Here is a 526490-nt window from a genome sequence, read left to right as displayed (position 1 = left end):
ATACCATGGCAGACTAAACGATGATTCACCTAGTGCAGTGTCCTGTATCTGATGGTGGCCCCCAGAAACGCTGCTAAAAGCAACTATGGAATAACCTAATCAAAGGGAAAGTTTCTTCCTAAGCCCCTTTAGTTAGAGGTTGTTGTGTACCCTGAAGCATGAGGGTTTAGATCCCTTCCAAAACTTTGAGGTTTTTTGTTTGTTCAGTTTGGTTAAATCCCTACTGCAGTAGAACCTCAGAGGTACGAACACCAGATTTACAAACTGACTAGTCAACCACACATCTCATTGGGCCCTCAAGTACACAATCAGACAGCAGCAGAGACAAAAAAAAAAAAGATACAATGCAGTACTGTGTTAACCATAAACTACTTAAAAAACAAAAAAGGAAAGCAGCATTTTTCTCCTGTATAGGAAAGTTTCAAAGCTGTATTAAGTCAACGTTCAGTTGTAAACTTTTGAAAGAACCACCATAACGTTTTCTTCAGAGTTACTAATAACCTTCATTCCCAAGGTGTTCGTAACTCTGAGTTTCTACTGTGCTATTATAATTCTGGACATAGTCCTGCAAATTATTAAAGGTATGATTTGACAAAGCATGCATCAATCTACTCTGTTTTGACCCCTTCCCTATCCTAAAAAGATCATGAAGAGTATATGATATGAATATCATAATATTACATGTCTGCTTTGATTAACTAACAATTGGTTCAATGCTCCTTACAACAATGAAAGAATGGTAGGCAAAGTAGGTGGACTTGAGGAATAAGATTCAGTTGTATTTTGGAAACTTTTTGTATTTCCTCTAACACAAATCTTAGTCTTTAGGCTGTGGTCACTAAATTACATATCTATTTTACTTAAACTTTTTCTCAGTGAGTTGAAATACATCTTTTATTGTCAACCTTTCTCTGAGATCTAGCCATCAGCGCATGCTAAAACAGAGCTCTTTATCTTCTCCCCAGCCCAAGCCCTCTCACTCTCCTTTCTTGATCATTGTGGATTATATTACCATCCTATCTGCCACTCATGCCCATAACCTGGGTATCATCTTCAACTTGGAGCTCTCTCTATGGCCTCACATCTTGCAAATTCTTTCTGCATAACATCTCTAAGTTACAATATCTCGTATCCCTCCTCATCACTAAAATGGTCATCCAGGCTCTCATCATCTTGCATCTTGATGCAAACAAACAAATAAATAAATAAAATCCTTTTCTCTGGCCCTGATAAATGCAATTCCCCCCCCCCCGCCCCACACACACACACACACACACCCATTCAGAATGCTGCTGCAAAGATCATTCTATTGTATCAAACATAAATGGGACATTAAGCCCCATATTCTTCATACTAATATTATTATGACATGAGTATGGCATAATTATGATGTATTTTGTGCAAGCTAAGGCATGTGACATATCATTGAAAAGGTTATGATTTACTGAATATGATTATCCTATTTGGATGCATTATCATTTTTGTATCTGAAGTTAGGGGGAACCCATTACAATCAGCTGTTAGTATTCACTTTAAAGGCCCTTCACAGGCCTATCCCCACCCTACCTATCATCTCTCATTCTCTACTGAAATGTCAATTTTCCCCTCTGTCATAAACATACAGCTACGGTTAGCATAAAATCCCTCCTTTACCTGTAAAGGGTTAATCCATTCCATTAACCTAGTTGGCACCTGACCAGAAGGACCAATGGGGAAAGAAGATACTTTCAAATCTGGGGGGGTGGGGCGGAAGGTTTTTGTTTGTGCTCTTTGTTGTTCTCTCCAAGACAAAGAGAGAGACCGAGCAAATAATCCAGCTCCTACTGAATAATACATCTAAAATTACAGAAATAGTAAGTAATAGCAAGGAAATGTGTTACAGTATCTTTTGTTTTAGCTTGTGAATTTTCCCTATGCTAAGAGGAAGGTTTATTCCTGTTTTTTGTAACTTTAAAGTTTTGCCTAGAGGGGAATCCTCTGTGTTTTAAATCGTATTACCCTGTAAAAGTACCTTCTATCCTGATTTTACAGAGGTGCTTCTTTTACTTTTTTTCTTTATAATAACGTTCTGTTTTTAAGAATCTGATTGGGGTTTTTAGTGTCCTAAAAACCCAAGGGTCTGGTCTGTGCTCACCTTGTTTACTCTCAAGCCTCCCCAGGAAAGGGGGTGAAGGGATTTGGGGGGATATTTTGTGGAAACAGGAACTCCAAGTGGTCCTTTTCCTACACACATAGCCTGTTTAATATAAGTGATGCAATCGGCAATGTTGAAGGACTTCCAACACTCCATCACATTAAGATTGGGGTCAGCATCCATAGCGCTACGTATCCATGAGAACGTAAGCCTCGTGTACATGGCCTTGAAACAGCGAATCACGCCTTGGTCGAGAGGTTGGAGGATGGAGGTGGTATTGGGGGGGGAGAAAGACGACTTCAATGTCGTTATGCGCAAACCGGAGTGCTGCAGGGTGGCCAGGAACATTGTCTACTATCAGCAACATTTTAAAGTCAAGTCCTTTCTCTTCGAGGTACCGCTTGACCTCCAGAATGAAACACTTGTGGAACCAATCCAGAAATAATGCTGCCATCACCCAAGCCTTTTTATTTGATTGCCAGAACACAGGCAGGAGATTTTTGTTCTTGCCTTTTAGGGCACGGGATTTGCAGCTCTGTAGAGCAAGCCTGACTTTATTAAATGCCCAGTCGCATTGCCACAAAACAACACGGTCACATGGTCTTTAGCTGCTTTGAAGCCACAGGCTTGTCTTTCTGATTTCGAAATGTAAGTGCGGTTGGGCATTTTTTTCCAGAAGAGCCCAGTCTTGTCAGCATTAAAAACTTGTTCCGGAAGATAGCCCTTTTGTTCTATGATTTTCTTTAATTGTTTGGGGTAGGCTTTTGGTGCCTCTTCATTGGCAGATGCAGCTTCACCAGAAGTCTGCACGTTTTTGAGGTTGAAGCACTTCCTAAAACTGTTAAGCCAACCTTGGCTAGCTTTGAATTCCTTCTCATCAGAAGGCTGTCCCTCATCAGCGGGAGGTTTGAACAGCACATAGCGGCTAAGAGCCTTTTCTCGCAATGTGTTGCCATCGATAGGCACACATTTACGGTTCATATCTTCCAGCCATAAGTTTAATGCCTTTTCAGTCTTCACTAAAGTCTTATCACGCACCTGGCTCGTCACCTTAGCAGTTATTAGAGCACTTGATGCCACGGCTTGACAAATTTCTCTCTCTCGAATCTTGGTGGAACGGATGCTAGATTAGTTGTGGCCATATTTACGCGCCACGTTGGAGACCGACATACCGTCTCTCAATAAGTCCAGCACAGCCAGTTTTTCCTCCAGTGTTGGAACAGATCGCTGTTTCTTCGGTTGAGCACCAGATGAAGTAGTTGGCTTGCGTTTAGGGGCCATGTTGTACGAAAAATACGCATCTTTAAACACTAGAATCACACTCAGCGTGGCGAGATGCTCACACTATGAGAGGCACGAGGGAACCGAGACCGACTGAGGGAACAGCAGATTCACGTCTCCCATCTCACGCACACTCCGGGGCATACGCTCATTGAGTGGAATGGTGGGCGGAATTGCCAGCACTATTTACAGATATCTTGTTGTTTTTCTTTTTTTTTTTTTGCTGAGCGCGTATAGTTGAATTCGCATAAGTTAAATGCGTGTATGATGCTACTCACCTGTACTCCTCATGAACAGAGTAAAGAAACTGATGGACAGAAGGAAGGGAAGAAAATTGCAGCTGCCTTCAAAGAAAAAGGGTTTTGTTTTTTTAAAACCAGAACTCACTGTTATATGTTACAATCCACCTTCAAAAGCAGGAAATTTCCAATTGGACCAATGGGATTTTAAGGCTCTAAAACAGTAGATGGCAGATTTCATTCCAGAAAGGGAAGTTCTTGTGGTTATTAACTTTGCATTTCATGGCTACTTAGTACATCAGGAGGTGCTTGACAGACTAGATTACATGCTGGCCTTCATTTTCCCTGCAGGTGCTCTAGGAAGTGCAAATTGCAGAGAAGGGGAAGAAAGAGAGTGGAATTTTGCACTGTTTGCCGTAAAGCCTTTCCCTGGGGATTCTACTAGAGAGAGCAACTTTAACTTGCAGCCAGAGGTCTGCCATGTCAGCAGAGGCTGTCTCAAGGAAGCAATGAATCAGCACATTCCCTAGCCAGCCTACTCATGGTCTTTACCCAGTAAGCACTGCCTTCTTCTGAGGGTTGTGCTTGCCAGCTGCAGGCCTTCCCCCACTACCACCACCACGCAGATGTTAGTATCATGCATAGGCGGCAGATAAAAGCATAGGCGCCAACTTCTAATGGTGCCAGTGGGTGCTCGACCCCCCTTTGCCCCCGGCCCTGCCCCGACTCCACCCCGCCCTACCCCCTCCTGCCCCCATTACAACCCCTTCCCCAAAGTCCCCGCCCCAACTCTGTCCCCTCCCTGCCCCTATTCCGACTCCTACAGCTGTTTGGCGGCAGCAAGCACTGGGAGGTAGGCGGAAGAGCGGGGACGTGGCGCGCTCAGGGGAGGAGGCGGTGAGGTGAGGCGGGGAGGGGTGGGGAGCTTGGCTGCTGGTGGGTGCAGAGCACCCACTAATTTTTCCCCATGGGTGCTCCAGCCCCGGAGCACCCACGGAGTCAGCGCCTATGGATAGAAGAGGCCAGGGAAGGCTAAGCTAAGCCTCCCCTGGCGCAGCCGCCCACCGGCGGACGCCTGGGCTGTGGTTGCCCCACCTACACTCCACCTCTTCCTGTCCCTGCTCTGCCCCTTCCCCAAGGCCCCACCACCCACTGCTGCCTGGTGCGTCCCTCCTCTCCTCCACTCACCCCCCACAGAGGTCCCCACCGTTCCTTGCATCCTCCTCTCCTCCAACCCCTCCCCTGCTCGGCCCCCACATCTGCTGCTCACCGCATCCCTGTGGGTGGTGGGGGCCTTGTAGAGGAAAGGGGGTGTGGAGGAGAGGAGGGACACGGAGAGCATGAGAGGCGGGGGCCTCGTAGGAGGGAAGAGAGGAGGAACGCAGCGGCAGGGAAGCCAAGTAGGTAGAGAGTGGAGCAGAGGCAGGGCCTGGGGCGGAGTGGGAGTGGAGTGTGGGCGGAAGCGGTAGGACAGGGAGCTAATCCTGTGATCAGGTCCAGGCTGCTGCTGGGTCATAGGTTGGAACTTAAGACCAGACTCCAAGGCGTGCATTGTCCCCGGTTGCCTCTCACCCTTCAACCATGGCCCTAGGGCCCCTGAAGCGGGGGGCTGCTCCCATGGCACTTTTTGTGGCCAGGAATGCCTCCAGGAATGCCTCCAGGTCCTCCTCAGAGCCCATCTTCATGAGTTTCACTGGGGCGGGGTGGGGGGTACCTGTAACCAAGGGACTGGGGTCGTCTGCCCCAGGCTGGCACTGATGCCCTGCCGTTGGAGGACGGTGGCCACTTGTTGGACCAGACATTGTTGCTGTTCATGTTGTTGAGTAGCCAATTCCCAGGGAAGCTGTTGTTATTGCTGTTGTAATTGTGCAGCCTGCTGTTGCTGATGGGTGGCCATCTGCTGAAACAACTGCTGTTGTTGTAACTGCTGCTGCGCGGCCTGTTGTTGCTGACTGTCAGCCAGCCACTTTAACAGCTTGTCTATCTCCATAGCTCCCCCACTCTTGTTCCCTCCTTGCTTTTGAGAGTCTCTCTCTCCTTTTCCCACCCCCCTTTTTCCTTTTCTTGGTCTTCACACAGACTTGGGTGAGGCAGGGTCACATGCCTAGTGGTTAGTGCCTAGTGGATACAGTTCTCGGGGCAGCAAGGCTGCCTAGTGGATACAGTTTTTGGGGTGGCAACTCTGCCTAGTGGCTACAGCGCAGTGTAGGGTAGGGGAACCTGGGCCCACCCACTCCACTGGGTTCCCACGCAGGACCCTGGGAGGCTGGTTCAACTGCTCACCTGTCACCATGTGGTGTCAGCCTCAAGTTGGTGGATAAGGAATTGGTTAAAGGGGAGACTACAATGGGTCCTACTGAAAGATGAACTGTCAGGCTGGAGGGAGGTTACCAGTGGAGTTCCTCAAGGATCGGTTTTGGGACCAATCTTATTTAATCTTTTTATTACTGACCTTGGCACAAAAAGTGGGAGTGTGCTAATAAAGTTTGCGGATGATACAAAGCTGGGAGGTATTGCCAATTTAGAGAAGGACAGGGATACCCTACAGGAGGATCTGGATGACCTTGTAAACTGGAGTAATAGTAATAGGATGAAATTTAATAGTGAGAAGTGTAAGGTCATGCATTTAGGGATTAATAACAAGAATATTAGTTATAAGCTAGGGACGCATCAATTAGAAGTAATGGAGGAGGAAAAGGACCTTGGAGTATTGGTTGATCATAGGATGACTATGAGCCGCCAACGTGATATGGCTGTGAAAAAAGCTAATGCAGTCTTGGGATGCATCAGGAGAGGTATTTCCAGTAGGGATAAGGAGGTTTTAGTACCGTTATACAAGGCACTGGTGAGACCTCACCTGGAATACTGTGAGCAGTTCTGGTCTCCCATGTTTAAGAAGGATGAATTCAAACTGGAACAGGTACAGAGAAGGGCTACTAGAATGATCCGAGGAATGGAAAACTTGTCTTATGAAAGGAGACTCAGGGAGCTTGGCTTGTTTAGCCTAACTAAAAGAAGGTTGAGGGGAGATATGATTGCTCTCTATAAATATATCAGAGGGATAAATACCAGAGAGGGAGAGGAATTATTTAAGCTCAGTACCAATGTGGACACAAGAACAAATGGATATAAACTGGCCACTAGGAAATTTAGACTAGAAATTAGACGAAGGTTTTTAACCATCAGAGGAGTGAAGTTTTGGAATAGCCTTCCAAGGGAAGCAGTGGGGGCAAAAGATCTATCTGGCTTTAAGATTAAACTCGATAAGTTTATGGAGGAGATGGTATGATGGGATAACATGGTTTTGGTAATTAAATATTCATAAATAGGCCCAATGGCCTGTGATGGGCTATTAGATGGGGTGAGATCCGAGTTACCCAGGAAAGAATTTTCTGTAGTACCTGGCTGATGAATCTTGCCCATATGCTCAGGGTTTAGCTGATCGCCATATCTGGGGTCGGGAAAGAATTTTCCTCCAGGGCAGATGGAAGAGGCCCTGGAGGTTTTTCGCCTTCCTCTGTAGCATGGGGCACGGGTCACTTGCTGGAGGATTCTCTGCTCCTTGAAGTCTTTAAACTACGATTTGAGGACTTCAATAGCACAGATATAGGTGTGAGGGTTTTTTTGTAGGAGTGGTGGGTGAAATTCTGTGGCCTGCGTTGTGTAGGAGGTCAGACTAGATGATCATAATGGTCCCTTCTGACCTAAATATCTATGAATCTAAGTTGGCTTCCCTGGGCCACTTCCTAGCTTGGTCTGCACCCCATGTGGTTGCCGTCTGTCCATGGGGAACATTGCCTTCTGGGTTTCTAGCCCTGGTTCCAGTTGCTGAATGCTGTGGCTCCTCCACTCTCCAGCTCAGTGCGGGCTCAACTCAGGCCTTCCCCTGGAGCTTCCAGGGCACATCCTCCTCCCTGGCTTGCTAGCCCCTGATTGAGCTGGCTGGCTGGCTTTTAAACCCCACCTCCAATGTGAGCATTCTTCGCATGGGCGGAGGGGCAGAGCCTCCTCAGCGCAAAGCTGCCCCTTAACTCCCTCAAGTCTAGTGAGGAGTTTATACACCTCATCACAGGCTTCTGAATCTGCTCCCTGCATTGCTCACTAGTCCAGCAAATTTGCAAAGCTGCCAGCTTTTTAGCTGTCTGCTGGTGCAGGTGGTCATTCCGGGTACTCTGGCTAAAGTCCACAGTTCTGCTGGCCGCGCACCCGAGATTCACAAAAATTTAGCTGTGTTCCCAGGACCATGAAGCAGTGCACTTTACAAAAGGCTTGTTCTGTTTGGTCTCCATTGCAAACACAGACTGCTCTCAGATGGTGGGTTTGCAACTCAGTGGTCAGAAGACAATGGAGTGGTTAACACTGACTCACTGAGCTGCTGCTGTATGCCAAGGGGATTGGCTTCCGTTTTCAGTTGAGTCGACTAGAGATTGTTGGGATAGAGGACAAAGGAAGTTGGCCCATGGGATTATGGGACACTGTTGGTGGACTCCCGGGACCCAAGTCAAGTATGGCTGTGTCTACACTGCAAAGCAATAGGCCTCAAACCCTCCTGGCTTGACATGGGCTCAGACCCTCCAGCCCTGCAGGGTCCAAGCCGAAGTCTGAGAGATTTGTTAGTAGATGGAAGGGGGCGGGTACAGCTCAAACCTTAGTCTGAGCCCAGGCTTACACTACAGTGTAGACATACTCATAGATTCCAAGGCCAGAAGGAACCATTGTGATCATCTAGTCTAACCTCCTGTATAACACAGGCCATTGAACTTCCCCAAAATAATTCCTAGAGCAGATATTTTAGAAAAATATCCAATCTTTATTTTAAAATTGCCAGTGAAAGAGAATCCACCACAATCCTTGGTAAGCTGCTTCAATTTCCAGTCTAAAGTTATCTAGCTTCAACTTCCAGCCGTTGGAGCATGTTATACCTTTCTCTGCTAATTTGAATAGCCCATTGGAAGCCTCATCTGACATCAGTGTGGACCTGCCCATGGTTGAGGAGAGCAGTGAAGACTGTCTTTCTCTCTGGAAACTGAGAACTTTCCCTTTGTTTCAGTGTCAGCTTTCAGCAGCCCTGGAGCAAGAATTCTGTAGTCACATTGTAAACCTGAGTCTGATATATGAGTCGTGGCCGTAGTCAAGCTTAAACATTACTTGCCTTGCCATTCAACAGGATAGCTTTAATACGTATTAGTGGGTTATGTAACATATTTTAAGAAAGTTAAGGCTGATACATTTTTTAATAAATGGGAGGCGGCAGGGGGACGAGAGAGTTTGCCCAGACCTAAAAAACCCCAAACTCTGAATCCAAACAGAGAACTTGTTTGCTGGAGTCTTTTTCAGGTTATTTTTTACAATGTATCAGTTTCCCTAGATTCACCCATAGTACCACTAAAAACACAAAACATTATGATAGTTGAAACATTGACTAAACCAAACATTGACTTCCAAAACATAAAGCTTCCCTACAGAAAAGGTCTGAGAGAGACTGCCATCAAACTCAGGCTTTGCTGGACCAAGCAGGAGAGAACCAAATTCCTGAGTTATGGACATTCCGCTTTCTCGGCCACCTAAAATACTAATCGGGGATCTGCCAGCTTAAGTTTAAGTAGGATCTCAAATGCCTTAGCAGTCACAGAGAGGCCAGGATTCAAACGTTAAAGGGGTTCATCATTCAAAACCAACACTGTTTAAATGATTAATTGAATTATGTTTGAGTAGAAATAAAATAAATTGGCCACCGTACTGTTCAAGACTCATTGGAAGAAGGATTATATATTCCCTGCATATTGCTAGGGGAATAGACTCCTATGGAGAATATTAACCTCCAGCATGGGATTTACCACAATTGGCTCAATAAATCTGAGAATGTTAAAAAGGTTTCTAAATATTTTGTGCAGTAATATGGAGTTTTCCCATTATTACTAGACTGAAAAGGGAAAAATGCTTAAAGAAAACTGATATTTCAAGATAAATCAATAAGAGTTCCACTCCCTGCATCTGAAAGGGTAAAGCAGATCAAAACCCCTGGAGCTACTATACATCTCTAGCACTTAAACCAAATTCTCTGCCTACGCTATGATAAATAAAAAAGAATGCATCAAGCAACTTATAATTCTGTCAGAGTGCTCTGTTATGTAGTTTGAAGCCATAGAGCATAAAGAAAAACAGATCACATTGCCAAGAAAATACTCATATCTGGTAAACATGCACCAATTTAGCAGGAGATACAAGAGCAGGTTTTTGTTGATTTTTCAGAAAATATTTTGCCCTCCAGAACATGTTTTACAACCCTGGGCTCACTTCATCAAATAAAACTTGCAGATCTCTCAGAGGAATGCATATAACAATAAAAATGTTGAGATCATTTTGTAGTGGGGAGGAAAGAAATGCTATATGCCAAGACATTATTCACCTTTTATCCCTGAAAGCATTTTTTTAGATGGAGGCATTCTGAGGGCTTATTTCAATAAGAAATAGCCCTTGCAGCTGCTGACCCAAATAAACCTTTTGGGCTCTGCAGTCGTGAAGGCTTACTTGTGATTTCTAGTGGGAATTTTAAAATGTCCCAGCTTTCCAGTAGTCCTGAAAGACCACATTAAGTATTGCCCACCTCCCAGTTCTCCAGAATGGAATCTTTGGGCCATATGCTGATCTCAGTTGTAAGTGCAAAGTAGCTCCCTTGGAATCAGGAGAATTCCATTGGATTTACATCAGGATAACAGAGATCAGAATCTGGATCCTTTACTCTACCTTATCCAGTTGCCATGTATGATGCTCCAGGAGATGGAGGTAAAAGATGAAATCCTGTCTGAAGATGTTGCTAAGGAGGGGATAGCTTGGAGCACAGTAGATTGCATTTTCCCATTACTGACACCAATTTGCTATGTGTAGTCTTTTGGAGATACAGAAAAATAGATAAAACACTGGGAGAAATAACCAGTGCAATGGGAGAAATTGCAAACGTTTATAAAGTCATCATTAGATAAATGTAGCCAGCTCAGTAAAGGGACAAAACGTGGACTATCCACAGCACCAAGTAGGTATGATGGAAAAATCTGTAAAACACCTTGTCTGTTTAGTCTACACGCCTCTTCCACCAAAAGCAGGGATAAGATAGGATGGTGATCAACATGTTAGGCTAGTGCTGTAAGAGAGACAGGGGCCAGATTCACATGTGGAGGGGATCCTCTGTGTGCAGATCAACCTCTCCCTGCAGTGAAAGGTGGAGGGGGTCAGCTGCCTCTACAGTATCATTGCCCTTTGCTAGGACCCTGTGGTCAGGAAAAGGCAGGGAATGGGCGGAATGGGAGCAGGATGTAGGCTGCATTGAATTGGGTAAGGGAAAGGTAACAACCTAGGCAGCACTACCTATCACTATGATATCTGACCCTGAGAAGTATTTACTCTTATTTCATTTTTAATTAACAGGTTAAACATTCATATGAAGATGGAACTGTTCTTTAGGAACACAGCCCTGAGTATGTGGTAAAAGCACAGTTACTGAATACAAGCTATTTTCTTTCCTTTTTGTGAATAGTAATGCACAAGGTAACTTACCAGAAGTATATTTATGATGATGAAAGGCTAGATTCTGTGACTCTCTCTGATACACATGCTGGACCATTGATTTCAGTGGCACTAGACAGGGAGGAAGATGCTACTCAAGATGAATCACAGACTATAATTTGTTTCAAATGGAGACGTTTCTTAATTTGTATTATTATACAGAGATCTATACTGCTCTCATTAGGACTTGGGTCCTACAGTGAGCTCATTTGGGTGCCATGCAGAGTCCCTGTAGTCAAGGGGACTCTGCGCCGAGCTTATTGCAGGACTGGGGGCTTCAGTAGTTTCTGTGCTTTTCTCTTCCCCTTAGCATGCAGCAAGTAGGCCTTGAATCACAAGACGAACAAACTCAAATTTGCTTGCTTTCTTACTCTGCTTAAATAGTTGCTCTTTATGATCCTCCTGGTAAAGTAGGCAAAGCTTGTATCGACATAAGAAAACAAGAGAACACTTTGACCTTAAACCGGAACTATTTTGCTTGATGAATTGAATTAACTGAATTTCCATATGGTTTTTAAAAAAAATTATTGATTTTACAAAAAAATACTCTGCCTAGAATGAGGCCTGTAAGAGGAAAATTTTGCTTAAATATTTTCTAAGTCTGTCATTGCTGCCGCTGCAGCCATTAATCTGCCCATCCTGCTATGACACCGCTGGATCTGTAATTCCAGAAAATGTGCCTATTGTCAATCACTGAAAGGAAGAGCTGCTCCCAGAGTGAGGACAAGACAGAGAAACTAATACCTTCAAGGGCAGCAGGCGCTCTCTTCCTTAATATTAAAAACATGATTTAAAAGTATGAGTATCACTTAAAGAGAAAAGGAAAGAACAGAAAGAAAAAATGTTATGTACACACAAACAAACTAGAATCAGAGCTTCTATAATGAGGGAAGGGAGGTGAACAGAAGGTTCCATGAAGTCCATTTAGGACCTTGCTATTCAGATCTCATTTAGCCGAGAAATGCTAAGGTCAGGGTGGTGACTGACTCTTATTATGTTGCCTTGTCTACACTACAGGAGTAAGTTACGCAACTCCAGGTAGGGGAATAATGTAGCTGGAGTTGACGTAGCTTAGGGCAACTTACCTTATGCAAGGTCCTAGTCAACAGTGATGCCCTAAAGGTGCCAGTCATCCCACAGCAAACAGGTACCTCTGTTTACCTTAGGTTTATACATATTTCCTACTCTGCACCTGTATAAAGTGAGGATGGGACCAGTCCTGAGTTTTCCAAATGCTCAGTAGAAAAGCCAAGTGCATCATGTAGCTTTGAGATCAAGGTCTTGGTTATACACACACACACAGAGTTGACTGTACAAATTATAATGTGCTGCATCAGCTGCAATATCAAGGTCATTCGTGACTAAGAGTTCCCAAACTTGACTTTTCTATTTTGAGCAAAATGGAGCATGCTGTTTCCATGGTTTCACCCAAAATATGTACTGGGCTTTTATTGTTTCAGAGCCTTGAAATCCAATCATTTCAATCGAAGACAAAGACATCAGACTACTATGAGTCATTAATTAGAATGTAAACACTCAAGCAGACTACATCTTCTCTGAATGGGTTTATGAATCTCTACATTGTGATCATGAACAAAGACAGCTGATGGGATTATCCAATGTAAACTTATTTCTGGATATATTGTTCAGTTGCACCTTTAATTTGTTGTACAGGGTAGACTGTTCATGCACCAGAAATATCAAGCTTTTTAGGGTAAAATAACTTTATTGAGAAGACATGGCAGCATTCAGTGATAATGACAGATCAACAAAGATCGGTAATATGGAGGGACAGACTTTCAAGGGCTAACATTGTTCTCAAATTGTGTTTTGATCTAAAATATGGTTGCATTCAACTTTAGACATAAGTTATTTAGTTGCTAGAACTACTAAAATTTTCTACGACAAAGTAGTTTCATTTTCTGTTCCTTAACTACTATTGATCAAAAATAGACTATAGGCAGGATGCTGATCACAATAGAAAAAAGGGAGAAGACTGACTCAGATAGATAGGTCAAAGGAGTAGTTCAATTAGTTTAAAACATCAAAGTCAAAACTAAGAACTATAGGTCCTAAAAGAATGGAAAAAAGTCATATAACAAAGCCTGCTGCGTTATTGAGAGGGAGCTGCCAATTTCAATAAAAATCTCCTTAGCAGTCCTAACCATACAGTACTACATCAAAGAAGACATGGCTGCTTGTCTTCCTCTATGTTTGTACAGTGCCAAGTACACTGGGGCCCTGTTCCTGACATTTGGGTATTATTGCAATAGAATGATAAATACATAAAAGAATAATACTATTGAGTGGTCTGGAGGAAAAGATTTTTGAAACAGTGTTTCGTTAGTCTGAGGAATGGACTCTTGGCATGTGTGGAATGCCTCCCCTGAACTAGTCTGTAAGGCTTCAAAGCCCTCCTCAAGGCCCACTTCTATTTCCTGTGAGACCCTGTCAACTAATAATGGCTAGGAGCAAGGTCAGTGCAGATAATTATATTTAAAAGTAAAAAAAAATGGATTTTATGTTGCTTGTCTTCCCTAGATTGTGAGTTCTTTAAGGCAGGGAACTGTAACTTTGTTACATATTTGGAAAGCTCCTAGAACATTGCAGGCAATAACAGAAGCCTAATAAGTAAATAATAAATAATAATAATAAGTGTCCTACAAGATCCAGCATGGTTAGTAGTCACACAGGGTGGAATTCTGACTTTGTTGAAGTCAGTGGGAGTTTTGCCATTGATTTAAATGTGGCCAGGATTTCACTAATAGTATCTATTGCTCTCTACACATATTGGACGGAACAGTGACTGTAGCAAGGAACATCCAGGCATATTTCCACCATGCTGGTGGTTTCAGATAATCTATCTATGTGCTTAGATTGGCCCATAACAGTGTATTGTTTTAGGACCCCACAAACATTAACAAATCTTTACTCAGACAGCAACCTGAGGCTGTGAAAGATTACCATATTGTCTAAGGTCACACAGAAAGGTGGTGGAGATGGGGACTGAACTCATGGCTCATAGTCTAATGTCATAGCCTAATGCTTTATTACAAACCATCCATGTTTCAGTGACGGGATAGGCCTGGTCCCTAATCCAGCAAATGCAAATGCTGCCTCCCACAGCATGTGCAAATCAGCAAGGATTGCAGCAAAGTAGTTGCTCTTGCAAGAAAGAATGGCAAATAGTTCTGCCCAGTACATTCAGCAGATCCCACGTATGGCCTGCCTTGTAACGAGGCCTCTGGAGCTGATTGTCTTTTACGGTGCTATTGCCCTCACTTTTCAAGCTTCTGCCTTAAAATCGGGATTTGGTACTTTATGTTAAGAGAATTCATGTGTGCACTTCCTTCTGTTTAGGCATTCTCAATGTGCCTGTCTCTGTGATATCTAAGCACCATTTATGTAGAAGATATAGTATTTTGGCCTGATCCAAAGCCCATTGAAGTCACTGGAAACACTCACATTGCAATGGGCTTTAGATCAGGCACTACATAGTTAGGAACTTAGTGGTCTTATTAATTGCATCCAAAATACCCGTGATCAACATATATACTAAATTAGGAAATGAGTCAGGTAATTCTTTAAATTTGTGTCTATAACTCCAGATTTTGTCAGTTCCTTCTGGGGTAGAATTTCTCCCTGTTAAGTCAAGCATGGCTGTTGGTACAACTAGAGTTAACTGATGCTGTCACCATTCAGTAGGAGGTCTGTTTGTGGTACTTTGCCATTTTCTAAGAATTATTCTTTTTTGCAACAGTAAAAGGCACAGAAAACAATTTAAGCAAAGCTGAGGCAAGACTGAATTTATCTGAGAGCGAGGGAGGAACCCGTAGTTCTAATGTGGAGTCTTTTTGAATATGTCAGGCCAAATATTTTAAAACCAACCTTCCCAGAATAATTTTAGGACCATGTTTTTGCTATCTGAATTCTGGCCAGTGAGAAAGAAGGCAGTTGTTGCCATCTAGATATCATTTGCTCTTTGTTTTATAACCATAGTGTGGATGGTTACTTAACGTAAATCTGATTATAATTTAATTGCAATTTATATATACTGGGCCAAATCCTAACATTCTTGCTCAAAGTCAAAGGGAGTTCAGACTGAATAAAAACTGAGTAAAGATTTCAAGACTTGGTCCCCTCTTTACCTTATCTGGATATTCTCCAGCTAATCCTATATCCTGCAGGTTTATCACATTGTTGATTAATTTCTAATATAGGTGGTTTTGAAATCATAGGGATTTTAATCATAAGAGAAACATCACTTGTACACAGTATCTCATGTTATTTTGAATTTGATATGGCCAGAAATCCTAAATTTGTGACAAAAAAAGGGGTTAGGGTAAGGCTTTGGCTTTTTCCTGGTTCTCCCCTATGCATGGCTAGCAGCACTGGAAGTTAGGCAGAAGGGCTGCACAGCACACAGAAGTCTCCAGGAGGAACTCTGTCTCCCAGGCCGTGCACCTGCTACATCACCTTGAAGAGGACATAGCACACTTCAGACCCATGGCCCTATGCTCATCCTGTTTTAGGCATTGAGCACTGAGGTTTGGGCTGGAGTGCATTGGGAAAAGGGAATATGTTTGTACTCTTTCCCATCTTGTTCACCCAGAGAGGCTGTCCAGAATCTGGCCCTAACTGGCAAAGGATGAGATGACCATATCCTTTATAACAAGGGAAGGTGTAAGTTACATAATACGGTATTGCAACCAATATGATAAAGATCCTGGCAGCCCCAGATCCAAACTTCTTGAATACCATAAAAATATGACTATTCAACTCAGTGTGGGGTTAGTTTACTGCCTAAGGGTATACAGTATATGGTTAATTCAGAAAATATTATCAGTCTTTATACTCTTCAGACCAACTGAGTTTGATAAACTTCATAGAAAATACAATGTATTATACACTAAGAGTAGAACTAAGCAAATAACTGGATACTTCCATGTTCTACTGCAAAATAAATAAAGCAATGGAAGGATTATGACCAGACCGGTTGCCAGGTAAAGACAGATTCCAAACAGTCCTTTATGGACTTTCAGAAGATAAACTGTTTCAGTGCTAGTCCAACTATACTCAAAGTAATGTAATGTGATATGGGGAGTAACCAAGACGTATGAGAAAAGCCCTGATTATGTTTGTCTTAACAAAGGAAAAAGCAAGGATTTATTGTAGGGAATTACCATCCAATATTGCTTCTAAATATTGCAGCAAAAATCTTGGCTTCTCATTGGAATCAACATATTTCCAAAATTTGTCATGGAAACTCAGCAGATTTTATGAAGCGGAGGTTAGTAGCAGAAAATGCCAGTACAATAATGAATCTAATGCATTAGACACAATTATCTGAATGTCCCACGGTCTGACCTATCTTAGATGCACTTAGATTTTGGACAATGTTCTTAGAAATCACTTTTTCCCCCTGCAATTGCAAATAGCTCTCTCAGCTCTTTCTTGCTATGCCCACACAGTATATCAGTCAGGAAACGAGGTTTTGCTGGATTTGCACACACAAAAAAAAACTTATACGTTTGGCTTTTTCAATATGAATTGTTGGCTATGGAAAAATTTGCTTTTTGCATCACTAATCCTATCCCACAACAAAAAGAAAATCTACACTGGCTAGAATTTATCTACATAATAGTCCAAGAGAGAATTAAAATTTGTATATATACACACACACACCCCTACCTTATGGAAAAAGAAAAGACCATCAAGTACTGTTCTGCCACTTCCGGATCAGATCCTACTTTGCCTTTCAGTAGACTGTTTCCTGTATCCCATGTCACCATTTCAGTAAGTGGTCTACAAGTACAGATTTACAATTAGTTGTACTAAAGCTCCCAGCAGCTACTGTTTTACTTTTAGCTTTTAATTTTTTAAGTAAGTGTTTAAATGTTTGAGGATAGATTTTGCAAGAGTGCATGTTATGAGCCTAAGTAAGAATCCAGGTGTGTAAATCAGTATGCACAGAAATTTAGAATTTTCAACACTGAAACAGACAGACCTAGTTCAACTGAAAATTATAATATATAATGGATCCAGTTAACAGTATGACTTGCAATTGCTAGAGCTGGATGCTACTGGGACTAGATCTGGATATTCCTTGTTATTCAGAGCTGACGGTTAAGACCCTGATTCAGCAAAGCACTAAGCACATGCTTAACTTAAAGCATATACTCAGTCCCGTCCCTATTCACCAAAATAATTAAGCACATACTATTAAAGTCTATGAGACTTAAGTATGTGCTTAAAAGTTAAGCTCATGCTTAAGTGGTTTGCTGAATCAGGGGCTAAACCTGGTTCTGTATAGATAAAGTCTCAGATTAATGCGAGTGTTTGTGTTCAAGGCCTCTGTGTCTACAATGTGTTTGCTATGCATCACCTCAGTGACAAATACAGAAAAAATAACTAAACATGCCCTGTGCAAATGTCGCTCAGATCCAGTTTTTAGACTGGAAGCTCTTTGGGAAAGGGATTGTGACTACCTCTATATTTGTATAGCCCATTTCGCAATAAGGCCCTGACCATGACTGGGATCTCTAAGTGCTACCATAATTAACAATAATTCGTAAAGTCGAAACCAATTGTCATAAGTCGAATCAGGGTGCCAATTCAGAAACGTCGTAAGTGCTGTCTGTCATAAGTTGAACATCGTAAAGTCTGGGACTGCCTGTAATACCAACATTGATATTCAGTCAGTCGCACTAACTTAGACCTGCAAATCTGGCGACTTACATTAGCTGCGCACTTCTGTGTTCTAATTATATTCAAAATACATTTGCCTGATAAATACATGGTTGTGCCTCCAGGTCTATATCATGAGCTTTGCAGTTCATGTGCAGCTCAGGAACAGCTCTGTGAAATAAACCCAAAGACCTGAGCTTAATTTAAACAACAAACAAAAAGCCAAAAACCATGTTCTGCCGCTGCCAGTTTGCAGGCTGGAGCTCTTTGACTCCACAGTTGTGGAGCCAGGGCCGGAGTAAGGCCTAAGATAACTAAGCTACAGCTTAGGGTCTCACAATATGAAGTGCCTTTAAAAAAGAAAAAACTGACTCCAGTTCCAATTTTATCAAAATCAGTTGATAAATAAAGAAGCTATGGGACAAAGAAGATTCTCTCTAAATATAGACATTTTTGTTCTAATATGGCAAAGCTATACACACAAATAGCCTTACCCTTCACTAATTGTTCATTATTGACAGGCGGGAGGCAAGGGCTGAGAAAAAGACAATTAATTGCACTTATAGAAATAGTATTTCTACGAGTAAGTCTGCTATCAGTCTCCTAAGACAGCGTTTTGTTGGCCAGCTGCTACTGGTAAAATTCTGACTGTGCCTTCATAACTTATTTAAATAAATAAATAAATAAATAAAATAAATAATCTCACTGCTGATAAAACCAGGAAAAAGTGAGGTCGGAGATGGCAGTGTCGTCAAGCAATCCTGCCAAGCTCATAGTCGTATGGGACTCATGCTAGGAGTGACGTCATGTATCGTGTCCCCCTTGGCTAGTAATAGCCGGACAGCCACCATCTTTTGTTTACGGTCCAGCACGCTCAGTCGCACAGTGCCTTCGCTCCTTTTTTTTCTTCTTTTGCTTAAGTGTCAGTGTGTTCTTTCTTCTTTTGAGCTGTACATACGTACAATTGTGTATTTTAGCAGGCACACCACTTTCTGCTTCATGCGCTATCCATGCTTCACATGATTGAATTTGCAGGTGATTGTCTTATGGACTTGGGTCGAGTGGATCTTGAGGAGGATACATTTGTGTTGGCTTCCCTCCCTCAGTTTTGGGAACCTTCACAGTAAATATCAGAGAGTGCTGACGAAAGGATAAATAGAGGGTTTTGAGAGAAGTGAAGGAAGATATACATATATATCAAAATATTCTGAGTACTTGATGAGCAAGTTATTTCAGACTATGTGCATATATGATTTATAGGCTATAAAACCTATAATATTCATTATATTTGCTTGAATATAAGCTAGTTTTTCTCACTTTCTCAATGCTTGTCTAGAGATTACCAGTCTTTTTTCTGGTAAATTCTTTCTTTCTCTTTCACGCCTATAGCTTGTTGTCACTCTGTGTGTTCAAGGTGTTTACTCAAGATTAATTAGTGGACCTGCGGGAGACAGAGGACAGAGAAGCAAACGCAAAGACAGATATCTGCCTGAAAAATGCTACAAGAAAAACTATTGGCCCTAAGCATTGTGTGCATCGAAACTGACAAACTCTGTAGCTTATAATTTGAAGACATCAAAGAATTTGCTCTCCAAAAGGTCACGATAGAAAATGTTCTAAATTTCAGTGTTAAAATTAATGTGATGTGCAAATAGACATACTGCAGGTCTGTGTAACTGTAACTGCTTTTGTGTTGCTGTAGATATAAACTTTTCATATCTACTAATTAAGAAATCATATATGAAAATTTATTAATTTGAAACTATTTTATAATGCAAACAGGCATATTGCAAGACATGTTTTAGTTAGATTATTATTCTGTTTTTATAATTTTGCCTTTGTATATATGCAAATATAAAGCTTTCATGTTGAAACCTTTCTGTGAAAATAATTTTAATTTTTTTTGTTATGGTATGGGGCCTCTTATACTTGACATAGCTTAGGGCCTCAGAATGTCATAATCCAGCCCTGTGTGGAGCATGTGCCATTCACAGAAGACTAAACTGTTTTGTCAGCCATAGAATATGCCTTTGCAAACACTCTTAAGAGCAATAAAGTGTTTATTTATTGGCCTTTTTTATGGATCTGAGGCTGCCCAGGACTTTATGATCTTCACGATACTTCATTCCAGGATTGCTCAGGACTTTACTATTGTGACTAGAGATAGAACTCAGCTCTTTCCTCTCCAAAGGCCTGATCCAAAGCCCACTGAAGTCAGTGCTGTCACTTGATAGCGCCTATCACCTGGGCTAAAAAAGAATCACTTTTAGATTTAGTGATATTTTCTTTTTTCATATCTTTTACTTTAAAGCCTTATGGGTAAAATCCTGATCTCAGCATACAAGTGGAGGAATTACAATGGAGGAATGTGCATTTGGGATCCTGGCAGGGGCTCAAATCATCACCTACCTCGGCCAAACTCTAGAGCCACTGTTAAAGTCTGGGCCTGCATTACCGCTCATGGCTCCTGCGGTCCCCTCCATGTGGGGAAATTCCAGGGCGATTCTCACAGTTCCAGACCCACCAGCCTCACCTGCATTCCTCTTCATCTCATCTCTGTCCAAAAGCTCCTTTATATGTTGGGACTTAGGAAGCCCCAGTGGAATAGAGCTCTGCAGTGTGTAGGGGGTCTGAACCTCTCCATGAATTCCTAGACCTCTGTCCCCCCCATACACAGCAATAGGTTAGGCTTTGTAGATGGCAGCATGGTCCATTGGCACTAGACTGGGAATCAGAACACCTGGCTTCTATTCCTGGCTCTGACCCTGACTTGGTGTGTGACCTTGGGCAAGTCATTTCACCTCTCCGTGCCCCAGTTTCCCCATCTGGAAAATGAGGATAATATACTTGCCTTACTTTTTAAAGTGTTTTAGAATCAACACATATAAAGCACTGTACTGAAAGCTAATCTACTTAAATACTCACACATTCCATCCCTCCCCCCGCAAGACCAATGTAACCCAAATACCTGCAAAGATTTCAGATCTTCCCCAAGTCCATTGTGCGTTTCCAAACTGCTTCATTGGGTTCAATAAAAGAGTTGCTTCATGCTCTTTAACTGCTGACCTGTCACCCGACCCACCCTCCCAAGACTCACATACATGCACTTGTTTTCAGTAAGGAAATCCCCTTACTTATGTCTGTTTTCCCCAAATATCAGGCCACCTGTCACATACCATGAACCTTCCAAGGACTACTACAAGCCCTATCAACATGAGAATGACTGCCATCCAGCCAAATGCATTAAATTATTGTACCAAGTCAATATGCCATTGTTAATATAATCCAGAAATCCTCTCCAAACGTCAAGGCCATCATTCAGCTTGGATAACCACTCAATGAAACTCTGACTTTTTTGGCCCAGCCATTGCCTGGCCATGTTGCCCGATAGCACAGGTCAGGTATTTAGCTGGAACCTCTCATTTCTGCTGAGTTGTCTTTTTTAAGTGGACACGCCAGATTCAAGAACAATTTCAGATACTGCAGTTGTGGCTCTGAAAAAGTTATGGCCAGATCCTTCGCTGGTGTAAAAATTGTTACTGTGCCCATGTACACCAGGTGAGGATCTGGCCCAAACTGTATCTAATTACATTCACATGACAATTAACAAGGGAAAAATAAAGAAAAAAATAAAAGGGAAATGCAAAAGCACTACAGAATACTTCGGTCACTCTGTTGTAGAAGGTTAGTAGCTGAACCAGGCAAGGAAAATAGACTGTGTGTGACAATGTGATTAAAAATAAACTCTAAAGTTCCAGTTCAGGCTGATGAGAGACCCACTCTGCTTTCTTTCACTATACTCTGATGTGCCCTCCTAAGGAAAGACCCTCTGATTCAAGAGAATACCAATCTGGGGCTCATACACTTACATGACAAAGCAGCTTGGGGAAGAATTAAAAAGAGATTTTTTTTGAAGAAGTTCCTCTCATAAATGAGCATATGCTTGTTCTTAATTATTGACACATACAGTAGCTGTACCATGGAGCTATCCAGCTAGCTTGCCTGAAGCCTCTCATGTACTGAATTATCATTTGAAATGCTCAGATAACCGGAGGGCCAGATCCTAAAGTGGTCCTCACACTGAAGTCAGTGGTAGGAGCAGGCTTGCCCTAGCCCTGCGCGCTTTCATGGGCTAATTGTCCCTCACTGCTGTAGCATAATGAAATTTTCCCAAATTGCACTCAAGCAGAAATCTAATTTTTTTCACAGCTGGACAGCTTGCTGTATAAACAAGAAAGTTTACGTTATTTTAACTCATTTTTTTTTAAATATATACATTTGAATTTGTATCTGATTTTTTAAAAGCCTGCACGTTTAAACAAAAAGGCAAAGCCCAAATACCCCCTTCCTTTCAGTGGATTTATCTTAAACCCTGGCAGGTTGGCTTGACACGTTTTTGCAGAACACCTAGGATATTTGGGATTAAAATTACTGTTGTAACGGTCTCATTAGCATCGCATCAGCAGATAGGAACCGATTATACTCTCTTTGCCCAGTTTCCACACCTCTAATCTCAGAGCTGACCTGAGCTTTATACCACTAGATTTACGTGGGCCAATGTAAACTGAAGTCCAGAGAAGAGGGAGAGAGTTGGAGATTCCCTGAAAATAAATTCAGCTGGCAAAGAGATTAACCCATTTAGAAATGCACTTTGCCTGTCACTGAGTGTGCAGCGTTTTATCTGTTTAACAAGCACAGGGCTAAATCAGATACTCACAGCGTTCAAAGCAAATATAAGGTAACATTCCAACATGGATCAGTCATAGGCACACCCGTTTACATGGATTTTTTTTTAGAAAAAACATTTTTTTGCTGTAATTTAAATCAAAGTGATGCCAGAGAAGAATATCCTTTCGCCTAAGTGGTAAGATACTGTAGGTGAATCTAAAAAAATCCCGTGCACTCTTAATGCAATGCAATCCCAGAATAGACTCCGTCAGAGCTGATGTCTTATATTTATCAAGGGCTGAGGCTTATGTAATTTCTCATTTACAGAGGGGGAAACAACTTTTGGGAGAACATAAACACCAGATGTGTTGGCCCTAGGGCCTTTGTCAAAAGATTCCCAGAAAATAACTCAGCTGACAAAGAGACTAACCCATTTATAAATGCACTTGCTTGTTGCTGAGTGTGCAGAGTTTTATCCATTGAATAATCCAGATTCTTATAAGGTTGAAAATAAAGAAACCCATTTAATCCTATCCAGGGCATTTTCTGCATCTTGGCATAGGGCTTCTGCTGAAACATCAAAGACTTTTACACATAGGACTAGATTTAAAAGTGGTGCACAGGGAGTTATACACACAGAGATTCCACTGGCAAAAACAGGATTTGTGCACAGAACTCCCTGTTCAGTATATGTTAAACACAGGTATGTATTCATGCGATCTATTTGCACATGGATATCCAAGTCTGTAGCGTGCATGAAGAACAGGCAGATGTAGCACCCATATGGAGCTGAACAAGTCAGTCAAAGCTCAGGTCCCATGCCCAAGTCTGGCTCAGCTCTTCCCTGAGTGAAGGTGAACCAAGGACAACTCCAATAAGGTTTTATGCATCATGGTGCCAACCACGGGACAAGCACATTGTGGTTACGGTGAGTTTTTAAATGGTATGTATTGTGTTATCATTATACTGTACAAACAATTTCACCAAATCAAAATGAAGTTAGAATTTATATGGGATAAGAAAAGATTAAAACTGGGTACTACCACATTATGTAGATTCATTAAATAGGGTGGTTAGCTGTTCTATATGGAAGATCATCCTGTAATTTAGGATTACGTTGTCAGGTAGACAACTTGATGACTGTGTTGTTGCATAATGTTTCTCTAAATAAAAAGTGCCAAGTTTATTTTTGTATTTGTTACTATCTTGTTTCTGATACATTTGTGCTAAGGACATGTATTAAAAACGCTCATACTGTGGGGATTGGGCAGGCCTAATAGTTAGGTCCTGGAGCTGGGGTCAGAGCTAGGTGCCAAGCCAGGGGTCAAAGCTGGAGTCGGCATCAGCAGTAGGGTGTAGGAGCAGGGACCTGGAGCAACATAGGAAAGCAGGAACTGGGAACAGATGGGGGTCTGCGATAAAGAGGACAGAGACCAGGAAAAGGCTGAGAGGCAGGAACCAAGAGGCAGGCAAGTAGGCAGGGTCCATAGTAGCACACAGCCCAGGATTCCCCTAGCTGCTCAGACAACTTCCTGTGCCTCTTTCTGGTTTAAGTAGAGCTTCCCAGCCAATCAGTGGAGCTAGACATCTTCCCCAATCAGGAGCTTCATGTACAGGGCCTTTTTCAAACAAGAGTTTCACTGGCCCCATTCTCCACAGATTCAGGTGATCTGCTGGGTGGTGGCATGGTCTGAGCAGTGCCTGGGGACACTTGGGTTTGAGGCCTGCAATCTCTCATACATGCTCCCTAAAGAAAAACAGCTGCATAAAAGGTCCCTCCCCCAAAGAGAGTTTGCAATTTTAGATATGACATGACAATAAGGAAGATATGTGGTGGGGAGAAACAGGCAATATCAAGTTACAGGATGGTGTTTCAGTAAATACTGAGCTCTGGCATGTGAACGTGCTAGTGCACTCTGTCACCCTAACTAGGAAATATAGTCCAGTTTTTTGTTGTTGGTTTGACTGGGGTGTTTTGTTTTGTTTTTGTTTTTTTGCCAGCATCTCTGGGGGTCAGTCCCAGGAGGACTAGATCAACATAAAACCACGGAGTAGCCTGGCTGTCTTCTTGAAGCCATTAAGAATGCTACAGTAGTGTTCTTGTGCTGGCAGGAGTAACATATGCCTTCCCATTCACTGACAATGAAAGACACTAGAAGCAAAAAAACTCAGATTCCAGCACTCAGCTCCACCTCTGCAGCTCAACAGGTCGTTGCAGAAGGAGCTGTTTTGAGAACAAGAAGTGGCCATCTGATCATCAAGCCAATGAGGTTCTGAGGTAGCATTAGTATGTATGCTTATTAATTATTATTATTATTATGTATTATATTGTTAAGTGTTTATGTCTTTTAAAAGAGGGAAACTGGAATAGTACCCAAGATACTTTATTTCCTGACCCAGATCATGTGATTAGGGCCAGAAAATAGTCAGTTTTGTGCCGGCACACCTGTGAATCAGACGCATATTACAACGATCAGAGTGCACCAAGTGTTGGCTCAAAAGCGGGTATGGCCAGAACACTTGAAGATGTGCAATTTCCGCATCTCTTATGGGAAGGCTCCTGTGAAGATCTAGTAGAAGTTTAACTTGCTCCTCCACAACCCTGATGGGAAATCCAAGTTGAATACAGTAGTGGTAGCAATGCTCGTGCTTTCCTGGGGTCAGTCTACCCTCCCAAACAGGGCAGATGAGTAGGCAGGTAGAGGGAGAGAGAAAGTGGGGGGTTAGAAAAATCATGTATTTTGAAACCAGGATGACCCTCACAATGTCTAGTTGTCGGTCAGTGTTCTAAGAAGTAGAATTAGTGAAACACCTCCATGAATGCTCAGGTATAATTCTTATTATCAAAAAGCAAGAAGGAGGTAATATGCAGCTATCATCCACTGTTCTTCCAGGTTTGATTTTTAGGAATCCCTGAAAAGAGTAAAAGAGAACAGACAAGGAAACTTGCCAGAAATGCAGACTTTCTCTGAGGGGTCTTCCTTTTATCAAAATAACTCATTTGGAACAAGAAAAAAAATCCCATAATCTAATAGGATCTATCCACATCCAAAGGCCTACCATGCCTCCCTTGTGTGCTGGAGAGAGAAGTGGACCTGCCAAGATGCTGCCAGATCAGTGGCATAGAAGGTGTTGGGCCTCCCCCACAGAAAGACAGCATTAGGTAAGGAAAGCCAGGGGCAGTGGAGAAGGAAACTTGTGCAGAGAAGGAAGGAAAGCCAGGAGGCCTTTTGGAAGGAGAAGTTCTGTGTGGGATGGGAGGGTTACTCAAATGGCTGGGTAATTAGTTGATCTTCAGGTAACAAATTTTGGATGCATATCCAAACTGTGCCCCAATTCTAAACAGTTGCAGGTTTACTCAACATTTTTTTCTGAAGTGGAACATGACCCATCAGGAGGCACCATATATGGAATCTATGGGTGAAGTCAAAGAACTGCATTGGGGAGCTTGATTTAAAGAAATCATATTTTCTTCTACCTTTTGGCACACTTTTCCAGTTTCACCTATACAAAGTGCAAAGATCTACTAGGAAGGAGGTAAGATGAGATTGCCTGCCCTCTCAGATGAAGACAATTCTGGAGCCAAACCCAAGATTAAGGATTTTAAGGAGCACAAATGAGGTTATTCTTTTCCCTCTGTGCAAAGATAAACAACATGCTTTAGTGAATAAGAGCAAGAAATATCAAATTAAAAGACAACCCTGGCCCTTGACAACTGTGTCTCCATTTCAGCACAAAGCTCAGAGCATTATGTTATATAGACTAGAAGCAAGACTAGAGGAAACTGCTCATTGTGTATTTTTTTTCTAACTTACTTCTATGCCCTATCCACATGCTGTGGTTTATTCCCTGTTCTTTGCAAAGAGATTAGCAAATTCAAAGAGAATAATACATTCTAATTTGCTGTGCCTGTTGACAATGACAATGCTGTGTCATTGTTTCATCTTGTTTTACCTTCCTAGTTATGGCTGTATATACAAAATGAGAAAACTCAAAGGTAACAAATGCTAATTTGAGCAAACTTGTGCCACAAAAGTAAAAAATTAAGAGCCCTATAGTATAGGTTTTATTTCATTAGTTTATTTTGAAAATTATGACAATGTTAACTAATGAAATAAAACCTCTACTATAAGCATTAGAATTAGTCACCCATTTTGCATGTGTCCATCCTGGCGTACAAGTGTTCAAAATGACACAATGTGCTTCAGGCAACTTTGGCATTAGAAAAGAATTAAGATTCCCCTTTCAACTCACTCTCTTAGCCATGCAGCTGATGGCTGCATAAAACGGCCCCCAAGCCCTCAAACAAATCTAAATGGTTACAAAAAATGTGAGAAACAGAATACAACACCCTTCCACCCATGCACACCCCACACAGAAAATGTGGGCCAATTAATTCTCATCATTGTAATGTGCGCTCTATATAATGTGTAACTAGATAAAAGCAAAAAATCCATCCTGAAATGCAGCATCATTCCAACTGACACTGATAATTGCCAACAAAAACTGCCCTGACAGCTGTGCACTATATCCAGAGTGTACAGCTAATGGCAGAACTGGAAGAGTGGCCAGTGAGTGGGGAGAAAAGTTAAAATCATCCATTCTTTCTGCCTAAAGTTGTACAGTCACAAGATTTTTTAAAAAAATCTCATTCCACTGATCCCCTTCTTGACTACTGTAAGAGTGCCCCAAAGAAGGCATTCAGCTTCTCTTGTTTGGGGTCCATATATAAGATCAGTAGTGATCTATGTCATGAAGGTGGTGTTCCCTGTAAAATGTACATAAATTGTATTAAGAAGAGGGGGAAGTGAGTGATCTGAGAACCATAGAGATGCGTTACCTCCAATAGCTACATCCGAACGGAATATTAGTCCATTCTTTAAAAGATATACTGCCTGGGTGAAATCCTAGCCCCATTGAGATCAATGGGAGTTTTGTGATTGACTATGCTGGGGCCAGGTTTTCACCCTACGTGTTCTATATGGTAAAATCCTTCTGCACACCTACTGATGAACGGAAACATAACATAGCTTGAATGGGAAGAAAAAGAGGCTAGGGAATTTGGAAATATTCCTACTCTGGCTTTTCATACTTCCACAGGTGCCACTGATTTCAAGCTTGAGCCCCAGTGGAAGTATTCCCCTAACATGCTGCATACTTCCAAGCAAGAGCTTAACAAGGGACATGTACTTTATGTAAGGTTGTTTGGGTTTTTTGTTTTTTTAACAGGAGATGAATTTCCCCCCTGTGACATTATTGACATGAACTGTGACCGTATAGATCATTGTTGCAACCAAGGTCCTGTAGTTGCACCAAATCTTGTACAAAGGAGGAAAAGTAAGGTGTCTATAGAAAGGTTGTAATTTGCTGATTATGATTATGCTGTCTGTATGTGTGTATCATTTTTGTATTTGAAGTTATGAATATTGGCTATGTACTTGTATCTCAATGTGTTTGATTCTAAGTAGCCTCAGTGAAGCATTTGGTCAGCTTCTTGAGAAAGGACTATTCTCAGTAAGTGTCCAATCAAGAAACACTTAACTGACAATGGGCATTGGGAGACACCAATCCACATCTGAGCTTTCCTGGGAACGTTCAAACTAACATGTAAACAATGGTGTTGGCCTGCAAAAAGCCAAATCATTCATGGACATGTGACTTGCCCAGGTGGCTACAAACTCCATCTTGTTGCTGTGACTTTGCACAACAGAACAGAGGGGTTTCCGACCACAAGAGAGACTATAAAAGGCCCTAGAAGTCTCTCCATTTGTCTTCAGCTGGCTCAAGAGATGGCCTCTCCACCCCAAAGAGATGCCTGAAAGAAACTGGGACAAAGGACTGTAACTACGAGGGTGTGAGTGATTGCTGGACCTAGGCCATAAACCACAACGCTGGTCAGAAAAGGATTGGCCCAGACTAGGAAGGAGTATAGTCTGTGAAAGAAGCTTATTGGAACATCTCTGAGGGGGAGATTTACCTGTGTTCAGTTTCCTACTGCATTAGGCTTAGACTTACGTGTTTTGTTTTATTTTGCTTGGTAACTTACTTTGTTCTATCTGTTATTACTTGGAACCACTTAAATCCTACTTTTTATATTTAATAAAATCACTTTTGCTTATTATTGAACCCAGGGTTGGTGACTAATACGTCGGGGAGCAGAGAGCTGTGCATATCTCTTTATCAGTGTTATAGAGGGTGGATAATTTATGAGTTTACCCTGTATAAGCTTTATGCAGAGTAACACGGATTCATTTGGGGTTTGGATCCCACTGGGAGCTGGGTATCTGGGTGCTAGAGACAGGAGCACTTACTAACCCCTTTTCAGTTAAGTTTGCAGCTTTGAGGGTGTAGGTCAGACCCTGGGTCTGTGTTGCAGCAGGCTGGCGTGTCTGGCTCAACAAGACAGGGTTCTGGAGGCCCAAACTGGCAGAGAAAACGGACTCAGAGGTAGTCTCAGCACATCAGGTCACAGTCCCCAAAAGGATCTCTGTGACCAAACCCATCAAACCCCCAAATAACCCACACACAATATTTTTAAAGCAAAAATCTGGGGAAACAATTGAATTGGTCTGCAGCTATTCTCCGTTGCAGAGGAAGTTGGCTTCCAAAGGCCTATTGAGCTGTGCTATTCTAGGAGCAGAGAATTGTTCCTAACTATTGCCACGCCTCCTAGTTCATACCTTATTGATCAAATTAAGTCATGCTCTCACACAAGAAGGGAGAATGGCAAACAATTTACCGCCAATATGTGGACAAACAGCCAAAAACTAATTACTGCTGATTAATACTGATATAAATAATGCAAATACATCTTACATTTATAGTACACTAAAAGTCTTGAACGGTTTCACTACATTGCACTGGACTTTCATTTCTCTCCTAGTAGAGCCTCATCCTACCTACCAGATTCACTTCAACGTGAATATTGTGGAGGTGCCTGTTGTGACTCCATAGTAAAAGCTGAGGGCCATTTCGCACTTACTTAAGGAAGGGATTCAACCTCTTTTGCTTTGTATCAAAAATACAGCAGATTCTCCCTAAATTTTCCACACTTACTCTTTGAGTACAGAATGAATTTCCTGAGAATTGTCAAGTAAATTCATTAGTTTATGAATTAAAAATAATTTAAAAACAGAGCCCTTTAAGAAACTTAGTGTGTGTCACTCTTTTTTTGTCTTCAATGATCTTAGCAAAAGAATGAAGCAGACACTTCAAACTTTACACAGAGTTAAAATTAATTGAAATCTTACACATAGGCCATAGATGAAGAAATTTGATTGTAATTAAGCTTAGTTATTTCCTATTGTTGTATCTAACTGCATCTCAGTCTACACAGTTGGATAGGCAATCCCAATTCTGGCTTGTCCTAACTTTTGAGTGCTTGACTTTGCGACCTTAGTGTTCTTTTAACACAGCTTTTATGTAATTTTCTACATTTTTTTGAAAAGCAAAGTGAAAAAGGAGAAATTCCATCATGTGAAATCATATCAACCTCTCACAAGGGTCATTGGCAGATTTTGGACATTTAGATCCATAGCACAGTCCTGGGCCACTTGAACTGGTGAAGTAACTGACTCCGGTAGTAGGCTGTCATCTTCTTTGTTAACCATCCCTTAGAGGTGAATATGACATACACTTGGCCAGCGGGTTTCATGGCTATTTACTGACAGCAGAGGGATATTGAGTCTCAGGAAACTTGGGTTCAATTCCAGGTTCTGAAGAGGAGTGTGCTCTTCTGGTTTTAAATTCTTCTGACCCCATCCTCTCTTCTGCTCCTCCCCCTCTGCATTGCTTCTTCCTTCTTCTCTGTGCTACCTGCACCTGAGATTGAGAGCACAGGAGAGTTTTTCAACTCTCAATTCTTGTATCTGGAGCCACAGGAGCCCCTGGCAAGCAGAAGGAGCAAACAAGGAGCATGCTCCATCACTCTGTAAATATGGACCATGCTCAATCCAGACAGCACACAGCAGCTGTGTGAAGAATCTTCAGAGATTAATAGAGCTAACTTCTAACAAACCTGTACTGAGCATGTGCAAATTGCAATTTTCAGAGGCTTATAATATCGCCAAATGTAGGTGGGTTTTTTACTGGGAAAGCAAAAGGTACATCCCTGACAGTATGGCAATGGCTCGGTCACATGTCAAGTCCCTGTTGCAAGCACGGAGGTTCTCATTGAAATGACTAGAGGAGTTTGTGCTCATGAACAAAACATCACACTTTTCCCTAACTTTGTTCGAAGAAATGACTGAATTGTTTTAATTTTAAAAAAAAATCAGCCCGGGAAAGACTCCCAGAATAGAAAATTTCGGTTCAAATGGCTAGAAGTTTGGCAAAATTATAAGCAATTGAAAATGGCCTTATAATCGAAGTGCAGGCAACCTTAACTATAAGTGTAGCCACCAGAGCTGCATATAATTTTATTATAAAACACACTCACACAGGTTTACAATTTTCTGAAACAAAAATTAAAGAGAGTCAAATAAATTCAATGTGATCAGCAATAAAACATTCTGGTGCAACACCACAGAAGATCATTAAAGAGTTTATGTGCTTGAGAACATAGGGATAAATTCAGGCCCGAGTTATACCAAGGATGAATTTAGACTATTGTGCTCAAAGCCTGGCTCATTTGATTTTAAGAGTGATATTGAGGTACTGGAAGATATCCAGAGGAGGATACCTACCAATGAAGAGCGTTTATTCAGGTTTACAAAATATTAAGGGCAAAATTGTCACTTGCCCTACAGGCCTGGGTAGGGCATAAGGGGGCATAGGCTCCTCCTACTTTCCTGAGCACTCCTCCTATCTAGGGTCACAGTGCAGGAGAGAAGACTCCATTGACTTGTCCCTATTCTTTGCAGATGGGTAAAGATGTGGGCTGGAAAGGCTGAGGAATGGGCGGAGACTGTCTGTGTCCCCAAATGCACCAGCCAGAACAACTGAGCCAGCACAGAAGAGAAGTAAACTGGGGCAAGTGAGGTAACAAGAAGGGAATTATGACTCAGTCACAAACTGCTCCTGGCTCGCAGCATTGCACATGACAATCTACTTCTAAATTTGATAGACATAAACAGTATGTATTCCAATTGAAAGAACAAATATATACAAACACACACACAGATACCCACACACTCCCTCCTAGGGCCAGATCCTTAGCTTCTGTAATCTGATGTAGCTCCAGTTAGTTCTCTGGCATAGTGCCAGTTTACACTAGCTGAAGTTCTGGTCCGTAGAATATAATTAAAATATTAACTAGATAAACAAAATGAAAGTTTGACTATACCGTGGTACCATTTAGACATATAATGAGCCTAAATAATTAATTCTTATTGCAATCCACATTCTACCCTATTCTCTTCTCTGTACCCTTTTTAGAATCCTGCTCACCCACACTGATATAACAGTACGCAATCATTTTGGAATTTAGGCTCAGAGCAATGCTGCATTGTAACATTTAGTTCTGACAACTAGGCAGCAGTAGAAATAGTAAACAAGAAGCCCATTCCAGTTTAGTCGTTAAGGATATTAGTTATATATTGCTTATGGACAGTGAGTATTGTCAATGTCAGATAGATGTTGCTAGCAAAAATAATAGAACCGATGCTATGAGCTTGTTATTTTTAAGAGCAGCAATTTAAATAAACAGTAATCTTTCAGTAGCTGAGGAATCTTAGCAATTGTGAGTCTTCTTCTTGCTGGACCACGAGTACACTGCGAGGGCATGCAAGACTGATTTAGACAAATTGCATCCCTAGTAGCCACGGCATAAGAAAGTGTTCAACCTCTGTGTGACAGTGAGATAGGGCATTAACAAGCAAATGACCAGGTTACACTTCCATCTGCATTGTACAGGCATAGTTTCAGTTGGAAATATAGCAATTAGGTTTAAAATTGGGCATTTTGTTTAACTTCACATATTGGTATGAGATCAAAAACTAAACTGTGATTGGACGAATTGTTTTTAACCAAAATATTTTAAATCCAAAAATGACAACATTCGCCTCTTTCAAAATTCATGATAAAATTCACTTTTTCTGCAATACCAATCAAGACCATTTTAACAGTCTTCATTCCTTTACAAAATATCTACAAATATTCTAGGCTCATAGAAGTGTAGGATTGGAAGGTACCTCAATAGGTCATCTAGTCCAGTCCCTTTCTAGTAATAACTAGCCCATTCCCGACAGGCTTTTGACTAACCTATTCTTAAAAACCTCCGATGACGGAGATTCCACAACCTCCCTGGGCAATGTATTCCAGTCCTTAACCACCATGACAGGAAGTTTTTCCTAATGTCCGACCTAAATCTCCCTTGCTGCAATTTAAGCCCATTGCTTCTTGTCCTATCCTCAGAGGTTAACGAGAACAATTTTTCACTGCCCTCCTTGTAACAACCTTTTAAGTACTTGAAAACTGTTATCATGTCCTGCCTAGGTCTGCTCTTCTCCATACTAAACAAACCCAATTTTTTTTCAGTCTTCCCTCATAGGTCATTTTTCTAGACCTTTAATCATTTTTCTTCCTCTCTTCTGGACTTTCTCCAATTTGTCCACATCTTTCCTGAAATGTGGTGCCCAGAACTGGACACAATACTCCAGTTGAGGCCTAATCAGTGCAGAGTAGAGCAGAAGAATTAAGTCTTGGGTCTTCCTTACAACACTCCGGCTATGACACCCCAGAATGATGTTTGCTTTTTTTGCAACAATGTTACACTGTTGACTCATATTTAGTTTATGATCCACTATGACCCCCAGATCCCTTTCAGCAGTACTACTTCCTAGGCAGTCATTTCCCATTTTGTATGTGTGCAATTGATTGTTCCTGCCTAAGTGGAGTACTTTGCCTTTGTCCTTTTTGAATTTCATCCTATTTACTTCATACCATTTCTCCAGTTTGTCCAGCTCCTTTTGAATTTTACTCCCATCCTCCAGAGCGCTTGTAACCTCCCAGCTTGGTATTATCTGAAAACTTTATAAGTGTACTCTCTATGCCATTATCTAAATCTTTGATGAAGATATTGAACAGAACCAGACCCAGGACCGATCCCTGCAGGACCCCACTCATTATGCCCTTCCAGTTTGACTGTGAACCAATGATAACTACTCTCTGGAAAGGATTTTCCAACCAGTTACACACTCACCTTGTAGTAGTTCCATCTAGGCTATATTTCCCTAGTTTGTTTATGAGGGGGTCATGTGGGACAGCATCAAAAGTCTTACTAAAGTCAAGATATACCACGTCTATCACTCCCTCCCTGTCCACAAGGCTTGTTACCCTGTCAGAGGAAGCTATTAGGTTAATTTGACATGATTTGTTCTTGACAAATGCATGTTGACTGTTACTTATCACCTTATTATCTTCAAGGTGTTTGCAAATTGATTGTTTGATTATTTGCTCCATTATCTTTCCAGGTACTAACGTTAAGATGACTGGTCTATAATTCCCCAGGTTGTCCTTATTCCCCTTTTTATAGACTGACACTATATTTTCCCTCTTCCAGTCCACTGGAATCTCTCCTGTCTTCCATGAATTTTCAAAGTGGCTCAGATATCTCCTCAGTCAGCTCCTTGAGTATTCTAGGAAGCATTTCATCAGGCCCTGCCGACCTGAAGACATCTAATTTGTCTAAGTAATTTTTAACTTACTCTTTCCCTATTTTAGCCTCAGATTCTACCCCATTTTCATATAATCAGTTGGTAAGAATCAGTGTAACACCATCGACCAGATGAGTATGTGAACTGATAAAGTGTATATACAAATATAAAGAAATAGGAAATTCATGATGCAGCCAGCTTGAACCATTCATTTTCCATGGAAAGCCATGCCCTGAAAGGGCTATTTTTGCCTTCTTTATTTACTGTTGTCCTTCCAACACATTTACCGTCAGTTATTCATTCAATATCTTTTCATTCGAACTTAGGTGCCATTCCTGCAAACACTCAGTGGGACAGCCACGGTAAATACTATGCTCAGTAGCAGGTGTTCACAGGATCAGACTGTTAAATTACGTGGGAATTTTTTTTTTAATTCCTTGTAAAAACGCCATACATACCTATCTAGGTTCCTATCATACTCATACACTGTGGGGTCCAAGAACCTCAAGTCTGGTCAGATAGTTGTTCTATGTATTTGTTTTAGGTTGTAATATGAGTGGCAAAAGCAGCAGTCGCTTATAACACTTCTGTTTAATCAATTGTGTAGGTGCTGTTATGTCAGACTACAACAGATATAATACGTTGAAATATGGCATGATAATAAACTTCTTACATCCCTAGAATCCTTAGAAACAACACAAGATGTAAACTTCATAGTCAGAAGGAGAGTGCCACCCATGCAGATGTAGGTTCAGGATCATCTGGGGACGCCTTATGCCATCTGCGTGAGAGCAATGTAGAGCTAATACTCCTAGGGCATGATCCATCGTCCACTGAAGTCAATGGAGAGGCTCCTGCAGTTCTCAGTGAGGTCTGAATCCAGCCCTCAGGCTGTGAGAGGAAGATGCTGTGAGAATCATGCTATGGGATGGCTAACTGCAGAGATGTGGTATTACAGCCACACTGATTATTTAATATTTTATTTTTGATTATTAATAGAGATATTTGTAGGTGGTCACCATGGTATCTGTGATGCAGCTGCGAGTGGATGTGGGGAAAGATAGGAGTATATTAAGGAAAAGGTACTGCAGACTGGAAAATGAGATCCACTCCTTTGTTCTCAGATAAACTGCTGTATTAGGGTGGTAAAGGACAGTTCTAAACCTTTGGTACTGACAATCAGTCAAAGAAATGCCCATGTTGAATGCAGGAGTCTCTGCTGCAATAAAATAATAACAACAGAGTTATTACAAAGAGCTGTGGGATAACCTACTTTTAAATTAGCATTAACAATGGCACAGTTTACTAGCATTTCCTCAGAACATCAGGAAAACGAGCCCAATTATTGTTTATTGTTCTGTATTCAACATTATTATGTGCTCTGATAAATACATTTAAAATTATACATATTAACAGAAATGTCAGTTGGGACTTTAAATCATCATTTCTCTGATTCCTTGTTGAAATTAGCAATCCCAATTTTATTAATTCCTGTGCTGACCAAATTGTTCCAAAAATGATGACAAGAAACTGAACTCTGTGTCTGGCAGCTGAACTCTGTATTTATCCCAAAAGAGCCTTAATCACTACAGCTGATGATGTTCACCATTTAATTCAGATTGTTCTGATTTTTAAAACCATTTATAAGACAGTGAAAAGGTTTGCATGCAGAGAGAAGGAATTAAGGGCATTCTAAGCATTATCTGTATGAGTGCAGGAGAGTGTGCGAATACATTTTTTCTTGAGGGGTAAAGTGCTTTTGAGTATTTTTGCGGATGGCAGATTGAAACTAGAAATCCTTTTATCCCTGGTTAAATATAACAGGCATGACTGTGAACCCAAAAGCTTCAGATAGTATATGGATGAACCACACTTTCTAGAGGAAGGTAATTTAGGTGCAAGAATTCATCAGTCTCAAGTGCTCGCTAAACTAGGAATGACAATCATGGGCACGTGTGGTTTTATTCTAGACTGCCTATTATCTACTAACCTTTGCTTCACCTCCCATTTCCACCACTATTCAGGGAATAGCAGAGCAAGCGCTGTGTTCTCAGCCGTTATAGTTGGAATGAATGAAGATGGTTGAAGAACAGGTATCATAAAATAAAGTAAAATACTTCCTTTCCTTTCAGCAGTGCTATAAAGAAAGTAATCCGCCATGGCACCTAACTTTATTGAAACCAAATTATGGCAATGCTATATAATCCATCTTTTTAAAATCTAGCATTGAAACATGACCTTTATTACTGTAATAGGGTGGCCACTTACTACTGAGCACCCCTCATGGCCAGCAGTCACTTCGCATCAGCAGTGCAAATAGGCTGGTATGCTCCAGTAAGCCATACCAGCAAGCTAGTTATTGCCGATACGATGTACTGGAAAGACACAGCAGCAGCCACACCGGAGGAGAGGGCTCGGGGTTCTGTGCCTTTCCCCACTGCGGTTCCTGGGAGAGCCCTGCCCGGAAGTCTCTAGTGCAGCAAGAGGATGACAGAACACCCCCATCCCCCCAAGGTAAAATGGGATGGATGTGGGAAAGGGATGGGGAGAGCGTGGGGGCCCTGGGCTGGGGGTGGTGCAGTGAGAAGTCACATGGGGAGGTCATGTGCCCTCCTTAGCTGGTGCCCCCCTCTACCAGTAAGACATGGATTTTATTTGCGCCATTTGCATGTTCCCTGCTGCCCCTGTTAGCTCCCTCTTGCAGGCCCCTTAAACATGCTACACAATCTATCTTGTGTTTAGCAGTACCCCAGAGATGAACTAACAGTAGAAAAGACTCAAACAGTCCTCAGAGTCCTTTAAAAAATGGTTCAAACAATCCTCAGAGAGTCCCCAAAATAAAGTCCATAACCATACCACAAAAATTCATACTTAGCCCTGCTTCTTCTGCCACGCACAGAGCTCTTCCTCTGACACCATCTGCTCCACCCAAGTCAGCAGTCCCAGCCCTTTTTTCTAGGTGGTGCTCAACCCTCTGGGCTCAGCTTACTTTTCCTTCAGTTTCTCACGTTTCCTTTTTCTTTTTTTTTTTTCTTTTTTACAGCGAAGCAGATTTGACTGAATAATCTATAGCCGCCACCAACTGCTAGATAATTCCTCGATACTTAGTGGTTTATATTCTCTCACTCTGTCCTGTGTCTTCCAGGTCTTCAATGTAACAATGCCTTTTTAATAATACTCCATTTCCCAATGTTCTTATTAAATAACATCATGTGATTTTTGTGTTACCTTAAGACATTTGAATTCTTCAGAAAGCTTTTCCCTTTCTTTATCAAAGCCCTTACACACCCATAAAAGGGGATCAATTGTTTCTTCCGTCTTACAGAGTGCACGTAGTCCCTCTTTGTGTCTATTTATTCGAAAAAGATTTTTGTTTAAGTCCCAATGGCCACGAAACAAAAGCACTTCGTTAGTCCTCTCCAGGCCCTGAGGTACGTTGTAATCCTCAGCTCTAGGATTCAAAAAAAATCTTCTTCCTCTTTTTTCATTAATCCAGATTTTTGGCCATTCCTCTTTTACATTTGTCTGTAGTAGGCTTTTGAATGCCTGTTTACTCAAGGGTATTTCTATGTCATCCTTCCATTTCTCACAGCGTTATGAGCAGCTTTGTCCACCATTTCGTTCCGTTACCACAATATGCACTGGGATCCACGCTACAGCTACATGTATCTCCATCTGTACTGCCTGTGCTATTAGAAATATCATTTCATTGATTAAATCACTTCCACGTACTGAGACACCCCTTTTTTATCGCTAAGAGGCCTCAGACTGAATTTTTAAAAAAGGCTGTTGCCGCTGGGTGTGCATCTCAAATCCAATGTAATGCTAGCATTGCTGCTACGAGTTTGGCCGCCATGACAGCTACATCATGAGATGTTCTTTATATGTTCTAATTCCCAGTTTTGGTAACAATAGATCATCCTGACTTCCTGGTTTTTTGTTTTGTTGTTGTTTGGGTTTGGGGGGGGGGGGCGTGTTTTGTTTTGTTTTGCTTTTATTGTTGTTTTTGGTTGGTTTTTTCTTTTTTTTTTGACCCATCTGTAAATATTTGACAAAACCAACTCCACTTTTCATCTACATACTGGTACACGTCATTTTTAATATCTATGGTCTCTTTCTTTACCCGTAAGTTTATAATATAAATCAAAATCCACATTTGGACATTGCACTTTCCTTCCATAACTAATTTTCCCATGACTAAAAGTTTTGGCTGAGTTCAGCTTTTCCTTGTCCTTCAACTCCTGCATCCACACTTTAACTTGACTGGCATGTGGCGTTCTAACATGGTGTGCTATAGTTTGCCTATCAAATTCCCAGCACTCCTCATATATTTGTTTGGTACTTTCATCATTGCAGTTCCCATTAACTTTGGCCCAGAATGTTAGGTCCAGTAGTTTCGATCACAGTGAAACTGGCATTTCACTAGAAGCTCTCTGTAGCATATAAATGTTGTAACAAATGCACCACATGCAATTCGTAGTTCTTGGGCTTGCATTAATTCTAATTTTTTAAGTTCTGATTTTGATGCTGACCCAAAAGCTTGGCAGCCGTAGTCAATAACTAATCTGATTAAGGCTCTGGATACCATCAGCAGTGCTTTCTTTTCTGCACCCCAATTAGTCCCAGCAAGACTTTAAAGCAGGTTAATCCTTCCTGTACTTTTATCTTTAACAGTTTATATGATCTTTCCAAAGTAATTTATATCAAATATTACCCCTAAGAATTTTAACTATATCTTTTTGTTCCCTGTACATATACAGTTTACATTCCTTGGTAACTTTCCTTTTTGTGAAGATCAATCCTTTGGTTTTAGCAATGGAGAACTTGAAATCATAGAATAACAGGGTTGGAAGGGACCTCAGGAGGTCATCTAGTCCAACCCCCTGCTCAAAGCAGGACCGATCCCCAATTTTTGACCCAGATTCCTAAATGGCCCCCTCAAGGATTGAACTCCCAACCCTGGGTTTAGCAGGCCAATAGCTCAAACCACTGAGCTATCCCTTCCCCCCAAATCCCATGCATTTCCCCAGTCAGAGGTGTCTCTATTTTGTTGATTCTCTTTTCTGCCACCTCAATATTCCTGCTCCTAACCCACAAAGAACCATCATCTGTAAATAGAGTGACACCTACTCCAGCACTTATTTGTTTTGGGGGATCATTTATTATAATATTAAATAAGGTTGGGCTGCTAATACTTCTCTGTGGTGTACCATTTTTCATATTATATATATTCGCAATAACTTTCCCAACTCTGACCTGCATGGTCCTTTTACTCAAAAATTCTCTAATCCACCCATACATTCTTCCCCTTATCCCTAGTGGACCTACTTTGTACAATAAGCCTTCCCGCCATAGCATTTTATATGACTTTTCAATATCTAGAAAGACAGCTATCATGAAACACTTGTGCCTCATACTATTTTGGAGTTCAGTTTCTAGTTTAACAATGTGATCAATGGTGCATCTTCCTGTCCAAAAACCATTCTGCACCTTACCTATAATGCCAGTGTTTTCCAAATAGCAACCAATCTGTCATTCACCATTCTCTCATCCAGACAGGAAGTAAAGGCAATTGGTCTATAGGCATCCACTTTTGTGAATAGGTTGCCTGGTTTTCAGATAAGAATTACTACTGCATGTTTCCATCCTCTCAGTGTCACTCCTTTTTCCCCTATGGTGTTATATAATTCTAAGCGAACCCTCAAACTACTTTCAGAGGGATATTTAAAATTATGTTACATATAATAGCTTTACCTGGGGATGTATTCTCACTGATATGAATAGTTTTCTCAAGTTCCCACATACAAAACCATTCATTCAGTATAGTATCTTCATATTTATCCCAACTACATGACTCTCTTCAATGAACCGTCTTTTAATCTGCTAGAAAACTTCACTTTGGTTGCTCACCACTCAGAAAGTTTCTGCTAAAACTTCTCCTTTTTTGTTATCAGAACATTTAACTATGTTGTCAGTCACAAGACCTGGGATGTGACTACTCAGTCTGAATTCCATTCACTTTTCTAATTTGTTTGTATCTTTCTGATTACTTGGTATTATCTTTATTTATCCACCCCCAGTGCTTTCTCCAACTCTCTTTCTTTGATTTATTTTATAATTCTTTGTGCTAGTGACAAACTTCACTTATACAGTACTGTGTTAGATCTTCACTATTCATTGAATTTTTTGCTTTTTTTAATAGGCTTTGCTCCTTAACTGCCATTTGGCACTCCTCATTCCACCATGAAAGTGAGTTTTTAGTTTTGCGGTAGGTCAGTATCCCAGGTATGGCTACAGTAACTGTTGTTATTAATCCCTTTATTACATTATCATTGAAGTTCTCTGTGTCATCACTCACTCTGATTATTCACCAGTTCAGTACATTTACTTGTAAATAGCTCCGTGAGCTTTCTCAGAATTCCAGTTGGATAACCCAGAATCTGGTCCTTGGAAAGTTATAAGTGTAGGGAAATGATCACTCCCCATTTCTTCTTCCTTATATATTTCCCAGTTACCTTTATTTGCAATATGTGCTGTTATAATTCCAAGGTCTAAGCAGGAAAAACTACCACTTGATGCATTAAATCTAGTTAGGGTGCCATCATTTAAAACTACTAGATTGTTTTCAATCAATGAACTTTTGTAAGCATGTGCCGTTTTTATCAGTCTTACTTCCCCACAATTTATTATGACTATTTAGGTCACCGCATATAATATATTGTCTTTTAGCATTTTTCACTATTTCTGGTAGCTCCCAATATTCTAATTTCCCATATGGGTTATAGATATTATAAATCCTTAAAGAAATATTTCTCTTCTGCTTTAGGATCTCAACAATACTATATTCTAGGCTAACTTCTTTATTCTCTACTGCTATATAATTTAATCTTTCCCTTATGGAAGTACAAATGCCTTATCCCCTTCCTAGTTTTCAGTCTTGCCTAAAGGCAATAAACCTTAGAATTTTAAAAGCAAGCTTTTCAACTAGCCATGTTTCTTGAACACCTAGGATGTCTGTGCATGATAGTTTTCATTTCCAGGATATTTTCTTTTAGCTCTTGACCATGTGCTATCAGACAGTGCTTATTCCAACAAAAGATTGAGATCCCCATACTAGTCATATTTCACCATTAACCTCATTCAAAATGGCATGAATATGGTCCAGTAACAAATTGCTAACATACAAGTATTTATCTGAAAAAGAAAAGGAGTACTTGTGGCACCTTAGAGACTAACAAATTTATTTGAGCATAAACTTTCGTGAGCTACGGCTCACTTCATCGGATGCCAGTATTTATCTGCTGCCCTTGCTATAATTTTCATTTTTCTTATTTTTTTCCCAGTTTGTGACGCACAGTTTATCACCTTTATCATACATGCAATAAACTTCATTTTTTCCACTACTAGTATATCATTGCCTATTCCTTCTGCAGTGTTTATCATATTCTCTATAGAATGAAGCTGTCTGCAGTTCCCCTTTCCTTATGCCGATTGTCTCTTCCTTCTCCTCCTAATGCTTTGAGAGTCTCCTTACAGCTTCCACATATGATATGTTATCAACAATTTTTGTCTTAGCTTGTCTTGCTACAATACATCCTCTATATGCCGGACTACAATTAACACCGCAATTACTACATTTGGTCTCTATCCCTTCTGTCAAGGTTCCTTCCCCACTCTGAACGCTAGCGTACAGATGTGGGGACCTGCATGAAAGACCCCTAAGCTTATTCTTACCAGCTTAGGTTAAAAACTTCCCCAAGGTACAAACTTTGCCTTGTCCTTGAACCCTATGCTGCCACCACCAAGCATGTTAAACAAAGAACAGGGAAAGAGCCCACTTGGAGATATCTTCCCCCCAAAATATCCCCCCAAGCCCTACACCCCCTTTCCTGGGGAAGGCGTGATAAAAATCCTCACCAATTTGCATAGGTGAACACAGACCCAAACCCTTGGGTCTTAAGAACAATGAAAAAGCAATCAGGTTCTTAAAAGAAGAATTTTAATTAAAGAAAAAGAAAAAGAATCACCTGTGTAAAATCAGGATGGTAAATACCTTACAGGGTAATCAGATTCAAAACATAGAGAATCCCTCTAGGCAAAACCTTAAGTTACAAAAAGACACAAAAACAGGAATATACATTCCATTCAGCACAACCTATTTTACTAGCCATTTAACAAAAGGAAATCTAACGCATTTCTAGCTAGATTACTTACTAACTTAACAGAAGTTCTGAAGAGCATTCCTGACCTGGTCCCGGCAAAAGCATCACACAGACAGACCCTTTGTTCCCCCAGCTTTGAAAGTATCTTGTCTCCTCATTGGTCATTTTGGTCAGGTGCCAGAGAGGTTATCTTAGCTTCTTAACCCTTTACAGGTGAAAGGGTTTTGCCTCTGGCCAGGAGGGATTTTATAGTTCTGTATACAGAAAGGTGGTTACCCTTCCCTTTATATTTATGACACCTTCTATACAATTTTCATAGGAATTCTCTGCCCCACATTTACAGCGTCTCATTTTCCCTTTACAAATAATTGTTACTTGCCCATACCATTGGCACTTATTACACCTTAGAGAAGAGGGGACATATGGCTTGGTTCTGAATTTCTGAAACCTTGGTGCTACTTTCTCAGGTAGAGTCCCACCTTAAATAAAATCAGAACAGCTGTTGATGGCTTGTTTTCACCTCCTCTTTTACTAATTAGTCACCTACTTTATCTCATCACTGGTTAGTTAGAATCATAGAATATCAGGGTTGGAAGGGACCTCAGGAGATCATCTAGTCCAACCCCCTGTTCAAGGCAGGACCAACCCCCAATTTTGCCCCAAATGGCTCCCTCAAGGATTGAACTCCCAACCCTGGGTTTAGCAGGCCAATGCTCAAACCACTGAGCTATCCCTCCCCCCAACAACATTCCTTATATTACCCCTTTCATTTCAGTCAAATACTTTGATAGCCAAAAACTTATTTTAACTTTCCCTTTTAGTTGTTAGCAGTTTATCTGCTTTGTCTTTGTTTTTACATTCAGCTAAAAGATCCCCATCTCACAGCCTCCCAGCTCTTACAATAACCTCCAGGCTTTTTTTAATCCAGTCAGAGCTACTTTCACTGGTTACAATCACCTAATCTTATTTCTTTGGCTAGGGATTTTACAATTATAACATTTTGGATTATTTCCTTCCTCAGCTTTGCTTTTCTGCTGATAACATCATTTGATTCTGCTTCTACTCTTTTCTTTCCTTTTTTCCTGCTTTGTAACCGTTCACCCTTTTTAATCCACTCTTCAATTTTCAGAGTGACTTCATTTGGGGTCAGAAAATCCTCCATCTCCCTCCAGCCAGTAAGAAGGCAATCTGTATACTGCCCCTGCTCCAGAGAGCTCCTCCTGCCTGGGTGGGAGAGACGGGAGCCCTGCCACACCCTATACTGCAGGGCTCCTCATTCCAAGCCCTTAAAGGAACAGTTGCCTGGATTTTTCCCCCCAAATTGAACTCCTAATTCCCCAGAACCAGTTCCTCTCTTCTGCTACCATGCCATTCCTGAGCCTTTGTTCAGTCCAACTCCCTGGAACGGGATCTTCTGGCCCTCTCTACTCTTAAAGGCTAATATACCTACATTTACAATTACCGTATCCATTTTTTGTCCTGTGCACTACAAAGAGAGAGGAATCTTTGAAAACAAAATGGAGTCAGATTCTGCTCTCAGTTACACCTGTTCAGATAAAAGGATCCAGTTATGGCCCTTTATCTTTAACAAGACCTAATCTTGTGAGGTGCTGAGATGTGCTGAGTGCCCTGTGGATACTCAGAACTACAGTTGGTTGAGAATTTTTTGACAATGGGATTTTTTGTTGGAAAAGGCTAATTTGACAGAACCAAAAAGTTTTCTGTGTTTTGATGAATTTCTCAACTCAAAAAAAGTTCAATAAAGTTTTTAAATTGTCAGTATAAAAGGTTTTGTTACAGTATTTTCCAAATGAAAAATTCCAGTTTGAAAGGATTTGGCTTCAAAAATTCAAGCTAATTATATTTTTAACTATTTTAAAAATAATTTTGAAAGTTTTTTTTTAATCAAAACAAAATACTTTGATTGATCCAAACTGAAAAATTTTTTGGATTTTCAGTTCCCCAGAAATTGTGATTGACTTTTTGACCCAATTTGGGATAAGAATTTTTTTTTAAATCTTTGAAATTTTCATGGGATATGAAAACTGTTTCCTTATCAAGCTCTAATCAGAACTTCACAAGATCAAGCCACTACTGAATTACATTCTAGTCATTAACATCATTTTATAATACAGAGGCTATGGAGTTTTGCGGTGCAGTTTCTGAGTATATTTTGGTGGAACACCTGTTATGCCAGGAGTTGCTAAAATGACACATATGCTGTTATTAATTTTGGATAGAAAACAGATATTTTTTAAGAAAGGTCTCCAGTCCAACTTTAACAATAGTACCCTGGAAACACTGGGAAGAGTGAGAGAACTGGATTCTTGCAGAAAGAACAAATGAGCTGTGATGAGAGTCTGAGATTTTATTCAAACGCATTGGGTTTTTTCATGCCACAACATGTAAAGAAATCTGTTTAGTTAAATACAGGGAGTGAGACCATTTTAAAATGTTGAGGCTCACCTCTATGCAGGAGATGTCTATGTGCACACATGCACCACCACCTTTCTTGTGACAGGGCTGACCTGGCTTAGACGCCTGACTCCAGGCACCTCCCTCTGGCCGGAGTTAGGCACTCAATTGCCTTTGAGGGGTGCAGGGTAGGCAACGGCTATACCCTCTTTTCATCATTTTCTATTGGCTAGTTTAGGCAACTTCCAGTTCAATGTGCTGGCTTTTGTTAGGAAGTCCAGCATGGAGAGTGTTGGCACATGCCTTCTTCTGCCGCCTCTGAGGGCTTCGATGCGACCTGCAGCTCTTTTTTCTCCATCCGCGGGGTCTTCCATGAGACCGCTCCGAGCTGCCGGTCTTCTACCAGGATCTCCTCCAGACCTGGAAGCTGGTCTCAGCGATCACGTCAGTGGTGGTCACCGAGGGGGTAGATCTCCTGCTACACAATCCCCAACTCAGTGTGCTGGTGGTGGAGGAACCACTAGGATTAGAGGCCTCCTGGACTGTGACCAGAGAGACTGGGTGGATCCCCTGGCACTCACTCAGCACCTGGGGCTCTCCACCCCTCATACTCCCTGGAAGTTACCCCAGGAGTGGGGGGGAGGCTTACTGCCCGCTTCTCGGGCTTTCCTTGAGCAGGTCCTGCAGGAGGGTGCTCCCAGCTCACCCCTCACCCCTGGCGCTCTGGATCTTTTCATCAGGCCCCCTGCCCTGCTAGCCTCATCAGCTCCCACCCTGCGTAATCTGAGCTGGCTGCGTGATCTGCAGCCGGTTCATTTTCGAACCGCACCAGGGGCATATCTGTGCTCATGCTCCATTTCCTCACCCTTGTGTCCCTCCCTCATACTAAGTGACTTGACCTTCTCCCACCTGTGGAGGGTGAGGAACCCTGGTGGGCCAGCCTGTATTCCACTTTCATCCCCTGGCCTGCTCGGAATATCAGTTGGCAGCTCCTTCATGAAGCCATGAGCACAGGCATGTACCTAGCACAGTTCACCCCATCCCTGGTGCTTGCCCTTTCTGCAGTGTGAGAGAGACCCTGGCACACATTTAACTGAAGGGCACCAGGCTGCAGCCTCTTTTCTAGCTCCTCCAGAGCCTTCTCCTAAGGTTCTGGCTGCACTTTTCCCCGCACCTCCTGAACTTTACACACCCCATCCGTGGCCCCACAAAGTCATGAGAGCTCCTTGTCAACCTGCTCCTGGCACTGGCCAAGGTGGCCATATATAAAACCAGGAGGAGGATGCTGGACGGGGAGATGCTTTGTGACTGTGGGGCCTACTTCCATTCCTCCCTTCAATCACATATCCAGGCAGAGTTTCCCTGGGCAGCATCTGCTGGCTCCCTAGACACCTATGAGGAGCAGTGGGTGCTTTCTGGGGTTCTCTGCTCGGTGTCCCCCTCTGGATCCCTTATTATGACCCTGTGACCCCCACGCCCATCCTGTTTATTCATTTGTTGTCCCCCGCATTCAGTTGAACCCTGAGTTCAGTGGCTCCTCTCCTTAGGCTGGGGTTGGGGCCTTCAGCTGCCTTCCCAGGATTCAATAGGCGCATGCAGAAGACGTCTATGTGCACACATGTACCACAGCCTTTCTTGAAAAAGGGCTGACCTGGCTTAGACAACTAACTCCACGCACCTCCCTCTGGCCTGAGTTAGGCACTTAACTGCTTTTGAAGGGTGCAGGTTAGGCCACCCCCCTCTTTTCAGCATTTTCTATTGGCTAGTTTAGGCAATGCCCAGTTCAGCGTGCCGGCTTTTGTAGATCCCAGTCTCAAGCATTGTACAGGAAGCCTGGGTGCCTAAATCAGAGTGCCTAAAGTTAGATACTGCAATGCTGAGCCCAGAGAAGTTAATAGTATGAATTGCAGATATGCTGAGCACTGTTCTGCTGAAGACAATAGGGATCGCAGGTGTTCAGCATCTCTGAAAAATCCCATGTAAGTAATTTGTCCATGTCACACAGAAAGTCTGTCTCTGAACCCCTGGCTCCCAGTCCTATACTTTAATCTGAAGACTATTTTTCCTTTTAATTAACGACAACACACCCCTCTCACCAGGACAGCTGCTTGGGTATCCAGAAAAAATATCAGACATCCAAAACAGCTAACACTTTTAGTGATTATTTCTAATTAAAAATAAAGAAGTATGCTACTGTATATTAAAGCAGAACACCTGTCTGAGAAACCCTAGACTGACAGTAAAACTGAAAGGCAGGAAGTTTATTTTTTTTTCCCAGTATTACATGAAGTAAATAAAACAATTGTCTCCATCTTGATTTGCCTGCCTAGATACACTAAGACAAATACAATCTCTCACAAGAATATTAAGGGCTAGACTGTGTCTTTACAATCTGCCCTGAGTGAGAGGCAGCATGCAGTTGGGCAACCTCACGACCAGACCAGAAAATGAATGGTGTCTCTAAAGTCTGGTCTACACCCACAGTTGCATAGATTTAACTATAGTGTAGATGCAGCTCGACTGACAGAAAAATGCTTCCATTGACTTAGTTACTATCACTTGGAGAGGTGGCGTTCCTACAGATGGAAAAACCTGTTCCATTGCTGTAATGAGTGTCTACAGGACGGGTTATGGCAACATAACTACTGCGCTATAGCTATACCACCAGAGTGCCCGTAGTATAGAAATGGCCTAAGCTACAACTGAACTCTGGCATCCAGAACAGCCTCATGTAGGACTTGTTTTCTAAATGTTTGACAGGTGGAATCAGATGCACCAACAAACCCAGCAAGGAGAAAATGAAGGCCTGAAAATGCATTGTAAGGAAGTCAGGCACTCAAACCACCACTCTGGGTCTTGAAGAAATAGTTGCCCTTTCTCTGCGGGTTTTGAGAGGACCCTTGGGTTCAAGGAGTCTACTGAGTCCAAAATAACTATGGCCTTCGCCAATGTCCCCAGTGCCATGTTGCTGAGGCTCCAGATGGAGAAAGCCATCCCAAATGATGAGCACACTGGACAGCAGGACTGAAGCAACTCCCAGAGTCTGAGAACATCTTCTCTCAACAACAGGGACATTATAGGTTGTCTTTCCTTTGACTTGTTGCTGGTTAACATTTTTGCCAATTGAGGTAGCCATTCTGTCTCTCGTAGTTATTGTAGCAGAGCTCAAAATAGTTTTTTTTTTTTCTTACTAGATATACTACATATATACATATAGGTTATCTAGGTACATTGTGCAATACAAGAACTACAAGAAGTACATACATCCTTACAAGTGTCCATTTCTATCTCGTGTGAAATTTAAAGAGGCAATTGCAGTGCTTTTCCACCACCAAAAATTATTGAATTTCTCCATTTCCCAAAGGCACACAGTTGCACACTAGCCAGCATTATGTGGCTCACAGCAGTTGTCAGTACTATACCAGTGCATTGTTCCCTCTTTCCCCTATCTGTTGTCTGTTTAGGCCCCGATCCTGCAAAGACACATGTGCTTAACTTCACACACATGAATAGTCTCACTGAAGTCAGAGGACAGGGATGAGCAGAACTCAGTAGGGCGATTCAGGTGCACAAAGTTAAGCATATAAATACATCATTGAAGGCTTTGGCCCTCTAGACCAGGAGTTCTCAAACTGGGGGTCATGACCCTCAGGGGGTCACAAAGTTATTACATGGGGGGTCGTGAGCTGTGAGCCTCCACCCCCAAATCCCGCTTCACCTCCAGCATTTATCATAGTGTTAAATATTTTTAAAAGGGTTTTTAATTCATAAAGGGAGTCACACTCAGAGGCTTGCTGTGTGAAAGGGGTCAACAGTACAAAAGTTTGAGAACCACTGCGGCAGACTGTAAAATCTTCAGGGCAGGGACAGCGTGTTCCTCTCCATTTGTACAGCAAGTGCCCACTCCAGGCCAACAGTAACATACAAAATACAATAGTTCAGTTCAATATTGCTGACAATGCTGAAGCCACAACTACCAAGGCGGAGAGAGTATTTCTAAGAAAAAATTTGGCAAAGATGTATGACACTTGGGAAAATACATATTTTCAGGCTGAAACATCACACACTTCATCTGAGCCTAAAACAGGGATTTTTACTTTAAATTTTTGGCAAGTTTGGAGGGGAAATGGATTGGCCTAGATGAGCATTTTTTTAATACTGTAATTTTGTTAATATCTTCTTGCTAAACAGGTTGGATTAATTTGTGCCTAACCAACATTATATACAAATGGACAAATTACTTTACATTGTTGAGACTAACCAATTTATTTGAGCATAAGCTTTCGTGAGCTACAGCTCACTTCATTGGATGCTGTAGCTCACGAAAGCTTATGCTCAAATAAATTGGTTAGTCTCTAAGGTGCCACAAGTACTCCTTTTCTTTTTGTGAATACAGATTAACATGGCTGTTACTCTGAAACTTTACATTGTTCCTGATGAGTAAAGTTTAAAGTAAGACTAGACTGATGTTTCCCTTCTAGGAATGTAAAAGTTTTCCCATGTACTGTTTACCCTAAGTGAGATTTACCAACCATGATTTTAATTTATAACCAACCTGATCACTAAATTCAGCAAACTAATTATTTTAAAGAGTAGTTTATATTGTTATACTGTGGCTCCTGCAGCACTGAGATTCAGAAACATGAATGTTTCTGCATCTTTTAAATTTCTGTTTTGGAGGAAAATAATCAAACAAACTCATCGGCTCTATTACAGAAAGCTCTAGTGTGCGTTTCCCTCCTCTTTTTACAGACTGGTAAGAAATAATGATAACCCTCTTTAGACAGATCTGTAAAATGATGGCATTGCATTAAAAATATTGTTCCTATCCCAGTCAGTCACAGTATCTGCAGTTTAGGCCAAATACTTGAACAGTCTGTCATAGAGCAACTAAAAAATGAAGAAATTTTAAAATATATTTGCAAATTAACTTGCTGACTTCATGCTGCTAACATTTGTAGAGTCCTTTTCGTTATTTGCAGATGTTTGGACAACCTCTATCTGTTTATGAAAGTATTCACAAATCTCAGAAGTTTCACCTAATTGCAGCACAAATGATGAGCTGTCTTAAAAGTTGTAACAGAAGTACCTTGTTCACCATACCTTATTCACTGTCATCATTCATTATTTTCCTGTTCTAAAAGTTGCACTGATCCAAACAGAGAGCAAAAACAATAACATATATGCTGTAGGGTTTGTTGACATGAGCAATTAGTTCATGGCAATCTGGGGTGTGAATCTATCCTGCACCCTGTGTGTGGGAGAGAGAGATGTGCATTGCCCCTTTAAGTACGCTGACCCCATTCCAAGTATATTGCCTTTAAAAAAATCAGGCAGTTGAGACAGCAGCTGAGGCCAGCAAGCTCTCTCTGTCCTGAGCCCTGTCCTGTCCCCACCCTGCTCTATATGGAGAAGGGGTAAACAGGGGGCAGGAGTAGGGGGGAGGGGGACACCCTGACATTAGCCCCCCTCCTCCCCTGCACAGCAAGCGGGAGGCTCCCTGGAGCAGCTCCAAGGCAGAGGGCAGGAGCAGCACATGGCAGAGTGGGGAGGGACAGCTGAACTGCCGGCAATTGGTAGCCTGCTGGGCGGCTGCTGCACAGGGAACTTAGGGGAGCTGATGTGGGGGCTGCCGGTCCACCCTGGTTCCAAGCCCCCACCAGCTGGCTGCAACGGGCTGCTCTTCCTGCAAGCAGTGGACAAAGCAGGCGGCTGCCAAACGACAAACGACGGTATAAGGGAGCATTGTGCAACTTTAAATGAGCATGTTCCCTAATTGATCAGCAACGTAACAACGAAACAACGTCAACCGGGAAGACTTTAAGTGAGGAGTTACTGTACTTATTTGAGCAATCTTTGCTTCGCTTTTTCTCCTGTTACCACTCAGCCTGCCTGTGATGAGTTTATGTATAAGAAGCATACACAATTACAGTCTGAGTCTGCTACCAGTCACTTCAGTAGCAAAATTATCCCGGAATTCAGTGGGAGCCAGATTGGACCCGTAGCTTCTAAGGAATTGTCTTCTCGTAAAAAAAAGCATATTGAGAAACCACATTTCACCTTTTGGGTGAAATATAGAGGACAGTCTCTAAGAGTATAATAGCACAACCCGCAATACTTACTCTGGAACTCCCAGTTTCTTGGAAATTTGTGAAACCAATCTCGTAGGTAATGTTATTTATTTAACATTTACATTTCACCTAGACTCTAGGTCCTAGAGAGACCACCCAGATTGAAGGCCCATTAGACTAGGTACTGTACAAAAATATATAGCAAATAACAGACCCTGCCCGAAAGAGCTTAGATCTTAAACAGTTCTCACAGGACCAGCTCAGACAATGCTGCCCAGGCCTGAAGCCATAAAGGACTCCTGGATTGACTGATGTTCTACTAGGATGGTCACTACAAGGTCTGGAATAAAAATTAACAGAGTTTTAGTTTTAGTAACTTGAAACCTCTGAGGAATCTGAATGTTGCACTTACTGCATGTTACTGTGGTTCTGCCTGGAGGACATCACAGGTTTCCCCCTCCTCCTGTTTAAGGGAAACCTCTGTCCACTATTCCCATAGCACCTCACCCTCCATGGCATACACACACATATGCCTAATCTTGTAATCAGATTGTGGTTGGACTTCAACTGGTCTTGGTGCAGGGGTCTCTCCATGCAGAGATCTCTCCATGCAGAGATCCTTGTAAAACTGGAGCCTTCAGGTTTGATTCCGCATGTAGAACTCCACCAGCATTAATGGGAGTTCCATGCACAGGGAGCTTTCAGGAGCAGGCAAAGGCCTGGTCTATACTACGAGTTTATGTCGGATTTAGCAGCGTTAAATCGAATTAACCCTGCACCTGTCCACACAATGAAGCCATTTTTTTCGAAATAAAGGGCTTTTAAAACCAATTTCTGTACCCCTCCCCAACGAGGGGATAGCACTGAAATCGACATCGCCATTTCAAATTAGGGTTAGTGTGGACGCAATTCGAAGGTATCCCACAGTGCACTATTGTGACCGCTCTGGACAGCACTCTGAACTCGGATGCACTGGCCAGGTGTACAGGAAAAGCCCCGGGAACTTTTGAATCTCATTTCCTGTTTGGCCAGGCAAGCTCATCAGCACAGGTGACCATGCAGTCCCAGAATAAAAAAAGAGCTCCAGCATGGACCTAACGGGAGGTACTGGATCTGATCGCTGTATGGGGACAGGAATCCATGCTATCAGAACTACGTTCCAAAAGACGAAATGCCAAAACATTTCAAAAAATCTCCGAGGCCATGAGGGACAGAGGCTACAGCAGGGATGCAACACAGTACCACGTGAAACTTGAGCTCAGACAAGCGTACCAGAAAACCAAAGAATCAAACGGATGCTCCAGGACAGAGCCCCAGACATGCCGCTTCTACACTGAGCTGCATGCAATTCTAGTGGGGGCTGCAACCACTACCCCATCCCTGTCCGTGGACTCTGATGATGGGGTACTCTCCGCCATGCCTGAGGATTTTGCGGATGGGGAAGATGAGGAGAAGGAGGACAAAGTTGAGGAGAGCACACAGCACACCATTCTGCCCAACAGCCAGGATCTTTTTATCACCCTGACTGAAATACCCTCCCAACCCAACGAAGCCAGAGATGGGACCTCTGGTGAGTGTACCTTTTAAAATATAATACATGTTATAAAAGCAAGCATTTTTTAATGATTAAGTAGCCCTGAGGACTTGGGATGCATTCGTGGCCAGTACAGCTACTGGAAAAGTCTGTTAACATGTCTGGGGATGGAGTAGAAATCCTCCAGGGACATCTCCATGAAGCTCTCCTGGAGGAAATCTAAAACCCTTTGCAGAAGGTTTCTGGGGAGAGCAGCCTTATTCCGTCCTCCATGGTAGGACACTTTACCACGCCATGCTAGTAACAAGTAATCTGGTATCACTGCATGACAAAGCCTGGCAGTGTATGGTCCCGGTGTTTGCTGGCATTCAAGCAACATCTGTTCTTTATCTCTCTGTGTTATCCTCAGGAGAGTGATATTGTTCATGGTAACCTGGTTGAAATAGGGGAATTTAATTAAGGGGACATTCAGAGGTGGTCATTCCTACTGTGCTGTTTGTCTGTGGCTGAAAAGAAATCCTTCCCGCAGTTAGCCACGCGGTGGAGGGGAGGGGGGCCATTGGCACTGAGCTGTTTGCGTTTGGCTAGCTGGGATCTTCCCTGATACCAGCCACACGGTGGGGTGAGAGGTAAAGCAATCATCCCAGAGAATTGGATGGGGGGCCGGTTAGTTTGGTTTCTGCTGCTGCATGTTAACAGGAAAACCACAGCACTAAATGGCCAACTCAACGTGCTTTGCTTGATATGGGAGAGGAGGGTGCTGCTGTTATGAAGGTTGCAGAAGCCAAAAGACTATGGCTTACCGTGGCCGCCTGCAAGCCGAATTCTGTTGCCCGGCACTGTGTGTGTGATCTCTAACACCAAAGCTGCAGGCACTCAATATAAAATGCAAAATGCGACCTTGTACCAAAATCACATGTGCTACGTAATGTGAATAGTATAGCCATTGTTCTGTAAAATATATCTTTTAAAATACTTCACTCCCTTTTTTAACTCCAGCAGCTGCAAATGTTTCAAGCCTCCCTCCTCCGTCCCAAAGGCTATCTCAGATAAGGCGGTGAAAAAAACGCACGCGCGATGAAATGTTCTCTGAGCTCATGCAGTCGTTCGGCACTGACAAAGCTCAGCAGAATGTGTGGAGGGACACAATAGCAGAGTACAGGACAGTGGCCGATGAACGTGAGGAGAGGCGGCGGCAGGAAGATCAGAGGAGGCAGGAAGCAACGCTGGGGCTACTGCGGGATCAAAAGGACATGCTCCGGCGTCTGGTGGAGGTTCATGAACGGCAGCAAGATCACAGACTGCCGCTGCAGCCCCTGTTTAACCCCTCTCCCTCCTCCCCAAGTTCCATAGCCTCCCCACCTAGACGCCGAAGAACGTGCGGGGGAGAGAGGCTCCGGGCACACAACCACTCCACCCCAGTGGACAGCCCAAGCAACAGAAGGCTGGCATTCAAGAAGTTTTAAAGTGGCCTTTTTCTTCCCTCCTACCCTCCTCCCACACCCCACCAGCGCTACCTTGTGAGTTATCTCCCTATTTTTATAATCAATTAATAAAGAATACATGTTTTGTAAACTAGAGTGACCTTATTTCCTTTGCAAGCAAGCTGTGATCGAAGGGGGGAGGGCGGGTGGCTTACAGGGAATTTAGAGGCAACCAAGGGGGTGGGTTTTCATCAAGGAGAAACAAACAGAAGGGTCACACAGTACCCTGGCCAGTCATGAAACTGGTTTTCAAAGCTTCTCTGCTGTGCTCTTCTAACTGCTCTGGTGTCTGGCTGCGCGTATTCAGCAGCCAGGCGATTTGCCTCAACCTCCCACCCCGCCATAAACGTCTCCCCCTTACTCTCACAGAAATTGTGGAGCACACAGCAAGCAGCAATAACAGTGGGAATATTGGTTTCGCTGAGGTTTGAGCGAGTCAGTAAACAGTGCCAGCGACTCTTTAAACGTCCAAATGCACATTCTACCACCATTCTGCACTTGCTCAGCCTATAGTTGAACAGCTCCTGACTACTGTCCAGGGTGCCTGTGTACGGCTTCATGAGCCAGGGCATTAAGGGGTAGGCTGGGTCCCCAAGGATAACTATAGGCATTTCAACATCCCCAACAGTTATTTTCTGGTCTGGGAAGTAAATTTCTTCCTGCAGCCGTTTAAACAGACCAGTTCCTGAAGACCCAACCGTCATGTACCTTTCCCGGCCATCCCATGTTGATGTTGGTGAAACGTCCCTTGTGATCCACCAGTGCTTGCAGCACCATTGAAAAGTACCCCTTGCGGTTTATGTACTGGCTGCCAAGGTGGTCAGGTCCCAAGAGAGGGATATGAGTTCCGTCTATCGCCCCACCACAGTTAGGGAATCCCATTGCAGCAAAACCATCTAGTATGACCTGCACATTTCCCAGAGTCACTACCTTTGATAGCAGCAGCTCAATGATTGTGTTGGCTACTTGTATCACAGCAACCCCCACAGTAGATATGCCCACTCCACGTTGATTACCGACTGACTGGTAGCTGTCTGGCGTTGCAAGCTTCCACAGGGCTATTGCCATTCGCTTGTGAACTGTGAGGGCTGCTCTCATCTTGGTATTCTTGCGCTTCAGGGCAGGGGAAAGCAAGTCACAAAGTTCCATGAAAGTGCCCTTACCCATGCGAAAGTTTTGGAGCCACTGGGAATCGTCCCAAACCTGAAACACTATGCGGTCCCACCACTCTGTGCTTGTTTCCCAGGCCCAGAATCGGCGTTCCACAGCATGAGCCTGCCCCAATAACACCATGATCTCCAAATTGCTGGGGACCCCAGTTTTAGAGAAATCTGTGTTCAAGTCCTCATCACCGCACTGCCGTCACCTCCTTGCCTGGTTTTTTAGGTGCTGGTTCTGCATAAACTGCACGATAATGCGCGAGGTGTTTACAATGGTCATAACTGCTGCGGTGAGCTGAATGGGCTCCATGCTTGCCATGCTATGGCGTCTGTTCGGGCAATCCAGGGAAAAGGGCGTGAAATTATTGTCTGCTGTTGCTTTCACGGAGTGAGGGAGGGTTGACTGACGACAATTACCCATAACCACCCACGACAAATTTTTGGCCCCATCAGGCATTGGGAGCTCAGCCCAGAATTCCAGTGGGCAGCGGGGACGGCGGGAACTGTGGGATACCTACCCACAGTGCACTGCTCGGAATGTCGACACTTGCCACGGTACTGTGGACGCACACCGCTGAATTAATGTGCTTAGTGTGGACGCAGGCACTCGACATTATACAATCTGTTCCCCAAAATCGACTTCTGTAAAATTGGAGTACTTTCGTAGTGTAGACATTTTTTTATGTTATGTTTTATGTTTACATAATTTATGTAGCCATTTGAGTACAAATAACCAATAGAAGCAATAAACACCCTATCTATAGAAAGTTATATAAGGGGGTGAGATGCAGAGTGTAGCTGTAGTCCGCTCTGACGATAAAAGCATTTTTTTGTTCAGTAGATAAAGCTGAACTAAATTTAACAATCAGCTGGATGTAGACTAGAGGCCTAGAGGAGTTGAAAGATGGTTAGAAGAATCATGCAATCATGAAAGTCGGAGCCCAAAAAATATTGCAATCATGTGGTGATGCCCTAATACCTGCCAACGGGTGGCCAGAAACTCGAGTGGTTTACAGTACACTTGGTTCTACTTCCTGACTACACTGAAAACTCTGTAGGCAGTGTTGTAACTGTGCTGGTCCCAGGATATTGGAGAGACAAGGTGGGGGAGATAATGTCTTTTATTGGACCAACTTCTGTTGGTGAGAGACACACTTTCAAGCCACATAGCGCTTGAAAGGGACCTGAAGAAGAGCTCTGTGTAGCGCAAACACTTGTCTCTCTCACCAACAGAAGTCAGTCCCATATTACCTCACCCAACTTGTCTCTTTAAAAACCTGTGAGAATTCTAGAGCTAGTCAGAAAATGTTGATGAAGATGAAATTTCAACAAAAAATGGAAATGAAATTTTGTTAAAATCTCCTTATTTTACTCCCTCACCCATATTTTCTGATCAGCCCTAGAAGTGACTTTGGAGTCAAACCCCAGTTTGGGTCTGTTTTTAAATTATTATTAATTTGTTTAATATTTTCATTTTATCCCCATATTTTGTTTTTCCAGAGACTCACCTCCACATTTTAAGTAGGAGACCAGGCTGCTGACCACCCCGCTTATGAAGTCATGGCCAGAACCAAATGTAATATCAGAATAACAGGCTGTTTAAAAAAAGTGTTCCAAACCTGCTCCTAGAACACTGCACTGGCTCTGAGGGGTTTTTGACTTTTCCTCCTCCAAGGACGAAGAGCAGGAAGAATGCTGCTTCAGGGCAAGGAGGCCTCTTTGGAGTTGAGGTCACAGGGATAGAGGTGAGATTTCAGCAACAGACTAGAGTGTGGTCGCAGGTGGGGAATCATTTCAAGCACTAAATCCTTCCACACCCACTCGCCAATCTCTTGCCAGACATGACCTCTGGCATAGGTGCCGACTCCGTGGGTGCTCTGGGGCTGGAGCAGCCATGGGGAAAAAAAGTAGGTGCTCAGTATCCACTGGCAGCCCCACCAATCAGCTCCTGCCCCTCCCTCCTAGAACCCCAGCGCCTCCCACCCACTGGCAGCCCCACCAATCAGCTCCTGCCCCTCCCTCCTAGAACCCCAGCGCCTCCCACCCACTGGCAGCCCCACCAATCAGCTCCTGCCCCGCCCTCCTAGAACCCCAGCACCTCCCACCCACTGGCAGCCCTGCCGATCAGCTCCTCCACCTCCCTCCCAGCGCCTCCTGCTCGTGGGGCAGCTGTTCAGTGGCATGCAGGAGGCGCTGGTGGAAGGGGGTGGAGCAACGGTGGGAAGAGGTGGGGCAGGGTGGAGCAGGGGCAGGAAGAGGGAGGGCAGGATGGGAACTTGGGGGAGTGGAGGTGGAGTTTGGGACTGAGCGGAGGGTTAAGTACCCCTGGGGAAATGAGGAAGCTGGTGCCTATGACCTCTGGCCCCACAAACCTCCCCATTCCCTGATCCATTACTGGCTCTGAACAAAATCCATTTGCAATGAAGCAGCCTCTTCACTGTGCTAATAATCCCTATTTTAGCCTATTGATAACCTTGAGTCAACCCATTCACTCCTGTGACACAGGCATGCCGTTAGCCACTGTCTTACAAGGTGTGAAAAGGAGGCCAGAGAAAACCACAAAGGTGAATTTTGAATAGGAAGAAATAAAAAAGATGGAAGAGTTCCACAGGGTCTTTCCAGCAATCAGCATTAGGAGCTCTAGCACAGCATTAGCAATGGACAAAACCAGTTTTAATTTCGCATTAGGTTTTTAGTTTGCAAGACTCACAGTTTGTATATTTATTAACATGGATTTTTATTACACAGACCCCAAAAGTTATCTCCCATGTGCAGCTGTGATGAATTCTGCATGTCCATTTGCAGGGCAGTTATTGGTGATATGCAAGCGGGACAAGATTACAGCACTCTGGGCCTTAAACTCAGCATAACACAGGGGCCACCTCTGGCTCTTCTTCTGCATCCCACCTCACTTGGAGTGGTGACAGCCCCACTTGCCCTTAGCAGAAAAGAAAGGGCAGCTGCAATGGGCCTTCTTCTGTCCCCACGAGTGGCAGCAGAACCCTCCCCCTAAGAAGCAGCAGCATGACAAGCAGGGGTCTTTTCTCCTTTTCCCCTCAGGAGAGACGGAGAAGCAGGAGAGGCAGCAGGTCCTGGTACTTCCCCTAGCAGCTGAGATGTATCTGCATGGTGAGTGAGCAGGGCCCCCTGCACTCTTCGCCCCCTTCCACACACACAGGCCTCTGCAGCAGGTCTTGGAGCGAACCCCCAATAATATAATTATAATCATGTCTACAGCAGTTCCCCTCACACAGCTACTGTCTCAGAATGTCAGCCATAAAGCCGTTTCAGTATTTAGCCAGACGAGGGCATTAGTACGCAACCTAAAATACATATGGTGTGACTGAAAGAATTAAATCTACAAAGAAAAAGAACAAATTAAAGGTAACTATTTTAAATACATATGTTGTCTATATGTGATATTTCCCCCCTTTTAATAACTCCTCCTTCAGTTAGTAGTTCACACACGGTCCTGCACAGATCCACGTGCTCGCCCTGTTAGAGCCCTGCCCACACAGATGATACCAAAGGTTCTATACCAGCTACACCATCCACCTGAAGTTCTAAATCCTGCCAGTTGTCACCACAGTTTTATAAGCTAATTTAAAGCCACACACCCACACACAAAGGAGGGGGAGGAAGGAGAAAGTCATTTTATGTTAGCCCGATGTTGGAGGGGGACAAGCAGCTGGCTCCAACGATGAGCACAGTCCCCCTCCTCCTCCATTTATATCATAAAAGTGTGTGTGTGTGCGTGCGTGCACACACATGACTGTGCCTGTGCACATGTGTATGCATATTGCTGTCTATATCCCTTCATAATGACAGGTTTCAGAGTAGCAGCCGTGTTAGTCTGTATCCGTAAAAAGAAAAGGAGGACTTGTGGCACCTTAGAGACTAACAAATGTATTTGAGCACTCACGAAAGCTTATGCTCTAATAAATTTGTTAGTCTCTAAGGTGCCACAAGTCCTTCTTTTCTTTTTATGTATCCCTTCAGTGTGTCCCCACACGAGGGCTTTCTGCCTCCCAAGCACTATGAAATTGTGTCCCCTGGCATTCTTGCCCTCCCTCACCCAGAGTTCTGTGCCTCTCTGTGTCCCCCCAGTGCTCTGCATCCCCCACCCCCCACTCTGGGTCCAGGCTCCCCAATAGGAGGTTTGTCATTCTCCTTCCAACACTATCTTCCCCCCCTCAGCCCCTCCACTGAGAAGAAGGCTGGCAGGAGATTCCTGCCTCCTGCCATGCGCTCCAGGCCTGCGGGAAGAGGGGCTCTTCCTTCCCGTATATGTGAGAGCACAGAGCAGCCAGCAGGAGGGAAGCTGGATTCTTCCCTTTAGCGCCCCCTAATGTCTGAGTCTGGTGCTGCCTGTAATTCTCTGCCATGGTTGGGCTGCCCCTGCAGGGCCACACAGGGGAGGGAAGGAGAATGCTGAACCTACTGCTAAGCTGGGGCCTGGAACTGGCTTCCTCTTCCCTCCCTTCCCTCCCCTCCTCCACAGGCTCAAAATTGGAGGGGAAAGAGATTGCTGTCCCTACTCCGCCTGAAAACTGGATGGGAAATGTCCCCCTCACACCTCCAGTCATTCAACCTATGATTTAGAACCTATCTGTGTGGAGGTTTTGCTCACTAGACGAGCAGAAGTTTTCTTCAAATCCTGTAGGTGGCAGCCATACACCACTTTTATTAGAAGTTTTCAGAGTAACAGCCGTGTTAGTCTGTATTCGCAAAAAGAAAAGGAATACTTATGGCACCTTAGAAACTAACCAATTTATTTGAGCATAAGCTTTCGTGAGCTGTTGATCAACAGAGTACATGCAAAATCTCGATATAACTGAGGGCATAGGTAACTAGAATAACTATTACTTTTCTCAAAGTGTTAGGTGGGCAGAATATAGCCGAAGTTGGAATCAGGGCTCCATTGTTAAATCCCAGCTCTTGCAAAAAGTTTCCTGGGAATCATGAGTCGTTCAAGTCTCAATTTTATACTTCATTTTTAAAAGCAGTATTTGCAGAATCCCAGTGGCACAAACTGGTTAAATTAATACATAATAAATAATAATCATAATAATTACAGCTTGCATCATCCAACGATCTCAAAGAGTTTTGCTAATATTAATTAATTAAGCACACCAAACCTGTTGGTTAATGTAGGTAAGGGATATTGATGGATCACTTCACACACCACTAAAATCCATCTCTGGAGTATGCAGTATGAAGCAATGCTACACAATAGTCTAAAACAGGAAGTGAAAAAGAACATAACCAATTAAAACTGAAAGGAGACTTTAAGTAGTTTGTATGTAATTACCAGATTTGGAAGTTGGCCAGGATAGTCCTATGAAAAAGAACCTTGCGGTTTTTAATGATCACAAGTGATTAGGTCCTTGGTTTTATATCTCATCAAACTGTGATTGTTTCATCAGTAGTGACTTAGATGGAAGAGTGCCACCTACTGAATCACTAATCTCACATCCTACATGATCCCAATAATCATTCAAGAGCTAATTAGGCCTGATGCTGTGAACTTGTGAGATCGAAAAATATCACAGCACAAGGTGGCAAAGTTGCAGATCAAGACTGAATATGAATACAAACAATAGGGCCCCATGTACTGCACAGTTCCATGGCAGTAGAATTTGCTCCAGATTTTAAGTTTCCATTTTAACGAGAAATAAAGCCTTGTCCACACTGTTTTCTCTGCACTCCCTTTTTGCACTGGTAGAGTTACACAAATGTAGCCACACTAGTTCAAACCCTTATTATAAATGCATTGCACCAGAACTTAACCAGAACTTAGACCAATGTGGGTTACCCATTAGTTACACTAGTTTACACCAGTGCAACATATCTATACCAGGGGTTGCACTGTTGAGAAAACAAAAACACAGCATAGACAAAGCCTAAGTTTAAGGTCCTTATGGTTGTGATGAAAACCTTCCACATGTGAACTGAAGGTATTCTGATGCATTGGTGATTTCCTGAATCTGTATACAGCCTGAAATAATAGCTCTAAGAGAAGTGTAAACTGTCCCATTCACCTAAATGTAATGGAACCTAAAGACAACAATTAAAGTATCAGCACTGTTAACTATTTGACTGATGATCATTTTAGCAGAACCATCTGGCTAATACACTCGTCCCAAAGCACCTCTCATAATCTCCCATGTGTCAAAAGCCACAGTTCTCCCTGGTGTCTTCCTACAATGACAGTATGCAATATATTGTCAGTACAAAAATCTGCAGTCCATTGGACAATGAAAATAAATAAATAACACAATACTGAGCTTGTCATTCATTTTCACATTTAATTAAACAAATACCTTCCTTTTTTTAATTTACCTGAAACTGCCACAGAATTTCCACACCCAAATGCCATAAAACCCAGTGGCCTTGCTGCAGAATTTGAATCCAGAATTTGAATCCTAATGTACATGAGGCCTTGCCAGTAGGTAAGACACTACAGTAAAGTGGACAGAAATAAAGAAGGGGAAAACAGGAGAGCTAAAATTGGTCTCTCTCATGTTGATTCTGACTGCTCTTTAAGGCATGGTCTACCTAAAACTTTGGTCGCCATAGCTACCTCTCTGAAGAGTATGAAAAACTCACATTTGAGATATGTAGTTAAATCAACCCCAGCATCAGTGTAGACATCACTAGGATGCCAGAATTCTTCCATCACCCTAACTCCCTCCTCTTGAGTGGATTTATTCCAGTGATGGAAAAACCGCTTCCGTTGCTGTAGCAAGTATCTGCACTCATGCTACGTCGGTGTACATCAACAGCTGTGCTGTTGTTGTATTTCTTGTGTAGACGTACCCTTCAGATTTTTCAGTAGTGTGCTTCCTGCAGGATAGCCCAAGGGAAAACATACAAGGATTACACTACCATTTCTGACTCCTCATAAATGGAAGTGATATAATCACTATAGATCATATCTAACTGAAAGCTAGTGAGTTACTGAGAACTGATGGATTAAGCCTAACGTTGTAAACTACCCAGGACAAAAATCCTCAAGCCAAGGACAAGTGTCTTAGGCTACGTCTACACTGCGCACCTTACAATGGCCACTGCAGCCGCACTGTTGTAAGATGTGCTGTGTAGCTGCTCTTTATGGCTGAGAGAGAGCTCTCCCCGCAGCAAAATAAAACCACCTCCAATGAGGGGCGGTGGCTTCGTCACCAGAAGCGCGGCTCCTGCTGACAAAATGCTGTCCACACCGGCGCTTTTCATGGTTCAAACTTTTGGCATTAAGGGGGGGGGGGTTCATACCCCCGAGCAACAAAAATTTTGACGACAAAAGTGCCAGTGTAGACATAGGCCTTAGAGAATTCACTAAAATCCAGAAACTCTGGTGAGGGTGTCCGTGTGTATATGCCATTGGTGCTCAGTATCACTGTTTGTTTAGGAAAATTAGGACATGATCCTGCAGTCCTTATTCAAGCAAATCTCTTTCTGAAGCCAATGGGAGCCAAATCCTTAGTTTTTTGTGTTTTTCTTTAAAACTTCCGTATAAACCAACAAAGACACCTACTATATTATTTTGTAGTAGAACAATGTCTATGAAGTGTAGTAAACTAACACTGAGTAAAAACCGTCTAAGAGGTTTGATCTAGTGGCTTGTGGGAGCCACGAAGGTGCTGGTTTTAATCCTACAGCCACTGACCAATGTCTGAATGCAGATCACTTGACCTTCTTGTTCTTCAGTCATGCTAGCTAGAAAGTATGTAAAATGCAGCACTCCAAAAAAACCAGATTGTGTGTGTGAGTGCATGCATTAATGTGTGTGTTTAGCCTTCATAGGATACTGCACTTTTCCTTCCCTTTTAGTTTCTGATTTCCTAAAGTGTTATCCAGAATCCTGTGCAAGTGATATTTTACATTTCCTAAACCTTTTATAGCTTTGAAGTTTGGGAAATTAGGTAGTATTAGCTTTCTCCTCTTGGATTTCTGAAGGCATTGCAGACTTGTCTTTTACCTAAATCATTTTATGGTCCATTAATTGAATAGATAATGTTTCTCAGTAAAGGCTGAAGGGTCATTTGACATTTTCAACGTGACTACTACATGAACACAACTGTTCAGCCAGAGGGCTGAGAAACATTTGACACAGGTTGACGAACAAGTGAACCAAATTTTGATAACCATTGTTCTTAATGAACTAAAACCTTTGAGCTAAAATTTAAGCAGAAAAAAAGTTGAAGACAAATTTAGTTCATTGTTCCATAGCTTTTTCTCCACTTGGAACAGGATTGTCTACAATAAGTGAATATTCCAAAAACAAGAGCACATATACTTCAATGTTCTTAATAATACAGGACAAAATCCTGAGAGGGGTTGACCAGCTGCAGCTCCCATAGATCTCCCACAGATATATTTCACCTGGGTGAGATCATCACTATGAAATAAAACCACAGCTTGTGAGATCATAGCTGTAAAAGGAAAAATACAGCTTTATGACTCCATAGGAATATATTTACAAATGAACTGAAGTAAACAGAATTATGTGAGTTAATTTACTTCAGGGATGTCACAATTCTGCCACCAGACAATGTTGTATAATTAAATTAAATTTTAAGAACATCCAAAATATAAACAGTCAGAGGAGCTTTCTGTGTAGGGTTTTGTTTAAATGAATGTCCATGAAAGATACTAGACTGACCTCTAGTTAATGAAGTCCTCTCTTTATCCACACAAGTACAGTAAGATACAGCAACAGTGCTTCCTTCCACACACTAGATCACTAATATACTTCCACTCTACTCCAAAAGAATTGCCTCTGCAAGCAAATTTTGTCTCCATGAATACTCAATTCCTTAAGCACTCTACTGGAACTGCCAATAGGATTATCATTTCCACTGGTGGTTTTGGTGGCCTGGACAGTTGTTTACTGGGAATTTTGATATCACCAACTCATTTCACAAAGGGCTACTGATAAACACTGCTGGCATGGGCAGGATTCAAAACCAGCTAAGGAGGTGATATGCTTTATAATCATTACCATGCCTTTGAGTCTTCTGATGCCCCTTGAATACAACTGAAATCACACGTTTTTGTTGTTGAAATCTCATCTAAAACACATTCCTTTTCTTTGCGGTACTGTGTACGCATACAAATCTTGGGCCCGATCCGGCAAAGACACAGGCACATACTTAACTTTATGCAATGTGAATAGACCCATTGAACTCAATGGGATTACTCACAATGCATAATGTTAAACCTATAATAAGCACTTCTTTGGAGCCCATATGATGTTTGTATAATTTAGTATGCACATAGAACCTTGTTTACAGTTGCCTATTGTGCAAAATTCATTTTTAGGTAGGCTATTTGGGGGGGGGGGAAGAGGGGAATTGATCGTTCATGAATAATTACTTGTACCTATCAAGATTTAGTAGGCACTGCTCACCTTGAATCTTCCACAGCTTCACTAAATAACAACTGCTGAAGAGTATATAAAAATTACATATGTTTCAGAGTAACAGCCGTGTTAGTCTGTATTCGCAAAAAGAAGAGGAGTACTTGTGGCACCTTAGAGACTAACCAATTTATTTGAGCGTAAGCTTTCGTGAGCTACAGCTCACTTCATCAGATGCATCCGATGAAGTGAGCTGTAGCTCACAAAAGCTTATGCTCAAAAAAATTACATAATTAGCTATAACCTAAAAACAATGCAAATTTTAGTGGATTAATTATTAAATTAATTGTACTCTATTTGTAGATAACAAGAAATCATATTTAATTTTTAGAATGATTCCTTATAGTTTTGATACAAGTAGAATATACAATTATACTGTGTTCATCTGTTACAATTGTTTATGCTTCTATGTACTGTTATTCCAACCACTACTTCCAAATTCACATCATAGACTTATTGAATAGATTATTAAGGGCATGAAGCATCTCGCTCAATAGCTGCATCATGTTAAAGAGACACCTGGGTATATCAGAGACAGGAACATAATGACACCTGTAATGTTATTTTCACATTTGTGAGCTGCAGGTACAAACACGGGTTTGAGATTTTCTATTAAATTAGAGTAGTAACCAGGGAATTATGCTCCGAAAGAAAATTTCCACAAACTTTTAATGATCTTTTAGGGAACATGGAGGAGTTCAGAAGAGCCTAATGAGCTTCTTAAACCACCTGTGAAACATCCCCAAGCAACTGCAGAAACTTGAACTGAAGAAAGGAGCAGAAGCAATGTGAGTGTGATTCCTGGCTCAGCCACAGACTTCATGTTTGTCTTTGGGCAAGTCATTTAATTTCTGTGTTCCCCTTTTCCTTATCTGTAAAATTGTGCTAATCATATTTCTTTTGTCTGTCCATTTAGATTGTAAGCTCTTTGGATCATGGACTAGCTTTAGTATATGCTTGTAGAGCACCTAGTACAATGGGGCCCTAACCTTGGTTAGGTTATCTAGATGATGCTGTAATACAAACAAGAAAGGGCAATAACACCAAACACTTCTGATATTTGCCCTGCTTCCTGCCCCAGCACACACCTCCATGGAAGGACACACAGAGACCCAGTGATTTTGTGCTTACACATGCCTGTATATCAGTCTCCACAGAGGGAGGGTTCATAAAATAAAATGATGGTTGTAACCTTCCATGAAAAAACGACTAAGTGTTTTTCAAATGTTGATGTAGAGCTGGATGTGCTTCCTGGGGGGAAATATGCTTTCAGGTTACATATTCACTCGCTGGTATTTGGGTATGATCTATATAAGCAAAGCAATCAGCAAGGGACACTTGCTCACCATCCAAGAATAGTTTTCATGTTGATAAGTAAGACAGGCCTTAATGAATACAACAATCTGTCATTGGGTTATACTTCTGAGCATTATGGAAAGGGTTTCAGCTACAAACAGCTTTGCCACCACCTCCAAATTTCATTAACAACCACTGTGGTTCCTTTCTACTCCAGCAGCGAAAGCCTGGCACCCAAAGGAGCAGCTGGCAAGTCATAGACACTGTTGGAAGAAGGGTCCCCTTGCACCCCCATGCCATCTTCACTTGAACATTGTGATACCCTCATTTCTCTCCAACGCAAGCTAATAAACTGGACAAACATGATACGGAAATAGATCATTTGTCCTGCCTGTGAAAGGTATGTCTCTGATAGACAATGTCATTCTGTAACTAAATGGGTGTTTGCTCGCATCATGCTGGAAGAGGTATGAACAACAAATAGAATCAGAGATTTCAGGGTTCTAATCCAGGTTCTGCAACAAGCCAGCTGTGACCATAGCAGCCCTATAGGTCTAAATATAGGGGGGGGAGCTGGGGGAGATGGAAGATGCACCTGATTAGAATAAAAAAGATCAAAGAAAGAAAGAGACTGATTCAAGTCAAATGAAAAAGAAAAGTGAAAACCTACAAACAGAAAAATTGTACTGAACAAATGAAAGATGTGGTTGAGTAATAATGAAAAAATGCAATATGCAAAAATATTAGCAAGAAATACCAGCTAAACAATAGGACCATAAAGTCTGCCATCAAAGTAATATTTACAGGGAAGAAAACAGTCGTGCAAATACAGCCTTTTAGAATATTGGGGAGCTGTTCCAGGAAGAAAGTCTGCTGGGAAGAGCTGGGATCCACCTGACCAAAAAAAGAAAGAGAGAGTCTTCGTGCACCAAGTCGCTAGTGAGGAGGGCTTTAAACTAGATTCAAAGGGGGCAGGTGACAAAAGCCCACAGGTAAGCATAAAAAAGGCAACTTTAACAGAGGGCTAGATGTTGGGGGGAGGGACATGGAAAATTATAATCAGGTCATAGAAGCAACAAGAGGGAAATCAGTGGGGGAATCTGCTTGATATCTTAAGATGTCTATACACAAATGAAAGGAATATGGAGAATAAACAGGAAGAACTGGAAGTATTAGTCCATAAACTAAATTATGACTTTATTGGCAGCACAGAGGGATAAATCGCATGACTGGAATATCGGTGTAGAAGGGTATAGTTTGTTCAGGAAGGACAGGCAGCATAGAGAGAGTGGAACTGTTGCATTACACATCTAGAATATTACACTCGTTCTGAAGTCCAGAAGGAGGTGAGAGGCAGAGCGGTTGAAAGTCTCTGGGTAAAGATAAAAGGGGGAAAGATAGGGGCGACATCACGGTAGGGGTCTGCTATAAGCCAGCAAATCAGGAAAAGGAAATGGGTGAGGCATTTCAAGAACAAATAACAGAAATATCCAAAATACAAGACATGGTAGTAACAGGAGCCATTAACTACCCAGACATCTGTTGGAAAAGTAATACGTCAAAACACAACATTTCCAATAAGTTCTTGGAATGTGACTGGTGACAACTTTTTGTTCCAGAAAGTGGAGGAACTAATTAGGGGGACCGCCATTTTAGACTTGATTCTGACCAACAGAGAAGAATTAGTAATGAATCTGAATGTGGAAGGCAATTTGGATGAAAGTTCCATAGTAGTCTGAGAGGTGGGGGAGAATAGTGGAAGGGGGACAGGGAGAGGCCCTATGTGAAACTAACATGACTGGCCCTTCCACCAGTTCCTTTAGATAGAACTCACAGGTATGGCATTTGAGGTAGAATAACTTTATTTTATTCCAGTAACCAGGCTCACACATGCTGACCCCAGAATCAGGGAGTAGCAAAGGCCACTTAATTCAACTGAATTCAACTTCTGCTTCCTACTTCTGGACTCCCTCTGAGCACAGCTCAGAAAACCTGGGGTTCCTTGTCTTCCCCTCTCCCCCCATCTATATAAACAGGAATGAAAACATTTACCTGCATATCAGGGATGTTAGAAGAACTCTTTCATAAATATAAAGATTTGAAGAAGTAGAATATATTACCAGATATGCAATATTTCATAAATATCAATAAATTGTGTTTTTGCTTTTTCAGCAAACCGTGAGATGGAGGAGAATGAATAAAAAGGTTCCTCCATTTCTTCATAAATAAGGTCTGTACCAACTTCATTTTATTGCCTGTTAGGTTAGGCAATTAGATTGGTGCAAAATTATAAAGCTCCAAACCCTGAGATCCTTACTCCATTAATGCTCCTCCCTTACTTGAGCCTCAGTGAGGGAATGACTGTAAACTGGGCAAGGTCCTCATGATTTGGCCATAAAATAATAAAGATTCAATGTTTTGTCTCATTGGGTTAATAATGCATATTTCTCATTGTTTGTATCTGTATTGACAGGAAGAGCTGCGACCTTTTCCGAGCTTGGCTAGAGTCATTCAAATCATTTAATCTATACACTGATGCACAAACATTTATATACATAGATTCAAAGTTTATGAATTCAGATTTTTTAAAGGATTTTTTTAATATACGTAATAAGTATATTTTGTGGGGCTGGACTATATCACACAAGCTTTAAAAATGTAATGAAACTGCTTTTACTGTTTGTGTGCCTATTTAGATTTCTATATTTACTTAACAAAAGGTTTGGTTGAGGCTTTTCAATCCATATTTACATAGATCCATCAAAGATGGCATAGAGAGATGCAGGATGTACTTGAAACTAGACAATAGCTCAGCAGGGTTAAGGCATTGGACTGAGGCTACAGTGTTTTGTTAGAAAGATCTGATAAGTGCTTAGGCTCTTTGCTAAAATAAAGACCCCAACAACAGTGGGAACTAAACAGGGTAATCACAGTTAATGCAGACTGTTTCGAACAATTAGAGTTGATTGGTGATTTCTTAAAGCCCTTAAACAAAAACAACATATAAAAAGAACTAACCTCTATTGGATTTGAGCTTCATTGCCAACTTCAGTCTAACTCATTAGATAACGATCTTTTTAATGTACATAAAATTTAAGGTATTTTTACTGTTTGGGCAGAGGCTTGCTCTTGCAGAAAAGAACAAAAGCAATAGTCTGATAGGTAGATTTATTAACACAGTGTGTGTATAAAATAAAAGCTCATACTTGCCAGGAAGTAAAAACTATTCTCTATTATATCCATAAGATGTTTATCAATGAATGGATCAGCATCACTGGAGGGAAAGGGAAGAGACTGAATGGCAAACTATCCATTAACAGCATGATTAACTGTAATATACTTTTAATACAAGACCAAGGTTTGCAATGAAATCTCAGTTTTAAATTGCTGTGGTTTACTACTGAATAGTAGATGTGTCCTAAAAAGCACACATATTTAAGTGACAAGAAATTGTAATGGGCCAGATCCCTGGCTGGTGGAAGCTGGTGTAGATCCACTGAAGTCAATGAAACTATGCTGATTTACATCAGCCAAGGATTTGGCCAATAGTTTTAAATGCTGTTGTTGAACTTCCTGATTAGTTTAATTTGTTGCTATACAGGCATTATGTACATCAGTGGTGGGTACCCTGAGGCCCGCGGGCCGTATGCAGCCCAAAAAAGTTTGCGGATGATACAAAGCTGGGAGGTATTGCCAATTCAGAGAAGGACCGGGATATCATACAGGAAGATTTGGATGACCTTGTAAACTGGAGTAATAGTAACAGGATGAAATTTAATAGTGAGAAGTGTAAGGTTATGCATTTAGGGATTAATAACAAGAATTTTAGTTATAAGCTGGGGACGCATCAATTAGAAGTAACGGAGGAGGAGAAGGATCTTAGAGTATTGGTTGATCATAGGATGACTATGAGCCGCCAATATGATATGGCCGTGAAAAAAGCTAATGCGGTCTTGGGATGCATGAGGCAAGGTATTTCCAGTAGAGATAAGGAGGTTTTAGTACCGTTATACAAGGCACTGGTGAGACCTCACCTGGAATACTGTGTGCAGTTCTGGTCTCCCATGTTTAAGAAGGATGAATTCAAACTGGAACAGGTACAGAGAAGTGCTACTTGGATGATCCGAGGAATGGAAAACCTGTCTTATGAAAGGAGACTCAAGGAGCTTGGCTTGTTTAGCCTAACTAAAAGAAGGTTGAGGGGAGATATGATTGCTCTTTATAAATATATCAGAGGGATAAATACCGGAGAGGGAGAGGAATTATTTAAGCTCAGTGGACACAAGAACAAATGGATATAAACTGGTCATTGGGAAGTTTAGACTTGAAATTAGAGGAAGGTTTCTAACCATCAGAGGAGTGAAGTTTTGGAATAGCCTTCCAAGGGAAGCAGTGGGGGCAAAAGACCTATCTGGCTTTAAGATTAGACTCGACAAGTTTATGGAGGAGATGGTATGATGGGATAACATGATTTTTGCAATTAATTGATCTTTAAATATTCATGGTAAATAGGCCCAATGGCCTGTGATGGAATGTTAGATGGGGTGGGATCTGAGTAACTCCAGAAAATTCTTTCCTGGGTATCTGGCTGGTGAATCTTGCCCATATGCTCAGGGTTTAGATGATCGCCATATTTGGGGTCGGGAAGGAATTTTCCTCCAGGGCAGATTGGAAGAGGCCCTGGAGGTTTTTCACCTTCCTCTGTAGCATGGGGCACGGGTCACTTGCTGGAGGATTCTCTGCTCCTTGAAGTCTTTAAACCACAATCTGAGGACTTCAATAGCTCAGACATAGGTGAGAGGTTTTTCGCAGGAGTGGGTGGATGAGATTCTGTGGCCTTCGTTGTGCTGGAGGTCGGACTAGATGATCATAATGGTCCTTTCTGACCTTAATATCTATGAATCTATGAATAGCAGTGCCTGGGAATCTCAGTCATGGCCAGGACCCCATGTGAACAGGCTGCTACTGGATAAAATCTGCCAGACCTGCTTAATTGTATAAAGTTTTGCTCACTAGGATAACTTCAGGACTGAGACAGACATCACATTTTCATGAGGATTTCTTCTGCTGAGTGAAGCAATAAAGCTGCAGTTTTATCTCATGTAGCAGAAGCTGATATCTTTATAAGTAATCATAACAGTTCTGTCTACACTAGGAAATTTTTATTTTTTTTAGAAAAATAATCCCAGTAGTGCAGCAAGTGGTTCAGTTGCACCATTGGGAGCTCCCAATTAGACAGGGCTCCAGCAACTTCTCGCATTTTTACCACGTCACAACAAAAAAAGAAAATTCACACAAAAACTAAATGAACTAGAATTTTCTTTAAAAAAAATGAAGGTTAAAATTGGGTCCTTCATCATCTGGCCATTGCTTTGGTATTGCAAAGATGATCTTGCCTGTCATGTCTACTTGGATACAACAAAGAGTGTTAAGAACAGAGTTTCAGCTTTTTATTTCAATTTTTGCCTTAATTTTTCTTTATTGCTCCCCTCCAAATCACTACGATGTGCAATTGCCTATATAGAGTAACCATGTTACTGTATTAGTATAACCCTTATCCCCACCTGGTCTAGTCTTCATTATTTATCATCCTCATTTGCTATGTCTTATCTAACATTTTAATAGTAGTTAGGATGATCATATTTCCCAAAGGGAAAATGGGACACCGCACAGGGCTGGCCCAAGCTGCTCACCTGAGCTCTGCCCCCTGCCACACACACACACACAGGGCTGGCCTGAATCCTGCCTCCCCCGAGCACAGGCTCTCATCTGAGCCCAGTCTGTTCCCCACGTGGGGCTGGCATAGCTCCTTGCCCAAGCCCTGCTGCCTCCCCTCCCCACGTGCAGGGCTAGCATCGCCGCTTGTCAGAGCCCTGCCTGCCCTCCTGAGCAACTGGTATCATTACCCGCCCGAATACTGCCTGCCCCCTTGTTGCTTGCCCGAACTCTGCCTCCCCACCCTGTGGCTGGCATCACTACCTGCGGGAGCCTTGTCTCCCCCAGCCTACAGGGCTGGTGTTCCCACTTGCCCACACACACAAGTTCCTCCCGCTATGGGTGTATGCCCAAATTTTTGGCAAAAGTGACAAACACCCACTTTTACCAAAAAAGTCAGGATGACTGGGACTGGTCCCTTTTTAAAAAGGGACTATCCCGACCAAAATGGGTGACATGGTCACCCTAATTATAGTGTGACTTACTGTGAAATGCCTCATGCACTTTAGAAGTTAATGGGACTTGAGCAGACATGCTCACATGTTTCCCGGATTAGGACAAAAGGCTCTGATCCATAGGGTCACTGAACACCCACAACTTCCACTTCAGAAATATGTGTTGAATGTCCCTTCACCTAGTACTGTTATCTCAAATCCCATAGTATTTTTCCTTGAAAGCCCCACAATGAGAAGCCCCACATGAATCTTTAGCTCCTGTTCACTGGTTTGCCCCAGGATGCACCATATCACAGGTGCCTTGGATCTCACCTTCTGCATGCACTTCGAAACTAGGAAGAAAGATAAATGGCATTTTTGTATGGTTTTTCCCGCTCAGCCTCAGGCTGGAGCATGCTCATTCCTGTCAGAATTTTCAGAGAATTTAGCTGTGAAACTCTAACAAGTCTTCACTGAGCATGTGCAAACAGATTTTTCCAAGGCCGGTAACTTGGGCATATTTGGGCAATATTTCATGGGAATTGCCAAAGGTACATCCCTGACACCAGGACAACCCCTGCTACCAAACATCAAATCCCTGATCCAAAGCATGGAAGTTCTAGAACTTCTCGTGAAATTATTGTAAAATTATTTTTTTCACAATGGGCAAAACAATGGGGTTTTTTCCCTGATCACATTCTAGGAAATTGCTGAACCATTTTTGCTGAAAATTTCCAGAAATATTCAGCCTGAGGCAGACGTGAGGCATGGAAAATTTCAGCCCAAACAGTTGAAGTTTGGCAAAGTTATAACGAAAGAAAACAGGGTCTTTTAATGGGAAGTATCAGGCAACCTTAGCTATAAATGACATTACCAGCTCTGCCTATAATAAAATCTAACAAAACCTTTGAAAATCCATGCAACATAATAAAACCTACTATTTATTAGATTAAATACTCACATATATTATAATTACTTTAATATGTGACACTATAAGGAAAAGGTACCCAGGTCTTATGAATATATATCCTCCCAAGACCAGAAAAGGATTTGAAGGTACAGCAAACTCTTACTAGGAATTTAAAGAAATGTTGTAATAGGAGGAAATGATATTATTTGGAGGCTTTATACCACTCACTTGTTTTTCTCTAAATTTTGCTTTTACTTCTAAGATTAGCAGAAACTACTGGTTACACGGAAAGTTACTTAATTTTAAAAAATGTAAATGGTAAATTAACACACTGTGCTTGCCAGAAGGTAGCTCAAAAGCAGGAGGATAACTCTCATAATGTCAGCAAAGTAGTGTTTCATCAAAGTATTGGATCTGTTATTTAGTTACTCCCCAAAGAGCCAGCTGCAAAAGTAAGTGGGTTAATGACTAAGGGTATGTCTACACTGGCAGAGTTACAGCGTTGGCAGTTACAGCACCACTCAGAGAGCGCTGAAGGGAAACCGCTGTTGTGTGTTCACACTGTCAGCTGCCTGCGCAATAGCAACACTTGTGGCACTTGCAGTGATATTCGGAGCGGTGCCCTCTGGGCAGGTACCCCACAGAGCATCTCTTCGTCTTCTGCCGCTAACAGTTGTGGGAAGGTGGAGGGGTTCGCAGGCCATCCTGGGTCCTGTCCCAATGCCCCGTGATGCATTGCTTTGCATCCCAGCAATCCCTGTGCTTCCATCCACATTTGGCGCCATCTTTCAATGGTTTGTGTACTGCACACCCTGCCTCTTCGGTCTGCTGGAATGGATCCCGCACTGTTGACCAATATGCTGCTTGCTCTGACTAACATGGCATGAGTGGCAGTGGAGTTATTCCTTAAACTACAAAGGCAAGAGGAGTGCAACATTGATCTCGCCACGCGTAGTAGCTACAACACGAGATTGCTTGTGGCATTCACAGAGGTGCTGACCACAGTGCAACACCACTTTTGGGCTCAGGAAACAAGCACTGAGTGGTAGGATCACACAATCATGCACATCTGGGATGACGAGCAGTGGCTGCAGAACTTTCAGATGAGGAAAACCACATTCATGGGACTGTGTGAGGAGCTCACCCCAGCAAGGACACAAGGGGCAAGGACACGAGAATGAGAGCTGCCCTGCCATTAAAGAAGTACTTGGCAATTGCACTGTGGAAGCTGGCTACTCCAGACTGCTACCGATCGGGCGCTAACCAGTTCAGAGTGGGAAAGTCGACCACTGGACTCATGTTGATGGAAGTGTGCAGGGCCATTAATCGGCAACTCTGGGCAACATGCATGACATTGTGGATGGCTTTGCACAAATGGGCTTCCCTAACTGTGGAGGGGCGAAAGATGGCACACATATTCCAATTCTGGCACCAGACCACTTAGCCGCCGAGTACATTAATCAAAAGTGGTATTTCTCAATGGTTCTCCGGGCACTTGTGGATCACCGTGGACGTTTCACGGACATTAACACAGGCTGGTCTGGAAAGGTGCATGACGCACGCATCTTTTGGAACACTGGCCTGTTCAGGAAGCTGCAAACGGGGAATTTCTTTCCAGACTAGAAGATCACCATAGGGGAAATCAAAATGCCCATTTTGATCCTGGGAGACCCTGCCTACTCCTTCATGCCATGGCTTATGAAGCCATACATGGGCACCTTGACAGCAGCAAGGAGCGGTTCAACAACAGGCTGAGCAAGTGCAGAATGGCTGTTAAGTGTGCTTTTGGCCATTTAAAGGCCCGCTGGTGCTGCCTATATGGGAGGCTGGACCTGGCCGATGACAATATTCCTATGCTTATAGCCGCATGTTGTACGGCTCCATAATATTTATGAAGGAAATGGTGCAAGTTTCACTCAGGGCTGGACCACTGAGGCTCAGTGCCTGGAGGCTGAATTTGAACAGCCAGAGACCAGGGCTAGTAGAGGAGCACAGAGCAGGGTCATAAGGATCAGGGATGCCTTAAGACAGCAATTTGAAGCTGAAAGCCACTAATATTTGGTGCTATGCTCAGGAGTGCAGTGCTTGTAATGCTAGGAGGTGATTGTGATTGGTGCAGATGTTGCGCTAAGTGGGTTTAACATAATTGTATGTTGCTTCGCAGTGCTCTTTTTGCTTTCAATTAATGGAATAAAGATTGCTTTCAAACCAACACAATTCTTTTATTAAAAGACAACAACTGGAGAAGAGAGTCAAATGAAAAATTACATCCGCAGGGAGGGGAAGGGGGGAAGGGAAGGTCCCAGGAGGAGGTGGGGTCCCGGGACGGTTAAAGATTTGTCCAGGTATCATATCCAACCTTCTGCTTTGGAGTACAGTGCAGCGGGTACTGTACTTCAGCCGGGCTAAACTGCAGAGGAACGGGTGTTGAGTGCAGTGGGTATTGGGAGTCTGCAGGGCTGGATTGTCACAGGGCAGGAGTGGAATGCAGCGAGTACAGACTGGAGCCAGGAGGTTGATAAGAGTATGTTGGCAGTGTCTAAGGGGTGCATGGGAAAGAGTTTTGCAACAACTTCTACAAGGGAGGGTGGGCGTGGAGCTGCTCGGTTTACAGTGCTAGTAGTATCTGGAGCGTGTCTGCTTGGCACTCCATAACGTTTAAGAACTGCTCTTGACTTCGTTCTGGCATGCCACATTCTCCTTTTGGTCCCTCCTCTCGCTGTCCTGCCACTCCTTCAATTCTTCTTTTTCGGCATCATGACATCACACAGAAAGTCCTATTTAGTTCTTCGTGGCCGCTTTCTAATTCTGCGCAGCCGTTCAGCCAGCAATAACAAAAAGGAAGGCTGGGCTCCCAAGGTTATATCTGTGAAGCAAAAATGCAACATTTTACAGAAGCAGCATTGTTTACAACACAGAGACCACTGATTTAAAACACAGCCACTATTCACATACCTGTCACTAACTGGCTGACCCCAGGAAAGCACACATGAGCCTCACGACCCCCAAATGATGAGTAACTGCAGGGGCAGGGGAAATCAGTGTTCCAGGACTGTACTGTACACTGGGCATGTGGCTCTTGGGGAGAGCCAGCACTGTAGGGGGGGGCCTTATAATCATTACTGTCCCCCACATTTTCCACAGGCTGTGTTCATTATGGAAGATATGTCGCTGCTGAGGGTGAGCAGGGAATCAAGAGAGGGTCTTCTCCAAGACTGCGGCTTCTGCCCTGGCCCTTATGCGGCTCACCTGTGTGCAGCAATGGTCCCCTCCTTCCCCGCAGTGACGGCAGAGTGGCATGGGAAAGTTACCCTTAATGGGGCAAGAAACAAAGCAGCTCTGCCAAAGAACCTGAGGCAGCGGATTGCCCAGTATCTCCATGAGAGTTTCTTGGAGATCTCTGAGGCAGATTCCCATGAAGTGAGAATCTATCAACACCCTCTTCCGTCACTCAGACTAGGCATGTGGTGGTACGTGCAGCACGAAGACAAGCCTGCTTTCTGCAACCTTCCTGCCCCCAACAACTCGCTTCAGCTATTCCCAAAATCAAATCTACTTACCAGGTGCCTCCTCTCCTGTTTGCGCTTCACCAAGCTCCGACAGCTGTAACTGGCTAGTCTCCTCTGGTGTAGAGAAGAGTTCCTGGCTGCGTGCATCTCTGACCTCCGAGTCATCCTCTGCCTCTGGGTCCCCCTCCCCCTCCACATCCTCATCCAAGATTTCCTCTTCCTGGCTCTGTCCACTCTCGACTGGCACACGAGCCCCCAAAGTATCCAGAGTGGCCTTTACAGTGGCGGTGGAGTCGCCACCAAGTATCGCGTCCAACTCTTCGTAGAACCGGCAGCTCACGGGCATAGCACCGGAGCAGCTGTTTGCCTTCCGCACCTTGTGGTAGGCGTTCCACAGCACCTTCACTTTGACCCTGCACTGCAGTGTGTCCCGGTCACGGCCCCTTTCTGTCATGCATCGTGAAATCTGTCTATAGGTATCATAATTCCTACAGCTGGAGCAGAGCTGGGACTGGACAGCCTCCTCTCCCCAAATGCTGATGAGGTCCAGCAGCTCGGCATTGCTCCAAGTGAGGGATTGCCTGGTGTGTGGAGCGGGCATGGACACCTGGAAAGATGCGTGGAGACCACTGCACATGTCACCAAGCAAACAGGAGGGGGACTTTTAAAATTCCCAAGGAATTTAAGGGGTGGGATTGACAGCTGGTCACCTGAGGGCAGGGCAGTACAGTTCAAACCAATGACAAGAACAGGCATTGTGGGACTCCTCCCAGAGGCCAATCGCAGGGCTGTAATCGAGCAGGGCGTCTACACTGGCATGGTGGCACTGTACCCCCGGCACAGAAAGCTGGACGCCTCTCATCAGGGTGGTTTTTTACAGCGCTGCAACTGCACAGTCTCTGCGCACTAAGTGGCTTGGCAGTGTATACGCCTTGGGAGTTACAACTCAGAGAGCTGCTTTACTGCGCAGAAACTTGCCAGTGTAGACAAGGCCTAATTGATCATTGCAAGTTTCTCTCTTCCCAGTCACTGGCCTAGCTATTGTACTATTAATACAAATGGGGAGAAGTACTACTAGCACTGATCTGTTTGGGGCAGGGACTGTGTCTGTGTAGCATGTAGCAAATGGATTCCCAATCTTGATTGGAGCTGTGGGGTACTTCTATCTTACAGATAACACCTGGACTATTCAGCTATTCTATTGTCTGCATATTATCTAGTGTTACAGCAAACATGGCCCACTAACTACCCCAGCCAAAAGACATGGAGAGCAGCAAAATGTCCTTGGAAAAAGAAAAGGAGTACTAGTGGCACCTTAGAGATTAACCAATTTATCTGAGCATAAGCAAGTGAGCTGTAGCTCACGAAAGCTTATGCTCAAATAAATTGGTTAGTCTCTAAGGTGCCAAAAGTACTCCTTTTCTTTTTGCGAATACAGACTAACACGGCTGCTACTCTGAAAAATGTTCTTGAAGAGTGCTAAACTTTTGATGGGGGTAAACAGTGGCTCTGTTCTCTACTTCTAGAGACACCCACACTGCAGCATCCCAGAGCACTCTGCAAGTATGTGGAGCGGAGAGACAGTTCTCTCCCCAGCACACTTCCCTCGTGTCTGGGTGAATTTCCTATTGAACCACTAATATCTCCCCGATCAACTTCTGTAAAACCCCATGGAGGGGGGATCTCTGCATAGTTGCCAGGGGAGTGAATAATGCTACTGTGGAGAGGAAGAATGCCTGGGGAAAGTGCAGCACCTCCCCCACTTCCTGTAAGTATCCTGAGATCCACAGGAGCCAAAACTTTTGCCTATTTTGCAGGGAAGGTAGAAGCAAAAACCATCCCTTCACCCCTGACATAATGAAACTCAGTAGAAATACACATTTTCCTTGCTCTGATGTGCAAAAACCTGCGTGAGATAGCAAGTAACTTTAGCTGACATGCTGTGGAGAAGTGGTAAGTAGAGCTGGTTGAAAATTTTCCATTTTGTCAAAAATCGAAACTAGCTGCAAGAATGTGTCAATTTTGACAAAATTTCATTTAGAAAAAAATCCAAAACAAAGCATTTTGATTGTGTTGGAATAAAATGATATTTTATTTGAAAAGTTTTTATAATATAAAATATAATATAATATAAAAAGATCAAAATTACAATTCACCCAAAAGCAATTTTTTTCAAAAATTTCATATCTTGGGAAAATTTTAAAATTCAGCATTTTGTTCCAATTCAAAACGAAAACAGATTTTGAAACGTCGGCATTTCCCATGAAATGGAAATTCAGATTCCCACACAGCCTTGGGCTAACAGAGCTGGACCCAGGGTTTCAAGCAAGAATCTAGACTCAGTGGTAACAACCATCTTTGAGATATGATTAAAAACTGAACAGCCACATAAAAAAGGAATTCCTGAGATTCCAGTTTTCCTTAAGAATGCAGGTAAGTTAGATTATTTAGATGTTAGCTTATCTTAATTGCTTGAGTCACTCTCATCTGATTTTGGCAAGATGAACAGGACACAGTCTGTGACAGCTTTGAAACTGAGCTCATCGGGTTGAAGAGTCATCTCCCGAGTAATGCCCAGCAACAGTGGTCAGCCAGGGCCCCCAGTGGTGCTCAGACCAACAGCTAACTCAGTCAGGTCCCTCCTCAGCAGCTGAGGCTGGCAGAGCTCTCACCATTAGCACAAGATGTGGGATTTTGTTCTTTATTTTATTCATTTATTTTTTTAAACAAGAAGACATCCAAGTAAGGAACCCATCTCTCTCTCTCTCTCTCTCTCTCTCTCTCTCTCATTTTCTGTCTCTCTCATCCACAGATCAGGGCTTATGTCAGCCCCACCGAAAGAGAGAGAGATTCAGGGTGAAAGGTTTTGATGCACAGACGGCAGGCAAAGGTTGTGTAACAGCTTTTTCTTTCCTTTCAAGAGAGGGAGCAAATCCCCCACAGACCAGGCGGCTGTACACGCAGCATCCAGAGCCTCCTGCAGCTTGGAAGGCTGCACATAGTTTAGACTAGATAGAGCTGTGGGGTGGACTTGCTTTGTTAAAATGGATAGAGAAGCAGGTTAGAGGGCATGACAATAAATAATAAATGAGTGACAGCTCAAGACCACAACTAGGCCAAGGTTAATAAGTATCAATTCCAGAGGGTAAAGGATTTCTTTTTAAAAGTAACCACCATATAATAAATGTGTCTTACAACAGACTTAACAGATATCCTGCTTGGTATTAAAGTCAATTATAAAACAAAATGATGTTGCATACTGGAAAAACAAAAAACAAAATTAGATCAATAAATTAGCCCTGGATATAATTATGCAGTAAGATTTGTTTACCATCACTCCTTCAGTTTATTAGTAATACATCCAGTGTACAGTATGTACAGATAGAAACATCTGGAATCATTTCTGCTCTCTCAATCTTTTACACCCCAGCAGCATCAGCCCTGCAGTCATATCTATGGCAGAAAGTTTTGAACTGTTTTTCTGCCAGAGCCTTTGAATGGACATAACCCCTATGCAGAGTCCAGCATCCCATGGCTGGTTGTGGCATATGTGCCTTCTGCACACCAAAGTAACCATAAACTGGACCCTGGTCCATGGGTGACTACACAGGCTGCAGTTCCCTCAGAGAGGCTAACGACAGATTTCCCACTAGTGAGGCCAAATAGGAACTTTGCTAAGCTTTCCTCAGTGGGAAGTCACTCATATATTCAATACATCACACCAACTAGATATACTAGATAAGTCTTCTCCATGCAACTTGAGGCAACCTGGCAAATAACAACTCCAAAGTGAAAATTGTGAATGACATAGGATCCTTTTTTCTCAGTATTGTTTTATCATCTTTGCTAGCCAAATGGATTAATGTGGAATCATTGTTTCTTCTTGAGTTTGTATAGAAGAACAGCCTTTCTTAAGGAATGTATCCCACAAGGCTCACCCACTGTGGCGGCAGTTGTATGGAGGGGGGCGGGGGGGAAGGGGAGATGAGGACATGAAACTAAGTAGGTATCAAGCCCAAGACATTAATGTGTGGTATGAACTTCCAAAGACAGCAATAGAAATTATATCTATGTACACAATCAACAGAGTTAGAGTAGCCCAGTCTTCTGAGGTGTTGCTTTTGTGTTCCATCAGTCCTGGTGAACTATTACCCTGAAAATTGCTTTGAATAGCAAACTCTCCATATGTTATGGCTATGTTTTGTATGGCTATTTCCCTCTGAAGAGGGCAACTTACAATGTCTCTGAATGACAACTCAGATAAATTCACACTGTACACTCAACAGCTCTAGAATTTCTCAGAGACAAATACACCGTTTCAAAAGTGGAAATAGCCTTTGTTTAAGGCCCTCGCATTGTTATTTATATTTCCTATGTAACACAAATGAAGAGCAATACTGTCAATGAGGATTGGTGAGAAGCAGAATTCACATGAATGAGTACAGGGCAATGGCAACGCAGTTTCCAGGAGATGGAGAAGATCATTCACTGGTATATAAGGGCCTGATCCTGAAACTCTTATGCATGTGAGCAGTAAGTGATTTACTTGAGTTTGTAGAGGTTACAGTATTGGGCATGTAGCGTGTTAAATCGAAGGAGCGCTCTGTTGAGGAAAACATCGTCATTTTGATGTTGTAGAAATCTGGAGTCCATTGTTTGGTTTTGGCTAGGTCTGCCCCAGAAAAGCCATAGTCAGGCTACAAACTATGCTTCCCCAGTTGTGCCACAGTCCTGGCTTCCCCTAAATGAGCAGATTCTTACATACTGAGCTGTGGAAGGGAAAGATTCTGAGCTAAGTGTTTGTGGTCAGTGGACATGGTCCATGTGGATTCACCCATCGGCAATTTGCACATTCCCATGGCACTCACTGGCATGAGTAATCGGTGCAGCTGGAGTCACATAGGGGCCAGACTGCAAAACAACGCTGATTTTGTATTCTGTGTTTCTGCCTAGTTAGTGTCCCAAAGGAAAGAGCCAGAATTTGGTCACCGATGCATAAAGACATAGTCTCTATGTTACAATCCTGTTGAATTACAGTAATACTCCCTAAGAACCACACATAAATGTGATCAGTAGCCTCACCAGGATGATATGTTTTCTGCTAACAAGGAGTTAAAAAACCATGAACACTGTGTTTATTAAAAATAATCACCTTGAGGAAACAGCATGTCCTACTTCACCCCAAAAACACAATCATAATTACCTTCCTGAAATTCACTCAAGCAACAATCAACCTTCATTACACTTACTTCTTCAAATGTTGAAACAATAAATGAGACAGTGACCCGGTTAATAAGCCTCCTTGGGTATTACCTGTGGATGTATCCTGATCAGAAAAGCGGTCATAAGGCTATTATGCTGATGGCACACCCAGAGTGTGATTGGATGGTATCAAATCATGTAACAACTTGTCACTTGCATGAGTAACTGAATCACTGCTTCTTATTAATAAGAAGAATTTGGTCAACACTGAATGTACTGAAGATTTAATAGACGCTGAATGAGCAAAACCATTTTAACAATTGAACTGTGTAAAGTTTAATATTTTATTAGGGTAAAGTAAATATAATTCATTCCATATTTAGATGTAAGAATACCTCTGCAACCATAACACCCTTGGTAAACCCTGCTAATAATGATTTCACACAGTACTCACATAAGTAGGGTCCTACCATATTCACAGCCATGAAAAAGGCATCACGTGAAATCTGGTCTTTTGTGTGCTCTTACCCTATAATATACAGATTTCTCAGAGGAGACAGCGTTTCTCAAATTGGTGGTCATGACCCAAAAGGGAGCTGCAGGTGGGTCACAAGATTCTTTTACAGGGGTTGCGGTATTGCCACCCTTACTTCTGTGCTGCCTTCAGAGCTGGGCAGCTGGAAAGTGGCGGCTGTTGGCTGGGCGCTCAGCTCTGAAGTCAGCGCCCAGCCAGCAGAAGTAAGAGTGGCAATACCATGCCACCCGTACTTCTGTGCTGCTACCTTCAGGGCTGGAAGGCCGGAGACTGGCGGCTGCTAACTGAGGGCCCAGCTCCGCAGGCAGCAGCGCAGAAGTAAGGGTGGCCATACCATGCCATGCCATCCTTCCTTCTGCGCTGCTGCTGGCGGTGGCTCTGCCTTCAGAGCTGGGCTCCCGGCCAGCAGCCGCTGCTCTCTAGTTGCCCAGCTCTGCAGGAATTGCCGCCACCAGTCGCAGTGCAGAAGGAAGGGTAGCAGCGCCACAACCCTCCCCCCACAATAACCTTGCAACCCCCCCGCAACTCCTTTTTGGGACAGGACCCCTATAATTACAACACCGTGAAATTTCAGATTTCAATAGCTGAAATCATGAAATTTATGATTTTTAAAACCTTATGACTGTGAAATTGACCAAAATGGACCAAGAATTTGGTTAGGCCCTACACATAAGTTGCTGTCTTTGTACTGAAAAATAGTATGAGCAAACAGATACCACTACAATATTAAGCATTACTGTGCAATCTAGTTATTTCTGAAGCATCAGCTGTATAAGAATCATCACCTGAGGTCAATTGACAAAGACCCCTCTTTTATCATCCTACTGATATACATGTACCCCGTTGTGATAGTGATCTTTCATTTAGCTTATTAAACGTAAAGGCCAAGGTATGTTGAAGTGAGCTATTGCCTCTATTTGTTAGAACACTGGGCCTGTGTTAAGAAGCTTGGCTTCTCACTTTTGATCCTTGTGGACATCCTGTTCTCCTGAATCATTCTAATACACCATGGCTGGTTGAGAAAGAGGACTGCAGAATTATTGGTGATCTCTGTGATAAATTCATCCTTAACGATGAGAGGTGTCAGTTTTTACCCAATGCTCATGCATCACCTGGGTAAAGACACTGCCATTTCAAACACTGATGATTACATTCATGATTTCTATGTTTTGGTTTATGTTGCCTTTGATTAATCCATAAAACAAACAACCATTGTTCAACTTTATTATAAAGACTTGTACATACCTGACTAATGAAAGCACTGGGAAAAAACACCAATGATAGTCATCTTCATAATGTTTAATACTGCCTTATTGCTATATTAATTCTCTTCAGATCTGAGAGGTGTGACTTTGCAATATATTATCTGCTCTACTCTATATATTGGTAAGAATAAATGCATGCAGCAGCACCCATTCATATATATTTAGAATTAATACCAGGGTCCAATTTCTGAAGTCCTTAATTCAATTTTTAATCAGTCCTTATTCCATAAAGATTTCCATGGAAGTCACTGAGAATTTTGCCTCAGTGAGGACCAAGTCAATCAGGGTGAAATTACTTTAGTAAAGGCATCCACTGTGTAGTGAATTGCATTAAAATTCTGTAGGGCAATGTTTTCTCCTCTTAGTTATGTATCTGGAAAGGGATGGTCCAGGGACTAGTAATGAATTACTAAGCTTTTCACCTTTAAATTGTCAGTTTGAATCTGACCCATACTGGCACCAGCTGACAGTTGTTTTCTGACCTATAGGAAATGAGCCAACAGTAGCAGCCCAATCCCTATGAAATGATAGCCACATCACAAAGACATCAGAACCTTGGATTTTCATAGACTGGTACCAAAGGGCTAAACAAGCCTGGAGAATGAACTACAGAAGTGATCTCTTCCAGTCAGAGTTGAGAAGGGTGTAGCAGAGAAGTTCATATTGTTACTACTTTTGCTGGAGATAAAACGTTTTATATTCCAGTGCCATTAACTCGGCATGTTCCCTCCTTGACATCCCTCACTTTATTCACTTCTCAACAGCTGGCCTAGAGGCTCCAGCCTCATTGTGGGGATAGGAGTGTGGATAGGAGTGTGCATAGTGTCCATCCCTGCCTGGACCCTAAACACCCCTGAAGCAAAACCATTTGTAGAGGCCTAAGTGGAACTATCTAGTGTTTGTACCCATGCAACAGAGATGCTGCCTATTGCAAATCTCTTGAAAGGTAAACTGCAAAGCATTTTAAAAAATGGGCTTGTGACCATTTTTTGTTGTGTCATGTTGTGCAAAGAAGGCCTGAAAGAGTTTTATTTCCCCATTTTGTTTTTAGTAGCATTCTTGTTTGTTTCTCTAACCTTAGAAATAGAAGATCATAATGTCTGGTCTTTCCTAGTGGGCCTCAGATGTTTACTGCAAGTTCTAACATCTTAATTTAAAAGGGGAATTGATGAATGTTTGACAAATGCATCCTTTCTCCAAGAGGTGTTAGCAAAATATAAATAAATAAAAATGTAACAGTCTAATTAAAAACCCTTTACTTTTCAGTCTCAGCTTTCAGTCTCTTGACTCTTGTAGAGTCACCAGTTTTCCAGTCACCAGTTTCACTAGCTCTCTACTCACCATAGTCTTCTAGGGCAGATAAGACTATAAAAAATAATCAGAGAAAAAATGTCTTCAGAAAATAACCTTTTTCAGGCCTTCTTTATACATCATGGAGAGACAAGAAAGGGCACAAGTCCATTTTCCCTCTTTTAATATCACCTTTAAGGGTGAACAGAAATGATTCTATTCAATTTTATCAAAAGTCTGCATCTGGTCTGATTTTTTTTAATTGGGCAGCATACGAGAGGCAATATTTTTCAAGTGTTATCCTGCAGCAGCCTTCCTTTAACAAACCCCATTTGGTCTAGGCTCACAAGCCCAGGCATGAAACAGTGAACGCTATTAGCTGGGACTTTTGCTCGCAACTTGTAGTCATGATTAACGAGTGATATACGGTAGGGTGAAACCAAGCAGAATGTAAAGGATCTTTGTCCAGCTTGGATATCAAAATATATGGATCTTATTTATTAAAGCAATAGGTTTCTCTTCTTCAGTGATCAATCCTGTGTATCCCGCAAATGTGTTAAGCTGCTCTTCAGAGCACACTACTTAACTTGATACAAACATTGTCCATCTATTATTTGTCTCTTTCCATTTTTTTTTAAAATATTGCCTCATGGATATTCTTAACTAGACGCCTTTCCTTAATTCACAGAGAATTCACCATGGGATATTTCTATCAACAAAAAATGTTTAGGGGCATGGAACAGCTTCCATACAAGGAGAGATTAAAATGACTAAGGGGGGATATGATAGAGGTCTATAAAATCATGAAAGGTGTGGAGAAAGAGAATAAGGAAGTGTTATTCATCCCGTCATATAACATAACAACTAGGGGTCATCCAATGAAATGAATAGGCAGCAGGTTTAAAGCAAATAAAAGGAAGCATTTCTTCACATAACGCACATTCAATCTGTGGAACTCATTGCGATGAGATGTTGTGAAGGCCAAAAGTATAACTAGGTTAAAAAAAATTAGGTATGTTCACAGAGGATAGGTCCATAAGTCTATTAGCCAAGATGATCAGGGATGCAATCCCATGCTCTGGGTATCACTAAACCTCCGACTTCCGGAAGCTGTGACTGGATGACAGCAGAAGGATCGCTTGATATAAATTGCCCTGTTCTTTTCATTCCCTCTGATGCACCTGGCACTGGCCTCTGTCGGAGACAGGATACTGGGCTAGATGGACCATTGGTTTGACACAGTGTGGCCATTCGTTTGTTCTTATGAAAGACTGCCTGTACAAAAAATGGAATTAATCTCTTATTTTGCAGTAATTCCAGTCCCATTTCCTGCCTCTTGAAAGTTTACAAGAAATGGAAAAACAATTAGTATAAATACTCTGAATCTTGCAAGGCAGGTAAGACTATCCCTAGGTATGTTTATACTTTGTATACAATAGGAAAACATTCATTAGTCCAACCAAAATATACATTAAAAATACTCCACTTTATTTGAACCACAGTTTATCCAAATTAATTTCATCTTCTTCTTTTCATTTGTATAATTAAGGTTTTACTGTAAGGTTTTTGCTACCTTCTGCAGCCATGCATAACATTAAAAATCTTTTTTGTAAACAATTTAGCAGATGATAGGGCAAAAATATCAACAACTCATGAAAATTGAAATCCCTTGCCTGTGTGGAAATGTGTCTTCTGTATCATTTAAAAAAAAATAAAAATCAGGGCCTGTTTTTTAAATACACCTCTAAATTATCTGTTTTCTGCAGAAACTGCCCTTTTGTAGTTTGTTTGAAGATAGAACAGGTTCATCTCTAACCAAAACTTCAAATTAATACTGGCCTTGGCAGTAGAATGATGCAGAATGTGAAATAAATCATAAAAGCAAATAATGTTTTATATTCAATCTTTTGTTGATATTGATACATATAGTATCATATAATTGACGTTGACTGTAAGTAAGTCACTATACTGTGGTTTTTCAATAAAATGTAGCTAAATTTCTTAAGCTTGCTGTTAAAGTTTGCATAGTAACATTGCTTATCTTTAAATATTAAACCCATCAGTGATTATATATTTGAAAGAAACATATTAAACTCTACTTTATGCCATTGTCACAATTTCAGGGTAAGTGCACCTGTGTTTCTCCTCCATGGTCCAGGAGAACCCATTCAGGACTCCACCTGTCTCTGGATAGGTACACTTGTCCCACTCCCTTCTGACTGCAGGGGAGAGGGGACGGGTTAAGGCTGTACTGCCTCCTGCCTTACCTTGTGATATCCCCAGCAAGCCAGTCTGCCTAAAGGCCAGCACCTCCGCTGTGCTTTCTCTCCCACGACTATGAGCAGGGTATTGCCATCAGTTATAAGTTTCCACACAGCTCTTTCTCAGCAAGTACATTTATTCTTAAGGCACAGGCATTACAAAGAAAACATATAAAAACAATAAACAGATTTAAACACACACTAAATATACCAGGAGTCTCCCAAAAGTCTTACGAGGCCTTAGTAGGCCAAAGTCTTTCTGCTCCTTCCACAAGGGTTGGGGCCCCCTTTGGACAGAAGGTCCTGTCTGTTTGCTGGATCAGAAAGAAGGCTTTACACCCAGAACTTTAACACAGATTTCACACCCAGGGATCACTTGATGGGGTTTCATGACATAGAACGTAACTCTAGTTTTAGCAATCCCAGTATCTCTCCATCCAATGCATGTTTCCCCATTGATGACCACCTTCCACTCCCACTGGTGATCCAGTGCATCTGCAACCAGGTGTGGGCAGTATGACATGGGTGGTGGTTTAGGGTGTGAATGGCTCAGCATGAACATTGTATGCCATCGGCAGACTGGCTGTGTGACTCCCTCTCTCTGGAGAGTCAGCCACCCTATTAATTCTGTGAGATTGGGGTTTGCCTTTCCAGCACTGCACTGGAACTCAGTCAGCAGAGTGGGAAATCCCAGGCAAAATGACCCTGTTGGCCACAGATGAGACACCACTTTTTCTCACCTGTCTCTGCGCTTCTCGGGAGTGGGTTCCCTCCCCTCAGGTATGGAGCTCCACTTGGGCCTGATCCCTGTCCTCTGATTTCGTTCCCTCTCTATTAGGTTTTCTGTCACACTTAGGGCGACTATGGTTTGCCACTTTCCCAGCTATAGTTACATCTCTGAGATCTTTGTCTATTAACCATGAATTTAGGTTGGGGCGGCAGAGTTTATAGCACTCTTCTAAACCTATTAATTCATAGGCTGCATTGACCATGGTAACTCCCCAACTGGTGCCCCATTTTCTTCCATAACCCATAACTGGATATGTCCTAAATGGCCACCTCTGTGCTTTGCTTTCTCTCTGGAGAATATGGCCAATGTAATGCCCACAGTGATAAGTTACCACAGAACTCTTCCTAAGCAAGAAAGTTTATTCTTACAGTGAAATAATTACAGAGTGAACATACTAAAAACAAAAGACCCTATAGGCATTCTAGTAAACTTACCAGAGGTCCCCCATCTCCAGTCTCAGGCTCTGGCAGATGTCATCCCTTCAAAACCCACAGCTAGGTTTTCCCTGTGGTTACAAGTTCATAACTGTCTCATATTCAAAACCAGAATCCAGGCTAGGCAGTTCAGCCATTTCTTTGTATAGCTTGGGCCTTTGATTGCCCATCTCTGGGAACAGGTAACCAGGAGACAGCCACCCTCTCTTCAGGGCGTAGCTTGAAAAGTCTGGGGTTTTGCACAACCAGAGATAGGGAATTTGCATTAACCTCTCCCTAGATGTTCCCCAGGAAATCCATTCTTGGCTGCCACATTTTCAATATAGACCTTTGAACTCCCAGGTCTCACATCTGTCACAGCTCCCCCCCGCCCCCCCAAGAGGTTACATACAATCCCAGCCCACAGTAATACATAAACCATTCATTCGCTACAATAGACCCCAAAGATATTTAAACTTAACTCAGTAAGATCTCCCAAGGATGTGGCAGGGCGTTGCCATATCTGTCACAGCCATTAGTGGTTATTTCTTACAGGTCTGTTTGCCAGCAACCAGTCTGCATTATTGCTAATACCACAACGAGTTACAAAATACAACTGGAGCAGCTATAAACTTGTCTGTTAATTAAACCACCAAGGTTTTTGCAGTACTTATGTTCACTTTCAGTGAGGTGAGGGGGAGAAAGAAAATTTTATATTTAATCTTTTGCAGTAGACCCACAGTCAACCATAAAATTATGCCTACATATTGAACAATGTATTGTCTTAACAAATAACTTTCTCGATTATGTTTGTAAGTCTGCGCTAAATCAAACCACCTTGGGGTAACAGTCATAGGTGGTAGCAGTTTGTGCTGAAGGTCCCACTAATGCAAACATAAATCTATTACAAATAAACATAGTTTCATTGACAATTAGTCTAGCTGGACTGAATTCCTTCAGTGAGGTGATTTATAAATTCATCCAATTTAGTTTGCTGATAGGAAGCTGAGCACTGTACCTTGGTCATTTGGTCTGATTTATCTCAGCAAAGTGCACAAAAGAAAATGGAGGTTCTCTATCTTGTTCTTGTCCTTTTCTAGATGCCTGCTACATAACAGGCATCCTTTTCCTTTAATTACCTTCTTCATGGCTTGAGAGCTTTGATGACTTGATTAAGCCTTGCAGTGCGGTTCCAGTCCCTACCCATCTGATTAATTAGCCCAAACCTTATTAACTTCCTAATTCCAATCGATAAAGCACTGATGCTGAACCGTGCAAGGGCAAACTAAGGATAGCAATTTTATTTCAAGACACAGAGACTCTAGTATTGTTTGCTTTCTTGCTTTTACTCACTTTTCCATAGCAGCAAAGCTAAGAGCAAACCCCAAGTATTTAATGATATAATAACCAATCCAGCCCAACACCTGTCACCCCTTAATCACCACCATTAGAAAACCTGCAATGCAGAGCCACCAACATGTCATCTTTGCTGCTGTTTCTAGCATCCAAGAGTGTGCTGAGGCTGACTTTCCCTACACAGTTTAGCCTTTGTTGATAGAGCATGGTTCTAAGAGGCCACTGTGGTTTTCTTTGTGTGGTGTTCTGAGCAACCTTCTAATCGAATGTTGGAGACTGGGAGGCAGATTAAACCCCTCCTTCTCTTCTGTGGTGATTACCAGCATTATTGGGGGAGGAGGGCTGATCCAAAGTCAAGTCTTGCCATTTGTCTGAAGGAGTTGTAGATTGTCAGCATAGCTCTGCTCACACTGAAGTCAATAGGAGTTTTACTACTGATTTCAGTGGGATCAGAGATAGGACAATGATGGGCACTTCTGAAAATCCTATCTGTGGTCCTTGCCTCTGCTACCCAGGATCCAGTCACTATACTTATCTTGGTGGCCTAGATTTGGTCTAAGTCTTTTCCTTATGCAAATCAGCCCCACTCCTCCTTTTTTCTTCATTGGCAGCTCTGAAATGTTGCAGCAAAGTGTTCAGCAAGCCTGGAGCCTCTGTTAGATACAGGGTACCTCACCTCTCAAGATCTAGCTTTCCTTTCTAAATGTCCTGTCATAGCCACTGCTCCACACGTTTCAGTTACTAGCTTTTATTAAAGATAATCTGTACTGCCAACTATGCATTTTATTTTCTCCTGTAAGTATTAAAAGAGAAGGTGACAGATACAGAGGAATACAGCAGAGTTGGTGCAGTACAGGTTATATTTTATAATAGCTCTACATTTTGTGGTTATAGAAAGTATAGCAATTGTTTTTATCGTCTCATCCCATTTGGCCCAGCTTTCCTCAGACAGTAAGAGGTAGTGAGTTTTCTCCATTTGTGAAAGACTCTTCCTCGTCCCTTTCTCTGTGTGACATCTGGCTCTGCTGATGGACAGAGATGGTGAAGGATGTACATGAGACATAGTATACATAACATACCTCACCAATGGAAGTGGATATCACTGGTGGTATACTATGCACAGATCAGATTTTGGGAGTTGAGTTGGGAGATAAAAAGAGACTTTGAGGTTTGTTGCCAGTAATCCGCCATGCTTTATTTCTCACGCACCGAGAGAGACACCCAACTTCCTGAGCGAATGAGTCTGGATAATGATCTCTAGCAAGCATTTTCTGTATGACGATTGTCTGTAAGAGACATACAATGGTAATGGCCACAGGGGAATTCAAAAGACTATAACTCAATTACATTATTTTTAATGTAGGGATGCAGAGATAAAGTTTCTTGACACCTTAAATGACTGCTTCTTGGAGCAGCTAGTCCTGGAACCCACAAGATGGGCAGGGATGTTGTCCCTAGCCTCTGTTTGCCAGAAGCAGGGAATGGGCGATAGGGGATGGATCACTTGATGATTACCTGTTCTGTTCATGCCCTCTGGGGCACCTGGCATTGGCCACTGTTGGAAGACCGGGTACTGGGCTAGATGGATCTTTGGTCTGACCCAGTATGGCCGTTCTTATGTTCTGTTCTCAAACGGTTCACCTACACTGCAGCTGGGAGGGAGCCTCGTGCGAGTTTGAGCCAAGCCAGCGCATTAAAAGTAGCCGTGTGGACGCTGTGGCTCCACCAAAGACTCAGGCTAGCTCAGCCCCAGAGCCTCAGGTGGGCTTGAGAGCCCAAGCTACCTCCTGAGGTGCTATTTTTTAGCGTGCTAGCTTGAGGCCCGCTAGTGTGGCTGTCCACTGGCGCTGGGAGGATCGCTCGCAGCTGCAGTGTAGACATATCAATAGTTCACGGGGCCTTCTGTTATTAAAGCACTAGGCTTTTCCTAGGAAGATATTTTCATTAATGTCTGGCTTTCCAGATCATCAGAAGGCCCAAGCTTACCTCCTCCTTTATGCTTTCTCAGTCGTTTGATGGCAAATCACAATTCCCTTAATAATACAATGGCTAGGAGGTCATGAACAACAGAGGCTCTTAATGGGATTGTGGCAGGGATCAATTGCTCATCTCTTTAGTGCAACCCTATCCCCTGGTCCCCTCAGTGACCACTGCTTGCTGGCTTCGCGGTACAGTGTCACTGATGGGTCGTGATATTTCTGTTTTAGGGACCATTCCATTAGAGCTGCTGCCTCAATAAAACAGCTAACATTGGGGTGTGTTTGGACAAAATAAGGCCTGCAAGCCAGACAGATCTTTCCAGGGTTTTATCACAGCCAGCCTGTCAAGCCACTGGTAAAGAATCAGTCATGTTTTCCAAACAGGGGCATGCACAAGGGGGGGGTAGGGGGGAACAAGCAGGGGCACCTCCCCGACAATCATCAGCAGGGGCACAGAACTCCTCTGCCCCAGGGCCACAGCAGGGAAAGCAAGCTACTCCGGCTCAGGCTGCAGCAGGAGCTAGCAGCTCCTCCAACCCCAGGGCCACGGTGGGGGGCACAGAACATGCTCCTCCAAAAGCGGTCAAATTTAAGTTCCTGTGCACGCCCCTGTGGAGAACAAGGCACTTCATTAGAATTAAAACATTATCCCTAAAGCTTCTCTGTTGTGCCTCCATGCGTTTTGCTGTAAATCTCCTCCCAGGCCCATCATGCCAGGTTTCCTTCTCCAGACTTAAAAACCAATCGACAGTCTCAAAACTCCTTATTAACCACTAGCTTTGCATTTTCTAAAGATCTGCACTAGCAAATATTTGTGACTCAATAGCTTCAACCTCATCTTCCTAAAAATGTGCATTGTTTGCAAAGAACATCTTTTTTTCCAGTTTTCTAAGATAGCTGGGTTGTCTTTCCGCTCTTCTGCCCCCTCCCCCCAAGTGTTGTAATCTTATAGTATAAGCAGAGATGTCTAGGAGAACTTGAGTCAAAACACAGGTGATGCTGACAGTGGTATCCTAAAGAAACCCTGATCCCTCTGAGTCAGTGTTTGAATTCCCAGCATGCTACCGGGAGCGGGCATAAAGCTGCTGACGGTGACAAATGGTATATGAAACACAAACTAGCCATTTGTCATTAAAGGGGACTTCAGCTGTAAGTAAGCAGGATAATAACCTCAGTGCTCTAGTCACATTCTAACCTGAATAATTATATTCTATCCACCTGCATTTCCTCAACAGTTCAGTGGATATATTATTCTTATTCACTTCCTGTCCTAAATGATTATGTAGTAAGCCTGTGTAGTGCTCAACAGCTACAGGGCACTGCCTCAGTGGTGGCTGCATTTCAGCAGTGGTTAAAGTGATCTATAATGCTTGTAAAGTGCTTTGGGATCTTTCTAGATGGAAAATATTATCTACAGATGTCATTTTCCTGAATACTGTAGTTTTTAACCTACCTCTCATAGGCCACAGAAGTTTACAAAGATGTCATATAGGATTGGAAGGGAGCGCCTGGATTATCAAGTCCAGCCTTCTGCTGTTTCAGGCAACCATGGAATCTGGTTCATAAATGTATCCTGTTCACATATGTATCAAACTCCTTTTGAAAGTAAGTTAGGCTGATGGCCCTCATTACTGCTATCGGACAGCTGCTCCAGAATCTCATGGGTTAGAAACCTTTTTTGCAAGGCTCACTGTAGCAGGGATGAGTAATGAGGAGTTTGGCAGTGTAGTCTGGTGGCTAAGGTACTAGGAGTGAGGTGGCAAAGGGGCTATTCTTGGGTCTGCCAATGAATCACAGTGTTACAAGTCACAGACACTCAGTCACATTGTGCCTCAGTTTCCCCCTTTGTAACCTGGAGATGAATGATAATGCTAACACACTTTGGTAAAGTGCTTGGAGTCTACAGAAAAAATGAGTTAAAGTCCTAGGTATTTCTTTATTTCTAGTAACAGTACAGCACATGCCCATTTATCCAACTAGCATGGGGGGCAGATATTATTTGGCTATATTGGTTAATATAGATTTGGCTATATTGGCTAATCAAGATTTGGCTATATAGATTTGGCTATATTGGCTAATATAGATTTGGCTATATTGGCTAATCAATAATAATATTTGGCTATATTGGCTAATCAAGAGGGAAGCCTCTCACCCCAATCCCCCCCCAATAACAGGAAGGCCACAGACTCCCTAGAACTCGGGCTTCTCCTGCAGCTGCTCAGTTCGGTGCGCGTGTGCCCGGCACTGACTCCTGTGGCCACCCGGGGAGCAGCCTGGAGGGCACACTGAAGAGGGTGTGGGCACCCCAGTGCTGCATCAGCAGGGCCAGAGGTATGACACCAACCAGGTGAAGAGCAACTCTCCCTTGGAGTTGTGGAGAGGAGGCAAGGAGAGAGCAGAGGGTTGCATGTCAGCAGCTGGGCAAGGAGGCTAACTAACTGGGCAGGGGTTCCACTCAGGCTGTTGTTGTTTTGGGGAAGGGGACAAAGAAAGGGATTTGAATAATGTGGAGGTTTAGATGATAGGATTTGGGATAAACAGGTATGTACTGTATGAGGGCAAAGGTTGGTGAGAGGGATTTGGGGGGTTCAGGAATATAACCTTTTTGCTGTTTGTTTGAAAACAAACAAAATCTTTGCCACTTTGCTTTTCATGCAGTCTGGTCTCCCTGGTTAGGAAACTTTTCCAGACTCACAATGTGAAATGTACAGAAGCAGATGTCAATCAAAACAAAACTTCGCAAATATTCTGCAAGCCCTAGGTTAGAATCATAGAATATCAGGGTTGGAAGGGACCTCAGGAGGTCATCTAGGCCAACCCCCCTGCTCAAAGCAGGACCAACACCAACTAAATCATCCCAGCCAGGGCTTTGTCAAGCCAGGTCTTAAAACCTCTAAGGATGGAGGTTCCACCACCTCCCTAGGTAATGCATTCCAGTGCTTCACCACCCTCCTAGTGAAACAGTTTTTTCTAATATCCAACCTAGACCTCCCGCACTGCAACTTGAGACCATTGCTCCTTGTTCTGTCAACAGCTACCACTGAGAACAGTCTAGATCCATCCTCTTTGGAACCCCCCTTCAGGTAGTTGAAGGCTACTATCAAATCCCCCCTCGCTCTTCTCTTCTGCAGACTAAATAAACCCAGTTCCCTCAGCCTCTCCTCGCAAGTCATGTGCCCCAGCCCCCTAATCATTTTCTTTGCCCTCTGCTGGACTCTCTCCAATTTGTCCATATCCCTTCTGTAGTGGGGAGACCAAAACTGGATGCAATACTCCAGGTGTGGCCTCACCAGTGCCGAATAGAAGGGAATAATCACTTCCCTTGATCTGCTGGAAATGCTCCTACTAATACAAATCACTTCCCTCGATCTGCTGGTTGCGCCTGAGATAAGAGAATCCTTTCAAGATATACAAAAGCTACATCATTTCCTGGCCATTAGCATCACACCTGCCGCCTAGCTATTGGTGACAAATATGTTGGACAGTATGAATGAGCGTCCAAAGGGCAAGGAGCATTTTGTTTGCCACAATGAGCATCTGGCAGCTTGCAGGATTGACAATCAACTTTGCATGAAAAAGGTGACTTCTCCCTTCATTTACTAACCAACAATAAGCAGGGTTTTTTTTAGATTATTCATTTAATTAGGGAGTATTAACAGGTTTACAAATCCTTACCAGGTAAATACCAGGTAAAACAATTATTACAACAGTAAGCTTTTCTTTAAAGACACATGATACAGGAATATAGTCATCAGACCTTCCTCTTTAACAGGGTGTTACCATATAAGTGCCCTCTCTGTTTACACATATTTAATAGACCAGCATGTTTCTCAAATGTTAATATTCACAAAAATTGGACGGGCATGCTGCCGGGGTTGCGGGTGAATGTTCTTTGTCTGAGTATTGAACCAAATATCTAAGTATCCATGAACCAAAGTATCTAAGTAACCAAATAGCTAAGTATCTGTGGGTATGCTTACGCTGCCATTAGGCACCTGTGGCTGGCCCCTGCCAGCTGATTCAGACTCACAGGGCTTGTGTTAAGGGGCTGTCAGTTGTGAATGGTCTCCAGAACTCTGTGAAATGGGAAGGTCCGAGAGCTCAGGCTGCAGCCCGAACCTGAACATCGACACCGCAATTAAACAGCCCCTGCTAGTCCTGCTAGCCCAAGTCAACTAGTGCAGGCCAGCCACATGTCTAATTGCAGTGTAGACATAGCGTATCTGTCCTGTTTTGCTAGGCACATAACTGGTGTGTTAATTTTTCCATAACCACAAGCACCCATATTTTTTGAACCATTCCCCTATGGTTAGACTATTTTTCTTCTTCCAGTGTGAGGCTACCAGAAGATGAGAGATTACTTCTTTGCTTCCTCTTGTGAGACCCTTTCCACGAGGAAGCTCTAGGAGGATCACCAAAGGATCATTTGGTAATAAATAGCCAAAAATTGGTGGTATCTGGTTACGGATTGCATCCCAGTACTTCCCAATGACTGGACATGTCCACCATATATGCACAAAATCTCCGCTTTCACCACGATTTCTCCCCATTCAATCTATCTATGTGGATTTAACCTGACTGGTGTCAGGTAACATCGAAACAGTGTCTTAAAGGTATTTTCTTTTATTGGGCAATAGACTGAGGTTGCCGGTCCTCTTTTCCAGATCAAATCCCACTCCTCAATTTGTCAACCCAGGCCCTCTTCCCAACACATTGCATGTGGACATTTTTTTTGTTAAGAAAGTTGTCCACAAAGATTGATATCAATTTGTTATATTTTCCCCCAACTGATTGTAGAGGCCATCAATTCTATTAAAGTGAGCTTTCTGAAAAAAAAAACAGTTTTTCTAGAAAATAGAGAAACATAATGTCTAACTTGAAAGTTGAGATACCAGGAGAGAGCAGGCCTGTTGAATCATAGGATATCAGGGTTGGGAGAGACCTAAGGAGGTCATCTAGTCCAACTCCCTGCTCAAAGCAGGACCAATCCCCAATTTTTGCCCCAGATCCCAAATGGCCCCCTCAAGGATTGAACTCACAACCCGGGGTTTAGCAGGCCAATGCTCAAACTACTGAGCTATCCCTTGCCCCCCTGCACTGAAGTTGGGTTTGATCTCTAAATAAGTTAGAAAAGTTTCTTTACTGAATAGCTGGCCAACTATACGTATTCCATGGTTCTCTTTATCCTTAAAACTCTCTGGTTCATAATTTGGGTTAAGATCTGGATTATTTGCAATGGTTGTCACTGAAGAGGGGAAAAAATCTTCTCTCTCTAGTTCTATCCCAAAACCATACAGTAGCCTTTGCTAAAGGATATGTATAAATTTCTGGAGGGAATAATATTTTATTAATCCACACTATCCCAGCAATATTTGCACTACCGCTGTTTTCTTGTTCAATAAAAACCCAGTGTCTGACTGGGTTAGAGAACCTCCAATCTACTATGCCTTGTACTGGCTGGCTTGATAGCACCCTAACATCTTTGGAAGATCCAGTCCACTCTGAACAAGCAGTTTTAGTGGGCTTCAACAGCTGTAGAAATCAAACTTCATGAGCCAGGACAGTTAGCCTAAACTATGTACAGTTTATAAAGCCAGATTAAGGCAACCTGCAGCCGACCCTAGGCATGTCATGACACAAGGCCCCGCCCCTATAGTCCTGCCCAGACATCATAGCCCTGTCCCCCGTCCAGAATGTCAGTGGCAGGAAGCACCCTATGCCCTTCCAGAGAGGGAGAGGCAGCAGCATGGTGTCCCCTTATGCTTCCCGGAGCAGCTGCAGGGCCTCCTTCCCTTCAGAGTATTAGGGGTCATCTTTTTCCCCCAAGCAAGGAGGCAGGGGGTACACCAGTACTTATCCCAGCAGCCACATGGATGGGCTGGGCCTCCTGGATTCTTCTCCCCTGCCACACACATAGGCCTCTGTTGGGGTTGTGTTGGCAGGGGCTCCCTGTGAAGTGGATCTTAGAGTTAACACTCTATTGAAATGCATGGGGCAGGTCACCCCATCCAGAGCTGTTGGCTTAGGCTGTCTGTAGACTCAGGCAGGCATCCCTACATGGGTTACACTGGTGTCACGTTTTCAAAATTTTCTTTGCAACCATGTGGTGAGGACTGCTGTAGGAAGGCAAATCCCTGACCCTCATGCCTCATACTCCCAACTGCAGGGGCTTCCAAAGGTCCACAGGGCTGCCTCCATCTCACTGGCCCTCCTCCGAGATAAGGAGCTGGCTCCAGACACAGCCCCTGAGATCTTCATGCACTTGCTAAACTTCAATTTTAATGTTACCTGGTCTATGTCAGGAACTTTGGATAGCCTGGACTTAACCTGCATTAGTTTTCTGATTGCTCCTCTTTAATTGTTCCCACTTAGCAGCTCTCTCCAGCATCTCTCCTCTGCCTCCCTTGTCACTTTTCTCTCCCTCTCTCCCACTCCTTCTCCCACTCTCCATCTCCCCATCCCTCCTGCCTTCCCCCTTCTATTGCACCCCCAGCCCTACCTTCTGCACCTCTGCCATGATGCCTACAAAACCCAGCCTCATGACCAGGGGAGAACTGTGCCTACTCTGCTTCCTCTCTTCTTCTTCCTGCTTCCTTCCCCCGACCTCTAACTCTCAGTGTCGCCAGCTCTCGTGATTCTGTCATGAGTCTCATGATCACTGCTGTTTTCTTTAAATCCCCAGCTTCTGGAGTCAGGTGGAGATGTGATGATTTCAGCCTTCGTTCTTAAAGAAAAAATAAGTTTCTAGCCCTTGTGGCTGTGGAGAAAGCTTCAAAATGTGACCCTCCCAGGGCACCCTAAAGCCTCAGAAAGCAGAAGGCAAATAAAACGAACACGAAAGCTATTATTTAGATATAATCTCATGATTTTAAAGCCAATCCCATGGTTTTTGGTAAGCCTGACTCATGATGTTTTAACATTTGGGATTGGCAGAGCCGTCCTCTTAAAAACTAAACAAACAAACAAATAAAAAACCCCACACAATTTATGTAACTAACAAAGCTGGGCCAATTCTTCACTAGACTCATTTGCTTTTAGCTGTATCCCTACCTCTTTTCTTTCGTCAGTGTGTGTGTCTTTAAACTGTAAGCCCTTTCGGAACAGGCATTGTCTCCTGTCTGTGTTTGTACAGTGCTCAACGCCATGGGGCATCCCAGTGCTTTTGGGTGCTGTCATAATATAAATATTTACTACCACTAATAATAATAAACAGGAGTGTCTTCAGTGAGGTTCCACCAGAGCAGCAAATTTGGCCAATAGGTATTTTAAATGTTTTAGTTCTTTTATCAGAAACTTTTAAGCCATATTTGGTTCAATTATATGTTGCTTAAATAGTTTTCATTGAAAGCCTTTCTTTATGTTCCATGAGACTACCAGGAAATGCTGAAAGATACCCGCATGATTCACCAGCGTTAAAAAAATGACATTAACTGAGACTGATTATTTAACTACCAAAAGCATTTATGTCTTAAAAAGGTCAATACATAGAATTCTATTCATGCTACAGGGTAGCTTGTGCATACTCAGATCTTCTTTTTACATACACCGACAGAAGGAAAACTGAAGAATAAATAAGACAGCTGTTTATATAAGAGAGAGAAAAAGAAAGATTGTCTGCAGATGTCAACATACAGTAAACAGCAAGGAATAATAGCCTGCATGGCAAACTGATATTTCCTTACTTGCTTTCAGGATAGCAGTTTCAATATTTCATCTATTTTTTTATTTTGTTTTGTTTCGCTTTGCTTTTTGCTTCATTTTTCCCTGTGTTCATTTCTTCAAGTATACAAAAATGTCTTTCTAAAAAAAATCCATAGAACTGGAAAACTGAAGAGATATGAAAATAAATACATCAGGATAGCTAGATCTGGTTTAACATGATGTCACCCCAAAAAAGAAATTAGACAACTTCATGTTATGATCCATCATATATTTTAACAAATGGATTTCAGGGTCCAGAGGATAGTACAACTCTGATCTCCTGATGGGAATTGGCTGTAGCATTAATTCTGGGACATTAATGGAAGCTTCCTAACCAGGCTGAGTTTACTAAAACAATGACATCTCAAGGTCACACTTCTTAAAATGAGGTTTGTTCAATAGAATAACTGAAAACAGCATATGTACAGCACACAGACATACTTATAGATGTCAATCATGTATGTTGTTATTTTTTGAAATCTGAAATGTAAAGGGGGCATTTATGCTAAAAGGCATTAAAAAATCAAGAAATCAATTTCTAGTAAGCTGCCTTCAGTATGGGGAAGAGCAAATCTTTTTCTTTTCTTTTTTTTCCCTGCTTATAGACATTGCAGGAAAGTGCAGTAGGAGACTCGCACCAGGTTATTGATGAAAAGTAGCCAAGGACATCTATAGTCTTAAAACCTTACAACTGAGGCAAAACTGAAGCGAATAAGGTCCACAGAAGGCTCCAGTTGGATTCCCTACATCGCCTTTCAAAGGCTGCACTTTCATTCTATTGGGACTTCCTTTACCAGGCAGATATAATTAGTCAAATGATCTGCTAAAGGAGAAAGAATAGCACCCAAGTTGGACGTGTTCATAAAGAAATATATGACATGGCAGGAGGAGGGAAAGAATGATTGGCTTCTGCATTTGGAAGCACTGGAGCAAATGCAATTTATCATGAAAAGCAGTATAAATTGTTTTGTTGGCACTATGGCCCTGATCCTGCAATTCATGGTGAGGCCATGGAAAGTCAATGGGGCTCTGTGAAGGCCCAAGGGTCCACCCACCCAGATCCAGTTGCAGGATCTACCTCTCAGTATGTATATTTGTGGTCAGGGATTGGAAGTAAACAGTATTGTGAAATCCTCTGGGAAATATATTAGATAATCTGATATTTGTACAAGAACTACAACACTTGAAATGGATTTGTCCCAGACTTTTTCAACAATATAAGAGGTAGAGACAGGTGTCCACATCACAAAACCCATCCAAATGGACTCCTTGGTTATGGAGAAGCCAAAATCTGAATGATTATGGAGACTGAATGGCCTCTCCTCCCTGAATACAGTACTTCCAAATCAGAGTGCAGATACATTGCTTGGGGCAGTGCAGAGCACTGCTTGCTTGGGGCATACATATGTATGAGCCAAAAGCTTCTCACCTTGCCCACATGAATAATTATAGGAGCAGAAATGGTCAATCAAAGGTGATCAGGACTGGCAGGACTGGTCACAAAGCAGTCTGGCCTTTGGCTAAAATACACAGGGAATTTTACTCTCCAGGATTGGCAGGCCCCCCGTTTTCAAAAGCAATACATTCACACACAACCAGCCCCCCCTCCCCCCCCCCCCCCCCCCCGCTGACTGATCACAGTGTATAATGATATCCCTCTCATAAGGATCTGTCACGGTGTTTTTATTAGGATCCCTTTATTTTCATGGGGTTTTACATTGGCAGTAAAAAAGGTGTTCTAATCTGTGCTAAAATTTGCATAAATTAACATGTAACAAAATTATGTGTGGTTTTTATGCAGGTGTATATATACACAAACATGTACACTTATCAAAACATATCCAAATGCATATTTACTCGGGCAGATAATACATGTTACACAATTTAAATGGAAAGCTTCAATATATATTTTGATGAGTCTACATATGTGTCCGCTTTGGCTACGTGATTATATGCATATAATTCTGTTATATTCTTCCACGTTAGGGTTTATAAATTTTAAAAAAAGTATTGCAAATATCATGAAGGCTCTGTACTAATCCAACAAAAGCCAGGAAAAAGATCATGAATAATGACACTCCATTTTTAATTGAGCATATTGTTTTCAGTCTCCTCACCTCCACTTCCACATGCACACAAATGGGTAGAATAGTGTCATTCTGCATAAGAATTGTCCTTTTAAAGGCATCCAAGTTCCATTGTGATGGGCAGGCTGCATGAACCTATAAAGAATGAGACAAACAGGTCATATACCATTTTTAAACAAAATTATCTTACATATCCTCTGTCCATCTCCAGAGTGGTTTTCCTCAGTCACCATTTTAAACCATCCACTAGGGTAGAGCAAGGCTAAAGATTAATTGGAAGATGTCTTGTTCATCAGGGAGCAGTCTGTGCCAAAAGAACCCTTCCCTTCCTGGTTTAGCTGTGTCCTACCATTGTCCCTACCCTTGTACATCTGAAATTCACGAGGCAGCAGACCCTGGGTGGTGACACAGCACCCTAGGTCTGGACATGGGGATAACAACGCTCAAAGGGACGTGCTCTCTAATACAGATCATTCTCTCCCTAATGGCCTACCACACACATAGACAGTAAACATTTCTGGCGGCTGAAAATGGCTTTGGGACACTGTCCATAAGTTGGATGTGCTTCCGCTCCATACGTTAGTGCAAGCAGTGTAGGGAGAGCAGCAGTCAACGCGTGTTCCTCAGGAAACAAGAGCTGTCACAGGTCATAAATGTTTAAACGTAAACACTACCCCTTTTTCTCTATGAACTGGCTAGTAAAAAAAGAGCAAACACTAAACAATGTAATTGGCATAAGGCACAGCAAGCTTATGATGGTACTTAAATCAAGCAGAATGGACCCACATCTTTCTTTTGAAAAGGAGTACTTGTGGCACCTTAGAGACTAACCAATTTATTTGAGCATAGTCTCTAAGGTGCCATAAGTACTCCTTTCCTTTTTGCAAATACAGACTAACACGGCTGCTACTCTGAAATCCTTCTTCTGAGGAACAGACTTTTCAATTACATACTTTCCTTTATATGTGCTAATTATAATCTTGAAGGGGGGCTTAAATATGCACCAAGTTGTGCCAATTCTTTCACTATTTAAGATTTTTTTTTAAAAAAAGGGTTTCAACTTGATTCACTCCCGGTTTTCTTGTTGGCAGAATTGAGGCCTTAGGTTCTGAGAGGCAGAAAGTCTTTACAAAGGGAGTTTCAGCCAGGTGTGTGCAACTCCAGCCGCACTGAGGAGCCAGTTGGCAGCCAGCACATCCGTTGAAGTGGATAGAGCTGGAGAGGGAGGGCATGTCCAGGGTACAACACGCACTACAGCCCCAACTACAATGCAAAGACGCCCTTTCCTGGCAAAATCCCTTTTAGTGTAAGAAGATTAAAATTGCATGAGTGTTTCACATGTACACACACACACACACACACACAGCCAGCAGGAGCGAATCTATTGGATTGTATGTGCAAAAACTGTCTCTGAAAAATCAAAAAGTTCTGACTAAAAAGGATGAGGAAGCATCTCCAGCAGGACGGACATGTCCCAGCTGGAAAAGGCACAATCTTATTGTTTTACTGGGATGTGTTTCAGAAGGAATGTCTCTGGGCCTGATCTTGCTCCTATGAAATCAATGGGTTATTGACTTTGGTAGGAGCAGGGTGTGGCCCTATATTACACAGCCAAAGTCAGGCCCAGCATAACATGTAGGGCTTGCGTACATGGGGTCCTCACTGTCTGTCTGAGCACAGCACTCTGTCCATATGCCCGAAAGGAACTTCCCTCGAGGGGAGTCGTAACCACTACACTGCAGAACCAGCATAGACAACCCAGCCATGGCCTCTCCTGAACAGCTGCTCCTCCTACTTCCTACGGAGCTCTGGGGAGGCAGTGTAGGTTACAGAGCTATGGTGAGAGGCCTGGAGGTCTGTTCTGCAACTCTGAACCATAGACTCTGGTCAGAGAACCTGCAGGATCCTAACAGTAGAGACCCTGCCTGGAACATTAGCCCCCGACCTGCCCATCGAGCTGTGACTAGCTCATTGTGTTGGATGGAATGGTGCTATGTAGACAGTCACTCTAGACATACTTCCTTGGCCACAGGCAGGCTGGGGACCAGGCTCTAAGGCAAGGATTCTATGGTGAGGGGGACATTGGAGAAAGGGAGATGGGAGCCAGAAACAAGAGTGGGGGAACTGGTGGAGGAAAGAAGCTAAAGAGGAGGGGAAAGTGGGGAAGGGAGAGGGAGAAATGGTAGGGACAGAGAGAATGGGGGAAAAGAATCTTGGGGAGAGAGAAGGGGGAAATAATGCAAACAATGTAATGCATATTCCAATATGCAGATGAAGTTGATCTATTGTTTGCAAGAAATCTCCAGTTTTCTAGACCTTCACTGGTTTGCAGAGAACCAGGAAACTTCAGGGGCCAGCCCACAGCATTGTGACCTCAACCTCAGCAACGGAACTTGATCAATTTACACTAGGGACAAGTCAGAGTTAAAAAATATTAGTGATTATTTTCCTGCGCTACGTTCGCATTCATCTGCAAAGATTCAACAATTAGATGCTCTAGAATATGAAGCTGTGGAAAATAAATATCACTAGGCAGACCTGGAGAAATAATATGTATTATTGATATGCACTGGTGAGCGAGCACTGAGTTCTCTCCATTGGCAATACTTTATGACGCAGACTATGAGCCTCTTCCTGCTCTCAGGGAAGTCCAAATAAGAAACATACAGAAATGGGGTCAGTGACACTCAGCTTCTGACACAGGTTAAGATGCCAAACCTCCACAAAGTTCAAGTGTTTTATCCATCAGTTTGGATCAAGGCCCACCTCCCATCAAAGAGGAAATTATGCGCAATGATTGTAAAAGGTTCAGCCCTGAGCTGTTTACAGTACTTATTCCACCTTGGTTTAGTACAAATTACTCTAATTCAGTGGTTCTCAACCCACGGGCCACTTACAGCCCAATCAGCTGCGGCCCATGTGACATCCTCAGGGCCACAGAGGTAGTAGATATATTGTGTGGATGCAGCCGACATAATTCAGAGAGCTGCATATGTGGCCCACACAGGTAAATAGGTTGAGAACCACTGTTCTAATTCATAATATGGTGACATTTCTAGTCTCTTCATTGCCTCCTTTTTATCATCACGCACAGGGAGGAACAGTGAATACGGCATCACACAGATATTCAGAAGCCCTGGATTTTATTCCTGGCTTTGTCATTGTTTCAATGTGGCTGTGGGAGAACCATTTAACTGAAGTAATCTCACAGCAGAGTATCAACATGTACCTGTTTATATTACCCTAGTTCCCTGGTACTCTCTGGCTGTCTGGTGGTGTAAAACTGCCATAATCCCATTTAAGTAACCTTGAGTGGACTCGCCCTGGGCAGAAGAAACCATCAATGTAAGGTCACCAAGATGGCTCCCATACCATCTTTCTCCAGACACTAGCATGTATGACCAGAGTGCCCCTGCATCCAGCTGAGCCTGGCCACAGACGCTAACATGAAAGAGAGCAGGCCTCAAACTGATATATCCTGCACCAGGGACTAGACCTGGTCCTGCCACTGGATGACTGGAGAGCCACAAATGTGGCTTGAGCACGACTCAGTCAGTCTAGAAGTGTCAGGGCCATTGTGTTCTAAAGAGTCCATTGTACTGAATCCAACAGAGATCTTTTAAAATACCTTTACATGTCAATTATTTTGCCAGAATAGGGCAGGTCAAGGAGGCTTGACCCTCACAAGACGTTAAACTCCTGAGGGTGGAGATAATCTCACAGCAGGAAGGGAGGAAAGTGCTGAGCCTGGGCCAACCTGCTTTCACACAACCCCATCATCAGCTTTAGGCTAAGGAGCAGGCCATTATCACAGTCATTGTCATGATTATCTTTAAATCTACTGCCTCTCATTCCAGGCATCTATCAGGAAAAGACCCAAGGCCTTATTAGTGCAGGCAATAATAAACTCTGGGAAGGTGGGGAGGAAACTAGCTCATAAATAGATTAATCTTCCTTCTGGCTACATTCCTATCAGCTTTGTTAATTCTGAGGGACATTTATTGATAAACCAGATTTTACCACCCTCTCCCATCACTCAAGTGGACAAGTCTTCTACCAGAGTTTTGCTATCACTTCTCTGGCAATTCTTTGCCATACACAAGCTCTATATAGCCCCTGCGGCCGGGGGGGGGAGGGCTGATTATTAGCCTTCTCTTTCTGTGTGAATACTATCCCTACAATCCCAGATCCCAGTGCACACTGATTACTCGAGCTATAGCCATTCACCTGCTCTCAAACACCAGCGCAGAAAGTCCGCGGGTTTTTTTTATTATAATGGATATTTTACTGATATTTGGAGTTGTTAATTTCTATGCAATAATAATTTACCCCCTAGAAACTTTGACAATAATACAATAGCCCCAGAGTGACAGGATGCCTTGACAAGTGAATAAGCAGTCCGTTCTAATCAGCTGCAAAATGTACGCTACAGACCTGAAAACAGTGGTCCAAAAAATGCACTAATTTTATTTAAACAGAAAACAGGTTACCAAAGGAAAACCAGTTTGTTTCTCATGTTAGCAATACACAATTTCTGTTCTGTAGAAAACTATATTTCTCAAGATCCCCTTTAAAAATCTCCTGTGTTGTTCTCAATTTTTTGTTGGAAAAAAAAAGGCATTTCTAATTTCTAATTGCTTTCATTCATTTATGACCAATGTAATCTGTTTCCAGGGGCTGTGAAAATACAGAAAGAGAAATCTGTTTTAAAGTATCCATTTGGTAAAAGAAATTTTTAATCATGCTAAACTATCCAGGGACCCCAAGGAAAATATGACTACTAGATTGACTAGTAGATATGACTACTAGATACACAGTGAATGAAATCAGTTTGAAACCTGCAAGAATTCCATCAGCTATTTGGAAAACATGCAGTCTACGAATTATATGCAGGATGAAATAAGGTAGCCCCTTATGAAATAAATGATTGTGAACAGCACTGTTCTTAAGGTGATATATATTATTAAAATGCATGTTTAACCTTCTGTACTTAGTTAATTGAGCCAACTCAATTTTTTCAAATTTCAAAATTTTCTCAAATGGGGAAAAAATTGAAAATATTTTGACATTTTTTTCCTATTTTCCAACCAACTCCATTAGTTAATTTAATCATATATTTTCATTGCTATTTAGGTCTCACACACTCGCAGTGGTAGCAAAAAAGAAACGGGAGGATATGATAGGAGTGAAGGCTTTGGCTTCCCAGGTAAAGTACATCCTGCAGTAAGTTTGGCTCATTTCACAGCCCTAGAGAGCAAGTCAAAAGGTGGGGGGGAGGAGGGGGGATTACAGGATGGCGCATTAAAATTGTTACAATAGCAGGTTAAGAGCTTTTTTTAAAGGCCTTTGGGAATTGATATGTATATAGGCAACATACAGTGCTTATGGATCCTGCTGAATTGCTAGCCAGGGAAGAGACCTGACTGAATGCAAGTGAAGAGGAACAACTATCCCCGCAGATCTCTTTTCAGACTTTACATATATAAAGTTTGAAGAGCATCAGGGGATGTTTGTCTGTCCCTGTTAATGGTTGTTTTGTGCTGCCAATTGTGCTTTAACTCTTTCAGGGAAGCCAAACAGTGATAAAGCTGAATGGTTTTGAAATTACACCACCAATGAAATACCTGCAGATTAAAGTTCTGACTGGCTCTTAATGACTGTCAACACTCACCTTTGACCTTCAGTTTTATAACAACTGATTCCCCCCTGCCTCCCTGCCCCGCAGAAATCTCTGAAAATATGTCTTTGAAAGGCTGCGAGCAGTCAATACTAATGTGGTAAAATTATGCAGACGCCGTTAATGAGGCTTCAGTAAACGAAGATAGTTAATCTGTCCATAAGATCTTTTGCCAGGGAACCTTCTTCAGAGACCTTTGCTTTCACTTAAACAGACCCTGTCCCATATTTAGAAACACAACAAAGATCAAGAAAGGTACAATACAGTTTATGCCAATTCAAAACTGAGGTTGTGAAGGGTGAGTCAGTGACTGGTGACTGAGCCACTACTCCACTGGGATCTGGAGGGAACATAATTGTAATCAGCAGCCCCACAAGAAAAGTGCCAGCCATCTGCCATTGCTGTCAAGTCATCTGCCCAGCATCCTTTCAAGTTGTGCTTGGAAATAAACTGAAGGCACTGAGTACCTGGTTGTAAAGCCACAGTATCTCTTGAAAAGAAACCACAATGGTGGGGAACTCTATTGCACTCATTAACTTTTACAGCATTAAAGCGCTCAAGGACAGAAATAACATCAGGTATGAAAATAACTATTAGCTCTGGTATCTGTTTTCTATAATAGTCAGTCAATATCGCCTGGTTTACCACAGGACCACGCTCCGAGTCCTGAATCTTCCAAGACGCTTTTATTTAACATATGCGTACCGGTTCTATCACAAGATGTAAATCATACCTTCATTTATACTCTGGTAGGAGTGGCAAGTATATATGCAAAACACTGACTAAATGTAACACATAGTAAGGGATTATCAATGCAACATGTAGGACACTGTGGATTAACATAGTAGCAAATAGGAGGGTCTTTGAATGATTTCACTTTGATTTTAACACTCTGGTTGTAACTTTGTGGCAGCCTGCATATTAGTATCTAGTCTAATTTGAGTATTACAGAGCCAAGTAGAGGTGCACTTGATTTTTTGTAGAAAAAGCATATTATAAAATTACAAGTTAACATTTTCTGTCTTAAATCCAACATGTTTTAATACTACTTCAGAACCGGAAATTTACAGTTTGTACTAAATGAATGAAATTCTCTTGCTTCCAAAAGATTGGGCCCAAAACCACAGATTCAAAAGAGAGAAAATAGGTAAAGCTTAAAAGACCTTTATAACACTTTTGATTTTCTTATTATTGCTTTTAATGAGAAAACAAGGGTATAGTTCATCCACACAACAGACATAATTAAACTGAAGTGCCATTGATCAAAAGCACAGATGGTTTGAGGCGATTTAAAACATTAACAGTTATTTTAGTTATCCTTACAGTCTGAATCTGCTTCAAAAATTAAACAATGCTTCCTCATCCACAGGAGAAACTTTCTGTTCCTTAAACCTCCCATAGAACCCTTTTATCATAATTACATTCCAGCCAAAACTGTTCCCTCTAGACTGAATCAATCAATGCCGTAAAAGCTGTACGGTTTTTGTCACTGAAGGCCCACTGCTTGTGCCTTACAGTTACAAAAACAAAAAAGGATTGGCTACAACTCTTGAATAAATATCCATTGTGAATTACTCGCTTTAACCAGCACCAAGACGCTTGCTAACAGGAATATAAGCCACGTAAAAGAAAGTTAACCCCTTGTGTGAAATACAATAATAAGGTGCTGAATATGACAGACAGATAGAAATACAAAAGGAATTTAAAAACGAAGTCTGAGCAGAATCTTTCTATCCCAGATTTAATCTCAGAATGCAGCTTCCTGAGGCTGACAATTTAGTCAACTTTTTTGATAGTGTGTGGCTTAGTTTCACTTGGAAAAAAATCTTTATTCACATGCCGGATTCCTTTCCCCTCAATCTCTGATATTCCCCCAATCCTTCTAAAAGGATCCTTAGCTGGCACCTGCACTTTGCAAGGTCTCCTTCCTTCTTCTGCTATAAGAAAACCAAGGTGGGTGAGGTAATATCTTTTATTGGACCAACTTCTGTTGGTGAAAGAGTCAAATTTCCTAAGAAGAGCTCTGTGTAGCTCAAAAGCTTGTCTCTCTCACCAACAGACAGACATTGGTCCAATAAAAGATATTCCCTCATCCCCCTTGTTTCACAAATATCCTGGGACAACTATCCTCCACAAATAAAACCAAACAAGGAGAATCTCTTCTAGTTCCTTGGGTGTGAACCACACCCCAGCCTTTATTTTTTTTATTATTTAAACCAGGGGTCGGCAACCTTTCAGAAGTGGTGTGCCGAGTCCTCATTGATTCACTCTAATTTAAGGTTTTGCGTGCCAGTAATACATTTTAATGTTTTTAGAAGGTCTCTTTCTATAAGTCTTTAATAATTTACTAAACTATTGCTGTACATAAAGTAAATAAGGTTTTTAAAATGTTTAAGAAGCTTCATTTAAAATTAAATTAAAATGCAGAGCCCTCCCCGAACCGGTGGCCAGGACCCGGGCAGTGTGAGGGCCACTGAAAATCAGCTCGCGTGCCGCCTTGGCACGCATGCCATAGGTTGCCTATCCCTGATTTAAACCTACAGCATCAATTGCAGGAGCACAGCTGAGATGTAGGGATGCAAGTCAACGAGTAAAAAATCAAATGTGTATGTCACCCTTCCAGGAAATTTCCCCTCTGGGGCATGAATTCTGCCATGTGTTTTTTTCATACCTAATTTTCACTGTGGACATTTCCCTGTGTGGTCTTCAGACAGGTAACTCTACATCAGATACAGTTTTGTTCAGAGGATTCTTACATCGTTTTTAAACTGGCAAGGAAAGGAAAGAGCTTAATGCTTACACGCATCGGAGGGGGCTAAGGGAAAATCTAGCCCAGACCAAAGTCATGTCGACACTAGCGAGTTTCTGGCAGCACAGCTGCGCCACTGTAAGACTGCTCGTGTAGCTGCTCAGTGCCAAGGGGAGAGAGCTCTCCCGTCGATATAACAAAACAACCTCAGTGAGCGGCGGTAACTATGTTGGTGGGAGAAGCTGTCCCGCCCACATAGCGCTGTGCACACTATTACTTGTGCCAGCAAAACTTATGTCACTCAGGGGTGTGTTTTTTCACACCCCGGAGCGACTTAAGTTTTGGTAGTGTGGACATGGCCTTATAAATATAATCATCTTTACATACAGTTTCAGAGTGGGGCTGAGCCAAAGCTCATGGCAGTCAGTGGCAACACCAGACTCACCATGCACTAGGCTCAAAAGCACTCAGCACTGGTCTGCCTGCTTAACTGACTTCAGAGGGAGCAGAGTTAGACGAGCACGGGCCGCGTGTCTATATTTTTAATGCAGATGCATACTAGAGAAGGATGCAAACCCTTCAGGGGAGAGATTGTCTTTTCCCTGGGTTTGTGCAGCGCCCAGCACAATGGGGCACTAATCCTGACTGGGGTTTCTGGGTGCAACTCTAATATAAATATTTACTACTACAGCTAAAGCTGCTACCCGGCTTTCTTACCCAGAGCTACATTTATAAACTGTAATTACATATTGACGGATGTGGTTGCCAAAATCAGCCGTACGGAGAACTGGCAAGCTCTAAAAGATGAATGGATGCTTTGCTCATTTCCTTGGTGGTTCAGGGCCCTGAAAAAAACATCAGCTTTTCATTAAAGGAATCATTGGAAAATGTTGTTGAAACTGATACTGCAGCAATCAGGCTGCTTCAGGGCTGCTTTCCCATTTTATAATGGCCCTTGCATTAGGGGGTTTGAGGGGGAGGCCACTGATGTCCATTTACTTTAGTAAAGATTGTTATTGAATGAAACCTTTAATGGGGCGTTTATGATCCCACTCAGCTAAGAGCTCAGAGCTTGTCTTAGAATAGTCTTTCTCTCCACCTTGACAGCTATTAGAGAATCAATACAGGTAATATGTCAGCTAGTGGTCAGCACTCCTGTAAACAGTAAGGTGGGGCTGAAATGGAAACTGACAGGTAGCCACTTAGAGAGAGTCTGTGGGTCAAACACGTTGTCTCCAGGGAGTGTCATCATTCCCCAGTCAGCATTGGGAGCAGATGGGAGGAAGTAAGGCAAAAAGGCCAGACTCCCTTAAACCCACACAGAGTACAGTGCTTAGCACCCTGCCAAAAGGCCTGGTGTCTTGTCTGCTGCCCTGTACAGCAAATCACAGAGATGTATTGGGTCAATATCACCCCGGGGCAACTCCATTGGCTTCACTGGGATTACACTCAGCATGAGTTCAGCCCAGTCTCTCTCACGGGGTTGCTATCCTGAAGTCACCTAAGAGATCAGATCTTTGAATTGGATCTATTGTTTGACTATAATCCGGGGTCATTTCCTCTTTGGCTTAATATTGATTTTAATGTTTACAGTGACCCTAGTTCTAGAGAGATACTTAAAAGTAGGCCCAGTTAAATACAATAGTGGCAATAAATCCAGTAAGTTGACATAGACAGAGGAAATGTTCTCTACTAATGAAAGGTTAATTTAGATTTTATTTTTTTATCCATGAAATGTGTTTTTCTAGCTCCTGCATCTCTACTGACAAGTCTGAAAACCTCTGAAGTCAGTTGAAGGCCACAGAGAATGGCTTTCTCTCCCTGTCCCCTTTGCAGCATGGTGATGATATATTTTGTGCCTCTCTAACACCTTCCATTCAGAATCTTAAAGGCTTCACATGCACTTGAATGATGTCCTACTAATCCCCTACAGGGTAAACAGGATCAGCACGAAAATTTAATATTACAGCAGTATCCACCACTGCCAGTCAGAATAGGGGACCCACTGTACTAGGCGCTGTACAAACCTGTAGGCAGATACAGTCCCTGCCCCATGGCGCTCAGACCCTAGGCACTGGCCAGACCGAAGATTTTTTCATGTTTGTAGGGATGCTGTTTCGACCCCCACATTGTAGCTGGGTTAATCTGGTGCAAGATGGGGCTAGTACCTGTGTGATTTACTCGGGCAAATTACTGAGATAAACTGGAGTAAGTCTCAGGAATGCAAGCCTGTGTCCCACTCAGCTACATTCGGGGTTCCCACCAGTGTGTCTAAATTGATGTAGCTACACTAGTGCAAAGAAACTTGGTATAAACAGGGGCTATGTATTATTGCTCCGTATTACTGAGGAACTGAAAAGTGAAAAGAATTCAAGTGATTCTGCATACCTCAAATTGGGGGTGCCCAACCTGACTCTCCTCTAAATGGCCCTTTGTCAGAAAGTATTGGGCACCTACCCTTTGACGATCAGTCCCCTTTAAGATGTCTTCTTATGCTGGACACCCAACATCACTTTTTAAAACCTTGGCCTAAGTGGCTTACTCAAGGTGACACAACCCAGACAGTAACAGAGCCTACGTCTCCTGAGTTCCAGTCCTGGGTTTTCACCATTACACCAGGTGCTGCCTGGGGTTCCATAGTGGAATGTCTGGTACTGACTCTGCCAGGAGCAGGAAGGGGTTAGAGGATCAACATCTCTTTCTCCAATTCTGTGTTTTTAACACTGGCTTCTGGGGGGGGTGGGGGGGAGGGAGGGCAGAGGAGAAGCAGAGCAGGGAGGGAAGATTGAATGTATTTAATCTAATCCACGTTTCCGTATTGCACTGATCACTGTGATCGGAATGCCATGGAATCCGGTGTAGAAGAAACACAGTGGGTACCTATTTGTTACTGTGAGAGTTGGTTGCTCTAAAAGCAACAATCAGGTTTTGAATCAGGCATCAGAATAACACTTGGGACATTTCCCACTGGATCTGTAGCCTGATTTCTCTTCCTTGTAGAAGGTTTCCACCTGAATATGTGCCAGTGATTTCATGCCTTACTTTTCCATGTATGCAGTGAAGTTGTAGCTGTGTTGGTCCCAGAATATTAGCAAGACAAGGTGGGTGAGCTAATCAAATAAAAGCTATCACCTCGCCCACCTTGTCTCTTTACTTTCCCGTGGTCACTTATGAGAGCATTGGGGGAAGGATCTCCAAATAAATTGTTTTGTTTTGGTACATGGATGACAGCTGAATGGAGGACTTAGATGGTTTGTTCAAGTCTCTATGGAAATGCAGATTTGGACTGTCAGCCCTGAGGCTGCTCTACCAGCAGAGCAATAGGAAACCAGTTGTATGTCTCCCACTGCCCCTGTATTTGCTGCTGGGCAGGGTGGGTGAAATTTTGTGTGTGTGTGTGTGTGTGTGTGATAGAGAGAGTTAGTTAGCAAGTTTGTAAGAGAGAAAGTTTCAAAGTGTTTGTAGGGCTAAACAGGAGATTGCAGAGAATCTTGTCAGGTGGAGAGAACAACCCACACTCGGGCCCCCTAGGTAAAATGATTTCCCTTGTTTAATGAACAGTTTGGCTTAATCAATATTTGTTTGCTGCATTATCTGTAATTCACTAAGCTGCTTTCCATGGTACTTAACTGCCTAGTCTTTCACTCATTCCCCCACTGAATACAACAGGATAGTGCTTTGAAGGAGAAAAAAAGCATTTGAACATTTGGTAGCATGCTGGACACAGCCAAAGGGCAGCAGATGTCACTGGAGTGGCTTTTGTTTTGTTGCACTTGTCAGGCAGAGCTTTAGGACCATCTTATTGTTGTAGTCTCTCTATTGTCATTCACAATGTGCCTTTTCAGAGGTTATACACTCCCCTGCCCCTGAAACCCAAGGAAAGGGCTGAGATTGCCATCACCCTCTGGTTTCTATTTAGATCACCTCCTATTTAACATTTAAAATACCTTTACACAGATAAAGCAAAGCACTTAAATCAATTAGTTTCTCAAAGGTTAGATTTATCATGATGACTTGACTTACCCCTCCCATTTTCAGGCACTTCTCTTCCCAGACATGGCAAAAAATGGCAGACCACCACAAGCTGTGTGTGATAAGGCAAGTCCCACGGTCATTTCGCCTGAGCTAAAAGGATGCTACAGTATTTGGTCCAAAACCTGGTCCCAGAGAACTCCCTGCAAACCTCCTCTAGGATCTGTAACATACAATTTTGTATGTTAACCAAAGATTCCTCCTAGTTTCTGTTAAGGCAGCTGGATAGAAGTGTTGTGTTTTACATATTACCTCAGATATGGCTAGCAGGAGAATTTAATTATTTGGTGCAAAGGGATCTAACAGCTGGGCTAATCCCAGGAGAAAGGATCCTGAGACTTTACGATTAGCTTTGTCATGAATATTCTCCCTTAAATTGGACAAACAGCACAGCTGCTTTAATGGCAGTGCCTTGCTACATTTACAGGAAGCAATCCTTCAGAGAATATGCCAGATGAAAAAGTGCAGCGCACCCCTCCCTGAGCACAACCTCCCCACCCCCAATACGTGGACATGAAATCCCATTCGCAGCTGAGCCGTCTGGGGCTATTCATTTGCCAGGCTCCTGGCAGCATTTCAACAGAAGGGGCAAACATTCTTCTACAATTTAAATCCTCTAGAAGGAAGCATTAGCACACTGGCCACAAACATGACATCCATAGACTACAGAAGGTCAAAGGAGCATTACCTAATATAAGCCTCATCTTTCTCCTGCTTTATGCTGCAGGAACCCCAAGGCACGTGCATATGCTTACTTTGACAATCGTTACATTTCCCCTGGCAGAGACTAAGAACTAACAGCACTGGCCCACCCTCGGACTCAGGGAGCAATTCAAGCTGCTTTCATGTTTGCTGTCTTCTGCAGAGCCACGCGACTTTATTTCCTTTCTCCACTGTTGTGTAGTGTGCTAGTCGGTTGACACCCTCCATCCCAGAGACGATCACATTTCAGGTGCTGTGTGATCGGAATTGCAGGTAGAATTGGGATTCTCCACACATGTTTATATTTGGCATGGCAAAAGGCTTTTACTGGCATAAGACAGGGATCATCGCATTATTCACAAGTGGGAGTAAGCTGGATCCATGATTCAAAGGCCAGAACTCACCCATTTAGGCCCATTCCTGGAAAGCACTGGGCAGCCTCACCTCCCACTGAAGTCAACTGCCATCAAGCCAGCCCTTAATTCCCAGCACAGAGACCAGTTGCTCCAGCTGTATATAGGGGATGTGTGATTTACACTCAAGATGCATTTAGCTGAGTTTGCCAAGATGTCAATTGCTTCATTTTACATTTCTGTATAAGGATTTAGAATGTAAATACGTGTAGAACCAATCGACCAGAAAAACTCTCCAGCCCTCTCCTAAAAGCCAGAACCTCATAGCATTTATTTTGTTTGAGTGCCTTCTGCATTAATCTCACAGTAGCATTCTTAACAATTAACCTAAACACGAAGATTTACAGGCTCAAAATGCAATATAACAAACAGGATACGTACAATCAGAAGCAAACGTGAAACCCCTCACAGAGTTTCAAAACCACAGCTTGTGTTTTCGTACGAAGTGTAACTTTCTACCAGAGGAAAGTATATATAACTAAAGGACTACAAACAATGTGGCACCACAGTTCCATAAATAATCCTCACATATGTGCAATGAGGAGCGTTACCTACCCGGGAAACCTCTGTATGCATTTCACAGCACTTCTAGTTAATTCTTAGTAAGTCAGACACATTTGGTTCATTGTTGAGGTAGCTGATGATTTCATAGAATCCTGAGTTAATTAAGGGCCTGAACCAACAAGGTCTTCACACACCAAACTCCCATTTTTGTGAATGGGAGTTCTCTACAAGGGTGAAAATCACCTCTGTGCAGAGGGCCAGCAAGTGAAGTCCCATATAAGCCCCCTAACTATACTTCAGCATGACTTGAGTAATGTATGAGCTCTGTGCTGGCTGTCTGCATGGGAGGGAATTTCATCAGTTCCGCACTTAGAAATTCAGACTCTTAATGTGTCCTTTCTATGCTATAAGAATCTTTGGTACCAAAATATGTGCAAAATATTCCAAAACAAACAAAACCTTCATCCACTTTCCCCTACACATATATACTTTATTGCCTATATTGCCTACATATTAACTAATGCTGAACCTAAATATTTCATTTACAATTAAATCATTTTATAAATATTCCTTGCAAGATTTTTATCCATGAAAACCATGAGTGTGCAACAATAAATAGAAATATTAGTGCAAATCAGTATATACATATTATTTGGCTAGTGTAATGAAACATGCAAGCAACATTTTTCTAGCTCTGTGACATATTTAAAAGGACACTGTCAAGGTTTGTAGGGTCAAAATGTGATCCATCTTTCTCCATTATTTGTGTGTAAAGTCCATGTAAATCCTTACTGGGCTGGGAAGAGGTTTTTAAACAGATGTTTCAATTCTCTTTGTTTTTCTTTAAAAAGTAAAAGAAAGAATTGCAGCTCCCCAGTCACAGGTAATCTGTTGGTGAAATTCATACTGGTGCAAAGGGCTACCCCAAGGCCGCTGCACCAATTAGGTGTCCCCGCCCCAACTTCAGCAGGACATACCTAGTGCATACGCCTTTTGCTGAGCCTCTACACCAGACTGGATTTCACCCTGTGTGTTTAAGAGAGAAAAAAAATTCTGTTAGGACTTTGGATTTCACTTTATGTGGCTGCATAATCTGGATTTTGGACTCTCCAAAGTTTGGAATCTAACTTTTTAATCAAGAGTGATTGGTTCAGTCTGTTATAAAACAGGCCATTGGTAAAACTCAGATCAGGATCCAGGGTCAGATTTGCAACACACTTAAGAAGTAGTAAGGGAAAAGATCTCGGGTTTTAGTTGGGGCCCTTCTTTAGTTTCAAGATGGATGAAAAGGAATAAAAGAAACACACACACACACACACAAGGCCAAGATTTTCAAAAATAGGAGCCTGAAATAAATATCCTAAATCGATACTTAGCTGCCGAAATAAGTGGGCTTTTTAACAGCACCCAACAGCTCCCCTGGAGGTCATTTAGAGTTATAGAAACAAAGGCTTCAATTTTGCTTAAGAAAAATCAATGACGGATTGAAGAAACCTCAATAGGAAATGGAGGATCAGGTCTTCATTCAGGATGTGGAACTCCCATTTACTCCAATGTGAATCCTGCAAGCAGAGAGTTTGTGGGATTTGACCCTCAGTGCATATATCTCAAAACTAACATCATCAAGAATTCCTGGGCCCATCATGTACTTCAGAGCTTATATTTAGACCAGTATGCCCGTTGCCATAATGGAGATAGGGGACTCTGCTAAAGTAGCAGAATTGGATTTTTATAAACTCTGTTTTACCTGAATTACACTAAAAAAACAAAACCAAGCACCCAATAGCAGCACCATAATAATAATGCAGTAAGCATTATGAGACAGTATAAAAGGATACAGATTTCAGTGTCAGGATCCAAGTGATCCCTATACAGAACAGCACGAGAGGTAAAGACTTTCACAGATGCTACCTGCCTTGACATGGTCTGATGCACTAGAACATTTCTATGCCATACAGACAAGGGAAAGTACTCACATAAAAAAACTGCAGCCAGACTGTGCCTGGCCCTTATGGGTCTATCTACACCGCAAAGAAAAAGTCGCAGCTGGCCTGTGCCAGATGACTCGAGCTTGCAGGGGTCGGGCAGCAGGCCTGTTCCATTGCTGGTTAGACTTCAAGGCTCTGCAAGATGAGAGGGTCCCAGAGCTCGGGCTCCAACCCAAGACCAAAACTCTACACAGCAATGAAACAGCCCCCCAGGAGTCAGCCTGTGGGTGTCTAGTTGCTGTGTAGACATGCCCTACCTGGGTGCACAAAGCAGAGGCTGTATGCAGCCTTTTCCTAGTTATGTGACTGACTCATAGAAGAGCCAACAGAATTGCAGCCCCCATAACCTGGGAAGCTAGGGGCCTGCTTCCACTCTACTCCCCTAATGAGATGGAAAGGAGGCAGAACCATAGCTTCATCCCCAGCCTGCACTGGCCAGCAGAGCTGGGTGGCCACAGTGCTCTAACCCACAACTATTTAGTACCAAGCACGCACCCTTTGCATGTTTGGGCTCTACCTTCCTGAAGCAGATTGCGTCCTACTGCTCCCGCTGGGGTATGTGGGCTCCACTCTGCCCCTGCATGGAATGGTCTAGCCCCAGCAGGATGTCCCCAGTGTTTTTCTCAGCCAATATGCCACGGAACATGGAGCTAAATGGCCAGAAACACATGCCCTACTTGAGCATGCAATACACATCACAGCCAGCTCACATTCATTCACAGAAATAGACTTGTGCCTTAAACGGGCATTAAAATGGCCGGAACGATACACTTCATAAAGTAATAACCAGCTAACAGGGGAAAATAAGCTTCAGCACTGGGGTGGAGCCCCAAAAGTAAACACGGACTACCCTGTTTTACAAAATGCACCTCATAACAACACAGCCAAAGGAGTTTCTGCACATCATTCTGGACAGTCCATGGAGACATCACACTGGAAGCACAAAAACATTCATGGTGACACTCACATAAGAGACATTGATCTGAGGGGACATGCGCCCCTGTGGGGGTCCCAGCACAAGGCCAAGGCACCACTCAAGCCATCCATGAGGGGATGTGAATGATGCCTGGGCCCCGGGCTCGTCTCCAGCACAAGGACGAATTTCATCTTCTGAAACGTACACAGCAAACACAGCTACCTGCAGCTCCAAACGCAGGGCTGCTGGCTAAAGAGCAGCGTGGAACTTCATATGGAATCGGAATTCCTCCTGCTCCAGGAAGTTCTTGCCGCAGACAGCGCAAGTGCAGCCTTTGTCCTTGCTGTGTGTGCGCCGCACGTGGCTGTCGTGAGCCGCATGGGAGGCAAAGGCTTTGCCGCAGTGTCTACACTTGAAGGGCTTCTCTCCCGAGTGCTGGCGGATGTGAGTGCGCAGGATGCTGGAGGCTGTGAATGCCTGAAGAGGAGGTCGGCGTGGAGGGGGGGAGAAAAGAGTTTAGAAGCGGTTAGACAATTGTCTAGAAAACAATCTCCTAAAGGCTCCACCCCCGCCCAGCACTGAAGACGTACATAGGAAGGTTAGCATGATACTGAAGCATCAGTCAATCTGTTCCCCATCAGAAGGGCAACAGAATCTCCATTGCTGGAACAGCCCTTAGATTATTCTGCTCATTCAGAAATGAAGCCATAGAAGCAGGACTCGCAGGGGCTGATTCCCATGTCCCCTACCCCAGTGAGCATAGGTCAGAGCTAATGCCACCAAAAGTCAGTGGACTCCTTACACTTGTGTGGGAGGAAAATCCGGCTCACCAGTTACAATGAAAACATTTCTGACCGGAAGACACCAGCATATATTTTCCATGTGTCAAAGGAGGCTGGGTCAGGTCAATAATGTCTTTAATTAGCTGTGTGTTTATTAGACACTGGGGGTTTTTACCCCAGTTCTCTTGTTCCAGTATTTGTTTTCAAGAACGTAACACACACAAAAGAAATCTAGTTTGTATTTCTGTAAAGGGAGTCATTTAAATTCATAAAAGGAAAGAAATGATTGTGTTACCACAACTAACGCTGCCTTTTTGGCACTCACATATCCAGGGTCGGAATTCAGCAGACTAGAACGAAGGGGGCTCTTTTTTCTCTTTTTTTTTTTCTTAGGCAAATTAATTTTGTTCCTTCTCCACCACCCAACATTCCTTACTCCTTTCCTTGAAGGAAACAGCTCCCAACCCTGCTCTCTCTCCGTACTCACGGAACATGCCTTCAGCATATTTCTAACAGACCAGCAGAATCAATTGAACATAACAAATAACTACCCTTTCACCCACCCACAAGAAAAATATTGGCTATCTCCTCAGGTGCTATAAATCGGTGTAGCTGCATTACCCACAAATCCCTTCTTCACCTAACCACCAACAGCCGTTGCTTTCCAAGCAGAGCTGCACCTCTAGATCATTTGATTTGATACTCAGAGTGCAAAGGAACTTGGGGGTATATATTATAAAGAGAAAGAAGGAAGGGTCTTGTTGTTAAGGAACAGGACTGGGTGTCAGGTAACCTCAATTCTGCATCAGTCTCTGCCATAGTCTTCCACTGTCACCTTGAGCAAGTTACTGAATTTCTCCATGCCTCATTTTCCTCGTCTGCAGCAGGGGAGGTCTAGGTTGAATATTAGGAAACACTATTTCACTAGGAGGGTGGTAAAGCACTGGAATGGGTTACCTAGGGAGGTGGTGGAATCTCCATCCCCTTAGAGGTTTTTAAGCCCCAGCTTGACAAAGCCCTAGCTGGGATGATTTAGTTGGTGTTGGTCCTGCTTTGAGCAGGGGGTTGGACTAGATGACCTCCTGAGGTCCCTTCCAACCCTGATATTCTATGATTCTATGAAGGCTGCAGCTGCACCGGCTGAGCCAGAAAAAGCAAGGTTACTTTGGAGCAGTAGTAGTAGGTTAGGGGAGGCAAGAGAAATTATGAGTGTTTAGGAGGAGCAACTAATGTTCTGGAATGGTAGAGAATGACAAAGAGAGACTTGTACCCCCTCAGAAATCTACTGGTAGCTCCCTGGGAGAACTGCATCCTACAGTATGAGAACTAGTGATCTGTGCAGAACTGGGTCTGGGTTGAAAGGTAGCTGTTACATGAACATTGCTAAGACTCAGGATGCGCGGGGACAGTCTGTCCTGTCAGTGGTTTACAGTCGATGCAGAAGTCTCAGCTGAAATGCTTGATATGCTTTTAATGAGAAGTTACTTTTGTATACAAATTGTTGCCAACAGGTGCAGTGGTCTGACTGTCTCCCGCTGCGGCTACAAAACTCCTTTTGTCTGTGTTTTGCTCTCCCAGACATTGGCACCCCAACCTCTTGCGTGAAGTGAAATTTCAACCTTAGTTTGCTGGTCATGAGTACAGGTGGCAGGGCTTCTACCAGAGTGAGAGAATAGATCCTTCTGTGTAGCGTTGGACTTCTTTCAGCACTGAGCTCTGGCAGTCCCAAAAGGAGTCCCAAGGAGTCTCTTGTTGGCAGATCAGACTAGGGCTATGTCTACACTACCACTTTTGTCGGTGTAACTTATATTGCTCAGGGGTGCGAAAAAAACACACCCCAAGTGACATAAGTTACACTGCCAGAAGCACTGGTGTGGACAGCACTGTATTGGTGGGAGATGCTCTCCTGCTGACATAGCTACCGCCGCTCATTGGGCGATGGGAGAGCTCTCTCCTGTTGGCATCTACCACAGGAGATCTTACAGCTGTGCTGCTGCATTGGTACAGTTGTAGCACTGGACAGTCTCTAGTATAGACATGGGGAGGCAGGAACAGGGGTAAAGGGGCCGAGGCTGGGGCCACGGCAGGGGGTAGGCATGGGGCCAGGATCGGAACCCCGGGCGTGGGGCCAGCAGCCGGGACCCCACATGCGCAGCCAGGACCCCACGTAAACCTGTTCTACTACTATTTCCCACGCCTATGCATTGATCCCTGAAGATCACCAAATTTCAGTTATCTATTCCGTGAGACACAAACCCCACACACATCCTGATGGAACAATAGGAGAGGAACAGAAATCTCCTCCCCAAAGCTTCCTTCCATGGGTTTTTCCACTAAAATGTATTATGCAAGCTCTGATCAGTAACAAGTCTTCCTTCTCGCTGCATCTTTGTCATATCAAGCCATGGAAGGAAGTGGTTAGATTATTAGCAGGAGCAGTATTAGAAGTTGAGGTTTTTAAACAAAGCTATGCATCATATGTTTTCTAACTGGCTCTTTCAAAGAACTGCCTGTGTACAGATGCCTCATACAAAACTTAAATCATGTGAGTAATTGTTACTCACATATAGCCCTACTGACTTCAGTGTAGGTATTATTCATATGAATAGGAGTTTCAGGATCAGGCCCATGAAGCAGACCAAGAGCATCTTACTCATCAAGTAGTGCTAATAAGCTCAAGGACTACCTGATGCTGAAGGGGAGCCAATAAGGACCCATGAAGTGGTTCAAACCATATGTTTCTATCTAGATATCCACCATAGTATCTCAACCCCTCGCAAGCATTGATAGATTTCATCCTCATACCTCCCCCTGTGAGGTAAGATCTATTATTAACTCCATTTTGCAGATGGAGAACTGAGGCACAAGGTAGATGAAATATTTTGCCCAAGGTCAAACAGAAAATCTGTGGTTGAAGTGGGAACTGAACACATTCTCAAGAGGTCTGAGCCAGAGGACCATCCTTCGCACACCATTCCACTTTCTTTTTTAAATACAGTTCTCATTAAGTAAACAAAGTCATAATTTTAGCCAATTTGTGGATTCATTTCTTTGGGTGGTTTGAAAAACCTATAAAAAGAGGCTCATAGTACCTGAAATAGAAAACATAATTAAAAAGAACTACAAAGAAAAGCACCCGGTCACACTGTGCAGTATTGAAAATCTACAGGTAAGCTATGGGAGAAAGCGAGCTCTTAAGAGGATTTGATTTTCCTTTACCTTGTTACAGTACACACATTTGTAGGGCCGCTCTCCGGAGTGCACCCTCATGTGTTTGTTCAGGCTGGAGGACTGAGAAAAACTCTTCCCACATACTGAGCACTAGAGGGAAAACAAAGTTAACACAGACACACAAGAGCTAAGGATTTCCTGTCAGAGTACAAGCCAATAACTGGTGAAAATGATAGAGAGGTGTGTGTGTGTATACACACACACACACATAAATCTAACAAATATAATCAATTGAACTCATAAGTGGCAAAATGTTTTATGGTATATTTATGAGAGCTGGTCAAAAACAAATGTAAAAGCCTGGGCAATTTCCAAGTTGTTTCCACTTTGTGGGGTTAAAAATTGATCCATTTTACATTTTTCCAAAAATGGTCAATTTTTTTAAAATTAAATTTTTATCAAAAACATTATAGACATTTTTTGTTTGCCAAAACCTGTGTTTTTGGTAAGTGAACATTTTTCTGCCACCATTTCAATAATGGTAACGGGGTAATAAATACTATCATTAAAAAAACCACAATGAAATAAAAAAATATATTTTTAATTTTTCATTTTTGAAAAAAGACTATTTTTATATTTTAAAAAAAGTGTTCATAAATTTCATTATACTATCCAAGACTAAATCCTAAGAGCATTCAGTCTTCAGAATTCCCACCCACATAGGTAAACTGAAAGATCACTGCCTTCCTTTTAACAAAATAAGTAATAATCTGAATAATGTGGGGCATCTTCTGTAGCTGCCTGTGTTCAAAGCTTATTGAAGTGTACTGAAAAACTGGCATGGACTTCAACATGAATTGTAATTTTCAGTTATGATTTGCCTGAGTGAAATTCTCATCCATAATATTAAATAAACTCAGCCAGGACTGGTGATGACCAGAGTAATTTTTAAAAATAAATTAGAAATTTTAAACCATATATGGTCTCATTTTGCATTAAAAACATTCTCTGACTTAACTGAGTGTAAAGTCTATGCAAAATGGATTTTTCCTTCTACTGATTTTGGCTTGCAATATTTTTCTTCTGTATGCAATTCACATTAAATGTCTAAACAGAAAGAAAGACATTTCTGTTTAGACATTTTATGTGAATTGCATACAGAAGAAAAATGCATAAGAAAGAAAGAAAGAAAGAAAGAAAGAAAGAAAGAAAGAAAGAAAGAAAGAAACCATATGACACAACATTCCCAAACTCTTATTTAATAAACTCACATTTTAATCTAAATCTCTTATCCCTATTTCTAAATCAGTATGATACTATTACTGTTATTACATTGAAATATGGCTGATCTAGCTGGAACAACCTTCACTGGAAGTTCACTTTATTTCAGGAGGAACTATAAAATAGTCAGGATGATGTTTCAGCTCTATGAAAGTGAGAAAGTTGTTGAAATATTACATATCATTCTGTTGTGTCACATCAAAATTCAGAAGGTTATCCTGACCGAGCAGTTATGAAAATTCCTTGTTTTTACATTGCCAATGCATCTGAGAGAAGCCTATGGCTACAGAAGGGTATTTGGTGGAGACTAGCCAAATATCACAACATAGATTTGCTCCCATAACAGAATATTCTAGGTATTTAGATTTAAACCGTTGCCACCTTCCTGTTTAAAGTATCTAGCTGAAATGAGGAGAAAGCAGAGTCCCAAAGCTCCTGCTAGAGTCTCTTTGGATACAAACACGTAGCAATCGTGGGAAGCCCCTGAGTCAGGAAGTGTAATTGTCTGAGTTGATACAGATCGGTGCTAGTATTCGTCCTCCTAACGGAGGATGGACCGTTTCCTGGTAGGATCATCTCTGCAATCCTCCGTGCTGCTTGCTCGCAGCCTCCAAAGAGACGAATAATTAACCTTATGATATATCCCATGACAACAGTTCAGACAACCACTACACCGTGACGGTTTAGGATAATGTAGGAATGAAAGTGAGCTGCCGGACACTCTGGCTAACCTGAGCCCTCAGACTTTGCTAACTGGGACAAATATAATCAGCAAGGGAAAAACTCTCAGCCTCATAGAGAAAGAAACCCCTGAACTCCTGTTAACATTGTCCTGTGGCTTTCGGAGCAGCAGGAGTTCTCGCTGTGGCTGCAGCCTCCTCTCTCCCGGGCTAGCCAGCGGCACTGGCCTTGCTAGATTGTTTTGATTCAGAGCTGCCCGTGCCAGATCAAACTTTTAACTCCCTTCTGCTCAAGAGGGGCGGTTTTAAAGGAACAGAGCTGGGAATTCAGAGAGAAAAGCAGCAAAACAGCTTACAACCTGGTAACCCTTAAAGGGATACGTGGTTGTAAATTAAATACAACGAAACCTCTTCCCCCCCCCCCCCCCCCGTCTTCCCCATAACAGGATGGATGCTATTCAAAGCATTACCTTTCCTCAGACTCTGACCGTCATGGGCTCTATATGTTAACAGTGTGAAATGTTTTATACTCATCAGTAAATCTCCATGCCATGGTATCTAAAATCACCGTTCAGAACATGGTTTCCTTGTCTCGTCCTCTCCAAATGCACCTCCCGCTTGTCTTACTGGGAAGACATTGACTTCGCTTTCAGATCGTGTCCATTTCAAACTACCCCGGGCATTGGGTGAGTTCACATTGTAATGGGAGCCCCGTGGAAAGCTGCAGGTACTTTCATGGTGTGGTATGAATTGTACCAGCAGGTGATATGCTTTCAAGGTGTACATGTTCTTTAAATGTCAGCATTTAAGCATCCCAGAGGGATTGTAATTTACAACTGTCATTTGGGATGGAGGGTCTACGACAATTCCTTGGTTTTGCTCCTAGATTTCATACAGGAACCATCACCCAGAGTATGAGATGAAAACTTGGAGAGGGGAACAAAACACAACAAAACAAAACAGATGCAATCCTTACCTTGTGAGGTCTGTGTTTCTCATGGACATGAAGAATATGGATCCTCAGTCTGTCTCTCTTTTCAAACGATCGGTTGCAAAGATGGCAAGGATATTTTCTGTCTCCTTGATCTACGCAGCGAGTGTATTTCAAATGTTTGTCTCTGTAGTATTTGTAGGCAAATACCTTTCCACATCTCTCGCATTTGTAACTCTCGCCAGATTCTGTGCAACACAAGGTTAAGTGCCGTCACTTAAACACTTCGAGGTAAATAGCTGTCAGTTTCAAATGTCATTGTCTTTCAGAGCTGGAACCCAATTGTAGCTTTTTAGAATTACAATAATTTTAAACAAGAATTACAACATAATTAGAAAAATACAATGGAGTTTACAAACTAGATTGAAGTCTGCCAAGCACCTTCGTGAATTTCCTTTTTGTGGTCTTACATTTTACCATATTTACAAGAGTGTGGCGCAGACAAATATTTCTTGAGTGAAATCCTGGCCCCACTGAAATCACTGGGCGTTTGCCATTGACTCCAATGGGGTCAGGCTTTCACCTCTAAACGGAGATCTCCATTCCTTGTCTGAATGCACACCCCAAGTAAAACAACTACTGCACATTAATATCTGACCAAGCAAACTTGAACTCTTGCAACATAAAGCAGCCCCCTACCCATGATAAATCGGTTTGGTTATATACTTACTAATATTGATATTGGCAATGTGTGTTTCATTTGCCACTTAAAAATCAATTTGCAGATGTTGCTTGAAGTTTTAAAAGTAATGTAAATTATGTACTACACAAGTGTGTGGTTTTGTTTTCAGACTCAAAGTTTCAACTGTCTTTTAAACAGATCTTAACAATTTCCTTGGTTTCCTCCCTATGACAAAAGTACTTCAGTATCAATTCGTCCCTTGGTTACAAATCCAAAATCGTATTCTTGAGTCAAGCCTTAAAATAGAATCCTCTTTCAGGGTTAAACAACCTTTACTAGATACTCAGAGATCCACAGAATCACTTCCTTTTGTTCTTGCTGCGGTCAGCTGGACCATTCTTCAGTGATTCTGTCTCCCTGATACATTCATACAGTATCATTCTGACATATGTATATATATGAATGCAACATTTTTTCTATAGAATACAATGTTGCTACCTAAAACTGATCTCTTTTATTTATTCGCTTTGGAATCCTGTCTTCCCTAGAAGACAGCTGCTTTTCTGACACAAGATCTTTCCCGGCACCATCTGATTACTGTGAAGGATTTGGGACTCCAAACTGTCTGCCCCCTTTAAGAAAAACGTGAATGTGAAAATTACAACTTAAGATCACAACGGTAATAACGTGTGTGGGCAAGCGAGCCAGAATGTTTAAAGCAGGCAAATATCGTCTGTATTTCTGGTTTCCTTTCTGATTCAGACCGATTATAGCCAATGGGGGAATTTTGCCACTGATTTTAAATAGATTAAGAACGGGACCGTATTCCCCAACCATGAGTTACTTAGTTTCCAAGTTCTCTGCGGGCAGAAATCACCATTTGTAGAAATTTTATGTGCTAAATTACATCTTTTGTTCACAATACAAATTCCGAGAGCAAATTAAAACTAAGACTGCAACCCCGAAGTAAACGGCGTGAAGTCTGGGGAGCTGGCTGTTGGGTTTGTATCCCTGTTTTGCGATCTGAGTCGGTTGCAAACTTCACACAGAGAAGTTTTGCGCAGAGCCGGTAGCTACCCTGGTCATAAATATTCAGCCTTCTCAGCCCCTCCGGGGAATTTCTGCCTCGGGATTTTAAGATCTCAACAAATAAGTGAAGGAGTGGAAGGATGGATCCTTTTCCTTGACTTTTAATTGTCTTTAATCTAATGGTGCTATTTAAACTAAATCCTGTAGAAAGTTTCTGCCCGGTAGAGAATTGGACGCAGAACTTGTCACCCCCTGAAAAGGTTGGAAAGGGCTTAATTTATTTACCGGAGATTGGAATGCATGTAAAATAACTGGAAATAGGCATAGAGATTCTTACACAAATGGAATCTGCAATGGTTTGCAACTCACTTTAAATGGTTTTGTTCTAAGCAAAAGCGAAATGAAACATTCAGAACACAATCAGCTGTGTGATTCTAATCACAACGAAATAATCACTGACTTTGACAAAGAATGTACAGGTCCACAGGCCGATGATAACAACCCTTTCCCCAGGGCTCTGTGCAGGCACTGACCTTCGGGTTGTTGCTGGGGTCCCTTTCCTTCTGCCGCCCCTTTCAAACTGATGGGGATGCCCAGGAACTGCAGATAACAGTCTCCATACCACACCAGCAGCTCCTGGTTGGGTAAGATTTCTTTGCAGCTTTCATAAAATATGTGGCCTTGGCACTGAATAGCTGTCAAATTCTGCTCCTCTGGGAACCTGGCACAGTTTACTAAGGACATCCAGTTTCCCGAGGCTCCTTTCCCATCTATAAAATGGCTCAAGCGACCATCTTCGAAAATCTGGATAAAACATGGGGAAAGAAACCAGTCAGGTTTCCTAGCACTTCGGGTGTTAGAAACCTTCCCCCGTGTAACCCGTTTGTACACAATTGACACCCATCCCTGCACGTATAAAGCCTATATGTGAGCCATGAAACATGTCGTTGCTCTTTGGGACGCCTCATTCAAGTCAGTGGAAAGGTTATAGCGGGGCTTTGATTATTTTCGTTCCATATGTTTCTGCAGGTGCTGAGGACCAAACCACCACCCCGTGTAGCAAGGAGACAAAGAGCCTTCTTTCGAGGCAACGACCGAGCCAGTGTGATGTCCCAGGGGTGAGCCCATCTACCTCCCACATCAAGGAATTGTCATCGTAAATCTTGATCTCGCTGGTGTTGACCACTTTGCCCTGGAAAGGGCCGAAGCGGACGCCCCTGGGGATGAGGTGGGTGCAGAACACCCCCAGCTGCAGAAGTTCCCCGTGCAGCGTCTGCAACACGGACAAACCTGCAGGGCGAGAGGAAACCAGAAATACAGACCATCTAATCAGGGGATCGGCCGAGCGCGCCCCAATGCACCTGAGCCCTGGGGTCCCGCCTACCTTCGGGTAACTGGAGGGACTCTCTGTCCAGCAGCGGAGCGTGAGACTCGGCCTCTCCTGCGAACAGAACAGGAACCCCGCTGGTTAGCCCAGGCGAGCCCTTTGTCCACACACTGCACGGGGCAGCAGCGAGGGGGAGCCCGGCCCGGCTGAGCGCTGAGATGTGGCGTTTGCAGGGCCGGGCGCTACCCGGGGAGCCGTGACCCCGCCGGCCCGGCCGGGCTCCGGGCTCCCAAGAGGCGTTCACCTTCCTTGGGCTGGGGTCCACGCAAAGCGCCCAGCAGCCTGCGGGGGCTGGACTCGGCAAACCGAGGCAGGGGCCAATGGGACGCGCTCCCCCGGGGGACCCGACACCGCGCCGGGCGGCTGCCTTACCCGGGCTGGCAGCGGGGACCCGCAGCCCCGAGGCGGCGTGCGGAGCGCCCCGCACAGCCCCGTACAGCACGGTGCGCAGATCCTCCTGGCTGAAGCGGTAGGGGCGGCACGGCTCCGCCTGGGCGCTGGGCCGGCTCGCGGCCGCCGCTCGGCCCTTCCTGGCGGGGCCGGGGAAGAGCTCGCCCGGCTGGCTGGGCGGTTCTGGGGGGCCCGCTGGCGGGGCCCGGCTGCTGCGGGGCGATGCCTGCCCGGAGGAGGGCCAGGGGGCCGGGGCCGGCCGCTTGCTGCCGGGGGGCGGGGTGCTGTAGAGCGGCTCGCCCTGCAGGGCCGAGGGCCGGGTCAGGAAGGCCGGGATCGTGGCGAAGCCGAAGGGGGCCAGAGGCGGGGAGGTGGCCAGCAGCCTTCCCAGGGACTTGAGCGGGTGGAAGAGGTCGGGAGGGCGCCCCAGGGCCTCCAGGTACTGGGCGGGGGGCAGCAGAGGCGGGTAATAGGCGGCGATGTCTCCCGGGCTGGTCCTGAGGGTCTCTCCCGCGTAAGCCTGGTCTTTGGAGGCAGGATCCCCGGCTAGAAGCAGGGCCATGGCTGGGCCCGCGGAGCCGCCGGCGAGAGGAGGGCACCTGTGGGGAAGGGGAGACACCTCGTTACAAGGAGCGGCCCGGCCTAGGGGGAAAGAAGAGGCCACTTCATAACTGGGGCCTCCGGCTCCTTCCTCCACGGGGACATGGGGGGCACGGGGCTGCTGCTCGGGCGCCCCGTCTGCGGAGCAAGGGAAATACCCAGCGCCCGCAGCCCGGTCCGGCGCGCACCAGGACCCGCACAGCAGGGGAGCCAGCTGATCTAGGGGCTTCTCTGCCCCTGCCTGGGCGCCGCTCCCCGCAGGCCCTAGGCCGGCCAGCCAGCCGGGAAACTACCCCATGGGGCGCCCTGGCTGGCGCTGGGGAGGGGCTTCCGTTAAATCTACCTGTCCAACAGCCCGCAGTGAGCCAGGTGGGGCAGAGGAGACGGGACAGGAGAAGAGAGGAAAGGGGGTGGGGAGAGGAGAGAAGGCGGGGTCCTGTTCAGGGTGGCCCCGATCTCCCGGAGCCTGATCTCTGCACTGGGGTGACCCCGGAGTGACAGCGCCCACGGCACTGAACAGTCGCTAGTCAAAGGCCACCAGCCCCATTTCCTCGCGGTTCCAGCCCAGCCGGCTCTGCAGCACCGAGAGCAACCTGCCCTGGCCGCCGCCTACCCCCTGCGGCTCTTCAGGCAGATCAAGGACACGAAACGGGGGAGGGGGTGTCGGGGGGGCTGGGAAAGGGAAATCTGTGGGGAAGAGCGGCCCGACTGGCAGGTGAATCTGCGCTCAGGTCGCCAACGCCACCAGGAGCCGTGCCAGGCTGGGGCTCCTCCATACACAACCTGCCAGCCCTCAGGGAAGGGGATCGGGCTTCTCACCCTGATTGGGAAGCGCTGCAGAGAGCCCGGGGTCCAGAGCATCCCCGGCGGGGCTAGAGACCTGCTCCAACGAGAGCTGGCAGGGAGCTGGGCGCTGCATTGGGGACTCCAGCCCCGGGCCCTTCCCCAGCAGATCCCCCCCCAACACACCTCTAGTGGCATGTCCCGCTTGAGGGCCCAGAGCAGCTAGTTTGTAACCGGGTTACAGACCCCTGGCCCTCTCCAGGGGGCTACAGACCCCTGGCCCTGGAACTTCCTTCTCCCAGGGCTTTATTTTTAATAGACAGATAACAAGTTAACAATGGCTGAAGGATGAAGCCCCGGCAGCGCCGATGAATCTGACCTAATGACCAGGATCAATGGGGCCAATAAGGGAAACAAACCGGGGTCGTGACACATGAATTAAAGAACACGGGGTCGGGGGAGAGGTCACCGGCAATGGATCCGCGCTCCACCCAGGCAGAAGAGACCGAGTCCGTCCCCCACCTCCCTTCCTAGCGCCACCGCACTCCGGGCTAGGAATAGCCACAGCAGCGCCTTCAACAACCCCACAGCTGCAGCAAACATCTGGAGCGCCCGGGCCCCCAGCGGGCAGGGAAAGGCCTGGGGGGGGGTGGGGGACGACTAGCGCTTGCAAAACAGCTGCTACTCACACAGTTGGGTCACCTCGGTTCACTCTCTAGTCCAAGGGTCCGGTGTGGTCCCGATTCGCCCCTTGCTGGCCGGCGAGCGGTGGCTGCCCTAGCTGGGCCGCGGGGCTCTGTCCTGCCCGGTGGTATCCACCGGCGCCGCCTGCTTCGGGAGGGCACTGGAGGCTGGGTCTGCTTGTGGGCAGTTCAAGGCAGATGGTGTGAAAGGACACGGTAGGGGACCCATCTCCTCTCCCCCACCCCCACCCCAGCACTAGCTATTGGCCAAAGATCAGCTCGTCTCTTTGGTGCCACTGGGGAGCAGCTCCCTTTAACACAGTATTGCTTCGAAGTACCTGCCTGCCAGAGAAAGCCACGGCCCGAGCAAGGGGCGGGGGGAGAGACAGACGGGCTGTCACCTTCCCGAAAGCGCAGAACACCCTCCGCAGAGCTCCCCAGGATTAAAGAAATGGGCTCGCGGAAGGGTTATAAGCTGATGGGGCCGCGGGTTATTTACAGATTCTGCAGGGGGAAAGGCGGAAAGTCACAGGCGGCCTCCCGAGCGGAAGGATGGCGGGTCGCGCACTGCCAAGAGCCACAAGCGGCTACCAAGAACGGGTCCCCCAGGCAGATCCAGTTCCAGGGGGGGTTTGGTTCGGTTTTTTATTGGTTTATCCATCAAGTGCAAAGCAGAAAACCCAGCCCCTCATGCCAACGCCTGGAGTGTCATTGGCATGACTGTAGCGCGCCCGGGCCTCACTCGCGCCGTTTGGTTTCGCTCCCAGCACCGCTGTTCCGGCGAGAAGTGGCCGGGTGCGTGTCAATCTGCCCACGGGAGCTGCGGGCTTGTTATTTAATACATAACGAATCTGCAACGCCTCTTTACGGGGGGGAAATGACAGAGTCCCTGCCTCGAACGACCGTCTCCATCCAGCCTGTTAACCGCAATCGATGCGAGCTAGGGAAGGAAACTTACCTTGAAGTCCTACCCGGGGAAGGAGCCGAGCCCAGCAAAGGCGGCTGTCGGGTGCAGTCCCGAAGAGCCCGGAGCCCGGCCAGCCCCCCGCCCTAACAGACAGAGCCCAGTGCGAACTGAGCTTACACCTGCCTTGGCTGGGTCTAACCCGAGGGTCAGTGTAACGGCGTTTCCCTCTCTAACCACAGCCCCGCTGGCGCTTAACCCGAGGCCGGGCTGGCTCTTCCTTCCCGGGGAGCTGGCCCGGGGGGGACACGTTGCCAGTGACAGGGAATCGACCCAGCGCCAGAAAACGGGCCGGGAACAAACAGCAGGGCGGGATCTCGCTCTCTACAGCTGCAGCCCACGGGCGCTGGCTGGGGGCCTTGGCTGAAGGCTAGAGGCTTTTCCCCGGGACAGAGCGATCCCGCCTAGGGGAAAGCGGCTGGGTTTGGTCTAAACCCCCCTGGGCGGGGGTGGGTCACGGTCATGGGCTTCGATCGCCCCCCTCGGCTCCAGGCCAGAGACGTCTCCCCTCCCCTGCTTCGTTGGGTCCCGCCTAGCCCGGGCCGCCCTGTGGCAGGGACATCCCCGCCGCTTGCAGCCGCCGTAGGGCCCCGTACCAAGCAGGGCGCTTGAGCCGGGAACTTGCCTCCCGAGATCGGCGAGGCCCAAAGTCCCGCTCCAGTCCGGATTCGCACCCGGCGAGCACCTGCCCCAAAAGCTGGCCTGGGCCAGCTCCTCGAGCGGGACAGCACTCTGCCCTTTGTCACTCAGCGCTGATGTCGATGGCAGGAGCCTGCAGGGGAGGAGGCTAGAATCCAAGGCCAGGGACCTTTTCTTGCTGGGGGGGGGGGAGGGTGTTTTCTTAGTCTCTCTCATTTAACTGTGCACGGAGCAGGAGCGGGATCTCAGAAAGGCTCCTGCCACGAGATCGATCTGCCTCCGGCATCAATACACCCTGGGGCCCTAGCCCTGGTTCTCTAGGGAGACCCAGATGAGGATTTACACCTATACATTCCTTAGGCAGCTTTAGCTAGAGCCGTGACTAACCGCTTCCCCGCTCATATAATGGACGCCCATGTAACATTAATGTAGAACACGAAAAGCAAAAATCGGTCGCTACCGCTGCTGAAGAAAAAACCAGCAACCCTGGAGTTAAGGCGGAGGATAAACGCTAAAAATACCAGAAACCCAGAGTTAAAGATCTTGTACAATCTTTGGAAACCACCGGCTCTTTCATCAAGAGCATTTCCATCATAGAATATCAGGCTTGGAAGGGACTTCAGGTCATCTAGTCCCACCCCCTACTCAAAGCAGGATCGATCCCCAATTTTTGCCCCAGATTCCTAAATGGCCCCCTCAAGGATTGAACTCCGAACCCTGGGGTTTAGGAAGCCAATGCTCAAACCACTGAGTTATCCCTCTCCCGTCACATCAAAGAAATCAAAACAGCATTAACTCTGACTCCAAGAAATGTAAATTCAGCTTTCTAGCCCCTCTCATTCAATAGTTTGTAAGCTTAGAGCAGTTAGGCCATTTCTGAAGATTTCTACATTCTCTACACTTATACTCTTTCAACATTTGGTGTTGGTATATATACACAAGCGTTCACAATGCAAGGTAGAATTTTACTAATGGAGTAAGGAATTTATCAGAATCATAATATATACCTGTTACTGCACAAAAATAATTGCTGAAACAGCAAGAAACATTTTAGAATGGTCTTCATAACTACCAGTCTGATTTCTGCCTGCTTCATGAACTTTAAAATCTGAAATATAACTTTCTATTTCCATCTACATAACTACAAAATACTGCATTAATCTGGAATAGGCACCATGTTAGAAGAGTAGGGGAACAATATATCTGACATGGAAACTTATGAATCAGATCTTAAAAGTACAATATTATGAGAAATAGCAAACTATATATACATGGTTAGTGCTAAGGATGTTCTCTGAATTTTGACTTATTATCTGTACTTGAAGGAAATGTATGAAAAGAGGAAGTTATTTCTTAAGGTTGTGTTATTTAGGACTAGAGGTCAACAACTTCTGCTTCATGTTAATGGAGACTTATGTTGGACTTTCCCTTGGTGTTTACGCAGTGTAAATGAAAAATTAATACATGAAATCTACTAAAGGTGGATTTAGATCCTGTGACTCCTGTGAAGTCTATATGTTACAGCAAGGCCTTTTCTAGTATCAGGGCTTGGATCCAGAAACCCCAGCCTGAATATTTACAGGAACCCAGAATAGAGCTCTCCTATTGCCATAAATTCTGGGCTTTTACCAATACCTCTCACTGCTATCTAGACAGTCACTCTCAACATTGCCAGACTACCCCTTTCAAGAATTTGATTTGTGTTGTGTAACCCAAAGTTTCACCTCACTTAAAAACTACTTGCTTACAAAATCAGACATAAAAATACAAGTGTCACAGCACGCTATTACTGAAAAATTGCTGACTTTCTCATTTTTACTATACAATTATAAATTAATCACTTGGAATATAAATATTGTACTTACATTTCAGTGTATAGTCTATAGAGCAGTATAAATAAGTCATTGTCTGTATGAAATTTTAGTTTGTACTGACTGCGCTAGGGCTTTTTATGTAGCCTGTTGTAAAACTAGACACATCTAGATGAGTTGATGTACCCCTTGGAAGACCTCTGAGTACCCCTAGGGGTACACATACCCCTGATTGAGAACCACTGATCTTGACGATCTGGACAGCCTAGTTAGGATCGAGTTTCACGCCATGTTAGGACTTGTCTACACATAGTGGGGAACAAAAACTATCTACATTGCTTTAGAAACTGGGATTGTTCAAGCAGGTACAACCCCCTTTTTTGGGTGACCATATTTCCCAAAGGGAAAATGGGACACTACACAGGGCTGGCCCAAGCCCCCCTCTTCCCCGCAGGGAGCTGGGGTTGCTGAAATCATTTCAACTACTGTGGTATTCATATGATGTGGTTTCCTTTTAGAATAGACGAAGGGTGGGAAAGTTAATGACTCATTTAGCAGGAGTCCTGCCCAGTGCTATGCCAAAAACAAAGTATTGTTACTGGGCAAGAAAACAAGGTGCTGCCCAAGCCGGGATGTCTAGACTGGCCTTGGAGGGACATTATCCCAGCCCCCCAGCAAGAACCACTTTCACAGTTTCTCTTATTCACAAATCAAAGTGATCAGTTACCATATCCTTGATTTGCTCAGCAACTGATCAGTGGCTGTGTCCATCCAGATTCCAACAACCCAAGTTGCTCTTAGCCAGAAGAGGAAGAACCCCATACTAAGACCATTATATGTAGGCACTGCACATACCAAGTCCTGTCAGTGCCCATTTTGGAGCAGACAACTATTCATTTCCAGGGGTATCAACTGATATACACCACGTGACCAAAGTGAGGCCCGAGTCAGAGTTAATGCTACCAAATTATCACTGGTAAAGCTACGATTTAGTCATGGAGGTCACAGGTTCCGTGACTTTACCGGACCTCCATGACTTCTACAGCTTCAGGAGGCGGAGGCAGGACTATGTGCCCCTGCCCTGCAACTGGGGCTGGCTGGAACCAGGACCCTGCAGCCCCAGCCCCACAGCCTCCCCAGTGTTGGGGCTGTGCCCCCACCATGGTGGAGGGCTTGGTTTGTCAGTTCCCCCCCCCCCACCACATAGGATTCAATTCCTCCCCCTGACCTAGCCCTGCCCCCCCGCCCCCGGTTATTTTTAGTAAAGTCATTGACAGGTCACTGGCTCTGTGAATTGTTTATTGCCCATGATCTGTCCATGACTTTTACAAAAATAACAGACAAAATCTTAACCTTTATCATTGGTTCCCAGTGCTCAGGTATTGCAACACAGAGGGCTTGTCTACAAGGGAACACTAAGACCATGTCAACATTACAGGCACTAGTACAGGGGCACAGCTACGGCACTGCGGCTGTGTTGATAAATAGAAGAATTCTTTTGTTGACTAGCCGCATCTGAACCGGAGGTTAGTTTGGCTTAACTACGGCACTCAGTTGTGAATTTTTCACACCCCTGAGTGCCATGCTTACATTGGCCTAACTTTTTAAGTGTAGACCAGGCCTTTAGACAGTTAAGCTGCATTTACTACAGGCATGAATGGAAAGTGCCTTAGTTAAAGTGCATTAAACCCTTGTGTGGACACTATCATTCAGAAGTTAAATGTCCTTAGTTCGTTTGATCATCATTCATGTGAATTAGACTGTCCACCCAGAGGTTTAATATACTTTATAATTATATTATTTATTTGTTCTATTGTAGCACTTTGGAGCTCAGCCAGGGACCAGGACCCCATTGTGTTAGGTGCTGTACAAACACAGAATAAGAAATGGCCCATAGGCAAAAGGACTTGAAATTAAAGTTTTAACTTCAAATTCACACCTTTAGTTAATTCAGCTTCCTTAATTTTCCAGGAAGAAGTAGTAACACCCACAGTTCAGAGGGCCTGGCAATACAGTGCTTTTCCTCAAACAGGCTTGCTGCAATATCATGTTCCTTCAGTATAACAGTTTGGGGCAGAATTTTCATTATTCTTCACAACATAAAAAAATCATTACTTCCTATAGAAGCCAGGAGAGCAGAACTGACTAATGATTTCCTTGGAGCCACTTGAAGGCATTCACAGAAGGCCAACAGGTATTCAGAGTACTGAGGTCTTTACACTGGCAGAGGTTTGTGTCTACAGTAAACACTTTCAGACAGTTTAAAAAACCAACAACTCATCTCTGAAGAGACTAGAATGGCCTATTATGTAAGTGTGTATTTAGGCCATTGCTTTAAAAGGTGCCCTATGTACAGTAACATTCCTTCTGGTATTATTCATTCAGTGCCTCCTGGCTTCCTGGCAAATGCTGATATAAGCAGGAATTGAGAGCCATCATCACGTTCCAGGAGATGCTCAGTCTCTTTCCAGTGAAGTCATTGGGAATTTCCCCACTGAATTAAATGGAAACAGAATAGGTCCCTTAGACGCTGCTCCTGACAATACTTAAGCATGTGAGTAGACGTTATTTGTGTGTGTCTCCACTGTGTTCAGTTAGGCTACTTTGTGAGTAAAGTAGGCACATACTTAGCCTGGGAATCTAGACTATGTGCTGTTTTGGGCAGGAACTAATCTTATCTTACAGCATCTGCTCATCAGAGCCCCCATAGACTGAAGGATATATTGTACAGTGTAATGTAGATTTATAGCACTACAAACATTACTTGAATTCATCTAAATAATTTGATTTTAAAATATTTGCCCAGTTATTTGGGTTTTTTTTAAATTAAGCCTTTTTTTTTTATGTGCAAGTTCAAACATGCACCTCAGATTAGTATTTTTATAACAGCTAAATTGGTCTTCAAATATTTGCATATAAGCAATTAGAAAGTTTTTTCTTTTTAACTTTTGAGAGTTTCTCTCATGGGACCCAATCATACAAATTTTACTTACATGAGTAGTTTCTCTTTGTTCGAGTCACCTCATTGATTTCAGAGGGGCTAGAGCTGGTCAAAATTTTTCAAACAAAAATTTTTTAGGAAAAATTTGGCCTTTTTAGGAAGAAAAATGTTGCATAAATGACTAAATCTTTTTAAAAAATTATGATCTTTTTATTGAAAATGTTATCAGCACTATTACTGAAATGGCTACTGAAATATGTCCTTTACCAAAAACGGGCTTTTGTCTCTAGTGTGCAGATGAAGGAGAGTCCAGACACAGGTTGTAGCTAATGTAGACCATTTTATTCAGAATGTTGTTCACAAAACACACACCCAGCTCAGTGACACAAACGTTATTTTGGCTCTTCCCTTTGGGTGGAGCTGGCTTCATAAAAATGATCATCACCCACCCACAACAGATACCCAACTATCCACTCCTGCCTTCTAGACTCCCTTCTTTTTGGGCTGCTCCCCTCTCTGTCCAGCAGGAAGCATGTCTGAAATAATGCTATTTTGCACTTCTGTACCACCTGCCATCTAGGAATCTCAGGCCTGGTCTACACATAAAAATTAGATCAACCTCGCTACCTCACTCAAGGCTGTGAAAAATTTTGCACCAAGCACCGTAATAGATTGCCCGAACCGCCAATACAGACCACGGCTCGGTTGGTGGAAGGATTCTTCCACCCTCTAGCTAAATTAACTGCATTTATGGAAAAACACCTTCCATTGATGTAGGAAGCGTCTACAGTACAGCGCTATGGTGGCATAGCTGCAGTGCTGTAGTGGTGGCTCTGTAGCGTAGACATGGCCTCAGAGCACTTTACAAACATCAGTGAATTAAGTCTCACAGTATCTCATAAGGCAGGGAAATATATCTTATTCCCATTCTATAGGTGGGGAAACTGAGACACAGAGGGTTTGTGATGACAGCACACACGACAGTTGTGACTGAGTTCAGAATAGAATCCAGAGCTCTCTACCTCATGGTGCTTTGCCACAAGACCATTCCTCCATTTGGGCAAAGGGTGTAGCTTAGACAAGCAGCAGCTACCCTTAACGAACTAGAAGCAAATATTCCCAGCGGTAATGCATTGTATGCGGAATTGCTTTAGGAGTCCAGCTTATTATAGCCTCTAGGGACTTTTCTATGATAACTGGGATCTGTGATAAATAACCTGCTACAGCTTTAATCATAACCTGTTAGGGCAGATTAGAAATCACTGAGTCTGTTTAGAGTCATGCAGGTGTTTCTTTAGTATCTTTTTTTATAATTTTGCCTGGAAGTAATAAAACCAACCATTCTTCTAAAACACTAGTTTGGTTCTGAGACAAGAGGCAGGATTTAGGTGGTCATTTGTAGCATCATTTTCAATGCCATCTGAATACATCTTTAGAAAGTCAGACTATTTGTAGAGCCAGGTGTTAATCAGTATGAATAAGAGTGGCAGAATCTGGTCTGAATAGGATGGAAAGTCTGATCTGTGAGACTTGATTTGCAGTTTACACTGATAAGAATCAAAGCTGAGAAGGTATATTTTCCTCGCTGCATTAGGTTTCAGTCATTCCCATGCATATATGTACATAAGAATATGCCTATTAGTCTCATGAATTCTTATTTAATGCTTTGTTTGCAAAGGCAAAAAATCCTTCGCTCCTTTATCAACTTTTGTACATTTTAAATTGGTGGCAGGCAGTTGCTGAGACTTCTCAGCTTTCAAAGTGAATACTATTGTCAGAAAAAATGGGTTCTTTCTAGAATGAATGAACTCTAACTGAATAATGAATCCTGTTTATCTCCCAAATCATGTTCAAACGGGGGGAGGTCAATACTTCTATTGATACACACGAAGTTGATGTGTATTTATCCTTCCTAAATCCTCTTCAGAAACAACACTCCGCATCCTGTGATTCCTTGATGTGTAGATATTTGGCATAGCTCCTTCTAAAACTGCTACAAAATGACACAGCCAACATAATTGTTTTCTTTTAGAGGATCATAGCAGGAACAGTTTCAGCTAAGACCGGAGTATTGCAAGGTGTGTCTTGTTCAAAACAAGGACTTCAACATGAATAGTGAAAGGATGTCATTGCTTGTTCATATATTAAGTACTCTTTGAGCTTTTACAGTCATGTTTTAGTTTAATAAAAATAACCACTTTTTCCTCACTTCTTTCCCAGAAAGAGTTGATAGAACGTCTTGACAGTCCAGAACTCTGACTTTTGTGTTTTTTATCCTACACAACAGAGACCTCCAATAATCTATATCCACAGAATATCTTAGTTTACGTATTTGGTAAAGCATGGGGAATGGTGGTGCAGCACCCTGCCAGTATGCCTTACCCCTTCCTGGAAGGCCCCCTCTATTGGTTAAAATTACATGCCATTCATCCTTGACCTCCGTTGAAAATGCCAAAAAGGGTGCCCAGTTACTGCCAACAGTGATATGAAGAAATGTCAATAAGGAGCTCATCTCAAATAGGCCACTTAAAAGCAACAATTTTCAGTCAAGCCCAACCTCGGCAGGATTCAAAACATTGTTCTAGGAAAGGATTTGAATCTCACTGTCAGGTATGCGCCATCCAGTCCCGTTGACCACTACTTTGAAAATTTAAAAATAAGATTATTAAACTGAAAAAAGCGACCATTGTCCTTTTAAAAATTACAGATAGATCCATCCTCTTCTGTCATTTCAAATTCAACACACAGATTTGAGTAAATAAAGACACAACAGAAGCACATTGAAATCTCTAAAGCCATGTAAAACCCGAAGGCATTAAAATTTATTAAATGATGCAATAACAACATAATTCTTTATTTACAATAGCATTATTTAACATCAAATAAGCAAATAGCATCAGCAAAGCAATATTAACTTGCATAAATGTATTTAAAATTTCTCTGAATATATCTACCTTTGCATAAACTGCTCACACTAGAAATACAAACATCAATGCAGGTGAACAAGGTGATGTTCAGAGTCAACTCCGCTTTGAAAATAAATCACAACCTGAAACACTGTAAGCTTTCTCCTGAAGAACCATAGTTTATATATTGCTTAATTTTACCCTTGTATAATCTTTTCATATACACACATCTCAGATGCAACTTGATGGGGAACTGTACAAATAAAACCCACAACTGACAAAAAGGGGAAAAAAATTAAATGACAGTAAATGTTTGAAGAAATGTGTCCATCTCTATTCAGCAACATAAAGGTAAGTGATGATACACTTATTCCAAAATTGTACACAATTCACTATACAAATATAATACATCAGACAGCTAGGTAGGAATATACAAGACTTAAAAACCGATCTAAGGCATTATGCTAGATTTTAGCATTTTGAGGTTCTTGCACATAGCTTTACCTGTAGTAAGAAACTGAAAAGATTTTGTTTTAGTCTACAAAGAAACACCAGGGAGAAAATTCTAATTAAAATCAAAGCCACTACAGTAATTTTCTTTTGTGCAGAGAATGCTTTTGCTCTTCGGCAGCATACTACCATACAAATACTAGAAAACTTGAAATTCACACCAACAATTAATGGCTTAAGTTGCATTTCAAAACTGATTGTGTATCTTTGGGTTTTGCAAGTGGAGCTGTGCCACCCATTTCATGTGTTAAGCCCATATGAACTCCATTTTAAAACATATATTAAAAAATGCATTATATAAACTGCAAAAACATTGCTTTCAATTAATACAGGCCAAAAGGGAAATTGGTATGGGATGAAATTTTAAACTTTGAGTACAAATTAATTCATTGTAGCAAAACAGCTCACTTCACTTTTTAAACTTACCACATTACATGAACACTTAAATGGGTCATATGACCAAGTTTATGTATGTATACTTTTCACATTATGTGCCTTTCACATTTAGTAATATAAGTAGAACACTGATTATTTGTTCTGTTTAACAAAATCCAAGCACTTTCTCCAACAAATTTACTGTGTACAGAATGAGAAATACTGACAATGAAGGGAATTGATTTGGCTATTTATTTTTGTTTCTACAGTGATCAATATGATCTGAAGATTCCTTCACTCACTTTTCTTTTTAATTAGCTAGTCAAAAACTCAAAACACCAGAACCTAATTCTGAACCAAAGTAGTAGGTATAATCTCCTTCCTTTTAAAATGGCAATGGGAGATGAAGTATCATAGTCACAAATCAAATATAAAGATTTGCAGATCTGTCATGAATAGGGACAAATTTAAACTAGTCATTTTGTCCACAGTGGAAAAGATTAATCTATTCAAAGAAGCTAGGGTCAAGCATTGAAAAGGAATACAATACAAACAAAATTAGTTTAAAACCCATTTACATTTTGAGTTGTGTAAAGTTAAAGTCCCTCTAATTTATACAATTCTTATATAAATAAATCTAAATCAGTTATATAATGTATGTTTAATAAAAATGTCATCATATCAATGAGAATATGGAGCTCAGAATGACAACTACTTTAAAGTTTTCCACCAGAGCTAAACACGATGGCTCAGTTGACTAAATATTTCCTTTTAGAGTTTGACATACAAAATGGTGACTGCAGAAAAGTGCTGTTTCCCTGTGTGTTATGAGTCCCTCTGAGTGGGAAACAAATGGATTTGCAGATTTCCTTGATTTTCAGGAAAATCCTTCCATGGGAAACAACCCTTTCAAATCATTTTTAACATACTTTCTTCCGCTTTGTATAGAGATCAACAGATACTTTGTACATTTTAACCCCCACCATTAATAATCAATCAAATTACAGGGAAAGAAACCTTCCACTCCCAAAAGGCATGGCTGATGAGATATTATAAAATGCATTGCATTTTAAAGGACATCAAAAAATTTGAGTTCAGATAAGAAAGTGTGTGGATTGGGGGTCAGAGGAGAGAAATAGGAGGTCAAAAACGTTGTCAATTTCTTGGTATTTCAAGTCCTCAGAAACTGATGCCAGTTTAGTAAAAGATTATTCCAACCACAGTGGGCAAGAAAAAAAGCCACCTTAACAGTGGCTTGTTTAGTAACAGTTTCTCTAAGATTCATTAAGAAAGAATATAAACATACAAAAAATCAAGAATTGGTTCCTACAGTGGCTGCATATAATATAGGTTAGATAAATGACTTTATGAGCAGAATCACAAGTTGAAAAGTCTCAAGCCTACAAATTAGGTCTAATCAAGGCATTGTGATCCTTTACAAAACACTTTTTCAGGAGACACACACGGCTATGAAGATATCTAATTTAATACTGAAGTACCTCATTTGGAATCAACTCCACAACATGTATACCTCACAAAAAATTATACAATTAAAACACTTAAGTTCTCAACTTAAATTATTGCTTGTTTACATATAAAGTGGATTTTATGTACCTTACGAAACTTCCTCATAGTCCACACTGCTTTAAAAGAATTAAAAACGCATGATGGTTAAATCTGTAGTGATATCTGCCATAAATTTTAAACAAATAATTATTTTCCCAGCTAAGGGGATGGGGAATGGAAATTAGCATATTTTAAAGCAGGTGCCTTTAGTTCTTTTTGATATTACGCCCCAGTTCTGCCACTACCATCACCAATAAATGCATTCTCATTGGAATTCATTGTTCAACAACTGGTTACGTACAACCTAAACTGCAGGTAACAAACCTGGGAAATGAAGGGCTTACCTGTTCTTTTATCCTATTAGAAGAAGAGGAGGAGGAGGAAAAGAGGACCAGGAGAGGCAGGCAGGCAGGAATTTAATTCCATAAAAAGGTAATGCATTTATATTTTTGGATTCATGATTTGCACTATAATTTTTTTTTTAAACCACCACCAAAAAAGCCCCTAATGAACAGCCCTCTCACGGGATGTTTTTAGCCTGTTTTACAACTTTAAACGCATTCAAAATTGCTCTGTATAGTTTTCTACAAAGGTCCATCTTTTCTATCTTTCCTAAATCAAACCAATTGATTAACTGTTTATTTCCCATACATTGCCCACACTCCTCACTAGCATCCAACCCACTCCCCACCCCAAAATGCAGGCCTTAGTTCAAAACACAGATTTTCAGATGGAATTGAATCCTTTGCACCAGACTGAGTAGCTATGGAAAACAAAAAGCAAGAAACCAAGGTCCAGAACTAAACAGGAACAGAACAAGAGCATGGTTGTTTTTCCTTAAATACATACATTTAAATACATTCAATCTGACATGGTTTATGAAAATTGCCTGTCAACATTTACTTCGCAGGAGAGATCTAAGTTGCACTAAGGTGAATGCAGTGAACAGACTGAGCAACTGTCTGTACGCTAGCTTCAGACTGTCAGAGAAGAGGCTGCTCTTCCAGCAACAACTGTTTTGACTCCACTCTGGAAGGCAGAGCTGAATCCTGGCTGCAGCGTTTAGCTGAGCTTGCTCCAGTGGAACTGGCTGGCAGGTATGTTGGGTCAAAACAGATCGATGCAGGGCTTCAGACTGGTACGTGTTTTGGGCTGGTGAGCCCAGGCAGCTGAAGAAAGGAGCAACCAGCAACCGTCAAGGTCAGCAATATTTCTGAAAAAAATCGGAAGAGGAAACAGCCATCAATGAATTCTCTCCAAGTGCTTCATGGATAGTGAGAACACAAGCAAGAATACTAGGCATTGTACACGTCGAATGCATTTAAAAATACCAACCACCTGTACAGAACTCAGTCAAAATATACAACGTACAAGCCGTTCAAACATCACTGAAGGAACCCATTTTTCAAACCTGTTGAACGGGTGTTTATGTTTTTAATTATCTACCTTGTGGGCTTTACGGCCCCACTTTAGCCCCTAGGCAGGCATGGTACATTAGACACTACTGGAACCAATGGGAGTTTTCACAGGCTTAAAGTTCTGCAAAGGCTTAAGAGTTTTGCTGCACTGTGGTTAAATTTCTGTTTATGCGTGCACGGACACACTGAGAGAAAATTAGGTGGCCAGCTTTGAAAATCGGTCCCTACAGATTTGATTTCAGTTGACAAAGCAAGGCATTTCGTGTGTGTGTGGGTTGATACTGTATGGACTTTCATCTTTCAGGCATGTGCAGGCAGAGCTGCCAGTGAAGTCCATGGGAGTTTGCCTGCACAAGAACTACAAGTACTTAAATCATTCGGATCTGTCTAAACAATGCAGGCCTCATAATCATTAGGATCACCCAATATTTGGAGACTATGGATAACAAGGTTGTTTAATGAGAGAGTTTACCTCAACCCTGAAATCTGTGGTTGTAACCAAACCCCTTTATTCACAATTTTCTTGATGTTTCACTTTTTTAAAGTGTTATAAAATTAATAGAAAAGGAGTGAGAGAAAGGAAAAGTTTCAACTAGCAAGGCACAGAGTTCAGGGCTTCTTCGGATTCAGTAGCCTGGCATAGTAAGCAGGGCTCAAACTGGGACTGATTGTGCCCATCAGTGACCTGCTACCTTTTTTTGTGTGTGCGGGGGTGGGGGATTGGAGAAGGGATGGGGCATCCCAGCTCTCCCTTATGTTTTGAAGAAAGCACTGAAAACATTAAATACATGCAAAGCGGTGCTGTGATGTTTGCCCAAACTTGCAGAGAGCCTGAAACAACAGCACTATTTACCTCCATTGGGTATTAACACAAATAGCCAGCTACAATAATTTAAACGTCAATATTGTTAAATATTTCACTGCTGCTCACAGCATATAGGAATGGAGAGGGCTGATCACAGAATGAAGATCTGCAAAATCTAGTGAGAGTGTCATTTCATTTTGATACCTTGGGTTGGTGGCACCTGGGAAAGTATCCTCTCTCTTTTTCTTCACAGTCTGACTCTCTGAGATGATAGGCAAGAATGGAAAAGGGGAGCCCTGGGGGGATGTATGAATCATCAAGGGGAAGTTAATCCTGCAGAGCTCAGTGGCTGATGAGCCCTGGGCCCCCTGAAACTGAAGTCTGGTCTGTTTGGTTATGGTTTTGGGGCTACACAGCTTCCTCTTTGGCTCAAGTAGCTGCTGCTACTCCCTCTTGGGGAGGCTGTCTATGGACACAGGCAGGCGTCATTGCATCATTTACGCTTGAGTCACTTTTTAAAACTCTTCTTTGCAACCATGAGGACTGGAAATAGCATTTTCAAATGAAAGCTTAGATTCTGAAAAGATCACATGCCTCAGAGAGCCAGTGTAAGGATCCATGGGGCTAGAACCTGGGTCTGTGCAGCCACAGTCCCACTGTGCCACCTCCAAGAAGCACCATGGAGATTAGGCACCGCAAGAAGTACAGCCCAAAGGGTCCAGAGTGACAGCATGCTGCAGTCCTCTGATTGGTTAAGCACACTATTTAACCCTGGATGGTGGCTCAGGAAGTTGTCTGAGAAGACTTCCAGACTGTACATTGCTTTCTGGTCTTTAGCCTCCAACTCCAGCCTGACTCTTGCCTCCTGGTTCCTGCCTGGTAACTATCTCTGACCCAAACCTAACTTTGACCCTGACTCTTACTTATCAGTCCCAGCTCTAGTGATACCCTGATCCCTGCTTGCTGACTACTGCCTCGTGGGCGGTCCTCAACTTGTGGACATCAGCCCAGCTGGGACTGTTAGATCAGACCACCACCAAAGTCTGGGTACTTTACAGCCAGGGCCCTAGGTTTGTGTCTGTTCATCAATCCAGCCCTGCCTGTGGGTATAGCTGAACTTCTCTGAGGGGGAGTCAAGCCTGAGGAGCCCAGTGGAATCCAACAGAGCACAGGTGATCACACTGTGAACACAGTATAATCTATTGAGTGAAAACATCACACACACTCCCCTCACTTGAGCCCTGGGTATTAGGAGTTAACTACGCTTTGGCGGTTATACTTAGTACAGTGACAGCGTACACTGCAACAGTGTTAGCACATTATGGATTCAAAATACCAAACAAAAGTAAAAATTCATAAGGAAGCACTACACTTTTGGTGTAGCCACTTTGCTAAGTGAGGATTTAAAAAACATTGCAAAAAGTACCCAGCCCACATTGGGACAAATTTATTCTAGTAACACCAAAGGACTTTTGCAGAGAATGAATTTGTTTCATTATGACATAATAAAGATTAAGCCATGTGAGTAGGAAAAATATATATACAAAAGGAGAAAAATTATGGATATATATAGCTGTCCAACATCTTGAGAGATGAAAAGAGATGTGACAAAGTTGGTCCATCAGTGGTGCTTAGCAATGGTATAGGAAGAAAGCCCTATGCACGAGCGGCAAACCTTCCCACAGTGGCCACAGGTCCACCTGCCAATATGATGCTATAGCGAGGAGGTGTGGCTTCCCTCAAACGAGGAGGGAACACCGCAAGCCACCTGGTGGGCGGAGCTCCACGCACATGAGGGACGGAACAGGAAGGGGAAGTATAAAAAGCCAGCCCAGAAGCTCAGTTCGGGGGGAGCTGCTGAAGGAGACAGACACTTCTTCCCCGCTGCTGGAGTGGGACGCCAAGGAGAACCGTTGCTGCCCCGGAGACCAGCCTGAGGTTCCAAGAGCCCTGCCACTCCTAACGCTGAGGAGCTGCTGCTACCTTTGGCAGTGTATCTCAGGGAAACTCAGGACGACCACTGGATGCAGGTACACCTGAGGGGGAGAGTAGGAAACAGCCCAGGGAAACCAGGCACCAGTCTGGTTGACACCTGGCCTCAGCGTGTTGCAGGAAGATCCCCGCTGACCCAGTGGCGGGCCACTCCGCCACTGTTAGTGCCCTGGGCTGGGACGTGGTGGAGTTGGACGGGCCCGCGTCCCCCCTCCTACCCCACCCTGAGGTGGCAGTACTCCCCCTCCTTAGGCCAGGAGGCCTACACTCCTCAGACATCCGTACCTTAGCTCCACAGACTGCGTGGCGCTCACCTCTACCTGAGCTCCATAGACTGGGCTGGTGCTGCAGCTCTGTCTGACTCAGTCAAAATGTGGGCAGGAAAAACTAAGGCATAAGGAGCTGTGGATCTCGGTTATAATCTCTGCCTTTTTGTTTGAGCATACAGGGATGCCCATGACCACCTTTAAGGCTCTTTTTAACAGCTATGAACTTTGTGTGATGTGGTGCATGGGTTACAAGACTGGAGATTCTGTGCAGGCAACTCTATGGCAAGAGTAAGCATTTTTTCGCCTTCCTCTGTAGCATGGGGCACGGGTCACTTGCTGGAGGATTCTCTGCTCCTTGAAGTGTTTAAACCACGATTTGAGGACTTCAATAGCTCAGACATAGGTGAGAGGTTTTTCGCAGGAGTGGTGGGTGAAATTCTGTGGCCTGCATTGTGCAGGAGGTCAGATTAGATGATCATAATGGTCCCTTCTGGCCTAAATATCTATGAATCTATGAATCTAAAGGAATGAATAATATTTAATGCATGTTATTTCAGTGAGATAGATCTGCATAAAGTCTAACAAGTCAATTCTTCTAAGAGTGAGGGTATAGGAAATGTGGCGGCTTTGATGAAAGATAAAAGGAACACTAGAGGTAAGATTCGGTAATTAACACAGCAGCCACTAGATGGTGCTTTGGGATCATACTACAGAAGAACAATCCCTGCTTAATATATGGTATTCTGACTGCATATTGAAAGTTTGAGGGTATTTAATCATTTCTGATTTAAAGTCTCCTCCTGGGCAAGGACATTTCTACTGATACTGACCATTTTTTCATATTTGTGTGGGTTTCCACTGATTTGGTATTTGGATCACACAGAGAAAATATACTTTGTCTCCAATCACACCAGGTCCGGGAATATCATGTTTGTTGTAACAAGCTTTCTTTGAAGCCGAGGAAGGTTATTTTCTAAGAACCACCTTCCAGTGAGGGGACACTTACAAAATCCACCTCATTTACCTGGCTACAGTCCAAGAGGACTACAGTAGCTTCTCTTCACTACTACTACTGCCTGGAATACAAATCAGTTTTGTCCCAAGTATGTGCTAAGTACTTCATCAGCTGGAAATTTGTGCTTAGTCAGCTCAATACCATCACTCTCCTTGAAGCAAGTACTGTCTATAAGGTAACAACTTAAATAATACTTGAAACTGTTGCCCTAAGTACAACACAATGAAAAGAGGAGTAACACTAAAACAACATTACACTTGAAATGGGCTAAATAAGCAGCAGTAGACATACAAACCAGCGGTGTGGCCTACCTCCTTCATCTTCTGCAAATACTTGTATCATTGCTCCGTAAAAAGCAAATCAACTATGAATGAAAGTTTGATGAACTTAATTGTTTATTTGTTACCTCAATATATGTTAATGGAAAACTACAGAATATAGATGTAACACACCATTTGGGATTTAAACTAGGATCCTTAATATAGATGTCACCACCAGATACATTAAAAATAAATTTACTGTAAAAGCCTTTTAAAAAAAAAATACTGTCCAGAGAAAGAACGATTAAGTCACTGGTTATCAAAAAAGAAAAACTACTAGTACCCGAGCTATCTTCTGCTCCTTTAAACAATAAGACACCTGCACACATATTAGTCCTTCAGATATTCATGGTTTAGTTGACTCTGTGTGTGTGTGTGTGTGTGTTATTTCTTACCCGAGATGCATCTCCCTCCTGCTTTATCATATCCATTCCAGGCAGCTGGTTTGGAAAAAGATTGCCTCCCCTCATAGCAGGATCATTAACCTAGTTATAATGAGATATTGAAGCAGATTAATTCAAAACTATGTCAGGGAATTTGAAGGGAATGTAAAAAGAGAACATTAGAAACTAATAAGCCATGTTCCAAATGTACACCATCTCCCGCCTCTGAAGAGAAGCTAAGGTCAGTAAAAATGACACTTTTCTTACAGACAGACAGAGAGAGAGAGAGAGAGAGAGTGTGTGTGTGTGTGTGTGTGTGTCATCTTATCTTACTTGACTGACAAAAAAAAATTCTTTCCCAGTATTGTCATCTTGTACCTGTTTTCTTAACCTGCTCTATTTATTAAGTTGGTGTCATTCTACGAGGAGCTGCCTGCTGGGAAGGGCTTGAAGCTATAAGCTACCTGGTATCTTCCAAATCTCACTGACAGAAGCAGTTGTTACTGCTGCACTTACACACCACAACACAGCTTTTGGAAGGAAGCACAGTGGGTGCTGCATCCCATTAACAGTGATTAGGGAAAATAAGTTTTCTGTCTTTCCTCCTCCAGAGCCTCCTGGCTGCTGGGAGGATGAGGTTCTTTCACTACACTACCCTTCACCATAGTCTTGGCTGCAGCAAGGGGAGAAGAGGGCTCGGCATCCACTAATCCCTTAGCCCCCCCTTCAGCCCGGTCTCTGTTGCTATTCATTGGTTTGCCAAGTAGAAACAATGCGATGAGCAGCAACATGGACAGTGGAGCATTTGCTCTAAAGAACCAGGAAGACAATCCTGCATGGTTTACAGGCAGTTCACATTCAGAAAGTTGTCTTTTCCACTAGAAGGGTTAGAAGCTTAATTATTCTTAGCATGAAAGTTTAAAATCTGCTTAAAACCAATTGACGGTTGAAGCCCCTACACTTGTCAGGGAAGGTTTTCCCATCTCAACGACAAGCAGGGGAATGGATTTTTCAACCCTTTATTGAGAAATTAAAATTCAGAAAATACTGAACTGTGCTCTGCAAAGAAAGGGCCTGGAGAGGGTTGCAACTCATTCTTCTGTATTTGGGTTAAACAACTGCATTTGTACATGAAGAGTATTTCCTTTCATTGACAACTGTGCAGTAGAAGATTTGTTACAACATGCAAAGGCTGAATGTGTGAATTCTTTTCTATTTTGTTCCGAAGTGCAGGGAAGGAACTGGGAAACAATTTAAACTGCAAAAAATCAAATCACATCCAAATGAATCCAAAACAAATATTTGTAACAAAGAAAGCAATATGATTTATGTATGGGCAAGATTTATATTGTCACTGCAGAGGCAGTACAACTATGGAAAAGCAAGCTGGCTCTAGTCTGCCTTGCACAATATCAACACAATCATCAGTCATGTTCCAACTGCAGAATTATTATTATTGCCACTGGTGATGCCAGCAACTCTAGTTTGCAGTGTTGGCAGTTAGAAAAATAATTTTTAGCTTTGTAAATGAAGCACATTTTATTGGGAAATTACTGAAAGAAAACAAACCAAAAATATAATTTTTACACAGTAACTTTTCTGACGGCAACTGCCATTTAATCAGAGAAACAAGGTGACATAGAAATTAATAATTTTTACATTTAGCTGAAGGTTCTTCCAGAGCATTAGATAGTATTTTACAGATGATGCCATAAAAAGACAGGTCTAATTGTGTTACCAAATAAAAGCAAAAAGTGGACAAATCTGCAATCCTTTTGCTCTGAAGCAAGTTACCATGCCTTCCTGGCAACTGAGCTGAACCAGGGGGAACATTCGCAATATGATGTCTCTAATCATTTCCTGACTCCTTTGTTTGATTCTATATGCAGGATATCCCAGATACCTTGAAACAATATTTTGAAAACAAATTCTTAGCAAACAGCAGGCCAGTTTTGACTTTGGCAGTAATGCATCTGTGTGGACTAAGAAAGTTAACACTGAGCAGAGCAAACCTTGAGTAGACAGCTAGTTAATGGTTCATTTAACATATTGCAAAGTCTCTCCTGCACTGCTGCAGAAATTTTAAGCTGGTTCTCAAACATCCCAGTAAATAAATCTGTACGTAACTCAAAATTCCAAACAGGAATCACTACCCCATGCCTTAAACAACAATAGGATGGTTTGGCAAAAATGGGTAGAGGGAGTAGAGTGGAAAATCAAATCTGTAAAGAAAGCTCTGGCCAAATAAACACTTCCTCCCCTTGCACCCTTCTTCCTACCTCCTTTAGTACTGCAAGAAATTGCAAACAAACACTTGCTCTGCCTCAGTGGTGTGGAAGGCAGACTTTAAAAAATGTTGTAATTTGTGACACTGGGATTTTGAAATAACCTTGAAATTCTTGTTCCCCAGATAATGAGAAGGTTTAAATGTTTATTTTGAGTACTATCAACAATCAGAGGGTTGGTGTGTCACTGATGTTAATAAAGAATAGATGGAAACCCTTAGGACTCATCTAATAGTATAGAGCTCTGGCTTGGCGAAGTGACATTCACTTAGATGAAAAAAGAAGAGAAGACCTTCCACCTTTCTCTCACTATTGTCCCCTTCAAATCTCTACTCCCATCTTCCATTGCTTTAATTAGTTTTACTGCATTGAACATTATTTGAAACCTGTGTGTTGTCTAAGTGAAATTTTAGTCCCCAACTACCATATTTAATGTGTGAATTTCATCATGGAGATTCGCATGGACAAAACTGAAAGTAAGATGTTATTTTACTGGTTATGTATATCTTAAAGGGGAAAAATGTGTTCTGTGTAACAGCCCCAAAGAAAAGTACACATGTAAAGCTCTTCAGGGTGTAAGAACAGACTTTTTGATTACTGAATTAGATACCTGTCTTAGCTACATTACGTCATAAACAGTGTGAATTTTGTGCTCATGACAGATGCCAGATTAACAGTCCTTGAGGCTGAAGTCCTATTTATCCATAGAGTAGATACAGCATGGACAATGACAGCTTAATTGTCTCCAAAACTACTACTGTGGCAATGTGCCTCACCCTCACCCGCAGAAAACAGCTTTATGCCCATTCTGTCCATGACTCCATTGCTGAGATGATTAACAAGGGAACCAGTAAGTGTCAACTGTGCTGTGGAAACCCATCTACTGGGAAGTGAACTAGATCACCAAATTCATTCCACAGAAGCTATGGAGCAACTGAGCAGATGCTAACTATTGTGGAGCTGGATTTGAATCAGAAATCCAGAGGTGAAAGGTGCATTAGTCATCCAGTCCTTTGACTGCAGAGCTAAAACTGGTGCTTTTCTTTTTAACACACCATTTTCAAAATAAGCTAGCTGTTACAGTCAATCTCAACTTCCCAGAAAAACTACAAGTCAAGTAAATCCTCTAGCTGTGGTCTCAGGTCCTTAAATTCTCACCTGCTCAGGACCCATGGAGGACAACCCTGATGTAGGCACAGAGGTCGCTGAGGTCATGCTGATCTGCCCTGGCATCTGGTTCATGTTGTTCATGCCACTTGTGTTGGTTGCCATGGATACACTGATGTTCATGTTGTTATTGTACATGCTGGTGTTTGCTTGCTGCCCAAAATGTGGAGGGGACTGTTGTGAAAACATGCTATAACAAGGAATAAAAAAAGCAATGTGTCAGACTCAGAATGCTGACACCACTAAGAAATCACTCTCGCATAATTTTTCTCAGACTAAAATTTATACATGCAATATACACTAACTTCCAAGGACAGCTGCTTTGCAGGCATCAGCGGGCTATATTTTCGAACTTGAAGGTCTGATGTCTGTGCACAAAAATGCATGCCTTTGTCCACATGCAGAATTAATGTGTCTGACTGTACCAATCTGTTGTGCATGCATAATAGCAACTTATATGTCTTGCTTGCTCCTTGCTACGTATGTCTAAAGCAGCTTAGGATGAGGAATTTTTGGAGGGGGATGTAAAATACCAGTCCCCCCCCAATTATAATCATCATAGCAGAGGGGAATCAAGTATATTTAGCATCTGGACTGGTAAGTTTTCATGATCATTTTGCATGCCTATTGTAGGAGGCCATTTGCACACATGAATACCAGATTTGGATGCATGATTACAGCAAGTAGACTCAAGTGTACATGCAACTGTGCAGAAATTTTTGCTGACAGACTTCAAGCATAAGGTTTTGAAAACTTGGCCTGCAGAGCATAAAGTCTAGGGCAGACGTCTTTCACATTCATGAACAAGACCTTGGAATAACTGAAGAACCAAGAACCGTGGAAGATCCCCTCCCAAGCCTTAAGCAAAATCCAGTGCGTGTACGAGCAGAACTTCTCATCAAAGTGAAAGTCACATTAAAGCTTTTCCCCACTTCTTATATGCATTACACTATTTACACATCAGTCCTTTCTCTGCATAGTACACAGGCACTAAAGCAGTATAACTAAGGCATCTTTATTAGCAGTAGATTATTAATACACAGAATAAAACAAAATTTAAAGATTACATAAGGGGTCTATTCTAGTAGAACGAGTGTAAGATGTCTAGTAAGCGGGGTAAAGACAAAATGTAAATACTTCCTCTTGTGAACACTAATTGACATAAAAACAAGGCAGAATTTAATAATGAAATTATGGCATTTGTATTTTTGTAGATTTACCTGTTTCCACCCATATTCCCTTGTGCCCACCCATTCATCTCTGTAGAGGACTGGTAGGCAGGAGTAGCCTGAGACTGCTGTATCATAGGACTCTGGGTATGAGCCATTCTTGGGGACATCAGTGGACTCTGGGGAGTGGTAGCCCCTGTGAAGCCTGGATCAGGTTGTTGACTTATTCCTAAAGAATGAAACAGGATTTTTAGTCACTGTACATTGTAAACTAGTGCAAACCAAAGTCCCGATTTTGCAGAGGGATCTACATGGACATGCCTTTGGATATCCACTGGAATCCACATGGGTGGACTCTAACACAGGACTTGAATTAACATCAGGACATTACCAACTAAACACTACATACGTAACCTTTTAAAAAATCATTTCACAGCTGCACTTTGGCTAACGGTATTCCCTACTGAAGTGACAAAATGGAAAAATCAGCCTTTTGTAGCAATCAGGTCCATTAAAATAAATGCCATTCTTCTTCAAAGCCTCTATAAAAAGCTTTTCACTGCAAAAATATTGTGCACTAGCTCCTATCTACACCACACCTAAAATCACCTTCATTATGACACCATCTTTTAACATATATACAGTGTTCTTGTAGCCATGTTGGCCCCAGGATATTAGAGAGAGACAAGGTAGTAGATGAGGTAGTATCTTTCGAAAGCGTGTCTCTCTCGCCAATGGAAGATAGTCCAATAAAAGATATTACCTCACCCACCTTGTCTCCTCTTTTAACATTCAGAATCAAATTTTCAATAAGCTTCTGTATGCTTTCAAACATTTGTGTCTGTGTCCTTTCGTGCATGCAAAACAGGTAATGTCATTTTGAACGATTAGTTCATTTTGCACAGGTCAGAGCTTGTTTATGTGCAAAGATTCACTGGTTTAACATAAGGTGTGATTTTACTGATTTAGAAGGCTAAACTGGCACAAAAGTCTGCATGGACACATAGGGTATGTCTGCACTGCAAATAAAAGACCATGGCACAGTCCCGGCTGGGCTGGATCAGTTGACTTAGGTTCATGGGGCTTGGGCTGCGAGGCAATAAAACTCCAGTGTGGACATTTGCGCTTGGGCTGGAGCCTGGAATCTGAGAGCCTGTGAAGAGAGTGGGTCTCAGAGCCCAGGCTCCAGCCCGAGCCTGAATGCCTATATTGCTATTTTTGGCCCTGCAGCCCAAGGCCTGTGAGACCAAGTTAGCTGATCTGAGCTCCAAGATTTGGTGCCGAGGGCTTTTTATTGCAGTGTAGACATACTCTTATTTTCTTTTAAACCAAGCTTTTTTTGCTTTAAGTCAATCAGGAACAGGTTTAAACTAGACCAAAATAAGCCACTCTGAAAATGAGAAATAAGAATATCCACATTGGGGTTTCCACTGGCAAAACAAAATCAATGAAAACTTATGTTTAGACAAGCCAATATATATTACAAAACGTGTCAAAGGTACCCGTGCATTTCAAATCAACATTACCAAACAATTACAAATTAACAGAATGTAACAGAATTAATTGCTGGCCTTCACAGTGTAAAACTGCTCAGAAGGCTGAATGAAACATGTACTGCAATATTCGACATTGCAAGTAAGTTCACTAAACATCTCTATTCTTATAATATTTACAACAAAAAGTTTAAAAATAAACTAAAACGTTTTGTGATGTACAGAAAAAATGAACCTCCACCAAATACAAAGACACCCATTAAAAAAGTTCGGTCCCAATTTTCTCCCTCACCACAAATCTTTATAATTTTCAATCAAAATGGAAACATGTTGTTATCTGAATCTTTGCCTGGACTGTAATAAAAATTCACTTCTGGCGACCTGTAAGTGTGGAAATCCATAGTTTAAAAAGGCACAAGCCCGGTCCTATCCATAGTAAGTCAAAAGAAGCCTCCCACAGGGTATTCCTTTCCCCAAAAAACGAGCAGAAACTGTCTTGTCAGATTATACTGTATGCACAAATAGATAGTTTAATGCTCAGAGAGGAAGTATGGTCCAGTGAAGAGGACTCTGGACTGGGAGTCAGCAGACGTGGGATCTACTCCCAGCTTTTCCACTGACACTGTGCATGACCATGGGCAAGTCATAACTTTTCTGTACCTCAGTTTCCCCATCATAAAATGGGGATAATAATGTTTAGTTACCTTTGTAAAGCAATTTGAAATCAATGGATGAAAGGTATGATATACTATTCAGTAGAAACGGATGTCAAGAATAACACATCGAACAAGAGACAAGAAATAAAAAAATTCAGCATGAGGTAGAATGAATTTTTGTTAGTTACATCAGCGGAACATGCACATAATACCTATAACTGTTACATGGGAAGAGGAAAGGTCAAGGTTATGCAGTCGTAATAAGCTGATTCTGACCTGTCCGCCCCCAGAACAAACCTGAAGACTGCTTAGTTAAACACAAGGGCATAATGACATTGGCTGCTATATGCATATAAGTTTGGAGATAGGGAGGGGGAAGTCTTTTCTGATACTAAGGTAAATTCAATTAACTAAAAGTCAACAGTAAAGCTATTAATTTGACATTAATATATGCACAAAAATATTAGAAGTTACATACCTAATGTTAACTAATCTCTCAAGATCAACACATAAAACCAAATCTATATACTGATGATACAAAGGGATTATGAACAGTTTTGCTTCTAAATGATTTTTTACACAACTTCACTCTGTCCACCAATACTGACAACAATTAGCATATTTTTATTCATCTCCACTGCTGGAGTATATATTGATTTATTTGTTTTGATCAGAATCCAAAACCTTTCAAGCCCCTTTGTATAAATATAACAATATTTATATTTGAGTGTATATACACACACTTCTGCCATTCAGCAGAGAAGATCTGCACTCAGAGAGAAGGTGGTACCTGAGCTGAGAAACTGGCAGGTATTGTTCTGTCTTTTGGGACTCATGACAGGCCCAAAGTGTCCTCTCATATTTCCCATCATTCCCTCATTAACCAGATTCATCTGGGAGCCATGCAAGGAGCTATGAAAGAGGAGCTAAGATCCAGGACTGGGGGACGCTGGGGAGAAAGAATTGGTGAAAGGTGTTGGGGATGTAAGTCCAGTACCATAGTTTGGAGGAAATGGAAATTGCTGTGCGTTTGCCTGCGGAATCCGTGGGTTGCTCATGGTTGCTGGTATGCCACCAGAGGCCACCATGCTTGGTGACATATTCAAACTCTGTCCTCGCATCATCAGAGTCCGCTGTTGCACCTGCTGTTGCTGATGTATCTGTCGTTGCCTCAGGTGCTGGCTCAGTATCTCCCTCTGCCTCTGGGCCAGCATCTGTGCATTGATAGGTGCCTATAGAAAAAATGATAACTGCGAATTAATACATAATGTTAACTACCAAGGCATCTCTATCGGAATGACTCATAAAATTCAAGTTCCTTTCCTCACCATATGCCTAACTATAAAATTAGACAGAAGGTAAAATTCCTAGCATTACTTCTGACATGTGGTGAAGAATTTCAAAACTGAAACAGAGATTAACACACATAATTTTAGTACTAGAAGTTTAAGATTACAAATCATTGGAATGAATTGTTCCACTCAAATTGCCTTTTCCCTATGAGGTGAGGAACTCAGGTTAAAATGTAGATTTGTCACCATTCCTTCCTCACTCCCAGGAACCAAATTACCACACAGATTAGTGATGGAAAAGGACCTTAGGAGTGCAACTTCCACAAGTTGTTTTTGTTCTTTAAATATGGAAATAAACACTCTAACTTAGGGTTGTATTGTTTTGTTTACAGTCTCTGCCTTATCATTTCTTGTATATACTATGTATTATTGATGTATTTAAATTGAAGAGTCTATGATTCAGGATAAACTAAACTTGGGACAAGTGGAAAACGCAGTGAACAAAACAGAAGTACCTACAGTACTAGCTCCCTCACCTGTGTGGGTACTCCAGGTCTCAGAGACAGGTTCATATTGGAGACGCTGCTGATTTGATTTATCAGTGGCTGGCGATTCTAAACCAACAAAATGAAAATGAAGGTAGAAGAAGAATGCTAAACAAGGGAACCCGCATGCAAAAGGAATACAAAAACTAATTCTGCATGCCTTGCAGGTTCTGGTGGACAGTCTCAGTTAAGTATTCATTATTTTAGCTGCCCAATTCCCATTAATGTCAAAAAAAACCCTCATGCTTCAAGGAGACAATATGCCATATGATCTATATGGTATAGCAGTCTGAGAAATTCCAAATGCAATGCCTTTATAACTCCTATCTCTTATGTACTTATAATTAAATTATTAGCATTTTCTCTAAGCTAGAATTTATCCTGATGTTTAAGCTGGAAATGTTCTTAATGTAATGTGCATGACATTTTTATGTTCTATGTAAGACATGAGAGGCTACTGTCCTGTTATACTAGGCACTGCTGGGGCCTCATCGGGAGAATTGTGTCTAGTTCTGGGTGCCACACTTTAAGAAAATTGTAGACAAATTTAAGGGAGTGCCAGAGGAGAGGAACAAAAAAATGAAAAAAAGTTTAGAAAACCTGACTTCTGAGGAAAGGTGAAAAAAAAAAAAAACGGGCATGTTTATAAAGAGAAAAGAAGACCAAGGGGGACCTGATAAGAGTCTTCAAATAAGTTACGGGCTATTATAAAAAGGACTGTGATCAGCTATTCCCCATGTCCTCTGAAGGTAGGAATCTTTCTAACTATAAAGCTAGTTAAGCACTGGAACAGGCTTGCAAGGGAGGTTGAGGACCAGTTAGACACACACATTTCAGGGATAGTCTAGGTTTACTTGGTCTTGCCTGAGTGCAGGGGGCTAGACTAGATGACCTCTCAACGTCCCTTCCAGCACTACAATTCTATGATTTTTAAATTTATATCAGCAAACAATATATGGCAAAAGGAATGGTGAATTAAAATGGTCACAAACTTGAAACAGTGACAAAAGAAAGCATTTAGGAATCTGGCAGCAATTCAAAAAATAAGTATATGATTAGGGGTCTGAATACAACTGAATAGAAAAAAAGTCCATACATCAAAAGACATCATTATAGCATTGCACAAAAGGCTAGTGAGACCAGGATTTGAGTACTGGGCACATTTTTTGCATTATAGAAAAGATAATGACAAGCTGGTAAAGGTGCAGAAGAGGTCAACAAGGAGAATAAAGACACTATGTATTATCTCTGTAAAATTCATTATGGCCAATATTTCTATTTCAACAGTGGAATTCAACAGGAATAAATATAACAGGGAACACACTTAAGAATTAGACTATTCAGAGCTAGCTAAATCCAATGTATTTACTCTATATTAAATTACTATAATCTGACTGAACCAGTGGTAGATAACATATAAACATAGAATACCTGCTGTGCTTGGAGTCTATGTTGAAGCTGAAGTCTCAGCTGATTTGGCTGGTTCTGCACTATACCAGTAGGCCTGAGACCAGGCCTAGGTTGCATACGCAGTGTTGCGTAACCAGGCCGCTGTCCTATTGGGTGAAAGTTTGGGTCCTGCATGGGTGTATAACTACCCTGGGCCATTTGAGCCTGAGATGCATATTGTTGAGTGAAAACTGGTGCCTTTTGTTCTATTATGATGTTGGATTCCTGATTTGAGAATGGCTCTGGATCTACAGCTTGGCTCTGCAGAAACATACAAACCAAATGTATATAAACACATAGTAAAATATACTTCTGAATGGGATTATTCCAGACTAAAAACCCAGGCTTCCCACAAAAATCTTCCATTATTAAAGGGACACTGTACAGACAAATCTGCCCAAAAAGACTGGTGATTTTTTTAAACAAAACTTAAGATCAATAGAATTGTTTCCATGACTTAAAAAACAAACAAGCAAAAAACTATTGCAATGGAAGGAGAAATTCTCTGCAGTCTTTTCAATGCAAACATCTCAGCACTGTGCTAGTGCAGGAGAACTGAAAGTGAAAATGACTAGAGAGTCTAAACAGTGAGGACTAGCCTATTTTTATCACTGAAACTGGAAGAAATTCAAAGAGTAACAAATACACAAATAGTGAAAGACAAATTAGATTTCAAAAAATTTTCAGTGTTATTAAGTGGAGTTGCCATTTGCAATATAAATGTCTCAGATTTTCAAAGGAGCCAAAGGCAATTAAAAGCTCAGTTCTCATTTTAATGAGGGATGAGCACCTAACTTCCTTTGGGTATGTCTACACAACAGCTTTTTACCTCAAGTTAACTGACTGCCAATTAACGCAAGGCTGCTGACACATTTCTAAAGGCTATTCTGAACATTCCCCAAACATTTGTTCCAGGTTACAGTCATTTGAAGTTTACCTTAGACTGCTCAGTAGTTTACCCTGGAAATCAATTAACTCGAGGTTAAAAATCCTAGTGAAGATTAAGATTTTATCAATAAAAGCTAGGACTTTCAAAGGCGACTGTTCTTGTTAACATCTTAAATTTAATAAAAAGGAGTACTTGTGGCACCTTAGAGACTAACCAATTTATTTGAGTATAAGCTTTCGTGAGCTACAGCTCACTTCATTGGAAGCTCACAAAAGCTTATGCTCAAATAAATTGGTTAGTCTCTAAGGTGCCACAAGTCCTCCTTTTCTTTTTGCGGATACAGACTAACACTGCTGCTACTCTGAAACCTTAAATGTAATAGTTTCCTTTAAATCTGTAGAAGTCTTAAAACCATTTCCACGGAGACACTCATTAATAAGAAATTCATATAATTTCTCTTCAAATAAATTGTTCTTTTTCACACTGATTCTTTGGTAGTGCTCTTGAGGCTACTCACTACTACATGAACTCCTTATGAATACAGACTGAAAGTTTCACCTAATGACATGTTCACCAAAATCTTGTCCCTAATGAAGCACGGTACTCAGTATTCTATCAGATATCCACAGGTGTATCTTTCTCATGTCCCGTTCAGGATTTTATTGACCCTATTTTACCATTTCAGAGTCCATAGATAAAGGAACAGATGCAGAGAAAGACAAAGGTCATATCTGAAATATAGGGTTATTTCAGAGGTACAGTTCTGACAAATGGGAAAAGAAATGGCCATAGTCGGTTACACAGATGAGCAACAAGCACCAACCCATCTCAGAATGTTAAACATTTATACAGGCAAGACTGACTGTTTTGACAATGCAATTTGAATTAAAAAATTGCATACAAGACTGAGCCAAGTACCAAGTCCTATTTTTTCCTAAGCTTTTACTATATTTCTATTTGTATTATTTTAATTAGCATTGTGTAACATTTTTGTATTTGAGAAGAACTAACAAAGTTACTAAAAACAAATGTGGGAAAAGGGATAAAAAGAACAGATTAAGGGCCCACTACAGCAAGGCATGTAGGCACAATTCTAACATTAAACCAATATTGTTTTAGGTGGTTATGATGAAATCATCTGTTGCAGGTGGAATACTGAGCCCTTAACTCAGGTCTTGGCACTTAAATAAAGGGGGAACTAAGTTGCATGAAATCTGTTTTACAATTAAATATATTGGCAATTTTTAAAGCTACACTCAATTCTTTTTACTGATTAGAACATTAAATTTTGTTGTTTTCCAAACTGAGAGCGTGTGTGTATAACACATAAATCTTTACCTCTCTCACTTTAAAGGGATTTCAACTTTTTAACTAGTAATTTAGAATTTGATAGTATCAAGTATACCTGGCTAACCAGTTCTGGTATTCCGAGAGCCCTATCAATTTCTTCTAGACCATCAAAATTCCTTAGTGCCAAATAAAGCTGATCCAGGAGAGTTCCCTCATCACTTGGTGACTCTGATGAAGGATGCTGGCACAACAAGTCATCTGGTGAGCTGCCAAATGGTTGCCTGTGAAGACATGAATATAACTTGGTAAACAGGTGTTGGATGAAGAGTACCCACTTCATGTGGATAAATGATTATTTCTCACAAATGGAGCTAATGAGTCTTATACTACAGGTGACAATTATTTCCATAGCTGCAAATTTTCTTTGGTAACTTCTTCTCACTGCTTAATACCCAAAGAAACACTTATACAACTCTCCCTTAAGTCACCGGGTGTTGCATGAATGTATCAGAAGGAAACACAAATACTGCCAGAGATATTTCTCAGAACTAACTTCACAGAATGGGATCAACAAATGAATATGGAAGTCAATGTAGAATCTATTTAATGAAGACAGACGCAAATCACTTAGCTAAACAAACAGAAAAGGAATTAATTTTTTTTTTACTAGTAACTCCAAATTACATACACTAGATTAAAGATACTACCATGAGCAGATATAAGGACAAAGTCATTATAGAAAGCTTCCTTAAGAGTGGAACTCACTCTTATTCATCGCCCTTGCCAATCAGACCATACAGTCAAAGGGTAAAATTCACCCCAGCTCACCATATCAAGCTCAAATAGCTCAAGTTTTGTGCCAACAAAGAGAACAAAGGAAGACTTCCTCTACTCCAGGGGTTCTCAAACTGGGGGTCAGGACCCCTCGGGGGGTCACAAGGTTATTATATGGGGGGGGTCACAAGCCATCAATCTCTACCCCAAACCCCGTTTTGCCTCCAACATTTATAATGGTGTTAAATACATTAAAAAGTATTCTTAATTTATTGGGAGGGGGGATCGCACTCAGAGTCTTGCTATGTGAAAGGGGTCACCAGTAAAAAAATTTGAGAGCCACCGCTCTACTCCATGTCACAGAGGGGCAACAGCACCCTTCACTGTGAGGTAACAAAACCACGCAGCAGTGGATCCATCAGCAACCACTCTTTCCCAGGCTAAAAAACTTTACTTTGCAGGGATGTATATGTCCTGATTCAGCAAAGCAGTTAAGCATGTTCTTAAATTTAAACATGTGTTTGAGTGTCACTGACTTCAGTGAAAACTTAAGCACATGCTTAATGCTTGATCGAATTGGGCCTTAGAACGGGGATACCAAGGAGACGGGCATTCTGTCATGTGCTGACTCTCCAAAATCCTGTTCTCCATCCAGTGGAACTGCACTTGGCAGGCAGGCATCCTTACAGCTGCAAAGGCAGGAGGAAGTTTTATCCCCAAACTGGAAGATCGTACTTATTTAGAAATAAAACTGGATTTGAAACATTTCAGCTCCAACTAAATACTATCTCTCTTCTGGGTAATTCACACAGAAATTTTACAGGACCTTTTACAGCTTACAGACATATACAAACACACTACAGAGGATGCAGCCTGCTGGAACTGCAAGGTCACCCGAGGCACTACCTTACATATTGCAAGGGAATGTCCTGTCAAAGGCAATTACTGAGAGTCAATGGCAAGCTTTTTGTCAGACTTTGGCGGGGGGGGGGGGGGGGGGGGGGGGGGGGGGGGGGGGCGGAGGGAGGGGCGAAAACAGATCTACACTATACACTGATACTCTTGGCACATACCTCACCATGCACCCAGCTTTGAGAAGATATAGAAACACTGTTAGCATTATGTTAGCTTCCATAACGAAATTATTATTTGCCAGTAGGAGTCTAATTTTCACGCCACAGTGAAGGCTAAGAGAAATACTGCCAGACTACGCATCGGAGAAAAAAAACATATTCCAGGGAATACGACCAATTGGATACCCATTCACTCAGCAAAGTAATAAAATATACTAAACAGCACACATATATACACTAAACAGCATTTTACAACTTTCAAGCACTGCACAAATATAAACTTATTAATCATATATGGAGAAAATTACTAACATTCGCGCTCCCATAGAATTAGAAATAATTTTAGGAGAAAAACAATAGAAAAATCCTACAACCTTTATCCAAGTTGATATCAAACTCAACAGGTGACCTTGTTAAAAAAAAGCACTCCTGGAAAATGTATCAATGGGAGTGGCCAAAATTAAAAAAGAAATTGTGAATGGATATGAATATATACAATGAGAAAACAAAAATAATAACTCAAAACTTTGAATGTCAAACAATTAGAATTACTTACTGATAATTCATCTATTTTGTACACACTGATGCTAAGCTCAACTCTTATCTATACAAGTGTATTCTTTTCTCAATAATTAATTTTGTAACAAACTGTATGATATATGACTCCGGATAATAATTAATCAAATTATTTAAAAAAAAAAAAAAGACAACTCAGTGCTTGCTTGACAAACAACTAGTTGGCTTCCTTATTATGTAGATTGCAGATCACCATTTGTCCCAGATAACAATACAATATATACAATAATATAAAGACTGTGAAATCTAATCCATCAAGAGATGATGCAAACAAGCCCCAACTCGATGAAAGGGGATTGCCAAATAATGATGCAATAAAAAACAATTTCCTAATTACAACATATAAAATAATTGTTTGACTTTTAGATCCACTGGAGAAAATGGAGCAAAAACTATAGTTTACATAAAAGATGAAGGGAAGTTGGATCTGGACTCAAATGCTAAATATATCCCATTATATCACAACTGAAGCTTGCAATATACATAATTCTTTTACTTGAATGAAATTCAATAGTAAACTATTGAAACTGAAGATCATTATTTTTCAATAAGATGAAGGGCTAATCTTTGTAGGCCACAATCTGCCAGAGAAGTAAACTATGAAATGATTAGGCACATTAGTGAGGGTGCTCCACATCTTGCACAATTGGGCCCTCAGTTTGTAATCTGCTAGGGGCAAGGAGCCTGGGTGAAAACCTGTCTCCATTGAAGTCAATGGGAGTTTACCATTGACATCAATGGAACCAAGATACCATGCTCTGTCTGTATTGGGTTCTGTACGAAGACATATATATCTATGTCACTAAATAAGTAATGACAATGACATTCTCCAGTCCTGATTTCAAAGTGGAAGTTCTGGCCAGCACAAGTTGAAAGTCATTTGATAAATACATGAACATTTCCCTTGTTTGTGGACTCCCTATCTAGTAGCACAATGCATTATCATTAAAGTATTAAGAAAACATGCTCTATCAATTACTGTACCAGAAACAGGAAAATTCTGAATGCTTCCCACTATGTATAATATATTAAAAAAACCACAAATCCCCTTCTAACAGGAATATATTTATCTGCTGATCCTAACCATAGCAATATCAGGCCACTGCAGAATGCTTTACCTGACACTACACATTACAAGTATCCAGAAACAGAAGTTGGTACAAAATGCAGACATCTTCTTATTTAACTGTGTATCTTGCCACAAGTGTATCCAAACTGCGTGTCATTATCTACACAGATCACTTATGGGTTTCCCAGTGGAGTTTAAGGCATTGGTTCTGAGCGTATAAGACCTAAATGGCTAACAGAGAGGCTGCCTCTCACTTTGTGACATACAGCCACATTTTAAATCAGCACATTCAAGCTCAAGCTGAAACCCCAGAGGTAAGAACAGGAAAAGGCTGCTGGAAGGGCATTTTCTGGGGATCCCATGTTCTCAGAATTCGCTCTCTTCTCTTGGTCCTAAATAGTTCAAATCTATTGCCTTCAGGACATGCTGTAAAGTGCAGCTTTTTTCCTCCCTCAGATGTTTACAAATGGGAAAGATGTGAGGGCAGGACTTTGTGGATATAGAATTATTTTAGCTTATTTCCCTGGTTTGTTGGCCATATCCAACGACATTGCTGTGATTTAGTTATTTTGGAGCGATATTTCTGCTGGAAGTACTTTTAAGTAGGGCTGTCGATTAATCGCAGTTAACTCACATGATTCACTCAAAAAAATTAATCGCAATTAATCACAGTTTTAATCACACTGTTAAACAACAGAATACCAATTGAAATTTATTAAATATTTTGGATATTTTTCTATATTTTCCATATATATTGTATTCTATATATTGCATTGTAATTGAAATCAAAGTGTATATTATTTTTATTACAAATATTTGCACTATAAAAATGATAAACAAAATATATAGTATTTTTCAATTCACCTCAAACAAGTGCTATAGTGCGATCTCTTCATTGTGAAAGTACAACTTACAAGTGTAGATTTTTTTTGTTTTGTTTTTGAGTGCAGTTATGTAACCATGTAAAACTTCAGAGCCTACAAGTCCACTCAGTCCTACTTCTTGTTCAGCCAATCGTGAAGAAAAACAAGTTTATTTACATTTACAGGAGATAATGCTGCCGTCTTCTTATTTACAATGTCACCAGAAAATGAGAACAGGCATTTGGCATGGCACTTTTGTAGCCGGCATTGCAAGGTATTTACCTGCCAGATACGCTAAACATTCGGATGCCCCTTCATGCTTTGGCCACCATTCCTGAGGGCATGCTGATGGTGCTCGTTAAAAAAAATAATGCATTAATTAAATTTGTGACTGCACTCCTTGGGGGAGAATTGTATGTCCCCTGCTCTGTTTTAACCACATTCTGCCATATATTTCATGTTATAGCAGTCTCGGAAGATGACCCAGCACATGTTGTTTATTTTAAGAACACTTTCACTGCAGATTTCACAAAATGCAAAGAAGGTACCAATGTGAGATTTCTAAAGATAGCCACAGCATTCGACCCAAGGTTTAAGAATCTGAAGTGCCTTCCAAAATCTGAGAGGGACAAGGTGTGGAGCATGCTTTCAGAAGTTTTAAAAGAGCAACACTCCAGTGTAGAAACTACAGAACCCGAACCATCAAAAAAGAAAATCATTCTGCTGCTGGTGGCATCTGACCCAGATAATGAAAATGAACACATGTCGGTCCACACTGCTTTGGATCGTTATCGAGCAAAACCCGTCATCAGCACGGACGCATGTCCCCTGGAACAAAGGGACATATGAATCTTTAGCACATCTGGCATGTAAGTACCTTGTGACGCCAGCTTCAACAGTGCCATGAGAATGCCTGTTCTCACTTTCAGGTGACATAAACAAGAAGCGGGCAGCATTATCTCCTGCAAATGTAAATAAACTTGTTTGTCTGGGTGATTGGCTGAACAAGAAGTAGAACTGAGTGGACTTGCAGGCTCTAAAATTTTACACTGTTCTATTTTTGAATGAAGGTTTTTTTGTACATAATTCTACATTTGTAAGTTCAACTTTCATGGTAAAGAGATTGAACTACAGTACTTGTATTATGTGAATTGAAAAATACTATTTCTTTTGTTTTTTGATTACAAATACTTGTAATAGAAAATAAATATAAAGGTGAGCACTGTACACTTTGTATTCTGTTTTGTAATTGGAATCAATATATTTGAAAATGTAGAAAACATCCAAAATATTTAAATAAATGGTATTCTTCTATTGTTTAATTGTGCGATTAATTTTTTTAATTGCTTGACAGCCCTACTTTTAAGGTATGTCAAAGGTGCCTACAGCATATGGAGAATAGCATTGGGAGATCTATTGGAAAAAACATGATAAAGTGGGAAAAGCATCAGGAAAGACTGGAACTAAGGCCAAGTTAAAGTTATAAATAATCTTTTATGGCCAACTTTCAGCAAGAAAACAAAACATTTAGGGTGTACACATCATACTCTGAAATAGTCACAGGCTACATTCTTTTCCCTGGGCTTTCAAATCATTCCTCAAAATTCACTTCTGTCGACTTATTTCCATGCTGATTTCCTTCCCTGTGCTCCTCTCCTATCCTGCCCTACTTCACTCTCAATTTAAAAATCTGTTCCTCTTTCATCTGCATGTTCTATGTTTATCTAATTTAAACTGTAAACCTTTTCGGGCCAGAGAATGTGATTTTTTAAAATCTCTGTAAAGCCCCATGCACAGTTATGGCACTATATGAAATGTATAGTAACAAATAAATAAAAAGATATGAGTTTAATATGTACTGATCAGACTGTAATTGTGCATTTGGTACTGCGGAAAACAGACTGAGGTTATTTAACCCAGGGAGAGAGAGACTTTCAGTCTTGCTTCATTTTTCCTCTCCTGCTCTTGACAGGATTCTAGCCCGATTAAAACAAAACATACAAATAAAAAAAAACCTCCCCAGAAGTTGAAAGGTGATCTACACTAGAAACAGTAGTACCCACATATAGAGCAACAGACAGCAACATTATAGTCGCACTCATGGTAAGCCACTAATGTAAATAGGGCTCAGGCATCTTTTCCACCTGTTCACCTACTAGTTTTCATGACTTGATGGTAAAAAATGCAGAGAGTCTTGCCTATATTAATTCTTGCACTATTTCCACCATCTGTGCTTCTGCACCACTGGTGGGAGTAGATGCAATATGGAGGCATACATTCTTTCAGTATACACATGGCCTAACCAGCAGAAGGAGTAATTGGAGGTAATGCTGAGTCATGAATGCATATTGTAGGCATATAATGTCAAAAAAGCATAAATCGACAATTTTGTTCCCTGAAAGCATGCACCACATACATTAAAAAAGCGTTTGTTCCCATGAAGCTCACAAAATGTGGATCTCCAAGTTTTCCTGTAGAATATGACTTTTCGATTTGCCAGTAAGACTGACCTGTTCTGATTACCAAAAGATGTCTGATCTATAGGCAAGATGCTGTCCGGCCACGGTGCGGTCTGATTCGGAGGAGCTTGCTGTTGGCTGTATTGAGGTCCCCCCATATTCATCTCCAGTTCAGATGGCCCTAAACAAGAAAAAGCGATCAAACATCTGTAACAGTGAAGGGCCACTACCTTACTGTTCGTGCTTTCAAATAAGTTATATTTGCTTTGAGTGAACAAAAAATTGTCAGCATCTTCATTTGTAAAGAGGCATATATACAATAGATCTTTTGTCTCAGTTGAACCATCATTCCAATTTAAGACTTTGCTTTCTTCTCGTTGCACTTTAACAATTCCAAAGCATCATGAAATTACTGGTCAATAAATCTTTCACTTTTTTATTTTTAGCATACATCAAAAGAACTCTGCAAATACAAATTGATGAGTATGGTACTACATTTGAAATGACATAACAAATGCAAATATGAACAAAGACTAGTGTAAAGGATATGAGCATTCTACATGCAATCTGTATCCAAAGGTACTTGCTTTAGTACTGACCTAGCACAAAGGAAGTGTTAAAATATATATTTTCTTTTAGAACCTTATTTCTTCATAAACTAGAAAATCTTCCTATCCTATTCCTTTGGTCACATATCTCTGTGCGGCTGAAGAAAGACAGAAAAACTGTCGACATAGTGACAAACATTAAAATACACACCTTATACAGGCTCTCTCCTTGTTGAGCAGGATATTTCCACTGTATGCTGTAGGGAGCCTCTAACTTGCTCAACACAATTTTAATCGAGTCTATATCTGAAGCTAGATGTTACCTTCTACCTAATCATACAAAGCAGTAATTGCAAAATAATATACTACAGTAAGGCACTGGGGCTTACCCATATTCATGACCTGAGACTGAAGCATCTGTCTTGGGCCTGGCTGGCTGCTGGGTCTCATAGGAATGCTGGCTGTTGGGTTACGTATCATACCTCCTTGGATTGGCCTGTTCATGGCACTGGTTGTAGCAGCACAGGTTACCCTCACAACAGAACCCTGGGCACCCCAGTCTCCAGATGGCATGGCAGGCCGAGGGGTATTACCACCAACCATTCCTGTATAAAATCCAAATACAGTGAGACCCAGATGCAAGCCTCGAAAACATCTCCAAATATTCCTGTTGGTTGATTAGCTTAATTTTCCAGAGAAAAATGTACTAGTTTGTCAGGTTTTATTCAAAGCAAATTATATCTCAACTGCCTGTTCAGACATGTAACTCTGCAGGCTTGTGCATTTTGCCGTTCAGTTGAGGAACTGGGGACTACTACAGGTTTTACATGAAGGTGACCCTTTTATCATTTCTGAAAAGCTGTTAAGCGTAAGTGTTCCCATATGTACTCCACAACAGGTGCGGAGGGTGTGTGGATAACCCTGACTTCCTTCCTCAGGAAATGAATCATGTTTGCTGGCATACATGTCAGCGATTTGCTTTTCAAGTCCTATGTGAGAATGTGAAGATCTGGGGAACAACAAGTTATTAATATACATTTATAAACACAAAAATGTAAATATTAATTCTTATTTAACACTGATCTTTTGAAAATTCTTGTCATTCATAACCACAAGCCTTTCTAACTACAAGACTTACCCGGACAAACTTGAATCAATAGATGGTGAAAGGAAATTACTCACAGGAACTTTCTGATACTTGGTGCAGTTCATTACAGCTATATTAGGGGAAGTCCTCCTACACCTACTGTAAACCACTAATATAATTTATTTACACTTTAAATTTATAGGCTTAGAGTACTGTACTACTGTGGTAATCAAAAAACTAAAACTTGTAGAAATACAGCATTGGTAATCATTTCAATACTGTATTAATATAGGAAATGTTGGCTCAGCTCAGATGGCTGGTCTCTCTAATCTGGTACTCTGAATAATCAGTGGCCAGTGCCTTCAGCGGGTGGTAAAAATAATAATTCACCAAGCCAATTGTGCAATGCAATATGTTGATGGGGAAAAGTCCCCCCCGATCCTTGTAGGCAATCAGCTTTCTACCTGAAGTATGAAATTTGCTTCCATATAACTTATGGTTTTTTTACATCTACACAATTCTATCAGCTGAAACACATGGCAAACTAGCACAAATGGCAAGAATACGGATGGCATGCTCCAACATGCATGCATAGTATGGAGAAAAGTAATTTCCCTGAGAGCCTGCAAGACAATCCCTAAACTGCTCTACAAGAATCAGGTATTTTAATCGCTGGCACAGTAGTACAATTTGCATTTCCTGATATTGATACAAAATGAATACATAACTGACCTTTTGCTGTCAGCATTTAACATGCTTTACACCATTGGTTCTCAACCAGGGGTCTAGGGCCCACTGCGTGGTCTGAGATGGTTTCAGGGGGTCCACCAAGCAGGGCCGGCATTAGACTTGCTGTGGCCCAGGGCAGAAAGCCAAAGCCCCACCGCATGGGGCTGAAGCCTTGGGGTTCCAAGCTCAGCCATCCAGGTCTGAAGTCAAAACCTAAGTAACTTAACTTCGCAGGGCTCCCTGTGGTGTGGGACCCTGGGCAATTGCCCTGCTTGCTACCTCCCAATGCTGGCCCTGCCTTTTATATGCAGAAAAACAGTTGTGGCACAGGTGGGCCATGGCGTTTTTATAGCATGTGGGGGGAGGGGAAGGGGAACTCAGAAAAAAAAATGTTGAGAACCCCTGCTTTACAGCATCTGACTATTCAGACTTCTTAACTGGAGTTTCATACTTCATAATCGTAAAACGAATGGTAACTGATGTAAGTAACTAAACAGAGACACTTCATCCAAACTTTTCCAGTAACGTTTTCCCCTCTGCTAACCTTTGTAAGGTTTAGAGACAACTTACAGAAATAAGATCATTATAGACATGGCACAATCAATAATAAAGTTTTAAAAAGGTAAATTCATTACAGATTTCTAATGCTTCAAAGAAGACCGGGTTACCTGATTCAAAAATTAAAAGTCATAAACCCTGTTTCTTTTACTTGAAGTGAATTTTAATGGCCATGAAAGTAGGCAAATGGACAGCACCAGAGACAGAAGTTCTGTTTTTAATCATGGAATATACATAGTATGGGCATCAATATCACCAACATGCCTGAAATTCTGTTCTGGAGGTGATATTTCTATGATGGAGAGGACAGCTCATTCTCTGTGGTCATTTAATTCTTGACGAAAAAGGGTGCCCTTTTGCAGCAGATACACCAAACTATTAACAAATGGACAGAGATCACCAATTCATTTCACACAGACCACTGAAAAGTCAAATGACTTCTTCTTTGTTTGATTTCTACCAATTTTGGTGACATCTGAACCTGGAAAGCTGACGTGAAAGAGTTCCTATTCCACTACTAATCCAATAAGTCTAAGTATCTCCACCCACACCTTTCACATGGTAAGTGAAAAGCACGTATTCTTGTGCACCACTTAATCAACAAACATTTTGAAGTAGTCCAGGGCAAAGCTGATGTGCCACGATGGTTTGCTGTTTTATCGTTAACTGTCCACTGTGTGGACAATTTTGCAGTCATTTGAGATTTTCCATTCAGGTTGTGCTTGATCAGGACTTTAGATACATACAGGATGCATCTGTAATGATCCCTACCTTGATTATGTTACGCATAAATATATGCAATTAATTAAATAAGTTAACAAAAACAGGAAACGGTATTTGAATTCTTACCTGTGCTATTGTTCCCTAGAGTTCCTTGATTTCCTATCATCCCTTGACTGCCCATCATTCCTGGCTGAGGTATCGCTGAATATGGACTACTGTTTCTTATTGGTGGGAAAGGTCCTGAACCTGATGGGTTTTGCAATGTGATGTCGAGTGGTAAATTCTGGTTTGGTAATAACCTGCCCAGTTGCCCTGCCCGTGGGTTATTAAAAGCTAGACAAGAGAGAGAGGAAAAGTGAAAAAAACAAAGTTACACGACTAGAAACTTAACTTATAAAAATACATTCTTCAAACAGATGGGTTGAGATATACAGCGTTGCATGCGCATATCACTCCGTAGCTGTATTGGATATGACCCATCCAGACAGCATTACAAAAAATGTGATTACTGATGCAGGTACTGATTTGTATTTTAAGTAGTAAATGGTGTAAAGTTAAAATAATTTCCTGAAGTACAACTACAGCATACATGTACTACCAGGTGATGTGTGCTTCACTGCCAAACAACCATATCCCTAAATGGGCTGTGGCTGAAAACAGAAGTACAGGTGTCAGCCTGAGGCAAAACTGTTATGAAATTCAGAGTTTGATAGGCTTCACAACTTTCCCCATGTAAACTGTATCCCTGAAGAAGGCACTAAAATCCCTGAAGAAGGCCTCTGGCTGTATGTGGGTCATTTCCTGATACCATTACTATCCCTCCTTACATAGATTCTTTACATTTTTTGCCATCAGTTAACACCTGTACTTTCAAGGTTCAGTAACAATTATTTCAGGCTGAAGTCTTAGTACTATACCACCAGTGACAACAAAACTACCAGGAAAATAGTTTTCCTTAAGTTCACTTTTATCTACTTTAACAAGTACATGTGAATTTCAAGACATTCCAACACATCCTATTTCTTAAAGAAACATACTTGCCCATTACCCCACCTTTTTTGTGAATCTATTCCTCTGCTGAGACTAATTTTAAAAGAATTTTTGCTTTAAAAATCAGCCTCAACAGAGAAAAATGCATATAGGTTTTATTAGAAAGGTGAATGTCAACTCTTCAAAAGAAAGCAACTGAGGGACTGTTATTCTTTGAGAGATTTTTTTAAAGGATAGCAACTACTTCCTAGTATCTAATCAAATGGTTCCCAGTTGTGCTCTGTAGACTCTCTTGCTGCTCACATGGTACTGGCTCTTCCTTTCTTGTTACTTGCATCTTGTTACCTGCATATACTGCTAAAATATACTAAATATTTTCCTAAAATTATTTTTCCATATAAACATTTTCGGCAACTGCCCCAGGGATAGTCTCTGACTATGGATGGCAAGAAGTCATACACAAAACAACAACTTTATTTTGATGGAACCACAATACAAGAAAGCTAGAGAACTTCTTATTTACTCCAGACTATAGTACAGACACCTATAAATCTTAGAATTCAGATGAAGTATTATTAAGCTAGTTTAAAAAAATCAGAAACATCTTACTACAAAAGGTGTCTAACTTGTCTTTCCTCTTTATTGTGTCATGACAGGAAGCACCTGTGTGAATTATTTTCTTCTGATGTTTTAAATTCTTTGCAGTAAACTCTTTTGTATAAACCTAAGGTGAGTCAAAACTTTGCACGCAATACCTCACTCCTGAGCATTAGGTCTTGAAACACCATATTTAACATCAGTACAAACAAACAAACCAAGTCTGGTTACCAGAGAGACCAACTGACCTTACTGATTTAAAATGGGTGGGTACCACAAAGTCCAACTCAGAACTGAGCCAAAACCTGATTTCAGTAGCAACCCTAGGACACTTGCACTCTGAGCCAGCAAAGGCTTGAAATAATGCAGATGTGGAGAGAGTTGTTATGAATGCAGCTTTATAAGTAGCAAATGATCACAGAAAGGAAACACGGGCAGGTCAGAAGGACAAGGTGGCTAAGGGAATGCGATCAGATTCAAACTATATGTCCTATTGTTAGTCAGCCACAGGGAAAAGTTTTGATGGAATTTTCTTCCTGAAAAAAGTTGCTGGATCAGGCAAATTCTAGTGGCTACAGTCAATTTTTTAAAAGTAAGTATCAATGTATTCTTAAGTATTGTAACAAAAAGCCTCAATAAAACATTACAGGCAATTTCCAGAGTCTGAAAAATAACTAAATGTTTTTATTAAAATAAAAGCTCTTTTGGTATTGAATATGATTTAACACTGATTCTGTATTACTTTTGTAGGTGTTTATGGCAGGACAAAAAAAGGGGAATCCACTCACTATTTCAGCACACATGTAATTTTCCCTATAATACTTAAACTGCAAAACTAGGCAGATGATTCTATAGGACACTGATGCAAGAGCAGGCTGGGGAGAAAACATATTTTGTGATATTACTGGGTAAGGAAAACAGAGCTGCCTGGTTTACAAAACTACTTGCCAAAACCCAGTATGACTTCCTGGCTCACAACTGCTTTGCTGTTGTGCTATTAGGAGCTCTGGCAACAGACTTAAAAGGTGCAGGTGTGACTGTTTCCAATGTTCCTTTCTGCAATTTAATACACAGAAACACAGCTTAAAATACCATTTTATTTACATTACTAAGTAGAATCAAATAATAATAGTATCTAATGTTCCTGTGAATGAAACAACTTTGGTACTGCATAAAGTTTGCGCAAGTCATGTCAAACACATGATTTGGCCCAAATAAGAGCTGAAGATAGTGTGATGTCAAAAGCAGACACTGAAGGGACAAAAGATTAGTGGTCTTTGATTTTGGGTCCTCATCCTGAGATACCTTAACTTCTGAAAATTTAGATCTTGGCTGGGAGAACCTTTTGGAAACGAGCCACTGCACCTCCCTTTAAAAAGAGGTCAGGTAAAAGGAAGTAATGTCAGCCAAGGCAGACAGTTAACTCAGGAAAGCCACCAGGTGTCTGGACCACATGGGAGGGAACTGTCAGACCAGGTCTCACACAGGACACTATTAAGACTCAGGAAGCACAAAGACTTCTCTTTGAATTATATATTGCCTAGGATAGTCTTCCTCCACTTACCAAAATGAGTATATTTAACATATACACTGTTTAAACCACATCCACACCATGTCACAAACTGACCCAAGGCAAAGCATTCACAAGTACGAACAAAACGTTAGTCTTAGCTCATGAAAAACAAAATAAAGAATACATAATAATGTAAACTAAGAAATAAATTTGAAAATTGACTTCTTTGGCTTTTGTCACATAATATATCACATTTAAATTTAATGGTCAGTAGTGTTAAGTATATATCTAGCTTTTAAAAAGAATGTTAAGAAAGTTTAGAAGGGTTAAAAATGTGAATTTACCCAACGGGAGATGCCATCGGTCTTAAATAAATATGTGTTTAGAAAGTTTACAAAAATCCACAGAATAGCTCCAGTTTATTAAATAAATGGGTATTTTAATAATATGTCTAAAAACTATATTTAGGTGGTATTTAGAGCATGCCCAGTTTATAAGGGTAAATATTTTAAGCTGGATTTAAAAAAAAAAATCAAACCAAACCAAAAGCCAGGTTTACCTCAACTTTCATTTTCGATAACATACTTGAAGTATTTATTTTTCACAAACAGATAAATATTTCACTTACAACATGTAATTTCACTTATAGGGGACACTGTCAACTTGAAATTGAGTCAATTAAAAACAATTGGTTCAAATCAGTGTAGGTATTACACATGGCCATAAGTCCTGCTGGCAATTTTGTAATTTTGGAAACACATTTTTCTATTTATTCTAATAAAAGCGCTCCCCCACACCCTTTTTATTGTGAGAAACAGTAAAAACAACTATACAGAAAATGCTGTCAAATGTGCAAAGTTAACAGGCTGGAAAAAACAACAATATATTATTATTATTATTAATAACAATAGCAGGTAAAATATTTTCAAACAGACATGTGAATTTTATTTTAAATTGAGTGTCCCTTTAACCCTTCAAAAGGGCACTGACTTTCAGCACAGTACAATATTTTGGTTCCATTTGATCAGGACAGCAGATGGTGCTGTTGGGTCACAGCAGATCTGAAATAGCTCAACTGTCTACTTCACAGCCTGCCAGCCCCTGGGGCATCATTGCAAAACCTACATTTTCATCTGACAATTTCATAAACTTGCATGACCAGTTATAACACAAACTTACTGCTCTGTGAAATCCTCATTGCTGGTTTCTGGGTTCCAACAGACGTGCCAGGGCTGTTTTCACCTGTAAGCTGCATGAGGTCATTGATGATGGCTTGCTTGTCGACTGATCCAGCTGCAGCCCCGGGCCGGGTATCTGGGAAAAGCTGTGGTAACTGACTATTCTGTAGATCATCCAGAATCTCCTCCAAGTTATCCAACTCACTGCCCGGCTGCAATGAAAATATAGCACAAGTTGTTCTTCATATGAACAGTAGACAGGGTCCAATCATGGCTCTTAGAGCCTGTGGAGCACTGAGAGGAGGGTGAATACATGTAGTGCCTGAGAGGCATTCGGTATCATCTCCAGGGAGCCTGGTGAAGCGAGGGGGGAAGAGGGGACTCACTATAACTGTAGAAAAGGGGTAGGGTGCACTCCCTCCAGTGCTTGCCACATACAGTCAGTTAGCCCAACCATCCCTATTTAGGTTACTTAACTGCACCAAGATTCAGAGCCGTCCCTTGGGTACAGCTAATTGGGGTGACCACTGCAGACCCCATGTTTTGCGAGGCCCTGAGGGCTGGTGTGATTGACTGGCGCATTCGGTCCCAGAACTGATGGATTCATGACTTCCACCCCAGGCCCTGAACCCCTCTAGGGATGGCCCTGCCAAGGGAACTTCTCTCTCAGCTGAGGGTCAGGGGGCACAAGCAGCCACTTTATGGCTGCCTCATGCACAGGTGAACTGTGTACTGTTCCCCCAGCACCAAGGCAGTTATAATTTGGGGGGAGGGAGACAGAGTGTTCACAGTGGTGGCAAGGATGCTGATTTGTGTAGATATAACAAATAATAAAGTCCTCACAATCATACTGCTACTCTTTTTATGACTAAGACACACTATAGAAAAATTACTTTATATTTGACTAACAAACCCTCAATATTCATATTTTCCACGTTAAGCTTAAAAACTGAATACTGTGCATAAGCTAAACATTACAGCTTCGTAGAAATTAAATTGAAAAGAAATTAGCAATAAAATGAAGTGCTGTATATTAAACAGCTGCTAATTAGTTACTAGATTTAGGAGTCTATCTTGCTCTAGTTATGCACACAACTTTCAAAAACATCCGTGGGAATTACCTATCTGCAAGCAAGCAGAGAACAGACCTCTAATTAGATTAATCACCTACAGTGAAGTTCAGTTTACTCAAAAAACCTGCAGAAAATTAAAATCCAACAAACACAAAGGTTGAACAGTGCATTTTTCTTGGAGGTGTCCATTTCATAGATTTTAGTATTGCTTAAATCCTTCTCCTCCATCCTTAAACATATGTAGTTAAAATTCTTCACACATTGAAACTTTGAAAATTGTTAAAAATTATGACCTCCTATTCTAGTATTTTCACCATGGAAGACTTTAAAATCTCTGGATATATTTTGTAACACAGCATATATACGAGGCTTCTATCAGGATCAGGACCTTTCCTAGGCATTGTACAAACAGAATACAGATGCAGTCACAGCAGCCATATGAAGGGCGGGAAATACAAAAACAGACACACACAGACCTTTTATATACAATTCTTAATGCAATATTTCCCCCCTTACTATTCCTTCTCTAAACTGTGAGCCTATACATCACTTATTGCTAGATTTCTTGTAGGTGAACCAAAAAGTACTAAACTCTCCTCCTCCAGTTCCCACCCATAGGCTTATACATCAGTTTAGGGAGCAGGATCCACACAAAAGGTGTGGTGTGAAGGAAGGGGGAGTTAAATTTGGGAGACATAGACAGGAGCGTGGTCAAGGCTGGCACTGTTGGCCTGGCTGAGTGGGTGGGGAGCAATGTGATAAGAGATGGAGTATTAGGAAGGACGGCAGAGCTCTGAAGAGCCTTGAACTTGTTATGGAAGAAGTTGATGAAAAGATACAAATAGGGCAGGCAAGGAAGTTGATTTTAGAGGCTGCTTTTTATATGAATTTAGGGGCAGGGAGGAGAAGGTTGAAAGAGTCATGGAGGGAGCGATGATGGGCATCATAAATATCAGAAGGATGATACAGTATTATTTTGGGGAATTAAGATATATGGCCTTCATTAAATAAAATTTGTGTAAACTAGGGGGGAAAGTTTTGCATGTGCAAGTTGTATTTTTGTTCTTTTAATACTCTGGCTATGATAATTCTGGGTTATACAACAGGCATAACAAAAGCTAGGGATGAAAACATTGGATCCAATTTAGTCACAAAATGTCACTCTTCCCTAGAAGATATTTTCATTTCCCCTGAGGAAGTGGCAACTAAAAACCTGGTAAGGAAAGGCCAACGATAACAGATGTCTTATAACAATGCAACTAGCTAACTACCCCTTTTTGTTGTAGTGTAATCAGTGTTGCTGCTTTATTTTCACTTTTAACTGAGAACAGGTTTCAGAATTACCAGGCCAGTTTCAAAGAGAAAAACAAGACACTACTGTTAGGGCCAAATTCTCCCCACACATGCATACAAAAACTCTTTGATATCCACCCTCAAATGGCACCACATGTGAAGAAATTGGTGCAAAAATCTCTAATTGGCTGACTTTCATAGGATTTCTCCATTGATTTTAATTCTGTACTCAATTTATTTCCTTCGTGGCCTAATTTGAACTTTAGGTAGGGTACAAGGCATACCTTAAACTCCCTATGTAACAACAATTTCAAAAGTGTTGTTCCTGATACAGCTCTGATGATCACGAGAGTGTCAAACTGTGTACACAAAACATATCTTTATAACAAAGCAATGACACTAAACTTCACAAAGTACTAACAGAGTCATGCTTAAAAATGGTCACAAGTATTTTACAAAGCACCTTTCCAGACAGTACTGTGTGGATGAACAGTGTTCCAAAGCTGAAATTAACTTTGTTTTCATCCACTCCACTAATACTAATGTTTCTTTTGTAAAAATAGATGCTATTTCATCTTAAGAATTTAAACAGTTTCAAAATATATTGGTCTATAAGCACTACGGTATCAAATTTACCCCCCCGCTATGTCCTTCCATGTATCTTAATGGAATTAGATCAGGCCCCTAAATGTTTCATAGTCAAAGTTTTTGTGGTTCCCCTCTTGTCTGCTGAGGGCAACAAGGCCAGGTTGCATTTCTTCTCATCATTCATGAGGCCAATATCATATTTCCCCCACCATCATGCGAAAGCAGTCAGTGGGGGCCTTTTTTAAAAATTGGGGTTTTCATGCTGGGAGGAACTTTAAAACATACTGTTCCTTAAAACCATAAAGATAACTATTTATTAATTATTTGTTTAGTATAGACAACATGCTCATTGCTGTACAACATACAAAAATAAAAAGTCTCTGTCCCAAACAGGTTATAAGTTAAAAGACACAGAGAAGGCAAATGACTGGGGAGTGAGGTTGGGAAGGAGGGAGAATCCATGGCGGGGGATGATTTAGGGGTGTTCTCATTTATTACTGTAACAAACTTACACCTAAGGATGCATACACTCATAAAATGAAGGCAAACTTGGCTCTCTCTGTTCTCTCTCTCACCCTTCCTTCTGCCAGCAGCACCACTTCTCTTCTGCATTTCTACATTCTCTAAACTTTGGAATACAACACTTCGATCCTGCCTCCAGCCCATGCAGGAGTCTGCCTGATCCTCAACAGCCAGACTTCTTTCGTTGCCTTATACTTTAGAACAGAGATGCTTCTGAGCTCTACCAGGAAATCCCCACCCGGTCACAGGGAAGCAAGGGTCTAGCAGCGGGTAAGCAGAGCAGAGTAGGAAGGTAAACTGGACTAGGGGTGGGATTGACCCTGCCCAGGAGTCCTAGCTCAAGTCCTTTCCTTTCCTACACAGCATTCCCCAGCATCTTTCCCTGCAAGCCAGGAACCTGGTGAGTCCCCGGGGCTTGTCCATATGGGGACACTCAGGAAAGTTAAGATGAATTAACTAAAGCTGTGACGTTATAGGCATAAGTTAGAGCACATTTTAACCTCAGACTCATAGACTTTAAGGCCAGAAAGGACCATCATGATCATCTGACTGACCTCCTGCACATTGCAGGCCACAGAACCTCATCCACCCACTCCTGTAATAGACCTCTAACCTCTGCCTGAGCTACTGAAGTCCTCAAATCATGATTTAAAGACTTCAAGTTACAGAGAATCCACAAATTTACAACTGCAAGTGACCCGTGCCCCATGCTGCAGAGGAAGGTAAAAAAAAAACAAAACACCAGGGTCTCTGCCAATCTGACCCAGGGGAAAATTCATTTCTGACCTCAAATATGGTGATCAGTTAGACCCTGAGCATGTGGGCAAGACCCCCCAGCCAGAAACTTGGGAAAGAATTCTCTATAGTAACTCAGAGCCCTCCCCATCTAATGTCCCATCAAAGGCCACTGGAGATATTTGCTGCTAGCATACCATTGTATGCAGTCTCATCAGATCAACCCCTCCATAAACTTATCAAGCTCAGTCTTGAAGCCAGTTAAGTTTTTTGTCCCCACTGCTCCCCTTGGAAGGCTGTTCCAGAACTTCACTTCTCTGATAGTTAGAAATCTTCAACTAATTTCAAGCCTACACCTGCTGATGGCCAGTCTATATCCGTTTATTCTAGTGTCCACACTGGTGCTTAACTCCTCTCCCTCCCTGATGCTTAGCCCTCTGATATATTTATAGACAGCAATCATATCTTCCCTCAGGCATCTTTTGGTTAGGCTAAACAAGCCAAGCTCTCTGAGTCTCCTCTCATAAGGTAGGTTTTCCATTCCTCGGATCATTCTAGTTGCCCTTCTCTGCACCTGTTCCAGTTTGAATTCATCTTTCTTAAATATGGGAAACCAGAATTGCACACAGTATTCCAGATGAGGTCTCACCAGTGCCTTGTATAACGACATTTCCTTATCTCTACCGGAAATACTTCATCTGATGCTCTCGTTCAGATGATCTTAAATCTCCTCAAACTACAGAAAACTATGGCCCCTTTACTTCTGAATGACAGCATCCACACAGAGGTTTAATGCACTTTAATTATGCTATGAAGTTAATGTTCATGAGTTAATTTGTCTTAAGTTTCCTGTCTGTCCCATGTAGACAAGCTCCCGAAGATGTAAAACACCTCTGGGCTTGTCAGAATTCTAAGGGTTAAGACTAAAAGCTTTACATGTACAGTATTTACTGTATCTTTTTCTTTTATCTTTAACCTCATTTCCTACTCACAAAAGTCACTGCTTGATAAATTAAATATTTGGGTCCCTCACATTCTATCTCCTCCATCTTTTGATCCTCTAGGACTGCCATGACGTAACAATGTAAAATTTGTGGCAACACAATCCTTTCTATAGGAACAGACTAGGTCATAGGCCTACAATGACAACTGCAGGGCCAAGCGGGAAGGGAAGCATGCACGCTGCCATTGAAGATATTTATGTTTCATTGAGGGTTTTCTCAGATCACAGGAAAAACAGTAACACATTCTTCCATACTGATGCTGTGCCTGGGTCTCTGCATTGTGACAGGATCACAACAGTGTAGCCTTGGCACCACTTGTCCCTAACCCTTAAATCCTATGTCAGGTTTGTTGTCTTCTGTCTTTCTCATGGTGGCATGTTAATCTTTTTAACCTAATCTCTTATAATTCACATCCTACCAGAAGGATGACCTTAAGTAAGGCTGGAAATAGGTTTTCAAAGCTGTAAGTAATAGGTTTCAGAGGGGACAGGCTCCCCTTTAAAGATTTAAAAGTTTGAAACTGAAGCAAAATGTTTTTCAATAGTTGCAGCCAAGAGGTGAAAAGATGGTTTTGGTTAAGGAAGAGGATTGGGACTCGTAAGCTTTGGGCTCATTTCCTGTGCCTTGTGATGATCAATTTGTCAATGTTTATGAAGTTTCCTGATACGAGTGATGGAGACTACACAAGTACAATATCTATCTAAAAAGAGAGACAAGTTATTCTGGCTGATTAGTATGTGCAGTGAGGGAGAGACAATGTGGCCCACTGGTTAAAAGAGGGGACTACAAATCAGGTGAGCTGGGTTCTATTTCCTACAATGTATGCCAGCGGTTTACTTTGGGACGTTGGATAAGCCACTTCACTCCTGCGTGCCTCATTTTCTTCTTTTCAAAGCACTTTGAGGGTATATCATGAAAGGTATTTTATAAATTCAAAGTACCTTGTGCATATTGAAAAAGTCAACTGTTACTGAAGGACACTAAGTCTTAAAACAATATTTGAAGATCTGTGCATATTTGCATATTTAGTTACAATAGCAAATAGGAATTATCTGACAACCTTGTTTTTTAGGGGCTCATCAAAGATTTGTAATGAGCAGTTTTAGTCACACACACATAGATGTAATTAGCAACTATCTTAACTCCTTTGTAGCATTTTAAACATTGTCCTCAGATTATTTGAGGGACTCAAAAAGGTAAATATGAAACAAACACCTAGATGTTGAAAAAATGTAGTAATATTTATGATATAACCAAAATCTTTAATAAATTATTTCAGTCCTAGTAAATATATCTAATCAAACTGTTTCTTTTTTTTATCATGGATTATTGAAATATTGCTCATATATCTAAAGTACAACATTTCTAGTTACATTCTGTTTTCATTTTCATGGAAAACTGTTCATATTTTGACATTTGTATAGTTTTAAACCTTAGATCACCTATATGGATATACTCTACAGCTCCTAGAACTGCCAGGATATTTTCTGTCTACACTGCTCTAGATTTGGAGCAGTCTGTGTTTTATCTAGTAACAGAAACAACAGAACTGTCTGAACACCTAATGCTACTCATTAACAATAAATGATGCCTTATGAAAAACCTTTTGTTTTAGAAAACAAGTCTTCTTTTCTCACTCACCTCCCATAATTGCTTAAACTGGAATTGCAGGCCACTTAATAGCGTATGGCTAAGATAATCATCATCACACTGAGGGGGAAAAATGGTAAAAAAGACACTTGAAATATTCTCCACTATTTGAGAAAGGTTTCCTGTCAGTTGCTGGGCTCAGTAGAAGTATATGTTTAAACACACTACCTAGAAGAATGCTATTTTTAGTACGGTGGTACACTTCAAAGCATTTCCTGTTCAGAAAGTGTTACACCAAAAATAAAAAGAGAAAAGTAACGGCTCTTTTTGCTTCAGAACACAAAGACTCCCCCTTACCCAGAAACCACTCCATTATGGGGTTGCTTTAAAACTTCCTGTGACACAGCACACTGAAATGAATAATTTAAAAATACACCATCCCTTTGAGGGGAAAGTCAAACAAACCTGCACAGTAGGTAACAGGAGCACAAAGCTAGTTTTCATATAAAGGAGGAAGAAGAGGGGGAGGGAAACGACACAGGAGGATGGAAGAATTTAGAACAAGAGTCTGTGTCCTAGTCTTGTATTAAATAGTTCCAGCTTTGATCTAATTTTAGGTAGTGAGTGTTTCCTGTGAGAAACTGTTTTCCAAAGCTGAAAAGTTTTTGATGCTAAAATATTTTCAGTGATTTTATAAATTGGGTAAAGTGGTTATTTATATAGGGTACTGGCTTGCAGTTAGATAAATGCTTACATTATTCTAAACTCATCACCACTTCCTTTCCTACTCAATGCTGGATTTCTCTTGGTTATTCTAGTCAAGGTTTCACAGAGTCTTAAATAAGGTTTTGAAATGATCTTTTAAAAAGAATTATCTTCGGAGATTCAGCATTCTTACAAAACAACTACTGCCATTTAGGATATTTTTGACATCTCCTTATTTGTCACTCAGCTAAACTTCAGTATTGCTAGCTCATGATTTTTTCGTGAGTCTTGCAACATTTCGTGTTTTTCTTACAGCCTCAGCTCTGGTAGTCATGTGACTGAGAGTCTCCGCTTTCACTATTATTTTTTTAAAAAAAGAAGTGTCTAGCTCCTATGGCTGTGGAGAAGAGCTTGAAAACATGAATACTGTGGACTGAAAAACCAAAAGGCTAAAAAAAAAATCCAAAAATTATTATTTTTAAAAGTCTCATGAATTTTTGGGCCTTGACATATTTTTGAACGCTTGGGATTGGCAATACTGAAACAAACTTCTTCACTAAAAGTTAGTATACTTACATATTTAAATTTAGTGGACGGATACGTAGCACAAGTCTCTAAGCAATTCCCTCTCCACAAAATATATGCATTCACCATTGAATATGAAACTGAAATTTTAATTAGTGGAAAGGACAGCAACTGGGAACCATGAAAGTAACCGACTGCCTCTTTTAAGAGCACCAGGCATAAACACTGAAATAATTCTTCTAGCGACTACCAGGTTGTATATTCTCATGCTAGTTGAAACTTGGAAGGCCAAACTGAGTTCTTCCTTACATCCCAGTGTAAATGTGACATAATTCCAGTGACCTCGGTGAATAACACCAAATTTCCACTGGGATAACTAAGAACAGAATTTGATTCAGTACATTTGAAATGGTTTATTGTTGTCAGTTTGGTTTTAACATTCTGTACATCCATGATTTTTCTAACCTAATGAAGTATTAAGTTCTCATTTAGAATCCGATTGCTCCCACTCTAGCTATATTTAAAGCATTACAGAATATTAGCTGTATAGAGAACTGTATTAACATCCAGGACCGAGGATTAATCACTAAGGAAATTAGTATAATTTGGCTCAGTTTCCCTCCTGAAGGGTACGAAGGATTGAAAAATTATAGTTGCCCCTCAGGGATGGTAGCAGCTGTCAAGAGTTATCCAACCAAAAGAAATAAAGGCGGCTTAGAAAATGCTTAGTTGTATGTGCTCTGAACAGTGGGATGGTGCCCTGCTGTAATAGCATGTTTGGATGCTGTGTTCCATGATTATTACCTTCTCTCTAGAACTGCCTATTGGTTAGAATCTGCTGACACAGCAGATGGTGTGCAGTGGTTTAGGGCTTAGGACATGTGGTCTATCCCCCAAAATCGGGGGGGGGGTGGGGAGGGGAAGAGGGGAAATGGTAGAATAGAATTCCCCACAAAAACAAGCAAGCAAACAAGCAAACCATCAAGAAAACCCACACCTAAGAATCAAATTAAAAATGCACAATGAAAAGGAAAAAGACATGGGCTTGAGAGTCATGAAGGTCTACATAATTTCTTAACTGATCATGATTTACAAAGTAAGGATTGATGCACAAAGCATTGCCAAGAGATTAATAACCAGCTGGGAGAGTTGATGGCACAGGTTGACGCTATGGATCATTAACCCCAGCTAGTCATTAATTCCCCAGGAAATGCCCTGTGACAGAGCTGTTATCGCAATAACCCATTTAAAAAATAAATAAATAAAACATGTTAAAGGGGTTTACTTTTTGTGCAGTGTCATTATTTCCACGGAACAGTGAAAACAGAATGATTCTGACTGCCACTGCTGCTACCGTACAGGATATTTCTGGGAAGTGAACCACGAACAGCAGCCAATCAAGTGTATACTTCTGTTTTGTACAGACCCATCTAATTTACTCCCAGGCATTTTTATTCGGACTGAGTAGCACTTAGAAACCATGAGCAGGATCGGGCCCATTTCTGTGCTAGTGCTGTGCAAACCCAGGAAGACATTTGTCAGTGCCCTGAGAAACTAAGAAAGGAACTGGTGGTTGAATTTTAGAGCTTCATGAGTTAAAAACTAATGGGGTTGAACAAGGAAAGTCCTTTTGTTTTGTGTCTCATCTACAGGTCACATTCAGTATAAGCAACAGCAAGGCAAAGTCTGAATCAGTCCTGCAAACACATCTTTGGGAAAGCATTCATTCCAGATGTGAGAAGTATAAATAAGAATGCTAAGAATTAACCCAAGGTACCACAGCTTTCCCCTATTCTAAGTATAGATGAGATACCTTTTTAGTGCAGTGTCATTATTTCTGCAGAGCGCTTTAGGTATTAGAGCACCTTAGCTATCAGTATGTGGTCAGTGTTTGCAAACGTTGACTTTTGAATGGTCACTCTTGTTCTCCAGCTGCATTCACACCACCGGTCTGTTCTCCCTAGAAGAATGATGATCACAACCTACTAACCCATTCTGGTAAATACCACCATTTGGAGCCAAGACTGGAACTTGAGGAAAAAATGCTTTACATACTAATCTACCAACACTGTCAAGAGTCACACTCTCAATGGAGCTATGGAAAGGGTGGAGAGGAAAGAAATGCTAGATTAGAACATCTGATTTACACAGAAACATCACCCTTGTAAGAATGAATTATCAAATTTATCCAAGAGACTTCTTACCTGTTCATTAGGCTCAAAGTTTATCTCCTCCTTTTCTGTCTTCATAGCTATTAACTTTGTGCTACTGGAAGGGTCTGTTTTACTGTCCAACCGCTCCAGTTTTGGGGTTACGTCCGGTAAACCAATATCTTTAGTATCATCTTTATCTAGCAAGTAACGAAGTAGTGCATTTTCTTTCTTCTTGGGACTCACTGGTTCCTGTTTAACAGTCACCTCTGAACCAGGAGCTGTGCTATTGGACTCCTGGTTCAGCTCTTTGCCTGTGGCCTCTGCTGTAAGCTTGGCCAAGTCTACAGGAGAACTGCTGTCCTGCAAGAGTCTGTGCAAAATTTTATGCTTCTCCTTGAGCGAGGTTCCATGTGCTGAACCAGAACCAGATAAGCCTCCGGTGGAGTCCTTGTTAGCATCTCCCATAGAATTTGACAAGGGTGAAGGCTCCATCTGATCAGATTTGGTGGTCAGCAGCTGTAAGAGCTTTGTCTGGCTTTTGCCATCATGCAGTCTGTTCTGTCCATCAGGCCGCTCACCACTGATAACCTGGGGCACATTGTTATCATTACTGTCTTTCTGTTCTCCTGAATGGCAGCTGCTCTCTGTTTGTCCAGTTGTACCTTCTGATTGCTCCCCATAAAGTCCAAAACAGTCTTTAGAGTCCAGGCTTCCCATTTTGCTCAGCTGGGGAGGATTCATAGTAACAGGGGAATTTTGTAAATTACCCATTTTTAGGTCAGGTGAAGCCAACGATGACCCTAGAGAAACTCCATGACCCTCACTGAGGGCTTGAAGTGCATTTAGGGAACTGTTGGTGTAACTATGGCTATTTCCTGTGCTGCTGCAAACTCCCACGGGTGAATGCAAGCTTCCTGCAGGGGAAAACTGACTGGGTGGAATTCGAGGACTTCCTGCCACTCCAGGACTCACACGATGCCTTGGGGAAAGCATAGAGTTTGGCTGCCCTGGGTTCATACCAGGGCTGCTTTGTGAGGGACTATTCATTTTTAGTGCATAGTTACTACCCTGAGGAGTGGATGCTTGTATGCTTGACACATGGTTCATTCCCCCTGAACCACTAAACCTGCCTGCTGGCATGCCCATTTGTTCCTTTGGGCCATTTATGGCAAAATTTATATTGCTACTGATGGTCATATCCTGACCTGGGTTCCCACTGCACATGGCCTGATGGGCAGGGCTGCTGGAGCTAATTGGGTTCAATGTCTTCCCCATTGCTTGTCCAGTCAAATCCTGATTCATTCCACAGACATTTTGCTCTCTGTACCATGAAGGGAAAAAACAATAGTCTATTAGCTAAAACGAAAGAGATCTTACAAGTTGCAATTACATTTTAAAGTCTCTTTTAAAAATATGAGAGCAGACCTGCAATTAAAAATCAAGATATTGCTTCTGACAAAAGCCATTTGCAATTACCAGCATGGCTACACATGCACAGTTTTCAATGAACACCTACAGTTTTTCAGTAGCTTATTAATACATCTGTGGTTTAAAAGAAAAAAAAATACACTTCACTTAAATTACAAACAGTAGATAAAAGTAGATAGGTTACAATTACAATCTCTCTGTATACCCAATATATCTCTTCCCTCCATACAGAATGAGTTACCTTCCATAACTGAGGGAGGTTTCAACTTCTTAATTTTACCTCCTTAAAAAAAATGTCCTATAAATACAGATTTATAGGACAGCTGTGGCCAGATGTTCACCAGAATTTTGAACGTCTGTGAAGAAGCCCTGCCATAGGCTTGGAGCTTCTGTGGTGTTTGCCCGCAAGGCTCCCAATGAAAAGCAAGTTTAAAAAGTCACATCACTGAGCTGCCAGAAATGTCTAAGCTGCTCCAAGCATGGGAGCCAAGAAAACTACTGGAAAAAGTTCAGAATGAGACGAGTGTGCCACCATTCTGGTTCTGGACAGATTTTTCATGTGCAAGGTGAAACTCATATCACGGAAGAGGGTAGAAAAAAGCAGCAGACAGAGAGGAAGGAAACTTGGAAAAAGCTCTTTAAAGAACATCTAAGTAAAATGTAGACTTTAATTATATTCTGTGAGAATGCAAGGTTTTTATGCTTCTGTTGTAAAAATTAAGCTTGTTAAATCAGACATTTTTTCAAGTTCTCAGAGCTTTAAAGGGACACTGTCAGGTAGTTTAGATCAAAAATCTAGATTCGGAGGGGGAAAAAAACCAGCAAAAAACAACAACAACAACAACAACAAAAAACCACCTGGGTTTTCAAGAACAAATATTAATGGAAGTGTGTTCATGAACTTTTTAGTTTAACATATATAACATAGTTTAGTATAAGCATTTTTGTTTGGATTTAAACATTCCTTTGCAGCATTTGCTCAGTGAAGAACTTCAGCCAAACATTCAAACCTTGCAGTGCTAGCGCATGAGAACCAGGAAGAGAAGCTGACTACAAACCAACTCTTAGCTATTTTTATTAGCTAAGTGGAAGTAAACAACATAAATAGTAAAAATTGAAAGTATATTTAAAATGCATCTTGCTCTACCAAAATGTATAATTTTTGACCTGACAATTCTTCTTTAATTTACAACTTTGGCAGACACTCATGAAATACTAATCCGAACAAAACACGTTTCAAGTTGTTAAATAGCAGCTTTCAGTGAGGTGAGTGCAATTCCAAAATCCATAATTGCCGTAAAATTGTTTCAGTTTGAATTAGATTTATAGGTGTATTTTTCTCCCTAAACACGTAGTAACGTAGATATGCAGTGAAACAGCATAGTAATGAAAAACCCTGAGTAACAGTTGTACATGGAATATGACACAATATACAAGAACCTTTAATGACCTAATTCATAATTTATTTTTGAAGTGATAGGGTCAGTGATTATTTACTCTTGAATTCAATACTGTTGACTTGTCTCTCACTTTTTGGAGGCAATGCTCTCGAATTAGGGTGCCATATATTAATGTATTTTGCATCAGAGTGTACGGTTGTGAAATCATTACTCCAAGCACCAACATGATCAGGTGATGTGATTGCCAGTCTTGCAAAGTGACATATTTTGTGCGCCCAAAGCATGCTCTAGTAGTCACACAGCAGTCTTTCACACACAGCTATGCCCAGGACCATGACACACCCAGAACTATAGGAATTTACCTCTGATGTTTTTAACAGGTAGTTTTGTCATGGCAAAGCAAGGCAAGCCAAATTTCTGGTTTCTATCACGCAAAATGCACAAGGAACTAAAATACTAAAATTACAAGCATAAGCTCAAGATAGATTTTATGATATTTAACAAGAGTCCTAGAGGCGAAAATCCAGCATGCTATTTGCCTAGCCATTGAGCACAGTCTGTTACTGCTGTAAGAGCTGATCTAAACAACTTTTATTTTGCTTTAATGGTACCTGTAGTAGACCAGCTGAAATGTCAATCAGTCTAAACAATCTGTACAATACAATTCTGTACCCTCACTATGTCTGTGCCCAGGGTGGGGAAGTAAGGAAAAAGGCTTATTAAAAATAACAAATATTACCTGTGAAGCATATGCAAGGATATTACAAGCTGAGGTTCACTAGTAGTCTGAGAACGGATGAGCTTGCTCTTCGTTTGGGCAGCAACTATAGTGCCATCAGACAAGGAAAATCGATAGACAGAACTGAATGCTAGTCCCTGCCTCAGCACTGTAAATAAGCAAACAACACAATTAATGAGGAACCATAATATAAGTAGATTACACATATAAAACCTAAATCCATCAGTAATGGCTGCTTGGGTGCATCCTTATGGCGCAACAGGAGTTGTGTGATTCACTTTACACAAGAAGTAAGGGCTGTTAAAGAAAACACGATGTTTTGAAGATTTTAAACACTGAGGTGCATGATGTAAAGTATATACAGTAAAGGAACGAGCATGTGCTGTAGAGCGATCACATCAAGAGGGCAGTTGAAATAACAAATCTGCAATATACCTGAGAGAGAGAATCCACAAAAGCAATAAAATTAGAACTTGGGAACACAATGCATTTCAGTGGAGGAGAGGCCCAGAAGCCAATTCCTCCTTTGAGTTAGCAGACATGCAATATCTTTTCTTTAAATGTTTGTCTAATTCCTTTTGCTCCTCTTAGAATTTTTCCCCCATGCATATCACCTATTCCCCATGAAGACATCATATGTAAATGTCATTGCTGTCTAGCCCTTTAGTTATCATAAGTCCACCTTTTTTTTTGTTCCTTGTTCCAATAGCCCGTAACAGCTATCCTCTCTGTTCCCTTAAAAAAATGCAAAAGCATCTCTAAAAGGGACACTTATCTGGATGTGGAAAAATTGGAAAGAGTCCAGCGGAGGGCAACAAAAATGATTAGGGGACTGGAACACATGACTTATGAGGAGAGGCTGAGGGAACTGGGATTGTTTAGTCTGTGGAAGAGAAGAATGAGGGGGGATTTGGTAGCTGCTTTCAACTACCTGAAAGGGGGTTCCAAAGAGGATGGATCTAGACTGTTCTCAGTGGTAGCAGATGACAGAACAAGGAGTAATGGTCTCAAGTTGCAGTGGGGGAGGTTTAGGTTGGATATTAGGAAAAACTTTTTCACTAGGAGGGTGGTGAAACACTGGAATGCGTTACCTAGGGAGGTGGTGGAATCTCCTTCCTTAGAAGTTTTTAAGGTCAGGCTTGACAAAGCCCTGGCTGGGATGATTTAGTTGGGGATTGATCCTGCTTTGAGCAGGGGGTTGGACTAGATGACCTCCTGAGGTCCCTTCCAACCCTGATATTCTATGATTCTATGATAAAAAAGCAAATATTAAAAAACCCCAAAAACACATGATGAAACTTCTTATACAAGTTATTAAAATGCTTTTTAAAATTAGAGATGAGTCTAAGACACACTTTCCCAATGTTGGGGTTGTTTGGATTCAGGATTTTGGTTTGATCTATTACATAGAGGTATGCCAGGGCTCTTACGTTTGGATCTAGATCCGAATATCACCAAATTCAGCTTTGTGGCTCCCAGTCTCTACTTGTGACCCATCTCTAATTAAAATTGAAATATTTTTTAAAAAAGCAAAATCTAAGCATTGATGCTGTTCACTTACATTTTTGCCCTTATATATTGTAACTAGATCAACCACTCTCAATTTCTGATTTTCATGCACAATCTCAAAGCTGTTATGCTTCAGTAGCAAATGTTATCGGGAATGTTTAAATGCCTTCCCCTATCTGATTATTTCCCCAGGAATTAAAAAAAAAAAAAAAAAAAGTTTCTGTATCAGGTACCATCCAACATATTAGCTAAACAGCAACTAGACTAGATTTTGGAACTAAATCCTGACAGCGTCTCTTTAATTCCCCCCCCCCCCCCCCCCCCCCACGTTTTCTGTATATTTTTATTATTATTAATAGTATCTTCCAATCCCTGAATTGCTGTTTTCTTTTTGCGTGCTTTTTAATTTTCCCTGTCATAAAGAAATGATTAGCACCAAGCACAGTTTTCCAAGTGTGGCTTTATTACTCCCTTATACTGTGCTAGAAGAGTTTCTTCACACTTGTAATACCGGTATGATTGGTTTCCTTCCCTGCCCCCACACTGTTCTTACATAGTGTGCTGCAAGGTTTGAAAGGATTATTTTGGCAGTGAGAAAACAGGAAACACAAGTTAGACAACCAGAAGAGCTTTGACAGAGTAAAAATGTAAAGAAAAACAAAAACCAACAACTATGAAACAATGCAAAGCAGAATTTCACTGCAAGGTATGTCATTGTTTAAATTTAACCTTTGGACACCACAAAGTTCAGTGCTCTCAGCCTTAGCAGCACAGGCACACACCGCATCAGGAAATTCCAACACTTCATGCCAGCAGGATAGATGTGAAATCGCTACTTAAATCATTTTTTGAACTAATGCTTTAAGCAAACAAGAATGTTTCCGTAGTCTTCTTCCGGAAATGCCTTGTTTCTCACTTCAGCCAATAAAAAGAGAGCACATTTCAACCAAACCAGCCACACTTTGCATTTGTCACTGAGAATCAGTTTGAAAGACTTTCATTTTTGATTCTATATCCATAGTTCCTGTTTTCTGACAATGACCCAAAGTTGTATCTGGTCTGAGCGTTCTCCAGATATGCCCTCTTTTGCTCCGTCCCCAAACTTCGGCAAAGCTGTGACTCTATAGATTTCATCAGGTCACAGCTTTGTGAAACAACATGCCTGTTGTCTATGTGGCCATGCAGACTGTTATATAAGTATAGGCTATGTTTAAATCTTGTTCAACAAATTTGAAGCCAGATTCTGATGACCTTACATGTGGGAGTACTTTGCTCCACAATCAGCTAGTCAGCATAAGTAATCAGTATTTAGCTCACGGTTAGAGCTAGTATAGATGATGTCTGAATAAAAAAATTAAATCACCTCACCCTAACACATACCATGGGAGACCTTCCATTACCTTCCACTATCCTGCACCCTACCTCCCTTGTTATCTATGTTCTTAACTGCTAGGGCAGTGTTCTAGAATACCTACCAGCTGGTGGTCTGCCTTCAACGTAGTACAACATGCTACAGCTTACACTAGCCATCAGTGCTGCAGCTTCAACAGGTCACAGCAAAGTTTTTTTGTAGTGAATTTTGATAGTGAATATCCATTTGTTGTAGAGAAGTAGAATTACAGCCTTGAATGATCTCAGTGCACTGTAACGTGTACGTTGATAGTATGGTGAAATATTGTGTAATGAAAGTTTTCGGTAACTCTCTCTAAGACAGCTGCAATGATTTGAACATTTAAGCACAGATGGCTGATGAGTTACAAGCATATCACAAAGCACCCCTTTAATGTGTCAGAGTACTAACAAGAATGGTAAGGTTGAGACAGAAAAGTGGTGCAAGATCTCCCCAGAGATAAGGTTTCTTTACTGTTCATTGGAGATATTGGTTTAGAGGGAGGCTTTCAACATCCCTTAATCGTCCCATGTGGATGTAATGTAAAGAGAGCATGACCAATCCCCAAAGCAACAAACACACAGTTTAAATACAGAAAACACTGAAATATAAACCTAACCTTCCTGATGATGCCTCTTGGCAAAAGAAATCTCTCCCTCATGCTGTGCATGGAATCTTTGAATGCATCTTCTCACCAAATCCTCCCAGCCAGGTTTCATGGCTGCTCGCATGGTGCTAGTGTCTAGTGAAGTTATCTTGCCTGGGTTAAATAAAAGAGTTGTTAGTGATTCTCTTAAAAAACACAAACCAAAAAACCCCAACCTCCCAAAACTCTGTTTTCACAATACCTTGCAGATCCTGGCGAGTAGAAAAGCTCTCTGATGAGGGAGGAACTGGCCTTTCCTTCATTGGAATTCTTCTTGCCACACAAATCAAGCAAGACTGCAAATCTTAAATGAAACAATATTACGTCAGTATTTTCTTAAGCAGGGAAACCAATGCAGGGAAAGATTATTTTTTTAAAAGAAATATAAGTCTTTCGTTACATTTTTGGGTTAAACCTAATAGGTTTAGTACTCATGAAAGCAAGAGATGGATAGCATTGATATGGTCTATGTTGTCCTCGCCTACACTGAAAGTCACAGACTGGGAGGGTTTTCTGCAAGAAAATCTCTGTGAGGATTCCTTTGTGGATATTACCCTATATCAGCTATAACGTTACATTCAGGTAGATTCCTCTCTTACATTTTCTTAGTCTTGAGAAGAGCCTATGTTCATAACTGATAGCACATGTAATAAACTGTTACATTTATTTGCATGTGTATGTTTTTAGCTGTAGCTGCACAGGTTAGAAAATATTTAACAGAAAACAACATATTGCACGTATAGAGAACACAATTCTTGAACATTTATATAACTTTGCAATTTCCAAACCACATTCCTTCAAACATGTCTAGAGTACTTGTGCTTCTTGAGGAGAAAATTTCACAATTAGCCACTCTGAGTGCTCAATATGCATCTGAAAATTTTTTTACTGATGGAGTAAATAATGAAGGAAATGCTGAACCACAATAGTCTTCACATTCTGATAACTCAAAAATTGCCTAACAAAATTTTGCTGTCAATGGGCCAAATTCCTCTTACAATTACAATGATGTAAGTCCAGTGCATGAAATACATGAAGTTACTCCAAATTTATATTGGTGTGTCTGAACAAATTGTGTGCAGGCCAGCCTATGTAATGCAAATTAAGAGGAAAGTTACACAGTTTAAAGGAAAAGGGAAAGCTTGCATATCTTCTGTTCCCTGCTTTGGAGAAACCACTTTATCTTGATTTCACCGCAGTTACTGATCTATAATTTTTGGGGTAAGCCTGGAAGGAGAAGGTCAAGACACCATTAAAATAAGCAAAATAAAAGTATGCACCATTTACCTTCACCATCTTCCTTGATGGACTTTGGTTGAGAAACAGCAAAGCACTGCATAGTTTCATACTTCTGATGTGCTTCCTGGTTATCAGGGCCTTCTTCGGCATCAGTTAAAGGTTTTACCAGCATCCGACAATTAAAAGTATGGCTGTTGCGCCTAGGGGCTTCACCAGACCAAGGTCCCCCATTCACTGAGCAAAGCAAAGTTCATATAATAAGATTAGTCTCAGAAGTAGTCATTCCTACCAGCATCCAAGGTTCACGTGTAAAAAGAGAATTAATTATGGTGCTTTATAAACTGGGGGAAACACTCATTTAATAAACAATACAATTTTGATATTAGAGTCCTATCCAGCTGGTGCAAAGTAATTTCATCCTCGTCACTTAAATGGATCACAGTCCCTAGTTTGTTCAGCCACCTTGTCTTTCCTTCTTTAAGCAGCTTAAAAAGAGAACAAACAGAAAGGCGGTACAAAGTTCTAAATACCTGCACCCAAAAAAGAGATGGAGCACCCTGATCAACTGTCTAACACTGCCATCAGTACTGGACAGATTATGTTAACTCCATCTTCCAACAGCCTGGAAGAAAGTGTGTGCAGTAAAGTAATGTGTTTGCCAATACAAATCTGGGAGTGCATTGGTTAATACAGAAGAGAAGGGCAATATCATTCAAAATGTATTGCACAGAGTAGGAACACTGGCAGATAAAGAGTTAACATGCAGCGTACATAAACGTGAGGCAAGGAGGCTAGAGACAAATTAAAATAAGAACACCGTAGGAGGATGACCTGGGTCCAATAGTGGATAAAACTAAAACCTTTTCCAGAGTGCTTAAGAGAAGTAAAAAAGGAAACAAAATCCTTGGATGCATAAATATAGGTACTGAACAAAAGTCAGAGCAAATTATTCTAACAGTGCATAAGGTACTAATGAGGCCATATTTAGAATACCATGCACAGTCCTGCTCAGCTATTTGTAAAAAGTAATAAATAAATGGAAAATGTACAGGAGAGGCTGATAAGAACAATTCAGTGACTTACATTTCTTAGACATTCAAAAATGCTTCATAATTTTCTATTCTTTAATATTTATTTTTTAAAAGAAGTTATGACGATCTCACTGACATATAACAATGTTTCAATGAACAGAAATGACATAATACTGTTCAAACTATTGTGAACAAATGTACATGCAAAAAAGGTAGTACCAAAAAAGGTAAGATATAAGAAATAAGCAGAAATAAAGTATAAATGAACATAGCAATACAAACGGTTCTTAAAAAGAAACGGGATAAACACCTGGGAAAATAAAAATAAGAATGAAATAAAACATCTAACGACAAGGCAATTTCTGTCCTTATATTGTAAAATGTCCTCTCTTCCTTGTAGTTATGAATCATTTCTTAGAATAACCAGTTTACATGTGGGAAGTGGGGGAAAACTCACACAGATAACGTTATCTGTGTTTGTAAGGATTCACTATAAAGACCTTGCAGCAATGTCAGTCATACATCTGCCAGTTACTATGAGCAAAAACTGAAACCCGAAAGAAGAGACAAAAGGAGGCTGGTTTTGAGAAACAATCATTTGTTACACAGCCTTTAGGCATACTGACAATAAACACAGTGCATCTGACATGGACTTTAACTTAATTAACTGAATGCTATTAAGTGAAGCAATGAAAACATTGACTTAAGAAACCAAAGATAAATATAAATGAGCAATGGCAAATTTTTGTGGGAAATGAATATACCTAAAGATTTTGGCAGCAGGTTTCTGACAAATTCATTGTGGTCCCCTACATGCAGGATGCTGTATACACTTGTGTTCATCAGCTCTTCTTGGTTGTACCTTAGGTATTGTGTCACATTCTCAGAAACAAACACAATGTTACCTTCCAGGTTCACTACAAAGAAGAACCCATCTAGGGCCTAGAAGAAAAACATGAAGAGAAAAGCCATAATCTGATTAACAAAAGATATAAGGAAACAATAACCTCTTTTAGAGGACAGATGTCTCTTCTCCCCCTCCCTTCTCCCCCAGCTAGCTTGTACTGAATGATGAGAAGAATATGAAGTTCCATGTAGTGGATCAAATTCTACTCAAGATATAATACTAACAAACTGAAAAGGGTTGAAAGATGTAGATTTCATATCAACAGTGTTGTGAAACCAGTACATAAAAGGCAGAAAGAAAAAAAAAAATGTATTTTTGAAAGTCTACTGTGACAGCCAAGTTACTGGACTTTTTAAAAACTATTTGCTGACTTCCTTTTAAAACGTATGCTGAATATTACATTTTTGTTTCTCTCCTAACCAGGAGAAAACAAAAGTTCAGTCTCAGTAAGAAGTTCTCATGCAAAGATAAAAGCATTAGTTTGTTGCCTAGCAATGACTGTTCTTATGATGCAAGCATGATTGTGCATAAATGCCTAGGAATAACTCAGAGCCTTCCTCTCTGTTTAATTTTATGACATGTACACAGACCGGGGACAAAGATTTAAATTCAAACCATCAAATCCATTGGATTCAAGCATTCAATTGCCAGCTCAGCCCACATGAACCTTCTGCCACTTTGCCTGATATACTGACTCTTCAGAAGGCTACTCTGAAAAAAAAATGTTTAACTTCCATTTTGATTTGGAAATGCAAGAAGGTAATTTTGTACCTATAATCAGAGGAACAAACCACTGACAGGACAACAGGGTTACCCATGAGTTTTTAAAAATAAAAGTTAGTGGATCCACACTACTGATAAGCCTAAATACAGCACAAGGAGGAGTTGTCACAGCACTGTACATTGGCACGTGATAGAATGGCTAAATCTTCTATAATACACAACCTGTAATATCTTTAATATGCCTTCGTAGCATACCTAGGTTGTCGATGTGTATTACAAATACAACACAGCACTGAGCTGTTAGCAGGTCCATATTTTAAAAATATATGTAAAAAATATGGCCATGGACCCTATTGCATATCAAAAGGAAATCGCTTATTTTATTATTTATATTACGGTAGTGCCCACAATATGCTTGATGTTGCACAGATATACTGTATACAAGGACACAATTCAGGCCCCAAAGAGCATACAATATAAAAACACAGAAAAAAACCCCCAGAAGATGGGCAAAAGAAGGCAAAACATACAAGCAGAGCATTCAAGATAATGACTGGCAAATGTCTTGTGTATTCCCTTTTTAAATTATATATAATAAAAGTAAGATATATACATATATACACACATTTATCATCTCACTGCTTTTGAATGTAGATATTTTAGGTGCTTGTTTGTTCTGTCAATTGTGAGAATTTTTAATCCTTATGCTTTGTCTGTTTGTTTTTGCATTGTGTACACTGCCTTTTCTGTTTCTAATTATTTTAACCCTTGCCTATTTGTGAAGGCTTGCCTCTTTTCTATATATTTTCATAACAGTTGCATACTTATTTATTTGTAAACTATACCTTTTAAAAAGTTTTAATTTATTTAGGCCCCAATTCTAATGGCAAATCTCCTATTGACATCTCTGGTGCAGATCAATGTCTTTTTATATCTATGCACGATGGGGAGACTTTCAAAGACACAAATTGCAGGTAGATGTCTAACAGAGTCTTTAGCATCTCAGTGACTCCCCTCAACTTATATGGTCCACAACCTAAAGCCTCCTATTATAGCAACCTCCTTGGTGGGAGAGCACTCCAGGCAACTTCTTCACTGCTATTTCTTGAGCTGACTAGAGGGATCGGTAAGTAGTAGCATGAGTCTATGTAGTGATTATGGCTTATCTATAGCGTTCTCATCTCCTAATGTTCAGAAGCAAAAGGCAAAATCAGTTTACTTTTAGGGTAACTGCTAGACTGTCAAACCAGCTTATGGCATCAAATTATTTAAAACTTATAGAGGTTTCTACTTTGTAATGCTGATTTCTTATCTCTTCCCCAGATATACTGCACCATGACAGACTGTTGGAACAATAACGTAATCTTGCACCCCTCCCTTCAGGGCTCTTGCTCTGACAGGGGCAACGAGATTGGCAGAGAGAATAAGAGAACAGAAATTCTTTTAGAGGACATATTGGAAAAGAAAACAAAGTTTTGTTCTTTGGGTTGCTGTGGACTATTGTCTCACTCTCTTTTGCGCACACACTCCCCTGCCTTAAACAGGAAATTTGTGAAAATCCCATCAGAACTAGCAAATGATGATGAATTCTATTTACTTTCTTCAACAGGAAACACGTGCAAGTATGAGGACACCCCTCCAATTAAACTGTTTAATAGAAAAGAGAATTACATTTCTAAATCAGATAACTAATATGCAGTCAGTTGGCTTTGCCATTATTTTCCTTACTTCATAAAGAGAAAAAAAGTGGACTCATCAAGCCTATGAGACTTTTAAAGAGATGAAAACACTTAATTGCATTTCCTTACAAAGATAAAGATACACAGAATACATCTGTGGTCTTTTCACAGAGAATGCACAATAACTTTGCGACCTTTTAAGTATCTGTTGCGCAAAGGCTTGAGTTTATTAATATCATTTCTTAATTTTTTATGGTCAATGCAGAATGGTTTCACGGTAGAGGAGAAAAATAAATTAAATCCTAACAAAGTAACACGAGGGTATAACCTGTGATTTTAAATACCCTGCGTGCTGCAATAGCTAAGCACAATAGGGTGAGATAGGGATAATTTTTTAGCCTTAAATTTCGTGTGTGTGATTAAATCAGATCTTTATGATCAATTAACATTTACATGAAGACTGGAATTACTACACTGCCATGTATGAGCTCTGAGGTTTAACTTTGCTTGTTAGCAAAAACAGCAACACTCAGTTCAGTGAGCAAGTGTAATAAATATTAATTAAAGTTTTCATCTAATGAGTGTAATGCACTAGTTATTCAGGGGACAACTTCTTCAGTCTGTCTAATCTGTCTAACCTATCTAGTGCTCTGCCTGGTAGCTGTGAATTTTTCAGTGCCCTAATTCCATATACAGCTCAGGAAACAGTGTCAGATTTCTGTGTTTTTATCTAATGAGTCATGTAAAGTAATTCAAATATTTATCATTGGTATATTTATTAGGGTTTATAGTTTGGCTGATGCTACATTTTGGGAAAAATGGGGTAATTTATATATCTGTCAAACTTGGTTCCTCTAGCTAAACTCAGGGCTTTTTGTTTAGTTTTGTCTAAACCAACATTTATTCCTCCTTACAGATAAAGATCACTGTCAGAATGGGTATTAAGTGTTTGTAACAGAACTTAAACAGATAAAACATCAGTGACAGAGAGTAAATGACAGTAGTTAAATACGTTAGCATCCTAGATGACATGTATGCGCTATAGATAACAACGATATCAAGGGTGTTTTAAGAGTTAAGGTTTCAACTATTCAGCCTCTTCTGATATCAGTGGAAGTCACACAGTTAAAGTCATGCAGAATTCTTTGCGAAGCTAATCAAAAGATTTATCCTGAAGAATTCCCATAGATGTGTGTTTTTGTAATCAGGAGGTGAAACAAGCATGTTACCTATGCAGAAATGGCAAAAGTAATTAAAATGTGTAGCAATGACGCATAATTTTAGAGAAATACTCCCCCACCCAATCCACATGTATATGTGTTGTAAGTCAATGAGAGCATACGAAGGAGTTTACCAAATCTCCATATTTCAGAATGGCACACAAAATTAGGACATTTCATAAAATGGAACTCAAGAAATATCCATGACTACAGTGGTTAAATATATAATATGATGCTATTGTTCTAAACCTGCTCCCCTGGGAATCAATGTTTTGTCACTGAATTAAATTCAATAGGATCAGCAGCATGCCCTGTATTTGTGATACGGAATGGCATCCTAAGTAGCAAAGATGGCTGTTTTATTGAAGTGATAACATTTGATCATGCCTTTAAGAGTGAGTTCCAATTTGATTTTTTCACTCCATGACATTCATCTTGATATTATATGTAGCAGAATTAACTCCAATGTAAAGAAAACGTTGAGCACTTACCTCAAGCATCATTGGTCCAAGTGCATCCTTGTCGATGACACTCTGACCTGTAGATGATACATCCGCTTTTTGTACTTCATCTTCATTGGCCGCTGCTGCTTTTTCTGCATTAAAGAGAACTATGCATTAAATGACAGAACAGAGCTCTTAAAAAGGTATTATCATTTTTCAAGTCCACAGTAGTTTGTGACAGATACCAAGCAAACCAATACGACTGAGATTAAAGAAACCTCCATCGTGATATGGGGAAGCAAGGCTAGTGGGTTAACTTTTCAACTCTGGAACTGTAGGCTCAAATCCTTCTTTAGGATAGCAATGAAATAGTGGTTTCATCCTGGTCCCTAGCATTTAATTGACTAAATTACAGAGCGCATACACACTGTCTGGCATGACAGGCACTCTTTGCTTATAAAGAGGTGGATAGCTGACTGGAAGACCTGGCAAAGTACCTGTCTCGTTACCCTTGCACTATCTTTTCGTGAGTACTACATTTAAAAAAAAAACACCAGAAGCTAACAACATTAGACTGATCCGGAGTTCACGCATAAGTGAAAGAGTTTTTGCACTCCCATTTCCACACCACACAATTATTATTGTTTATCATTTTAAATTCACATTATATTATTCACACTATAGTGTTTTTCCCCACTGTCACTTATGCATATTTACCAATATGCACATAAAATAGATATAATTTCAAGAGCGCTGCATGAAAATTAAATGATAAACAACAGAAGCAAACAAAAATAACTTTCTGGGAGCATACCACCTGTACTAATGTTTCAATTGTACGGATCTGAACAATTTGCACCCTTGTTCGTGCTCCATGCTGCAGTACTGATTAAACATCCAAACCAGAATTTTGCCTCAAAATATCTTATAAATCAAATTAATTTAGCAAATCTGCACTCTCAATCATGCCAATCCATATTAATTATTCTGTATCTTTTTTTAATTTTTGTCTTGGAGTTTAAATGGGAACATTAGCAGAAAAAAATGCTACCTAAAATTAATGCAACATCTGATCACTGCATTATGTTAATTGTCTTCAATTCAAAATACATTTTTAGTGACCGCCCAATAAAACACAAGATCTAAAAAGTAACCCAGAGTGACAACAGACTCCTAAAAATGCGTGGATTCACTATTCAAAGGAAATGGTGTAATATTTAGTCTATTGCTACATATCAGAAAATCTGAATAAAAATGTTTAAAAACACATGTTCTCCATGAAAAGGAAGCTAATTTTGCTAAAAATGTGAGAAAACAGGTAACTTTTACAGTTAGGGGTAAACAGAAACAGGCTGAACTTGTTGTACTTCAACAAAAGTTTGTACTTTCTTCATCAACAAACCATCAAAAGTCCCATTATGGTGAGAATGACTAAAGATACCATACACAGATGAGCCAATAAGCATTTGCAAAGCACATTTTTTTGGAAAAAAAATTCAAGTATTGGGCACAGAAATAGGAAGATACCAAATATAGCAGGCCCGCAGTATTTTCTGTCAGTGACTGGATGCTCCTCTCATGCAGTTTCCTCTGGATTATTCCTTTGGCTGAGAGTAGGAGGGCAAAGTGAATGTACAGTTCCTCTGTCCCCTCAAAACAGAGAGACTGGTCCCCCATATCCTGGATTCCTCCATGTTCAGTGCACATCTATTAGAGATAAGGTGTAACAGAATCCTCGGTGGCTTCCCCCTCAGAGGGTGGGTGAACCTGACTGAACACACCCAGTTATCTATACTGTGTGGTTGTAACACAGGCTCCACTTCTTACTATTTGCAAGGGGGGCTCTGGCCTTTATGGGCATTCTTAAGTCTCTCCAGATGGGGGATCAAAATGAAAGTCACAAACCCCAACGCATTTGGGGATACTCCCTCCCTGTGGCCCCAGAAAAAGGAGATGGGGTGTGGCGCGTCTGCAGTGCTCCCAGCAACCCAGCACCAATATAGTGGGTTTCAAGGATATCACTTTGGCTGGGTCTCTGAGTGAGGCTCAGCTGGTTTGTCTTACTGTAGGAGTCCACTGCACTCTCCTCAGGGTCAGGATGAAGGTCTCTAGGCTAGGGGTTCCCTCCACGGCTTCAGGAGTCACTCCTGCAGTCCTTTACTTGGAACAATCCTGCTCCTTCCTCACTGCTGCAGCAGTTTCCTCCCTTTTAAAGGCCTCCTCCTATCATGCATGATTGACAGGGCTGGAGGGGTGGGGCTAGCCCTACCATCAGGGCCTCTCTGGCACCTTCTTCCTCTACGTGGGGTCTATACACACAGTCACATAAAGGTCCGTGAATATGTACTGCTTCGTCTTAAACGTATTTAGTACTTTTCATTCTGCTGGATCCATACATGTCTAAAAGCTATAGGTCTACAGGAATCACTTCACCTCTTACCGAAATACAGCCTGGGAGTAGAGGATAACAGAGAATTGGACAGTTGCCACGTGGCACAACAATGGAAGGGTAGAGGCTTTGGCAAGAGACACATGTGCAAGTCCCTACGCCTTTTACTAAAATTGAAAAAAAAAAAACATTTACACAGTTTTTGTAATGATAAAGATTCTTTTAAAATTGCAATTTAGACTGACTCTTCCAAATGTAAAGATTTTATTTAGGAATTACAGCACACTCGCTGTAAAATTTGTTCTTGTGACTACAAAGATTATCTACCGTAAATTATAAGCATGGGATTTTCAAATGCATCCAAGCTCCAATTGCCTTCTGCGGGAGATGTGTTGGGCCAATACTGAGTGCTTTTGAAAATCCCATACTGTTTTTTACAGTATGTTCATGCACAATATGATAGCATTGCAAACAACTTCTGAAATGTAATGGTGTGTATGATTGTTAATAACAATAATTTAAGTTGTTTTTTAAATAAGTATTATAATTAGGACAATATAATGTCCTCGTTCTGCAATGGCAACTCACACAAACTAATGAGAGATTCCCATGATTGGACTGAAGATGGCATACGGCCTTTTTGGGAAGGGCAAGGAAGAATGGTGAGGAGGTATCTGTCTCTTTGCTGAAAAAAAGTAAGTGTGGGGAAAAAAAATCTAGCTGTTCTCCATATGCTACAGGACAGCAGAGTTTGTACCATATTATGTTAATGCTGGAAATATTTTAACAGAAAAGTTTACTGATCCTGAAAGCTGGGTCCAGTTCCTAGCAAAGTCTGGGAGGCTGAGTCCCAGGTTGCAGCTGATATCATAAGCAGTCCCTGGTTTTTGTATTGCAGAAGACCTTTAATCACACAGTAAAATTTTTCAGAATACCATCTTGCGGTCCACTTTAATTCCACAGTAGCCATCAACATTCTCTTGACCCCCTAGAGCTCAAGATTAATTCTCTATGCCATTTGAAAGATGGGATTCCAGCTTTTAGACAACATATAAAAATGGCTCTAGCTCCAAAATTTCTTGACATAGGAACCCTAAAAAAATCACATCAGATGTGCAACAGCTTGGGAATAGGCAGGAGAGAGGCACTAAGCTAATTAAAACATTATGATGTTAATTTCTTTTGTGAACAATTATGGCTAGATGAATGTTGCAGATCATAGAAAATATCTGGTGCAGATCTGTTCAATGCATTGGTGCTTCCTAGTGGTTTCTTTACTGGATTTACAAGGACAGGTTAGTAATTTTCACTGTTTATTTCTCACATACTACTGATCAGTTGCTAAAGATTCTTCAAACTATTACAACCACAGAATTCACATCGCTCAGTAATGCTCCTGGCTTGACCAGTATGTTGTATCTCATTTATATAAACACCTTCTACCCCTTATGCTCCCAAATGAGATTTTGAGTCAAAAGAAAATGAAGCATGTTTTTAATGTCTATACTACAGTAATTAATTTTGAAAATTATACATGGATACACATTAAGATTATGCATTCTGTATCAGTCACTGAATAAAAACAACATACCCTGCACTGTGCACTATATGCATATGAAATACACTCTGTAGTTTAAGGATTCAGGCATTCCAAAGAGCATTACATATTCAAGAGGGGTGCCCAACTGCCCAATTTTATAGTTGGAACTGTGATTTAACTGAAAGATGTGTAAAATCTCACATACTAGACAGCTCCCTACTGGCTAACACATCTAAGCAGCTTTGTGCATATAAGTTATTTCAGCTAAGGGTCAGCAGTGTCTTATGCTCATGAAACAAACTAAAGATCTGCCCGTTTAGGATCTTAGCCAGTGATGATCTTCAGGTTTAGCAGTAAAATTATCGACTTTTGATTGAAGGATTGCCTATTTTGGGGGATCCATCAGCAAACACAGAGAAAGCAAGTGGACCTAGAGATCAGCAATCACTGAAGGATGCCAGCTGATTGTGTTTTTAACAGAGAGGCTGAGATAAATACTTGAAATGAATAATCTATTTACCGATAAAGCACACAGCGTCAATTGAGAGCAGAATTTTGTTGTAAGAAAGGACAGAAAACACAAGCAGCCCTGCTAATTATAGCATTACCAACTCATTTTTTTATCATAAGTCTCACGATAGTTGACGTTTTACTTAAAGCCCCAGCTCCTGGAGTCATGTGATTATGTGGGACTCAAAGCTTTTCCATGTATATATATTTGGGAGTCCCACCTAATGGTTTTTGAATGCCCCATAGGCAAAACTGCAATATAGTGCCAATACTGCAAAGCCTTTCTCTTGTGAATGGTCTTGAAATCAGTGGGACTACTTATGTGACTGAAGAAGACAGACTAGATTCTTTACTTTAGTCAAGCTCTGTTTGGCACAGGGGAGAGGGCAAGACGCGTCAGGGAGCCAGTTATGGCTCCCTTATTTTGCACATGCTGCTATGCCATCTGTTAGAACAGCCTCATGGCTGCTTTAATTTAAAACACCGGAAAAAGGTCATAAGGAAGCTTGTATCCACAGAGGATTTGCTGAATGAACCGCACATTAGGTAAGGGGAGGAGCACTGGCCTATGCAAAGGTAGGGAATGGGCAGCTGGAGCTAGCTTCACGGCTAGGGTTGCCAGCGACCAGTTTTCGACTGAAATGCCTGGCTGAAAAGGGACCCTGGTGGCTCCAGCGGGGCTCCCTGCCTGCCCTGGCTCCGCATGGCTCCCGGAAGCGGCCGGCATATCCCTGCAACCCCTAGGTCTGCATGCAATCCCGTACCCCAATCCCCTGCCCTGAGGCCCCTCCCACATCCAAACTCCCTCCCAGACCTTACACCCCGCACTCTTTCCTGCACCCCAACCCCAGCCCTGAGCCCCCTCCCACACCCAAACTCCCTCCCAGAGCCTGCACCCCCTCCCCCACTCTGAATCCCTTGGCCCCCACCCTGAGCCCCCTCCTGCACCTCAAACCCCTTATCCCGAGCCCCACCCCAGAGCCTGCACCCCTAGCAGAGCCCTCACCGCACCCACACCCCAACGCCCACCCCATCCCTGAGCCCACTCCTGCACCCCAAACCCCTCATCCCCAGCCCCACCTCAGAGCCCACACCTTCAGCCGGAGCCTTCACTCCAACCCCCTGCCTCAGCTTGTGAAAATGAGCAAGTGAATGAGGGTGGGGGAGGGTGAGCAACGGAGGATGGAGTGAGCGGGGGCTGAGCTTTGGAGAAGGGGCAGAGGATGGGGCAAGGGTGTTCGGTTTTTGGCAATCAGAAAGTTGGCAACCCTATTCACACCAGTGGAGAGTTTACCTCCATAAAGGGAATTCTCTGCTGGCTGTTTAGGTTCAGAACCCATCCTAAGTGCTGCAATGGTGTCAGAGTGCAAACCAGAATATGGACCTATTCATATGAACTGGGCTAACAAGATTGAGCCCATATTTACTAAATTAAACTAGAAAAGAATTTATGTAATTTGGAAACTACACAGGGAATAATTATCAACCCTGCTCAATGAAAAGTTTAGCCCAGAGACTAAAAAAAACAAAAACAAAACCAACAACCCTCCTTTGAGACATACTTTTATGCTAAGTAAACACATACACATGCAATTATGTAGCATTTTAGGTACGTGTGTAGTTTCCATTTTAAATTGCGGACAGGTTTACAGCTTAAGTATTAATACTGCATACCAAAACACACTGATTCATATTTGACACTAGGCTTTTTTCCAGTGGTCACCAACGATATTTATTTTTCTTTATTTTTTGTATTCACAAGTAAAAACAAACAAACAAATATTTTTTCAGTATGCTCAGCACGGGGAGTGTTTCAAGTTTTATTTGAAGCTTAACCCAGATTCAGATACAATCAAACCTTTATTAAAGCACATTAATTTGGTAGGAATTCTGAAATCAAATGGAGAGAAGTCAAGAGCAATCATTTAAAGTCTCTTGACATACTTTTTAAACATAGATAACTTATTTTTTTAATTTCCCTACCTCCATCCCCTACCTCCACCAGCAAAATGTTTTTTTCTACACAGTACTTTTTGTTGGTCCCTTTAGATTCCTGAAAGATAAATAAAACATGAAAGGATTTGGATCTCTCTCTCTCTTTTTTTTTTTAAAAAACAATACATCCCTGCAGTTGCAGTACCACAATTGGATGCGCAATCCGTGGGCTCTTTGTTTGTATGCTTTACTCCCTCTCCCTCAATGAAACTGCTTTGAGGAACAATCCCTCCTTGACCTTCCTATGCTTTTCAATCCAGAAATCCAATACAAATTAATGAGACTTTCATTTTCAAAACAAAGAACAAAACCTGAGTCTCTTCAGGGACTATGTTAAAATGAGTCAAACTACCCTCCCCCCCAAAAGAAGGGATTTGCATCAATATATTTTATATGTTTATTTTTTCTCATAGCAGTCATTATTATGTGTGTTTTCTACTGGAACAAAAGGAGCAAAAAAAGGAGAAGTGAGTAAAGAAGCATTAGACACAAACAATACAAGTGTTTTGAAAATAAGAGGGGGAAGAGAAAATAGATTTGCAGAACATCCTGATTATGTTGCTCTACATCACAGGCACCATCACGCGTACATTTGAAAATGAAATTTCAGACTATTTCCTGATACGAACAGCAGCACATCACAAAGCGAGCCTCAAGCAAAAAAACAAACAAACAAACCAAAAATCCTGCAGCCAAAGAAAGCAGTTCTTTTATGCAACACTTCTTTAAAAGAGAATTTCTCAGCTGGAACATACATACATTGCTATTGGAATATCATGTCCATCCAAAGTCATGTATCCTTATTTTTTGAAAAAACAGACCAAAAATGCAAGCAGAGCCTTTTCTTGTCAGTAATACCAGAACATTCGTTTCTCTACAGGAAAACAGCCATGATTCAGGAGACATCCTGATAATTTAACCAACTGTAGCAGCATCAGCATCACTAGCACTGATTACTGGAAGGCGACTTAAATGTTATATAGCATTTCTGAATCTACAACTAAAATTAAATTCTACAGCACAAATGCTTTTAAAACACCTAATTTTTCTCCATTTTTTCATGTTTGTTTATGTATTAGACAGCCATTTGTGGGTAGTCTGGTTCACATGTTGTCAGCTCGTCTTTCATAAAGCAACAGGGAAGAGACTAAAGAAGTAAAACACAGGGAAGTGTGAATACAAAAGGATTTAAATTGGCAGAGGACAGAGATAAAAATAGTTTCAGGCACTAGATTTAACTGATTTTAAAAAATTTACTAGACTTCTACTTGACTTGAAATTTCAGATTTCATAATGATATAGGTTTATAACCATTACTAAATACTAATTGTGTGTACTATGGCAAGAGACAGTATGTTATTAGTATAAATAGGACTATAAAAAGAGCAGCTTCATATTTACAAACCTTAGAGTAAGAAAGAAAAAATGTTTTTATTAATTCAGTGTGTTCCAATCGCAGACTAGCAAATACAATACAAGGTGCGGTGAAGCAAAGCAATGAAGAATTTTAAAATTATTCCAATGCCTGGTTAACCATGGGGATAGCAGTTTTCCTTGTAGTTGTATTATTCAAAGAATTAGAACCTCTAACTAAAATGGTACTTGATATACCTAAACATATTTGTTAACCAGTTCCTAGTACTTCAACATGAGCAAAGTTGTTCCCTCCAAAATCTATCAATTTTTCAAAAGACAGTTACAATTTCTTTGACAACAATCTCAATAACAAACTGTAAGACTCAGCAGAAAGTTTTTGCCCCTCCTCCAGGAACATTCCTACCTATTATTTAGGGAAATGATTATAAATCGAGGTTGCTGTCACACTTTACTGCATATCTCTGCACAGAGTAAAGAACCCATTAGATTAGTGTACTCATTTTCCACTTAAACTATAGATCAAGTACTGTAGGAAAAGCTATGTAATATCTCAGAAAGGTTTTAGGAGGTAAAACAGGGAAGAATTATGCATCTGCACTGAACTAAAATTAGAAAAGCTGCCATATGGCTCTGTGAAGCCAGCAGCACATTCTTATTCATTAGGAAGCATTCTGCTAACATCAAAACACAAGGCCTTTCCTGTGCTCTCCAAATGTGTTTATCTTTTCAACATTAATATACTACAGATCATCAGGTTGCTGAAATCTCCTACAGTACACATAAAAAAAAAAAAAAAAAAAAAAAAAGCATAGATGCACTTTTTCTCAGCACTTTTACTCAGTGTGAGTAGTCTAACAGCAAAGCTTAAAGCTGCCTCACTCTCATCCTCACACATAACCTCTTGTTAGCAAATCATGGTTTCCCTTCAGCATCAAGGGGACAGCCTGATCACCCAATCCCAGCTCAAACTGATATCAGAATCCAGTTCCTGTGAGAACGTAACAGACTTTGTTTCACTTTTACCACACTGGTGATATAAAAATCACTTAAATTTACGACACAGGACTAAGCTGACAGAAGACTGAAAGCTGTAAGCTCACTTATTCATCCAAGAACAGTGATAACACTAAAAGAAAAGGAGTACTTGTGGCACCTTAGAGACTAACCAATTTATTTGAGCATAAACTTTCATGAGCTACAGCTCAGGTTATGAAAGCTTATGCTCAAATAAATTGGTTAGTCTCTAAGGTGCCACAAGTACTCCTTTTCTTTTTGCGAATACAGACTAACACGGCTGCTACTCTGAAACCAGTGATAACACTATGTTTAACACTCTGAATACGATATTCTTTTCAGAATTTCCAACACACATTTGGCCTGATTACTCCCCGCCCCCTCCCCCCCAACTGTGGGAAGCAGCTTCTGTAAAATACTAGCACCATCATATAAGCCTTCCCTTCCCACGAAGCAGCAAAGCATAGCTAAACTTTAATACAACCTTTACAATTTTGGGGAACTTCTGATCTTAGAAAATGAAAGTATAGTATCTAGTGTTTCAAGTATTCTGACATTCCCTGAAAGTATAATTTGCACTCTAAAAGCCTAGGGGGCATTTTTGGGCATCATAAAACAAACAGTTCAATTAATACATAAAATAATGAATATGAACGTATCTTCTCCTACCTCACCATGGTTCTCTCTTTTGGTCTACTCACCTCTAGTATTAGCTTTCTCTAACTCCATATAACTACCATCTGGCACTATCCTCTGTGGTTCAATCCCCCACCACCTAGGCTAAATTGGAAGTATAAATGGAAGTTGAGGGTAAAGTCATGAAATAAACTTTGGCAAAAATGAAGTCCAAACCTGAGCCAGCAAATGGCCCAGCTTGAATCTGTTCCACCATGAAGGCTCTTTTCTTTCCCCATTTATATAATCTCCTCCTTACAAACTGTGCTCACAAACTTTGGTCATCACACCTGTGTTTTCCATAATTCTGTGACTGTGGAACTGGCTCCAGACCGGTTATAACATTTGTTTGCTGAATCTAAGCTTTTAATTATAAAAAAAAAGAGTTAGTCTTTCGCAAAAACAACAGCTAGCCTCCAAATATGAAATAACATGATATTATCCTAAACAGACAAATAGACAGCCTTAAACAACTGCTGTAAGGGACATTAACTCTTGGTCTTATGGTAACAATCTAAATGTCAACATTATTACTATTTCACTATTGATCATTTGCAGAAATATTGACCTAATCTTTAGGTTTATCCACTTGTGTTGGACACAGTGGTGAATGCTACTGAAAGAGGGGGAGATGTGATGGGACATCTAGTTTCTATCAAAAGTTGGTGGGGCTATGAACTAGGAATTGATGTTCTCTCCAAAATTTCAACCCACTTTCTGCCTCATAATAGGAAACAAAAGAGGAGATGCATTCTCTCAGAACCCCAAAACCTCAAAGATCAAAACCCACAGTTGTTTTTGTTTCTTTGTTTTTGTTTTTTAAAGCAACAAATGTAACAGAGTCCTATTCCTGTTCAGGTCACCTCTAATATGTCTATCAGTAAAACCACAGAGAGCCTGTTTGGCATCCTGATATTTAAGTGAAACCACCACAGAATTAAAACCAAGATTAAAATGGTTACCCCAGAAACCTTTTCTCAATCTATGCCTCAGCAGTGAACAGCAGAAATGCTCTAGGCTACCTTGTTATGAGGCTAGCTTCATTCCTCATGAAGGCCCCTTGGATCTGGAATTCACTTCTCCTGGGTCTGGCACAGTCTGCATTTGTGGACTTTCTGGACATCCTGCAAAGCCTAGCTTTTTTTCCTAAGCATTGAGAAGGTTAGGTGTTCAGGGATGGCAGGGTGTAATTTTGTCATTATGGAGTTGGTATATGGTGTTTAATTTGTTTTTTCTTGCGTGGACTGAGCAGTTCCATGTATACTGTTAAGTATGAATTTTGATGTTATATGAGGGTGCACAGGGTACTTATTTGCAGTTTCACAAACCAAAAGAATAAATTAAAAACCACATTCTCTCTCTTCTACTCCACAAGGGACACTAACATCTGTTTTCCCTGGGGGCTCTCCAAGCTCTCCAACCAGTTCTGCAGTTAGCACCTGATTGTCTGGAGAAGTAAGAGAAGAAGAAAGAAAGAAAGAAAAAGAAAATCACTGAAGACGGACAGCATGGGTGTCCTTCCTACCAAAAGACCTAGATCCAGGGAAAGACTGAGAAATTGTGACTCCTGCTGGTCATCTGAAGTTGCAGGTGCCAAGCACATCTCTGGACTAGGCCCCAAATTTGCTTCAGCTGATTCTCAACAGCATATAACATGAATGTTCCTCTTGCCCAACTTGGTTGCGGGACGCATTTTTAAAAGCTGGACTCCCATTTTGCACTAGGGAAACAAACGTGAGTGCAATTTTGTATCCTCAGCTACCTGTGTCTGCAATTTGGGCATTTTAGATGTCTAAGTGCCTGACTGTGCTCCCACATCAGGTATTTAGAAGTCTAAGGAGTACAAAATTACAGATGCATGCAACTATTTGCATCTGCCATTTTGTGGGTGAAAAAGAAAAAGGAAAGCTGGTTGAGGCTGATAGGAAAAACTGGGCATCTATGCCTTGCACAGAGTTACCTTGAATACATTTGTGAAGCATGGCTAGAAAGGGTTAAACATCCTGCAAAATAAATAACCCTCAAAAGACATGTGGGGAGGTAATGTTTGTGTTTTTGTGTATTTACATATATATGAGTAGGGTCAACGATGTAATCAACAGTCCCTGTCTATACTGTATTCTGATAATTCAGAGATGAAAAGAATATCCTAGCATTTAAATGAACTGTAATCACAGGATCTCTCTGTACTCATCTCTCTTTGAAATGTATAGCAAATAATCTGTGAATGGTGGAGGAACAAGCAAACTGCCTTATGTTAATTCTGTAACTAAGTACCGGTAATGGACCTCCTTCAAAGTCATCCTAATTACCTCTTGTTCCTGGATGAACTCCCAACTTGTCAAAGAGGACATGAAATTGCATAAAAGATCCTTGGGTCCTGATTCTGTCAGCTCAGATCTGCTTAGGCTTCATCAAGGGAAGCTTGAGCTGCCAAACTGAGGTCCCAGTTATACTGGTACGCCCGGAATATAATATTGGACATTGGACTATAACTTATGAACTATTCCTTAAAGAACTCTTTGCAACTACAAAGCTCACCATCTCAGCTATGAATCTGCACCTAAACTGATTGAACTCATGTCTGTATGTATACTGATCTTTTAACAATACTCTCTCTTTTGTTTTTAATAAATTTTAGTTTAGTTAATAAGAATTGACTGTAGCGTGTACTTGGCTAAGACCTGGAATATTCAATAACCTGGGAGGTAATGTATCCGATCCTTTGGGATTGGTAGAACCTTTTCTTTTATATGATGAAATAAGATTTTCAGAAATCATCATATTTGACTTAGGTACCTGGATGGAGGTCTGAGGCTGGATCACTTTAAGGGAACTGTGTTGTTTGGACTTCTGAGTAACCAGGTAATAAAGAAGCTGGTTTATGCTGGCTTGGTAAATCTAAGTATTGGAATATCCACCAGCTTTTTGGGGATTGTCTGCCCTATTCTTTGCAGTTCACCCTAATTGAGTGACTACAGCTGGCCCACACTGGGATCCCGGTCACAACACTCAGTTTCTACTGAGCTATTCTGTACATCAGGTTAGAAGAAGCAGATTTAACCATCGAGATTCGGAAGACATTTTACCTTTTCTGGTATTAAAGAAATGCTGAGATGACACTTCAAAAAACTCACCATAAAAACTGCTTATCTATAAAACCTTTATATAATAATAGAATGCTATACATCTATCTTGGGTGGCTTAGAAATCCATTATATTTATTTGGATTGGTGTCAAAACATTTTAATAAGAAGTGCCAAACTAAATGACCTCTGCTCTGGTACATTAGATACAAATATTCAGCATCCCTCAACCTAACAATGTAATTATTTTCTTTGATATGTGTGGAATTAGGACAGAAAAATATAAATATACTTTTTGGCACTTGCAAATTTGTGTTAGGTATTTGTTTATTTAATGAATAATCTCAGTTGTTTTGATAACTCATCTTTAAAAATAGCATTAGTCGATGTCTCAGTGGTGAGAGTCCCTAATTCTACCAAGATTTTGGCGGAGATGATGTTTTTGAAGACTTGAAATATAGCAGGATCTGATCATTTATTTCAAAACAGGGCTCCTTCACTGCCCCACGAACAATGTGTAGTCTTCAGGAAGTTAATGACTGTCCAATTAGTTCTTTGAAATATAACAACCCATAAGAGTTTTTGTAAAGAAAGATGTGAAGGCAAATGATCTTTTGGACTAGACTTCATAGATTAATTGTCAATTTAATTAAACATATAGGTTTCCCAAACTTGGGCCAAGAGAACATACTCTGCAGGAATGTCAATAATCTATCTAAACTCATTTTCTCCATTTTGCTCTTCCAGATGACAGTGAATGTTAGGAGAAAACAGATTATATCCTTTTACAAACACCTCATCAACATGATTTAAGAATAGCTCCTTTATTTTAGGGCACGGATGACAAATCTGTGATATACAAGGTCATTAACAGTAGCATGAAAGTTTCCTGCTGTATTTGCATTACCAATGGAAGATTTTCAACAGTCCTAACATGGTGCATCAGAAAGCTCAATGATGCTCCCTGAGATGAACAAGAGAAGGTCAAGCCAAGACTCAGACTCATAGACTTTAAGGTCAGAAGTGACTATCATGATCATCCAGTCTGACCCCCTGCATATTGCAGGCCACAGAACCTCACCCACCCACTCCTGTAATAGACCCCGTACCCTCTGGCCTAGTTACTGAAGTCCTCAGATCATGATTTAAAGACTTCAAGTTACAGAAAATCCACAATTTACACTATTTTAAATCTGCAAGTGACCTGTGCCCTGTGCTGCAGAGGAAGGCAACCCTCCCCCCAGAGTCTATGCCAATCTGACCTGGGTAAAATTCCTTCCTGACCACAAATATGGTGATCAGTTAGACCCTAAGCATATGGGCAAGACCCACCAGCCAGACACCTAGATGGAATTCTCTATAGTAACTTAGAGCTCTCCCCATCTCCCACAACAAACTGCAGGCAAAACTGGAAGGTAGATAATTGAAGACAGCTGATAGAAAACAGAAAAAACTTTAAATGTATGTGCCCATGCTGAGGGGATATAACAGCTCCTAATGCCTCCAACAGTCAATAATTCCTTTTCTAGATAGAGGTAGTAAGCATATTTAAATCATGCAAAAAACTGAGGACAGGTGAACCTTCCTGTCCAGGGCAGCCCAGTATTTGGAAAAGGGCAAACTTAAACCTTGCTTGTCAGGACCCTGTAAACAGTATATGGCCAAATCCAAAATCCATTTTTCTATCTCAGGAAATTCAGAGACTGAAGTGTTTTATTATTTTAAAGATGTCCAAAAGAAACACGACAGCTAATAATCTGCTTCTTCTAGGGGCATCTCTTATCCTTTTGTACATTATTCATGTAAGGACATATTTTAATACACAGGCTATATGATGCTCTGCTTAAGAACATTTTTATGTATTCTAACCATAGTTAATGTCCTCAAGGAATGTTTAAAGTACCAAATGACTGTTACGGAGACCATACTGGTTATTAACATGGTATTCGCCAATAGATTACTTGAAATCGAAAACTATCCCCTTTCCACTCACACCAGAAAACTTTTGCTCATCTGGTTGCTAAGAACGACATCTAGACAAAGTAAATCTTCATAGATGTTCCAAATAGATTCACCTGTCCTGTCAGACTTTAAAAGGCCTGCTACCGGAGCTGATGGGTATAAATGCTCTGCAATAGTCTGAACCATATTTGCCACTTAGGTGCTATGGGTTCCAGTTTTCTAGTTCAAAGTGATGAAGTAGTCTTCTTTAGCTTCAGTCCCCACTTGAATGCCTGACTCCTTCAGGCACTGCACAAATAGAAAAATATCTGAATTCAAATAGCTCTGCTTTATCTATTTCCTTTGGGTCCTTTATCATTTTTCCTCTGACAGGAAAGCTTGACCTGCCTTGAAAATGAACAGCACACTCACAAATAGTGAGCTATGAAAAAAGACTTTTAATGACTGGTGACTAAGTCCTGGTGCTCAAACAGCTAATAAAAAGCTCTGAGTTGAGATAAAGGGTATACCCTCTTGTCTGAGCTTCACAGAAAAAAAATAACTATTTCTTTTATAAACACCATAGAAACTTAAGACAACAAAAGGAAAGCAGTAGAACTGTGGTAGTACCACCAGCAACAAACCTGAGGAAGCCAGACCAACAACTCTATACATAGCACCCTTTGTCAGTCAATGAAAGGAAGGTCTCAGAGAAGCACGGTCTTCACTGTAGCACTGCTATACAACGAGCAAGCAGTCCTCCTCACGGAAGTTTATGTAGTACCTTTAGGTTTTATACTGCTCATTGACTATACTTTTTAACACCAAATATAATGGCCCAGACTAAGTGCACTGTAAAGTTTAATTAAGGTTCAACATCTCTAGAAGCTAGATACTAGTGACAAACAGCTTAAAACCTCAATTTTAACATCATAATTCTTAATATTGATCATTGCTGTATTCGTTAAGTCATCTGTATGTGATAACACATTCAACTGATTTGCTTAAGGAGTGCAGGAAGGCACATTGGAATAGAAAATAGAGACAAGGACTGAGGGAACTAGTGAGAAAACAATGAAGGAAGGAAAACTGGCATAATTATGGTGGAGCTGGTCCCAGTGCCACAGTTAAGACTGCACTTAGGCAAGGGAAATTAATAACTGAGAAAGGAGTGTAGAAAGAATATGGGAGGGCAAGAGAAAGAAGGTTGTGGGAAGGAGAAAAACAGTAGAGAACGGGGTGGGAGGGGAGCCCTCAACAGGAGAAGGAGAGATCATAAAACAGAAAGAAATTCCATCATGCCAGAAATACCACTTCTGATAGCTAATGACAGGAAATGCTTATGCCTGGGGGGATTCTGCGCCCCTGCAGAAGTGCAGAATTCATAAGGCCCACATTTTTCTGTGCCCCCCAAGCAGAAAAATGCAAAAAACCCCCATCTACTGGGGGACACACACCTCTTCCCCGGCAGCGCGTCTGTTCCAGCATGCCTGGAGCAGCCTCAGAGACAAGGGAGGGAGTCTAGGCATACGTGCGTGGCGAGAGAGAGAGAGAGAGAGAGAGACTCTGTACTTCTCCCTTGCTACTGCAGCTCATTGGCATGGAAGGGTAGGGCTTTTTATTATGCACGAGGCAGGTTAGAGGTACAAATATAACAGTCCTACGTGAGTTAATTGATTAATTCTCTGAGGTACTAGCAGCCTGCCTGTGTAGTTAGTAACATTGTTAAAGTTGCTGTTGATGGTTAATTGATCTCATTCTCTGAGGTAGAAATGTAGCAGCCTGACTGTTAATGTTAATGTTGTTAACGTTGCTATTGTTAGTTAACTGTTGCCATCTCAGTCAATTTCCCCAGGAGCATAAAACCTGTGAAAGTTTTAAGGCCCCTACATTGCCAGAGTGATGTAAAGGAGCCTTATCATAAATGACAGTAAGGGAATCCTCAGCTAGAAAGATGTATGTGGCACAATGGCGTTAGATTACAGCTCAGGATTTATTTTACTTACCCGTTTAAAAAAAAAAGACAAAAGACTTTGAGGGCAAATAAAACATTTACGAAACAGTCAATAAAATGTCAGGACAATCAAAATCAAGCTCTTCCCAAAGTAACCAACCAGGTTGAAGACAATGATTAGCAAAACTGTATGACTTTCATATGTGAAAGTCTGAGAAATTTAAAATGACATTCTACTTTTGTTTTTGCTGTTTGGTGTTCTGTACTGTAATTTAAATGAAAATCCAGGATTATAACTGGAATGCAGAGTATTAGTTACCAAGTATTTGTATCTTAACTTTCATGTGTTTAGGAAATGGTGAATAGTTATTGTGAGTTTTCTGAATATTTTCCAATTTTTCAACATCCTTTTTGAAGTGTAGACACTGTGACCCCCAAAACTTTTTCAGAATCACTGCTTTTCAGGATACAGGCTCCCATCCTGACCTACATTCCTTGTTCCTAGATGTGAGACATTTTATTTGGCTGTATTAATGCATATTGTTTAAACGAGCACAACTCACTAAAGTTTGTTCTGGTTAACTGGCCTGTCCTAGTAATCATTTATCATTCCCTCAGTTTTTGTATCTTCTAAAAAATTTAGCAGCAATGATTTCTTTCAGATTACTAATAAAGATATTGAATAATATTGGGTCAAGAACCAATGCCTGCAGGACCTCAGTAGAAACACCCTCTGATGGGATGTACTATGCCCTGAGGCCCCCGGATGGAGGCCTCGCAGACCTGCCACACCCCACCCCAGAAGAGGCAGTGGAGAGAATTCCCCAAGTTGCCCAGAGGGGCTGCAGGGAGCAGTCAGTCCTGGCCCAGCAGGCCCCTATAAAAGAAGCTGCAGTGCAGAGTAGAGATCAGTTCCTTGCTAGAGCTGGAGAACAGTGGATGGTGTGCCTAGCTGGCTGAGGGAGCTACAGAACCTCAGACAGAGCAGTGCTGGCAGAGACTGCAGGTAACACGAAGGAGTTCCGGGCTGGCTACTGGGACTCAACTCGGACAAGGCCCAGAGGTAAGGGTGAAGAATGTGCTGGGGCCAATGGGAAGTGGTCCAGCGAATCGTAACAGTGACACAGTTTATTTAAATGGACTTGGCAAATGTCTGCTATCTATAGGGTCCTTGGACTGGGACCTGGAACAGAGGGCTGGCCTGGGTCCTGCCCTCCCCACCACTAGCCATTGGGAAAGTGGTCTAGACTTTGATACACCCAGGAAGGGGAAATGAACTCCTTTAGTGGCCCAGCTGAAGAGCTGGGGCCAGAAAGGCCCACAAAGACTACATGTCTCCAGGGAGCAGGGACAATTTGAGAAAGCCTAGAAAGGTCTGAGAGAAAAGCCAACCGAATGGGACTGGTCCCCCACCAGACTCTTTCCCAGGAAGGGGTTTTTATGTCACACGCAGACAGAGAGAGAACGCAGGCACACCCACTTGGACGGGGGAGCTCGTGAGATTACGCACCCTCATCTGATGATGAATCCCCATTTAAAACTGCTTTTTGAGATCTATCAGTTAGCCAGTTTTCCATATAATATGAAATGCCAGCTTCTACTCAAGTTTAAAATGTGCTATATTGATTTGGTATACTGCAAATTTTTTTTATTAGTTATGTACCAATACTAAGCGCTTGTTTACACTTTATGCTACAGTGGCTCAGCTGCACTACCGTAGCACTTCAGTGTAGATACTACCTATGCCGACAGGAGGGATTGTGCTTTTCCTGTGCTAGACTGCCGAACACCATATGCATGAGGCTTGTTCAGGACACTGTTGTACCAAAAGATAGCCCTGAATATTTCCTTTCCATTGCTGTATAATATATACCAAGAAGTGACACACTACCCCGAATTATATAACTTTTGCTGATCAGATATGCAAGAATCATATGTTGCTCCAGAAAATATGCAATTTCTCATTTATTGTCAAAGTGACTTTATATTTTATCCAGAATATTTTAACAATGATGGCTCTGATAATTAACTCTGTCTCCTGGAATACAAAATGTCTTAATAACCATATTAAAAGAAAAAAAATATACTCAGTGCTTAAAGAAAATGTTGACATAACCATGCTTCAGGAGACAGAACCTGAATAGAAACTGAATAGAGATTGGGTAGGCCTCTTGGTTTCTAGTTGCTTTAATTCTAAAGCAAGGGACATTGCTATTTGAATACATAAAAAGTTGAATGTTACTATTCTGAGCACAAGGTCTGACAATGAAGGCAGATTTACTGACCTTAAGGCTGAAACTGGGGGTTCTGTAATCATTTTTGCCAGTCTCTATAGGCCAACCTAGGATCATTCCAAATTTTTTCATAAATTTTTATGAGTATAAATGACATGGGCCAGCATCATATTATTATAGCTGGAGACTTTAAGGACACTCTAGACCCAGTCTCTGATAAATCTTCTCCGCCTTAGATAAATACACTAATACTCGTCAGGTTCTCATACATGGCTGATTTAGGCTTACAAGATGTGCGGAGATTAAAATTACCCAATTTGCTAAGATTTTAGCAAAAGCTCTTGCTGTGTGACTAGTCAATGTTCTCTCACTCATTATACACATAAATCAGGTAGGCTTCCTTCGTAACAGACACAGCTCAGATAATTTGCGTCAACTGATTGATATTACTGGAGCTTCCAGAGATTCTAAAGAACCCTTAGCTGTCATTTCTTTAGATCAGAGATTCTCAAATTTCATTGCAACGTGATCCCCTTCTGACAACAAAAACTATTACATGGCCCCAAGACGGGAGACTGAACCCTGAACCCACCTGAAGCAAAGCCTGAGCCCCACCACCCTGGGTAAGGGGGCCCAAAACCAAAGCCCAAGGGCTTCATCCCTGTGCAGGGGACTCGTAACCTAAGCCTCACTGCCCAGGGTGGTGGGGCTTAGGCTTCAGCCCCGGGTGGTGGGGCCCAGACTTTAGCTTTGGCCCTGGGTCCCAGCCAGTCTAACACCAGCCCTGTCTAACACAAGACCAATTTGGGGTCCCAACCCACAGTTTGAGAACTGCTGCTTTAGATGCTGAAAAGGCCTTTGACCACAAAACCTGGGACTATCTTTTTCATGTGTTGGCAAAATTCAGATTCAGTAACCAATTCACTGCTTGGCTTAAGCATTTATATTCTAACCCGACTTCCAGGGTAGTTACCAATTGTATTATTTCTGCCCCATTTCCATTACAGAGAGGTACAAGACAGTCCTGCCCCCTTTCTCCTCTTCGGTTTGCTTTACCTCTAGAATCTGTAGCCATTACCATCCAAGCAAATCAACATGTACATGGTATCAGCGACAGCCAAAAAGTACAAAATTAATGTTCTAAGCCTATGATGCTCTTTAATTTGTATCTAAGCCTGAGGTTACAATTCCTAACCTTCTAACCACTATTAACAAGTTTGGACACCTCTCAGGATCATGGGCGCCAGGTTTGTATAATTTTTGGTGGTGCCCAGAATGGATCCAAGTCCCACCCCCCCACACCTATTTTGTAAGCCTATATATATCCTTAACCCTGTCCACCACCCCTCCAGCTGGGGCCAGGAGCAGGGCCATGTCTCCAGGAGGGGAGACCTGGATAGGGGTAAGGGGGCCAAGCCCCAGGCGCAGGGCCAGCAGCAGAGTCCTGGGTGTCAGTTGGGACCCCACATAAAACGTGGGGGTGCTGCATCAGCCCCACACCCCTAGTTCCCGCACCTACGAAAAAAAGTTTAAGCATGCCCTTCAAGTTGATATTCAGTGGTCAGAGATATTGTTCACATCAAAACGTATGTAAAATATAAGCCCAAACATTGTGGAGCTGGGCCCACGTTCCTAAATATTGGTGGAGCAGGGGCACCACGGGCCCATATAACTCACTGCCTATACTCAGGGATATACAATTAATTGTGGTAAATCAGAAATCTTAGGCATTGACAAACATGCCCACAAAGGCCTCTTCTCAAATTGGGATTTTCAATGGCAATCCTTTCACATTAAATATTTAGAATACTGATTCCCAATAATATTCAGAACATCCCAAAGATAAACATAGAACCAATTATTCCCCAAATGGCTAACAATTTGGGGAGATAGTTTGTTACCCTTCAGTTTGTGGGGTAAAATTAATATGCTGAAAATAAATGTTCTTCCAGAATTTTGTATGTCCTGAAAGGCCTCCCTATTTCTAGTCCTCAAACTTATTTTAAGAAATTCAATAATATTTTCAGAACATTCCTTTAAGGCACAGGTAAGAAACTTAGACTGGCTCTGAACAAATTACAGCTCCCCCTTTTTGTGAGAGAATTTTGTTTCCCGCAACTTGGAAAATTATCACATCCCCTTTTTGTTAAGCCAGGCATCTTTGTGGCTGTTAGATATGACTGTACAGACCCTACCTTGGATTCAGATTGAATGGAAATTGGTGATAGCCTCTCCCCCTTTCAGACATTGTAGGATCAAATTATAGATTTCATGGCTCCAGAGCTCCCACTACAATGGCTGAGACACAAGCTTGGTCAACCCTGGACAGAAAGTTCTGCTTCCGTCCATTCTTTCACACAGAAGCGGTCCTAGGGGGGTAATCCTAACCTTAATATCAGTGGCAAAACCTTGATGTGGAGGGAATGGGTGGAGAGAGGATTTATGACTATTGCAGCTAATTGACAATTATAAATTTAAACCATTTGTAAATCTTCTGTAGCAATTTGGTTTGTCCTGCTCCAGAGCATGGAAATATCTCCAGTTAAATTATTTACTTATGAATGTATTTGCCCTGGGAGCTCCAGTACTTCCAGAACTTTTATTATTTTGAAGGAATATTTTATTAATTTGAAGGATTTACTTAGCCAGCAGTATCCTTTTACAATTGACTGGCCTAAAAAACATTGCCAAAGATTGATAATTTGAGAGTTGCTTGGAATAGAGATTTGGATATACAGCTATCTTTGACCCAATGGAATACAATTGTACCTAATGTTAAAAAAGCAATTATAGATCTGTGAGTATGTTTTATTCACCAAAAGACACTTTTTCATACATACTGGTTCCCACATAGACTAATGGTAATGGTTCTCCTAAATACAGATCATCGCTCTTGGAAATGTGACTCCCTTGGTGCTACATTGGCTCATAAATTTTGGAAGTCCCCCTGTTATCAAGAATTTCTGATATGAGGTGGGTCAAAGGACCAATCTGATATTAGTTGGAGCCCTCCCCCTTAAGTTTCATTCTTGGATGTGCTCCTGATACCTGGAGGTTACTGGTAACCATGTGGCCTGGTTTCAGTGTGCTGCCCTGGTTGCTAAAAAATTAATCCTGCAAACATGGAAAACTTGATCCCCACCAAATATTGATGCTTTGCTCAGTGATATGGCTGATCTTGCGGCTAGCAAATGACTGGCATTCTGCAGAAAGGGAATACCCAAAAAATTCAAAGCAATTTGGGCTGACTTTTTAAGAGGTCTATGATTATTGTATATCATGAAGATAGATATGTTGCTTCCTCTCCCCTCCCTCTATCCTAACCCTCTGTGTTTATTTTATGTATTATGATGAATCTGGTATATTCGTTGTATTTGGAAAAATTAAATTTAAAAAAAAAAAAAAAAAAAAGCATCCACACAGACTTGTATCAAAATCACTAAACGTGTGAATTAAATCAGATTGTTATTTTGCTTCCAGTTTGCGTAGAGACAAGCTATCAAATTCATAAGACATTATCTTTTGATCGCTCAAATGTCTATAGTGCACTGTGAACCCTCAGGCGTTTTGGGCTCTCAGGGTTTGTCTACAGGGATGCTCAGGAAAGTTAAGGCAAATCAGCTAAAGACTGAAGTGAATGCTGTAACTTATTCCTCCTCCAAGGAGGATTCTGGCTTGTCTACGGGAACATTTCTTTCCCGGCAAGCTGGGGTATGAATCTACTCTGCACTAACCTGCCATGTACTAACTGTCCACTGGGCCCCGCTGAGGTGCATTAAGAGTTCATTAGCGCACTTTGATCTAGTCCTGTTTCAGAGAGCACTGAAACAAAGCACGCTAATGACTTGTTAATGCACATCAGCAGGGTCCACACAAACAGTGCACGGCAGGCTAAGGTAGGGTAGATTCACACCCCCGCTTGCTATGAACTCTGGCCAGACCTACACTAAAAAGTTAGATCAATCCAGCAACATTGCTCAGAGGTGTGAAAAAATCTACACCCCTGAGGGGCATAGTTAAGCTGATTTAATCCTTGGTGTAGACAGAACCCTCTTGTCGCTGTAGTGAGTATCTACAATGAAGCACTACACCTGAAGTGCTACTGCTGGGTCACTGTAGTGGTTTTAGGGTAGACATAGCCTGAGTCTTTGGGCTTGTCTACACTAGCACTTAAGTTGATGTAAGGTACGATGTAAGGTGTGAAAAAGCCACACACACCCACCCCCCACAAGCGATATAAGTTACAACGATTTAAAGCAGTGTCCACACCATGCTGTGTCAGCAGGAAATGCTCTACCACCAACATAGTCTCCGCTTCTCATTGAGGTGGAGTAATTATGCTGACAGGACAGTGCTCTCCCATCATCATACTGCGCCTTCACCAGACGCGCTACAGCAGCCCAGCTGCACCACTGGAGCACAGTAGTGTAGACTTGCCTTTTGTGTAGGTAAATCCTAAATTAGAGAGAACTGAGGCTGTTTAACTCCTGAATGACAACATCCACACCTTTAGTTGATTTGCCTTAAATTTCCTTCGTGTCCCCACGTAGACAAGACCTCAACATAGCTAGTGTAGCATCCCGAACAGTCATAGATTCAGCAACAGTTTTTATATCACTTTCCACTTTTCTCAGAATGCATGCATTTTACATCAGACACACTTTTAAAAACAACTGAAACAATAATTTCCTGCCATACATTATACCACTATGGTTTCATGAAAAAGCCTTCGAACAAGGAAGAAATAGTTAAACGATTTGACGTAGTAGCATGATGCACATCCAGAAGTAGAAACTGAAATTACTGTACTCAAAAGCAGCTCACTTTCTAGAACGTGGTTATTTTTGATACACTGTATTCATTAATATTTTCACCCTCTTACTCTACAAACTTTCATATGACTCTAGTGTTCTGAGAGTTTTTGTATAGCTTGTAACAATTTATTCGTAAACTTTAAGTCAATATTCATAAGCAATCAATCTTCTAGTGAAGTTGAAACAAATCAGATATCCATTTCTTTTTTGTTGCAACTAAAGCGATGTGGCAAAGTGCACCTCCCCAATAAATATCTATTTTGTGCCCATTTTTTGTAAAGAAAATATGGCCTGTTTTAGGGAAATGAACAGCCACGACTCAGATTGTAACGCTGAGAAAAGTTACACGATAGCCAGGTTTCTTATAGTAGATGATTTTTTTTGACTGAGTCATCATCACTACCATGAAATTAATTTGCTATTCCATAAACTCAGCCCCACCACGGCAGCCTGTATTCTTATACATTAATGCCACGACTCATTTATAAACCTGCTTAAGACACTACCCAAAAGTTGGATGTGGAATGTATTAACCTATTTGCCCTGGTAGTCCTGGCACCATCAAGATAATGCCTTTTATTCTGCATACTTTTCAAGTGTAACAGAGGCTACTAATGCAAAAAGTAAGTTTCTATTCTTTCTACTGTACATTTGGTTTACAAAATTTAAAACACTAATTAAATATTTTTCCAGGGCTAGCTGCACATTATGTTTGTGCTTTAGATTTGGCACAACACATTACCAAGTAGAAGCTGTAAAGTTTCAGAATTCTTGGTGCCCTGATTGAAAACACAAGGAAGACAACATGCTTTCTGTCGGAAGAAAGCTAGCTCCCATCAACTCACTCTGTATTTCCCAGTAGCCAAATTTGGCTGCAAGTGAAAATTTTATTAAGATGATATTTTAAAATAAAGAACAGGAGTACTTGTGGCACTTTAGAGACTAAGAAATTTATTAGAGCATAAGCTTTCGTGGGCTACAGCTCACTTCATCGGATGAATAGAATGGAACATATAGTAAGAAGATTGTGTGTGTGTGTATATATATATATACACACACACACACATATATACATATATATATATACACACACACACACACGTGCGCGCGCGCGCATACAGAGAAGGTGGAAGTTGCCATACAAACTGTAAGAGGCTAATTAATTAAGATGAGCTATTATCAGCAGGAGAAAAAAACTTCTGTAGTGATAATCAAGATAGCCCATTTAGGTACAGAGTTTAAGCGTAGAAGTTTCTGGTTATCAGGGAATAACGTAGAGATTATCAAGTGGCGCGAAGTTCAGTTTAAGATCGGTTGGTGTAAGGAATACATAATCTGCAATATTACATACTCCAGGCTAACAAGAAGAGTGAAATAGGAGGAAGACAAACCTCCATCTCACCTACGCAAGGCACTTGTGTGTATTTGCTTTTCAACGTTGGGAGACAGTAAAGAACAATGGATGTTCTATGAGGATTAGACATTAAAACAAAACATTTACATGGCACTATTCATAGAAGTTACATAACAAGGTGATAGGTGCCTTAGATAGATCCAAAAGATCTTATTAAATATGATAATGAACTCAAACCCATTTAACATCCCAAAAAGTATGGCAGCACTGGAACAGCATGATTTGGACTTTAAACTTCTTTGACCATGCTTTCCCCTACATCCAAACAGCATAAGAGAGACAGACAATACTAGAAAAATAAAAAAATAATGATAGATTTATATCTTTAAAATATTTTACATTCATGCCCTACTAGTCCTGAAAGATAAAAAGCAAAACAAAGCAGGATGCAGTCACAAATGAGTTAGTTTTCCTGTTATGCCCTGCCAGTAATCGCTATTCTTTACTTGAAAAAGACCATCTTCCAAGAATATGGGTTAATTCAGCTTCTCTTCAAGTTTAATGCAAGGCCACTTCTGATCTAAAGCTGTATACTCATTTGTTAAAACCACAGTGGTTATCTGATAGTGATAAAGCTGAAATAACTGAAAAGATAGGTTTTCCACTTCAAGTATATTGTTTCAGGTATAGCATTGCTCAGCTTTTTAATTCTTAGGCTTAACAGGAAGCTCCTGAAGCATTCTGGTTTTGGCTACTCTTAATCTATACTGTAGTCATTTACATGCTGCACAAGTGACCGACAATATTGAAAAAGGTAACTTTTCAGTGTGAACCTCTTTAGATGATCTCTGCTCTTCAGATGATCTTGTTCTTAGTTTCTTTGCCAAACACCAAAATTGAACAATCTCAGATATCTCATCAAATTAGGTGACAAGTTAATGGTCCCAGGCAGATCAGAAAGAAGGATACATTCATCCTGAAATATTAGGGTCTTGTGTACACTAGAGAGTTTGCCGGTACGGCATATATTCATTCCCTGAGCAAATTAAGCTATGCCAGCAAAAGGCCTGTTCCCCCACCCCATTATAACTTCATTTACACTAGTACCTTTGGCGGGTGAAGCTATATCAGTTAAGGTGTGATTTTTTTAAAGTAACTATGCCAGCAAAACTTTCAAGTGTAGACCAGTCCTAGGCTTTTACACCTCTTCTCATACAGGAGTAAGCTATACTGGTATAAGCACCTTTATACCAATAAATGCCTCCATGCTGGGGGTGGGTTGTACCGCTTTAACTATACTGACATGGTTAAAGGGGCACAACTTTTATGTGTAGACAAGGTCTAAGCCACCAGTCTCCAGGTTACGCAACTCCAGCAACATTAGCAGAGACCTATGAAATTTCACACTTACTGAGCATGCTGCCTAATGACTACAAAACTTTCATTTCATCAGAGCCAGAACAGAAACTGACATTTTTGCATTATCCAAATGCAGCTTAAATTGTTTAATGAATCCGTAATTCTCTGAAGGCTAGGAAGTAGCAAAGTCAACCTAACTGGATATTTCACCAAAAAGCTTTATGATACACAGAAGATTGAAGCCCTTTTCAATGCTCCACCGTAGGTAGAGAAGACAGCAAGACTAACAGTTCTTTTGTAAATTTTACTCACACATAAACTGCTTTACTTCACAGAACAAATTCCTTTGGCACTTAGAACTCAGGATTAAACAAAACCCTATCAGCATGAAAATAAGGAGCATATATGGAACAGCATCCATACAAGTCTTTTTTTAAATCAATTTTCCCCCTCCAGAAATTAATATGGATAAAACTGTCAATTTTAAATGCGTTGAAACCTCAGATGTGATTTACTTTAATTTATAGATCAAATTCATCCATAGAACCATTTGCATAATTTTTGTCAGCATATTAAGGCCCTAATTTGGCAAGGTATTTATGTACATGTGTAACTTTAGGCACATGAGCAGTTCCACTGACTTCACTGGCACCTCTTAAATGCTTAATGTTAGGCCCCAGCTTAAGTACGTTGCTGAATAGGGGCCTAAATACAAAGCCTGGCAGTTTAAAAGAAGAAGTAGCTAAAGTCCTGATTCAGTATGGCTTTATGAGTGTGTTGTTCTTCCAATTCTGGAGAAAAGAAACATTCTGACTGCGTACTGAAGGAGGCATAGGAATATCCACTTGGTTCAGAGTGAAAGTCACAAAAAAATATTCATTAGGGATACAGAAGTATTTATTCAGTCTTTTAATGAATAAAAAGGGTGGAGTTTGTTTTTGTGTTTTGTGTGCAGGTCCAACGGCTCTTACAACCCTATTTTTCCCAACTTCTTCTCTTTGTTTTTCGTTCACAGGATGGCACATACAATTCAGGGTCTGACTTGTGAGGCTTTTTTGAAAATGAAAGCTGACAGTTTTAATGTGGATATTAACAGCTAGATTGATAATCACCATCTTGATATCCATGCAGCTCATTACTGCATTTTTAACATGCTGAGCACGAATGTTCTTCCGTGGACTTTGCACTAGTAATAAAGCAGCAGAGGCTGGCGACAGCTGTAAGTCGGGAGGCAAAGCTGACATGTAAAGGTGCATTTAGAGCCAATTTAGCCATGAAAGACCTGCGTAGGATCTGGAACAAGAAGGTGAAACTGTACACAAAAGTACAGATTTATCAAATCTGTGTACCTTCAATTTTCTTATAAGGATGTGAAATATGGACATTGCTTAAACATGACATCAGGAGGCTGGAGACATTTTATATGAGTTGCCAGAGGTGGCTACTGGTATAAGATGGTTTGATTTTATCAGTAATCGGGATGTATCATTGAGAACTGACCTCGAGAGGACTGAAGTCAACATTGGCCATTGCTGACTGGCCCTTTTTGGTCATATTGCCTGCCTCAGAGATAATGTCCCTGCATATCATGCTCTGAAGATCGGACTTGAGGACAGGAAGGGATACGGCCTGGTCACAGACTGGTGATGGCTATGCGGGCATCTGCCATTAAATTGACTGCACCAGATCAGCAATAATCCTGTGGAGCTCTTAGACATGCAGACCAAAGCCATACAGTGTGGTTACAGACACTAGGCACTACAGACCTCCACTGTATAGGCATGTGGTTGCAAACATCCTGCTGCATATGAAAATCAAAACAGGACAGGCAAGTCCCACCGTAGAAAACCTCCACTATGGGAAAACACATACCACAGTGCTGACAGCCTGTATCAACTAGGCTAGAATACAGACTACAAAATTACTTTTCCTAGGTGTTACTGCTTCAAATCCACTGAAAAGAATGAGCTAAAGAATGGAAAATGTGTTGAGGGAGATTAGGGGAAAAAAAAACATTTAATAACATTAAATTATCATGTAACTTGTTTCAAAAGTCCCTCATGGAGAGTGTCAGGTAAACTGAGCTTCCTTCATGGTGTCCTATCTAACTCGATAGCCCAATGACAATGCCTGATTATACCCGTGACTTTGCTCCCTTCACATAACACCCATTCATGCCTGTCCCCAGAAGCATATTTGGGTATATGGGTCAGAACCTGAGACCCTTCAAATCCTATTCCTTGCAGAGAGGCACAGGTGTATGATTGGACTTCCTGACCATGAGGTTCAGATACTGGACTGGCATTCTGCTTGCTTCACAAGGTTATTGAAGGACTGAAATAGCCTCTCTCCCACTGACAGGATTGGCCTAACCAGCTCAGCCTCTTTCCCACCTGACCCTCCTCTTGGCTCCCTCCAATGCATCCTTTCACTTGGAACCAATGATGATACATTCATGGCTGGATTCGATACCCACTTTCACCTCTCTTTGTTCTCTCCTTATCTTCTCTCCTGGGCTGCAAAACCCTTGCTGTCAGTCTCAACTAATGGTCTGGCTTCTGGTTCCCAGCCATTATTCATTGGATCCACATGCAGGCAGCAGTGCAATATCCAGGAGTTTCAGGTTGGTTTTGCATGGGACAGAATTCAGAAAACAAGGTATGGACAACAGGACATGAGATAGGATAAATGGATGTCCCACTGTTGTGAGCTCCAGCAGCAATATGCTCCCTGGTATCATCATTCTCATCTTGGAGGCAGCTATTTGATGACAGATATGAACGGTGAACTGACAATTTGTGTAAAACAAGACTAAACTGCATCAAAATATATTGCTTGCTGTCATGTTCATATAGTCTGAGCTTTTACCGCAGCAGGCCTAGATAGGTGCCTGAAGAGCTGGGACTGTGGACCAGGCCAGGAAGGATATCCCTTGTGAGTGCAGGAATTTTGTGTCGTCTACTAAGGGTGAAACACAGATCCTCAACAACATTACAATATAAACTGCTTGTTTCTTCCTAATGGCATACACCTCTTGGAAATCTGCTCAGTCATGGACTGAATCTTGGCTGAATTTTTGGGAGAGGGGTATGCCAGTTACAGTTGAGGTAAGCAGCATTTCTGATGCTATATCTTCACAGATTAATCATCCAGTTAGGGTTACAATCAATGGTGGGGTCTCATGATCCTGCAGCAGTGGGAGGGAAACGTTTAAGATTAAGCATAAAACTACTTTACCGTACCAGTGGGAGTGGGCAGATTCTCAGAGCAAGGGTCTATGGTTTTCTTAGTGAAGATCTTACTGCATGCTTGTTAAGGCTTGGGTATCAGAAGATTCCATTTGGCCCTTGGTCTGTATTATACAACCAGTGACAGAGAGGAGAGGCCTTCTTCACTGATAGTTCACTTCCTCTTCGCCCTTGGAGCCTTTACCAGGATATGTTGTCTTTAGACAATAGGTGACATTTTCAAAAGCACCTAAGTAACTTAGGCTCCTAAGTCTCAAGTGCCTAAGTCATTTTTGAAAATTGGACTTACACTGTTAAGTCACTGAGGGTATGTATGTCTGCACGCTGAGTGGCAGTGAGTCTCAGAGCCTGGGTCCAAAGACTCAGACTGGCAGGGCTCATGCTACGCTGCTAAAAAAAGCTGTGCAGATTTTATGACTCAGGATGGATCTCGGACTCTGAAGCTCACATCCAACCCTAGGCTTCAGGGCTTGAGCTCTAGCTGGAGCCACAATGTCTACACAGCTATTTTTAGCCCCATAGTGCAAGCCCAAGTTGGTTGACCCAAACTCTGAGACTTGCTGCTGCAGGCTGCTGCTTGATGTGTAGACATATCCCTTAAGTATTACTTTACTCAATATCTTCCTTAAGTACAATCCAGTAAAGAAATAGTCACGGTTGCTCTGCATATGCAGTGGTATCTGTCCTCAAAAGTCCCTTCCCTCAGCAAAGGCTTGATTTTCAAATAAAATATATGCAAATGTGCACCTAATTTACTTGTGCAATTACTGCTGTGAGCCCTATTCTGGTACCTGTGTGAGCAAATACTTTGTTAGGGCTTGTCTACACTGGCAATTTACAGCGCTGCAACTTTCTCGCTCAGGGGTGTAAAAAAACACACCCCTGAGCGCAGCAAGTTTCAGCGCGAGGAAGTGCCATTGTAGACTGTGCACCAGCACTGGCAGCCGCGCTCCCAGCACTGGTAGGGGAGATTGGATTTTTTAGAGCACTGGGAGAGCTGTCTCCCAGAGCTGTGCTGTGACCATACAAGCCACGTTAAAGCGCTGCCATGGCAGCGCTTTAGTGTTGCCAGTGTAGACTAGCCCGTAGATTCACCTAATTTAGCCTCTAAATGACAGACAATGTGTTTTGACATTTCTATCAACATACCAAAATAATGTTAACATTTAAACACAATATGCTGATCTACAATAACCCTTTCACATCATACATGTACAATAAGCTGGGAATTTTGTTCTCCTATCGTTATAAGAAATATACAATCAAGGAAATACCATACACACATTTGCATTTGGGATTCATTTGAATAAATATTTTACTTGATCTTCCTGCTGAAATCACAGCATGCAATTTCTCACCCTACCTGGATATCCCCAATCTTCTGTCCAATCATTGTAAAATAATACAATCAATCAGAGACCTCACAGGGAAAATAAGTTTTCTTGCAGAAGCTCCCCTTTTTCCTCCAAGGTACTAAAAATATTCCACCGTTATGAACACTAGTTTCTAGGCTAGAATTACATGCAATGACTACAGCCTACAAAATCTTTTGACTGATCCAATGAAGTTAGTTACACAGACATGTTCACTTGTAGTCACGAAAGCTATAATAAAACGAATCTGTGCAATACTGCATTTTAAAAGGGTTTAAAATATCGTTCTTTTCTAAGACGTGACTACAAAAATGTTGTTCATCAGTCCATATTTAATGTCTCTCAATAATCTACATATCAAATGTACCAGGATAAAAGATAAATAGTATCTTTTTTCTGACTGCCCACCCTGCAAACTCAACCTGGGAACTGAAAATCAAGCTACATTTTTTCTTTCTTGTGCTTCATCACCTGTGAGAGAGATTCCACTGATCAAATTTTGCCCTCAGACAGCTGAACGACCCACTGCTTTTCAGTGTAGTTGCATGGTGTAAATGACTGCCTTGTAATTTGAACTTAATAACCAATTCTGTTTATGATGCACAAGGAGGAACAGAATCCAATTCTGTCTCTCAGCTTTATTGGGTCTGCAGAATAAAAAGTAGTAAAAACTTAATTAAAGTAATTAAATCCAACTCTGAATACACACCAGGAACAGATCTGTTGTTTTTCCATTTGTCAGCTGTCTCTTTAGGGTCTCTACTTAAGTTCATGTTTATGGGGGTTCAGCAGTGTAACAATATAAAAAACGCTTGACTATAAGGAAACAGCATCTTTTTAATCTCAGTCTTAGGGCTTGTCTATCTACAGGTTTTGCACCACTTTAACTATACCAGTTTTGAAGCAGATGCAGTGAAAGCAATACAGCTCCCTAATGTGAGTGCAGTTATACTTGTATAAAGGAGCTCATTTTGGTATAGTTCAAGAGGAATAAGCTATACTGGTATAAACACCTTTATATACCAGCATAACAGCTTCCACACTAGGAAGTGTACCATTTTAAATATATCACTGTAAAATCACACCAGTAACCAAACTAGCTAATCAGTACAAGAACTCTATGTAGACCAGGCCTTAGAAGTACAGAATCAATTAGTAAGACTTGGAGATATTTAAAGCTTATTATATTTATATAATGAATGCAACCAAAGCTCAGAATTCCCAGTCTGACATGATGAAGTACTTGCCAAAAACATGAGGCATTTAAAGCAAAATTAAAATCATAATTAGCTCTTAAGTATGTTTGCCTTGATTAGGTTCCTGCTTTCTGTGATATTAGGCAGAGATATATTTGTACTGTATTGTGAGACTGACTTTTATGTTTAATTTGTGTAATTTGTGTTTGGTAACAGAATGTCCCTTGTAAATCAATTGCTGCATTCCAGCCTTTCTTAAAATGATAAGTAAAAATTAAGCCATTTCCACTGAGGTACCACCAAGATAAATTTGCTTCCATCCAGAAATCTTCAAATCAATGCTGTAGTATCATCTGACTTAAAGGAATGCTCAGCAAGTCCTTTAATCACTATTTCTAGATCCTGAGACATTGTTAATTTCATTTGAAGATTTCAGTGTTTTGCAATACCCCTGAGAAAGGATTAAAGTCTGCTCTATAACAACTATAAGTTTTAGGTAAAGGCTCAAATGGCCAACAGATACAGTCTAATTGTTCTCAGGTGAAGACTCACATGGAACAAATCAAGCTCATCTAGGATAACTCATTGAATGCATATCTTTCATTCCCCCAGGGCTGCAAACTATTACCACTTGTTGCAGTAATTATTATTCATAATATTCTAGCCTGCCTCAGAAATGTTTGCTCAATTATTTATACATCAAGCCTTTGAGCTTTGAAAAGTAAGTACATAGTGGGCTTCTGTAGATGCTTTGTTCTACTGTTATCTCATGTTGACTAAGTAGTGCATATCTGCATATGCAAATCAGATGCAAAATTACCTTATATACATAAATCCATTGATCTATTAATCTAGCTAAGGATGTTCATGGAAGAGGATGCAGGCTCCCCTAGCAGCCCACAGGCCAAAACGTCTCACCTCTTCTCCCATAGCATCAAGACAAGCTGTAAGAGCATATTCAAGTAGCTTCATGAAGCTACCACTGGACTCCCCTCACTTCAAGAAGCATGTTATCTTCTGCTGAGTGGGAATAGGGAGAGTGAGACACCAAGCAAGAGCAAATAAGAACCAAAAATAAAATTTTAAACCGTTAAAAAAATGAGAGCAAGAGAGAGAGTCAGAAAAGCACTAGAGAGAGAAAAAAGTGGAAAATGGGGCACATCCATCTGTCGTAGGGGGTGGTAGCTCCACAAGAAAAAAAAAATTGGGGGGCACGATCCCAGCCACAACTATTAGCCACAGAAATAAACTGAGAGCAAATCATGTTCCCACACAGAACCACCCTATCAAATGTAGGTGCCAATCAGCTCTGAGAAGTCATTGAGATAAATTGTTACTCAAACATGAAATAAAATGCTCTCTTTGTCATTAAAAGATAACATTTAGGATTACTGTATTCTGGCTGACCCATTGGTACGGTAATATTCAAGACAACTGGTGGCAAAGCTGCATTGTTTATCAAACCATATTAAAAATAACATTCATTTGATTATTATTTCATAAGAAAAATAGCTACTGACAAAGCAAATATAACGACTTCATTGTCAACGGACACACAATCTGCCATTCAGGTGCTTTACGTAGAAAGGGAGTGGACAGAGGCACAGTTGATTCACACTGCTTTTTGTCAGTAACAAAAAATATTACTAGCTCTTTTTGCTTTGCTTAATTTCTCCCAGTTGTTCTTCCTTTAGCATTCTTTGTTTAATTTCTATAATATATATTTTTAATTTTTTTCTCTTTAGGCTCCCTTGATTTTTCTGAAGGCCATTGCCTTTCACCTGCTCTATGAACAATCCAGACACCTCTCCCCAAAGCACTGCCTGATTTGCGATATGCGGGAGAAAAAATGAATTGCACAAAAAGTTTTCCAGTATTTCTGATTCAACTTTTTAAACCAAACAGCAAGTGAAAGACTCTGGTGACACTGTAAGTGGCTACTTCTGTGATGTGAGGAATGGAGAGAAACAAGGAATTAAATTTGGCATGTGACAGTGGGAAACTTGCTTTCTCAATGTCTTTACAATCTGGCCTCCCACCAATTCAGGAGAATCCCAGATACCCATCTGCAGTATTACCAATCCCTCACATTAAAAATATCTTAAATCACAGCACTCAAAATCACAAGATTGGCTTAAATTCAGGAGATTTAAATTTGGGGCTAATTTGTATTTATCCTCTGGTTTCTGAGCCATTAGGGTACACTCGTGACATTTTCAAGATTTTCTCCACAACCACGAGGATTTTTTTTTTTAAATGAAAGCTGAGATTTTTACATATTCAGAAGGGTTCAGGAGTCAGGGTTATAAGAAAATCATCCAATATCACAAGGCTCATAATAGAATCACAACAGTTAGCAACACTAATAGGCTGTTTCTTTGCTCTTACACAGTAAAACTTTTCTGGTGGCACCAACAAAAATATCTTAAAACCGACTGGGACAAAATGTTTCCTGCCGCCAGAAAATTGCTGTTATGCAGTACAGATGTGATCACACCCAAGTTGTGGTGAAAACCGAATGCAACACATATCCTGGAATATCTTACTTCTTAATTAAGACATCTGGTTTCTAGAACAGACATCATCATATTTTCATGTCTCCATTAATCCAATCTCCAGTTGCATCAAACTACATATCATCCTAGCTATCTATTACAAGGGTGATTCTATTGCAGAGTCTCCCTCAATTAAGCATCCTAGAATGTACAGCTGTGTAGTTCTTTATTTGCACACACACTTGATATGGAATAGGGAGCATCACCTTCCCTAAGAAAGTTAAAGCGGTGAATCCTGTAATATTGATAATGTGAAAGATATAGATGAAAGGGTATGGAATTTAAAAGAATGTCTCCAAAAACAGATTATAAAGAGATAATCTCCTTTTAGCCCTAAAATAAAGCAACATGCACATACTTCAGGAGTACAAATTGGCTCCATCCATTCAAGGTACTGTTCCAGCCGGTCCAACTTAGATTGACTGGCATCACAAAAAACATTTAAAGCCATTGTTTCTTAAAGTTTTTTCTTTAATAGGAAAAAATTACAAAAGAAAAGAAACAGCTGATCTCCTAGACAAACCCCGGAAGCAAACTGTCATGTTCTCTTGTCTAACATTTACAATGGAATTCTGACTAGAGATTAGGGTACTTTTAAATCTATTGTAGTTCAGGATATGATGTTAGAGTTTAGGGGACAGGGATAGTTTAGTCCACAACATCTATTCATCCGTGCAAAGGAGAGCAAGAACTGGAATTAAGAAAACTTTCATATTCCACACTTTTGGATTATTCCTTATGCTGAACTAGCTCATCTTTTGTGTATTACAACTCTTTCACCTGTATTACAACTTTAAACTCTATGACAAACAAATACCACGGAATTTAGTTCCATTAGAAGATGAATACACACATCAGGCTGACTCACTCTCACCACCCTCCAGACAGCGGCTAAATTTTATATCAAGCCTATTTTAGACACCACCAAAAATGATATTTAACACCTTTCACCTAAATTATATCACTACCTACTTCACTAGTGATTTAAATAACCACAGATAAATTGAAGAGAATTTGAAGTGAATACCAGGCTTGCCAAAAACCTCAAAATAAACAAAGAAATTAAAATATTCAAAGCCAATTAACTAGTCTTCTTACCTTGTTCTTTTATCTGACGAATTTGCTTCACAGTTTCTTTCAAGATTGCACATTTGTCAGGTTTAAAGTTAAAGTTGTCAATATCATTAATATTTGCAAAAATCAGCTCTGCAAGTTCTTCTATGTATTTATTCTCCTGCTCACGATTACGTTTCTCAGTGCTTCTTTTAGGGCTGAAAGACGAGGTTAAAATGTGTTATTTTTAACAACTGTTTGTTCACCTTCTGATGACTGACAGTTCAAAGTTGATATTAGGATCTTGAAGAAGATTTAACAACATCAAAGAAATAAAACAAAAAAAACCCTCATCGACCTACTCTTTCTTGAGTAGAAACGTCCATGTTAGAATAAACAAATTAGCTCAAAAGTGAACAAAAGTGAACAAAAAGTCCACTTGTTTGTTCCCAAGCAGTCAGCTTTTGGAGATGGGGTTCAAAATTTTAAAAAAAATATATGCAAAAAAAATTTAAACAAAAACACAAATGCACCTCCCTGCCATGTTAAGAACTCAAGGAAAACAACATTTTGTTAGTACATGAGAAAGTGAAACTGCCCAGAAACAAAAGTTAAACCAACTAACCTATTTCCATTGTCCAACCCATGTGAAAGGCAATGATTAACCACTCGCATAAATGCTGAATACTAAGTTGGGTTTTAAAATTCTTTCAGTTTTAATAAAGTACCATATATACTCGATCATAAGCTGGTTCGTTTATAAGCCAACCCCTCCCGTCCCCCCCCGCAAGATGGATAAGTAAAAATGGCAAATTTTTATGACCCATTCATAAGCCGACCTTATAATTCAGAGGTCGCCAAACTTTGGCTCCTAGCCTATCAGGATAAGCCACTAGCAGGCCAAGACCATTTGTTTACCTTAAGCATCGCAGGCATGGAGGTAAACATAAGTAAACAAAATCTCCTGGCCCACCAGCAACTTACCCCGATGAGCGGGGATAGCAACTGGTGAGGAAATTTGGGCGGGGGGGGGGGGGGAAAGAGGAAGAAGCTGGGGGTCAGGGGAGTAACCCCTGTGACCACCCCCCACACGACCCCACCCCAACCCGGGACCTCCCCACATGACCGCTCCCCACGTAATCCCTCCCATAGGCCAGGATCCCCACACTCTCCCCATCCCATCCCTTCCCACCTTACCTGGGGTGGGCCAGGGGAGGATGTTTCTGGCCTGGCCGGAGCTGCTCCGGGAGGCCGGGAGGTGCGGGTGCAGCCTGCCAGTCCCAGAGCTGCTATAGCTGCTTCGGAGGTTTGGAGGAGAGCAGTGTGGCCAGAAGAGGAGAGACTCTGGCCCTGCCTCTTCCCTTCTGTCTCTGCTGCCTCTCCTTGCCCTCTCTGTTGTGGGGGTGGGGGCGGCGCTGTGTCCCACCTCTCCCCCTCTTTATACCCATTCATAAGCCGAATCCCCTTCTCTGATGCTTCCCTTTTTTACTAAAAAAAAAATTCGGCTTACGAACGTGTATATACGGTAATTGAGCTAATGTTTTATTATTTTATGTCAAAAGTCTCTAAAATGTCAATAAAAGACAAAAGGGCAAATCCTACACTGTAGTTTGAAATGACTGAAGAATTCCTCTTCATAGTGAGTGCCAGAGAAAGCTATTTACTCAAGCTACCCTGTCTTTATCCAGATGGCAACATGAACTGTACCTCCTTTGCATGAGCGGGGTCTCAAAAATATTAAAAAAAAAATATTAGATTTATTACAAGGGTCAACAGCTTAGATTTGTCTGAATGGAATAGTTGTGTAGTGACTCCCTGCTGGAATAAGAATTTAGTTGGCCATTGCCTAATGAGTGTGAAAAGTGTGCGGACTTTATTTTACCTATAAGAAAAAAATATAAAGATTGATTACTTACCTTCCAGTAACTGTGGTTCTTTTGTCCATGTGGCTCCCACTCTAGATGTGCATGCATGAGATTGGCATCTTTGAACAGCAGCGTCTGTGGGGGCTACACCCAAACCCATGGAGGGAAATTTGGGCCCCCTGTCCCCATTTCACTTTACTTACACAGATATTTTGGGCGATTCTCTGAGCGCAGGGCCCCAATAAAATTGTCCCCGCCTTTCCTTTCATCAGCCCTGGCTGACCCTATGCCCTGCATGCCCCCAGGCCCCTCAGCCAACGGGTATAAAAGGCACAGCGGCCACAACAGTCCCTCAGTTCCCTCACCAATTCAGAATCTCAGCAAATGAGTCTCTGAAATAGGAGACATAAAGGGTAGGTCATGGGGTCCCCACACACATCTTGAAGAACACAGTTACTGCAAGGTAAGTAACTGTTCTCTTCTTTTCATATATTTGTCCCTGTGGATCCCACTGTAGGTGAATGGCAGTACCCCTATCGGAAAGGTGGGACTGAGGAGTCCTAGCTGCCACTAATTAAATGATTGCAATGCTGCCTTCCCAAAGCTGGTATCTGATCTTGCAGCCAAGCCATAGGTGCAGAGCTTAAGTGAGAGGGGACTACTCAAAGTAGCCACCTTGCAGATCTCAAATATGGAAATATTTCTGAAACATGCATAAAAGATATCTTGAGCTTTAGTTGAATGTGCCTTAATGTCTGGTGGCAGGGGTATGCCAGACATGTGGTAGCAGACTGAAGTGAGCTGGGTAATCCATTTAGAAATTCTCTGAGAGAAGATGACTTGCCCTTTAGCAGCACTATTTCAAACAACAAACAAGACTGAGGGAAAGTCTAAAAGACTTTGTCCTATAAATAAACATCTGCATTTCGCTAGGAAAGACTGGAGTTTTGAAAAGAACACTAGAAGATTAATTACCTGGTTTAAAAGAAATCTGAAACAACTCTTGGAATAACTTTAGGATGAGGTCTCAACATCACCTTGTCTCAGTGAAACAGGGTAGAAGGAGCGGGATCCAGCCATGAGGGCTTGGCATTCACTGACCCAGTTGGCTGATGTAACAGCCAGTAAAAAAGGCAGTTCTGAGAATAAGAAGGTGAAGAGAACATTCAGAAAGAGGTTCATAGGAACGCCTCATAGGACCAATGAGGATGATGTTGAGATGCCTAAGAGAGAGGGGGACTTCCTAACCGATGAATATTTTCCACAATATATTCTACTTGTGGAGGGCTTCGTACTTTGCAATAGAATTTCTCATATCTGTAGTGAACATTCTCTGCCATTAGCACTTAGCAGCCAACATGTAGACTCCTAGGTGCTGTGAGATTTTGGGTCTGGTTATAGAATTTGTCCCCAGTTCTGAGATATGTGTGGACAGTCCAGAAGTGCTACTGGGTGCTGAGTTGACATTTTAAGTGTTGCAGAGTCAGTACCAGATTGAGTAGGTATCAAAGCAGCCCTAGGGCCTTTTGGTGGTGAGCCAAACATTGAACCAATGTTGCTTGTTTCTGTAGCATGAAAGGGCTTTGTGCTCAGTTCTCAGGAACAGAGTGAAGGCAAACAGCTCTTCTTAGGCTTTCCCTTTCTTTGGAGAAGAAGATAGTTGCCGGAAACAATGCTTGGTCCACTGCTGTGATCTATCTTGTCTCAGTGCAATACCAGTCTTTAGTGCTTTGGAGTAGCCACAGGTGCTGAGGTGGTCTTTGGCAGCCATGGGTTTTGACTTGTCAATGTTGTCAGCTTCGACTTCTTATTATACCAGTCTTGGGAGTTGGATCCTGGCTGATAGGGACACAGAGAGATTGAAACTTGGAAGTAGAAGGTCCCATCTTAAAAGATTGATGCCTGTTCTTCTAGGTCAAAACTGTCTTTCATAGATTGGTCCGGCATACATAATATCAGCAGAATGTCTACGGATTTTTTTGTTCTTGAGAAGGATCGGTGGACAGGGCACTGGTCAGGCACACAGCTCTCACTGGCTCAAAATTAATCATGGTTGTAACAATCTAAAAGGGTCGGCGAGACTGTCACAAGATGGGCAGGTTGGAAGCCTGAAGTCTGAGTCCACCATCGAAGTGATTGTGACACAGCACACCAAGGAGGAAAAAGGGGAGTGAGTTTGTTTGCTTGGGGGTTGTTGTTTTTTGGGAAGGAATACATTTAAGGAAAAGTTTTTTTAAGAAAAACAAAAAAGGGGAGATTTATAGGAAAATTAACCCCAACTGGTTAAATTTATAGAAAATGTGCTACGGATAAAGAAATAACAGAATAGGAAATCTTAGAGGCAATAGGAAGAATAAAAAGTGGTAAAATTCCAGGATCTGATGGCTTTGCAGGTGAAGTTTACAAGGTATTTAATAAGGTATTAGTGGGTTCCTTGTGGGGTGCCTTCAATGCCATTCCGTTAGGGAAGAAACTTCCACAAACCTATGAAAAGAAGCTGTTGTTTTCCCTAAAATTGAAAAAGACCTTACCTTATGCAGCTCTTATAGACTCATGACATAAACAACTTAACAAAAATACTAGTGAGCCAACTGCAGTCCATACTCTCAGTTTATATAAACTAGGGCTGTCAAGCAATGAAAAAAATTAATCGCACTGTTAAACAATAGAATACCATTTATTTAAATATTTTTGGATCTTTTCTACATTTTCAGATACAGTAATTCCTTGCTTAACGTTGTAGTTATGTTCATGAAAAATGCAACTTTAAGCGAAACGATGTTAAACAAATCCAATTTCCCCATAAGAATAAATGTAAATGGGGGGTTAGGTTCCAGGGAAGTTTTTTTCACCACATAATATATATACACACACACAATACTGTACACAGCAACGATGATTGTGAAGCTTGGTTGAGGTGGTGAAGTTAGAGGGTGGAAGAGGGTGGGATATTTCCCAGGGAATACCTTACTGCTAAATGATGAACTAGCATTCAGCTGAGCCCTCAAGGGTTAATACATTGTTGTTAATGTAGCCTCAGACTCTACAAGGCAGCATGAATGGAGGGAGGGGAGACAGCATGGCAGACAAGACACACACCCTGTGTGTGGGGGAGAGAGAGAGAGAGAGATGTGCATTGCTCTCTCCTCCCTGAGCCCTGTCATGTCCCCACCCTGCTCTATATGGAGAAGGGATAAGTGGGGGGCAGAGTAAGAGGGAGGGGGACACCCTGACATTAGCCTCCCTCTTTCTCCCCCCCTCCTGCAAGCAAGCAGGAGGCTCCCGGGAGCAGCTCCAAGGCAGAGGGCAGGAGCAGCACATGGCAGTGGGGGGAGGGACAGCTGAACTGCCAGCAATTGATAGCCTTCTGGGCAGCTGCCACACAGGGAACTTAGGGGAGCGGGGAGCTGATGGGGGGGCCTGCCGGTCCACCCTGGTTCCAAGCCCCCACCAGCTGGCTGCAACGGGCTGCTCTTCCTGCAAGCAGTGGACAAAGCAGGCGGCTGCCAAACAACGTTATAAGGGAGCATTCCACAACTTTAAACGAGCATGTTCCTTAATTGATCAGCAACGTAATAACAAAACAACGTTAACCGGGACATTAGGAAAAACTTTTTCACTAGGAGGGTGGTGAAACACTGGAATGCGTTACCTAGGGAGGTGGTGGAATCCCCTTCCTTAGAAGTTTTTAAGGTCAGGCTTGAGAAAGCCCAGGCTGGGATGATTTAGTTGGGATTGGTCCTGCTCTGGGTAGGGGGTTGGACTAGATGGCCTCCACAGGTCCCTTCCAACTCTGTTATTCTATGATTCTATGACTTTAAGTGAGGAGTTACTGTATATTAATTTCAATTACAACACAGAATACAAAGTGTACAGTGCTCACTTTATATTTATTTGTAATTATGAATTATTTGCACTGTAAATACTAGAAGAAATAGTATTTTTCAATTCACCTAATACAAGCACTGTAGTGCAATCTTTTTATAATTAAAGTTGAATTTACAAATGTAGAATTACATACAAAAAGTAACTGCATTCAAAAACAAAACAATGTAAAACTTTAGAGCCTACAAGTCCACTCAGTCCTACTTCAGCCAATCACTCAGACAAACAAGTTTTACAATTTGCAGTAGATAATGTAAACAAGAAGTGGGCTGCAATGTCACCTGAAAGTGAGAACATGACACTGTTGTAGCCGGCGTCACAAGATATTTACGTGCCAGATGCGCTAAATATTCATATGTCCCCTTTATGCTTCAACCACCATTCCAGAAGACATGCGTCCATGCTGATCACGGGTTCTGCTCGATAATGATCCAAAGCAGAGTGGACTGACGCACGTTCATTTTCATCATCTGAGTCAGATGCCACCAGCAGAAGGTTGATTTTCTTTTTTGGTAGTTCAGGTTCTGCAGTTTTCACATTGGAGTGTTGCTCTTTTAAGACTTCTGAAAGCATGCTCCATACCCTCTCCCTCTCAGATTTTAAACCTTGGGTTGAGTGCTATCTTTAGAAATCTCACATTGGTACCTTCTTTGCATTTTGTCAAATCTGCTGTGAAAGTATTCTTAAAACGAACATGTGCTGTGTCATCATCCAACACAATTATAACATGAAATATATGGCAGAATGCGGGTAAAACACAGAGCCGGAGACATACAATTCTCCCCCAAGGAGTTCAGTCACAAATTTAATTAACGCATTATATTTTTAATGAGCATCATCAGCATGGAAGCATGTCCTTTGGAATGGTGGCTGAAACATGAAGGGGCCTATGAATGTTTAGCATATCTGGCACGTAAATACTTTGCAATGCCAGCTACAAAAGTGCCATGCAAACGGCTGTTCTCACTTTCAGGTGACATTGTAAATAAGAAGCAGGCAGCAATATCTCCCATAAATGAAAACAAACTTGTTTGTCTTAGCAATTGGCTGAACAACAAGTAGGACTGAGTGGACTTGTAGGCTCTAAAGATTTACATTGTTTTATTTTTTATTTTAGTTATATAACAAAAAAATTCTACATTTGTGAGTTACACTTTCACGACTAAGAGACTGCACTACAGTACTTGTATGAGGTGAATTGAAAAATACTATTTCTTTTATCATTTTTACAGTGCAAATATTTGTCATCAAAAATAATAATATAAAGTGAGCACTGTACACTTTGTATTCTGTGTTGTAATGGAAATCAATATATTTGAAAATGTAGAAAAACATCCAAAATATTTAATAAATTTCAATTGGTATTTTATTTTTTAACAGTGCGATTAATCACGATTCATTTTTTAATCGCGATTCTTTTTTTTTTTTTAGTCAGTCACATGAGTTAACTGCGATTAATCGACAGTCTTAATATAAACCCAAATCAAACTGTATTCGTTAAGGATAGATAAATGTCAGACAATATTTGGAGAGTACTTGGAATCATCCATAATGCCAGATCAAAAAGATCCATTTTTTTTTATCATCACTTGATCCACAGAAAGCTTCTGACTAGAGTAGAGCTTTTTGTTTCAAGTCCTGTCCCAGATGAACATTGGCCCCTTAGTTCCTTAAATGGATAAACGTTCTTCATATCAATTCAAAAGCAGTGGTGCAATTCAACAGCATTAAATCTGCCCTGTTTGAATTACACAGAAGGAGTAGGAAAAGATGTCCATTGTCTTCTTTACTTTTTGCATTGGCCATGTAGCCTTTTGCACAGTGGATAAAGAATAATGAATTTATCACAGGAATAAAACTTGAAGGAACACATCAGAAAATAGCTTTATATATGCTGATATATTATTTTTATCTAACACAAAAGTTTCCCTAAAATTAGTGTCTAAGAAAATCCATGACTTTGGGAAAGCATTTGGATTTAAAGTACATTACACCAAATCTGAAATGCTAGCTATCAATTTGCCAGATTCTCAGAAGTCATTCCTCTAGAAAACATTTGGGTACAAGAACCCTGAGAATTCAAATCTCAAACAGTGTAGAAGAGCTCTATGATTTAAATGTCAAACCACGACTTCAGCAAATGAAAAAAATCTGGAGGGCTGAGGGGGAAGTATATACTTTCTTGGTTAGGAAGAATAGCCTTAGTCAAAATGAACATTTCAGCAAGGATATCTTTCTTGGTTTCAAAATCTTTATGTAAACCTCCCAGAGAACATCCTAGCAGGAATACAGAGGATGTTGTTAAAATTTATATGAAACCAGAAAAGACCAACTGCATGCAGATATTTTGTACAGACCAATTAAACCAGGATGGACTAGCTGTTCCAAATATTCTATGGTACTAATAAGTCAGCCAGCTCAAAGCAATGGTCAGGGGGCTGGGGCACATGACTTTCGAGGACAGGCTGAGGGAACTGGCTTGTTTAGTCTGCAGAAGAGAAGAGTGAGGGGGGATTTGATAGTAGCCTTCAACTACCTGAAGGGCAGGGGGATCCAAAGAGGATGGAGCTCGGCTGCTCTCCGTGGCAAAAGATGACAGAACAAGGAGCAATGGTCTCAAGTTGCAGTGGGGGAGGTCTAGGTTGGATATTAGGAAACACTATTTCACTAGGAGGGTGGTAAAGCACTGGAATGGGTTACCTAGGGAGGCAGTGGAATCTCCATCCTCAGAGGTTTTTAAGGCCTGGCTTGACAAAGCCCTGGCTGGGATGATTTAGTTGGTGTTGGTCCTGCTTTGAGAAGGGGGTTGGACTAGATGACCTCCTGAAGCCTCTTCCAACCCTAATCTTCTATGAGTCTAGCAGTGGACTGGGGCTCTCTAACTCAGCCAAACACTGGGTCTTTATTGAACAAGAAAATTCTGGTGGTGTAACTATTGCTGGACTACCATGGATTAATTTTTAAAAATCATGCTCTCCAGAAATTTATACATATCCTTTAGCAAAGGCTACTCCATGGGTTAGGGACAGAACTAGATATAAGATAAACTTTTCTCCCTCATCAATGATACCCATTGCAAATAATCCAGATCTTAACTCAAATTATGAACCACACAGTTTTAAAGATTAGGAGAACCATGGAATGAATATTTTTGGCCAGCTATTCAGTAAAGAAACTTTTCGAACCTATTTAGAGATCAAAACTAACTTGAAATGGCCCACTCTCCCTTTGTACCAGTACTTTCAAGTTAGGCAGTAAGTTGTTTTATACAAAAAGCTCATGTTAATAGAAGTGATGGCGTCTGGTCAATTAGGGGAAAAAATATAACTAATTTGTATTAATCTTTACAGATAACTTTCTTAACAAAAAATATCCATATATGATACACTGGGAAAAGGACCTGGATAGACAAATTACACCAGAGGAATAGGATTTGATCTGAAAAAGAGGAACAGCAACCTCAATCTGTCGCATGGTCAAAGAATATTTCTTTAAAATACTGTTTCAATGGTTTCTTATACCAGTCAGATTTAAAAAAAAAACAAACCATAGAGATTGAATGGGGATAAATGTTGGAAATGTTGTGGTGAAAGAAGTCTGTATGCATTAATGGTAGACATGCTTTCCCAAAGTAATGGTTTTCTTTAGACATTGATGTTATCTGTAAACAAATATCAACAACTGTTAGATATTTATTACCAAATGATCCTTTGGTTCTGTCTCACTGCTATGAATGGGAGAGGGAACTGAGAGACAACTGTGGCCATTTTGCCCTTTATGCACTAACAAGGGAAGCTTAGAGAGGCACACAGGGTGCAGGTGTGCCCTGACAGAAACTGGCATTCAGAGATTTCAATCTTGTGCACGGGATGCATGCACACCTAGAGTAGGAGCCACACAGACAATTCTAGAAAGAGAAGAATATTTAGCCTTTATGTAGTCATTTACTTCTTCAAAATATTAATGAACCACTTCTTCAAAACACAAGTTATCTACCTGGGTCCAAGCTGATCAGGGCATTCCTTGCGCTTTCTTGACTCTGCCCTGGATGGGTCAGAGGAATTTTCTCCTATCCCACTCATCTTGAACACATATCAGCAACTACAAAAAAGAAGGGGGGAAAGGGTCAGAATGGATGGACATCTTTTCTTCTTGTCTATACTTTTTTCTCTCTCCATATGCGACTTCATTTTCACTTTGCAAATCCATTTAACACTGTAAAGTGTTTTGTGATATAGTTTCCCTGAAAGATGCTATGAAAATAAAAATATTGTATTTGTAGTCTTTCAAAATCTACACAACAACTTCCCTACAATAAATTTTTCGATGGCCAAGTAAAACACAAGAGAATCTTGTGCCTGGACTGATGAATTTCAATGGCAATTTTGCAAGGTTGAACCAGGAAAGAGGGAAAAAATATAGGTTTCAGAGTAGCAGCCGTGTTAGTCTCTATCTGCAAAAAGAAAAGGAGTACCTGTGGCACCTTAAAGACTAACAAATTTATTTGAGCATAAGCTTTCGCGAGCTACAGCTCACTTAGAATCATAGAATAGAATCATAGAATATCAGGATTGGAAGGGACCTCAGGAGGTCATCTAGTCCAACCCCCTGCTCAAAGCAGGGCCAATCCCCAATTTTTGCCCCAGATCCCTAAATGGCCCCCTCAAGGATTGAACTCACAACCCTGGGTTTAGCAGGCCAATGCTCAAACCACTGAGCTACCCCTCCCCCCGAAGGATCATCAGATGCATGTAGTGGAAAATACAGTGGGGAGATTTTATATACACAGAGAACATGAAACAATGGGTGTTACCATACACACTGTAACAAGAGTGATCAGGTAAGGTGAGCTATTACCAGCAGGAGAGTGGGGGGCGGGGAGGGGGGAACCTTTTGTAGTGATAATCAAGGTGGGCCATTTCCAGCAGTTGACAAGAACGTGTGAGGAACAGTAGTGGGGGGGGGGGGAATAAACATGGGGAAATAGTTTTACTTTGTGTAATGACACATCCACTCCCAGTCTTTATTCAAGCCTCAGTTAATTGTATCCAGTTTGCAAATTAATTCCAATCAACAGTGTGTATAGTAACACCCATTGTTTCATGTTCTCTGTGTATATAAAATCTCCCCACTGTATTTTCCACTACATGCATCCGATGAAGTGAGCTGTAGCTCACGAAAGCTTATGCTCAAATAAATTGGTTAGTTGCTAAGGTGCCACAAGTACTCCTTTTTGCAGAAAAAATATAGTGTCAGAACAAGAAAAATACATCAGAAATGAAACAGAACTGACCTAAAAAGGGGACACATGTAGCTTTAGTTAAAAAGTTAAAATATCAAGCTTACACAAGTCTGCATGTGGTATCATGGAATGAGTATGACAATAACAACTGCTATAACCAATTAACATAGATTTAATAACTCTACATCCAAAATTAAATGTACTTCAGAGGGCAAATAACCTGTAAAACCATAATGCACTAGAGCAACACACACACTGGTAATATTTGTGTCACAGTAACACCTAGAAGCCCCAGTGAAGAATCAGCAGAGCCCTGAGCGGATACAAAAATGTAGATCCACATTCAATCCACATCCACAGTAATTAAATTGTATCTGACCTGCCATCTGAACTCCACCTTTTATATGAATCTACATCCGCATCTGCACACCACCAGCATCCTCCAGAAAAGTAGTTTCTCAACTAGACATCTGTGGCCTCCCGGGGAGCCACCAATCAGTTTCAGGGGGTGCGCAGGGGGCACCAGGGTACCAGCCCCTTGGACAGACCCCCTGTGATGGGGTGGACTAGGTCCAGAAGCCCCCTGCTGGAAGCCTTGTGGCCCTGCCTCAACCCACCCCAGAAAAGGGCAGTAGAGAGGTTTAAGTCATGTATAAACTTCATAAGGGCTCTCTGCATGAGGGTGACTTTCACCCCTAGTCCTTGGGGCTGAAGTAGCAAAAGACTAAGCCTCCTCTAAAGCAGCTTTGCACTGTCTTAAGACTAGAGTTCTTGTGGCTGTCTACTTTGTGAGAAAAGAAAAGGCAGCTTCTCTTTGCAATCTCATATTGCTGGGCTCAATTTCCTACTAGAAAACCTGGATGAAAATGTGACTGGGGGTTTCTTTAGTTTCTATAACTTAGAAAAAAGAAAAGGAGGACTTGTGGCACCTTAGAGACTAACACATTTATTTGAGCATAAGCTTTCGTGAGCTACACCTCACTATGCATCCAATGAAGTGAGCTGTAGCTCACAAAAGCTTATGCTCAAATAAATTTGTTAGTTTCTAAGGTGCCACAAGTACTCCTTTTCTTTTTGCGAATACAGACTAACACGGCTGCTACTCCGAAACCTGTAACTTAGTAGTGCTTGTTATTCTATCATGATGCTTAAAAACTGGTACATTAACTATGGGGGGAATTTTGAATTGTTTGATACAGTGATTTGTAGATTTCTGAGATATTTATACAGTCACATTTTCATCCAGGAAACAAAAGCTTTGGGGCCTTTAGAGATGCTATACTAAATCTGGCATTAAGTAATATTCAAGTTTTGCCAACCATCCGAATAAGCTTTTGCCCACATGTATTGTGTAGAAGTATTAGCAGGATATGCAGTACACTTTTTAAAAACAAACTAGTCCTCTTTTTTAATAGTGGAGCCCTCCCTTAACAAATACAATAAAAATGGTGCAAAAAATCTGGCCAACTTTCCACATATAGGAAGAAATAAAGATGGTCACCTGTGTTTATTTTTCTTAAACAGCTTTAGGACTGTCACGATCCAGATCTAAAATTATCTGTCCTTACACAAAATTAAACTATCTGGTTTGCAACAGCAGAACTTTTAATCATGTTACTGTCAAATATTGCTACTGTCAGTTAGAAACGGCTAACTGACTACTTGTAATTCCACATCACTGGAGACATCATTTGATCGGGTTCTAGCACAAGACAGGTCGGGGTCCCCTTTGCTAGCACTTAAAATTTTTGGCCCTTGTGATAGGGTGTACCGGGTCCGTTGGGGCCCTCTGGAAGGTCCTGCAGTCCCTATCACACCATGCCCCCAAAGAAAGGGCAGTAGAGCTGGGTTCTCTAAGCTGAAGGGGAGGCAGCCAATCAGAGCCTAGCAGGCTCATATGAAAGGAGTTGCAGGACCTGGACAGCTCAGTTGCTGGCTGGAGCCAGAGAAGGAAGAATGGTGCTCCTGGGTGTCTGAAGAAACTGCAGCAGCTGGACAGAGCAGTCACTGGCTGGGACCAGGAGTGGAAGGCTGGGAGAGTCCATAGGTAAAGGGATTGGGGAGAAACCCTTCCTAAACAGGGATAGGACTGTGAAGCTCTCCAGGCACAGAGGCCTGGGAGAAAGAACCGTGAGAAAACAGGGCAAAGACCATGGGCAGTGGGTGACCTGCCAGCTCAGGGAGGCTAGCCCCCAGCTGGCCCCATCCCTCCCCTCTGCTGCTGAAGCACAGAGCCGCCCCTTCCCATGGCTGCCAGCTCCTTCCCCAAGCGTCAGGCGGGCGGTGCATGCCCCCAAGCACCCCCAGCCCTCCTCCCCTGAACACAGGGCAGGCAATGCCGGCAGCTCTCCCCTCCCCCCGAGCAGCCCCGCCACCCCAAGTCCCGGCCACGGCCACCCTAGCCCAAGCATGCTTCCCTAGAAACAGCCAGCCTGCCTGGGCTGGGGCCAAAGAGGAAGGGCAAGCCGGAGTGGGCCTTCCGAGCAGAGTGTGGGTGGGGCCACGCCGGGCAGTTTGGGGCGGCATAGCTTCCCACAGCCTATGATATGCACCGCCCATGGCAAAAACTGTTAACAGACTCTCTAGGTAAGAAGGCCTGGGAGAGACCCTGCTTAAACAGGGAACAGGCCCAGGACTCAAGAAGCTGATGGGACAGAGTAGGAAGCAGCCCAGGGAATGTAATAATAGCCGTTAGTGAAGGAAGCAGCATATGGCTGTTAGTCATGGGTCCCTGGGTTGAGACCCAGAATAGTGGACGGGCCCAGGTCCCCCTACCAGCCACAGGCAGAGTGGCCAAAGGTTGAGGAGGCAACAAGTTTCGTTTGGAGCCCGAGAAGGGGGCAATACCTGAAGTGGTTACATTAATCAGGCCCAGAGACGGGACTGAGGGCCTTGGAGAGGGCCAACCGTTTGTTGGATTGGGTTACCACAGAAGGGGTCTGTTTTGTTTGTTTCACATACAGACCATGTGTGACTCAGCTGGAGGTCTGAGTTGCTGAAGACCTACTGCACAGTAGAGAGTGCAGGCAAGAACCTGGCCAGCAGGAGGTGCTTACAAGGGGCAAGTGGCCATTACAGCCCTGTACCATCAGTTGTGTCCTATGCACAGACAAACTTGCCAGTGAATGCCTGATGGACTGTTCAATTATTCTGTTCCTTGACAAGTGAGAATCAAACTTCAAGCATAATTTATGTCAGAATTGGTATATTTTTATATATGTAACAGAATGACCAAAAAGGTGGTTTTCAAAAGCGTTTGGCATGATGGAATCCAGCCAATCAAGATCTTCAGAGAAGTCAAAATACAGATAGGTTATTTTTTCATTTCTAAAGAGGCTAGTTTACAGTTTTGGAGACCAAAATGCTCAAGGGAAATTTCCATAAATTCTCTAATTCAAATGAACAAGCAATGCCTGAAGCGGTTTAATGTAACTTGGAAAACCGTGGAGACTTCCTGAAGCTCCCTCCACCCAACAAGAGGTGGGAGAGTTGTGGAAAACATAGTTCAGGTAGGGACATTTCTTACAGGTGTATATGCACTCAGTACTGACATTGGAATTCTCCCTGGTGATGAAAGGGTGGACACCATCAAATTTCTTGCTGCCAATAGAGTTGGTACCACTGACCTTAAACTAGAGACCCTTGGAGCCGGAACAGACTGTGCAGATGACATTTGTGTTGATGGAGCCAATACTGATATGGATAGCTCTACTGTCAATGCCAAGCGCCCAGAAAGCAGCATTGCACCAATAGTGCAGACAACTGTGAGGGGCTGTTCTTTAGCTGGTACACATCAATTTGGCAGAGGGACCATAATCAGGCCTTGTGCTATCCCTTGACAAGGTTGAGTAAGGTGATCTCTGCCTCTTTTTCTTAGAGGTCCCTCAGATGGTGACCTGCACTTATGATTTTTGAAAAAGTACTGATGTCTTACCCCTCTCAAACAAGGACTTGGGAGGTGGAACTGCTGCAGAGTATACTGAAGAGGGAGAAGCCCAGGAACTGGAAGCAGAGCCAGTGCTCACCAGTGTACTCTTGGAAGAAGATTGCTGGACAGTGGCTCCTGTTTACCTGGATCTGGGGCAGGTCTCAAAGATTTATCCAAGAGAAAATGTTTCAAGTGGGTGTCTCACTTTCTGAATTCATTTTGAAAACAAACAGCAAATAGAGCATTTGCTCATGATGTGCCCCTCACCTAAACAACAAACTTTTTGAGTGGCTATTATTAAGAGGCATAGCTGCCTCACTTGTTTGTTCAGCCATGAGCACCCGGTACAGGGTAACAGAAAAAAGGGCAAAAATCTTACTCAGTAGGAAACCTAATAACCAACACTAACATAACTGTATATACTTTAATATAACTATCCTAAAAGATATTTACACAATTTTTAGAACTAGCTATACAAATATGTAAGAGTCAAAGGACACTGCTTACAGTTCTCTTTCAGCTATTGGAGGTAAGAAGGAACTGAGAAGTAGTTGGTGCTGCTCTGCCCTTTTATGCCTTCGAGAGGTGGATCCAAGGGAACTGAGAGCACAGGCATGGGCCAACAGATGCTGAGGGCCAAAAGATGCCGATCTCTGGTGTATATATACTCAAGACAAGCCCTTGAAGAAGCTGGTTGATCTGGAAAGGGTTACCACCTTTCATGAAATTATAGCATAACTCAGAGTGTCAGTCACAATGAGTCTGGCTGAAGATATGTACAAATGTGCACACTGCCTCCCAAGACAAATTAATAGATTCCAAAGCCAGAAGTGACCATTGTGATCATCTAGTCTGACCTCCTGTATAACAAAGACCATAGAATTTCACCAGAATAATTCCTGGATCATCTCTCTACTGAAGTGTACTGCAATACTGGGGTGGCTAATATAATCGATCTTTATTGCAAGCACATTCACAAAGTACTGCTGTACTAGCAGCATATTTAAGCCCTGTAAGAGAAGCCTGCAAAGGAGTCTCAGTTGCTAGAAGTGAGCCAAGGAAAGAGAAACGTACCTAATATACCCCTAAGAGAACTGTGGCACTAACTAAAGATGATTTGAGGCAGTATCATTTCAAAACGTGTATGATGATGGCTCCATTCCAATAGGAACCTTATTCACTGATCAGGGTCAGAAAAACATGGAAGCAGAACATTTGAGATATTATTTGGTCTGTGCATGAAACTCAACTGATGCCTCAAAGCGTCCAAAAACTTTTGAAAGCTTAGGGGAGTCCCTGCCTACTTAATGTTATAAGTACGAATTCCAAGAGTAGGAATCAGGTAAATGCTATCTTCAGAGAAATTCCTTTACACAAATACATAAAATCACAGAATGATTTTCAGACTTTCAGTGGGTATCCTGAAAAGTAATAAACGGGAAGGATACAGGTGGGATCTCAGAAAACATGAAAAAGCAAATTAGAATATGTACAAGGGAGATCACCTCATATAGGGTATTGAGCTTACTTCTAAGAAAACAAACTATTTCTGGGGGACTAAAGTTCAGTTTGAGACAGCACACCCTGCCAAGTCAGATTCTGCTCTCAGAATGACACTGGTGTAATTCTAGAGGAATTCCACTGGAGTCTTTGCAGTCAGTTCTTTGGAGGGAACCATATAAATTACAATTGTATCTCCCTGTAAACCGATACAAGGAAAATGTGGTATCATTTACCAGGAAACTAGCTACCTTCTGCCTCCTCCCCCAAGTTAAATATAATAATAGTTTTGAAAAAATAGTTTGTATTTTATTTTCACCTACTCAGGATAGGTTTACAAACCACTAAATTTGTTTCGTCGCAGTATTATCAGCTTGCTCGTTGAATGAATTATTTGTGTAAGTGGAGAATTTGTTTGTTTTTTTTTAAATCATCATAAAGTTTTTAAAAAGCCTTCTCTGGAAATCCACAATCTACAAGCATTCCTCCCCCCTTCAGCCCCCAAACATTAAATCTCTTGCCCATATTCATTATCCTATATACCACCTCCTCCTTCCTGGTTATTTATTGTTATTAATTTTTATAGCAACCAAAGTTATGCTGGGAATTTCACAGAAGACATAGAAAGCTATGGTCCCCAACTGAAAAACACTACAACTAAAATAAGCTTTTCAGTATAAATTCCTTAGACACTAACCTGGGGGGGGGAGGGGGGGAATCTAGAAATTTTAACCATATGTTTTTAAAATGTTCTTCCTAGTCTCTCTCAAAACACCATTGCCTGTACCAGTAAATACCAGATCAGAAAACTCAGAATTCAAACTTGCAAGCCCTAAATCTGTCCTGGATACATGGGAACTCAAACCAAAGTCACTGAGAGCAGAACTACCTACAAGACCAAATCTTACAGTTTTTTTATTCAGACAAAATTTCCATAGAGTCAGTTACAGCACATTATCATGACAGCAGAAGCAGCACCAATTAAGCACTGCTCACTTCATCCCCCTCTTCTCCCCCAGCTCTCAGGAATTTCTAGAGGGACAGCTGTAAGTAAAAGTTACTTTAAAATAATTGAACAGTTCAGTTTGTTTTTTAAGAAACAATTAATTTAATGGCTCCTCCTATAGAGCTCCTCTAAAATAGAGGACTAGAACATATGGATTATAATGCAAAAAGACATTCAGAAGTGGAATTTGTTAAGAAAAATAAAGTTCTCTCTAAATTATGCAGTTTGAACTAACCATCTCCAGACGAGCCTTACTCCAAGAAAATCATTACCACATTCTGATTTACACTGATCTTTGTATTATATTTCATTTTAATTATAACTCCAGTATAGTTCTTAGCAAAATGAACTTCACAAGCAAGTTATGAAGGTCAAGGTGAAGAGGTTCAAGTTTATTCTCTTTAGCTGGGAACAGGAGAAGGGCAAACTGAATTGGGAACTAGTGGAGGGAAATTTAAGAGAGTGTTGGGATTAAAAACAGAAATGCTGGCAGTTACTGAGGTCGAAAGGATGGCATTTTTATTAATGAAATAAAAGCTTCATAACAATGCTAGTAAATTAGAAAAGGCACCCTGTTTTGCAAGACATTCATTACAGTGCCTTGTCAGAATAAACTACAGCACAAGACCAAGGCACCCTCTTTTTAACTTTGAGCAGTTCGGAGCGCTTTACTGTATTCCAAATCTGGGATTCAATATCCCACTAAAAGGGTAATCAAGAATTTTACCTTCAGTGTTTCTAATGGATTTTATCTCAACTCAATATATGGGAATTTATATTTATCCTATAAAAGAAACGAATGTTTAAAATACAGAGCGTACATTTCCCCATCCAATCTGTTTCAGCATCATGGGTGTGAGCATTAAAAATTCTTGTTAATTTCAGTCTCATTTCTCTGATTGTTAAATGCAAATCACAAAAACAGAAAATAACATGAGTAAACTCTTGGGCAGTATGTGCTAGTAATTATAGTCATTGAGAGCAATCTAGTTTCTACCAGATGTTGGGAGGTTGTGAAAGGACAGAGCTGGCAAGAGGTTTAAATTCATTCTTTCTTATCAACAACAAAACAATAGTTTCTGCTTTCATTGTGACAGCACATCCTCCTTCACATCCTCTACCAGCAACCACTGTAAGTTAGAATGCACACACACACAAAAAGTTTTAACCCGATAGTGCAAAGAGCATAAAGTGGTGTTTTAAACACATTCATCTTTCAAGTCAAAAAACAACAACAAACTAAAAATAAAACACAGGGAAGAGGGGGGGAAGGGGTTTCATGGAAAAGACAGGCAGGAAGCAAAAAACCCAGCACAAATCAATTACACAAGTCTTTAGTGCCTCCTCCACCCTTACATTTTCATCATCTGCCATCAACTAACAGCAAATAGCTTAGAGCTTCCAGTACTGAACCTCAGCACCACTGAATCCAGTTAATCATCCAGAGTCAATGTAAAAGAAGATAACGTGCATTTTATCTCTTATCAGTGCAGGTCCTCTTCCAAACAAGGCCTGTTAAATTATCAGATTTATTATAAGCCTAAAATGCAGTTATAGAATAGATGGGGATAACACCTTAAGAACTACTGCTTCACGATGAAGAGAAGCAAACAAAAGGCAGAGCACCATGACAGGTAAGCAAGTAACAGAACTGCATCCCACCAAGACCCTGACATTAAATACAGATTTAATTGCTAAATACAGTACTTATTTATTACCATTATTGGTGTATTCTGCAGTGTACCCAGTTCTTGATCAAAGAAGCTTACAATTTAAATGCAAGCTCTGGTTAAAATTTTCCAACAGTCTAATTTAAACTGTTCTGAGTCCCACAGTACAAAGAATAATTACATTAGTAAACTGTAACAGCTACATCAGTTTTCTTATACTTTTCTGCTTTAGAGTTCACACCACCAGAAGGCTACATTCTTGCTTCAACTCTATTCAAGTACATTATGAGCTCTTTTGCACAAACCAGAAAAAAGTGGGAAGCCATATGAAACTTGCTTCTTGCTCCCCAAACTTTTTTTTAAAAAAGAATGTAAGCACTGTGTTTCATCAGCTAATTTATCTAAATCTGTATAAAAATATGGAAACAGAAATATTTTAAATTTTTGCATATACTGTATACCTCCCAACATTTCCAGTAGCTAATATAGGATGCAATGCTACTCAAGTTTGGCCCGTCCACTCTTCTGTCTCCAACTAGAGAGGGGCAGAGAGGTCAAACATGAGTGGTGCTGCGACCCTATGCACCATGCAGTAACATTACTCAGGTTTGGGGACCCTCTCAAAACGTGAGGCTTGGGGCAAGCTGCCCTTCAGCTGGAACAGCAAGTTTGGGGGTCAAAGCAGGGAAGTCCTATGAAAACTGAGACTATAGGGAGGTATGATACTGCACATTTCTACCTCCTGAAAACAGGAAATCACGAGTGTACCAGCTACTAACTTTCCCAGATCTCACAGGAAGTCACTATTAGAAGAAGGGTTGGACCCAGGTCCCTGATTCTTTGCTCCAGTGCTCTAGCCACACAATCATGCCTTGCACACAATCATTTACTCACCACAATTATTCAATTTTTTGAGCATAGAGCACTTCTGGCTCCTGGTATATATTCTTTAATGAAGAACACATTCAGAGTTATAAAAAGCAGTCTGAGGCTGCTGACTGCGAGAATATACTCTGTGTGTGTGTGGGGGGGGGGTGTGGGGGTGTGTGTAAAACACACACAGCTTCCAACCCTAGAACAGCTCAAAGAGTTCCTCTGCACGTGAGCGCTCTATTGCGCTGCTCTTATGAAAACACAGCAACAAGAAAGGCACAGACAGGGATTTGGGAACCAGTGAGCTGGCGTAGAAATCAAAGGAAACAAATAAACAAAAAATCAGAAGCATCTAAATATCATCTGTCAAAATTAAACCAAGGTGATTTTTATTGCAAACAGCTTACTGAATCTAAAACCTCCACTGCCACACTACTAAAAAATGTAATAGAAAATAAAGGTCTGGATTCACTAAGCACTCCTCCCTCGTCCACACACCCCTATTTGCAAACCACATACTCTACAACCAACTCATTACAGCCATCTATTACCACAGAAAATGTATGGAGTTAGGACACACCCGAAACCAAACAATTCTGCCAAAACAAGCAAGATGTCTAATATAAAAGTTGGCTGTGTTATACTACATACCAGGAATACAAACTGATTTATTCAACAAAATGGTCTATTGTATTCCATAAAACTTTACTATTTTTGCTACAGCTGTAACTACTCAAAACCTTCACGCTTCAAAATTACCACAATTCATACAGGGATACTCTTGCAAGTACACATAATAGTTAAGTAGCAAAACTTGTGAACCTAATTTTTAAGCATTTATATTGAAAGATTATAGGTGTCCCTGTTAATTGTATATTTAGCCACTTCTATCTGAAAGTAACTTCAATGTTTTTACTTAGACAATACAATTTCTTTTAAAGGAAAGCAGTAACATTTAAAAAAGGTTTATGGTAACTATTACCAAATGTGACTTTATATATGCACTGTGCAAACAAGGAATAAAGAGAGGAATATTAGTTATTAGCTAACGTAATGGAGTTTATGTAGGTGTAAGAACATTCATCCCTCACTCTGGGTAACTCTGGGAAAGTTGGCTCCAGCACCTGCCTCATATTTTTGTTCAGTCCAAGAGCTATAGCAGACTATAAACAAATGTTTAAGCTAAAGGTTCCTTCTTCCTCAGTATGCTTTTCTCTTACATTTACTTTTGCATAATGGCTTTAAAGTGGTATATTAGACAGTAACAAGAAGACATATTCCATTTTCAGACTGAAAGCCAATAAATGCTCATGAATTTTTTAGTTGAGAGACACTTCAAGTTGCCACTGGGAAGACTGTGTAATAAACACATTAGGCTGCAAATGGGTAGCAGCAGCTCTTTAACACACACTGTAACAATCAAATAAATGGCTAACATTCATGTTCTGTGTTACAGACAGATATTTAAGAGCACATTCTTTAGTTTCCACCTGAATCTTGAAAGGTAAAAAACTTCCTTTCAGTTATTCAAAACTTCAACTCTAACAAACCCAAGTATCACAGTGCTGGCAGCTTTAAACAATGATTCCAAGCAAACAAAAAATAATAATAAATAATAATAATAATAAAAAATTGTATAATCTGAGATCAACAATATAAAATGGCTTCTACTTTCTGTATTCCCATAGGCTAAATCTCTTAATATAGCCAGTCATTGAGCTGCTTACATGTGAGACTACGTCAGTCAGCTCTAATATGCCCAGGAATAGCAAGACTAGGCTTTAATAAGACAACAAAGAGTAACATATCACAGGAAGAAAGTTACATTCTTTGCATAACATACACGAGTTTTGTTGTCTTAAAGATACAAAACCCTTTTTTGATCAAAACATTACATGCTCAATAAGAAGATGTTAAAGACTATTAAAATAAGATTAGGGAGTCCATACCCTAATATTGCTCATGATTCTGGGTCAAAACTTCAAGATCAGAATTCTACTATCTGACATTATACTGGGAACCATTTCAGAGTCTCATTATTCAAATGATAAAAACTGAATCTCAGTTCCACAGGAATAACTGCTGAGATGCCAGGAGCAAAAAAACAGATTTGTATGTGTACAAAGCACTCTTATCCACCCAGTTTGTGACAGTTGTAACCCTATTTAAAAACCAAATGTACAAACAAACCTTCTAGATTGCAGCACACATGGTGACTATCAAGCCACAGCTACAGAAACCGTATTAAGCCTGCAAATATTTTCATTAGAAAGAAAAAAAAATCCTTAAACAGATGTCTTAGGAAATTAGGTGTTTTCTTCTCTAAAGTGTCACAAATGCTAACATTTTTAATGATTAGAATAATTTAGCAGCACAATATTTAAGAGCTACTAAAACTTGAAATATGAACAACAAAAGCAGATAGATGAGACAAAATTAATACTGTATTATTGAAAAAAGTGTGTGTTTAAAATAGACAGCCTTCAACTTGAAATGTAGTCAATTTTAAAAGTGTGTTAAGCATATTTAAAATACTTAATTGCCACTGAGAACCATTGCCAGCTTTTACAGGTTTACTACCACATTTGCCTGTTTTTAAAAAAAAAATTTCTCCTCAGTTGATGTTTGGGAAAAAAAAAAAACAACAATAGGGGGAGAAACTGGATGGATTATACAGCAGAAACAGTGGACATGACCATATGTTATATGCTATCAAGTAAAATGGCAGAACCGAGAAGTAGTTTTTCCATTTTAATTCTTTCACTTACAGTAATTTTGAGGGTTACCTATAGCATTAGTAGGGTAATAGATTTCAAAATGTGAATTTTAAAATGACATTCTCTGCTTCTTAGACAGAAATGTCTGATTGGTCACTGCATGAGAGAAACAGGGGAATTTCACCTGTGACGCACCTCCCAACACTATGGGTATGCCTACACTACATGTTTTTTTAACTCAATTTAACTCAGTGCCAATTAACTCATAGAATCATCATAGAATCATAGAGTATCAGGGTTGGAAGGGACTTCAGGAGGTCATCTAGTCCAATCCCCTGCTCAAAGCAGGACCAATCCCCAACTAAATCATCCCAGCCAGGGCTTTGTCAAGCCTGACCTTAAAAACGTCTAAGGAAGGGGATTCCACCACCTCCCTAGGTAACGCATTCCAGTGTTTCACCACCCTCCTAGTGAAAAAGTTTTTCCTAACATCCAACCTAAACCTCTCCCCCTGCAACTTGAGACCATTACTCCTTGTTCTGTCATCAGCTACCACTGAGAACAGCCTAGATCCATCCTCTTTGGAACCCTCTTTCAGGTAGTTGAAAGCAGCTATCAAATCCCCCCTCATTCTTCTCTTCCACAGACTAAACAATCCCAGTTCCCTCAGCCTCTCCTCATAACTCATGTGTTCCAGTCCCCTAATCATTTTTGTTGCCCTCTGCTGGACTCTTTCCAATTTTTCCACATCCTTCTTGTAGTGTGGGGCCCAAAACTGGACACACTTCTCCAGATGAGGCCTCACCAGTGTCGAATAGAGGGGAACGATCACGTCCCTCCATCTGCTAGCAATGCCCCTACATATACATCCCAAAATGCCATTGGTCTTCTTGGCAACAAGGGCACACTGTTGACTCATATCCAGCTTCTCGTCCACTATAACCCGTAGGTCCTTTTCTGCAGAACTGCTGCCTAGCCATTCGGTCCCTAGTCTGTAGCGGTGCATGGGAGTCTTCCGTCCTAAGTGCAGGACTCTGCACTTGTCCTTGTTGAACCTCATCAGATTTCTTTTGGCCCAATCCTCTAATTTGTCTAGGTCCCTCTGTATCCTATCCCTACTCTCCAGCGTATCTACCTCTCCTCCCAGGTTAGCGTCAACTCAACTCAACTAACTAATTTGGACATAGTCATCTGGAGTTATTCATTTCAGATGAAATCCTTTCTACTCACAGAAAGCCCAAGGTTGAATACTGAAGGGTTAAGGAGGATAAAACCCCCTTGTTACCCTTGGGACAGTAAGTAGGGTGGCCTTATGGGCGGGAATAGTAGCCACAGCCCTGCTGAGCCAGTTGCATGGGATGTCATGGTTCTATGTACCTTTGGATCCCATAGCCCAGGGGTGGGCAAACTATGGCCCACGGCTGTATCTGGCCTACGAGCCGTTTTAAGCCAGCCGGCAAGATCCCGCTGGCTCAGCCCTACTCCGGCCAGAATGTTGGGTCGAGGGCTGCACCACGCGGCTTGGCCCTGCTCTGGCGCTCTGGCCAGGGCGCTGGGTCGAGGGCCGCACCAGCAGCTAGGCCCCGCTCTGGCGCTCCGGCCGGGGCGCTGGGTCGGGGGCTGCACCACACGGCTCCCAGAAGCTGCAGCATGGCCCCACTCTGGCTCCTACGCACTCCAATGGTCCCTTCCTGCACTCCAATGGGAGCTGCAGGGGCGGTGCCTGAGGATTGGGCAGTGTGCAGAGCTGCCTGGCCACGCCTCCACATAGTAGCTGGAGAAGGGACACGCCACTGCTTCCGGAAGCCGCATAAGATAGGCACTGCTCGGAGCCTGCACCCCTGAGCCTCTCCCCATGCCCCAACCACCTGCCCCAGCATTGATCCCCCTCCCGTTCTCCAAACCCCTCGATCACCACCCAGAGCATCCTCCTGCATCCCAAACCTCTCATCCCCAGCCCCACCCCCGAGCCCTCACCCCCAGCCGGAATCTGCACCCCTTCTCCTGCACCCCTGCCCCAGCCCTGATCCCCCTCCCACCCTTCGAACCCCTCGGTCCCAGCCCAGAGCACCCTCCTACACCCCAAATCTCTCATCCCCTGCCCCACCCTAGAGTCCACACCCCCAACCAGAGCCCTCACCCCCTGCCACACCCCAATCCCAATTTTGTGAGCATTTATGGCCCGCCATACTATTTCTATTCCCCGATGTGGCCCTCGGGCCAAAACGTTTGCCCACCCCTGCCATAGCCCGAACATGCCTATACCCTTGTACGTAAGTGCCAGTAAAGAGATGCTTTCTGAAGCTTATAATGGACGCACAGGCAACCCTGCATAGTCGTTCCGGTCATGGACTCCCCAGTCAGCTCCTATGCCAGGTTTAAGAAGTGCAGAGTGCCTTGCACAAGCCCTCTGCATGAGAGATTAATTTCTCCCTTTTTGCATACTGTTTTTAATAAATTCCAGCCCTGCCACCAAAAAAAAAAAAAAAAAATCACATTCCCTAGTAGCAATATTAGTTATTACATTTTGAAACAGCATGTGTGGTTAGCATTTCCTTTGATTACATTTATAAAGTGTATCAACGTGATTTAATAGTGCTAACGCAATGTCTAGCTGGATCCTAGTGCAGTCCCATTAACAGGCTTTAGACCCCTTCATTTCAAATTCTGATTGCAGAGTATATAGCAAAAGTTCTAATGTTCAGGAACTGCAGATACCATGTGATCTAAGTAATACAACATATTTTACCATTTTTATCATTGAGAGTTAATAACCCATCTGACAAAATATTCTCTCTCTCTCTCTGTCTCACACACACACACACAGACACCCCCTTCCAAAGTATGTACTGAGTTGTCCATTCTCTCATCAACACGCACAGGATTTAACTGTACACATCCTCCTAGTATTAAAGGCCCAATTTATGAAAGCATCCTTATTCAGGGATACCTTAACACATGTTTAACTTTAAGGACATGCTTAAACCCCACTGAAATCCATGGGTTTACCATTGAAGTCAATTAAATATTTGCTTCGATTAAAGTCTCTTCTTCTATCTATATGAATGGCTCTGATGTGGGTGACTCACTTAGGCCCCAACACAGAAAAGCACTTACACATGTGCTTAAATCTATTCTATTTAGGAAGGGCATTTAAGCACCTAACTTTAAATACATGCTTAAGCCCCAAAAGCTTTCAAAGAGACTTCAGTGAGACTTAAACTCATGCTCAGTTAGGCATGCGCTTAAGTGCTCTTCCTGAATAAGGAAGCACTTCAGCATGTGCTTAAGTGCTGTCCGGAATCAAGGCCAAAGTGAGTCACCCACAATCAGTGCCATCCATATAGATGGGAAAAGAAACAAAATCTCCAGAGAAAATAACAATGACTTATTCAGAATTACACTGTTAAAGAAACAGAGATCCCAAACATTGTGTAAAACAGACATTGTTTTAATGCCCTTCATTTTTTCAAGTTTCAATCAATGCAAAATTAAAATTAGAAAACAATCTTAACTTAGGCACACATTTGAAATAATCTGTAAGAACCACTCTCATCCATTACAGCATGTATGACCTGGCGAGCAGTATGCTGCCTTGGTAATTATTAAAACGAACACTACTAAATGTTGATTGCAGATCCGTAAACAAGCATTCAAAACCACAAGCCATCCAAACGTGGACGAAATTTTGTACCCCCACGAGCAGGGCCCTGCATGGATACAAAATTTGTATCCGAATCCGATCTGCAATCCGCAAAAAATGGTCCATGGATATAAATCGGATATCCAAAGATTTGCAGGGCTCTAGATACAAAATTTGTATCTGCATCAGATCCATAAAAATGGTCCACAAGTATCTGCATCCGCAGCTGCGGATATCTGCAGATATAAAGCGGCTATCTGTGGATTTGCAGGGCTCTACACACAACAATGCTCAACCAAGGAAGAGATTTTAGGATGACAGTGGGGTTGGTAGTGAAATAAATAAAAACATGATATAAGTCTCCTATTTATAGGGATACAGAGCATGAGCATATACAATGTTCCATAGGCTTTACTATACCCGTCCCATTAACCCAAAAAAAACCCCCAAAAAACCAAACACCCACCTCTTTTTTTAAACATGAAAAACAATAGTCACATCTACCAAAAATTGTCAGTGAATCTGTGCTGTACTTTTAATGTTCAAAGAAGAGTTAAATTAGCAATGGTGGGGGGGAAAGCACTCCATGTTCTTTTTAAAAGGAAGTGCTTGACTAGAAGTCTGGATTACACTGCCTTAGAGAGTATTAAATGCATAATATTTGTGACCAGTTGTGATTAAAATCTTTGAGTAATTTCAGAAGGAGACACACACACACACACACACACACACACACACACACTGAGCAAAACAAAAAAACACCCAGGTATTTATATTACAATATAGTTCTCACAGAAGCTTTTACTAGTCTTGCTTTAGACAGCTGCTTGATCAGAACAATTCGTGGACCAATTGTTAATTGAAATGACAAATCCACTGAAGAGCTCAGTCTCTGTTGTCACATACGTGGTCTCTTGTATGAGGGTGTACAAAAAGAGGAAATGAAACTGGAATGGTGAGTACAAGGGTGCAGTAAAGCACACACAAGAGATTTAAATCTCTTAACATAAACTAGGTTTGATTTTGTTTTTTTTTTAAAAGATCAATTCTCCTCTGACATTTCCACATGCATGTTCCCCCTTTCATTCTTCTGTACATTACCCAAGCTGTTATCTGGTTATCCACTAGGTCAACCATAATCTCGTAACAGAAAGTGAAGACATAGCCCATTGCTGGAAATGTGATGTACCCCAGGAAATTTTTACCTATAGCTTTCAGAGGGTAAAACTTTACCTCCCAATAACAGAAAAGTGCAAGCCAATGAAGCTTTCCCTCTAGCCCTGGCACAATGAAGTGTCCATGAATAAGGACAAACTAAAGAAGAGCCTATGCAGTAAGATGACTCTGGAGGGATTTCCTGGCAGGTACAGTGACCATCACTTTATGCATTTTTCTTTTTCATGTGTCTTCAGTCACCTCAACCAGCACAGCTTGCACCAGATCCTTAAGTCTGGCTCAACCTTCATAATTTGTGGCTTTTTATAACAGCTTTACCAAATACTTTTAATTTATTAATGAAGTTGGCTCCAACTACCAATGTTGCTGTCACACCTCTCCCTTCTTTTCCTCATATGATAGATGCTGAAAATAACCTCCTCAACCTGACATGATCAGGCATGATTATAGCATTTGCTATTAATTAGTGTGGCTTGAAACTCTGGGTTCTAGCAGGATTTTCAAACTAGTCATTTAGCTTGTTTAGACACTGTAAAATTTTTGTTTTTCAAATTACAGGCAATCCTCAGACTTATGACACCATTGGCTCCTGAAAATCGCGTCTTAAGTAGAAAACATTATAACTCAAATTTCCCATAGGAACAATGTTAGATCGAGTATCGTAAAATCGAAACCGATTTTGTTGTAAAGTTGAAACAGGATGTCAATTTAAAAACAACGTAAGTGCCGTTCATTTTAACGCGAACATTTTAAAGTCGAGGACCGCCTGCCTAAGAGACTTTTGGGTAATTTTTTCTTCCTCAAATATACGCTAGAGGCTTATCTAGAAGAGATGACAGAATAAAGAGTGGAGGAAAGAAACATCAAGTGAACATTGTAAGTTAAATCTCTTTAACTGCTCTTCTAGTTTGATTTTTGAAGCATAACATCTATAGTGGACAATGGACTAAATGAAATTCCTCTGGCCAAGAAAGAATATTTGAAGTCTCAAATACTCCACATATGGTAGTTATTTCAGTAAGAAATAGGAGGACTTATTATAGGGTTGCCAAAAGCCGCATATTATAAGCAACATCCCTTATTTAAATAAAATATAGTTGTTCCCATACTAAATCAGCACAGGACACCTTTTATCCTATATTTCAACCAGGGTACTGCCGTTGGTTGGCAACTTGACCTGGTGCACAGTGTTGCAATGCCACTTAAATTTGGCCCAGCCACCCCTTCCTCATGCCTAAGCGGCCCCTGGATTTCTGGGTTTTTGAGTTACAGTGTTGACAATCCTACAAAGTCCTATTAAGCAAATAAAGCAAAATGAACTTTGCCAGCACCAGAAATATACTGCTTATTCAGGAAGCTTCTTTTATTCTAATTACTGGTATTTCTGTTTGTTTAATATTATTAAAAGGGCATCACACAATTAAAATTAGACCTGGCCAATTCCAACATGGAATCAATCAAATATACTTGTTTATAGAAAGTAGGTGCTAAAATCATCAGTATGCTCGGCAGAACCTATATCTTATTAGAGCTCCTATAATGAAATAAGGAAACAAACAACACAACAAGTATACAGGAAGTTTCATTGTTCTTGCAGCTTTTACATTTGCTTCTGTGAACATGACCAGGCTCACCAGGCCTCAGATCAGTCATGCCACAGGTCTACTTGGCAGAACGTAGGTACGCTGCAATTAAAATATTCAGGCTTAAACAGAAGAGAACAAGCAAATAAATAATGGTGATTTGGTTCCATTTCTGTGTCCTGTCAGCATGTAATAAAATATCTTCAAACACATGCTATACTAGTTAAATAACAAATAAATAAATAATAAAACCATGTTCCTTCCCTTTCTGTCTCAAAGTGGCATGAGTTTTTAAAAATTCCTAAATAAAATAAACAAAATCAATTCTTGTATGTATGTATGTAATTAATTATTAAAAAGATTATAAGCATTACAACCTTTTCAATAACACACTTTTAGAACACTGCCAACTGGTACTGCAGTATTGCTCTGTTACGACTACCTTTGTCATCCTGCCCTTAAAAGGAAAAACATATTGCAGAAGTTCAGCTTAGTTTCCCTGTGAGTGTTGATCATTAATTTTATTTTACCATTTTGGGGGGGGCGGGGGAGGAGGCAGGGTACGATTATTACTATTCTTTATTGTTAAACTTCAACAATATACCCAGTGCTGTACAAGACACAAAAACAGACAATCTCTGGCTCCAAGAGCTTTCAGAAAGGGCCACTGTCTTCACCATCTAAGAGTTCTGTACTAGCTATCCCTTTTCAGAGAAAATTTTGAGTGTTGCACCCTGCAAGGTTAAGAGAAAGATAAAACACTACACAGCCGAGATAGTTAATGGCATCAGCATGTACAACACTAGACAAATACACAGTGAAGATTAACTGAATGTCATTCTGCAACCAGGATCAGATAACTACAAAGAAAATAAGGAAGGTTAGAGAACCGAGAAAGTTATATAACAGCAGCAACATGAAATTCATTAATGTTCCAGTGTGTTTCACTTGTTTTAGGCCTTGGTGAGAAAAAAAAAAAGTGACTATTATTATTACAGATTCTCAATCTAATCTGCACCCTCCTTTTTTTCCAGTGATCTGTGCACAGGAATTATCAGGTAGTTTTAAACAATGAATAGTAATTACTGCAATAGAAAAATAATATATTGTTCTTGGGCTCCACCTTCTCCTTGAGAATGGGATATATAGGTGGGTTTGTATATTTTTCTGGGCATTAGCAAAAGCCTTACAAGAAATATTTTCTCTATACTGTACATTATTATATTTAGCCACATAACCTCATACAACTGTCACAAGACAACTGCAAGTCACCTGTAGTAATTAAAGGAGGCAACAAATAACAAATCACTGAGAAATCAGTTTAGCAAATCCCTATTTGCTACAGAGGAAAATTAATTCACAACTGTCATGCTTAAAAACAAAAAACACCCCCCCCCCCCCCACACACACCTCGAGAATATTACCAAATATGAAGTCAGAGCACTTCGGAAACACACCTTGTAATCTTCCACAGCCGCTGCAGTTCAAGGCAGATCTCATCAGTTTTTCCGTGCCTTTAGATAGGGATGTAAATAAAATCCCCATCCATCACACTTGCTTTTTTTATTTAAAAAAGAACAAAAAAAGAGCCCAAGACAATTAGCAGTAAATTTATTGCCTTAGAATAACAGCCCTCCATTAACCCAAACCAACATTATGTCTTGATGTAAACCAAAGCACATGCTGAGAGAGGACGTGCACACACAGGAGCTTATCTCCTCTGTCATCTGCTTCTAATGACAGCTGACAAACTAGCCACGCTAATCCTTTTCTAGCTTCTGATCAGATAGATCCCCCTTTGACAATCCAGCATGGTGGAGCACTCGAAAATTCCTCCTGCTTCTGTTCTTTCTATTGCTGCTCTAAAAGGCAGTTTCCTTTTCATTGAGATAATAGCCTTTTCTGCAGTCACATGACTCAGAAGCTACATTAGGAGAGCTTTATGATAATAGACTGAATAAGCCCCCTCCTCCATTCTCCTGCTTTTAAGGATATGTCTCAAAAAACCCCAAACAAAAATAAAATAAAACCTCACTTGAAATAATGTGCATTTTTTGTCATAAATTAAACAACATTCTATTATATTAAAGAGAAATATATACAATGTATACTTTCTGTACTAAAAATAATTAATGAAAATATTCTGATGCACAATTCTCTCTCTTCACTAGGGCACACACTCTGATCACAAACACCTCACATGAAATGAAACTGAATAACTAAGCAGGATATTTAGCACGCCAGATTTACTCTCCTCTTTTTCCCTATGTAATTTTCATCCTTAATTTAAATTTAACTGCAATGAATATTTTTCTCTTAGCAACATTTTATGGATTAACTTACTGTATTATAAACTACACAAAACTACAATCAGCTAATGAATTGGAGTTCATCCCTGATGCTTTCATTTTTTAGACCAAGATTCTATCTTTTCTACATGGAAATTAAATATCACTTCAAACATGGCACTTGTTGTAAAGAGATGAGATCCCTACAACCTTGCTCTGGTCCACCCCAAAGCTAGTGTGCAGTACAACACAGTGTATTGGTTGGTGGCCACCTTCCACCCCAGAGGTGGCTGCATTTCAGTGCAGCTGTAAATGTATAGTTTGGTCTGAAAAGACACTACGTAAAATACTACTGGAGTTTTGCAGCAACCAATTGGACTATTTTATGACCTACACCTACTCTTTCTAAATTTTTGGGGGGAACACCAAGGAGTATTTTCCCCACTTTCTCTGTCTATATGTCATATTATTCCAAATTATCCTCCTTAGATAGGCACATGTGTCAGAATCAGAGCTTAAGGCCAGAAGGGACCACCAGATCATTTAGTCTGACCTTCTGTATATCACAGGACACCAACATCACCCCACACATTAAACCCAACCATCGAAATTAGACCAAAGCATTACAGCCCATAGAAGACTAAACTGTTATGTGCCACAGAGAATAGGAGGGATTCAGGTACACCTGTGCTCGAGGCCCCCTCAGTGGCAGGGAAAGAATTAAGTGAGATATACTCAGATAATCCTGGCACACGCTACAGAGGAAAGTAAAAAAAACCCCAAGGTCACTGCCAATCTGACCTGGGGGGAAATCCCTTCAGGACCCCACATATGGCAATCAACTAGACACTGAGCATGTGAGCAAGAACCAGACAGCCAAGCACCTGGGAGAGAGAATGCTCTGTACCACTTCTGAGCCTTGGCCCTTCCCGTCCAATGTCCCATCTCTAGCTGTGGCCATCCCTGATGCTTCAGAGGAAGGAAATAAAACAAAACAAACACAGAATACATGGGGGGGGGGCAGGGGGGGCTTCCTGCCCCCTGCAGGTGGCCAGCTGAAGTAGCTTTTACAGACATAAAAGACAAACTGGAAGTGAGCCCCAGGGCTGCTGAGCTCTGCCCCCCTATCATCACAAGCAACCCCATCATACAATTGCACTCATAAATTTGTCCAGCTCTCTCTTCAAACTAATTGTTTCCCCCCCACAACTCCTACTGGAAGGCTATTCCAGGCAAAGAGGTCTCAGGTCCTGTAAATGGGGTTCCACACAAGCAGACGGGATGGAGACTGCGTGGGACTGGTAGATATGTTGGTAGGGCATACATTGTCCCCATCCAGTCCTGCAGCTGTTGGACAGCCTTTTCTGCTTGTATCTCTCCTTCCTGGGGGTCTCCGCATCAAGGGAATAGTCCTGCTATCAAGGATAGCAAATCCCACTTACACTCTTCCCCTCCAAAAGGATGATTTAGAGAATCTACATGAGGAACATTTTAATGTGGAAGGGGCACTCTGGCCCACTGAGAGGAGAATATAGAGTAATTGTAAGATCCGCAATTAAGCGGACAAATGCCAAATGCCTAGGTTAATTTTGTCATTTCCTCCTTAAAAGTCCCATTGTATCTACGTATTGCAGTATACATGGTACGTAAAATCACCAACTCTTCTGAGACGACTGAGGCACTACTTAGCAATCTTTACTCTGTATTTCTTTTTATCAATGCAAATTAACGACGCAACATTATTCTTCCATATTTATTCCTTATCTGGAGAAAAAGGTGGCAAAGCACACTGATTAAATTTGCCAACGATACAAACATGGGAGGAATAGTGAATTTGCAGAAGGCAAATCTAATATTCAAGAAGCCAGAGAAAGATTAGAAAGATGGACACTAGAAATAAAATGAGCTTCCACAAGAACAAATGCAAAATAGTTCACTTTAGAAGTAAAAATGGAAGGAACAAGTATAAAATGGGAGCAAACTGACTAGACATAATACTGTACTGCAGACAGTCTTACAGGCAATAGCAGATGAAAATTTCAGAAAAACAATGCAATGCGGTAATAAAGGCAATACTAAGATGTACAATATAAAGAAAGGATTTACATGTAAATTTAAAAAAAAAAAGTCCAGATAAGCACCACCATAGTGGTAAGAAGCCTATAAAGGATTAAAAGAAAATTGAAACCATACAGCCTTTAAAAAGACAGCTCAGGGAATGACAGTTAAAGGACTAAGGAAATGGGTGAGGGGGGAATATATGATTCCAGTACATAGCAGGATGCCAAACTAAGAGGAAAAAAGGGAAATTAGTTAAAATTAGTTAAAAAATAAGATGTCCAAGACCAAAAAATACCCTGCTTTGAATTGAAACAAGGAGATCTCTGTAATTAAACACCAAGAAAAACCATCTTTGGTTTCAAGCTTCAGAGGGGTAGCCGTGTTAACCTGGATCTGTAAAAGCGGCAAAGAGTCCATGAAAGCTCATGCTCCAATATGTCTGTTAGTCTATAAGGTGCCACAGGACTCTTTGCCATCTTTGGTTTGATCAAGCATGCAAATAAACACGTCCAAAGCAAGTATTGGAATCAGTGTCATTGGAAATCCTTAAGACCTTTTAAGTAGAGTTTAATAGGAATCTTACTACTGCTTGGGGATGACTAGATGTCCCCCAAACCTACACAGTTTTGAGACCATATAGGTTCACATTTGAAGACTGGCATCTCAGTTACTATTAAAGGGTTGCCTAATGTTTCTTAATGAAGCACATCTCATTTTATAGCATCTGAAAAGAGTTAGGCGCTTTACAGTAGACACCAAAAAACAGTTCCCGCACCAAAGAGCTTAGAAATTATAATTTCTGACATGATAAAATGAGCGAGTATGTCAAACAGCAAGGAAGAGGAAAACAGTCATAGCAATACAAACACAGTTATTCAATTTAATTACATGCACCTCTTAAGTGGGTCAGTTACAGCTATAATTTTTCTTATTTTAAATAAAGGGTTTCTAACTTTGCTTTATTTGCTTACTTGCCATTCTTTCTAGTTTTGGACAACTTGAATGAAATGAAAAATAATTTTTGGAACAATACACAGAGAGATGGAGACTGAAACTGGGTGAACACAGAAAGGGATGTAATGAGCACAAAGGAAGCTGTTCTACCCTACCATTACAATTTATGATTAGTACCTTATCACCAACTGCAACCCCAGAACCTAGAGAGTAGCTTGGACTTGACTACCGAAGCTTTCCTAACAAGGAGGTGTGACACTGCTGGTGGGCACAGGACACCTCATGAGGTGGGGCCGGCCTTCTGGCCCACCCCCAACAATCCACTACCTGCTGATTGCACCCGGGCCGGTTTTCTCATACTATTTCACCAATATGCCTCAACTGTGGCTTGGAAGGTAAGACAGCAACTCTGTCTGCATGGTCATTCAATTCTAGCCTTTCTACTGAGAGGGCCAGCATGGGTACAGTTATTGCCAGTTATAGTGACACTGCACCATACTGACACTGCCAAGACACTGGCAGTGTCACTGCACATTGACACTGCCAACAAAATTTTTAAAAATCTTTTTAGGGGACTTACCCTATAGGTTTTATTCCAAAGGGGAATATCTTTGACTTGAAAGAGCTGTGTAGCAAGAGCTGGAGGCCTGGGGCCAGTCAACCCTGTTTATGAAGGAACTACTCCAGCCCACCTGACACATTAGCAGTCTGGAAGGGGCCTGATAGAGGATAGCTGATTCCCACATAAAGAGCAGCAGGAAGTAGGAAGCTTGGGAAACTGTAGGAAGTGAGAAAGGATTTGTAGGGAAGATCCTAACACTAGGGGAGTAGAGAAGTCAGAGCCAGGAGGCTGAATAAATTGGACCCTCAGAAAGAGGGGTGTTTTAGCTAACTTTAGGTTGTGTTTTTGAATTTATTGAGGAACCAAGAGAGGGAAAAAGCAGAGGCACAGAGCTGCAGAGTGACCTCTGACAATGAGGAGATGCTCAAGATGACTTTGTTACAGGTTTACTCACCTGCATAAGGACTATTTGTGAGAGCAAGGTTTGAAAAGTAGAGCTCTACTAGTATAAAAAGCATGCAAAATATCAAAACTTACTAGAATTTGGCTCTGAAGAGCTTGATACCATAGAAATGTAGGACTGGAAGGGACCTTGACAGGTCATTTAGTCTAGTCCCCTGCACTGATGCAGGACTAAGTATTATCTAGACCAGTGGTCCCCAAATTATGGGGCACATCTCCCCTAAGGGGCATGCAAGAATGTTGGGGGGTGGAGGGGGAAACGTAGCGGGGCCCAGGCTAGCCCCCATGGGAGACTGGGAGGGAGCACCACACAGCCCCGCTCCACCCTCAGCCCAGCTCCACCTCCAGCCCCAGCCACAGCTCCCCTTCACCCCCCAGCCACAGGTCCACCTCCAGCTCCACCTTCAGCCTAGCTGAGGAAGTCTTGGCAGTAGTGGAAGGGGGATGCAGACGGATTTCATTACTGGTAAGGGGGAAGGGTACGACAGGAAAAGTTTGGGCATCATGTACCTATCCATCCTGATGGGTGTTTGTCTAACCTGCGCTTAAAAATCTCCAATGATAGAGATTCCACAACCTCCCTAGACAATTTATTCCATGGCTTAACCATCCTGACGTTAGGAAGTATTTCCTAATGTCCAACCTAAACTGTCCTTGCTGCAGTTTAAGCCCATTGCTTCTTGTCCTATCCTCAGAGGTTAAAGAGAACAATTTTTCTCCCTCCTCCTTGTAACAACCTTTTCTCCCTCCTCCTTGTCCCTCCTCAGTCTTCTCTTCTCCAGACTAAACAAACCCAATTTTTTCAATCTTCCCTCATGGGTCACGTTTTCTAGATCTTTAATAATTTTTGTTGCTCTTCTCTGGAGTTTCTCTAATTTGTCCATATCTTTCCTGAAATGCGTTGGCCAGAACTGGACACAATACCCCAGTTGAGGCCTAATCGGTGTGGAGTAGAGCTGAAGCATTACTTCTCATGTCTTGTTTACATCTTTCCTGCTAATATATGCCCGAATGATGTTTGCCTTTTTTGTAATAGCGTAACACTGTTCACTCATATTTAGCTTGTGATCCACTTTGACCCCCAGATCCCTTTTCGCAATACTCCCTCCTAGGCAGTCATTTCTTACTTTGTATGTGTGCAACTGACTGTTCCTTCCTAAACGGAGTACTTTGCATTTGTCCTTATTGAATTTCATCCTATTTATTTCAGACCAGTTCTCCAGTTTCTCAAGATCATTTTTAATTCTAATCCTCTCCTCTAAATGCTTGCAGGTCCTCCCAACTTGGTATTGCTCACACATTTTATTAGTGTACTCTTTATGTAATTTTCTCAACCATTTATGAAGATATTGAATAGAACCAGAACCAGGAGAGATCCCTGAAAGACTACACTTTATATGTCCTTCCAGATTGACTTTGAACCATTGATAAATTACTCCCTTGAGTACTGTTTTCCAACTATTATCTAATCACCTTATTATAGTAGGTTCATCTAGGCCAGTGATATTCAGACCTCAGTGGTTCAGGAGCCAAATTAGCAACCAACATTACCCAAAAGAGCCACAGTAGTGTTAATGCATTGTTTCATATTATACATTATTATTTTCTCAAGAAAATGACAGACCAAGTATTCTACAATTGGTTAATAAAACAGTAAAAGCATCTTGATTGGTTAATAATTAAATTACACAGTGTTTTAATATCATGTGCTGCAAAGAGACACATTAAAGTGCCACTTGCAGCTCCCAAGATCCAGTCTGAGTATCACTGGTCTAGACTATATTTCCCTAGTTTGCTTATGAGAAGGTCATGTGAGACAGTATCAAAAGCCATACTAAAATCAAGATCTACTACTTCCCCCCTTTCCCCATGGCTTGTTCCCCTTCAAAGAAAGGTATTAGGTTGGCTTGACATGATTTGTTCTTGACTAATGCATGTTGACCGTTACTTATCACCTTAATATCTTCTAGGTGCTTACAAATTGAGTGCTTGATTATTTGCATTATCTTTATGGGTACTGAAGTTAAGGGGACTGGTCTACAATTCCTTGTATTATCTTTATTTCCCTTTTTACAGATAGGTACTATATTTGCCCCTTTTCCACTCCTCTGGGATCTCTCCCATCCTCCATGAATTAATAGCTCAGAGATATCTTCAGTTCCTTAACTATTCTAGAATGTATTTTGTCAGGCCCTGCTGACTTGAAGACATCTAATTTGTCTAAGTAATTCTTAACTTATTTTTGCCCTATTTTAGCCTCAGATCTTATGCCATTCACACTGGTGTTTACCAATTAGTTGTCTGATCACTGCTAACCTTCTTGTTGAAAACAAACAAAAAAGGCACTTTATACTTCAGCCATTGTTGAGTTTTCTGTTACTGTCTTTCCCTCCTCATTCAGTAATTGGCCTATCCCGTCCTTGATTTCCCTCTTGGTTCAAATGTATTTGTGAAATGTTTTCTTCTCTCTTACCATATTTCCTATCTTTCCTAACTATCCATTGTGATAGCATTCTCTTGTGCCCCTAATAACAGTATTTTCTTACTTCGCTATTGGAAGAACAAATATTCAGCAGACACAACATATGAGGAATACTAGGCAATACATTCTTATTTTTAATATGCAAAATCTCAGAATATGGAATAGTATTTCAATGTGTACTACTTTCAGATATGGTAGTAAATTATCTAGATATTGCTACTTGGAGAATATAACGATTATATAGAAATCCAGGATCAAAATGGGAAAGCTCTTCCGTGCTGACAACATTAATATCTTATTGGGTCAGCAAGACTTGATACAATGTACTAAGTTCCCTATAACACCTGTCAATAAGAGGGTGAAGTAAAGATAGGAACACAGCATCAACTCTGAATCTCCTTGTTGTTACTTACTGTTAATGTTATTTGAACAGGGAGATGTTTGTAGTTCATTACCAAAACCAAACAAAGAAAGGGCTCAAGAAGTAACTACACTCAGTCTCCTGCTCATTCTGTTACACTTGCAAGTTTTCACAGTATATAAACAATAGGTATTTCTAGAAAATTCATCACTATAATATCTGGGTGCTGTACACAGCAATTAAGATATGCATCTAGACATGTCCATACTGGTCTCTGCTCTTTGTTCCTCCAAACTTTGGTAATTCTTGTTTACTGTGCTTTTGGGTTTGGATTTTATTTTTAACTCCTCCCACCTCCAGCCCCCGCCACCCAAACCATCATTGTTATTGTTGTAGTAATGTGTTATCCATGGTTATGTCAGGAAGGCTTTTGAAAAAAGGTGAGTCTTGTAGTGTATTATTAACCTGAAAATAAGACTCTGGTTCAGCTGTATCCCTTCTTGTAAATTCCGCTATTGGAGGCAGCTGTCAACTGAGAACATCTAATTTCTGGTTCTCAAGTGATTTGCTCTGGGTACCTGCCAGAGGTATTAAAGGGTCATGAATGGAGGAGAGGTGGGCTCTCTAGTTGGGCCCCAACCCAAGGAGGGCCTTAAACATTAAGACCAGGGCTTTGCATCAACACTGAAAATATACTGGGAGTCTGAGAAGGATTTATAAGGAGGGGAATATCAAGAAGTATGGAGGACGTATTACCTCTGTGTATGGCATTAGTGAGACCATCACCGGAATACTGTGACAATTTCTGGTGTCTATCTTTAAAAAAAGAATGTTGAGAAATAGGAAAGGATCAGAGAAGAGCTTACAAGAATTATTTCAGGCCTGGAAAATCTGCCTTAAAGTGACAGATTTAAGAAATTCAATCTACTGAGCTTAACAAGGAGAAAGTAAAGAGGTGACTTCATCATGGTTTACACACGTATATAATGGGAAAAAGAAGACCGTTCTTTAATCAAGCAATCTCTAATAGCTACAAGCTGAAGCTAGACAAAAATCAGACTAGAAATAAGGTGCAAATTTTAATAATGAGTGTGATTAGCTATTGGAATAATTACACTCACTATTAACATTTTCACCTTATTTCTAGTCTTATTCTAGTCTAATTAACTATTGGAATAATTTACCTAAGAATGTGATGGAGTCTCCATCACTTGAAGTCTTTACATCAAAACTGGATGTTGCTCAACCAAAAGCTATGGATTTGATGCAGAAATCACTTGGTGATATTCAATGGCCTGTGTTATTCAGGAAGTCAGATGATCATTGCATCCCTTTTGGGCTTAAAATCTGTGGCGATATGAGGACACAGAAAAATCACTTTGAATATTTTCTGGTTTTGGCTGAAATAGATGCAGACTGCTGTATTTGGTACAAGTTGGAGTCACTGTGCTGTCTCCACCTTTAGTCCAGGATACACCTTTAGTACAGGATTCACTGTATCCTGGAGGTAATGAATGCATGGGCCACTGTGGCTAGATCCTCATCTCTTAGGTGGGGGTAGGGGTGGGGTGGGGTGGGGGGAAGAATGTAATTTCCTAGCAAACTGGAGTCTTCAGTCTTGCCTACGTTCAGTTTGAGTCAGCTGCTCTTGTTCCAAATGCTTCTTTCTCACAGGCAATGCAATGAGGCAGGAACAATCCAAATCAAACCACGTGCTAAACATAATAGCATTCACTGAAGGATATTACTGAATGCTTAAAACAATGACATCCCACTTCTTGCTAACATAAATGGTCCTTTGTAAAATTACAAACTACACACAAAACAGGGATCACTTCCTATTCCACAGAAATGCAGCCTTTCTACTGGTGACAGCAATGCTGAATGGCAGTTTAAAAAGCTGGGCAGTGAAGAATACTTTATCCAAATAAAGTGACAGCAAAATTTAGGTAGGCAGGTAATTATGCATATTGAAAATGAGGCACTCTGGCAGATGCCTCTTACTCTTAGTAAAAATGCCATGCAATCTTTAAGAACCCAAAGTATTGAGGGTCTCAGCTTTAAATCTATGATTAGACTGGCAACCCCTTAATGTTAGGTTATGACAGTGAATCAATTCTGATTCAAAAAGGAAAAGTTCAACCCACTGAACTCCAAAATAGAAATACAGCCAAAGTACATTTTTTCTGTATTTCTCCCAAATTGAATGGCTGAATATTTTTTGTGTGACCACAGCCAAAGGCTAGAAAGCCACATACAGCTTAACATTAAATATTCAAAACGTACAGTAACTACTGATCATATCCTGAAAGATTTTATACATATAAATTAGTGTAGTATTCTATTGTTCATGCAAAAAAAGGTAAGCATCCACAGCCTGATGATATATTTGCAAACAGAAAAAGTGTACAGGTTACAATTAGGGCTGTCAAGCGATTAAAAAAATAAATCGCGATTAATCATGCTGTTAATATATGTTTCTTATGAGGAAATTGGATTCACTTAACATCGTTTCACTTAAAGTCACATTTTTCAGGAACATAACTACAACATTAAGTGAGGAGTTACTGTATATTGATTTCAATTACTACACAGAATACAAAGTGTACAGTGCTCGCTTTATATTATTTTTGATTACAAATATCTGCACAGTAAAAACAAAAGAAATAGCATTTTTCAGTTCACATAATACAAATAATGCAGTCCAATCTCTTTATCATGAAAGTTGAACTTACAAATGTAGAATTATGTACAAAAAAATAACTGCATTAAAAAATAAAACAATGTAACATTTTAGAGCTCGCAAGTCCACTCAGTCCTACTTCTTCTTCAGCCAGTCGCTCAGACAAACAAGTTTGTTTACATTTGCAGGAGATAATTCTGCCTGCTTCTTGTTTACAATGTTACCTGAAAGAGATAACAGGTGTTTTAATGTCACAGTTGTAGCTGGCATTGCAAGATATTCACGTGCCAGATGCTCTAAAGATTCGTATGTCCCTTCATACTTCAACCACCCTTCCAGAGGACATGCATCCATGTCGATGACGGGTTCTGCTCAGTAACAAACCAAAGCAGTGCAGAGCGATGCATGTTCATTTTCATCTAAGTCAGATGCCACCAGCAGAAGGTTGATTTTCTTTTTTGGTGGTTCGGGTTCCGTAGTTTCCACATTGGAGTGTTGCTCTTTTAAGACTTATGAAAGCATGCTCCACACCTCGTCCGTCTCAGATTTTGGAAGGCACTTCAGATTCTTAAATCTTGGATAAAGTGCTGTTGCTATCTTTAGAAATCTCACATTGGTACCTTCTTTGCGTTTTGTCAAATCTGAAGTGAAAGTATTCTTAAAATGAACAACATGTACTAGATCATCATCCGATACTGCTATCACATGAAATATATGGCAGAATGCAGGCAAAACAGAGCAGGAAACATACTATTCTCCCCCAAGAACCGCAGCCACAAATTTAATGCATTTTTTTAAATGAACATCATCAGCATGGAAGCATGTCCTCTGGAATAGTGGCAGAAGCATCAAGTGGCATATGAATGTTTAGCTTATCTGGCACGTAAATTCCTTGCAATGCCGGCTACAAAAAAGTGCCATGTAAATGCTTGTTCTCACTTTCAGGTGACATTGTAAAGAAGAAGCAGGCAGCATTACATCCCGTAAATGTAAACAAACTTGTTTGTTTGTCTGAGCGATTGGCTGAACAAGAAGTAGGACTGAGTGGACTTGTAGGCACTAAAGTTTTACATTGTTTTGTTTTTTTAGAGTGCAGTTATTTAACAAAAAAAAATCTACATTTGTAAGTCGCACTTTCGTGATAAAGATATTGCAGTATGGTACTTGTATGAGGTGAACTGAAAGACACTTTCTTTATAATTTTTATAGTGCAAATATTTGTAATAAAAATAATAATAAAGTGAGCACTGTACATTTTGTAATCTGTGTTGTAACTGAAATCAATATATTCAAAAATGTAGAAAAGCATCCAAAAATATTTAAATAAATTTCAAATGGTATTCTATTGTTTAACAATGCAATTTATTGTGATTCTTTTTTTTTTTTTTTAGTTAATCACGAGTTAACTGCGATTAATGGAGAGCCCTAGTTACAATGTATCATGCAGGTAGAATTGATAGGCATCATGGCTTCCCTCAGTGCAAAAGAAATGGGATTTACCATACTTTCACTTCTTATACCTTCCTTTAAAGCTTTCTCATCATTACCTTAGTCTAATATAATAACAAATATAAACAATATAAAAATTATGCTTTTCATATATTTCTGAACTCAGTGATTTAGCGTATCGAATTAGAGAATGATGATGATACAAGTCCAGTGAGATGGCGAGACTGAATCATCAAGTATTGATGATTCAGACCACTACTTATTTATTTGTGCACAGCAAGGAGATTGCACTTTTTTCTTTTAGATGTGTGATTGTTATGCCTTTGTTACCTTGAGGTTGGGGAATTGCAACACACACTACATAGGGCTATACCTTAAAAAAATATTAACAGCTAGTAGCTAGTGCAGAATGTATTTATTTATTTATATTTATTTTTAAAAAAAGATAGTGAAGCTCTTGTATCTTCCCCTTTCAAAGCTTAAAATTCACCATTTAATAATAAATATCATTTTAAAATCACTAACTTTTAATGCAAGTGCCGTCTCAATCACAGTCCAGTCCATCCCCCAAAATATAATTACTCCTGGCCAAAAAATTAAATCCCACCTAACCCTCATTCCTTCCTCTGCCCAAATACCTCGGAGGTGGGATTGGGGGGGTGGGGGGAGAGCTGAGAACTGCAACACATCTAAAGTTAAAGGGCTCTCACAGAGAATGTCTTGCTGACAGCAGCAGCATCAAATCAAGAAAGCTCCAGACCGAGCAGCAGCGCTGACCACAATTTCAGCAGTACAACACAGGACGAGAGAGAGATGATCTCTCAGGTAAACTGGACATAAACCATTTAAGAGACTTTCAAAAGTCACTATTAGCGCCCTATTTCATCTGCAGACAACCAACACAGCTTTCCGAGCACTCGTGCTGGGTGCTTACAATATTTAGCTCCACATCAAAAGCAGGGTCACTGCACTAGCTTCAGGGGCTGAATTGTCTTAAGTTGTAACCACATGTACAGTCACTACAGCACACTCAGTGGCCCTTATTGTTAAGTAGTGTTTCATGCAGAGAACACATTACACCTTTGTCCCATCGTTTGTATGGGCTACTGAGTGATTTCTGGGTGAAGTTTAAGATGATAGTTTTGACCAATAAAGACAAAGAGCAAATAGTTTAGGGTCCTGGACATTTAAAATATTGTCTTCCTTACAGTATTATACCATGGCAATTTGTGGATCTGGGATGCTCAGGCTTACAATGGGCCGAGTTTGAAAAGGAAGGAGAGTTGGCAGACAATGAGGCTTTGGAATTTACTTCCCATCTTTGCTCAGCAGAGCCTAGATTTGGTGACATTCCAGGCAAGAACTTCACTTGTTCTCTCAAGCAACAGTTAAGTAGAAGTGACTGGAGACTAATTTGAGCTAACCAAGGGTATGAATGAATATTACAGTAAGTTTGTATGGGAGCTAGTGGATTCTTTAGGCAATCATGTTGGGCACTGTAGGTATTCCTTGACCTTACTACTCCAAGAAAGCTGAGGTTCACCAGGATTAAGGGGTGGTTGTAGGAGAAGAGATTTTTTGAGGAGGCCCTTTGAGGAAGTTACTTTTATTTTTTGATGTGGTTTTTTACTATGTGATTTTAATACAATATGTGCTTAGTGACTCTTTAGATGCTCAAAACTCTGCAAACATCTACGCAAAATAAAGAGGAGCGTGCTTTTAATAAACCAGTATATGTCCCTATTTGACAGGTGAGATGAGCTTTCACATTTTGCTATTTGGCGAGTTGGTATTTAAGGAGATCATAAAAAGAGGGCCTTACTTTAGTCAGGACTAAAGGAGCTAAAAGTATGAAAACATTTTGACAGAAATAATGGGTAAGATTGTCTCCGATGGAGACAATACTGAAGTGGTAATGATAACAGCCAAAGTCACACATTTGTGAAGTAAATAATGGGGCCAATTCCTTGATTTTGAAAATAGAAAGATGTGAGTTTTGAGTCAAGGAAGGAGATGGAGTCGGTACACTTCCGGTACATTCTTCTCACTGACAAAACTTGTTGAATTAAAAGCTGTTGTACTGGAACTATTATTTTTGAGTGGATGCCTGAAGGTGGACAGAAAATGAGAAAGGATCTAAAGCAGCAAAGGGAATGTTGAGTAGGGGATCTCCTTCATAATAGTGATACTAATGGTTGCATTTAGGAAGAAGGTGACGAAGATGGATAGGGGAGAGAAGAGGAAATAAGCCAAACATCTATCCATCTGTCTCTGGTACTTACATGATTCCTATGACTATTGTATCAAAGCACCACAATATCGCTAATGTGTTATATACACACAGTGTATATATTGTATTTTACTATATTTTATATTATATTGTGCACTTTTTTACTGATATTTCCTGGAATGCCCACTGCTAGTAACTTTTCACAGCTAACAAGTCTAGTGGTAGAGGAATATCCAGTTGCTACTCACCAAAGCAGTGGGTGGATAGGTAGAAGCAAAAATCAGGTCAGCAAGGTGCCTGAAACTCTAGGGGAGTGTACCAGTTGATGGCATCAAATAAACAGTGAGAGCAAGAAAGATGATCTCTAAATCCAATTCAAGAGGGCAGCAGACCACACCTAAAGGGATAGTTTCAGTACAGATTCCTTTTAAACCACACGTGAACTGTCTGAATAAAAGCCCAGTTTTACAAACCAGCTGTCTTTCTGTGTTTTAAGAGTCCAGAAATTATTTGTTTCCTCCTGACTTCTCCTGGAAAATATCCTACTTGGATGTAGCACTACTCCCTCTCTCCACAGTGGTTTTACTCTGCCACATTTTCTCATACCCTTCTCTTTTCAAATGAATATGGGTAAAGGTGAAAACCTGGATTTTGCCTGATGTTAGTTTACACTGAGCATTATTAAGTTCCAGTAAGAAAGCAGTGGATAGTAAAAATCATCTAAAATCATTAGGTGTGTTTATAATTTGTGCAAGAATTACTTTGTCTATATAGTTAAGAATAGTCCCAGGTTTCCTAATCTAAGTGGTTACAGGCGCAAAGTGTTAATAAGGAGCTGGGCCTGCAACGAACAGCCTAGATTACACTCAAAAAGACAAAATGTCCTTTTAATTCCACTACAGACATTTCAAATATTAGATAGCAGGTAATGGCCCACAGACATTAGCAGTCATGCTAACCTTTTGCTAAGTCTGATTCACTACACTATGTAAACACATATATTTTGGGTTACTGAAATAATAACTATTTAAATTCAAGCCTTATTAATCTCCCTATCTTTCAATATTTTTTCAAATCTATTATGTTCACTCTTTATTCTTAAAATGTTTATCATTTTGCAATTTGCATTTGTTCCTGATCACATTAAGCTATTTATTAAAACCTGAACAAAAATTCCCATGACAAAGCACAATTTCCCTATTATATGCTTATTAGCTAGGTGAAATCTAAAACATTCTTAAAGAATGTCTCCCCCCAAAGACCAGTCCTGTAAGCATGTCTTCAATACACTAAAACCATATAGTGTGCACGCTGAATGTGCCATGTAGCAACAAACACCAAAATATCATTTATTTTGTCACAGGGTATGTCTATACATCAAAGAAAAATCTGAGGCAGGCCCGTAGGACCCTGCAGGATGCAAGGGTCCCAGACCTCAGGCTCTAGCCCAAGCCTGGAAGTCTACACAGCAATGAAACAGCCCCACAGCCTGAGCCTGAGTCAGCTGGCATAGGCCAGCCATGGATTTTTCTTTACTGTGTAAACATATCCATCTTTCACCCAAGGAATTCCGTTTTGAGCTTTCACTATCCCCACCAAAAATCTTAAACAGACATATGATGTTTTATACATACTACATCTAAAATGTATTTACTGGGCAACAGAGGAGGAAAGTTTACTAACTGTAGGAATGTGCCAGATCAGGTCGCATAGATGTAGATCCTTGGGGCAGATGTCTCAGATTAACCTTGCGCAGTGAACTGCCACTAAAGTAATAGACAGAACTGTCAGGATCTGTTGAATAAGTATCTACAGAACTGTCTCTCTCCAGCTCTCTGTGGGATCAGCTATCATCCACTAAGATTCAGAGCAGGTTTGACAAAAGAAGAGTGGTAAAGGTACCTTTTATATGAATTGTAAAAGACAGCTACTCTTGCAGGTTAAATTTTATGACTCCTTGCGCACAGTGCAACTTGAAGACTAATGTCACATTACGAAGATTGTCTATATGGTCAAAATAAAGTGCATTACAAAACCTAGCATTATTATGCATTAGAAAAAAGACAAAATTCACAAGGTTTTTGTGATAAATTAAAGAAACCACCAGGCTTCATTTAACATACATAAAGAAGAAATATTCTTTTAAAAATACTTTTAAATACTCACTTTTAGGTAAATGTTGCAAGATAGATAGCGAAGGCATATGGTGTTGTACAAACAAGCCATCTGCTACTAAGCAATTTTTATACTAGTTTTGATAATTATTTCAGAAGTGAACTTTTAAGCATTCAAAATATAAAATAATTCTGAACATTGAGCAAGTGATACATTCTTTTGGGCAAACTCAGTTCTCCAGATAGTAAAATGAAATCAAAATTCCCTTCATAGGGTTCACAGGAAGCTGTTAAAAGTATTATTATTTATGTTCATCTGCAATAATATTTTAATGTAATGAACAGAAGAAGTAATGCTTCTGAGTAGGGCTCAATCTTTGATTCCCATATGACTGAGAAGTGTAACCAGTGATAGCAGCATCGAGGACAAAAATGAACACAAGCTTATGCACGGTGGGACTTGCAGTTCATTGTGCGAAGCTTGTTGTTATTACTAAACATGGAATGCATTTCACCAGTATTCTTCACATACCATTACCGTATTTAAGCTCCTTACCAATTTTTTTTTGCTACTACTTTCAACACCTGTGCTGGAGATACTATGTAAATTATTATAATCTTATTAGCTTTAAGTGGTCACGTCTCCAAACATGGGAACTGCTGCTGCTTTAGCCAATCAGCTTTCACTAATCTGCACACTAATAGTTGCTCTTGCTGTGCTTTGGGATTGACTGTCATGAGGTCAAAACAGTGATCTAAGCTCCCCCTCCCTCCCACCGGGTAAAGACTAGCAGCAATCTAACTCTGAACTGATACAGAAAATAAATGTCAAATTTCTGCTCTTATTTTAGATTTTAAAGAAGTTACTTGGTGTGTGTATGTGTGTATTATATATATATAAAGTTACTTGGTGGGTGTGTATATACATACACACACACACACACACACACCAAGAAACATATATATCCATATATCCTTTGTTTGCAATAGCCTCTTTGAAGTTTAAAAATAAAATGTCTCTCTAATACACACATCAATACTACAGGGATGGGGTCCAAGTACCTAGATTACAAGTGAACAGAGCTAAAATTAACAGAGTTACATTCTTTTAACAAATATTTCAACTTCATTTTAGTGTCTTATGTGAAAATAGCTGTATCTCTACCATCTATATCTGGTGGCATTTAAAGTTCTAGGGACAGCGTTCATTTACTTAGGCCTGAATTCATCACTTGTAAAATGTTTTGAAATCCTCAGATGGTCAGCAATGTATAAGAGCAAATTATTACTGTTAACCTCAGCTACAGAGTAAATACTACTGCTTTTGTGGGTGGCACAAAATAGCAGCTAGTATTTATTAATTATGTGGCAATGGAGCAATTAGAATTTTTGTTTTCTTTTTTAAAGCCATCTGAATATTCAGAATCTAGGACACTTCATATAAAACTATAGCTGATCTGAGGCATACTCAATGTTGAGTATAAAAACCTTGAAGGTGTCCTTTAAAACACTAATTATAAAAAATCTTAATTAAATTAGGTAGGTAGGTAGTTATAACATGCAAATGTTGGCTCAATAAAAAGTAATATGAAAAAGTACAAACAATTCTTACACACATTTCTGTAATTCCCATGATATGTGATTCCTAGATATGTAAGGCTATTTTGTTAAAAGTAGAAATAGGTAATCTCTCTTCTTGCAAAAATTGGAAGTAGAAGACAAATACGTAGACTGCTTTTCTTCTAATTGCAGCACAAGAAATGTCGCAGTCACATTTTCAAAATGCATACAATAGAAAAACTAAATTAGATATATTGAGATGCACTACAAGGAAACTAAGCTTACTAACATTGTACACCGAAGTTTTACCTACTCGTAAGAGTGCAGACAAGAACTTTTTATGCAAGTCAAACAGGAAACCTTTACACTAGAATTGCATAATTCTAGAAGAGCCACTTTAGCCTTTTTGCAGATAGTTAGAATATATAAAATAGATTGCTCTATTAGCCTGGGAGTAGGATGGGTAGATTGATCTTTAAGTAAATAACAGAATCAAGAAAAGAAGAGAAACTAAAGGAAAGAAAAGATCAGTATTGTAAAAAGTGCAAGTCACATTTTTTTCTAGAGGACACAGCTTCCGCCGCCAACTCTGCTCTCCCGCTCTTGCCGTGCTACCAAGCTTCTCCAAGTTGTCTGTCCTGGGCTCCCGCCTCCGTGAAAGCTACAGAAGACAACCATTTCCTGCCTTTTTTCAGCTATCGTGAACCGAACAGCACCTCCTCCGCTGCCACTCTGCTCTCCTATGTTTCGTGCCCTTTTTCCAGGATTACCCATGCAGGCGCCATAGCCATGGAGCCCGCTCAGATCTCTGCTGCAGTTTTGACCTTTGTAAATACCTTGCGCATTATCCAGCAGTACGTGCAGTACCTGCAAAACCGGGCGAGGAAGCGACGACAGCGCAATTACGATAGCGATGAGGACATGGACACAGGCGTTCCTAGAAGCACAGCATGTGGCAATTGGGAGATCATGGTGGTGTTGGGCCAGGTTCATGCTGTGAAATGCTGATTCTGGGCACTGGAAACAAGCACAGACTGGTGGGACCGCACAGCGTTGCAGGTATGGGATGATTCCCAGTGGCTGAGAAACTTTCATATGCATAGGGCTACTTTCATGGAACTTTGTGACTTGCTGTCCCCTGCCCTGAAGGGCAAAGACACCAAAATGAGAGCAGCCCTCACAGTTGAGAAGCGAGTGGCCATAGCCCTGTGGAAGCTTGCAATGCCTGACAGCTACAATCAAGGGTAGCGACTTTGGGAAATGTGCAGACTGTTGTGGATGGCTTTGCTGCAATGGGATTCCCTAACTGTGGTGGGGCGACAGACGGAACGCATATCCCTATCTTGGCCCCGGAACACCAGGGTGGCCAGTACATAAACTGCAAGGGGTACTTTTCCATGGTGCTGCAAGCACTGGTGGATCACAAGGGACGTTTCACTGACATCAACTTGGGATGGCATGACGTTCGCATCTTCAGGAACTCCACTCTGTTTGAACAGCTGCAAGAAGGGACTTGCTTCCCAGACCAGAAAATTACTCTTGGGGATGTTGAAATGCCTATAGTTATCCTCGGGGACCCAGCCTACCCCTTAATGCCATGGCTCATGAAGCCATACACAGGCACCCTGGACAGTAGTAAGGAGCAGTTCAACTACAGGCTGAGCAAGTGCAGAATGGTGATAGAATGTGCTTTTGGACGTGTGAAAGCGCGCTGGTGCAGTTTACTGACTTGGTTAGATCTCAGCATAACCAATATTCCAATTATAATTGCTGCTTGTTGTGTGCTCCACAATATCTGTGAGAGTAAAGGGGAGACATTTATGGTGGGGTGGGATGTTGAGGCAACACGCCTGGTGGCCAGTTTCGCACAGCCAGACAACAGGGCAATTAGAAGAGCGCAGCAGGGCGCGCTGCCCATCAGAGAAGCTTTGAAAGCCAGTTTCATGACTGGCCAGGTTACGGTGTGACGTTGTGTTTGTTTCTCTTAAAGTTACCCACCCCCTATATATATGAAAGGAAATAAAGTCACAATTGTTCAAAAACCATTCTTTATTATTTGTTCACAAAACATTGAAAGAAATCAGAAGCTAGATGGGGGAGGGAGATATTGGGTTGGGGGGTGGAGGAGGAGGGAAGGACAAGTCTAGAAACCAAATCAAAATTTAGGATATGCCAGCTTTCTGCTGCTTGTGCAATCCTCTGGGGTTGACTGTGTGGGTCCCCGTAGCCTCCCACCCCGTGTTCTTGGGCATCTGGGTGAGGAGGCTATGGAACTTGAGGAGGAGGGAGGGTGGTTATACAGTGGCTGCAGCAGCAATCTGTGGTCTTGCTGCCTTTCCCGCATTAGATCCACCATACAGTGGAGCATGTTATTTTGCTCCCCCATGAGCTTGACCATAGCATCCTGCTTGCTCTCATCGCGCACATCCCTCCTCTCTTCGTATTCATGTTATGCTTTACGCAACTCCGCAATTGTTTGCCTCCACACATTCAGCTGAGCCCTAGCAGTGCGGGAGGACTGCATGAGCTCAGCAAATATGTCATCCCGAGTTCATTTTTTCCTGCCTTCTAATCTGGACCAGCCTCTGGGACGGAGTAGATAGAGGCCACGTTGAAACATTTGCACCTGCTGCGGGAGAAGAAAAAGGGAGAGTAGTATTTTAAAAGATACATTTTAGAGAACAAAGGGGACACTCTTTCTCAGTGAAACAGGCAATTCATCGTACACAGCACATGTTCTTTCTATACAAGGTTGCATTTTACCTCTTATACTGAAGTGCCTGCAACTTTGGTGTGAGTAAGCCATCACATGCGGCCGGGCAACAGAATTCCGCTTGCAGGCAGCCCAAGAGGCAAGCAGGATTCTGCTTCTTCCTCATTCATTTTAATGCTTTCAAACTGCCGGGCTCCTTTTCCCATAACAAGCAATGCCTGGTGGGTTTGCCATATAAAAGGAGGGCCAGTGGGCTCTCTGGAATGATCACCTCCCCACCCCCACCGCGTGGCTCCAATCAAGCTCTCACTCACCAGAAGTGCCTTCTCCAGGGTCATGGTCCGGGAGCATGCCTTGGGAATGGGGGAGACTATTGGCTCCAGCGTTAAGAACAGTTCCTGGTTAGGGGGGAAAACGGATTCCCCACTTGCCGCTTGTGCACTGTCCTCCTCTTCCTCGTCCTCCAAAAACTCATCCTCCTCGCTCCGTGCTACTCTCCCCTTGCAGGTGTCCACGGACAGTGGTGCAGTAGTGGTGGCGTCATCCCCCATAATTGCATGCAGCTCACAGTAGAAGCAGCATGTATGGGGCTGTGACCCAGAGTGCCTGTTCGCCTCCTTGGCTTTTTGGTACGCTTGCCTGAGCGCCTTGATTTTTGTACGACACTGCTCTGTGTCCCTGGAGTAGCCTTTTTCCGTCATGGCTTTGGAGACTTTAGCGTATGTATTTGCATTTCTTTTCTTGGAACGTAGTTCTGCCATAACAGATTCGTCTCCCCAACACGTGATGAGATCCAGTACCTCACGTTCAGACCATGCTGGAGCTCATCTGTGAATCCGGGACTGCGTGGTCGCCTGTGATGGTGGACGCTGCATGGTCGCCTGTGCTGATGGTGACCAAACAGGAAATTCAAAAGTTCCTGGGGCTTTTACTGCCTACCTGGCTAGTGCATAGGAGTTGAGAGAGTGTTGTCCAGAGTGGTCACAAGGGAGCATTCTGGGATAGCTCCTGGAGGCCAATAACGTCGAATTGCGTCCACAGTACCTGTAACCTGGAACTGCGATCTCGATTTTAGCACTACTCCACTTGCCGAGGTGGAGTACAGAAATCGGATTAAAGAGCCCTTTAAATAGAAAAAACTGGTTTGGTCTTGTGGACGGAATCAGTTTTATTTCGAAGTAACTCGGCTAATTCCGAAATAACCGCGTACTGTAGACCAGGCCTGATTTTAATTATGCCCTCAACTTTGTTCATATGTTAACATATTTTAAATATTCCAGAAACATAGAAACAGATTTATTAAACTGGTGGTTTTACTTTTTAAATTACAGCAACAAAAATATTAATAATTCTGTCACATCCAGGATAATTGTGTGCTGAACATAAAAAATGTTAACTTCACATTCTTCAGTGAGATTTTCATTTGAATCAATGAAACCTTGGGAATACTTTCTAAAATTATTTTAAAATATATTTTCACAATTTAAAAGATTTGAGAGATAGACAAGATAAACAAAGTAACTCATATCCCTTGAGAACTGTTCCCTGACTAAATTTTCCCATCCATTGTACACCCTAAAAAAATAGTAGTATTTAATACATATAGTTTTTTACATCTTCAAAGCATTGCACCAGCACTATTAAAGTAATCCCAACTACCTCCTTGTGAGGCAGGTAGGCAAGTAATCATCATTCCTATTTTACAGATAGAGATGTTGAGACAATTAAGTGATTAACCCAAAACCATACAATCATACAACAAGCCAGTGACTGAGCTGAGACTAGAACTTGACTCCTAATATCATGCTTATTTCTTTAGACTATTTAAAGAATATTCATCAGTGCTGGAAGTGGTTTTGTTTAAGGTTTTTAGTTAGAAGGTTTTTTGTTTTGTTGTTGCATGTTTGAGAAATAAGGGATTTGCAAACAAAGCAGTGTTAATAATATGTACAATTTTGGGCTGACACAATCCTCTTCGAGCCTCTACCTACCTAACAGAATCTGTTTATACCCTTTAGTTTTTGGGAACTAAAGTTTTCATTTCAATCTATTTTAATTATAGAGAAAATTTCAAAATCTATGGTAGTCACAGAACAATCTAAGTGCCTGAAAGCTTTCATCATCAGCTCTCTGCTGCAGGTACAGACATGGCTAAAATGCACTGATTTTGTCTCAGGAGGAGAGATGTTTACTGGAATTAAACCCCGCTCAGTCAAAGCACAGCACAAGCTTCAGCATGAACTTTTAAAAAACTTTTCTATTAGTGTTTGAAACTTCTCCCTTCCCCCAGAAACAATTTATCATGTTGATCTCATTATCATATGCTTCCAATTTCTACTCTTAGTAAGTCATTCTGTAAAACTCAAGGAAATATGAACCACAGATATAATAAAGTAACCTCCCTCAATGGAGAGGTCTAAAAGCCTGGATTGCCTATGCTCAGCCTCCTAACACCTGGCACAAGAGTAAATTTACAAGCCAGTTGGCAAATCCAGAAGAGGGAAGGGAGGGAGAAAGATACTGGCTGGGTCACCAATAAAGACAAACTTGCCATGTACTATTCCTACTTGACTCCAATATGTCAAATCGTGATGAATGCAGCCATGCATGAAACAAGAAGTCTACACACCCCTCCTTCTTCAATCAGTTCCCTGAAAGCCAGTTACATGAAAAAGGAGAGGATGACAATATAACTGTAGCTACATGGCAAAAATATAATTTGACATTTATTGGGCTTCTGATTTTGTTAACTGATCATTTAAACTTCAGAGAGAGAGGACAATTATTCCCATGTTTACAAAACTCTTCATTCTTACAGAAGCCAAAAGTCTAATTTGCCAAATATTTCACAGGTAAAAACCAGAAGATACCGAATGTGCTGGTCTAAATGCTATAGATACTTTCGGGCAAAATAATAATCATGACTTGCTTTTTGTTTAGGTTTTACACACTTAAGATTGTTCAGCCAAGTTATTTGTTTAATTTCTTAAACCAAAATAAATGTTAATAGGTTAATGCTGAGTGTTATTTTCTCAGATCCCTTGCTAAATTTGCTTGTTTTTCACTCCCTCCCTCCAATCACTAGCAGAACAGTACAGTCCAAAAGTTTCACAGGACATTTAAAGCTTAGCAATCTTCTGCAGTCAAAGAAACTTTCAGTTCAAAACAATTTTTTATTCAAAAGCTAGCTTGGCAAACTAGTCAGGAAATCATTAAGTCCAACGACAACAACAAAAGTTGAATTATTTTTGCTAAACTATTTGATGGTTTTACAACAATGAAACACCCAACTGCAAATTCAAAACCTTCAAAAAACCACTGTATTACAGTTACAAAACTGACTTCCCCAGTGTGCCTGGTGTAATAGGATCATAATTGCTGTAAAAGGATAGAGACTGACTGCATGTGTAAGTCCTGCCACATCTAGGTGCTCCACACAGCTCCATTTGGGACTGCAGGGTCAAAAGTTTACAGAATTTTTCACTAGTCACAGAACTCTTTGCTATATGTAATCTCTGACCCACTCTCAAAGCAATTTTTGTATTACAGTCATATGATTTCCCCAGGGGAGGGCGGGGGGAAGAACATACATTTTTATTAAGAATACACTTCTTGTTGGTTAGCTTAATAATAATTATTATTTCCATAGTCAGTAAATGGACTCAACTTGCATTGTTATGGCCAGTTAACTCCTATGGAATGTAGCAACTTCACTTTATTCTCTTAAATTACTGCAGCAGCTCAGGCTGTTTGCAATTCTGAGCCTCATGCAGAATGCAGTGGGAAGCATTCACCATGACTGTAGTTTTAAAAGTGAGTAGACCCAACTGTTCCCTTTGTACAAAGAGAAACAAGATTCTTGCTCACTCCAATTATTTAAACTAGTGTTCACAATGAAAACACTGAAGCATTCAGTATCCCGCAATGGGGATTAATGATGTGAGAGGTATCACAGTAAATTATACCATTACAGGACATAGCAGATTTATATAAAAGTTTTAAATGATGTAAAAGATCTCTTAAGCAGAAACAATACTGGATGGTTGAGCTTTGTTTTTAATAAAAAATAAAGGAAATTTGCCATTGAGGTAAATTAGGGTTCTGTTAATTAGATGCTAAAGTAGACAGCTGGGTTTACTACCAAGTTCCTTTTGATGGGCAGATCAACTAACAGAAACATCAGAATACTTGGTGCTCCCTTGATCCCCTCCAAACCACCCTTTACTCACCCAATCCTTAGTATATTAGTAAGTAGCGGTTAAACACACAGCTGCTCCAACACAAAGCAAAAAACAAGACAAATGAGTGGAGAAAGGAAGCTAACTTCAGAAAAGGGTAAGATCTGAATTAGTGTATCTGTTTTTAATTGGTTTTCTACTAATAATGGCAAACTGCATCTAAAAAAAAAAAAAACAGGTAGCAGCACCCACCAGAGAATTTTAGACGAAAACATACAAATCACACATCCTCCAATACCAGAGAAGGGTGAGAACAGAGATATGCTTTTATGAAAAATGCATTTGAATACAACCAGTGAGCTCACTTTAATGGTATTTGTGACCTCTTTAATTTGTTTTCTTCCAACATTTATACAAGCAGATTTTGCTTGCAAGAATGTACACTAAATGCAAATGCCTTATGAACAATTATATAAATCTCTGTTCATGTAAAGGTTTGAAGTTCCTTGCTCAAGCACTCATATTTATCAAAGTTTTACAAATCCAATCAGGGAACAAAAAACTATATGATGCAACTAAGATTACCAAGCAACCAGTCAACAGTCAGATAGACTAATAGCAGTAAGTAATTCGAAAACAATTCATAGGCTAAAATATGTTCACATGCAACACTCAAATAACTGTGAACACAACACACATTTATCAGCATGAACACTTTGCAGAAATATTACTATATTTTAAGGAACCATTATGATCATCTTGTCTGGCCGCCTGAAAAACACAGGCCATCGAATTTCACCTAGTAATTCCTGAATCAAATTTCACTCTGTGCCTGTACAAGACAAAATGTCTATCTTTGTGGAATCAATACTCTGTTACAAATTGGTTTCCCATTTCAGGAATGTCTGCATCAGAAAACTTACATTCAAAGGCAGTATATGCAAAAGTTCATACATCCAAACCAATATTCTATAGCTGGAGAAGTGGGAAGACTTCCAAGCATCCATTCTGTAAACTACACAGTAGATGCATTTTCTTGACCCATCCCCAGGATGCCATCATTCTTGTCCAAAGACCTTTAATAATTTTGAGGCAATACAAACTTTTGACCAAATATGCCTCCATAGTACATGAGATTATTCATACACCTAGGGAGGATCTGGAAGCTTTCTTCCATATACTGGAACCCCATAATAATATTAGTATAATTGTTTCTTCAAGTCTTAATTTTATCCAGACAGAATTTGACAATGTCTGAAGCATCCCACAGTTGCTCCCATGGAAACAAAGGGAAAGGAACACAGACCAATGGCAGATGACCAGATTTAAATGAAAAGGAGAACAGATCTTGGGAATTAAATCTGGGACAGGGCCCAGAATAACCCTGTAGTTACAAAAGATAAAAAAAAGTAATCTTGGAGGAAAAGGAAATAAACTCTCCCATCCTCCTAGATGAGGTGACTGCTACGAGGATTATTATTTTAAACAAGTTTACAGTAACGGATGCCAAACTGAAGGACAATATTAAACTTTTAAGGAGGAGGGCAAGTGTAATTCTGATGCGTTTTAACTTATAGTTGCCTCTTTGGAAAAACTGCAAAATGACTTGATGGAAACATACTGGGGGATACTTAATTTTGCCTCCAAAAGCTCTAAATAAAGGAGACTGACATTTCAAAGTGCTGAGATGGACTTTTATCCAGCCTCTCTGGAGGAAATTAATTTTAATAGGTGAGAATACTTCCAGGATGTGACAATTTGAGAAATCGGTCTATGTAAAACTTATGAATTCTGGTTGATTTTATAAAAATCACTATATCATTGAATGCCTCAATGTACACTGAATCAGGCATTTGCTATCAAGGCTGGTGTCTTGTAGGTCTCAGACTAAGAACAACTGAGAGTCATTAACGTGAATAATGTTCATTCAAATGGAAGCACCTTAGAACAATGTGATGGCTGCAGCCTTGGGGAAACCAGTTTTTCCCAGCTTGACTGCAGGAGGAGGGACTGAAGCAATAGAAAATGCTCAGCAGAAAAGGACCAAAGAAGCAAGGTGTTAGAACTGGCTTGTAAAGAACACAGATTCTGGAGGTTCACAGAACACAAAGGGACATGCTCTTGGACTGAAAGGGACTTTTTGACCTCCAGACTTGAACAAGCTGTAAGGAACTCATTGTAGTAGGCAGAGGAAGATTCCATGACCAGGAACAGAACACGGAGCCAGAGGATTGCGGTCCAGGAGAGGGAACCTGGGACCCCGAAAGGACTGACCAAAACCCAAAGAATGATCACAAGTGGTGAGGACACTGGAGGGAAGGGTTCTGCATGAGATTATTGAAGAATAAAGTATGATTGGTTTAGATTCAGAAGTTCCTCTGCAAAGTCTGTATGTTACTTGCTTCACCTGTCGTGTTCCCAATGGGTTAAGGGGTAGTCAATAGGTGGGCTGCGGGCCAAATCTGGACCGCCAGATGCTTTTGAATGGACCGTGAAATATTTTTATTTACTTATTATTATCATTATTGCAGTGTGAAAAATGTTTCTCTGGAGTCTGAACCTTCACGATACCCTTAGCAAGAGATTTAGAGAGTGACAAAAAATAATGGACTACCTGTGGGTTAAACTATAAACTGGAGCGAACAAGAGGGTAGATAGAGTTCTTGGGAGGGTGTGTTTGAGTGACTGTGCGGTAAGTTCATTTCTGGTCTCAGACCTAGAGCAGTGGGACTGTGAGGCCCCATTCCCTAAAAGAGTCACCACACACTCTGTGGTCGGGAAACGTGCCTGAGACCATGGCTGGAGCCTGCCCAGACCCTGTGGACCTTAGAAGCACATAGATTCAGCGTTAGGTCCAAATACAGCTGCCTGGTGAGCATGCACAAGGGGGAGTTCAACAAGAACTCTGGCATAGGGGAAATAGTATTTCTGCTCCATTTCAACTAGAAAAAAAATCTCTGCAAGACACCTTAGGAGCCAACACAGGACGTCGTATCAGCATAGTTGCAGAGATTCTTTATAACAATCCCTTGGTTCTTCTGTTCAAATTCCAGGTCCTTACAGTGTTTATTTGCCACAAAAAAGTGTTGCTCCTGTGACAGTAGGTACAGCTGCACTGGAAGGGAGAGGTGGTTTTGAGCATACCTGCCTAAATTCATTCATTTATAAGCTTGAGATGGTTTTGTTGTTATTTCCTTCTGACTCCCCCTATTCAGTACTTGTTGTATAGTGAACGAAAAACAGTGCGAGATTTCTCTCATCTATTAGAAAATAAAGGACAAATATACTTAATCTTTATTTTATAATAGGAAGAAATAATATATTCACTATTATAGTTTCAGTTAGTCTTCCAAAGGACATAGGGAAATAGAGAGACAGGAGAAGAGGCTCACATTGGTTATTAAAACTAGGAAACTAAGACTACATCTATTGTTGTGTCTGTTTATGAATCTCTAATGCCAATTTTCTGCCCTTTCACTTGTTTTCTAAACATGAAAAAGCACAGAACAGGAAAACTCATTTCTGTTGGATTACGTTAAATACAGACTCATGGAATATACAGAATAGTCCGCCTGCTAAACTTGCCTGTCCTCTCATTGAATACCCACAGAGATCATAAATGTCCTCTGTATACCAGGATTCTATCAGACACAAGCTCCATGTTCTTCCCTGAAGATTCATGTGAAAAATATCTGGTGTTGTCTGGTCTGAACACCACCATTTTAATAAATCACATGAAGACCAAGGAACAATGTGTGATCTTGAGAAGTGGACAATCATCTTCCTTTCCAATAAATTCTAGTTCCTTGCAGTTATAAAATGTGCAAGATGGTCTGCCAGCTGATCCTCCAAGAATCTGCTCTGGTTGTTTTTCAGACAGGTTATAACCAGGGTGCTCCCTTTAGAACTGCTGAAATTGCCCATTATATGAGTTAGGCCCTTACCATATTATGAGCCAGTCTTTACCAGTCTTATGAGCACTCTTGAGGCCACCGGGACTGGAGAAAAGTCACTGAAGGGGACAATATAGATGTGAAGAGAACAGTGTCCACACTGGAAAAAGATCAGTGCTAGATGATGTCGCATGTTATGAACAGACATCATAATTCTCAATCTCTCTCCCCAAGACTTAAGTAACATGGAAACCAAGAAGGTGTAAACTGTTGCAGAAAATTACTATGAGCCTACCTTAAAAACTTAGGAAGGCATTTCTTGTTCACACTGAGGAAAAGCTGCTAATTCAGATATAATATTCGTATACATTTGAATTGTTTTAAATAACTATTTGTTTTTCTTTTCTACAATGAACAAGACTCACAAGTCTCAGTAGTGTATTAGCATGATTTGCTCGGTTCTTCTTGAAAAAAAAGTCTTCAGAACTATTGCCAGAGGGTGGAAAGACAGCATTCTGGATCAAACAACAACCGATGGATGAGAAACTGGGCAAGAGAAAATTCTTCAAAGGAAAGAACTAGGGTGTCTAATATCTGAAAGTCGTACCACTATTTCATTTCCCTGGACCCAAGGAGGAAACACAGCTGTTCAAAACAGTGTGCCTTATTAGACAGGAACACACACACACACACACACACACACACACACACGAGCATAATGTTATTTTATAGATCTCAAAATGATTTACAAAAGTGATTGAGCATAATGACCTACTTTATATGATGTCTACTATTATAGACCTCTATCAGAGGAATCATAAAACAGAGTTTATCATCACTTTCTGTCATGAAAAATCCTATGGCAATTTTCATAAGTTCTGGAAAACCTGTCTTGCAGAGATCTTAAGAAGCGTAATCTATTTTAAAGAGGTTAAAGATGTGTTTTGATCACAGTCTGTAAGTACCTACATGGGGAGAAGATTTCTTATAGTAGATGTGACTTTTTTTTAATCTAGTAGACAAGTTATAACAAGATCCAAGAGCTAGAAGATGAAACTAGACAGATTCAAGCTGGAAATAAGGCACAAATTTTTAAGTGAGGGTCATTAACCACTGGAATAAATTACTGAGGGTTACAGTGGATTTACTATCCATTGAAGTCTTGATTTAAAGACTGGATGTTTTTCTAAAAGATATACTCTAGGCTCAACCAAAAGTTACAGGCTTGATGCAAGAATTACGGGTAAAATTCTGTTATACAGGAAGTCGGACTAGACAATTATTATAGTCCCTTCTGATCTGAATCTATAAATCCCCTAATAGTTTAAATGAGGTGCAAGGCTTCCTATATAATGTTGCTGTTCACTTTTAAATAGCTGATATATTTCTCTCCAGTGGTGGCTGAATTTGAATGATGGGTGAAGTGATCCAAATTTTAAATTATGGATACATACACCTCACAACAATGACAGAAGAAATTTCTTTATTTCTATATCCAGGTGAATCTAAGGAACAATATGATTAACACTATTTATTTTTTGCCATTGCCCTTCTCAACTATGCTTTGCCTGTTAATCCATTTCCACCAGGAACTACTTCTATCATTCCAAACTTCTTAGCAGCGTTTTAACAGCCAACATTTTATAAACAAACAATATGACACAAATATTTCTAAATATAACTTTACTGTAGAATATATGACAAACATAACAGACAATTGGGTATGGAGACAACTGTTGTAGGGGCAGTTGTTTTGGATGACTTGCCTGGCTTATTTATGTATTCACCACGCATGTGTAAAGCCACCATTCTATGTTGAAAACAATTTATGCCATATTACACACATACAGGGTGATACTATTTTATCTATAAAATTCATAATTTATGAATAAATTATTCATAATAATTCATCTATAAATAATAGTTCATCTATAAATATATATACATGCATCTACCGTCATAGGATTGTTTTTGAGGCTTACTTAGTTGACATATCTTAATGGCTTTCAGATACTCAGATAAAAGGTAAGATAGAAATAGAAAAAAATCCCTTTTAAAAATTATTGAAAAATTGCCATTTGAGGGGTCTGGGATATTTGCATATACAATTTCTGTTTTATTTTAAATCACTTCACATACCTATTATAGGGTAATTTTGGTGTAGCTTGGTATCTTACAAACACCGAAGGTATTTTTCTATAAGTAGTTATAAGAAATGTGATATAGCATTTAGCATAAGGTGAATGCAAATATATATATTTCATTAATAAGAACTACCTAATTTCAACATATGTAACTAGCCACAATCCTATTTTAGAGCTGGCTACCCTATCCTTTAGCCCAGTGATTTACAAGACACACTTTTAATGCAGAGCATATTGGGAAACAAATTTCATAATGTCAATTATTTCTCTGACTTATACATGCGCTTAAGTAAGGAACCCGGCTCTGGAGATAATAGAGAAATATGGCAATAGCCATACTAAACAAGGAAATACATGAGTAGCTACGATAAGAAACTAAGATAAGTTGGAATGCTTGGAGATGATATTTTAATTTTGTTATAACATATATAATTAAATAGCAGCACAAACTATGTACCATCTCTCTCAGAGCAGCAGCTCTAACTTCGTTTAAAACATTAAATCACTAGGACAGAGTGGGAGGGAAAGAGTTTGGCTCCATTTGTAAAAATGGGTCAAATTAACCAGATAAGCCACTGCTGTAGTTCAACATTTACAATCATCACTTGGAATGTAAAACACTTAGTATGACAAACAATGCATTCACAGGACAGAATCAAAGCAGTTTTCATAATCTTTTCTCCCTAATTATAGCTGTCAACTCCTTGGAAGTTTGAGACAGAAATCTGTTCTCTTCATGACGTTTTCTCTCCTCCATCATATGACACACACTGGTTTGTTATCATGAGGATGCTGGCATTTATGTTAGTTCTTAGAAAAATAGGATAGAATATGGGCTATTGCTGTGGCTTCTTTGTGCTACTCCAGTGGTGAAAAAAGGCCTTAAAGAAGGCTTAACCTGACAGCTGAGAATTCTTGTAGTGTGGGGGAATCCCTGGGTGGCACGGAGTGGAGTAATCCTGATACAGGTCTCTTCCCCAAGAATGACAGGTTTCAGAGTAGCAGCCGTGTTAGTCTGTATTCGCAAAAAGAAAAGGAGTACTTGTGGCACCTTAGAGACTAACCAATTTATTTGAGCATAAGCTTTCATGAGCTACAGCTCACTTCATCGGATGCTTTTCTTTTTCCCGAAGAATGTTAAGGGTTAAAGCATAAAAAAGGATTGGCCATGTGGGATCGGCCTGAGGACATATCTCATTGGGGTCTTGAGGTCTCCACTATGTATCTAGCTGCTGGAGAGGTAAGGAGAAGAAAAGTTTTCTTCCCAGGATATCAGGCATAAGACAGGTGCAGGAAATACCTACTTAATGCCTGTGGCTTTTCTGGCTCTTGCAGAGTGCTATACTACCCCTTAAAGGGAGAAGGCACCTTTCAAAAGAATTTTTCTTTGGGGAGAGGGCTCATTGCTGCATCTGCCAGGTTGCTGCATCTGCCAAGTGAGTGCTGCTACTTCGGCAGAGGTGAGCTTCCCCGTAGCTTTATGCCTTTTGATAGCATCACCCTGGCTCCTCCAAACAAATAACAGAGGCAGGGTGCATAGCAGCATTCTTGTATAGCTGTTGTTTAAGTATCTGCATATCAGTAGTGACAGAGAGCAGAGGTAAAGGCAGGCCTCACTTGGCCCTGGTCTACACTAGGACTTTAGGTCAAATTTAGCAGCGTTAAATCAATGTAAACCTGCACCTGTCCACTCGATGAAGCCCTTTATTTCGACTTAAAGGGCTCTTAAAATCGATTTCCTTACTCCACCCCTGAGAAGTGGATTAGTGCTTAAATCGGCCTTGCCAGGTCGAATTTGGGGTACTGTGGACACAATTCGACGGTATTGGCCTCCGGGAGCTATCCCAGAGTGCTCCTTTGTGACTGCTCTGGACAGCACTCTCAACTCAGATGCACGATTGTCTGCCGTTGCTCTGACGCAGGGAGGGGCGACTGACGACATGGCTTACAGGGTTGGCTTACAGGGAGTTAAAATCAACAAAGGGGGTGGCTTTACATCAAGGAGTATTTCAGGCAGGACTTCACGGAGGGTTCCAATCAGAAATGGTGCACGTAAGTTATTGTTCTTATTGGAACAAGCAGGTTGGTCTGGCCTCTGATTGATACATGGCTAGATTTACCTCGCTGCACCTTCTCTGTGAGTGACTGCAGTGTGACCTAGACGGGAGGTGAGGGGGGGGGGGGGAGGGTTGCAAATGAGTACAAAACAAATCTGGTCTATTTCTTGGTTTTGATACACTCCATCTATCTTTTACATCTTTGGCTGGCAGCAGACGGTGCAGAAGGACTGCATGCCATCCACATCTCATGGCTGCTCGGCAGAAGATGGTGCAGAAGGACTGCTAGCCATCCTCATCTCTTGCCTGCCCGGCAGAAGATGGTACAATAGGACTGCTAGCCATCCTCATCTCTTGCCTGCCCGGCAGAAGATGGTACAAGAGGACTCCTAGCAATCCGTATCGCCTGCCTGCTCACCATAAGATGGTTCAATAGGACTGACCGCAGGACTACAGAGAATGACCTGATCAAGTCACTCCAAATTTAGTCCCTGCGCCCATGTCTGCCCAGGCGCTCCTGATCGACCTCACAGAGGCGACCAGGAGCACCTCGGACATGATGATGACGGCTACCAGTCCTACTGTACCGTCTGCTGCCATAAGGCAATGGGTTGCTTCTGCTGTGTAGCAATGCAGTACCACGTCTGCCAGCACCCAGGAGACATACGGTGACGGTGAGCTGAGCGGGCTCCATGCTTGCCGTGGTATGGCGTCTGCACGGGTAACCCAAGAAAAAAGGCGCAAAACGATTGTCTGCCCTTTCTTTCACGGAGGGAGGGAGGGAAGAGGGGCCTGACGACATGTACCTAGAACCACCTGTGACAATGTTTTAGCCCCATCAGGCATTGGGATCTCAACCCAGAATTCCAATGGGCAGCGGAGACTGCGGGAACTGTGGGATAGCTACCCACAGTGCAACACTCCGGAAGTCGACGCTTGCCTCGGTACTGTGGACGCACTCCGCCGAGTTAATGCTCTTAATGCACTTAGAGCATTTTCTGTGGGGACACACTCGAATATATAAAACCGATTTCTAAAAAAACTGACTTCTATAAATTCGACCTAATTTCGTAGTTTAGACATACCCTTGGCTAAAGATGCAGAGCTCTCTTCAAGGGCACAAAGCAGCACAGGATGTCTTTGATACAATATGAAAGTGGACAAGAACAGAAGAGGCATTTTCTTATCCTCTTCTTGCTGTCCTTTTCTACAACATTAAGTGCCTCTGCACTAGGAAAGTGGGATGGGGCTGTCCAAAACAGCAGGACAATCCAGGCTGATAAGAGATTTTGAATAGAGCCAATTTGTAATGGAATGTAAAAAGTGAGGTCCCCAAAGAGAGAGAAATTGTCCACAAACTCTGTAGCAGGTTTTGCTGCCCCATGCAGTTTACAGAGGCAGGAAGCCAACTGGCAAGCTCCTCTAGGAGGAGTTTGGAACCAAGCCAGTCAAGCTCACAGGTCTGTTTGCTGCTGCCAAGCTGAAGTGGAGCCTAAAGACTGCTGCTTGGATCTGTGGACCTGGTTGTGACCATGAATATTCGTTTATAAAAATGCTCTTAAGCAAATCATATACTCTCTGTTTATAAAGTGACTGAACATGTAAAACAATATACTTAACCCAGCTAGGGAGAACGAACCACAGACTTTTAATTACAAGGCTATTTGCACTCGGACTAGAACAGGAAGTATGCAGGTTATACATTGGGCTCTACACTGAAACCACATTTATGATGACTGAAACTTTGCAATTTATATAACTATATGTATTTCCTGTTTTGAACAGTGTTCCACTACTATTTAGTTAGCTAAACATTAACATTTCTGATACCACATATTGTTACATTTTGTGTTACATTTGTGTTACATTTTGGAGAATATATATTCTTCAAATTATTTTATCTTAGTAACACTTCTTTAAAGAGTCTAGATAAAGTGTGTCCACTTGAAATTCATGGTTAAATCTCTATATTTCCAGGGCTCAAACATATTTCTTAGGTGTCAAGAAGCACGTAGGTTTTGCATGTGTCATCTAGTTTCAAAAACATTTATGTCCAACAGGGCATATAGAATCTGTGGTGGCATCGTCAACCACAGACTATTGGGCACATACTTCAATTACATTCCAGAGTGGCAAGCAATATCACATTCCAAATTCCATGCACTGATAGTTGTGTCCTTATCCATTCAGTATACTCTATTAATCACAAACTATCCGTAATAGCAGTTTTGCTACTTTAAACAATATATCACTAATTCTTAATTATAGCAATTTGCAAAGTTGATGCACATTCACTTTTATAGGCAATCCTTATTCTTTAGGCTGAACACACACAAGCGAGTGCACCACACACAAGGTAACTTGAATCAAAACCATTTTAGTGTCAGACAATTTTGAAAATACTCTAACACAAAATGTAACAGTCAGAAGCAGATGTAAATTTCCTTATGCTTTTTTTTTTTTTAAACTTCCCTTCCTTATATTAACTGGAATCTCACAAAACCTAATTTCTTCAATGAATACAATCACACAAAATCAGTGCTCTGCCTTTCCTGACAACGTAGTTATTTTCCTAACAGACTGACAAAGAATGCACACACTGACTTATCACATCATTCAATTAGCAGTAAATGGATTGTGGTGGAGAAAACTTGTCCTTTATTACACATCTAGTACTTCCTAATGATAAAAGCTTGATGATATCCTTCACTATAAAACAAAGACTATTATACATTCCTTCAGATTTGTTTTGTGAAATCTGGAGCTCTAAGGGTACGTCTAAACTGCAATTAGACACCCTGGCTAGCCCATTCCAGCTGACTCAGGCTCAGGCTGTGGGGCAATTTAATTGCAGTGTAGACATTCAGGCTTGGGCTGCTGCCCGAGCTCTGGGACCCTCCCACCTTGCAGGGTCCTAGAGCCCAGGCTGCAGCCCAAGCCTGAACGCCTACACCACAATTAAATAGCCCTGCAAACCCGAGTCAGGTAGCACAGACCAGCCATGGGTTTTTAAACCAGTGTAGACATACCCTTCTTATGAACTTGAGATACACATAATCAAGGTCACAAAAAAATCTTTAATGCAAAGACATGTCATTGTTTCAATCCCCTTCAGTCATTTTGCCCTACAAGACCACATCCTCCCTCTGAACTAGCAATCCGATCCCTTCCTCCCCAAATATCCATGAAAATGCATTGGCCTTGCAATGTCCTTAAAGTCAACAAACACAGACTGTGAATCCCAGGTTGGGAAAGGAAAAGGAAATTCAAGAGTCAAGGTTCCCTTACGAAGAATGCCCTCATACCAGCTCCTGCTCTCAGGCACCTCTGCTAACCACAACTGAAGCAGGAGAGAGATGCAAAATCTGCAGACTCCATATTCCAGGAGAGTTGATTTGTTACAACCTCTTTAATTGTCTTTCCCAGAACAGACCGATAGTGGCTTTACAAAGCCTTGCTAGTGCCTCCTGGAGGATGCCGCCTGACACACCTTACCTCCCTACTGAGAATCCTTGACGATCTCCACCAAAAGTGAGCCCATCTTTTATCAACCATCCTTAACAAGCCAGGAGCGACAAGGGTCCAACTCACAGGTTGTAGTCAAAAGCTCTCCTAGCATCTTTTGAACCTCATTAAGAGAAACAGACCAAGACTCAAGCAGAAAAGCCTCACCTTTTGTACCCCTTGGGAGCCTGCTAGGTCAGCACAAAGCAGATGACTAAGTCCAGATCATGTTACTTTTGTGGACACAATCACAAAGAACATTTCTAATAGTAAGAAAAAATTGATTTGAGTGGACGCAACCCAGATTAGTCAGGCTATCCATCACGCAGGAAGAATCCTGCTGTTGAAGATTTATGCAGATGCTATGCCGTGATGGAGGCAACTCCCTCTTCAACTCCAGCACAGCTGCAGCATAAATCTTCAAAAATTCTTTAAGTCACAGTCAGACTTGGCATAAAACTTCAGCCACAGGACTTCCCTCTCTTCATTTCATGCATGTCATCTGTAAACCTCAGCAATCTGTGAGGGCAAAGCTCACGAAAAGGGTTTTTGAGGCCATCAATAGCAAAGAACAGACCCACTCCCAATATTACTTCTATGCCCCCAGACGGCCTACAGTCCTCCGCTACCCCTTGTCTTCTCCATTTCCATTCCCCACTTCATCCCAGCTGTCCTTCCTACCTCCTCAATATCCCATATACACTACCCCCTACTTCAGGGGGTAAAAACAAGCCGATTACCACAGAAGTAATAGGAAATACATTTGAGCAACACTCTATCAACATAATCACTAAAAAAACAAGGAAATCACCTGTTAAGGCAACATTAACATTTACCTCCACCTCAGTTGAGATCCCTTACTGCCCACACACCATGATACTTGGGCCTGGTCTACACTTGTGAGTCACTATGTCAGTTAGGGATGTGATTTTTTTTTTAAAACTAGTACCAATACAAGCCTAGTGTGGATGCAGTTACATGGGTGAAAAGATGCCTTATATGGTATAATTATTCCCCTTTCTGTACAGGATTAACTATACCAGTATACAGCATCTTTATATCAATGTAACTCGAAGGATGTGTGTGTACTGCTTTAATTATAATGGCATACCTGAAACAGTACTACCTCCTTAGTGTAGATGAGGCCTTAGACATTTCAGCTCCCTTGCGCATCTATATAGCCAGCCACAATGCACACATCCAATTCCTCACAGTCGCACTCAAATGCACAAGTTTAACTCCAGTCTCATATTTCCATGCACATATAAACACGCTTATCACTATAGAGTACATATCATAATCCTCCTAAAATCAGTTCCGGTTGTTTATTTGAATGTGATTATGAGGAACTGGATGTGTGTATTATGACTAGTTATATGTAGCAATTTAAGGTTTTGATTGAGGATTTTGAGTGTGTATTTGGTGTTGGTAGTAAGGCATACGGAACTGAGTTTTGTCTAAATGTTAACGGTGCATTTACTCGACGCTAGGTGATTAAGTTGATAGGAAATGTTCTTGAGCAACCATTAATTCTATATTAATGAAATTCTGTCCACCAAAAGACCACAGACTCTAGTAAGGTATGAAGGCACCCGGCCAGGTATATTGTCAAACGAAGCACAGTAATAGTTTCCTATAGACTCTACAGGACATACGACGAATATGTGCCCCCTGACAATAGACACAGCTCAGTCAGTGGCGGGACACTCCACTGCCCCCTAGGCTGAACAAAGATATGCGCTCCGGGACCTGTTTTTATACAATTGCAGGACAGAGTACTCATCCCTACTGACGTATTGAAGTACATTCCCTTGACTCATTAGGATGCTGTCTCCCCCTTTGATCATGTTGGTTCAAACAAACAGATCTGTCCATCATGCTGTCCTTTTGACCCTGTCTTTGGGATGCACCTGGCTGTTCCTTGTTATCTCTGTGAAGTATCCTCATATCGGGATGTCCAGGTGCCATCTTGGCACATGTTCCTCTTATTACTCCTTATATCATTAGTGCGTGCTTTCTAGGAGCCTTTTTCTTGCCAAGTTCTGCAATGAGGGCCTGCCTCTGGCTCACAGACCAGCTTTGCTTAGCAATGCCTGGAAGTACTTTGGTTCAGGCTTTAGGCCTCAGACCAGGCCTCTGATACAAGGGTTTATGTTTCAGGGCCTCTTACTACAGAGATTATATTAAAGAGCTCCCGATGCATCATAAAAGCACTCTAGAAACAATTTAAATACATATATTTTCTGTGACTTTTTTTTCCTCTTTTAGCGATTGTCTCATGATTGCTTATGAATTTCTCTGCTTCTGGCATCTGAAATCATAATCCTATTTGTGACATTACAATACTCTCTTCACAGCAACCAATTGTGATGTCACAAACAGAGGATGATTACTGCAAATCAGGAAACAGCAGCAGGAGCATATGAACTCTTAAGCTACAAAGGTTCTGTTGGCATGCAAACTTCCCTAGCAATGGAAGTGCAACAGAGGAGAAGTAGAAATATGGAAAATGGGATATACTAGTAGACTTACCACTAAATATAATTTTTTTCTTAAGTTTTTCTATAAGGAATTAGTGAGACATCAACAAATAGTTAGGACTTGAAGCTCAGCGACTTCATAAAAATATTATTTATAAATGTTACATAAATAGAACAAAAGACAGAAACATTAAAATTAAGGAAAATCTTGGTGTAGTAGAAATATTAACCACAACACCATTATACTAGTGGAAAAGCATGTACAACTCCAAAAGCATCTCATTTAAAGAAAAAAGAAAACATGGGCAATGAACTGCAGATTTCACTGGGTTCATAAAAACACAATCTACTGTTCAGTATTAATAACAGACTCATGAAACTGAACCAATTTATCCAACAGATGTTGAATTAACCGAAAGGAATTTTACTTTTCTATTGTAGAAATGAGAGTTATGAATAATTCCAGTATGGTTAACAGTTTTCAAAATATTAGCCTAAGATTAGCTTCCATTTCCATTATTTCCCCCCTACTTTAAAACACACAACAGAAACCATTTTCCATACTGCGTTAAAACTGCTACTGAAATAAAAGAGTGGGAACATTGATAAAAACCTTTTTTTATATATATACAGAAGGTACAGAAACTGTATAGTTTTATTTTTCTTGGCACTCCTCTCTCCACATTAGCCCATAACCTTCCCCATACAGCTCTGCCAATGCATTGCCCTCTAGGCCTACAGCATCCCTACTGTTCCAATCCCTTGCTTTTCTTGAGCAAAGCCTGAGACTTGTGTGACTGTTCTGTAATATGTACTACTGCATCAGTCTAACTGCAACACAACTGTCATGCTTTTGGTAGAGAAAATAGTTTCCTTTTTAACTTCCACCCAAGAAATTCAGGTACATGTTTGAAAACCCAAACCTGGGAATTTAAAGAAAAAACACACACCAGGTTAGTACTCAAACAAATATAGCTCTGGTTTTCTTAGAAAGCAACACTGAGAAATACTGTACTATAGCCTAAAGCACTATTGCAACCTTTCATAGAGCCACGTACATTAGATAATCTAAGAGGTGACTGCAGTGGAATGTGTATTCTTACTCTGTGTATTTAATATCTCATTTAGCTATTATTAATGCTTCATAGTTTTCTCTGTCTCACTATTCTGCAATGTAAGTTGGCTGGCTACAAAGCAAATGCATTTCCCATTGCCTACCCCACAGCAGCTGAAGCGTACAAGCTCTTCACCTCTTTTTACAAAGATCTGCCTGCACACCCACACCAGCTGCGCCCCACTAGCCCTGTTTCAGCACACCTCTCCAGCCATGCCCCCGACCCATTCAGTGTGTTCACTCCCCCAATCAGGCTCCTCCCCACTCCTGTACCCAGGCCTGTACCCAGGCCTCTCCACTGCAAGCATATCTCTCTGAAGATTTCCAACCCGGGTATACAAACGTTTCTATTGCTGTTACTTGCCCCCTCCTATAACCTGACTCACATCCTGCACCCGGAGCAAAGGCTGAGTATGTTACAGTAGAATAGTGTCCTGGTTGTGTTTCACAGTTGTTCAAGGGTAAAGTTTGTGGCAGGATTGGCAAAAGAAATTACAGACAGGGTTTCTGTTCCAAAATATTTTTATGTTTGAGAGAAAGATCCTCTCACCCCTGTCCAATAGATATACCCCATCTTCGAGAAGCATTCAGAGCTTGTGATGGTGCTATGCCATATAGTACATATTTTCCAGTCAGCCATGAACCCTCCAATTTCCCGATTAATATTCTTCCAATTTATTAATAGCTTACATGAAGTGTTGGAGTACACTAGCAGAGCTAGGGTACAGATGATGGGGAATGCAGGAGGGTTGGGGGTACATGGCAAAATTGGGGGTCCATGGCAATTGGGGTGGAGGGGCAGAATTAGGTGTACAGAGGGTTGGGGTGCTCTGCAGACCTGTGGAGTGCAGGAAGGTTGCATTGCACTGACAGAGCTGTCAAGTGCATGAAGGTTGGGGTACACTGCCAGAGCTAAGGGTTGCAGGGGGTTGGAGTGCATTGGCAGAGCTAGTGGTGCCATGCCTCCCTCACCTGAGCCTTCAATCTGTCCCCTTCCCTCACTGCAGCCCTCTTCTCCTACTCCCACACTCCTCATCACCCAAGAAGCATTGATTTTCCACAAAATACAACTGCCACCCTAATGGTAGACTAAGGGCTGGTCTACTCTACCAAGATAGGTCATTTTAAATATATCAGTCAGGGCTGAGAAAAATTTCATGCCCTGTGCAAAGTAATTAAGCTGACTTAAGCCTCAGTTTAGATGCCAGGTTTCAGAGTAGCAGCCGTGTTAGTCTGTATTCACAAAAAGAAAAGGAGTACTAGTGGCACCTTAGAGACTAACCAATTTATTTGCGCATAAGCTTTCATGAGCTACAGCTCACTTCATCAGATGCATTCAGTGGAAAATACAGTGAGGAGATTTATATACACACAGAACATGAAAAAATGGGTGTTATACACACTGTAAGGAGAGTGATCACTTAAGATGAGTTATTACCAGCAGGAGAGCGGAGGGGAGAAAACCTTTTGTAGTGATAATCAAGGTGGGCCATTTCTAGCAGTTAACAGGAACGTCCAAGGAGCGGTGGGGGGGTGGGGAAATAAACATGGGGAAATAGTTTTACTTTGTGTAATGACACATCCACTCCCAGTTTAGATGCCGCGAAGTTAACAGAAGACTTCATCTGCAGACTTACCTGCTGCTTCTCAAAGAGGTGGATTTACTGCAGTGACGGAAGAACCCTTTCCATTGCTATAGTAAGTATCTACACTACAGTGCTTCCGCTGCAGTACTTCTAGTGTAGACATACCCTAATTGCAACAACCTCCTACCACTCAGTGGGGGGGGGGGGGGGGTCTGATTAACTTATCCTTAGTTATGTTAATTGAAGGGTGACATCACAGTCATCGAGACATCTATGATTCCTCCAATCATTAGTGCATCTCCGTTTACAAGACAGCAAAAGGAAACCATTTTGGGGGGAGGGCTGTAACTCAGGAATCCCTTGTTCAAATTACCCCAAATATTAGTCACTAATGCTACCCTGTGCCTCTATAAGGCACACCAAATTCAAAGCAATCTGAGTAACTGTTCAGCTTTTAAAGTGCTTACAAGGGTCGAGTTTGAAGCATATGAAATGGCAGGAATAGGAACCCTCAAGCCATTTTCTGGATTGGTAAATGTGAAGTGTACAAAATGTACATTTTCTTAAGTACTGTTCTCAATTTGGGTTCCCCAAAGATTTAGTGGGTGCAGGACTCTACCTTGGGTAAAACTCAACAGTGAGACCATTTGCCCCAGAGCTCATCAATAGTTTGATCTCTAGCTCTTTGCAAAAAAACAGAAAAAACACAGAGAAACATTTTTAATGCCATTTTTATTCCCTCTCTCTATTAATGCCATTAATAGAGAGGGAAATAAAGTTTCTATGGGAGTTAAAATATACCTGGGAGGATATTTTTAGAAAAAGTCATGGTATTTGGGTTAACCTGGTTAACTCAAAATTCAAAAAATGTGGTCTTCATATGTACAAATAAGGAATATAAACCATCCTTGTGAGGGACAGTTCAGCAATATACAGAGGAGGAAAAAACTTCCACTATAGACAAAAGATTGCCTTTCCCCAAAAATCCAATTTACAAACTAGTAAATTTGCTAGTTCCAGATTCCTGTAAGCTAGCAAAACACTGAAATTCTCCAACTCAGATTTCTTGTAAACTTCAACACAATGCTGGCTTACAAGAACAGAACAGTGGAGTGCAGGGACAAAATGTCACAGCTTTATGTGCAAGACACCAAGGCTGTGTCTACATTACAGCAAATACAGTGGCACAGCTATGGCTCTGCAACCATTCCACTGTAGCATCGTAGCATAGACACTTCCAACATCGATGGAAAGTCTTGAATAATTTTCTGATCATTAGTAACATTTGCAGTTAAAGTGATGACCAGGATATTGCACCAAATTCAACTCTGTTTCACCAATGTTTCACCAGCAAGCCTACAAAATTATACTTATTTATTTATTTTTTTTATCATCGACCAACCTAGATTTTTATTTTTAAATTAAAATAATTACTCATAGGCCAAGACACTGCAGGTCAAGTTGTAGCAAAGAGCCAAGTTTCACACTCAAATCCATGAAAAAAGGAACACAAATGCTTGAAATGACATGATCCTAAAGAGAATGGTGCCACACTAGGCACCATGTGATTATGCTGAGTTTGTTGGTATATCTGAAGACTGCTAATTATATATTTAAAAAATGAGGTCTGCTTATCATACAGTGAAGTCAAACAATCATTAAAAAAAAAAAAAAACAAGGACAAAAAAAAGATACATTTTTATAGGGTTTAAGACAACTGGCAGAAATTTAAGAAACTCATCCAAAGTCAATAATGCATTATAAAAGAGCATTTTTTAATTTTTATTTCAGTTTTAAAACTGCTCTCAGTGTTATTGGACTAAAGTGTAAACTACTCCTTTGATTCCTTAGAAACTTTCAGCAACCATATTCTCTCTTATAATTATAATGTACTGTGGTACTGTTACCTTATTGTTACATTTTAAGGCAAGTATTGTATATCCGTTGGAGTCAACTTTTTGATACCATTTGAGGAGGGTCTCTTTCTATGCGAAAAAACTAATACTATTAAATTTATTTAAGAAAGCGGCTCCTTAAAATGTCACAAAATACCAAATATATTCGGGCAGTAGTTAATCCACAAGAGACTGTAGCTACGTCGATGGGAGAAGCCCTCCCCCATAATGGTGTCTACACTGGGGGTTAGCTGCGGATTTCTCCACATCCCTGAGTGACGCAGTTATATTGATGTAAGTGTGTAGAGTAGATCTGACCTATATCTACAGGATATATTTCTTTTGCATATTTCCTTGGGATACTTTCTAAATTCAAAGAGAAATTTGATTATCCTAAGGAAATATTGTTATATGTTATCCTGTTCTAAAAACAGACCATTTCATGCATTTATTAAGGATGAAATAAAAATCTAGTTTAAGAATTTACTCCAATTAGTTCAAATAATATCAAAACAGTATACGGAGCACAGAAAATTAAGCCTGAAGAGCAAATATTCAACTAAGCAAATTCTGAGTTAAGGTTGCTGCTCTGTGTTCAGCTTTCCCTTTAAAGCATAGTACTTCATGCTAGCACAAAAAGGTAAATTAAAAAGGAGTCGCAGTCCTATATTTGTATTCACTTGATTTTATTGATTTAAGCCATAATTAAAAAAGAAAGAAAAAAAGAAAAAGAAGCTGAAGGAATAAATTTCCATATTGAAAACCGTGCCTACAATTTCCCCTTGGAATGACAGTGTGTCCGTATCCTCCACGGATGCAACATCATATTAAATTAACCATTTTTGTGTCTGAGCTCGATAGTGCATTACTACTACACAGAAAAAAACACACATTAATAGCTTCACTATCAATACATACTAAGGGCCAAATTTTGTCCTAAGAACCATGGTGAGGATCTCAGTATGGAATTTGACTTTACATATTTTCAGGACTGACTGCAGCTTCACTTTTTTACTAAGGATCTGCAGGAATTTGGGGAAAATCCTCAGATGGAGTAAACTGCCATAGTAAACTCATTGACTTCAATGGAGCTGTAAGAGTTTACACCACACAAAGCTCTGCGCCTTGGCGTTTATAGTTTCATTCCATAACAGCTTAATCCAAGCCAACATTTAGGCAGGCCCTGTGTGGTGACACTGTGTAGGACCGGTTCTGTTCCTTAGTCTGTAAATGAGAGCCAGGGAGAATTAGTTTGTGTGTGTGTTCAGCAGCCTCAATACAGAATCCTCTTTGTGTTTACTATATTTGAGTCGTGTCTCTACTCCATCTCAAGGGACATTGTATAGTTATTCTTCAAAAAGCATAGATCAAAAGATCTGCAAGCCTTTGACAGACTCCCCCAAGTGGTTACAGAATAAGCAAAAGGGGCATTGGCAATATGTTGCTCATATTCTATTAACTGAAACTAGTTTCATTAGCTTAAATTTCTTAATAGGAATAATTCACTTGAGTCTCAGCTTTGTAGAGAACAGAAAGTTGTCTGGCTTTGTGTGATTTTACAAATCTTTTATTAAATCAGAGAAATGCAAAACCTAGCAATATGGATGTTGTGTAGATTTAGAAATATTCTGGACAGAAAGCAGAATAGAAAATGCTTATGCTAAATGTGAGTAGAGCTGTGACTTTTATGGCATGTGGCTCAGTAAAGCTGACTCTTTTGGCACATCTCCCCTCTTAAATCTGCATTGCCACACAGTCATTTAGCAGCATTTTAGAGTCAAGCCAGTGCCAGTTACCATTGTATTTCTGATGCATTCTAATTTATTCCTTTTGTTAAATGAAAGGCATAGTATAGCAATTGTATATGCAATTTTCTTTATGCCCACAACTTTTTCCTTTGACATGCCACTGTTTTGTTTTGGTGGGGGGAGGATGTTAAGTAACTCACCATTATTTTCAGACTATTATATTTATGTTTTGTTTTTCAAATAGATAATTTTTAGAAGCTTAAAATGGAAGAGACTTATTAGATCATCAATTCCCTTATTAAACTATAGTTCCCACACTGAGGACATATCAGACAGGGTTAGGATTAGGAATAGGAGTGTCACTTAAAAAAACCCAACCAACCAAAAAAACCTATGCTATTATTCCCAAATGCACGAAGTAAAATGCATGCCATCCTCAGGCTTCTTTTAAGGACATGTTGTGCCATCAATATTAGCATAATGTGTGCCCAGCTTGTAAGATTGCTGTACCAAAATCTCAGTTTTTCAATACCATTTCATACTTTACACAGTGTATAAAAAGGGTCTGCACTGGGGACTTGCAATTATGGGCCTCAACCTGCAAAAATATACACACAAATAACTCTACATACTTAAGTGTTTGCTCTATTGGGTCTTACTTATTTGGCCTAATTTTTTATTACCAACTCTTCCGCTGGCTCCATGTCAGTGAAGTACTTTGAGATGCTCAAATGAAAGATGCAATGAAAACACAAAGTATTATTAGAAATTCAGAGGATTAATTAACTCCATTTCAAAAAAGGGTTTATTATTTCTCTCAACTTACCATAAAACCAAGTTATGTGTCAGCTATATACACATATAGCTTTAATATTTGTTTCAACATAGGAAAACCCTACTAGAGAAAGGAACATTGCTATGCAATGTTCCTAACTATTAGAACAGCTGCAGTTTTATGACTGCACAATGTTTCTAGGCTGTTACCCCCAATACCCATCCCAAAAGAAGGGACGGGGAAAATTTTGTTCCCCCAGAAAAAGGGAGCAACCTACACCCCTCAGTAGAGAGCTCAAAGAGATTTTAATTAAGTGCTCCTCACAGTGGACTTCATATTCACAGCTCATTGCAATGCCAATCCACAGCTCTCACCAAGTAAAATAAAACCTCCAATGCAGCAAAGAGGGTGAAGAAATTCCAATTTCAATACATTAAGGGAGTTAAACTAGAGGGTTGCACACTTTGTTGCTTCTTTCAGTGCCAGGTTTACAATGGTGCCAGTGGCGCCATGGAGCCAGGCCCATGCTCAGAAGGGGCCCTGGCCCGCTCCACTTGCACTGCGCCCCGAGACCCCACAGGCTCCCCGCCTACCGCTTGCTCCTTTCAGCCTGCCCGCTGGCTGGCTGAGAGCTCCTCTCCATCCCCGTCCCCACCGCCCTGCTTCTCTCTGCCCCCTGGCCAGCCTCTAGTGCATCTCTGGCTCCGGGCAGTCTCTGCTTCCCACCATCTGTGGGACCCCGCCTGTCTCCCCGGAGCTGAGCCACCTGGGACTGGTGCAGAAGCCTGGCCAGTCTCAGGTGTCAGCCGGTGTGGGGTGACGATAGTGCGGGGGAGAGGGGGTTTGGCTGGGCCTCTCCAGGCAAATGGGTCCTCAGGGAGCCCAGCCAGGGCAGGCCCTGGCTTGACTGATCGCACCACTTCCAAGGGGCCAGAGTGATTCGCTGCCCCAGGACCAACCCTGGCTGCGCTACCAGCTCAGCCTGGCAGACAGTCACCTCCCAGCAGGGCCGGTGAGTGCGGCCGAGAGGCAGGGCGTGAGGGAGTGGGTCTCTTGGGGGTCTGGGGGGTGCTGGGCTGTGAGGGGGTAGGGAAGATGTGTGTGTTGGGGCACTAGGGAGTGAGGGTTCTACGGGGGTGCTGTGCAGTTGTGGTGGGGTTGTTGGCAGGGGGCTGCTGGGCAGGGGTGGTACTGTGCAGGGTGCTCTGCATTTGTGGAGAGGTTGTGGGGGAGGTGCTGGGCATAGTAGGTCCAGGGGGGCTCTGGCCATAGGGAGTCGGGGAGTGTTGGTTGGGGGGGGGGGGGGTTGTGTGGCAGAGCATGGGCACGCCCCCCCGAGGGGAAGGGGCACGCTGGCAGCACAGGGCCAGGTGGGCCACTGCGCATCTGGCAACTGCCGGTTTGTAAATAGTGCCCTCGCACTGGGCTGGGCAGAGTGGGGCCGCCCCTGCTATGCCATGCCTCATTGCCTCTGGCTGGCCTTGCTCTGGGGACTGACCTCGCCGCACCATGCTCCACTGCCTCCATGGGGACCCACAAATATGTTTGGCGCCAGGCCCACAAAAGGTTCACCCGGCCCTGGCTTCTTTAGGCTGAGCTCATATCAGAGGTTCCCTATATCCCTCCATTCTCCCTCCTAAGCTACATGTGTGTCATCCTCCCATCCCCCAACCTCTGCAACCTCCCCTCCACCTCTTCTCTCTACCAGGGGCTTTGGATGCCCCCCCCATTCCGTCTACATTCTGGGACACTATGTACCCCCATTTTCCCCATCACCACATCAGAGGCTCATGTCCCCCTCCCTCCACTCCATTGTTCCCTATTTCCCTCTATGCTAAGGTCTCTGTGTACCCGCCCCCACTCCCTCCTTCCCCAACATGAAAATGGCTCTGTGTGCCCTCTATTTTCCTCTCCACCACATATCCAGAGCTCTGTGTGTCCTGTCCCTCCCCCATCCAGTGTTCCACTCTCCATCCCATTGTTTCCCATTCCTCCCACGCATGCCAGGGGCTCTTTGCTTCCCCCATGTAACTTTCCCCCCCAATACCACTGCATACAATACTCATTGTGCCAGGGTCTCTGTGCGGCCCCATCTTCTCTTGCCAGGGTCCCCCATTCTCCGCCTATCAAGTTTTGTGCCCTCCATTCTTCCCTTTCCCCATGCCAGGATACCCCAATTCCCTCTTCTCTCTTCCCCCCCCCCATTATTATTAATCTTTTCTTTTTGTCTGGGAATAAACCAAGGTGTCAACTCTCTAAACTCTAGGATAGGCAGAGTGGAGATGAGGGGTGTTATGGTGGAAGGTGTTAATGGTTGCTGTTAACCAGTCGTTTGATCTATAGACAATCAGAGAGCTGGTTTAAACTGCAGGGTCTGCTAATCAGATACAAGGGGCTCTCTGGTTTCAGAGTGGTAGCCCTCTTAGTCTATATCAGCAAAAAAAAAAAAACGAGGAGTACTTGTGGCACCTTAGAGACTAACAAATTATTTTTCCCTTCAGCATTAGAGATAAACAAATGTTATCCAGTTGTGTGTAAACCCTTGGAAGCTCAACCAATAAGTTTACTTTAAATGAGGAAAAAAATAGAAAACAATTTCTGTTTGTCCAAAATACTAACATGAACAAAAGGAAAGGTCTAGAAGAGCTTGCAAATCAATGTGTCTTAATTTTGAGAGGCACTTCTTTTGTGTGCAAAAATTCCTATAAGTTCAAAGTTTTCTAAACTGCTCTCTAAAGCACATATGTAATATAATATAGTATCTGTATGCTACATTACAGTCCAGGTTTCTAAAGTTATCTTATCACAATCATGCTCAAAGAGAAATGCAGATGTTTTTAAAGCTTTCAAATAATATGCAAGAATGAAAAAAGGCACATGAAATTGTCTTAATGTGTTCTACTAATTACCACTGCTTTCATTTTACAGGGTGAGAAAATGACAAAAAAAAAATAATTCTAAACTGGCAGGGAAAAGCAAACTCAGTAAGCTGCGTTTTTGTTTCCTGTGACAGGCAGCGGAAAAATCTCTTTCACTTATTAGGTCTACAGAGACCAAAACTGGCCGGGTGTCAAACCTGCTTTGTAAAAAATCAGATCCATTCAGCCTTGTATAGATAGATCATGCTGCAGTTTTTTACAACCTGTTACCAGTATCAACTTAACAAAGAATAAACCTGTGGTGTCTTCCAACCAGTGTTACTGCAATGATAATCTTCTATAAAAGAGTTACAAACTGAATTGACTGTTCAACACACACACACACTCCACCGATGACTGCCAAATCACATTAGAAATCCAAGATCCTATTCATATTTCTTCAGATTATTAACATATGAAGATGCTAAATTGAGATCAAGTATAAATGATGGATAAGCATAATAGATATACATTTTAATCGAACTGAGTGCTGCTAGCCACATTGTGTGTAGCAATGATTTCTATGAAGGACAAGTTTCACTGCCCCATTCATAATCCAGAGTGTGCAGGACTGTCAAGGGGAGGGAAACGGTGGAGTATTCCATGGGAAGGTAGCAGTGTCAGTGGGGGGGTTGGAAGAAGAGATACCTTTCAGGCAGCTCTCAGGAAGAGCAGTCTGAGCTGGCTGACTGGCTGTGCTGTTGGGGAGAGCTGGGTTGTATAGTTGGATGAAGTTCGCTGAACTAAATAACTAAGATGCATTGCCCTGCTGCTCAGCCAAAACTCTGTTAGTTATGACACAGGAGGGATCAATTTACTGGCAAAATAATTATATGGCTTGGTTAGATTCAGATTTCACGAAGGATGAGAAAATGACCGAGATCAGTCTCTGGAATGATTTGATATTCATTTTCCATTTAAAAAATAATTCCAACAAATGTTATCTGGTACTCTGTTAAAATTCTGAAGCATGTTACTTCAGTAGGGGCATAAAGTCAAAATGCCATTATTTTGGAATTTTTTAAAGAAAATATTACAAAATTTTACACTCTGTCCCTTCAAAAAAATCTTTTCTCCTGGTCTAACAATCTATCATCTTTAACAAATTCACTCATTTTATTTCATTTTAAAACATTTATTTTAATTGAATTAAATACATAATATATTGCTCTAAGGAAAAATATCAAATTGATCTTTACAGGAAACCACAGAAAATATAGCTAACAGAATAATCTGGTCACTTGTATTTTTCTATAAAATAGAGATTTGCTATTTTTCACATTCACTATTTATATACTCTCAAACTTTAAAATTGATCGGGATGAACCATACTAATTATTTCTTAAAATAAAAAACAAATTCTTCTCATTATCTTTAAAATGAATCCAGACCAAATGCTTTTTACTAATATTCATAAGGAAATTCAGACATCACTCTACTAGTTTTTGGTTTCCTGCACTCATGGTAAAGGCACTATTTACAAAAGAAGATTTTTCTCGAATGGTCCCATTTTTCTTATAAGGCATTACATTTCATTATGTCTTTTAAAGACGATCTTCCCTAGAATCCATACCAGACTAAAGATCAATGCAGCGTAACAGTTCCAGATTTAGAAGGAGAGTAGGAAGAAACAACAGAGAACACTGCAAGACTGACACTTTTACACTCATCAGGTGGAATACCCTGACGTCCTGTTTAATTTTAAAAAATTCCCTGAGCAAAGCAATGGGAACAAATATATTGTACAAAAAAGTAACATGTTCTGGCAGCACGATGGACCTGATGACCTAATACGTCTCTCCCATCTCTCAAGTCTACGGTTGCTTTGATTTCAATATCTTCCACACTTAAAATCTATCAGCCTTTAAAAAACAATTTTACTTGTGGGAGAAAGCTTGTTTTATCCTTCCTTTCTTTAAATTACAAAAAATGACAGCATGCTCTGGATAAGAACTCATACTGTAATTAATGATGAACAATATAATGGGAGTTTTTTCTATAAATATGTAAAACCAAACAGTTTGTAAACTAAATCAGAAAATTTCTGCATTAAGAAGGACTATAACTCGTAATTTTTACTATAAAAAAAGCAAACAATTGCTGCCAAATGTTTACCATAATTTGCTTAAGATGAAAATATGATATTCACAAACAATGTTTGCTTCCTCACACGTGTATTTTACATTAATGTAAAAATCAAAACCATCACCAACCACTCCACTATTTGTCTATAGCTAAGCCTAAAAGAAATTTAAAAAAAAAAAGAGTTAATAAAATCTGCAGGGTTCTGTTGGGCTCCTGAGTGTAGGTGTGATTTTTACCACCACCACATAAATAATCCGTTTTAATACTCCTCTCTTAAGTACACCATAAATCACAGAACACAGAGACTCTCTGATCCAGTTTTATTTGCACAAGAACAGAGGAAACATTACATGAGGCCAACTTTTGTGTAGGGGGAAGAGAAACTGTAATCCTCTCAAATAGTTTTGCCAGAGTGCAAATTTAGATGATAATTTGTTGGTATTTGCAAGGTAACTAGCTAGAGTTTTAAAAAGCCACTGAATAAAAATTAGAAGCTATTTAACTCCATTTTAGGAGGAGAATGTACATAGTTGGCTTATCTGCTGCTCTTCAGAAAACTGCTGTAGAATGTTAAAACTGTTCTAATCTTTGTCTCTCATTTGAAGCAAAACAGCTTTGTGTAGCCTCTAAAAATAGGAAGAGTAATGTGGGGGGAGGGGCGGAGTGAGAGGATAAGTGGGAGTGAGAATAGTTATACCACGTTGACATGAATTCATAAGAATGCCAATTAATTGTACTCCTAGCATATCACCATCCTAAATCAAAATGAGACACATTCTCTATTATCAAGCAAAAATTATTGTCCTAACATTTTTTGTACATGCGAAGAAGAAAAGAAAAAGTTCTCTTATCTGCCACCAAGACCATCATTCTGCAGTCACATTTGTAATGAAATGCAGGCCAAAGGATTAGTCAGAGCTAGTTCATGGAAAAAACAAAGGAAATCTGTATGCAAATACAAGACTATCACAGTAACTAAAAAAAGAATGAATCCTACTCAAGTACCAGTGAATTTTGTCCAACAGGATTCTGTATAATAGCTTTCACTCAACCCACTCCCTACAGCACACAGTAACCATTTTCATGAAAGCCTCTGCCCTAAACTAGACCAGCAACATCAATGTCAAGGTTATGGAATAGGGATGCACAAAATAAAATGTCCTGAATAGCATGAATATCAACAAGAAAAGGAGTACGAAAGCTTATGCTCAAATAAATGTTAGTCTCTAAGGTGCCACAAGTACTCCTTTTCTTTTTGCGAACACAGACTAACATGGCTGCTACTCTGAAACAAATATCAACCATATTCATTAAGCAGGATCCTGATGGGAGAGAGGGTTCTAGATGCAGGGGATCCTCTCTTCTTCCTGAACTACCCAAAGACCGAGGGAGAGAAGGGGCAGCTCTTGCAGATGGGTTCCCCAGGCAAGGAATAAAAATGAGTGAACAGACTGTTATTCACGTTCAAAAGTTCAAATATTAAATAGAAGGGCGCCAAATGAATCAGGCGAATCAGCTCTTTCTTGTTATAACACCACAAGAAAACTAGGCACCCATGAAGAGTCACTGGTTTTCTCATCAGAAGGCACTGGATTGCGAAGTGATATGAGTGTGGGTGGGGACTTGAAGAGGGGGCTGATTCTTTCCATTTTACGTCATTAGGCAGATCTCACTTGTATTTTTTTTTTTCCGTGACACCATACAAGGCTGTAATAGTTCTTGTCAGAGGGCTATTGTTTAAACACCCGACCATGTGAGCTTTCTTAGGATAGGAAAAGAAAAAAAATAAGCAACCTCAAAATATTTAAAACTAACTATTGATGTTCACCCTCATTTTATATTTTAAAGTTTGCAGCGCTTGTTGTGGATCAAAAAGGGCATATTCTAATTGAGATGCAGCAGTGTAGGGTTTCTAAAACTGGTCTTTTAAAAGGTTCACTTACATATAGATAGAAATACCATGTCACTTTGCAAAGTAGCTGTTTTGTTTTGACTCATTATACAAACAGGTGCCCAAGCCAATCTGATCTAAATGGGAAAAGATCAAAGAGCAAGGAGAATAGTAATGAATTCACAACCAGAAAACATGTTGCTGTACACAGTGCAATTAGCAGCAAGATCAACAAGTGGGAACTGGAGATTTGAGCCCATGCTTTCTAAGTGGTATTTTTTCATTTAAGTAATGTTCACATTAATGTCAACAAAACACTGCTCAGTCCTTTATGTATTTCTACTCTAAAAGTTAGAAAAACAAATCCAGTTCTGTGTAAATCATCTTTAGACTAATAGTTGTTAAGATAAGGCCTGATGACAATATCATAAGGAAGCAAAAATCAAGGAAAAGAGCAAGTATTTAATGCTTACAGATGCACTTTTGGAATAGGATATTAGCATTAATTTACTGAAAGGGGACTTACATAGTTTACATATACGGACTCGGATAGATTTGGGTAATATCTTTTAATATACTTATTTATATTTTGTAGCACTTCGTAAAAGGTTACAAAATGTAATTCCTGAAAAGAATATTTTCAGGTGGGGTAGAAGGGAAAAGGGCAGGGGCTACATATATCAATTGAAGCACAATCCATGGTCTTCCATTGTCTGCATGATTATATTTGACTCCCAACAACGGTATCTGCAGAAATTTGCACAATTCTGGAAATAGTGCTTGTTAGTTAACTGTTTACCGATATTCTTCTGACAAAATTTTATTTGTTAAACAAAAATTGTGGTTCTTTTTAAAAATATAGCAGCCTGACAATAGAGTGGTAGAAATTAAATATTGTCATTATATGTAGTTATAAGATCCCCGCATGTAATGGTTATATCAATGTGATAAACTGAATTTATCATACTTTATGTATTACCTTTTATTTGGTCACATCCGCTGTGCCCATTTATCCATCTTCCCCAGGACACTCTACTACTGCAACCTCTGAGCAGCTTCTAACTGTCATTTTTAAGACCTGTGTACACACACATATGCACACACACGCACCAGAAAACGGTTTCCTTCTTTTCTCTCAAATGCCCTTCCAAAATTACGCTTGTCTGAGGCCCAGGACAGGCAGTATTTTGTTTTGGACTATGGACAGGTTAACCGTCTAGTAACCCATACCCTAATAAGGTAACTTATACCATTGGAAAGAGTTGTATCCTTTTCAAATGCTGGGAATCATCAGTAATTCCTCTAAGCTGTGGAAAGTTCTGAGATATTGGATTTAAAGTCATGGCATGTACAGAAGAGTTATACTAGGTAATTTTTGGAAGTTTAATTTTTTTTAAAAAATTGTTTAACGGTTTAAACAGCAGAACTCCTGTTACTAGAAAGCCTGGCGTTATAGGCAGAGGCACAGAAGAAAAAAACAAACAAACAATCCCAAGACATTTTAAAATATTTATCAAATAGTTGGTTTTCTTCTCTTACATAGGAGGCATATACAGAATACATTGTATTAGCATTCATTTAAGATGACTTTATAATTCACTTGTGGCTTTCACAATGCATGAGTAATATGGCTATTTCCAACTCAGGATAATAAAACCTTCATATACCATATCACATTATACATAAAGTGGAGTTAGCATAAATGATAAAGCGTTCATGCTTAAAAAGTCTGTTCCAATTTGAGAGATATTACTAGTTTTCATGGTATTTCCCATTTTAAGTATATAGAAGCTCAGTAGAATTTTTCAAAACATGGAAGTTTAAGTGTGCCCCACTGTATCTATATTTTTTAGACACACACACGGAAAACTGAATTAGCTCACCCAGATCCAGAGAACAATCTCCCAGGTTAGTAACATTAACACAAGGCAAATTTTGAGCCTAAATTATATATTAGTTTGTCTTTATACTTGTTTGTTTATCCAGTATTTCCATGTAGCTACAAATGAATAGTGAATTTAGCATAGGTAATGATAGTGAGTAACTCTCTGTGATAATTTGGGCAATCTGTCTATGCACAAGCTATGGATTTTGGTTGAGGCCATGAAACTGTTGTTATGAAATTTCTGTATCATGGAATGCTTCTATATGGACGTACAATCCACCAATTGCTGAGAGGGGCTGCAGCAAAACCAGGGATAATGGAGGTTGTTAACTTTAATGACTACTCTAACCAAACAATGGATATGCTAAGGAAGTTGCCTGAGTGGGAAACCATTACTACCAAGTTTTTTTTTTTTGCAGGGGGCTGGTAAAGTGGAAAATCACAAATAGCAGAACAAAGAAACCAGGTGGTGGGAGAAGGACTCACAGAACAAGACACAAGATGCTTTGGTCAGGAGAGAGGATGATATGGGTGTGTTTTCATAGTAGGGGGGCAGTTTAACTCTGGGACTAGCCCAGGGTGGAAAAGGCTAGCTCCAAAAGGTTCCATGATTCTGAAGAGAAACCATGAGTTGCCAGAGAAGGATCCTAGACATCCCAGATGACTGTGGCCAAGCCCAAAGAACTCTCCAGAAAGGTGAGAGATCTGAAGCAGGGAATATGTATACGTGTGTTTATTATTTTGTACAGATTGTGTATTTCTTTGCTAAGTAAAGAGCAATGGTGTTTTAGAATCTTGTGAAAAATTTTCTGTGCATCTGTTGGCTTTCAGTATTATGTGCCCCTGAAGAGTTAAATCTAGGGTTACCATATTTCAGGTTCCCAAAAAGAGGACACTGCCAGAGACTAACTGTCAGAGCAGCTCCAGAAAACAGTTGGAATGGGGAGAGGGGCAAAATGGAACTCAGCCATGGCCACTCCTATCCCCACTAGCATGTACCCACAACTGTGCAGAGGAGGAACTCCTCCACTAACACCACCACTGAAAAAATGAAAGGATTTAAATAAGCAAAGCAAACAAACAATGCAGATCCAATATAACATTAGCTACAATCGCATTATTCACTCAATATTAGCTGCCATCACATTGTTCAGCTTGCATATTACACACAAAGACTATGTTAACAGAACATTAATAAAGTTGCAAAATCAAGCACTCAAAAATTAGGAAATGCCAGATTTAAGGTTGCCTGTGCATTCTCTCTTCAGGGCAAGGATTGTCTCTTACTGTATGTTTGTACAGTGCGGCCCCATTCTCAATTGGCCCCTGGACACTGCCACAATAAACATGATAAATATCAAATTCCAGAAGTAAATTTCAACATGAAAAAAACTGATTGGAATAAGGAGAAAAAAGGCAACACATACTACCCAAGTACAGCAAATGGAAAAAATACCACATTCAGTTTAGGAAAAATATACATTTGATGTAAATCATTTCAATTAAAAATTAAATAGAGAATTATATTTAAAAGGCAACCCCAGTAATGGTTGCTAACCTATTCACGTATGGACTACTTGCATGAGTTTGAATACAAATGTCCTGAAGAGATTACACAGGCAACCTTAATAAAAAACACAGCCTCATCAGAAGGTGTCAGTGAACTAAAAATAAACTCATTCAACTCTGATAAGAAGAACCAGATGCTTATCGCAGGGGCGGATGGGACGGGACGGGACACTGGGTTTCATATGCTGAAGCTTCCAATCTGCCTTTTTGCACATGAAAACACACACCATTATTATGGGTTGTGAACAAATGCCAGATCACATAATCTGCTCTTGATAATGTGATTTTGGCTGGACCCTGAACTTTCTGAATACTGCTCCACCAGATGATGAAGAAGAAAATCATGCATGAACTACACCAATCAGTATTCAATTTCTTCTTCTAAAGTGACTATATTATCAGTTCCCAGATTCTTCATGATCAAAAATACTCACCCCTCCCTTAGGGATTTTGCTCATTGGTATGGAAAGTAAAAAGAATCCTTGTGCTTTAAGGTAAGAGAGACAGTCACGGATAAAAATCACACCAAAAAGCCAAGATGGGTCCTACAGCCCAAACCCAAGCCAAACTAAAACCAAAACCAACACCACAGTCCTTTAGTGCGCAGTTAGGGAGCAATTTAGTAGTAGCAGCAGGACCTCTGTAATACTGTATCTGCGGGCTGCAGGCATTAGCGAGCAACATTCTACACTTGCTACACGCAGTCAGTACATTACGAGAGGATGTGATCTACCAGTCTGAAGGAAGTTTAGACTCTCATCCTTGTTGAAGAATTCATTACAGTTCATATGCCCTCAGTTTGTTTCCAATTTTGGCAGCATAGGTAAAGCTTCTCAAAAGATACAGAATTTCTAATACAGCTCTTCCCCATTAAGCTACACTTCAACTTTCTTCCTCTGCTGCCAGTACTTAAGATGTGATCGCTAAGACCAAGAATCAAAATGAACTTGAGATAAAATCTCTAACTAGCATTACTTTTTTAAATTATTGTAGACTTCTCTCATAAGTGAGTGGTATTTAAGATAAATCAGTAACTTAAAACTAAATTAATATAAACAAGGATTAAACCAGTTTAGGTGCAACTACATTAGGCATTTGCACTTAATTAAATTGGTCACTCTTCTATTACAGACAAGGCCTAAGTAGTGTTTATAATTTTATTTGCAACATATTAGTACCCTAGACCAGGGGTTTGCATATTGGCGGCCGTGACCCACAGAGTCCACAAGCATTTGCCAAGAAGTCTGTGTTCTTGATGCTCCCTGACTCAGTTCAAGGCAGGAGCCTAAAAACATAGACAATCAGCATCCCGTGCTGAGGAAAACGCAATTCACTGCCCCCCACCTCCATTCTACTGGAAAGAGAAGGGGAAGATGTGGGATCGGGGTGGGATGAAACACACCCCCCTCCACACACACACACCCACACACACTCCTTCAAATGAGGAGAAGAGAGGGGCAGAGATTGTGATGGGGACCACTTTAATTCCCTGCCGCAGAACAAGCTCCAGCAGCTTTAGATACAGGCTTCTCATTTGCAGGGCCGGCCTGAGGGAAAATAGCACCCCAGGCAAACTTGTATTTTGGCACCCCTGGCCCCAGCTAGTAGTGCAGTCTGTAATGTAGGTGCAGGGGATCAGAACTAGTTCAATTTTATCAACCAACCAAGATGACTGTGCTGCTGACATTCTATAAAGTGTATTTTAATCGTATGCAAAGATAAAATGTAATCCATCTATTTTGTTACCATTTTAAGGGGAGATGCACAGAGTAACAAATAAGGGACATTTTGGTCTCCTGAGAACATCAGGTGTGGACAAAGGACATTTATCTGAAATTTAGGACAATCCCTCAAAATATGAGGAATTTGGAAATCCAGCACCTGTTCAAGACCGTGAATGCATTTACTACTGTTTTCTTACTAAGGGCTCATTTGTGGCTTTTAGGCTCTGGCTGCAATAGGGGCAGGGTGGAATTGCAATGCCCCAAGGAGAGATCCAAGTGGTAATGTGCCCAACTCCATAGGAAATTGTTCAGCATTATCACAGCTGGTGATAGGGAATATGTAAATTCAGCATCCATTCTACACCACACAGAGAATGATCGATTGTAGTGCAAGTTACTGTAGCCTGAAATAGTGGCTATGGAGCAGTAGCGAAGATGTTCTAAAGCCAGAGAAAGCATTTGTCTCACCCCAGTTAATATATAGCCTGGCTACTCTTGATGTACACAAGCTAAAATTTCTTTTTCAAAGCACATAATTAGGTTAGGAGCATCTCTGGAGCCCCAAATTTCTTCCATTCTTTTTCAATTTTACCTCTTTATTAAGAAATGTATAAAACAAGGATACACCAATAATACCAATTGGTGCAGTCACACCAGTTATGTGCCTTTCAACAACTTTGGACTGCACCAAGCCATTAATATACACTACTCATAGGACAAGGTGTATAGTGCCAATAATGTTAGAATGCAGGAATGTAAACAAGGAACCATACCGGTTTCTTTAGTTCATTAAATACATAAGAGAAAAAATAACCCAACATTCGTAAAATAGAAAAGGACAAAATCATTGGCAAATGGTATTTTATGTTCAAGTTCCTAAGATACTATCACAAACAAGATTTTTTTAAAAATAATTTATCAAAATGTTTAACAGGATATTAACTGAAAGCATCCAGTGTCAGTTTAGCACTACTGTATTTATGTGCTTCAGATGAAAATATTTCAGATGAACAGGCAATGTTTAGAATCAGATAGCATCAAAAAGAGATTACACACTGCTGTATAGCAATGAAAAAAAGAAATTTGAAGAGTCCTGGAAAATGGTTTTGATTTCAAGATTTCTCTCTAAACTGACATCAGGAACAGAACTACAGCAACCCTGCCAAAATATCTGCTAGCATGATCTTATATTTTAACTCCTGGCAGTTTCAAACTTACCTTTGGTCTTCCCCTTTGACTCACTGTGTTAAGTACCTTTGATGTCTCAAAAAACCACAAGTAAAAAACACACATAAGAACAAATTGTAGACTTTCTTCCAAGAGCACCTTAGTCTGATAGAGACTGCTTAAGGGAAACCTATCTACCAAATGCCACTATAATTGTAAAAAATGGGACCTCAGAATTTCAAGAGAAGCTAATTCAAATATCTTTTTAGAAAAGTACAGTCTTAAGGCACACAGTAACTGTAACACCTTTTCATCAGATCTATATTAACCCCAACTCTCAAAAGGTGATCAGGAACTGAAAAATCATGTTTTAAAAGAGAAAGTCAAAAATTTTGGTGACACACCAGTAAGACTTTGTCTAGCCTAAGATTTAGCGCTTCACATACAGTCCTGCAGTGGCACAGCTGCACCTTAGTGAAGATACTACTATGCCGAAGGAAGAGCTTCTCCCTTTGGAGTAGCTAATCTACCTCCACAAGAGATGGATTCTATGTGGATAGGAGAAGCTCCTCCTGTCGACATAGCACTGTCCACACTGGGAGATAGGTCAGTATAACTGCATTGCTCAGGGGTGTGGGTTTTTTATACCTGTGAGCGACACAGTTATACTGATGTAAGTTTGTAGTGTGAACCTGGCTTTAGAGATGTGATGTGAGATTGATCTAATTGACATCTTAAAATGCTAGTGAAGAAAAAGCATTTGTACTTTAGAAGAGTGGTTCTCAACCAGGGGTCCGGGGCCCCGGGGTCCACCAAGCATGGTTGGCATTAGATACGCTAGGGCCTAGGATAGAAAGCCAAAGCCCCACCGCACAGAACTGCAGCCCGGGGTCCCAAGCCCCACCACCCAGGGCTGAAGCCAAAGCCTGAGCAACTTAGCTTTGTGGTGCCCCCGGTGACATGGGGCTCCTGGCAATTGCCCTGCTTGCTACCGCTTAATGCTGGCCCTAGATTTTATATGCAGAAAAATAGGTGTTGTGGAACATGGGGGCCGTGGAGTTTCTATAGCATGTTGGAGGGGGCCTTCAGTAAGAAAAAGGTTGAGAACCCCTGCTTTAGAACAATGCTAAACTTGTCAAATTAAAGTCCAGGCTTCCTCCAAGGGCTGGTTTACGCTGCAGAGTTAGGTCAGCTTAACTACATCACTCAGGGCTGCGAAAAATTTCACACCCCGTGCAGTATTTTTAAACCAACCTAACCCCCAGTGTAGACACCGCAAGGTAGATGGAAGAAATCTTCTGTCAACCTAGTTCCCGACTCTCTGAGAGGTGGATTTACTACAACAATAGAAGTAAAGTGTCGCTATAGTAAGTGTCTACACTACAGTGCTACAGCGGCAAAGGAGCGTTTCTAGTGTATATATACTCCAAAGCTTTAACTCAATCACCTGAGCATGCTCTAAAATACAATTGCTTTGTATCAACTAGAGTTTTCAGAAGGTGATAATTAGATTCAGCTAGGTAAATGAATATAAACTTCACACCTTTAGATCCTAAACTAGACAAGGGCTAACACTAAGTAGATTTAGTCAACAGATTTTAGTGTAACAGGCTGGCAAATGTCCGACATGTTCACAGGCGCTGATCCTGCTGGAATTTTGTTAAGTGGGTTATGCAGACTAAGGGTTTGTCTTTACTAAGGACTGGTCTGCATTAGAAAATTAGGTCGGTTTAACTATAACCGTCAGGGGTGTGAAAAATGGACACCCCTGAGTAGCGTAGTTAAGCCGACCTAAGTCCCCGTATAGACGGCACTAGGTCGTCATAAGAATTCTTCCATCGACCTAACTACTGCCTCTCAGGGAAGTGGATTACCTATGCTGACGGGAGACTCTCTCCCATTAGCGTAGGTAGTGTCTGAGCCACTGTAGCATTTTAAGTGTAGACATACTCTAAGAAAATTGGTTCAGCCTACATCAGGCTTAGTTAACTCATGCTCACTAAGCCTGACCTAAACTTGGACTTCTTTCTTAGTGTGGCTGCAAGGAAACACCTTGTAATTCAATTTAGCTGGTTGAGTTCAAACCTAAATGCAACCAGAAAAAAATCAAGGTAAAAACGTTACTCTACATCTATTCCAGAAAAAAGGTCCAAGATTAGATCAGGGTATCCAGCATCTAAACTCAGCCACCTTTGTTATTCAAGACAAACCCTAACCAAAGCATTGGTTCATAACCCCACCTGGATAGTGGGTGTAAGAGGATCTAGGATGTGAGCTGAGTAGATGGAATCACAGACCGCCTAGGAACAGCCAAGCCTAGGGAGAAGGTGTTAGCTGAACTGAATGTTGTCAGTTATCTTATTGTTAGTGTTTCTGTCATTGAAGCTATACCCCAAAATGGGATACGTTTGACTATACAGCGTATGGACTGTTTTAGAGCAGATTGGAAGAAGCAACTGGTTAAACCTGAAGGCAGAAAAATACTTTACCAGATTCTTTTCTACACCACCTAGTGTACAGTCTCTGGAGTTTTCTGGAGATGGTCAGCAGCATTATACTGATTTATCTGAAGCTATCACATTGCTGGATTTGTTCAATCCTGCTGACGCTGAAACTCAAAAAGCTTTAGGACCTTGAGGCTTTTCTAAAACCATCCTATTAAAAAAAATATAGGCCTTAGATTTACACTTTTCTAAAGATGTTAAGCAAGTGCTACAACTATCATTACAGGCTGCAAAAAGTTAACCATAGCCCAGACCCCTGCTATTTTTAATCACACTAACAAGGAACAATAAGGAGTACCAAGCCTGAGAGAGCCACTTCTACCAAGTAAAACTACAATGTAGGCGCTCACATGTTGGTATCTGGACTCCAAATACACTTTCTCCCCATCTCTCTACCACGTTAGAACCAATCTAAAGTACTGATCCCAATATTTTTAACATAAAAATCCTAATTAAGTTTTTCATTTTGCTAAAAATGAATATTATAAACCAAAAAAAATGGTAAAAAACTATTAAAAAAAACCATGAGATCCCAATGTCAGAGAAGCATTCATTATCACAATTGACATTACTCTGATTTTTCCCTATTCACAGCTGGTTAAACCAACCAAAAAAAAGGAACATCTCCATGTATTTCAACCTAGAACTAAACACAGTAAAAGCCCATTGAAAACAGTCAATAAAGACACATTTTTGAAGTTACTTGCTTTGTCTACCAATAACATATACATGAGTCCAAACCCTCTAAAAATTTCATTGTAATATAATACTCTATAAACTTTAGATAAATTAGGTCAGCAGACTACATATCTGAAGAAAAAAAAAAAAGGAGAGAAACAAGTGAAAATTATTGGCCCATGTAAGACTATATGTAATCATCTTCCTTCAAATTTGCTTGGGTACAGCAGACACTAACCAGAGACAGTATGATAACTTCCTAGAAAAAATTATATTTAAGCACAATTTGCAAGAGAAGTTCTAATATAATTTCACTACCCAGAGTGGACGGCCACTTTCCAGCTTCAATTCCAGTGCCCTTAGCTCTCCCTTCCAACTTCTAAAATCCTCCCTCTACATAAATGAGCGCTTCATTTATAAGGTAAATAAAGTAGGTGAGTAGAGGACTTAGTAAGCTAGTTTCTTACATATGCTGTGGAAGAAGTGGGTCTTCAAGAGGGACTGAAATGAGGCTTTGTGGACCCAAATCAAGAAGTGTTCCTTTGTATAAGGGCAACATAGATGACAGTGCTAAGAGTCCAAGACATCTCACATCTACAGAATCATCCCAAGTTACTCAGAGAAAAGAGTTCTGAGAGTTAAGAGGCTCCACATTCTTTGTGAATTAACAACTCACTCCCTACTTACTGAATTCTTTCATATACATTTGGAGAAGACCATCTTCCTCAAGTCACACAACAATAACGATCTGTAAACCTTCAGACCGAACTAATTTTTGTCATGTATTCTAAAAGCGGACAACAAAAACGCAGCTCTGGTCTGTTATCAATGCTTTGCAAGAGAATGTTTCCATTCCGTGTCAGTCACTTTATCTGCAGGAAGGACATGGAGGATAAACAGTACAATGAGCTGCCACTACTCTCCCAGCAGATTCTCTCTCACTTTAAACGTCCTGAATGTAAACCTTCATGAAAACCAAAAATATAAGGCTTCACTAATGAGCAGTTTATCCACCTAAGCAGGGGAGTTTTCCTGTGGGGGCAAGAACAAAGGTATACCAAGTGACCCAATGAGTAGATTCCATGTACACCTCAATGGCAGGGATATTCAGACACTCAAAAGCCTTAGACACCACCTAGCATTTTTGACATCTCTATATAGACTCCTCTTACCGCAGGACACAATTTAGCACATACACATACAAATCAGCTTCTATAGCACAACATGCACAAAGAAGTAGCTTTTGGAGAATTGGGTTAAGGTACAGCTCCTACCAAGCGAATAGTCCTAGTAATCTTATTAAAAACCTTTATTTTCTCCCTAGCATAAGAGAATTGAATACTAAATGATCCTTTGTGGAGGTGGGTAAGGGACTGATCTGTAATGCTTTACAAATGAAAATTCAGTGAAATATGTTTCTCAAGTGGTCCAGAATGCTTAACATATTTTACATTTCAGCAGAAGTGAGTAAGCATGATTTGAAATGCAGAAAATAACCAAGATAAAATAACTTAATTCATATAGAGAAGCTGAAAAAAAAATGGGAATTCCAAGTTAAAGTTAACTTTCTGTTCCTATCTCATCTCCACTGTGCCTAAATACTGCAAAGATCTCAGAGCAGAGGCCAGTTTTACACCTAGCGTTTAACTACAGTCCAACAGAACAGAAAGAATGCAAACTGGTTAGAGGCAGGGCCAGTATAAAGAATTTGAAAATAAAGGAGAGAATGAAAATCTGAAGATCCAATGACACCAGCAAGTGCCCTACAGGGCTGTCAATGAACTTTAGATTTACGAAATAATTTGATAAATAGAGAATAGACACCAGCACAACTTCAGTAGATAATCTTGCCTTTCACTGAACAAAATTAAAATGTAATCAAAGTTACATTTCTAATAAATGCAAGGGCTCTCAGTATTTCAATTAAATAAACCTCAATATATAAATCCTCCAGCTCCCAGTGCCAACTCCACCCTACCTATACCTCAGTATTTCACTGAAAAAATTTAGAAAAATGAAGCAAGAAAAAGTTTCATAGCCTCCTCTTGCTTCCACAATAAACAGTATTTGAGCCTTTGCATACATTAAGTTCACTTTATGACAAATATTCTATGTTAACATTTATGAACCATTTCTTTTTATACAAACTGAGAATTTCAAACCAATATATAAATGTATACACCACAAGAGCAGTTTTTAATCAGTATGATCAAATTCATTCCAGTTAAATGTCAGCCTGTTTAACCATTGAGAGTCGGTGTGTCGAATACATTTGGAATAAATCTGCAATCCGTCAGTGTTGGTACATGAGTGCGTCGTGGAACACCCTAACCAAAGTGTGGAGAAATGTTACTACAGAAAGAAACTTTTAAGTGCAGAAAACTTTAAATGTCTATCTTGTTTTACCGAAAGAAAGAAAGGAAGATAATCAAAAGCATAGACATATAATCAGCTGTGTTACATACCAAGCTGTTCCAGCAGTATCTTGTCATTCAGGACGTAACATTTTCACGCATCAGCCATACAGATCCCAGAGGCTCAACCCACATTTCCTGATTTCTACAACAAAGATTGTCATTAAGCTACCAACATCATCAGGAATGCAGTACTACTGTAACCATACTTAAATTAACCTTTCATCTACTTTGAGCAAAACAAAAAACACTGTAAGACTGGTATGGCAAGTTAGTCAGCTTCTAAGCTATTATCCATAAGTTTCAGATGAGACAGCAGATCTATTAAGAGCACAAAGCCTTACATATATGCAACTTGCACTGAACTTCACTCAAAATAAAATGAACCCTGTTCAGTTTAGCCAGATTATTGTAATTCTCTGCTTACTTCTGCTTTCATTTGGTTCACATAACACGTAATGCAGTTTTACAGGATTTTGCAGCTAGGATAGTATCTAAGAGCAAGCTTTCCTTGCCATGTTACTCTAGCACTGGTTCTTTATTAAGCATACAGACTTGAAAATTATTTTGCTAATATTGTGCTGCTACGGCAATATCAACCGATGTTTTTGGGTTAAGGTTATGACTTTTCTAGGTTATCTTTTTTTTTCCCTATGCGCTCTGCATAACTGTTGATTTCCAAGAAACAAATAATGCACTAAAATTCTTTTCCATACCTAGACACTTCAGAGCCTTATAACTCTTGGTAATATCATGGCTTTTAGCTCCTTACATTCCTCATAGCCACAGTCAATCTTCCATCGACACTGCAGATATGAGCCAGATCTCTGTATGCAAATTCTTTGGTTATGCATCTCATTTGCAAAATCCTTTGTCATTTCAAGATAGATCTGCTAAATTAGTAATACTGCTTAAACCAAACCCTGAATTTTTTTTTTACTTTACACTTGTTCCTACGTTCCCTTTTTCACAGGGCACACAGCCAGAACAATTTGCATGAAGGGCACTGCATTAATATATGTGAGTGAAGCTCATGTTCTCCTCTCCCATGTAAAAACGCACAGAAGGGAAACAAGAATGAAAAAAATCACATAGCTGTTGAGGAACTGCATCATTCTTGCAGTGGCCTCAAGCTGTAAATTGGAGGATTCAGGAAAAACCCTGACCCAAACCCCGATCACAGATCCACAGTCAGCAGCATCTTGGAGCAAAGCTCCCCCTCCACACTCCTTCCAAGCAAAGCTCACCTCTGATAAGGTAACTGGGCTGGCTGAAATGCTGCAACCCTCTGGAGGTCATAGAGCACATAAGATAGATGTTGCTGATCCAATCAGGAATAATTTATCCTCCCCATTGTGCATTATGTCGCCCCTACTGGATGGAGGAAATATACTACATAAAGTGGCTCTCTTTTTGACATTGGGATCTGGTGACAGTCTAGCAAAGGGAACAGACGTAGCTGCACAGTAGAAGATGCTACAGGCTCCAGCACAGCTACGTAGCTCCATCCACCTCATTTCTGCATTTTTGCTCCTCACTGCACAGTGGAAGGGGATACTGGAACCCAAACAAATGATCCCATAATAAGTAACAATCACCTTCAGCCATACATTGCTTTCAGAAAATCTTTCACCTAAGTACTTCAGACTAAAGACATTTTTTCCTATGCAGTATCTAATCTGTCTGCACACAAACTGAAAGAAAAAACAAACACAAAAAAAACCTATTTCAAGGACATACTATCTGCACTATTATTCTGAGAAACACAGAACAATTTAACATTTTAGGGGGAAATGACACAGAGGTCTGCAATCTTCATCTGCACTCCTCTCCCAAGCAGACTGCATTGCATTAAGTCACTCATTCTAAAGTCTATAAAAAGAGTCTCCAACAACTGAGGTACAATTAGTCAATAAAGGCATTCCGCTAGCTGAAGCTAAGAGAGTCCCAGATATATACTGTGATTTAATCAAGACACACTGAAAATAAAAATAATTTTCATAGTAGAATTATCAACCAGATTTTATTTGCATTCTTCAGTTTTAGCCAAGAGGTCTATTTTTGTTATAATGGGCATGATCCTGCAAGGTGCAGAGTGATCTTTCATTATTGGCAGTAAATATTTATATTACATGGCTCTCAAAGGCTCCACTCAGAATTAGGACCCCACTGTGCTGGGTGCTGTGCTGTACAAAGACAAAGCGACAGTTCTTGCCCTGAACAGTTTATAGACTAAATATTCACCTGCAAGGGAAGTTAATGGCACCTTCCAGTAGTGAGCTCACTGTTAATCAACAACAACAAAAATTGCAGGAATAAAATGTAGACAGGTAGCAGTGTTTTATGCATTTGAAAAACAGTATCATCTTCCATTATATTCCATAATGGTTTTTTGCACCAGACCAGTTACTACTGGGTACATAATACAGGTACAACCCAATTAGACACAGATTAGATGCAAATATAGTGTGCCTAGGAATTATAGGCCTTGTGGTATGTAATCTCCTGAAGTCTAATCCCTGAATACATTGGAGCAAAATTCCCAGCTCTGGTTTAAGTGAGTGCAATTCTTAATAACTTCAGCGCAGTTGTTATGACAGTTGTGAGGTTGGCCCAATGTGAATGACACCATTAAGATGTAAATACTGGGCAAACAGAAAAGTTACCAGTTCACAGTAGCCTTCCTACAACTGAAAGAATACCATGTGACTTGAACAGCAACATTGAAAATGACAGAACAAAAAGTCCTATTGAGTTCAATGGAATTTTTCATATTAGCAGTTCAAGTATATCATAGCGGAAGCTGGTAGCAACCCCTGTATTTAGGTTGCCTAACACTTTCCATTATAAAGTATTCTTGCAACTTCATCTTTGAGAAGCTTTCATGTCTCCATTATTTGCAGTAGACCTTTGGCATTTGGTATGCCTTTGGTATTCCGCACAGGGAATCCCCCGTGGGCTACAGAAGTGCTTTTTCTTAGTCCCATGAAATTCCATTCAGATTTTGGCTGAGATATAAACTATTAAAAATGGCCATTTCCCTTCTCTCACTTGCATTCCTCAGGAAAATACTGGCAACATGCCAAAACCACCACTGAACATTCAGAGGCATGGCTTGCACCCCCACAAGCTGCTCCAGTGGAACATCAGGGAGCTGCCAGAGTAGCTGAGCTGTAGCAGGGGGTGGGAGAAAGGACTCTATTCCACAGATCCTTTCTCTGCCCCCACTTTCAGGACTCCCAGGTGTGCATGTGGCAGGGTGGTAGAGACAGACACAGGCTGGGCTCCCCAAAACCACTACTCCTCCCAGACTCAGCACATCAGAAGTCCCGGACGACTGGAAAAAGGCTAATGTAGTGCCCATCTTTAAAAAAGGGAAGGAGGAGGATCCTGGGAACTACAGACCAGTCAGCCTCACCTCAGTCCCTGGAAAAATCATGAAGCAGGCCCTCAAGGAATCAATTCTGAAGCACTTAGAGCAGAGGAAAGTGATCAGGAACAGTCAGCATGGATTCACCAAGGGCAAGTCATGCCTGACTACTCTAACTGCCTTCTATGACGAGATAACTGGCTCTGTGGATGAGGGGAAAGCGGTAGACGTGTTGTTCCTTGACTTTAGCAAAGCTTTTGACACGGTCTCCCACAGTATTCTTGCCAGCAAGTTAAAGAAGTGTGGGTTGGATGAATGGACTATAAGGTGGATAGAAAGTTGGCTAGATTGTCGGGCTCAACGTGTAGCGATCAATGGTTCCATGTCTAGTTGGCAGCCAGTATCAAGTGGAGTGCCCCAAGGGTCGGTCCTCGGGACGGTTTTGTTCAATATCTTCATAAATGATCTGGAGGATGGTGTGAATTGCACCCTCAGCAAGTTTGCAGATGACACTAAACTGGGAGGAGCGGTAGATACACTGGAGAGTAGGGATAGGATACAGAGGGACCTAGACAAATTAGAGGATTGGGCCAAAAGAAATCTGATGAGGTTCAACAAGGACAAGTTCAGAGCCCTGCACTTAGGACGGAGGAATCCCATGCACCGCTACAGACTACGGACCGAATGGCTAGGCAGCAGTTCTGCAGAAAAGGACCTAGGGGTTACAGTGGACGAGAAGCTGGATATGAGTCAACAGTGTGCCGTTGTTGCCAAGAAGGCCAATGGCATTTTGGGATGTATACGTAGGGGCACTGCCAGCAGAGGGAGGGACGTGATCGTTCCCCTCTGTTCGACGTTGGTGGGGCCTCATCTGGAGTAGTGTGTCCAGTTTTGGACCCCACACTACAAGAAGGATGTGGAAAAAGTGGAAAGAGTCCAGCGGAGGGCAACAAAAATGATTAGGGGACTGGAACACATGACTTATGAGGAGAGGCTGTGGGAACTGGGATTGTTTAGTCTGCGGAAGAGAAGAATGAGTTGATTCCTGCTTTCAACTACCTGAAAGGGGGTTCCAAAGAGGATGGATCTAGACTGTTCTCAGGGGTAGCTGATGACAGAACAAGGAGTAATGGTCTCAAGTTGTAGTGTGGGAGGTTTAGGTTGGATATTAGGAAAAACTTTTTCCCCAGGACGGTGGTGAAACACTGGAATGCGTTACCTAGGGAGGTGGTGGAATCTCCTTCCTTAGATATTTTTAAGGCCAGGCTTGACAAAGCCCTGGCTGGGATTATTTAGTTGGGGATTGGTCCTGCTTTGAGCAGGGGGTTGGACTAGATGACCTCCTGAGGTCCCTTCCAACCCTGATATTCTATGATTCTATGGCACCAGCGGTCAATCCCCCATCTCGGGCTTATACAGGGAGGAGGAGCTCCCCACAATGCTGGGGCTGGGGCAGGTAGAGAGAGAGCAAGGCTTCCTCCTGATCACCCCCGGAACTGCAACCTATTCCCCTCCGCCCCCCCTCAGGGAAATTAGCAGTCTTTTGTTGCCAGATAATATTGTTAGTCTTGTTGCTCAAGTGATAACAGTTTGTGCTGCAATGCTGAAGGCTCAAGGTTCAAACCCTACTGCTGATTCATGATTGTGGGTGAGGGGGATTGTTACAGTTGCACATAATGTTTTTTTATTTAATTTATTTTTTTAATTTATGTCATTATCGTTCATCATTCAATGAAATAAAATACATTTTTTCATTTAAACAACAACCTAGGAAATTACACTCCAAAAATACTAAAATAGCATGATTAGGTTGCAAATTCAAGCACTCAAAAGTTGGGATATGCCCGTTATAACACTTGTCTTTGCAGTTTTAATCAACTCTCTTGTGCATATGCATTATGATACATAGTCTTTAACTACAGGATATCATACCATTATTTCCACAGGATCCCTATGCACAGGATGCACAAACTTGGAGAATTAAGGTTGCATAGCCTAGTGTAGGTCTGACATTTCCCCATTTTTGAGTGCTTCATTTTGCAACCTAAATAATATTCTTTTAACATAGTTTGTGTGTAATACTCAATAGTTTGTAACACTGATTATTATAAAAATCATGTATGAAAAGGAATCACTCAGCTCTTTGACAGGAAAAGCTAGTCCACGATTGGGTTCCCAACGTGAGACACCTTAAAGGGATTTGATGTTAGGGTATGTGACTGTAGCATAGGTAAGTTATCATAGTGTGTGCATGGGAAGATATTTTACAGCATTAAGATATTTTTCAATTACTGTGTGCAATTGTACACTGTTTAATTTTTTTAAGATCAAACATGCCATGCCCTCAGCCATCAGTTAGGAAAGCAGGCTTTGCTTAGTTCATGAAGATTGATTCAAAGATAAATGATGTTATAAGTGAAAACAGCATTCTGCACTAGCTCACTAAACCGGAGTTCCATAACAATTTACAGTCCCAATTCAGAAAACATTCTTATTCAGAAAAGCATTTAAAGCACGTGCTTAAAGCACATTAAAGTCAACAGAACTTAAATATGTGCTTAAGTCCTGTCCTGAAATAGAGATGTGAAGAGTCCATCTAGGTATACTAGTTATTTGTTAAACTCGCATTACTTTAGTGATTCCATGATTGAGTAAATACAAATTATTTAATTTATTACAGTGTGTGATACCAGAAAATTAAATGTAGAACTACATTAATATAAAGTAATGGTGAAGGGTTTACATACGCAAAGTCAGAAAATTCAAAATTATTAACTGAACAAGAGAACTGAACAAGAGAACTCTTCTAAATTGCACCTACAAATTAAAATAAAGTTATATTATAAAGTAACAAAAATATTATGTACGTGCAAGAAAGCAGATTTTTAAAACTGGTATCTGAATCAAATTTTAATTTCCGTACTTGTGTGTGTAAAATCTCAACTATACTGTGGCAATACATAATTCCTATGAGGTTTCTATGGTGTCACTATCAAACTTACATAAATAATTATTTAACATAGCTTTTTCAAACATGTCCACAGTATTTTGGCAAATTAGTGACCTTGGAACTATGTGCCTGATAGATTTCAAAATCTGAATGATTTCGCTTGCTCATATTAATCATTAATGTAACTTTTTTCAGCTCTTAAAAACTAATGTAAACTTTTAGGACTTTTCAAGAGCTAAGGCTCCCACTAATTAGCTTTCTAAGCCAAGTAAAAGCCATTTTGCACTCCACTCTAAGCAATTTTATAGTTTGTTTAGTATACAATATTTAAGTTTACATTTTGGAAGTGCTTCATTGTAGTCCTGTACCAGGACTTAATATAATTTAATCAAGTCAATAGTTCGTTTTTGTTTCTCCTCATTCAAATAATCCTTATCCACTGAATTCAAATCAGAAAATAATGAGACACATTTTATGAGATCAGTCTGGCTGCAGATCTTATTAAAAAGCCAAACCAAACAGGAAGTTCTTACTAAATTTGACCCAAACCCAAGTGCACGGGCAACCTGTAACATTGCAGGAATTTTGAAGCTGTCTTGGCCTCCATCATGCTACAGGACAACCTACAGTTTTTCACTTTAATCTGGCACATTGGTCCTTCATGCAGGCACAAACCCCATGTGCATGTGGCATGTGCTTCTCTGCAGAAACTAGTAGATTTAAGCCCCCTCAGAGTGTGGGCTCTAAAGGTCACAGGAGCCAATGATGCCAAAGAGATAGCGACTCCTCTGAACCACACTTTATTGAAAAGAACTAACCACCTGTGCATAAAAAATGAATACCCAAGGTGCTCCACGAATATCTTAATATGCAGTATCTCTTGAGGCCCAAAGTTAGCAAAAAGCCATTTCCTAGGAGAAACATATGGAGAACAGAGTTAGGGTAGAAATCCCAACACATTTTTTCCTAACCACAAAAGCAGATGGCCTTTACAGCCCAAGCGCCCTTACTGCTGAGAGACAAATAACAGTACTTTCTTACAACGTGCCCATCATAACCAGCAGGAATTCAATAAATTACAGAAAAGTACAATATTGCTCAATACATGGAAAGGGAGGAAACAAAACTGGATCCCCTTACACCTAAGGAGCAGGCAGCAGGAAGAGGCCTGTTGCTCCTGGCAAGGCTACTTTTACATTCCACCCAGCAAAGCTGGGCAGCACAGCCAGAGGCCTGGTCACTGGCCAATCCAACTGGCTGGTTGTCAGATGACAGTAAATCCAATTAGGACATGTAACCCCAAACACATTGTCAACTAAAATCCCGACCACCACACAGACCCAAACCTAACTGCTCTCCTCGAGGTGAAACACTCAGAAACAGCCAGGAATCAGCAAATCCTGTCAGCAAGAACTGCATTGTTTTACAGATGCTGGAGCATTATAAATATGTCTACACAGCTCACAGCAGCGACCCTCCATCCCACATCGACAGACTTAACATAGTAACAGCCATACTAGGTCAGACCCAAGGTCCATCCAGCCCAGTATCCCGCCTTCTGACAGTGGCAAATGCCAGGTGTTCCAGCAAGAATGAACAGAACAGGTAATCATCAGGTGATTCATCCCCTGTTGCCCATTCCCAGCTTCTGGCAAACAGAGGCTAGGGACACCATCCCTGCCCATCCTGGCTAAGAGGTCCATCAATGGCTATCCTCCATGAATGTATCTAGTTCTTTTTTGAACCCTGTTATAGTCTTGGCTTTCACAACATCCTCTGGCAAAGAGTTCCACTGTGCGTTGTGTGAAGAAATACTTCCTTTTGTTTGTTTTAAACCTATTAATTTCCTATTTCCTACCTATTAATTTCATTTGGTGACCCCTAGTTCTCGTGTTATATGGGGAAGTAAATAACACTTCCTTATTTACTTTCTCCATGCCAGTCATGATTTTATAGACCTCAGTCATATCCCCCCTTCGTTGTCTTATTACTCTCTCCTCATACGGCAGCCATTCCATACCCCTAATCATTTTTGTTGCCCTTTTCTGAATCTTTTCCAATTCCAACATATCGTTTTTCAGATGGGGCGACCAGATCTGCACTTGGGTTAACGGAGCTCACACTAGCCCTCTAAAATAGCTGTGCAGACAGTGCTTTGAAGTTGCGGCTTGCCCCTGCTAGCCTAAATCTATTAAACCATGCTGCGGAGGCTCTTTGCTGTGGGCTGTGTAGACATACCCTAGGCCTGATATACCCTCTTCTACGTGAGGGATGGTTGCTGGCCCCAGTAAGGATAGAGCCTGTGCCTCAGCCAACTGTGGTAAGCTTGCTGATATGCACTGAGGCTTCTGTCAGGACCAAAAAACCCCATTCCTACAAACCTACCCAACTTCACAGGGGCATAAGTGATGTTAATGCAAGTACTACCTTTATATGATGCTGCTGTGTCCTCACAATAACTTCTCACCACAGAGTTGAGCTTCTAGTCCTACCACTACCTAAAAGAGTTAATTTTTCATTCTGTTACCCTGATAAGCCAAGACATGCTTTACCCAGACAGACAGACAGACACACACACACACACACACAGAGTTACTGTCAATCTTGTATGTTCCAAGTTGTATTTGCATAGAGAAAAGCCAGCATTTACATTATAATATAAATAACGTATTTCCTTTCTTCATGTAACTCTATTTCTGCTCAAACATTTTACGGCACTCCCAAACTTGTTCAGCACATATAAAGTTGTACTACAAATAAAGAGCTGCTGTTACCTATTAACCTGTGTGGCCGCTTGATGAACTATTGTACCAAGTACAGAGCAAAATATTAATACCAGTTTAAAATCTTGTGTCCAGATCTGAAATCAAACCAAACACTATGAAAAGAAATATTTTTGTTTTAACTAACAGATACAAAAATATCAGAAAATGTTTATTTCAGGCCTAACAAATATTTTCTTCCTGTAATAATTTTTTCAATCTCTTTGGTTAAAGTATTTGCAATTATAATCTCTACAGGGTTAGTAAACATTTTCAAGGTACAAAGTTACAATCTGTGTGAAATCCTGTTCAGTGTACTCTGACATTACCAGTGTATCTGCTCCAGCAGCTCACACATTGCCTAAACATAGTTAGCCGCTCAAAAGTTATATTTTTGTCCTCTGATATAATATTTCAAGTTTTGTTAACAGCAGAGCATAAACATCATCCTTTTTCAGGGTATCCCATGCCCAAAGCAAGTAAAAGTCAGTGTGCCCTGCCCTCCTCCCCCAACCACTGAAGTTTCAAACATGATTCAGAAACTCAAGAAATCAGGGCATTTGTTCAGAATTATGTAAGAGCTAACTGATAAGAAATGTAAGAGCAGAGGGTATTTCTTACTTCCTGACATGCGGGATCAGATTGGGGGTACCATTTCTACTTTAGAGTTGACCGATTTTATAAATATGACGAACCAGAGAAGTTGTTTCAAGATATGTATCAAAATAGAAATCAGAAATGAATACCATCACTCAAAAAGGAACATACAAAAATGCACACTTTTACTTGGTTATACCTTTAATAGGATAACAATAATACATAGTTACATCCAGGAACCAGTAGTAGATCATGTGCAAAGTAATGTTTACTCTGTTCAGGTCTATTTGTAGAACTGAAGTTCTGTAGTATTTATGATGGTCATTGTGATCTATAAGCTATTTTGAATCCAAAATTTTCAGTGCCACATGGAAACATTTAAGTTTGCCAGGCCATATATGTTAAGACTTAGGAAATGGGGCCTCAAAATAAGCATATGTGCAAAATTCATATTAATGTTTCAGAACATTCAGAAGGTTCCCAAATAACAACACAGACCAAAACAGCGAAAGAAGCACTTTTCCGAAGAGTTATATGAAATGATTGGTGGTGTCTGGAATTCACACAGGGAAATGGCAGGAGTTGCTAAATACGTGCAAGATCAAAAAGCCTGCAGATGCTGCAGAGTATAGGGGGACTGAAAACTGAGCTAGAATCTAGCAATTCCTGAATTCTAATCCTGGTTCAAACACTGACCTCTCTCTCACCTGTTTCCCATCTGTAAAACTGGGATGGCACTTGCCTATTGTAACTCTCCGTTTTGCAATAAGAGTGTTTGTAAAGCTCTTTGAAAATGTAAGTTATGTGTCAAGTACAGCACAGTGATGGGGTGTTCACTGCACAACAGCTCTGAAATGGTTAAGAAAGCTGAGAAAAGTCCAGTTAGTGTGATAGGCCACATATGAGGGGATTAGGCTGAAGACGCAACCCCTGATCCAGGATGAAGTTCATCTGAGCGGGCGTGGACTGAGCTAGTATAAAGCCAGGATACTGGCAACAGAAATGGTTGCAGTGACGATTTCTGCTGCCACCCTTGGTGCATTAGAGAGGGAAAGAAGGAATTCATGGAAAGAGTAGGACTCTGACTCTGAGGGAAGGGTGTATGCAGAAGAGAGGGGGATACAGAAGGAAACCTTTAGGAGATGAGTAGAAAGCAGCCCAGGAACAGAGCAACAAGGTTGAAGACTGAACAGATCTTGGCTGCATGTTGCAGGATCCCTGGGCTAGAACCTGGAGTAGTGGGAGGGCCCATGTTCCCCTACCAGCCACTGACACAGTGGCATTGCCTGGACAGCGGGTCAAGTTGAGACTCTATACCCCACAAGGGAAGAAAGCTGCAGCTCCTGGAGTGAGAAAGAACAACAGGGGGGAGAGACACTAGGGGAGGTCTTGGACCTGGAAGACAGCTAATCCCCAGAACATCCAGAAGGCGGTGCCACCTGCAGTGAGTGAGTACCCCATTAAGAGTACATGTAATAAACCACAACCTCCTCTATTCTTAGTTAGCGTTGGCAGCAGAAAGTAGTAATATTAAAGCATGAAACTGTGTTCTCTAGAAACCTCTTTTTACTCTAACTTGCTTCTATCACTTTACTAAGGAGTCATTATTATAAGGGAATAAAAGGGTAATTTTATTTTAAAAGACTGTACAAATCAGCAAGCCAAAACAAACAAGGGATTGAAGTCATGACAGACAAGTATTTCCATAATTTTTCATACTAAAAATGTATGCGATAAGGTGCATTGTGAATGGGTCCACCTAAGTCTTTACTACTAGTAGTAGTCACCCCAATGTTGAGGGCGATGTTGACAATCACAGTTTATGCTCTTATTAAAATGATGAACTAACCACAGCTTGGTTTTGTATTACCTTCTCAAATCCACATTCTAAAACATGCATAAAGTCCTCCTTAGAGCTGACTTCATGAAACAGAGTTTAAGGAGTTAGAGGGCACTAGCAAGTTCTCTCGTTAGGTGCTAACTTGAAATGCTTAACTACAGTGCTTAATTTGAAATGGGTGTACACAGTATTGGGAGGCAGGAGTTTAATATAAAGATCCCACCTAGAAGAGATTGTCTTGTCACACACTGATTCAGGTCCCACAAATCTCAGATTATGCTATGGAAAACTAGATTAAGAAATGGTTCTGAAATCTATATTAAGAAATCACCAAGCTGGCATTCAGAATTTCTCATCATTCTGTTAAGACAGATTTGCTACATCCAGCTCTCAATATGGATGAAGAGTCTTGATTGGTTGGCAAGAAGGCTCATGTTTTTTAAAATAAGAAAAATATTTTGTTACACTAAATTCATCTGTTTCATCAATTTTAAAAAGTACATACCTTGATACCAATTAAATTAGCTCAAAATACCATAGCTGGTATTTTGAAAAAAAAATCACATGCATAATTATAATTAAGAATAATTATACATTCTGCCCATTGCCTTATTAGTCCCAAAATACAATTAAAAAAACAAACCCACTGGATGGGTGAGGCAAGTTGCAGAGAGGCAATGCAGGAGGAATCTGCAACCCAGTGCGTAGAATTGCGCTTTATAAAGGTTCTCATCTTGGGAATACAGAAAAGTGAGTGGGGCAGGCCAGGAAAGTGGAAGCGACTTGTACACTCCATCTAATCACAGAAGATTGACTAGTCCAACACCTGATGTGATGGTACTATAAAGAGACAGAGCGACTATTACAGCCCAATGTTGCAGTAATAATCATTGTTTGACTGACTGAGGGTGCACCTTTAATCCAACTCACACGTTAAAGAGAAGAGAGAGTCTCCCAAACCCCCTCTAGTTCTTTGGAGCACTGCCTACAAGAGACAGCAGCCTGCATCAATTTGCACATACATTAAGATTGGTTAATGTCATCCTAGAGCTCAGTATTACTGACCTCTGACCAATATTGATCAAACTTAAAGATTCACCACATGGCTGTTTTCAATTGATCAGAAGCCAGGATTTCTCTTAAGTATATCATGAAAAAAAAGTGAGTGCATGATAGAGAATTCACACGTTTGTATGGCCAGTATTCCCTGTAAGCCCACACTGCTTTTAGTTTAATATTCTGGTGCTTCTAGCCATTCAAATAATCAAAGAAAGCTACATAAGCCTACTACCTTGTGTATGTATAAAAACAAAGCAAATGCAGGGGAAAGGAAGGTACTAAAACCTGTTCCAGCATACTGTATATTTAGAATCTGACTTTACAGTGCTAACTACTCTAACCACTGAAAAGCAGCTTATTAGTAAGTACCAGTATTTCCACACCATACACCAGAGTGGAAACTCTTTAAAATCCATTTGTGCAACTTAAAAGGGACGCCAGAGTGTGAAAGCCAGGGTTTTTTTGCTTTAGTAAAATCTAGTCCATAATAATAAAGAACTTGAGAATTTTCCTTGAATTCTAAACCAAGTGTATCAGACACACAGAAAAAATTAAATTGGAAGTATCAAACAAAATGTTTTGTTAAGAAAGCTGACATATCCCAGATTTCAATATTTTGGTATAAAATTTTAATATTTTGTCAAATTAATTGACTTTTAGAGTAAATGGTTTTGTGTGAAAACTTAATCATTTGCATGGAGTCTTTTTTAGCATTTGTAGAGCTGTAGAATGATGCACAAAGAAAAGAAATTCCAATTAAAACATAATTTTAGCTGAAAATAAGTAATCAATTTGTACAGTTTTCATTCAAAATTTGCTCCTCGGAATCTATAAATACAAGGAAAGTGAAAGAACCAACAAAATTTACAACCAAAATTGAAACTGATAAAATCTGTAACCAGAATTTTGTTGCAAGTACTTGCAGCATTAATATTTTCATTGATTCTTTAGATGAACCTTAGAGGAGCTAAATCTTAGACTATGCAGCTTAAGGAGGCAAAGTAATTAATCAATCAGTCTGCACTGATATTCACCAAAGCATATGAGGACATAGTAAATTTATTTCATAATGATAAAAATGAATTCAGAGCAGGAGAAGTATCATCACTAGACAGGGTGTTTGGTTACCCAAAATTTTATTATGCTTTTGATTACACTACATGATCAATGAGTAGAGTTACTGATACCAGTGCTGAATATTAAGGCCATGTCTAAGCTATGGGGACTATTGCAGCATAACTACAGCGCCATCGTTATGGCGGTATAACCTCGTAACATAGAGACGGCCTACAGTGACAGAAGGAGCTTTTCCATTGTTGTAGGAACATCGCCTCTCCAAGTGATGGTAGCTAAGTCAATGGAAGTATTCGTCAGTCAACCTAGCTGTGTCTACAGTGGAGGTTAGGTTGACATAGTTATGGTGCTCTGAGGGGTGGGTTTTTTCACAACCCTGAGCACCATAGCTATGTCAACTTACATTTTAAATGTAGACTAGGCCCTAAGACTGACACTAGAATAAAAACCATGTCCCATGCCATATTTCCGAAATTCTCTTGTTACTTGCAATAGTCTCAAAACACACAACTCTGATAAAATCCTAACTGATCTTTACATCATTCCAATGCTGCTTTTAGTTGGTTTAAAAACAAAAGTACAATACATATTTGATAAGACATGAATGCAGAAAAAAGTACTTCCTCCATGACCTGTAAACATTTGTAATTTTACTTGCTTTTGAAAGGAGAAAAAACTAGTTTAGGCCAGTTTGATTAGTTTCCCATGGCTTCTGAAACCAGTTCCTCTTCCTGTCCAGACACACATTTATTTTGTACCAGCTGTTTTAGTGGCAAATTTCTCATATCTAATATATTTAATGGGACAGGCTAACATAAATGGCCAACAGCGATGTAAAAGGATGAGATTAGTATTTGAAAGCCATCAAATCCTCCATCGCTGTCTCATGGAGTAATTCAATGATTGTACTCATCATTCATTGATAGGCTTGCAGTCAACTCCTGACATCACTAATGTTGCATATGAGAATGAGCATTGTGCTTTAAAAATCAGTTGTTCTGCTAACAGGGCTGTGACTGTTGTGAGGCGTGACCAGAAGGGCTGATGAGGTGTAACTTAGTACTTATTGAATTGAAAGTAATAGAGCAATACCTTCACAAGAATCAAGTGTGCAAGTGACATAACGTAGGTAAACAGAAAATGGACATGGTAACAAAATATACTGGCAGAGGGGAAATGAATTTATGTTGAATAGGAAAGCAGTTATGTTAGTAAATGATTCCTTTTTTCTACTCTTAACCTTTTCCTCAGCCAGAACAATACCTATTTTAGTAGCATTCACTATTGTGTTTTGAGAGATAGCTAAACATTTGTGTAATGATGGAACTCTGTTGAATATAAAGTACAGCATTAAAGGTCTACTGTTCTTGATCCCACTGAAGCCTATAGCAAAATCTTCATTTACTTAAATAGGGACAGGATCAGGCCTTTAGGTTGTTTTTATTCTGAGCTCCTACTACTATCAAATGCTGAAAATTTCCAAGTGTTGTATAAACACTTACCTTAGGCCCACAGTTATGTTGAAATAATACTCAGCATTTGGTCTAAAATAAAATAAAAACAGGAAATTCAGAGCTAAATCCAGATCCCATTGAAGTCAATGGGAGTTTACCTGTGATTTCCATGAGTTCAAGATTTGATCCTCAACCCTTAAAATACACATGTGCATGAAAAACAAGAGTAATATCTTAATTTTTGAATTTCCTAGCTCTTATTGATATAAACCAAATCATGAAAAATTTGTTGTATTTTAATACTTTAAATTGTACACATACTGACCCATGTATTTCACTGAATAAATAATGCAGCATATTTTGTAACCTTCCTCTAAGATATTTCTTTCAATCAATAAACTAACAATTTTTTTGCCAAATTCAGTTGTCATTTGAGTAGAACAAACATGCATCTTAAGCAGTAAACTTTTATAGATTTTCTCAGTTCAAGTTTCTTTTTTAATTTGCTTTTTCATATAAAATATTCTTAAATTTAGCTACATGGCTCTGTCAGGTTAAAATTAATCAGAACTCTGTACTTGGTAGATAAGGGGTTGGGAAGGTTTTCTATGCATTATGTGTTCAAGTGCATTTGGACTTTTTAAAATTTACACATACATTGTTACCAATTCTGGAATGTTTACAGAAACAAGACCCTACAGAATGTTTATAAAATTGTCTGAGTGAGAGCAAGGAGCAGCTGGAAAATAACAGCATTGCATTTGGCACTTTAAACATTAAATAAAGTAAGTTTCAAAGTTCATTACAAACTAGTATGTACAGATGAGAAGAGGAAAAAAGTATTTCTGAAAAAATTAAACTACAGACTTTTCAAAGAGTGATTTAAGGTCTTTAAAGGAGAACTCTGAAGGGAGAGGACAAGGGAAGGAAGGACGGGGTTACAGCAGGACGGGGATATGCAGCACAGTCTTCTACACAGCATGCTGGAGCAAAAATGCATGTGTGTGTGTGGGAGGATGGGTGTTAAGTAAAAGGAAATACATAAATGAGTCAACAATGATATTTATTACTTAAAAAAATACCCACCAATTTTTGCTCCATCAAGTTGTGCACAAGCTCTTGCTGAGTATCCACATAATCTTACTACTTCATCTCCTGGTTTTCCTGCCAACCATTTTGTTACACATACGTACATACCCTTACCTCCATCACTGAGTCGTAACTATAATGAGATGGTAAACTTGTCAGGGCAGAGATCATGGCTCCCAGTTCCCCTGTTCCTGTTTAGCCACTGAAATGGAGCGGTGAAAGGGGGAGGCAAAGCTGACTTTAAGGCACCTTTGCAGCTCCTGATATGCCCACTACACCAAAGGGGGGAGCTGAGCTGGTATAGAACTGTTTCAGCAGCACTATGCCAGCTAAAGAGAACCCCATTCTGCTTGGGTTTTCCCTGGGGGTTGGTTTCACATGCTTTAGGCCACCAGAACGACAAAAGGTCTGAGGCAGAAGAGTGAATCAGGGTTCATATCTTTTTTTGTTTGCACTGTCAGACGCGTAGCATATTTCTTCTACTACCTTGCTACAAAATAAAATAAAAAAAATCATTCCAGAATCACTAAAAGACTACAAAGTTTAAAGTGACAAATACATTTTAACAGAAAATACATGTTTCCCTTATCTGCAAAGTACAAAGTTCACAATTCTATTTGCTCCTTAGTGAGGCATTATATGGAGAAGCAGCTGAGGACCCATAATAGGGCTAAATGACAGCCTTGCCCTTCGGCATGAAGGAAAATAAGCTGTTTGTGTGCTCAAAATGCCCCTTTATCCTCACTACTGGGTACATTCAACACTTCTCAAGTGCATGGGATTTTACTGAACTCCCTTGCAGTCACCTTTTAGGCAAGATTTTAGTTTCTGCCTAGTAATTTAAATTCCAAGTGAATTTTGTGGGTTAGCTTTTATCTACTAAATATAGCAGGGTATAAAGAAAAGTGGACAGGCCTTTACTTCCAGTAACATGAAAGATGTCAATATAATGCACATGTTTATGGAAAAAAGTTAAGCTTATCAAAGCATATAATAATTAAAGGTGTCTGGCCCAGATGTCAGTCTTTGCATGTTTGCTTTGTCAGCTATCAAACCATGTTAGTATGTGATGGCAATGGGCATGTTGACAGCAACAGCTCTAGCATTTTAAAAGAAATCTCAAACTGCATCCAGTTATCAGGAAAAAATGTGCATTGTTCCTAAACTAGTAAAGTTGGTGATTTGTGTAAAAAAATAATGCCCAACACCAAGACCCCAGCCCTGCAAGCAAATCTATGCAGGGGGACTTCTGCACCCAATTGTAGAGCTCTTTGCAGAATCAAGTTCCACATTATTATTTCTGTACATAAACCTTTCAAAACAAGTTAGTTGGCGTTCTGAACAACCGTGATATGATAGGTCTTCATATGTTTTTCTTTATATTTAGAAGTGCATCTCCCAATAAACAATACAGCTAAGGTTAAGAAGTGCCTTCCATTCTATTCCTGTCTTTAGGAGGAATTTTCCAGGTGGGGAAAAAATTCTCCTAAAAAATTCCATGCTTAATCTCAGCCCAAAGATGAATTATTTTGGGGCATTTGACTAAAATCAATTATGCCAATTTTAAGTTATGAAAATGTGAAATTATTTTTTTCCTACTGTAAAACATGTATCCCAACCGGAATTTGTACCTGTGTATCTTGCGGCAAAAGCTAGAAAGTTTAAAAACCTCAGATTTGGCATTCTAGAGACAAAGAACCAGGGAAGTTTGAAGAAAAAATGCAAGTATATGTGAAGTTATAAAAGTTTTAACTTTACATTAATGTAAGCTTTTGCATTTAATGAATTTCAACTCAATAATTACTGAGCATTGAGCACCAAATCAACAAAAAAGAAAACAGAGTGAGATCTGCTACATACGCCAAGATTTTACACAACATTATAGTAATGAACTCCTGGAAACTAAAGGAGCAGTAGTAATAAGCGTTAGTCATAAAGACTGCAACCTGGTTTCCTGTTAAATATATAATCATACTGCAACAAAAACTCATTACTTTAAAATATGTGTTCCTTAAAAAATACAACTATATTTTCCTTTGCTGTAGTCAGGAAGCTAATTTGTGCTTGGGTTCATTCATGTAGCAGGAACACTTTACTGTTTTATTTTTAATGTTGAAGAGAGTGAAAGAAGAGTGTTTGGTACAGGATAAGTTGATTTCTGTCCGTTTTTGTTTCTTTACAAAACAACCCTCCGATCTCAGCTCTGGGGAGTCAAAACAGCAAAATTATTGTGATTCCGGGCCTAATTCACGCTGATTATGTGGTAGTGGAGGGAGCAGAAGAACCAAGGAAAGAAGGGTGCTAGCAGAGATCTGAAGGATATGGAGGACTTTTGATTATTTCATACCAGATTTGATAGCTTTATTGTGAGTTCCCTCAGGAAGTCTTATTAAAAAAAAAAGTTTTACACCAGCACAGTGGGTTTATTAGAAGAAAAACTAGTTATTAAAAAAAATAATAATAAAAATTAAGCTATAAGTTTCATTTTCCAAAATACATTGAAGCAAAGTCTTCGACCATCTGAATCCTGGATTTTTTTCGGAATTAAAAAACAAAACTAGGTTAAACTTGACTTCTAAATGTGATGGACAGTCCCAGGCTAAGAGGGCATTCAGCACTGAAAACAATGAAGCATTTCATTTTTAGGTTTTCCTGAAGCAATGCTGGCCAGCCCCTCTTTGCACTGCTGTGAAGCCCAGAGTACATCAGTCTGCAGTATCACAGCTACCAAGAAATCCCTTTTGGAGTATAAAACGGGCCAATAAGGGCTCAAGTAAAATGGTACTGGTCTATCATACCATATTTAGTGTTCACAGGGCTTTTTTATTTGATATCATGTAAATATAAAGTAACTTTTTTAAATGAGAGGCTTGATACACCTCTGTTTTCACTCATCTGAATTGAAGTTAAACTATTATCTGATCATCTTCTGATGGGCTTATGTCTACAATAACTCCCAATGAAGGGTATATATCCATCCCATTCCTTTCAGTGAGCTTTTTTTTTTTAAATCAGAAAAATTATAAGAATGAAGCTTCCCACATGACCAGTAGCTCAGTGAAATATCTCCCCCATCTCAAATGTTTTCTCCATAATACCAAATACCGACAAGTTGCTTGGTCATATCAATTATTTGAGGCTGAAACAGATCAAACGCAGCATCGCATAATCTTTGTGATAAAAATGGGGGAGAGGCATAGGCCTCAGACCGAAACCCTTGGATGTACCCACACGTTTATTTCCCTACTGCCTTAGCCTTGAAAGTCAAAGAGCATTGCCAAGAAATAATGAATATGACATATACTAACAAACAAAAATACAACCTGACAAAGTGATTACTTCGCTTAAGTAGAATTTTAGTTCCCTTTATTATCTGAATGTTCAGACTATCTCGATGCTCATCTGTGCAATATACAAAACACAGGGACATAAAATACTAAGGCGCCAATGGTAAATTATTCCTGACTAGGGACCCTCTGAATGAAAATTTAAAATATGTAATGTTGTATTAATGCTGTGCAGTTATACAGCACCCATCAACAGATCGAAAAGCACAGCACAAATATTAATTCCTTAAACTTCACAATGCTCCTGCAAGCATTATCATCCCCACTTCACTGGAAAAGTGACACAAAGAGACTTAACCACCCCTATGCTCCATCACCTCTGCCTTCTTGATTAACAACTTTGTTCCCTCAAACTAGAACTATATTAACATATTAAGATAAACAAAAACCATGAATAACTAAACAGGATGCATATAAAAACATCTCACTCACTCTTGCAACCTCTTCTTTTCCCTATTCACCTCCTGAACAATCTTTGTTTGTCATCCTTTGTACCACTATATTTAACTTGGGCCCTGATTCTGCAAGGAGAAATTTGAGGGCAAATTTCTGCACCTACGCAGTTCTTGCAGGACTGCAACCTTAAAATGTAAGCTCCTTGAAGCAGGGATCTGGTATTTTTGCTTTTTAATTATCTGTAAAGTTCATTATACCACCTACAGCACTACAGAAGAATTAGTATTGCCCAACAGAAAATTTTAGGCAGAACTGGGAATAGAACTCAGCTGTCCAGACCCACAACTCTCCAGTGGTTCTCAACCTTTTTGGGCTCATGATCCATTTGTAAATGTTTATGGCTTGTCACAACCTAATAATAGTCTGGGGGTGGAGACCCTGGGGCAGAACGGTAACTAGACATTTTAGCACCTAGGGCAAGCAAGCATATTTGCACCCCCTATTGGAGGCGATGGGGAGGTGGGGCATGCACTGTCACACTCCCCCCCCCCGATTTTTTGGTTGTGCCCCTCCAACCCAGACACCTGGGTGGCCAGCTGAGGTAAGTCAGGGGGTAGAGGTGGCGCTCCCTCCCCAAGCCCTGCCACGCATCACCAACCCCAACGAGTTGCCCCAGTGGCTTTGCGCCCTGGGTGGCTGCCCTGCTCACCCTGCCCTGGTTACAGCCCTGCCCTGTGGTGGTTTTGGTTGGATCCTACTCTCCGAGGGAGCTGGGACATGCCCAGCAGTCACCCCACAGTGGCAGCTCCTGTAGCTCCTGTACTGTAGGGCTGGCTGGGCTTGGCTCTCTGCTTTGGACCAAACGTGTGCAAGTGGAGTTGTAACCTGGCTCATGGCGTTGCAGTGCCACTCACTCAAATTTAGCTTACCCGGACTCCCGTCATCATGACAACTGGGCCAAACCTGCATGGTGCTGGGACCTCAGCGGTTGCAGTGCCTGGAGCAGGGAGGAGAGCCCAGCCAGCCCCAGGGGACAGGAGCCAGAGGAGCTGCCATGCGACCCTCTGAAACATTCTGGCGACCCAATTTTGGATCCCAACCCACAGGTTGAGAGACCCTGTATTAGACAATGCTTGTACTGTGACTGGAGCTAATTTGGCATGACCTTTGTCTCTAATCTTACCCCATTATACTTTGCCAAGTTTCAGTCCCAGATATGTCTGAAAAAATACATCAGTGCTGGTACTCGGACGAACACTGCTGAAGTGGCAGAGATATTTCAGCAAGCTACCACTCGTGTTGAAAGGCTACATTTTTATAATGGTTCTGTGATAAATGCCCATTAAAATTAATTAGACAGAATACAATATACGTCAGCATGAGTTATTATCCACAGGTTGGCCAGTCTTTTTACATCAAGGTAGAGAACTGCATATTGGGTACAGAAGTCTTTGTCTGATAGTCACAATAAAGATGAGGGTGGTTGCCTAATGCATGTTAGGCTTAGTCCTCCATCTCCTGGCAGGTTGGCAATGTTGACCTCCAGCCCCACGCTGTAGCTTGAAAGGTATTAGCTAAATACACGTGTAGTTAATAGAAAAAAAAAATACACTTCCAAGATTTCCATAGAGCCCAAAAGAGCAGAAGATTGGATCAGAGATCAGAAACTGAATACTGCTTTGAAAAAAAACAGAAAATTATGATTTTGGAAAGTTCCAAATATTAATACAGGAAAATATTTCCAGTTTGACAACCAATGTAGTCATGGAATAAAACACTTCCATCTTCAGTAGCTGCTAAAATAAGCACTCTTTTACGGGCTTTGACAGAGAACAGAATTCATTTCCCCTTTACAGCTGCACTGTTTCAAAGTCAGTTAAACATCAATGTGACAGCCTTACTTTCTAGAGCTTAGGCATTTACTAGATTATTTTAGCAGGACCTGACCAGAAAGCAAAGATCATGGAAGCAGGCTGGGCAGAGGAAGAAAATCCAAGTGTATTTTTCTTGAATACATTATGAAGCATTTATTTTAGCTGTTGCCACAGAGTAATTTGTCCTGTTCATTTGTAATGTTTCTAAATACCTGCCTGGCACAAACACAACTGCACTGAAAGTAGTAAGTTCAATGGATTTGAGCCCACTTACAGAAGCAATTAATTGACAACCAGATTCTACCCTTGAATTACAATATGTCTCTAGAAATGAAGCTCAACTAATTCAAACTAAATAAAATAAACTGTATATATGGGGAAGTTACTCACCTTGCAGTAACTAAAGTTCTTCGAGATGTGTATCCCTGTGGGTGCTCCACTCTAGGTGACGGTGCGTCCCGGCGCCATTGATCGGAGATCTTCGGTAGCAGTGCCTGATTGGGACGCACGCACTCAGTTGGTATCTCCCGTCTCGTTGGAATCTTCCTGAGTGCGTGCGTCCCGCACCCTCCTCAAATCCTTCTCTACCGTGGAGCGATTATACTAGTACTCCAAAGTAGAGGGGAGGACGGCGGGGAGTGGAGCACCCACAGGGACACACATCTCAAAGAACTTCCCCTTCTTCTTCGAGTGCTGTCCCTGTGGGTGCTCCACTCTAGGTGAATGTGTAGCAGTTCCCACGATGGTCGGTGGGACTTTGGAGATGCGGCAGTGAGTACTGTAGAGAGTACCGTATGGCCTACTGTGGTGTCCGCCGCGGTATCTTGCGTGATAGCATAGTGCTTGGCAAACGTCTTCAGATGACCACGCAGCCGCTTTACAGATGTTAGAAATGGGTACATTATGTAGGAAGGCAACGGATGTCGACACAGCTCGAGTGGAATGAGTTCTAATGCCTTCGGGCGGTTGATGTCTTGACTGAGTGCCATCCTCTTGAAAAGTTCTTGAAATTGTTTAGTCATCCACGTTGTATGGAGATGGAGGGAAGAGAACTCCATCTGGAGCTGATGGAGAGTCAGGGGTCGGTGAGTCAGGATATGGTCTGTAGCTCATGTTCTCAGGAGGGGGTTCAGGCACCCTTGAAGTGGACGGAGCTGGAGATCGAGGCACAGAAGGAGGTAATGGTTTGGTAGAAGAGGTCTGAGGGTGAGTGGTAGGAGGATGTGGCCAAGGGTACCACTGAGGCCAAGGTATAAGGTAGGAGAACCCAGGTGTCATCCACGGAGGGGTGAAGTAGGGAAACTGAGACTGGTGGTTGTGAGCCATGACCTGAGGCAGAAAAGGTTCCAGTGGAGGAGGAGAGGCAGGTGGGGAGAACTTCGCCTGCTGCTGTACATCAGGTTCGCTATCAGTAAAAGGTAGCCAGTTCAGGTGGGGAGAGCAGCTGTTCAAAAAATGAGCCCTGTGTGTCCAGGAGCAAGGAGTTAGGCTCAGGTGGCACTGAGAGGTCACCTTGAGTGAGAACCTGTTGCTCCTGCTCCCTGGGCTGCCCTGAGCCTGGACTGTGCTCTAGCGCATTGTCAACTGAAAGCCTCACTGGTGCCCTGGGGCATGTGGAGGAGCCCTGCAGGGGATCTGCTGCTGGTGCCGGGGCAGGCTCGGTGCCAACGTTCTTCCTAGCACAGGAGCAGAGCGTGCAGTCCGCTCCGTGACTATTTTTAGCCCGGAGGGGGTCGGTGCCGACATTCTTGTCGGCACTGGAGCAGAGCGCGCAGTCGGTACCGCGGCTATTTTTAGCACTGAAGCACTTGGTGCCGCAGAAGCCTTCCCAGTACAGGAGGTTGGTTTCCTGCCTCTGCGGGAGCCACGGTGAGGCGCTGTGTCAGTCTGAGGCGCCTGCCTTCTGCGCTGTCAATACAGAGGGTGAGGATCTCTTTACTCTTGTTAAAGTCTCTCCTCGGAGATTGTTGGGCTTCTTGCCTCTGCTACAGAGAGGGTGAAGCCATGCTCCCAATTGGCTCTGATCTGGCCGGGGAGCATGAGGGAGAGGGTTTAAACTTTCCCCGTCTTCGAAGGCAGCTGCAGAGATTTTTCCATTAGTAACATTTTAAGCCACAGGTCCCTGTCGTGACGAGCCCTGGTCTTGAGTCTTGCACAGTGAAGACATTTTGCAGGGACGTATGTTTCGCCAAGGCACTTCACACATCGTGAGTGCCCATCAGTCCTGGCATGGAGTCCTGACAGGAAGCACACTTGAATCCTGAAGCCCCTGGCATATTGAACTAGAAATGGCAGGGGAAAGTGTCTCAGCTGGAGACAAGCCTGAGGCGAAAAGTTTTTTTTGTTTGTTTCTGGTTTTATTTTTAAAACTAAGTAACCAAACTATGTAACTATTCTAAAGGAAGGGAAACAACTGGGATGTAACTAATAACTATTTCTATGTTCTTTGTTACTGTTTTCTACAGAAACCAGGGAAGAGAAGCAGCACTGCCCCGAGTCCTGTCTTCAGCGGAGGATGGTTGAGAAGGAACTGAGGAGAGTGTGGGACGCACGCACTCAGGAAGATTCCAATGAGATGGGAGATACCAACTGAGTGTGTGTGTCCCGACCAGGCACTGCTACCGAAGATCTCCAATCAACAGTGCCAGGACGCACCGTCACCTAGATTAGAGCACCCACAGGGACAGCACTCGAAGAAGTATTACATATTAGATATTTATCTCTACTCCATTTGCTATTAGCCATTGCCTTCTGGTTAAAGGACAGGTCTAGGAGTCAGACAATCTGGGTTCTGGTCCCATCTCTGCAACAGACTTTCCTATGTAACCTTGTGCAAGTCGTTTAAAAGCAAGGATATTTCCCTACCTCATAGGGTTGTAGTGAGGTTAATTAATATTTGTCAGACATTCATGTACTTCAGAGATAAGCACCACAAGAAATGCCACCAAATAAAAATATATATAAATATTTTGGAGGAATCATAGGCCAAACTAATGATGACGGTTTCTACAAGCTACTAACAACTATAAGATCCTGGAAAAAAGACACTGAAAATGACTGTAACTAAGGGTTCCCAAACTGTGATCCATGGATCATCTGCTGGTGTTCTGGGGAAAGCTATTGGTCATATGATGCTGACTCTCCTTATTTGCAAAATTGCATTAAAAAGAAAATTAAAAATATATCAAACACTTTCCTATTACTATTTCCCCATGTAAGCAGTTGCTGTAGTTGTCACAGGGACATTATGAGAGCATGAAGAGGAGGAGGTAGCTCCTATAAGACAACTTCTATTAAAATATGTCCACACTACTATCCAATCAGTATTAGACTGAGCCATTCCTCTTGTTATGTCTAACCACTGCCTATAAAAACCATACTGAACTGTATTGTAGAACTTTCCATTTGTACTTCAGTATATACCTTATTGTTCCTCTGCACACTATATCAGAGCTTGCAATTGCTAAATTGTTTCTGAAGAGGAAACTTGATATTCTATAAGTTAGCTATTTGTCTACTCATTCATTTAAATGTGTCTGTATAAATAAAAGCCAAGAAACTATAGCTATAGTACTGACTAAGTTACTAAACTACATCTACGGCTTTAGAAATAGCAGCTAGCAAAACCAAAGTGTGTGTGTATGTGAACAGCCTGGGTAGATTAGAGTATTTAAGTGCTCATTTTTTCTGACCTGAAACCTCACATTGAGCCAAGAGAAAGAAAGTCTGGTGGTTTTATAGTCACATAATTTGGCACAACTATCAAGTCTTTATTCAGAACAACTCCAGGTCTCGGCCAACACTGAGAATGACCCACCTCTCACCTAAAAGGGACACATCAGGGATAAGGATACGTTGGCATGAAGGACAGATCAATTATCAAGACAAAATTCATCTACCAAGAATAATGAAATCATTCTTCTTCACACTCCTGGAGTAGCTTTGATCCGAGGATTTCCAAGGTGTTTTATAATTGTAATGAAGTAAGCCTCATAACACCCCTGTATAGTAGGTACTTATACAGTGAGCCCTACCAAATTCATGTCTGTGGAAAAAAAAACATTACAGATGCTAATATCTGGTCTCCCCTGTGAAATCTGGCTATTGTAGATGGGGGGGGGGGGTGTCATAGGATTGCCACACTTGCTTCTGAGCAGCGTGCGGCTGCTGGCCGGGAGCTCAGCCCTGAAGGCACCGCCTTCAGCCTGCAGTGGTGCAGAAGTGAGGGTGGCATGGTATCGCATTGCCACCCTTACTTCTGCGCCATCACCAGCAGCAGCTTGCTGCATCCAGGGGAGGTTCCTGAAGGTGGGAGCATAGAGCCCAGTGCATGGTAGAGGCCCTTTGGTGGGGTGCCCTCAGCCCTGCCCCTTCCCAGCTCCAGGCTCAGCACCCACAGGTTAAAGGGCTGGCTGGAGGGGGATGACTACAGAGCCCTGGGCAGTCACCCATCATAAGGCCAGCCCTCCCTCCCGCCAAAAGTGACAACCCCCACAGACCATGCCACCCCTCACTTCTGTGCTGCTGGTGGTGCCTTCAGAGCTGGGTTCCCAGCCAGCAGCTCCCGCTGTCCAGTTCTGAAGGCAGCACCACTGCCAACAGCAGCGCAGAAGTAAGGATGGCAATACTGTAACCTCCCTACACTAGCCTTGCAATTCCTGACAATCCCCTTTAGGGCGGGTACCCCCACGGTTTCAACACTGTGAAATTTTCAGATTTAAATATCTGAAACGGTGAACTTTACTATTTTAAAAATCCTACAACCATGCAATTGACCAAAATGGACCGTGAATTTGGTAGGGCCCTACTTATATAGTTAGGGTTTAGGTGGCATTCAGGGTTTTGGCTTGGATCTAAAAATCCCGGAACCTGACGACCTGAGAGATCACCGCTCTCCCCAGGCCACCCTACCGGAATTGAGGGCAGCACCTGAGCTTTACTTTCCAAGAGGGGAAATAAGGTGGCGGCAGGTTAGGCATTCTGCACAAAGGCCTTTCATCTCTGGAACTCATTTCTACCCTTGATCCAAAATAGCCTTAATCGCTGCACTTTCAGGGCATATATTTGGCAGGGCTCCTGCAGAGAGGTGAAGGCATGTAGAGTGGGATGGGGTACACCCTGCTGTGGTATTTACTGGCCAGAATGTTAAATTTTTTTTAAAAAAAAATCTGCTACACTATTCCTACTCTGGCACCATTATTTTCGGTAAATAATGGTAGCCCCAGCAACTGCAAGATATCTAGTTTGATGTTAAAAGCAGCCCAATTGTTCAGCCCCAGAAATACTTCAAATACAAGCTCATGAGCCTGCTTACTTCTGCTACAACTGACTAACCTTACTACAGCATCTACATTTCCCCAAAGCAGACAGAGGATTTCTTGTGAATGAATTGAAATAAATTTTAAAATTAGCATTTGATGAGAATATTGTAAAGAATGCTGAACATTTTGTTTTAAAAATCTTTGTTCAATAATGTTATTAAAATGCTTTCCCCCTCTCTTAGAAAGCATGGAAAAGTAAAAGTAAGATTTTTAAACTCTCCAAGAAATTGGTGATTGTACTCTATTTCACCTACTTTCCCCTCACAAAAAAACAAAACAGAACAAAAAAAACCTCTGAGGTCAGGCCTCTAACTTTGACAGCTGTCACCAGTTACAAAAAACAAACCAAGCCCAACCCATCAAATATATATTTAATTAAAAAACTGAAGTATTTGGGCCTTATTTTTGTGTAGTAGTCTATACTTTTACATTTTTGTAAATTATTTTTGAAACAGCAGTAAGTTACAATAATTATATGGTAAATTAAAAACATTAACCAAAGTTATTAAAAACTGAAATAAATGCATCTGATATGTGATAAAATGATAATGGAACTACTGCAGAATGAGCTATGCTCCTAGCAGCACTGGAGCTCAGCCCACAACTCATTTCAAAACTTATGTTAAAAAAAACTTCTGATGTTTCTTAATATCTGCAATGCACAGCACACAGCTTGTCTCCTAATCCTAAAGAGATGCTAAGAGCAGTTAAAATGATTTATTCCATAAGATTTTCATTGTATTAATTTATACTTTATGACATCAGAAACCATAGATGTTCAAAAATGCAATTTAATTTGTAACAAAGATATATGTAGCCTGCTAAAACATGGACTAAGTATGTTATGTATCTTTTAAAGGTGATCTACAATGGAACCGTCTCTCCCACCAAAAAAACTCCCCACTGAGTATTATGCACTGAATGTCCAACATAAACAGAATAAAAGGTAGAGCGAGTTCGTTAGGGGGGAAAAGTTAGATTTAAAGTTGCAAGCTCAAGATAATAATGGCTGAATGCTCCTCTTACTTTGTTCATGTGGGATACTGAGCATTTTCAGCATTTTACCTTTTCAGATTAACTTTAAAATGTTTATACAGGTTAAACACTACGTATATAAATATGCAGAATGCTTGGGGTTTCCTTCTTTAGTCAAAATGCAGAACTTATGTGTGTTCCATAATCTTCATATCATACAATAATTTAGGAGTTTGAGGTATACCTTTAACTTAAAATCTATTTTTCTAAAAAATGAGTTAAAATTAATTGCAAGTACACCACCACCTGTCTGATCCTCCAGTCAATTTATGTGGTTTAATAATCATTTTCTTTTAAACAAAAAAGTTTCCTTTGTTGAAGCCTGCAGGATACACACGAACAAGAGTAAGCTAAGGGCATGTCTACACTTATGTCCGAAGCGATCGATTCTGGGCGCGTTGGAGGGGGGTGGTCGATTTATCACATCTAGTGAAGACGCAATAAATCGACCGCTGAGCGCTCTCCTGTCGGCTCCAGTACTCCACCGGAGCGAGAACCATAGGCGGAGTCAATGGGGGAGCATCAGCAGTCGACCTACCGCAGTGACGACACCGCAGTAGATAGATCTAAGTATGTTGACTTCAGCTACGTTATTCACGTATTGCGTAACTTAGATCAATTGTCTCCCCCAGTGTAGACCAGGCCTCGCTTACTATACATGTACAAAGGAAGTAGTGAAACTGACCATACACAAAGTGAAAGCTAATACACAAAGTAAACAAAAACAACAACAAAATTAGTAGAATTTAGAAATTAAGGTGTTACTTGTAACAAATAGTAAAATTAAAAATAAAAACCCTTGGTGTGTTTTTTTTTAAGCTGAAAGTATCTCTTCAAAAACAAGCCCTGTTTATGAAAATCCTTACTCACTAATCAAGTAACAGTCTCATTTTAAAATAACATTTCCTACATGGGACTTTACTAAGAGACTATATATGCAGGCTGGGAAGGATTAGATTTTTATTGGTAAATATCAATAAACATCAATTTCAGCATACACACAGCAACCAATGAAAAAATATTTCCATTGATGATAACTGATATTTACATACAGGCAAATGCTACTTGAGAAAAATGTGACTTGAGAAATTTTTAGAGTTTGATTTAAAGATATTTACTTGGTATATTGTAACATGTGACATTGACCATTTGTGTTAACAGCTATAAAGGATTAACTTTTTGAATCTCAACATCTACTGTCATTAAATAATTGTCTGACCTCTTCCCCTCCTGCACAAGTTCCCACAACTGTGGGTATTTATGTCAACAAAAACTGAAAAACAATTCACCCATGATTTTGCACAACTGAAAATTTAAATTGATAAATATTGAAAAAAGCTTAAAAACCAATCACTATCCATCCTTTATTTAAAAAAAAAAAAAATCCAATTCTGCCAAGCCCGTACCTATATAGTACCTATAGTAACTTACAGATATCCCATTTTTCTTGAGCTGAGCAAGACTGCATTGTATTTTTCCCCCCACTCCAGAACTTCCAAGTGGATTTTGTTTCCTGACCTACAGGGCCCTAAAACAAATAAAATAATTCTACAGAGGATTCAGAGAGTTTAACCCAATACTGAAGTGCTAAAGTAGAATTTCAGAGAGTACTTCCACAAAGATAATTTCACATTTAACAGGAGATGGAATTAAAAGTCTAAATCTACCTACTTGATGTTTTATCTAACAGTGTAAGCAAGCAAAATTACAGTTGACTCAAAACAATTTAGACTGATTCTCATTTAATAATTTGGCAGGAGCCCATTGATCACAGGCTTAGCTGGTAAACTCCCTCTAAGACTTTTGAAAATTCCACTACTTCATGTCCTGCACACCTAATTGAAAATATGGCCTCTTATTTGACTAGTGTTTTCTGAACTGGAAAGTAAAAATGAGCAATTGTTCTGTGCACCTATATAAACCCAAACACCATAAAATCTGAGCAGTCCACAAACAGTAATGAATGTATCCTTACACCCAGCCATGTGAAAAATATAAGCCTCACTTTATAGATGGACAACTGAGGCATAGATGGTTGAAATGACTTGCCCAAGGTCACACAGGGAGTCTACGGCAAAACTGGGAGCTGATAATTGATCTCCTGACTTCCTAGCCAGTGCCTAAAGCACAAGGCGATCCTTTCTCCCTAGGGCTACATCCCTTCCCTAACTCCTTTGGATGTAATTATACATATAGGACAATTTTATGGGATTAAATGTGATTTCTACCACAAATTCAAATGTCATTTTAGAGTTAAACTCTCAAATTCTTAACTATTTCTCTATATGGTTGGCTGCCACCTTACTGGAGTTGTTTGTTGATGATGGTGCACTCCTAGACACTAAAAAGGCCAACAGAACAAATTTTCGTAGTTGGCTACCAACAAGTTTGTAAAAAGGTACTCAACTGGTCGTTGAGTATTCAGCACAGGAGTAGCTTGACCTTATGGCAACAGTAAAGAGCTGCTGGAGCCCATCACTAGGTGTTATATATAAGATACAAAATTAGCAGATACTATGAATGAAGCAACATGAAAAAATAGTCAGTTGCTTATGTATGTCACCTCATCTCAGATGAACAAAACTTAGTTTTGTGGAAAAATTATACGTTGTTTTATTTTGTTTGTTTGGGGTTTGTTTTTTTGAAAAAAAAAAAAAAAAAAAAAACAGAAATTTTCAATTATAAAAATTCAAAAAAGATTCTTAACTGACCCAATGTATATTATATGCTCACACAAAACCCTAGGCTGTGCTATTTCACTCAACTTCTACTTCCCCGCAAGATATTGTCACTATTACAAAACAACTAGGGCTATCGATTAAATCACAGTTAACTCACACAATTAACTCAAAAAAATTATCACAATTCATCACAGTTTTAATCGCACTGTTCAGCAGTAGAATACCAAGTGAAATTTATAAAATGTTTTTGGATGTTTTTCTACATTTTCAAATATATTGATTTCAATTACAACACAGAATACAAAGTATATAGTGCTCACTTTATATTATTATTTTTGATTACTAATATTTGACCTCTAAAAAGGATAAACAAAAGAAATAGTATTTTTCAATTCACCTCTTACAAATACTGTAGTGCAATCTCTGTCATGAAAGTGCAACTTACGAATGTAGATTATTTTGCTTTTGAGGGCATTTATGTAACAAAAAAAATGTAAAACTTTAGAGCCTAAAAGTCCACTCAGTCCTACTTTTTTATTCAGCCAATCACTAAGAGAAACAAGTTTGTTTACATTTATGGGACATAATGCTGCCTGCTTATTATTTACAATATCACCTGAAAGCGAGAACAGACGTTCACGCTTTTGTAGCCGGCACTGCAAGATATTTAGGTGCTAGATATGCTAAACATTTGTATGCCCCTTCATGCTTCGGCCACCATTCCAGGGGACATGCTTCCATGCAAGCAGTGGCGGATGATGACCCAGCATGTGTTGTTTGTTTTAAGAACACTTTCACTGCAGATTTGACAAAACACAAAGAAGGTACCAGTGTGAGATTTCTAAAGATAGCTACGGCACTTGACCCAAGATTTAAGAATCTGAAGTGCCTTCCAAAATCTGAGAGAGACAAGGTGTCCACAGAAGTCTTAAAAGAGCAACACTCTGATGCGGAAACTACAGAAGCCGAACTACCAAAGACGAAAAAAATCAACCTTCAGCTGGTGTCATCTGACTCAGATGATGAAAATGAACATGTGGCAGTCCTCACTGCTTTGGACTGTTATCAAGCAGAACCCGTCATCAGCATGAACACCTGTCCTCTGGAATGATGGTTGAAGCGTGAAGGGATATATGAATTTTTAGCGCATCTGGTATATACAAGGCTGGCTACAACAGTGCCAAGCAAACACCTGTTCTCACTTTCAGGTGACATTATAGACAAGAAGCAGGCAACATTATCTCCTGCATATGTAAACAAACTCGATTGGCTGAACAAGAAGTAGGACTGAGTGGACTTGTAGGCTCTAAAGTTTTACATTGTTTTGTTTTTGAGTGCAGGGGTTTTTTCCCCCATATAATTCTGCACTTATAAATTCAACTTTCATGATAAACAGATTGTATGACAGTACTTGCAATGGGGAATTGAAAAATACTATTTCTTTTGTTTTTTTACAGTGCAAATATTTGTAATAAAAATGAATATAAACTGAGCACTGTACACTTTGTATTCTGTGTTGCAATTGAAATCAATATATTTGAAAATGTAGAAAACATCCAAAAATATGGATATAAATGGTATTCTATTATTGTTTAGCAACGTGATTAATCACCATTAATTTTTTTAATTGCTTGACAGCCCTAAAAACGACAATTTTCCTTATTAACTGCTTCCGTGTCAGCAACAAGCAAAATCAATAAAAATACAGCAGAAATCTCTTCTGTAAATTCAACTAATGCAAATCAGAGAGTATTTTCAATTAGGAGTGCTACAGAACATCTCTTCTACACTGCTGATAGCAAGTTTACACTTTTTGGGGGGCGGTGGGGGGTGGAAGGGTCCTTTATTCCCCTTTTGAAATCCAATCCTGGTAAAAAGGTGGGGTTTTTTTCCTTTTCCTAAGAAAACTCTAAAAGAGTAGGTGATGTTCCTCTTTCAATTACAGCAGCATAACTTCAGTGGAATTATTCTGTGTTTGCACAAGCGTAACAGAACATAATATGGTTCATATGTCCAAATTATCACTCCATTTATAAACCTATTTTTTCACAAAATTAAAATAGTAAAAGTAGTATAAAGGTCATGTCAACATCAGTAGAAGTGTATTAATTTTTCATTACATTTTAAAAGAACTTTTCAGCTTTTTTTTTTAAAAAAAAGCATAACTGTGTATTGCTCACTTTGCTATGCACATAGTCGAAAGCTCACATTTTTGCTTTTCCCCAGGTTTTCTGTGCTAGTGACACTTCTAACTACATGTTACTCTGATCTTACTTACACAATTCTTTTAGGTCTTCGAGATGTTTGAATCAATCACTGTTTACACTGACTTGATCAAAGAGTGTCAAATGGAGAAGCCACTAGGTAAAAACATCCACAATACATTAATAACAATGGGAAATTCTTTTATATTAAAACACTTGTAGTCAAATGTATTCAATTTCTATTACCAGTTATGGACAATTTAAGTGGCTGATATGAAGAGTTCACAGCCATGGAGCAATCTGCTCAGACCCACCCAGCACCTCTCTACTAATTTTTGTGTAGATACATATTTTGTCACAGAAACTTCGTGGAACGATGATAATCAATGGGACATGGTAATACCAGAGTACACAATATACAGGACTGAAAGAATAGGTTATGCTGTGGGGGAGTGGCATTATATGTGAAAGAAAGCACAGAGTAAAATATAGTAAAAATCTTTGATTACTCAAACTGCCACTGATATGGATACGAATTCCATGCTTGAACAGTTAAGAGTACAGCTACAGGAATATACTACTGACCACCTGACCAGGATGGTGACAGAGACTGTGAAATGCTCAGGTAGATTAGAAAGGCTACAATAGAAAACCCAATAATAATGGGGGATTTTAACTATCTCCAGATTGACTGAGAACATGTCACCTCAGGATGGGATGCAGAGATAAAATTTCTAGGTAACCATTAATGACTGCTTCTTGGAGCAGCTCCTGGAACCTATAAGGGGAGAAGAAATTCTTGCTTTAGGCCTAAGTAGTGCACAGGATCTGGTCCAAGAGGTGAATATAGCCGAACCGCTCAGTAATGACAATCATAACGTAATTAAATGTAACATCATTGTAGGAGGGGAAATACCAAAGAAACCCACTACAGTAATATTTAACTTAAAAAAATGGAACTACAAAAAAAATGAGGAAGCTAGTTAAATAGAAACTAAAAGGAATAGGAACAAGTGAAATGCCTGCAAGCTGCATGGAAACTATTTTAAAACACCATAATATGCGCGCAAACTAAATGTATACCCCAAATAAAAAACAAACAAAAAAAAAAAAACAGTAAGAGGGCCAAAAAATTCCACCATAGCTAAACAACAAGAATAAAAGAGGCTGTTAGAGGAAAAAAGGCATAGTTTAAAAACCAGAAGTCAGATCCTACTAAGGAAAATAGAAAGCATAAATTCTGGCAAGCGGAATGTAAAAGTGTAATTAGGCAGGCCAAAAGAGAATTTGAAGAGCAACTAGCAAAAGACAAAAACCAAAAACAACAAAATTTGTTTTTAGTATCTCAAAAGCAGGAAACCTGCCAAACAATCAGTGTGGCTATCGGATGGTCAAGATGCTAAAGGAGCACTTAAGGAAAACAATGTTGCTGTGGAGAGGCTAAATGAATTCTCTGCATCAATCTTCACTGCAGAGGATGTGAGGGAGATTCCCAAACCTAAAGCATTCTTTTAAGGTGACAAATCTGATGAACTGTTGCTGATGGAAATGTCAGAGGAGGTTTGGGAACACACTGATGAATAAGAGTAATAAAATCACCAGGACCAGACGGTATTCACCCAAGAATTCTGAAAGAACTCAAATATGAAATTGCAGAACTACTAATTGTGGTACATGATCTATCGCTTAAATCAGCCTCTGTACCAGATGACTGGAGAATAGGTAATGTAACACCAATTTTTTTTATAATGGCTCCAGAGGCAATCCTGGGGATTACAGGCCAGTAAACCTATTTTCAGTATCAGGCAAATTGGTTGAAACAATAGTAAAGAACAAAATTATCAGACATGTAGATGAACCCAATTTTCTGGGAAGCAGCAACACTGCTTTTACAAAGGGAAATCATGTCTGACCAATCTATTAGAATTCTTGGAAGGGGTCAATAAACATGTGGACAAGGGTTATCCAGTGGCAAGGTCCTGCAATAAAGGCTCTTAAGCAAAGTAAGCAGTCATGGGATAAGAGGGAAGGTCCTCTCATAGATCAGTAACTAGTTAAAAAGACAGGAAACAAAGGGTGGGAATAAATGGTCAATTTTCACAGTGGAGAGAGGTAAATAGAATGATCCCTCTAGGATCTGTACTGGGACTGTTCAACATATTCATAAATGATCTGGGTAGAGATGTAAACAATGAGGTAGCAAAGTTTGCAGATGATACTAAATTACTCCAGATCATTAAGTCCAAAGTTGACTGCGAAGAGTAGCACAGGGATCTCACAAAACTGGGTGATGGAGCAACAAAATGACAGAGGAAAACTGTTGTTGATAAATGCAAAATGATGCACATCAAAAAACATAGTCTCAACTATACGTACAAAATGATGGGGTCTAAATTAGCTGTTACCACTCAAAAAAGATCTTGGAATCATTGTGACTAGTTCTCTGAAAACATCTGCTCAATGTGCAGGAGCAGTCAGGAAAGCTAACAGAATGACAGAATGTTAGAACCATTAGGAAGAAGATAGAGGTGACAGTAAATATCATAATGCCACTATAAATCCATGGTACCCCCACATCTTGAATACCGAACGTAGTTCTAGTTGACCCGTCTCAAAAAAGATATATTAGAATTGGGAAAAGTTCAGAGAAGGGCAACAAACATGACTGGGGGTATGGAACAGCTTCCATACGAGAAGAAATTAAAAAGACTGAGACTGTTTATCTTAGAAAATAGACAACCGGGAGGTGGGGCAGGAGAGAATATGATGGAAGTCAATAAAATCATGAATGGTGTGAAGAAAGTGAATTGGTAATTGTTACTCCTTCACATAACAGAAGAACCAGGGGTCCTCCAATGAAATTAAACACACAGGAGGTTTTAAACAAAACATAAGGAAGTACTTCTTCACACAACGCACATTCAACTTGTGGAACTTGTTTTCAAGCATTGTTGTGAAGGCCAAAAGCGAAACTGGGTTCAAAAAAGAATTAGATAAGTTCATGGAGAATAGGTCCATCAATGGCCATTAACCAAAATAGTCAAGGGCACAACCCCATGCTCTGGGTGTCCCTAAATCTCTGACTGCCATATGCTGGGATTGAACAACAAGGGATGGATCAATCAATAATTGCCCTATTCTGTTCATTCCATTTGAAACATGTTACCAACCACTGTCAGACACAGGATACTGGGCTAGATGGACCATTGGTCTGATGGACTATTGGCTAGTCTTATGTTTTGAATGAAACTAGTCAACAATGAAAAATAAAACTGAAAACATTCAGCTAGAACCTAAATTCAAAGACTTCCCATTAAAAATATTTATGAAGAGTAACCAAACAAAAAGATAAACAGAAAATTTATTAACACTGTGTGAAATTTCACACCCATTGGTCACTTTCTTCTAGAGAAAAACAGTATTTATGCATTTCAAGCCCACTCAGAATTCAACCCTAACTACAGAGTTGTTACCAGGCACTTCCCTAACACGGTCCCTGCCCCACAGCACTTACCATTTCAATAAAGAAAGATGGGAGAAAGGGAGTCATCCCCCTTTTACACGTGAGAAAACCTGTGGCAGATCAAGTAACTGAACTCAGATCTCATAAATCCAAGCCCAATGCTTTAGCCATTGGATCATCACTCCTCTCCTGGTTCAAAGTTAAGGTGTGTCTACTGGAGCACTAAAATACCATTAAGAAGAGAACCACATTTTAGACTGTTCTTGTTGGCAAGGTGCTCGTATGGTTATCCTCACCATTGGTGGTCAAGGATGAACTGAACTGATTTGCTGGCTAATGACCCTCCAAAACTATTTTACATACTTCTAGACTGGTCATCACTGTAGTTTCTAAGCACAAAATAAAAGGCCAGATGTAGTACCTTACTGCAATAAAAGTACCAAACAATGGCAGAGGGGCAGAATACGGCTCATAGTAATAAAACTAGTATAGTGCTGTCCAGAAAGTGACTTCAGAATGAATGCTTCTCCCCCCACTCAGGATACTGCAGGCTTTTTAATGCAGATTTATAATATACATGTACTATCTATACTTCGTGTGTATGAATATCAGTATTTCTCACCTTTGTTTATGGTGGGAAGGCAACGGCATGATTTTGTAAAACAGTTTTAACACAGTTTGTCCAGTCCACAACAGCAGAGAAAGTTACTTCATATTATCTACTAGCCAGAACCATATTTAAGACAAATTTCAACACAGCTGTAGACAGAAAGGGAAGCTACCACTCAATCACCTCTTGTACAATTGTGTAACACTGCTTTAGCCAATCATTTGAATTATTTGAAAGGAGAGAAATAACTCAGGAATTTTACAAAAAAGTCAGAGCCAGTTTGCAGGTTTTCAATGGAACCATTATATTTTTAAAGTCCTCTTAGAGCTAAGTATCTTTATTTTTTTAAATGAAAGATTAAAAAGGAATTTAATTTACATAGTAGAAGTATTTCCCTCCCTTCCTGCAGATATGATTCGTCTATGCTATTTTGATAAAGAGTTTCAGGAGAGGGGAAGGATGGGAAGAAGATGAGCTAAACATTTGAAAAGGGGAACTTCTAAAAGTGTAAACTAAAATCTGGTATTTGAGCAACATGCCAGTCATAAATGGCTACAGACATACTACTCAAACTCTAGAAAATACACTCGTATGATCAGCTTCCTTAAAATCTCAGAGGAATTATTTTGGTCAAGTACATGGATCCTAGAAAAATGTTTAAATGATTAAGGTATAATTAACTTCTTTTTAAAGCCCTGGTCTACACTATGAATTTATATTAGTCTAACTACATCACTCAGGGATATAGAAAATCCACACCGCTGAGTGATGCAGTTATACCAACTGAACTCCTGGTGTAGACAGCGCTATGTTGACACAAGGAGCTTCTCCTGTCGATGTAGCTACTGCCTCTCAGGGAGGTACAGTACCTACAATGATGCAAGAAGCTCTACCGTCGGCACAGGTAGCATCTTCACTAACCACTGCAGCTCTGCAAGTGTGGACAAGCCCAAAGCGGATAAGACTTTAGTGATGGTAGTTCATTTTGAAACTGGATACAGAAATAAACGTTGGCTTTATTAAAAAGAAGTTGTATAACTTTTCACAATAAATCTTTTCATATAAAAAATAATGAGGTTGCAATGGCACTTTGCCAGACATTAGCTTAATAAACTTGACATTCGCTTGGTACTTTAGCCAGTAAAGTTAGTTTTCTGTTTGAGTATCAGCTACTTTAATGCTCGGGCATTGTGGCATCGTTACAAAAATAGAAATTCAACCACATTAACATACAGACATGTGTCTGTGGATCTTTAATTTACTGTACTGTAAAGCTGCCAGATAAACAGATCAGTGGAATTCAATTTTCAGAAAACCAAGGCAAAATCTACTGGCCTTGATCCAAGTTATCAGTGTCATTGTCAAGCCCTATATTTAATTAATACTATTTACTGTCAAGATCTGAGTTGGGTAGATCTTTCACCAGCCGCAATTTGGAGGCTAAGGGCAGGCAGTGAGGAATATTTGCCTGAGTAAATGCATGTCATCTTCCTTGATGATACAAGTGCTCAGTTGTCCTGTTCTTGACCCCTGTAGCATTCCCAGGCTCTAACACTGATGACACAGTGCAATCAATCTACATTTATTATATATATATAGTGACAGGGTCGGGCCAGATGGCTGTAGGAGAGTAACAGAAGGCAGATATATTAGCCCCAGGCTAAGTAGGTCCCTTTTCCCTGGGTAAGGTAACAGGGAAGGTTCCAGAACAATCAGGAACCTTCTGGAGACAATTAAGACAGGCTGATTAGAACACCTGCAGCCAATTAAGAAGCTGCTAGAATCATTTAAGGCAGGCTAATCAGGGCACCTGGGTTTTAAAAAAGAGCTCACTTCAGTTTGTGGTGTGCGTGTGAGGAGCTGGGAGCAAGAGGCACTAGGAGCTGAGAGTGAGAACACGGACTGTTGGAGGACTGAGGTGTACCAGCATTATCAGACTCCAGAAGGAAGGTCCTATGGTGAGGATAAAGAAGGTGTTGGGAGGAGGCCATGGGGAAGTAGCCCAGGGAGTTGTAGCTGTCGCACAGATGTTCCAGGAGGCACTCTAGACAGCTGCATTCCACAGGGCCGTGGGCTGGAACCCGGAGTAGAGGGCAGGCCCAGGTTCCCCACAAATCCTCCCGGTCAGACACAGGAGTCGTCGACCTGGACTGTGGGTTCAGAAAAACGGCCAAGCTGAGGGCTGCCGTGAAGCTCCAAGGCGAGCAAATCCTCCAATAAGCTCAAGACCCACCAAGGTAGAGCAGGAACGTGTGTGTGTGTGTGTGTGTGTGTGTGTGATATATACACACACACTTTCCTCTGATGATGGCTCTTTCTTCTGCAAATGTGTATATACTGCGCTTTTGTCAATATTAAAAGGTTGTGAGCAAAATAAGCAATATAATAAAAAAAACTTTATTCAAGGTCCATTATTCAGTCATAATTTTATTCACTTATTAAATATTGGTTAAGTTAGTTTCCAGTTATCCCCTTATTTCCAAAATATTTTTCATTTAATTCATTTTAAAGTTAAAAGTAACTAACTATCTTAATGTAGTTACTTAAGAAAAGAGGTTCTCAAACACAGGTGTTTATCTTTTAAACAGTCCTATCACATATAATATTTCATATTCCTCCAACACAATAAGCAGCTCAGTTGCACAGCATCTGCTCCCATGCAACACATCCACTGAATTTAAAGTGAGTTTTACATGTGTGAAGACTGTATACTCAGAACCAGAGACAGACTTGTATATTATTTAAACCTATAATTTATTTTTAAACAACCCTAACCCATTAACTTAATTTATATTTTTGCTATTCACAGTTTTTTAAAAAATAACTTTAATGCTTCAATAATCAATCTTCTTTGATTTTACAAGGATGTCAAAGTGTTAAACTTATGGTATCACAATCATTTCCACATCACAAAAAAACAGAAAGGTCAATGCCCACTCCCAATGGCTGGAAATTGATCTATGGGATGCACCGTCTAATCTTAACAGAAGATCACTGCTCAGAGTTTCAAATAAAGGTGAAAGACCCCGTGGTCACTGACAATATGCCCTGCAGAAAATTTCTTTCCTGACCCCAGATTAGGCAATCATATTAACCCTGTTTGCGTGAAAATCACTATAGCTAAACATCTAATTCAACCTTGATATACCACTGGTGTACAAGTAATTGTTTATTTTTCCTTGAATACTAGTAAACCAGATTTTTCTACTACCAAAAACAGAATTCTGATCATATTTGGAGAAAAACAAAACTTCTCACCTATTTTTAAAGTCAAAGAATGGTCATGTGTTCTTCTACTGCCTAGTTTGAAATATTTTTTTTTACCCAAATCTCTGTACATATGTGCAGATCCTCATATACGCCTCTTCAAACTTCTAAAGCACATCAAACTTCTTTGATCAATTAGTAGACTTTATTTTATTCCAATTTATTATACATCTTCTCCAGAATTTGTATATCCCTCTAGAAGTAAGGTGCTCATAAATGGTTGCAATACCAGGTATATAAATTATGCTACCATAAAGCTTTTTATTAACTGCAAAATACCACACATACTTTAAGGTTTTCACTTACTAATTGTTTTGATTTTTGAAATGAGGGAAAGCACTACTCAAAATGTTTAGGAAAATAGATGTATTACAGAATCTTCTCTTTCCTGTCTATAGCGAGACTGTGATCTGCATATTATAATTATGCACATCAAATTAATAATGAGCCTCCTAGAATATCACAGTTTAAGTTCTGCATTTTGTGTGCAATTTGTGATACAATAGTTTAAATTAAGAAAGACAGGTTCATGTATGTTTATACAATTAAATTGAATATCAGATTATTTCATTGAATGAGTCTGAATTAAGAATGATTTTTGATAAGACACAATAAACAGTAAAAAAAAAAAAAAAAGCAAAAAAGAGGTAGCAGACAATGCCATTTAGTCTTTGTATATTTTAGTCTTTTCATTTATTGACAATAAAGAAAAAGTGGGGTTTTTTGTTTTTATTTTTTTTAAGGAAAATTCTTTTTGCTCTCCAAAATTTGCTTAATATAACTGTAAAAGATGAAAAGATACCCGACACAGATATACATATTTTAGCCCGTAATTTTTCAACGTTTTGCAAACTGCTAAACACATTAAGAACCCTGTTACTTAGCATAACTACCTACCTGCATACTTAATATGTGCAAGTCTCAAAAATGCACATTTATAATTAGTCTTTAGTAAGTCATTCTACAACACATTAAAGGGAACATATTTTCTTGAGAACCCTGAAAGGGGTCTCACACAAAAAGAAAAAATCTCTAGATTTTATACAGAACCTTCGAAATTATTATGGAGTGCCACTATTACGTTAAACAAGCCTATTTATTTATCTTCTGCTGCTAAGTTTTGTTAAACTACAAAATTATCATCATCAGTTTAAAACAAGCTACAGGAGGTCTCTTTTTACTCACTCTCAGAGGTATTATCCCTTCTCGAGAATGGATTCAGACAGGTATATCATTCCTGAGCAATTAGTTATTTGGGGTTATCATTATATTGGTTTCAGCCACAATGTACGTAGTTTATTAGTGCTGGTAGAAGGAAAGAGTTCTATTACTACAACACAACCTTTACTATAAGAAAGGCCACATCTAGAAAGTAAAAAGTCCATTAGCTAGATGATAAAAGCATTTATTTGGTTTAATCTTAAAATATACTACTTCTTGAGTAGCTTCAGTATATATTTGTTTACTTTCTTTCCCAACACAGGACGTCACCCTGGATCCTACACTCTTGTGAGTAGTCTTTACATGAGTAGTCCAGCCAAAAATATTTTCACAATGAGCCTTTGAAAATTTCTTTTCTTACTCGCATTGTATTAATTAGTTTGTATGTTATCTAAGACAGGTTTTTATGTCTGTGCCCTAAATATTCAGATCAAAACTCCTTACTTGATCATCAAATTCTCTGCTGAAAGAGCTATAAACTGTAGCAACAGTGTTTAAATGTATATAGTTTATAGATAACTCACCAAGACTCAGTGAGGCAGTCAAATCAGTTCTGTAGGTCGTGTGTGTGTGAGCTTCAGTACTCAGATACATCTCAAGTGTGCTATAAACAGAAGTAAAAGAGAAATGTTAGCCTGTTTGAATAGAGAAACTGAAATTACATTAATATTGCAGTATGTTTAACATAATGTACTGATCATTAACTGAGAAAGTGAGCACTATAAACTTTGCAGTGTGATATCTGGTTCAGAGATCACTGTATAATTATGGTTTCAGAGTAGCAGCCGTGTTAGCCTGTATTCGCAAAAAGAAAAGGAGTACTTTTGGCACCTTAGAGACTAACCAATTTATTTGAGCATAAGTAACTGCATGAATTACTCCATATACACACCATTCCCTTTACAGGAATTACTGCTGACTGCATGCAAACCTATGGTGATAGCAACCAATAGGTTAAAATTAATTTGAACTCTGTGTACTTTATTTTCTGTGAAAATAAGTCCAGGATAACCAAGATTCTCAGCTAGCCGTTCCTCACATATATCAGAACTCGAATCCTTTCTTAAAAATCAGAACTGAAGCAGAGTTTACCAAATCAGTGTAGAAAATCTCCATGACAGCTACTGCTTCCTTTATTTGTTGGTCTGATTTGCTTTTTAAACAAAATTAGTGTCTAAATCTCTAAAAATAGGAACTATTATAAAAAAGCCTTTGAGTCCATATTAAAAACAAACTTCATGAAAATTATATGCACATTCATTAAATTCAGTTATTCTCCACTCTTCAAATTCCACTTTAAAGCAAACATTTCTGGCCTGAGTGACAGAAGCATTAGAGTTAGCCAACAAATGAAAAAATATGCATTTGGAGTAACCTTTAGATTCCAGGAGAACAGAAGACAACCATTTTTGTACCAAAGCAGTGCCCACTCTTTCAGAGAAGAGGAGGTGCAATATTCTTCTGGAGTGCTTGCTCATGTCCATGGGTGGCGGACGGAACCCCACTTTGGGAAGGCTAAACCCTGGCTCTGCCCCTTCTACTCTCACACCCCCTGCAGCCAGATCCCCAAGACCCCCTTGCCCCTTCCATGGCTGGAGCCCCGAGGCCCCCTGCCGTGCCCCCCACAGCCCAAGCCCTGAGACCCCCTCTCCCCTCCACGGCCTAAGCCCTGGGACCCCCTGCCTCTCCCGCCCCTTCCCCCACCCCCCGCGGACAGAGCCCTGGGCCCTCCGCCACAACCTGCTCAGAGAAGCCCCAGGCTGGCTGAAGCCCCCGTAACCGCACCTCCCCTCCACAGACCCCAAGCCGCCCCGCGAAAATTCAAAAGCTCTTCTCTTCTTCTCTCTTCTGGAAGAAGAACCTGAGCTTTTGCTATTGCCCATGCAGGTTCCGGGGCAGCTGAGAAGGCGGTATGTGTTACTCAGCGTCCTGGGTTCATCAGTAATCTCCCTGGAGTCCAGGGAGATTACTAATGAACCTCTAGAGTGGTGCACGTATGTGCCAGTATAAGGGGCGCCGCCAGCTTCCCCCTCCCTCCCTCAGTTCCTTCTTACCGCCAGTGACTGTGCTGGAACGTCTCCTTGCTTTGGAGAGCTTTCCAATCTCTACTGTGTCTAACAACTATATAAAATAAATTCACTACTAAAGCTTAATCAGTTTTGTTCCCTCCAAGGCTTCAGCAGAGGCTTGCTATCCGATACCTTTCTCCAGTCTTGGTCAGGACTCCTGATGTACGCCTACCCACCAATTCTGCTCATCATCAAAGTCCTCTCGAAAAAATCAAGATGGACATGGCACGGGTCATTATGACTGCCCCAGCATGGCCTCTTCAGCATTGGTTCAACATGCTCATGACCTGCCATTGCAGCCCATGGCCACTTCCCAGCCACCCGGACCTACTCTCGCAGGATCACGGTTGACTCCTGCACCCGAACCTCCTTCTGGCATTGGTGCATGTGGTGAGCACACACACACCTACAATGGAATGGACATGAGCAACATATCTCGAAGAACAGTTACAAAAGGTAACCGTTTATTAACTTCACTCTACCATCCACTTAACCTTTATAAACAGATTCTGTCTGAGGGTCCAGATGACATTTGTACCCACCAAACAAACTACCAAAGAAGCATTTACACCAATACTATCCTTACTTCTCATTCTGACTGACAAGAAAAACGGAGGTATGAATTAAAGCTGCTCACCTATATTCTAAGACTTATGTAAGTCTTCTTCTCCCCCACCCCAAAGCAATCAACAACAACAAAAAAAGTGCTTTGAGGAAAATGGTATTTAGAGCGTAGGAAGAATTACATTCTTGATCATGGCCCTATTCGCTTATATACCTTTTAAAAATAAATTCTGTTAAAACTTCTTACACTCACAAGTGGCACATCACTCAGTAATTGGCTATTCTTAGACGCTATCACCAAGGAATAGAGGACAATCTGGACAATACGTTTACATGCACTGCAATTAATTTGGTAGGTGTTTTGGATATATACATTTCCACTACAGCATTTAAAAAGCATGTTGGTACTAGAGAACACAAATATGTGATACTTTAAGTTTGTCTTCATTCCTGCTTGATTTAATTTAATTATCTGTAATCCTGTTTTATAGTGACAACTAATACAACTAGGGGAAGAGATGGTTCAGAAGATTGGTGCAAAGATAAAATGACTTTAATCTTTAGACATTTGAAAAATATTATCAGACACCTAAAATCCAGAGGCAGATAGCAAAGTTTAGTCAGTCCCTAATGAGGCAGGTCCAGGGACAGTACTAGGTTTCAGAGTAGCAGCTGTATTAGTCTGTATTCGCAAAAAGAAAAGGAGTACTTGTGGCACCTTAGAGACTAACCAATTTGAGCATAAGCTTTCGTGAGCTACAGCTCACTTCAGTATACATATGTAAAACAAAAAAATTAAAACAAAACTATGTAATTAGAGCTACAGTATCTTTACAGTAATTAAAGAATCAATAGGTCAGCCCTCAAAAAAAAAAAATCTTAACTTTTTGGCTGTAAAAAATTTAAATGTTATAGTCCTGTCTTTTATAGTTACAAGAAAAAAGATTAGAGTTAAATTTCATACTGGAAAACACTTTCAGAAAGTCTTGAAATAAATTAAAAAAAAGTCTATTGACCTATAGCATTCTCATAACCTTTTCCTTATCAGAGAATTTGTGCTGGAGACTCTGATATGAAAACAACAGATGAGTTGGCCTTTCATCTCTAAAGACGCAAGTTCCATTTTGTGCATCAAGTGTAACAAGTAAAATGATTTTGATGGTCTACATGCATATATTTGTGGACATGTCTGTATAACACAAGCACTCAGTCAGCATGTCTTGAAATTTCTGTTGAGAGGCCCAAAGACAGGAATAATAGAGGTGCTACAGGGCAAAAATGAAGTATATTGGGAGAGTTGCGTAGACAAGCTTGCACATGTCTCCCCATAAACTAGGCAGTATTGTCAGTCTCTCACTTCTGTGAGAACTAAGAACACATCCTCTTGAAACGTTTTTTAAAAGAGTTTTGCTCTTCACAGGCCTACTTTTACCTCATCATGCTGTTATCATAATGATGAATCAGTTAGCTGGTGAGAACATCCATGACAAAAAGTTAGTGGAAAAATACGTTATTAAACTTATCCGCAGACCAAGATTCTCTCTGAGAACATTTGATTTAAAAGCAAGTACCTCCAATATCATTAGTAGGCTATAGGTAACTGACACACTAAACTGCTTTTTGTGGGAGTGTTTAAAAATTAATATAGAGTGCACATTAGAAATGCCATATTGACCGCACTAAAATACTAAGTCCCATATTCACACACAGCAGAAATACAGCATGTTCAGATGTGCGAGCTACCATAACATATGCCTTAATTCCTAACAGGCAAGAAATTATTCCAGTCTCCATAAACATTCTTCAATCCTGGACTTCCGCATTGAACCAGTCACTAAGAATGCCAACTGTGATATTCCCACTTGAAATCCCACCAAGAGCAACAACGTTTTACACTCAATAAAGAATAATCAAAATAACAAATTTCAGTCCCCAACACATAGGGATGTATTCTATCCAGCAACTTAAAGGTGAAAAGGCTCTGTGTGCTAGCACCTTTACATTTTCAGTTTGGTGCACATTATTATTTTTTTTTCTTCAGGGTTCACACTGTTCTTTGTCCAGCCACATGCATCTAGATATTGTAAGAATGTGCAATCCCGTGATTTCCATACCATCAGGCCTGCATTCCAAGTCTTACTGCTATTGCTTGGCTCAATGAATATGCAAATGCTAAATAAATAAATTGCTGCTCATAAGATATGTAAATTCACACTATGTTCTAAAGTTCCCTAATAGAGGATCATGTCAACTGTACTATGTAGGACTTATGAATAAGTCAGCATCTTTAATACTGATTTTCCCCCTTGATTTATGATCTTTAAACTCTTTCCCTTACATTTATATATAAATATAGATTTAATATTTTGGAGTATTATTTTAGCACAATATAAATTATCTATTCCAGAGAACAAGTTTAATATACAAAAAATATAATTAGGCATTGCAGAGGTTATATTTTAACCTAAAAATACACATAAAAAGCCTTTTCAGAATAAAAATTGTCTGAGTGCACTTAAGAAATAGTAACATTTTCTGTCACTCATAATTGCCAAAATGAGAACAAAGCACAAGTAAGATCAGCTAGTGATTATACTAATAAAAGATTTTGTTACAGAAGTCATTTAAGGAAATTCAAGACTGTCATGCAGTTGTATCATTTTATTTCTAAAGGAAAATACTCACGTAATGTTAGTATATTATGTGGCTTTAAACAATTTATTTTAAGCTTTAAAAAAACAATAATGAATTTATCAAAGGAATTTGTGCCAAAATGACTTAAAAAAATCTCTTATTTATTAGAGTAAGTCCTAATTCTAATGGCCTATAGTATATTAAAAAATAAACTGAAAAAAAAGTCATAGCCGTGAACAAAAATTATACAAGCTAGAATCAGTGCATATTCAATAGCTATTTTTCAAACTCTCTACTATCTCATAATAAATAATAATAATATAACCACCAACAAAATGACTTCAGTGAGAATACTCGTGGGAGTAACATTGCATAATAAGTATTTGCAGGGATCCAGCCCTTGGTCCATAAAGGATTAAGTTTCTCCAATTAATTATTTTTGACCTTGCAAAAACTGCCCAAGACTGCCTGAAAATGGACACAACATCTAAAAACCTGCATTTTTTTTAATCCTGCACCCCAAATTTATCAAACTATATAGGATGTCATTTTACATGTCATATTTCTGCCTCATGTGACTGTAAACAGCTAAGCTACTGAATCATTAAATATAGGGTGGTGTTTGTGTAATGGAAATAGTGCTGACAAACCATTAACTGTAGTGAAACAAGTAGACAGCTAATAAAATACAGCTACTGATGAAACAAATATGAATTATCTTTTATCCAAACTGTACTCCATTTTACCACTTTGCTAAGATATTATTTACATCTGCTAAAAATACTGTTTTAATGCATAGCAAGTGTTCTGATAATTGTATTATCCACTGTTAAATCTGCAAGCTATTTGCTACCCTAAACTTCGTTATCTTGACATCTAAAAGTCAAAGAATTCTTCTGTAAGACTGAAATTCCCAAGATGAGAAAACTCAGATCGTGTCTGCAAGCACACAGTGGAATCACAGCTGACGATGCACATCTTCTTCTGGACGTCTCCATATGCTCAAGAGTTTTCTCCCTCTCTCCACCCTCTAGCCATGCATTAAGGGACTTACTATCTGCCATCAGGAGCACAGCTGCCAACTTTCACATGGTAAATAAGCACCCCGACTTTCACAATAAGCCAAAAATCAAGCTAATCCCATTTCAAAACAAGGCCAAAACAAGCCAATCCCTAAGAACCCCAACACTCTATGTAACTAGATCCCTCTGGCCTGCAGTCTGGGACTGTGGTAGGCCGACGGTGTACCCCTGACTCTCTCCCCCTTTTTGCCCCTGCTTGCCCCCGCCCCTGCTTGCCAGGAGCCGATCAAAAAAAAGAAGCAACAAGCCAAATAAGAAACAAGCCAAAAACTACCCAACAAGCAACTCACAAGCCAGTTAAGCCAAAAACAAGCCCAATATCTGCATTTTTTTCGTGGGTTTGGCATGTCTGATCAGGAGTATTGAAAATAGCGTAGTGAAGAGAGAAATGCAATTTTGCAAATACTACATTGAGACTGGATTGTATTTTTATTTTATTGTTTGAGAAGCCAATGACAGTAAAAGCATTAAGTATAAAAAGAACATGACAAACACGAGTTTGATCCAACCACCCCTTTCATTATTCAATGCACAATCTTTTCCTCAGAGAACAAAGAGAATTTGTTTTTTATTTCGATTTAGCAAACACTGATTTAAAAAAAAAAAAAAAAAAAAAAAAGGAATGAACAGAGTTTCCTCAAACCTCACATTTGAGCAACCCCTGTAGTCTCAGGGATTCTCGTCTAGGATTCTTGCATGAGCTCCAGTTTAGCGCAGTACCACAGCTTCTGTCAATATACCAGTGACATCATCAACAAAGGAAAAGAGCAGAAGACAGTGGGCATTGTAGTAGCAGCTGTCTTTCTAAATGACTGTTATTCCTGCAGAGTAACTTGTGCTCGCTGCAGATGGAGCAGAGCCTCTTCCCTTTTATTTTAAAGTTAGGGGAAAAGTTGTGAATATCAAGACTTTACACAGTTTAAATCTACCTTTGTCCATAGAACTTCACAGCCTGTTTTATAAAGTACACTCTGCATCACAAATAGTGATAAAAACATAAACACTATTCTTTAATAACTCCCTTTTGAGTCTATAGCATTAGGGTAATTAATATGCTACATTAGATCTGGACAAATCCTAGTGACCACACTTTTCTGTGTGCAAATGATCTTTGACCATTTTCTCCTTATATATCATGGCTCTGTGTTTAACAGCTTCAGCTTCCAACTACATTATCTTATCCAACAGCATCATGCTTATAAAAAAAAATACCAACCACTCCTTCCTCAAGTACCTGAGTTTCAGGCACCGAAGACGGCAGCACAGTATACTAACGAACCCAAAGGGATTTACAAACTGCCTTTTTACAAAAGGGCCTTCACGGAGTGCAAAGGCAGTCATGCAACATTAGGACTATACAGATTCCTTTCTTTGTAAAATAAAAGCAAAGTCTAACCTAAAGCTTCAGAAAATAGGAAGTTAAGGGTTCCTCAAGGTTTTTACTTGAAGTGAACAAGCAACCACAATAATAAATAGTATAATCCACAAGATGATTAGGCCATGTTTCACCCCACATTAATAAATAACTCACTCATTTAAACATTTATGAGATTGGAGAGAAGATACTTATTTTGTTAAAAAAAAAAAGTTCTGTTCTAAACATTTCTGTGGTTTGACTCCTTTTATAAAGGCTTGTGAATGAGACCTTACATCACCAAGATTGGTTGCATGGACATTAAAGATACCATGGCACTCTTCATAAACAGTAATTTGCCACAGTATCTTTGGCCAAGTTTCCTCTTCTCTCTGCTCACCCACTAACGTAGGTATAATGTGGAATTAACCCCTATGATCCACTCCCCAGGAATGGGAGTGGGGAAGGGTGTCAGCACATTGTATTATATACATATGCACTCCCCATGTGTGACTCCTTCACTGTAGTCCATCAGCCAAAAGCTGTTGAAGTAGGGCAATCGCACAATCTAATTTTGGTCAAGTGACCGACTGCTTGCCATTCACATTGGTCATGAATATCTACGCAGCTGTGTGCACATAAGTAGACAACAGAACATCCTTGAGGATAATAGGCTCGATCTAGGGTTGCCAACCCTCCATGATTGTCCTGGAATCTCCAGGAATTAAAGATAAATATTCAATTAAATATTATGTCATGTGATGAAACCTCCAGGAATATGTCCAATCAGAATTGGCAACCCTAGCTCAATCTGACATTATCCAGAGCTGGTGCTAGCCCACAGAGGCCCCTAAGCAGTAATATTTCCCCTTACCCCCGCACAACACATACTAAAAAAAAAACCAAAAAAAAACCAATAGGGGCCCCGTGGAGCTGCTTGGGGCCCTAAGCAATTGCTTAGTCTGCTTATGCGTAGTGCCAGCTCTGACATCAATGATATCAAACATGGACACTTCAAAAAAAGTTGGCCAATATAGCAGGCCAGCAATCCTTCAAAACTGTTGGGATTGCCTCTCAATATGTTTCCCACCTCTGCCATCAAGTGGGAGACAACCAGGAAATCAGCTGCTAGAGTTGATTTTATATAAGGAGTTGAGCAGATAAAAATCCAAAGATAAAACAAATGATGACAGTCTCCAGAGACAGTAGTAACAAAAAACCAAAAACAAAACTGCTTTCAGGTAAAAACAGTTCCTTCATTTGGGCAGACTACCCTCAGATGAGGAAAATCTCTGACTGTTTCTCTACTTGGGCAATACTGTATTGCTATAGTTCTCGACATATTTGTGTAGCTAGAGCCAAACTTCAGAATGTCATGACATTTTGCCAGCCCAGAATAAAAATCTACTTGCCTGCCCCTTACCAGAAAGAAAAGACAAAAAATCTAAAAGACAACGATACCTTTTTTTTTTTGGATGGGTGAATAAAAGTTCAGCAAGCAGAACTTTTTAATAGTGGAATTGCATGTACATAAAGGGGTGTTTATCTGTATACATACTTTGGATAAAGGTAAATATATTAACATGTGCTGAGTGTCTGATGTCATTAATACTTGGTGGTTGCTAGCAATCTTGTTGATTTTTAAACAAACAATTTCTAAGACTCCAATAACCTTAAGCAGGCTTCTTGCCTATAGTAAGAGAGAGCTGAACTTATAAATACACCTACCCTTCTCTGTAAAGAGGAGCATGTGGTTTCTATGCTAGGGAGAAATATTCAGGCCCATGAGTAGTTGGGCACAGAGACCAGGCTCCAATTACGCCTCACACAGGAATCTCTGGAAAGCAGAGGTACAAGGGGGCTCTACATTAGCTCGCAGGATCCCCTAGGGAATGGATGGAGTACAGTTTAAAACACATACACCTGGGTCCTCCATGCAGCGGGGGAGGAACTAGATACGAACCCCCTACCAGATCCTTAGCATACATTGGGGCTCAGGTGGCTGAATGAACGTGGGGGAGATAACTCCTCCCCCTCCCCCCCACACACAGGGGACAGAGACAGGGACAGTGGAACACAACACAGGGTGTAATGCTACCAACGGCTACCATCACAATTTGTTACCTGTAGCAATTACTAAATTAGGTGTTCTTTTTGTTGCCCTGCCACAATTTGCTGCCTCTGCCTTTCGTCATTCTCTGTTCCGGGGTAGCAAACTGTGATGTTTCAGGGCAACTCAGTCACAATTTACTACCATTTTAAAATTTCTATTTTAAATTTGGACATAAATAAAGGTATTTTTGTCATTTGCAAGGGATTTTACAGAGTTAAATTGCAGGGCTACTGAATGTAAAACCCTAAAGAAAAGTACAGCTTTTTCTTTATTAAACTTTTTCCATTATAGATTAGAAACTGCATGGCCTACAGTAATGAAAAATTTAATGTATACAAAACACTGAAACTAGCGTAAAGCATTGTAAAAAAGTATTCGAAATACTTATGAATACCTTTTTAACAAAAGTTACAAGGCAGAAAATTTACCATTCTTCCTTATACAGACTCTCCCCTACCATCACTGTTACACATATTGATCAAGTTTTCAAAACAAAATTTGCACTTTGCTGCTTTGGCACAAACATATGAGTATATTGCTCTCTGATTGTCTTCCAAAGACATTTTCTCAGGCCTTTTTCTCACTGCTAAAATTGAGTGCTTTCTCCTTACTGAGCTTTTCCCTCAGAATACCCCCATATCCAGACCTTAGTTACCCCTTGTTAAACAAAATCACCTTTTTTAGCATTGAGGAAAAGGCCTAAGTGCTAGATTCACAAATGGAATTAAGAATTGAACACTCAGTAACACAACACCTAGTTTTTAGGCACCACGAAAATCACATGAACACCATTGCAATTCACAAATCCCTAGTTAAGTGCCTAAACCACTTTGGAGAACAGGATTGGAATTCAAATGACCTTGACAAACTGGAGAATTAGTCTGAAATCAACAAGATGAAATTCGATAAAGACAAGTGCAAAGTACTACACTTAGGAAGGAAAAATCAAACACACAACTATAAAATGGGGAATAACTGGCTAGGTGGGAGTACTGCTGAAATGCATCTTGGTGGATCACGGACTGAATGAAAGTTCAACAATATGATGCAGCTGTCAAAAAGACTCATATTCTCAGGCATATTAACAGGAGTGTTATAGGTAAGGCACGGGAAGTAATTGTCCAGCTCTACTCTGCACTGGTGAGGCCTCATCTGGAGTACTTGTCTAATTCTGGACACCACACTTTAGACACTTGTGGACAAATTGGACAGAGTCCAAAGAAGAGCAACAAAAATGATAAAAGATTTTAAAAAACCTGATCTATGAGGAAAGGTTAAAAACTGGGTATGTTTAGTCTTGAGAAAAGACAGTTTTCAAAAATGTTAAGGGTTTTTATAAAGAAGACTGCGAGCAATTCTCCTCCATGTCCGCTGAAGATCAACCAAAAAATAATGAGCTTAATCTGCAGCAAGGGAGATTTAGGTTAGATATTAGGAAAAAACTAATGATAAGGGTAGTTAAAAACTGGAATAGGCTTCCAAGGGATATTGTGGCATCTCCATCATTGGAGGTTTTTAACAGGTTGGAAAACTATCCGTCAGGGATGCTCTAGGTTTACTTCCTACTGCCACAGCACAAGCGGCTGGATTTGATGATTTCTCAAGGCCTTTTCCAGCCTTACATTTCTATCATTCTGTGATTCTATAATTGGCCATAATATACAAACACACATGTCCAGCTTCTTCAGATGTTCATAAGAATGTCAGCATCCTCCTCCTTTTCAAAATACTTCCCCGTGTTGTCAGCAAAACCATCCCTCACAGTGTGCATGTGCATTCTCTTGCATTGATCAGTCACTGATGTCACAGGGCTGTCATCAGCAGATATATTTATAACATTTCCCCCTCTTGAGATCTGATTACCTCAGCTATAAGGTGAGTAAACAGGGAGTGACCTGCCAAGCAGCTTTCCTACAATGAAAACATCCTATACAGCTTCACAAATACAGAGCATGTCTAGTAACCACCACTCCCTATTTATGGATGTTTCTGGGTCAGGTGATCAGCCCTGCACAATGCAAGTGTGCTGAGACACATCACCACAATGTTCCAAGTGACCTGAAAACACTTCTGCCACAGCTTATCATATTCTGGCACACCTTTGTGGGTATCACAATAATGGACTGATTAATACTACCATCATAATGCAAAAAAGATGTAAACACAACAAATGCTGTGTTTATAAGTTAAATTTTCCTGGGAGCACATGAGTAGTACAAGATAAGGTTTATAACATGTGTGGTTAGCAAGCAGGCAGAGGCTGAGATCAAAGAAGAATCTTTACAGTTATAGCACCAAATATATGGCTCAATTGGTTAATTCTAATGGGATTTTGTATGCATTACTCATAGTGAGGATCAACGTACAGCTAGGCCAATACTCTGTGTGCACGGCAGGATCTAGCATGACACTACCGGGTCTTCAATCTCGTGCTCATGAAAGATGTCCTGACCAGTGCAGGACAAAAAGAAGGAGCAAGATCATCCAAAAATTGAACCTTAAACCATTTACTGAAATTTTGTCAGGCCAAAGGTAATAAAGGAAATTGAGGGAGGGAAGCCTCTAAATTCCTTTAGTTTAAAATGCTTTAACTGATTTTCCAGACATTCAGACACTAATACATCTGATGGCAAAGGAGCAGTGTTTGATACTGATTGTGTGGCTGAGTTTTCAAGCTATGAATAATAATGGATAATTGAACATTTGAGTCAGCACTACCGTCTGTGTACTTAGCGTTAAGAAAATGTGTGGTTTTGCCATCCGTTAACTACCATGCATCAGCTATCCCCCTCTAAAAACATAGTGGAGACAAGGCACTTTAGTTTCTCCAAAAAGCAACAAATGCCAGATTTTTAAAAGGTATTTAGTAGGGCTGTCAAGCAATTAAAAAAATTAATTGCAATTAATTGCACTGTTAAACAATACTAGAATACCATTTATTTCAATATTTTTGGATGTTTTCTACATTTTCAAATATATTGATTTCAATTACAACACAGAATACAAAGTGTACAGTGTTCACTTTATATTTATTTTTTATTACAAGTGTTTGCACTGTAAAAACACAAAATAGTATTTTTCAGTTCACCTAACACTAGTACTATAGTGCAATCTCTTTATCATGAAAGTTGAACTTACGAATGTAGAATTATGTACAAAAACTGCATTCAAAAATAAAAATGTAAAATTTTAGAGGCTGCAAGTCCACTCAGTCCTACTTCATCTTCAGCCAAGCACTCGGACAAACAAGTTTGTTTACATTTGCAGGAGATAATGCTGCCCGCTTCTGTTTACAATGTAACCTGAAAGTGAGAACAGGTGTTCTCATGGCACTGTTGTAGCCAGTGTCGCGAGATATTTACGTGCCAGATGTACTAAAGATTTATATGTCCCTTCATGCTTCAACCACCATTCCAGGGGACACGTGTCCATGCTGATGATGGGTTCTGCTCGATAACAACCCAAAGCAGTGAAGACCAACGCATGTTCATTTTCATTATCTGCGTCAGATGCCACCAGCACAAGGCTGATTTTCCCTTTTGGGTGGTTTGGGTTCTGTAGTTTTCGCATCGGAGCGTTGCTCTTTTAAGACTTCTGAAAGCATGCTGCACACCTGGTCTCTCTCAGATTTTGGAAGGCACTTCAGATTCTTAAACCTTGCGTCGAGTGCTGTAGCTATCTTTAGAAATCTCACATTGGTACTTCTTTGCGTTTTGTCAAATCTGCAGTGCAAGCGTTCTTAAAATGAACAACTTGTGCTGGGTCATCATCTGAGACTGCTATAACATGAAATATTCGGAAGAATGCCGGTAAAACAGATCAGGGTACATACAATTCTCTCCCAAGGAGTTCTGTCACAAATTTAGTTAACACATTCTTTTTTTTTTTTTTTTTTAACAAGCGTCATCAGCATGGAAGCATGTCCTTTGGAATGCTGGCCGAAGCACAAAGGGGCATCCAAATGTTTAGAATATCTGGCACGTAAATACCTTGCAATGCCGGCTATACAAGTGCCATGCAAATGCCTGTTCTTACTTTCTGGTGACATTGTAAATAAGAAAAGGGCAGCATTATCTCCTGTAAATGTAAACAAACTTGTTTGTATTGGTGATTGGCTGAACAAGAAGTAGGACTGAGTGGATCCGTAGTCTCTGAAGATTTACATTGGGGTTTTTTTTGTTTGTTTTTAAGAGTGCCGCTATGTAACAATAACAAAAATCTATATTTGTAAGTTGCACTTTCAGGACAAATGGACTGCACTACATTACCTGTAATGAGGTGAATTAAAAAATACTATTTATTTTGTTTATCATTTTTACAGTGCAAATATTAGTAATCAAAAATAATATACACTTTGTATTCTGTAATTGAAATCAATATATATGAAAATGTAGAAAAACATCCAAAATTTTTAATAAATTTCAATTGGTATTGTATTAGTTAACAGCATGATTAAAACTGCTATTAATCGTGATCAATTTTTTGAGTTAATCACATGATTTAACTGCGATTAATCAACAGCCCAATATTTAGGTAACGAGTGGGATTTTCAAAAGCATCTAGCTGCTTCCAATCTGTTAAAATCTGGCCTGCAGCGACTATCTGGGAACCAAGTTCTACACAAAAATGGTGATTCATGAAAGAGGACAAGAGTGCTGGACAGATAAGCTAAACAACGTTGATAAAGGCAATCTCCATGGTTAGATTAAAGGAAACTGAAGAAGTTTTGACATCAACACAGGAAATCAGTCAGCACTGATGTCACATGATCCAAAGAATAAACTTGTGTATTAAAAAAACCCAAAAAATTTAGAACTAAGAAGGAATGTTACAGTACAGACAGGAAGTGCTATAATAGAAACACTGACATGTGATTGCTGAAGCTAATAGCAACTATTAATACTTTAAATGATTAGTTATTAAAAACATCAATTAAATAGCACAATGTTAAAGAACATAAATGAGGAAATACAAAGAGAAATAAAAATAACATTTTAACAAGTAAAAAACTTCAAGGAGTGAAACTCTATTCATAGTGGCTTGCAAGGAAAAGCCAATGGCATTCAGGCAATCAGAACAGCAGATAAAACAAGTCTGTGAACTGATATGCGGCTTTATTCAGCCATATAAACTGATAAACGATTCCTTTAAACACTAAAAACATCTGTGACAATTATAATTATATAATATAAATATAATGGGTGGAGACAGGTCAATGTAAAATATTTCACTGAATCAAGTCTCTTTTATCAGCTCAATACAGCATATCATATAGGGAAGTGCTGCCCTGTGGGGGCACTGGACACAATGTGCCTTTAGGACCACAACCCTGGGCAGCCGGAGCTAAGACGTCCCCTCCTCTAAGGGGAAAATGCCTCCCCTCCCCAACACTCTTTCTTTCTTTCTTTCAGCAGCGGGCAGCCCCCAGCAGGAGAGTGAGTTTGTGGGGGGAAGGGGGGGGGCGGAGGGTGAGAAAACCTGGATTTGTGCTGGAAATGGCCCAACTTGATGATCACTTTAGATAAGCTATTACCAGCAGGAGAGTGGGATTGGAGGAGGTATTGTTTCATGGTCTCTGCGTATATAATGTCTTCTGCAGTTTCCACAGTATGCATCCGATGAAGTGAGCTGTAGCTCACAAAAGCTTATGCTCAAATAAATTGGTTAGTCTCTAAGGTGCCACAAGTACTCATTTTCTTTTTGTGAATACAGACTAACAGGGCTGTTACTCTGAAACTCTTTCTTTTGCAGCCACTGCACATGTGGTAACTGTTACCCCTCTGCCCCCTCCCCATCGCAGGGATTTCCCCTTTGCCACCGCCTGAACCCCAGCCCCTACCCCACCTCCCTGCTCTCGCCCCTCAGCCCCTCCCCTGCCTCCAGCTGTCTGACCGGCCCTTGCATTCCATTGGGCCCCCTGCATAGACTCCGCCCCTCGCAGTAGGGGCAGGGTCGAGACAGCGGCTTCAGCAGCTGTTCCTGCGCATGCTTACTTGATATGCGCATGCTCAGTACCAGCAACGCAGCAAATCCAGAGGGGTAGTTGCTTGTAACCTGACACCAGCCCCCCGCGCGCGCACCCGGGGTCCCGGGGAAACGGTGGGAAGAGGCGGCTCTAGTGTCACCCTCCCCCCACCGCTCGGCCGCTGACGCCGTCACCGCCTCCTCCCCTCCATCCCCACCCCCGGCGAGCGCCCCGCCCCGCAAGCGACACCAGCCGAGCCCCGGCCCCGCGAGCCCCTCCCCGCGGGCGGCGCCGCACACAGCACTGCGGCGGCCGGGAGTCCCGGGGCGTAGGCGGCCGCAGGGCAGGGGCCCGGCCGCGGGGAGGGGCTGCCCGGCTTCACGCGCCCGCGCCCACGCCCCCGCGCAGAAAGTTAAAGAGAAGTGAAGTTGCCCGTGGCCGGGCGCGGAGCGCTGGGACTGGGGGGCGAGGGGGGCGCGCAGCCGCCCCAGCCCCGTTTCCCTGCCGCTCACATACACACCGACCCCAGCGGGCGGAGGGGAACGGTCCCTTGTCCCCCGCATTCCCCAAGGCAGCCCACCGTCCCGGGGGGCGAACAGTCCCGTCCTAGTGTCCCTCTGCCGCCCCGGAAACAGCCGCCGCCGCCCGCTCCGGCTCAGCCAGGAAAGGGGACAAGCCCCCTCCCCACAAGGCCCCCACTGCACCCCGCATCCTCAGCAAAGGGGGAGTAATCGCCCCCATTGCCACTGAGGGTGCAAACCGCTCCCCTGCTTGACCGATCCTCACTGCACCCCGCTGGCTGGAAGCGGAGCTAACCCCGCTGCGACACTCGCAGCCCCCCAACTCCTCTCCCTTCGCTGCGGAGGGGGAGCAGCCGCCCCCTCCCCCTGCCATCAGCTGCCTTTCTGTGGCTCCCCCGCCACCATTGCCCGAGCCACGGCGGGTCCCCGAGCTTACACAACCCGGCTGGGAGGCAGCAGCGGGCAGCCCCCCGCGGGCAGCCCCAGCCCGGCCGAGGGGGCGGCATGCGGGAGTGTTTACCGGGGTCAGTCATGTCTCCGGCTGCCGGGGCTGCCGCAGGCGCTGACCTTCGCTTTGCAAGATAAAGCTGTGGCTGCGGCCGCCATGTTCCCGTTTTAATAACTGGCTGCTTGTTTATTTCAATGGAGACAGACCCTCCCACAGCTCCCCCCGCTATCCGGAGAGGAGGAGGGGCGGGGAGCGCCGCCGCGAGGCGCAGTCCCTCCCTCCTTCCCCCGGCGCGGCGGCGCTGCTCGCCGAGGCTCCCTGGCCGCTAGCGGGGAGGAAACTTCCTCCCCGCGCTGATGCTTTCCATGAAACACCCCGGGCTGCCTCTGGCCCTGCTCTGGAAGGGAGAGCGCGACCCGGGGGTTGCCCAGCGCGCTTAGGTGAGGTGGGGGAAACGGCCCATTGAAACCTACGCAGCCCACGAAGAAACCCCTCAGCCGCCGGGCGTGGAGCTGCGAATGTGGCCCTTTGCCAGCCGTCCTCCAGGGAGTCGTCTTCCCCAGTCGCTGAGACTTGAGAGAGCGGCTCTGCGCTGGTTTGTACGGCCGCCGTGTTCACCACAAGGAGGGAGCAGCCGTCGCTCCTACCTCCCCACCACACAAAAACAAAGTGCGCCGGGCGGGGGGGTTGGAAATAGTGTCCTAAGCGAGCTCCATGAGATTCACAACGTGGAAAGGCGAGTTTCTGAAAACACAGGCACCCTTTGCTGGGTCTGGAAAAGCAAATGTCGCAGCTTTGTGAAAATGTGGCATGTAGTGTGGTGGGGAGCACACAGCCAGTTCAGTGCTAGATCCGGCACACACAATTGTCCACCTTTTTTTAAAAAGCAACTTTATGCAGATTAGAAACATCAAACTATTCCATTTGTACCCACTCTACTTTTCCTCATATTCTTAGATAAATACCATGGCACTATATTTTTCTGCTAGACCCCCCGCCCCCCGTCCCAAGAGTATTACGAAAAAAGGAGTACTTGTGGCACCTTATAGACTAACAAATTTATTTGAGCATAAGCTTTTGTGAGCTACAGCTCACTTCATCGGATGAATGCATCATACATCCAACGAAGTGAGCTCTAGCTCACGAAAGCTTATGCTCAAATAAATTTGTTAGTCTCTAAGGTGCCAAAAGTACTCCTTTTCTTTTTGCGGATACAGACTAACACGGCTGCTACTCTGAAAAGGGTATTACTGTAGGTGATAGATACCAAATGCTTAAGTTTGGTTAACATTAAGTTTGCCCAATACTTCCATGTATAATACTCCAATGTATGGTTATCACTTGGCTGGTATTTGACAGGCCTGGCTGTTTTTTTTTATGGATTTGCCAGTTGCCAGAAAAATAATTTGCTGGGTTTTTTTTTTTACATGGGTCTAAAATTTTGCATGATCATCACAATACACTGTGATATCTAATGTTAAAAGTTTATATGTCCAGCTAAAGATGCTGCAGTGTTCCTACTTCCAGAGTTTAAGTAAGAAAATGATGTTATCAATCTTATCTATATGTAAAAAGAAAAGGAGTACTTGTGGCACCTTAGAGACTAACCAATTTATTTGAGCATCCGATGAAGTGAGCTGTAGCTCAGGAAAGCTTATGCTCAAATAAATTGGTTAGTCTCTAAGGCGCCACAAGTACTCCTTTTCTTTTTGCGAATACAGACTAACGCGGCTGCTACTCTGAAACTTATCTATATATGTTATTTCTCATATTATAAGTGGCTGTTGGGAGGAGGAAAGTGGCGGAGTTGCCTTGTGGTTGGGGTTGCGGTGGGCTTGCCTTTGTGTGTGGTGGGGGGATTGCGGCTTTTTGCATTTCAAAGGTGGTTATTCTACTCCAGTGCCATGGTGCTATAATTTTCTGCTAGACCCCAAAGGATATTATTGTAGGTAATACGGTACCAAAAGCCTATCATTAAGTTTGCCCAACACTTTCCTGTATAATACTCCATTTTCAGTCCCTTATGACATTGCTAAATATTAACTGTCTTAGTTGAAACTCCCTATGCTGTGTGTTTGCTGAAGACTGAATTTTTAAGTTTCAGCAGAAATGGTTCAGCCATTTCTCAGAACAAGGTTAAGGAAAGCTGTGTTGTTTTGTCCATGTTTTAAAAAATCTTACAACACTTTCATTGAGAAGCTCTAGTGCCTCCATATTCTGCAGCTGGGGTGGGGGGGGGGCAGAGACACTAGTGTCACCTTTTGTCATCCTTGCAAAAATTTACCAATGTTTGAACAGTTAGGAGCCTCTGTTTGCACATGTTCATTAAAGACTTGTTAGAGTTTGGCAGCTAAATTCTCCACAGCTTACACCAGCACCGAGTACGTTCCACCCTTTCTCGGCTCCGGTATTTGACCGGACTGCTGTTTGCCGTCCTCACAGAGCAACTGAGCCCACTCCATCCCAGGGCTGCAAGAAGGGAACAGGATACTTCTTACAATTGCTCCTCCCATCAATCAGGCCACTCACAGAAAACTGACAGCAGGGAAACACTCCTATGCTTTCCATGTTTCCCCTTGTTGGTAGCCAGAGAAGCCTGCCTGGCAGGGAAGTGAGGAAGAGGAAGACCGGAACAAAAGTCAGAGTGGAAAGGAAACAGGGAAGGTTAAAGTTTGAGGGAGGTGACTAGGATGAGAACAGGTTGGCCGGGCCAGGGCCAAAAAAGTTAGGTTTGGAGGCAGACAGAGGAGAAGAGTCTGTAACCACTAAGATACACTCCACCTCAGAACCTGGAAGGGAGCCAGGGATTCCAGTGTCTCGTTATCCCTGGCCCTCATTTTCAATTAGCTGTGAAACCCACTGGCAAAATGTTTCTTATCTCCCTCTAGTGGCTCACCCACTTAAAGGATGGCAGTCTACTACTGCTACTAGTTACTATATTAGCTCCAGTGACAGAGGTCTGTGCTGTGGAGCAGGCAGTTCTAATCCTGTTCATAAGCCATGTGGGAATCATTATGATTCCACATGATGGCATTTTTATTCAGTTTACTGTTTTAGAAAGCTAGGAAATTATATTTTAAAAACTGCATTAAAAACATTAAGGTTGCAAAGTTGAGGGCTCAAAATTAGGAAATACCATGGCCCTCATGCATATAAATTGATATAATTTTTAATTATTTGATTGCATACTATTTTTTCCACAGTCTCATTCAGTAGTGTGAAATTAAAGCATTATTGTTTTATTGGTATAACTCCCCATGTGGATACTCTTATTCTGGTATAGGAATGTCTTTTTCTAGTTCAGCTTATGCCACTTTGGAAGCAGTTTAAGCAAAGGCCATGTCTACACTACTACTTATGTTGGCAAAACTTATGTTGCTCAGGGCTATGGAAAAAAAAAAAACACTACACACTACACCCCTGAGCGACGTACGTTTCACTGGCATAAGTGATAGTGTGTGTGCACAGCACTTCTCCCGCCAGCATAGTTACCACCACTGGTTGAGATGGTTTTATTATGTCGATAGGAGAGCTCTCTCCCATCAGCATAGAGCAGCTACATGAGTGATCTTACAGCAGTGCAGCTGTGTTGGTACAGCTGTGTCGCTGTAAGCTTGCTGAGTAAGACAGCCTAAGTCAAAAAAGCCACTCTAATTCTGGAATAACAGTGTCCACCTGGGGGAGTAATTTAACTTTACTGATATAATTATTATATACAATTATACCAGTATAACTGGAAAAATCTTCCATGTAGATAAACCTTTAGAGTGGGATTTTCAGAAATGCTTAAGTGATTTAGGAGCAAAAGTCCTAAAGATATGTCAATATAACTAACTCCCAATATGGATACAATAAAATGACTTGTGTATCACTTTCTGAAATTTACCACCAGCATCAACACGCTCACACTCCAAACACAAAATATTTTTTAACTTTCTATGAATGTTGTATTAAATAAATATGTATTTATAATATTTATTTTCAGATAACTTTAACTCCAGCTTAATTTTTTAAGAGAGCATAACAGTAATTTAAAGGATGGAAAACCTTACAAACATATAATAAAAAGCATCAGAAAATAAAGCCATAGTTTGAATTTCTTTTAAGTGCAATTTTAATATTTGAAAGCGCAGGGATGCACAGTTAACAAGCCCAAAACCCCACCTTAGTTTTGCTCCTGTTGTGATACCCTCAAAAACTAATTCGTAGACAACTTTATCCAGCAATAACAAACAGCTTCATCTCAGACATCAAACACGTGAATGTTTTACTCCTAAGTCAAAGGTTGTGCAAAGTCTAGTCTGCAGAGCCATACACTAGGTACAGATAAAGATGTACTTTATAAGTTGTAATTAAACAGATTTCACACTAAAAGCCATCATTGTATATTCTTCATATAGATTTCTTGTGCCACCACTTATCAGTAAATCTGTATCTATATACACAAATTTACTGGCTAATGAAGTTTTAGCACTTTACATAAAAAGCAAAGGTTAGTGTGGTGTCAAAGCATACACTTACAACTGGAATCATATTTATAAGTCTGTTCAAGATGTACAAGTACAGTACATGCACCAGATTTAAGATCTGTTTCCTCATACTACAGGCTTCTTAACATCATAATGGAAAAAAGATGATGCTAAGATGGACAAATAGCAGTGATTTGGTCATTTTTCCAAACTTATATTCACAGACATCATTTGGCAACTTAGTTTCTTTAGAAAAAGTTATTGATCCACAAACAACATTGTACAGCATAGAAGCTTGACTCTACAAACCCCTAGCATTTTCAGAAATAGGCCCGAGTTATGAAAGGAACAAAGAAGGAAATATAGGAGGGTGGCATCACAGCAGGTGTAATAAGGTATTTCAGATCCATTCACTTCAAATTGTTTGTGTTTTATATTTAAACTTACTCCCCTGATGTGCTTTTTTATAATTAATTTTTCTAAAAAAAATCTTAAATTACTGATATATGCTCTCAACCATAAACTCCAGTATAATCAGGGTTGTGTGTGGAAACTTCCTTACTTTTAAAAACATTTAGAAATGTTTATGATCCCAAGCCCATACAGTGGGAAGTAGGGCACAGATTCTTCATTCCCCAAGACTTCTTCCTTCTCTTTCCAGCCTCATGAACCTTATTGGGCTCCTCAGCCATTTGAAAGCTAGTTTGTTGAGGCAGTCAGACCTAACTTATTATGGCTCATCAGGTGGCTGTTGGAGCTGAAGAACCTCTTAATTCTCTGTAGGAGAACAGGAAGTCTTTATTCCTTAGGGGTGGGCCAGGGAGCAGTAGGATGACATGAGAAGCTGGGGAATGATCCTATGTCCATCTCTCGCTGTGGGCTCCTCTTCCACTCTCCAAGTTCTTTTCCACTCACATTTCCTGTATACTCTCATTTGTTGATCCTGGAGGACTTCTGCACTCTTCCAGAATCAGAGAATAGTAGCAAACTGGCAGGACACTTCACAGGATGAAAGTAGTTTGTCTAGCACCTTATCCATTTCCATTCTGTCTGGGTCTGATCCAAAGCTTGTTAAAGTCAAAGGAAAGATTTCCATTGATTTTAAGGAGCTTTGGATCAGATCCTATCGACCCAGTCCCTAAGGACAAAGATTAGTAAATAGCTTTATCTTGGAAAATGCTGCTCCATGTATAATAAACATCCAGTACTAAGTTTGTAAAGAGCCATCTGGGTGCTGATATTAGGAGTTCTGAAAACCTACCACTTCTGAGAATATGTGAACTGAAAATCCTGAGACACTGGGAAAAATCTAAAACAAGTAATTTAAGAACATCTTTAACCCTGTACTTCCCAAAATCTCAGAAAAAAAATTCTCATACCCTACTTCAAGCATCCCAATTTGCAAGCAGTAATTACTCCTGTCAGAAGCCTAAGGGGGGGGGAAATAAGACTTTGAATGGAAGTTCAGACCCACCTTTAACTATGGAGTCATGACCAACTCCTTCATAATATAACAACATTGGTATGTATGTCTCTTTGCAGACGTAATACAATATTAAATGTCTTCATTGCCCTTTATTTTTCCCATTGTGATAAACATATTAGCCTTTGGCTTCACAGTTCATCCACTTGGGAATTGCATTATTGCCTTGTAAAACAAAGGGATAATGATATTACCACTTAATTATAAAGGGCACCACACAAAGTTCTGCCATTATTAAGATCTGGAATTTTTCATTAATTGCTGCTCTTCTCATAACGTGCATGCCATGTTTCAGCAACTAGTACCAGACTGATTCTCTGATTACATATCTATTGTAGAATATTTTTTGAATTTTCTCCTAACATTAGTGCATGATAGAAGTAATATATAATTCCAGTATAATAATTATAGTTCACTCAATAAGTAGTAGGTCAATGTTTTACAGATTCAGAAGACAAGAACATAGGAATTGCCATACTGTATCATATCTGTGGTTCATCTAGTCCAGTATTCTGTCTGCAACAGTGCCCGTCACTAGATGCCTCTGAAGAACGTGCAAGAACTCCACAGAAGGCAGATGTGGGGTAATTTTCCCCTCATGAAGGTCTCAGCCTAATTCGTAAGATTTGGAGATTGGTTTAAACTCTGAAGCATTTTTATCTCTTCCAAATTTCTGTTTACCATAACTGTTACAATGCTGGATATTCTTGTTATCCACATATATGTCCAATCCCTCTTTGAACCCTCCACAGATCAGCTATGGCAGCATGGTATGGTGAAGAAAGAGATTTTAGGTAGATAGCTCAAGCAACTTAGGGCTTCATATGTCATAACCAACAACTTGAACTCCATGCAAAAAACTACAAGCAACACATGCAGATTTCAGAGCACTGATGTCACATGCACATGGCTTAATCAGGTTGCTGCCTTCCATACTAGCTTAATTTTCCAAGATGATGAAAGGCATATAGAGCATATTGCCATTGTCACTTCAAGATCTGCCAAAGTCATGTTCAGACTGCTTCCATGTATTAAGAAAGATGTTCACTTGAGCCCTGTTGATCAGATGAAATGGGCAGCAGTGAGGGTCATTAGCACATGAAAACAATTTGACCAGTTCCTCTTAACTGATCCTCCCAAAGACACAACACAACACCGATGATGTGGAACCCCACATAAGAACACCCTGCTGACAGAAAAGCAGTTACCCAGACCTACTCTCTGGAATCTCTTCAGGAGAAAAGAATGAAGCTTGTTCCACAAGCAAATCACCAACACTTCACAAACAACAGTATTGAAATAAACTTTTAGATCTAATAATAACGTTAAACCACTTAAAACAAGGCCTAACAGAGTCTGCCCAAAAACTAGCACCATCTGAATGGGGAGTTCCAGTGGGTATTGTGACAAGGGTGGAGGGGGTGGGGTATGTGTGTGTGAGAGAGAGAGAGAGAACACACAAACAAACTGAGAACAGAGCAAAAGGGAGAGGCAAGTAGTCTCATTCTGACCCTGTGAAAAGCTAGAGAGCTTTTGGTTAAAGAGGCTTGGGACTGTAAGCAGGGAAACTGCTCCTTTTATTCTTGGATCCTCTTGCGTTCAGAGAAGCAGAACTTTGTACATTCCTTGTAAATAAGCAAGATTGCATCAAAGAAAATACCAGACTCCATCATCAATTTCTACTCCCAACTGGAACATTCCGAGCACCTCAAAATTTGACTAGCTGCTCAGGTCAAAAGGGGGCAACAATAATAGTAGTATCAGTAATGACAAATACATTATGGTAGCATCCAAAGGCCCTAATCCTGACTGGGGCACCATTCTGTTGGGCACAGTAAAAATGTAGAAAAGAAACAGTCCCCTCCGTGAAAGGTTTAAAATCCAATGACAAAAAGAGATGAAAGGAAGAGAATGGTGATACAACATACAAGCAAATGAATGATGCTGCCTAGAAAGGATATTGAGAGGCTTTTCTCATGAAAGGTGGCTATGTATTGCCCTTGAAGTGTGCCAAGGTGGGAGGAGGGCTTTCATTCTTATGTAGAAATCTCTATCACATTGCCTGTCAGCTCAGATTTATTGAAGATTGGATGAGTGGAGATTCTTTGTATACACCAGTGGATCTAGAGAGGGAAATGTGTCATTCTAACTTTATATTGCAGATTACATTTGCATCCTCATATTTTAATAAAGATAAAATTAAATCCATTGTTAATGTCACTGTATTGGAATGGGGAATGGCCTGTAACAATTGTGCCAAAGAACCTGCTGTCTCCTGTTTGCCCAGTCTGTAATAACCCAGTATACCAAACTATTTTTTAAAAATTGTAAAGTTCAACTGGCATGAAACCCCAATGAGCATGTTTGGAGCATGGGAGTTTATTCATTTAAGTAATTGATATTACTTTAGGTTTTTACACTATTGTTACCTTAAGTTAGGACACATAATAAGAATACAACACAGTCTCCATTAGCACATACATAGGCCCCAATTCTTCAAAAACTAAAGCATGTGCATTACCTCATACACATGAGAATCCTATTGACTCAGGATCAGGGCTTATGGTACTAGAGAACCAAGCATTAGTTTTACTTTTAACCACAGACGCTGACTTTTATTTTTCCCTGGAGGTGCTCCACCCTTGCTTTGCCCAGAGGCCCCATCCCCACTCCTCCCTTTTCCCAAGATCCCACCTCACTCTGCCCCTCCCCCAAGGTCCTACCCTTGCTCCGCTTCTTCCTGCCCTTGCTCCACTTCTTTCTGCCCTCACGTCTCCCAAGGCCCTGCCCCCACACCGCCTCTTCCCACGCTCTCCCCGAGGCGCCCAGCCTCCACTCACTGCTCTCCCCAAACTCCTCCCCAGCCACCGATCAGGTGTGGCTGATGGGTGCTGAGCATCCACTTTTTCTTCCATGGGCACTCCAGCCTCGGAGCGCCATGGAGTCAGCGCTTATGCTTTTAACCATGAAAAAGATTGTACTCATGTCACCAAAAGGCCTGATACTCTCTTTCTATAGTCTAAAGTCAGACAATTGGCTAGAAAAACCAAGATGGAGAGGAATGAAATTTAAGGTCATAAAACAGATGACAGTTCAGATATATTTATATGTACAACAACTGATATCCAGGAAACAATTTAGACTATTGTGTAAAATATTCTTGAGGAATGGGAAGTTACTTACCATGCACAAGTAAATGGAATTCTTTGAGATGTGCTGTCCATATGCACATTGCACTGATAGTGTGCATGCACCTCATAAGTCTGAGGTCAGAGTCATTTTGGCCAGCAGTATCCCATACTGTGTGCCCTTCAGCCCTTGTGCTCCACAGTGAGGGCACATAAGGGCAAAGCACGCCAGCCTCCATTTGGCTCCTTCTTACAGCAGAACCTCAAAAAGAGGAACTCCCAAGATAGAGGGGATTGAAAGATGGAGTGTGGAATGTGCATACGGACAACACATCTCAAAGAAATCCATTTACTTGTATATGGAAGGTAATTTCCCATTCCTCAAGAATATTTTATTTTACACAATAGTACATCCTTTGAGTGATCGTCTGCATACACATTTCCACTGATGGTTACTCCTAAGCAGTGATTGTATTAAGGAGGTGGCAGATTCGTTCATTAAACAATGAATAAAGAACTGCTTTACCAAATGTAGCACCAGCTGGAGGCCTCAGTCAGGATGCAGTCTCATGAACATGTGTATTGATGCCCAAATGGCTGCTTACAAATGTCTGATATTGGTAGATTTCACAGCAATGTTGCTGATGCAGATTGTATTCTCGGGGAATGAGCTGTGATCATGGAGAGTGGTTCTACCTTGGCCACCTCATAGCATGTCCTAATATAGTCAGAAATCTTGTCTGATAGTTTCTGGGATGAAAATGCAGAGCTTTTCGGCCTCTCTGTTATGGAGAGAGACAAACAGTCTTGGTAATTGGGTTTTGTTTTGTTTTTTTAAGTAGTAGCCCAGGGCTCTCCTGACATCTAAAATGTGCAACAGATTTGGATGCATAAGGTTTCAGGAAAAATAGTGGTAGGTATATTTATTGATTCAGGTTGAATTCCATCACTAGTCTGGGGAGAAATTTAGGGTGTGTTCTCATGGATACCTTGTCTGTGTACAGTGAGCCAGCCAGTAGTTCTTGAATCTCCCCTATGCTTCTGGCAGAAGTTATAGCAACTGAAAATGAGTAAGGCATAGCAGGGAGGAAGAAGCCATAAGTTCGAAGGGTAGCTCCATGAGGGCTAAGAGTACCATGTTTAAGTCCCGTGCAGGTACAGGTTCCTTGATTGGTGGGAAAACCGGAATTAGGCCCTCCAGGAACTTAAACTACCAACAGATGAGAAAAAGTCCTTCACTGGTGGATGATGACCTGAGATGGCAGCTAGGTTCACCTTAACTGAACTAAGGGACAGGTCCCTATGTTTTAGTTTCAGTAAGTAGTCGAGTATTTGAGGGATGGAGGAATGATGTGGTTCCACTAATTTTTTGGTGGCACCAGTGGGAAAACCTCATCCATTTTGTCATGTTGATTCTTTTCCACTGCTTATTAGAACTTTTCTAACTAGAGAAGAGCAGACCTGTTTTGCTGACAACATCCATCCATCCAGCTGACATGCTGTGAGATGTAGGGACACCAGGTTTGGGTGTAGAATCTGTCCCTGGTTCTCAGACAGCAGGCCTGGGAGCAGAGGTAAGGTTTTGGGTTGAAATATTGATGGGTTCAGTAAGTCTGTGAACCAGAATTGTTGGAGCTACGCTGGAGCTATTAGGATTAGCTTGAATGAGTCCTGTTTGAGTTTGTGAAGCACTCTAGGAATTAGAAGGGTTGCGGAATAGCATACATCAGATCTTCTGACCATAGTATCAGGAATGTATCTGCTATGGATCCTGGACTCATTCCACGCCTCAAGCAGAATCTTGGACATTTGTTGTTGTACTGAATGGTGAAGAGGTTGATCTTGGGATTGTCTCAGTCCATGAAAACGTCCTGTAGAATTTTGTCTTTGATTTCATGATTGGGGAGGAAGTGTCTGCTGAGGTTGTTTCAAAAGTGTTCAACAGTCCAGGTAAGAGTACAGCTGCCCTGGATATCTGCTGTTTGATGCACCATCCCAGAGCCTGATGGCTTCTTGACAGAGAGGAAAAAAATCTGACTCCATCTTGATTGTTGATGTTGATTTTGATTTGTACCAACTGTCCTTATATTAGGTGGAGAAAGGACACACAGGCTTTCTGTACAGTTCTGAGTTCTAGGAGGGTGATGTGCATTCTCTTCTTCTTCCTTGGGGACTATAGACTTTGTATCTTTAATTGGTCAATTTGGGCACCTCATCCTAACATCACAATGGTCTTGGACGCTGGGGCACCTGGAAGAGGACAGATTTGCAGGCATTCATTGGGTTTCTCCACCGTTTCAGTGAAGATAGGATCAAGGGTGGCATAATGAGAGGCACATCCAAGTGATGTTTGGAAGGTGTGTAAACCAGTTTCAACCAACTCTGCAAGCAGCGGAGGTGAAGTCTATTACACAGCATCACAAAGGTGCAAGAGGCCATCTGACCCAGAAGGGTGAGGCATGACCTGACATTGATACAGGGGTTTCCCTGAAATTGGATAATAAGGATGGACAGGTTCTTGAATCTGTCTTGAGGTACATAGGCCCAGGATGCAGAGGAGTCTAGGATTGCACCACTTAATTTAAATGTTAATTTATGTTTGTTGACTTTCAGGCATAACCTTTGAAAGAGGTTGAGCATGTTGTAGATGGTTCTACAGGCCTGTTAAGGAGATTTCCCCTATACAGGCCAATTGTCCAGATAAGGGTCTATGTTGATGTTCAGGTAAGTTCTCAGATAGTCTTCTCAGATAAACTGCCACAACTGATAGCACCTTGGCGAATATCCTCAGTGCCATGGGAGAGTTCAAAGGACAGTACTCAATACTGATAGTGGTCCTGGCCCACTGTAAACCTTAGGTACCTCCTGTGAGCGGAATAATGGCAATATGGAAGTATGCATCCTGAAGGTTAAGAGGTGCAAACTAGTCTCCTGACTCCAGAGTCAGGTTTATCGATGTAAGAAGGGTCTCTGAAAAGGGATGGGAAAGGGGTTATAGGCACCACCAAAACCAGGATGGAGTATATGAAGCTTCCTGAGGGTACGCAGGGTTGTTGTGAGGCCCCTTGCTACCACCTGCCCTTAGCATTAGGGAGCCTTGTCCATGCCTGACGGGGGTCAGCTCCCTGACTCTACCAGCCAGGGGCAATGCAAACACTCCCTTCTCAGCTTACACAGACACTGTCCGGCAGGTTAGCAGTAGGCACACTCCAAACACCGAACGCTCTCAGCATTCCCTTTAGTGCCTAGCCCGGGTTCCAAAGGGGCACACACTATTTACAGATATACTATTCCCAAAGGAACAGTACACCTCAGCTGATCAGTTTCAGGATCATCATGCCACTTAATTCACAGCACTTAGATTTGTTTATAGTAAAATAAGTATAAGGATATTTACCAAAGAACAGAGAATCATGTAATAGCAAGTACAGAAAAGTATTGGAAACACAAATGGTTACGTATAAAATAAAATCATAACATGCTTTCTAAAGCCTAGACTTACTTAACTAACCAGACATTTTCCTGGTCTAATGAAGATTAGCTCACCCAAAGCCTTTCTTACAGTGATTAACAACCAGACCAGCTGTGATCCTCCATTCATAAGATAAACACACGAACAGCTTGTTCCCTAGGTGAAGGATATTGAGTATTTCTCTACATTCTCCTGATTACCAGGCTAATTCTTTGATCTTAGTCATAAATAGGACACCCCCTGCTCAGTGTTCCTTCTTGTAGATTTTGTGATCTCTTGTCGACTTTGCAATCTTGATTAATTGGTGGCTTTGTATGCAAATAGATGTACATTGTAGGACATACACTGCACAATGGTCAGCCAGAGAGAGAGGAGTGTCTCTGACCCCTGCCTGAACAGAATCTGTTTATCACCTTCAAATGACCTGCCTTAACTTTCATACCCTAAGAATATAGTTTTCAGTATAGATACATAATTCCTCAAATATCATCCGCATTTACATCTTGCAATGATTAGATTGGCCAGTGCTTCAGTAGTTGTTTGTAGAGACCTCATATGCACCTTATGGCACACTATTATTAAGACATCAGGGGATTGCTGTAAACCAATATGCACCCCTTATGCCAGGGTGGGCAAACTTTTTGGCCTGAGGGCTACTTTGGGGTTCCGAAACTGTATGGAGGGCTGGGTAGGGAAGGCTGTGCCTCCCGAAACAGTCTGGCTCCCACCCCTTATCTGCCCCCTCCCACTTCCCGCCCCCTGACTGCCCCCCTCAGATCCTCTACCATCATTTGGACTTCTCTGGGGAACCCCAATCCTTGAAGCCAAGGAACCCATTGCAAAACAGCTACCATTGCAATATATCTGGTAGTTGTGTCAGCCACATCAGCAGCTGCTTGCAGGCTTCTCCTGGCCACTGACTGGCTCTCATTGACTGGCCATATATATTCCTCGCTAGTCTCATTTGGCAGATTATCTGCAAAAGCAAGCAGAACAATCTCATGTATGCAGAAGTCATACCTTGCCAATAAGGCCTGGAAATTGGCCACATGGAACTGCAGGCTCACCAGGGAGTAGGCTTTTTAACCAAATTATTGTAGTCTCTTTGGCTCTTTCTCCTTTGGTGTGGACCTGAATTGTTTTGCCTTTTCATTTGTCACTGTAACTACAATGGGGGATGGGACAGGGTGCGTGTAAAAGAATTCCACACCTTCAGGAGGCATTCATTATTTTCTATTTGCCTTACAAGAGGTATGGTATGCCAAAAAAGGTATCTGCCACAGGATTTTGGCAGGGTCAATAGCAGCCTCACTGACGGGGAGGGCTGTTCTTCCCACTGAAGAAGTCCAGAGTATATGTCTACTAACTTATGTGTCTGCTCCTATACCTCCTCAACGGGTTTGAAAGGCCTCACTGACCTTTTTAATAGGTCTTGGAAACCTTTGTATTGGTCAATTGTGGGGCTGTTGGCGGCACTACAGTCTCATCAGGGACAAGGAAGACAGGGTCACCAGTGCCAAAGGGTTGCCTTCTGGTGCCATTTCTTCCATCTCTACCTGTGGTTGGAGTAGAACCAAGAGGGGTTGTTGGGAGGTCTGTAGTGCCAGCACTGTGGGTGAAATAACCTTATTCTGCTCTCCCTTCTGGCTAAAGATGCTCCGAGCAGGCAAGGGTCCCCAGCAGGGTTATATGGGCATTGGTGGACAAGAGCCTGGTGGGCAGGGTGTATTTTTCCTATTTCAAAACTGGGAATGAATTATAACGATGTACGTATTTGTCAATTCAATAAAGACAAAGGATCTCTGAGCAAATGTGGCATGTACCCAGTTACAGGTTAAAGGCCCAACTCTTGTGCAGTGTCTTGACTCTCTATGATGTTGAAGATTGTGGAGAAAATCTGGGTGGGTAAAAATGCTTTTGGTATGGATCTTCCTCACCGGCTGATGATGCCAAGGACAAAGTATAACTTGGATCCATGGGTGGTGCCGTGGCCCGCAGTGTGTTAGGGCTTGATGATGCTGCATCAGTGGATAGGGTTGGTGCTGACTGTAGTGCTGAAATCTACAGCAAGGAAGATTGCAGTTCTGGATGCAGCTACAGATGCACTGATGCTGAGTACTTGTACGGTGCTGTAAGATGATGTGGTCTGGATCGGTGGGCTGGCGCCAGATTTTCTTGGGACACTATCACAATTGCTTTTCAATAAGATTGTTAATTGTAATTTAGTATCTATTTTTATGTACTAATATTTATGGCTATCAGTAATTTATTTCTCTGTATATTGTCTATTTCCTGATATAAAGCATTTAAAATTTAATTTGGTTTTCTATAATGAAAACTACTTTATAACAAAGTGTATTTATCAGTGTATAATCTACTTACAGCACTGAGTAAAAAATCTACAATTAGTAATTTATTCAACAGACAAAGGATTTTACCTTTTAAATGTATGTAACAGATCCCCAAATTCTCAATTATCCATTATTTGAAATTGTGACTTTCTTGAGTGATCAGATATTAGTCTGCAGCTTGCTGGTGAACAGTTGTTGTGAATATTTGTTGGTTAGTTACATAAGTCACATGGTATTGTTCCTGTTCATCCATTGGGTAGATTTATGTAAATTTACCAACAGAGTGTAAACAGTAATCTGGTATGTTATGTGAACAACACTACTACATTTAATATCCATGGTAAATGCTAGTGAATAACAGAGGGTAATGGAGGACAGTCCAAATATAAAAATATTAATATTAGGAACTACTTTCCAGTATTGACATGAGTGTATTTCTAAAAGCTTTCTTGTCAAAATTATTTTGTCAAGAAGTAGAAAGAATAAACAATAACCAGGATGCAAAAGACAGCAGAAACAGGGAATAGTAAATATCCTTGAATCAAGTAACCTTCCTAATTTACATAATTGAAACAGGAAAATCAAGTAAACTGAAAAACCCAAACAATGGAGTGAAAAATACTCATAAGAATTCCTAATTAACACAGTACATCTTCAAAAAGTAGGAGTATTTTATGGTATTTTAAAATATTTTCCATTTCAGATTAGTGACAATTCAGAATACATTGCTTTTATAAATATCAATGATATGTATCAGTTATAAAGTGATGCACAGCTTTTAAAGATCTACATATATACGGGCCAACCACAATTACTTTCATTCATTACAATGAAACATGTTTAAGTCAAAGCAGGAAGACACAATTATCGAAGCTGAAAGATAAAAGGGTAAAACTACACAAGTTGTAGGGAAGATAACTTTTTAATCACATTTTTTAATCAGGACATTTTTCATATTTTCATGGAAATCCTCGCATAGTAAAGGAGTTAAAGAATTCTGGAAATTAAATGAAAATGGGAATGAAGGATTTTTATTTTATTTTATTTTTAACTTTTCATAAGTTTGTTTCTTGTGCACTTAATTTCCCAAATCTGGCCCGTTTTAAGAACTTCATAGACGGTGTAAAACTCAGATACCCACTGATAAGTATGCAGCTGAGTAATCAAAGGCAGAACTGCTACATCACTGGAGCAATTAGGAGGGTTTATTGCAAAGAAAATGACAGCACTGTCACAAACCCTTCAAGGCAGGGACCATCTCTTACTATGTCTTTATATGGCACCTAGCATAATGAGGTCCCAATGTTGGACGAGTCCCCCAGGTGTTGCTGTAAAACAAATAAAATAATAAAAATACTCAAAAGTTCCACTGGATTTCATTTTCGCCACCCAACTAATCAGATGTTTAAATCAAGTTTTAGAAAATACTGTAGGGACTGATATAGGTTCTTCTGCATTACAATAATTGTTGCCTTTAAAAAAATTAAACTACGTAGTATTTTGTAAACTTAAGTATTACTCATCCTACGGACTTGGCAGGAAGGAACCTCACCCCACCTCAACTCTTGGTGGCTGCAACATGTCTTGAAACTGCTGCTCACAAAAAATAAAAGCACTTCTTTGTAGTTCTGGTGTGACTGGTTCACATACAGGAAGACAGAATCTTGTATCAAAAACCAGCCCTGCACATCAGAGACCTTTTTATATTAAATGTCTTCATATGTGCAACAAAATTATGTAATTTTTACAGAAGTGAAATTTTTATATATATATATATATATATATATATACACACACACACACACACACATATATCTGCATCTATTTTTGGTCTGCCCTCTTTCCCAACCAGTGGAGTTTTTCCCCAAATCACAATTAAGATAGTCAGTTAATGGTGTTCACATGATTGCCAAAAATGTGATATAGCAAATGTTTGCAGAAATGGGGTAATGGGAATCAAACAGATCTATCTTTGCATTATTTCAAGTATCAGATTAATCAAATCAACTAATCTATAAAATATTTGTATGAAACTTATGCACTACTTGATTTGGAAACATGTTTTGTGTTTATAGTATTCCATAGTTAACTGCATGTTGTTTTATACTGTTTAGAGAGGAGATGTACCTTAACCAAATCTTCTGATCCAAACGCCTCCAAATTTGTGGGTTCAAAATCTAGATCCTAATTTTGTAGCTCAAGCACATCTCTAGTCAAAAGCATGAATGGTAGGGAGTACATGATATTCATGTAAAGCACATGAAGTAAAAATGCTATATAAAACACATTTTCATTCTTGCTATAAACTAAAAAACCTGATACAATTTTAGTGGTGAGCAAAAGCCAACACTTTGCTTTGTAATGTCATCATAATATTGCAAATAATCAAAACACTAAACTATAATCAACAAAAATGCACCTCAGCAATATAAAAAAAAACAGCATATACCTTCTTTGTACAAACCTTGTCTTACTACCACACATGATTATCCCCATTTTCATCTGTGTATTTCTTTAGTAATCCTGAATATTACATTCATAACAATAGACAATATGGATAACGAAAAAGTAAAAATAAAGTAAATAAAAATAGAGATTAATTGGGTAGGAATAGAGAAAAAGGAATTGATAGAGAGGGGAGAAGTTTGAAGAAATGCATAAGCGGGCAGAAAGATGATGTACAAAAGGAGACAGAATGAGGGGGAATGACAGGATGACAGAGAAATTTAAGGGAATGTGTACAAGGAATGTTGGGGGTAAGAAGGAGGAGCTAATTGGTGTGGGTGTGCATGGAGGGGAATGCAGGGGTGCTGGAGGGAGGTGGAATGTGGAAAATGAGACAGAGGGGGGAGCCAGGGAGTACGCTCCAGCTGCATTACACTGCTCTAGTGATATAAATAAGGTTGTAAACCCAGTTTGGCTGGCCACTACATTCTGGCTGCTTTGCAGTGCTACTGAATGGCATAAAACAGCCACAGGACACTGATGAGTCTGGCCCAAAAAGTTAACATTCTCTTTTCAGTTTTAGATTGGTACTTATCTTCAAGTCATTAGAAATATCACAAGGTAATATTCTCTTTGGGTTTCCTTAATTAGTGCTGATTTATTAATTTTTAAAATGAAAAAGAAAAAAAAAGGAAATTCCCAGACAAAAAGTAGGGATGGAAAGAAGACAGAGTATGTATCAGTACATATCAGTTGGGTGAAAACATTACAGGGATGTTGTAGTTGCTCCTTAACCACTCGTTATAAAACCAGGAAATTCAGAGTTGAGGTTAAACTTAAAAGACATGTTAAGGTATGGAAATGCACACTTCAAGAACCCAAAAGTCTGCCCTTTAGTAACACCATTGAAGCATGGGAGATGGGAGAATTTAATGTGTCTTTAAAAATCAGTTTAGTGTAATCTGGGACCACATTGCATGGTTTAACTACAGGTCAGACTTAATAGTTTTTATCTGGGAATATAGAGTACTATATACAGTACACACACACACACACACACACAGGGTACTTTCCATATGGGTGCTAGATATGTATGTACACACACACACACGATTGTTCACATAAGGGGAATTAGTGAAGTACATTTTTTGTAACACTCTTAATTGCACACTTTTATAAATCTCTGTACTTAAGTGCTCTTTTAGGTAGGTTATCAACGCCACATAAAAGGAGAACATCATGCTTATGCACAAGCTACAACTTTGAAAGGTACTAGATAGCTCAGACTAGTGATATGAGTGCCCAAGATTTTACAGGTCAAATCCTCTCAAAGCCTGGGGAAAGGATGTGTTTAATAAACAGAAGCAGGTTTGTACTTCACTGTATTTATGGCAGGAATTAATTTTGTCTCTTGCTTTTGTTCTCTCCTTTCTTTTCACTGTGTTCTGGTGTTTCTCTTCCCAGTGTATTTCTATAATGTTGAATACTTCTCTTTCCCCTACCTTTCTTTTATTATATCTTGTTCTCTCTCTCCTCCTTTACTTATCACTTACTCTTCTGTCTGTACCCACTGTTAATTCTCTGTACCACATCAATTCCCCTCCTTCAAAACTGCAAACCTACCACTCACTCTACTTCCACTTATAGATACACCTTACCCTCTGCTGCACGTAGCCCTTGGTCCCTGTTGAAACTCCTCTAACTCTCCCCCTACACATCATCTCTTTGTCTACTTCCTCCTTCCATGATAATACTAAAATTCCTAGGACTGGTCAAGAAGCTACTGCTTCTAGTCTCCTGCAGAACAGCAGATTTCTCTCTACAATCCTGTAGAACTGAGGCTACGTCTACCTTAGAGTGACATGTAGAGCACACATACTGCACACCTCCTAACACAGGTATAAATAGCCGCGTAGACAGTGAGTCACTGCTTTGGCGAGTAAAGACAAGCCAGAACCTTAGGGTATATATCCCTACTCTCTACTCACCCAAGCCATCGCTCCTATATTGACAGGCTATTTTTTAGCATTGTAGTGTCCTGCTGCCTCCTGACTGCCAGAGCCTTTGCTAGGGTTGCCAACTTTCTAATTCCACAAAACCAAACTCTCCTGCCCCACCCCTTCCCTGAGGCCCCACCCCCCACTCACTCCAGCCCCGTACCACCCGGTCGCTCACAGTCCCCCACCCTTACTCATTTTCACTGGACTGGGGCAGAAGGTTGGTTGCGGGAGGGGGTGAGGGCTCCAGCTAGGGGCGTGGCTGGGGATGAGGGGTTTGGGGTACAGGAGGTGGGTCTGGGCTGGGGCCAAGGGATTTGGAGTACAGGAGCAAGCTCAGGGCTGGGGCAGGGGGTTGTGGTGCGGGAAGGTGTGCAGGCTCTGGCTGGTGGTGTGGGCTCTGGGGTGGGGCTGGGGATGAGGGGCTTGGGGTGCAGGAGGGGGCTCAGGGAGGGAGTTACGGTGCGGGAGGAGGTTCCAACCTGGGACAGGGGGTTCAGGGTACAGGTTCCAGCCTGCATTATGAAGGGGGAGGGATAGGTCAGTGGTTTGAGCATTGGCCTGCTAAACCCAGGGTTGGGAGTTCAATCCTTGAAGGAGCCATTTAGGGATCTGGGTCAAAAATTGGGGATTGGTCCTGCTTTGAGCAGGGGGTTGGACTAGATGACCTCCTGAGGTCCCTTCCAACCCTGATATTCTATGATTCTGTATAGCTACACGTACCCTCCATGCCAATGCAAGTGTAGACAAGGCCTGAAAGATGTTAGGAAAGGGAGGAGGAGTTAGCTTCTTAGACGGCTGGAGGTGGCACTGCCTGTGACAGCAGCAACTCTCATGAGTCAGATACAGAGGTCAATGCCTGAGGCTACCCTTCTTCTGTTCCTCATGCATGACCAGCATTAGAGGGTGCCACTTGCAACAACACAGTTTGCAGTGCCCCAAGACCAGGTCTGAGTCTTGTACACAAAAACTGCCACATTATTGGCAGTGTCTGCATAAGTGAGCAGTCCTTAAGTGACTATGACTAGAATAGTAGGAGCATCGTAATTTGAGCTTTGAGGTTTGTTGCTCAAGCAGTAGCATAGCAGTTCCCAACCTTTTTGCCTGCTTAACCCTAGTTTGAGAGTTATTGATTCATGTGAGCCTATATCTACATCACTAGATTCACTGCTGGAGGTTGCACCAGATGCAGCACCTCCGCAAGTCCCCAGCAGAAATACTTGCTTTACAAAATAGCATCCTGCAGGAAGTGTGACCTGTCACATACAGCGCGTGTGAGGTCACACTAAGTGGAGGACACCATTTTGTAGAGCAGGTCTGGACGTGTTCGGATTTGGGTTTGTATATTCAAGTGGGATTGTGGCCCCATACGCTAATGATGCAACCCGACTTGGAGGACACAGCTGATAGTTTGGGAACCACTGCAATAGGGACGCAGGTGTATTGCTTCGAACATGCTTTGCTGAATACTATTAGTTCCTCATTTAGACATGCAGTGTATTCATTCAAGTTTAAGGCAATTAGTTGAATAGGACAAGAAGAATAGAAGAATTCCCTGAACGTTTAATTATTTTTGTTTAAATGGTCATGTTTATTCTCTGAGTTGTTATTTGAAACAAGCCCGATTTGGTGGTAACCAAAAGCCTCCATCTTCTGATGGCTGTTCAGTGCCTTACGTGAGGCAAGTTGATTGGCCTAGTCCACCAATGGACCAGTATCCACAATACAAGAAAAGAAACGTCTCATCTCGACAGTGATGGGGCCATAAGAGGATGCTTGCAGTGTTACAACCCCTGTTGTAATTTCTCAGTGGACGTTAATCTTGTACTTTTCATAAAAAATTAATTCACTTACAAAGTGATTTGCAGAGGTGCAGCACCTCTAAAAATTAGGTCCCTAATGTTTTTAGGTTTATAAACTACTAATTCCTTTTGTAGAAGTGAATCTTCCATAATGTAATGACTATTTCCTCTGGATCTTAATTCCTCAATTAATTTGATTGTGTGGATTAAGACACAGAAATTTATTCAACAATAAGAGACTAAAACTCATCAGTTTTTGTAAAGGGTAAAGAAAACTCATACTTATATAGCTTTGCTTGGAAATTTAACATTTACATTTAATAAAATAAATGGTAAAGTAATTATATTCAGTGTTACCGAAAGAAAATGGCAGAGAGGCTTATGTAATAGTTCTGTTTCTGCAAATCCAAGTTTTTTTAGATATTAGCCTTCAATATGTATTTTACCCAGTCATATCCCAATTTCCTCCCTAAGACAAACTGCAAATTGAGTTTATAGTTTATTTTAATATTTCCTGCCATCAAATTATATGGATAAGAAATCCTCTATACTTGTGCCATAATCCCATTTCTGACAAAGAGAAGGATATGCAGGCCTGTAGTATAGTACTGCCTTGCAAACTAATCTGTCTCTTCATATCTTAGACCACTCAGACTTCAAAATCTTTTAAAATAAACAACTTATTTTCCTGGGGTTAGTTGGAGAAGGTACATATGGACTTTACATGGAAAACAGATATATTTCAAAATGAACAAAATAATTGATTGTGAAAAACACCATGTAGCATGGATTTGCTTACAATTCCATTACAAGAAATGAAGAACGGTTCTCCAAGAACAGCAGTGAAATACTGCACTATAACACGAGACAAAACCCAGATCTTTGTTTTTCATTGTGGGTGGGGTTTGGTGACATATATTTTGACTTCTCTAGAGATTTGAACAAGAATCCATGTCTCAAAGAATACACATATTTAAATATTTTTGAAAGGAAATACTTATACTCTGCAAACATGTAGTTTAAGAGAGCAAAATCAACAAAAATAAAATTGATTTTTGAGAGACAGTTAATATACTCCCATTTACTAAGAAAAAGCTAAGTTAATATGAATCAATGTATACATAGAAACAAATGTAAACATCATAACTTCCGTTTTTCAACAATAAAACAATAGATAGCAATTTATAAAATTTTAAAGAAAGAAAGAGAAATAACTATTGTGAGTTGAAGTAGATAGGCAAGATCAAAATCATGGTGTAGAGAGGGTTTTTAAATTAATATTTACTTTTTTGAAAATTTAGCTGAGATTTGAATTGCTCTATGACAAGAAAATACATGAATTATTCACCAGTTAAAGTTTCTTAAATGCTTCACATTCTTAAATAGCAAACAGGCAGCAACAAGAAAATTAGCTAATTTTGTATTAATATTATTTTAAGGCTACAAAAGAACAGTAGATGATCTGTAGAAGTTACACATCTGGTTGAATGTTTTACTGCAAGGACTGTGTTTAAAATGTAAAAACTAACGAGTGATTTTTAGTGTGTCCAACTTGAGAATCCTCGAAGGAGGAGGATTTTTTACAGCGAGGGTCTTCAGTGCTTTCTAAAAATCAGGCCCCCTTTAAGGTGTTTCCAGGTAGGCACTCCAAAAAACAGAGGCACCCAAAATCACAAGTCACTTTTTAAAATTGTGGCCTGTAACTACCATTAATAATAGATACACACGGTTTGATCCTGCATGCACTTGCCAGCTGACTTCACTGGGAATTTTGGGTACACAAGGAACACTGTCCAAAATGATGATTAAAAGAGGATCAAAGCTTCTAAAGGTAAAGAAACCCAGCAAGTACAACTGAAAAGTCAGTAATGCAATAGTACATTTAGTACAACCCCTACAAAGAAGAGCCAAACCCTACAGAACAAAATATAAAAAGATAATTTACACTAATTGGTTGCATAACCACTGTCAAGCAAGACAACACCACACCCACTGTTATTTTGGGTATGTATGGGATTGGGAGCCAGGAACTCCCGAATTCCAATCCCAACTGCACCTTTGGCGTGTGGTGTTGGGAACGTGATCTCTCTCTGCTTCACCACCTGAAATAAGATGCTATTAATATTATTAGTACAAACCCATTGTGATGATTAATTTTTGTACAGCACTTAATATTTTCAAAGTGTTCATACTTTTACTATTGTTACTTTCAACCAGTGAAGTGCAGATAGAAGTCTCAGAAAGCATTTTGACATAGCTGACTATGTAGAATATACCTATAACAATTGGTTAAACACTAGGGCTGTTGATTAATCGCAGTTAACTCACGTGATTAACTCAAAAAAATTAATCACGATTTAAAAAATGAATAGTGATTAATCACACTGTAAAACAATAGAATACCAATTGAAATGTATTAAATGTTTCTGGATTTTTTCTACATTTTCAAATATATTGATTTCAGTTACAACACAAAATACGAAGTGTACAGTGCTCACTTAATATTATTTTTATTACAACTATTTGTACTGTAAAAATGATAAAAGAAATAGTATTTTCAATTCACCTCATACAAGTACTGTAGTGAAATCTATTTATCATGAAAGTGCAACTTATAAATGTAGGCTTTTTTGTTACATTACTGCACTCAAAAACAAAACAATGTAAAACTTTAGAGCCTACAAGTCCACTCAGTCCTACTTCTTGTTCAGCCAATTGCTAAGACAAACAAGTTTGTTTACATTTATGGGAGATAATGCTGCCCACTTCTTAATTACAATGTCACCTGAAAGTGAGAGCAGGCATTCACATAGCACTGTTGTAGCTGTCGTCGCAAGATATTTACGGGCCAGATACGCTGAAGATTCATATGTCCTTTTATGCTTCAACCACCATTCCAGAGGACATGCTTCCATGCTGATGACGCTTGTTAAAAAAATAATGTGTTAATTAAATTTGTGACTGAACTCCTTGGGGGAGACTTGTATGTCTGCTGCTCTGTTTTACCCGCATTCTGCCATATATTTCATGTTATAGCAGTCTCGGATGATGATCCAGCATGTTGTTCATTTTAAGAATACTTTCACTGAAAATTTGACAAAATTCAAAGGTAGCAACGTGAGATTTCTAAAGATAGCTACAGCACTCGACCCAAGATTTAAGAATCTGAAATGCCTTCCAAAATCTGAGAGGAAAAAGGTGTGGAGCATGCTTTCAGAAGTCTTAAAAGAGCAACACGCTGATGCGGAAACTACATAACCGAAACCACCCCCCCCCAAAAAATCAACCTTCTGCTGGTGGTATCTGACTCAGATGATTAAATGAACATGCATCAGTCTGCACTGCTTTGGATCATTATCAAGCCGAACCCATGATCAGCCTGGATGCATGCCCTCTGGAATGGTGGGTGAAGTATCAAGGGACATATGAATCTTTAGTGCATCTGACACAAATATCTTGCGACACCGGCTACAACAGTGCCATGCAAATGCCTGTTCTCACTTTCAGGTGACATTGTAAACAAGAAGCAGGCAGAATTATTTTCTCCAAATGTAAACAAACTTGTTTGTCTGAGCGATTGGTTGAACAAGAAGTAGGACTGATTGGACTTGTAGGCTCTAAAGTTTTACATTGTTTTGTTTTTGAGTGCAGGTTTTTTTGTACATAATTCTACAATTGTAAGTTGAATTTTCATGATACAGAGATTACACTACAGTACTTGTATTAGGTGAATTAAAATACTATTTCTTTTGTTTTTTTACAGTGCAAATATTTGTAATAAAAATATAAAGTGAGCACTATTCTGTATAATAAAGTGTAGAAAGTACAATACACTTTGTAAAGTACAATACAGTATAAAGTACTGTACAAAGTAAGCACTGTACACTTTGTATTCTGTGTTGTAATTCAATATATCTGAAAATGTAGAAAACATCCAAAAATATTTAAATAAATTGTATTCTTTTATTAACAGCGTGATTAATCGCAATTAATTTTTTTAATTCCAATTAATTTTTTTAATAGGGCTGTCAAGCGATTAAATACTATTTCAAACATGTTTTTTGCCTGAAAAGTTAAACTATATATACACAAAAAAAAATTTTAAACATATACTGGAGGAGTTATGGAATCAAAGGCTCCCTAGAATATACAGGACCAGCTGTTAGCCCCCCTACCCAACCTCTCCATCTGGCTGCTCAGGCATCCTCTCACCCCTCAACCCCCTCGATTCTATATTCCCCATTCAGCCTCACAAAGGCTTACAGTGTGCCTTAGGATTCTGCTCAGTCATGGATCCCAGCCTCTCCCTATACCAAAACGTCTCACCCAGCCACCCAATATTTCCAAGCTACTGTACCAGGTTCTAGGCAGCAGGGCTGCTTCCAATCAGTAGTGCATTTCCTAGGCTGGCACTATCACAGCTATGAACCAGAAATGTGGCAAAGAATGAGCAGAGCTCCAACATTGTGAGCAGTAGCAGACAGACATGCAGGAAGATCCAAAGTGGTGCTCCACTTCTGGAACAGTACTAGATTGCAGCACTGGACCGTTCACACCTTGCTTTCCATGCCCTTACCTGCTATCCTCCACCATTCTAGAGGTGTTGTCAAGGCTACAAAAAAAAAAAAAGGCATTTGAAACATTTGTGGTTTTAAAAACTCAGACTTTAAGGTCAGAAGGGACCATTATGATCATCTAGGTTAACCTCCTGCACATAGCAGGCCACAGAACCTCATCCACCCACTCCTGTAATAGATCCATAACCTCTGGTTGAGTTACTAATGTTCTCAAATCACAATTTAAAGATTTAAAATGAAAGAGAATCCACCACTTACACTTGTTTAAATCTGCAAGGGACCTGTGCCTCGTGCTGCACTGTCATATTTAAAGAGCTCCAAATATTGATAAAGATTCAGCCATGAAAAGTCCACGTTTGTTAATAAACACGGTGTTGGGCTTATTTGTGGTCAGAAAATTAACCCAGGAAAACAATACTTTGCAGATCTATTTGGCAGCCACAGAGAATTTCACCCAGTTTACAAATCAAAACAAGATGGTTTCCTAACTGCTGATGCTGCAAGTGCACCTCTATAGCTTTAAATCAGGTTGTGTCATTTCTGCTTTATGCATCACCACCAGAATATTCTGAAATCAGAATGCCACTGAAAGCTCCTTGATGATGCAGAACTCAGTCAGCTATGTTGACTTTGCACTTCTGATTTGAAGTCAAAATGATGATGTTTTTTGTCACCAAGCTAAGCATATGATTCAGAAAGCACAAGGGGAGCTACAGGAAGGTACGAGTTTTACAGCCTTTTTTAAAAAACGTAACTACATATATTTATTTAGAATATAAATATATATATTTAATAACTAGCAGAAAAGCTTTAGAGCAATTAGATAAGTCACTGTGTTGGTTAATGCTATTTACTTTTCTTCCAAATCTACCTTGACACTGGCCCAGCCTCCCTCATCTGCCTGTTGTTACATTGAATGCTGCTGATCATCTGGCTGCAATTCAGAATGAGACCTATTGACGCAGAAAACTAAATTTGAACTTTAACCTCCTCCCAGCCCCCCCCAAATTTATTGTCCATCTCTCCCCCCCCCCCACCCCGTTTCCCCAGCAGCAAAGATTTCCAAAGCATTAGGTAAAAGTGGATTTTCCCCCCATGCAATTTTGAAAACACCACAAGTTTGCTACATTTCATTTGACAAGAACTGTTTTCTTTTTGCACACTGCTGCCTAGCATATTATCTGCAACTAAAAGTAGAGCATTTAGAATGAGGAGCAGAAAGAGAAGTGAAGGGGTAGGGACTGCTTGCTCAGAAGAGCCTTTTGTCTGGTGATAGTGTGACAAAAGATAATCTTTGTTTATCTTGTACGTTTAACTTGTGTCTGGTATAGCCAAAGTGTTGAAAAAAAATGTGGAATTTCAAGTGAGTTAGTGAACAAACCCATAATATAGAGTATAATTTCTTGGCACGGTAAAGGCAGGAAAAACAAACTCAGCTGTTATTATAGCATATATTGTCTCTATTGTAATCGTTCCAAGACTTCTGGTATGATAATTTCACAATTAAAGTATACTCTGACTAACATTTTATAGCAGAAAGAAACAAAATTATGTTATATTCCTCATGCAGGCAACCACACTTGAAATGCATTCTTGTTACTGGAGTTTCTTACATTGTTTAATGATAAAACTTCAGGGCGGGGGGGGGGGGCGCGCGGAAATGCTGGTAACTCAAGGCTGCAGAAAACAGAGAAGGACTTAAATATTTAGTGTCACCCAATCAGTGAAAAATGATTAATGAAGCTCAGGGAGTACACTGCTTTTTATTCTGCAAAGTGGAGCAGACATAGGGGAAACATATTTGGGCTCTTTAATAATAAGAGACAGCAAAATTCTGCACAGCTAAAACTACCTGTTATATCACAGTTGCTTATTTCTCCTCAGTGTGATTAGACCCTCCCATTGCCCTCATTACAGGCTTATATTATTGAAGCAAAGCCAACAGCAAGTTAGCAAGCCAGCAGGGGAGCAAACTGATTATATAGTTAGCTGTGGAAAAACTGAAATTCTTTATTAAGGGGAAATGAAATACAGTTAATTTATTCTTCAGCTGAACTCCTCCCACACTGCATTTACTCTGCTAGTACTTTGACTTCTCCCTGAAGCTGCTAGGCAGCCAAGAAATTACAGAAGCTTTATTGATTTAAAAATAAGACAGACTTTGAGGTTTTATTCTGTGGGGTTTTTTTTAAACAGGATGATTTTTTCCATTAACAATTACTGTAACTCACTCATAATACAAGACAGAATGGCAGAAAGAGGAGAGAAATAAGTGTGAAACATTTCACTTTATGTAAACTGAAAGACTTTGCAATCTATTGTAAATGGTGTTTACAGAGGCACCAGTAGCATAATTAAGGTTGAGCTGAGTTTTGCCCTTAAAGCAGGGATTCAACTACTTTTTTGTGTATGAAAAACCCAATGTATTTTCTCCAAAGTTAAAGGACTTACTCTTTGAGCACCACATTTATTTTCTGAACATTTAAAAGTTAATCGGTTTATCAGTGTCCAAGTTAAAATTATTTTTTAAAAATGACCCCTTTAAGGAATATAGTACCTAGCATCAGGTCTTTTTTTGTCCCAGTGATCTGAACAGAACAATGAAGACTTGTCAAACTTCCCAAAGTTAAAATCCACAGACATTTTGTGCATTGGCTACATCTGAGGAGCCACCACCTTACAAACATTTCCCTCTCATTATTCGTCAAATATGAAATTTTCTTCTTCAGATGAGGTTGACAAATAATATTCTTCTATAGAGCAGGCCATGAAGAACTGCCCTCTTTCAAAATGGCTGCCATCTCTCTTTGTTCTCAATCGGACTGAGGCCACAGTCTGTCCTTTGCAAAGATGGTCACTGCCTCTTTTCATCTACTTCACTGTGTTTCTTTTCACCTCCTGCCAGCATTGGAGGACACCTTGGTTTCTCTCCCACTAGGAATAATGGGAGGCAGTAGCCTTTCTGAAAAAGGGCGTCTAAATGTGGCCTTTTAAAGATTTGAACTGTGGACCCAGTAACGTTGAGGGCAATTCTAAATGAGTTGGCTGTGCAGTGACATGAGGAAAAAAATGTTATTAAAAATTAGCATAATCTACTCCAATCTGGGACCATAAACACTAAATGCCTTCATCTGATTCGTATGCTGGATGCTGTAACTACAGAGTTTGAGTGCCTTAACGCTGCATTTCCTGCTGTAACATTTAGATTTAACAACTCTGAATTTCTTAGATTTATGATGCTTGGTTTTGGGATACTTACCATACCCTTCTAATGTATTTTACCCTAAATTACTGGTAAGTGCTCTCATCCTTAACTCCATGTTAACAAAGTTTTTGTCTAGGATTCATAGAGCTCCTGCAGTACTCTATGTCTGACAGAGAGCCTGAAGTACATTGAATGACAATATTAGCATAAAAAGCAATGGAGCCTAATATGTCCAAACAACTGAGCAAAGTAAGCAATGTAGATACTATTAACAATAGAACAGTATATAGACTATGAGGTACAGTTGTATTTTTTTCTAGTTTCGGAAGTGGAACATCAAGTAATAGAGTGAGGTTGTCTAATTCCTCACACGGTGTGTTTGATCCATGGAAGGAAGAGAAAAAGGTGGGATGTGTTTGTATTTTAAAATGCAGTATTGCTTATTTCAGTGAAGACTGGTAAAGAAAGATGAGCTCTAAAGTAACATTGTGCCTGCATGATGGATTTTTTAAAAAGTACCATTTAATAATTTGGGTCAGGTGAGAAACTGTTTAAAGGCCCCTGCCAGCAGTGGCAGATCTACAGTTTGCCACATAGTGACAGCAGGCCTATTTAAACATTTTGGGGTCACATTAACCTCTTGTATAGGTCAGTGTAACTCCACTGATTGCAATAGTCCTACCTGTTTATATCAGCAGTGCATTTGGCACAGTCAGATGAAGTCAATAGACGTATGCCCTATTATAACCTGTGGAGAATTTGGCTTCCTGAAGAATCCAGAGGGTTTTTTGTTTGTTTGTCTGTTTGTGGGGGAGGTGAGCAGTGAGAATTTCTTGGATTATATTTTATTTGCATATATACTTACTTAAATATAGAAGCATGCCCACTACAAAGAATAAACAAACCACTGTATGTATACTATAACCTGTGCAATAACTCACATTTAATATAAAACATATTTTCAGTCCAAGAAATTTAAAATAAAAATGTCTTAAAATGGGACCACAGCTCTGAGATGTTTATAGTGTCCTTTTGAACAATGTATTCTCTGATCCATATTATATATCTATTTTTAAACAGTCCATCACAGAAGAGAGAACTGCGTTGCCAACTGCAGCATCAGAGCTGCAGGCATCAACCAAGGCATAGTGTCTAGAGAAGGTCTGTGCCAAAGACCATGCAGCAGCTCTGCAGATTTCTGAAATGGGAACATTTTTAAGGAGAGCCATAGATGTAGACTGATCTAGTCGAGAGCACCAAAATGCTGATAAGGGGTGGCATGTTGATAGCCTGGTAGCAAGCTATAATATACTTGGAAATCCATTTAGAGAATCTTTAGGTAAAAATGGCAGAACCCTTTGACCTGTCTGCAATCAAAACAAACAGTCTACTAGATTTATGAAATGGCTTAGTTCTATCCAGATAATGGGATAACGCCCTCCTGACATCTAGAGTATGGAGAACAGTCTCCAGGTTGGAAGCATGCAGGTTTGGAAAGAAAACTGGTAGGTATATTCTCTGATATAGGTGAAATTTGGAAGTTACTTTAGGAAGAAACCTGGAATGTGGTTTTAAGGACACCTTATCCTTGTGGAACATTGTGAAAGGGGCGGGGGAGGAGGGGTCCTGCCATTAAGGCCCCAATCTCTCCAACTCTATAGGCTGAGGTAATAACTACTAGAAAGGCTGTTTTAATGAGCAGGGGCAATTGGTTCAAAATACGGTTTTGTGAGGCTCTTGAGAACCAAGATCAAGTCCCAGATAGCAGTAGGAACCTTTATCTGTGGGAAGAGATTCCCCTTAGCCTTTTGTGAATCTCACAGTTGTGGAGTGAGCAAACAGAGAACACCTTGATAGTAGTGTGAAAAGCTGTTATGACTGCCAGATGAACTTTGATGGAATTAAGGGACAGTCCCGATTTCTTAAACTGTAGCAAGTACTCCAGGACAAGTGGAGGTGGGGCAGATTCAGGAGCAGCATTGTGGAGTTCACACCAGCAGCCAAATCTTGTCCACTTTTGAAGGTATGTAGTTCTGGAGGATAGAACTACTGTTTAATAATATGTGTTGTACCTCCACAGAGCAGGATGACTCTAGCCCCACAAACCATCTTGGAACCACACCTTTGGCTGAAGAATGCCCACATTGGGATGCATCAGACACCTAGTATCCTGGGAGAGGAGCTGAGGAACTGTTGGGTGATCTATCGGAGGATAGAGAGCATGATGAATCAGGTAAAGAAACCACATTTGCCTTGACCATATCGGGGTTGTCAGAATGACTCTTGCCTTCTTCTGCTTGATCTTCTTTATTGCCTTGAGGATGAGAGGCGTCAGAGGGAAGGCATAGAACAGTCTGTCCATCCAAGACAGGAGGAAGCTGTCCCCCAGGGAACTACAATCTAACCTTTCCTCCTTGAGCAAAATAGATGGAATTTTTTGTTTGTAGTTGTGGCAAAAAGGTCTACTTTTGGAAACTCCCAAGTCTGAAAGATTCTGACTAGAACCTGGGGACCCAACTCCCACTCGTGTTCTTCAGAGAAGCACTTGCTGAGCATGTTGGCTGTGACATTCTGTATTCTGGACAGATGCACTGCTGAGATCCTTATGTGATGCTTTATGCACCAACTTTATTGTCTCAGCACATAGGGAAGGGGATCTCATCCCTCCTTACCAACTGAAATAAAACATGCAAGCCACATTGTCTGTCATGACTTTGATGGATCTGTATCTGATGAGAGGAAGGAAATGAAGACAGGCATTTCTGACTGCTCTGAGCTCCAGAAGGTTGATATGGAGGCTGGTCTCTTTGGGCGACCATCTGCCCTATGCTGTCAGAGAGCCAAGATGCATCCCCTAACCTAACAGATGCATCTGTGGTTACAGTTACTGTCAATGTTGGTTGGAGAAAGGGGACCCTCGCCCCTACATTGCAATGAATCTTCCATCCGTCTAGAGAAGGCTTCACTCACTGGGGAATTGACACTCACTTGTCTAGACTGTGTCTGTTTGGCAAGTAAGCCATTCTAAGCCACCCCTGGGAACAGCAGAGGTGTATCCTCACCTGCTCTGTCAAAATGTACAAGCAGCCTTGTGACCCCAAAGCTGAAGGCATTTTCTGGCTGAGGTCTGGGGGCTGTCCTGAATCGTTTTGACAAGACTCAGTAATATTCAGAACCCGGCCATGGGAAGAGATGCTCTGCATGTCAGAGAATCCAGGGATGACCCTATGAATTGTATGTTCTGGACAGGCATTAGTGTGGATTTTTCTTTATTCAGCTGAAGGCCCAGGCCCAAAAACAAAGAAAGTGCTGTCCTTGTGGTGGACAATACCTCTTGATAGGATTGACCTCCAAGTAGCCAATCATTGTGGAATGGAAATACCATGATAGCCTGATGATGCAGATAAGCAGCCGCTACTGATAGGACCTTTGAGAAATAGTTCTGGAGCTGAAGAGAGGCAAAGGAAAGCACCCAATACTGAATGATCCTGGCCCACCACAAATTGGAGGGATCTCTTGTGAGACGGGTGTATCACTGTATGGAAGTATGCACCCTGTAGGTTGAGGACTGAAAACCAATTGCCAGCAACTGTCCCTCAGCAATAGTGGCCTGGAATTGTTGCCTTTGGTATGGAGGAAGGTGTTCAATAAACAATCCAAATTTTATGTAGTTGTTGAGGTTGTACTTGGCTGTCAGTGCTTGGTAATTCACAATGCAGAATTGTAGCATAGCCAATGAATAGGCCTTCCTTCCCAAGAGGCCCAGGCACTTTTGGTCTCTGTCATATGGGGTGGATTTATAATGGTGTTTGTCCCACTCGTTCACTGCATCAATGACCAGAGAATTTGGAAGTGAGTCAGAGAAGAGGAATTCAGAATACTTGGTGGGGACATAATATTTTTGTTGGCCCTCTTACAAGTAGGTGTCAGTAGGGCCGGGGTTTGAAAGATGCTCCTAGCGAGTTCCAGTAGAGCCTCGTTAACAGGGAGGGCAACTCTAGATGGTGTGGCAGAGTGCAGAATGTCCAAAAGCTTGTGTTGGGGTTCTCTGACTCCTCAAGGGAGAGTCTGCCACCCATTTAATGAGGCTGCCAAAAATCATCGGCCATTGATGGAGGAGGAGGCATCAGGGCCTCAACTGATGAAAGGGATGAGATTCTGGTTTGAGCCACAGCTTCTTTGTCCACCCTGGTCTCCTGTTCAGATTAAATTTCAGGAAAAACTTCCTAACTGTAAGAACAGACTGCCTAGGTAGGTCGTGGAAGCTCCTTCACTGGAGGTTTTCAAAAGGAGGCTGGATCGCCATCTATCTTGGATGATTTAGATACAACAAAATGCATCTTGGCAGGGGGTTAGACTAGATGACCCTTGCAGTCTCTTCTAACCCTATGACTATATGAAATGCTTCCTCTTGTTGCTGGAGAAGCTTATGTGTCCCTATCGTCCTGATGGGATAGGGTTAGGGACCTAGAGAACTGCCTATGACAGGCTGCCCAGAGATCTCAGTATGGCCATTAGGGGAAGGGGGGTGGCATCCAAGGTTGCTCCCACCAGGAGTGATACGGTCCCGGAGCATCTTCCCTGCACTTCAGGAGAGGGAGTTAATGTAAGGGTGTATTGGAGAACCCTGCGCTGAAATGGAAGAAGCAGAGAGAAGGTTATCATCCTCCTCTACTTCTAATGGAGGAGCTCCCACAGAAAAGGAAGGTGTCAATACTGGGGACATAAAAGGATCTGAAGACCAAGAGTTCTCAGTACCTTCCAGCAATGGAGACTGGCTCAGCAGTCACGGCCAACTCTCTCTGGTTTCTAAAATACCGTGGTACCAAATGGTGCTGTGGCACTGACAGATGTAACGGTACCAGGTGTTTGCCCTTGTCCAACAGTACTGGAGGCTTACGGCACTTAGGTACAGATGAGGTTGAAGGCTTACATGCTAAATGCAACACTTGGTAAGGCCACTGAGAGTGGAGTCACGCTCAACAGTTCTGATCTTCCATGCTTGGTGCTGTCCCCAGCCAACAGTACCAGGGTTTTCCCAGAGCCCTGGTTACCCTTAGAACCATGGTGTTTTCTTACCTCAGAGGAGCCTTTCACCTCTACGTTACCCATGCCTCAAGGAAGAACTCTCTGAGGTTGTAGATGTGGCTGGAGATCAAGGTCTTTCTCTGGGAGAATCACTGGGAAGGGAACTAGATCTCCTCTTCTGAGAAGATTTGGAGGAAGACTCTGAGGATTTCTCATTCCTAGGAGAATGTTGTGCCAAGTTGGAAGGGGCTCTAGAAACTCCTGGAGACTGATGTCCAAAGGGGTTCTGACCTGTTTCCAAAGTGGGACAAAGGGAACACTCCATCATAAGGAGTTGAAGTTAGACTTCTTGCTTCTTCCAAGCCTAGATTTCAGGGCTAGACAGAAATTGCACTTCTGTGGCACTTGTGACTTGCCCAGGCAGTGAACACATTTGGAGTGCCTGTCACTGACTGAGACAGCCTCTTTACGTGAGAGGCAGTGTTTCAATCCTGGTGAACTGGGCATTCCCTTCACAGGGAGGATTTCCCTGGAGAGAATAGAACAAGTCTCTGTAACCAAAAAAGTTTAAAAAGAAACAAATTAACCAAATACTAGACTAACAAGCTAACTAGCTAGCTAATTGATTAAAGGGAAGTGCGGTAATTGCTGCGGTAGGCAAGAAGCAGACATGCTAGCTCCATCTCAGGCTGAGGCAGTCGAGAAGGAACTGAGGGGGCGGTTCATCCTCACAGCCTGATACAGTCATAGGCGCCGACTCCATGGGTGCTCTGGAGCTGTAGTACCCATGGGGAGAAAATGGTGGGTGCTGAGCACCCACCGGCAGCCTATTAGCTTCCCCCACCCCTCCCCAGTGCCTCCCACCCACTGGCAGGCCCTGCAGTTCAGGGCTTCTGCCTCCCACTCCGCGCCTCCCGCCCACCATGATCAGCTGTTTTGCAGCAAGCAGGAGGCTGGGAGGGATGGGGGAGGAGCAAGGATGTGGCGCACTTTCAGGAGGGGTGGAACTGGGTGGGAAAAGGAGGGGTGGGGGTGGAGTGGAGGCAGGAAGAGATGGGGTGGGGCCTTGGGGGAAGGGGTGGAGTGGGGGCAGGGCTTGGGGCAGAGCTGGGGGTCGAGCACCCCCAGCACTTTGGAAAGTCAGTGCCTGTGGCCTCAGTGCAGGGTACGGGGATACCAACAGTGCAGGCTGAATGGATGCTGCTAATGAATTTCTCTGATCAAGGGCCTCTGGAGTGCATGCACACCAAGAGTGGAGCCCCCTAGAGATGTTACTCGAAGAAACAGGTTGTTCTCATGGTGAAAGCATAGATCTGGGTTCCCTTCTCATATCTATATTAGGCCAGTCACATCTTCTGTGTTGCAGTCCCTCCACATGTGAAATGGAGAGGACCGAGGCGTGGGGGTGGAAAGAGGCCTCAAGGGAAGAGGTGGAGCAGGGGTGGGCCTTGGGAGGAAGAGGCAGGGCGGGGATCTGGTTTTTAGAAATTAGAAATTTGGCAACCCTATACCATGGTGATAAGGTGATGTAAATGTTAATGAGAAAGCCTATGAAAAACTGGGCACCCCAAAAGAAGTGGGGTGTGAAAGTTCAAATAAGGAAAAGAAGTGAAAACCTTCATAAATATGTATGAGCACGAGTAGGCATCAGCCTAACACATTATAAAAGCTGTATTCCGGCCTGCGTGCTGTGTTGCAGGGAGAGGCCAGGATGACAGCCATTGCTGAAGATAAGAATGGAGAGAATGAGGACTAACGCTTGGGTTTTTCCACATGGCATGGTGGGAGTAATGCAAATATGCTGCATTCTGTATTGGTCTCTGTCCTTTACTAGACTGTAGTGTGTATATTGTTTGGTGGGCTAATGAAAGTAATTATTATAGAAAGAGTACGATGTAGTCTTTGTTGTACACAATAGGTTGTACTGATAACCTCTCTACTGTAGTTGATCAAGAGGGCTGAACTCTCACAGATTAAAGTAGGAATAAACCCTCACCTGGGGGTGGGTAATTGGTTAAAATAAACCCTGACTACAGATTTGTTGCCTGAACAGGGACCCCAAAGGGAACATACAGAGAAAGCACCCCATTTGTAAGAGATTGATGTGAAAATAAACCTGGATGGGAAATTCAGAGTTAAAATCATTTTGAGCTTCTGATCTAAATAATCACAGTGCTTATAGCAGTCTGGTTCTTTAAGAGCACAGTACTTCTCTTTTCAGTTTGTTCCTCTTTTGTATTCCTTGTTCTTCTGATCAACTTCCTCTTTTTATCGCAAACTTCTGGAGCTTATAATTTAGAAGAAAATTATTTTTGTTTTAAATGCACAAATGTTAATGGGCAATATTCAGAGGTGAATGTAAGCCGGTATGGGCTGGTACAGCATACCGGCACGAGCCAGTGCGCCATACTGGACTGGCTTCCCCAGGCCGGTGATTTAAAGGGCCCGGAGCCTCGGGTCCTTTACATTGCCGCCAGAGCGCTGCTGCCGGAGCCCCTGGGTAGAAGAGGTGGCCAGGAGCCCCAGGGCTCTGGCAGCGATTTAAAGGGCCTGGGACTCCACTGCAGCTCGGAACCCCAGGCCCTTTAAATTGCTGCCCAAGCCCCACTTCTGGAGCCCTGGGGTAGCGGCGGCACCTGGGGGCTCTGGCGGCAATTTAAAGGGTCCGGGGCTCCTCTGCTGTAGGGACGGCCAGAGCCCTGGGTCCTTTAAATCACCCCTGAGCTCCAGGGCTCCCAGCCACCTCTGCAGCTAGTAGCTGCGGTGGTGATTTAAAGGGCTTGGGGCTCCCAGCTGCCTCTACCTGGACTGTGACACCAATGGAGGATCAACGGTATTGTATGGAGTCCATTGATCACTGGCCCTCCTTGTCAGGGATAACCAACTGTCAGTGATCGAAGGGGGGAAGGCACCTTAAGGTGCTCCCTTTGGTACTGACCTGTTAAAAGGTCAAAGAGGGAGAGACCAACAGACACTCCCTGTAGGAAATTTTTGGTGTTGAAACCAATTAGCAGGAAAATTGCGGAAGGGATACCTTCTACTGAAACAGTGTGTTAAGAGTTATGGGGACTGAATTAAATAGTGATACAAAGTTATGGTCAAATGAGTAAGTAAGTATCAAAGGACCAGATGAATGAACCTCTATTCATCAGAAGATAACGGAACCTTAGTTACTCACATGTCTTCGAGGCCTTGTAACCAAATATTTTGTAACCCATGGGAGATTTTCTGGAACCTGCCAGAAAACTATCACTTATGGGTCATCTTACCTACCTCTCCTGGAGATAGGAGGATTTATGTAAATGTGTGTGTGAAATAAATTATCTTGTAAAGTGATTCCACTAAAAATCTGTTTGCTTTAATGATTAAATGGGAAATAATTTAAAGTCAAGGGTATTAAGGCATTAATTGTTCTCTGTGTCTTTAAACTGTAGTGTCTCTACCTGAGTAACTTCCTTTTCTTTTTTTTACATCAGAGCTGACAGAAACCAGTCAAGTTAAGGCTCTTTGGCCAGCAGCCAATGTGGTGCTGTATAAAAAAGGGGAAACAACTTGCTTCTCTAGACTGTGTCTGTGGGGAAAAAAGAACAGACAAAGCAATTTTTTTCTAACCTAAATTTAATGTAGGATTAAGATTAGCTGCACATGAACCAGTATTAAAACCTTTATGTTAATGTCGTTTGAACAAAGCCAACATGTTTTTTGTGTAGGGGCATCTAACTAAGTATATTCATAATTTATAATATTCAGCATTGGCTCCCAGGGCTTTGCCTGATGTAAATGTAAAAGGTAATTTAGTGAGAGGAAGTAAGGTAAAGGAAATCCTACTCACTGGTCCTCTAATCTTCAAGGTACATCAAGGGGAAGAAAGTAAGAAAAGAAGGAAAGGTAGAACCCTTAGGTAAAGTTAAAATATTAAGTATATGTAATATTAATATAAATATATCTAGTTCTGTTGTTGCACGTTTGCATTGGCTGGAATGCCAGCCACAGAACGTGGTTTAAATTCTTGATTGCTAATAAATGTATTTTTTGTTTTAACTAATTGATGATTGTGTATCATTATCCCAAATCAGTTACCATTCTGGACAGATCCATGGCTGTGATAAAAGAAACCAGCAACATATGCTTTATATAGGATTTTTTTTTCAGGAAGTATTAAAGCCTTACTAAAGCCTTTATAATAAAAAAAAAAAAAGGAATAAATATAAAAAATGTAGCAGCCTCTGCTACCCACAGCATAACAGTCACGATTATTATTATGGCTCGAAAATTTACCATTTTAGTAAAAGTGTCTAAAGTTATTCCTAATACATTTTTTATAATTACCTTTTATTTTATCTCGGTAGATAAAACATGGTGTTAATATTTTTGTTAAACTGTTTAGTTTTTTTTAAATAGGATATGAATATTCAGGAAGATACCTTTGGCTCCTAACTAAACTATTTTTTAATAAGCAAGTTAAAGTGTAATCTAGTAAAAAGAAGCTTTTTTAACCTAAGTAGTTTTTTTTTTTTTAAATGGATAAATTTCCAGTACTTATCTGCCTTACTGATCAATGCTGGTGTCAGCTAAATACTTGAACAGTTAATAGTTGTAACCCTTAGATTTCCTCGACCTGCCCTAAACAGCAATGTCTAATTTGTTGTTTGGTGGATTGTTTATGTATTTGACCTTTGTTTTCTAAAGTATTTTGTATCATGTGTTTATATCTAACAATGTTGGAATCATTTGTCCCTTGGTTATGTGTTTTATATCACGTGGCCACGTTATTGCATTATTTTTTTAATTTGAGGGGTTTATTGTTGCAACAAAACTTTTGCACACAAAGTATGAAAGAATAATATTATTAAAACAATTTTATGGTACCAGGATTATCACCCCTACAAGGGGGTGACAGGAATTAAGGAATCACCCTCACCTGATTTTGAAAGATTTACCTTGGATCAACCTGTGGTTGATATGCTAGGGAGCTTGGGTTTGTTGATTATAAGTTGATTCAGCAATTGCAGAAAGTCCACATTCTGCACAGTATATTCTGCACAACACACTGGAATGGACATTTGTGTTAATATATTAACTGTATTTTTTTTGGCCAGATTGGGGGAGGTGGGATTCTGTTTGGGTATGAAGTGCCCTTACAAAACTTTTGTTACTCTGGTACTTTTGAACATTAACCTGCTCAAATAACTCACCCTCAAGTATGTTATATTAGTGTTTTAACCTCTTGCCCTAACAAACACCTTTATGTTCACACGGTAAATGGATGCTTTGTATGTCCAAACAATAAAGCTAATTTATCCTCCAAAATGGGATCTAAGGGGCTTGATGTAAACAGGCTATAACACGTTTGAGCCAGCTTGTCACTCCCATTCAATTTCTTTGATTAAGGGAAATCAGAAGGACTTAGTCCCTGATTTGAAAGCCCTGCACAAGGAAAAATAAAAGTATTGTAAAACCAAATTGGAGGTTAAAACTCTCCATGTTGATGTTCACTTCGAAAAACATCAGGGAACTGATTAAACCCTCCAAATTGATTTTGTAGGACCACTATCTCTTACACAAAAGGTGGCTGGTAGTGGATCTGTTTTACAAAGTGAGTAAAAAGCTTTTCCCCAAAAGGTTAACAACTGCCAGCTACTAAGGCTCTGGTAGAACAGATTTTTTTCACTGGAGGCTCTCATCAAAAACATCCCACTTCACTGGTTATGTATTTCAGAACTGTTTATAATATAATTTAACAAAAGCTCCGCTTTCTTTATCACCCACAGGTTTTGGGGATAGTGTAAAGAATCATTCAAATGACCAAATTAAAAGCTGGTAAATGCTTATGGCAATTTGGGATATTTTAATTCCCATAATTTTAAACGGCTTTTAGAATAACTTTTACTGCTTCAACTGGCTGACCACCTTTTGAGGTGATGACCAAAAGGGAAATGGAATTTGAGCAATCCAGTATCTCCCAAATTAAGAAAATTAAAATGGCTACATGCCTGCAATCCTTGCACAACCATATATACAAAGTGCATTGGTATGTAGTGGTTTTAATAAAGCAAAAGATAAAATAAAATAAAATCATTGGTAAATTGGTAATCAAGTCATGCTCTTTTCATATAATGAATTAAAGCATGATTGCTGCCACAGGTGGTTAAAACCATATCATGTTATTAACGAGCTTAATTTATTTGTATATAAAATTTAAATCACCGGTAACAAACAAAAGGTAAATAAAGTTTTACCATGCTAAATCAACTAAAGCTGTACTGGGGGAGAAGAGACTTATTTTTGCAGGTATCCAACCATCCAGGGTCCTCAGAGGAGACCGAAGTTGGAACTGGCTCACAGCAAAATGCAGCTGGCAGCATTATTCCTCCTCTGTGGCAGCCTTGCTATCCTGACAGGTGGCTCAGTGTGGCAGCTGGCCTGTCAAGTAAATGTGGACTCTTAACCTCCAGTATTTGACCCCCATATGGAGGAAACAGAGAAAATGGATGGTTTTGGGGGCTGAACTCTCACATATTAAAATAGGTGTAAACCCCCTCTTGGGGTGAATAATTGGTTAAAATAACCCATAACTATAGATAAGGCTACAGGCCTTAGCTGCACGGTGCCACTTTGCTGTTACTCTCTCCTTAACATTTTCTTTGCCTTCTTCCCCTAACAATTCTGTTAATTGTGTCACTCCGCCCAAAGACCTGGAATAGTCTGCTGCTCTACCTTCCTCCCTGTTCCATTGCATCTGAAGTAGCCTCACTTGCTCTCAAATTCCTCCCTCTTCTTTTGCTAGCTCTCTACTAACTAATCTATTCCTGATCTAGTGTCCGGTATTTAAAACAGTTCCCAAAACACAAAACATTTAAAAAATGGTCAGAACTCTATGAAACAAGCAACACAATGAATACGATTTGCTTTCCACGAATACCAGCTATCTCCCAAGAGCCACATTCTTTTCCATTCATGGCTGATGCCAGTCCTTTCCAATCATTCTGGCTGGCCATCGTTCATTGTATTGTCTAGCTCAGTGGTTCCCAAACTTGTTCCATTGCTTGTGCAGGGAAAGCCCCTCCCAGGCCGAGCCAGTTTGTTTACCTGCCGAGTCCGCAGGTTCGGCCGATCAGGGCTCCCAGTGGCCGCGGTTCGCTGCTCCAGACTAGTGGGAGCTGCTGAAAGTGACGCGGGCCAAGGGACGTACTGGCCACAGCTCCCATTGGCCTGGAGCAGCGAACCGCGGCCACTGGGAGCTGCGATCGGCCGAACCTGTGGACGCGGCAGGTAAACAAACCGGCCCAGCCCGTCAGGGGCTTTCCCTGCACAAGCGGCGGAACAAGTTTGGGAACCACTGAGCTAGCTAATATAGAATGTAAACGCCTCAGGGCAAGAACTTTGTCCTTTTAGAAATTTGTAAAGCAGTGCACCAAGCACATCAATGTCATTCTGTGCATAATAGATAATTATGAATGCTGGAAATATTCTCCCTTCCCTCTCTGACTCCTCTGCACTGCCCTCATTGCAAGAATGAATGCAACAACACACAGTGTTCACAACAGTTTCAAAGACACAAAGAATTCCAGAATTTTTGATCCAGAGATACTACAGGAAAGGTTTTATGTGTTCCTAGCAAGTCCCAGGAAGTAGCTAAGCTGTGGTTGAACTTTGGATTCCTATACACAGACTTAAAAAAAAAACAACAACAACAAAAAAACGGCATCTCCTAAGAAACTAAACTGCCATTAGAATTAAGGAATTCAGTTATTACAATTAGCCAACATCACAGCTGTTATTATATTGAGACTACAACAATTAGCCTTTATAACAAAGAAGTTTTATTAATGCCAAGCTCTTCTAGGTAGAACAAGACAGAACAGAACTACACAACCCCTTTCTGGTTTTTTAAAAAAAAAAAAAAAAAAACACACCACAATTCTACTTTCATTAAAAAAAAAAAAAAAAAAAGAGGGAGACTGACAGTTGGGATACACCCATCACTAGGCACCATTTTGGCCAAGTTGGCTGTCATACATGCACACAGAGCTTTGCTCAAGGGAAAAGGCAATGTGGTATTTCCAGACTCAGACTCTTATTGTAGCTTAGGTCAAACCCTGTAATAAAAACTTTTGCAGTGGCCAACTCTAAAATACTAAGATGCAAAACTTGTATTGAAAAAGGCCAGTTCATTAGAGAATTCAAGTTATCTACTCTGGAGCCCAGCTCCCCAGCCTGGGCTGCCACAGAGAACATTCTCATCAAAGCTGTGTTTATTTCTGCTTGTTTTGTTGTCCAGTGAGACCAAGGTTGCAGAGACTGGCAAGTGTAACTTAAGTGAAATTAATAACTCTTGTTTACCTTCTTGGAGGAAAGCAACTGTCTTATCCTCAAAAGCTGTCAAACAGCTAACTAAATAGAGACGAGACTAGTGCTCTAAAAGTGGGTTTAAAAGTAACAGAATAAGTTAGTAGCATCGTGGTCCTCTTAACCGAATAGGAAAAAATGCTTTAGAGACTGAAATAAGAGCTGATGGTCCAAATTCTGCCCTTGTTTATTTATATCTGTACAATTTCACTGAAATCGCTGAGGTTTCACAGATATAACAGAGAGCAGAATTACATAAATTTGTGAGACATTTTAATAAGGGATTAGGCACAATCCAGAAGCCAGTTTGGCAGATATCATTAGAGAGAGACCATGGTTATCTTACTCTCTAAAAATCAAACATGTGTGATTCCTTATTTAGGTCTGAAAATAGAATATCTCGCCAATTGCAGAATATACTGCTCATTTAATGGAATGGCCAGCAGTACAGAGCACTTCTACAATTTACAGTCAACAGGAGCACAAGATGCAAAAGTGACCCAACTGAGGCTCAATACTGTGTACATTTTCTCTTTGGATGCAAGTAGTCCAGCTCAAAATCTGGGTAAAGGTTACAGACTCACCCATTTTGTAATGTACCAACACCACCATATAAATAAACTTAAATTTAAGTGTCATTTTGTGAGAGTCCAAGAATATTGGTGCACTCATCCCAAATTAAGGAGCTGGAACTGACCAGACATTGATCACATTTTTAAGTCAACCCAGTGATCCATAAAATTCAGAAAACTGACCTCCTATTCCAAGCCATTCAGGCTCTTATGAAGATGTGATGGGACTCAGACGACCCAGCACTGTTTGACTGACCAGGGACTTTGTAAGTCATCTAGCATTGAACAATGACAAATTGGGTTACATAAAGTACTGTGTACAGACAGAGTGGCAAACAAGCAGGAAAACAGGGATCTATATCAGCTACAGAAAAGGGTTGAATCCATAGGTGCCCAGGACTGAGGAGAGACTGAAAAACCAAAGCTCATTTTTTGTGCTTATTTTATCTTGTCTACGGGAATGACTTCTAACATGTTCTCTCTGCAAATTGGCTTCTACAGCTCAAAAGCTCTGTGGGAATGCACGCTCTGACAGAACACTGTGCCCTAACTGAAGGGTTTGTTAGTTTGCTCAGGTGGAACTGGAAGGAACATCAAATGGCACTAAAAGGTTTTCAAAGAGCCACATCCTTAAGAGTGTGGTCACATGGCCTGCTGGCAACTTTGTGAGCAAACAGGCTGCTGCCCAACTGTTGAATGGTGGCTTAACAAGCAGCTCTGTCAGGCAAGTGATCAGTCACCCAACATGGACCTTTACCCAATAAAAAGATTACTGCTCAATAGAAGTTGTCATAAATATAAAGGGAAGGGTAAACACCTTTAAATCCCTCCTGGCCAGAGGAAAAACCCTTTCACCTGTAAAGGGTTAAGAAACTAAGATAACCTTGCTGGCACCGGACCAAAATGACCAATGAGGAGACAAGATACTTTCAAAGCTGGAGGGGGGGCAGGAAACAAAGGGTCCTCTCTCTGTCTGTGTAATGCTTTTGCCAGGACCAGAGCAGGAATGCAGGTCAGAACTCCTGTAAAGAGTTAATAAGCAATCTAGTTAGATATGCATTAGATTCTGTTTTGTTTAAATGGCTGATAAAATAAGTTGTCCTGAATGGAATGTATATTTATGTTTTTGTGTCTTTTTCTAACTTAAGGTTTAGCCTAGAGGGATTCTCTATGTTTTGAATCTGATTACCCTGAAAGGTGTTTACCAACCTGATTTTACAGAGGTGATTCTTTTACTTTTTCTTTAATTAAAATTCTTCTTTTAAGAACCTGATTGCTTTTTCATTGTTCTTAAGATCCAAGGGTTTGGGTCTGTGTTCACCTATGCAAATTGGTGAGGATTTTTATCAAGCCTTCCCCAGGAAAGGGGGTGTAGGGCTTGGGGGAAAAGACGTTTCCAAGTGGGCTCTTTCCCGGTTATATTTGTTAGACGCTTGGTGGTGGCAGCAATAAGGTCCAGGGACAAAGGGTAAAATAGTTTGTACCTTGGGGAAGTTTTAACCTAACCTAAGCTAACCTAAGGTAAAAATAAGCTTAGGGGGTTTTTCATGCAGGTCCCCACACCTAGAGTTCAGAGTGGGGAAGGAACCTTGACAGAAGTGTATGTGGGACCTACTAATGAGAGGGCTGATGTCAGCAGCAATTCTGAAACAAGTTAAGATGCCTTAATACAATCAACCAGGAAATTCTAGGGTAAAAAACACATACTAGGCATGCATTTGAGAGCCAAAATGGTGCAACAAAGAAAAGCAGGGCCTTTCTTTAGATTTGCACTCCCATGGTGCTGCATAAGTGATTAAAATCCAACATTCCTGTTTTATATGCACATCCAAAAGGAAGGTATGGTCTTATGGCTAAAACATAGCACTTAGGATTCAGGAAATTTCAGTTCCATTTTCAGCTCTGCTGCAAACATTCTCCAACACCTGACAAGAAGTAACCTGTTTCAGAAATGGTAATATATACCACACACGTGCTTTGTTGATTAATTCATTAACGTTATAAACTCACTCAGATAACTAAGGGACAGTTGCTATACAATTAGTCAAGATTATTGCAGTGGCTTATTACAGTTGATTGACTGCCTCCTGATCAATTGTGTTAACATGTTTTGTGCTTTTACTGAGTCTTTTTCCTATTAGTAGCTATGAGCAGGAGGTAAAGGAAGACAAAGTGGTGAGAAGAACTTCTGACCTTGGAAATAAAAATCTTACGAACTTTTAGTCAAACAGTTCCACTCTCACTGAAGATAAACTTTTAACTCCCTCTTGTGGTTAAAAATAAAACTCCACTGCCAAAAAGTGCTATTTCAAATATTTTGATATAAAGCCTTTAAAATAAAAAAAGAAACAATTCCTCACCTAAAGTTGCATCTGAATGTATCAAAGTATTTTAATTTTCAGAGGCATAGACATGCTTGTTACATAGGCATAAAGAAAATCCTCCATCCTTCTGCTCGTACAAGGCTATGTCAAGTGTTTGCAGCCTTTGGCTCTTGAGCCATACATGCTTCTTTGTTTCTTCCCAGTAAATTGTAAAACAGAAAATTTGTAACATCTGTTATTGCTACAGCATCAAATCAGCTGCTTAACTAATCTTAAACAATTCAGTTTCTGCACATTTATAGAGTAAGCAAATATAAGGGCAATTAAAATGGTGAGTATAATAATGTATTAAATGTGATGTCCATATTGGATACCACCAGTTGGCCTTTCATGCACAGATACAACAGAAGGTCACACAACTATGTCTCAATCTGAAAAGCTTGCTAGATTTCTTCGCTGGACCAGAAATTCTACTACAATAGCTGTTAAGACTATATATAAGGTAAGCACAGATTAAGTCTACCAAAGACGATATACAAGCAATCCTAGAAGCGAGTTTAGGGAAATTTTTCCTATACAAAAACTGGCTGAATACTGTTGTGTCAACTTCCTGCCAGTATTGAATTAACCCAGATTCAGTACTAAAATAAAAATCAAAATTCAGTGTTATTGAATGCTTCCAGACTGGTTGGACTGCTCCATAAAACTCATTAAACACCCCATAATATCCTTTTTCAGGATGCACAGAGTCCTATGCAAAGCTTTCAGTGGTCCCTTCAGAATCTGCCTACTTCATCTGTCCCAAGGTCCTGGACAAATAAAAAGAAGAGAACTTGCTTGAATGACCTTTACAAATATAACATGATTGCAATTTATGTAGCACCTTATTATGCCTAGGCATATTCCAAATGCATTATTAATGCTATTCAATCCTTTAATACAGCATGCAAGCCCATGCTAAGAAAGCAAAAGAACAAGTCTTCCACTTAATTTGAATGGCAAATGAGCGACAACCTCTTACTGTATGCAATTAAAGTGGTGGACCACCTGTGATAACAAAAGAAGATTTGGGTTAATAATCCTTCATACACTATTCTAAAGGAAGTGGCAAACCAAGAATAAGAGGAAGCAATACCATTTTTAAGGCAGATTGCAATTTAATCACTATCGGCAACGTACAATACATTTCCATCATGCAGCAAACATGGCAGGGTATGAAAAAGCTAACTCTTATGTTCTTATTGTAAATTGATGGTACCTTATTTGAATGAGAGCATTATTTAGGATCTGATTTTATCACTGTTACTCACACAGAGTAGTATCTTACTCCACAGATATTACTACCGACTTCAGGTATTCAGATTTATCAAAGGCACATAGCTACTGTTATCAGCTGCAATGATATCTTAAGGGCCCCAAGAATTAACATAACTTACGCACCGGGAGGCAGGATGGCAAAGGATCATACTCCACCCATCCAAAACCAAAGTAGTTTTAAGATGACCGTACCTTACCTAAACTTTGATCAAAATGTCCTCTTTCTACAAGATATAAAACATACACTGAGTAGAAAACTGATACGAGTAGAGTTGATATTGATTTTTTTTCAGGGCAATAGGATTTTCTTAAGAAAACTACAATATTTACTTAAGGGATTTCACCCATGATTTATTGATAAATATAACTCAAGCTTAAAGATTTTTGCATAAGAACTGGTTTTAACATGAATCAGTTTTCTTGTGATACACACCAGGGCAATCTAATTTTAGATCAGTCAGACAATATGAAGGATCCCATCGTGTTTATAGAATCCATTTACCATGCTCCAGCTGCAGTTGGAAATATAGTCCATCTGCTATAGAATGGCCCAATTGCACTTTCCTTTTGGGTGGAAGAAATCAAAAGTCTGTTCTGGGAAAGAGATGTTCAGGTGTTAGCTAAAATTTTTATTTCTAGGCACCACCATAAACCTCTGCGGTCTAAACCGAGATCAAAAGATCCAGCTCTTTAGTGACTCGCTTGCTACCAAAAACCCTATAGTTACTGAGACCTTGGAAATCTCAAGCCACACCAAATTATAGACTGGGATACAAACACTTCCAGAAACTGCAAACACGGAAAAGCAATCCTGTGCCAGAGTGGGAAAAACTAAAAAGTTTTTATTCCTCTGGGAACCCTGTCTGGACCATATAAATGAATAGACTGTATCTAACAGTCTAAACTTAAATTCAGCAGCTCCTTCCTGGACATATTACTTTCTAAATTAAGTATATTTTTTGTAACCACCTGCAAACTCATCTGAAACTCAGCATTCCGTTCCCAAGACTCAATTACCTGAAGCAATCTTGTGATTTCAGAGGGCCTTCATGTCCATCCATTTTAGAACATATTTGTTAATAATTTGGAATCAATATTGCTTCTTTTAACTCCATATGCAATTTACAATGTAGATATAGAAATGCTTCCTATTTACATATGAAGGGATTAGAGAATTGTCTTGTTGTTAGGACACTGGACTGGGACTCAGGAGATTTGGGTTCAGTTCCTGTTGTGGCCACATATTTTCTCTGTAATCTTGGATAAGTAATTTAATTTCTCTGTGTGTCAGTTCTCCATCTGTAAAATGGAGATAACTGTACTTCCCTTCCCACACTCTTTGTCCGTCTGGTCTTGAGGACAGAAATGGTCTCTTGCTGCGTTTGTATAGCACCCTTCAAAGGGATCCTGATATTGGCTAGGGTCTCTTACAAAATAATAAATATAATCATGATTGGTATATGGATCATCAATTTTGAGTGACACTTGAATATAACAAAGGATATAATGAGTTAGGGGTATGAAAAACCACAAGTCCTACAGCACTTAGACCGGGGTTGGCAACCTTCGGCATGCGGCCTATCAGGGTAATCTGCTGGCGGGCCATGAGACATTTTGTTTACATTGACCATCCACAGGCACGTCCCCCCACAGCTCCTGATGGCCGTGGTTTGCCATTCCTGGCCAACGAGAACTGCAGGAAGCGGCGGCCAGCATGTCCCTGCGGCCCGCAGCTTCCCATAGCTCCCATTGGCCAGGAACAGCGAACCGTGGCCATTGGGAGCTGTGGGGGGGTCCATGCCTGCGGATGGTCAATGTCAGCAAAATGTCTCATGGCCCGCCAGCAGATTACCCTGATAGGCCGCGTGCCGAAGGTTGCCAACCCCTGACTTAGACAAACAATCTGGTCAAAAAATGATACTGGCTGCAAAATTATACAGAGTTGCTTTCCAGAATTCTGGCATTCTGGGATGGGGAAGAGAAGGGGGTGAGGGAATGGGAACCCAGCATGTGGTGTCCCTTTGGCAGCAGCTTTCCTCATTAATTTTATAGGAAGCAGTGATTTGGGCTTTTAGTTTACAGATCATGTATCTGCAATGCCTTTGTATATTATAGGATGAAATTCAATAAGGACAAATGCAAAGTACTCCACTTAGGAAGGAGCAAGCAGTTGCACACATACAAAATGGGAAATGACTGCCTAGAAAGGAGTACTGCAGAAAGGGATCAGGGGGCCATAGTGGATCACAAGCTAAATATGAATCAACAGTGTAGCACTGTTTCAAAAAAAGCAATCCTCATCCTGGGATATAGTAACAGGAGTAAGAAGTAATTTCTTCTGCGCTGATTAGGCCTCAGCTGGAGTATTGTGTCCAGTTCCGGGCGCCACATTTCAGGAAAGACGTGGATAAATTTGAGAAAGTCCAAAGAAGTGCAATAAAAATGATTCAAGGTCTAGAAAACATGACCTATGAGGGAAGTCTAATTATTTGTGTTAATTGATCATCATGCGTCTAGAGTTCTGGATAGTGCAGTTTTATAAGCTGAAATAAAAACTTCACATTAATAAGAGAAATAGCTTTCCTTTGAAGTAATTAAGTTGCTTACTAGTAACTGCAATTCTCCAATTACTTTCTTCTGCTTCATTAATCTGGGACTGTTTGAAGAACATACAAAGTGAGAAGGGTTGATGTATACGACATTTGGTAATGGGATCCCCAAACAGGTGTAGTGGTTTTAAAATGTTTGAGTCATGTACAATTCAGAGGGGACCAGTTACTCTTTGGGACAAACAAATAGTAGGAAGTCTACAGGAAGAACCAAGTCCTTTGAAAATTTAATAAAGCAGTCCGGCATTCTTAAGCAGATTTCTAGTGTGCCATCAAACTATTGAACATTTGTTATATGATCATAGAGAATCCCACCTAAAGTTGCTTTTAAAATAGACACACACAAATAAGCAAAGAAGGTGTTTAGGAAACTTGTGGAATGAGTCTTTAGCTCTTCTGGAGTGTGAAATATCTTTGTTACAAAACATTGCACCACACACTTCATAAAGTCTGAGGCCTTTTTCTGCAGCCAGGTTAGGTTAGCAGCAGCCATGAGCCAAGAAGCAGAAAGTCTCAGCCTCACGTTCCATTTAAATGTAATTAAAACAATGAAATATCAGGCTGTTAAGAAGCCGATCCTGTACTAATAGTACCCACCACCAGATAAAGAAACAGATCTTGCGATGTTTAAAGAAAACTTTGTTTGATAGCATTCTATCTGGCAAGGAATCACTTAACAATTGTGGTTGTGAAATCTCTACTTCTTTATTGTTCTGCCTTTATGTCCCTGCTTCTCTGTGGTTTACCTGTAGGGTTTCTGTCTGGTTCTTTATTTATGTCTGTCACATAAATAGTTTTGCAAGATTTAAATCAACTAAGGTGGTAGGACATGATTGGGTAAAGAATTATTTCAAAATGTGTTAGGATTGGTCAAAGAATTATTTTGTAATATTTTAATAAAATGATTGGTTAAAGGCAGGGGTGGCCAACCTGTGGCTCCAGAGCCATAAGAACAGGATAAAGGTGGGTGCCCCTACAGTGTGTGGGTAACAACCTGGATGGATTATTTGAAGATGAACTCCATTAGGACAATTACCCTATGGACTTTACGTGCCTATAGCAGTTCATGACCGTTCAGTATCTGTCTTACATTCCTATTTTCTGTATAAAGAGAACATCTTAAGTCCAGCTACAGAAAAGAGCTGGTTTTCAGGCAGCATATTGACAAGGGAATAAAATTTGCAAGAATGTATTTAAGTGGTATCCAAATCCATATTAGATAGAACAAGAATTTAGGCTGGAAATGGGTACAATTTTCTCCTTATGGGATATATGGGAAATTACAATTAACATGGACAAAGCGTAAAGGTCTCCTGCAGCCTAGGAATAAAGTTGTATTAGGGACAGGGACAGGAACAGGAACAGACTAGATGATCGCATAGGTCTTGCCCATTTCTAACGTCTGTGATTCCATACCTATGAAAGGACACAGACAGACACCCAGATCCTTCCCCACTCTAATTCTTCACAGACACACTCCATCCTGTTAGCCATTTGCTCAGACTCACAGCTGTAGCCCAACCACATAAATCACAGAGGACCTCAGAGTTTTCTCTGCTCTGGGATCAGCAACTCTGGTCTTCCAGCTCAGAGCCACAGAAACTAAGCAGGCTAAAAGTAGATTATTTCCTAACCTAAATCGGGTGCAAGAAGTTGAGCAGAACAAGGAAAAACAAATTACAAATGCCAACCATATTTGTAAGACATGTCGCTAAGTCTGCACTAACTTACTTTGCTCAGGTTTTGTAAATTCCAGATTACAACTGAAGAGAGAAATACAGAGATCATGATTTGGAAGTCAGAAATTTAAGCCACTGAGAGTTCCCTGAGCAAAGCAAAAAGGGTCTTAATACATGAATTAAGAATGGGTGGCAGCAGACTGGAAATAGACACATCAGGATCATATAGTCTTGTCATCTTGATCAGAACACTTTTGAAAAGACAATGGAGAGAAAACAAAGGCAATTACTTCTATAGTAAATCAGAAATACATTCTTCAAGATGCTACTTGGCCTTTCCTAGTTACAAGTCAGACAACTACTGCTAGCTTTCAGCACATTGGTTAAAAAAAATAAAAATAATAATCCAAGGATACTTGGAACAATTGGGATCTGCCATTACCAGATAAGAAAATGACTACGCATATGGGGTGAATTTGGAAATGCGGCCCTTCTGAAAAATTAAAAGCCTTCCAGGAACATCTGTCAAGCGTGAGCAATGTTAGTAACCTCTACTAGCAGACAAAAGTACATAACTCTTCAGAGGATTTTGGAGGTGAAGGCAAAGTTTACGCTTTAAGGTGTAAAACTCAATCTTTCTGTAAGACCCTCAGAGTTTAAGGAATAATTTCTCTGGAAACCAGTTGATATTATAAACCCCAGGCTCCAATAAATCACTGAAGAGAAAGCTCTAAATAATTATGTTCAGAATGGTAGCTAGTTAAATAAAAGGTGTTCATGCATCAGTAATCAGTACCTATGTTTCACTTCTGCTGACAGAGGATTCCACTCGAAATTCCTCTGGGTGAAATTCTATGGCCTGTGATATGCAGTTCATCACAGTAGATGGTCATGATCATCCCTTCTCGTCTCAAGATCCATGGGGGGAAAAAAAAGCTACCAGGAGGTTGAGAGCTCTCTTCACCAGACTCCCCAGATAGCACCAACATGGCCAAAAGAGGGCAAACTCTCAGATGACAGATTTGGAATCACACATGATTAGTGCTTTTAAACATTCTTGCCCTTTGGAGCTGAAGTACAATCTTTGAACAAGGCATCAAACTCAAAGAATGTCCTTGTGTTAAACATCAGACACAAAGCACGCTGGTCCTTGGAATGGAGATTTTACATGTATATTTATCACTTTTTGAACTCTGATCTTACAGTTTTATGATCAGATGCAATGGAATCTAAAAGTTAAAAACCAAAACATGATGTAGCTATTTCCATAATAAGACAAATTTCAGGGTATACAACCCCATAACAGGGCTACTACTGTAACCAGGTCCATGCTTGCCTGCAATTCTAAGCAGGGGGAGCTGTTGAAGCAACTGCATCAAGAATTAAGAGTCATGCTATACAAAATTTACAATAATTCATGTCAAAATAGCTATACATTATTTAAGAGTGGATAATTAAGTGCAGCCCAAATTTTGTATCAGTATACAAAACAAAAAATTTATAAGCAACTAAAGGGGAAAAAAAGACAGTGAATACAGTTTTTATTGTTATTTCGTTGAGTCTCAGTTTAATATATTCAATTTATAATTGTAGGTATTTTGTTTCGCAGAGCTTAATATATTTCTCATAAGGGCTCCTATTTATCAATAAGTGGTCTAACAAAGGCTATCTAACTAGCAATTTCATTCAAGGTAAACTATTAAGTAGGTTTTTCTGGAATGAAATGAGTTGGGTTTATACATATTACAGACTACAAAGATAAGAACGCAAATATTAATTGCACATTCAACTGAAAATGTAATTTGGACAAACCTTTGCACTTAAAACTATGAAAAACAGGCAAAAATGGAAATTAAGTTACAATGGTCCTAATGGGAGCAAAGGTCACCAATAGTTGAATTTTTAAAAAACTTTGTAGCTTTTAAAAATATTTTTTCCATCAAAAAATATATATGCAATACACTGAACCGTTTCCCAATAAGAGATGGAAACAACAAAAAAGAAGAAAAAAAAAAAAGAAAAAGAAAAGCTAGGAATGTTTGCCAGAACTTGATTCATTTGTTTAAATAAATTCCCTCCCCACAAAGCATTAAAATGTATTCTAAATTAAAAATCTGACCCATGGAAAAAAAAAAGATGCACTCTAAAAATCAGAGACAAAATGAGTTTTCAAAGCCGGGCTATGTCACCCTAGTACTCTGCGATAGGCACACGTATAAGCACAGTTGTGAGTTATTTTATTAACTTAAAGTAGCACTATGCAAATCACTCTTCTCTGTACAACACATTCTCTGTTTTCCATTTTTAAAGAGCTAAAGCTACATCAGAAAGATTTTGTTCCTTACAAGTATTTTATACAAGAGATTTCCAGCCAACTTAGACAATAAGACACTGCAATGTTTCCAATCAGTTAGATTTTGTTTTAATGACATGGGCATTTCTTAAAACGAATGCAGCTATTACCTACAAAATAACGCACATTAATTTTCATGGTCTTATAAAACCAGTGCTGAGCTGCAAATCTGATTCAAAGTAACATACTGAACATTCGAGAATATCTAAAAACAGATATTAAATTTTTTACTTCAATTTTGCAACACTTCTTGAAGAACTTGAAAAATATGACGTTGCTGTAACAAGATATTACCAAGATTATAAAAACTGGAAGGAATAATACACTGTATCACTGATCCTCAGTAAGTGGAATTCTGATTAATATTAATCACACTAAGTGTTTAAAAAAGTGTTCAAGGTTATTTAAAAAAAAGTGTTGTGGCCCCCTAAACAGTTGAAAACAAATAACCTTCCCACTCTTTATTTAAAGTCAAAATGTTTTTAAAAAAAAACAAGTCTCACAAAACAATAGCAATAATCAAAAAGCATGAATTGTATTTTTGTATCAGTAAGATCTCTAGTGCTGAAGGGCTTTTCATAGTAAAAAGCAGATTCTTTGGGGACATTAGTCAGTTAACTTAATAAAATTCAGTTTTATGATGATTTTTCCTTCCTGCTACGAGGCGAGTCTGCTCCATTTGAGGTTACTGTTCCATTTACTCCATTTTCTACGAACAAGAAAAAAAAATGGATGATTTTCCAAGCCAAATAACATTTTATATTTTATTATCTTTCAGTCGTTTTTAAGTCAACATACAGCTTTTGCATATTTTATTCTAACGTAAGTATTACTCTACTAAATGCTGTGTTAAGAGACTTTCATGATGCAATAATTGCAATAGCTTAAAAGTGTTGTGTAAAAAAAAGTCTGTTTTACATAGTTTGCAGAAAAGATTTTAAAATATAGACTGATTTTGAGTTCTGAACTCCTAGTAACCAAGATATCCAACTTTACAGATGAAGGGTTCTAAAGAGATAATCCCAATACAATCTTTTAGAAACTCAAACCTTCTGCTTTTCTGCAATGTGTGGAGAATACATAGTATAGTACAGCAAAAAGCTTTACTGGCATTCATCTGGTATGGCTTACAAAAGTCACTCATGTATTCACCTTTTTAAAGTAATGTATCCATTCCAAATTTATGTTAACAAAACACTTCTACCACACCATCAAATACACCTAATAATGTATACAGTATAATATGTGCAGTTTGTAAATATATGTTTGTATTAGTGATCTTTTCTCCTGCGTCTTTCTCTGTAGACTTTTCTTCCATGTGACGTGCCAATGGAAAGTTGCTGGATTGTTAGTTTATTGTAAAGCAAAAGCCATATGCATACATCTAAGTACATTTTTAAACCCCTTATAAATTAGCCAAAAGATTGTGTTTACCAGTACACAAAGGCAGATCCGTGACCTGAGAACTATGCCCCTGCCGAAATTCAAGCTGTCATAATCTCCCCTACTGGAGTACTTAAACTGTTCAAGAGATTGCAATGTTGAATTTTCTTTTCTTTGTTAAATCATGGCAAGAGTAGTCGTTCCCCATTCTCTTTGTTCTTGAAAATGCCTGAAATATTTGCTTGGACAGACATTCTGAAAAATTTAGTTTGAGAAAATTCCATCCTGGAAGGCTACAGAGTTTGAGGAAGTTCTAGTCATCCAAAAATGACCTTTCAGAACAAAAGCACTTATGCAACCTTAAAAGTAGAAAATGTAGCTCCTAAAAACAAACCCAAGATTCATCTAGCTCCCAAGCCATCTCTCTAACATGCGTCTAACAACAGGCTTTGGAAATTAAGCCTTTTTAACCCTTGACTGTCCAATGATAGGGTTTCCTTAGGCTATGGATTTCTTAAACCTGCTGTGTCCTTGCAATTAAGTTAGGTACATTCCGCAATGTAAACCACATTAGACAACATCTGTCTGCAGATGCAGGCAAAATGCCATAGGGACTTCAAATTCCTTTTCCTTTTCAAACTGCTTTCCACACCACCACTGCTGTCTGGTACTTTCCTACACTAACTCTGGCACGGTGAATCCTAAAAAGACAACAACACTTGCCATCTCAGTGATGCTTCATTGTTGCATCCTAGAATCCTCAACAGAAGGAGCAGCAGCAACTTCACAGAACTGGGAATATTCACGTGGTCTTTGCCTCAAGGCAACCACCAACATGACCACTAAAACACCCAGGAGCAGACAAGTGTACAGTCCCAATAATCACATCCATGAAGTTGACCGGTACAGCAGTCATCCGCAACCAGCTCAAGCTCCTACAGAGCTTGCATTCAACAAGCCCTATATCACTCCAATTTCAGATTAAACACTCAATTTTGCCTGAATCACAGGTAACTAGCTATAGCGCTCTGCCCTACTGGTCCCCTATTGGCTTGCTCCTGGCTTTAGCTGAAATATGTAAAACCAAGAAGAAGGAGGGAAAAAAAAGGGACCTGGAGTCATACACTCTCTCGCACAGGGAGAAAAGAGCTGGGACCAAATCTCTGTAGCACCAGGACCTGCCACACCACTTTCTGCCCTTTTCCCAGTGGAAGGGTGACATACACCAATACACCCATCTAGTCCCAACCCCACACCAAAGTCTCAATCTCACTACACGTACATTTTCATTCTACAGCTGTTTCTGACACATGCAGATGACGTTGGCAGGTGTGGGGTTTGGTGCACTCAAGCACCTGTGCTTAATACATACCCCTGCCATGCCTGAGCAGCTTTAAGTCTTCATAATGGAGATAAGGTTGTGGAAAATATCAAAAGGAAGGAAAGTCACGTCTGGGAGGGTTTTAATCCACTTTTCCCTTTAATTTGTTGTTCTTCTCTCATGGTTTTACACATAGCAACAAGACAGACAAAAATTAAATGGGAAAAGTAGCTGTAAACCCTCCAAAATGGACTGTGGGCCTCCAGGGTAACTAAAACATCTAAAATCACCTTTATTTTGTGAAATACCCACAACTCAAGTTAAGTGTCTCTTTTTGTTGTTCATGATATATGTATTTACCAACTAATATCCACCTTGAAGTTTGTGTTGTAACTCACCTACATTACACATAGTAGGGTACTACAGTGATTTAAGTTATTGAATTGTATTATGATTTAAATCACTTGATTTTAAAAAGTCATTAAGTCAGGTTGCATCTTTGCAAAACTAATTAGATCACAATTTAAATAAACTGAGGTTTTTTGTTAGTTTGATTTTTGTAAAATACCAGTACTGGAAGAGTATCTTACTCAAATTTTATAAAACTACGGAAAAAAAAATTACTGCATTAATATTACCAGTGAGAATTATTTAAACTTTCAATACAGCAGAATTGTGATTTTAAAAAAAAAAGCAAACAAAAACAAAATCACACAGACTAAAATTTACAAAATTAGGAGCCTAAAGTTAGGGTCCTAAGCAGCATGGAAGCACAAATCCCATTTACTTTAACCTGCAAGCCCAGATGGAAGAACCTGTTATTTGCTTAAACCAAAATATATAATTAGAGAGCATAAAGTCTCACATCACACTAGAACTCCAACTAGGGCCAACTGTTCCCTTAGGCAAATTGCCTACCTATTGCTCGAGAACCAGAGGTGTGTAAATATTAATCCACCCTAGTGTGTCACATGCTAACTGTCCTGCATGGACCCTGCTAGGATGCACCAGAAGTTCCCTTTACATAGTGCCTGTTACATAGTATTACTTTAGGACTACATTAACAGGCACCAGTGAACTTCTAGTGCACACCAGCAGGGTCCACGCAGGACAGTTAGCACACAACAAGCTAGTGTGGATTAACATTTACACCCCTCTGGTGCAAACTAAAGCACCATGTACACAAAACCCATAGTCAATTTTAAAAGAAATTCAAAAAGGATTACTCTCATGTAATTCAGGCCTAAGAGTGAGACAGGTAAAAGAGTGCAATTCAGAGGTGACCTTCAAAGTCTTAAAATAGCCACAGACTTTTAGATATCCCTTTAACGTAGCAAACTGGAACGCATTACCTTAATTTTTAACAAGCTGGGTGGGTATTTGAGAGTCACCTTTGAAATACTCAGGTAATTTTATCTGGTATATTATTTTATATTATCTGGGTTATAAATAGCCAGTGAGAACATTTTCAAAGTTATTCCTCCTTGATCTCAAGCACCAATATTAGTTTCCATCAGTATGAGTTCAAGTATCAAAACCAGAAACATCTCATTTCACACAGCAAACATACAACAGCACTTTACCCAATTATGCCAAATAAGTTTTTCATATTGGTTTAACCCTATCCTCAGAAAGAAAAACCTTGCAATACAAACCTCGCTCTTTTTTGGATGGTCTGCCTTTAGTTGTTACAAATTTCTTCTTCAGTGACTGAGGCTGAGAAGAAGAATGTTCTCTCCACCTTCTAAGCTGGAAATTAATGAACTTCCACATCATAAAGGCTTGAGTTCCACAGATTGAAGACAGTACAATGATTCTATAAACAGATTTAAGACAGAGCAGAGGTAGTCATGTAAACAAGTATCAGATGAAGGTATGTCAACAAGTTTGTCAAGTTTTGCAAACAGTTAACCCTCAAGGTTTGTACTTGTCAAGAGAAGCTGCCTGTTTGCTCTCCAAAGTATGTATAATTTCCTCAGACACATGAAAGCAATGATTCTTCTCAAAAGGCAACAAATCAGAAACTCTTCTCAGTAGGCAAATACTGATTTTTCTCATGTGTTTTTATGAGGCACAAGTCAGCCTGGTTCTGACTTTACTTCCTTATTTTTTATTACCATTAAGAGACAGATGTTAGCACAGATATGGAAACAGGATTTAGCAAAAGAAGAGCAAAATTAGAGTGAAAGACCTACAGAGGGTGGAGACTGGCCAAATGTGCAAATATGGAAGCAGTAGCAGCTTCGTGGCATGCTCTCTCCTTTTCAGATTTGTCAGAAAAGCTCCTCAGATTACCAGCGTGCTACGGTTGTGGGAAAAGGTGTGGATTGGCATTTTACTCCCTATAAAACTGTGAAGCAATTCCATAAGATGATCCTGATCCTAGCAGTATTTTCATACATTCCTTCCTCCACAAATTAAGATCCTGAAAGGCAGATGGTGCATAGTAGCCTACAGGGTATGACAACAGCATGGCTCCTAATTGTGCCATGTTACTGCAGATGAAAAACACCTCGCAACAAGCAGTGAAGACTCTCTAGGCCCCTGAACAAGCGCCCTGACCCTTTTATTGGTGACTTCAGAACTTCAAGACTTCCCTGAAGAACCCACAGCTCATGTTCCCGGGTGAGGGAAGGGAAATGGTGACTGCTGCTTTCTTCTGCCTGAGAGGGTGATCTGTAGGTAACTCCATGTGTTACAGCTTGGTTTATTGGAGCTTACAAATTTTTTCCCAGTAGGATGCATCTAGAGGACAATCTACAGATTTTAAGATAGCTGAGAGACTTAAAACTTCTGTATATATCAGAGGGTCCCTTTAAGCCTAAAATTGCACTTCTCTTGCAAGACAACCAACACTATAATCTACAGTAGTACAAGAATTCTTCAGTTAATAATTTTGTTGTGGAGGTGGGCAAATGCCTTACCACTTTGTTACCAAAGCTCTGGACTCAAGGATATGGGCTTTAAGTAAATACATAAATGTCCTCAGTCTAATATGAATACAAAACATTCCAGAATATACATAACGTGTATTAAGTTTATTTTGTTCCTGGGGAAATTCTGCGCCACTGCACACGTGCAGAGACACATCCCCCCTGCGGATTCTCTTTGCTTTCCATAGAAAAATCATTTCTGTGGGGAAGAAAAGAGAAACTGCACCAGTGCTCATTCACCCCTCCCTGCTATTCCGGGAAAGCTGGGGGAAAGGTAAGTCACCGCGGGGGGGGGGGGGGGGAGAAGAGGACAACAGAGATGGAGTTCCCCATCCCCTGCATGGAGCAGCCTGGTCTGGGTCAAATCACCCCCAGAAATCTCACCTGGCTGCAGGAAGCTCTACATTTGTGTGAATGAGTGTGTACACGTGAAGTAGCTGAAGCTCGGTGGGGTGGGGGTTCCAGGTGTGGGGGGGAAGGAGGTGAGGCTTGGCGGGGGCGGTCTGGTGGTCAGAGCAAGCAGCTCCCAGTACACAGTGACCCCTCCCCCACTTCCTGGCCCCATCACACCTCACGCATGGGGGGAGGGGTCACTGTGTGCTGCTCCCCCCACGCCGAGCCTGACCTCCCCCCCCCCCCCCACACCTGGAACCCCCCACTGAGGCTACCGCTGCATCGGAAGCTCCTTGCACCCAGAACCTCCCTGAGCCCCCAGGCCTGGACCCCCACCCCAAAGAGCCCCAACAATCTGCACCCTGACCCCTACAGCCAAACCCATTCCCCCAGCAGTCAGCCCCCAGCCGCTGAGACCTCACCACCTTCACCTGGACTTCCCTGCAGAGTTCCATTCCTCCTGCACCCAGAACCCCCATGCATCCAGATACCCCCTGCACCTAGATCTCCCACGGAACTGCCTGCACCCAGATTCTGCCACACACACAACCCTGGTACTCTTCAGGGAATTCTGCACCAAAAAATTAAAAATTCTGCAAAGTTCCGCATATTTTGTCAAAACAACACAACAACAACATAATGACACCATTTTCTATTATTTGCTGACAAGTATTTTGAAATAAATTACCAAAATAATTTAAAATTGTGTGATTATATTGTGTTATTTTGACAAAAAATGCAGATTCAAAAAATATTTTGGCGCAGAATTCCCTCAGGAGTAATATTTTTAAAAAAAGCTTTCAATTTACCATACCTGATACCCAGAATGTTAAAATTTCCAGTACTTAAATTCAGGTCCTGATTCTCTGCTCTTGCCAGGCCAAAGCCAACAGTGAGAACAGAGAGAATCAAAGTCAGAAGTCTTCCGAAAACAAAAAGACCAGCCCACAATGAAAACCTACAAAGAAAGTGCCAGAAGTCAGTAAATATGCATATTCACTACTTGGATTACATCAGAAAGCCGTTAGTCTGACTGTTTATTTCCATTATGTGGGACTCTGTTTAGTTAGAGAAAACTATCAAGATTTCTTTAAAAATTAGGATTGATACTCAACATGAGATGTTACTGTTAATCTCCTTTCAATTCTCAAATGTTTTCACATTTACTAAAATAAAAATTCTAATAATTCTTTGAATAAGTACGTTTCTGCAATAATTCTTGAGGTTTTTTTTAATTACAGAAAAGAAGTAGTGCTAAAGACTATCACCATATTTAAAATACATGAAGTTGGATTATAAACAGCATTGTCATTTATGCATAATTTTAAGGATCAGCATAAGTGAACACACTAGATATTATCCAACTTCAAAATGTTATCTAAAAGGATTACAAAGCTATAAAGTTGCTAATTGGGCGCTACTAATTTTGATGGTGAGCTAAACCTCAACTCTTGGCATTTAACCTCCATTTTCTACAGAGTGCAAGGCATGTTGTAAAATCAACGACTGTGCCCCCTCATATTAAGGGAAACAATGAAAGTGATACTTTTTAGCAACTATGAATTTGAAGAATTTCATTTGGAATTATGTCAAGTTTAACTGTGTTTGCTACACTAAATATCCCATTTCAATATAAAGTATATAATAAGAAACAGAATAGTGCTATATTAACAATTGCTTGAGTAGGCAATAGGGTAATACAAAATTATTTGTTTTATAGCATACAACTAAGGAGAAGGACTCTCTATTAGAAATACAGAAGTCACACTTCCGAAGGGCAAGCAAATTCTAATTGAACTCATTTTTTATTGTGGCTATTGTGCAGCCGAAATACAAACTTCTTGCTGATCAGCTGAAAAAAGCTTGTGAGCCACAAAGTAGTTTCCTTTGTTAAAGTTATGATAAATACTTACCCTTTTTGATACTTTTCATCACTGAAGTAAAAGAGGCGGGAGATGTGGAAGAGAAATTCAACAAAGTAATGCAACACCAGAAGAACAAGTCCAAGACGGGTCAGGCTATCAAAACAAGAGCAAACCAAGTATTCAAACATTTTATGAAATAGTTATGGTAGCAGATAAATCCAGTGAAATTTAGCTTAAAACTGACTTACTTCAAAAGATAAGCTCCAGCAATATGAAAAAGATAAAGTCCAATGTAGACAAGCTGGCGAGGGATATCTTCCTATTAGACAGAAGAATGAATTAGTCTAAACTAATTGGGACAAAATGTTTTCATGTTCACTGATTTTATAAATTTCTTTAGGCTGCTCAGACACCTTAATCCTTCCTTTCATAATATTCTAGTCATGGCAGACACTATATTTGTTTGATTCTCTCAATTCCATACTGGTCTCATTCAGGAGTTTACCACTAACTAATCTATTTGTTATCTTAAGCATCCACCAGAATAAAGAAGAGGGGTGGTGGGGGGGATCAATTGTCAGATAAAAATCAGAGATGCTTGTCAAAGCAGCTCAAGTATTTTTCTTAAGGCAAATTTGAAAAATTATGCCTCTATTATATTTCATTTACACGTTCACTATCAATTAATGAATTCAAGAAATTTCATACAAATGCAATGCTAAGAATGCATCTGTTTTAGAAATGCAAGATCCTCAAGATGCTTCCATTCCAGGATTCCATCCTCCTAGGCTGATCTGTATGCTGGCAGCAGAGTGAATTTTTTATTAGAAATGATACCAGTATATGTGCTGGCACTTCAAGTTAGGCTTTTAACTGGTTCCATTTGATGATGCCACATGGAAGTTAAACAGTAAAGAGGAAGAGACTGAATAGGCAGGAGGAAGAGACAAGATTAAGATTAGGGCGAGAGAGAGTGAAAGCAGATAGAGCAATTTAAGAATCATTATAAACCATTGGCAAATATTAAAGAATCACCCCTATGACCATACACGACACACCATTATGTATCACTGGAGTATAATACAAGTCATGTCCTTAAAGAGCTACACACAATGTACAGGACACCGACATTTCAGAGAAACTCCACCATTTTTGGATGAGCTTCCTCTACAGATTGAGTCAAGTATTTCAGTTTTCACTTTCACAATTTCCACTGCTATATAATATGTGCAAAATCCATCCAGCAACAGCTACATTAAACAGACTTGTATTCTCATTTCAAATCAAGTTAGCATGTGCAAATCTGTGTGCATGCCATAACACCTAGTGAGATACAAAAACGTAGCTAGAGCATGTGTGACGTTATCCCATTAAAATATAAACCATATAGATCATAGTGGTTGCAACCACTGTTATATATTTGCAGCAAATCTTGTACAAAGCTTGTCAAGTGAGGTGTCTATGAAAAGATTATGATTTGCTGGTTATGATTATGCTATCTGTATGCATGTATCATTTCTGTATTTGAAGTTTTAAGTATTGGCTCTATTCCTGGATTTCATATGTTGGCTCCTGGGGTACCGCCCACAAGGTAGCTAGCCAGCACATCTTGGAGGGACTATTCAAATTAAGTGGCTCATAAAGAAACACTTGGTTGAAAATGGACCCTGCGAGATGCCCATCTAAACTAAGTGGACTGTCATGTAAACGTGCTTTCTGGAGCATAGCTAATGGCTTCCTACAATGACTGTAGGAAATTGCACATGAACATGTGACTTGCCCATGTGACTCCAAACTCCATCTTGTTGCTGTAATTTTCCATAGTAAGAACAATGTGATGCCCTCCACATGGCAAAAACTATAAAAGGCCCTGGAAACACCTCCATTTTGTCTTCAATCTTGCTTCCTGCCTCTGGAGGAACTTTGCCACAAACTGAAGCTCTGAACAAAGGGCTGAATGACCCATCCAGCTGTACACGTACTCTGGAGACTTGACTTAAGCCAGCAGTTTATCCCACCACTGCTACAAGCCTGAACCAAGAACTTTGCAATTACTGTATGTATTTGATTCTTTTAACCAATTTTAACTCTCACCTTTCTTTCTTTCTATGAATAAGCCTTTAGATTTTAGATACTAAAGGACTGGCAACAGTGTGATTTTTGGGTAATATCTAAATTATATATTGACCTGGGTGTGTGGCTGGTCCTTTGGGATCAGAAGAACCTATTATTTGATGAGACTAGTTATAAAGAACCACTCATCTCTGAATCCAGTGTTTTTGGTGGTGACATAACCAGAATGCCCAAGGAAACTGCTTTTATGACTTCTTGTTAGCCAGTGTGGTAAAAAAAAGTTTATTGTGGTTGCTGGTTTGGTATATCCTATGGGGGATTAGCCACCAGTCTTGGGGTGTATCTGCCCTATTTCTCAGCAGTTCGTCCTAAATTTGGCATCCTCGGTTGTGACCCACTGAGGTACAGTTATAGCATGACCTTCCCAAAATGGTCTGATGGAAAAGAATAAGAAAATTACCTTTATTATTATAACAGGCATTTTTAAGACTCATACTCTTAATACATGGCAAGCAAAATTTTTGCAAGCTAGAATTCTAGATCTGTTCACTGTCCAGCAGGGAAATACCACATGCCATGCCTCCTTATTAGGTGTCACCATACTCCTCCTCTTTAAATGACAGCTGCTGTCTGAAGTGAAAGGTGAAAAGTTACATGCATAGAGAAGACATACACTTCAGGCTCTGCAAGGGGTGAGGATCTATAACTTCTGAAAATAAGAATTAAAGCTAAGTTTTGTTTTCTTCATATGTAAGGAGATAACAGCCAACTCACTCATTAAAAGCTGCATCAGAAAGAAACATATCACACAGGGTACAGGATGGCTCATGGTGAAGTAACACCAATGGCACAATACAGCAGATATTCTTTTAAAAAAGCAAATTAACAAGATAAGAGGTGATTTGTTTTTTGATGCATCACCACCAATACGGATGAATATCCATCTAATGGAGAACAGCCAATACAGACACAAGATAACAGCTCAGTTCCTTCCCTTCCTCCCTGGGTGACAACAGTTTCCAGAACTGGAAAAAAATACAGCTAGCATACACTCCCCTACTTAAGTCATTTTGTCTGAGCTTGATGGCCCACTGGGATGCCTGGAGTGGGTGTCGCCACAAAAAAAACAAAAAACAAAAAAACCAAACCTCACTTGAAATTCCAGTAAGAGTAACTTTGGATAAGCCAAAATGGGCTAGATTAAAGTGATGGGTGAGGAGAAAGACCAGCCCTGAGCCCACTAGGGTGAATGGAGATCCCTCCTGTAAGACCACTCAAGAAGGCACGGGCCCAGTATCAGGTGGTGGCCCAGTAAAGCTCCAACCAGTAAATGCAGTAGAATGGTCACTGTTCTGGTAACTTGTGAAAACTGTCTCTGTAAATAAATTGAACAGCTGTCTTGTCAAGCTTGAACGAAATAGAAGTATTGCAAATGTTAGGCCTCAAACTTCCGTATTTGCAAAATGCAAGCCTTGCAAAAATAAAGCTTACGCTTGTGACTTGTGGTCAGGAAACGAGGCGACCAGATAGCGATTTATGCTGACTCATATGTACTTATCGATCCAAAATTACCCACATTCAAAATCTAATTGGCTACAGAAAATAAATAGGCCTAAAAATTAAATATGCATCAATTATACAATTAGGGCAACCACATAAACAATGTGGCCCACCCTGATTGGTTGGTCCGTTCTAAAACACAGCCGTCAGACCAGATAAAAAGACGAAGGCACGGGAGTGTGTGTGTGTGTTGGTCGTACCCGACCCACACCCCCTGAACCGAAGGGACGTGTGCTTCTCGACTGTCTGTACCTGGCCAGTGTGGAAAACGGCCGACTGAAGGGTAATGTATTTTTCGGACGAATGCAGGGTAAGTCTATGGAGTAAAGAAGTCTGGTCACTCGAGCTGAACTGATCATAATCGTATTGATACTGTAGTACAAAATCAATAGTAGATGGCTGATGCATAATAGCTTTGCATGTGTTATTGCTTGTCTTTTACATAGTCCTAGCAAATGCATGTAGCGCTGTTGTTCATCAGCTTTATGTTGCATTTTCCACCAGGAATATAGAGCTGGTGAATAACAGCTTTACCTATGCTTGTCTTCGGGGCTTTTATTATAACCTGCCAGGACCAGCATATGTAGAGTCACTGTTCAGGAACTCACAAATGGTCCACTATATTAAAGACAAGCGCAAGTACAAGTAATATTATCTGCCTTTTGTATTAATTCTTATTCCGTGCTGGTCTTTGGTTTTCCTTTTCTTGTTTTGTTTATGCTGTTAATAGTCGAAAATCATTAAAAGCCTTCCTTGAGCAATAATCAGTAATTCTTACTTATTTTATACGGCCACCACTTAACCTCATTACATCTGTGTTAGGTGGTGGGAAGTAGCGAACACCCTGGGGTGAAATAGGGCCCTGAGGCGTGCCTCCTTCTTCCTTTATCTCTGCAGTCTCCTCAAAGATCTGCTGGATAATCACTTCAGGCTCAAGCCATACCTTCTAGAGATGCCACTAGCTGGACTACAGGCATCAACTGAGGGATCTTTCCTCAAAGTTTCTTTGGACTGGAAACGCCTGCAAGGGAGGAGATGCAGGCTCCGATATCTATCTCCCAGCCTATGAGGATCACTGAACAGCAAGAAGAGAGACCTGGACTTATTGAAGGGTTATGTTCAAGAAAGGTAAGCAGAGGAGAAATCCAGGAAATGCCAGCAGACTGAGCCTAGTTGCAAAGTTTGGACAGAAGATAGCTTGGAAAGGCAAGCACAAGTTCAAAGGAGTCTGAACAAACAACATTTAGAAGCAGAATTTAGGCTCCAAGGGGAAAAAACCAGAAAAAAGATTTATTAGAGAATCTAACATAGGTGCTGGAACTAGGGGTGCTGCAGCACCCCATGGATTGAAGTGGATCCCTCTTACAGTTTGGTTCAAAGGCTCTCAGCACCCCCACTATAAAAACTGTTCCAGTACCACTGGAGTTTAAGGCAGCCTCTACCTTACGAAACCTAGTTACAAGGTGATGGGACCCCAATGGAAAATCCTGCTACTGACTGGAGCAGAGAACTCTTTTTCAAACCTATCTTGAGAAAACCTTAGGATAAAATTGATAGGGGATTTCCTGGCAACGATCACATGATCTCAACCATACCTTGTAGTAAACAGAGAAAGTACTCTTCTTTTGCAAGCAGAATGGATGACAAGGATCCAGATTTGAGAGCAAGGACCTTTCACAAGTCAGGCCCAAAAACTGAGTGGCATGGGGTTGAAGTGAAGGAAGGAAGAGCTCCTGATGTAGTAGTTTCTTTCATTCTAGCAGATAGAGGCTGAGACATCATGCATGACACAGGTCACAAGAGTACACCTCCTGTGGCTTCAGACTCTACTGAGAAACACAATTCTGGCACATACATATTTCCTAGGCTGCCAAGATGAGGCTGTCATTGCAGACAAAGCCTAAACAGTCAACAGGTGAACCACACCTTCCTATTATTCCACCCCAATTAAGCACAGCAAGGATCCATAATAGACAACAGATGTCCTAGTTGCTCTCTCAGGTCCTCCGGCTCAAAGTGGCTGCCTTTTGCAACAGCAAACTCTGCTGCTATTGCCAGGGCCAGGCATTTTAATTTGCAAGACAATCCTAGATTTAGAAATTTAAAATAGCGTGCAACAAAAAAACCACTAAACAATACACAGAGATTTGTTAATTATTCTTTTCAAGTCAAACTTTGTTGGAAGCACAAACTAACTTGATGAATTTCTGGGTTTAAAAAACAAAATGTCAGCAGCCTGAATCAGCAAACACTGAACACCTTGTGCCATGTAACCATAAAGGACATGGCACGTAAGAGTTTCCTGAAGAACGTAAGGGCTTGGCTACACTTGCGAGTTAGAGCGCATTAAAGGAGCCCTGTCCACACTGGGAAGGCACATAGCGCGCTCTGACTCCACGGCTAGAGCACTCCTGGTACTCCACCCTCGGTGAATGGAATAACGTTTTGTGCGTTCCCGCTGGAGCACTGAGGTGCCAGTGTGGACGCCCTGGTCTGTTAGTGAGCTCTGATCGGCCTCCAGAAGTGTCCCACAATGCCTGTTCTAGCCACTCTGGTCAACACTTTGAACTCTACTGCCCTGCCCTCAGGTGACCAACCCTCAGACCTGCCCTTTAAATTCTCTGGGAATTTTGAAAATCCCCTTCCTATTTGCTCAGCCAGGTGTGGAGTGCTCTCAGCGAATCTTTCCAGGTGACCAGGTCTCCATGCGCCAGACAATCCCCAGTATGGAGCAATGGCGAGGTGCACTCAACCCCCATCACCATGCAGTATAGCCATCCTGAAGTGCAGCACTCATTGCACAGCATTCCAGACAAGAAGGTTGAATATAATAACAGGACATAACGCAAATCTGTGATTGTACCGTTCCCCACCCCACCCCCTTGCCCTTTCTGTTTCCCAAGCAGTTGTGTTTCTTTTCAATAAATGAATTTTTTGGCTTTGAAAACATTATTATTGCATGAAGTAAAAGATACCTTAGCCCAGGAAAGAAACAGGCACTGCAAGTCAGCGTAGCAAACACAGATTCCTACTAACATTGGAACAACTGCACTTCACTCCTGTACGGGGCACCAGACATTACTGGTGGCTTTCAGCCTCAAATTGCTCCCTCAAGGCATCCCTAATCTGCAGCCCCGCACTGGGCCCCTCTAATAGCCCTGCTCTCTTGCTGTTCAAATTCAGCCTCCAGATGGTGAACCTCCAAGTTCCATGCCTGAGTGAATCATTCACCCTTTCCTTCACAAATGTTATGGAGGGTACAGCACGTGGATATAACCGAGGGGATGCTGTCATTGGCCAGGTCCAGCTTCCCATACAGAGAGCACCAGCGGCCCTTTAAACGGCCAAAAGCACACTCCACAGTCATTCTGCACCAACTCAGCCTGTTGTCGAACTGCTCCTTGCTGCTGTCAAGGCTCCCTGCGTAGGGTTTCATGAGCTACGGCATTAACGGGTAAGCGGGGTCTCCAAGGATCACAATGGGCATTTTGACTTCCCCTATGGTGATCTTCTGGTCTGGGGAAAAAAAAGTCTCTGCTTGCAGCTTCCTGAACAGACCAGTGTTCCAAAAGATGCGTGCGTCATGCACTTTTCTGGGCCAGCCTGCGTTAATGTCAATGAAACACCCACGCTGATCCACAAGCATCTGGAGAACCATAGAGAAATACCCCTTCTGATTAACGTACTCTGAGGCTAGATGGGCTGGTGCCAGAATTGGAATATGCGCGCCATCTATCACCCCTCCGCAGTTATGGAAATCCATTTGTGCAAAGCCATCCACAATGTCATGCATGTTACCCAAAGTCACGGTTCTTCTGAGCAGGATGCGATTAATGGCCCTGCAAACTTGTATCAACACAATTTCAATGGTCGACTTTCCCACTTCAAACTGGTTAGCGACTGATCGGTAGCTGCCTGGAGTTGCCAGCTTTCAGACTGCAAACAGCCACCCGCTTCTCCACCGTCAGAGCAGCTCTCAATTTTGTGTCCTTGTGCTGCAGGGTGGAGGGAAGCTCCTCCACAGTCCCATGAAAGTGGCTTTTCTCATCCGAAAGTTCTGCAGCCATTGCTCGTCATCCCAGACTTGCATGACGATGTGATCCCACCACTCTGTGCTTGTTTCCCAAGCCCAAAAGCAGCGTTCCACTGTGGTAAGCATGTCCGTGAATGCCACAAGCACACTCGTGTCATATGCATTACTCAAGTCGCTCACTGTCACTCTGGATCATAAGGAATAACTCGACTGCCAAACGTGACATGCTGGTGAGACTCGTCAGTGTACTCCTCAGCAGTTCGGGCTCCATTCCCGCAGACCGAAAGGGAAGGCAGAATGCGCAGTACAAAAAATTTTGAAAGACGGTGCCAAATGTGCACGGAAGCACAGGGATTGCTGGGATGCGAACAAATGCATCACAGGGCATTGGGACAGGACCCAGAATACCCTGCACCTCCCGCCCCCTTCCCATAAGCCACTGCGCCAGAATGGGAAGAGGTGCTCTGTGGGATAGCTGCCCATAATGCACCGCTCCCAATGCCGGTGCAAGTTCCACAAATGTGGCCATGCCAGTGCACCTGCAGCTGTTAGTGTGGACAGACTGCAGCGTTTTCCCTCCTGCGCTCTCTGAAGGCGGGTTTAACTCAAAGCGCTCTACATATGGAAGCGCAGCCATTCCCTAAGAAACCTTGATGTAAATACTTTCCGAAGTTTATGGAAAATTAGACATCCACAGGTTTGTCAGAAAGATGAAGTGTTTATCCTGTCGAAAGAATGAGACGCTGATAAGGACAATCCTCTTGTAAATGGATTATAAGAAGATCAGAACTGATCCCCCACATACTTTGTTGCCCACGTGAAATGCATGGAACCAGAAGATAAGTCACTTTGACAACAAGGAAGCTCCTTTACACAAAATTAAAATGTAATCTGAAGAAATGCAAGTTTACCACCTTAAAACTGCTTAGTCACTAAAATTAAATAGCTGTTATTCACTAGAATGAAATATTCTGCAATTTACAAGATAGAAACAGCCTTAATCTTAGTCAAGATTTATTAATGCCCACTGCAGGAAAGACTTGAGGCAACTGCAAATTCTCTTAAGGAATCATCTTAGAAGTTCATGTAGAAAGCTAGATTACTTTGTTTTCTGATGGATTCATTAACAGTCGGTAGCTGAGCTAGTATCTGTATGCATCAGATTTGTATCCTTTGCTGACGCAGGAAACGGAGTCTGGGACAGCTAATGAAATTGTGCAGGGAATGGACAGAGCTTTAGAAATGGTGGGGATCAAGACAGTAGAGCTCAAATCAAATCTAGGTGATCTGAATTTAGATACCACAGCAGTAAATATACGATGTTCAAGTGGCATACAGGCCAAGACACTCAGTGATATTGTGGACTGCATTAACCACACCCTTGAGCTTGTTATTAGCTCTCAAAGATCACCTCTATCCCTAAAAAGCTTGATTTAAAAAAAAAAAAAAAAAAAAAAATTAAATTTTGTTATTTAAGTTCCAACTTCAAGCATTTGATCTCAGAAGTATCTGCTGCATATGCTGGGTTGCTAGTCAGTCCAGGAAACTGAAAAAAGTGATCACGATATCTTGGCTATCATCTACGTCAAACACACTGCAAAAACTCAAGCACAAAAAGTCTGATGTACTCTGAAAGAAATCAAGACATACAAGTTTGTGAGCTCATCATGATAGACTCAATCACCATTGTGACTGAAATTCCTTGCTTTTTAAGTTGAGGGTCTCTTGTTGCTGGAGGAACCACAAAAACTAGAAAAAGACTATCCCAGACCATATCTGTGTTCAGTAGAACTACTAATTTAAATATTATCCAATATGACTAAGGATAGCAGAATCAGGCCTTTAACCAGCCTCATTTAAGAACTTGTCTACTTGAACATTTAATTTCTAACAAGCCTGGTTGTCAATCTACCTCACGCTCGTCTGCCATGGACTGTCTGTCCACGTGGACCCAACTCTGATTTAGTCCCATTTAAAAGAGAACTAGCTCAAAGTGCATTAACAAACTGTTAACACACATCAGTAGGGTGCACGCAGACAGTCTGCAGCAGAATAGTCTGGGGCAGATCCAGACCCCAGCTTGCTGCAAACTAAATGTTTATGTAGAAAAGCCCCAATTGTACTAGTAAGTATACACGCAGTGCTCTAAATTTACAAATTACTATGGCATAATTTTGAAAAGTGTATTAATGTAAATTTAGGAAAGTACTTACTGAGGTCTATTTATGTGCCAAGTGAAAACTTAAGGGTTTAGACATATCAGCAAGTTGGCATATAAATACACCTTTAGGGACTGCTCTCCTAAATTTACCAAGAAAGTTCATAATCTCTTGTGTACTTTTGGACCCTGGAATACTCTGGTATTACTTGTTAGCTGCAGCGGCTGTGACCAGGAAAATTTTTTTTAGTACTTTGAGTTGAGGATGCAAGTTTCCTGCTTTAAAAACTTTTGTTCTGGTAAGAGATGGACACACAGAGTAGATGAAGCAGTCATAACCTCTAACTCCCCTTACCAATAATCAACCTCTCACTTCTCTTTTCTCAAGAGCACAAAAAATTAGTTCTTTGCCAGAGACAGAGAAAGGAAGAAAGTTGCAGTGTTCACATCTGTTGAAAAGATGGAGAAGCATGTATAATCAGCATATTGGAGGCACTGCAGACCAAAGCCCTTGTGATCTATCCTGGCACTCTTTCACACACTGAGCTAGATGTGATCTGGCAGGTATCAACTTCCAAACCTCGTTAAAAAAAAGAACGAAGGCACCCAATAACACAATCCAACCAGCTCTACCAAGTCCTGAACACAGACAAGCAAAGGCTTTTGGTTATTTCACTTTATTAGATATAACTAATAAAATAAGAACACTTGGCCTCTGCCCATTTTCAAAAGGAGGTGACGATTATAATATTAACAGGACTCAATAATGCACCTATTGAAATCAACGGTAGATTTAAAATTTCAAAGAAGGGAGTACATTTGATTGGGAAGGTTAAGAAACTTTGACAACACTATGTCTTGTCTACTTCTCTCCATGAAAGTGACTTCTGAAACTAGTTAATGTTTTGGAAAAACACACGCTTTTGGGGTGGTCAAATGATGTTACAGAACTCACACTTATTACCATCCCAAGATCAGCTATAATGGATACTTGATTTTACAGTCTAACTCAGGACAGTCTCCCTTTGCTAAATAAATACATGTGTTGTTTCTTAAACTTCCTTGAGCTGGCCAGGTGGGTAATCTTTACACTAACTCCCCAAAGATATTTATTTAAGATTCCCTGGAGTTGGTAAATAAGACAATAATTACTACTAACCCTGCAATAGGCATCAGATATGAAATTTTTTTCATTTTAGTGAAAACGTACTCAGACAACTAATTAAACAAAAGAAGTGTGAAACAGCAAAAGGAAAGAACTCTGACATTTGTCTTTACTAAATCAGAAGACCACAGTCAATTTTGTTTACATAGAACGTATTAATATTTAGAGAAAATACTTGACTACACAAATATAATTGAGGCCCAGAAATTAGAAGGATTTAAAAAATAAAATTAGACAGAAGAAAAATGAGAACATCCATACTTACTTCAGCAAGGAAAAACTGAAGGATTATAAACTCATGCTTCAATGTATAAACCAATCTGACAGATATTATGCAGACCCCACTTACAGTTTCTTCTGAAGCATTTGGTAACTCACCATTCTCAGAGACAGGATACTGGATCAGCTGGACCACCGGTAAATCTATTCTACTAAACCTTATGTTCTTAAATGTGTGTAATCACTTGTAATTACAAAGAACCAGGGCTGGATCCTGCCCCTGTAAAGGCAACGGCAACCCCCCGACTTCAACGACGCAAGATTGGACCATAAATGGCAAGATTCAGTTGTCTTTAACAACAATTAAACCAGAAGCCACCACTTCGATTTTGTCATATTCGACTGACCGTTTCACCCTTTGAGAGTTGAAAGTTATGATGTAACATTTTTATAACAAACTAATTTAAAAGTATTATTTAAAACAGGTTAAAATTGAGAATTTTCCTTACAAATGAATTTCTGATTTGCAGTTCTTTAAAGCGTATAATAGAATGTCAATCTTATTTGCACGAAATAGGGCTTGCATGGAGTAGTATTACGACAGCTCCCTCTGAGAAAGACAACAGCTCCGTTCACAATGGAGATACTGAAACAATTATAGGTATTTCAAAGTAACTACTAAGAAAAATGCTTTAACACATTCTTCAATAAATATGCAGCTATCTAATCAGCTCTTTGATACAGAGAATCGAAAGCATGTTCATAGTCTACAAAAATAAGTGAACTATTGGTGGATACAGAAGCATATAAAATTATACTGAAACCCTCATTTCTGGCACAGTTGTGAAAGCACAGCAGTATTTTCACCATTAAGATAAAAAATGTTTTCCTCTTACTTTTTTGGTTTTCTGGAAGTACAATTCTGGAAAAGCATGAAACCAGTATGCCAACTGTGAGATGTAGAAAAACTTCATTTGAAACCTGCATGGTACAGCAATAAAATAAAATACATCACTTCTGTAACTGCAGTCCAAACTCAAACATTTCACACAGTTTCCTGCACACTTGGTTAACCATGGATTTTACAATAAAAGGAATGCAGCATCTTCTCAACATTATTCACAGAAATAAGGTTTTTGGAAAACAACAAAAAGAACAGGAGTACTTGTGGCACCTTAGAGACTCAAGTACTCCTGTTCTTTTTGCGGATACAGACTAACACAGCTGCTACTCTGAAACCTGGAAAATAACAATGATCCAAAAAAGGTATTACAAGAACTGGCTAAATGCAACTTCATTCTCTGCAGTATTGCCCTTAAGAAATACTATTTCTGGTAGTTACTTTAGAGTTGTGGGGCATCAAGTTCTAAGCAGAGATTTTAACCAGCTCCATTACTGCACCCCTTAGTTAGTCTAAACAAAATATCTACTCTGGGCCATAAGGATTATCACACTTCTAACACTGAAGAAGGAATAAACCTTACGGAATCAGAATGTGTGGGTAGTCCTTCCATAGAGACGTTGGATCAGATACATAGTTCTCCTGAAAATACATAAAACTGTTGGCTACCTTTTAATCACAGGACAAAGACAATAAATACAGAAGCCAGTGATGAAAGTCTGTCACATTTCTCATTTACAGCACACGTGCTATTGAAGCAGTATAAGCAAAACCAGAAAATGCACTCTTATTCCAGAATAAGAGTGTTCATACATAGAATTAGTTCCAGTATAAGGATATAATTATACCAGTAAATTTAGTCATGTCAGCAAGCCCTGAGTATTACTGGAGACAAGAAAAGACTTCTGTTTCTGGAAACTGGAATTTAGTAGATTTTTTTGCTTTTTAAGAGAATCTCAAAACTCTTCACAAAAAGTAATTATGCCTTAACACTTGAGAGTTTGACCAGTATTTAAAATAAATTTTAGAGTAAGTAACCAGAAGCATAGTCACTTGTTTACAGTCATACAGCAATGAAGGGTTGGAACAAAGATAAGGAGTCCTGACTCAGTCCCATACCCAAAAATTGATTTATTGTTTGAAAGGCAGAACCCCCAAAATTAGGGTGGAGGAAGGAAATCTACCATCACAAGCACTAACTGGCATTCAACTGTGACAGAGATCTAAATACAGTAGGCAAAAGACTTCTAATATTAAAATACATGGCTGAAAACTACACTAAGTAATTTTCATAGCACAAAAGTTAGATGAGCAAGGGTATGATATCTGACAATATAAATGAAAGATAAAAGACATACTCACAGAGACAAGAATATTCGTGCCCCAGACACATGAGAAGAGGTAGAATGCACTAAGCTGTCCAGATTCATTGAACTTGCTGTGTTTTGTTTTCGAAAAGTGCATTCTCCTGTTAATTTTCTAAAACAGAAGTTATTTATGTTATTGATAAACACATTGAGCCATTTTAAGAGAAGGATGGTTAGACGTTTCTTATGTAGTAGTTTTCATAAAATATCTAAAACTGAAGCCAATCTAGCCATGCATTCTAACTAAATTTTACAATAATAATTTATACCAGAATTATCTTAATGGAAGAAATGCATACTTGGTACTTACATCAAGCACATACTCCTGAATAATGGCATGTATGATTATTGCTACCAGCATGTAGAAGAAAACTGTAGCCAAGTCCTTGATACCATAATGATAAAGGGAGATTGTTTCTGTAGATTGTTCTTCTGAAGGACAAAAACAAAGTTTTAAAGCTCATTATGAAGATCCTGTTTAGTCCAATTAACAGTATGTTTGTCTATTTCTCAAAGCAGTATTGTTAAGACAACAAATCAATTAAGAAGATATTCCTATTTTGTGCTGGATACAAATTGAAACCAAATTAATGATTCATGATTTGCATAACTCACTAGAGACTTAGTTTATAATAATCAACTCCCTCCCATTAACCTAATGTGTCTGTAGAGATGTACAATGGAAAACATAACTAATGTATTTAAACTCCAAAACTCAATTCTTACAGTTCCTTCTTGACTACTTTAAATTATTTGTCCTCCGACTAGCACAGAGCACTACATACAGGTCCAGAATCCTAATAAAAAAAGATATTAAGAGGATTCATGTGCATCTCTGCATCAGGCAATATTTTTAATATGATGAACACAACAGAACAGTCTTAAAAATGATATCACAAGACTAATCTCAAGTGACATAGTTTAAGATTAAGAGTGGATCAGTAAGAATTACTTTGTTCTGCATCCAGACTTGCACTGGGTCAATCTTACAACGAACACTCAATTTGGGAGAGTACAGCATACCAGCAATTTATGAACATTCTGTCTACTCCATGGTACTAGCGTTTAAATTCTCAAGACACCTACCTGTAGCAGGAATGGTAACATTGTACTGAAGTGTAACAAAAATGACAGCGGCTTTTGCTGTAATCTGAAAGAACAAGACAAAGTGAGTGTTATAAGATCTAAATGAACATAAACCAAAGTTTACTAATCAAAAAACACATATCCAGCATGGCTTGAATTAGAAAAGCAGTGGAGGCAGGGTGCTTGGCAACAATAAAGAAAAGGAACCTCATCTCAAAGTCATCTGATCTGACTTTCAACAGGCAGAACTGCCTATCTAGGAAAGCAAACTCCCACAATGCAGGGACTGAGCATTGCCAGAATACTTTAACAATCCTCTCCAAAAAGTCTCCTCCAAACTGCCTATTTTCCAGTTAATCCCTCTTTCCACCACATTAAACTAATAACACAAGCTGCAATTCCCTTTCCACTATGCTTCCCTCTAATATACCAAAGTATTGTAATGCCAAGTCACCTATTTTTAGACCACTACCTTTGACCTTATAATTTTAGTCAATCTCTGGTTATAGCCTTGTTTCAAACTCAATTTTAACATCCCAGCTAAAAATAAAAAGATAAAATAAAATAAAAAAAAAATCACAAACAGGACGGTGGGGTGGGCTGGCAGACAAAATATAGAGCAGATGCTGACAGAGCCTTTAAGAAAAAAAATTAATTGCATACCAGGCTGAAAAGAATTAGGCCATGTCTACACTGCCACTTTACAGCGCTGCAACTTTCTCACTCAGGGGTGTGACAAAACACCCCCCTGAGCACTGCAAGTTTCAGCGCTGTAAAGTGGCAGTGTAGACAGTGCTCTCCTCCGGCAGGTGGGGTGTTTTTTTTGTTTTTTGTTTTTTTTTGAAGTGCTGGGAGAGCTCTCCCGCAGCACTGGTGCTGCGACTACACAGCCTCGTTAAAGCGCTGCCACGGCTAGTTGAAGTTACTAGTGAAGTCATACCCTTAGAAATCTTTGAACACTAGAGCACACAAAAAATTAAAATAAGGTGAACGTAGAGTAGTGATGCCAATGATTATTCTGGACTATATGAAAAAAAAAAAAAAGATAAAGTCAGAACAAATGCAGAATAAAATTGCTACCTTTCTTTAGGAATTTTTTTTTTTTTTTTTAAATAAAGAGCAGCACCACATTCTATTTTCTACTCCTATTTCAAACAGGAAACCTAGTGTAAAATAGTAAAGACTGAAAAAGCTTCCATGAAATCCACCTAATACCCCCAAACAGGTTTTTAAAAAAACAAAAAACAAAGCCAAAAAAATCAAGTTCAGAATATCTGGAACTGAAGGGTTTAAGGAATCCAACTACTTCTCTAGTGCCGTAACATCCATCACCCATTATCACCCCTATCCAGTTTACATCATCTATGCAACATCTACCTCTAATGTTTGGAAAAGTATTTACAAAAGGTCAAAATATCTAAAGACCATAAAATCCCATTTCCTGTACAAAAAATAATTTCCAGTGGCCACCTAGTCATTCTTGATTTTGTCCTTTGCTTCCAGGGCTCTACAATGTTTTTACAGCTTTCACGTCGCGGAATACATATTGACATGAAGTACAATCCACGGTGCACCACTTCTGTTGATACCGAACTAACACAAAGAATAAAGATCGGCAGAGCCTTAAAAGTTTCATAGTAAAAGCAACTACTAAAGAAGGTCTTTGCAGGTACAGAATAGCATGTAGTGGGAAAGACTGAACATAAATTAAAAACTTACACTCCAGTATACAAAAATCTTTTCAGCGTTAGCAAGATCAGTTACTACAACAAACGATATTAGCACTTTGTTTTTGAAAACAGTGAATCACACAGGTGTACATAAAAAGGAAAAAATTCAAATCCATCCTTCTTCTTTCCCCACAAAAACAGTGTATAGACGGTCTTCACAACCAAAAATATCTGGGAAGACAGATATACCTGGCTTTCAGAGGCAAGTCTTAGCATAGCATAGGACAGTTATGTATTTCTTTTAAACCCCTACTCTCCAACCTATGTTGATAATCTGCTGCCTTCGGATACTATTACTTAAAGTTGGAAAAAACTGATATCAAAAAGTCGTCATATAAAAAAAATGCTTATAAATCTTCAGGCTGCTCACCAAATGAATAAGGGACTGATTATGCTCTTAAGAATCATGGTAACACTGACAGACTACTAGCTCATCAAACTGAGACTCTTATCTTCGCTCAAAATAAGTGAGTGCTATTCTGAAGGGAGCATGTATATTACCAGTTTTTGTGCATTCTCTCAATAAGCAACTGAAGAGAGGCAAGAGAGACATTTTGTAAAATAGGAGATCCAATAGACAAATTTGCCTTTTCTTTTTCACTTCAGTGACTTTTAACAGAAAATATAGAAGACTAGACTAGTTTTAATTTTCAACTTGATCAGATGGGTCAGTCAGTAAGTGTACTCTGACTTTTAACCATTGTCTCAGAAGCAGCTAAAAAATAACTAGATTTCAGTTATCTCGAACATATTTTTTGTTGTCCCAGGCAGCAGCATATCGCCACTTTTCTGGCCAGTTGTCATAAGAACTCAGTTATGAGCCTGAAAGAAGACAGATGCACCTTTAAAGCTTAGTGGATACTCAGGAGTGGGATGCTAAATCTTCACTAATCCAAACTGATTTTGCATGGCAAGGTCATCCATCTTCCCAATAATTACTACCCAAGCAAGACACCTAAGCCACTGAACTGCAAGGGCAGGAAAATGAAACGCATCTGCCCACCAGCAGCTATCTCCACCTTCGGCTGCTGCCTGGAGATGCAAAGCGCACCTCTGTGTGTCACTCCTGTTTGTGCGGCTCCCCGCCCAGTGCTGCTGTTGTTTCTCACACGTGTTTGCGGCGGGGGGTGTGAATCACGCAGCGAGCGAGCAGCTGCTCAGAACAGGGGCGGCAATCGCGGTCACCCAGGGGAAGGGGCAGCCTGGGACACGTCACTGCTTGCTCCCCTTTCCCGGGAGCTCGCTGGGGGCACAGCCGCCGCCGCCCCACCCCATGGGGCTTCCCTTGCTGCCCGGCTCCAGCCACCGCACAGAGGGCAGGAAACGCGCTCCCCGGCAAGGCCTTACGCCCCCCACATCCCCGCTGCTTACACACGGCAGCCTCGCTGGGCCCCAGCCGCCGCTCCGCCTCCCTCAACACTACGAGCCAGGCGCTCCGTCCCCCGCCCCGCTCCGACTGCCACGTAACCTCGCCGAGGGCAGCCGGAACCGCAGGGCGCTGCGGTTGCTGCTGCACAAAGGGGAAGCAGCAATCGTTACACCGCCCCTAGAACCTAACCCGGGTCCGCACAAGAGGGCCGGGGGGGGGGGGGTAAAGAGAGACTTGCGGGCGGTGTCCCAGGGAACGGAGCATGGCCCAGCTCCAACAGCCCCCTCCCCAACACGCCCCTCCTGCAACGTGTCGGCCGGCAGCGGCAGCTCCCCCAGCAGCCCGCTCGGGTGAACCCCGCCGGCGAGCGGGGCAGGCAGAGCGCCGAGCAGGGGATACACACGGCGCCAGGAGCCCCCAGGTATTCGGGGGGGGGGGGTGAGGTGAGCTCGGCATCACGACCCCCCCCCGCCCCCCGGGCACAGAGGGAGGAGGAGGAGGAGCCTGAGCAGCCCAAACCCCGCCCGGCTGGGCCAGCTCAGCGTATCAGCTACACACACATCCACTCTGAGAGCAGCGCTCCCTGCACCCCCCAACTCCGGGCCACGCACCCCCCAGCTCCGGGCCACGCAAGGCCCCTCTCCGCAGGTCAGGGCACTCGGGGCGGGCACCTCCCCCACCCCGGGCCGTGCGCAGCCCGCTCAGCCTGCCCGGGGCGTGCGGGCAGCCGCGGGCTCCCAGGGCGGCTCACCTCGAACATGAGCCCCAGCAGGAAGACCATGGCCACGCAGGAGACGATGTCCGCGTGGTTCTGCACGATGAACTCGTGGCTCAGCACGGGCGGGTTCTTGCTGCTCTTCTTGCGGATCGCCATGGTGGTGGGCAAGGAGCTGGGAGCCGCCGCGGCCAGGAAGGGGCGGAGGAGGGGGCGCCCCGCCCAGCTCCTTTAGCGCTCAGCACAGGAGGGAAATGGCTCGTCCTAGCTCCGCCTGCGGCCAAAGAGGGACCCCTTGGCCGGCCGCTGGGAAGCCGCAGCGCCACCTGCTGGCGGGCGGCGGCGACGCCTGGCCTGACCCCTCCTTGTCCGGCGGGCGGGGCGCTCGGGAAGGGTAAGGGCGGCCGTTGGCTCCCTGTTGTTGCATGGGCCGCTGAGCTGACGTTCAAACTGACCAATCACAATGCCCCGCCTCAGGGCCGGGCTAGCCTTAAAAAGGGCTAAGTAGGGGGCAGGTTTTGCTACCCGTAGCATTTATTGAGGCATCAAGGTGCTGTGTCACTGTTTGCTACCTCGCCCTTTCTCATGGGTCCCGGGGTAGCAAATTCTGACAGGGCACCAAGCATTTGTCACAAGCTAGCTGGCCCTGGCCCAGAAGATGACAAAGGATGAGAGGTTGCAAACCATGATGGTGCTCTTTACAATTTGCTACTGTTTTGAAATCTCCATTGTCAATGTGGACACAAATAAAGAGAGGTATTTTTAAAAGTTTAAAAACTTGATTATTGTAACAAGGTATATAAACAAGAAGAGCTTACTCTACCTTTCCATGTTTTTTTCAAAAACAAGCATCTGAACATATTTATAGATGGAGTGTTAACACTTTGTTCTTTACTGAAATGTACATTAAAATAATGGGCAGCACATGAACCACCGACTGGGGGAGGCTAGCCCCCCGCCCCACCCCTTCCACCTGAGGCCCCGCCCAACCTCCACCACAGCCGCTGGCCCCTGCCCCAGGCTAGCGCCCCCAGCCCTGGAGCTTGGCAGGCATCCGGTTCTCGACTGGAATGCCCAGTCGAAAAGGGACTCTGGTGGCTCCGATCAGCACTGCCGACTGGGCCGTTAAAAGTCCGGTCGGTGGTGCTAAGGCAGGCTACTCCCTGCCTGTCCTGGCTCTGCACTGCGCCCTGGAAGCAGCCAGCTCCTAGGCGGAGGGGGGTGGCCACGGAGTTCCGTGCGCTGCCCCCACCCCTGAGCACCGGCTCCGCACTCCCATTGGCCAGGAACCATGGCCAGTGGGAGCTGGGGGGGCGGTGCCTGCGGGCGAGAGCAGCACATGGAACCTCCTGACTCCCTGCCTAGGAGCCGGACCTGCTGGCCGCTTCTGGGACATAGCGTGGAGCCAGGACAGGCAGGGAGCCTGCCTTAGCCCTGCTTGCTGCTGACCAGAAGCCACTCAAGGTAAGCTTGCGCCCCAACCCCGAGCACCAACCCAGCCCTGAGTCCCCCCCCAAACCCGGAGGCCCCTGCTGCACCCCAAACCTCTCATCCCTGGCCCCACCTCAGAGCCTGCACCCCCTATTTACTGAACGGTTGCAGTGATTTAATGCTCATATATATATATATACACACTTAGTTTCATATTATCATATCAGAGACTTATGTTATATATCGATTTGCTATGGCCCGGGTTGCTAATAATATTTTCTCACTCATGCTAGATGCTAGTGTTTTGTGCCCACATTCAGTGAAGCAGTTAGCCATGCTCAAATCACACAAGTTCACTCAATGTCCATTATTAAGCACAGTGAGTACAGATATGTGCTGTTTCCATTTTTCTTTCTTAATATCAGGAAGATATTATCTTCATTTATGTTACATTTACTGAAAATAGTTTCACACTAACACTACATGTAAACTATGAAAATAAGTATCTAAAAAATCACCTCCAATTCCTCAGGGAGGCTCTTTCTTATGTTGTCTCCTCTCACAAGGGATTAATTATTAACAATTCTTTTGTTTCCATTAATGTTGTCTCTAAGTGTAAATACATATGCATATGTTATTGGTAATATGATAATTTCAACAATTTTATTATGATTTTTCAAAACATTGCATGCAGATAGTGAAACATAATAAATGAGAATAACACACAAGATAAAATCATATTGTGAATTCCTTGATTAAAACACTACAGACTATATTCTTTAATTTTACATTACCAACATAACACTTCACACTAGCATTTTATTTTTTAAACTTCAATCCTCAGAATTTCAAGACTTACACTGAAGTTCCATTTTCATTTGTATGTATTAAACTGTATCGAAAACCCATAATAAAAATTATAACACTGCTATACAGCTGTATTTGAAACCTGTTACGTAGTACTACATTTAGTGCATAGAATCCCAAAGTATAACCATGGAAAACATCTTACCACAATAACCTGATGAGTTGGTGCGTTGAAAGGAAGCAAAAATATATCACTTTGCATAATTCCACTCTGTGTTCATTGAAAAAAGAATTAAGAATGCAGTTATACTTGCCAATGAAACAAACCATGCAGTGTAAATTATACTGTATTTCTCAATTTCAGTTACATTATTACTATCACTCATTCCCCAATTTAGCATTGTATTTGCTGTTTCTTAAGTCTGTGCTTATCTACCTTTATGAAAATGTGCTTTACCCATGTTGGGCATGAAAGCATGGGCACTGAAACATAACATTTCTTCAGTTTCATTAGTCTTGCTCTGCCTGACAGAACACTAATGGAAACTACTGATGAGATGGCTTGTACCTGTTGACATTTAAGCAAGTTTTTAATGTATTAATCATTGTGGCACACAAAGAACGTAATGTAGTTCATAAATACATACATGGAAGGGATCCTTACTGTTACAAATAAGTTATGTAAGATGGATTACCACCCTTTTCTTTTTAAGACCCCATGTGCTCTTTCTTACTTACTTTAAAAACTGACTAACCAGTGTACATATTGGTGTTGAAGTCATGGCCCCACTGAACTGCATAGCAAAGAAAATGGCTACTAACCTTTCATAACTCTTGTTCTTCAAAATCTGTTGCTCGCATCCATTCCATGTATGCGTGCACCACGAGCACAGTTGCCAGAGATTTTTCTTCCCTTAGAGGTATCCATAGGGCCGGCCAGAGCGCCCCTTGGAGCCCTGCACTATGTGCTGGTATAAGGGACACCCTCAGCCTCATACCCTCTCAGTTCTTTCTTGCTGGTGACTCCGACAGAGGAGTAGGAGGGTGGGTCCTGGAATGGACATGAACAACACATCTTGAAGAACAACAGTTACAAAAGGTTAGTAACTGTTTTATCTTCTTAGAGTGCTTGCTCACGTCGATTCCATGCTAGGTGACTCAGAAGCAGTATCCCCAGAGGTGGGCTCAAATTTCACAGACGTGCTGATTGCAACACTGCTCTACTGAAACTGGGATCGTTATGGGCCTGTTGGGTGATGGCATAGTGAGGCATGAATTGACAACCATGTCACAGTCCTGCAGATGTCCTGGATTGGTATCTGCATGAGGAATACTGCTGATGAAGCCTGGGCTCTTCTAAAGTGGGCTCTCACGATGGCTGTAGGCGGGACCTTTGCCTGCTCATAGCAGGCCCAGATCCAAGTGGTTATCCAGGATGATATTCTCTGGGATCACTCTGGCAGCTCTTTCATCCTCTTTCAAGACACATGGTTGCTCCTGCAGGGAAGAAGAGCCACTAATGTGATATGGCTGTGTTAAGATGATCTACTTATAACATTTCCAACCCCATGAAACCTGATTGACTCAGCTATTAAGTGAATAAACAGGGAATGACCTGCCAGATAGATTGCCCACGACAAAAACTGTCTATGCAAATACCAAAAAAAAAAAAGAAAAAAAAAGCATGTCTAATAACTACCACATCCTATTTCTGGTTGTTTCTGCGGTACTGATAGCTCTGCACTCTGAACATGCGTAGACACACAATATCACGGAGTTATGTGAGTTGAAAACATCTTTCTTGCAGCCTATGAGAATGTGTCCTCACATGTTTGGGGCTATCACAATCATCAACTCATAAAAATTGCTATGATAACTTAAGAAAGTTGTAAGAGACAACAGTTTGTAACCCACTACGGTTGGTTTGTTGTCCTATGACTGGAGAGGTGCTAACAGGCCACAGAACAGGGAATGGTCTTTTACAATGTGTGTTAAATACTTATAATAAAGAAATCTATCCCCCTTCGTATTTAGTTGAGAATAGGGTTGCCAGGTGTCCGGTTTTCAACTGGAACGCCTGGTCGAAAAGGGACTCTGGCAGCTCTGGTCAGCACTGCTGATCAGGCCATTAAAAGTCTGGTCGGTGGCGCAGCGGGGCTAAGGCAGGCTCCCTACCGACCGAGGCTCCGCGTGGCTCCCAGAAGCAGCGGCATGTCCTTTCTCCGACTTCTACATGTAGGGGCAGCCAGGGAGCTCTGCACACTCCCCCTGCCCCAAGCGCTATTTCTGCAGCTTCCATTGGCCGGGAACCGCTGCCAATGGGAGCTGTGGGGGCGGTGCCTGCAGATGGGGCAGCGTGTAGAGCCACCTGGCCATGCCTCCCTGTAGGAGTTAGAGGGGGGACGTGCTGCTGCTTCTGGGAGCTGCTTGAGGTAAGCGCTGCACCCTGACCCTCTCCCATGCCCCAACCCCAGCCCTGATCCCCCTCCTACCCTCCGAACCCCTCGGTCCCACCCTCCTACATTCCAAATCCCTCATCCTCGGCCCCACACCAGAGTCTGCACCCCCAACCAGAGCCCTCACACTACACCCTCCTGCCCTGAGCCCCCTCCTGCACTCTGAACCCCTCATCCCCAGCCTAGACACCCTCCTGCACCCTGAATCCCTCATCCCCACATGAGAGCCTACACCCCCAGCCGGAGCCCTCACCCCCCCCTGTGCCCCAACCCCCTGACCCAGCCCTGATCCCCCTCCCGCTCACTGAACTCTTTGATTCTAGCCTGGAGCACCCTCCTGCACCCCAAATCCCTCATCCCCAGCCCCACATGACAGTCTGCACCCCCCAGCCAGAGCCCTCACCCCCCCTGCGCCCCGACCCCCTGACCCAGCCCTGACCCCCTTCTGCTCACTGAACCCTTCGATTGCAGCCCAGAGCATCCTCCTGCACCCCAAATCCCTCATCCCCAGACTAGAGACTGCACCCTCAGCCAAAGCCCCCTCCCACTCTCTGAACTCCTCAGCCCCAGCCTGGAGCCTCCTCCTGTGCCCCAAATCTCTCATCCCGGGCACCACACCAGAGCCCGCACCCACAGCCAGAGCCCGCACCCCAATCCTCTGCCCCAGCCTGGTGAAAATGAGCAATTGAGGGTGTGGAGAGCAAGCAACAGAGAGAGGGGGAATGGAGGGGGGCGCTCAGAGGAGGGGCAGGGTAAGGGTGTTCAGTTTTATGAGAGTAGAAAGTTGGCAAACCTGGTTGAGACACCTGACTGACTGGTAGCAATCTGGTGTTGCAAGTTTCCACAGTGCAATCTGTATTTGCTTCTCTATGGTCAGTTCAGCCCTCATTTTGGCAAGTTCGGCACACACATCCAAAAGTTCTGCAGCACCCACTGCTCATAATCCCAAACCTGCATTACGATGCGATCCGATCAGTTGGAGCTTGTTTCTCGGGGCCAGAACTGGCACTCCACCACCTATAGCTGCTCTAGGAATGCCACCAACAAGTTTGAATTGGTTGTTGCTATGTCCCACAGCAATTTGTTCTGCATGGAATCAACTCCCTTCTTTTCTTGCAGTTCTGCAAATACTGCAAGATTTGCAAGCTCAGGGTGCACATGCTCATGACAATAACGCAGAGCTGTGCAGGCTCCATGCTTCTGTCAGAGATGACTGAAAATGAGGAGGGCCATGGGGGTTTGTGGGAGTTAGGAAAAAAGGGGCAAAATTATAATTTTACATATGCAATATGTATAAAATTAGGGGATGGTGAACATTGCATTATGGAAAGTTGATCCCATGATCACAGCCACTCCTGTACGACCCATTTGGGCTGCAGCATGCGTTGCCAAAACTTCCCAAAATACAGTGCAGTGGACAGTGATGAGTTGCACAGTGGGATACCTACGCATGGTGCACCACACTGTGAATCGATACAAGCACTTCTGGTAAGTACACTCACCGCAGAAAAGAGTCAAGTAGGCATGCACACAAGTGACATACTAACTGTGGTGACTCTATGCTGATGTAACTTGAGTTAACTTAAGTTAGTAGTGTAGATATGGCCTCAGGTATATGAAATGTGGGGGAGAGGTAACAGGAAAAATATGAGTCTAGGCCAAGATTCTTTCAGGTGTTTAGGCTCCTGCTTTTGTGGAACTAAGCCTACTATACCCTAAAGGCTCAGGAAGAAAGAAGCACATAAAAAGAACCCAATATCATTTATTTTTGAAAAGATGTCATGACTTGAGGATGTATAACTCATGATTTTTGAATTCTTGTGGTTGTCAAGCTATGTTGGAGTTGTAGACGTGTATTCATAATGTTGTGAAAGCCAAAACTATAATTGGGTTAAAAAGAGAATTAGATAAGTTCCTCAGAATAAGTCCATCAGTGGCTATTAGCCAAGATGATCAGGGATGCAACCCAATGTTCTGGGTGTCCCTAAACCTCTGACTGCCAAATGCTGGGAGTGGACAACAGGGGATGGATTACTCAATGATTGTCTGTTCTGTTCATTCCCTCTGAAGCACCTGGCATTGGCCACTGTCAGAAGACAGGACACTGGGCTAGATGGACCATTGTTCTGACCCACTGTGGCTGTTCTTATGTTCAGCAAAAATTACAGTAGATTTTTGCCTTTGAGAAGGATTTACTATGAGACAGCGTACTGCCCTTATTGAATACTTGAGAATCAAGTTCTACACACAAAAAGTGACATGCGAAAAAGCACTAAGGGCTGGATTGAGAGGCAAAATAACAGTTGCAAAAGGCAATCGCCACTGGTGGATCAAATGAAAACAAAGTTTTGACACTAGGCCAGGAAATCAGTCAAACTGGAAGTCACACAGACTTCAGAATCCAACAGATCCAACAGAATAAACTTGTGCCATAAAAATAAAAAGTTAGAATTAAAAATTCCAAATTAAAAATCACAGTAAAAACATAGCAAGTGGTATATGAGAAACACAGATGTCATTGCTAAGATTACTAGCAACTATTTACTTATACATATTTTCAGTAAGTATTAAAATATAAATTAAATAGCACAGTGATATGCATCTGCACAATGATAACAAAGGTAAATGATGAAGTGGAAGAGTATAAGAGTAATAAGAATAATGTTTAAGTAGTAAACAATTAAAAGGAGCAAAACTATACTTAAAATGGACTACAAGGAAAGGAGTTCAATTCAGGGAATCACAGCACGGGAGGAGGGCATTAAGAGGGGATCAGCTAAATGCAAAGAAAAGCAAAGACAGACGGGATATTGAGGGGGACAGGAGTATAGGAGAAGAAAGTAAGAAGGGCAGGCATGGAGAAAAGCAGAGATTAAAAGACTGAAGGAGATAGAAGGTTGGAAAAAAACAGCTGATCAGTAAAGGGCAGAGAAAGTCCAGGCAAAACTAAAAAGTTCACTGAAGGTCCAAAAGCCCCACCTTTGTCTGCTTCCGCAGTTGCTCCTAGTGGCTGGAGGCTCTGGATAGTTCCCTCCTGCTACAGTTCTTCCCCCCCCCCCCCCCCCCAAAGACCATAGGGAAGGGAAAAGGAGGTACAATTTAGGAACAGGTGGAGCCACGTGTGATTGTAGAGGGACATGGCTAGGATGGAATTAGCTGTCAGTGGATGGTGAAGAAAAGGAAGGGGCTTGAGCTGTAAACTTGGGGCAGGGCTTAGTTTGCTAGAATTTAGCAAGCGTAGGAAGGTGTGCAGGGCATATGATAAAGAGATTTTGTGTAAATCAGTGTAGCTTTATATTTTCATGAGCTAACTTCACAAGACAGCTTCTAACTAGTAAACGTGGAAGCTAGCAATCAATACTACAAACTGGAAGTTACCACTCACAAGGAATTTAATCATAAATTTATCTGACTTGACATTCCTAAATGTTAAAGTAATAAATGAGTGACTGACAGGACTGAAGTAATGAAAAAAGACTCCCTTAAGATAATACTGTAAGACAGTGCTTCTAGAATTATATTAATTCCTGCTACACTTGAAACTGTAATTGAAATTATACTTTTAAACTTATTCCTTAAGACAAGCACATGGAGAGATAGCCTAATGCTCCTTTAAGATAAATATTCTAGTTATAGGAACAGTCTTTTTGGATATGACAGTTACCAAGATGATTTGGTAATACTCACAAAAACATGTCATTTTACTATATAAAGAAAACTTCTTAGAGGAAATCATAATCCAGCTAAAAGAAACCAGTGTCAATAATATTTATTCATCTCTCAGTTATAAGTAGTAACCTACAGATGTATCTGGTCATGTGCCAATTCCTTGCAGTACAAGTTTCCTACAAATGCAAGACACATGCTTTTAAAATATAATTCTCAAAAAATCAGACTAACTCTAGCCTGGGCTATTGCAACTCACTACACTAGGTACAAACGTTTCAACATTTAAAAAATGCTTTACTCCAGAATGCCAGAGCTCCCCACTTGAGCAACAGAAGTTACCAAGAGCATATCAACTTAGTGCTCCGCTCACTACATAGCTCTTCATAGAATAGTGGAACAAATTTTAAATATTAGTATTAATCTTCAAGGTTCTTCACTAAATTGGCCCACACCACCACCTCAGTTTTGAAAATGATAATCTCTCTTGGCAGCTGTGTTCCCCAAGAACTAAAAAATTGTCCATCTCAGCAGGCAATAAAGCTTTCTTGGCAACCGGTAGAACCTGCACGGATATAAAATGTGTGTCTGCATCCGATCTGTGATCCGCAAACATGGTCCGCAGATGTAGTTAGTTATCGATGGATTAGCAGGGCTCTAGCAACTGGGCTAGTGCTTTGGAGTTAATTACCAGAAGACAACTAAAAATCTCTCTGTTCTGAATGAAATGTAAAATTCACTTCTTTGACAGCTCTCTCCCAACTGCAACAGAAAAAATAAGAAGATAAAGCAGGGAAGAGGAAAGCAAGAACAGCCATAACAGGAGGGGAGAAAGAAATTAAGACTACCCAGAAGCAGGGTAAAAAATTGGAGCACCAGCTTACTGTGATGCTCTTTTGGGAGATGCTCAGTTGTAGTTGCATCCTTCAATGTCAGATAAGATATTACTTGCTCTTAAGACAATAAGACCAAGGAATATCCACAGAGAGTTCAAAATAATTTAGAAATCATGCAATAAATAAGACAGGAAGAATGATTCTGTGGTTAAAACACAGAACTGGTAGTCAGGAGTTCAGGGTTTGGTTTTCAACAGACTTCTGCCCTAGTTTTCCCCATCAGTAAAATAGGGATACTTTCCTGTCCCATAAATGTTTTGGGAACAGTAATTAATTGTTTTGGAAGCTCTTTGACATGCTCAAACGTCACAGTAGAAATGTATTAAATGGGGATATCAGGTGATATGATATCTCGCAATGATTTCTGGCACCAGAAAACGCAAAGGTTCCTTCTTCTTCTCTCCCACTCTCGTTTCTTCCCAAACTGCAGTATTTCTGCAAGGGGTTATTTTTAATATCTAGTCTACTTGGCCCTTATATTTCATCATACCAGATTTTCTTTACACATTAAAAGTCAAACATTTTTAGGCAAGTTGCCCCCCACCCCCTTTATAACTCTAATTTATAAAGAATGTAGCAATTGGTGATAATTACAAATTTGCAGGCAGGAAAATATTCTATGGATGGGATTGCAGAAATGGATGAGGTGAATGGGGATGGTGTAACAACTGAAACGCTTTTAGGCATACAGTTTGGGTGTTAATTTTCTCTCTCAAGCTGAGCAGGGACAGGCCAGGTCCTTACTTGGACAGAAAGCCTCACTGGAATGTAAGCTGCAGGAAGTAATGTTTTCTCCGATTGTGCTGAACACATGGCTCAGCACCATGGTACAGTCTTTCAACTGTCAGCTTCTTGGCTTAAACCTGTCTTAGAAAAAGCATTTATCCTACTTGCTACTCCATTCCCCAGTACATGTTACTGCCTGACCAGAACATTTTCCATACCCTTTCTTCACTGAGCTGCTGCTCTACATGTGTTATTACTATATTAGATAATGATCTCAAGGGGAGGATGGTAATACTACTTTGTAATTTCTGAAGGCAAAAACCAGTCAGATTTTTAAAACGAGACATTAAAATACATGGAGAAAAAAGTTCAGTTGACAAATTTTGCTCACCAGTAATTTTCTGTCTCAGAAGAGTAGTGAATAAGACATCACAGTCTGGCAGCTGTCCAAATGTGTTGTGTGTAATCTTTGGTGATCTCAGAGTTCCCAGTGGGAAGGTTTCTCTGAAGAAAGCTCCACCATAATTGCCAACTCTTTTTATACTCTCAGCAGAGTAGTATCAAGAGAGACTACATTTTCCTCATATTTCAGAACAATATTGGCACATATTGATGGGGTATCTTGCACTTCTACATACTGGATTTGATTCTGTGGATACTAGAAGTTTCAGTTTCTGAGACTATCAATCTGGCACCTTTCACGATCACTGCATTCAATTTTATCTTGAATTTAATGTTATTTCTTCATTGTAGGTACATGTAGATGTGATGGTGGCAAACTAGGTCATGCTAGGATGTAGAATCAATTCACTTGTGTATCAGTGCAGATCAAAGTAATGTTCAGTTGTATAAGAGCGTATTGTGTATTTAAACTTCATGAAAACTAATGGGATGTTATTTGCATGTTTTCACTTATCTGTTCCTGTAATAATGTAATAGCAAACATTTACCTTATGTATACTCTTGCAACTAAACAACCCATCAAAGAAATCTTGTGAAACACTAGGTAAGGTCTTAAACATGGAATGCTAATTTCAAAGCAAGTGGCCATTATATATCATGGTCAGAGGTCAAAAGACTAGGTGCATTCCTCACTCACCGTCATCAAAGGAAAAGCCCATGTGGATAGAGACTGTCAGCTTGCTTTCTATATGAAGAAACTATAAATATGGATTCAAAGAAATCTCTGACTGGACTGTTCCAGGGAAGTGTTTCAGATGCAAACCAGAGATCCCCAGAGACTATCTGGGTACCCTGAAAGACTTCTGGGAAACTGGCAGTTTATTACATCATTAACATCTTATGAAATTGCAAACTGTGACTCATCTGTTAATATATTTTACCTGCTTTAACCTCTCAATAACTCATTTCCTATTCTTAGCTAATAAACTTATAGTTAGTTTCCTACAGAATTGGCTGCCAGAGTTGTCTTTGGTGTAAGATCTGGAGTGCCAACTGATCTGGGGTAAGTGGCTAGTCTTTTGGGATGTGGTGTGATTTTTTGTTTTAATAATCTTTTACCACAAAGTTCAGTTTGTCTGGGTGGCAAAATACCATGAAGTCACAGACTGTCCCCTTGGACTTTCCAATCTATGACTGGTATAGTGATCCAGGAGTTTACATTTGTTACCAGCATAGTGAAATCTAATTATAGAACACACCACCATCTTGGGAAATCTGCCCTGTTTTCTGGCAGTCTGTCCTGAGATAGGCACTCACAGTTGTAAGCCACGCCAGACAGTGTAACAGAAGGTTCTACAAACTAATCATTCACTGCAACCACAAGAATGATAAGTAAAAAGTCCCAAATGGTGTTTTGGTGTCAGAAGATTTCCCTTCTTTCTGACTCCCCATTGAACCTTCCACAACATTCAAATAAACAGGAGTGTTAGAAATCCTTAAAGACTAAGCAAATCAGTTACTGATAACTCTCACTACATTGGGAACATGGAATTTAAGTTAAGAATGATTAAATAGTTGGTGTGCAACAAACAATTACATATTGTTCGTAATGTTGGGGAAAAAAAGAGGTGGTGGTAAGTGAGAAAAGGAAGAGGGGATAATTCCAGATCCACATCTTGGAGATGCAGCTTTACTGGTAAAACATTTTTTAAACTTCTGCAATACCTATATGGAACTCCTGAAATCGAACCAGCTATTTCATAGTAAGACTAGGGATGTGGGAGAGAGACCAATTAGAGAGACCCCTATGACCAAAAGTCATGGCTTCAGGCCATGAGTATCAATCCTTTAATACCTAATGAAAGAATCACGGTAGATTGTAGCTTCATATTTTCCAGCAAGATAAGGCAGGGGGAGGGCGGCAGGGAGGCAGGATGAGTTAATGCTAGCCAGATAAGGGTGAAAATTTACAAATCTAAGCTGTCTCAGGAAAATAATAGTGAGAAAGTTGATCATTTAATAAGTGGAGATGAAATTGACGCAAATAGCTAATATTACTTCTAAAAATAATGATCAGTAAAGAAAATATAGAAAACTGATTAAATAGGAAAGAAAACCCTGTTATTGATAAAGAGATAAGGAATACTTGGAACATTTGACCATATACAAATTAGCTACTCTGGAAAATATGGACCCTACAGTATTAACAGAATTAGTTAATGAACTTACTCTATATACGATTGACCATTATTTTCTGAAATGAAATTGAGATAACTGGGAAGTTTCAAAAGATTAGGAAAAAAACAAATGAAGTTTTCAAAAAAATAAAAAGGAAAAAAGTGATCCTCGAAATCCATATATTGAATTTCTATTCCTAGCAATGGAACAAATGGGCACAAATTCATGAAATAACTACAGAATAACAGGACCACAAACGGTAAGTAGAAATTCACACATAGTAAACTGAGGAATTCCAAACACCAGAAAGCGAAAAAGAAAGAATTCAAAAGAACCGAGACAAATTAGAAACATGGACAGAAAAATAATTCAATTGGAAAAATACTAGTTAACAGATCTTAATTCAATTCAATGCACAAACATACAGGGACTGGAAACTTGGAAAGCAGTAATGCTGAAGACCTAAGAATAATAATGGATAGAAAGTTAGACTTGAACAGGCAAGTACAATTTGGCTGTAAAAAAATCCAATACAGTTTGCCCACACAAAAAGGATCATTCCACAGAGCAAGGAAGTAGCATTTTCTCTCCATACTGGCTCTGGTGAGACTTCACCTAGTATATTATGTTCAGAAGAGCAGAGCAACAAAATGACCTTCTGCTGTTTTCTGTATAATCAGGATGGATAAAAATCAATGATTAAAAAAATAAAATCAGATTTTTTATTTAAATTGGATTTTTTTGATAAAATGCTTTTTGAGGAAAAAACCCTATCTAAAGGAAGATACATTATAGCTCAAAGATATCTCATCATGGAATAGGGATTATAAATTCTAATTCTATAGTATGAGAATATATGTATGTAATGTTTAAGAAAAGTTTTGTAAATGAGTTCCAATAGTTCATGGATTAGGGACCCAATCTGATGAGGTTCCAGGGGCTCCTGTACAGATTTAGGTTCATCTTTCTATCTACCCAATGGTACTCAGCGCTCAGTAGAAGATACAATCAGAGGTGCTTAGTTTTGCAGTTCTCAAACTGTGGATTTGTGTCTCCAGAGATAACATGCTTGTTAACAGCAAAAATGTTTTTAAATAAATAAATAAATAAATAAATATAGAGAGGTGAGAAGTCACAGACCTCAACCCTATTGTCCCCCTGAAAATTTGTGTACAGAGTCAATCCCTTACCTCTCTCTAAAAGTGCAGTTTCAAAAAGTTCAATGAATAGAAGATTATTGGGGGCGGAATAGATCTGGACAAGAAGAAGTTGTCTGGAGATAAATGTGAGAAGAGAGGGACAGGCAGTAGAAACAAAAGTGAAACTTTGAGCAGCATATTCCAGAAGTCTTGAGGTCTTTCTGAGTGTAGCCTTCATTGATTTGAGATCTACTATACCATTATCTCACTAGAAGGGAAAACCTATAATGGCAGCAGACCGTAAAAGAGATCCAGTTTGGGAATAAGAACCAAGAAATATATGTTTGCTGATGATGTTTTAAAGAAAGGCACACCAGTGAACTTGTGGAAGTCACTTAAGCAGCTGGATTCAGAGACTATGGAAATGATAATCTCACTTTTAACAGCAGTAGCTTCTTCTGCTGGTGTAGAAAGAATATTTTCTTCCTTTGGACTAATTCATTTCAAATTGAGAAATTGTCTGGGACCTGAAGAAGCAGGAAAGCTTGTTTTTCTTTTCCAGATTCTGAACAAACAGGAAAATAAAGGTGAAGACGACTGAGTTAGCTGCATGAGCCCACATTTTAAATTTCTCATGTTGACCTGGCTGACAGTCGATTTAATTTTTTTTTTAAAATATTTCATGTAACTATTTTAGTCAAAAACAATTTTAATCAAAACCTGATTTTAAAAAACGAATGTTTAACTAAATTAAAAAATTCATATGCTTGTTTTGTTAAAATATTATATGTTTGCTGTTGAAGGAAAAAAATCCAGAATACATAATGTTGTTGTTTTAGTTAAATAAAACAATTTAAAATGTCTGTCTGGTGATGTTCTCCTCCTAATACAGCATGGCAAAAAAAATCCTCCAAATGTTAATGATTAACCTGTTGAACTGGAGATAGTTCACCTCCCAATGACTTCATAAATATCTGCTTCAATTACCTTTGGTAAATGAAATAACCATACAATCATTCATTTTCTAATATAGTTGTAAAACTAATCTAAAAAGTTTTCAAAATAAATCACTTAAAAATGTATAGTGTGTACCTTCTAAAAATGAAACGTACATCTCTGAGTTGTGAAGAATATGTATTAAGGTTATAACCAACAAGAATGCACTTTTATGTAGAAATCCGTGATTAAATCGAGTCTTCCTGACTAGTGATGTAAATCAAATCCACCCTGTCTATAATCCATGTGTATTTGCTGTCAACTAACATTGGAATACAACACAACTTCTAAAGCCTACATAAAAAAACCTACCTGACCAAATGTGTGCATGCCACATATGAAAATATAGGGTTGAATCATTTAAAAAGTCTGTAAAGGCTTTCCCAAGAACATAGGCATAAAAGATAAATGTATCTGTATTCCATATTAAGCGATTTCAAAACAAGATTTGTGCCAGGATTAAAAGGTACATTTAAACCATACAGTCATTATGTACTTTTTGAATACACACAGTAGTGCAAATATTTACAGGTTCAGTTACTTTAAAAGTTTAAGCCACACAGAAAACTGAAATTCAGGTCCAACATTATCTTCAATTAAAACTTTCTACTGTATTTTTTAATCACAGACAGTATATAGAGTCTTACAGTCAAATTTTGCCTTGTTCCACCTTTTGTAATTTATATGACGTTGGTAGGTAACTCAGGGCAGAATTTATAAATCAATATTTAAAATTGGCAAACACCTGGGACTTCAAGTGCTTAATGTTCAATACATCTCTAATAATCATCTGTATAGTATTTTTAAAAGTCAGGTGATTGTATAATCTGACTCATTTGCACATACAAAGTTTTCTGTTTGCATTACTTTTGCTATGATTTTATTTTATTAAATGTTTGTCTTAACTGGCATGAATAGTTTAAAATTAATAGTAGCTCCTTATACTGAATCTGCTAGGAAAGGTAGTCAGAGACTACAAAAAGCTGGAAGTACTTTTTTGCTCACTTAGCTCTTGCACTGAATCTTTCTAGATTAAATAGCAACAGCCCACATAGGGGCCAAAAATTTCAACTTTGGGTATCTAAAATTAGGCTCCAAAAATCAATACTTAGATACAGTACCTTAATAAAAGTGGCTGGATTTTCAGAAGGGTTGAGCACTCTCAAATCCCAAACTAAGTCATTTTTGCACTAGTATGAACAAATGAAAATAGGTCATCATGAAAGGCACTCTGCCTTCACAATCAGTTTTTGCACTACAGTTGTCATCAATAATTACTTTATATTATAGTAGTACCTTTACTAGCTGTTTTGTGTCACTGGCAACAGAAAGTCAACAATTTTACAAAAAAGACGAGATAACATACAGCTGTTCACAGTAACTTCATTTGACTAACTGAACATACAAGTTTTTTCAATCCCCATCAGACAGAATATGACAATCATTAGTTATCTGAGTACTTTGTAACACTAGATTACATGAAATTTATTTAAGACAGCAGAATTATGTAATTTATTTTTTTCCCAAACAAAAATGTTGTTCTGATTTTACATAACAGCAGAGTGCTTTTGGATTCCTCTAATACTCCATGCAATGTTCTGCATACACAAGTCCATGTATTTATATAAAAAGGTTGTGTTTAGGTATTTATTTGAGAATACACAATCTTGTTTCTGTTTCTTGCAACACTTACAAACTGCTTTTCCATCTGGAGTTGGGAGACTTTTCATTTACTGTTAAGGAAAAAAAAAAGTAAAGTAAAACTGACCAAGTTAGTCACTCAAAGCTATCATTGTTGGGTCTAAATATACACTGTTTTTTGCTATGGAAAAGGAAAATATTAGCAAAATGAAGTAACTCAGGAAGCTTAATTCTAACCTCAGACACATGAAGTTGTCACACCATATATCTTAAAATCCATTTGTGCATGCACGCTAGGAGATTTTATTTTAAAGCCACAATGCTGTCCACCCGAATACTGAAGGTTAAGGTTAAGTGTTTGATTTACTGGAGGTTGTTAAACATTCACAAATTGGCTAACTGTAACAAAACCAGACTTCTAGGGATATAAACCATATTAAGAACAAATTTTAATGAATATAATTATAAAACTTAAGGAAAACATACTGGAATTTCTGAATATTAAGAATCTTTGGGCAACAGAACATGTGCCAAATTACTGTTCTAGTTTTCATAACAATGGAACAAAATATGCTAGGCATATTCAGTGCTGCACATTCACAAAATATTTGTGCAAAGAAACCTCTTGTTAAAGTTAGAAGAAACTTTCATTTGACTGCAGCTACTGTTTCCTAAGAACAGACCAAAATTTGAAATACGGTACCTCAAACTGTATTAAAAAATGGCTTTGTACCAAAACAAAGTCAAAGGTCAATGATCAGTGGTATGAGTATGCAAGGACTTGTATAGTACTCATTCAGGACCAATAATATGTATTTTTCTTAATATACATCCTTAAACTGAACTGAAATATTGACAAAGGTATAGCGCTGTCATGTGTATCACAAATCTAAGTTCTATTTAGAACTTACAAAGTTAATACTTGCATCACAAAGTGTACAAATCAGCAAGCAAAAAACCACAGTTCTTATATTTTCAACTTTACTCCCCCCTTCAACCTCCCACAAGAATACTCAATATGGATAAGGGATTTGAAAACATCTTTTTCATTCTTCCAAAGAAGGTGGAAAATGTAAATTAATTCTATATGCATCAAAAGTAACATATTGAAGAAAGAATCACAAGAATTATTCTAGCCAGCATTTGGTACAACCCATAATTGTTAAGGCTGCCAAACAATTTTAGATGCTCATTTCTTTCTGAAGCATAGACTTTTTTGACTGAAGCTCAGTGTCCCTGGTCGCTTATCAAAAGGTGAATTTTTATGGTTCTAAGAAGTGTGAAAAAATTCTTACTTGGAAAAAAATTGGCTTTAACAACTTTTGATTGTTTGAAAGATACACACTGAGCATGCACAACAGAACATATTAAATTGACAGATGTACATTTAAAATGATTTATTGTGCATATGTGCACAGCTTATTAATGGGCAAGTTGCAGCTCCTCCTAGGAGAGGAAAAGGAACCCTCTACTCATCTAGTCTTCGGGTATCTGCACAAGCCCCAGAAAATATCCTGTTAATTGTGCTACCTCAGCTGAGGCTTTGGGGGTGGGGAAGGGAGGGACTTGTTAGTAGGTCAACAGCACATACGGCCCACAGGAGTCTTACTCAGCCAAGTCTGTAAAGTGGCCAGGACCTATCCTCAGTGTGCTTGCTAGTGTCCAGCAGTGGATAGGAGAACACATGCTACACCATTTAAAAGGTGTAGTGAGCTCAAGAGATCATAATGATGCCCTACTGCAGTGGTTCTCAAGCTTTTGTACTGGTGACCTCTTTCACACAGCATGCCTCTGAGTGCGACCACCCCTTATAAATTAACAACACTTTTTTTGTATATATTTAACACCATTATAAATGCTGGAGGCACAGTGGGGTTTGGGGTGGAGGCTGACAGCTTGCAACCCCCTGAGGGGTCCCGATCCCCAGTTTGAGAACCCCTGCCCTACTGCATTCTGCTTGCATCTCTCTTATGCACAAAATATGGTTCATAGTACTACCTCCTCAGCCCCTACAGTTATGGCACCAAAGCAACGATTGTGCTTGAAGACATGATTTAGACTTAAGTGCTTCCTTTTTAAAAATTCTATCTTCAGATGTTTTAACTTAAAATGATACCAAAACCATTTCTTCAAACTTTATTTATCACTTTAAAAAATCCAAATGTGAAGAAAATTGGGCTAAATGCCTTTATTTAAAACTCAGCAAACCCTGATAGCTTATTCACTTGTACACATTTATATTTTTATATACTGGTACATTCGCTTGTTAGCCTTTGGCTAACGCCTGTTCAAGTGCCTAGTTTTCTAAAGACATTGATAACGACTACTTGGCCTTTTCTTCCTGGGTCTTATTACAGAACTGGGACATTTTCTTGACCATTTTTATTTTAAAACAACTTGAAAGTAATATGCAAAAACTCCTAAATTAATACAACATTAAGGTTGCAGTTAATTACTATAAAAGTCAGGAAACTTGTAAAAGATAAGGTTACACAATTTTTAACTCTGCCCCCAGTAACATATGCCTAAAAAAAGTCATTAGTTATGTAATCACAGTTGATCTAAACTTTTAGAAAAAGATTATAAAATGTATCTGAGAAACTGCATGTGATGACAAATACTACTGTAATGTGTATGTTCTTTAATTCTGATCTCTTGAATGTATGCATTACGATAGTATTTGTCGTCACAGGCAGCTTCTCAAACATATTATATGATCTTTTCCAGAACTTTAGATATCCTTAATGTTAAATCACCTTAGTTTTTAATTTAATTCTACTTTAAATTGTCTGAGTGACTACTAATACTACAAAAATTGTATGAAAAACTATCCATGTGTGATTTCCAGGAAATAATTTAACAAAATACTCTTAAGAAATAATTTATAAAAAGAAAAAAAACTTACACACTTTTCCTTCTTTTTCTAATTTCCTTAAGTGAAGGGTGAGGTTATTTTCTGCTGCTTTAAGTAAATTTTCAGGAGTTTCCTAAATAGAAATACAATGAATATATAGTCATGCCATATCTGCTAATAATTTTTCTTTTCTGGTTTTCATTTTCCTTTTATGTTCAACTTCCCACCAGCAGTGGCAAAGAATTGAAATAAGTCATACAACTTAAATCTCCAGTTGAAAAAAATGGGGGAAAAAATATATTATTTAAATTATGTACTAATTAAGGATAGCACATGCTTAAGTGCTGTTGTGAATTGGGCCTCTACTGGGATGTTAGTGTGGCTAGAAAATTTTCTTTAGATTTTACTGACAGCTTCATAAATGTGGTTCCCTCCCTCTCCCCCCGCTAGAAAACTTACTTTTCCAAGGTTATTACTCCTAGTTTGCGATAATATTTGCAAAGATATTGAAAAAGTCACAGCATTGAAAAAAGTTAATTCTGCTAATGCAAGCTATATAAACTCAAATTTCATGACAAAAGAGTTTCAGAATGATAAAGCCCGTCATGCAATTTCCCCATGTTCTTTCCCGGCCAACTTTATACCCAAATTTAACAATGTATTACAAATAAACCATTTCTAACATTAGTATTTGGCCAAATACGAAGCTCAACATAAGAACGGCCACACTGGATCAACGGTCTATCTAGCCCAGTACCCGGTCTTCAGTGGCCAATGCCAGGTGCCCCAAAGGGAATGAACAGAACAGGTCATCATCAAGTGATCCATCCCCTCTCTCCCATTACCAGCTTCTGGCAAACAGAAGCTAGGTAAACCATCCCTGCCCATCCTGGCTAATAGCCATTGATGGACCTATCCTCCATGAACTTATCTAGCTCTTTTTTTAATCCTGTTATAGTCTTGGCCTTCACAACATCCTCTGGCAAGGAGTTCCACATGTTGACTGTGCATTGTATGAAAAAATACTTCCTTTTGTTTGTTTTAAACCTGCTGCCTATTAATTTCATTTGGTGATGCCTAGTTCTTGTCGTATGAGAAGGAGTAAATAACACTTCCTTATTTACTTTCTCCACACCAGTCACGATTTTATAGATCTCTATTATATCCTCCCTTAGTGGTCTCTTTTCCAAGCTGAAAGTCCCAGTCCTATTAATCTCTCCTCATATGGAAGCTGTTGCATACCCCTACTCATTTTTGTTACCCTTTCCTGAATCTTTTCCAATTCCAATATATCTTTTTTGAGATGGGGCGACCACATCTGCATGCAGTATTCAAGATGTGGGTGTACTGTGGATTTATATAGAGGCAATATGACAGTAGACAGTTGTACATCAAATTCCCTTTCTACACCTCCAGGTTTTTTCCCCACAGTTGCCAGCATTTCTTGAAATTTGAGGGGAATTTTCCCAAATATGCTATGGATCTGGAAGTTAGAGATCTTGTGGGATCTAAATGGCAAATTGTCTTGTTGTTGTCTTGGCAAATTGTCAGTTATTTTAAAAATAAATATCAGAGATGCAGAACAGTTATCTCCATATTAAAAACTTAGTGTCATTGTAAAAATTATTATAAATTAGTGATTGGAGAACCTCAGAATGTTTGTGATTCTGATAAGCATCACAGCTTCTGGATGCTTACCTGAAGTAATGGAGCCTCTCCTTGAAACCACCTCTCCTCATATAACTATTCCTCTCACAACAGCCTATACCTGTCTTCAAAGGGGGGGGGGGGGGAGGTGGATTTAAAATTCAGAGTATGTTACCCAGGCCTGTCCCCATACCTCTCTGAAATTACATGGGGGACCCACCTCTCCCAAATTTTCTACCCCTTGATATCATTATCCCCCACCGTCCAGTTCCCCTGCTCCTCTGATTAATCCCCCCTTACCACTTACCTCAATGTGTAGGGGGAGGGAGCTACTGGCTCCCTTCCCTGGCTCTGAGCTAGTTTCCACTCTGCACAAAAATCATCAGCCTAGAGTAGCTGCTCAGACAGACAACAGGTAGCAGTCTCTGCCTGATCTGTATGAGAGGTCAGCATTACAGAAAAATCCCTCCTAGGCTGCAGTAGTACCCAGTCTCCAGGACACAGACTGGAACTTGAAACACCTGAGATGCATTTTACAAAGGGTTTTGGAATCTGTCCAGGATGTTTACAGCCCATGTCCGATTAGGATGGTTGGCAGCTATCTTTTGCCCTCCCTGCATCTTGCGCTTTCCCTTCAGCCCAGCTCAGTGAATAAGTTTTTTCCTGTAAGCAACACCATGAAAGAGTTCTCTATACTGCATGCCCCACACTCTAAGAATTACCATAAAGAGAGGAAGGGTAAGCAGAGAGACTAGTATCTTTAGGGCTCTGTCTGATGATCAATAAATAGGCTTTTGAGTGTACAGTCTGTTTATCTTTAAGTCACAGGATCCAGCTCCTGTTGCCCCATGGCAAGCAGTCAGAACACAGGGTTTCTAGCACAGTTTTTAGCCTGCACCTTCCTGAAGCCTGTGGGAGCATGCAACTACAAGTTCTCAAATACCTTGCAGGAGACGCCAACCCTGGACATAAATATATTTAGTTATTGTCTGACATTGTTCATTCTGATCTATTTTATAACTACAAACTTTCTTAATCCTCATGAGGAACGTGTGATTACTAGGCTTAAAACTAATTATGAAAGGTAGAAGTTAATAAAAATAATTTAAGCCCAGATTCAGTAAAGCACTTAAGTTGCGAGACTACTTACATGCTTATAGTCATGTGTGCACTTTGCTAAATTAGTCCTTTACTGCACATGACTAGACCAGAAAAAGTGCCAAATGTGGCTCTGCTTAACTATGAAGCCTCCTAAAAGCCCACATACAAACACATAACATGTTGAATTTATTTAAATTGAAAATTAAGGTTGTGTTCTTCAGTTCAATTTAATAACGTTTTAACTATAATTACCTTGTATACAATCTTTACAAGCTCCACTGATGTAAATGATTTTCCAGCATTCTCCTGCAAAACATTTACGATTTGTTGTTCACGTGCATTTCGGTGAGAAATGTATCCTTGAATTTTAGCACGTGCATCTTGCACTACTGGGCCATGTCCTAAATTCAAACACAATTACAAGAGTTTTTTCATATAAGAAACAGAATATTTTAAACAACTTATTTAATAATTTGCTCACAAATATCCTCTCACTTTGGTAAAAAGCTCTGATAAGCCTATAAATCCTATGGAAGCAGCAGCATCCCTGTACTTCCCACCCGGCCAGTTAGGGTTGCCAATGTGGAAATATTTAAAAAACGGACACTCCAGCAGGAGCGCGGGAACCTCCCCTACCCGGTCTCTTCCCCACCCCTGCCCAGCCTATTCTCCCTAAAGCCCCACCCCACCTCTTCCTCTGAGGTCCCACCCCCATCCACTCCTCTTTCCCCTTCCTCCCGTCACTCACTACTTTTCCCCTCCCATCTCCACCCAAGTCAGGAGGGACTTGCCTGTGGAACCGGGGCTGGGAGCTGCAGCTGCCCAATGAAGATAGGAGGCAGCCCTTGCTGAGTAGGGGTTGGAGTGAGTGATGATCCAGCGCTCACAATAACCAGACTTTGGATGTCCGGTCAGTAGATCTGAACGGACACTGTCAGGTCCCCAAAGTCTGGTCGAAAACCGGGCACCTGGCCACCCGACCGCCAGTATATCTTTGATTCTCCATTACAGTGTGTTTTAGACACACTGTAGACCACAGAGTTATCAATAGAATCATTGCCAAGTTTCACTTTACAGGCTGTAGTGTATGTACACAGGTTAAAAGGCTAGAACATGGGAAAGAAGAAAGAGCAGAGGGAACAACAGACCTGGAAAGATTTGAGGGGGAAAGGACAACACAATAGGAAAAAAGTGGATGCTGCTCTGGCCTTTTTTTTTTTTTTTTTTTTAAAAAACACAATGAATATTTTTCAGAGGCATGACAAAAAGACATCAATCAAAAAAACTGGAATTTGACAGAGCAAGAATAAAGAACTGTCAAGAAAGGTAATATACTGTCCATTTAAAATTTGATTAAATTTGGCATAAAATGTATTTTTGGACACATTAAGACAAATTGCAAATACTGGAATTATAGAAGTGCTTTGAAACCAAAGTAGAAAAAAGGATCATTTTTATCTATGAAGCAGTGAACTTTGAGGAATCTGTGGTATTGCCCTGATGATATAAAATACTAAAAGTTTAATTGTTTTGGTTTGTACAATACACACATGAATATATGCAAACGTAATTTGAACGATGCCTTCTTTCTGGAGAAATCAATTGCCAAAATGTACGGAAATTCTTAGAGTTTTTTGTGGCAAGAGGCAGATAAATCATGGTACTGTATATTGTACAGAACTGAGATACACACATACATAATAGTTGCTAACATAGTTAAGGCTGCAACTCAGGTTCTTTTATAAGATTAAAATTATTGGGGTGCTCAGAATTAAACAGTTTCTTTTGGGCTCTACATTTTTGTAATTATTCTCCAGCTATAGTTGTATTTTTGAGACAGTTAAGTAAATTGATCAAACCAAGTTTTAGTTCTAGGACTTCAAAAACGAAGAAACATTTTTGGAAATTATGACTAAGCGCCATGACTTTTCAGTTCCTTATAACTTAAAATTGACTTACTTTTCACTCTCTTCCCCAAGTCCTTCTGAAATCAGTGTCCTAGGAGGGACTGGGGCTGATGTAGTGCAAAGTGCCTGACAATCCAAAGGCTAGGAGCCTAATTCTTCACTGTCTGGCACTCTGAAGTAATTGACACTGGTGCAAAGTGGGTGCAAAATGCTGTCATATCACAATGTTAGCATTTATACTTGGTGTGCATGTGTGGTCCATGGGTCCCAGACTCATTTCGTCTCAGAAGTGGCAGTTTGGAACAAAAGAACTGGCCCTCTTCAGTGCTTGAAGCATACATGATAAAGACTACCATAAAAGGAGTCCATGCTAAGATAGGTTTCAGAGTAACAGCCGTGTTAGTCTGTATTCGCAAAAAGAAAAGGAGTACTTGTGGCACCTTAGAGACTAACCAATTTATTTGAGCATAAGCTTTTGTGAGCTACAGCTCACTTCATCGGATGCATACTGTGGCAAGTGTAGAAGATCTTATTATATACACACAAGGCATGAAAAAATACCTCCTCCCACCCCACTCTCCTGCTGGTAATAGCTTATCTAAAGTGATCATTCTCCTTACAATGTGTATGATAATCAAGTTGGGCCACTTCCAGCACAAATCCAGGTTTTCTCACCCCCCCCCCCCCAATTCACTCTCCTGCTGGAGTTTGGGGGGGGGGGGGGGGGGCGGAGGTGAGAAAACCTGGATTTGTGCTGGAAATGGCCCAACTTGATTATCATACACATTGTAAGGAGAGTGATCGCTTTAGATAAGCTATTACCAGCAGGAGAGTGGGGTGGGAGGAGGTATTTTTTCATGCTTTGTGTGTATATAATAAGATCTTCTACACTTTCCACGGTATGCATCCGATGAAGTGAGCTGTAGCTCACGAAAGCTTATGCTCAAATAAATTGGTTAGTCTCTAAGGTGCCACAAATACTCCTTTTCTTCATGATAAGATAATAAGTCTTGTAGGGAGTATGGGGAGAGTTTAAGCCCGACAGGCAACTAGGTGGAACTTGTAAGTTTGGCAGAAATTCATTAAGTCTTTTCAGCACAAAAAGTTTATGTACATTAAACTTTATATATTGATTTCAGCACATACAGACCTATGCATTTAATACTATGCAGTGAAGCCTATTTTATGCACATAAAACTTTTAGTTGAAATACGTGTGTGCTTTCAGTATAATACTTTTAAAAGTAAAATTCCAAGACAAATCAAGGATACTTTTTGTCAAGCAAAAAGAACTTCAACATAAACAAATATAACATACTAATGATGTTAATGTTAAAAAAGTTAGTAAAAAGTGTACTTTAAAAAAAAGGAAATGATCAGTTAAGGTACAGTGAATAGAGACTGTAATACAGTAATGGTTCATTCTCAAAGCCTACAGTGGTGAAAAGTCACATTAAACATTCCAAAACAAACCTTAGTTCTGAATCACAAGATATAGTTATCAACAAACCTATCATTTCAATTTGAAAAAGATTTAACACACTCCACCTCCAGTGAGCTAGAGATCCAATGTTTGGATATGAAAATGGAACCAAAATTTTGCAAAGTTCAGGAAGGTTCACACATCCTGCACACAGGTCATCTCCAGCAACCACGTACATGTACACTTTTCTGTCTATGATACTGGGCCAAAATTGAAAAAATTTGGAACCTAATCTGGATATAAACCTGTCCCAACTTTTGGGAGCACTCAGATTTATAGTTGGTTTGAGCTCTTTTCCATTTGAACACAAACACCCCATCAATAAATTTATTAAGTGACTTGCAAAAAAAATTACAAATACATTTCTAGATCTATTCCATATGTGTATTTTAATGTTTTAATAGTTTAGACCTTATGCAAACACTGGTTTGTATCACCCTAGATACCCATATGTCTCCCATCATCATAGCACTAGGGTGCATCACAACAATGAAGGAATCTATTTTCGTAACACTCCTTTGAAGTAGTATCATTACTCATATATTACAGAGGAGAAATTTAGGCAGAGAGAGAAGGACATTCTCAAGTCACACAGCAAGTTTGTGACAGAGGTAGGAATTGACCACAAATCCTAAATCAGAGGATTAACCACAAGGCCATTCTTCCTCCCCCATTTAATACTGTTAAGAAACTAAAACATTTGTCAACTTTTATTACTTAACAGGAGAAATTCTGCTCTCCTCATGTGATACTTAGAAAAAAATTACACTTTATTAATTTTCTTTATAAAACTGTGAAGCTCCAAGTGGGCTTTCTACCTTACAGCAGAATAGTGGATGGTGTTCTCATACGGTATAGGTGCTTAAATGTGAAATTTGTGGTCATGGCTACAGTGAGAAGTTGGAATGATAGAGTCTTTGTTCTGTATTTGGAGGGCTAAAATTGAGATCTTGATGGCAGTCAATAATGGAAAAATCTATGTTGTTAAATGGGAGACTATCCGAATTTCTGAATATAAGTTGAGGCTGTCCAGGACTATATGGACAGAATTACGGTTGTTTTTTTAAATACAAAATGTGATACTATACAATTGTACATTTATTTAAGAGACTGCAAGAACTGTGAGTGTATTAGTATATAACATTTTGGTAATGGTTAATTTTCATCGTTTTAAATTCTTCATTTTAGGGAGTCTAAGTTCAAATATTCCTTGGAACATATTAACTTTAATACTGTTTAGCACCTTAAAATTAAGAAAGATTTGTCTGTTGATAATGGACATTCAATTTTTAAAGTACTCATATTTCCTAGTACAAAAGCTATATGAATAGAAAAGTGAGAGAGCCCTCTGGTGGCCAAAGTATCAGTTCCCAGGGAGATTTATAAAACACTAACAATGGATAGGTTCTACTGTATATTCAATTAAAAAAAACTAATGTTAAATATAAAAAGTTATATGGAAAAAATAAAAAAACTCATCCATATAAAGACATTCACACTAGGCAAATGGTCATGTTGTTGCAATGAATCATGGCCTCCTCCTATATCTAATTCAGAGTTCAGATGGAATAAGAGAAGCCTTGGGGGAGGGGAGGGCGGGAGAGAGTTGCGTGAGAGAGGAAAAGGAAAGGTGGAGAATAAGGCTGTCAAACAAAGGATTCTCAGCATGAATAAAACTGAACACAAATCAAAAAAGTTACTATAATAAATTTACCAATTTTAATACAGTCAATAGTGGTAACAGAAAACTGCTCTCTGATTCAGGAATAACTATTGTTTATGGAAGTGCACAAATATTTTATTAAACATGGTTAAGGAAATAAAATTAGTGCCAATTCAAAATGCTGTACCAGGATACCAATGGCCATCAGCCCCTGAAAATGCACAATATCCTATTGCTTTATTGGAATCTTAATTAGCGTATGTATTTGTCTATTGCCAGCAGCGTGTTAGGTGCTTTAGAAAAGCAGAAAGACAAGCTTCCTGCCTTAAAGAATTTGTAATCTAAATGGATAATAAAACACAGAGAGGGGGATAAGAGAGAAAGAGAATTGTGACAAAAAGGTGGAATTTAACATATACTTTTGGCATGAGGAAAGCTAAACAAAGAAAAGGAACATGGTTTGTAGACCTTATACAGAAGGCAGTGTGGCCTAGTGGATAAGGTATTGGACTGTGACTCAGGGCACCTGGAATCTAATTTTCAGCTTTACCACTGGTTAGCTTGGGCAAGTCAGTTTACTTCCCCCATCTGTAAAATGGGAATAATGATCTTACCTCTAGGGTAATGTGCTTTAAGATCTACAGATGAAAAATTATATCTTTTGGAAGTAGTACATTTTAACAAAGAACATAGAATATCAGGGTTGGAAGGGACCTCAGGAGGTCATCTAGTCCAACCCCCTACTCAAAGCAGGACCAATCCCCAATTTTTGCCCCACATCCCTAAATGGCTCCCTCAAGGATTGAACTCACAACCCTGGGTTTAGCAGGCCAATGCTCAAACCACTGAGCTATCCCTCCCCCCAAATGAAGAAAGAGTGGAGGTATGGTAGACTAAATCAAGGAAACTACTCATAGAAGGTTCATGTTATAAAGGCCAAGATACTAACTGGGTTCAAAAAAGAACTAGGTTAGTTCAATGGCTATTAGCCAGGATAGGCAGGAATGGTGTCCCTAGCCTCTGTTTGCCAGAAGATGGGAATGGGTAACCGGGGATGCATCATTTGATTACCTCTTCTATTCATTCCCTCTGAAGCACCTGGTATTGGCCACTGTCGGAAGACAGGATACTGGGCTAGATGACCATTGATCTGACCCAGCATGGCTGTTCTCATGAAGGCGGCAGAAACAAGAGTTTGAAGTTATTTAATCATGAAAAATGCAGGGTGTGGGGAAGGGAATGAAAAGAGAAGATGGAAAACGTAGGCAGGAGCCAGGATATGCAATCTTGAAAGAGAATAAGGAACTTAATTCTTACTGTCACATAATAAGTTTTTAAATTCAGTCTTGCCAAAAAGAAGCATAATTTTATATGAAAATTAAATGTTTTCCAAGATTAAAAAAGAAAAGTCAAGGAGACTGAATAAATTAGAGGATAATTAATGGAATATGGAGTTTGACCTCTTGGTCACTGGATCAAATTCAGCATAGTTCGGTAACTAAAATAATCATCTGATTGATAGCTTGGTGGCCTCTACGAAATGAATTTATGGTCTCAATCCAGTTTGTAATGGGCAGCTGTCTACCTCAAATCATGACCACAATTGGCTTTCTTAGCCGTAGTCTGATTAGAGAACCCAAGGACTCAAGGGCTATACATACTGAACTGACCCTTTACCCCCACCCCGCTGTATAGGTGGTCTTTTTAGTCAGGTTTAGATGCAGTGACAGGATGGTGTGAAGCAGCTTGCACTGATGCTGCCTCTGCCGCATGTGTTCTGTAACAGAAAATTCTGGTTTTCTGGGCTATCAATTCTGCACTTCTCACAACCACAAGTTTCACTCAAATACAAAAATGCTCATGAGAGAAATGGATAGCATCATGGCAAGCACACACACAGTGTCTTAAATAGAATAAGCTGAACGCCCTTTAGCTAATTATAATAGCTAACCACTGGATAAGGTAAATTTAGTATTATATAAATACTATATTAATTTGACTGTAGTAAGAGTTCTTACATTCTTAGAGGAGCTATTTTAAAATATTTCACATAAACTAGTAGATCTAATTAAGAAAATGTAAACTACCAACCAGGGTATATTAAGTCAGCTTGCATTTGCAACAGAATTTCCAATGATTTCATGTAGTCATACAAGTCTTCAAATACTGCTGTCCCTTCTCCTAGAATACAGTCACCAGAAAATATAGCATTTTCTTCCACTAGATGTAAAGCCATATGATCATCAGTGTGCCCAGGTGTATATAAGACTCTATTAAATGAAAGAATGAATAATTTTTATGCAACAATCACATATACACCATTTACATGTGACAGAAACAAATGCTGATAAAGCCATGAATTAATATGGTACTCCAGAAAAAAACCTCTGTAAAAGAATCCTTATTAGGGAAAGAGGGTTAATATGAAATGTCAGCTTAGAGATGATGTGATTTGGGCTAACCTGGTCCATTTTCTTAAGCTTCATAAACATATATGCAAACTGGCAAACATAATTAGCTCTAATATTCTATTCTATAACATAGGTCCTTATACCACACTCATCACTGCAGTATCTGAGCACCTTCTATTAGTGCATTACACGACATGGCTAATATTCAGGGTGACCAGATGTCCCGATTTCATAGGGACAGTCCTGATTTTCGGGTCTTTTTCTTATATAGGCTCCTATTACCCCCCACCCCCGTCCCGATTTTGCACACTTGCTGTCTGGTCACCCTACTAATATCTGTCATGTGGGGTTCGTTTTCTTATCCTTTCCACAGGAGAAAAACAAAACCACAGCACATATTTCAAGTTTTTTTAAAAAAACAAAAACAAAAAACATACACATTTATGTTGGGGAAAGCAAGGTCAAAGAAATGTGCTTTGCACTTGGAGCTGAAGGTGGGGTGAGGTTTGCGAATTTCCCTCAGTTCCGGGGGGAGCTCATTCATAGTGTCAGGCCACCCCCTTAGAAAGCTCTGTCTCCCACATAGATGAGCTTTACCCCTATTGTAGAAAGTTCCACTGTGCCAGAGGAGCAAATTTGTCTATCATAGTCTTCATCCTGGACTTTTGGGCAATCTTTTAGATTTCCTGAGTCTAGGTCATTGAGTGCTTTGAAGATAAGGGCCAAGACCATTAGCTCGATTCAATATTCTATGGGGAGCCTGCACAGGGAGTGGAGGCCAGATCTGATGTGTTCACTATTGCTTGTGTTGCTGAGGAGACATGCTGCAGTATTCTTGTACCCCAGTTGGATTTTCTTAAGGGTTGAAGGCTTTATGCCCAGGTACACTGCATTGCTGTAGCTCAGCTGAGAGATGATGAAGGCATGAATAAGTGAGGCCAGGTCATCGTTTATCAGGATGGGACAGAGTCTTCCAGCAAACTAGGGATGGTTTAAAGCCTTACCTGTGGATGCTGCTATATAAGAGCTTAGCATCAGTGAGGAATCCAAGAGCATTACTAAACTATAGACTGGACTGACCAATTGCAGGTGGATGCCTTCAACTAAAGGAGACAGCACCATAGCTGCCAACAGTTCAAAATGCTTTCCTCTGCCCACCACTTTAAACTCCATCTTGCTCTGGTTCACCTTCAACCTGTTGTTGTTCATACACGAGCTGATCTTGTTCAAGCACTATGTAGGCCATCTTAGGAGTAATGGTATGTCTTCAGAAACGTAATTATTTAAACGGCAAGCCCTTTTTTTACCCCAAGCGTAGCTGATCTTTTTTCTCTCCAAAACTTATTTTTAATATATGAAATGCTTTCAAACAGATATATCTTTTACTACTTGCAGTCGATCTTGCAGCCAGCCTACTGCTGTGTTCTACAACACTGAAGTAGTTTAATTCACCACTGACTTGAAAGGGACTCCCTCTGAGTAAGGAAAGGAAGAAGGATGTCTCCTTAAAACTGGCTGGAGCAGTAGCGCAGTGTTATTTAGATGGGAGAATTCTGGACAGAGAAGGGCCTAAGGAATTTTAATATTAGAAGGAATTACCAGGACAAGCAATCTGATGCGAATACCTTTGTACAGGGTTCATCACAACCACTGAGAACACAAAATACATTTCAGTTTGAAATTGTTCAATTAGTTGTTCGGCAATTTTGTTGCTTCCCAACTACAGTGAACAATTGTACACAGGGTGTTTCAAGAAATATGGTTTAATTACAAGTGTTTTAATCCCCCTGTGTAGATTGTTTCAAAAGATTAACAGCCCATGCATCCTCTTTGAAGAAGCCTTTTCACCATAAGAATGACACCCACAACTTCGATAATCACCTTTCTACAAAAAAGACAAGAACAAAAAAAACACCACACCCACTAATTAAAAAATAAGTTATCCTGAAAACTCAACCTAAAAACAAAAAGTAAATTAATACAAATCTAAAAAACGAAAACTTTACTGCAAGCAGAGTTTTTATTTTTTACCTTGAAATGAGACAAGTACCAAAGAATCCATGAAGTACATTATTGACTTTGTTATTATCTATTTTACATGGAAGCCACTCAGAAACTATGATGATGGGCAGCTGTATAAAACACTGTAGAATATAGATGGTTGCCCAAAGGAACAGTTTTATCTAGGGAACCCTTAATAATTTTTCTAGGGAGGCTAGATATTCGCTGGATCCAGCCCCTGATTTCAGCACTATTAGGTAATCCCCTCTCACATAAGTAGGTCCTCTTGACTTCAACAGTACTATTCAGCTGCAGAAAGACTACCTGCATGAGTAAGTGGTGCAGGATCTGACATCTAGGCAGCCCTCCAGTCAATTATATCAAAAAAATAATTTCCACTGTGGCATATTCATGAATCTCCTCAACTGTTTTGGCTGTCTTAAAAATCAGAGCTAAATTATGATGCAGTTATAAATAGTAACTTCAGAATTATGAGGTATGAGAGGAAAACATGCTTAGTTTTAAAAGTTGACTTGGCCTACTAGCACAGAACTAACATTTACCTGAGAGTGGCTCCCTCCGTTTTTAACACATCTCCATCTTTTAGGTATGAATACTTTAGGTTTTCTCCTTCTATTATTTCCTCACGATGTGGAGTGCGTGGAAGCTTACTTATGCAATATTCGGAACCTATTTAGAAAAACAGACTACATTTTAGATCATTCATAGTTAGGACTCTACCAAATTCATGGTCCGTTTTGGTCAATTTCACAGTCAGAATTAAAAAAATAATAAATTTCATTATTTCAGCTATTTAAATTTCACCGTGTTGTAATTGTAGAGGTCCTGACCCAAAAAGGAGTCTGGGGGAGGGGGGATGCAAGGTTATTGTGTGTGGGGGGGAGGGAGGGGGGTTGCCATACTGCTACCCTTACTTCTGTGCTGCTGCTGGCAGCGGTGTTGCCTTCAGAGCTGGGCAGCTGGAGAGCAGCAGCTGCTGGCCAGGAGCCCAGTTCTGAAGTCAGAGCTGCTGCCAGTAACAGCAGCACAGAAGTAAAGATGGGATGGGATGGTATTGTCACCCTTACTTCTGCGCTGCTACCTGCAGAGCTGGGCCCTCAGTCAGCAGCCGTCACTCTGCATCTACCCAGGTCTGAAGGCAGCAGCACAGAAGTAAGGGTGGCACGGTATGGTATTGCCCCCTTACTTCTGCACTGCTGCTGGCAGGTTGCTGCTTTCAGAGCTGGGCACCTGGCCAACAGCCACAACTCTCTGGGCACTCAGCTCTGAAGGCAGCGCAGAAGTAAGGGTGTCAATACCATGCCCCCCCCCCCACAAATAACTCCCTTTTGGGTCAGGACCCACAATTTGAGAAAAGCTGGTCTTCCCTGTGAAATCTGTACAGTATGGGGTAAAGGCACACAAAAGACCAGATTTCACGGTCCATGACGCTTTTTTCATGGCCTTGAATTTGGTAGTACCCTATTCATAGTTAAGCACTGATTAATCTCAGGTCGCTAGCATGGATGGCCCATAAAATTACAAAATGTCAGTAGATGTACCATTATGCATGAGTCTACTTCAATGCAAAGTTAAAGAATAAAAAAAGTTTATTGCAATAACAACTCCTGTATATGAAGGAACATTTAATCATATCTACATTGACAAGACCACTCAGACACCTAGGAAAACCTCTAAAATTGATGTTCTGCATCAGTAATGTTTTTTAAAGAGGATAAACAAAAGATGACTTCTCCAAATGAAATTTCACTAGTTTCATTTGGAGAAGTTGTGTCTTGTTCATTAAGACACAAACACCATTTCCAGCAGCACTTGGGGACTCCTTGGAAGTAACTCTGGCTAGTTTAAAAAATCTGGTGAGGTTTCAGCCTGTCGCAATCTCCCACAAAATACAGAAGGGCTGCATTCTCTGTACTGTTCATAAAGTATAAAGAGAAACAGCTTTCTCCGCTTACAGATTTAACCAAAAAAGCATCACTGAATGTTTATCAATATGATATCTTGTTTATTTTGGATAAGGACAAACATGCAAAGTGTCCCTACCTTACACAATCTGGGGTCTGGGCGTTCACCAAAAATTTCCATTTGAGTGGTTACCAGCCATCTCACCCAGTTATTTACTTGTTGTTCAAGTGAAAATAATTGTCAATTGATTATTCTCAGTGTTAAGTCAGGGAGGAATCTCTTGTTGTTGGGTGAATTATCAATGGTAAATTAATTTCTCTCTCATCATTCACAGACAAAAGACTATTAACAGCATGAGGCTTTTCCCTTCCAAATATATAAATACTTACGTATATATTGACATGAAAAAACATTTTGGAGCGCATCTAAACCAAACATTCATCCTATTTACTGTATTCATACTATGAGCTGTAGCAGCATCAAGTGTTTAAATACACTGTACAGCTCACATGAAGATCTGAAGTGCACAGTCCAGCTAACAGTCCTCCAAAACACTCTAGTTAGAGGGTCCCTGTCCCCATAGCTAACCAGTAGTGCCCCTTCAGTAACTGTCAAATTAAACTATAATCTTCTGCCTACCATTGTGGATGTTTCTACAAATATCAGATATGCCTCCAGTATGATCATGGTGCCAGTGTGTCACTAAAATTTCCTGGATTGAGATGTTGAACTCAGCCAGTGCCTGTTTTAAACAGCCAATATATTCAGGTATAGCTGGCTCTCCCGTGTCAATAAGGATCCTTCTACATTTAAAGAGAGAAAATATGGCAGAAATGTTCAATTACAAAAGTCATTAGAGAATTAAGAGACTCCCTGGGTGATGAAACCCTAAATAGTACAAGAAGAACACCTCTTCATGCAGTGTTATCAGCAGAAGTACTCGAGCTGCATTCCCCTCATTGTAAGATAGAGGGCTCCTGGCAGTATGTTCTTTATCAGGGCTCTGGCACTGCTTTGGTCCAGAACAACCTAAATTCAGTGAGGTTTGGGCATACTGCAGAAGGTGACCAAATGTCCCGATTTTATTTAGGGTGACCAGATGTCCTGATTTTATAGGGACAGCCCTGGTTTTGGGGGCTTTTTCTTATACAGGCACCTATTACCCCCCTACCCCCATCCCGCTTTTTTACACTTGCTATCTGGTCACCCTACATATATTTGGTAGGATTTTTGGGGAGAATTGAGGATAGGTTTCCAGAAAGATGGGAGAAGGAGGTTTTTCTGGCCTAGCTAAGTTTACATATGTTTGCTTTTTGAATGCTCATGGATTATTGTGTTGTAACAGGTTTCAGAGTAACAGCCGTGTTAGTCTGTATTCGCAAAAAGAAAAGGAGTACTTGTGGCACCTTAGAGACTAACCAATTTATTTGAGCATAAGCTTTCATGAGCTACAGCTCACTTCATCGGATGCATACAGTATGCATCCGATGAAGTGAGCTGTAGCTCACGAAAGCTTATGCTCAAATAAATTGGTTAGTCTCTAAGGTGCCACAAATACTCCTTTTCTTTTTGTGTTGTAACATTTAATTGCCAGAGCCCCTACAGACAGCATAAAGGAACCTTTGAATCAAAATAAACAAACAGTGCTGAAACTTTGGACCCTGACACAACCACTCAACATCAATGTCGGTAAGTCAAAGCTTACACAGAGTGCCCAGAAAAAATGTGGCAAGCCCAGGGAAAGAGCCAGTACGTGTTGTCATCACGCCCTGAGGTAAATCACTGACTATGCTGGACCATGGACCTTAACACTGAACTCGGGACAAACATGCCAAGGGAACTACGTGAAACATATAGAACCTCTCTGGAAGGAAGCCAGGGAAGATGAAATCCTGACGGACCCAGAAACCCAGCATACAAACGGGCAAAATTGCGTGCCAGAGCCGGGGGAACCCTTCGCTGCCCCTCGTCTCCCAACCCCACGCCCTAGGCTTCCCGTGACCGCCGGAAGCCCCCCTAAAAGGCACAACAGCGCAGAGAGCATGGCCCCACCCCCACACTCCGGCGACCGAGCTCCAGCCTCAGCCGGGCGGCGGCTGCGGGGTTCCAGCGGCGCGGCGGCCGCGGGGCAGAGTCAGAGCGGGCAGAGGCTGCCGGCGCCGGCCCCGGCCCCGTGGCGCGAGCCCGCGCTCGGCTGAGGGGCGGGGCTGTTACCTGGGCCCGGTCCCCACCAGGTAGGTGTTGGTCCCCTGCAGGGTCATGGGGCCCGGGTTACAGCCCAGCACGCGCACCACCCGCGATGAGAGCCGCTCAATGCGCGGCAGCAGCGACGCCATGTCCGCCCCAGCGCCAACAGCCTAACGGCGGCGGCGCCGGCGCGCGCCCGACAGCAGAAAGCGGAACGTAGCTGCCCCTTGCTCCGCCCAGCGCAGAGCGCGCGACTGTAGCTGTAGTTCCCGCAGAGGCTGGGAGGTGGCCTTTGCTTGGAGGAAGTTAGGCGGGGCTGCTGGGCCATAGCCCAATCACCTCCTTCCCGCGGCTGCCCCGGGAACAAAGAGTTCACCTCAGCGCCCTTCTTAGGCCTTGTCGATGTACGCTATGCAATTTGAGTTACGTGAATAGCGTAACTCGAATCGTAGCTTAGATCTACTTACCGGGGGTCCACACTACGCTACATCGACAGAAGACGCTCTCCCGTTGACCCCCCCTTATTTTTTTCAGCGCTGTTCTACACTGGGGGGGCGGGGGGGGGGGGGGAGAAGGGATCCATCTAAGTCACCCAACTTCAGCTACATGAATAACATAGTTGAAGCCACATACCCCGCCACTCCTGCTGCCCCCATAGAAATTGACAAGAATGACAGCCAGCAGCCAATATAAGTAATGCAGTGTCTACATGGACACTGTATTGCCCTAACTATGCTGACAAGCCCTATGCCTCTCATGGAGGTGGAGTTATGTCAATGTAGTAGGGCACTTACATTGGGGGGAGCAAGGCTGTAGTGTGTACACTGATGTAATTAGGTCTGCGTAAGGCTTACATCGCCCTAACTCTGTAGTGTAGAGCAGGGATTCTCAACCTTTTTCTTTCTGAGGCCCCCAAAACATGCTATAAAAACTCCATGGCCACATGTGCCACAACAAATGTTTTTCTGCATATAAAAGCCAGGGCCAGTGTTAAGGGATAGCAAGCAGGGCAATTGCCTGGGGCTCCACACCACGGGGGGCCCTGTGAAGCTAAGTTGCTCAGGCTTCAGCTTCAGCCCTGGGCTTTAGCCCCAGGCAGTGGGGCTTCAGCTTTCTGTCTTGGGCCCCAGCAAGTCTAATGCCAGCCCTTCTTGGCAGACCCCCTGAAACCTGCTTGCGACCCCCCCAAGGGACCCCAGGTTGAGAAACGCTGCAAACCTCAGAGTGTCACAGCTAAATACAAATTGGAACAGATTGTTTAGGATAAGTAGTTAACACGTATCTCAAAGAACCATTCAGGGTGAAGTGACCTATTAACAATCTTCCAGTCATAGAGGGAGAAAGGAAGGGAGGGGGAAAAAAGCATCTGGGGCTGGGTGTTGCTAGTGGGTTATAGATTGTTGTAATAAGTCATAAGTCCATTGTCTCTATTCAGTCCATGATTTTAGGTCATGTCTACACTTACAAGCTTAAGCTTACATGAGTTTAAGAGCGCTCATGTAGCTGCGTTATGCAGACGGGAGAGAGCTCGCCTATCAACATAATAAAACCAGCTCAAAGCGTGGTGGTAGCTATATTGGCTGGAAAGAAAAGGAGTACTTGTGGCACCTTAGAGACTAAACTGGTTAGTCTCTAAGGTGCCACAAGTACTCCTTTTCTTTTTACGAATACAAACTAACACGGCTGTTACTCTGAAACCTGTCATATTGGCTGGAGAGTGTCTCCTGCCAACAGCACTGTGCACACCAGTGCTTATGCCAGAAAAACTTGTGACACTCAGGGAGGTGCTTTTTTCACATCCCTGAGTGACAAAAGTTTTGCCGTCATAAGTGCTAGTGTAGACATGGCCTTAGTGTCCAGCAAAGTTATTAATTTAAGCTCCCAGGCTCATCTTTTAAAGTTGTTGTGCAGATTTCCCTTGAGAATGAGGACTAAGTGGTCAAATACAGATGGATTGTTTTGTGAAAAGTGTTCACCCACAGGGGATATGGTGTTTTTGACTTTTATCATTTTCCTGTATAAGTTCATTTGAGAGAACAGTGATTGTCTGGTTTCACCCACATAGTTGTGGCTGGAGCATTTAGTGCACTGGATGAGGTACACCATATGTCGTGATAGGCATGTGTAGGATCCATGGATCTTGAAAGGTGTGTTGTTGGAGTTGTTGATCATCCTAGCAGTGGAGATATGTCTACAGGTTTTGCATCTATTCTGACAGTGTCTGGTGCCGCTTTGAGTTGGTATGTCCTGGTCTGTGGGAAGCTTGCTTCTGATAATGAGTTTGGAGAGGCTGGGGGGTTGTTTGAAGGCCAGAAGAGGAGGGAAAGATCTTTCAGGAAGATTTATTTCAGGATGTAGTCCCCCTGAAGTATGGGTTGTAATTGTTTAATGATACGCCATATGGGTTTAGTAAATACTCACCAGCAACCACACACCCCACAACAGAACCACTAACCCAGGAACCTATCCTTGCAACCAAAGCCCGTTGCCAACTGGGTCCACATATCTATTCAGGGGACACCATCATAGGGCCTAATCACATCAGCCACACTATCAGAGGCTCGTTCACCTGCACATCTGCCAATGTGATATATGCCATCATGTGCCAGCAATGCCCCTCTGCCATGTACATTGGTCAAACTGAACAGTCTCTACGTAAAAGAATAAATGGACACAAATCAGATGTCAAGAATTATAACATTCAAAAACCAGTCGGAGAACACTTCAATCTCTTTGGTCACTCGATTACAGACCTAAAAGTTGCAATTCTTCAACAAAAAAACTTCAAAAACAGACTCCAACGAGAGACTGCTGAATTGGAATTAATTTGCAAACTGGATACAATTAACTTAGGCTTGAATAGAGACTGGGAGTGGATGGGTCATTACACAAAGTAAACTATTTCCCCATGTTTATTCCCCCCCTCCACTCCCCACTGTTCCTCAGACAACTTGTCAACTGCTGGAAATGGCCCACCTTGATTATCACTACAAAAGGTTCCCCTCCCTCCCCCCCGCTCTCCTGCTGGTAATAGCTCACCTTAAGAGATCACTCTCGTTACAGTGTGTATGGTAACACCCATTGTTTAATGTTCTCTATGTATATAAATCTCCCCACTGTATTTTCCACTGAATGCATCCGATGAAGTGAGCTGTAGCTCACGAAAGCTTATGCTCAGATAAATTTGTTAGTCTCTAAGGTGCCACAAGTCCTCCTTTTCTTTTTGCGAATACAGACTAACACGGCTGCTATTTTGAAACCTAACTAGGGGTGTGCGGTCAGAGGGGTTTTTTATTTCCATACTGAAGCAGGTTCTCTCAGGCTATTTGGGTGGTCCATTCCATGATGTGATCTACTTCTCTGGTAAAGTGTCCTTTTTTGGAGAAGGTGGTTTTAGTGTGTTTATACTGGACTTTCTCCTTGGAACATATTCTATGGTATTTGAGTGCCTGGCTATAGATTTCTTGATGCATTTGGGATGGCTGCTGGATCTCTGAAGGTAAATGTGGTGATCCGTGGGTTTCTTGTATATGGTATTCTTTAGGTTCCATTGTTGAAGTTGATGGTGGTATCCAGGAAGTTGATGCTAGTGTGGGAGTGTTCCAGAGAGAGTTTAATGGATGGGTAGTGGTTGTTGAAGTTGTGGTGGAAATCTCTCTGGATACCATGATCAGCTTCAACAATGGAACCTGACAGACAACTATATAAAAGAAACCCACAGATCACCACACCTACCTTCACAGATCCAGTGAAGGTAACTATTCTAAACAGTGGGAGGGACAGAATTAGGATTATGTGCTATCTTTACAAGCAGAATTTTTGGGAGGGTACCAAAGTCTGGGTCTGACAGTATTATGATGTTGGTCTGGAAAGTACTACATCTGTTGATGATCCTTTCTGCAGTGATTAAAAATCTCTCTCTGGGACCAAATTCTGGCTGGAGCTGTTTATATGTGTATACCAGAAATTCCATACAGCAGATGGACAACAGACAATTATTGGCTGTCTCTGTTCTGGTGCCTCCAAAATTTTGCCAAGCCAGTCTCTTTAATCTATCTGAACCATTATTTATATCACACTAGTCACATTAATTTCTCACTTTCCAGGATCTTCAGCCTCAGAGGGGCAATTACAGGATGTTGCTTCGAGTCAGAGGGGCTAAGGCTGCATTTTATATACATATGCTCTGACTCAGCAGTGGCCTTTACACACAACCTTCCCTCCCCCTTCTAGATTACTCCTACTGTCTATAGTTGAGCATGGGTCAGTGAATGGAATTGGACTCAGCCAGAAATCAGGTGCCTTAAAATGCTGTTTTGCAGTGTACATGTGCATCTGTTTGGGGCTCCATTAAACCTATTTTCATCCACCAGGTAAAATTTGGCTCTTGGGTTAGGCATATCTGTGATGTCATATATAAAAATGATGGGACCTGAAGATACCTAGGCAACTTGTGTATTTTGGTAGCTGACTCTCTCTAATGTAAATCCATTTTTTTTTGCATAATCCTGAACATATGAGGGGAAAACCTCTTCAGATTTGCTAAAAATCTCCCACAAACTGTACCGGGGATTTTTTTCCTCCTTAATTGCTTTGAATGGTAAGATTCTGACTGCTTATCAAATCAACCATCAAGTGTTTTTCTTTCTTTTTTAGTATCAGTGTAAATTTCTTCTAAATAAATAATGTATTTTCTAATCACATGTAGGAGCTATGAAGCTATTTGGTCTGTAGATGGCAGCAGTAATATCCTTTGAGGAATTAATTTACAGGTTCTTTCTGCCGCAAGAAAGCCTTTGGTATTCATTTCCAGAACCTGACCACTAGGCACAAAACTTTGATACCCCTCTTACTAGTATGCACTGACTGAAGTTAATATGTTTTTGCAATTCTACTAGATCTTCTAGAGTAGACAGTGATTTGCTTCAGCTTCTCCAATTCAGATAGAAGGTTTGCATTTTTAGTAAAAGCATACTAACCAAAGATTATTTATTTGGGAAAAAATAGTCTGAACAGGGAGTGTGAACATTATAAACAACAAAAGAACTAAACAAAATGAGTTTTGAAATGAGGTTGCTTCATATTATACAACCATATGATATTAACTTATGGCCAAGTTTAAAAAAATTTTTTTTTGGTTCAGATAGACACCTTAAACACCTTTAAAAATGTGGCCCTCAGCTTTTATCTTTTGCCCATGATATGTGTAACTGCTGAGAGTAAACACTTTTCATTGAGGCTAAATAATAACATCTCTATTGCCTAAGCATGGAAATATAATTCTGTGTTTATTATACAAACTTTGCTGAATAGGGTAATGCAAACAATTTCACAAAATAAATCATTCCAATATAATTTAGAAGCTGCTAGTTAGAAGTATTAGTGATATAGGATTTTTTTTTGTTTGAGTTTTTGTTTGTTATTTTTATACCTTTGCAATTGCAGCTATTTTTAAAACACTTAAAAAAAGATATATGTATTTTCTGGCCATCAGCAGACTTTCCCTTTTTAATCTGTTGAATCTTTATGCTTCCCCATTATTGCATTTTTGCCAGGGAGAATTTTTTTGTACACTTACCTGTTTCAAGCATCAAAACACATTCATCTGTTCATCTCATTGCATGAAAAAGCAAAACCCTTACCTTTTGTATACATTTTATATGTATCTTATTGGAAAGACAACCGCCGAACAATTCTTTATTTATTAATAAGTCAAATATATTCACAAGATTTGCTAAATCTGCATATATATGTATATTGATTTTGATCAATAAGTCTTAAGAAACCAGTGTTATTTCAACAAGTCGATATACTTTCATGGAGTGAAGGACGTGAAATGAGATTTAGTTAAATAACCTTTATTTTAGGACTATATTAAAAATCCATAGATAAAGGCTTTTTTAGAATTCTATTAGAATAATGTATACATTCATAAGGATTGGCAGTTCCAGATATCTCACAGTTTATTAACTATGTCACATGGTCAACAGGTGATTTAAGTTTCAGTTTGCATTATGCCACATAGCCTTTCACTTTTGCCGATGGCAAACTTTCGAGACACACAGTGACAGTATGAGAAATGTTCAGACCTTCAAAGCTGCTTGGAGCAGACCAGGGATTTTACAGTGAAAACGTTGACTTGTCTGTGTCAGGTATTAAGGTAAGTTTGCATTTTATGATAGTGTTTTAAATATACTGCAAGCAGTAAATGTCTACTTTTTAGTTTTCAGAGTAGCAGCTGTGTTAGTCTGTATCCGCAAAAAGAACAGGAGTACTTGTGGCACCTTAGAGACTAACAAATTTATTAGAGCATAAGCTTTCGTGAGCTACAGCTCACTTCATCGTATGCATAGAATGGAACGTATAGTAATATATATATATATACACATACAGATAAGTTGGAAGTTACCACACAAACTGAGAGAGGCTAAGTAGTTAAGATGAGCTATTATCAGCAGGAGAAAAAAAACTTTTGTAGTGATAATCAAGATGGCCCATTTAGACAGTTGACAAGAAGGTGTGAGGATACTTAATTTAAGGAAATAGATTCGACATGTGTAATGACCCAGCCACTCCCAGTCTCTATTCAAACCCAAGTTAATGGTATCTAGTTTGCATATTAATTCAAGCTCAGCAGTTTCTAGTTGGAGTCTGTTTTTGAAGCTTTTCTGTTGCAAAATTGCCACCCTTAAATCTTTTATTGAGAGGCCAGAGAGGTTGAAGTGTTCTTCTACTGGGTTTTGAATGTTATGATTCCTGATGTCAGATTTGTGTCCATTTATTCTTTTGCGTGGAGACTGTCCTGTTTGGCCAATGTACATGGCAGAGGGGCTTTGCTGGCACATAATGGCATATATCACATTGGTAGATGTGCAGGTGAATGAGCCCCTGATGGCGTGGCTAATGTGATTAGGTGCTATGATGGTGTCACTTGAATAAATGTGAGGATAGAATTGGCATCGGGCTTTGTTGCAAGGATAGGTTCCTGGGTTAGTGTTTTTGTTTTGTGGTGTGTGGTTGCTGGAGAGTATTTGCATCAGGTTGGGGGGCTGTCTGTAAGCGAGGACTGGTCTGTCTCCCAAGATCTGTGAGAGTGAGGGATCATTTTTCAGGATAAGTTGTAAATCTTTGATGATGCGTTGGAGAGGTTTTAGCTGGGGGCTGAAGGTGGCAGCTAGTGGCATTCTGTTATTTTCTTTGTTGGGCCTGTCCTGTAGTAGGCGACTTCTGGGTACTCTTCTGGCTCTGTCAGTCTGTTTTTTCACTTCAGCAGGTGGGTATTGTAGTTTTAAGAATACTTGATAGAGATCTTGTAGGTGTTTGTCTCTGTCTGAGGGATTGGAGCAAATGCGGTTGTATCTTGGAGCTTGGCTGTAGACAATGGGTCGTGTGGTGTGTCGTGGATGGAAGCTGGAGGTATGTAGGTAAGTATTGCGGTCAGTAGGTTTCCGGTATAGGGTGGTGTTTATGTGACCATCGCTTATTAGCACAGTAGTGTCCAGGAAATGTAGAGCTTCTGCTCTATCTCAGAATGACTGTGAAAAGGTATGTTGGGTTTCAGAACGGGCACATATTTTAGCACCGGATACTAAAATTGTATTTCTTATGGATGATATCTTAACAGATCTTGTATGGTAAGCAAGTTTTGAGCCTAGAGTTCTTGGATTAGGGACTAGGAGATTCCAGGTGCTGTGGGGCATAGGAGACAACACCCTTCTCCAAGTCGGCATTGAACTTGTACCCCACATGGTATTAGGAGATGCTTTAACTATTGGAAGGACTGTCATAGATTACACATAAACCCTTGTGTACATTAAGGGTCAGATTTCCAGTTGAGATTTCAGATGCATCTGCAAAAAGGCATTTGTGCATAGTCTTGTGATTAAGGCAGTAGTGGAGTTTGGGAGATATGGATTCAGTTTGTGGTTCCGTGACAGAATTCCTGTGTTACCTTGACAAAATAGTGATTATAATACTTCCCTATTAAAGAGTGTGGAGAGGATGAATTCGTTAATGTTTGTGAGTTGCTCAGATACTGAAATAAGGGTACAGAGATTGGGCCCATATGAGTAGTTAGAAGTCCAATTTACACACACATATTTCAGGCACAAAAATCACAGATCATGCCTGAAGTCATCTAAAAGCTTGCCCCCAGGTATCCCATAGCATATTGCACATTATACATGTTAATCCTGCTATTATATATATAATATAATATATTATATTAAATCCAACAATTATATTCTCCCTGTCCATATAGAAGCATAAGACTTATCATATTGGATCAGACTGTTTATTCATCATATCTTATTCTGCCTCCTGTAGTGGCCAATAGCTACATTCTTATATTTTCAAATAGTGATATTATTCTTCATCCTCCATCCTAAAAACTGTGCAATAGGTACTGTGTCCCATTGCAATGGCAGTTAAATATTAAGGGTAAGTGAAGTGACCCTTACATATCAAGTATATTCAGAGCTTTATTTTTTTTCTGAAGAAACATATCTATCAGGTTGCCAATTTAAATATTACATACATGAAAGAATTATTATTAGGTTATGAAATATTAGTGAGTGCAAAGTTCGGTTTAGCTCATGCACTACTGTGTACCAAAGTTTACTCCCCTAACCTCCCCAGATCATGTCAATTGAACTTGATATTTGGAAGAAGTTAGTGACAGGGTTTTTTTTTTTTTGTCAGTTGAAGGGACTCCAGGTATCTGAGTTCTGAGAGTACCTCACTCTACTGGCCACAGGCCAAGACTTGAGATAGGAAGTAGACAGAACAGGAGACTCGTAATAGCTAGGTCACTATTCAAAATTTGGTCTGGTCAATATCAATTAAGAATTGTCACAATCTTTCTTGTGGTCTATGTCATATTAGCTAATGGTCTCAGTTCACTTCTTAGTGGGCAGGTGTCCAAAAATCACAAAAATCCAAAGCAAGCCCAGCCCAACTCTCTTCCTCCCAATCCCTCCTGCCCCAGCTCTGCTGGCTGCCCCCAGGTGTTCCCCATAAAGTGTCTGTCTGATACTGCTTTGGTTGTGGTGTGAGCCTGACATTTTGGAATGTTCATATGTTTGGTTGTTTTGGTATGCTGCCAAAATTTTCCTGACTGATGCACGTGAGAGAATAGAAGGGAACTGGTGCCTTTTAACAGTTTATAATTCAACAAAAACTGAATGGAATTTTATGAGACAAAGAAAATGCAGTTCCACAGCTCATAGATTCATAGACTTTAAGGCCAGAAGGGGCCATTGTGATCATCTAGTCTGATATCCTGCACATCTCAAGTCACAGAACCCGCCCCGGCACCCCTCCCCCCCCCCACGCCGTCCTCTTGTAATAGACCCATAACCTCTGGCTGAGTTATTGAAGTCCTCAAATCATGGTTTAAAGACTTCAAGTTACAGAGAATTCACCATTTGCTCTAGTTTAAACCAGCAAGTGATCTGTGCCCCATGCTGCAGAGGAAGGCAAAAAAATCCCAGGGTCTCTGCCAATCTGACTTGGGGGAAAATTCCTTCCTGATCCGAAATATGGCAATCAGTTGAACCCTGAGCATGTCAGCATGACCCCCCAGGAAGACACCTGGGAAAGAATTCTCTATAATAACTCAGAGCCCTATCTATCTAGTGCCCCATCTCCGACCACTGGGGATTTTTGCTACTAGCAGTTGCAAATGGGTAGAGTTACCAATTTTGGTTGGGCATATTCCTGGAGGTTTCATTACATGACATAATCTTTAATTAAAGCTTAATCTTTAATTCCTGGATACTCCAGGACAATCCTGGAGGGTTGGGCCACATACCATTGTAGGCAATTTCATCATCCCATCACCTCCATAAACTTATCAAGCTCAGTCTTGAAACCAGTTAGATTTTTTGCCCCCACTGCTCCCCTTGGAAGGTTGTTCCAGAATTTCACTCCTCTGATGGTTAGAAGCCTTTGTCTAATTTGAAGCCTAAACTTGTTGATGACTAGTTTATATTACTTTGTTCTTGTGTAAACATTGGTGCTTAAATAACGCCTCACCCTCCCTGCTATTTATCCTCTGATGTATTTATAGAGAGCAATCATATCTCCTTTCAGCCTTTGTTTGGTTAGGCTAAACAAGCCAAGCTCTTTGAGTCTCCTCTCATAAGGTAGGTTTTCCATTCCTCTGATCATACTAGTAGCCTTTCTCTGCACCTGTTCCAGTTTGAATTGATCTTCCTTAAACATGGGAGACCAGACTTGCACACAGTATTCCAGATGAGGTCTCACCAGTGCCTGGCATAATGGCAATAACACTTCCCTATCTTTACTGGAAATCCTTCGGCTGATGCACAGCCACATTTCATTGGTAGCTCATAGTCATCCTGTGATCAACCAATACACCCAAAGTTTTCTCCTCTTCTATTGATTTCAACTAAGTAGTCTCCAGCTTATAGCAAAAATTCTTGTTAGTCCCTAAGTGCATGACCTTGCACTTAGTACTATTAAATTTCATCCCATTTCTATTTCTCCAGTTTTCAAGGTCCTCCAGATCTTGTATGATATTCTGGTCCTCCTCTGTATTGGCAATACCTCCCAACTTTGTGTCGTCTGCAGATTTTGTTAGCACATTCCCACGTTTTGTGCCAAGGTCATGAATGAAAATGTTAAAGAAGATTGGTCCCAAGACTGATCCCTCAAGGACATTCCCTCTGCTGAATATCAAAGGTCTGCTGAAAACAAGAGAGGTGTGTGAGATTGTCAAAGAAAAAGTCACAAAAATCATTATTATGGAAATTGTTAGGCAACCTTAATATAGGGACTGTAATCTGCTTCCCCCGATAATAAGGATACATATTCTACAGTAAAGCAGGGTCTGGCTAGTGATTCCTTCACAGGAATGATCATTCATGCAAACAGCCTTGATCCTGTTCAGTAGCCTAAGGGGTACTCTTTTGTAGTCACTGAATATGGGCAAACCTGAAAGATAAAACCATTAAACAGTGAAAAGTCTTCCAATCACACAATGTGTGTAGCTGTATAATGATGTGTATTCAAGGTATGATTGTTCTCCACTCTTTGTGGGCGCTCAGAGGCAGAGGAAGAAGGTAGTATCTTGAACAAGCCCAGATTCTCATGGATTAGCTATTGACTGTGGAAGACATTTTAAAAAAAAGTGTTGTAGCCATGTTAGTCCCAGGAGATTAGAGAGACAAGGTGGGTGAGGTAAGAAGGGTCTGAAGAAGAGCTCTGTATAAGATCAAAAGTGTGTGCTGTCACCAACAGAAGTTGGTCCAGTAAAATATATTACCTTACCCACCTTGCCTCTCTTATATCTTTTGAGAGTCCAGAAAGGCTGGTTTCATGAATATTCTGTCTTAATGAGTAGTGTTGGGAAGGAATCATAATCTTTACCCACATTAACTGAGGTTTAAAAAGCTCGTGGTATTGGGCTTCTTTCTTAGCATCTCTTAACTCTACACTTAGAAATGTCCACTTATAACAAGAAAGTTCCACTCATACCGGGCAAGGTTCAGAATCACTGCTGTCAGGAGAGTAATTTCAACTGGTCAGACATTTATCTTCCCCAGTGATTGTCCATGAGCATCCTCCATACACTTTGCTTTTCCTTTTAAATTATTATGTGAATTGCTGGGGGGCTTTATGCTTTTCTGAATTATTGCTCTTGTTATTGGTGATCCTTCATTTATTCTTCTTTTCAGGAGCCAGAAACTAGGAAGAATGACATGTACCAGCATAATTAAAAAGATGTTTACACGTACGCTTTCTGGAATGGACATGTAGCAATGGTATTAGTTTAGTATTCTAGCAAAGAGCATAAAAATTGAAGTCTCTTTATTTTGATTCAATTTTCCATACTGAAAATATACACTACAGCTTTCCTTCATAGGAAACATTATGAGAAGGTTGTATCACGGTGTAAGAGTGTATTTAGATATGCTCTGACTTCTTCTCCTTCTTATATTAAGTGATAACACAAAGACAATAATGAAAAACTAACTCATAATGAAATTAACTAAGTGGAATTTTACTATGTCAGTTCTTGGAATTGTAATTTATGTAGCTGATATTGCAGCAGATATCTGGGTCACTAGTAACTATTTCTGTGAGGGACAATATTCTTTGGGTATCTTGACACTGGTTTTTAGGTGTCTGTCATCAATAATAGTACAGATTTTTAGTTATGAATGGTTTAAAGAAGACTGTGAAAGCCCTGATCCTCGGAAGCTGAACTGGATTTTTCTACTTCATTTTTTGCATGGTGGAATTTTTACAAGGTAAAGGCCAACTTTCAAATATTAAAAAAATAAATCATATTGCTTTTAAACACTCTCCTACAGTATTGCCTCCCAATATTGAAACCATGAGCTAATACATAAGAAACTGAAAGCAAAATTCATTGGAACTAACTTTAAAAAATGTGAAACTGACAATCTATTTTCATTGTCCAAAATGAGGGAGTACATAATAAAGAGTGAATTTAAAAAAAAAAACCTTTCACTTTTAGTAAAGTGTGGTATCATTTGTAACATAGTTGATGAAATGTGTTCTTTTAAAATATATAAACTGCCGGGATCCCTAACAGCTGTGGTTGCTATTTTGTAATGAGCAAATTTTTTCATAGACCTGATTTTGCATGTCGGTTTATTTATGGCACTCAGCTCATCTGCAGATGCTAAATGAAATGTTGGGTTGTTTCAAAAATTATATAAGTATAAGCTTTATATTCAAATGAGCTGCCTGAGTGGCCAGAATGGATGCTAAAATATTTATAATTTATGAACAGTCTAACAAATCTATCCCGAAAGAATAGATAATTGATAATTTAGTAAAGCTTTTGATACTGTCTCGCATGACCTTCTCATAAACAAACTAGGGAAATGCAACCTAGATGGAGATCCTATAAGGTGGGTGCAAAACTGGTTGGAAAACCGTTCCCAGAGAGTAGTTATCGGTGGTTCACAGTCATGCTGGAAGGACTTAACAAGTGGGGTCCTGCAGGGATCAGTTCTGGATCTGGTTCTGTTCAATATCTTCATCAATGATTTAGATAATGGCATAAAGCAGGGGTCTCAAACTCAAATGACCACGAGGGCCACATGAGGACTAGTACATTGGTCCGAGGGATGCACCACTGACCACCCCCCCACCCACTGCCCTGGCCCCGCCCCCATTCCACCCCTTCCATGAGGCCCCGCCCTGCCCCGCCTTTTCCTACCCCTGCCCCCATTCCAACCCCTTCCCTGAAACCTCCACCCCAACTCTGCCTCCTCCCTGCCCCCAGGGAGTGCAGGAGGGGTGCGGGGTGCGGCAGGGGCTCAGGGCAGAGGTGCGGAGTGCAGCAGGGGGCTCAGGGCAGGGGGTCAGGATGCAGGAGGGGTTCGGGGGGTGGATCCGGCCCGGCGCACACTGGGGGCAGGGCAGGCTCCCTGCCCGCCCTGCCCCTGCGCCGCTCCAGGAAGCGACCGGAACCTGGGGTGGGGGGCAAAGGGGTCTGTGTGTTTTCCTGGCTGCTCCTCTAGGTACCTCCCCCGAAGCACCCATTGGCCGCGGTTCCCCATTCCCGGCCAATGGGCGCTTCGGGGGAGGTACCTGGAAGAGAGGCCAGGGCAACACACAGACCCCTGTGGCCCCCCTCCTCCTCCCCCCCAGGTTCCGGCCACTTTCCGGAGTGGTGCGGGGGCAGGGCAGGCAGGGAGGGAGCCTGCCCTGCCCCTGGTGCACGCAGGGCCGGAGCCGCTCTACGTAAACGCTGGGGAGGCGGGGAGGGGGCTGCGGGAAGCTGGCGGGCCGCAGAAAATAACCCAGTGGGCCACGTGTTTGAGACCCCTGGCATAGAGAGTACACTTATAAAGTTTGCGGACGATACCAACCTGGGAGGGGATGCAAGTGCTTTGGAAGATAGGATTAAAATTCAAAATGATCTGGACAAAGTGGAGAAATGGTCTGAAGTAAATAGGATGAAATTCAAGAAGAACAAATGCAAAGTACTCCATTTAGGAAGGAACAATCAGTTGCACACATACAAAATGGGAAATGAATGACTAGGAAGGAATACTGCAGAAAGGGATCTGGGGGTCATAGTGGACCACAAGCTAAATATGAGTCAACAGTGTAACGCTGTTGCAAAAAAAGCGAACATCATTCTGAGATGTATTAGCAGGAGTGTTGTAAGCAAGACATGAGAAATAATTCTTTCACTCTACTCTGCACTGTTTAAGCCTCAACTGGAGTATTGTGTCCAGTTCTGGGTGCCACATTTAAAGAAGGATGTGGACAAACTGGAGAGAATCCAGAGAAGAGCGACAAAAATGATTAAAGTTCCAGAAAACGTGACCTATGAAGGAAGATTGAAAAAACTGGGTTTGTTTAGTCTGGAAAAGAGAAGACCAAGAGGGGACATGATAACAGCTGGGGACATGATAACCCCTAGGGAGGTTGTGGAATCTCCATCATTGGAAATTTTAAAGAGCAGATTAAACAAACACCTGTCAGGAATGGTCTAGATAATACTTAGTCCTGCCATGAGGCAGGGGACTGGACTAGATGACCTCTCAAGATGCCTTCTAGTCCTATGATTCTATAATATCTAGTACACATCTTATTCTGGAGGAATCCCTTTAACAACATATGTGGTATTCACCTCTTACCACATCTGCTCCCCCAGGTCTGAGCTCTGGAGCTCATATTCAGTGCATCAGATTTGCACTTACTTGGTGTTTGGACAAACTCAGGCTCTGATGGTTGAGTGTGTGTAACAGGTTGATTTACTTTAACAGTTTTTCTTGAAAACATTGCAAACTATACAGTTGTTTACATTTCAGAGGCAAGAACCAGATGTTTGCATTCTTAATTGTTTTATAACTTGAAAAAGTTACAGATGTTTTGCCAAGCAGTGTAGGATTTTATTTATGGAAGATTACTCAGAACACAGTAAAACAGATATGCAACAAATGTAATACAAGAAAACAATTCCACCTGTGAGTTTCTTTCTTTTAAGTAATGGCGTCAGAGCCAAATCATGGAAGTAGTGCACAGCTTGTATGTCAAGGTTGCATTGTAAGAATCTCTGCAAGGAGAAGGGCATGGAATCAGCCCTCTAGGCCAGTGGTCTCCAAACTTTTTGGCTCACGCACCCCCAGGGTGAAGACCAGAAGACCTGCTGCAGGCGTGCTGCTGAAAGAAGAAGATCGGAAGACCTGCCACAGGCGGGCCGCCGGAGGGGAACACCAGCCCTGGACATGCAGAGCTTCTGCCGAAGAACAAAAATGGCAGAGTGCCGTCTGGCGGTGATCCTGCTGCCGCGCACCCCCTGGGATCATCTCGCACACCCCCTGGGGTGTGTGCACCCCAGTTTGGAGACCACTGCTCTAGGCCATGAAGTAGTAACGTAGCTGCTCTGTAGCTGTGACTGCTGCTTCAGGACTGCAATGCTTAGCCCCGAGGCTGGTGTACACTCTGCCTTCTTTGGGGACAATGGGTAGTGCATTGCTGGGACACAGGGAGCCCACACAAAGCAGATCACTGCAGCAGGTAGGTGGCATAGATGTTCAAATCCCACCTCTCTCCTTTTCCTCTGTTAAAGCAAAGCATTGTCATAGGACCTGTATCCTCCATGGCCACAGAGCAGGATTTGGCCCTTAATGCTGGTGAAAGGTGTCATAGTTAAAATTCAGGTGACTGAAATCTGTCTGCTGAACAGAAATATCATGAGCTGCAGCACTGCAGGCTGTCCCCACCAATGTGCCTCACCCCTGACCTGGAGGGATCACCCACCTACACTGATGAAAAGGGTAGTTCAGTTTCCATGCCTATTCACTACTGGTCTCTCTGCTGAAGCAGCCAGGTGTGGTTGTAGCTTCCCCATTTTAACTCAGTCATCAGATGCATTCACCATTTCTGTAAACAATCACTATTTTCCCCACTCATGTCCCTGGTGTGGAACCCCCAGCTAGCACCATAGGATAGTTGGCCAAATGTAGGGAGAGAGGTCACACTTGGAATTTTGGGCCTTGTGCCTGGAAGCCCCCTAGAATGGCTCTGCAAGGAGTCTGAGCTGTGCTTAAACTGTCCCTGCATTAGAATCCTTTCAGAATGACTATCAATTTTACATGGAAAGCTCTCAGTACTATGGTGACGGGCAGCAGTATAAAACATGGTTTGGCTAAATTAAGAAACTTACCTCAAAATATGAATATTTTTGAGCTTTAGAAAGATCATGGCATTTCAGCATCTCTGAAAACAGCCTATTTTTTTTTTAGTGGTATTTCAGGCACAAATCGAGTCAAGATGGTTTTTTTTGGGTGTGTTTTACAGTCTGATTTGAAAAGCAAAGAGGTTTGAACATGTCAGACAAGTGTCCAAACTTTTGGATGCTACTTTGAGCCTAATCTGAACTTCTAAGATGTGTTCACTGTTAGTATATATTTCAGAGCTGGAACCAGCCTTCTCAGGAAAACCCTAGCCACGGGACACACCACCAAAAAAAGTAGGGAAAATAAAAGTTAATTCCCTAGTGGAATGGCTGTTTTTCCACTGTTTTGCCAATAGTGGAGTTAGAATCGGTTCTCTGGACAAGGCTAGTGGAAGTTCCAGGGATTTGAAAGTGGAATCAATGATAACTGAATGGTCTCTCTTCAGCAGACAATTTGCACACCAGATGTTTATGAATCACTTAAAAGCAGAGACTGGGCAAGCACTCATAGAATCATAGAATCATAGAATATCAGGGTTGGAAGGGACCTCAGGAGGTCATCTAGTCCAACCCCCTGCTCAAAGCAGGACCAATCTCCAATTAAATCATCCCAGCCAGGGCTTTGTCAAGCCTGACCTTAAAAACTTCTAAGGAAGGAGATTCTACCACCTCCTTAGGTAACGCATTCCAGTGTTTCACCACCCTCCTAGTGAAAATTTTTTTCCTAATATCCAACCTAAACCTCCCCCACTGCAACTTGAGACCGTTACTCCTTGTCCTGTCCTCTTCTACCACTGAGAATAGTCTAGAACCATCCTCTCTGGAACCACCTCTCAGGTAGTTGAAAGCAGCTATCAAATCCCCCCTCATTCTTCTCTTCTGCAGACTAAACAATCCCAGTTCCCTCAGCCTCTCCTCATAAGTCATGTGTTCCAGACCCCTAATCATTTTTGTTGCCCTTCGCTGGACTCTCTCCAATTTATCCACATCCTTCTTGTAGTGTGGGGCCCAAAAGTGGACACACTACTCCAGATGAGGCCTCACCAATGTCGAATAGAGGGGGACAATCACGTCCCTCGATCTGCTCGCTATGCCCCTACTTATACATCCCAAAATGCCATTGGCCTTCTTGGCAACAAGGGCACACTGCTGACTCATATCCAGCTTCTCGTCCACTGTCACCCCTAGGTCCTTTTCCACAGAACTGCTGCCTAGCCATTCGGTCCCTAGTCTGTAGCGGTGCATTCGGTTCTTCCGTCCTAAGTGCAGGACCCTGCACTTATCCTTATTGAACCTCATCAGATTTCTTTTGGCCCAATCCTCCAATTTGTCAAGGTCCCTCTGTATCCTATCCCTGCCCTCCAGCGTATCTACCACTCCTCCTAGTTTAGTATCATCCGCAAATTTGCTGAGAGTGCAATCCACACCATCCTCCAGATCATTTATGAAGATATTGAACAAAACCGGCCCCAGGACCGACCCCTGGGGCACTCCACTTGACACCGGCTGCCAACTAGACATGGAGCCATTGATCACTACCCGTTGAGCCCGACAATCTAGCCAACTTGCTACCCACCTTATAGTGCATTCATCCAGCCCATACTTCTTTAACTTGCTGACAAGAATACTGTGGGAGACTGTGTCAAAAGCTTTGCTAAAGTCAAGAAACAATACATCCACTGCTTTCCCTTCATCCACAGAACCAGTAATCTCATCATAAAAGGCGATTAGATTAGTCAGGCATGACCTTCCCTTGGTGAATCCATGCTGGCTGTTCCTGATCACTTTCCTCTCATGTAAGTGCTTCAGGATTGATTCCTTGAGGACCTGCTCCATGATTTTTCCGGGGACTGAGGTGAGGCTGACTGGCCTGTAGTTCCCAGGATCCTCCTTCTTCCCTTTTTTAAAGATTGGCACTACATTAGCCTTTTTCCAGTTATCCGGGACTTCCCCCGTTCGCCACGAGTTTTCAAGATAATGGCCAATGGCTCTGCAATCACAGCCGCCAATTCCTTTAGCACTCTCGGATGCAACGCGTCCGGCCCCATGGACTTGTGCACGTCCAGCTTTTCTAAATAGTCCCTAAACACCTCTTTCTCCACAGAGGGCTGGCCATCTACTCCCCATGTTGTGATGCCCAGCGCAGCAGTCTGGGAGCTGACCTTGTTAGTGAAGACAGAGGCAAAAAAAGCATTGAGTACATTAGCTTTTTCCACATCCTCTGTCACTAGGTTGCCTCCCTCATTCAGTAAGGGGCCCACACTTTCCTTGGCTTTCTTCTTGTTGCCAACATACCTGAAGAAACCCTTCTTGTTACTCTTGACATCTCTTGCTAGCTGCAGCTCCAGGCGGCTCTCCTGATTTCATTCCTACATGCCCGAGTAATATTTTTATACTCTTCCCTGGTCATATGTCCAATCTTCCACTTCTTGTAAGCTTCTTTTTTATGTTTAAGATCCGCTAGGATTTCACCGTTAAGCCAAGCTGGTCGCCTGCCATATTTACTATTCTTTCGACACATCGGGATGGTTTGTCCCTGTAACCTCAACAGGGATTCCTTGAAATACAGCCAGCTCTCCTGGACTCCTTTCCCCTTCATGTTAGTCCCCCAGGGGATCCTACCCATCCGTTCCCTGAGGGAGTCGAAGTCTGCTTTCCTGAAGTCCAGGGTCCGTATCCTGCTGCTTACCTTTCTTCCCTGTGTCAGGATCCTGAACTCAACCAACTCATGGTCACTGCCTCCCAGATTCCCATCCACTTTTGCTTCCCCCACTAATTCTTCCCAGTTTGTGAGCAGCAGGTGGTGTGGAAGAGATTGTTACTTTGCCTTGAAAGATGACGGGGTGAGGCCTTCATGGATACTTATTAGGAGATTTTCTTTCTTGTATGTTCATTGCTAACTGGTTCTGAAAGACTCTTTGTTTATTGCTAAACAATTCCACAGGAAATAAATGATGTAATTATCCCTTAGAGCCTGTTCTTTTAGACTTGGCTCACCATACCTACTATCTGCAGGGCTTTCCTCACCCTACTTTAAACTTCCACTTTGGAGGCAATGGGCCAGATCCTTAGGTAGCACAGGTGTAACTCCTGACATCAAAGGATCTACACTGATTTACACCAGCTGTGGATCTGGTCCTACATCTGCTTGCAGCTATCATTTTTTTCCCCAAGGAGGACTGAATAGATTTCTGTGTGCAGATGATCACAGTTGCTTCCTTAAATGTCCAAATGGTGTCTCTTTTGACTAGAGTTTAGTATTCCCTCCCCTCAAGGGGCTAAAACTAAGCACTCTATTTCCACAGCCCTACCAACTCCTCTAGGACTGAAAAACAAATGACTTGGTACTGGGAATTAAACATAGGTCTCCCACATGGCAATACAGATATCTTGAACAGAAAAGGTACTTCACAAGGCAGGAAGTAAATCTGTCATGATTCACTAGCTCCAGTATAATGTATCATTCCATTTAGTTTTCTTTCAAAGGAAATGATTATATAGCCTTAAGGACAAAATAGAAGTGTTTTGAGAGGTCATTTATACGCCCTCAATATCTGACAAAGAATCTGATTTATCATATGACACCATCCAGATCATATCATTGTATGAAATATGTGTGTCCTGAGAGTTATTTTCTGTATTGAAAGTCTCTTGGGTTCCTTAGAAAAGAAACAGCTTAAAGAATTAGGGCTACATTTAAAAAAATGAACCCACAAAAGAAAGCACAATTTTGATGTAGATGTGCAAATCAGCTGATGTGCATGTTAGGGGATACATGCATACACACATAGTTTCATGTATGCACAATCTCCAGTTTGCATGTGTACATCTAGGGATCTGGGTGCATGAAAAATGAAAGTGTCATCCTAAAGTGAAGGGGACAAGAAGGAAGCAAAGGGGAGATTCAGAAATATATCCTGTTTAAAGAAATTAAAGTTAATTAACTCAATCCTATGGTCTTTACTCAGGCCAATCTCATTCCATTCAATTTAGTTTCTTTGATTGCACCCATTACTAACATTAACCTCAATGTGCATTTTGCATTAGTAAGAAGTAAAGGTTCCCATTCAAAGAGAATTAAAAACAAATAATGATACTTTGAACTGAGAACAAAATGGCTAAAATCTTAACTAGTTTTCAGTATTTTGTAGAACAGTGCTTTAAAAAAAACTCTGTCTAACCAAGTTTTTATATATATATTTCTCTTTGTAGGTATTGGTTTGCATTGAAAGGTGGCTACCAGGCTGCTTTTAAACAAAACAGCTCTGGAGATGAACTTACTGGGGGCCCTGCCAGTATCATTCATAAACGTGCCATCGATGCATTGGCTGATATTAGTATGCTCAGGGTATTTAAGACTTTCCTGAAGACGACACCCCAGCTCATTCTTCAGATTTACATCCTGATGGAGCATGACAAGGCTGCCTTCAGTCAGTGTAAGTCTCTCTCATTTGAAAGTTGAATATAGTTAAATCTCCACTAAGAAGGCAATCCCTAGTATCAGGTAAAACTTTAATGTATTCCCTGTCATATCCCAGTACAATTTTATTTAACATTTAGTTTAAAACTTCCTCTATTAGGTTATCTATTTTACTAAACTCTGGGAAAAGTTTCACTGTAATATGTAATAATAATATTTAAGAATAACATTGTATTGTGTTTGATAAGTGAAAGCTAATGGATGTAACCAACGGAATCATTTCAGAGTAGTCTATTTTGTTTTCACTTATTGAATAGGTAGATATCTAAGGTACTTCTATGGCTCCCATTACTGAGCTCCTCACAGTCTTTAATATATTCCTCCTCACAACACCTCTGTGATGTAGGGCAGTGCTATTATCCCCATTTTACAGATGGGGAACTGAGGAACATAAAAGGCTAAGTAACTTGCCCAAGGTCACACAGAAATTAGTGGAGGAGCAAGGAATTGAACCTGGGACTCACAAGTGCCCCAACAACAGGACCATTCTTCCTCTCAGATATAAAGAATGTTTAAGTAAAAATATATTAAGTTTTTCCATGGAACTAACATCTATCCTTGTGTTTTATTTAGATGCTTCCATCATCACATCTTTCTGCAGCATTTCTTGGTCAACACTTGACTATCAGATATCATTACGAAAATCTCTGCCTGATAAAAATCAATTTGCTGGGGTGCCTCCTAAGTTACTGTACCTCTTGTATAAACTGTTCACACTGACTTCTTGGATACTGAGTATTGCACTGGCCACCCTATTAAATATCATAAGTAGTATATTTCTGCTAATATTTCTTTGGACCTTGGGCTTCAGCTGGACTTTGAAGCAACACACTATGTTTTGCAAATCTAAGAGGATGGAATTTTTATACAGGACTGTTGTTGGGATCATTCTTATTTTTACATTTTTTAATGTCAAGGGGGAACAAACAAAAATACATATTTCTAGTTATTATGCCACTCATGTGCTTGTAACTTCAGGCATAATGTTTGTGTTCTGGAAGACTTCAGTTACTGAGCAATTATATTTTACATTTGTGAGCATCACAGTTTTTCTCACTCTGGTGTTAGGTATTATTTGTCTTATTGTTTATTATATGTTTTTCCACCCCACTATTTATTTCAAACAAGAAAGTGCTTCAGATAAAGTTGATGGACTAGCAAGAGAAAGAGAAAAAGAAGAAACCAGTAGAATAAGAAATTTCATAATGCAATGAAGAGTATAGAATTATGTGAATTTTTAAATATGTGCAAATCAAAGCAAATATTACCTGGACTGTCACTTACTCTGTCTTTACTTTTCATACTTGCAGTGAGCATTTCAAGTAAAATAATTGCTAATGGGAATGGTAGTAGTTATCAGCTCTGAATAATTATTGGTTCTGCTGTACTACTCTACAAAGCAAAGACTTTATAAAATAAACTAAACACTTCTGCAAAGAATACTGGTGTTTTTCTATCACTTCAAAATAAATAAAATACAAAAATAGCCCCTGTAAAGGCAAAACAAACAACCAATCCTACTTTCCCACCCAAATCCAGTTTTATTTTTTCCACACAGAATGTAGGAAAAAAACCCCAAATCAAGTTACTGTTGATATTGTCTTAGTTTCTGAAATGTACTTGTCTTCAAAACAAGGCTCACATCTCCTTGCTTGGCAGTGG

At 40.9% G+C, this 526490-nt stretch overlaps 5 protein-coding genes and 1 long non-coding RNA gene across 18 annotated transcripts; 2 read left to right on the top strand and 4 right to left on the bottom strand.

Annotated features, from left to right (window-relative positions):
• Positions 1–117924: 117924 nt before the first annotated feature.
• Positions 117925–141650, bottom strand: PRDM14 (PR/SET domain 14). Its single transcript, XM_043538781.1, has 7 exons — positions 141609–141650; positions 140299–140332; positions 127823–127980; positions 127224–127494; positions 125025–125227; positions 122136–122237; positions 117925–118611 (listed from the first exon to the last, which is right to left on the bottom strand). The coding sequence occupies exons 1-7, from the start codon at positions 141648–141650 to the stop codon at positions 118384–118386; spliced, it is 1038 nt and encodes a 345-aa protein (XP_043394716.1). The 3' UTR covers positions 117925–118383.
• Positions 139669–389437, bottom strand: NCOA2 (nuclear receptor coactivator 2). 11 transcript variants are annotated; one of them, XM_043539506.1, is made up of 27 exons: positions 389281–389437; positions 372983–373062; positions 345999–346040; positions 339592–339662; positions 337986–338075; positions 330896–330989; positions 245375–245479; positions 235674–235846; positions 200010–200113; positions 195754–195931; positions 194007–194192; positions 192922–193023; positions 192693–192833; positions 189175–189322; positions 185659–186928; positions 175421–175631; positions 171268–171474; positions 168434–168649; positions 167548–167677; positions 160798–160963; positions 158486–158764; positions 157046–157123; positions 156215–156449; positions 153120–153297; positions 151891–152089; positions 148460–148549; positions 139669–143458 (listed from the first exon to the last, which is right to left on the bottom strand). In XM_043539506.1, the coding sequence occupies exons 7-27, from the start codon at positions 245458–245460 to the stop codon at positions 143447–143449; spliced, it is 4389 nt and encodes a 1462-aa protein (XP_043395441.1). In that variant the 5' UTR covers positions 245461–245479; positions 330896–330989; positions 337986–338075; positions 339592–339662; positions 345999–346040; positions 372983–373062; positions 389281–389437; the 3' UTR covers positions 139669–143446. The 11 variants fall into 11 exon arrangements, with proteins under 11 accessions (XP_043395441.1, XP_043395443.1, XP_037748382.1 ...); XM_043539508.1 differs by lacking the exon at positions 345999–346040; XM_037892454.2 differs by lacking the exons at positions 337986–338075; positions 339592–339662.
• A 41-nt stretch (positions 389438–389478) lies between these two features.
• Positions 389479–397369, top strand: LOC119565581. The gene is made up of 2 exons (XR_005224295.2): positions 389479–389803; positions 395606–397369. It is a non-coding gene; the product is annotated as an uncharacterized LOC119565581 (long non-coding RNA).
• Positions 397370–442414: 45045 nt separating this feature from the next.
• Positions 442415–469027, bottom strand: TRAM1 (translocation associated membrane protein 1). The gene is made up of 11 exons (XM_037892452.2): positions 468676–469027; positions 464826–464889; positions 464050–464171; positions 463735–463851; positions 462956–463014; positions 462368–462452; positions 450512–450582; positions 450312–450416; positions 449213–449356; positions 446728–446888; positions 442415–443077 (listed from the first exon to the last, which is right to left on the bottom strand). The coding sequence occupies exons 1-11, from the start codon at positions 468796–468798 to the stop codon at positions 443004–443006; spliced, it is 1125 nt and encodes a 374-aa protein (XP_037748380.1). The 5' UTR covers positions 468799–469027; the 3' UTR covers positions 442415–443003.
• A 14707-nt stretch (positions 469028–483734) lies between these two features.
• Positions 483735–504535, bottom strand: LACTB2 (lactamase beta 2). 2 transcript variants are annotated; one of them, XM_037892450.2, is made up of 7 exons: positions 504184–504535; positions 502609–502772; positions 500607–500733; positions 497723–497901; positions 490832–490980; positions 487883–487964; positions 483735–485069 (listed from the first exon to the last, which is right to left on the bottom strand). In XM_037892450.2, the coding sequence occupies exons 1-7, from the start codon at positions 504303–504305 to the stop codon at positions 485026–485028; spliced, it is 867 nt and encodes a 288-aa protein (XP_037748378.1). In that variant the 5' UTR covers positions 504306–504535; the 3' UTR covers positions 483735–485025. The 2 variants fall into 2 exon arrangements, with proteins under 2 accessions (XP_037748378.1, XP_037748379.1); XM_037892451.2 differs by having other exon boundaries at positions 487887–487964; positions 504184–504422.
• A 7128-nt stretch (positions 504536–511663) lies between these two features.
• XKR9 (XK related 9) lies at positions 511664–526263 on the top strand. Of its 2 annotated transcripts, none has more exons than XM_043539500.1 (4): positions 511664–513000; positions 516060–516431; positions 524561–524784; positions 525402–526263. In XM_043539500.1, the coding sequence occupies exons 2-4, from the start codon at positions 516160–516162 to the stop codon at positions 526040–526042; spliced, it is 1137 nt and encodes a 378-aa protein (XP_043395435.1). In that variant the 5' UTR covers positions 511664–513000; positions 516060–516159; the 3' UTR covers positions 526043–526263. The 2 variants fall into 2 exon arrangements, with proteins under 2 accessions (XP_043395435.1, XP_007054096.2); XM_007054034.4 differs by lacking the exon at positions 511664–513000 and adding an exon at positions 514672–514880 and having other exon boundaries at positions 515856–516431.
• The last annotated feature ends 227 nt before the right edge of the window (positions 526264–526490 follow it).

This window comes from Chelonia mydas, chromosome 2 (assembly GCF_015237465.2).
Source record: "Chelonia mydas isolate rCheMyd1 chromosome 2, rCheMyd1.pri.v2, whole genome shotgun sequence".
Lineage (NCBI taxonomy): Eukaryota > Metazoa > Chordata > Testudines > Cheloniidae > Chelonia > Chelonia mydas.
This window is presented reverse-complemented; position numbering and strand designations above follow the sequence as displayed.

Coding starts and splice junctions, on each gene's coding strand:
- PRDM14 (XM_043538781.1), bottom strand. CDS start 141,650: ATGTACAAAGTATCTGTTGATCTCTATACAAAGCGGAAGAAA. Junction 125,228..127,223: donor ACCCCAGCAACAACCCGAAG/GTCAGTGCCTGC, acceptor TGTGTTGCACAG/AATCTGGCGAGAGTTACAAA. Junction 122,238..125,024: donor AGAAACACAGACCTCACAAG/GTAAGGATTGCA, acceptor TTTTCCCTCTAG/TGCTCAGTATGTGGGAAGAG.
- NCOA2 (XM_043539506.1), bottom strand. CDS start 245,460: ATGAGTGGGATAGGAGAAAATTCCTCTGACCCATCCAGGGCAGAGTCA. Junction 175,632..185,658: donor ACTTTGAGCCTAATGAACAG/GTAAGAAGTCTC, acceptor TTTTCATTGCAG/CCGGGCAGTGAGTTGGATAA. Junction 168,650..171,267: donor TCTAGGGAACAATAGCACAG/GTAAGAATTCAA, acceptor GATTTTATACAG/GAATGGTTGGTGGTAATACC.
- TRAM1 (XM_037892452.2), bottom strand. CDS start 468,798: ATGGCGATCCGCAAGAAGAGCAGCAAGAACCCGCCCGTGCTGAGCCAC. Junction 449,357..450,311: donor GATGAAAAGTATCAAAAAGG/GTAAGTATTTAT, acceptor CTTTCTTTGTAG/GTTTTCATTGTGGGCTGGTC. Junction 443,078..446,727: donor ACCATCCAAAAAAGAGCGAG/GTTTGTATTGCA, acceptor TCTTGTTCGTAG/AAAATGGAGTAAATGGAACA.
- LACTB2 (XM_037892450.2), bottom strand. CDS start 504,305: ATGGCGTCGCTGCTGCCGCGCATTGAGCGGCTCTCATCGCGGGTGGTG. Junction 502,773..504,183: donor CTGGTGGGGACCGGGCCCAG/GTAACAGCCCCG, acceptor CTTTAAATGTAG/AAGGATCCTTATTGACACGG. Junction 497,902..500,606: donor ACGGAGGGAGCCACTCTCAG/GTAAATGTTAGT, acceptor TTCATTTAATAG/AGTCTTATATACACCTGGGC.
- XKR9 (XM_043539500.1), top strand. CDS start 516,160: ATGAAATTAACTAAGTGGAATTTTACTATGTCAGTTCTTGGAATTGTA. Junction 516,432..524,560: donor CATGGTGGAATTTTTACAAG/GTAAAGGCCAAC, acceptor TTCTCTTTGTAG/GTATTGGTTTGCATTGAAAG. Junction 524,785..525,401: donor CAAGGCTGCCTTCAGTCAGT/GTAAGTCTCTCT, acceptor TGTTTTATTTAG/ATGCTTCCATCATCACATCT.